This window comes from Salmo salar, chromosome ssa24 (genome assembly GCF_905237065.1).
Source record: "Salmo salar chromosome ssa24, Ssal_v3.1, whole genome shotgun sequence".
Taxonomy (NCBI): domain Eukaryota; kingdom Metazoa; phylum Chordata; class Actinopteri; order Salmoniformes; family Salmonidae; genus Salmo; species Salmo salar.
In genome coordinates, this window is record NC_059465.1 from 26209307 (window position 1) to 26786022 (window position 576716).

The 576716-nt window shown below is 42.9% G+C and overlaps 18 protein-coding genes and 2 long non-coding RNA genes across 33 annotated transcripts; 10 read left to right on the top strand and 10 right to left on the bottom strand.

Moving 5' to 3' along the window:
- Positions 1-244: 244 nt before the first annotated feature.
- Positions 245-3735, bottom strand: si:dkey-90l8.3 (LIM domain transcription factor LMO4.1). Of its 2 annotated transcripts, none has more exons than XM_014171633.2 (5): positions 3388-3735; positions 2185-2421; positions 1910-2006; positions 1299-1457; positions 245-1203 (listed from the first exon to the last, which is right to left on the bottom strand). In XM_014171633.2, the coding sequence occupies exons 2-5, from the start codon at positions 2400-2402 to the stop codon at positions 1195-1197; spliced, it is 483 nt and encodes a 160-aa protein (XP_014027108.1). In that variant the 5' UTR covers positions 2403-2421; positions 3388-3735; the 3' UTR covers positions 245-1194. The 2 variants fall into 2 exon arrangements, with proteins under 2 accessions (XP_014027108.1, XP_014027107.1); XM_014171632.2 differs by having other exon boundaries at positions 3677-3722.
- A 3371-nt stretch (positions 3736-7106) lies between these two features.
- LOC106585437 (CCN family member 1-like) lies at positions 7107-10571 on the bottom strand. Its single transcript, XM_014171631.2, has 5 exons — positions 10166-10571; positions 9635-9848; positions 9033-9398; positions 8689-8873; positions 7107-8438 (listed from the first exon to the last, which is right to left on the bottom strand). Exons 1-5 carry the CDS (start codon positions 10235-10237, stop codon positions 8136-8138), a joined length of 1140 nt encoding a protein of 379 aa, XP_014027106.1. The 5' UTR covers positions 10238-10571; the 3' UTR covers positions 7107-8135.
- A 6433-nt stretch (positions 10572-17004) lies between these two features.
- Positions 17005-22120, bottom strand: LOC106585436 (uncharacterized). The gene is made up of 11 exons (XM_014171629.2): positions 21979-22120; positions 21457-21622; positions 21136-21310; positions 20938-21010; positions 20637-20755; positions 20389-20455; positions 19891-20256; positions 18992-19187; positions 18608-18771; positions 18393-18498; positions 17005-18225 (listed from the first exon to the last, which is right to left on the bottom strand). Exons 2-11 carry the CDS (start codon positions 21611-21613, stop codon positions 18131-18133), a joined length of 1518 nt encoding a protein of 505 aa, XP_014027104.1. The 5' UTR covers positions 21614-21622; positions 21979-22120; the 3' UTR covers positions 17005-18130.
- Positions 22121-22472: 352 nt separating this feature from the next.
- fkbp15b (FKBP prolyl isomerase family member 15b) lies at positions 22473-36691 on the bottom strand. 4 transcript variants are annotated; one of them, XM_014171626.2, is made up of 29 exons: positions 35393-36691; positions 31499-31602; positions 31313-31391; positions 31118-31187; positions 30910-30984; positions 30713-30811; positions 30478-30627; positions 30284-30352; positions 30031-30174; positions 29773-29924; positions 29627-29675; positions 29383-29499; positions 29199-29283; positions 28900-29003; positions 28536-28736; positions 28299-28397; positions 28097-28191; positions 27860-27962; positions 27559-27591; positions 26922-27093; positions 26662-26798; positions 25426-25581; positions 25180-25332; positions 24871-24963; positions 24635-24748; positions 24440-24547; positions 23731-24322; positions 23412-23517; positions 22473-23122 (listed from the first exon to the last, which is right to left on the bottom strand). In XM_014171626.2, the coding sequence occupies exons 1-28, from the start codon at positions 35440-35442 to the stop codon at positions 23513-23515; spliced, it is 3408 nt and encodes a 1135-aa protein (XP_014027101.2). In that variant the 5' UTR covers positions 35443-36691; the 3' UTR covers positions 22473-23122; positions 23412-23512. The 4 variants fall into 4 exon arrangements, with proteins under 4 accessions (XP_014027101.2, XP_014027099.2, XP_014027100.2 ...); XM_014171624.2 differs by lacking the exon at positions 35393-36691 and adding an exon at positions 34046-34315; XM_014171625.2 differs by lacking the exons at positions 27559-27591; positions 35393-36691 and adding an exon at positions 34046-34313.
- Positions 36692-47058: 10367 nt separating this feature from the next.
- fgf17 (fibroblast growth factor 17) lies at positions 47059-53390 on the bottom strand. The gene is made up of 5 exons (XM_014171418.2): positions 52864-53390; positions 52739-52775; positions 51762-51939; positions 50948-51054; positions 47059-47556 (listed from the first exon to the last, which is right to left on the bottom strand). Exons 1-5 carry the CDS (start codon positions 52893-52895, stop codon positions 47266-47268), a joined length of 645 nt encoding a protein of 214 aa, XP_014026893.1. The 5' UTR covers positions 52896-53390; the 3' UTR covers positions 47059-47265.
- Positions 53391-72518: 19128 nt separating this feature from the next.
- LOC106585327 (ectonucleoside triphosphate diphosphohydrolase 2) lies at positions 72519-85862 on the top strand. Of its 2 annotated transcripts, none has more exons than XM_014171417.2 (4): positions 72519-72807; positions 84235-84334; positions 85121-85255; positions 85444-85862. In XM_014171417.2, the coding sequence occupies exons 1-4, from the start codon at positions 72784-72786 to the stop codon at positions 85476-85478; spliced, it is 294 nt and encodes a 97-aa protein (XP_014026892.2). In that variant the 5' UTR covers positions 72519-72783; the 3' UTR covers positions 85479-85862. The 2 variants fall into 2 exon arrangements, with proteins under 2 accessions (XP_014026892.2, XP_014026890.2); XM_014171415.2 differs by having other exon boundaries at positions 72523-72807; positions 84235-84352.
- An 11060-nt stretch (positions 85863-96922) lies between these two features.
- LOC106585434 (negative elongation factor B) lies at positions 96923-112647 on the top strand. Its single transcript, XM_014171623.2, has 13 exons — positions 96923-97479; positions 102715-102875; positions 102982-103081; positions 103508-103738; positions 103830-104015; positions 104149-104261; positions 104369-104471; positions 104594-104689; positions 105392-105534; positions 106123-106229; positions 106335-106476; positions 106660-106768; positions 112155-112647. The coding sequence occupies exons 1-13, from the start codon at positions 97378-97380 to the stop codon at positions 112305-112307; spliced, it is 1746 nt and encodes a 581-aa protein (XP_014027098.1). The 5' UTR covers positions 96923-97377; the 3' UTR covers positions 112308-112647.
- A 5007-nt stretch (positions 112648-117654) lies between these two features.
- LOC106585431 (P2Y purinoceptor 2-like) lies at positions 117655-121238 on the top strand. The gene is made up of 2 exons (XM_014171617.2): positions 117655-118144; positions 118773-121238. The coding sequence occupies exon 2, from the start codon at positions 118777-118779 to the stop codon at positions 119884-119886; it is 1110 nt and encodes a 369-aa protein (XP_014027092.1). The 5' UTR covers positions 117655-118144; positions 118773-118776; the 3' UTR covers positions 119887-121238.
- Positions 121239-121336: 98 nt separating this feature from the next.
- Positions 121337-122721, top strand: LOC106585432 (2-oxoglutarate receptor 1). Its single transcript, XM_014171618.2, has one exon. The coding sequence runs from the start codon at positions 121337-121339 to the stop codon at positions 122411-122413; it is 1077 nt and encodes a 358-aa protein (XP_014027093.1). The 3' UTR covers positions 122414-122721.
- A 4235-nt stretch (positions 122722-126956) lies between these two features.
- On the top strand, positions 126957-139434 carry LOC106585430 (arrestin domain-containing protein 1). Of its 2 annotated transcripts, XM_014171616.2 has the most exons (8): positions 126957-127181; positions 129998-130108; positions 130451-130501; positions 136870-137024; positions 137133-137318; positions 137524-137700; positions 137814-138396; positions 138701-139434. In XM_014171616.2, exons 1-8 carry the CDS (start codon positions 127064-127066, stop codon positions 138742-138744), a joined length of 1425 nt encoding a protein of 474 aa, XP_014027091.1. In that variant the 5' UTR covers positions 126957-127063; the 3' UTR covers positions 138745-139434. The 2 variants fall into 2 exon arrangements, with proteins under 2 accessions (XP_014027091.1, XP_045562837.1); XM_045706881.1 differs by lacking the exons at positions 129998-130108; positions 130451-130501 and having other exon boundaries at positions 126975-127181.
- Positions 139435-148184: 8750 nt separating this feature from the next.
- Positions 148185-157280, top strand: ehmt1a (euchromatic histone-lysine N-methyltransferase 1a). Its single transcript, XM_014171615.2, has 23 exons — positions 148185-148418; positions 148895-149340; positions 149423-149552; positions 149732-149802; positions 149902-150157; positions 150372-150517; positions 150704-150847; positions 150990-151303; positions 151460-151543; positions 151721-151809; positions 151980-152086; positions 152393-152515; positions 153075-153176; positions 153642-153746; positions 154250-154404; positions 154676-154843; positions 154955-155099; positions 155241-155318; positions 155477-155592; positions 155801-155887; positions 156147-156225; positions 156575-156750; positions 156880-157280. Exons 2-23 carry the CDS (start codon positions 148942-148944, stop codon positions 157043-157045), a joined length of 3240 nt encoding a protein of 1079 aa, XP_014027090.1. The 5' UTR covers positions 148185-148418; positions 148895-148941; the 3' UTR covers positions 157046-157280.
- Positions 157281-161608: 4328 nt separating this feature from the next.
- On the top strand, positions 161609-327774 carry cacna1ba (calcium channel, voltage-dependent, N type, alpha 1B subunit, a). Of its 2 annotated transcripts, XM_045706959.1 has the most exons (50): positions 161609-162519; positions 164198-164303; positions 165221-165360; positions 216104-216195; positions 216453-216605; positions 216801-216988; positions 240295-240398; positions 258953-259068; positions 259403-259492; positions 260211-260294; positions 261730-261948; positions 262171-262283; positions 262410-262522; positions 262648-262779; positions 275206-275278; positions 275398-275515; positions 280426-280493; positions 280945-281051; positions 281429-281485; positions 282224-282286; positions 285855-286607; positions 286815-287008; positions 288364-288490; positions 290624-290753; positions 291241-291300; positions 294285-294391; positions 299179-299275; positions 299440-299600; positions 300037-300174; positions 301714-301915; positions 302743-302907; positions 303127-303237; positions 303370-303453; positions 304551-304556; positions 305338-305454; positions 305584-305649; positions 305821-305912; positions 307242-307392; positions 307794-307921; positions 309198-309294; positions 312352-312457; positions 317729-317836; positions 318320-318447; positions 318750-318919; positions 319156-319291; positions 319495-319611; positions 321158-321196; positions 322100-322304; positions 323357-323577; positions 324138-327774. In XM_045706959.1, the coding sequence occupies exons 1-50, from the start codon at positions 162263-162265 to the stop codon at positions 324708-324710; spliced, it is 7182 nt and encodes a 2393-aa protein (XP_045562915.1). In that variant the 5' UTR covers positions 161609-162262; the 3' UTR covers positions 324711-327774. The 2 variants fall into 2 exon arrangements, with proteins under 2 accessions (XP_045562915.1, XP_045562914.1); XM_045706958.1 differs by lacking the exons at positions 161609-162519; positions 164198-164303; positions 165221-165360; ... (6 more) ...; positions 260211-260294; positions 309198-309294 and adding exons at positions 295138-295149; positions 296487-296507; positions 308231-308327 and having other exon boundaries at positions 261808-261948.
- A 181-nt stretch (positions 327775-327955) lies between these two features.
- si:dkey-61l1.4 (collagen alpha-1(I) chain) lies at positions 327956-393148 on the top strand. 2 transcript variants are annotated; one of them, XM_014171602.2, is made up of 68 exons: positions 327956-328290; positions 358238-358385; positions 358470-358628; positions 358798-358990; positions 359904-360038; positions 360237-360332; positions 366560-367114; positions 367834-367878; positions 368990-369109; positions 374086-374124; positions 374232-374285; positions 374513-374566; positions 374735-374842; positions 375004-375057; positions 375697-375750; positions 376108-376152; positions 376291-376344; positions 376547-376591; positions 376768-376821; positions 378168-378212; positions 378315-378368; positions 380623-380667; positions 380842-380895; positions 381535-381579; positions 381692-381745; positions 381913-382020; positions 382246-382299; positions 382605-382658; positions 382970-383014; positions 383164-383217; positions 383832-383876; positions 384398-384451; positions 384569-384622; positions 384705-384758; positions 385054-385107; positions 385329-385382; positions 385501-385545; positions 385672-385716; positions 386060-386167; positions 386360-386413; positions 386542-386595; positions 386772-386825; positions 386949-387056; positions 387161-387214; positions 387390-387497; positions 387610-387663; positions 387782-387835; positions 387924-387977; positions 388085-388138; positions 388270-388377; positions 388461-388514; positions 388622-388675; positions 388804-388857; positions 389008-389061; positions 389184-389237; positions 389406-389459; positions 389583-389636; positions 389742-389795; positions 389985-390038; positions 390168-390221; positions 390342-390359; positions 390498-390551; positions 390704-390766; positions 390894-391059; positions 391246-391352; positions 391468-391548; positions 391695-391877; positions 392037-393148. In XM_014171602.2, exons 1-68 carry the CDS (start codon positions 328185-328187, stop codon positions 392193-392195), a joined length of 5370 nt encoding a protein of 1789 aa, XP_014027077.2. In that variant the 5' UTR covers positions 327956-328184; the 3' UTR covers positions 392196-393148. The 2 variants fall into 2 exon arrangements, with proteins under 2 accessions (XP_014027077.2, XP_014027078.2); XM_014171603.2 differs by lacking the exons at positions 327956-328290; positions 358238-358385; positions 358470-358628; ... (1 more) ...; positions 359904-360038; positions 360237-360332 and adding an exon at positions 363899-364052.
- Positions 393149-393445: 297 nt separating this feature from the next.
- LOC106585427 (endoplasmic reticulum mannosyl-oligosaccharide 1,2-alpha-mannosidase) lies at positions 393446-402301 on the top strand. 4 transcript variants are annotated; one of them, XM_045706818.1, is made up of 16 exons: positions 393466-393590; positions 393689-393803; positions 395520-395654; positions 395892-395987; positions 396198-396306; positions 396401-396483; positions 396614-396765; positions 396954-397069; positions 397342-397521; positions 398191-398339; positions 398594-398782; positions 399288-399478; positions 400803-400923; positions 401226-401420; positions 401589-401720; positions 401974-402301. In XM_045706818.1, the coding sequence occupies exons 4-16, from the start codon at positions 395964-395966 to the stop codon at positions 402178-402180; spliced, it is 1848 nt and encodes a 615-aa protein (XP_045562774.1). In that variant the 5' UTR covers positions 393466-393590; positions 393689-393803; positions 395520-395654; positions 395892-395963; the 3' UTR covers positions 402181-402301. The 4 variants fall into 4 exon arrangements, with proteins under 4 accessions (XP_045562773.1, XP_014027079.2, XP_014027080.2 ...); XM_045706817.1 differs by lacking the exon at positions 395892-395987 and having other exon boundaries at positions 393446-393590; positions 401974-402300; XM_014171604.2 differs by lacking the exon at positions 395892-395987 and having other exon boundaries at positions 393460-393803; positions 401974-402300.
- A 3966-nt stretch (positions 402302-406267) lies between these two features.
- dpp7 (dipeptidyl-peptidase 7) lies at positions 406268-413726 on the bottom strand. Its single transcript, XM_014171601.2, has 13 exons — positions 413503-413726; positions 413076-413205; positions 412828-412967; positions 412306-412469; positions 411816-411951; positions 411578-411659; positions 408258-408424; positions 408092-408152; positions 407678-407796; positions 407383-407539; positions 406950-407014; positions 406613-406683; positions 406268-406458 (listed from the first exon to the last, which is right to left on the bottom strand). The coding sequence occupies exons 1-13, from the start codon at positions 413584-413586 to the stop codon at positions 406362-406364; spliced, it is 1473 nt and encodes a 490-aa protein (XP_014027076.1). The 5' UTR covers positions 413587-413726; the 3' UTR covers positions 406268-406361.
- A 695-nt stretch (positions 413727-414421) lies between these two features.
- Positions 414422-470920, bottom strand: LOC106585423 (neurogenic locus notch homolog protein 1). 2 transcript variants are annotated; one of them, XM_014171599.2, is made up of 34 exons: positions 470661-470920; positions 469398-469476; positions 449767-450029; positions 447221-447559; positions 445842-445964; positions 445308-445541; positions 444857-445012; positions 440960-441145; positions 440697-440810; positions 438770-438883; positions 438194-438427; positions 437860-437970; positions 433421-433613; positions 433071-433216; positions 432806-432919; positions 431831-431950; positions 430143-430295; positions 429657-429885; positions 429179-429380; positions 428670-428823; positions 428213-428397; positions 427574-427706; positions 426819-427076; positions 424351-424463; positions 423607-424178; positions 422939-423370; positions 422471-422619; positions 421154-421367; positions 420693-420783; positions 420107-420269; positions 418504-418802; positions 417892-418039; positions 417503-417600; positions 414422-417312 (listed from the first exon to the last, which is right to left on the bottom strand). In XM_014171599.2, the coding sequence occupies exons 1-34, from the start codon at positions 470716-470718 to the stop codon at positions 415924-415926; spliced, it is 7566 nt and encodes a 2521-aa protein (XP_014027074.1). In that variant the 5' UTR covers positions 470719-470920; the 3' UTR covers positions 414422-415923. The 2 variants fall into 2 exon arrangements, with proteins under 2 accessions (XP_014027074.1, XP_014027073.1); XM_014171598.2 differs by having other exon boundaries at positions 420107-420272.
- A 35303-nt stretch (positions 470921-506223) lies between these two features.
- Positions 506224-510512, bottom strand: LOC106585422 (uncharacterized). Its single transcript, XR_001323967.2, has 2 exons — positions 510279-510512; positions 506224-507606 (listed from the first exon to the last, which is right to left on the bottom strand). It is a non-coding gene; the product is annotated as an uncharacterized lncRNA (long non-coding RNA).
- A 16395-nt stretch (positions 510513-526907) lies between these two features.
- On the top strand, positions 526908-532884 carry inpp5e (inositol polyphosphate-5-phosphatase E). Of its 2 annotated transcripts, none has more exons than XM_014171596.2 (11): positions 526908-527100; positions 527714-528610; positions 529183-529306; positions 529444-529541; positions 529628-529752; positions 529961-530080; positions 530370-530477; positions 530644-530805; positions 530970-531085; positions 531201-531337; positions 531525-532884. In XM_014171596.2, exons 2-11 carry the CDS (start codon positions 527769-527771, stop codon positions 531655-531657), a joined length of 1965 nt encoding a protein of 654 aa, XP_014027071.1. In that variant the 5' UTR covers positions 526908-527100; positions 527714-527768; the 3' UTR covers positions 531658-532884. The 2 variants fall into 2 exon arrangements, with proteins under 2 accessions (XP_014027071.1, XP_014027072.1); XM_014171597.2 differs by having other exon boundaries at positions 526935-527100; positions 527700-528610.
- A 5064-nt stretch (positions 532885-537948) lies between these two features.
- Positions 537949-549106, bottom strand: pmpca (peptidase, mitochondrial processing subunit alpha). The gene is made up of 13 exons (XM_014171595.2): positions 548905-549106; positions 546155-546357; positions 545955-546034; positions 545706-545788; positions 541313-541407; positions 541051-541151; positions 540585-540848; positions 540396-540488; positions 540152-540270; positions 539965-540055; positions 539690-539752; positions 539429-539573; positions 537949-539277 (listed from the first exon to the last, which is right to left on the bottom strand). The coding sequence occupies exons 1-13, from the start codon at positions 548949-548951 to the stop codon at positions 539108-539110; spliced, it is 1554 nt and encodes a 517-aa protein (XP_014027070.1). The 5' UTR covers positions 548952-549106; the 3' UTR covers positions 537949-539107.
- A 5279-nt stretch (positions 549107-554385) lies between these two features.
- LOC106585419 (uncharacterized) lies at positions 554386-557024 on the bottom strand. Its single transcript, XR_001323966.2, has 2 exons — positions 555801-557024; positions 554386-555347 (listed from the first exon to the last, which is right to left on the bottom strand). It is a non-coding gene; the product is annotated as an uncharacterized lncRNA (long non-coding RNA).
- Positions 557025-576716: the final 19692 nt, after the last annotated feature.

The window sequence follows — 576716 nt, forward strand, 5'->3', positions numbered from 1 at the left end:
CAGCACAGATACACCACTCAAGTTTAATTGCTTCTGTAAATGGTCAGGACTGTAGCCCTCTAATTCCATTCTTCAGGGTAATCAGGCATGCTTTCACCATACAGGGCTGAGGGGAGCTATGCAGCACAAACAGGGAGGAAATGCCACACCAACTGGGTAGTAGTTTACCATGTAATCCCGCAAGACTCATGTCATGTGACCAACCAACTGCACTTAGGCTTCAATTACTTCAGTTCACCTCATGTTATAGTAAAGTCTTTAATAGCATTGTTTGTCTCCATCCGATAATTTCACATATTGAACAGGCATCCATAATTCAATTGAATGAAACATTAATTCAGGAAATAGAACTCTACTGGGAAACACAATAGCATTATAAAAAAATAATGGACATTTATCTTCTTCCTTGACTTCAGCCCAATTCATATGATGGTTTAAACATCACAGAGTAACAGATGAGAGGCCATTGAGAGGGATTCTGAGTTCATTATCGAAACGATGGGTTATTCTTGACAATAATGATAACCACAGCAATGCCACTGTGACAGAGTTTCAGTGGACTCCATGGAAAAGCTTATTTTTATTTGCTTTATTCTTCTTGGAGAGGGTATACCCTTAAAACTCATGGCAAGATCTGTCCACAAGCACCAAAGTTCTGGATATGATGCACAGAATTGGGGGTCCCTTACTTATAGTACAACATGTAACCTCAGTGCTGAAGTAGTTCATGTGGTCCATATTGTCTTTGATGGGCAGACCAGCACTGTATCACACACGACTCACCATTACGGTGTATTTGTACACTGTCTCAAGCATGGATATGTACAACACATCTGAAGTTGATCCTGCAAGTAAAAATAACCTCCTCGTCAGAGACAAGATGGTGGATGGTGATGAGGATCCCAAGTGGCGCAGCGGTCTAAGGCACTGCATCTCAGTGCTAGAGGCGTCACTACAGAACCTGGTTCGATCCCGGGGTGTATCACAATCGGCCATGATCGGGAGTCCCATAGGACGGCGCACAATTGTCCCAGTGTCGTCCGGGTTAGGCCGTCCTTGTAAAATAAGAATTTCTTCTTAACTGACTTGCCTAGTTCAATTAAAAAGGATCCACAACAACAGTATCAGGAGCGGGGATGGAGAGACCTCTGGAGACAAGTGAAGGATGAAGGCCCACCACACCGCTCTAACCACTCAGCACACCTACAGACAAGAGCAGGGGGGAATAGAATGTTCAGTACTAGACAGTGGTGTGTATGAAAGTGTGAAAGGCCTCATGGTCCTGGTCCCTCTCTCACCTTCTGGTCAGGCAGCACAGGGTTACTCTGGAGTGGGGGCAGGTGGCTGCTGAGCAGTGCAGCCTCTGGCCGGTCGTGCTCACAGAAGATGGTGCCGTTAACATAGTGGAAGCGGTCGCCTGGCACCAGTCTGTTTCTACAGGTGGCACAGGTGAAACACTAGGGATAAAAGAGACACAGGAGTTAGAATCCTCATGCCAAGTGCACACCTTACTCTTGTGGGCTCCCGAGTGGCGCAGCGGTCTAAGGCACTGCATCTCAGTGCTAGAGGCGTCACTACAGACACTGGTTTGATTCCAGGCTGAATCACAACCGGCCGTGATTGGGAGTCCCATAGGGCGGCACACATTTGGCCTAGTGTCGTCCGGGTTGTAAATAAGAATTTGCTCTTAACTGACTTGCCTAGTTAAATAAACGTTAAATATATACAAAAATATTATTGGGGCGTTAGCAAACGCTAAACTCCAACATACAAGGTAACTTTAGGATAGTGTATAAAGCACCTTGTTTCAAGTATATATCTATTGGTTTCACACAAACAACCTGTTACAAATGCACTGATGGTGACAGACACTAACAACAGTGAAACACTTACTGCCAGAGGGTCTTACCTTGAGATGGTACACATTGCCCTGTGCCCTCATAACCATCTCATTGGCCGGGATCGACTGGCCACAGGTGCTGCATGCGCCACTGTGCCCGAACAACCTGCAGACACAAAGCAGAGCCAGATCAGTCTCAGTGCTCTAGCCTGGGAGCTAAAGTCTCGATTCTCCCCCTCCTGTCCTCTCCCCAGAGCCAGATCAGTCTCAGTGCCCTAGCCTGGGAGCTAAAGTCTAGATTCTCCCCCTCCTGTCCTCTCCCCAGAGCCCCATTAGGACCTCACCTGATATAGTCGCTCCTACACAGGATCATGCCTCCTTTACTGTAGCAGGTGTTGCCAATGTCGCCTAGCTGTGCGTGGCAGCAGGAGCACTTGAGGCAGCGTGTGTGCCAGTAGCGCTCCATGGAGAAGAGCAGGAAGCGGTCTGCGATCTTCCCCCCGCATCCTGCACACGACCTGGGGGGTGACGCCACACCACCACCCAGCTGACTGTTCACCATGCTGAGCCCTCAGAAGCTCCTGGAAACAAAGACAATGTTGACACTTAAGCTACATGGCAAAGGTAGCAAGCTGTTACAATGACCTCATGGACAATGTAAGCAGGGAGCCTCCAATTATCTACTACTGGAAGGGGTCAGGATATCCAGAAGTCCTAACAGGTGACCATTAAAGCAAGCATGCATGGGCAACATTAATCCAAGTGTTTTAACTAGTATTTAGTCAACATGCTCATGTTTCACTGTATCTTCAGAGAAAGGAATTACCCACAACTTTACTTTCTGTATGTTTGCTAGTTCAAGAACATTAAGCTGCTACAGGACAAGCCAGGTAAACTGTAAATTGAGGTTTTAATAATGATGCCCATATTAGGTGGTTGGGTGAAGGATTTTTTTATTCCAAATACAAAAGCAGACAAGGTATACCTAGCAAATGTTAATTTGCCTGCATCGCAACTCATCAAAAACGTAGGAAGTCCAACAAATAATATGTTCACTGATTGAACAAAATAAGCTACATTATACTAAAAACTGTAACATAGCATTTATAACACGTTGTATGACATTTAACACTAGTTTAACCTGCCATTTTACCTGTCGTTTACAGATATCAAAATAAAATAAAAAACAATATTGATTTATATTCCACAAGATAAGGGAGCTGTGCTATCTATTCATACAGAACACTTTCCTATGTTGAATAAGGTCCAGGTAACGAAAAGCATTTTTTTATACAGGAAATCATACAGTGAAATACAGAAGTGTCAGAGTAATGCACGTGCAAGAAAAACTATAGCAGTCTCAAAAAAAGGACACTCGGAATGAACTTCGAACCATCACACAACAGCGAATCAAGATTAGGTGAAAATAGCCTGTATATAAATGTATATTTCATGGGAAATTAAGTTGAACATTACGGTAAGTAATTTGGTCATCAAAATAGGCTGCTTAACGTATCATAGGCGCATTTACAAGATAAGACGCTCACCTTGATGTGCGTTCCAGAGAATTCAGACGTGGAGAAGTTGTTGTAAAAAAGCAAAAACAAAACAATGGACGGCAGCGGATAATGTTTCAACAACAGTTAAATCTGACTGTGACAAACTAGCGCTTCTATGATATCCATAACCCACAAATAAAGCGACACATTTTCGAAAGTGGTTAATTAAAACGATTTAAAGCAATGTCAAAAAGGAAAAAGCGCACGTTATCAAAGATACAATGTAATAAAATTAGTTTTAAAGAGATTGCATGCAACATATTTTTAAGTCAATTACATTTATCATCCAACTCTCAACTATCACCAGCGTCTTTGACAGCTACACTATTAACCGAATAGCGCAAGCGGGTATTTAATTCGCTTCTTGGTGACGTTTTGAACATGCAGTGTGCGCAGCCACTAGACTCTCAGGGGTGGGGTTACTGTCAAAATGATTTATGTGTTTGGAGAGGGCCATTGTACATTTTCTCATTAGATTGAACCAAACTAAACCGTTTCCAATATGACAATCGATTCCACAATTCATATGTGCAATTAAAACGCATAGACTGTCAATAACCACTTCCACCTTACAATTCATATATTCGGAATAATACAAATTTGACGTTTACCAGACATTACCATTTACTTTTAATTAAGAGAAGTTTGGGCGAGATGTGGCAATACATTTATTTGAATATAGTTTATTTGAATAGTTACTATATTATTGTGTAGGTTAAATTATGTATTTTCGTATCATATCTTTCATAGTAAATAAAGAGCTGGGGATCAACAATAAGAAAACCAAACATTTTCAAATAAGACTGAATCCTAGTATTATGAATGTTATTAGAGTAGGCCAAATACACAGTGGTTAAATTGACCATGGGTCAAAGGGAGAGCCCGGCTCAACCCTGACCCTAGCCCTAGCTTCATGTCCACACCCTGGCTCAACCCTGACCCTAGCCCTAGCTTCATGTCCACACCCTGGCTCAACCCTGACCCTATCCCTAGCTTCATGTCCACACCCTGGCTCAACCCTGACCCTAGCCCTAGCTTCATGTCCACACCCTGGCTCAACCCTGACCCTAGCCCTAGCTTCATGTCCACACCCTGGCTCAACCCTGACCCTAGCCCTAGCTTCATGTCCACACCCTGGCTCAACCCTGACCCTAGCCCTAGCTTCATGTCCACACCCTGGCTCAACCCTGACCCTAGCCCTAGCTTCATGTCCACACCCTGGCTCAACCCTGACCCTAGCCCTAGCTTCATGTCCACACCCTGGCTCAACCCTAACCCTAGCCATAAGCCTAACCTTAGCTTATTGTCCTCACCCAAGCTCAACCTAACCTGCACTGCTTGCTAGGGGCCAGTAGAGAACAGTGTTCTCTTGTGTTGTAGGCCTACTGTCTCCTCAACAGTGGGCAATGAACAATGAGAACTTCAGTGTACTGGAAAACTGTGCTGCAGAAAATGTCCACCCAGTGTTGGTTATTTTTTCCCTATATTTTTTTTATGTTTTAATGTAAAGATATGCTTTAGAGTTATATGGCTGGACAAGTTAAGTGTTGTGTTTTACACAATACATATCACAGATTGCAGCACCTGAACTGCTGGAACCTTTATATCTTGGTGAAACCTGACTCCTGTTTAGAGTGACATTTCTCTTAGGGAGAATAATTTTTGCTACAAAATAAAAAGGTGTTTGTAATTGACTTATATGACAGTTGTCTTCTGCAGAGGATGCTATGTTTTTTGGGGAGAGATTCTTCTGCTCTGGTTAACCTTCCACCCAGGCCCCCACCATACCACTACTTCCCACAGACCCTGTTTATTTCTGACATATTTCCTTTTCCTATGTTACAGCCATGCTGAAACTCAGTTCTCTGTGAGGCTGGACAACACCTGTAACTTCCAGTCTGGTGTCCAGGCCAAAGTTAACTCCACCACAGAAGGAGGCTACAGCCAAAACAATTCACAGGGGAGAGAACTACATTTATACACTGCCTTTGAGTAATGCTCATTTCACCGGATGCTCTGTTTTCATATAATATGTGTTACTGTAAGTCAACTACAGTACATGGCAAAGCTTCTGTTTAATATGGACTGGACCCTTAGAAAAATCCATACCATGATATTATAACCCAATTTTAATACTCAATACTTTAATACTCAATCAACTATCACACAGTCTCCTATAACCTCCTCCCCAGTCCTCATATTGCCATGGTTTTCACTGAAATGCAAGAGCGCCTCTTTGACAGCTGTTTTGTCAAACGTTGTCCTTGGACATCAGCTTTAGTGTTCAGTAATTCTGAGAACGATACTATTTCCCTGAATTTACAACACCAAATAGCCCCACTAGACAAACACTAGAGACCATAGTCTGGAGAAATGTGGTACAGTCAGAAGGGGTACAGCCAATAGGAGGATTGGGGCCTTTAGTGAAGACGATGGCAGATAGTACTGCGGTCTCTATGGTGATGATGGAATGCCATGTGTCCTCTGTAGGGTTTTGTCTGTCAGTGGACCAGTGAACCAAATGCAAGGAGAATGTATAGGCTTATAAGAAACCAAACTGTTGCCCTATTCCCAGCCTTATTGTCACGTCCTGACCAGTATAAGGGTTATTTCTTATTGTAGTTTGGTCAGGACGTGGCAGAGGGTATTTTGTTTATGTGGTTCGGGGTGGTGATTTATGTAGTAGGGTGTTTGATTTATTATTTCCGGGTTTTGGTCTATGTTCTATGTTTTGTATTTCTATTTTCTTTCTGGTTTGTGGTATTTCTATGTGTAGGTTAATGGGGGGTTGGACTCTCAATTGGAGGCAGGTGCTTTCTCGTTGCCTCTGATTGAGAGTCCTATATATGGGTAATTGTTTGGTGTAGTGTTGTGGGAGATTGTTTCTTGTTTTGCCTGTGTGAGCATGACAAGACTGTTTTGTTGTTCGTGAGTTCTTCATTTTGGTGTTCTCTTGATTTAAAATAAATTAACAAGATGAGCATCCACATTCCTGCTGCGTTTTGGTCCTCTATCCCCGACGACAACCGTTACACTTATCTAATACCCTTATCTAACCCTATTGTGTATGAAACCTGAATTTCAAACTGATTACAATGAGCAGGTGAATAGATGATACATTGAGATGATCCGAATACATTAAACAGTAGGCCCATGCTGTAACAGCCTCAGAGATGCCATTTAGGCAACTAGCACACTGGAAGTCAGTCTGTTCTGAGCCAGACTGACAGGTCTACAGACAGTGGTGTGATAGACAGGGGAGGAGGTCAGGGTGGAATAGATAGACAAGGGGAGAGATAGGAGACAGGGGGAGGAGGACAGGGTGTGGAATTTGGAAGGCTGCTGTGATGTTTGTGCTGCAGAGACAAGCCTGTATGTATAAAGACACAAGGAAACATGATCGTGGCTAGAGTACTGACCCCGGCCACTCTGGAGACCCAGCCCCTTCTCTCCGGTCCCAGCCCTAACCACAAAACAACAGGCTGGCTTTCAGCACTGCTCCCCTCTCTGGAGTAGTACACTCAGCAATAAAGTACCTCTACAAGGTAAACGTCAGACTCACCACCTTCTGTGAGCCTATCCCAACTCAGGAGAGACTTTTGCTTTCCCCCCTTACTGTAGCATCCCAGACCAGCCACCCGATACTGTCATCTAAATCACCATCAATTAACACACCTCTCTGAGAAACACAAGTAAGACAGAGGGGCACGTGTTGAATGTTTTTATTACATTTTTCTGAGTATTAATGATAAGAATTCAAACAATATAGAAATCTTAAATATATCAAATACAATCTTCCCTCCAGTACAAGTCTCTATACTATGAGGCAATAAAAACACACCCCGGAAAATGAGGTGATCTCCATCAATTGCCACTCCACTAAGAGTGAAGTCTGTACACTATACTCTGTCATATGACACAAATACACACATGTAAACACTCTGTTTCTCGCCCTTTCATTCTCTCACACACATAAACACTGAACTTTACACAATGTAATATACAGTTAATTACAATCATTGATGAATTTGTAGAATGATATCCTGTCCTCTTTCTACCATCGATTTATCAGACAAAACACTTCATGAATGTATGAGATTGCCCATGGTCGTCACTCATCACATCCTTACACATTCACTGGCCTCACTAATTTACTTTACTATTTCTATTATGACAAAAAGTTATGTCTTTCACATACATACATATACATTCCTTTTCCCTTGTTCCTCTGTGGTTATAGAGGAACTTGACAATGTTAACAAATAAACATTATAAATAATGAGGGGGAAAAGCAGACAACCAAACTGATTCATTTACAAGTTCAAAATGACATCAAGAAAGTGACATCAGGCCATCCATAGTCTGTTGTGCTCAGTGCTGTCCCCCCCTCCACCAGAACAGTTCTGTAACTGTGTGATCAACAGGGAAGGGACACTGGACCTGGCTGTGGAGAGCAGTTGCTCCACATCTCTCATGTCTGATAACTTGTGGCAACGTGTTAGGAAGCTTAAAGTGCAAGCGATAGTTCTGCCTGGTTGGATGGAGCGGCCACCTAGCCGAGGCTCTCTCTCCCATAGTCTGGCGCTGGTGCAGGAGGGAGAGGCTGGTGTCCAGGAAGGGACTGAAAGGCAGGGCTATCCCTGGGCAGAGGGTGGGTGGAAGATGGGGAGAGGTTAGCATGCACTAGCCCTGTCTAGTGTGTTGAGGCTAGGGTTGGGCATCCTCCTAAGCCTGCCTCAGTGCCTGAAGTTGTGGATGTCATTGTGCAGGCTGACAGAGGGCCTTGAGGGGGAACTGTGATTGTGGCAGCTCTTCTTGCAGCTGCAGCTCTGGATCCACATGACGTTGCGTGTGAAGCCCTCTCCGTCGGGACATTGGAAGCGCAGGCGGACGGTGCGGGTCAGTGAAGGGGTGCAGCATCGCCCGTCCGCACAGGAGCCACAGGTGTGAGGCCGATGGCGGCGTGTTGTGGAGCAGCCAGCAAAGTTGATCCTGATTGGCTCCTGGGGGCGCACTGTACGCTGGCACTTCTTTACCCTCTGGACAGTCAACAAACAGAGTTAGACAACTGAGCTATGTATTCCACAAAAACATTATATATTACAAAAGTTATCATAATTAAAAGTGAAATATCAAATGTTATATGTGCTCTAACGCAATTTCCCACATTAGGTAGTTGTTGTGGAATTGTTCGATTACTTGTTAGATATTACTGCACTGTCGGAACTAGAAGCACAAGCATTTCGCTACACTCGCATTAACATCTGATAACCATGTGTCTCACTTTACCTTGATTGCTGGGGTAAGCTGCAGGTCACATTGGCGGACCTGACAGAGTCGTGTCTCTCTGACCAGCCGACACTCTGCGTTGTTATTGGTCACCCGGCTTGAGATGCCCATCCCGCACGTGGTGGAACATTCCGTCCAATCAGTGGTCTGAGGGAAGCATCTGGCGCTGGGGAGGGACACCAACTCTGTGGAAGAAAAGGACAGAGTCATCAGCAACATGTTGGGTAAGGCTTGGGAAAAACTAACATATAGGGCCGGTTTCTCAGCCTAGTCCTGTACTGAAAAGCCATGACTAGACAATCTGTGCCTGGGAAACTGGCCCTTTGGGTTAGGCTTTACTGTACCTCTAAAGGTGACTCCAGTGCTGGCCTGATAGCGTGGCTGGGCCAGGGCTTGGGCCTGGAGCTGGTTGTTGATGTGGTTTTGGAGGGGTTGTGGGTCAGGTAGGGCTGCCTGTGGAAGTTCCTCTGGGTCCTCACTGATGTGGTTTTTGTCATCACACACCCACTCCTGACAGCAGCGGTCCCAGGGCCGTGCCAGCCTTGGCTGGGAGCAGCGCCAGTTGGGCAAGGGCACCTGCTGGGGACAGAGTGGCATACAGCCCACCACCCCATCCATGCAGCTGCACTGGTGCTGGCAGCTGGGCTGGAAGTCCTCTCCATGCTGGTAGACACGCCCGTTGAACTCACAGGGCCGGCCCTGGGCCTCCGCTGGGGAGAAACAGAGACATTAGCAGCACTGTGGACTTCATACCCCTATGGTAGTGTGTTACCATGATGCTGAGCAATTGACAACTATCTACCTGGATCAATCTAATGATCAAAATTCTACTACAATTCTGAAAAACCCATACCCAGCTGCTACTCCCATAATTCTGCATACTCCCATACTGGCCCAGCCACCTCATATCTCTCCCACTGATGTTAAGGGTGCTCCTGGTCCTTACCTCGGCACAGGCCTCTCTCTGGGTCTCCCCCAGCCCCCAGGTGGCAGTGCAGGCCCTTGATGTGGTCACAGGGCTGGCTGGGGCTGCAGTCCTGGTTGAACTGCCTGGCACACACCTTACAGCAGCCACAGGCGTCTGTCACCCAACTAATGCCCGCTGGGCACGATTGCGGTGAGGGACCACAGGAGCACTGGGTAGGACAGTCACTCTCCACCTGAGACAGACAGCAGGGTCAGTGTTAAACGTGAGTTAGGGTCGGCACGGCAGCAGTAGGGGGAGGTGAGGGGAATGCATTCCAGGCTGATTTCTATGACTACTGGTACAATAGTATATTAATCTCAGTGCCTTTCTTCATTGTAACAAAATACCAAAAAAGTTCAACAATTATTTTTGTAAAAAAGTATTTTTACATAGAAAAATAAAATACAGAAACACAATGTAAATATGGTCATGCAAAGTGTAGAGAGAAAGAGTGAATGGGAAATAAATACAATTAGGGCAGGAAGGTAAGAATGCATCTTTGAAACTCACCATGACAGCAGCACTGGAGAGGAGAACGAACAGTGTGGAGACGGTCCGTCTCAAACTAACCAGAGAAAACATCCCGAAGGCGTAGATTACACAATTTAAATTAGAGATAAAGATTCCGTCCTAGAGGTCGTTAGATTCTAGATTAGATACCTAGTGTCTGTGAAGATATACTGTCCAGAGCCTGCACCTGAGTCCAGAGGAGAGAAGTGTCTGTCAGTTCACTTATTCCTTCATCTGTTTGAGTGCACTAAAAGGTACACCAGTCTAGTGTTTCTTTGCCCTCCTGCAGTGTCTTTGCTCAGCATGGGTCAGCACTGCTCAGCTGGGTTAGCTCCACTTCATATAGAGATTCCCTCTGTAGTGCCTGTACTTATAGACATGGGCAGACCGCCACCTCCCTGTGACATCAGCTCTCCTCAAGGAGGAAAAGAAAGTGAATCAAGGGGAGATTGAGTGAGTGGAGTAGGAGAGGAAGAAATTGCACCAATGCTACATTACTATACTGAGAAACCATGGTTATATTACGAACATAAACTCTGTAGGCACTTCAGTGCACTGACAGCTTACTATCATATGTCCCTAATGCTATTGAGAAACTACAAAAAAAGATAATTGCTGATAAATGCATAATAAGTAAAGGTAAGTGTGGAGTGGCTTCAAATAGTATTTGATTTCTTTCAAATAGGTTGAGCATTTGATTGAACCTTTCTTTAGTGCCAGATGGGTGTGGTTTGCACTTTTGGGACTATTCCGTGGGAGAATCTCAATTGCATATTCCTCATGTCCTCTCTCCTCGCCTCCTTCTTAAGACCCATTGGATGGAAAGCCAGATTTCCCTCTAACCTTCTCCTCTAATGGGTTTTGAGAAGGAGGTGGGGAGAGGACACGAGGAGTAGGAGTATGCAATTTAAATTCTCCCCATCAGTCCCATTTTGCCTTGAAAGCTCAATCAAGTGCAGCTTAAAGGGCAATTCCACCACTTTTTAACCTCATTTTCACAGTACCAGTGTCTACATCTGTGAAAAAGATGTATTTCTAAATTTAGTAGGAAAAATCTAACATTTAAAAGTTCTATCCCATGACGTCATCAAAAGTTACAATTTTTAAAAACACTGAGATTCGCGGTGACATGGGGAGCAAGAAAACATCTTCCCTCTGGCTAGAAACTTGTTGCAGGTTTGAAAAATCAACTTTTTTTATTTATTTTTATTTTTACTTTTAACCCTACACTGTGATGTCACAGAGAAGCCTTTAATAGGACCTTTCATCTTATCTTTGTAATCACTGAACATAGAAACATGCCATTTTCACATTTGTAGACACTGATATGGTGCTGGAGTTAATGAATATGAGGTTGAAAAGTAGCACATATGTCCTTTAAGTATTTGTATTTGAATGAACACAAACACTATTTGAACCCAGGGCTGCAGGGCTGTGGGATTCCCATACTGTGGAGTGACACGGTAGCTACATTCTGGCATATGAGCGGTATTTGACAATGGGGGTCAAGTAAGACTGATGCTGTCAACAGAAAAAAACAAGTGCAGGTATAACGGAAAAAATGAGTGGGGAATCCCACTCTGGCATAGAATCCACTTTAATAGGGGAAGTGGTGATGCAGATAGCAGAGAAAATCCCTGCGTACAACTCCTCTGGCCCCAGCCACCCCATTGAAACGCATTGCCCAGGCCAGAGCACATATCCTGTGTTCCCTCCATCTCTTTCCTAATGGCCACATTCCAGGAAACAAAGGCTCTTCTACAGGTTCCCATGTTCGGTAGGAAAAACTAAACATTCCCATTGTCATCCCAGGGGGACATAAAAAGTGTTTTGTTCGAGGGCAGGAAGGCCCTGCATTAGGCCTTGGCTCTCATTGTTATGAAACACAGGAAACGTAATTTAGCACATTTGATGAGGCCACTGAAAACCTGCAGAGCGAGACAGAGAGGAGTGAGTGTGAATATAGCAAGCCTCTCACACCACAGGAGAAGGCAAAGAAAATAACTAGGACCTGTTTCTGTGGATCCTTGCTCAATTTGTCAGACCTGTCCCCACTTGTCCCAGTTCACCTTGACAAAACCACAACAGAGCTTCTTCTACAAAAGCAGATCCCCCAAAATATCAAACAAAATATAAATAATAATGGTTCAGAAAAAACACGTGTCTTAATCACATATATTTTGGACGTGTCCGAAAATCCAGTCTTTTTGGTCTGAAATTCTCCATTTTATACAGGCCATCACACATATTATTATTCAACCAGACCCAGGTCATCTCCTCCTAGGTATTGTTCCTGTGGATACACTCCACTCCTCTCCACTTAAATTGATAGATTACCTTTTAGCAGCAGAAAGGAAATGTGTTACAAAATGCACTCCCAAAAGATATGTGGTTAGGTCTATGCGTGGAACTTGCTGTTTTGGAGAGAATTACATCAATCTTTTAACATAGACAGCATAGGTATGAAGATGTCTGGTCAAAGTTCCTGTCATATCGTACTGGTCTTATTCTGGAACTTCTGGGTTTTTGTGCTTGATTCTTTCTGTTATTTTTCTTAAGTGGCTTTTACATATTGTATTCTTATTCAGACTCTTGAATTGTTTGCTTTATACAGCCAAAATGTACCCTTAACATGTGAATCTCACTACGCTCCTTTGTAAAGACTGCAAAGATATGTTGTGTATGTACTTTACATGGTCTTTATGTGCTCTTTAAATAAAATTAATGTAAAAAAAAATGTATAATACAAGTATCTTTGAATACAAAACCGCTTCAGAAATTGAAGAATTGCGAAAAATGAACCAAAATGAAAAACCAAATCTAAAAACCACCATGGATGTGTTGAGAGTTGAGGCAGCAGGAATCTATCTCAGTGTGAATAAAGATCAGTGGGTGGGAGCAGAGGGGAATCACAGAGAGCAGGTGTTGCTACTAACCTGCCTGCCACTGATGTGGGGACGGAGGAGCACTGTGGAGAGAAAGGAGGAATGGAGGGAGAGAGGTGAGCCACAAGCAGCACCTTACACAAACACCCAGGCTACTGGGCTGAAACCACTGGGACACTGGGGATGTTTGAGAGAGAGCACCTTTTTGGGGAGGGAGGGGTGGGAGAAGGAGGGCAGCTGTCTGGATTCCTGGCATTCCTGGCCCACAAAGGCAGGATGTGTGTGCTGGCCGTGGTTTGGCAAGTCCCCCCTGGCCTTCAGCCAGTCATTGTTTGTCAGATAGACAAACATTTCCAAAACAGGGGGGTCAGGAGCCCTGGTGATTTATCAATGCTGTCCCTTTCCAATCTACTCAACCTAGTCTCAATCTACTCAGCCTAGTCTCAATCTACACCAACAAACCACCACCCAGATTTACTCCTATCCACTCCTGTGTCTGCAGTCTGCCCATCTGTACTGTATGACAGCAGTTAGCAGCTTTACTATTTTGGAGGCTTTTACAACAGCTTGATTTCTGGTCTACTCACAGTCTGAAGATAATGGTCTGTGGAAATGTTGATATTGTTGGCAGCCCTGATGCCTGTAAGTACCCTGCGTAGTGCCGAGAAGGGCCAATGATGATGGGTATACTCAAGTATCATTGGTGAAGAAGTGGGTAAACAGGAAGTCTACAGTATCTACATAACACTCAGGAAGAGGTGTTCTAATGCCCTAAAGACTGACAGTCAGTAATCCAAACAGACCTGCCCTGAACACATAAATCAGTGTAACTGGGTTTGTGGGTGTAAGTATTCCATACAGTATCATTGCAAACAGACAGTTTCATCAAGTCAACTTTATCAGACTGGTGTACTGTATAATGAGAGTCCTAGTGTAGAATCAGCTGTGTACGTGTGATGCACCCTAGCCCAACTCATGACACCCCCTCTATAGGTCAGGCTTCCACTGAATTCCTCACACTAACGTCCTAAAAACCTTGGCTGGTACACTCACACACTCAATCATCAGTAACCCTTCAAATGGTCCAATCAAAGAGTGCTTGTTTGTTTGCTAAATGCCCATAATTGTACATGTATGAGAGAGAATACCGATTATACAACAATTCTTTAAATACGTTACATTTTGTACATTCCTGTAAGGCAGTTGAGCAAGACAGCTGTGAAAAGGGTGATGTCAGGGGGCCCGGTCATTGGGCGTATGGATCCACGACTGGGGGTAGACATCTGTGCATCTCTCCTCCAGTACTCTCCTCCATGAGGCCCCAGGGCAGAGCATGATAAGTAGACCTGTGCTAGCCTAATGCAGGTGTGGCTCTCCTGCACCCATTAAGAGACAAAAGGGCCTCATTTACCCAAGCAGGAGAGCAGAGGGAACCCGTGGCCTGTGCATTCCTTCACCCAGCCTAATAGGAGTGATGAAAGCAGCCAGGAGAAGAGACCCCCTCAGCAGAGCTCTCCACAGCACTGCAACAACCTGTCCATTGTGTGCCTGACTGACATGAGCAGGTGTGCTATAGTCAGGTACAGAGAGACAGACACACCTTCTCTGAGAGAGGAGAGGTATGCATGCCCACTGTAATCAGTCAGCCCATGCTGTAACCCAAAACTACTGCTGAATCACTTGATATTGTGAAGCACACCCAACCTACACAAGGTTAGGAGTTTTGGAATAATTGCATGATAGCCAGGCACAATACAAACGCAATGCATGGAAACAAAAATAGAATCCCAGGACAGAACTACTAGGCTGTGACAAGATATTCATTATAAACCATCTACTGTAACTGAGAATCCAGACCACCTACACACAGTCCATTTCAAAATGAATCCTTCCTTTTACCTAATACACTGTGGCTACTTATAGCCTACATCAATTGAAAATACTTTGATTCTCCTCCCAATCCAAAAATGTAATCAGACAAACAGATTATGGGCCAAGGCAACCATACCTACTGACACTGCTTTTTGCTCCAGTGAATCTGAGGGTTCTTAAACTGCACACTGCATATTAAACTAAGTACACCAAAAAAATCTAACTTGCATTTCAAAGGGACTTTAGTGTGGGAGTTGCTGGTGTAGCTGCCTGACAGAGAGTGTCCTGTTAGTGGGGAGGTGAGACGGGAACGGGCTGTGTGGCACCATTACACAGTGGTGCCTATGATTCAGAGGGGAACATTTTATCGCAAAGAGCTGTAAACAGAAAGTTCTAGGGTTATCCAACAGGGATGGTGACACAAACACATAAAGCTTACTGTGACTGAATGGGCCACTAGGCTGGTAATAGCCTAGAAAATGTAACACACCATACACTTGATATTTCATGCAATCTACAGCTGATGATAAAACAGCTATGCATGTCCAGGTAAGGGAGTCAGGCCTACTGGATATTCACACTCCACTATCATAGTTCAGAGCATTAAGCAATACTTTCTTTAAGTAGTTAGATACTTTGTTATCCAGCAGCTTGCAGCAGGCACTAATACCTAACGACCAATATTCAGTGTTATGCCACCTAAAAATAGGCCAGTTTGTTTGCTCTGACATTCAACTTACTTGAGGTCATTCCTAATCAATGGCTTCTTTATACCCTGGTGCAGTGGTGTAAAATACTTAAGTAAAAATACTTTGAAGTACTACTTAAGTAGTTGTTTTGGGTATCTGTAATTGACTTCACTATTTATATTTTTGACAACTTTTACTTTACTACATTCCTAAAGAAAACAACGTACTTTTTACTCCATACATTTATCCTGACACCCAAAAGTTCTCATTACATTTTGCATGGCTAACAGGACAGGAAATGGTCCAATTCACGCACTTAGCAAGGGAACATCCCTGATCATTACTACTGCCTCTGATCTGGCGGACTCACTAAACACAAATGCTTTGTTTGTAAATTATGTCTGAGTGTTGGAGCGTGCCCCAGGCTATCCATTAAAAAATAAAAATCTAAAATGTGCCTTTTTGTTTGCTTAATAAACAATTTGAAATTATTTATACTTTTACTTTTTACTTTTGATGCTTAAGTATATTTTTGCAATTACATTTACTTTTGACACATAAGTATATTTAAAACCAAATACTTTGAGACTTTCACTCAAGTAGTACTTTACTGGATGACTTTCACTTTTACTTGAGTCATTTTCTATTAAGGCATCTTTACTTTTACTCAAGTATGACAATTGGGTACGTTTTCCACCACTGCCCTGGTGAATTGAATCAAAACAGGACCTTTACGATAGGAAAAAATACGAAATCAAATCTATACAATAATGTATATGCCGCAGAAAGAGGCCTTTCCCTGATAGGAGATGCTCTGGGGTTAAGGGAGTAAGAGAGAAACATGTTGAACACATCACTATTATAACTTGTAGTACTTTCTGCTTTTAAAACCTTGCCTTTTACAGAGATAATTTAAGTAAAAGAGGGCATCAGACAGGTTCAGTTCAGCCAGTTCTTTCCTCAACCCAGCTTTGTTACAGTGAGAGTCAGTGCTTAATAAGTACTGTTACTGTGAGGCCCTCATAGGAGGAGCACCTGGCAGAGCAGCAGGAAACCTCTCCTGGGCGTCTACTCCACTAGCAGTAGCACTGCTAGCCTAACCTCCTGCACCCAACACTGGCCTTCACATCCTCTGCTACATTATAAACCACTGACTGCTGCTGCAGTCATAATTAGGCCAAGGACAGAGAGCGGAAATGAGCGCAGCTGGAGAGTCGAGGGGGTACCATCAACTATTCCATAAACAAACTGACTGAACCATAGCCCTAGCCCTATGATGTGATCCAACCCCAGAGCCCCTTCTTTCAGTTGTCATGGCGAATGTATATATTTGGGCTGCTGGACGGACAGGAGCCACGGTTGTGACAGAGCTCCCAAAATATGTGGAACCAAGTTTATCTTTTGTAGACGATTTTATCATAATAAAAACACATTTTAACTATGTTTTAAAGTGAAATATTTAGAGGTTGGCAATGGCAACTGATCAAAACAGACAAATTGGGAATTTCCTCGATGACTCTACAGTGACACCTGGTGCCCTCTTATAACCATGAAGGTGGTGGACTCTACGTAAACCCTGTGGTGAGAAGCACCTACAATCCTGATATGCAAGGCTACCATGAAGCTGACTAATGTCAAATAATCAAATACTGAATCATGACATAACTGAATAAGAATTGTTGATTGATTGTTGAATAAGGATTAGGCAGTATAAATCATGTAAGTTAACATACACTGAGTGGACAAAACATTAAATTAAGGACACCTTCCTAATATTGAGTTACACCCCCGCTTTTGCCCTCAGAACAGCCTCACTTCGTCGGGGCATGGACTTTACAACGTGTCGAAAGCGTTTCACAGGGATGCTGGCCCATATTGACTCCAATGCTTCCCACAGTTGTGTCAAGTTGGCTGGATGTCCTTTGGGTGGTGGACCATTCTTGATACACAAAACTGTTGAGTTCTTGACACAAACCGCTGTGCCTAGCACCTACTACCATACCCTGTTCAAAGGCACTTAAATCTTTTATCTTGCCCATTCACCATCTGAATGGCACACATACACAATCCATTTCTATATTGTCTCAAGGCTTAACAATCATTCTTTAACCTGTCTCCTCCCATTTCATCTACACTGATTGAAGTGGATTTAACAAGTGACATCAATAAGGAATCATAGCTTTGACCTGGATTCACCTGGCCAGTCTATGACATGGAAAGAGCAAGTGTCCTTAATGTTTTGTACACTTAGAGTATATTGTTACATTACCATGTTAGGCTATACTTGACATGAAAAAAAAGCAAGCTACCAGATGTATTTATCTAAAGCATAAGGATAGCTCTGGATGAAATATGTGAATGTTCACAGGCATGATGAGTACATTTACTCCTGGATCTTAGTCCTGGATCGTTCAGTGTCTGTCTCGTCATATTCAAGTTTAACCATCTCCACAGGTATCGGAGTTGACGATAGATGGTGGAGGGGATGGCTGGGACCCTGAAGGCCTGTGCCCTTTGTCCTAAGAGCTCCTACCCGGCCTCTCTAGGGCTCCTAGACCTCCTTCAGCATCTCTCTCTGAGCATAAGCCAAATTCATTATCCTCTCCTTGACAGTCTGTGGAATCACATGGAGATTAGGAGAATTATCTGAGAATATATTGCATATATGGACACTTCTGATGTACAAATGTACATACATTTAAAAAAGTAGCAGATGAATGACAATAACAAATATAAACGTTAAAAACTGAGAACCATCCTATACGGTATTGATATACTCACCACTGTAGTGTGAAGCTGTGTCCTGAAGGTGCATCATGGAGTTCTGAGGAGCGATGGTGCCCTTGTTGCCTGGATTCACATCACTTAGGTAATCTCCATCTAGGAGCTTAAAGAACATGTCAGATCAGTTTCAAATGCAGGGCTGAATTTTGGTTTTGATTGGTTCACGTTGAGTGTGTTGGCTAGCTTTGAGAGGTGTAGAGTTGGACAATTACTTGGTGCAAGGGGTTTTGACAGCTGAGGTTGGATCTGCTACAGAACTTGAAGGAACTCTTTGACACCAATGAGTTAAGGCACTTGGATATGGAGGCTAGTGGACCACCACCATGGCCACACCACATCCCATCCACACATTCCAGGCAGCGCCACACAGCTGGACCTGCAATGCACACACATCTTCCTCAACAACATTCTTTGCAATCTTTCTCTCTATTGGCATCACACCAAAAAACATATACAAGGTTGTTACAAATGAGCGGTTCTTTGATCACCTTGATCCATTCAATGCCAAATCTACAAATCTGTAAGTCTCTTTGTGACAGCATGGCACAGCGTCCTGACTTGCATACAATATGCAGCCTAGAGCTCCAGTGTGTTACCTTTGGACAGAGGGCTCCTTGGGTCGTGATGGAGCATGGCCTTTGGGATGGGGTAGAAACCAAAGCCTTTCTGGCTGACAGTCATGTCCTCTGGGGGAAATGGCTTCTCTCTGTCACAGTTGGGTGGAAGGTTGTGCTTCCTCCACAGATAGGTCTGTCTTCTCAGACTATCCCAGTCAATGCCACCCCCACCATTCTAGAGTAAAAGCCATGATGACAGAAGAAAAAGGAAATAGAGATTTAAAAAACTCAACCAAAACAACAACATGGGTTGCCAGATTTTCCTTATTCAAGTGTAACACTCTACAAAAATATATTTTCGACTAAACTAGCGGTTCCTCGCTTCATTTCCACCCACCAACAGGACATTACAATAGACAAGTGTTGTCTACAATAAGTAGCATACATCCCAGACAGTGTATTTGGCAATAATTCAGTTAAGTTTAAACTCTTCATTTATTTATCAACAGCTGAGCAGGAATTTGTTCCATTCTTCCTGGACTAAAGAGTGGCTGTTTGAGGAAGTACGTGACTACTGACCACTCCCTACATGAGATGCTGAAAACAGAAAATAAACAGTTATAAAACCAGGCAGAAAAGCTGAGTGTAATAGGAGCTATCGGGGCCTGCATCTCCAGAACCAATGCCCAGTCTCACTCTCCCGTGACTCTCCCTCACTGTGGAGCCAAAGCAGGGTTTTCCCTCTCTCAACCACTCAGCAAGCCTGATGAATATGGATTGAAAGGCAGCAACATGCTTCATGGCTGTTGGTTACATGTAAATTAAACAGCACTGGAGACAGGCCTTTTAATGATCAGACAGACCAGTCATACTCAGAGCAGAGAATCATTATGTAAAAAGAGAATGCCATGGGACAGTAGTATGATAGTATGAGTGACCTTGCTGTCCAGTTTGTACTTGTACGTTGAGAGGTCCTGCTGGGTGTGTCTTCTCAGTACCCTCTCCCTGACACTGTGGAACACCACAGGCTTGTTCCTGAGGAGGAAAGCACTGGGGATCCTAGGTGCTGGGGGAGGGTGTGGGCTGGTATGAGCCTGGGTCTGGGCCTCCTCCTCCTCCCTGTTGGGGTCAGTGTCTGTGTCAGGTTTGGCCAGGGCAAGGTCTGTTGGGTGGACAGTTTGCTGTGCCACTGGGGAGCTCAACCCATGCTCACTTTTCGGCTTTGACGTCAATGTTGTCAGCTGGAACGGCACCCTCTTCCGCACATTCTTGGACTCTTGGACTTGAATTCTTGGATTTCTGTTCTATAATATACAAAAAAGACTAGTAAATGTAACTGGTTAATGAAATAGGCCTATTCATTAACACTAATGTAATACAAAGACAAATAACCTGCCACATACAATTTATGAAAGCCGTGTAAATATGGTACTCACAATTTTTGAGGTTTTTAAGGACGGAAGGCAAATGAGCTCCTTGACAGGTACATAGGGAGATTTAGGCCTGTGATCAAAAAAGGCAATTTGCATATCTGCCAAGTTTAACGCCTAAAAAGGTAATGTGGTAATCAAACGATGCAAATTTCCAAGGTCTAGGCCTACAACATAAAAAGTACAGCATAAAGTGACTGAGTATGATGAAAAATAAAGATACAATCAACATCAAATACAATAAATCAAGTGACCTGTTTCGGGCTTGGCACTGCGGGATGTGTTGGGGATTGGGTACCCACATCACTACGGAGCCAGAGCCCCATGATGCACTGGAACAGCTGGCCAACTGATTGATCTGAGCTGTGTTGAGCTACAATAACACCCACAACAGACATTGCACTGGATCCGCCATACTCCGATTAATATTACTCACCATTGAAAAGTATAGCCTACAAATACTCCATCTTTGGTTTTCAACAAAGGGTGTAAGACAAAGTCAGCAAGCCTTGCATCTGACTTTAGGCCTACTGTCTCTGTGTAACTGTGACAAACCTTTACTTCCTTGTGTTGTTTATTACGAGGACTATGGTCAACAGAGTTTAACCCTGGAACGTGAAGATCTGCACTGCAAAGAAGAATTAGAGAGTAGGAGGACCCCTATGCAAAACCATTGTTTAAACTTTGACTATAAATGATAACTCTGTTCCTGAATGGCAATATACTACATTGACTTATTAGGCTATTACTAACCTTGTGTTATGCTCCCGCTGGTGGGCTTGTGTCTGGCTGGAGAGAAGAGTTAGAGAGGCATCTGTGGCAAAATTCTTCTTGCTAAGCGTCTTGTAAAGCAGCTTCACTTTAGGGGTCTTTTGGCCCTCAGTCGACTCCGATACATTAACCACACTAAGGGTTGGAAACTCTTCCACTGAACAGCAAGAACAGCACTGTTAATCCACTTTGACATATGGTCCATATGAGCCAGCAGCTGCTCAATGCATTTTGCAGTACTGCTGTGTGTGTTTGAAAGAGAAAGAGAGGAGAGAAATTGAATTGCAATACATGACTGCCTACCATCTACAGGGGCTCTGCCCCCATCTGATGTTCTTTGCTTTATGTAGTGTGGGACGCCTTTGGCAATGCGCTGCTCCGACTCCCAGCAGCAAGGATGAGCGCACGTCGCCCAGAAACAGTGGGCCTCATCCAAAACCTCACTGGCAAGGCTGCCCATGGATAACACCTGAGTGAGAGAATGCAATCATGTAGCTAGTCCTGTAGTACATATACTACTGTTAGCTATCTAATGTCCATACTAGCATACCACTTAGAATGCATTCCCAATAATAGCTAGCTACATTGGTTCAATCTATGTAGCTAATGTGCTATTGTGAATATTATAACAGAGCCGCTAACATTTTTGGAGAAGCACCTGGCCTTGTGCTCTGTCTTTTTCTCGTTAATTGGAAGGAAACTACTTTTTTTAAGAGAAACTTAGTGTACTAGTAGCTAGCTAGTCAGCCAGCCATTTCTACAGTAACGTTAACTCTGCAATACTTATTGAGAAAAACCCCCAGTCCGAGTGCAACGCATACGTACCTCGTGTATGGCAACCTAGATAACTGAATTGAATAACTATGCTGGGCTAATTTAGCCAGAGAAAATTAAACGTCGCAAGTAAACAACTCTGCTAGCTAGCTACCCAAGAGCCAACTGTCAGAACTTGCGTTGCCAAGCAACGGCGAGACACTTCCATACTAGTTCTCCACCTGCTGGTCAGTTTTTACACCAAAACCCATCCTCTTGGAGGATGCTCTGCACAACCTTCCATACCCATGAGTCATTTTAGGCATACTTTATTATATGGTGTTATGGTAAATGTGTCAACACCAAATTATGATCCAGTTGTCGATGTATTTTTAAACGTTTTCATTGCAGTAAGTATACTATAGGCTAGCGGTATCAGCATTCATTGATTGCAGGTCGTTGGTTTGATTATGGATGTCATACCAAAATTATGCAGAAATATCTCTGGTGCAATATCTTGTGGAAATACAAGAAGAAAAAAAAATTCAAGAAAGAATATGTGGACATCTTTTTTTATGTTTTATTTTTTATTTTCTGGAGTGAATCTCTGCAAACATTTTTAAAAGTTAGATGTTCTTGAAGCATCAAGCCCTCATTAATACACAACAGCCTTGTAACCCTGACAACAAGCAAACAGACATCTTAAATCAAATCAGATAAATTAACATCCAAGCTACAGTAGTTAAAATACCCTAGAGTCTAGGGCCTAGACCATCATTTTCGTCTCAAATACCCAATGAAAGCAACAAATTACAGGGCTAACAGATGGATTGACTTTGATTGCATGGGGGGGGGGGGGGATTTCTAGTGGATTTCATCAGATTTAATTGATCAAAGATGGCTTTCAGGCAACAGCAATCAGGTCAGCCCTACAGATCTCAACATGGCACACAGCTCTTTCAGCACAGTGTTCAGGGCAGTCTGACAGGACGTCCTTCTCACTCACATTGTTCAGAGTTGCCTTATCTCAGAGACAGTTCACTACATGTTCTTCCAGGTATAGTCTCTTCTAGGACAGTGGAAATCATCTCTCTAGAGGATGGCCTTCAAGACTCATAAGACTTATCACTTCAGTTGTTGCTCAGCCCAGCCAGTCAAGATCTTCATCCTCTTCATCGCCAAACAGAGGGGCTGGGGGAGGTCGCCCCTTCAAGCTCTTAGAAAACATGGGGAAAGTATATCAAATGTGAGTTGTGTTCAGTAATCCTATGCTGACCAACCACAAAACACTTATGAGACTGTTGGGAATGAATGAAGTAATTCAGAACAAGTTCCTGTCATAGACATTCAACAGCAGAGGATCCTGCCACTGAATTATATCTTGAAACGAGCTTTATGTTACCTGATGTACTATTCAGTAGGCCACGTAACAGACAAACAAGGGGAACAGAAGCAGTGCGTATAAATCTGAGAGAACTGGTGTGGCTCTACTGATTCTTCCTCACCAGCTCATCCTCCTCCTCCTCAGTGGGTGGTGGTGGGGGTTTGGTTGGGGCTGTGCTCTGGAAAAATGGCTCCTTTCCATTTTCCTCTCCTACTCCCTCAGTCAGACTGAGAGAATAGAACACACAAGTGAGAATGGACGTAGAGTAGAGCAAGGAGGGAGAGCAAGGGGGGAGAGCAAGGGGGGGGATAGAAGGCAGAGAGAGAGGTGCAGGAATTCATGCATATTAGCAAGGGACAACAGACTTATTATGAACATAGATAAGGCTCAGTTGAATGAGACTGGGTTGTGTAGTTCACTGGTCTCTCTAGAAAACTCACCGTACTTTCCCAGGACTGTCATGCAGAGGGCTTGGTGGAGGTGGGGCTGGGTTGGAGGACCTGTGGCTTTGGGGCTAGTTATTTCCAGTTCACCCATGGGACCCTCAATAGTCACACTCACTTTCTTCACCTCTGGGGTAATTACGTCACCTTCTGACTGACTTTCCTGTCCCATCTCAGAGGGCAGATTGTCCTCAGGGTTTATGTCAGTGGGTCCCGAAGCCTTGGTGGTGTTCTCCCCCAGTGGCTCGGGAGATGTTGGTTGTGGCTGGGTTGAGTGTGATTGGTGCTCTGGTTCTGTGTGGATGTCTGATGCTAGCTCCACCTTAGTCGGCTTCTCGGTCTCTGGTACTGCCTCCAGGTGAGCCCTCTCCTGCACATCTCTGGGGTCTCCCTCCCTCTGCCCAACGGCCTCACTAGGCTGCTCTGACTCTGTCCTCTGCTCCTCCTCTTCCTCCCCATTCACATGGCCATCCTGTGGTGGTCTCTCCTCTCTACGCCTCACATCACTGACCTCCACCACCTCTTCTTCCTTTTCACTCCGATGGGACGAAGGTCTCTCAGTAACGCTGAGCAGTTGCAACGTAACACTCTGAAGGGTCAAACACCAACATTAATTCACCCAAATCCCTTTCAGTCCATCTCCATTGTGAATTACACAGTAGTAAGATATAACAGTTTCGATAATTGTCAAGCAGAGATGCAGTACCTTTATGGTGTTGACGATTATACTGAGCACAGCGCTGCCTGTGTAGGTCTCATGTAGGTCAAACTCCCCTCTCAGAGAGTGGAACACTCCGTTCATCACACGCTTCACCTGCCAGGGCACACAGGGCTAGGGTCAAACCATGAAGTACAGGTAAGACAGACACTCAGCTGTGAAACATGTCTGTGTTCCTCTCACCTCCCCTGCAGTGTCCTCTTGGCCCCTTTGCTCTGCCAGCCTCCTTTCCAGCTCAGCCACTCGCCCCTCAAGCTTCTGTTTCATAGCAGATGACTGCTCCTCCAGGCCTGAATACTGAAAGAGAGGAGAACGAGAGAAAAGAGAGAAAGACGGTGAGTGTGTGAGAAAGAGGACTTCATTATGATATGGAGAGAGTTAGCTGCTAATGCTACACCAACATGTAAACACATCAGTACCTTTTCTTGTAGGACCTGCAGCTCCTCGTCCTGTACCTGCTGCTGTAGCAGGCACTGCTCCTCTGAGTCCCTGGACTGCTTCAGAGCTGAGAACTGTTGGAATGCGTTAGAACCACTAAACTCTCACAGATTAAGCTACACAAGTAATTTCCCAGCCTTAGAACTTATGGAATTTCATTGTTGTATAACAACAGTAACAAATCCCCCATTAGCCACACAATATAAAAGTATGTATTAACTCAGGAGTCCAAGGGGACGTCAGGAGAGAGAAAGCTTTGTGTGCGGTATAATATGGGTTAGGCTGTTGACCTTTTTCTGTAGCTGGGTCAGACTCTGCTCCAGTGTGTCCCTTTGCTCTGCCAGTTCGGCCATCTGACGCCCCTGCTGCTCCTTGGCTGAGGCCAACGCCTGCTCACACTTCCCCTTCCACTCCTCCTCCAGGTCCGCTTGCAACTGGGCTAGCTGGAACACACACACACAGTCAGGCGCACACGCACTCACAATTACTCTTCACCCTCTCCCCATAGACAAATATTATTACACCCTGTACAGTACCTGTTCTGAGGCTGCCTGGCCCGTGCTGGTCCTGGCCTTGCGGAGCTGTGTCTTTAGACTGTCCATGTCCTGCTGGCTGCTCCTCCTCAGCTCCTCCATCTCCTCATCACAATGCTGCCTCTCCGCCTGCCACTTCCTCTTCCTGTCTGACAGCGTCTAAGAGAAGAAAGATGAAGCTACCCTCAGACACCGATCTAATTTCAGTTTTAGGTATAGGATTGAAGAGAACTGAGATCTGTAAGCTGATCCTAGATCTGTGCCTTTGAGCAATTTCTACCAGAGACGTAAGTGTTGGAGGCTAAATCTAAAAGTTACGTTTTAATGTCACGTGCACAAGTACATGGTTACGATTTTCCGGGCCCTTCTTTCACACTGCCTGATATAGAGGTCTTGGATGGCAGGGAGCTTGGCCCCATTAATGTACTGGGCCGCCCGCACCACCCTCTATAGCGCCGGGCAATCGAGTGCGGTGCTGTTGCCATACCAAGCAGTGATGCAGCCAGTCAAGATGCTCTCAAGGGTGCAGCAGTAGAACCTTTTTTGAGGATTTAAGGGCCCATGCCAAACCTTTTCAACCTCCCGAGGGGGAAGAGGCGCTGTGCGCGTGTGAGTGGACCATTTTAAGTCCTTAGTGATTTGGACACAGAGGAAATTGAAGCTTTAGACCCGCTCCACTACAGCCCCATCGATGTGGATGGGGGCGTGCCCGTCATCCCATTTCCTGTAGTCCACGAGCAGCTCCTTGGTCTTACTGACGTTGAGGGAGAGGTTGTTGTCCCGGCACCACAGTGCCAGGTCACTGATCTCCTCCCTGTAGGCTGTCTCATCGTCGCCAGTGACCTACCATCGTTGGGTCATCAGCAAATGGAGTGTGGAGTGTAATTGAGACGCCGTCGTCTATGGATCTGTTGGGGCGGTATGCAAGTTGGAGTGTGTCTCGCGTGTCTGGGATGATGGAGTTGATGTGTACCATAACCTGCCTTTCCAAGCACTTCATGATGACAGATGTGAGTGCTACAGGGTGGTAGTCATTGTGGCATGAAGCCTTAGCGTTCTTGGGAACAGGAATGATGGTAGTCATCTTAAAACGTTACAGACTGGGGCAAGGAGAGGTTGAAAATTACTGTGAAGATGCCGGCCAACTGATCTGCGCACGCTCTGAGAACGCGCCCTGCAATACCATCGCGCCCAGCGCCCTTGCGAGAAAACAGCCCACAGACACTGTGCCATACTCACTCGTTCCAGACTTTCTTTGTCAGTCTTCAGGTCCTGCAGCTCCTCCTCCATGTTGTTTACTCTGAGCTCCATCTCTTTGCGTTTCTGCTTCTCTGTACGGTACTGGGCCTGGCCTCGCTCTGACGTCTCCTTTAGCTCTACTCAAAAACACACCTTTAGTCTCACACCAACATAAACACACTCACACTGGCACCTTTCTAACCAATTTAAAACAAAAACATTGTGTTTACAGCACATCATTATGTAAGAGTAGTGCAAACCTTCCAGTTGGGTCTCTAAGGAGGAGATGCATGTGCAGTGTGTGTCACTGTCCTGTAGGGCAGAGGTCAGTTTGCTCTGCAGCTCTGCAGCCCTCTGCTGGTGAGACGTGGCCTCCTGCTGCAGCTGGGACACCCGCGCTGTACATGTGGCCAGCTCCTCTGTCAGACGCACCTGAGCGACAGAGACAAGTACTGTTAGTCAGCGGTGTTGTCTGTCTATACAATACAAGGTCCAAAGGCAGGCTGTGTCCCAATAACCTAAACTAACGTATTTCCTTCATGATCACTAATCTGACTGGAAATAAATCAAGATGTTGGTAACTGTCAGTGTCCAGTCCTTTTTCCAGTGGTCATGAAGGGAAGGCAACAAGGAAAGGAGGCCTTCTCAGAGTTTTGGGACACAGCCAAAGACAGTGCGAGCGGACAGTGGTGATGGTGATTGGCTGGACGTGATGAGTGAAAAACAGAGTTAACATGGAGCCTGACAGCATGATCCTGTGGGAAGAAGATGACTGGTGAATTACGATGACTGATGATGAGGAGGAAAGGGCTGAAGAAAAAAATAAAAAGTCAGCAAAAAAGGGGGACAGGAAGGAGGATGAGTGGAGGAAGGTAGAGCGAGAGCTAACAGGCTCACCTGGCCCAAGCACAGGTCCTGAGGCAGTGCATGCTGGAAAGAGAGAGCAGTCACTACTAAAGGTCCTGAGAGGAACACAGCAGGACAAACAGCCAGGAGCTGCAGCAGTCATTCTGTTAGTGTTTTTGTCTGGGGACTAGACTAATATCCCTAAAGCCATGTTAGATACTGTAATAGAGCCGTTAAGTCACGTGAGAATAATGAGCCCTGGCTGTGATAGTATAAGAGAAGGTTAGTTCCTCCTTGCAGGGTGATGACAGTATATACAGAAGTATAGTAGGGTGGTGGTACTGTGATCTACCTTATCCTGCTCAGCCTGCAGCACCCGGACCTGGTTGTGTTCACTGGAGGACTTCAGGGAATCATTCCTCTGCTCCATCAGCAAGTTACTCTGCTCCATGTATCTGGACAACAACAAAAGAGACAAGCCGGCTGGACACGCAGAGAAAATCAACAGCTGTGTCTGAAATTGGTATGTGAATATGGTGCCATTTCAGATCCCCCAATGTTAACTTCTGCATCAATGTCTGTGTCTTACCTCTGGTTCTGGTTGATGAGCTCCCCAATCTTGTGGTTCTGCTCCTCTACACGTGAGCTCTTCTCATAGACATCCTTCTTTAAAGATTCATTTTCCTGTACAGTAAATATAGTGAGATACAGTGAGAAAAAACATGTAGATATTTTACTGAAGTATTATTAGGGAATTAAATCCCTAACACACCCCCCCAACCAGACTATACCTGAATGATTCTTTGGATGTTGTGCATAATCATGGATGTTTCCATATTGACACTGGGCATAGCCAATGAGTGGCCTCCTTGCCTCTGAAGGTCGTCAACCTGTCAAATCAATGAGAAGTGAAAAACTGATGTCATAATGGAGGTGGAAATGTCTGATACAGAAAGAGAAATAATATTATTATTATTATTATTATTATTATTATTATTATTATTATTATCAACAATAATATTGCTGACCTTTGACGCCAACTGGTCCACTTTATCGGCCACTTTGCCGACAGCCAATCGGATCTCAGTGTTGTGCTGCCGAGCTTCAGTCATGAGGAAGGAAGTGACCTCTCCAGTGCCTCCCATGTATGGCACTGTCTGGGTGGGGTAAATCTGGCCCATTTGTTGAAGTTGAGAGGGAGCCATAGAGGATTGTGGGTAGGCATAAGGCTATGAAAAAACATAAGACTGATTAAATGACGCAACAGAGAATGAAGGAAGATTCATTAGAAGGGAGGTTAGCCTTTAAGTCAGCTCTGCAGCCAATACAAAATAGCAAATTAGTTTAAATGTTTGACAGTTGAACAATAAAGATGACATTTGTCATTCTCACCTGAAAGGCATGGGCGGAGCCTGGCATCACAGGCTGCGGAGTAGCAGTTGTCATAGTGACAGGCATCAAGGCAGAGGGCGGTGCCCCATGGGGGTAGGAAAGCACTGTAGGAAAAATACACATTATGTACAAACTGAGAAATTACATCCCAGGGCATCAACAAACATCGACACCCTGAAAAGAAAGCTTTATAGCAAATCTCAGTCTAATCGGTCTTTAAAAACTGTGATATTAGACCATTTATTGGCCAGCTAAACATGGAGAGTGATGACTCCAGCAGAGGTTGTGGCAGAGCTCACCTTGCACTGGAGCTTGGGGGGCAGGGGAGATCTGCACAGGAGAGGGAGCAGCAGGACGCTCCTTCACTCTGGACACACCGGGGTCCTGAAGGAAGACACTGGTTATATCTAGCATCATTATCTCAGCTCATATTCTGTAGGTGCAGCTATGTGAAAATACAATCCCTTGGACCCCCCATCTCACCTCCATCTCAGAGTCGCTGGAGTCTGGCTGGGAGGAGGGCCCTGCCATGAAGGGCAACATGGGTTGGCCCATCTTGGCCATGCGAGAGATCAGCTTGGCTTTGGTGGCATCTGGATTCTGGAGCCATGGGAAGATGAAGGAGTAGGTTATAACTCATCAGCCTGATAGGGCTTGGGTTACAAACAGGTCAGCTTTGCACATTTTATATTAAAGTCTAATGTTACTCAGAAGAGAAAGCACTCACTGTCAACTGTTCACTGATGGAATTCGACTTTGCCCGAAGTAGTGGTTCGCTGAAAAAGAGAGGATGAAAACAATGAAAGAAGGACAAAGACAAGAAATTAGCTGGGGGAGATGGTTATGAGTGTTCAGGAAAGCCTGTACTCTTACCCTGGTCTCCCGGGGCTTGTAGAAGGGGGCTGAGCGGGCCCTGCTGGGAGGTCCGGGCCCAGGTTCTCCATACTGGGGGCAGGTGAGAGGGCAGCAGAGTCCCGAGACCCAGCACTGGCACGGTCAGACACACTGTCCTTCGCCAACTTCAACTGAGGACACAATAGAAGAGCATGAGGAGACAAAGAAACTCATCAAATGTGACTTTTGGCTTAATGTTATCGGACAGTCCCATTTGAGAGATGCTGGACATCCTACCCGTCGTAGCTCTGCCTCAAAGATAAGTGTGCAGTCTGCTGGGACACAGTTGGCCACTCCTTGGGAGCCGTATCCCAGACTGGGGGGTATCACCATGAGACGCCGGCCTGACTTCCTCATACCCAGCATGCCCTCCTCCCAGCCCTGGCAATTAGAAAGGAGAGAGAGGAAGCTGTAAGTTCCCCATTCCCCTACTACTCTTCTTGAGAACAGAAGCTGCGCCCATACAACCCAAATGACATCAACGACTCACCTTCATCACTTTTCCAGCGCCAAGTTTCAGTCGTAGTAGCTTGTCTTTGTTCAGGTTGGAGTCAAAGACCTGAAACAATAGTTGAATATTACAAGCCCACTGCTGTACCACTACATCCCAGGGCAAAGAGGACACACAGCAATGTGCAAATCACTGAGATCTCTAATGGCACAATAAACACAACGATATCTTACCTGTCCGATGGCATGGTTCTGCAGGAGCCAGCCTGTGTATGCCACCTCCAGGGAGTCTCCATTCTCAACCCCCTGCCCCTCCCCTAGTGTCAGGTCCTGCACCACCACCATATCTAAGGAGGGGGCGCTGTTCACTTTTGCCAAACACACCTAAATCAAAGACAAATAGTCAATTCAATCACTTTTATACCTGTTTAATATAATACTAACTCAGAGTCCATCTGCTGTCCTTCACCTCTTTACAAAAGTCCACAGCAGCTTTGTCTGTGTCAAACATGAGGGACCAGTTCTGACGCTGGTCGTCATAAAAAGTGCAGTAGTTGCTGGGCTGAACCTGCAGAAGACAATGGGAAAGAGTAAGAGCTGAGATTCTTTAAGTGAAGCCAACTGGCTCGCTCTTCACTTGCTCAGGTTCTTCTGACACAAACTCACCGTGAAGACGAACCCAACATGAATCGTGGCCGCAGTCACTTGTTTCTGTTGACTGGCGTACAGCAAGAGTTTGTACTACGAAAAAACAGACAGGGAACTTTTACGTCATTGTTAGCAAACTTGCATGATGATAAGCATGTTCAAAGAGACAGAAATCATGAACATTTATTCACATTAAAAAAAAATAAAAGCACATCTCTGCTCACACCTCTCTGGTTGTGTGGTTACCCAGGACTGCAGCTCCAAGCTTTCCTTGTTTCTGATACTGTCCGTTAAGACTAAAAAAAAAGATGCACCATTAATTATGGAGTAAGTCATGAACTCAAAACAAATGAATGGGTCTCATGTCACAGGATCAACAGGGCAGCATTTCAAGTCATTTGTACAGTTTAAAGATACTCACTATTTGAAAGCATGGATAGCTGTAGCCAATAATACCGCAGGAGCACCAGGAGGGCCAGTGGGTTTCTGGGCAGGAGGTCCTGGAAATTAAAACATGCTCTATTGTCAGTAAACACATCTGTTTCACCTGATCATGTTAACCTAACTTTGGTCATATTTCCTTCCATTGCTAAAATTATGTTTTTACCTGGATTCAAGGTCTTCCTAGGCTGTTTAGGGGCTGTATATTGGAAGGATTCATTCCCCTGACTAGGTGCTTGGTCCAGTCCAAAAAGTGATGCCAGCTTTGCCCTGAAATAACACAGCAGGGATCACCAACTAGATTCAGCCGCAAGCTGATTTTTTTCTTGGGCGGATGGTCAAGGAGGCGGAACATACAGTGCATTCAGACCCCTTCACTTTTTCCATTACAGCCTTTTTCTAAAATGTATTTACATAGGTATTCAGACCCTTTGCTACGAGACTCAAAATTGAGCTCAGGTGCATCCTGTTTCCATTGATCATCTTTGAGATGTTTCTACAACTTGATTGGAGTCCACCTGTGGTAAATTCAATTGATTGGACATGATTTGGAAAGGCACACACGTCTATAAGTTGACAGTGCATGTCAGAGCAAAAACCAAGCCATGAGGTCGAAGGAATTGTCCGTAGAGCTCCGAGACAGGATTGTGTCGAGGCACAGATCTGGGGAAGGGTACCAAACATTTCTGCAGCTTTGAAGGTCCCCAAGAACACAGTGGCCTCCATTCTTAAATGGAAGAAGTTTGGAACCACCAAGACTCTTCCAACTATCTCTGCAGCACTCCACCAATCAGGCCTTTATGGTAGCGGCCAGACGGAAGCCACTCCTCAGTAAAAGACACATGACAGCCCGCTTGGAGTTTGCCAAATGGCACCTAAGGAACTCTCAGACCATGAGAAAAAAGATTCTCTGGTCTGGTGAAACCAAGATTGAACTCTTTGGCTTGAATGCCAAGCATCATGTCTCGAGGAAACCAGGCACCGTTCATCACCTGGCCAATACCATCCCTATATTGAAGCATGGTGGTGGCAGCATTATGCTGTGGGAATATTTTTCAGTGGCAGGGACTGGGATACTAGTCAGGATCAAGGGAAAGTTGAACGGCGCAAAATAGAGATCCTTGATGAAAACCTGCTCCAGAGCACTCAGGACCTCAAACTGGGGCGAAGGTTCACCTTCCAACAGGACAACAACCCTAAGCACAGCCAAAACAATGCAGGAGTGGCTTCGGGAAAAGTCTCTGAATGTCCTTGAGTGGCCCAGCCAGAGCTCGGACTTGAACCTGATCGAACATCTCTGGAGAGACCTGAACATAGCTGTGCAGCGACGCTCCCCATCCAACCTGGCAGAGCTTGAGAGGATCTGCAGAGAAGAATGGGAGAAACTCCCCAAATACAGGTGTGCCAAGCTTGTAGCGTCATACCCAAGACTTGAGGCTGTAAACACTGCCAAAGGTGCTTCAACAAAGTACTGAGTAAAGGGTCTGAGAATACTTATGTAAATGTGATATCAGTTTTCTATAAATTTGCAAAAATGTCATTATGGGGTATTGTGTGTAGATGGATTTTGGGGGAAAAAAGTTTATTCATTTTAGAATAAGGCTGTAACGTAAAAAAATGTGGTACAATTGAAGGGGTCTGTATACTTTCCGAATGTACTGTAATTACAAATAATTTGTAGACTGCAAATTGACCGCAAGAAGCCCAAACACAGATAATAGTTGACTAAAACATAATTTCTAACCTTGCTTACATTTGTATACAATCACATCTCTCTATAATGTGTGGGAATACTTTGAAACAGATTTCCAAAAGTAAAAACACTTAGAACTGATTTGCAGTCTCATGTCCAACAAGTCAAAATAAAACACTCTAAACTTGGGGTACCAAATTATATATATAGTGTTATTTAGGTTATTTCTGCAAGCCCATAATATGCAAAAGCCCTATTGGTGTAATGAGGCAGGTCTACTAGGCTCTCTCCTAAGTGAAGTTCAAAAGAGAACACATATGTTCCATAGAGACAAAAAAAAAAACATCTCATTGGATGAAAAGCAAACGCTATTCTGTCAATTCAGTTGTTGCCGTTTCAAGGTCAACAATTTTCTTGCTTCCTGTTCCTGATTTCAGCTGACAACAAATTGAAGTGAAAAGTTATTTTTATTGAGCACAGAGAACAAAAGCCTCATGCCTGGTTTATACAGCCACCACACACTGTACATCAAGACCCATGCCCATACAACAGAGAAAAGCTGCTCTTATGAGCCCTAACATCTGAAAATGTCCAAATCCCAAAGCAACTGCATCCAACAAGTCAAAATGCAAAAATGACGTGTTCATGTTAATAAGTCAAGTAGCCCATTTCCACATTTAACAGGTTGTTGAATGAAAGATGACAAACACAAAACCGTGAATGTAGGTTGTTATAACAGCAGCTCTTACTACGATACAATAATCGTACACACTAGAAAAGCTTACATCATCAGGTATTGCACCATCATCTCTAACAATATGTTGCCATAACTGAAGCATAAATACATCACAAGAACATTCACATGCTTTCCAGCAGAAGAACCATATCACAAATTCACACCATGACCTTCCTCAACTGCCACAGAGACCACCAGCGGCAAATTAATGCTTTGTTCATTATCGAGATGAAAAACATCAGGTTTCATTTGAACACTTCCCTCCAGAGCAGGGCCATACTGACCCTTGGATCTCCCTCCAAAGGTAGTCATTATCCCTCAGAGCAGAAGACATGGTGGGCACCTTGAGGCTTGGGTCTGCTGACGACTGGTGGTGAAGAGTAGCCCGTTTAGCCACTTGTAAGACAGACAGGCATGGGCCACAGACAGGCATGGGCCACCCAACAACACACTAAGTTTCAGTGTTGCCACTCTTAGCGATACCCTCCTCTCCTTTCCCCAATGTCTTGCTCTCCAATGCAGTTACACCACCATGGCAGATTTGACACCATATCACTGGAAGAGCTGTGGAGCTCTGGCTCAGTGTGCTGTCCAGTTTGTTGAGCTGATCTGAAGGAGCAGGCAGCCCTCGCCCTACTGGCCCTAATTAGCAGCATGTGAGAGGAATTAGGAGCCACAACCCTAGCCTCCCCCTCCTTCACTGCTCCTGGCCCAGACAAGGTTTATTCCTCCAAATCATATTAGTCGAGGGAACAATTGCCCCACTAGCCAGGAAATGTTAGAGAGCAAAACAACATGCCCTAGTTGGCAGTTAGCCTGCATTGTTCAAGTGATTGAATAGCTATGAACTTCAGATGAGACATAGCAGACCTATTAATTCAGCAACTGTGGTACCAAACCTCGAACTGAAGTCAGCCTCACAGCCAAATGGGTAAACATATTGGGGTGAAATCAAACTACCCAAAACATAGGATATAGCAAATACAGTGACCTGCAACTGAACCAGTTGCATGAGACAGCTACTGTACATGCAAATCCAATGCATTACTGTCTCTGGGTGAGAGGTGGAGGACAAAGCCTGTCTCAGAACACAGGGCTCTAACTGAGGATGAGCGAAGTGTAAGGCGAAGTCACTCTTTCCTTCGATTTATATTGTGCAAGGCATGCGCCCGACTAGGTCAAATCCGTAAAATCTAATCGTATTGGTCACATACACATGATTGACAGATGTTATTGCGAGTGTAGCGAAATGCTTATACTTCTTTTTCCGACAGTGCAGCAATATCAACAAGTAATCTAACAATATACCAGACTGTGTGTGAGTGGGCTTGACTACTTTAAATTGTTGGTGAATTCGGGGGTAGTTGGCTACAGTGTCAATCAAAATCATTTCGCGCTAGCCATTTTCCATAGCATCGGTGCAGTTTCTGTCAGTGGGTGCAGTAACTAACTAGCTCTGTGAAAATTATAGCCTAGCCTACTTCAATTCAGGAAGTGTCTAAAAAAAAAAAGCAAACAAGCAAGATATCTTAGCTTCCATTAGCTACAAAAAAAAGCACAGCTTCATGTAAAAAAAAAATTGTTCAGCTAGATTGGTATTAGCCAGTTAGCCTGAATGAAAGCAAACTCACCCTCCAGTAGGCGACAAAAAATCTCCATCCTCGTCGTCAGCGGCAAACATTTTGAATGTACTTTCTTTCGTGTAGCAATAATAATTCTCAAATATTATGATTTGTCTTGGGTTGATAAATATAATACTTATTGAGAAATAACAGCGCTAGGACACCCACTAATCTGTCTTCCTGTTTCTTCTGAACATCAGCTGACATATCACCTGATCCATGGTACTGTGAATTGTTCTGCTACGGGGTAATGGCCTTATTTCCCTTTTACGACATAATGTAAATAACGCGATGCACTCTGGGATCATTAGGTAAAAGGTAAACAAAGCAATTTAACATGTTTGCGCTAAAATATCGAGTAAAAAGACATGTAGGGAGCCACCCTTCCAACACCAGTTATAGAAGATAATGACGTATCATACGTTGGCTACAATGTAGAGGGTTTTCTGCGTCGAAAATCGATTATAAGAAACGCTTAACTTGTTAGTAACAAGGTTAGCTAGTCGATTATACTGGTAGCGTAGCTAAGTTGCGTTGTCTGATTTTACCGTTGCCAGTTTACTAGTTAACTTTACCAATGTAAGGTTGAATTCTCACTCTACCTACCAGTTGTCCAACACAATTCAACAAATTGAGCATTATGTTTTATACCCAAGTCCAATGTTATAGACTTTCAAAATAAACACAAGCCGTGGTGGACATGATGCTCTTCTTCTATGGTATTGTACCGACCCTGAGTTTATAAGCGCGGATATCGACTCTGCCGCGGAGCATGCTTTTGGGGCACAATCGATAGCGCGCTGAACTTCAGGCTAGAAGGTCGAGGGTTCGAGGCCTGCTCCCTGCCTGTTTCATTAAAGTATATTGGCGATAGCCATCTACTGTGCTGGATGAAAACAGGATTCCCAAAAATGGAACAAAATACCCCCCAAAAATAAATACACTAAACTAAATCAAACGAATCTGACAGGCTCAATGGGGAGCCTGAGAGGGCGTGTCTTCTGGCGCCAGTACCCCTTGCAAGTCTTCAGATGTAAAATCCTTAAGTCCCCATACCTTTTCTGCCACAGTAATGTCCAGTTTCTTAGATTTGTGCTGTACAGTTAATAAATGTGGCAATGAATGCAACAAAATCCACCTTTTTAGCACACAGGGTATCTCTTGACTGGCAGCAAACATTTACTTCTGGCTGTGGTGCGTCCACGACCATCTTCGCTAACATCACTTATTTTATCTATTTTTATCGCCTCCGCATAGGAGATTCGATGGTTAATCTCCATGAACTCGGGATCAGGATCCCCACCACAATTGCAGCACAGTCGTCCTACACACAGTTCTTCAATATACTCTGTCCGTCTGCACACACTTGAAACATGGACAAATCCTTTACAAGTCTTACACTGCAATGGTTTCGGTCGAAAACTCTTATAGTGTATCTTACATAACCAAACTTCACATGCGTAGGTATTTGGTCTTTATCAAAAAACAACAGGTCTGACAGACTTTCTTATTTTTCTCCATTCACCCATCGGGTCAGACGCCTGGCATCAACACCAGGAATTTTGTAGGTATTCAACCTGAACATCTGTCGTCACCCCTTAGACCAGTGCTCTACTCCGAAGTTCAAAACCCAAAACTTCTGTTTTTCGGATTCTTTTGAGGTGCACTGCAATCTTCCTGTTTTTCAGAAATACACTTAATCAAAATAAGACCAGTCCTGGTCAATCTGACAGACCCCTCTTTTCTCAGCACATAACAAACAGTACTTAAATATTTTCTACACCTCAAACTGGTTTCCCACAAACGCATCCCAACAAGAAGCGATTAATTATCATTCATACACGTATCCTCACTCCAATTTTAGACAATTCCCTTTTTGTTCCGGTTTTTGCTACTACTGTTGTCCTTTCAGACATTCGTCTTCACCGACTTTCCTCGATGTGCTGCTTGATTCGAACTCAGCAACCACTTCCGCTAACTTTCTCGTCTGCAGCTTTCCAACCAATCATCCAACCTCAATCCTTTCTCCCGATTGGCTCATCTGTAAACGCATTAGATAAATGAGACTAACCATGTTGTGAACTGCTAGAGACCCTTTTCCAGCATTTGACACACAGACGTCACGCACAGATGCGCTTGACTCTTGGCCATCGCTATCTGCGCACGTTCAACATAGCCTAGATTTACGTTTTTATTACTTCTAAACAAAATAACGTTTTGGGGTTCTCATACGGTAACAATGATGATTGATTCTTGCTTGAACAGTCGCTAAGATTATATTTGGTTGTGATCTTTGCAAAATAACTATTTTGGATGCAGCCGTTTTTAGCTAGAATGCTATTGCTCATTGATATGGGCTGTAGCAAAACCTAGCCAAATAGTCATTTTACTGGTTGTGTTTTTTGAATATAATGCATTTGTGATGATGTCACAAACATTATATTAAGCAGGACATTCATACGAGCCGTAAAATCCAATTATAATCCAAAAGTAGTGTGAAATGCACTCATAAGCAACATGTAAAAAATGTTTTTGCTGCCGTTCTATAGGAACTACACCTTGTACCACACAGGACTGTTCTGCTAGCACAGACTGGAATATGTTCCGGGATTCATCGAATGGCATTGAGGAGGAAACCACCTCAGTCATCGGCTTCATCAATAAGTGTATCGACTACATCGTACGTAGATATCCCAACCAGAAGCCATGGATTACAGGCAGCATCAGCATCGAGCTAAAGGCTAGAGCTAACGCTTTCAAGGAGCGGGACACTAATCCGGACGCTTACAAAAATCCCGCTATGCTGAGACGAACCATCAAACAAGCAAAGCGTCAATATGGGATTAAGATTGAATCCTACTACACCGGCTCTGACACTCATCGGATGTGGCAGAGCATGAAAACTATTACGGACTACAAAGGGAAACCCAGATGCGAGCTGCCCAGTGATGCGAGCCTACCAGACGAACTATACTCGCTTCGAGGCAAGCAACACTGAAGAATGCACGAGAGCACCAGCTGTTCAGGACAACTGTGTGATAACGCTCTCGGAAGCCAATGTGAGCAAGACCTTTATACAGGTCAACATTCACAAAGCTGTGGGGCCAGATGGATTACCAGGACGTGTACTCAAAGCATGCGCGGACCAACTGGCAAGTGTCTTCACTGTCATTTTCAAACTCTCCCTGTCTGAGTCTGTAATACCTACATGTTTCAAGCAGACCAAAATAGTCCCTGTGCCCAAGGAAGTGAAGGTAACCTGCCTAAATGATTACCGCCCCGTAGCACTCATGTCAATAGCCATGAAGTGCTTTGAAAGGCTGGTCATGGCTCACATCAACAGCATCCTCCTGGATACCCTAGACCCACTCCAATTCGCATACCGCCCCAACAGATCCACAGATGACGCAATCTCAATCACACTCCACATTGCCCTTTCCCACCTGGACAAAAGGAACACTTACAGTTGAAGTCGGAAGTATACATACACCTTAGCCAAATACATTTAAACTCAGTTTTTCACAATTCCTGGCATTTAATCCTAGTAAAAATTATTGTTTTAGGTCAGTTAAGATCACCACTTTATTTTAAGAATGTGAAATGTCAGAATAATAGTAAAGGGAATTATTTATTTCAGCTTTTATTTCTTTCATCACATTCCCAGTGGGTCAGAAGTTTACATACACTCAATTAGTATTTGGTAGCATTGCCTTTCAATTGTTTAACTTGGGTCAAACGTTTTGGGTAGCCTTCCACAAGCTTCCCACAATAAGTTGGGTGAATTTGGCCCATTCCTCCTGACAGAGCTGGTGTAACTGAGTCAGGTTTGTAGGCCTCCTTGCTCGCACATGATTTTCAGTTCTTCCCACAAATTGTCTATAGGATTGAGGTCAAGGCTTTGTGATGGCCACTCCAATACCTTGACTTTGTTGTCCTTAAGCCATTTTGCCACAACTTTGGAAGTATGCTTGGGGTCATTGTCCATTTGGAAGACCCATTTGCGACCAAGCTTTAACTTCCTGACTGATGTTTTGAGATGTTGCCTCAATATATCCACATCATTTTTCTCCCTCATGATGCCATCTATTTTGTGAAGTGCACCAGTCCCTCCTGCAGCAAAGCACACCCACAACATGATGCTGCCACCCCCGTGCTTCACGGTTGGGATGGTGTTCTTCAGCTTGCAAGCCTCCCCCTTTTTCCTCCAAACATAACGATGGTCATTATGGCCAAACAGTTATATTTTTGGTTCATCAGACCAGAGGACATTTCTCCAAAAAGTACGCTCTTTGTCCCCATGTGCATTTGCAAATCGTAGTCTGGCTTTTTTATGGCGGTTTTGGAGCAGTGGCTTCTTCCTTGCTGAGCAGCCTTTCAGGTTATGTCGATATAGGACTCGTTTTACTGTTTCCTCCAGCATCTTCACAAGGTCTGTGAAGATGAAAATCTGGACCCCTACAAATCAGCCGGGCTAGACAATCTGTACCCTTTCTTTCTAAAATTATCTGCCGAAATTGTTGCAACCCCTATTACTAGCCTGTTCAACCTCTCTTTCGTGTCGTCTGAGATTCCTAAAGATTGGAAAGCAGCTGCTGTCATCCCCCTCTTCAAAGGAGGGGACACTCTTAACCCAAACTAATACCGACCTATATCTATCCTACCCTGCCTTTCTAAGGTCTTCGAAAGCCAAGTCAACAAACAGATTTCCGACCATTTCGAATCCTACCGCACCTTCTCCGCTATGCAATCTGGTTTCAGAGCTGGTCATGGGTGCACCTCAGCCACGCTCAAGGTCCTAAACGATATCGTAACCGCCATCGATAAGAAACAATACTGTGCTGCCGTAATTCATTGACCTGGCCAAGGCTTTCGACTCAGTCAATCACCACATCCTCATCGGCAGACTCAATAGCCTTGGTTTCTCAAATGATTGCCTCGCCTGGTTCACCAACTACTTCTCTGATAGAGTTCAATGTCAAATCGGATGGCCTGTTGTCCGGGCCTCTGGTAGTCTCTATGGGGGTGCCACAGGGTTAAATTCTTGGGCCAACTCTTTTCTCTGTATACATCAATGATGTCGCTCTTGCTGCTGGTGAGTCTCTGATCCACCTCTACGCAGACGACACCATTCTGTATACTTCTGGCCCTTCTTTGGACACTGTGTTAACAACCCTCCAAACGAGCTTCAAGGCCATACAACTGTCCTTCCGTGGCCTCCAACTGCTCTTAAATACAAGTAAAACTAAATGCATGCTCTTCAACCGATCGCTGCCCGCCCTTTCAGCATCACTACTCGGACGGTTCTGACTTAGAATATGTGGACAACTACAAATACCTAGGTGTCTGGTTAGACTGTAAGCTCTCCTTCAGACTCACATCAAACATCTCCAATCCAAAGTTAAATCTAGAATTGGCTTCCTATTTCGCAACAAAGCATCCTTCACTCATGCTGCCAAACATACCCTCGTAAAACTGACCATACTACCGATCCTCGACTTTGGGGATGTCATTTACAAAATAGCCTCCAATACCCTACTCAATAAACTGGATGCAGTCTATCACAGTGCCATCCGTTTTGTCACCAAAGCCCCATATACTACCCACCACTGCGACCTGTACACACTCGTTGGGTTGCCCTCGCTTCATACTTGTCTCCAAACCCACTGGCTACAGGTCATCTACAAGACCCTGCTAGGTAAAGCCCCCCCTTATCTCCGCTCACTGGTCACCATAGCAGCACCCACCTGTAGCACACGCTCCAGCAGGTATATCTCTCTGGTCACCCCCAAAGCCAATTCCTCCTTTGGCCGTCTCTCCTTCCAGTTCTCTGCTGCCAATGACTGGAACAAACTACAAAAATCTCTGAAACTGGAAACACTTATCTCCCTCACTAGCTTTAAGCACCAGCTGTCAGAGCAGCTCACAGATCACTGCACCTGTACATAGCCCATCTATAATTTAGCCCATACAACTACCTCTTCCCCTACTGTATTTATTTATTTTGCTCCTTTGCACCCCATTATTTCTATTTCTACTTTGCACTTTCTTCCACTACAAATCTACCATTCCAGTGTTTTACTTGCTATATTGTATTTACTTTGCCACCATGGCCTTTTTTGCCTTTACCTCCCTTATCTTACCTCATTTGCTCACATTGTATATAGACTTATTTTTCTACTGTATTATTGACTGTATGTTTGTTTTACTCCATGTGTAACTCTGTGTTGTTGTATGCGTCGAACTGCTTTGCTTTATCTTGGCCAGGTCGCAATTGTAAATGAGAACTTGTTCTCAACTTGCCTACCTGGTTAAATAAAGGTGAAATAAAAATAAATAAAAAGGTCCTTTGCTGTTGTTCTGGGATTGATTTGCACTTTTCCCACCAAAGTACGTTCACCTCTAGGAGACAGAACGTGTCTCCTTCCTGAGCGGTATGACGGCTGCGTGGTTCCAAGGTGTTTATATTTGCGTACTATTGTTTGTACAGAGGAACGTGGTACCTTCAGGCGATTGGAAATTGCTCCCAAGGATGAACCAGACTTGTGGAGGTCTACAATTTGTTTTCTGAGGTCTTGGCTGATTTCTTTTGATTTTCCCATCAAGCAAAGAGGCACTGAGTTTGAAGGTAGGCCTTGAAATACATCCACAGGTACACCTCCAATTGACTCAAATGATGTCAATTAGCCTATCAGAAGCTTCTGAAGCCACGACATAATTTTCTGGAATTTTCCAAGCTGTTTAAAGGCACAGTCAACTTAGTGTATGTAAACTTCTGACCCACTGGAATTGTGATACAGTGAATTATAAATGAAATAATCTGTCTGTAAACAATTGTTGGAAAAATTACTTGTCTCATGCACAAAGTATATGTCCTAACCGACTTGCCAAAACTATAGTTTGTTAACAAGAAATTTGTGGAGTGGTTGAAAAACAAGTTTTACTGACTCCAACCTAAGTGTATGTAAACTTCCGACTTCAACTGTATGTGAGAATGCTGTTCATTGACTACAGCTCAGCATTCAACACCATAGTTCTCACAAAGCTCATCACCCTGGGACTTAACACCTCCTTCTGCAACTGGATCCTGGACTTCCTGATGGGCTGCCCCCAGGTGGTAAGAGTTGGCAACAACACGTTTACCACGCTGATCCTCAACACTCGGGCCCTTCAGGGTTGTGTACTTAGTCCCATCCTGTACTCCCTGTTCACCCACGACTGCGTGGGTGAACTATTCCAACACCATCATGAAGTTTGGTGACGACACAACAGTGGTAGGCCTGATCACCGACAACGATGAGACAGCCTATAGGGAGGAAGTCAGCGACCTGGAAGTGTGGTGCCAGGACAACAACCTCTCCCTCCATATGAGCAAGACAAAGTAGCTGATCGTGGACTACAGGAAAAGGTTGGCCGAACAGGCCCCCATTCTCATCAGACATGGCTGTAGTGGAGCGGGTTGAGAGTTTCAAGTTCCTTGGTGTCCACATCACCAACAAACTAACATGGTCCAAACACACCAAGACAGTCGTGAAGAGGGCACGACAACACCCTTTCCCCGCAGGAGACTGAAAATATTTGGCATGGGTCCCCAGATCCTCAAAAAGTTCTACAGCTACACCATCGAGAGCATCCTGACCAGTTGCATCACTGCCTGGTATGGCAGCTGTTCGATTCCTGACCGTAAGGCGCTACAGAGGGTAGTTCGTACTGCCCGGGACGTCACTGGGGCCAAGCTTCCTGCCATCCAGGACATATATACTAGGCGGTGTCAGAGGAAAGCCGAAAAAATTGTCAGAGACTCCAGTCACCCAAGTCATAGACTGTTTTCTCTGCTACCACACAGCAGGAGGTAAAGAAGTCTAGGACCAAAAGTCTCCTTAACAGCTTCTACCCTCAAGCCATAAGACTGTTGAACAATTAATCAAATGGCCACTAGACTATTTTAAATTGACCCGTCCCCCCCATTTTTTGTACACTGCTGCTACTCACTGTTTATTATCTATGCATAGTCAATTCACCCCTAGCTACATTTACAAATTACCTCGACTAACCTGTGCACCCCGCACATTGACTTGTCCTCCACCAATTTACGCAGATCGCCCTTGTGTGGCAATGTTTGTAAATACAGAAAGGGATCTATTGAGAAACTCTTTACAGTCATGTTTCCGTTTGTCACACGGTTGTAGCTTTTCATGGTGGTAGCTTTTCTAACACAGCGAGTGCAGGTCCAGGGTCAGTTTATTCTAATGGGGTTTTTGGGCTTATCCTACCAAAAAACCTGAAGCAAACAAAAATGACTTGATCAGCCCAATGGGGCACAATTACCGTTGCAGTATACAATGATAACCACTAGAGTGAACTGTTACTCCACTTCAATCATCCCAGTATTAGCAGAAGAAAAACATTTTAAAAAGACTGACCAGGTGAAAGTCATGATCCCTAATTGATGTCACTTGTTAAATCCACTTCAATCATTGTAGATAAAGGGGAGGAGACAGGTTAAAGAAGGATTTTTAGCCTTGACAATTGAGACATGGATTGTGTATGTGTGCCTTTCAAAGGGTGAATGGGCAAGACAAAAGTGCCTTTGAACGGGGTATGGTAGTAGGTGCCAGGCACGCAGGTCAAGAATACACTGTTTCCTGTCTGTATCAAGACAGGTCCACCACCCAGAGGACATCCAGTCAACTTGACGCAACTGTGGGAAGCATTGGAGTCAATATGGGCCAGCATCCCTGAGGAACGCTTTCGACACCTTGTAGAGTCCATGCCCCCAATGAATTGAGGCTGTTCTGAGAGGGGGCTTCCAAGTCAATATTAGGAATGTGTTCCTAATCTCTGGTACACTCAGTGTATACCACTAGTTAAGGGGGGGTGGGGACACTGTAATTAGGATACCTACTCCATTGAGTTACATTTGGATGTGTCAGCAGGCTAATTTATTTAAGCACTATTATGAAAGGATGGGGGGAAAATGTCCCTATAATAGCATTACACAAACCCCAGTATTGGAAATGGATGCTCTTATCTGGCTTTTGATGATGATTGAATAAAAGACAGATGTGAGGGATGAATGGATCAGCACCTCCAGTGGCACCTCCAGCACCTCAGGTTGAAAATAGATCAAATTAATATTAAATAAACATAAGACCACATCTCTTGCTATTAATGATAATTAATTGTAATACCCATGTCTTACTTCCTTGCCAAGTTCATTACAAGCGATAATCTCCACAATATTATTGGCCTATTCCTTGATAAAAGGCTTAGTGGCAATATAATTTTGGATCTGTCATAACAGTGCCATAAATCCATGTGATTGATCATTTGGAATCATGACAAGTTCATCCTAAACAGAAAATGAATGGCGTTAGGAGTTAGTTTGATTGTTGTTGTTGAATGAAGCATTTACGTAATTGTACAAAACAGTAGGGCTAAGCAACAGAATTAATAGCATGAAATTGAGTAAGTATAATAAGTACATGTCTTACTTTGATAGTACGCAAATTATTTCATATTTCTGACTATAAGTACAGTAGCTAGGCTACATATTGGTAGGTGGATGATTTAAAGCACATATCAAACTCATTCCACAGAGGGCAGAGTGTATGCAGATTTTCGCTTCACCCTTGTACTTGATTGATGAATTAAGGTCACTAATTAATAAGGAACTCCCCTCACCTGATTTTATAGGTCTTAATTAAAAGGAAAAACCAAAGACCTGCAGACACTCAGCCCTCCATGGAAAGAGTTTGACACCCCTGATTTAAAGAATCATACCTGAGCAATGAATCATGTCTTGGCATAGCTGTTCATTAGAATGATATGCCACTTGGCTACAGATTTTTATACTGGATACATTTTTTATGCACTGGTTGTGCATACTGATCTGTGAAACAAGAACATTACTACTTCCTGTACATTTCTGAAGAGGTTTTCTTAATTAACTTAGAAATCAATTTCAGCACTAGTACCAAGAAAGCAATCATATCATATGAGAGAGATAATCTAAAGGTAAAATGTTGCATTTGTCATGCTTAAGTTTTGTGTTAACCAAGCTGAACATGTTTATTAATGTACCTATCCTATACCCACTCTGTCACAGGACCAATCAAAAAGCAAAAGAAAACACATACATACAGTGAGGGAAAAAAGTATTTGATCCCCTGCTGATTTTGTACGTTTGTCCACTGACAAAGAAATTATCAGGTTTATTTTAACAGTGAGAGACAGAATAACAACAACAAAAATCCACAAAAACGCATGTCAAAAATGTTGTAAAATGATTTGCATTTTAATGAGGGAAATAAGTATTTGACCCCTCTGCAAAACATGACTTAGTACTTGGTGGCAAAACCAGGTCAGACGTTTCTTGTAGTTGGCCACCAGGTTTGCACACATCTCAGGAGGGATTTTGTCCCACTCCTCTTTGCAGATCTTCTCCAAGTCATTAAGGTTTCGAGGCTGACGTTTGGCAACTCAAACCTTCAGTTCCCTCCACAGATTTTCTATGGGATTAAGGTCTGGAGACTGACTAGGCCACTCCAGGACCTTAATGTGCTTCTTCTTGAGCCACTCCTTTGTTGCCTTGGCCGTGTGTTTTGGGTCATTGTCATGCTGGAATACCCATCCACGACCCATTTTCAATGCCCTGGCTGAGGGAAGGAGGTTCTCACCCAAGATTTGACGGTACATGGCCCCGTCCATCGTCCCTTTGATGCGGTGAAATTGTCCTGTCCCCTTAGCAGAAAAACACCCCCAAAGCATAATGTTTCCACCACCATGTTTGACGGTGGGGATGGTGTTCTTGGGGTCATAGGCAGCATTCCTCCTCCTCCAAACACAGCGAGTTGAGTTGATGCCAAAGAGCTCCATTTTGGTCTCATCTGACCACAACATTTTCACCCAGTTGTCCTCTGAATCATTCAGATGTTCATTGGCAAACTTCAGACGGGCATGTATATGTGCTTTCTTGAGCAGGGGGATCTTGCGGGCGCTGCAGGATTTCAGTCCTTCACGGCGTAGTGTGTTACCAATTGTTTTCTTGGTGACTATGGTCCCAGCTGCCTTGAGATCATTGACAAGATCCTCCCGTGTAGTTCTGGGCTGATTCCTCACCGTTCTCATGATCATTGCAACTCCACGAGGTGAGATCTTGCATGGCCGAGGGAGATTGACAGCTCTTTTGTGTTTCTTCCATTTGCGAATAATCGCACCAACTGTTGTCACCTTCTCACCAAGCTGCTTGGCGATGGTCTTGTAGCCCATTCCAGCCTTGTGGAGGACTACAATCTTGTCCCTGACATCCTTGGAGAGCTCTTTGGTCTTGGCCATGGTGGAGAGTTTGGAATCTGATTAATTGATTGCTTCTGTGGACAGGTGTCTTTTATACAGGTAACAAACTGAGATTAGGAGCACTCCCTTTAAGAGTGTGCTCCTAATCTCAGCTCATTACCTGTATAAAAGACACCTCGGAGCCAGAAATCATTCTGATTGAGAGGGGGTCAAATACTTATTTCCCTCATTAAAATACAAATCAATTTATAAAATTTTAGTCATGCGTTTTTCTGGATTTTTTTTGTTGTTATTCTGTCTTTCACTGTTCAAATAAACCTACCATTAAAATTATAGACTGATCATTTCTTTGTCAGTGGGCAAACATACAAAATCAGCAGGGGATCAAATACTTTTTTCCCTCACTGTACACACTGTCATATTAAATATATACATAAATCTCATTTACTCTCTTACATGATTTACATGGGATCATTTTACAAAAAAATTACTTTAGACTTTTTTGCATTTTAAGTATCTTCACATATTAAAAACATACAAAAATAAAATTACAATTTTTCCTCAATAATAGTCCAATTTGTTCTGTACTAGGCAGCAGTCTGTGATTTCCTGTTCCGTTTCGCTCGACGGGTGGGTGGAAAACTGATAAACTCAAATTGTTTGATTCTGTCCATGTTGGGGAAAGGTAGTGGGCCCTTGTGTAGCCTCTTGATGAAATGGACCTCTCTCTGGTTCTCCCTCGTCTTGGAGGCTTTGATGGGCCTCCCTTTCCTGGTGAAAGCCACATACCAACCCTCATACTTGGCATTCTGGAAGGCAGTGTAATTGTTCTCCAGAACAATCTCTGTGAAGATACAATCCCTGCTTCTGCCATCAGGCTGTTGAAAGGATGAGAGAGAGGAAAGACTAAGTCAAATCCAAGTTTATAGGCACATACACAGTTTAGCACCACTACTAGAAGGCATATTAAAAACAACATCTGATTAGGCTACTTACAGTATTTCCCTCTGAACTACACTGCTATCTATTCATTTCCACGCTCCAAACAAAATTGAATACTTCAATATTGTAATGAAACACAGAACTATTAACAATTACAAACAAATGCAAACAATGTGTACAAGACAAGCCAAATAGTATCCTACATGACAAGGTCAAACCCATTGTATCTACATTTTGAGACAGTTTTGTTAAAACTACAAGGAAGATACCACATACTGTATCAGTACAGCCAATAAACTACGAGTAAACTAGGAATAGTGAAGAATGTATTTAAAATAAGTACGAATTATTAGCAGCATATCCAAACCACACAACGATAACTATATTGTAGGAGTTGTGAGAAGTATTAGCAAACTATTCCTCTCTAACCTAAGTTTTTCAAATGAGAGGAACCACTAGAAAGCTACACCCTTTATCTACATTTATTTATTCACTAGATTAAACCAGAACCTAATCTTTTAAAATGATGATGACAGATGAAAAAGATGATGCGAGATGAAACCCTTTATTTCTCATGGCAAGTAGACAACACTGAATACATATTTTCTGTTTCCATTCAAGAAGTGGAGGGTTGACTCCTGACCAACCACCAAATGGAGTGAGGAGAGTTTCTCCCATGCCTTGAAACTGTAATGCTACATGAAATACAAGTTGGGTTGTCTCTCTGTCACCGACCCTAGCCAGGCTAATGAATAAAATTACAAATAAGTAGCATTATAACACAATATAAGTCACGTATATCTCATATTTTTCTTACTTTTTAACTCTGAATTGTTGGGAAAGGGCTCAAAAGCAAGCATTTCACAGTAGTCTACTACACCTGTTGTATTAGGCGCATGTGACAAATACAATTTTAGTAAGTATACACTACCGTTCAAAAGTTTGGGGTCACTTAGAAATGTCCTTGTTTTTGAAAGAAAAGCACATTTTTGGTGCATTAAAATAACATCAAATTGATCAGAAATACAGTGTACATATTGTTAATGTTGTAACTATTGTAGCTGGAAACAGCAGATTTTTTACTGAATATCTACATAGGCATACAGAGGCCAATTATCAGTAACCATCACTCCTGTGTTCCAATGGCACGTTGTGTTAGCTAATCCAAGTTTATCATTTTAAAAAGCATATTGATCTTGAGAAAACCCTTTTGCAATTATGTTAGCACAGCTGAAAATGGTTGTCCTGATTAAAGAAGCAACTTAACTGGCCTTCTTTAGACTAGTTGGAGCATCAGCATTTGTGGGTTCGATTACAGGCTCAAAATGGCCAGAAACAAATAACTTTCTTCTGAAACTCGTCAGTCTATTCTTGTTCTGAGAAATGAAGGCTATTCCATACGAAAAATTGCCAAGAAACTGAAGATCTCGTACAACACTGTGTACTACTCCCTTCACAGAACAGGTGTGGCAGAACACTCCGGGATGCTGGCCTTCTAGGCAGAGTTCCTCTGTCCAGTGTCTGTATTCTTTTGCCCATCTTAGTCTTTTTTATTTATTTGCCAGTCTGAGATATGGCGTTTTCTTTGCAAATCTGCCTAGAAGGCCAGCATCCTGGAGTCACCTCTTCACTGTTGACGTTGAGACTGGTGTTTTGCGGATACTATTTAATGAACCTACCAGTTGAGGACTTGTGATACATCTATTTTTCAAATTAAAAACTCTAATGTACTTGCTCAGTTGTTCACCAGGGCCTTTCACTCCTCTTTCTATTCTGGTTAAGGCCAGTTTGCACTGTTCTGTGAAGGGAGTAGTACACAGCGTTGTAAGAGATCTTCAGTTTCTTGGCAATTTCTTGCATGGATTAGCCTTCATTTCTCAGAACAAGAATAGACTGATAAGTTTCAGAAGAAAGTGCTTTGTTTCTGGCCATTTTGAGCCTGTAATCGAACCCACAAATGCTGATGCTCCAGATACTCAACTAGTCTAAAGAAGGCCAGTTTTATTGCTTCTTTAATCAGGACAACCGTTTTCAGCTGTGCTAACATAATTGCAAAAGGGTTTTCTAATGATCAATTAGCCTTTTAAAATTATACATTTGGATTAGCTATCACAACGTGCCATTGGAACACAGGAGTGATGGTTACTGATAATTGGCCTCTGTACACCTATGTAGATATTCCATTACAAATCTGCTGTTTCCAGCTACAATAGTCATTTACAACATTAACAATGTCTACACTGTATTTCTGATCAATTTGATGTTATTTTAATGGACAAAAATGTGCTTTTCTTTCAAAAACAAGGACATTTCTAAGTGACCCCAAACTTTTGAATGGTAGTGTACATCAGTTTTTTTGCAGTTTCACTATTTAGCTAACCAAACTCTTTAAATGATTTTCTATTTGTTTATTTACAATAACAATTATACTGAACACTGGTCTCAGACGATCCCGCAGGTGAATATAAACGCAACATGTAAAGTGTTTCATGAGCTGAAATAAAAGATCCCAGAAATGTTCCATGAGCACAAAAAGCTTATTTCTCTCAAATGTGTGCATTTGTGCACACATTTGTTTACATCCCTGTTAGTGAACATTTCTCCTTTGCCAAGATAATCCATCCACCTGACAAAGGGTGGCATATCAAGAAGCTGATTAAACAGCATGATCAAGTGCACCTTGTGCTGGGGACAATAAAAGGCCACTCTAAAATGTGCAGTTTTGTCACACAATATAGTGCCACAGATGTCTCAAGTTTTGAGGGAGTGTGCAATTGGCCTGCTGACTGCAGGAATGTCCACCAGAGCTGTTGCCAGAGAATTTAATGTTAATTTCTTGACCATAAGCTGCCTCCATCGTCGTTTTAGAGAATTTGGCAGTACGTCCAACCTGCCTCACAACCGCAGACCACGTGTAACCACGCCAGCCCAGGACCTCCACATCTGGCTTTATTCACCTGCGGGATCGTCTGCGACCAGCCACCCGGACAGCTGATGAAACTGAGGAGTATTTCTGTCCTTAATAAAGCCCTTTTATGGGGAAAAACTCATTCTGATTGGCTGGGCCTGGCTCCCCAGTGGGTGGGTCTATGCCCTCCCAAATCCACCCATGGCTGTGCCCCTGCCCAATTGTGATATCCATAGATTTGGGCCTAATGAGTTTATTTCAATTGACTGATTTCCTAATATGAACTGTAAGTCAGTAAATTTATTGAAATTGTTGCCTGTTGCGTTTATATTTTTGTTCAGTATACATAATGACCAACAAGGAAACGAGCAAGCTGGAATTCTTACAACTTTGAAAGTGATGTGGATTTGATATCATACCTTTCCAACCAGTTTCCCCTTCCGGTTCATACAGAGGTAGCGTCCACTCTCTGCACCTTTGATCCGAACCCGACTGCCAAAGGTGTCAGTCTCTACAAAAAGACGTGCTACAACATCCACACAAATATCCACATGAAAACGGTGTGATAAATCCACTAGGCATATGTAAATTTACTACATAACAAGTGTATTTTATTCAAAATCTTAGATGGAAGTAGAATAATCCAAACCTGTATAAAGCCAAAAATAAACTGTCTGCCATCTATTGGCCTACAAGAAAATAATATGCAAAATGGAGATCCTAAAATAAACTGACATTTACTGGAGAGAGACCAACACTATGTGAGATATTATGTGTTTCAGGTTTGAGACATATTAACGAACCATTGCGATGATTCATTAAGTGTTATCATTAATCATGTTTGAAGACAAAAGTAATGGAAGTGGAATACAACAAATCCCAAATGCAGTTGTCCTATGGGTCAATTGATTTACCCCCTGGTTAATTAGGGTTAACAACTGGATTGTGTATTGGACCAGGACAAAAGACTTGGTCTGATTCGCCAGACAAGGGTTTAGATACAGTAGGAAGGCTAAATGAACATACAGCCCCACAGAGTGTCGGGCCAGCAATAGGTGGGCAAGTAGCCTAGGCTAGCCCTGCAGACCTCTTCATAGACAGACAGCTCATTACAAATGCAGTCCTCATTAAAAACTATTCATAAGCCTTTAGCCTTGTATGCATGGCTCCGACTGGTTGAAAACAGATACTTTGCCCAAATGCAGCCACCATTGTGTCATGGGAACAACTTACCGTAATTGTTGCCGTCCTCAGCAGTAGCGGCGACCCTCTTGCCCTGTATCTGGACGTGCTTCCCGCTGGTCCGGCTGTATAGTTGATAAACCCTGACCTGTCGCCGGCTAAGCTGGTCCGTCATTGCGCCCTGCTCCATCACATACTGGTTAAAATTAGGAGACGGGTGATTCTCCCCCTTTTTATGCAAAAGGGAAAAATAAAATCACATATAGAATTTTCTTCTAACCTCTATTTTTTTTCTTCTAAAATAACCAACCACCGCCTGAGGAGAGGCTCACTGAATAACTCAATCCAAACAATAAAAAATCTGAGTTTGTAAATGATTTGGTAAAACAAAAGCCCATCATATCAAATACTGGGGTATCACAAAATATTGTGTGACATTAGCCATATTAAGTGCATTCAGGAGCAAGCAAGCACTTTAAATAATTTTTATCATCAGCCAAAAACTAGATGAATCAACGTTGTTTACACGTTATTTCAACCCCCCAAAAAGCAATGTGATGACGTTGAATCAACGTGGAAAACGAATTGGATTTGCAACAAGTATTCAACATAAGGCCATTTCGTCTTTTTTTTCACCCTATTTTTAATCTAACTAACATGGTGATATTTTGGTTGATTTCACGTCATCTAAACCAAATGTTAATCAAAACTGGACGTTGAACTACTGACGTCTGTGCCCAGTGGGAGATGCCTATATATGTTTTTATTTAACCTTTATTTAACTAGGCAAGTCTGTTAAGAACAAATTCTCATTTACAATGACGGCCTATGAACAGTCGGTTAACTGCCTTGTTCAGGGGCAGAAAGACAGATTGGTACCTTGTCAGCTCGGGGATTCGATCTAGCAACCTTTCGGTTATTGGCCCAACGGTCTAACCACTAGGCTACCTGTCGCCCCAAACTGTCTATACAATCAATCTGCGAGGAATCAATCTGCAATCTGCGAGGAACTATGGAAGAGGGTTTACCTGAGCATGGCACCACAACACGAAGAAATGAAAAGATCTGCAAAATAAAATCACAATAAATAAAACATTGTCACCAACAATGCAATCTGTTTTGATAAGAATGTTTCAAAGGGTATTCTTCTTACATGTAAATACAGCGCTGATTTATTCCATACATTCTTTCATCCAATCGCAAATGTTTTTCTTCACAGAGAGCAAGTAGCCTAATATTCCCAACGGATCCAAAATAATCCAAGAGTTCCCTTGCATCCGCTTGACCTGTCCACTCCGTGTCTCTTGTTAGTTTATGAGTTTATTCCATTCACACACCAACTTTCAGATGTGAAACACCTTCTTCATAAATTCATATGAGAAAAACATCATGGTGTTGGGGAAAATCTTATACTCCAGTTACTGCATGTTTGTTGAAGTGTGCAGGTCTTCCTGAGAGTATCCAAAAAGTCTGCAACCAAGAGAGTCACCGAGATCCATCATACATTTTAGAGTCAAACTTCCAAAGTCCACAGGAAAAACTATTAGCTATTACCATTTGGATGTTTATTTCAAGAGAAGAAAAGTGTCACCCATAGGTACTGTATCGCAATGTAGCCACGATGTAGCCCCAAGTAATTACACGTTTAAAAAGCCCTCTTACTCAGCGCGTCTTGGCCTCTTGCTGGGCAGTGGTTAAATGTTGAAAGGCAGGTCCCTCCCACGAGTTGGGAGTTGGAGGTTTTGTATTGTGGGTGGGCAGGGCACAGATGACTGTAAAGTGGAAGAAATTGGGGCAAAAGGTTTTGTAGCTCCCTGGTGCAGATGGTAATGGATACACTTTGGGTATGTTTTACGCACAATATTACGCATATTATTAGCCTACGCAATTAACGACAAATGAACCAACATGCAGTATGCATATCAGCATGAACTTCGTATGTTTGTTTAATTTTATTAAAATACACAAGATTAAAAAGACTGATTACAAGAAAAGTTTTAATGTAACCCTACATCTTGTTTTTCATCTCTCTCTCTCGTGACGGATATAAAATGCGTTTTATCAACTATGTTATAATGCATTTAGATCATAATTAATCACTGTATACATAAGTGAGTAGCTTAATGTCACTTGAAGGGGTGTGGCAATGATGTGCCAAATACTCCATCGCCTTTCCATTCTTTCTCGTTGAGCAGTTGACTGCTCACACGTTCAGCTAATGTGTAAAACAAATCATTTTCACAATAGGCTGTTTCGTCATGATGCAAGGGTAGTCTGGTGAGATAAGCCAATGTGTAGTAGCCTAATCAACATCACTAATTGATGACTAACTGATGTTAACAGGATTCTTATTTTTCGCTGGTTAAACTGGCATTCATTGAATTAAGGTCTATTTTTGTCTAGGCTTTCACCAGTGTCAAAGCCGTCATCGAGGTTATGGTTATGTCTCTGAGAGACTTTGATAATTGCACAATTTATTGTTTCAGTGCAATACATGAGTTGTAATTAATGTTATATGAAATGATGTTAGAATTTCTTTATTTCTTTAGTTACTCTGATATCTAACACAGCACATGAACTACAGATATTCTTAAACCTAGCAGCACAGATTGCATGAGACAAGTTTGACAATTGGAAAACCTTGCACTGTTATAGTTTAATATACATTTCCTACCATTAAAGGCTACATTCAAACACTACATTGTGTAATGTGGGCTCTGTGCAAGAATTTAGCAAGTCCCAGTGTTTACATCGTCCACCGCTCACATCACTGGCCCTCTGTTCAGCCAGAAGTTAAGCATCTCTGACAAGTTGTAGCAACAGCAGTTAAGCATCTCTGACAACTCATTCTGCTGAATGTGTGACAGGCATTGGTAGCCAGTGACAGACTTCGTAGCAGTTGATTCCACTTGTTAATGTCACTTCTTAAAAGTGGTCAGTCAGTCCATCCATCAAGTTGCGCTGCCCAAGCTGTAGTCTCTGACATAATCCAACAACAAACAATGTTTTTTGGTGTAAAAAACAAAACAAAAAACAAAGTTGCAGACAAGCAAGGTAACATTCATGATTTGAGAGTAAGGAAACATTCTCCAAACACATTTTTATGTATACATATAGATGCATATACAGCAATACAAAAATAAACCACAATTTCTTATGCAGCAATAATAGACACCACATCACCTGGAAAATCTATTTGCCAGGCATCTGTTGATATTTGATCCTGTCTTCAGCTTAGTCTGCTTGTACAATTCCAATATTCACTTTTTAAAGAATCTGACAGGTGTGGCATATCAAGAAGCTGATTAAACAGCATGATCATTACACAGGTGCACCTTGTGCCGGGGACAATTAAAGCCCCACCACCACCCCATACCACCACCACACGCCACCTCCACTAGTCCACCCCACCCATTGACCTTTCACTCATAAAATGAACATTTTTGGTTGCTCATCACAAGTAGTTTTGAAGACATTGCCATCCTTAATGTTTCATGTCTCTAGTATTTTCTATCTATATATTGGTATAGTGGGTGATGAATATGACTGTGGTTCAAAAGGGTTATTACACACTGCTATATGTAGAAACACGGCAGTGTGGGATGTTTAGCTCTTGTGACTAGACTCCAATTTTAGGAGCTAACTAGCAGAAATTTGGGGAGTGGCTGAAGGGAGAGAGAGCTTTTGCAGTAGCTAGCCTCATCACTGTGGAATTCATCTCCAGCAGGCTGCCTTGCTCTGGTGTCAGCAATATTTTTTGGGAGTGGGATGTATAACGAAAAAAAGAGAAGTGGCTTCATGAAATGCCGCTCGTCTACTCCCCCCCTCCCCCCAACACACACCCCCACTTCAGTTTACAAAGTGACGGTGAGATCTGAGGCCTTGCAACCTGATCTTATTTATTCATGTCTCCACTGGCTTTACTGGCGCTAAAGCTGTGATGGAAGTAACCAGACTTTCACTGAAAAGCGGGCACCTACAGCCACCCACAGAAAAGGCACAGAATTCTTTGAACCTCAGGAGAGAGAGAGAGGGGGGTGACTTTTTAAAAAGACTTGGGTGGAACTGCAGAAACCCATGACAGGTGGGCAGATAGATCTGACTCAAGTGTCATGCTTCAATGTGAAACTGATCATATGTGATTGTAAATGTATAGACACACCCATATTTAAACAGAGACCACCTTAGAGCATAACTTGTCTCCCAAAATCAGACAAATCAGATGTGAAAATGTTATTCCTCGTCATGCAATGACCATGTTTTTTACCTACCTCAAATCAATTCATGTTTTGCCACCAGTTGACCAAAGGCTGCCTGCATAAAGTTATGGACAGCGTTAAACCCTCACTATACAGTATCACTACTTGTAATTACTTATTATTTTGAGTAACTTCGTCAACACATGACAATCTTGATCCAGTATACTTCAGAGCTACTGTACCTCCAGTAACAAGTGAAAGGACGATTGGTGGTCTCCCAACAGCTCCAACTACATCGTAAAGATCTCCACCATAAAGAACAACTGGACACTCTTTTCTGACCCTGCAAAAATAGAGGCAAAGGTTTAGAAAGTGGGTGGTCCTCTTTATGAATGATAAAAACTCAGATTGTTTCAGAAGATGAGCTTGGAGAATGTCTGTGGATTGCCACTGTGGATGCTTGCACAGCAGTGGAGCATCTCCACTCATGCCACCCAAACCCCTGCTATTAGGTCACTCCGCAGTGCTCTGATGAGAGGGCACCATAGACTTATAGGAGGGCTCTCGCCATTGCTCTGGTTGTCCAAAGTCTGTATGACAGAACATACATACTTGCCTCTTATAGAATGTTCTGTTAGAGAGGACTTTTTCTAGAACTGTCATACTCAGACGTGAGAGATAAATGATGAGACATTTGTAAAAATGTATCAACATTTTACTAACGTAATTAACTTTAATCTAATTCCTTTAATCCTATGTTTTTATTTATACATGTAGAGTGTGCTCAAAATGTACAGATTTGTGGATATTAGAAAGGCCTCTGACCCCTACGTATACCCCAACCATTTGCAAGCTGACCATTTGAGCTTGCCAAATTTGACACAGCTGACACAGGCAATAAATTTGAACTAGTTTCCCCACCCCCTTTATCTGTAATGAGCCTTGGCCTACAACCCTTCGCACACACACACACACACACACGCACACACACACGCACACATGCGCACACAGAATTTGAATGGGTCCAGAGTTATTGCCAACACATCAAAATATGATGTATGCTGCTATATTAGAGTAAGTGCATTTGCTAGTATTGGAAGACACAGTACAGGCCTAGTCAAAACACCATATAATAAAAATATACAGTACCAGTCAAAAGTTTGGACACACCTACTCATTCCAGGGTTTTTCTTTATTTTTATTATTTTCTACATTGTAGAATAATTGTGAAGATATCAGAAATAACACATATGGAATCATGTAGTAACCAAAACAGTGTTAAACAAATCAAAATATATTTTGCATTTGGGATTCTTCAAAGTAGCAACCCTTTGCCTTGATGACAGTTTTACACACTCTTGGCATTCTCTCAACCAGCTTCATGAAGTAGTCACCTGGAATGCATTTCAATTAACAGGTTTGCCTTGTTAACCTCTCTAGGGTCGGCGGGACGAAATCGTCCCACCTACTCAACAGCCAGTTGAATCCCGTGGCGCGTTATTCAAATACCTTAGAAATGCTATTATTCAATTTCTCAAACATATGACTATTTTACACCATTTTGAAGACAAGACTCTCGTTAATCTAACCACACTGTCCGATTTCAAAAAGGCTTTACAACGAAAGCAAAACATTAGATTATGTCAGCAGAGTACCCAGCCAGAAATAATCAGACACCCATTTTTCAAGCTAGCATATAATGTCACATAAACCCAAAACACAGCTAAATGCAGCACTAACCTTTGATGATCTTCATCAGATGACAACCCTAGGACATTATGTTATACAATACATGCATGTTTTGTTCAATCAAGTTCATATTTATATCAAAAAACAGCTTTTTACATTAGCATGTGACGTTCAGAACTAGCATACCCCCGCAAACTTCCGGTGAATTTACTAAATTACTCACGATAAACGTTCACAAAAAACATAACAATTATTTAAAGAATTATAGATACAGAACTCCTCTATGCACTCGCTATGTCCGATTTTAAAATAGCTTTTCGGTGAAAGCACATTTTGCAATATTCTGAGTAGATAGCCCGGCACTACAGGGCTAGCTATTTAGACACCCACCAAGTTTAGCACTCACCAAAATCAGATTTACTATAAGAAAAATGTTATTACCTTTGCTGTTCTTCGTCAGAATGCACTCCCAGGACTTCTACTTCAATAACAAATGTTGGTTTGGTTCAAAATAATCCATAGTTATATCCAAATATCCTCTGTTTTGTTCGTGCGTTCAAGACACTATCCGAATGGTAAAGAAGGGTGACGCGCACGACGCATTTCGTGACAAAAAAATTCTAAATATTCCATTACCGTACTTCGAAGCATGTCAACCGCTGTTTAAAATCAATTTTTATGCAATTTTTCTCGTAAAAAAGCGCTAATATTCCGACCGGGAAAGCGTGTTTAGGTTCAAAGACGAAAGAAAATAAAACATGGGGTTGACTCGTGCACGCGCCTCAGCCCATTGTCCTCTGATCGAGCACTTGCCAAAAGCGCTAATGTTTTTCAGCCAGTGGCTGGAATTACATCATTCATGTTCTGAGAGCCTATGGGAGCCGTAGGAAGTGTCACGTTACAGCAAAGATCCTCAGTCTTCAATAAACAGAGTCAAGAAGCTCAAGGAATGGTCAGAGAGGGCACTTCCTGTACAGAATCTTCTCAGGTTTTTGCCTGCCATATGAGTTCTGTTATACTCACAGACACCATTCAAACAGTTTTAGAAACTTTAGGGTGTTTTCTATCCAAAGCCAATAATTATATGCATATTCTAGTTTCTGGGCAGTAGTAATAACCAGATTAAATCGGGTACGTTTTTTATCCGGCCGTGTAAATACTGCCCCCTACCCCCAACAGGTTAAAAGTTAATTTGTGGAATTTATTTCCTTCCTAATGCGTTTCAGCCAATCAGTTGTGTTGTGACAAGATAGGGGTGGTATACAGAAGATAGCCATATTTGGTAAAAGACCAAGTCCATATTATGGCAAGAACAGCTCAAATAAGCAAAGAGAAACGAGAAGTCCATCATTACTTTAAGACATGAAGGTCAGACAATGCGGATCATTTCAAGAACTTTGAAAGTTTATTCAAGTGCAGTCATAAAAACCATCAAGCGCTATGATGAAACTGGCTCTCATGAGGACCGCCACAGGAAAGGAAGATCCAGAGTTACCTCTGCTGCAGAGGATACGTTCATTAGAGTTACCAGCCTCAGAAATTGCAGCCCAAATAAATGCTTCACAGAGTTCAACAGACACATCAACTGTTCAGAGGAGACGTGTGAATCAGGCCTTCATGGTCGAATTGCTGCAAAGGAACCACTACTAAAGGACACCAATAAGAAGAAGAGACTTGCTTGGGCCAAGAAACACGAGCAATGGACATTAGATTGGTCGAAGTAGTTTGGTCTGATGAGTCCAAATTTGACATTTTTGGTTCCAACCGCTGTGTCTTTGTGAGAAGCAGAGTATGGGAACGGATGATCTCCACATGTGTAGTTCCCACTGTGAAGCATGGAGGAGAAGGTGTGATGGTGTGGGGGTGTTTTGCTGGTGACACTGTCGGTGGTTTATTTAGAATTCAAGGCACACCTAACCAGCATGGCTACCACAGCATTCTGCAGCAATACACCATCCCATCTGGTTTGCGCTTAGTGGGACTATAATTTGTTTTTCAACAAGACAGTGACCCAACACACGTCCAGGCTGTGTAAAGGCTATTTGACCAAGAAGGAGAGTGATGGAGTGCTGCATCAGATGAACTGGCCTCCACAATCACCTGACCTCAACCCAATAGAGATGGCTTGGGATGAGATGGACCACAGAGTGAAGGAAAAGCAGTCAACAAGTGCTTAAGACTGTTGGAAAAGCATTCCAGGTGAAACTGGTTGAGAGAATGCCAAGAGTGTGCAAAGCTGAATCAAGGCAAAGGGTGGCTACTTTGAAACATCTAAAATCTAAAATATATTTTGATTTGTTGAACACTTTTTTGGTTACTACATGATTCCATATGTATTATTTAATCGTTTGATGTCTTCACTATTATTCTACAATGTAGAAAATAGTAAAAATTAAGAAAAACCCTTGAATGAGTAGGTGTTTCCAAACTTTTGACTGGTACTGTATATATATCTAAAATGGGGTGCTCAACAGGTGAAACCCGAGTTGTTGATCCACGATTAACACCCACCATTTGCAGACAGGGTTCGACTGCTTCATCTGACAAGATCAAGAAGCTGGTAACATGTCAGGCTTCAAAACTAATAGAGTGACTCAGACAAGAGCGATTCACAGAGAGGCAATGAAAATAGCCGGACACTGTCCAATTCCAATGGCAGGAATCAGACAGGCCTGCCGAGGACGTCAGAGCATCTGTGTTATTTTTAAGGAGCAAAATGTCACAGAGCAACTGAACATGCTCAAGGCACATGTGTAACAGGGTTAGGCACAAGGTCAAATCGAAGCCCTATCACTTTCTGAAGATAGTCACTGTTGTTAATGTGGCATAGATCAAGTGCTTTGAAGGCCCAACATTTAGAAAAAGGACAACATTAAGGAACATTTGATGAAGTTATTGCACACACAGTATTGGTAGCAGCTGTTCCAATACCTTCATAAAAAAAGTCCTTGTTTGAAAATTGCATTCATTTTTATGGAGATGCTTTGAGGCTGTCCCTCAGTCTTTGACAGTCATAGACAGTATTTATGAATCGTTGGAGAAATTCAGGAAAATCATGAGTCATTAAAAATAAAAATGATCAAAATTATTATTCAATCGTTTTTTTCGGGCTCAGCAGAGCAAATCCCAGACTCCTCACGTCTCACGTGGCAGTAAGAAAACGGAGACGAGAGACTTCGGAGACGAGAGACTGCAGAAAAACAACATGCAAACAATGTGACCTCTAAACACTAGCATTAGAAAAAATAGCCATTTATTAGAAATTAGTTATGCATCCAGGAACATGTGACCTCCTGCTCCCCAAGGACACATTAGGCCATTATGTTTGACTGGTTTGGGGTTTCAAGGGCTCACTGATAGGCCTTTTTAAGATGTATTTTATCTTCAGTTGACAGCAAAGACTTCAGGCATATGCCACTGATGTCACTGGGCCAACAGTGAATTGCTGAGTATATTCCCTGAGACATTTTGTAGGGGGATCCTTTAGAAATTCTCCTTTTGTAGCAGAGGAAGGATAGAACACTAGCATACATTTATCATAGGTAGTAGATTCCTTTAGCAATATAACATTATAATATAAATGTTGTTTTCAAGGTAAACCATGTCCTTTGTTTTAAAAGCAGGAGAATACTTAATTATGATCAAAATATTTCATCTTTGAGAGGGAGAGGGATCAACTGCTGATAATATACATTTCCCTCTAGTTGATGATGCACAACACCAATCCTCAAGGACTGTAGTGCTGCTGGGTCACCCCAGGCACTAATGGATAAATTGTCACGAATTGACTGTAGTACACACATGGTTGCCTAGCTGCAAATAAGACCCTAGGAAGCATAAACGTCAACTGACAGCAGCAATAGCCCCTGAGGACCTGACCCGTGCAACCCTGCTCTAGCCCCTCAACAACACGTCATTTAATATTGTACATTTTAATGTTGAAATAGTGCTAATAACGCAATGAAAATGTGCAAAAAATAGATTTTGAGTGATAGGTGAACATTCACCTTATTGGTTTTTGTACCTTGTGCAAATTATAAGCAAAACATGCATCTGCTTTTTTGACATCATTATTTGTGAAGTTGTTGATACATTCCAAACAGCCGGGGCAAAATAACATAGGACAGTGTTGAAGGGGAGTGTTGAATATTGCACCCCTGGATACAGTTTAGCAAGCTGTCAGTCATCTCCCAGTGATTGCATAAAATGTTTTGTGTGTCTCAACAACTTCCTGTACAGAACAGGACATACCGTACGAGTAGTAAGTCACTCGATCTAGTGTCAGTCTATCAAAAATAAGATTTGATTGCAATTTGATTGAAACTGTTTGCAATTTGATTGAAACTGATTGCTGATAGACAATCATGACTGATGCATGTTTTAATTTGGAGCATGCTATGATGGTTCACATACAAGTAGAATGACATCATGAACATGCTTTTCATTGATTTATCAGACTAATTCAGAACATCACATTCTGTAATTATGAATGTGCAAGTATAGGCGAATGACTGAGGTTCCCCGCCTTGCTTTTTTCCCATCTGCTGCCTTGCATCCCAACTGGTTCTGTCTGCTGCCGTGAGCCCTCCAGTAGCTGCCTGACTGTGGGCCCCAACCCCAGCTGGTGTGTGGCTTGGTGGAGTGCTGACTGGGGCTGGAGCAGCTGTCTGCTCCCTCCACCCCCTCCTCCTCTGATCTCCGCTCTGCAGTTCACACCTGATCACCAACGACTGCACTTCACAAAGGAATTTTCTATTTTCTCTCACCCCACCAGCAAGACAAGTGGTGCCCTACAACTCCCTGACTGGCGACACCCAAACCAGGCTGTGACACAACAACACGCTTGGTATTTCAGTCACACTTCCATGACTCAGTTACCATGGGAGTAGAAGGCTATTCTCTCTCTGTTGGTGTGACTCTAGGCAGTAGACTTAAAAAGCCCTTCTACGTCAAATAATTGTCTGTGTGTCCGATGAGCAAAGACCCCTCATTATCTCCTACCTCATCACCTCCAATGATCTCTTCCCAGCATGCAATACTTATTGAAATGGTGTCATTACAGTCAAGAATTGTGGTTGACATTATTTCAACCAGCTGAGTTGAAGCAGTTTAATGTCACAATAGCTGAGAAAATTCAGACCATATCTGACACTGACCCCTGAAATATCCCTGTCTAGAGGTCACATGTCATCCCACTGGTCACTGGCCGTGAGAACCAAACTATCCTAGGTCAGCCATGCTGTGTCTTACCTGCCTGTGACCTCTGAAAGGGCTTCCGTTGACCCCCTTCAATCTTTCCTCACATATCTTTACTCTGAGCTCTGTGTCCCTCTCAAAGGCCTCTTCACATCCAATCTAACACTGCATCTCTGAACCCAGGGCAGGCCTGCTTCCCCTGACTGGTCTGTAGTTCTGCGGACGAGTGCTTACAGCCCCCTAGTCAGTCCTCCATCAGTCAGTCACATATTTCACAGACATAATGACAAAGTCAAACATCGGCTGGTGACACATGGCCTTAAAGAGGAGTTGAAGGCCGCTGCCAGAATGTGTGTTGGGGGGAGTGTGTGTGTTGGGGGGGAGTGTGTGTGGTGGTGCGAGTGTGTCCTTTCATGTCCTTTCAGGCGATAGTTTCAACCTCATTAGTAAAAGTTCAATTGACTTTCATAGTCAAGCTCATTATTGCTCATCATAGGGATTTCTGCATTCAAAGTGAGGGAATACAAATCCTGCACAATATCCCCCCCAAAAGTAAAATCATGACTTCATTATATATATATTTATGTTTCATGCATGATTGTAAGATTTCTTATCAAATGTACAGTTCTTCTGAAGTCTTTACTCAAGCTGGTGAAGTTAAGAGTCTCAGTCATGACAGAAACGGAAATGAGATTAAGCAACGTTTTATATCAGAGATTTTTTTTAAATCATTCAGATGGTCTGCTGTTTGGAAAACAGGTCTCAGTAGGCAAAACAAATCAATAGCTTACAATTCCATTGACAATGTCACACTAAAGTAATGGAAGTAATTGGCTTAACTTTGATGCAGGGGGAGGGTCAGAGGGTCACATAGGGAGCAGCGTAACAGGACACTTCCAAAGACAGCACTTAAACTCTACAAAAACACAAGTGCAGCTCCTGTTTCCACTCACCTGCACAGCCCAGCATCGAGGCCCGGTCTCCCAGCAAGTCACTACAGGACGGACCCCTCAATAAGCTGGGAACACATTTGTTGCTTTCACATAAAAGTTTGACACAGAATACCATCAATGAATCTAATCTCACAGTTCTTACTGTAGTTCATTAAGACAGGAGTTTTGCATCCCTGTGTCAAAGCACTGTCCATTTACTGTGTTGTTATTTTGCAATCGATGTGTGAAGTATAATGAGCGGTAGAAAGTAGAAACACAACCATACCGATCACTTATCACAGGCATTTTGCTGATATCGTTTCTTATGATAAGTAGCCTAAACTAGAGAAATGTGAAGTTTGAAATGAAATGTGTTCTAATATGGGTGATGGTTATTGGGAAAATGAATGACTACAACCATCAAGCTAGTAGTGGTGCACATTTAAGTTATAAACGTATATCGTCCTATATCATTATCGCATCAATTCAGAATTTATCATTTATCACCCAGCTCTAATGAGAATACTAAGTAAATGGCAATTTTTATATGACAATTATGATTGAAATTCCTGTCACAACAGCACAGATTTAGGAGCTATTGAAAACTATGAATCACGTTCCATTTTTCCCCATTTGAAATGACCCTTTATCAACAATAAAATGAAAAGCCCTTTTTGCTGTAACACCAAGTCATTACTATCAACCAACCAAAGAAGAATGTTCATGTAGGCCACCATAACGACAACAGAGTGGACCATTCTGTTAACGTGACAGACAGCTAACCATTTTTTCCTCTTGTTAAAGTAACAGCGTAGGTGCAGAGAGAGGCAGAGAGATGCACCTCTTTCCAAGGTGCTGCTGGGGTTCAGATGGTACATATCAACAGATACAGGATGACTAGTCAACAGGCACAGAGATAAAGCCAGAGATTTGAGAATGGCTATGTTTGCATGTCAGTTCTGATAGCTTTCAACATTCCAGAGAAAATGTCTCCTTTCCTCACCATTCCCCCTGTTCTTCACCCTTCCACTCCCCCTGCTCCCCTGTTCGCTCTCTCTCTCTCTCTCTCTCTCTCTCTCTCTCTCTCTCTCTCTCTCTCTCTCTCTCTCTCCTCTCTCTCTATCTCTCTCTCTCTCTCTGTCTCTCTGTCTCTCCCTCTGTCTCTCTCTGTCTCTCTCTCTCCCTCTGGGTTGGGCTGTCAGATTGAGCTGCAGACAGAGGGGTCCACAGCAGGGGCAAACTCAGCCTGTCCATCACTGGGCCCCCCATAGTTCCCAGTGTACCCTGTCACACTCCAATTAAACCAGAAGCCGCTCTGAGGGGCACCTTCTTAGGCAGGCTGCCGACAGCTATTTGAAATGGGACATAGGGACCTGCCCTAGCAATGTTTGTCTTTACACTAGCTATCACTTTGACACATAAATGCCTTTCCCTCCTTAACATGTTTAGTTAAGTCACATTCAAAGTCAAACATATATTTTTGTCTGGATATGTCAACTGCATAATTTATTATCTTAGAGAGACACTGAGAAATCATACAGATATAAATGAATATGCATGGAGACACCCAACATACTACCTAAATGACAATTATGAAAGGTTAACACATTTTATGTTTTGACATGTCAATCCTAGGGCAAATCAACGCACCACATGCTGCAAAAACAGTCCTACTCCAATCTCCAAGAACGGTCCTAATCCAATCTCCAAGAACGCTTCTACTCCAATCTCCAAGAACGTTCCTACTCCAATCTCCAAGAACGGTCCTACTCCAGTCTCCAAGAACAGTCCTACTCCAATCTCCAAAAACGGTCCTACTCAAATCTCCAAGAACGTTCCTACTCCAATCTCCAAGAACGGTCCTACTCCAATCTCCAAAAACGGTCCTACTCCAATCTCCAAGAACGGTCCTACTCAAATCTCCAAGAACGGTCCTACTCCAATTGCCAAGAATGGTCCTACTCCAGTCTCCAAGAACAGTCCAACTCCAGTCTAACACATCATGCTATCTTATAGGTCTTATAGGCAGATAGTGAGGGAAATGTGGCTTGAAATGACGATTCCTTGCCCAGCCTATAAGCTTTAGCTTTAAAGAGGGACAGACACTACTTAAAATAACAAAATTAAATAGAACCAAAATTTGCATACAGTACTTTTTATCAAACATTGACAAATGTATGACACTTTGGAAGACATGTATTTCAAGTCTCAACAGCTTTCAGAGTCATGAAAAGAAGTAGTCAGGATTTTTTTTCAAATCTACAAATCCTCTCCCTTTTGCACAAAGTCCAACAAAGGAGGAAGCCGCCAATGAATGACATCCTGTGAGGTACTGTATCCCTCGCCCAACCCTCCCACCACAGATTCTGACTGCCTCAATACACAATTGCACCTGAACCGTGAAAGGAAGGTGAAAATTAAGTCTACTTTGGGGCATAAAAAAACTGGCTTATCTCCCGGGTGGAACGATGCCCTCCTCATCTGACACACTAGGAGCGAGAGAGTTGACCTGAATGAGAAACAGCATGGCCTTTTACAAAGACCTGTTAGAAACAATTAGTCCTGACCGCCGGGTTTGATTTGGGCGGCTAATTGCTGGTTTGGACTGAGAGAGTGTGTGAGGTAGCTGGGAAGCCCGGTAACTGTGAAGACCCTGGGGGTGAGCGATGCTCAGACAATAGCTGCCTTTATTTCACATTCAGGTTCTACAAGGTAGGTGTGCTCAAATGGCTTAATCATTCATTCAGAGCACACTGGAAAAGTCATTCATATTGTAAGATGGTACAACACTGTTTCAGGTATGCTCCATTCCCCTGTCTTACCCCCAACATCTCTCTTTCTATATCACAAGAAAATAAAAAACAATTACCTAAATTATAGTGATTTTTTGGGGCTTATAAAACAGGAATTTTTGCCTTCCAGTCCCAGGAGAAAGCTAGGGGAAACCTGATCCTATTGGCTTGCCCTGTCGGGAGCACCTCAGAATCCTTCAGTCACGCTGTCTCAAAGGCTTGTTTTTAACTGAGGCATATTTTGACCAGTATACCTTTTTAATGAGGCCAATTTGACCAGGATATCTTTTTACTCAGGCCATTTTGACCAGGATACCTTTTTCCTGAGGCCAATTTGACAAGGTTATCTTTTAACTGAGGCCATCTTGACCAGGATACCTTTTTACTGAGGCCATTTCGGCCAGGATACATTTGAACTGATGCCAGTTTGACCAGGATAGCTTTTTACTGAGGTAATTTTGACCAGGATTCGTTTTTACTGAGGCCATTTTGACCAGGATACCATTCCAAACTACTTTGTGAGTGATGAGTGGTTGACATAAATAACAGTAGAACATGTAAAAGGATGGCCATGTGCTGGAGGATTAAAGGTGCCTTATACACCACGTTTTTAGGTTCATACTCGCACCTATATGGCTGGGGTTTCACTCTTTTTTTCCCTGTTCAAGAAGTCAGTCTTCACATACCAAGTACCTCCTACTCTACAATATCACCTGTTTTCTGCTCCTTTAATCACTTGAATAGGCATTCCTTCATGCAATTTACAACAGTCTCTCATGTACAGGTAAAAGGGAAAGAATTTCAGAACAAAAGTGAAGCAATCCATGCAAGCCACAACTGACATCATGTCCTACATAGAAACCGTGAAGTTAAACAGAAACACTTTTTCACTGTAGATTCCAGCATACAATAGATGGATTTGTAGACTTTAGTGATGAACCTTCTAAAAGTCACAAAGATTCCACAGCTTGACATGTGCGGCATGCAATATCTCTGTTAGTTCTGCTCCCTGTCTTACTGTATGAGTCACTTATAAGTTACTATTCCTCAAAGTGTCAGCCTTATGTAGTTGTTACGGTAGATAAAACTACCTTTGTCTATCTGTGTTTTAATTAAATGTATGCTATTTGGACAAATGTAGAGTATTGACATAATTTCTTACACTTGGTTGATTCACTTTTTTATCAATTGTATTTATTTATTTTTGTAAGTGGCAAACAACAATTGTCACCTGTACTATATTTTGTCTGCCTGCGTCAGTTGCCGATATGATGTATGCATGTCGTCAATGTTGCCACATTCACATCCATAAGGGAGAATCTTCACCCTGACTTTCTCTATCACCATACTGCATGGAGAAGGTTACTTCAAAGGCTTGCTTCAGTCAAAGGGGCAATAGAGGACTGGGGTCGACAAATGCACAAGTTGTAAAACTTAACAAGGTGTGAATGCCCTGCTGGTGCCCTGGCCCTCCAATGTGCAGCAGCAGCCTGTGTAAGTCCTTAGGGCCCTGCTACCAGGCCCGGGGGATGGGACATTGACAGTATTGTGTTTGGAAAGGAAACATCAGGTGGTTGGTGGTTGGACCAGAGCTGGCCCTGCAGGAGAGAGGAGAGGCCCTGCCTGACTAGCTGGACACTCTTGATTTATCTGTGCATTTCAGAATGATGTTCCTAACCTCTTCACCTCTCCGCCATTTGTGTTGTGTTGCTCTGTTCAGGCAATCAAGCACTGTGCATCTCACCCCTCACCCAACTCCAGTGCATGTCACCAGCTCCAGTGTCATCTACAGTTCGGCATGAACGCCAAACCACACACTGTCTTGGTCAGAATGGAGCGCAAGCATCGGGGGAGGTTTGGCTAGATTCTGTTGTACTGCTGGATATTCTGGGACACATCAAACATACTGTATATATATATATATATTAAACTAATTTGGCTCCTAAATAATATTGTGAAATTACCTTTACACCAGACCACACATAGTGTAACATACAGGAAATATCTTGGTTAGTGAGGATTTTGCAACTATTACAATGTCGCATCGATGCATTTGCATCAATGTAACTGATTTGACCAAAAAATAAGACCAAAAAAATGTGATCATCCACAAGCAGCACAATCTATTACCAGCAACATCAAGGACCATTATCAGAATCAATGTTTTCACTTAATTTTATTGAGTCTACCCGGATACAGTCTTATAAATTACCTATGCCAATCTACTGTAACCACACATTAATTCCGCCTTTGAAGACAGACTAGAAAGCACAGCTCCTCTTCATCAAAATGAAACCTCAACAAACACAACCTGAGGTAACTGGCTCACCGGGAGGTGTGACATTCTATTGGTTTAAAAAAAATCTAACTCCTTTGAAAATGAATTATTTGACATCTGCAAGCAGATGAGCAGAATTATTTGCCTAATTTGTATCGATCTGACAGCTGCATTTAACCCAGGTCACCATGCTATATTGATGGATGATTAGTCTCACAGTCTCTGCTGTTGAAAGAAGCATGGATACCAATGAAGACAGATAGACATGGAATGTGTGTTACTGCTGGTTTAGTTGTGGTTGAATTAACCAGAGAGTTGGGTAATTGTTTCTCAAGGCATAGAGCAGGATATGCCTGTAGGTTGCCTCACGTGGAGTTGTGAGAGAGTAGCACCCCCCACTGGTTCAAATTAGAGAAAGATTTCAAATGGAGATAAATAAAGTGACAGTAAAATGGTACATATGACAAAGAATTTAGGTCATAACTTTTTCAACAGTCTAGCATTTATATCGATCTCGATATTTAATTATTCCACTGTTTCAGGGCAGCAAAAACTGACCAATAGAGAGATCAAGTACAGAGCTGACAACAAACATGTAAAACATTTGTACCAAACAAGTGTAGACGTTTTGCATCATCGTTCAAAAAACTAAATATGTCAATGAGCTTGATATTCTTATGCAGCAGAATTTTGCCCGATTCGTCAAACAAGTTGTGATGACACCATTGTACCTCAAGATGGTGACTTATAGTGTACTTCATCCTAATGATAATTTCACAAAAACATCCCAGCTAGCAAATTTGGTTCCTTGGAAGTTGTGGGAAAGTAAGTCTTTGATTTTCCATTTGTTCTGGGAACGAACCCATATCTTTCCTGATCGGTAAAATAGATTTCTTTTTTTTACATTCTGAGGAAGGAAGGGAAAATTTTGCCTGTTCTGAGAACAAACATTTTTAGGTTGAAGGGACGTTCTGAGAATGTTTTACTATAGTTTCCCGAAAGTTTTCCTGGGAAGTTATATTATGTTCTGAGAATGGAAGTTCTAGGTTATTTGAAGGTAATTAAAAAACATTTTGAGAAAATGTTTCAATAAGACTTAATAACACTGATAGCTTAGTTTAGGCTAATGGTGCAATATACAGAAATCACTCCATCATTTTCTGCTCGCTAAAATTCTAATAGTTTGCCTAATTTCAGTTTATGTGACAAAACAAGCCGTCATTGTGTAGAGAATCATCGTACCATCCAAACCACTTTGAAAGATATATTCCATAACCAAAAATATAAGCTGGTGTATAAAACAGAAAGTAAAAGATGCAAAAATTGAACTTAAGAACAGGAAGCATAGAAATAGCGCACATAGAACAGATCTACCGCTTCTTAGAATTGCTTTCAGTGAGAATGACAGCTTTAAAGCTGCAATATGTAACTTTCTGGGCAACCCGACCAAATTCACATAGGAATTTGTGTTATAGAACTGTTATTCTCATCGAAAGCAAGTCTAAGAAACAGTAGATATGTTCTATGTGCACTATTTCTATGCTTCCTGTTCTTAAGTTACATTTTTACGTCTTTTACTTTCTGTTTTGTACGCCAGCTTCAAACAGCTGAAAATACAATATTTTGGGTTATGGAAAATATACAGTATTTCACAACGGTTTAGAAGGTACAATGATTCTCTACACAATGACTGCTTGTTTTGTCACAAACTGAAAATAAGCAAACTATAAGAATTTTAACAATCATGAACTGGTGCAGTGATTTCTGCATAGTGCATCTTTAACTGTTTTGAACTCTAAGTACACATGGAAATTCATTTGCTTAGTCATTCATGCAAACACATTTCTTTTTTATAATGGCATGGCATCAGTGAGATTCAAACCTATGATCTTTTGTTCTCTAGCCACAGAATTAGTCCACTGCACCACCAGGATAGAGCTAGCATGCCATCTTTTTAAAAATCATACAAACCTGTTCATTTTAGTCTATTCAAACCGACCCTATTTTAAAGGAAACAAGCACTCTTTAAGATCAGGTGTGACCGATTAGTGGGCGCGGCCAACACAGCTGAACACACTTAAGATATAGGATAGAGAGAGTTTTGTTACTGCTGAGAACGTTTTTAAAATAACATTCTCTGAACTTTCTCTGAACATTACTAAAGTTTTCTTGTGTTTTTTATGGAAAGTTTTCTTAACGTTCTCAGAACAATTTGAGAGCATGACTCAAAAAAGAACCGTGAGGAAACCTGTAGGGAACATTATACTCAAATACTGAAATTCCCACAGAAGAAGAACGTTGCTTCTTAACGTTCTTGGAACAATGTGAGAACATGACTTTAAATAGAACCATGAAGAAACCTATAGGAAACATTATGCTGAAGTACTGAAATTCCCACAGATGAACACTGTTTCTAACGTTCTCAGAACAATGTGTGAACATTACTTTAAATAGAACCATGAGGAAACCCATAGGAAATGTATGCTGAAGTACTCAAATTCCCAAAGAAGAACGTTCTTTCTTAACGTTCTCTGAACTATTTGAGAACGTTCCCAATGTCAAACCAGTTGGAGAATGTTTCTTGAAAATGATCAAAATGTAAATTAAATGTAACCATGTTTGAACTTTTAGGAAACGTTCTGTTAAAGTAAGGAAATACCAACAAAATAATGTTTTTTTGTCAAGTTCCTTAAATATGCAGAGAATGTTTCAAAGCCAAGCAACTATCCTGCACAATTCCAAGAAAGTTGTGGGAAAGTTGTATGCAAAATAACCATAGGGCAACCACATTCTCACCAAGCTCTAAGAAACACCCAACTGGGCACAGGCATCAGTTCATCGTCTAGTTTTGATTTACATTTGCTTGAGTTGTCAACTAACGTAGATTCAATGTAAAATCAACAAACAAATTCACCATGTCATTGGATTTAGGTTAAAAGTTGTTGCGAAAAAAGACGAAATGTCCTTACATTGATGACCTTTTGCAAAACCAATTCGTTTTGATTCAACATCATCACATTGATTTTGGGGGTTGAAATTATGTGGAAACACTATTGATTCAACCAGTTTTTGCCCAGTGGGATATGGTTCTCAGAACGTTAACTGCTAGCTGGGATTTTTTACATTGAGTGTGTGGTCCTGCTGTAATATTGTCAAAATATCAAAGAATGGCAGCACAATGTAGTGTGTGTGTGCGTGTGTCTATGTGTGTGTGCCCTTCCAGATTTCACTCTCACTCTATGTCTATTGTTCCCAGCGGAAACATCTGTAGCTTCAGATCAACTGCAGGGCATCATTACACCATAGCTGACTGACAATCTGCATGAATTGCAAAATATAATGAGTGTCAACCACTGAAGGAACTGGTCTTGTGGATAAGAACATTCATGGGGAACATGACGCATTTTGCTGGTCTTTAGGACATGTAGCGTTTTAGTTTATCGTGATGGTTGTGTTGTACACTTGACATAAAACCTGTTTTAATTAGCATTCTCATTTAATACATATTCCTCACCCTCTGTGAATATCCAAATCATAATTATATTCGTTCCCCATTAGGACTTTCATCCTACTAAACACTGTTATTCAGTCCAAGAGTCTATTCTCCTGAGGAAGTTAAGGTACCATCCCTGGTATTGAGTCAATAGGCGATAGAAAACGGACCGATTGTCACCACTGGGTGTCCATCGACAAGAAAACAAACTCCTCCTGTAATCAGGTCAGGTGTTGAAAGGCCAATATATCTGGCCAAACCCACATCTGCACTCTCTCCCACACAAACCTTTCACTTCACTCGTGCATGGGTTCGCATGTTAATCTTATGCATGTTAATCTTATGATTGCTGGCATAAGAAACTGATTCGGTCTCTGTCAGAAGCAGCAACCTCATCAGTACCCGATAAGACCAAGTCATAGCCCCGGCCGTGGTTATCCTGCTAATGGGAATAACATGGATTAATTATACTGGTCGTCGTCCCGATTGAAGACATGAGGGAAACTCCACAATTCATGGTAATAACGTTCTTTACATATTCTCAGATTTACTGGGGAAAAATTAAAGTATACTTATTAAATGTGCATACACCTGTCGATGAGTGGCTGTAGCCAATTATTTCACGACATAGCCTGGATAAAACGAGAGCAATAACGTTAGGTTTCTATCAGAGGTCCATCCACCAATTTGCTGTTACTCAAAATGTAATCCCTGTTTTTGAAATCCACAGTTTGATTTGAATGTTAATGTTGCTTTCCCTCATAGCACAAAGGAGCAGGTGGAACTTCTAAAGTGGTGATGATATGCATTGCCGTACATTTCAGAGTTGTGCATCACAATTGCAATTGTTACCCAAGCTATTGTTAGTCATATTTTCGCAGCACCGAGTCTCAATGTAATACTTATTTTGTGGCCCATTTAGTAGAATACCATTCATTCAGGAAAACTGTGGAAACAATGCTCTCTAAGGCTCCCAGACCGGTTATGTATATTCCCCATTACAGAGGCAATACAACGAACCGCAAATACAGAGGGCCTACAATAATACGTTTACTATGGATGTGTACAATGTGGAGTTGGAAAGTCATTTCAAATTTACATTTAACAAGTATTTATACATGAAGACATGTCAGAGACAGATAGTGAAACTTGGAGATAAATGAAACTAGCGTTTCAGGCAATTTAACAATGCCCCTGAGCCCATGTGTTTGATTCCATTCGCTCTGTTCCAGCCATAATTATGAGCCGTCCTCCCCTGGGAAAGGGGGATACCTAGTCAGTTGTCCAGCTGAATGTATTGTTGGGTCGCGTCAATTCAATCTGGTATTGGAATAAAACAGGTAACACAGAGTAACTTCTGATTTCTTTGTACTTGAATTAATGCAAACACATTTATGGTAAATATGATGTTCGTATATACGGGCTCACTGTGTCACCACGCAGGGCAGACAGAGAACTGAAATGACATCATAAATTCTTCCTTAAATACTTCTTGACAGATGTAGTTCCCTCTCCCTGAGGGCCTGTCATAGTAGAGGCTTGGGTGTGGTTTAGACTTACTCCAGCCTATCGATGGCGTGCAGGTTGGTCCCAACCTCTAGACGCATCTTTGTTGCCAAGCATAGTTGTCTTCTAGCTTATCTTCGTGTGTGTACCCGAGAGTCAGACACCCAAGGACAGTGCCTGTTCTTGTGCCTCAGCCATTCTCCCCTCTATCATTTCCTCACATACACCTGTCCTTGAGCGGCCCCACAACCAGGCATTGTGTGTGTGTCACGAGTCTACTCAGCCTACACTACTAGCCAGCAACCCTCCAGTTAGTCATGTCTATTATATGTCGCTCAATCTATGTTAATACAATATAAACCTCTTATGTTTAGCATTAGTATTCATAAGTTATGCACCACAACTAATTTTATTATATAGGTTTAAATAGTTGTATTATATTGGTTATGCAAACAAATAGTTGGTCAAACTCTAACAGTATTCATGAGTGTTCCGCAGTTAACCCAACCCTTCTGCATCAGAGAGGTGCGGGGGGCTGCCTTAATCGACATCCACGTCTTCGGCGCCCGGGAAACAACCACATATTTTCACCTTGTCAGCTCGGGGATTCGATCCAGCAACCTTCCGTTTACTGGCCCAACGCTCTAACTAGGTTACCTGGTGCCCAGTGGTCGTTATTTACCGACTGCCTAAGACCACTCGTAGAACAGCTAAGTGCGTAGTTAGATGTGTTTTTCCGCTACTGCATCACGTTATACAAAGACGATCTCCGCTAAACATAGTCAATATGTTAATCTGTCTCTCTGTGATCAAAGATCATTTCACAACGAAGTTGACTATAAATACCATTTTGACAATGTATTTCCAATTTTTACAAAAAAGCGTTCCAATCTTTACAAACAAGCGAAGGATAAAAATATGCTTCAAATGAAAAACCTAGATGACTGCATTAAAAGATAAATAGCCTACAGTATAGGCTACATAGGCCTATATAATTCAATAATATCTAAATTAATTTGATGTTCATTCAATATATATCATGAAATATATTGAATGAAGTGTAACTACATGTGCGCATTCTTGATTTAGTGCATTCTTATATCGTAAGCATTACAATTAATATTTGCAGCCATAGGTGATATCTTTCTAGGAGCTGATCTGTCATCAGTATTGTGTAATAATTATAATGTTAATGTTGTGTATTGGGGCTGGGCCGCAGAGCATCATGGGAGTTATGTATATTGAGAACCGAGAACATACAGAACTGTTTAATATTTTCTTCTTGAAAATGACATTGATGAGGACAACATTTTGCATAATTTCTGTTTGTGTAATGGGTCTTTAGACATTTAATTTAGTACGCAGCCTGCTACTGCCAGACAGGCCAGGTAATAAGAGTATGGGGATGTTGTGGAAATACGTTTAGGACACTTTTCACCAAAACCACTAGTTATTGCTATGTGTTCCACAGAAGAAAATCAGGAAGAGGGAGAATCAGTGACAATGTTTGCTGCTGCATTAAAGACGCCATTGAAGTCAGTGTGTCCATGGAACTAGCTGCTAAAGAGGCTCAGCAGTTGAGTTCATCAGGAAAAGTGCAACTGAAAATCAGAGACAGGGAAATCAAGGCACACGTTTCCGCAGTGGCAAAGTGGGACATCAGGCATCTCTGCATGCTGGTGTAAGGACATGGATTGCCGAGCCTGTGGTCAAAAGGCCCACATTTAGCGAGCTTGCGGAAACAAAAAGGGCTCAGAGAAAATGTCAAAGACTGAAACAAGAGACATTCCAAGGAAAGAAAACATAGATGTTTACAGTGTTGAGCAGGAGAACACTGAGGTGAGTGACTCATAAAACGAGGAAGTCAAACTGAATATATTGACTTTTGCTAGGGGGCCGCACAGTTACTATGTCTCACCCTTGCTAGATGGGCATCCGGCGCATATGGAGATTGACACGGGGGCAGCTGTATCTCTTGTGTCAGACACAGTCTACAAAAAGACACTGAAACACCTTCCACTTCAACCAGCACACATCATGTTAGACTTACACAGGTGAATCTTTCGCTGTGAAAGGCATCACGGAGGTCACGGTTCAGTTAAACTGACAAATTGAAAAGCTGCCACTATGTGGTGAGAGCAGACTATCAATCACTACAGGAATGTTCGTGACTAGAGATAATCACACTGGACTGGCCATCAGTGCGTACAATGGCAGGCCTACCTGCCATTTTAAGGAAGCATAGAGAAGTTTTTAATGAAGAGCTGGGTAGCATGAAAAACATTACAGTGAAGCTTAGCTTTAAGCCAGACAGCAAACCAAAGTTTCTGAAAGTATCTTATGCTATTAGACCAAAAGTTAAGGCTGACTTGGATGCTTTAGTCAAGAACAAAGCACTGGAGCCAGTCAGCGTGAATGGGAGACACCCATCAGACCAGTTCTTAAGAAGGATGGTGGAATCAGGATGTGGAGACTTTAAAGCCACATTTAACACGTGTTGTCCATTGAGCAGTATCCACTACCACACATCGATTACCTTTTTTGCAGGCTTAGCTGGGGTTCAAAAGTTCAGCAAAATCGACCTCTGCCAAGCCTACTTGCAGATGCACGTGGCTGAAAAGTAAAAGTAGCTGCTGGCCATTGTGACACACAAGGGGCTCTTCAGGTACTTTTGTCTACCGTTTGGAATAACAAGTGCCCCAGTGCTGTTTTAGAGGGTGATGGACCAGATGTTGAGTGGATTGCCAGGATTATAATGCTACCTGGATGACATCCTTGTTGTCCTGGAAAGGATGAAGAGGACCATCTTCAGAACTTGGATGCGACCTTACAGAGATTGAAGAACTATAGACTGCGAGTTCGTAAGAACAAATGTGCATTCTTCCAATCATTGGTTGAATACCTTGGACATGTCATCGACAGGGCATCACAAGGCTCCATCCAAGGTCAAGGCAATCTTAAATGCCCCAGCTCCTCAGAACGTCAACTACGTTCTTTCCTGAGGCTATGGACGATTTATTCTGAGTTTAGAAACTAAGCTCAAGCTGCTGCATCAGTTGCTTTGTCAAGACAACATGGAAATGGACTCCATAATGTGTGGAAGCATTCGTGAAAACCAAGGAAACACTCCTGAGGCATTGACGCACTTCGACATGTCATTGCCCATCCAACTAGCTTGGTCCGCATACTGGAATTCTGTCACTTGTTGCACGCAGCTACGACATCAAGTACTGCAAATCAGAATTGCACTGCAACACAGATGGACTTTCCAGGTTACCACTACCTGTGGTCAAACCAGAGTCACGCTAAGTGGACATCTTCTACTTCAGATAAGTGGAAAACGCACCAGTCACCAACACAATCGCGGAGAAACACCAGAAACGACTCGTCAGTACTGAGCTGTCAGTTCAGTCCGGTTGTCTGCTGTGAGGGAGGAGAGTTATTATTCCGCCTTGGCTGCTACACTAGGGTCATTGTGGAATGGTTTGCATGAAGAAAATCGCACAAAGCTACTTCTTGTGGCCTGGATTGGATGGAAGCATTGAGGAGAAAGTGAAAACATGTTCCTCATGTCAGAAGGCTTGCAACGTACCTCAACTTGCACCTCTTCTTCATCTGTGGGTTTGTCCGGAGGAGGCGTGGCAACGAATACAAGCCAACTTCGCAGGTCAATTTGAAGACAGAATGTTTCTCGTGGTAGAACATCGAGAAGCTTGGCGAAGTGTTTAGTCGGTTTGGGTCGCCACTCCAACTCGTTAGCTTCAACGGACTGCAGCTAGTGTCCCAAGAAATTGCCATTTTCCTACAGGTGTAAGGCGTACAGTACATCAGGTCCGCTCCGTATCATCCATCTACCAACGGGCTGGTGGAGAGGGTCATACAGACCATGAAACATGCCTACACCTGTGTGAAACCCACGAGACATAACAGTTAAGATTTGAATGGAAAAAGCTGATCCGAGAGCAACACTGCCTTTCTTTCGATCCTGTAAGTACTGACACTATGCCTCAACAACTCACTTAGCGAATGTCTCTCTAAAGGCACTATCCACTCACCATAAATATCCACTCCCCATAGAAAAGGTGCATCGTTAAAACACTCATAAGTCTAAGTTCCCTTTCAGTCAGTCAATTTCGGTAAAACATAATATAGGGAGTCGCACTCTCGCAACTTTGGTTGTAGATATATACAATCAGCCCGACAAGGCCAATATAATCTGCTCCTCGCAGGAAGTCCTGCCTTCCACAGGTGATAAGCGTGAGGCTCGGATTCAATCCGAGCCTCGGTGTGAACTGGAACGGTTCACACTACTAAAACAAATTATTGGAAACCGAGACTGTCTTACCTTGCACAAACTAAACTGTCCCATAGTGGTAGAGCGTGCTCAACCCCTGGACATTGTGTGCTGAAGTTTGTACTTGTTCTCATATGTTTTCTAATCACAAACAATGAGTTATTCTTCAATTTGCTGATGAGTAAGATGGCTAAGAAAATGACAAACAACAATAATTAAACATTTTGTGATTGGTGTATATTCAATAGTTTTATTATACTTTTTAAAATATAGATGTTCCAAAGCCATGCATCAGCGACTGGTATGCGGCTTGTAGCCTATGTATTGAGGCCTGGAGATTCTATATGTGTTTATGTTAATTAATGGTAAATTATCGTGAGACTGGCATCCTTTTGCATGATAATAACCGGCTGCCAAAATGTCATGACCACTACAGCCCTAGGTACAACACATGTTTGGCCCTGCACTTTGTCAGATGTGATTGTATATCCTTCAACTGAAGTTGCGAGAGTGCAACTCCCCATAGTATGTTGTACCTCGTTTCCCTCCTTCAGGGAACAGTAGTTATAGTCAATGTTCCCTCTAAGCTGTGCGCAGTAGCCCCAAGACTGCCACCGTGCAGAAATATCTGCCCACAGAGAGAAGCACCAGATTGAACTTTACTCAACTTTCTAGAGCAGTGGTCACCAACTGGTCGATCTCCATTTTTTTTTATTAGTCTCGGGCCGTTGGCAGTAGGTGCACCCGATTCAGCTGCCCTGTGCGCTGGGTAGGCAAACTGTTTCCATTTTGAACCATTTCATGTATCTGAAGGTACAAACTCTGCCTTCCTGGCCGGCCCAGAGAGCAAATCAAGTGCACTAAAGGCCTACCTCTGACCAATTGAATGGCTCAGATTACCATGTCCGCAGTAACGTAGCAGGCATAAAAGAAAGCTACAGTAAAGTTGATACTGTGAGATTTCAAAACATTTAAAACCCCGACTAGAGACTGTCAACGAATACAGCAAAGAGCTTCTGTTTTTATGTGTGAGTTCATGTTTAACTTCTTACTCAGCACTGTGAACACTTTGTATTCAACACTTTTATAAGCCAAAGCCATAAAATGCCAATTCTTCCTATTTCCACTCAGCGCTAAAACAAGCACTGCAGCAGTAATGAATGAGTTGGAAAGTGTATCTACTATGGGCTTGCATTGTTATAATTAGCGGCTTGGGTCTTTTTTAATATCAAGGAATATTTCACTTTCTCTGTATATAGGATTAACAACATGAGGCAGAAATAATGCTGTGCAACTCGAGTTTCGCCATCAGCTGGACGACAGGGTCCCTTTTTGATCAGTTTTAGTAGAGGGAGGGGAGAGAGGGATGTTGAGAGGCGGACCCTCAGTCTGCTGCTCTCTCCCCCGCTGCGCCTCTCGACATCCCACCGCTGAGACTGACCATCAGATGCAGGCACCATATCCCAGTAAAATCAGTCAATTACTAAAATACACTGCTCAAAAAAATAAAGGGAACACTTAAACAACACAATGTAACTCCAAGTCAATCACACTTCTGTGAAATCAAACTGTCCACTTAGGAAGCAACACTGATTGACAATAAATTTCACATGCTGTTGTGCAAATGGAATAGACAACAGGTGGAAATTATAGGCAATAAGCAAGACACCCCCAATAAAGGAGTGGTTCTGCAGGTGGGGACCACAGACCACTTCTCAGTTCCTATGCTTCCTGGCTGATGTTTGGTCACTTTTGAATGCTGGCGGTGCTTTCACTCTAGTGGTAGCATGAGACGGAGTCTACAACCCACACAAGTGACTCAGGTAGTGCAGCTCATCCAGGATGGCACATCAATGCGAACTGTGGCAAGAAGGTTTGCTGTGTCTGTCAGCGTAGTGTCCAGAGCATGGAGGCGCTACCAGGAGACAGGCCAGTACATCAGGAGACGTGGAGGAGGCCGTAGGAGGGCAACAACCCAGCAGCAGGACCGCTACCTCCGCCTTTGTGCAAGGAGGAGCAGGAGAAGCACTGCCAGAGCCCTGCAAAATGACCTCCAGCAGGCCACAAATGTGCATGTGTCTGCTCAAACGGTCAGAAACAGACTCCATGAGGGTGGTATGAGGGCCCGACGTCCACAGGTGGGGGTTGTGCTTACAACCCAACACCGTGCAGGACGTTTGGCATTTGCCAGAGAACACCAAGATGGGCAAATTCGCCACTGGCGCCCTGTGCTCTTCACAGGTGAAAGCAGGTTCACACTGAGCACGTGACAGACGTGACAGAGTCTGGAGACGCCGTGGAGAACGTTCTGCTGCCTGCAACATCCTCCAGCATGACCGGTTTGGCGGTGGGTCAGTCATGGTGTGGGGTGGCATTTCTTTGGGGGGCCGCACAGCCCTCCATGTGCTCGCCAGAGGTAGCCTGACTGCCATTAGGTACCGAGATGAGATCCTCAGACCCCTTGTGAGACCATATGCTGGTGCGGTTGGCCCTGGGTTCCTCCTAATGCAAGACAATGCTAGACCTCATGTGGCTGGAGTGTGTCAGCAGTTCCTGCAAGAGGAAGGCATTGATGCTATGGACTGGCCCGCCCGTTCCCCAGACCTGAATCCAATTGAGCACATCTGGGACATCATGTCTCACTCCATCCACCAACGCCACGTTGCACCACAGACTGTCCAGGAGTTGGCGGATGCTTTAGTCCAGGTCTGGGAGGAGATCCCTCAGGAGACCATCCGCCACCTCATCAGGAGCATGCCCAGGCGTTGTAGGGAGGTCATACAGGCACGTGGAGGCCACACACACTACTGAGCCTCATTTTGACTTGTTTTAAGGACATTACCTCAAAATTGGATCAGCCTGTAGTGTGGTTTTCCACTTTAATTTTGAGTGTGACTCCAAATCCAGACCTCCATGGGTTGATAAATTGGATTTCCATTGATTATTTTTGTGTGATTTTGTTGTCAGCACATTCAATTATGTAAAGAAAAAAGTATTTAAGATTATTTCTTTCATTCAGATCTAGGATGTGTTGTTTAAGTGTTCCCTTTTTGAGCAGTATATTAATACTCTTAGTAAAAGTATTTATCTTCAACATGCAATCTGTAGATTCTATTCAATTAGATGTATTCAAATTGTACATTAAACATGGCATAGTTGAAAGATATGTGTTGCGTAGAAACATGAAGTGGGTGGCCAGCAGAGATAGATGGGATGGGCTGAGGGAAGCTGAGGGTTGGTATGTGGAATTGGAGACAAGTGGGAGTGGAGGTGCTGTGTGAGAAAGAGAATGATGGTCAAAAGATAAAGGGGGGGGGGGAAAAGTCAAAATAAAACATAATAAAAGTACATTTGAATGACACTAAGTGGCAGTGTTTTTACAACTAATGCCGGTTTGCCTGAGGCTGATGCCGTGCAGGTGTTTGTACACATGCATATACACACACTCTCATTCAAATAAATGCATACAAGAACACACACATACATGTAATAGTGCCAGACATGCACAAACATATACAGTTGGCATTGCTGTTATGATTTCAGTTGTCCTTGATGTCCTTTGTTTTAAATGTATTATTATATATAATTGCATTGTTGTTTGCTGTTTTCTTCTGTCTTTTCCTTTTTTCTCTTTAGTTCATTCTCTTGGTTGTGGGTGCATTGGGGGGTTCTGGGGTGTGGAATGGAATAAATTATATATTTTTTTCTTCCGGGGGGGACTGTGGGAGGGGTCTCGAATGGTTGAGGGACAGCTATTGGGGAACTGTGGGGGGATCTTGGAGGGTTCGGGTTTCACAAGATTGTGATCATGAAAAAGGAAACTAGGACATATTTTATATCACTATCATGCACACGCACCCTCACACATAAGGATGGCTCTGTTGAGGAAAGACTGATACATGCTTGAGTGTCTTGATGCTGTATTGTTTGTCCTTCATGTTCTAATACTTTAATGTTACCCCGTGTTTTTTGTAATAAGAAATAATAAAAATAAGCAGTGCCTCACAAGTAATACAACAACGGATGGCCCGAACAACAATGTATTGGCAGGGCAGGTCAAGCAAAGCTAATATGCGGTGATAATGTATTGGGCTTATAGCACAAACCTCATTGCTACAGTACTGTTTGTAATTGGTTAATGTTGCAAAGGCTAACGTTTTTTAAGTCATGTTAAAAAACAAATCTGAGTGATCTCGGGTTGCATTTTGACTCAGAAAAGGTTGGTGACCACTGCTCTAGAGTTTTCCATGTTAATACTATCAAAGTCATGAGTAGATGCGCTTGTTTTGAGATGAAACGAGAGCTTCATGTAGCCACATGTGCACATTTAGTTCATATCTTTTACAAGTTAGTGAGAGTTATTAACCCAGTTATAGATCATTTGTAGTCAGCAAAAGGGGAGTGATTGCTTCCTACAAGAGCACAAAACATGTATGTTTCTAGACACCTTTGAAAAGAGTCAGGTAAAAAGCTTTTTAAAGGGGCAGTGTTGTATTTTGAGACGGGCTTGAATAAGCTAAGTAGCCAGTCGGCAGAGGGTAGCATAATTTGTCTGATTCTCTAATAATGCATTTTATTTTGTAGTGGTTTCTGGCATCAAACACCACAACAGCATTTGTCACCACCTTGTCTGAAGCGCAAGGGGATTAACAGGGTAATGTCAAGCCCTGCATGTTTTGTCTTCAAAGTCTCATGGAAAGCAGGCCTACATTGAACACTACACATTGGCTGCTACTGTAGGTTGAATGATAGAACAGCTATTTCCATGTAAAAATTTTATCGGATGCATTTTCTTCATTGTTTTTGATGGTACAGTAGGCCTACATTATGATCAAATGACCACTGTTAAAACTAACTTAAAGCAAGTACAGCCTGAGTGTTCAAACGCATGCTGGAATTTCCAAAGTTAAAGTTTGCGCTCAGCAGACCTGAAATTTGCTTAGTGTTGGAAAAGATTTGAGGGAACATTGGTTAGCGATGGAATTTAACTTTGACTATCAGGAAACCGGGCCCTGCTGTGCCTTTAACATGCAGTATCCTGCCTAATAAACCCAACCTCAGAGCACTAACCAGAAAGCCTTTTTAAACCAAGCCCAACCTGAAAGGGAATCATAAAAGGAAACTGCCTTGTTGGTTAAGGGCTTGTAAGGACTACACCGGTTGTATTCGGCGCATGTGACAATTTTATTATTTTGTCTTTCAAATAAAAAGGGCAAGAACAAAAGACGAACATAAAGCCACGCCTATCTTACTCAGCTCATTTTCTAATTGTCCCTTATGGTTACTGTTAAGTTCCCACAAGACAAACTCAAAATGTCAGTGGGAACTATCAAAGAAAATCACTGACGACCAATCATAATAGAAAAGGGTTCAACAGGAGTTAAAGGCACCCATGAGGGTGCCCCCTGAAAGTTGGCAAAGCTACTAGTAAGGGGTTCTAAAAGACACCCACTAGGTTTGTCTCCAAAAAGACAAACTACAAGAAAAACCCTCAAGAACTTAAGCTAGAAAGTAAAAATAATATTGAGCAAAACAAACTGGGGGAACACCAAACCTCAGGCTTCTTTCAAACTTAAATGGGTTGAGCTCAAACTCACACCTCAACTGACAAATGTAGATCTCCCCAGCATCTCACAAGCACCACTGGAGCACTGGACCAGCCACTCCTAAATAGCACCTGGGCAAACACAGGTGAAACACCTTCCCACTAATGAGATGGCAACCAGCACAGGTGTAACACATAATGACTGACGAGGTGACACCAATCTGTGCTCCCTACGTGCTGAAATGCTATACGTGCTAAAAGTCCAACCTCAAAACATAATTGAAAAAAACTAAACCTGTAACAGTCTTTCTTTCCTCATCAAAGTAACTTTGAATTCTCTTTTGTTGCCATACTGTATTAACTAGAAAAACATTTTGAAGGATCAGATATTGGTCAGTGATAGTTTGTTTTGAGAATCTTTCACTGTGCAGGGTAATAAACACAACACAAAATAAAGCACTGAAATGTCAATGTGTAAGATACCCAATAAATAAAAAAAGGTAGTGTTGCCTAGTATTGTCAGGCAAATTCTATAACATCTAGCACCTTTCTATTCTGCCTGTATTTCTGACTTTTCCAACTGTTTTCTCTCTGTTTCAGTATGGAGTAGTCCTTGATGCAGGCTCGTCCCATACTACCATGTACATCTACAAGTGGCCGTCTGATAAACAAAATGGCACTGGCATTGTCACTCAGCACAGTGAGTGTCATGTTAAGGGTAAGAGGGCATAGCCAAATCAACCCCTACCGCTACAGTAGCTCAGGCACTTCGGTAGAACTGAAGCGATTGGATATAATATCATATAATGTCACACAATAATCCACCTTGCCTATTCCAGGGAAAGGTGGAGATATTATCCTATTTCTCATACCTTTCCACTTCTCCAGTGTCTGAGTGTTCTAGAAACACCCTAAACTCTCACTTCCATTTCCGTTGTTTTACAGAAGAGAACTCAGTCTGTTCCCCTCAAGAATGACCGGTCAGAGATTAGTATTACAGAAGTGTTTTTCCACAGTTGTGTTATTGACTGTACTTTTGCTTATCCCATGTGTAACTCTGTGTTGTTGTTTTTTGTCGCACTGCTTTGGTTTATCTTGGCCAGGTCGCAGTTGTAAATGAGAACTTGTTCTCAACTGGCCTACCTGGTTAAATAAAGGTGAAATAAAAAATAAATAAACCGTTATGTTTTGCGTAATTGGGATTCTTAACTGAGTATTCAGGTTCCTTTTCTATTGCCGTATACGGCGTATGCCCTCTCCAGTTCTTCCTCTATTTCATAAGTTTAGTTTCAGTTGGGCAAGTAATCATAGAAAAACTCCTGAAATTGTATTGGATCCATTCAGATACAGTAAGTTGACATTTCTTGCTGACATGAAAGAAAAGGTCATGCACAAGTCAGAATTTGCAGAAATCACATATACACTTTGGGGTATTCATATTCTGATTAATATTGTATTGTATTTTATTGAATGTCTACCTACTCAGGAGGAGGGATATCCAGCTATGCAGGGGAACGAGGGGGTGCAGGGAGCAGTCTTGAACCCTGTCTGAAACAGACTTTGCAGGACATCCCCAAATCCAGACACCGCCTCACTCCTGTGTATCTGGGAGCCACGGCGGGTATGAGGCTACTGAAGTGATGCACAAAATAACATTTAGATGTAGTTTCAGATCAGATGCACAGGATAATAGTTAATGGGTTATGTGAGTTACCACATTAGAATGGCTTTACAATATGTTGGCTAATGACAACATTTGTATAATGTTTTTTGTCTAATTCTGTCCCCTCTTTTCTCTCTTTCCCGCAGTATATCCAACTCCACCGAGTCAGAGCAAATACTGAAGGACGTAGGCAGCAAATTGCGTACTTATCCTTTTGACTTCAGAGCGGTGACCATCTTGAGTGGACAGGAGGAGGGAGCATATGGCTGGGTCACTGTCAACTACCTGTTAGAGAACTTTATCAAGGTGAAGTTTTCACAGTTTCAGAACCGGTATCAGAGCTATTCAAGAACACTGAGGAATGAATGTTAAGCAGTGTTGGCCATGTTGAAGAATGATGAATTAGAAACATTGGTTTGTTTTCATTGTTTCTCAAGACAAACTGGCGCCCTTGTCATTTCCTTCTCATTCTTTCTTTTGTCACTGACTTAGTCCTGGCAGAGATACAGTGGGTGCTCTGGACTTCGGAGGCGCCTCCACTAAGATTACCTTTGAGACCACAGACGTGGTGGAGGACAAGAGTAACGTCATGGAGTTGCGTCTTTATGGTCGAGACTACCACCCCTACACACAGAGCTTCCTGTGCTACGGCAGGGATGAGGTCTTACGCAGACTGCTGGCTCACTTGGTCAAGGTAACTAACGTTCTCTTAAAACACAGTAGTATCACAAATGCAGAATGATTGAGTACATCACAAACCAAAGTGCATAGTAATGCTAAAACAACAGAACAATGTTAGGCTAAAATAGAGCATACTGTATAGGCACTCATCATCACAATATGACTACAGAGCTATGTCTTTAGTCTGCTCTGTCTCTCAGACTCAAGGTGCTGGGCCCCATATATCACATCCCTGCTATCCAGCAGGTTTCAATGTCTCCATGAAGCTGGACAAGGTGTTTGACTCCCCATGCACAGCAGACCAAAGGCCCTCTCCCTACAGCCCCCAGGTCTTCCTGACAGTCATGGGCACTGGGAATTACCAGCAGTGCCTTGGCAATATGTCCAAGCTCTTCTCCTTCGACAGGTGCTCTTTCTCCAAGTTCTCCTTTGATGGAGTCTTTCAGCCCAACGTCAGCGGCAGCTTCATGGTGAGGAGGATCCCCTTGCAGGGATTACACTTTAAGATCAATCACGGGTTCAATCTATGGTTCACTGTTTCTTAGAATTGATTCCATTTTTAATTCAAATATACATAATATCCTAATATTTTGTGACATACTTTGGTTCAAGCTATTTAACAATCAGATGAATTTCTTTTCAGAAATTCTGTAAGAATAATAAGCTATTTTTTCATTTTCATTCATAGGCTTGTTCACTGTAAGCCAAAGCATGTAGACAAACAGCCCACAGTGGCCTCATGAGATTTATGGGACAAGATAATTGTCTGTTTATTGCTCCGATGTCAAGGGGCAGATTGAGCAATCTCTTGTATCCTCCTCTCCACAGGCCTTCTCTGCTTTCTTCTACACTCACATGTTCCTGCAGCGCACAACTGGCATCACTGTCACGTCTCCTACTCTACTGGAGGGAGCCGCCCGCACTGTCTGCAACATGAGCTTCCAGGAGGTATTGCACTGAACTGCTGGGCTCGGCTGACTGACTCCGGCTATTCTTAGACGATTTATCTAATATACATGGGTTTCTTGCTAAAACACATTTTCCCATTCTCACATTTTAGCAGTAAAGTGAAATATCGTATTACAGCAGCTGAGGCAAATAACATTAGAGGGTGGATGTGCTCCCTAATGTTGAATGCCGGGTTGGCAGGTAGCCTAGTGGTTAGAGCGTTGGGCCAGTACCCGAAAGGTTGCTAGATCAAATCCCCGAGCTGACAAGGTAAAAATCTGTTGTTCTGCCCCTGAACAAGGCAGTTAACCCACTGTTCCTTGGCTGTCATTGTAAATAAGAATTTGTTCTTAACTGACTTGCCTAGTTAAATAAATAAAAAATAAAAAGTGGTAGGAAGGAAGGAAATATCCACCCCTTAGGCTGTGAGAGTGAGCCTTAATTAAGTTCCCTGGGGCACTGCACAGGATTATCATCTGAGTGAAAGGAGAGCTGATCTAATGCATTTGAACTTTCTGAGCACTTATGAAAATGTCCTGCTGATGTTTGTGTATTAATTACAAAAAATAAGCGGAATAATAAGAATTTGTAGAAATGAACATTTAGTGATATTTTTCTAACCCCCACCCCCTCCACGTAAACAGATGCTAGTGAAGGCCCCCGACCAGAAGGGTCTTCTACAGGATTACTGTGCAGTCTCTGTCTTTGTCCAGGTGCTCATGCTCCAAGGCTATGGCTTTGATGAGCTCTCCTTCCCTCAAATCTCTTTTCAGAGAAAGTAAAGTAAAACAATACAATACAAATGCAATGTAAATGCAATAAGAGCAATTTCAATATTTTTTTATGTACCACTTGACTATACATATGTTTAGGAGTTCAGTTGTGGGTTTTTGTTCTTATTTAGTGCAGGCAGGAGACACCTCTATTGGCTGGGCGCTGGGTTACATGCTGTGTCTGAGCAGTCTTTTGCCAGGGGAGAGCATGGGACTGAGGAAGGCTCTGCCCCCCCAAGGCCTGGTATTGTCTCATCTTCCTATTTGTCTTACTCATCCTCATTGTGGCTGGATATCTTCTACTTAAGACCTACCAAAAGAAGAAGGGCAGTGACAGAATCATCTAAGTATGTCTTCAGGACACATTTTGGTTTATTTTCTCCCCAGTCAGAATATGCACTTTTTTGGCTGCGCAATTCTCAAACTCACGCTTTTTAAAATGTTCGACCCGTTAAAGCAGCCGCTCTGCTATTTTCAAACCCTTGCGCCAGGGTTGTTATTTGACCTGTCTTATATCAGCTTGCTTGCACTGTGGTGGAAGGGATGGAAATATTTGAAGTGCGCAAAAGTGCCAATTTTAGGCAGTGCTGTGGGGATATTTAAATATCGAACAAAAGCTGGTCTTAGCGGTAGGGCAGTTGTCTATGGCATGGATTTCGCCAGCGGAGGTGCACAGTATCCTAATCAATAGAAAAGCATATCACCAATGTTAAAGTAAAATATCACTTTTGGGAGCAGCAAAACAGTCAACCCCTTTTTTCATTATATTGGTTAATATTTATGTCCAGCTCCTGTGAAAGGTGTAGACATGTGCGATGCCCATGGAATGAAAGATGTCAAGCCTATTTAGAAACATCAAGTTGTTAAAAATGATTTTTGTTTCTCGTTTATCATTTTGTTAAAAAATTATCTTCCAGTGTCCTCTGTTGAATTATGTTCGCTATCCTGTATTGAATCTGCTATTGTATTGATATTTGCCAAGTCTCGTAAACCCGACCCTAGGTGGACGGATACATTGTGGGAGGCAACCTGTCTGCCTATAGGGAGACCAATATTTGACTGTTTGTTTGCCACGTTTAGAATTGTAAAGGTAAAGTCACCATACAGACCATATCAACGGCGAAGGTAGGCTAATTTTATTACGTTTGGTGGGCAATGTCTATTGCTCAGATATGCAATGTAATTTAGGCTATAGGCTACCGAAATTCAAATACAATATTCTCATGTTGAAGCCAATAACTGTTTTTAAAAAGGTATATGAAAAACTGGATACATAAACATTTGTTATAACTAGGACTATTATAGAGTTACTGCATGCTATTTAATAAAATAGTAGGCCTATTTTCAATGGATAGGACAAACATCCATGCTCTCCCGCCAGAGTTTATGACAACAGAACATCAAACAGCGTAAATACACAACTTGAAGCAACCGCAGAAAGCTTCGGAGTTGGTTTTCATTGGCCAGTGAGTGGTCAAGCCCTCGTCATACATTCAACGTGTTAATTCATTCCTGCCTCTTTACGCTACCGCCAGGCGTTACGCCCATAATATTTTTGACACCCATAATATTTTTGACACCCAGAACTCAACTGCACCGCGAGAGTGCACTTAGATTTACGTTAGTGTTTGGTTTGTTAAAATAGAGTCCTTAGAGTTTCAATCATTCCAATGTCACATTTTTTTAGGAGGAGGCTACAGGAGAAAAGCATATCCAAATTGACGAGATGTATATTTCATTTGTAGTCAGATGTATTGATTGCCATTCATACAATACTTTGTACAACTTTTGGTAATGATTAAGTGATTTTATGGCATGCACTGTAATTCCAAACGATTCTATCAGAGGTTAAAGTCAAAGGACGCTGCTGAGGGGAGAACGGCTCATAATAATGGACAAAATGGAGTAAATGGAATGTTGCCAAACACATGGAAACGGTGTGTTTGATGTATTTTATACCATTCCACTTATTCCACTCCAGCCATTACCATGAGCCCATCCTCCCCAATTAAGGTACCAACAACCTATTGTGATTAAAGTATTAGAGGTTGACCGATTAATCAGAATGGCCGATTAATTACGGCCGATTTCAAGTTTTCATAACAATCGGTAATCGGTATTTTTGGCCACCGATTTGGCCGAATTTTATTTTTATTTTTTTGTAATTTGTTTAATTTTTTAATAATATATATATATATTTTTTTTACACCTTTATTTAACTAGGCAAGTCAGATTAAGAACACATTCTTATTTACAATGACGGCCTAGAAACGGGGGTTAACTGCCTTGTTCAGGGGGGATTCATTTTTGCAACCTTTGGTTACCAGTCCAACGCTCTAACCACCTGCCTTACATTGCACTCCACAAGGATTAACAGGCTGACTACCTGTTACGCGAGGGCAGCAAGAAGCAAAGGTAAGTTGCTAGCTAGCATTAGACTTATAAAAAACTATCAATCTTAACATAATCACTAGTTAACTACACATGGTTGATGATATTACTAGTTTATCTAACGTGTCCTGCGTTGCATATAATCGATGCGGTGCCTGTTAATTTTCATTGAATCACAGCCTACTTCGACAAACGGATGTTGATTAACAAGCGCATTTGCGAAAAAAGTGGAGTAGTTGTTTCCCTTCCTCTGCATGGGTAACGCTGCTTCGAGGGTGGCTGTTGTTGATGTGTTCCTGGTTTGAGCCCAGGTAGGAGCGAGGAGAGGGACGGAAGCTATACTGTTACACTGGCAATACTAAAGTGCTTATAAGAACATCCAATAGTCAAAGGTATATGAAATACAAATCGTATAGAGAGAAATAATCCTATAATTCCTATAATAACTACAACCTAAAACTTTTTACCTGGGAATATTGAAGACTCATGTTAAAAGGAACCACCAGCTTTCATATGTTCTCATGTTCTGAGCAAGGCACTTAAACATTAGCTTTCTTACATGGCACATATTGCACTTTTACTTTCTTCTCCAACACTTTGTTTTGCATTATTTAAACCAAATTGAACATGTTTCATTATTTATTTGAGGCTAAATTGATTTTATTGATGTATTATATTAAGTTAAAATAAGTGTTCATTCAGTATTGTTGTAATTGTCATTATTACAACAAAAAAATAATAATAATTGGCCGATTAATCGGTATCGGGGGGGGGTTTGGGGCCTCCAATAATCGGTATTGGTATCGGCGTTGGAAAATCATAATCGGGCGACCTCTATAAAGTATACCTGCATATTCTACAACACTGAAATGCAAGTGAGCCATCTGAATTCATGAATTGTCTTTCTATGCTGTTTTTAGACTTTGTGTTGACTCAGGACTCAGGACTGTGTGTGACATTCATTGCTAGAATGTCATGTCATTTTAAATAAGCAATGTTTATTGCTTTTTCCCTGTTGATAATCTGTCATTTTGACCAAGGAAAGATCGAAGAGATCATGTCCAATCAGGAGGGATCATTGTGAAGAAGAAAGTGGACTACTTCAAAATTGAGAGCCTCAATGCTGCTGCCCTGCTGTCACAGATACTATAATAGCACAGATACAAAGATGAGTCCTCTCTATGTTCTGACTAGAGGGAGTACAGCTATGACTGAAAGTTGCTTTTTGTAGCAGGTTAGGAGAATTTAAGCAGTAGGTTAGGATAATTAGAGTGGCAGGTTAGGAGACTTGGGAAAAGGATTAGGGTTAGCTAAAATGCTCTACTAATCTTGTTATTGAAGTGGCTTGAAAATAGTTTCCCCGTAACAATTGTCAGAGACAGAAGATGAAGCGAGACACACCACTCGCTGTCTTTTTTCCTGGTTCAATGAAAGTCAACTAAGGGTGCATTCATAAATTCACTCTATCTACTCCGATTTCAGAGCACTCACGTCTGAGTGTGCCAGAGCGCAGAATAAATTATGAATTTAAAACCTCTCAACACCTGTTGAGTCTGACCAGTGTCAGTAAATGTCGGCAAAAAAAAAAAAGTTCTTGAAATGTTGGCAGCAGCACAGTTAGTCGCTAACGCTCTATACGTTAGTGACTGTAACTGTACCTACAGTCCCCAACCAGAAGCCATGGATTACAGGCAACATTCGCACTGAGCTAAAGGGTAGAGCTGCTGCTTTCAAGGAGCGGGACTCTAACCCGGAAGCTTATAAGAAATTCTGCTATGCCCTCCGACGAACCATCAAACAGGCAAAGCGTCAATACAGGATTAAAATCGAATCGTACGACACTGGCTCCGATGCTCGTCAGATGTGGCAGGGCTTGCAAAATATTACAGACTACAAAGGGAAGCACAGGCGAGAGCTGCCCAGTGACACGAGCCTACCAGGCAAGCTAAATCTCTTCCTATGCTCACTTCGAGTCAAGTAACACTGAAACATGCATGAGAGCATCAGCTGTTCCGGACAACTGTGTGATCACAGCCGATGTAAGACCTTTAAACAGGTCAACATTCACAAGGGTGCAGGGACAGACGGATTACCAAGACGTGTACTCCGAGCATGGGCTGACCAACTGGCAAGTGTCTTTCCTGACAATTTTAACCTTTACCTGTCTGAGTCTGTAATAACCAACATGTTTCAAGCAGACCACCATAGTCCCTATGTCCAAGAACACTAAGGTAACCTGCCTAAATGACTACAAACCCGTAGCACTCAGGTCTGAAGCCATGAAATGCTTTGAAAGGCTGGTCATGGCTCACATCAACACCATTATCCCAGAAACACCAGACCCACTCCAATTTGCATACCGCACCAACAGATCCACAGATGATGCAATCTCTATTGCACTCCACACTGCCCTTTCACACCTGGACAAAAGGAACACCTACAGTTGAAGTCAGAAGTTTACATACACATTAGCCAAATACATTTAAACAGTTTTTCACAATTCCTGACATTTAATCCCAGTAAGAATTCCCTGTCTTAGGTCAGTTAGGATCACCACTTTATTTTAAGAATGTGTAATGTCAGAATAATAGTAGAGAGAATGATTTATTTCAGCTTTCATTTCTTTCATCACATTCCCAGTGGGTCAGAAGTTTACATACACTCAATTAGTATTTGGTAGCATTGCCTTAAAAATGTTTAACTTGGGTCAAATGTTTTGGGTAGCCTTCCACAAGAAGTTGGGTGAATTTTGGCCCATTCCTCCTGACAGAGCTGGTGTAACTGAGTCAGGTTTGTAGGCCTCCTTGCTCGCACAAGCTTTTTCAGTTCTTCCCACACATTTTTTTATAGGATTGAGGCCAGGGCTTTGTGATGGCCACTCCAGTACCTTGACTTTGTTGTCCTTAAGCCATTTTGCCACAACTTTGGCGGTATGCTTGGGGTCATTGTCCATTTGGAAGACCCATTTGCGACCAAGCTTTAACGACCTGACTGATGTCGTGAGATGTTGCTTCAATATATCCACATCATTTTCCTCCCTCATGATGCCATCCATTTTGTGAAGTGCACCAGTCCCTCATGCAGCAAAGCACCCCTACAACATGATGCTGCCACCCCCGTGCTTCACGGTTTGGATGGTGTTCTTCGGCTTGCAAGCGTCCCCCTTTTTCCTCCAAACATAATGATGGTCATTGTGGCCAAACATTTCTATTTTTGTTTCATCAGACCAGAGGACATTTCTCCAAAAAGTACGCTCTTTGTCCCCATGTGCAGTTGAAAACCGTAGTCTGGCTTTTTTATGGCGGTTTTGGAGCAGTGGCTTCTTCCTTACGGAGAGGCATTTTAGGTTATGTCGATATAGGACTTGCTTTACTGTGGATATAGATACTTTTGTACCTGTTTCCTCCAGCATCTTCACAAGGTCCTTTGCTGTTGTTCTGGGATTGATTTGCACTTTTCGCACCAAAGTACGTTCATCTCTAGGAGACAGAACGCGTCTCCTTCCTGAGCGGTATGATGGCTGCCTGCGTGGTCCCATGGTGTTTATACTTGCGTACTATTGTTTGTACAGATGAACGTGGTACCTTCAGGCATTTGGAAGGTCTACAATTTTTTTCTGAGGTCTTGGCTGATTTCTTTTTATTTTCCCATGATGTCAAGCAAAAAGGCACTGAGTTTGAAGGTAGGCCTTGAAATACATCCACAGGCAGGGGCGGAAATCCCGGGGGGGACGGGGGGGACACGACCCCCCCGTCCTGGGAAAAATATGATTAGTCCCCCCCAATATATCACTGAAACATAACTATGTAATTTAAATAATATTAATAATACGCAATGAAAGCAATTGTGCTGATTATAGACACTTAATAGCGCGTTTTTAAGTTTCAAAAGATTGCGACCCCCCCCACCCTTTGCCTCACAATGGTTTGATCCACTGCCAGTTCCTTAGTTGGCAAGGTAACAGAGGGGTCGTGTCTACTGTCTGAAAGGCACTCAATGAACGTAACTGACTTAAGGTTAATCCAGTCAATCGTGCACACACACTAGCTGAATATGCAGAGCTAGCGCGCAAATATTAACTATTAAGCTAGCTAGTACCTATTCCATTTATGTGGCGTCGTCAAAGATGGAATCTTTGCTATCGTCAACTTATTCCATGATCAGCATGCAGATGATGTAAGTTAGTGCTTCAGTCCCTGTGATAAGGTTAGCGATAAACTGAAGTCCAAACTGAACAGAACTACACTCTCTTCTACCATTGTCTTAAATATATTTAATGGTCTCGTTGCAAAAGCTAAATTGTCGCAAGGGAACTTTTATTTAATTTCACTTTTATTTAACCCGGGTAGCAAAGATTATAGCAAACACCACTGAAACTGAATTGGTGCTCGCTAGCTTTGCAAATTCAGCTATTGTTGGAAGCCAGCCAATATGAAACAAACTATTACAATTACAAAAGGTTGCAGCATATGTTGTGTAAAAGGTGAACTCATACAGCTGTCAACTCTTGTCATTTTAATCCGTTTCACATTTGCTAGCTACCTTTTTAGATCGAAGCCCAAATAGAATGATAGAAGATGATAGAAGCCCATCTCCTACTGTAAATAACCTACACACTGTGTGTGTGTGTGTGTGTAGCCAGCCAGCCAGCCAGGTAGAAAAATGGCAGAAAAATAAAAGACGGACATCAGAGTATTTTTCAATACACCAAAACGCATAGTAAGAACCCTAGTAGCCTAATATCTCAAAGACTAGTTGATAAAATGTTCATAAGAAAGAAAGAAAATTCTAATGGAAATGTTTCACAATGATGTCATTAGGCAGAGCAGGCAACAGATGGCACACAGACAGCAGAGTTGGGGACAGATATGCAGGGACAGACTGGCAGAGACAGGGAGTCTCAGGTAAGTTTGTTGAGTCTTTGTTTGGCAACATTATGAAAGGTTCTCAATTTTTTTGACTTGTAAAATAGGAACATAATTGGAAAATGCCATGGATACCCCCACTCTCAACTTAAACTGGTGACTGAACTAAGATTTGTTAAAGGCAATGGTATTGCTGTTGTGATTAGTTGTGTAGTTTTGGGTACCGGTAGTTAGGAGTACGGCAAACACCTTATTTCTTTGGTTCCTCAATATACATTTACCATATTACAATGTAGGCTATGTGTTACAGCACTACTTTTGGTGTCCCCCTCAGGAATTGCTCTTGAGAAAATGTCATGTAATTGTCCCCTCCAAAGTTGATATCAGATTTTCGCCCCTGTCCACAGGTACACCTCCAATTGACTCAAATTATGTTAATTGGCCTATCAGAAACTTCTAAAGCCATGACATATTTTTCTGGAATTTTCCAAGCTGTTTAAAGGTACAGTAAACTTATTGTATGTAAACTTCTGACCCACTGGAATTGTGATACAGTGAATTATAAGTGACATAATCGGTCTATCAATAATTGTTGGAAAAATGACTTGTGTCATGCACAAAGTAGATGTCCTAACCGACTTGCCAAAACTATGGTTTGTTAACAAGAAATTTGTGGAGTGGTTGATAAACGAGTTTTAATGACTCCAACCTAAGTGTGTGTAAACTTCCGACTTTAATTGTATGTGAGAATGCTATTCATTGACAACAGCTCAGCATTCAACACCATAGTGCCCTCAAAGCTCATCACTAAGCTAAGGACCCTGGGACTAAACACCTCCATCTGTAACTGGATCCTAGACTTCCTGACGGGCCGCCCACAGGTGGTACGGTTAGGTAACAACACATCTGCCACGCTGATCCTCAACACGGGGGCCCCTCAGGGGTGTGTGCTCAGTCCCCTCCCACTCAGGGGTGTGTGCTCAGTCCCCTCCTGCAAGAACAACAACCTCTCCCTCAACGTGATCAAGACAAAGAAGATGATTGTGGACTACAGGAAAAGGAGGACCGAGCCCCCCCATCCTCATCGATAGGGCTGTAGTGGAGCAGGTTGAGAGCTTTAAGTTCCTTGGCGTCCACATCACCAACAAATTAACATGGTCCAAGCACACCAAGACAGTTGTGAAGAGGGCATGACAAAACCTATTCCCCCTCAGGAGACTGAAAAGATTTGGCATGGGTCCTCAGATCCTCAAAAGGTTTTACAGCTGCACCATCGAGAGCATCCTGACGGGTTGCATCACTGCCTGGTATGGCAACTGCTCGGCCTCCGACCGCAAGGCACTACAGAGGGTAGTGCGTACAGCCCAGTACATCACCGGGACAAGCTTCCTGCCATCCAGGACCTATATAATAGGTGATGTCAGAGGAAAGGCCCTAAAAATTGTCATAGACTCCAGCCACCCTAGTCATAGACTGTTCTCTCTGCTACCGCATGGCAAGCGGTACCGGAGCGCCAAGTCTAGGTCCAAGAGGCTTCTAAACAGCTTCTACCCCCAAGCCATAATACTCCTGAACAGCAAATCAAATGGCTACCCAGACTATTTGTATTGCCCCCCCCCTCCTTTGCTGCTGCTACTCTATTATCTATGCATAGTCACTTTAATAACGCTACCTACATTTACATATTACCTCAATTACCTCAACACTGATGCCCCCACACATTGACTCTGTACTGGTACCCATTGTATATAGCCCCGCTATTGTTATTTACAGCTGTTCTTTAATTTGTTATTCTTATCTCTTTTTATTTTGCATTTTCTTAAAATGCATTGTTGGTTAAGGGCTTGTAAGTAAGCATTTCACTGTTGTATTCGGCGCATGTGACAAATACAATTTCATATATGACATGAAAACAGCAAAACCAACTCTGCTTGGGCGAGTAAAATGGTCAGTGAGGTGTTCTCTTGTTTGTGTCTTTAAGTAGCTAGGAAGCTAGCCAACTTTAGCCAGTAGCTTGGGTGTGTGATTGCTGTTTTTGAGGTCAGAACTCCCGGATCAACCCTTCTCCTCGGCCAAAGCGTCCAGTGTGCGCTCTAAACTGATCATTTAACAGCGATATGAATTTACAAACGACCCAGAGCGGCGCACTCTGACACACTGGAGACAATTTACGAATGCACCCTAAGTAGACCAGACCCAGCGGCTATGGCGTCTATGGGAGAGACACTCAGTTATGTAGACCGGAACGGACTTTTTCGGGGGGGGTAAACTGCCACAGTTGAACTATCTTTATTTATTCATAATCTTTGGTTTGCCAAGAACCAAAGTTGGGAACTTGTAGTCATTCATTCATGAACGTATTGTATTATTAGCCCTGTGTTTATTTGATTAATATAGCTAGTTCTATCGTACACACAAGAAAATGTTTGCGGGTCTGCCTGAGCTTGGGATATCTAATGGCGAGGATCTAAAAGAAACACTGACCAACTGCACAGAGCCTCTGAAAGCCATTGACCAGTTTCAGGTAAGCTAACCTGATGTTAGCCAGCAAACACTAGTTAAAACAGGACTAAAAGCATGTTGATACTAGCGTATCGACAGTGTAGTGGTTCAAACTATGTATTGTGTTTATTGGTTACTATACATATCAGTTAAGTTAGTGGTTAGTCACCGTAGGTCATTCAAATAACGTTAGCTAGCCTTGTTTAGTACGTAACGTTAGCTAGCAATGACCCAGGGCATCGTTCAGCAGCGCTTCCACGGTCGCCCTGAATCAATCGTTAAATAAATCACCCCACGGGGGGGATTTTGTTTTGGGAATGGCTTCAGTAAACGTTCGTAACTTAACTACCAAAGTAAAGATGCTGCTAGAGTTACTTAGAACATGTCTCTATTCGCGCCTTCTAATTTCTCCAAAATATGAGTGCGCATGCGCGTGGACCAGAGCCTTTAACAATGCAACTCGGTTAATAAGAACAAATTCTTATTTACAATGACGGCCTACACCGGCCAAACCCAGGATGAAGTCAAAGTGCTCAAGTCGTGTATTTCAAACGGAAAACGTTTTGCAACGAATACCAGTGGTGTATTCATTACACCGATTCTGTTTCGTCTGTCAACAGAAATGTTTAATCCTAACGCTGTTGAGTTCCGGGGTGTATTCATTACGGAAACCGTTTACAATTTAAAAACCAAGCGGAGTTTAAATTGGACAAATTCAGTTAGGTCCCTCCCCGTTCCGTTTGCTTCTGTTTAAGACACGTTTTGCAACAGTGTCTGGAAGAAAGAACCCTGCAGACTTCACTCCACTTTAGAGCAGGGAATAATCGAGATGTGCAATTTGTGCAGAACACTTCGCAGATTACTCAGATTGGAATGGCAACCCGTGGAAACCATACAATTTAAAAAATAACTACTACTTCCGTTTAAGAACCCTGCAGCTTTTATATGATTTGAAGAGCATTTGCAGTAAACTGTTTCTGTTGCAAAACGTTTAGCAACATAATTGGCGCACGGAATGCACCCCAGGAGAGTCCACACCGTTTTGCAATGTAATCCGACCCTGGGGAATATTTATTAGTTATTCGTCATCAGTCAGTCAGTTATTTTTATGTGCTCTAGAGAACAACATATACTGAGTCCGCCAAACATTAAGAACACCTTCCTAAATTTTCCTTCAACCTGTCTCATCCCCTTCATATACACTGCTTTAAGTGGATTTAACATCAATAAGGTGACATCAATAAGGGATCATAGCTTTCACGAGGATTCACCTGGTCAGTCTATGTCATGGAAAGGTTTCCTTAATATTCACTGAGTGTACAAAATATTAAGTTTTACCTGCATTCAATACTAATTTCAGATTTTTTTCTGTAATACAATGAATACAGACTGTAGTTCAGATAGAGCCTGGTCAACTGTGGGGTACATTTCAAGGATAAGAAAGATCTTACCTGAGAAGTAATCACATTCTAATATTTTAGCTAGGCAAGAAAGTTTAGAAATAGGGTGTTCATTATTTAGGTTACAAGGGTCACCCTTTGTGAAGGGCAGCCTTCCAAACCTTGGGGATAGTACCAGATATAATAATCAGGTTAAAAATATGGGTTAATGATTCAGCAATCAGAGGGGCAGAGAGTTGCCACAAAAATGGATCAAGCATATCAGCGAATAAAAAAAAAGTATATATTTTTTCTTCCGATCTTAAGCAAGGCATCTAGCACGTCACAGATAATAAATTGTTGAAATGAAAACAAAGATTCACTGGAAGTTGATGGGTTAACCATCGAGCCAGCTAGAGGCTGGCAGAGGGAAGAACAGTTGATTGACTGACCAGGGTCAATTAAACCACCGTTTCTCTCTAATACAAAGCCTGCCGAGATAAAATGATGATTAAAAGCATCACTTATCCCATTGTTTCTGAGTTATGATGCCAGAATCAGACAGAACTTGCTTAGGCAGGCGAGAAGAGGAATTTATACGCTTCAATGAATTTACTGTTTGTGGCGCACAGCGTACCGCTAGCAGCATTTTAGCCAAAAAGTGTTATAGTAGCTGTCTAGTCTGTGTTTCATAAATTTGCAATAAGCATAAAACAAAATGTATATAAGGAATTGGCTACTCGTTCTCATTCGGAGAAATAAGGTAGGCCGCTTGATTTCAACATCAGAACAAAGTGGACAGGCTAGCATGCTGTTCAAATAGTTGGAGACGGATGGAAAGAAGGGCGTGTTCATAACAATTCAACTGTTCTGCCTTGTTAGCTAGCAAATAGATCGAAGTTGGCTAAAGATGAAATATGACGATTCCTATAAAGATGAGCTGCTTACTCACTTGCACGTGGGCTTGTGCTTGAAAGATTGTTTTTAAGACCTGTCTTCATTTTCTATTATGCCCGCTACAAGAGGTGAATGTGCGTTATGCATAGTTCTGGTAAAATATCTAACAAAAAGGGCATTTTCATAGACCAACTTGAAAGCCAGATCAGTTATTGCAAAAAAAGCAGGTAAAATTATTAATAGGTCTTGTGATTGTGGAAGGCTTATATTTAATTGCTATATTGTAATTATTTTGCCACTATGGCCTATTTATTGCCTTACCTCCCTGATCCTACCTCATTTGCACACACTGTATATAGACTTTTTCTATGGTATTATTGAGTGTTTGTTTGTTTATTCCATGTGTAACTCTGTGCTGTTGTTTGTGTCTCACTGCTTTGCTTTATCTTGGCCAGGTCGCAGTAAATGAGAACTTGTTCTCAGATAGCCTACCTGGTTAAATAAAAGGTGAAATAAAAATAAAATAAATATTTAGCCTAGGTATAATTTCACAAGCCCTTAATTCATTAGTTTATTGCTAACTGTTTGAAATGCAGTGTATTTGACTTTATTTGTACAACTAAGCATATTTAGGGAGAACATTTAAATAAAATAAAGATTGAAAAAAAAATCTAGATTTCTAGGCCATATCGCCCGGCCATATCGCCCAGCCATAATTCAACTGGGCTTGGGCGGTATCCATCATTTCCATAATGTACATTTCATGCATATGCATTCGAACACATTCCAAATAGTATTTCACCATTTTATTGGGTACAGAGACCCGATGGTCATTCTGCCAGAGCTCTAGAGTTCTTCTGTGGAGATGAGAGAACCTTCCAAAAAGACATCCATCTCTGCAGCACTCCACCATTCAGGCCTTTATTGTAGAGTGGCCAGACTCCTCAGTAAAAAGCACATGACATCCCGCTTGGAGTTTGCCAAAAGACACCTAAATACTCTGACCATGAGAAACAAGATGCATTGATGGAACTCTTTGCCCTGAATGCGAAGCGTCACGTCTGGAGGAAACCTGGCACCATCCCTACGGTGAAGCATGGTGGTGGCAGCATCATGCTGTGGGAATGTTTTTCAGCGGCAGGGACTGGGAGACTAGTCAGGATCAAGGCAAAGATAAACAGAGCAAAGTACAGAGATCCTTGATGAAAACCTGCTCCAGAGCGCTCAGGACCTCAAACTGGGGTCAAGGTTCACCTTCCAACAGAACAACGATCCTACGCATACAGCCAAGACCATGCAGGAGTGGCTTCGGGTCAAGTCTCTGAATGTCCTTGAGTGGCCCAGCGAGAGCCCGGACTTCAACCTGAAGACCTGAAAATAGCTGTGCAGCAACGCTCCCCATCCAACCTCACAGAGCTTGAGAGGATCTGCAGAGAAGATTGTGAGAAACTACCCAAATACTGGTGTGCCAAGCTTGTAGCGTCATACCCAAGAAGACTCAAGGTTGTAATCGATTTCAATGGTGCTTCAACAAAGTACTGAGTAAAGGATCTTAATACTTAGGTTTTTGCTTTGCCATTATGGGGTATTGTGTGTAGATTGATGAGGAAAAAATAAAATTTCATCTATTTTAGAATAAGGCTGTAACGTAACAAAATGTGGAAAAAGTCAAGGGGTCTGAATACTTTACGAATGCACTGTATATGTCAGTGGGGGGCACAATGTTACAGTCCAGAAATGAGAGCTTTACCATCTATGCCAAAAACCCAGGCCTCTGATGGAGACTGTAGAACTGTCATCAACGCATGCTTCAGTTTTCCCCCTTCTATCTAGGATCATTTGTGTGCTCAGGCCACATATGAATAAAATAAATGATCACGACAAAGGAATGTAGTTTGTGTGCTAGAAAATGAACATCCTAGCAGTCTGATGCAGGTTGCTCTCCAATCATCTTACTCTAGCTATCGACGGATAATGTGGCATTTCTTATTTGTCAGTATGAATGAAATTAGTGGGCCCTGCCTTGATGACTGTATTAGCTTTACACTACTTTCCCTATAGATTAGTTAGATTACAAATAAGTAAAGACTCTCTCGAGCTGTTACCAGCTGTGTTTAGTACCTTAGATACAGAGAGTGTGGTTGACAGACGTAATCAGCAGAGATGGTATCTGGATAGCGAACAAGTTTTGATTGGTTTACAGGTTAGTAGTCGGCTCATTTGGCTGTCCAGCTAATGAACATAAAAGTAAGTATTTAGAAAAAATGTGCAAGAATTGACATTGCCAACAAATGGAAATGTATCAGAAGGAATATACACTATGTAAAAACCAGCTCCTCTCTCGACATAGATTGATCATCTCAAAACTAAAGTTAATGGCTTGCTACAGCTCACCATCTAGTACATGTAATCTGATTACACATTTTTTTTAACTGTAATATTTACGTTACCAGCTAAATTATTGTAATCATATTACAGATACTTTTAAACTAGATTACTTCTTGTATTACTTTTAAATCCAGGAAGGATGTTCGTGAAAAAAATACCGTGACAGCTTTTCTGTTTTCCTGAATGATTTTCAATTCAGCATGAAAAATGGCACAAGTTTAAGTTTGTTCCACTTGAGCAAGTCTGATCCTCAAGTCTGAGACCACTATGTAGACTCATGGATCCTTTTGTCTTTTTCTAATGCCTCTTAAGGGAAAGGAAATCTGAAAGTAATTAGATTGTTACGGAGTTTGGGTATTCCAACAAATTCTGTTACTTATTACAATTCTATACAGGTGAATAGTAACTGTAACAGATTACATTTAGAAAGTAACCCACCCAACCCTGGTAAGCATGCTCTATGAGTAATGTTAGATTACACAATTATCCCTGCAATGATTATCAAATGAGTAACACCACCATGTCAGTGCATTGATTTTTATCTCACCTTCATCAGTCTGTCTTTGGTGTGTCTGGGCTGTGTTGTTTTGCAGACAGAAAATGGCATTTTGTTACCAACTCTTCAGTCAGCTCTTCCCTTCCTGGACCTTCACGGAACTCCTCGGTTGGAGTTTCACCAGTCTGTCTTTGACGAGCTTCGTGACAAGTTGATGGAGCGAGTCGCCACTATCGCGGAGGGCAAGGATGAGGACCGGTGCGACATCTAAGCTAGTAAACAGCAGGTCTTCATAGAGAAATCATCAACCATTGTACATGTATTTTAGACATTGAGTTTCTGGGTATTCCTGCTCCCTCTACAGTTATGGTAAACTTAAAGAGCTGCTGGAGAAGAGCTTTCCTCTGGTGAAGATGCCTTCCATTCAGCCAGTGGTCATGCAGGTGCTGAAGCATCTTCCAAAGGCAAGTCTTGGTCTTACCACCTTCAAATCCAATCTGCATTAGGGGAAACAGCTCCACTGTTCGCCCCAGCTCCTTTGTTATAGTTTTGTTGCTAGAATAGAGGAGAGGCACCTCCGGTAGCATGGTAAAACAGGTACGTACTCTGCTGTTCAATCTCCTGTGCAATGATGTCCGAGGCGGGGGGAAAAAACAGAGTTTGTTGTTTGCTGTTTCAATATCCCAAACGAATGTGGCAGTTTTACCAATTGAATTATTCTAGCTGTAAGTGAATGCACTTCTTTTTAAATATATAGTTCTTTGCAAATCGCATTAGCCATAAGAAGTGACTTGTTTTACATGATTCTTTCTCCAAAGCACCTTGATCTCTACCACAGCTCAGTGTTTGAAATGTATGTTCTGATTGAGTGTTTATTTTCCTATGAACAGGTACCAGAGAAAAAGCTGAAGCTTGTGATGGCTGATAAGGAACTGTATAAGGTCTGTGCTGTTGAGGTGAAGAGGCAGATCTGGCAGGAAAACCAGGCTCTCTTCGGAGATGAGGTCTCGCCCTTACTCAAGCAGTATATCGTGGCAAAGGAGGCAGCACTTTTCAGCAGCGATCTCTCCATTCTGCATAACTTCTTCAGCCCCTCCCCCAAAGCAAGACGCCAAGGAGAGGTGAGCCACCCCAGTACATCTGGACCTTTTCATTACTTTTTGACTCCCAATAGATTCTGTTCACATTCCAATAAGAATTTGTTCTGTTTAGGTAGTCTTGAAACTGACCCAGATGATTGGGAAGAATGTGAAACTATATGACATGGTGCTCCAGTTTCTGCGAACACTTTTCCTGCGTACTCGTAATGTCCACTACTGCACCCTGCGTGCAGAGCTGCTCATGTCCCTCCATGACCTGGACATCAGTGAGATCTGCTCAGTAGACTCCTGCCACAAGGTATGCCCAAACTCATGTGTACAGCATGCCTTCTGTAGGCAGACAGGAATAGTATTGATTTCAAATATATGCAAATACGTTGGCGAATGTTCTGCATGCTTGTGCAGAGTGCTGTACGTCTATATCTTGGCAGTTCACCTGGTGCTTGGATGCCTGTATCCGTGAGAAGTTTGTGGATGCCAAGCGAGCCCGGGAGTTGCAAGGTTTTCTGGATGGAGTGAAGAAAGGACAGGAGGAAGTACTTGGGTGAGAGAAGAAGAATGGAGGAAATGTGATTGAACATGTATTATTGCACCATTTTAGGATTAATAAAAAGATGTGACAAAAATGTTAAGGGTCTTCTTGCTTTCCAGGGACCTGTCCATGATACTGTGTGACCCATTTGCCAGTAACACCCTGGTTTTGAGTACGGTCCGAAACCTGCAAGAATTGCTAAGCCAGGATGCTCTACCCAGAGTAAGACATTCAATGTTGTCATTCGTGGCCTTATATATTTTTGTGTCCCTTTCCATATTCTGTCGATGCTATGTGGAAACCTATTGCCACTACTAAAGAGATGTTTCTGTGTCAATGAACAGGACAGTCCAGACCTGATGCTGTTACTCAGAATGCTGTCTCTTGGACAAGGTGCTTGGGATATGATTGACAGCCAGGTCTTTAAAGAGCCTCGATTGGTATGCAGTCACTTCTTTCCATTAGTATTATTTTATAATCACTTATTTTTGTTCAGTGAGTTTACCTGTCTGTATTACATTACTTATGAGCTGCACAGCAACAATAGTTTGATGCGCAGAGCAGGAAAACAACCTCTTTACAATGAACTACAGCTAGGTCCTCCCGAGTGGCGCAGTGGTCTAAGGCACTGCATCGCAGCTGTGCCACTAGAGATTCTGGGTTCGAGTCCAGGCTCTGTCGCACCCGGCCGAGACCGGGAGACCAATGGGGCGGCGCATAATTGGCCCAGCGTCGTCCGGGTTAGGGGAGGGTTTGGCCGGCAGGGATGTCCATGTCCCATCGTGAACTAGTGACTCCTGTGGCGGGCCGGGCGCAGTGCACGCTGACACGGTCGCCATGTGTACGGTGTTTCCTCCGACACATTGGTGCGGCTGGCTTCCGGGTTAAATGGGCGTTGTGTCAAGAAGCAGTGCGGCTTGGTTGTGTTTCGGAGGACGCGCGGCTCTCGACATTCGCCTCTCCCAAGTCCGTACGGGAGTTGCAGCGATGAGACAACTGTAACTACCAATTGGATACCTCAAAATTGGGGAGAAAAACGGGGAAAAGAATAATAATAATACAATGAACTACAGCTAGATGGCGTAGATGTGACATAACCAGCCAGGGCAGAGACTCGTCATATTTGATTCCTTCCCTCTCAGGAACTGGAAGTTGTGACCCGTTTTCTCCCAGCCATGTTGTCAGTACTTGTGGACGACTACACCTTCACTGTAGAGCAGAAACTCCCTAGTGAGGAGAAGACCTCCCTCTCCTACCCCACAGCCCTGCCTGATAACTTCAACAAGTAATTACTGGGATGGGATGTCACACTGGGGAAGGGGTTAGAATGTTACTTTGGTAGACTTGGCATGCCTGTTGACATTAAGAACATTATCATGTAAAAAATGTAGAATGTAAAACAAATAGTATTGATATTCTAAAATATACATGGAAATGATCAGTGTTATTTACAGTGTACACGAAACTGCTATATGTTTAATGAGGACAGACCTGGGTTCAAATACTATGTAGGGCATTTAAATTACTTTCAAAGATATTTGGAACTAAGTAAAGACAAGTAGTTGAGTATTGGAATGTATTCGGAAATGCACTTGGAAAGTTTTGGAAAATACTCAAATACACTGACTCCCATTCATTTAAAAATAGTATTTGAAATAAGTATTTAAAATACTTTAAAATAGTAGGCTATTTTATATAATTATTTAAAAAAAAATACTTGCAATAGAAGTGGCTGATTTAGGGCCACATCATTTGAAAATACTAAAATACACAGAAAATAAGTATTTAAATAACATGTTTAAATACACATGTATTTGAACCCAGGTCTGAATGAGGACCCTCTTTGATTAAAGTAAGTTCTCCCCTGCCCTAGGTACCTGCATGAGAACAGGGTGGCTTGTGAGATGGGTCTGTACTACGCACTCCACATTGCCAAGCAGAGGAACAAGAATGCCTTACAAAGGTTACTTCCCGCATTGGGTAGGTTCTGCACTTGTTTTGCCACAGGTTAGTAGAAATAAATAAATAGTAAATTGTTGTTAACCTGGCTCTCACCATTGTTTTGTCTCTATCATGTAATTGCAGTGGAGACCTACAACGACATGGCCTTTGGGGACATCTTCCTGCACCTCCTGACAGCACATCTCACCTTGCTCTCTGATGAGTTTGGGACTGAGGAGTTCTGCTCTGCTGTGTTTGATGGCTTCCTCCTCACCGCTTTCTCCAGGTCTGTCTTTTCCTGGGACATACAGGAGATTACTGCAAGTATTGCATTTGAAATTAATGGAAATGTTACTAAACATTTATGAAATGTGTGAAATTGAGGTAGAGTACTGTACTAATGGTCATATATTTTACCTTTATCTCACATAAGCCATTACTCCCTGACATATTTTTATGTGTATTCCAGTAAAGAAAATGTCCACAGACACAACCTACGCCTGTTGCTTCACCTTCACCAGAAAGTGCTGCCATCTAGTGTGGAGACATTAGTGAAAACCCTGGAACCCTCAAAACAGGTGGGCAAACTGCCATATTGCATGAAATAGGTTCCAAAGGAGATTGAACGGGATCTTGAGCACTTACAAATTTGTAACACATTGTAAAAATTGCAATTTGGGATTGCAGGATTATTTCATTTTTTATTTGCACGATATGATACTAAATGGATGATGATGTAAACAATTGTGCACAATTTTCAGAGATCCGGGTTGGCTCGTGAGCGCTGCTTTCAAAATTACTGCCGTAAATTATCCAAAACCTTTCATGCATCTTTAATTGAAACACCTGAATAACTAATGGTGTAATCATGCATTTTTCCCATGAAAACTTAATATTAACCACATAAGATCAATGATTGGGGCTATGTACATTTTTTTTGTATGTCGCTCACACTACGTGGTGGGTGTTTGGGGGCGGAGCCAGTCTAGGAAGATCCAATCACACAACATGATTGTTGTAGACACTCCACTTCCCATATAAGTGGCCGTAATGCGCTCTCATCTCACTTCTTTCGTCTTCCTCACGGATTTGATGTAGATCCTCTACGACTCTCCTAACGATCGACTTGGACCTCTGTTTTCCTGCTAACCTGTTCACAGGTGGACAATGAAGTACTCCGCTGCGACTATGACCTCTGCTTTCCTGCTAACCTGTTCACAGGTGGACAATGAAGGACTCCGACCCCAAGCATAGGCCAGCAGCTTCTCGTCGAGAGGATTGAGCTCACAACAAAAACTACTTCTCAGTGTCGAGGCTCACGGCTAGCCTTCGCCCGCTTAGCATCCTCCAGATGGTGTATGTGTCCGCAGCATGCTCTGTTAGGGCACTGTACGTTACCGCTCACTGATGGCCTGTCAAGGAGAGCTACAGTAGATGTTTCAAGGTCCCGCCCCAACGATTCCCCTGGAGGAAAGATGGGAAAACGGTCCTAGGGGTCCCTCCCCAGCGGCAGAGGGGAGCAGTGCATGGTTCACACGATGTTCGGCCCTGCCCCCTCCTGGGCTGAAGACTGCAGGACGGGCACGTCTGCTCCACCAGACCGCGTTCCCCAGTGCAGCGGCCCATCGTTTTTATATCAAAGCACAGGAAAGATTGAGCAGACCCCCCCCCTCCCCCGAGTGTCCTCCATACCGTAGTGTTCCCCTCAACACCCTTGTTAGTTGAGTCAGAGGCCGGAAGACAAGATTTCAGTTGCCACAAGCACTGTCCCCGTTCGTGTGCATTTATTGCCTTTTCAGATAAAAATACCACTGTTGCACCAAAGTATTTCGCCAGGAGCACAGAACATATAACCAAAAGAGGACCACAGGGTGCTACGGCAGTGATCCACTTGCTACACTTCCATCCCTGGGTTCTATCCATGGTTACGAGAGGCTACCGACTTCAGTTCACCAGAGAACCGCCAAACTTAGATCAGAATGTTGGTTTCTGTAGTGACTGGCGACTCAATTACTAGAGCAGGAGATCTCCTCTCTGTTGAGCAAAAGGAAGATCAGAGTAGTAGCAGCAGCAGAAGCCCAGAGCAGTTTCTACCCTTGTTACTTCCTGGTTCCCAAGAAGGGTAGGGCAGCGCCTCATATTGGACTTACGGGTCCTCATCAGCTATCTGAGAAAGTTCACGTTCTATAATGTTAGGCGAAATGACTAAATAGATTTTATTTATGTATTAACTTAAAATAAGTGTTCAGTATTGTTGTAGTTGTCATTACTACAAATATATAAAAATCGTTGGATTTAATCTGTATCGGCGTTGAAAAATCATAATCGGTCGACCTCTACTTCTGGCCCTAAAGCACTTTCTGCCTTTTCTCCGGAATTGTGACGTCCTGATCAGAAAGGACAATAGGACTACAGTGGCATACATCAACCGCCAGGGTGGCACCCAATCCCTGCGCCTCCCACACAAACTTGTTGTGGAGCAGCGCACATCACCATTTGTTAAGCGTGACCAATGCCCCAGGCGCGACCCATGCCCCAGGCGCGACCCATGCCCAATGAACACAGGAGCGGACTTGTTGTCCAGAGGGAATCCCCTATCCATCCCCACATAGTGGCCCGAATATGGGAGAAATAAGGACAGGCGTCTGTAGATCGCATCACGCAAAAAAACACACTACCTGCTGTTCTTTTCAATGACAAGCAATGATGCGCTACATGGGGTAGATGCGCTGGCACACCCATGGCCAAGAGTACAGCTTTATGCATTTCCCCCCTCTGTCTGATTCCCTCCAGAGTCAGAACAGCAGTGGTCTCTCATCCTGATAGGCCCTTTCTGGCCAGGACGGCTTTGGTTAGCAGATCTGTCGCTCCTATTCGACCAGCTCTTTGGTCCTGGCCCATGAGAGGATGAATCTTAATGCGATAGGCCTGCCGCTGAAAGTCGTGGAGACTTCAGAGCATTACAGCCCCGTCTACACTCGCACTACACAACAAGCACTGAGGTGTGTTTGATAGACGGTGTGATCAGAAACAGATCCTTCCCTTTCTTTGCTCAATTACAGAGTTACTCTGCCTCCTGCAGGACCTTTTGGACAAGGACAAGCCTTTTACACTGCAACGGTGTACTTGGCCTCAACATAGGCTTCGACAATGGTACAGTGGGGAAGTACCACCTCGTCCGTCATTTTAAAAGGGCGCCCAGTACCCAAACGGCTAGTCTCATCCTGGGACCCTTCTGCTGTGCTTGAGGCCATTTCACAGCAGCCGTTCGTGCCGCTGGAAAGCATGGAAATTTGATTTCTCTCGTTTAAAACTGCTTTACTTTTAGCCATTTATATCCGCAAAACAGGTGGGGAATTGCACATTCTGTCAGTCCACCACTAGTGCCTGAGCTTTGCCCTGGAGTCATCCAAGGTTAGTTACCTTTCATCCTAACCCCGCTTTTGTGCCTGAAGTAAGTTGTGCTTATCACTTCACTTTACAGCTGTTGACCTTTCACCCACTGGCCTTCTCCATGGAGGATGAGCGTCTCCACTGCTTGTGTCCAGTACGTCCCTTTTATATCTAAATGCTCGGACGAGAGCCCTATGAAAGAGCGATCAGCTCTTTGTTTCTTGGGACCAATTTCTCGCAAGTGTTTATCCCATCGGATGATGGAGGCTATTTTACTGGGATATAACAGCAAGGGTTTACAACCTCCGAAGGGCCTGAGTGCTCACTCCAACAGAGGAATGGCTGCATCATGGGCATTGTTCAAAGCGTCTCTGTTCAAGAGATCTGTAATGCAGGGCTACCCCCCCATACCAACTGGACATCACTGTGCCCTCATTAGAGCATACGGTGCTTACTGTCGGGACTTCTGAGGGTTGATCCTGTCTAGACTTGGCTTCGGAGAGATTAGGAGCTCTACTTGAGTTGGCTACATTTTTTTATTTATTTAACTAGGCAAGTCAGTTAAGAACAAATTCTTACTTACAATGACGGCCTACCTACATAAGGTTACTTGACGTAACCCAGGGTCTATGATATTATGAGTGAGGTGTCTTACTGTTTCCCTTCACGCTCTGCGTAAGGAAGACCACATGTACAGTTGAAGTCGGAAGTTTACATACACTTAGGTTGGAGTCATTAAAACTCGTTTTTCAACAACTCCACAAATTACTTGTTAACAAACTATAGTTTTGTCAAGTCGGTTAGGACATCTACTTTGTGCATGACGCAAGTAGTTTTTCCAACAATTGTTTAGACAGATTATTTCACTTCCAGTGGGTTAGAAGTTTACATACACTAAGTTGACTGTGCCCTTAAACAGCTTGGAAAATTCCAGAAAATGTCATGGCTTTAGAAGCTTCTGATAGGCTAATTGACATCATTTGAGTCAATTGGAGGTGTACCTGTGGATGTATTTCAAGGCCTACCTTCAAACTCAGTGCCTTTTTGCTTGACATCACGGGAAAAATCAAAAGAAATCAGCCAAGACCTAAAAAAAAAATTGTAGACCTCCACAAGTCTGGTTCATCCTTGGGAGCAATTTCCAAACGCCTGAAGGTACCACGTTCACCTGTACAAACAATTGTACGCAAGTATAAACACCATGGAATCACGCAGCCATCATACCGCTCAGGAAGGAGACACGTTCTGTCTCCTAGAGATGAACGTACTTTGGTGCGAAAAAGTGCAAATCAATCCCAGAACAACAGCAAAGGACCTTGTGAAGATGCTGGAGGAAACGGGTACAAATGTATCTATATCCACAGTAAAACGAGTCCTAAATCGACATAACCTGAAAGGCCGCTCAGCAAGGAACAAGCCACTGCTCCAAAACCGCCATAAAAAGGCCAGACTACGGTTTGCAACTGCACATGGCTACAAAGATCGTACTTTTTGGAGAAATGTCCTCTGGTCTGATGAAACAAAAAAATAACTGTTTGGCCGTAATGACCCTCATTATATTTGGAGGAAAAAGGGGGACGCTTGCAAGCCGAAGAACACCATCCCAACCATGAAGCACGGGAGTGGCAGCATCATGTTGTGGGGGTGCTTTGCTGCAGGAGGGACTGGTGCACTTCACAAAATGGCATCATGAGAAAGGAAACTTCTGACGATATATTGAAGCAACATCTCAAGACATCAGTCAGGAAGTCATACCTTAGTCACAAATGGGTCTTCCAAATGGACAATGACCCCAAGCATGAGAAATGGCTTAAGAACAACAAAGTCAAGGTATTGGAGTGGCCATCACAAAGCCCTGACCTCAATCCCATAGACAATTTGTGGGCAGAACTGAAAAACCGTGTGCGAGCAAGGAGGCCTACAAACCTGACTCAGTTACACCAGTTCTGTCAGGAGGAATGGGCCAAAATTCACCCAACTTATTGTGGGAATCTTGTGGAAGGCTACCTGAAACTTTTGACCTAAGTTAAACAATTTAAAGGCAATGCTACCAAATACTAATTGAGTGTATGTAAACTTCTGACCCACTGGGAACGTGATGAAAGAAATGAAAGCTGAAATAAATCATTCTCTACTAATTTTCTGACATTTCACATTCTTAAACTAAAGTGGTGATCCTAACTGACCTAAGACAGGGAATTTTTACTAGGATTAAATGTCAGGAATTGTGAAAAGCTGAGTTTAAATGTATTTGGCTAAGGTGTATGTAGACTTCCGACTTCAACTGTACTTAGAAGTGAGATGAGAGCGTATTATAGCCACTTATATTTGGATCTTCCTAGATTGGCTCCACCCCCAGGCGATACCCTTTGTGAGACTCCTCACTCATATCATAGAGCTGGGGTTACATCAAGTAACCTTACGTTTTACAGTTCTGACAATTACATGTGGCTTACAACAGAGTTTTTCCTAGTCAGGTCACATTGTCAGGGCCATGGGAAAGCTCCTGGCCCTATGACATAACTACCGTATTTCCATATTCTTCATTCTCTGCTTGTCTGGTGTCCACAGAGCAGTGACCAGGTAAAGGAGCTGTTCACCAAGCTGACAGAGAAACTGGAGGCCCTAAAGAAGAGTCCTCCCCATCCAGACGAAGCCCCCTCCCTGGGGCTTCATCCTGTTAAAGTGCCCACTACAGCTTCCACTCCAACAACATCGCTCTGAGAGAGGTGGTAGGGAGCAGCAAAAGAAGGAAACCAAGTAGTCTGAAAAAAAGATGCTGATATTACATGTTGAATTTAGGTTGGCTCATGAAACCACATAAAAAAATTACTAAATGTAATTTCCTCTATAGGTACTATGGTGAAGGTTTAGTTTGTTTTCTAATACTTGTTTTTATTAAGATGTCTTATTTGAAGCATTTTTCCAGCTTTAAAAATGTAATTCAGTTGCCAATGTTTTTTCAGTGTGAATTATTACTTAATTTTATAAATCCATAGTCTTGCTTAATTATTGTTGAAAGTATATTTTCTTATGTACTGGATCTATAAAGACTGAATGTCAATGTGTGTGTATGTACTGTTGTTTGGTTTGTGTCAGTGGTGACGCAAGCTTTAAATAAATTAATTTAGAAATGGTTAAAAAAAAGTTAATACTATATATACAAGAGTATGTGGACACCCCTACAATCTCCATAGACAAACATTGGCAGTAGAATGGTCTTACTAAAGAGCTCAGTGACTTTCAGTGTGGCACCGTCATTGGGTTCGACCTTTTCAACAAGTCAGTTAATCAAATTTCTGCCCTGCTAGAGCTACCCCATTCAACTGTAAGTGCTGTTATTGTGAAGTGGAAACGTCTAGGAGCAGCAACAGCTCAGCCGCAAAGTGGTACTGTAGGCCACATAAGCTCACAGAACGGGACCACTGAGTGCTGAAGCGTGTAGAAATCGTCTGTCCTCGGTTGCAACACTCACTACCGACTTCCAAACTGCCTCTGGAAGCAACGTCAGCACAAGAACGGTTCGTCGGTAGCTTCATGAAATGGGTTTCCATGGCCAAGCAGACTCACACAAGCCTAAGATCAGCATGCACAATGCCAAGGGTTGGCTGGAGTGGTGTAAAGCTCGCTGCCATTGGACTCTGGAGCAGTGGAAACGCGTTCTCTGGCGTGATGAATCACTCTTCACAATCTTGCAGTCTTACGGACAAATCTGGGTTTGGCGGATGCAAGGAGAACGCTACCTGCACGAATGCATAGTGCCAACCATAAAGTTTGGTGAAGGACGAATAATGGTCTGGGGCTGGTTCGGGCTAGGTCCCTTAGTTCCAGTGAAGGGAAATCTTAACGCTCCAGCATACAATGACATTCTAGACGATTCTGTGCTTTCAACTTTGTGGCAACAGTTTGGGGAAGGCCCTTTTCTGTTTCAGCATTTGTATTATGGATCCCCATTAGCTGCTGCAAAGGCAGCAGTGACTTTTCCTGGGGTCCGGCAAAATGAAGGCAGTTATACAATTTTAATAACATTACAACACATTCATTACCGAATTCACAACACACTGTGTGGCCTCAGGCCCATACTCCACTACCACATATATACAACACAAAGTCCATGTGTACGTGTGTTTATAGTGCGTATGTTATGTGTTTGTATGCCTGTGTCTATGTTTGTGTTACTTCAGTCACATTTCAGTCCCCAGCATGACAATTAGTGCCCAACCTCACTAATGCTCTTGTGACTGAATGGAAGCAAGTCCCTGCAGCAATGTTCCAACATCTAGTGGAAAGCCTTCACAGAAGAGTGGAGCACGGTTATAGCAGCAAAGGGGGACCAACTCCATATTAATGCCCATTCATTTGCAATGAGATGTTCGACGAGCAGGTGTCCACATACTTTTGACCTTGTAGTGTATCTTGAAGTCCAAAAATAGTATAAAAAATGGAAGTTGTCAAGGGCAGCAATGACTCATACAGGAGTTAAAATATCAGACATACAGGATGTTGAAACTATAGCAGCCAGACCTTTTAATTTCATCTCAGACGTCACAATGTAGAGCAGCAGTGTAAAGTTAAAGTATTTTTACTTACACCACTTTTAAGTACTACTTAAGTATTTTTTCTGTACTTTACTATTTATATTTTTGACAACGTTTACTTCACTACATTCCTAAAGAAAATGATGTACATTTTACTCCATACATTTTCCCTGACACCCAACGTTACATTTTGAGTGCTTAGCAGGACAGGAAAAGGCTCCAATTCACGCTCTTTATCAGGAGAACACCCCTGGTCATCTCTACTGTCTATGATCTGGCGGACTCACTAAACACACATGGTCAATTTGTAAATTATGTCTGGAGTGTGCCCCTGCCTGTCCGTAAATGTAAAAAATGGTGCTGTCTGTATGGCTTAATATAAGGAATTTGAAATAATTTTTAATTTTGATACTTTAGTATATTTAAAACCAATACTTTTAGACTTTTACTCAAGTAGTATTTTACTGGGTGATGTTCACTTTTACTTAAGTCACTTTTGATTATGGTATCTTTACTTTTACTCAAGTATGACAATTGGGTACTTTTTCCACCACTGATGTCAAGTGACCACTATAAAGAATATGGAGTCGATTCTTGCTGAGATTCAGGAAGAGGATGGCTTTTGGAGGCCGCTCTTTATCATCTGCTCATTTGAGTCTTTAAGTGTGAAGGTGACTTTAAGCTGGCCTGGATCCCACTTGTTAATGAAAGGGTCTGCTGTGTCCTTCGAACAGTCCTCTTTACTTGTGTCCTCTATTTTCCTGCCACTCGCACACCCTGCGTCCTTATGGGAGTCATTTGATGCCATACTCTTGAAGAAAGTCTCTTTTACTGGGTGACTTGTAGGTAGTGAGCTACACCTCTTACCCCCACCCAGCTGGCCCCACTCCCCCTGCAGACACAGGCCCTCTAGCTGAAGCTGCAGGGTGTTTGGGGAGCAGCTAGGGACCTCCAGGCAGTAACCTGATGTAGCAGTCTCTAGGTGTTCATCATCCATGTGACCTCCAAACGTTCCTGATGTGTGGGCAGATCTGTAGGAGGGAAACAATGATACCATGTTTGAGAGAAAGTGAATATTACCAGTTAGCTAATCCTGCGAGCCAAACAAACTGACAGTTGTCGAGGAAATGTCAGTGCTTGCCTTTGCCTGTCTTGACGTCTCCTCTGTGGCTCCTCAAGCATCACCTCATAGAAGCGCTTGAACACAGGAGCCGTGTTGTCACCCTGGTGGTATTTCTCGTGCACATTCTTCGTAGGGTCTAAGGAGGAAATGTGATTTTATCATCACATAACAAAAGGTGAAACAGTCTTGAACAACTAAATGTTTTATCAATGGTTACAGTAGAAAGTCTGAAGAATGCTCAGTTTTAAATGAAAGAACAGGAACAATGTGACTTTACCTGGAGTTATGCCAGTACACTGGAATATACTTGGTCTCTGTGCGCCAACAGGTTTCAAAGGCTTCAAACCACCATTCCACACATGGACTGATTTCCTGTGCTGCCCAAGATCAATGCTCTTTAGGCTGGTATCAGCTCTGAGCTGACTCTGGCTGTCCTGCAGTGTGTCGGTCTTAAAATCATGTAAGCGTTGGGTCCTAGCAGTGGTTACCCGTGAGACATTGGCACTCTGAAGGAAGAGACACAGATGTTATCTTTCCTCTTTCCCCTCGATACTCATGAAAGAGTTTGTGTTAGCAAGAGTCAACTCACCCGTGATGCTGCGCTTGGTATTCTAAAAGGCTTGGACATTCGGGAATTCCTGATCCTCATTGGTGGCTTTGGGCCGGGGCAAGACGGTGCTGAAGTGCCATCAAAAATAGGGCTAGCACCCCAAAGAAAGAAATTAATGTTTTAATTTCAATATATATAATGACTATATTTTTCTGTCTCTCAAAATCCTGTTCTCATAAACGAGCTCTGACTGCTCAGGGTCCAGCCTACATAACACCGTGCCTCCTCATTGGCTCTGACTGAATCTCTTGAATTTGATTGGTTGAAAAATCTGGCTGATTGGCATGTCTTTGAACTTTGTAAAATGTGCTTGTAGCTATCCCCTGATCCAGAGTCAGATCTTTTAAAACGCTAGCTAAAGTAGTTTAAATCAGGTTGTGTGTGTCTGACCATTGATCTGTTTTACAACCCGAGTCCTATTGTTTCAAAATTGTTGCACCTGACTTTTAGCAAAGTTGTAAATATTAGCTAGTAGCTAAAGATTTGCAGATAGCTGTGTTGTTTCCTATAGCTATAACAGTAGGCTACTAGCTGTAAAATATTGAACCCAAGCTAATTGGCGTTGGAGTAATGGAGGGCTGTTGTTTGGGAGTTAACAGTTGGTTTCTTGCAAACCCTGACATGATTTTCAATGACACGTTGAGTACATATGTAGATTCGAAGATATTTGGTGGTCGAGGTCGACATCGTTCTCCGTCACTTCACGGACGTGACCGCGTGTGTGCATGTAATCCACCCCTATGCAGTGAACAAGCTACCTCATAGCTACCCCAGTGAAAAAATCCTGCCGCCACCACTGCTGATCCTGTTGATGTCCCATTCAGACAGCTCACTTTGACTCCACTTGTCCACATTGACTGTCCCCGACCTGTTACAATGGAACACTAAGAACTCATCATAAAGAACCCTGAACTCATCGTAAAGAACCGACATCACACATCTCCATGTAACTGTTACAACTGGAAATGTGATAGTATCAGTTCCAATTACTGTCTCACACTACGTCATGTGTCTGGCCAGACTTGCATAGGCCTTCTCAAATGTACATCTCTAGCATTATTATCTTTTCATCTGGTGTGATTGTTAGTCTCTAATAGAATGTACAATGTTGCTAGCCTACCGTGGATCAATGGAAAGCATTGATGTGTTCTCATGCTTTGAGGATGACTTGAAGCATGCTGACCTGCTTCTGATAGTATATCTTATCTGCATAACAAAAGAATATCAGAGGAAGAGACATGGCTATAGTTTTGAAACAGTTAAATGTCAGATGATTTGCAAATTAGTGCCTCTGGCATCATGATCCCCCTACTTGTTTTCTTCTCACTTGATTTGGAGTCCGTCTTGCTGTGTTGTTGTGTCTGGCTACTTCTGACCTGGGCTGTAGCAGTGCTTTGCCAATGCATTGCACAAAATCCAGGGGTGTTCCAGAGCTTTTTTCTGGTGCCAGTGGAGTGGTTTGTTTGAGTTTCCACAAACTGGACATTTTTTATCTGTCAAAGCATTGAATGTGAGAAAAATTACAAATGTGTCTTTATAGTGGGTAGGTTACATGATTATACAGAATGAACAAACTTAGTCTTTATATTTTGTCTCATCTTAATAATATAATCATTATTGCTGCATTCTTGTGAATTCTTTGTCTAATTACCATAGCGACACCTATTCATTTAAAGTTCCTTGGTATTGCTATGGTAATTGGACAAAGTAAAGAATTTGGAATTCACAATGTAGAAATACTGATTCTATTCTTAGCGTTCTTAGCATTTCAAGACATTAGACTCAAAATAGAATAGAACAAATCTAAGTGATTGGACTTATAGGAAAGACATAAAATGAAGAGAATAAATGTTAAACATTTGTTTAATAAAAAAATGTTAACTGTTTATTTAAATCATTACTCAAGAACTGTTCCAAGTTTTACACAATGACAACGGCCAACTGGGGGTGGTTTTGAATATGAAAGTTTATGTTCTTATTTGAAAATGCTACAGTAAGATTTCAAGCATGTACTGTAAGCATTCGGTGAAGTGGTTTCACAACCTGGCTATAATAAGGTTGGGGGTTTTGACTCTTATAACCACACAGGAAGAATAATTTGATCTAGCCCATATATGTGCTTCAACACGTGATTATGAGAAAGACCAATTCTGCTTCTGCCTGTATATATTACATATCATGGTTGTGTGCGACTACAGCAGACCATATCCTCATATAGAAGTCAGGGGAAGTTATAACTAGTTTATCATTCAGGTCTTGTCCCACTGATGGACTGCAAGCGCGAGCTTAAGTAAGTAGCCTACTCAAAAGTAGATGTTATGACCTTTCATCATGATCACAAGCTTCTCCATAATGCAGTATTTTCCTTTAAAAGTGTCATTGTGTATAGATATTTTAACCTGCAACTAATTGGATTCTGATAAACTTTTCACAATTGTGTTCAGTTACACTTCCCTTGTGTTTTTTTGGACAGTGAGGCTAAAATGTTGAATCCAAAATGCTGGAGTATGGAGCCAAATGTAAACACTTTTTTGAAATATGGAGGGGAGTGTATGTAAGCTTGAAGTTGCTTTAAATCATATATTGTGCATATTGATTGAATGTTAATTTTCAAATATGGTTATACTTTAAATCAGAGTTCTATTTGTTTTGTTAGAATTAAAAACTTCTGTGACAGATGATGTCCTTGCGGTAGTTGACTTGGGGTGAGATCTGTTCTCACTTCATTTCTAAGTTTTACATCCTGTTTAATGTGTTTTCAGTTCTACAGTCTGACTACACAGACCACCTTATAAGAATTAACAAGGATGTAACACACAATGTCTGCATAATTTTTTTTTAACAAAATATGTACCATTTCACAGTTTCTTTGTGGTCTGACTAGTAATCCATTCCAATTTGCTCTATTTTTTCTTAAGGTGAATGTTAATAGCCTGCATACCCCATACATCCCATCCTAAAATGAACAGCACAGTGTCTCCATCCGTGTTGCCTCTGGACAACAGCAGTCTCTCTGAGTCCTGTACAGTGGAACCCCAACATGTGTCCATCACTGTTTTTCTCCTCCTGGTTGTCCTGGTTGGTTTCTTCCTCAACAGTTTCAGTCTGTGGGTCTTCTGCTGCCGTATACCGCAGTGGAGCTCTGGTACTGTCCTGCAGTTTCATTTGGCTGTCAGTGACGCTGTTATCACACCAGTTGCACCATTTATGGCAACATACTTTGTTATGGGTAGCCACTGGCCCTTTGGAGCTTTTCTGTGCAAGCTGAAGATTGCCTTGCTGAGCATTCACTTCTATGGCAGTATCCTGTTCCTAACACTCATCAGCATTCATCGATACGTGGCAGTTGTCCAGTTTAAAAGGGGCTCCTGTATGAAACGAAAGGCGTTTGTTCAGAATCTGTGTGCTGGAGTCTGGCTGGTTTTGCTGGCTAAGGGGATTGCCTGTTTCTTCTTATTAAACACAAGCCCAATGGGAAACCGCACACAATGTCTCAGCATTCATCAGGAAAAATACATTGACGTCTACTTCGCCATCAACTTCGTTTTGCTCATCCCTGGGTTCCTGCTGCCTCTCTCAGTGGCAGTGACCTGCTATGTTCAGCTAGCAAGATCAATGTCTCGCATCAATATCAACATGTCCAAGGGCCGTGATATAAAGGCCAAGTCACGTAAAATGGTGGCCATGTGTCTGGTGATATTTGCACTGTGCTTCACGCCTCTGAACGTGATACGAACTGTGGCTGTCATATTAAAGAAGTACTTTCCAGAACAATGCGGTCTTCTCCTGCAGGTGGAGACTGCATACTATGTCTCCTGGATTTTGGCTGCAGCAAACTGCTGCCTGGACCCATTGCTTTATTGTTTTGGATCACACAACTTTGTCAAGGCTATTCATAGGTCTCTCAGAAAATTTGATGTCAAGTTTAAAGAAGACCCGGCCACAAATGACCAGATCATCTATGATACTGCTATTGATTCTCCTTCCATTGTCTTAGAAGACATCCACACCCAGCATTCGAACACGTCTTGAATAAGGAACCTCATAGTAGTATAATCACATTGGCTTATTGTTTATTGTGTTTGCTCAGTGTCTTTTTCTTTTTTACATAAATAGTATCTATAACATTGACATGGGACCTGTGAAGAAAGAATGTACAGGTTAGTGCCAAAATAAAGGAAACACTTGCGGAAACCAGGGATACAAAGTATATTGAAAGCAGGTGCTTCCACACAGATGTGGTTGCTGAGTTAATTAGGCAATTAACATCTCATCATGCTTAGGGTCATGTATAGAAATGCCCAGTTGCCTATTATTTTGGCTACAATGGCTAGTCAGTCAGTCAGTCAGTCACCCACCAGATCTCAACCCAATTGAGCACTTATGGGAGATTCTGGAGCAGAGCCTGAGACAGACTTTTCCGCCACCATCAAACAAACACCAAATTATGGAATTTCTCATTGAAGAATAGTGTTGCATCCTTTCAATAGAGTTCCAGACACTTGTAGAATATATGACAAGGCATATTGAAGCTATTCTGTCGGCCCGTGGTGGCCCAACGCCCTATTAAGACACTTTATGTTCGTGTTTCCTTTATTTTGAAAGTTACCTGCGAGTGATCATAAATGTATTATTTTATTGATGTTATAATATAATTAGATACTGTCATATGGCATACTGTAATTGTAAAGCAAAACATGCTCTGTTTTAAACTAATTCAATTGTATATTATATGCATTTTAAAAGGAAGATCTTTTCCACAGTCTTAATTTGTAATAAGTCAATTTTAGTCAGTTTTACTGTATGGTTTTGTTTAAAGTAATTTTTTTGTGGCTTGATGATTGCATTGCTGATGAAGAAAATGCTAAATTCCTCTTTCAGTTAAATCTTGTCATTACTTTCCCCGCATCATGCAGGAAGTCACTAGAGGTGTTGTGAGAAAAGGTTCTCACACTGCCCCATTCTGAGAGCAGCAACTGTGACTGATGTAATACTTTACAAGGCTTGGTAAGGTCTCTCTTCTTATGGGTTTATAATAGCAGGTTGTCTCTGACAAAGGCAGATGGTAGAGAGATACACATATTTGCTTACTGTTAACAAAATACAGTTATAAATTGAGAATTGGGGTCTTGATCTTAATATCATGGTTCATAAATGTTTAGTTTTAGGCTACCTTTACTCACATTTCAGATGTTATTGTTTAAATCCAGATCTGTACCTGGGTTTGTGAACTGGATATTCTTAGACAATCTTACCATTATGAGATATAATTGTTGAGAGGCAGTGCAAGAAAATGTGGCAACACAGGAAAAGTGAAATGCAATTGCATCCTTTGACATCACTCTATGAAGTGTTGCAAGATACAATAAAATTGTTTAAATGCATGAAAATGAGAAACAACAATTTGATATTTTTGGGGGTGATAATTTTCCCACCCTAAATATTACTCTTCATAAATTCTTCCTTCAAAGGTGTTTTAAGAATGTCTACTTCCACTCTACATCAATTTCTTCTCAAGATGACCAGCACAGAGTCACTCTCTATGTCCCTCCAGTCCCTGACCACTATCCCAGCAAACATAAATGCCGACATAACCACCATCCCAGCCAACAGCAGTAACAGTGAGCTCTGTACAGTGGAATCCCAACATGTTTCCATCCCTGTGATCCTCATCCTGGTCTTTGTGGTTGGCTTCCTCCTCAACAGCTTCAGTCTGTGGGTCTTCTGTTTCCATATACCACATTGGAGCTCTGGTACCACCCTTCAGTTCAACTTGGCCCTGAGTGATGCCCTTGGCACCCCTGCAACTCCCCTGATGGCTTTATACTTAACCAACGGCAGCAACTGGACATTTGGACCGTTACTGTGTGTATTCAAGATTGCCCTTCTAAGTGCACACTTCTTAGGCAGCATCCTGTTCCTCATGCTCATTAGCATTCATCGTTATGTGGTGGTTGTCCAATTCAACAAAAGCTCCCGTATGAAACAAAATGAGTTTGTAAGGAAGTTATGTGGTGGAGTTTGGTTGCTGCTTCTAGTAGAAGCTCTTGTCCTAACTTTCCTTCTTCCACCCAGTAAGGAGGGAGATAAAACCCAATGTCTGACCATCCATCAGCATGATCTGACAGATGTCTACTTTGTCATTAACTTCTTCTTATTCATCATAGGATTCCTTCTGCCTTTCTCAGTGGCGGCAGAAAGCTATCGTCGCATGGCAAACTCAGTGTCTCAACTCAATATCAACTCAGCCAGGGGCCTTGCCATTAAGGTCAAATCACAGAGGATGATAGGTATCTGCTTAGTGATATTTGGGCTCTGCTTTCTACCACTCAATTTAGTGCGGACAATAGGGGTAGTGGTAAACAAATACAGTGAAGCTTGTACGATGCTTCGACATTTGGATACGGCATATTATGTGTCATTCATCCTGGCAGGTGTCAATAGTTGCCTGGATCCTCTGCTGTATTGTTTTGGGTCCCGGACTTTTAGAAAGGCATTTCAGGTTGGATCATTCAGTGTGGGTCGGATGAACACTCAAAGAAGTACAACAGAGCTTTGAGTGAGTCGGAGACAGAGAGGTTATCAATTACACTGCAATATTATTGAATATATCGCGTTCTATGTACCGTATGCTGCTTTCTCTGTTTCATATTCATGTCTCATTGATAATTATCTGGATGGGGTCATATTGGGTCAACTTTTTAACTGTTAAACTAATAATTGTTTTTTATTTTCCTTGTGTATGAATTGTTATCATATTTTGTAATGTAATTATTGTTTCTTTGACCTTTGCTTTTATTTGAGAAAATAATTAGGTATGAGGTCAATACCTGTTCAAAATCCGGATTAAAAGAAAATGTACCTCTATTTGTCTATAGTTGTCATTTCACAAACTCACTAAAGGTGGGAGTGTTGACTATCCATACAGTAGGCATATCAGACACCCTAATTTAGGTGAGTTTTTTTTCTCGCCTAAGTAGCCTCGTTTCCCTGCCAAAATTAAAATTAAACTATCTAGTGTTCAGCGAAATAACAACATAATGTTAAATATAGGTAGCCTAAACAAATAATTAACATGCAATCACATTAACAGTTACTCTCTCGCAGGAATTCCACTAACGGTCCGTATGTAGCCAAAAGTAGCCGCTGCTCATGTTGGTATCTGTACTGATGGCGCAAAAGCCATGACAGGGAGACATAGTGGAGTGGTAACGTGTGCAAGCAGTTTCTCCCGACGCCACTTGGTACACTGCAGCATCCACCGAGAGCCTCTTGCTGCCAAGGGAATGCCTGACAGCTTGAAAGATGTTTTGGACACTACAGTGAAAATGGTTAACTTTGTTAAAGCAAGGCCCCTGAACTCTCGTGTATTTTCTGCATTATGCAATGATATGGGCAGTGACCATGTAATGCCTTTACAACATACAGAAGTGCGCTGGTTATCAAGGGGCAAAGTATTGACACTTTTTTTTAAATTGAGAGGTGACCTTAAAGTTTTCTTTACTGACCATCATTTTCACTTGTCTGACCGCTTGCGTGATGACGAGTTTCTCACACAACTGGTCTATCTGGGTGATGTTTTTTTTCTCACCTGAATGATCTGAATCTAGGATTACGGGGACTCTCTGCAACTATATTCGATGTGCGGAACAAAATTGAGGCTATGATTAAGAAGTTGTAGCTCTTCTCTGTCTGCATTAACAAGGACAACACACAGGTCTTTCAATCATTGTTTGATTTTTTGTGTGCAAATGAACTCAAGCTTATGGACAATGTTAAATGTGATATAGCGAAGCACCTGAGTGAGTTGGGTGCGCAATTATGCAGGTACTATCCCGAAATGGATGACACAAACAACTGGATTCATTATCCCTTTCATGCCCTGCCTCCAGTCCACTTACCGATATTTTAGCAAGAGAGCCTCATCGAAATTGCAACAGGCTGTTATGTGAAAATTGGATTTAATCAGAAGCCACTGCCAGATTTCTGGATTGGGCTGCGCTCAGAGTATCCTGCCTTGGCAAATCGCGCTGATAAGACACTGATGCCCTTTGCAACCACATACCTATATGAGAGTGGATTCTCTGCAAATGATTTAAGACTGAGACTCTCTCCAATACAACCCAACATTGCAGAGTTATGTGCATCCTTTCAAGCACACCCTTCTCATTAACCTGTGGTGAGTTATTCACAATTTTCGATGAACAAATAATGTTTTATATGTAAGATGGTTAAATAAAGAGCACAATTTGTGATTGTTATTATTATTTGTGCCCTGGTCCTATAAGAGCTCTTTGTCACTTCCCACGAGCCGGGTAGTGACAAAAACTCACACTCATTGTCATGTTTAATAAATGTATCGTATAGTGTGTGTGTGGCAGGCTTACAATGATGGCAAAAAACAACATTTCAGAGTGCGCTGACCCTGGTGCTAGAGGGGGTACACAGCTGGAGGTTGAATGTTTGACGAGGTAAGGGACTAATTGCAGTGGTATGAAGGGATAGGTCCATTCTATGAATTCTATTTCCATGATTAAACGGACGCCCACCTTGTAATCAAGAGCATGTCTCAACCAATGGGGGCACATAAAAAAAAACTCTGATTATGTAAAATAGCGTCTAAACCACAACATATGCGACTATTTAAAGTTTACACGTTTATAGATAATTGACGTAAAAGGTAAAAAATGACTATGTTTATTAAGAAACGTGTTAATGATATCAAACGTTTATCTTCTCCAGTGATGTCGCCTCCCTGCGGACCTGGCATCCTTTCACTCCCTCCTCTCTACATTCTCCTCTTCTGTCTCTGCTGCTAAAGCCACTTTCTACCACTCTAAATTCCAAGCATCTGCCTCTAACCCTAGGAAGCTCTTTGCTACCTTCTCCTCCCTCCTGAATCCTCCTCCCCCTCCCCCCCCCTCCTCCCTCTCTGCAGATGACTTCGTCAACCATTTTGAAAAGAAGGTTGACGATATCCGATCCTCGTTTGCTAAGTCAAACGACATCGCTGGTCCTGCTCACACTGCCCTACCCTGTGCTTTGACCTCTTTCTCCCCTCTCTCTCCAGATGAAATCTCGCGTCTTGTGACGGCCGGCTGCCCAACAACCTGCCCACTTGACCCTATCCCCTCCTCTCTTCTCCAGACCATTTCCGGAGACCTTCTCCCCTTCCTCACCTCGCTCATCAACTCATCCTTGACCGCTGGCTACGTCCCTTCCGTCTTCAAGAGAGCGAGAGTTGCACCCCTTCTGAAAAAAACCTACACTCGATCCCTCCGATGTCAACAACTACAGACCAGTATCCCTTCTTTCTTTTCTCTCCAAAACTCTTGAACGTGCCGTCCTTGGCCAGCTCTCCTGCTATCTCTCTCAGAATGACCTTCTTGATCCTAATCAGTCAGGTTTCAAGACTGGGCATTCAACTGAGACTGCTCTTCTCTGTGTCACGGAGGCTCTCCGCACTGCTAAAGCTAACTCTCTCTCCTCTGCTCTCATCCTTCTAGACCTTTCTGCTGCCTTTGATACTGTGAACCATCAGATCCTCCTCTCCACCCTCTCCGAGTTGGGCATCTCCGGCGCGGCCCACGCTTGGATTGCGTCCTACCTGACAGGTCGCTCCTACCAGGTGGCGTGGCGAGAATCTGTCTCCGCACCATGCGCTCTCACCACTGGTGTCCCCCAGGGCTCTGTTCTAGGCCCTCTCCTATTCTCGCTATACACCAAGTCACTTGGCTCTGTCATATCCTCACATGGTCTCTCCTATCATTGCTATGCAGACGACACACAATTAATCTTCTCCTTTCCCCCTTCTGATAACCAGGCGGCGAATCGCATCTCTGCATGTCTGTCAGACATATCAGTGTGGATGACGGATCACCAGCTCAAGCTGAACCTCGGCAAGACGGAGCTGCTCTTCCTCCCGGGGAAGGACTGCCCGTTCCATGATCTCGCCATCACGGTTGACAACTCCCTTGTCCCCTCCTCCCAGAGTGCTAAGAACCTTGGCGTGATCCTGGACAACACCCTGTCGTTCTCCACTAACATCAAGGCGGTGACCCGATCCTGTAGGTTCATGCTCTACAACATTCGCAGAGTACGACCCTGCCTCACACAGGAAGCGGCGCAGGTCCTAATCCAGGCACTTGTCATCTCCCGTCTGGATTACTGCAACTCGCTGTTGGCTGGGCTCCCTGCCTGTGCCATTAAACCCCTACAACTCATCCAGAACGCCGCAGCCCGTCTGGTGTTCAACCTTCCCAAGTTCTCTCACGTCACTCCGCTCCTCCGCTCTCTCCACTGGCTTCCAGTTGAAGCTCGCATCCGCTACAAGACCATGGTGATTGCCTACGGAGCTGTGAAGGGAACGGCACCTCCATACCTTCAGGCTCTGATCAGGCCCTACACCCAAACAAGGGCACTGCGTTCATCCACCTCTGGCCTGCTGGCCCCCCTACCTCTGAGGAAGCACAGTTCCCGCTCAGCCCAGTCAAAACTGTTCGCTGCTCTGGCACCCCAATGGTGGAACATGCTCCCTCACGACGCCAGGACAGCGGAGTCAATCACCACCTTCCGGAGACACCTGAAACCCCACCTCTTTAAGGAATACCTAGGATAGGATAAAGTAATCCTTCTAAACCCCCCCCCCCCACTTAAAAGATTTAGATGCACTATTGTAAAGTGGTTGTTCCACTGGATATCATAAGGTGAATGCACCAATTTGTAAGTCGCTCTGGTTAAGAGCGTCTGCTAAATGACTTAAATGTAAATGTAAATGAAGACGTGGATGTCTAAAGCTAGCGTGAGGTATGCAAAATGGGTCAACTTTGAGCACCTTTATCTAATTCCGGTCCAAAAAGTCACTTTCTGACCACTTCTGGGAAGTTTTGTTTTAAACAAAAGGGATGCTGTCAAAAAGTGATTGAATTCAAATGAATTTAACCATTGGAAAATAATCTATGATATTCTGTTTACAGTACAAAGGACACATGCATAACATTTAAATACGTATTTAACTGAGATATGTGAGATACATTTTATGTGAGATATTTGTTTAATTTTTATTTAATACGAGACGCTATATAAATAAAAATGGGTTTCCTGTTAGTGACGTTACGGCGGATCAACTTGGACAGGGAAGAAAACGACACAACTGCGTAGTGAGCACAGGTGATCGAGCCGTCGGTACCAGCTTCTCGTGGTGGAAAACATGGGAAAACTCCAAGAATTCGACATTACTTTTAAAGACAATAAAGTTGTTTATAGTCCTGGAGAGTCACTTTCAGGCACTCTGAAAATCACAACCACCGAAGCTTTGCTATGTAAAGGTAGGGTTCTGAAAACGTTACCATTTAACAATCATTGCTAACTCACCTGTCGTGAATTTGTCGTCTCTTCGGACAAGGAAGTAGCGTTAGGGTTCCACTGAAGCAAACACAATGGTTATGCAATTGTGATTTGTGACACGTTTTTATTTACAGTAGCCTACATTGCATTTTTGTTGTATTTGTATTATTTTCAGGTGATGAACGTGTACAAATAACTTAATGTGTAAAGAATTCAGGTAGACTGACTTGTATCATGTTCTTGGGGGGGCTTTTACTCGAATAGACACTTTCTTTAGATGTGTGTTTTGAAGGGGGGAAAAAACAGGCGATCAGTCTCATTTGTGTTGTCAGAGGCAAATTGGACTTATTTTTGGGGTCTGTTGTAATTTTACCATATCTTAAAAGTAAAACAAAACGAACAAGATTTGTCTCGCTATTAACATTTATACCAAGGATGTATTGGTAAGCATAGAAGGGGCAATGATAAACTCAAGCTGAGTGTGTGTGTGGTAGGATATAACATTGTTCAATGGGACAATATCTGTGTGCCTAATGAAAGGAAGGATCTCAAAGGGCTGTCCCAAGTATCAAATAGCTATTAACAGCTGGTGGTAACCCTCATCCCTATCACCTGTTATAGTAGAACAAAATCATTCATTAAAATTGCACTGGGGTGATCAAACATGTTTTGAGGTAGTCATATATATTTCACTGCTGTTTAGACAGTAGGTGGAGTTAAAGAACAACCCCCCCCAAAATATGTTCATGGTAAAACACATAGTTGAAGATACATTTTCTCGGAACCTTATTGAACATGAGAACTAAATTGCCCTCTTAAATCACCGAAGATGTTTTGTGTCATGGGTGTTTCGGCTCAATGTCTTGTGTTAAAGCTCCGGTTTGTTTACATTCCAGGTCAGGAAAAACAGATCAGGCTGTAGCAGCTTGAGTCATGCATTTAGATACGGAATACAGTGTCACTGGCTGCTCTGTTAACTGATGTCTTAAGAACTTCATAACCAATACTGTGGTAACTTGGGAAGGTTATCTGACCTGTTGTGAGGACTTCACATTTGATTTTCACAACAGGTGGTACTCAACAATATCACATTTCTAGGCTCTGTAAAGTGGATCTTTGTATTTATTATGGATCCCCATTAGCTGCTGCCAAAGCAGCACCTACTCTTCATGGGGTCCAGCAAAATTTAAGGCAGTTTATACAATTTTAAAACATTACAATACTACATTCATAGATTTCACAACATACTGTGTGCCCTCAGGCCCCTACTCCACCACTACCACATATCTACAGTACTAAATCCATGTGTATGTATAGTGCTTATGTTATCGTATGTGTGTGCATGTCTGTTCCAATGTTTGTTGCTTCACAGTCCCTGCTATTCCATAAGGTGTTTAATTTTTTTTATTTTATATATATTTTTTTGTATCTGTTTTTTAAATCTAATCTTACTGCTTGCGTCAGTTACTTGATGTGGAATAGAGTTCCGTGTAGTCATGGCTCTATGTAGTACTGTGTGCCTCCCGTGGTGTGTTCTGGACTGTGAAGAGACCTCCTGTGGCATGTCTTGTGGGGTATGCATGGCTGTCTGAGCTGTGTGCCAGTAGTTTAAACAGACAGCTCGGTGCATTCAACATGTCAATACCTCTCATAAATAAAAGTAGTGATGAAGTCAATCTCTCCTCCACTTTCAGCCAGGAGAGATTGACATGCATATTATTAATATTAGCTCTCTGTACACCCAAGGGCCAGCTGTGCTCCCTGTTCTGAGCCAATTGCAATTTTTCTAGGTCCTTTTTGTGGCACCTGACCACACGACTGAACAATAGTCAATGTGTAACAAAACTAGGGTCTGTAGGACCTGCTTTCTTGATAGTGTTGTTAAAAAGGCAGAGTATTGATTTATTATAGACAGACTTCTCCCCATCTCAGCTACTACTGCATCAATGTTTTGACCATGACAGTTTACAATGTAGTGTTACTCCAAACAGTTTAGTCATCTGAAGTTGCTCAATTTCCACATTATTTAGTTGAGGTTTAGGGTTTAGTGAGTGTTTTGTTCCAAATACAATGCTTTTAGTTTTTGAAATATTTAGGGCTAACTTATTCCTTGCCACCCACTCTGAAACTAACTGCAGCTCTTTTTTTGAGTGTTGCAGTCATTTCAGTCACTGTAGTAGCTGACGTGTATAGTGTTTAGTCATCCGCATACATAGAAACTCAGGCTTTACTCAGTCAGTGGCATGTCGTTAGTAAAAATTGAAAAAAGCAAGGGGCAGGTCAGTTAAGAAAAAAATATTATTTACAATGACGGCCTAGGAACAGTGGGTTAACTGCCTTGTTCATGGGCAGAATGACAGACTTTTACCTTGTCAGCTTGGGGATTCGATCTAGCAACCTTTCAGTTACTGACCCAACGCTCTAACCACTAGGCTACCTGCTGCCCTATTGGCTTGTGTGACGTTGGTGTGTTTTGAGTTTCACTGCCAGGTATGTGACTCGCATAAGAAAACAAACTGTTCAAGTGTGTTGCTTTACGTCACACCAGAAACTGTTTTGTCTGTCTTTGTTTTAGGATCCCTCATTATTTGAGTTTGGTTTTTAAGAATATATTCTGTGTGACATGTTACGTGTTTGCAGGAGAATATCCCTCAATGTAAACGCTCCTCAAAGGCCTGTGAATAATTGATTGCTGTGGTCTGCATCGGCCAAACAAATGGCAGATACAAACAATCTAGGGACCTTAAGTTCTCTTACTTTCTTGTGAAGTTAATAGTTCTGTGTATTATCCCTGCAGATATCAAAGTGAATTGCCAAGGCTTCTGTGGTGTCAGCAGCAAGAGCAATGACACAGCCTGGATGGTGGAAGAGCAGTATTTCAGCAGCACGCTCTCTGTGGCAGATAAAGGTGCCGTCAACTGGGTCATTACCTGCTCACCTTTACAGTTATAGGCCACATTCACCTCCCTTTTCCACTTCTTACTGACACTTCAGTTATGGTGTAACTATTTCCTTTGAAATGACACGTAGACACCTTCCAGTCAGTTGTTGTTTTTGTAATGATTTTCTTTTATCACCTACATATGCACGAAGGATGAGGTAAACAAACATTTCATCCCTGTTCTGAGAGCTTCCCCTTCTACCCTGAAAGTTGAATGTGATTCATAGAACAGGAACAACAGACATTGTTAATGGACAGAATGTTTTCCAGCCAGCTGATCTGGTGCTTATCTTTCTTCCTGTTTCCCAGGAACCCTGAAACAGGGAGATCACAGTTTTCCATTCAAGTTTCTCATTCCAGGTAAGGCCGCTGAGTGATGGAGCTTTGCAGACCTGTGCGCCACGTTCTTTAAAATATATGGTTTTTCCTCCCATTTTATAATCAGACATGCCCTGGCATGTGAGTAGATACTTTAGTTTTGACATGGCTCGTTCATTATCAGCAGAAGTAATATGAGAAATGTAGTACAATTCCATTTCCTGAATCTCTACATTAATGATTGAGGATGTGGATTACCAGGGGGACCGTTGCCATGTGTCTAGAATGGAAATTGCGCTACAAATGACTGCACATTGGCAGAGTAATTGATGTGAGCCTCTAAAATAACTTACTCGTGGCCATGAGGTTGAGGTAACAATTTATGTTAAGGTAGCGGAAGACACATTTCAGTTGAATGCATTCAGTTGTACAACTGACTAGGTATCTCCCTTTCCCTTATAGAAGGGCTATAAGTAGTTCATAAATGTTTAATTATTAGCGCATGCATACATGCATACATGCATACATACATACATACATACATACATACATACATACATACATACATACATACATACATACATACATGCATGCATGCAGTACCAGTCAAAGTTTGGACACACCTACTCATTCAAGGGTTTTTCTTTTGACTATTTTCTACATTGTAGAATAATAGTGAAGACGTCAACTATGAAATAACGCATATGGATTCATGTAGTATCCAAAAAAGTGATAAACAAATCATATATATATATATATATATATATATATTTTATTTTCTTCAAAGTAGCCACCTTTTGCCTTGATGACAGCTTTAAACACTTGGAATTCTATCAACCAGCTTCACCTGGAATGCTTTTCCAACCGTCTGGAAGGAGTTCCCACGTATGCTGAGCTCTTGTTGGCTGCTTTTCCTTCACTCTGCAGTCCAACTCATTCCAAACCATCTCAATTGGGTTGCGGTTGGGTGATTGTGGAGGCCAGGTCATCTGATGCAGCGCTCCTTCACTCTCCTTCTTGGTCAAATAGCCCTTACACAGCCTGGAGGTGTGTTGGTTTATTGTCCTGTTGAAAAACAAATGATAGTCCCACTAAGCACAAACCAGATGGGAGGACATATTGTTGCAGAATGCTGTGGTAGCCATGCTGGTTAAGCGTGCCTTGAATTCTAAATAAATCACTGACGGTGTCACCAGCAAAGCACCCCTACACCATCACACCACCATGCTTCATGGTGGAAACCACACATGTGGAGCTCATCCGTTCACCTACTCTGTCTCACAAAGACACGGCGGTTGGAACCAAAAATCTCAAATTTGGACTCAACAGACCAAAGGACAGATTTTCACCAGTCTAATGTCCATTGCTCGTGTTTCTTGGCCCAAACAAGTCTTCTTATTGGTGTTCTTTAGTAGTGGTATCTTTGCAGCAATTTGAACTAGAGGTCGACCGATTAATCGAAATGGCCGATTAATTGGGGCCGATTTCAAGTTTTCGTAACAATCGGTAATCAGTATTTTTGGGCACCGATTTGCCTTTTTATTTTTAATTATTTGTATTTTTTTTAATAAATATTTTTTAACTAGGCAAGTCAGTTAAGAACACATTCTTATTTTCAATGACGGCCTAGGAACGGTGGGTTAACTGCCTTGTTCAGGGGCAGAACGACAGATTTTTACCTTGTCAGCTCGGGGATTCAATCTTGCAACCTTACGGTTAACTAGTCCAACGCTCTAACCACCTGCTTTACATTGCACTCCACGAGGAGCCTGCCTGTTACGCGAATGCAGTAAGAAGCCATGGTAAGTTGCTAGCTAGCATTAAACTTATCTTATAAAAAAACAATCAATCATAATCACTAGTTAACTACACATGGTTGATGATATTACTAGTTTATCTAGCCTGTCCTGCGTTGCATATAATCGATGCGGTGCGCATTCGCGAAAAAGGTTGCTCCAACTTGTACCTAACCATAAACATCAATGTCTTTCTTAAAATCAATACACAAGTATACATTTTTAAACCTGCATATTTAGTTAATATTGCCTGCTAACATTAATTTCTTTTAACTAGGGAAAATGTGTCACCTCTGCAACAGAGTCAGAGTATATGCTGCAGTTTGGGCCGCCGGGCTCGTTGCGAACTGTGTGAATACTATTTCTTCCTAGCAAAGACAGCCAACTTCGCCAAACGGGGGATGATTTAACAAAAGCGCATTAGCGAAAAAAACACAATCGTTGCACGACTGTACCTAACCATAAACATCAATGCCTTTCTTAAAATCAATACACAGAAGTATATATTTTTAAACGGGGGGCCAGTACAAAAAAATTCATGAAATGTATGCATTCACTACTGTAAGTCGCTTTGGATAAGCGCGTCTGCTAAATGACTAAAATGTAAATGTAAACCTGCATATTTAGCTAAAAGAAATCCAAGTTAGCAAGCAATATCAACCAGGTGAAATTGTCACTTCTCTTCCGTTCATTGCACGCAGAGTCAGGGTATATGCAACAGTTTGGGCCGCCTGGCTCGTTGCGAACTAATTTGCCAGACTTTTACGTAATTATGACATAACATTGAAGGTTGTGCAATGTAACAGGAATATTTAGACTTATGGATGCCACCCGTTAGATAAAATATGGAACGGTTCCGTGTTTCACTGAAAGAATAAACGTGATAGTTTCCGTATTCGACCATATTAATGACCTAAGGCTCGTATTTCTGTGTTATTATGTTATAATTAAGTCTATGATTTGATAGAGCAGTCTGACTGAGCGGTGGTAGGCAGCAGCAGGCTCGTAAGCATTCATTCAAAACAGAACTTTACTGCATTTTGCCAGCAGCCCTTCGCAATGCATTGCGCTGTTTATGACTTCAAGCCTGTCAACTCCCAAGATTAGGCTGGTGTAACAGATGTGAAATGGCTAGCTAGTTAGCCGGGTGCGCGCTAATAGCGTTTCAAACGTCACTCGCTCTGAGACTTGGAGTAGTTGTTTCCCTTGCTCTACATGGGTAACGCTGCTTCGAGGGTGGCTGTTGTCGATGTGTTCCTGGTTCGAGCCCAGGTAGGAGCGAGGAGAGGGACGGAAGCTATACTGTTACACTGGCAATACTAAAGTGCCTATAAGAACATCCAATAGTCAAAGGTATATGAAATACAAATGGTATAGAGAGAAATAGTCCTATAATTCCTATAATAACTACAACTTAAAACTTCTTACCTAGAAATATTGAAGACTCATGTTAAAAGGAACCACCAGCCTTCATATGTTCTCATGTTCTGAGCAAGGAACTTAAACGTTAGCTTTCTTACATGGAACATAATGCACTTTTACTTTCTTCTCCAACACTTTGTTTTTGCATTATTTAAACCAAATTGAACATGTTTCATTTTATGTGAGGCTAAATTGATTTTATTGATGTATTATATTAACTTAATAAGTGTTAATTCAGTATTGTTGTAATTGTCATTATTACAAATAAATACATTGAAAAAAATCGGCATTGGCTTTTTTTGGGGTCCTCCAATAATCGGTATCGGCGTTGAAAAATCATAATTGGTCGACCTCTAATTTGAACATGAAGGCCTGATTTCATGCAGTCCCCTCTGAACAGTTGATGTTGTGTCTGTTACTTGAACTCTGACTCATTTATGTGGGCTGGTAACTCTAATGAACTTATCCTTTGCAGCAGAGGTAACTCTGGGTCTTCCTTTCCTGTAGCGGTCCTCATGGGAGCCAGTTTCATCATAGTGCTTGATGTTTTTTGCTACTGCACTTGAAGAAACGTTGAAGTTCTTAATTCTCCGTATTGAGTGACCTTCATGTGTTAAAGTAATGATTGACTGTTGTTTCTCTTTGCTTATTTGAGCTGTTCTTGCCATAATATGGACTTGGTCTTTTACCAAATAGGGCTGTCTTCTATATACCACCCCTACCTTGTCACAACACAACTGATTGGCTCAGTCACATAAAATGTACTTTAACAAGGCACACCTGTTAATTGAAATGCATTCCTCATGAAGCTGGTTGAGACTGCCAAGAGTGTGCAAAGCTGTCAAGGCAAAGGGTTGCTACTTTGAAGAATCTCAAATATATTTGTTTAACCTCTCTGGGCTACTCAACGGCCAGTGGAATCCCGTGGCGCGATATTCAAATACCTTAGAAATGCTATTACTTCAATTTCTCAAACATATGACTATTTTACACCATTTTGAAGACAAGACTCTCGTTAATCTAACCACACTGTCCGATTTCAAAAAGGCTTTACAACGAAAGCAAAACTTTAGATTATGTCAGCAGAGTACCCAGCCAGAAATAATCAGACACCCATTTTTCAAGCTAGCATATAATGTCACAAAAACCAAAACCACAGCTAAATGCAGCACTAACCTTTGATGATCTTCATCAGATGACACTCCTAGGACATTATGTTATACAATACATGCATGTTTTGTTCAATCAAGTTCATATTTATATCAAAAACCAGCTTTTTACATTAGCATGTGACTAGTATTCCCACCGAACACTTCCGGTGAATTTACTAAATTACTCACGATAAATGTTCACAAAAAACTTAACAATTATTTTAAGAATTATACATACAGAACTCCTTTATGCAATCGCTATGTCTGATTTGTAAAATAGCTTTTCGGTGAAAGCACATTTTGCAATATTCTGAGTAGATAGCCCGGCCATCACAGGCTAGCTATTTTGACACCCACTAAGTTTGGTACTCACCAAACTCAGATTTACTATAAGAAAAATTGGATTACCTTTGCTGTTCTTCGTCAGAATGTACTCCCAGGACTTCTACTTCAATAACAAATGTTGGTTTGGTTCCAAATAATCCATAGTTATATCCAAATAGCGGCGTTTTGTTCGTTCAAGACACTATCCGAAGGGTAAAGAAGGGTGACGCGCCCGGCGCGTTTCGTGACAAAGAATTTCAAAATATTCCATTACTGTACTTTGAAGCATGTCAAACGCTGTTTAAAATCAATTTTTATGCGATTTTTCTCGTAAAAAAGCGTTAATATTCCGACCGGGAAACCCTGTTTTCGTTCAAAGACTGAATATGTAAACATGGTGGAGTCTCGTGCACGCGCGCCCCAGTCTCATTGTTCTCAGATCGACCACTTACCAAATGCGCTACTGTTTTTCAGCCATGGCCTGCAAAGTCATCATTCAACGTTCTGGCGCCTTCTGAGAGCCTATGGGAGCGTTAGAAAATGTCACGTTATGCCAGAGATCCCCTGTTTTGGATAGAGATGATCAAGAGGGCCAAGAAATAGTCAGAGGGCGCTTCCTGTTTGGAATCTTCTCAGGTTTTGGCCTACCAAATGAGTTCTGTTATACTCACAGACACCATTCAAACAGTTTTAGAAAACACCCTAAAGTTTCTATCCAAATCAAACAATTATATGCATATTCTAGTTACTGGGCAGGAGTAGTAACCAGATTAAATCGGGTACGTTTTTTTATCCGGCCGTGCAAATACTGCCCCCTATCCCCAACAGGTTAACAATTTATTTTGGTTACTGCATGATTCCATATGTGTTATTTAATAGTTTTGATGTCTTCACTATTATTCTACAATGTAGAATATGGAAAAAATAAAGAAAAACCCTTGCATGAGTAGGTGTCCAAACTTTTGACTGGTTGTATGTCTGTATTAAACAATTCTGTAATGAACCATTTTAATGCGTTTGTTGAGATTGTGCCCTTGTCATTAGCCTCCTTTTCCCCTTGTTGACTAGTATGGTAGGGACTGAGAGCATTGATACCCCGAGATGTGTTAGCTGAACTGCTTAGTTCCCAATTTCACCTGCTGTTTCAAGCCACCTGTTATCTTTGTTATACTATCCTCTGTACTGGTATGACCATGGCTTCCTCGCTTATGTTTTGTCTCATGGTCATTCATACTAACAATCTGTTATGGCCTACTTCTCTTTTTTGTTTCAAAGTATGACTCTTGATTATTGGACCGTTACACTTTGCATGCTAAGGAAATGATCATTATATTAACTATATCACATTCTGCCTTATCTATGCTATAGCGCACAGGGAGAGGAGCCCTATGATAACATCATAAACCTTCCGCTCATTACTTATTGTTAAGATCTGTCAGACTGACCGACAGACTGCCTGTCCAGTTGAGAAGGGATTCACTTTCACTCTGACAAAGCTATCTTTCATAACAATGTAGGTGATCCATACCACAGAAACCCAAACCAACCTAACCGGTCCTCAACTGTCCGTTCTGATTTGAAACTTGCATCTGCTGTTCACTGTACACCGTCTTTCAATTGTAAAACAATTAGATACAGGCCATTTGTGTTGCCATTATTCTTGCCACCGTGAAAAGACATCCTGTGTTAAATAACTATTCCTTCCATTCCCATATAGCCTCTGTTCCCACATCCTTTGAAGGAAACTATGGAAAAGTTATGTACAGAGTGAGGGCTTTCATTGACACTCCTCGCTTCTCTAAGGACTATAAGGTGGAGAAGCCTTTCTACCTGCTGAATCTCCTCAACCTCAATGATGTACCTGACATCCATGTGAGAGCTTCCCTGGCTGATTTGATACCTTTTCACTTTATCAGAGATATCCAAACCTCAGACATTGGTGAATCTGGTCTTAACTTTATATTTCCCACCTGCTTTCAGGGACGTAGTTCATCTTCCGTTAGTAAGAAGTTCACCTACCTGCTGGGGGTAAAGACAGGAACTGTGGTGCTGAAGGCCCATAGTGACATGAAGGGCTACACACCTGGTCAGGTCATCCAACTGACCACAGAGATCCACAACCAGTCTGGGAAAACCACAGGGACTGTGGTAGCCTGTCTCATTCAGGTATAGAGTACTGACCTAGTCTTCAGTGCTTGAAATAAAGCAAGGCTAAGGGAAGTGTTTCAACAAAGTGTGCTTGTGTTAATGGTGCTATAAAGCTGCAATGGGGTAATTATTGTCTCAATGTGTAGGTGAGATATAAAGGGATTGCTTTATTTTAGTCACTCAAGCATTATCTACCCTATTTCTGTGTGCTCATCTCCAACAGAAAGTAACTTACCAGACAAAGAAGCCTACCATTGACTTGAGGACTTTAGTGCAGGTGGAGGGTGCTGGGGTGAAGGCTGGCAAACAGGCTGAGTGGAATGAGCAGATTATTGTACCTCCTCTGCCCCAGTCATCTCTGGCTGACTGTGGTCTAATAAACATGGAATACTTTATTCAAGTAAGCAACTTTTCTCTTCATGATAACATTCCTCTACAGTGAAAGCCTTTGGTCTACAGTTTAGCACCCATGTTTTGATAATACCTTCTCCTCTTTACTCCCTGGTACTTTAGGTCTCTTTGAAATCTCCTGAGGCTTCGTTTTTGTTGCCCATCCACATTGGAAACATCTCAGTGGATACCACGTCAGCACGACCCTCCAGACCCCCTCCTCCAACCACCAATCCTTCTCGCTCCTCCGTAAACCCTACCAAGCTAGAAAACAGCAGACGCTCTGAGCCGTCCTCCCAAGACCAAGAAACTCCTACTACCCCTCGCCCTTCCCCCCACCCAGCCCCAAAACCTTTTCCCAGAATCAGAGTCTCCACTGCCTCCCCCAGTGCCCCTCCAGCTGAGATGGACTATCTGGTCATGGATGCCAGGGGGCAGGTGACCGAGGCCCTCCCAACTGAGAGCCACTCCCAGCTTGGTGTCTTGAGCTCTCAGGCCACTGTCTCCCCCAGTGCCTTCAGCTATGCCCCAGGCCTCACCTTCTCCCAGAACCAACCCCAGAGTGACGCCACAAACCCAACGGGACCTTTGTTCTGTGTTTCCACAGGGGCCACCATCCCATTCTTCTCTGAGGGCAGTACCAACCCCAAGCCTACCCTCTACCCACTCCTGCCTCCAGAGTACAGCACCTCAACACTTCCACATGGTCAGTCTTACACTCCTGTAGTGACTGGCGGTGCTAATGCTATTTACTTTTTACTCAAAGTTGTCTTATTGCACAGTTTGATATTAGTATTTGGGTAAGGTGTTTCTAGTATTGTCATCTCAATGTATCAGTTGTGGCTGGTTTGAAAATCTTGGCTAATATCCATTATGAATGAGTCTAATTGCCACACCTTAGACAGTTATGCCTTTGCTTTGTAAGTTTTGCCATGACCTCATGTAGTTAGGTGGGTCTTGTGTAATAATGTCTCTGTCTGCTAACTAATATCCGCTGTCCTCTGTTACAGAGGCTCCTCCCAGCTATGTCGAGAGCTGTAGCAGCAACACATAAAACCATGTCATGACACAGACTGCTGGCAACACTGAACATGACAAACAACCTCCCTTCTACTAGATCATGCTGCCAGATAGACCTCTTAAGAACATCAGCCCAGGTTAAGCAACACCTTTTTTATGACTACTGATTGCTTTCACACATTTTTTTGCGCTTTCAGGACAGTAATGTTTTTACATAAACAATTTTTATAGCTGGAGACAAGTTTTCAAAGTCAGGGTAGAATTAGTTAAGAATGTTGAAATGTCATCTTTTTTTTAACTAGGCAAGTCAGTTAAAAACAAATTCTTATTTACAATGACGGCCTACACCGGCCATACCTGGACGAAGCTGGGCCAATTGTGTGCTGCACTATGGGACTCCCAATCACGGCCGGTTGTGATACAGCCTAGAATCGAACCAGGGTGTCTAGTGAGGATCTAGCATTGAGATGCAGTGCTTTAGACCGCTGGGCCATTCGGGAGCCAAAACACCTATGAATGAAACCAAGTGAAGATCCATGAAGCCCACTAGCAACTGCCTAGGCTATGTTTTATGTAACCTGTATGTTTATTTATTGTTTTCACTTAACTGTCTATTCATAGACAGTTCACTATGTTCTATATCCAAATAATGTTTTATGCATTGGAAATACAGTGCCTTGATACTCTACAATGCACAACCTAATAAAATTGTGTTGTATGTTTATCCATTTTTGTTTTGCTTTGTTTACAATGCCAGGGTAATTGTACATCTCTCTAGTTTTAGGCCCATTTATCAGTTGTAAACATGAAGGGTCTTGCACTCCAATATAGATGTCTGCTCGACAGGGATTCTTGCAAGTCGGGACAATTCTTGTCCGACAGGGAAACTTTATTTTTCTAGTTGCACTTTTTAAAGCTTAATCATGTTTAGTGGAATTGTATAAGGTACAGCTGTATGCCTGGAAATGCCCTTGCCTGGAGCAGAGCATCCAAATTTCAAACTGCCAAGATAAGTGTTAAAAATTCTAAAATCTCTCTTTTCCTGATAAATAGGAATTTTGATTCAAATGATTTTAAATTCGGTTTTCCAGTCAAAGCAACTGAGGAAAAATTATTGCTACTTTGTATACCACTTAAATGAAGAAAAAAAGCAATTTTTGTCAACTCGTCTTGATTTTTAAAAAGGTTTATTTAACTGACTTGCCTAGTTAAGAACAAATTCTTATTTACAATGACGACCTAGGAACAGTGGGTTAACTGCCTTGTTCAGGGGCAGAACAACAGATTTTTACCTTGTCAGCTTGGGGATTCAATCTAGCAACCTTTCGGTTACTAGTCCAAAGCTCTAACCACTCGGCTACCTGCGGCCCCAAGGGTGTTAACTCTGTCAGAGTGCTGAAAGATCTGATAGACTGGTTGTTTTTGGGGGGATTTTCAAATGAATAATTGTTTAATTTACAAATGTTTATTGAATTTTTAGAAGCAACAATATGTCTGTTTTGAGTATCTGTCAACTCTGTTAGTGGCTTGTCAACTCCATCACTGATGGATAAACCTTTTAAGATTATTTTTGTCAATATTCAGAAAAAATATTTTGACGTTCCCGCCTGCTGTGTACTGAAGTCTTAGCTAGCTAGCACACGGTGTCCATCGCTCCTGGCTGCCAAACACCTGCTGTTGTTAACAGAACCTGCTGTCATTTATAGAGCTGTGGGAAAGCAGTGCAGTGTGGTCTGCAATGATGTGTGTGTGTGTGTATATATATATATATATATAACTAGATGACTAATGGGGCTCTGTTTTGAAGCCACTGTGCCACCATCTTGGCACTCCACCACGTTGTAATTTTTGGGGGAAACTATAGGAATGCATTTATAAATGTCTACCTTTTTTGTTTTTGCCATGTCTATTCTATTACAGACACATTCACAATATTGTGAGCTAAACATATACTTTTTTTTATTTGTATAAAATGTAACATTTTCCTTTACATTTAGAACTAAGTAAAAAAAAAAAATTTAACTGTCCCCACTACTACAACAACAAATACTTAAATACATGTAATTTTGTCCTTAACGTTTTAAATGAAATACTGTAGAATTCCATTCATTACTATGGAGGACTGCTTCTTCTTGGCACTGCCAATATGGCCGCCCAGTGGCTTCAAAGTCTCTCATTGGCCAACACATAGCATCAGCAATCCAGGGTGTATACACATCTAAACTCAGCAAAAAAAGAAACGTCCCTTTTTCAGGACCCAGTCTTTCAAAGATAATTCTTAAAAATCCAAAAAACTTCACAGATATTAATTGTATAAGGGTTTAAATACTGTTTCCTAACAATTAACATGCACCTGTGGAACGGTTGTTAAGACGCTTACAGACGGTAGGCAATTAAGGTCACAGTTATGAAAACTTAGGACACTAAAGAAGCCTTTCTACTGACTGAAATATGCCCAGGGTCCCTGCTCATGTGCGTGAACGTGCCTTAGGCATGCTGCAAGGAGGCATGAGGACTGCAGATGTGGTCAGGGCAATAAATTGCAACGTCCATATAGTGAGACGCCTAAGACAGCTCTACAGGACGGACAGTTGATCGTCCTCGCAGTGGCAGACCACATGTAACAACACCTGTACAGGATCGGTACATCCGAACATCACACCTGCGGGACAGGTACAGGATGGCAACAACTGCCCGAGTTACACCAGGAACGCACAATCTCTCCATCAGTGCTCAGACTGTCCGCAATACAGTGAGGGGAAAAAAGTATTTGATCCCCTGCTGATTTTGTATGTTTGCCCACTGACAAAGAAATGACCAGTCTATAATTTTAATGGTAGGTTTATTTGAACAGTGAGAGACAGAATAACCACAAAAAATCCAGAAAAACACGTAAAAAACGTTATAAAATGATTTGCATTTTAATGAGGGGAAATAAGTATTTGACCCCTCTGCAAAACATGACTTAGTACTCCCTTTAAGAGTGTGCTCCTAAAGTCAGCTCGTTACCTGTATAAAAGACACCTGAGAGCCAGAAATCTTTCTGATTGAGAGTGGGTCAAATACTTATTTCCCCCATTAAAATGCAAATCATTTCAGGATGGGTTGGCTATTTGTTTCAAGTGTATTAGTCTATAAATAAATCTCTTTGCCAAAATTCGTCATGTCTTATTTGACTAGTAGTTGTTGTGAAATGTTTATTGCTTGCCTACATTTTACTACTTCCTCTGTTTCAATATAACACATTTATTAATTTCGGTTGCCTATCCTGACGTGAAGTTTGTTCTATAGAAAGTATTTGACTGGAGTGTGCCACAGAAAGTATTTGACTCTAGCCACAAAATTAAGGAAATTAGAAGGGGGGAGGATGTCAGCCCCCCCCTTCTATCTTGCGACTGCAAGGCCTGGCACACTTGAGAATCATTTTGGTAGCTCATGTTGACCAGGAGTGTGTGCCACAGAAAGCAAAATTAGAATCTGAAGAAACATAAACATTTATTTTAGAAACATTTTGTAATGTTTAAGAAAATAATAATACACAATAACAGAAAAACATCACGAAGTTAAGTTTGTTAACAAACATTAAATTAGAAATACAAATTTCCATCTTTGCATAATAAGATATAAAATGACTAAATCAAATATAAAAAGACAAATAACAAACAAATATTGGAAAGCTGCAACAGCTCGACTGAACATTTTAGTCCACTTTTTATGGAGAGTTTTCCAGGTGATACCGTCACCTGGAACTCAAGCCTAACCTAGTCCGGACAGGCAGCGCAGACACAATCCTCTAATGATGTTATGGTTTTCAAACAGGACTGGTGGAACCATCGTGGGCAGCGGTCACAACCAATCTGAAATTTATGATGACATTTTTTAATATATTTAAAACATTAAATACATTTCCTTGAATTACAAAACATAATGTCAGGTAGTCTATTCATCTTTACATGTATTTTTCTGAGCAAACAAGGAACAAGGGAATAGTATAGGTTTCTTGTAACAGAATTATTTAAATACATGTGTTTTAGTGGCCATTTTGTCAGAAGTTGGATCAAAGATAACCTTGAAAGATCCATATAAATGTTTTTTTTTTTCTACAATTATATTAAATTAGAAATGGAACATACCAGTGTTTAAGAGGAGAGTGACTGCTATTTCTTCTCTCATGATGTTAACATCTTTGTCCGTATTTTAAAAGACAATCGACTCCTCCAGAAAACATTCAGCTAACTTGGTAAAAAATTTGATGGCCATTTAATTTTCCCCAACAAAATTGTTACACTTAAGATTCTAATTCGCAAGTATACAACGACAAAGCTATAATATCATTTGACAGTTCTGTTTTGCCTTTTAGTCAGTATACTTTCAGTAGGTTAATTGTACATTGCCTTGAAAGTAAGTATGACAATATAAGTAAAGACCCCACAAGAAGTAACATCTTGTCAACATGGGTGAGGAAGGGTACCACACGCCCATCTGGAGATATTACACCCCTTCTCTCTCAGGAATGATCTGAACATCTATGTTAATAAAAGTACAGCATTTTGAAACACCTTATTGATTACAATATAGAGATTAATAACAGAGGGGAAGCTGAGAATGCAGGGATTCCAGCAGGGTGTGAGTTGAAGTAGTCAAATCGAGCTGACAAGGGCTGGAATGTAAATGACGTGATCATCTGGGATTATCTAACATCTGAGAATGGGCAGGCATTCCCTCGGATGAAGAGCATTTCCGCCTTGTGTGCTGTCATCCAGGTGGAAATGTCACCTGCATATCTGATGCAGGAAAAGAGATCAGGGAAATTGAGTGTCCTGTGAATATGTTTACGTATATGTACTGTACATGTGTGTATGTGTATGTGTATATATATCTTCGACTATATTTTTTAACATTTTAATTTCTATATTACCATTATTGTGTTTTGTGGTTGAGGGGTATATTATTGTAAAAGAATATTTGGAAGTTGACCAAATATTTTGGTAGCCTGTATTTGATTTGATAGTCTGTATTTGAAATATTGCGAAAGGCCTGTTTTGTCTGCATGCTGTTCGTTCACTGACAGCTCGTTCCCGACTGCAGGCTATTGTTATTGGGCTACAATCCACATCTAGGCTATCCACCTCCGTGGCTAAATTATAGGACTTCTCATGGTGTAGTAGGCTGTTCTGAATTTGATTTCTTTCTGAACAGACAGCTGTAATTCCATAACCATAAAATGTATTTCAATTTATCAGGCCTGCTGCAGTATATTCAGAACCCTTCACGTGGCTATGATTCCATAAGGAAATAAATCGAATTCTATGTCACATGCGTCAAATACAACCTCACAGTGAAATGCTTATGTACAAGCCCTTAACCAACAATGCAGTTTAAAGGAAAAAAAGTGTTAAAGTATTTGTTCAAATGAACAGAAGAAAAAAAAAAGATAAATAACATTTTAAAAAACAAGAAAAATAAATAATTAAGGAGCAACAATAAAATAACAGTAGAGTGGCTATATACAGGGGGTACTGGTACATAGTCAATGTATTGGGGCACCAGTTAGTCAAGGTAATATGTACATGTAGGTAGAGGTAAAGTGACTGCATGGATAATAAACAGAGTAGCAACAGTGTGAAAATGGGGGAAGGGGTGGGGACAATGCAAATAGTAGCCATTTGATTAGCTGTTCAGGAGTGTTATGGCTTGGGGGTAGAATCTGTTGTGGTAGCTGTGCAGTAGCAGAAAGACAAGTCAATGACTAGGGTGGATGGAGTCTTTGACAATTTTTTGGCCTTCCTCTGACACCGCCTGGTATAGAGGTTCTGGATGGCAGGAAGCTTGGTTTTAGTGATGTACTGGGCTGTATGCATTACCCTCTGTAGTGTCTTGCAGTCGGAGGCTGAGCAGTTGCCATACCAGGCGGTGATGCAACTAGTCAGGATGCTCTCGACGGTGCAGCTGTGGAACTTTTTGAGGATCTGAGGACCAATGCCAAATCTTTTCAGTCTCCTGGGGGGGAATAGGCGTTGTTGGGCCGCTTCACGACTGTCTTGGTGTGTTTGGACCATGTTAGTTTGTTGGTGATGTGGACGCCAAGGAACTTGAAGCGCTCAACCTGCTCCACTACAGCCCGTCGATGATAAGGGGGCTGTGCTCGGTCCTCCTTTTTCTGTAGTCCACAATCATCTCCTTTGTCTTGATCAAGTTGAGGGAGAGGTTGTTATCCTGGCACCACACTGACAGGTCTCTGACCTCCCTATAGGCTTTCTCATCGTTGTCAGTGATCAGGCCTACCACTGTTGTGTCGTTGGCAAACTTAATGATGGTGTTGGAGTCGTGCTTGGCCATGCAGTCATGGGTGAACAGGGAGTACAGGAGGGTGACTGAGCATGCCCCCTGAGAGGCCCCTGTGTTATGGATCAGCGTGGCAGATGTGTTGTTACCTACCCGTACCACCTGCGGGCGGTCCATCAGGAAGTCCAGGATCCAGATGCAGAGGAAGGTTTTTGTCCCATGGTCCTTAGCTTAGTGATGAGCTTTGAGGGCACTATGGTGTTGAATGCCGAGCTGTAGTCAATAAATAGCATTCTCACGTAGATGTTCCTTTTGTCCAGGTGCGAAAGGGCAGTGTGGAGTACAATTGAGATTGCATCATCTGTGGATCGGTTGGGGCGATATGCAAATTGGAGTGGGTCTAGGGTTTCTGGGATAATGGTGGTGTTGTGAGCCATGACCAGCCTTTCAAAGCACTTCATGCCTACAGATGTGTGCTACGGGTCAGTAGTCATTTAGGCAGGTTACCTTGATGTTCTTGGGCACAGGGACTATGATGGTCTGCTTAAAACATGTTGGTATTACAGACTTAGACAGGGAGAGGTTGAAAATGTCAGTGAAGACACTTGCCATTTGGTCAGCGTATGCTCGGAGTACATCCTGGTAATCCGTCTGGCCCTGCGGCCTTGTGAATGTTGACCTGTTTAAAAGTCTTACTTACATCGGTTATGGAGAGTGTGATCTCACAGTAGTCCTGAACAGCTGATGCTCTCATGCATGCGTCAGTGTTGATTGCCTCGAAGCGAGCATATAAGTTATTGAGCTTGTCTGGAATGCTCATGTCACTTGGCAGTTCACGGCTGTGCTTCCCTTTGTAGTCCGTAATAGTTTGCAAGCCCTGCCACATCCGACAAGCGTCAGGAGCCGGTGTAGTACGATTCTATCTCAGTCCTGTATTGATGCTTTGCCTGTTTGATGGTTCGTCGGAGGGCATAGCGGGTTCTTATAAGCGTCCAGGTTAGAGTCCCGCTCCTTGAAAGTGGCAGCTCTACCCTTTTGCTCAGTGAGGATGTTGTCTGTAATCCATGGCTTCTGGTTGAGGTATGTACGTACGGTCACTGTGGGGACGACATCATCGGTGCACTTATTGATGCAGCCAGTGACTGATGTGGTGTACTCCTCAATACCATCGGAAGAACCCTGGAACATATTCCAGTCTGTTGTAGCAAAATAGTCATGTAGCTTAGCATCTGCATCACGGGTACTTCCTACTTTAGTTTTTGCTTGTAAACAGGAATCAGGAGCATAGAGTTATGGTCAGATTTGCCAAATGGAGGGCGAGGGAGAGATTTGTACGTGTGTGTGGAGTAAAGGTGGTCTAGAGTTTTATTTTTTATTTTTTATTTTTTCTGCTTGCACATTTAATTAGGTAAAACGGTTTTAAGTTTCCCTGCATTATAGTCCCTGGCCACTAGGAGCGCCACACCTGGATGAGCATTTTCTTGTTTGCTTATGGCCTTATACAGCTCGTTGAGTGCCGTCTTAGTGCCAGCATCGGTTTGTGGCGGTAAATAGACAGCTACAAAAAATATAGATGAAAACTCTCTTGGTAAATAGTGTGGTCTACTGCTTATGATGAGATACTCTTCCTTAGGTGAGCAAAACCTTGAGACTTCCTTAATATTAGATTTTGTGCTTTTATTTACAAATAGACACAGACTGCCACCCCTTGTTCTATTTTGACGATGGACCGAAAACCCCGCCAGCTGTGGACCGATGGACCGAAAACCCCGCCATGTCGTCGTTCAGCAACGACTCAGTGAAACATAAGATATTACAGTTTTAATGTCCTGTTGGTAGGATAATCTTGATCGGAGCTCATCCATTTTGTTATCCAATGATTTCACGTTGGCTAATAGGACTGATGGTAGAGGGGGAATTACTCACTCGCTGTCGGATCCTTACAAGGCACCCTGATCTACGTCCCCGATATCTCTGTCTCTTCTTCATGTAAATAACGGGGATTTGGGCCTTGTCGGTGTCTGAAGTAAATCCTTCACGTCCGACTCGTTAAAGAAAGATTATTTGTCCAGTACGAGGTGAATAATTGCTGTCCTGATATCCAGAAGCTCTTTTCGGTCATAAGAGACGGTGGCAGAAACATTATGTACAAAATAAGTTACAAATAACACGAAAAAACACACACAATAGCACAATTGGTTAGCTGCTGTTTTATGCTCTCCTATGTCTTCCTGCGCCAACGCTGGAGAGAATACATAATTGGTCGTCACTTGTTGCCACAAACCTTAACCCCAACCACACTGCTAATCTTATTTGTAACCTTAAATTAAGACCAAAAATATAATTTTTGTTTTCTTAAATGTTTATGATGGCCAATTTTGACTTTGTGGCTGTGGTAACTAGTGACAACTCAGTGCCGCCTGCTTCTTCTTCTTCTTCTGTGGATGTCAACCGCCAGTAAACTATAAAGTTGCATTACCGCCAGTAAACTATAAAGTTGCATTACCGCCACGTACTGTACCGGAGTGCCCCCACATCCCTCATGTGTACTGGAGTTATACCTTAAAAATGGACCAATAGAAGTAAAAAGAAGGGCTCCTGCAGATTTAAAAATGCCCTTGATCAGAAAAGCAGGTTTTAGGGCCTTTAAGAGTGAATTTTTTCCCCCCATTCCCTCTTTTTAATTTTTTTTATTGCAAAACAAACACACAGGTAAAACAAGAAGACTTTAAATACATACACATAAAAACATAAAAATAAGCAGGGCAATTGGATTTACTCAGAAAAAAAAATCCAATTATGATTCAAGATGTCATTATTTTTGTTATTAACTAGGGATGATGTTTTAACTAGATGATTGAATTTGATCTGAAATATTGGTAATTTTGGTATAGATTTCTGGAATTTTTGTTTTTGTATAAAGTATTTGACAAAAAAAATATATATATTTCAATGTTCTTGCCATCATTGCAATAGTATCATATTACAATATGGATTTCCCTCCTTTTAGTTTTCGCATCCAGTAGTGGGCGACAATACACCTTTTCAGAATGTAGTCTACCTTAAAACCCCACCGAAGAAGATATTGTTTAATGTGGTTGTAAAGTGAAAAGGTCTTTGCTGGAGCAGGTTTAGTTATACAACTCTTTGGCTATACTGCGTAAGATATCTATGGTACTGCTGTGCCACACTCTGGCTGGCTGATGCGCTGCTGCTTCTGAAAAGTAGACACATGTTGACTGAGCATGCTCCATCTGGGCTGTGCAGAAGGAACCAATAGAACAGCAGCTATTGTCACATGACCGTGGCTGAACGTGTGCGCCGGGTGGGGAAAGGAAGGGGAAGCAGTGTACTTTGGCTCGGTTCTTTTTCCCTGCCCCCCGTCTTACTCTAGTTCAACAACTAAGGCCATCGAGAAAGCAGGTATGAAGCTACTCTATTTTTCTAAACTTTTTCAAGGGCCTTGTTCTGATCTTACTTGTATTTGCTGTACTTTGTGTGTTTTCCTAGTAGTTTGAGATTGGTTTTTTTTGTTTTTCTCAACCTTTTACCTTTTTTTGTGAATATGGTTTACGGATTTGAAGGTTGAGTTCTTACAGTACAGCATCATTTGTAGAAATATTAAGGGGGGCTAGTGAGTTCTGTCTATTCATGAATCACTCTCACACTGGCCTCATTTACCCCTACCACTCTTTTACATGATGTGCTTATCCAGAACAATTTACAGGATCATTTGGGATTAAGTGCCTTGCTCCATGGCACATCAACAGATGTTTCACCTAGTTGGCTTGGGGATTTGAACCAGCAACTTTCCGGCAACTGGCCCCACACTTTTAACCATTAGGCTATTTGCCGTCACACTCTTCCACTTAATGGTACTAACAGCTGTAATCTTTTAGGTGACGATTTTGGAGTGGAGAGGCCACAGCATTCCTCCAGGACAGCCATGGAGCGCAGGGGAGTCAGTCAGGAATCAGAGGCAGGGAAAAGACATCCTAACCCCCGCTCTGTGACACCCACAGGGGCCAAGGGGAAGAAGGCTCTGAGTGCTAAATCGCACGTGAACAAAAAATCCAAAGCTAAGATGACATCTGTTCACGGCTCAGTCGCTGGGTCCAATGGTTTTATTCTGCATAAAAAACAAGCGAGGGCAACCCCTCAAAGGAAAGGTGGACTAAGCAAAACCCCTCCAACTCCTGCAGACAGTGGTAGAGAAGCTGTTATAGCAGGGATCTCAGATGTACAAACTGCTAGCTGTCCATCTCTGGACCCTGCCCCAACATCAAGTACACAGTGTGCATGGAAGACTATGGGCAAACCTGCCTGCAATCCAGCAGCACTGAAGGTAATGTTCATCCAACCCCAGTCCATGATTTTTCATGCTTTTAAATGACTGGTGTCTGAACTCATAAGAGTCTGTTGTGAAGCGTTTAACCAGGGACGGAGCAGAGTCGAGCATGGAAGTCATAGGGATGGAAAAGTCAATGGCACCTTCCCACATCAAGCTACCTCCGAGCTGTAAAGGAAAGAGAGTTGTCTCTACCAAGTCACAGCCAGGTTAGTCTGCCTTGCTGGTAGGACTGTTCTTCTATCTAAACTGTCTCATATGTCCACTCTATGTAGTGATGGCACTTGTAGTTAGTTGGCACCTGTACTAAGTTGGGACTAGTTATGACATACTGTACTTGCCTGCTTGGACCACCTTCTGCCACCTCACCGTCTCGATGTATCTGCAGGGTCTAGGAAGAGGAAGAGGAAGATGGGAATGTACAACTTTGTCCCTAAGAAAAAGTCCAAGGTGTTGAAGGTAAGAGACCCATCTACTCTATGGTAAAGATTTGAGTAGAAATGATGAACTTTGTTTCGCTCTAATAGTGTCTGAATGATTATCCCCTTCTCCCTGCAGAAAGAGAGCTCATTTGTAAAGGCAGGGCAAGAAAGCGGCAGGGAGAAGAGAGTAGACCTGACGCACAGAGAGATTTGTGAAATAAAAGAAAGCCAAGCACTGTTAGCCAAGCAGTGTGAAGAAAAGGCAACTGACTTAAGCAAAGGAAACAAAATGGAGGAAGAGGACAGCTGCAGTAAGCAGGAATACACTGAACTGACTTTAGAATCTCTGGATCTGAAAGCCCAAGAGGAGCTGTTCTCTCCTCCTCTCTCAGGTAAGTTTACCCAGAGACGAGTTACACATTTCGTCTTGAGTTATTAAATTAGACCCTACTTCAAGTCTCAGAGCGAGTGACGTCACTGATTGAAATGCTATTAGCGCGCACCACCGCTAACTAACTAGCCATTTCACATCGGTTACACTTGTACAATACATTACTATGCTGTACATTCAATCTGTTTTGTTGATCTGGATGTGTTATTTTGCAGGCTTTCCAGTTGATGGTGAGGTGACAGAGACTGACCTGTCTGAAGAGCTCCCTCTGTGCTGCTGTCGCATGGAGACCCCATGCAGTGGGGAGAGCCTGTCCCAGACTGAGCACACCTGCATGGCCACAGAGAGTGTGGATGGCCTGGTAAAGCTGACCTGCTCTGAAGCGAACTTTCCCTAGTCTTGCGCTCCAGATTTCCTCCCCAAAGTTTGAAATAGCCTGGGGACGAAGTTAACCTTTCCCAGCCTTTGTGTGTTGAGCTAATGTCTAAACAACCCTTATTTCTCAGTTTTCTTTCTATCAATCCCTTCATTCATCTCTTCACTACAGGTGAGTCGGTGTCAGAGGAGTGTGCTGAAGCATGAGATGATGCGTCCCTCCAACACAGTGCATCTGCTGGTTCTGTGTGAGGACCACAGGGCTGGCATGGTCAAGCATCAGTGCTGCCCTGGCTGTGGCCTCTTCTGCCGGGCGGTAAGTGGAGGGATGCAGCAGGGATCAACCAAAATAGACCTGGCTGGCTGGTCACACCAGTCGTATTGCTTTATGATGCATGTTGGTTGTTCATTCTTAGAACACTCCTTTTGCCTTTTTAATATCTGACTATGTTATGCAGGGGAGCTTCATGGAGTGCAGACCGTATGGCAGCATCTCTCACCGTTTCCACCGTGGCTGTGCATCAGTCATCAAGGCCCAGAGCTTCTGTCCCCACTGTGGGGAGGATGCCACCGGGGCCCAGGAAGTCACTGTTCCCAAAACCGTCTCCAATCCTGTCACTGTCCCCAAAGCTGAACCTGTACTTCCTTCTGTGCCAGCTGTTCCTGCTGTTTACCCTGTGGCCCTTCTTCCCGTTGTGTCCACCAGGCCCCTCATTCACAGGGCAAAGAAGACCACTGAGCTTGAGAGGAGTCTGGACACCTCCCCCAACAGGCAGTTTAGGCTTGACTCTTCTGTTCTCAATATTATCCCCCTCTATCTTTGTCTCTTGTATCTCTTCTCTTTGCATTAGTGTGAGCATGGATCATTTTCTTAGGTATTTAGGTTAATATGTAAGGCTAATGATTGCTGTATGCTGTTTTGCACTAGCCTGAAGAGGGAGACGTTAGGTGATGGAGAGGAACCAGCTAAAACGTCACTGGAGAGCATCCTAATGGCCCTGGATGATGAAAAGTAAAGTTACAAGGGGGCTATTTTTAAAGTCATCCCTTATTAAACTTAACACTTTGGATGAGATAATACTATATTATACACAAAGCAGGTCATTATTGTTTCATGTCAATGAGGAATATAATAGCACTCTTACAGATGCTGCTGCAACCCCCCGCCCTCTCTCTTGTGTGTATATAGTATGAGGCCGAAGAAAGTGAAGTATCACACGAAGCAGCTGTACATCTCAGCCCATCACGGAGAGCTCCAGAAAGTCATCCATCTGCTGGGTATGTACACACCACATGGAGGCAGCTCTTCTAATATTTTAACTTCAATGAAAAAGATCACAATAACTTACTGATTTATTTTCATGAATGATATTATGTGATGTACTTTAGTGTCCCCGAGGAGAAAGTTGTCAACATGACTCAAAGGGTAATTAACATCTTTGTTCCAGTGGATGGAAAAGACCCCAACTACCTGATGTACAGCCAGAACAAGAGGACCCCTCTACATGCTGCAGCAGCTGAAGGACACCAGGAGGTCTGTCACATGCTCGTCCAGGTGAGATGTACTCGGACATGTAGCAGGTATTGGCTATCTTTTCACAATATAATCACCTGGTGTACAAGTGTAGCACATGGCTAAGTTAGCTTCGCTACTGCATTCCTTCAGAGATTTGAAGTACTGTCCCCAACAACAAGAACATGTCTTTGCTTTTCTGGGTCAGTATTGACGGTGCTTCTTGAGAATGTTGTGTTTACTGTGCAGAGGGTTGATGTTTTGCGTCCCAAACGGACAGAATTTCCACTCTATTATACTGTGTAAGTATAAATGGGTGAAAGGTTTCTGATTCTCTATCCTCCTTAGGCTGGAGCTAACCTGGACATGTTTGATGAGGAGCAGAGAACCCCCCTGATGGACGCTTGCGAGAACAACCGTCTGGACACAGTCAAGTACCTGCTGAGGGCCGGGGCAGCGCTCAGCCATAAGGTCAGTGTGTGGAGCATAGCTCATTGATCACCCCATGGATAGGCCATGATCTTCTGTTAAGCCAACCAGCATTTTTACCGTTCATATAATCTCCTGTGGGCAGATTCTGTGTGAAGACCGAGAGAATCTGGCAGAAATAAATGGGATGCGTGAGATCCGAACAACATTAGTTCTGTTTTTGGGGGTTTTGTTCACTGGTTGTTTGGACGTATTAGGGAAGCCGGTGCTTAAACTGCTTCGCGCGTGCCCACACGGATTGTGGGCACACGCGGGGGGGTTCTTTTTGCGAGGGTGGAGACTTCGTTTTTGCCGGAACTCTCATTTTCTAAAACATATGAGCACAGAAATGAATTATGCAGCAGCTGTCCAAATTATGCTAAATGGACAAGACCTTTGCTAAATGAGCTGGTTTCTGGTGGAAAGTTATCAAACTGTTTTAAGTCTATGACACACTCATGTCTTAAACTATTAACCAGACGCTGTAGCAGCTCAAGATCTGTGCTTCTTTAAATAGTCATTAAGAAAAAGACGGACTAACATTTTCATCTTCTCCTGTCAGGATATCAAGGGCTCAACCTGTCTGCATCTGGCTGCTAAACTTGGACATTATGATGTTGTTCAACATCTCCTGTCCAAGGCATCCAAGCAGGTCAACTGTCAGGTATGTACAGATCCATGCCCTGCTCCCTCTTCTACTGACAGGTCCTGTTGACATTTTAACTGCTTCATTCAAACCTCCACTCTTTCATCCATCCATAATTCATGTGTACTCTCAGCAAGGGTTTGGCAGGATGAGTTGGAGGTCAGTGCTGTTGGAAGTCAGCCCAGTTCAACAGTGCCTATTAGGATGTTAAATATGTTGTGGGTAGTATTAAATGGATTGTAAATACTCCTGACCTTAACAGGAAAGTTAAAGACTGAGATTGTTATCATGATTCCAGGGGATTTACCATGTTTTGTCTTTCATTTTAATGCCTAGAAACTGTTAGTAAAGTAAAGCCTTTTCACATACATGTACAATAAAGGAACCTACAGCCACCTTTTATATCCATTGGTAAAAGCATACTTCCAAATATTCAAATAGGCAACAGGATTCAAAGCAACGATTGGTTGTGCTTGGTTTCAGGATGACGGTGGGTGGACCCCCATCACCTGGGCTATAGAGTACAAGCACAGAGAGCTGGTCCTACTGCTGCTCTCCAGAGGGGCTGATGTTAACATCCGAGACAAGGTATGTACTGTATAGGATGCATACTGTTCATCCTACTGTACATCTCATAGCAACACCTTCCACCTACCTTCTGTTCTCACACCTGTTACAGCCTGGGGAGGGAGGCTAGACACAGGCAAGGTTCCAGTACTCACTGACATGTGGGATGGATCCCATGGGGTGCATGTGTTTCACCTACAGTATATGGTGTAATCTAAGTTAAAGGGATACTTCGGAATGTCACCTTGGGAGCACACTTACTAGTCCACTTACTTTCTTGAGGAAGGAACAACTTGAGTCATAGCAATAACTATTGAAAAAGGAGAACATATCAACTGGTCTGTATAAGGATCATTTATTCCTCAGACATTTGTATACCGTAGGTGACATGCCTGTATATTGTTACGTTTGACATAAATGCCCCCCCAAAACATTTTTAACCTTTTTTTTTTTACCTCTGTGGTTTTTGGGGAAGGTATTTCTCCTGGCTTTGTTTTCCACGTTGACCTATGACCCCTCTCCAGGAAGAGAACATTTGCCTCCACTGGGCAGCCCTGTCTGGCTCCAATGACATCGCTCAGATCCTGCTTGATGCCAGATGTGACCTCCATGCAGTCAACGTCCATGGGGACTCAACTCTACACATTGCTGCCAGGGAGAATCAACTGGAATGTGTGACGTGAGTAGTACACTCTGTTCTCCCAGAGCTGCAGCATGACACCAGATTGTTCTTGAACGATAGCCTATCCCACCTGGATATGTAGATATATTATCATAAGCGCACTAGCATGCAATGAGCCCAGTTTTATATATATATTCACACACACTCACATCCAGAGACTGTGACTGCTCTAGTCTGGCCACTGGGTGGCAGGCATGCTGCTGAACCATAGCCTTGTTGGGGGTGTGAGAGATTCTAACCACATCCAGTATGATGTCTGCTCCTCCAGACTGCTTCTGTCCCAAGGAGCAGATGTGAACCTGAAGAACAGAGAGGGGGAGACCCCTCTGGACTGCTGTATCTACAACTCTAAGGTGTGGGTGTCCCTGAACACTAATAAGAAGCTGACAGATGCCAGGAGAAGCAGGGACAGTCATAGAGAGAAGGTCCTTAGCAGGTAGAACAGCATGGTCTAGCTTACAGAGGGAAGAGGGAACATGAAGGGGTCAAATACAATGTAATTACTGTATATGTGTTGATTATTTGTCGTCCTCTCTGTCCTCTTCAGGGACATCTCTCGGGGGTATGAGGCAGTCCCCATCGCCTGTGTGAACGGGGTGGACAGTGACTCCTGTCCTGATAACTACAAATACGTCCCTGACAGCTGTGTCACTTCCCCAATTAATATAGACAAGGACATCACTCATTTACAGGTGAACCTCCAGTGCTCTGTGAAGCACAGTCAATGTCCAATCCCATCTTGTTCTGCTTCATAAGTTACTGTGGGCCAGAACAAGTGACATACTTACTCTTGACAAGTGTTGTTTAATGAAGATCTCACTCTCCTATTTCAGCATTGTGTATGTACAGATGACTGCTCTTCAAATACCTGCATGTGTGCCCAGCTCAGCCTGCGCTGTTGGTATGACAAAGTAAGTACATAACTACATCAAGGCAAAGTTCACATTACAAGGCAAAGTTATTGCTTTCATGTATTTCAAATGGACATTATGGACTCTTGCAGCTCCCATATATGATGTGTTAGCTGTGTTATATTAATGTGTAAAGTGTGTTGCTTGTGGTTGTTCAGGAGGGGCGTCTGCCTCTGGAGTTCTGTCAGAAGGAGCCTCCGGTCCTGTTTGAGTGTAACCACGCCTGCTCCTGTTGGAGGAGCTGCAGGAACCGCGTGGTTCAGAATGGACTTCGGTAACAGAGCCTCCCTGACCCACCAGCATCCTACGTCTACCTTTTTTCTGTTCAATACACTATTTCAGCCAAGCACGATAACATTAGTTTCAAATATGGCTTCAGTGTGACACTGCACAGTCATATCTGACAATTATATTTTTGTCTATTTCCTGTACGGTACTTGTTATCAGTTAGTTGGACTGGATGTTGTCTTGTTTGTTTTCAGGGCTCGGCTGCAGCTTTATAAAACCCAGAGGATGGGCTGGGGCGTGAGGGCACTGCAGGATATTCCTCAAGGAACTTTCATTTGCGAGTGAGGCCCTGAATGTTATGGAAGACATGCTTGAATTCAAGCGTTTGGAAAAGTGCCTAACCATAACTCAACATGTATTGTTTTAATTGTAGTTTCAGAATCAGGAAGAACACTTACAATGTATGTTTCATGGTGTACAAATTACATGAGCCAATATTGATGTCATGAACAGATCATGTTAAAACAGGAAGTATGTTTTTAATTTCATTTTAATGTTGCGGTTACACAGATTATATACAGCAGGATCTTTATTGTGCAGGTATGTGGGTGAAATCATTACTGATGCAGAGGCAGATGGCAGGGAAAATGACTCATTCCTCTTCACCCTGGACAATAAGGTGATTTTTATTTTAAGTCTATGAGAAACTCACATTTTTACTGTATTGTTACTGTAGCATGTTTGTACAGTGCTTTTGTATACCAATGGGAGGTGCTGCAGAGCACACAATGCCACAGAGTCCGAGACAAAGTTATTTTGATACATGTTCCTCTTACAGCACTTCTCTAGTGGGTTCGCTCGTAGTTTGCTTGTTGGCTATTTGTTACACTAAAGCATATGGAATCATGTGAAATTGAATGACTGTCTATGCTACCGCCTCACAGGAGGGATCAACATGACAGCCTTTACTAATGTGTGATTCTATTCAATTCATTGAGTGAGTGATTGTTTCATCTACTGTCTTGCAGGTGGGCGATGTGCACTGTATTGATGCGCGACTCTTTGGCAACATTGGCCGGTTTATTAACCACCTGTGTGAACCTAACCTGCTAGCAGTCCGAGTGTTCACCATGCATCAGGACCTGCGGTTCCCACGCATTGCCTTCTTCTCCAGAAAGCCCATTCAGTCAGGCGATCAGATTGGGTGAGACGCATAAAACAATAATTACAACATAGAAAATTCACCATCTATGTATTAATGTTAGGCTATAGAATCAATCTGAATAGGCTCCAGAACATGTGCATTGATGGCTACCCTGTGTTCCCCATTCAGGTTTGACTACGGTGATCACTTCTGGAAGGTCAAGAGCAAGTATTACAGCTGCCAGTGCTGCTCTCCAAGGTGTAGACACTCATCAGCCGCTAGAGCCCAGAGTTTAGAGAGGTTGGCCAGCCCAGCCCAACAGTCAGGTGCCCATACTGCCCTAACACAATCATAACACCCCCATGCCACCTCGGTCCACCCCCAGACATGGTGGGGATCTTTCTCTCCCTTATCACCACTATGACTCCTTTTTTAAATGTAGACTGATATGAAATGTCATTTTAATGGCTTTGCAGACAGAAATCAAATGCTAAGGGTAGCCTAGCCCTAGACTGTGACAAATGCTCACCTTTTCCATGTATCTTTTTTTATTAAGTGCGCAATATAGTAATAAAGTGCATTTTAAAACATTTAATTGTCATATTTGTTGATGGGTATTCCAGATTACAAGAAGGATGGGAGTAGCCAATGAATAATGGCCTATAGTAGGATAATATAAGTATATTATTTTATCCATAAATTATGTAATATGTAAATTATATAGTATCCTAGGGATTGAACACTTTTGACAGCAGTGATGACCGAGATACAGGTAGGCTATAGGCTGGTATTGAATTTGATGTTACTTCCACCCATTGAGCTATATATTTAAAGGCACTTGAAGCACCACACAAGACAATAAGCAGGCACGTAGTAAATTGTGTGTTCATTTTTGCATATTGAAAAATGACATGATACAAATCAGATTACAGCTGAGTGTTTGGGGTTTACCAAAGAATAATCTGCTGTGGCCTAGGCTACCTCTATGGAGCGATTTCGCTCTGCTGTGCTCTGCTGTGGCCTAGGCTACCTCTATGGAGCGATTTCGCTCTGCTGTGGCCTAGGCTACCTCTATGGAGCGATTTCGCTCTGCTGTGGCCTAGGCTACCTCTATGGAGCGATTTCGCTCTGCTGTGCTCTGCTGTGGCCTAGGCTACCTCTATGGAGCGATTTCGCTGTGCTCTGCTGTGGCCTAGGCTACCTCTATGGAGCGATTTCGCTGTGCTCTGCTGTGGCCTAGGCTACCTCTATGGAGCGATTTCGCTCTGCTGTGCTCTGCTGTGGCCTAGGCTACCTCTATGGAGCGATTTCGCTCTGCTGTGCTCTGCTGTGGCCTAGGCTACCTCTATGGAGCGATTTCGCTCTGCTGTGCTCTGCTGTGGCCTAGGCTACCTCTATGGAGCGATTTCGCTCTGCTGTGGCCTAGGCTACCTCTATGGAGCGATTTCGCTCTGCTGTGCTCTGCTGTGGCCTAGGCTACCTCTATGGAGCCGATTTCGCTGTGCTCTGCTGTGGCCTAGGCTACCTCTATGGAGCGATTTCGCTGTGCTCTGCTGTGGCCTAGGCTACCTCTATGGAGCGATTTCGCTGTGCTCTGCTGTGGCCTAGGCTACCTCTATGGAGCGATTTCGCTCTGCTGTGCTCTGCTGTGGCCTAGGCTACCTCTATGGAGCCGATTTCGCTCTGCTGTGCTCTGGTGTGGCCTAGGCTACCTCTATGGAGCGATTTCGCTGTGCTCTGCTGTGGCCTAGGCTACCTCTATGGAGCGATTTCGCTGTGCTCTGCTGTGGCCTAGGCTACCTCTATGGAGCGATTTCGCTCTGCTGTGCTCTGCTGTGGCCTAGGCTACCTCTATGGAGCGATTTCGCTCTGCTGTGCTCTGCTGTGGCCTAGGCTACCTCTATGGAGCGATTTCGCTCTGCTGTGCTCTGCTGTGGCCTAGGCTACCTCTATGGAGCGATTTCGCTCTGCTGTGGCCTAGGCTACCTCTATGGAGCGATTTCGCTCTGCTGTGCTCTGCTGTGGCCTAGGCTACCTCTATGGAGCGATTTCGCTGTGCTCTGCTGTGGCCTAGGCTACCTCTATGGAGCGATTTCGCTGTGCTCTGCTGTGGCCTAGGCTACCTCTATGGAGCGATTTCGCTCTGCTGTGCTCTGCTGTGGCCTAGGCTACCTCTATGGAGCGATTTCGCTCTGCTGTGCTCTGCTGTGGCCTAGGCCAACTCTATGGAGGGATTTCGCTCTGCTGTGCTCTGCTGTGGCCTAGGCTACCTCTATGGAGCGATTTCGCTCTGCTGTGCTCTGCTGTGGCCTAGGCTACCTCTATGGAGCGATTTCGCTCTGCTGTGCTCTGCTGTGGTCTAGGCTACCTCTATGGAGCGATTTCGCTCTGCTGTGCTCTGCTGTGGCCTAGGCTACCTCTATGGAGCGATTTCGCTCTGCTGTGCTCTGCTGTGGCCTAGGCCAACTCTATGGAGGGATTTCGCTCTGCTGTGCTCTGCTGTGGCCTAGGCTACCTCTATGGAGCGATTTCGCTCTGCTGTGCTCTGCTGTGGCCTAGGCTACCTCTATGGAGCGATTTCGCTCTGCTGTGCTCTGCTGTGGCCTAGGCTACCTCTATGGAGCGATTTCGCTCTGCTGTGCTCTGCTGTGGCCTAGGCTACCTCTATGGAGCGATTTCGCTCTGCTGTGCTCGCTGTGGCCTAGGCTACCTCTATGGAGCGATTTCGCTCTGCTGTGGCCTAGGCTACCTCTATGGAGCGATTTCGCTCTGCTGTGGCCTAGGCTACCTCTATGGAGCGATTTCGCTCTGCTGTGGCCTAGGCTACCTCTATGGAGCGATTTCGCTCTGCTGTGGCCTAGGCTACCTCTATGGAGCGATTTCGGTGCCAATGAAATATTTTTGAATTTGTAATGCACAAATTGAATCATAGAATTCACCATTTTAACTGAAATGAATGACTTGCAATTTAATTTCATATTTAATATTTATATATTCAGTTTCAATATGGTAGATATTGCGTTCATTGTCTGTGTATCAAGTTTACAAGCTATTTCAAGTTTATCAAAGTTTCATCTATTCAACTTCAGACAAGTTCAATTTATAAATTAAATTATTAAGTGTGCATTAAACATAAAAAAAATATGAAATTCTAATTCAAAAACCTTATGCAAATTCTAAATTATAAAATTGAAATGAAATATCTGTTGGCACAGAAATCGCGCCATATATCTCACCAAGTCCAACACTCATGATAAGCCAAAGCGCAATGCTACTTGTAAGGGAGGGCGGATGCCCTCTGATGGGGAACAGAAAGCATATACATGTTCCAGAGTCTTAGCTTTCAGGAATGGGGTCATAATAGCTTATAGCCAAAGCAGTTCAAACGTTAGAGCTTAATTCATAGGAAGTCATGGGCTCCCTAGTGGCACAGTGGTCTAAGGAACTGCATCTCAGAGGTGTCACTACAGAGAGGTGTCACTACAGACCCTGGTTCGATCCCGGGCTGTATCACAACCGGCTGTGATCAGGAGTCCCATTGGGTGGCGCACAATTGGCCCAGTGTTGTTAGGGGAGGGTTTGGCTGGGGTATGCCGTCATTGTAAAATAAGAATTTGTTATTTAATTGCCTAGTTAGTTAAATAAAAAATTACAAGAAATATTATTAAACATGCCACGTTGGCTTCAGAAACCGCCAGAAGCTTCTGTTTACAAGAGAGTGTGTATGATTATATCTGTTCTCCTCTACCTTTCCTGGCTGGCAAAGTACCAGGATGTTGTTTCTGGTTTTAATTCAGAATTTAGAGAACTGAATTTGAACTGGATCTGAAGGCATCTGAAAAGTTTAGTATATGAAACGTTGATTAACTTGAAATGACGGTTTGCAAACTTGTTAGACTATCTACTGTATTTAAACTGAATATATAAATACTTAATTTGAATATTAAACTGAAATGTAATACAATATTAATTCAGTTTAAAATCATGAAATACAAGTTAAATTTATGAATTCAATTTGTGCATTAAACACTCAAATATTGCATCCTAATTCAATATTCAAATAAAAATGCCAAATTATAAAATTCAAATATAATTTCTGTTGGCACTGAAATTCTGCAGGAGGTCGTATTAAGACCATGTGAAGAGTTATAGACCTACAGTCAGTGTCCACATTTCATTTCACCCATCTCAACGGTAGGCTACAGTTCCCTTGACGTGCCTTAGACCTATTTGAAGTCCCGGTCTTGTGACTGTCGAATTTGTATAGCGCTGCACAATCATCACACATAACATAGCCGGCACTGCTATCAGGCTTTTTTACCACTTCACCAAATCTTTCCCGAACATTACTTTTTTGGCCCTCCATTCTATTTATTTTCAACTCTCCATTTCGCATCTTTTCTCTTACTGAGTTAATGTCAGACATTGTCCTTTCTGCCTCAGTGGATCTACATTTAACTTTTTTCTGCAGGTTCTCAAAAGCGATTGGCGTGTTTTGCTATTTGGCGCGCGTAAAGTTATTCCCGAAAGTTTAGCTTTACTCACTGTCAGATGGCCCAAACAAATGACCCGACCGCCACCAAACAGCCCTTCATCCACACAATATTTCATGACACTATTAGTCAACCCGCACATCACTGATGCCAAGGACAGCAACATTTCACGAAATAGCGGATGATATTGAATGAAAAAATAAATACATTTTTGGGGGGAGTGGCTTCATAATTTCAACATTTTGCATTGTTTGACACGATTTCTCAAGAAACCTCCGTGATTATTCTGATCAGAGAGAGAGAGGAGATGATTCCTTCTTTCTCCCTGGTGCTATGGATACAGAGACCGTACAGGTGGAGCCACTGCCTGGCGTCTTTTTAGTCACGTGTGTCGATTCATAAGGAGCACTGGCTGGAGAAAGTGGTTACATTATACATAGCCAGGGAGTGATTTAGCGGAAGCAGAGGTGCCAACCCCGTGTTTTCTCGTTACACCGTGCCTGAATTAATAGGGAGATTAATGGAACGAATCATGTGAGGTACCTCGTTTTGATAAGAAACGTAGGAGGTAATAAAAAAGATTAACTTGAACGCGCAATGGCAAACCAATCGAGTCGGAAACACCAGATAAGCATCTATTTTATGTGGACCGTATTGTAAGTCAGCTATGCAGTCATAGCCTTATGTTATGCGAATTGTGTTATGTGACATGTGTTAAACTGGATGTTTTTTAAAGCTTATAGCCCAGTGAAAGAAGATATATATATTTATATATAGCCATTCAGCCAGAAGAACACTAATTGACAAATATGTGACATGGAAATATAAACTTTATCCTTCATGTTTCATATCATTTGGACATCTGGACAATTGACATTATGGGAAGGAACAAGGCGGAGACAACCAAACAGAATCTCTGAAGAAAAATACTTCCTTTTATTTGTTGAATATTCTCTTGAACATTCCACACACCGAAAGGATCGCGTGGCTGGAACAACTGTGTGTGTTGTGATGCTTTTTCTCTATCTTTTATCTAGTGTCAGTTTAGATCTTTTGAGTAAGATTTGTGCGATTCTAGAATGGCTCGCTTCGAAGAGGAACTATCTAACCGGCGTGGAGGGGTCTGTCAAGCGGGCCCACCAAGAGTGGCAGGTAGGCCAGCAGGCCACCCAAGCGGCCCTAGGGTGTACAAACAATCAATGGCCCAACGAGCCAGGACAATGGCCATTTACAACCCCATCCCTGTCAAGCAGAGCTGTCTTACTGTCAACCGGTCTCTATTCATCTTTAGTGAGGACTGTATCATACGGAAATATGCCAAAAAGATTACCGAATGGCCATATCCTTTTTTTGCTTAAAACAACGTATTTCTGGTACCAGTACATTATTTGATTATAAGCTTATCAGTGGGATTTAATGTCGACGTGATTGTACACAGGGGGCAACGTTCTAGACTATAGGTCATGGTTTTAAGTTAATTTGTTGCAGGCTGTAATATGGCATGGAGGAACAACAGCTGTTGACTTTGTAATACAGTATAACCCATCTCAGTAGGCCTATATAGCCTATAACCACTCTCGGATGAGAGGACCCACTACAATGGGGTAATTGGTGATACTGCTCAGCCGGATATTTTGACTGGATTTTGTGAAGCACCATAAATGTATAAGTGATTAGGCCTACGCATTTTACGTTCTACTTGCCAAATGCAATCGATTCCGGTATATTTGCTAAGTAAACAAGCCTATGTGATAGTCTGCCCAGGGGACTATGCCATTGTTACATATCAAATAGCTACGGCATCGCTCCATTTGTTTCTGGGACCAAGTCTCTCCAAGCAACCAAAACAATTTTGGTGTTTTATATCACGTAAGCTACAGTAGCTACTGTGTACACGTTTCAGCACCAGCGCTCTCCAAGGTGCTAAACTTACCCACGCGCAAAATGCTGCTCAACAGTAAATGGGAAGCTAGCGGGAAGGCTGTCTATTAAACACAGACAGGCTATTTTGCGTGCGTGTCCTATCAAAGCAGTGATCCATAAGAATTAAGTGCTGGTCGATTTCTCTCACAGTCAAACATAGAATGATCATGTTTAGACACTAACTCAGGTGTAGGCCATCATTTGTAGGCATTGGAACAAAAATAGGGAGAAACAAACCTTGGAAATTAGTTGTGTATTTAGTTTAGTTTACACAACCAATTTGATTTCAATGCAAAATTCATTAATATTGTCCTTTATGTCCCATAAAATGCTCTGGCAGTGTTGACCACCTGTTGATATGAGATATTTTATATAATTTTCCAAATGAGGGATACCAATATCCTCTACAGCTTGTCAAAACTGTGCATAGAGAAACAGTCACCCCTGAAGCACTATTTCATGAGATTTGATTAATGAACCTTTTGAGGTATTGCAATTAATGTGCATACATTTGTTTTATGGCATCCATTACTTACATAACTGCTTGGTTAACTCTGGTGCTGAGTAAACACTTCTCAGCCTTTAGCTTACCTGTGTATTTCCAAACCACTATGCAGTATTTCTATTTTCTCCTTTGAGTTAGATTCTAGGGTCATGGGGCCATTGTAGCAGCCCTAGACCAGTGAATGATGTCACATGGGGTGTTGATGTACTGTAGCCCATTGGCTGAGGTGAGGTGCTAGTCCACTGTGCACCACTGTTTCCAGAGGAGAGATATAGCCTCCATAAACAACCATGCAATTACAGGAACAGCAGCAACTGACAAATCTCTCAGTTTCTCTCAGTTACACATGTTTAGTGTTGCATTCTGAGATCCAGTCCAACTCAATTAAGTTTTGGTAGCTTATTACTGCACCCATTGTCATTATGCTTCAGTTCTTGTATAATTTATGGTACTCTTCTGTTAAGCAGCTTTTGAATGTGATAATTGCAGAATATTTCTGTCAGGGACGCTTCTTCTACTTCTTCTAATGTATTGCAGATGGTAGGTATGCCTAACATTTATACAGTGTTTTTCTTAACCGTCTCACTCCATTTGAATACCTGATCCTGGCCACCATTATAGCCAACTGCATCGTCCTTGCCTTGGAGCAGCACCTACCAGCCAGCGACAAGACCCCCATGTCAGAGCGCTTGGTAAGCAACCATCACATGGGTTACATGTACCATACCAATATTATATCATATTTGGTTGATTATTGGTTAACTGTACTCCTCTCGCCAAGGGAATGATAGGTGTCAGTCATTATATTCTCACATGCATGAATGCTATCTACACACAGAGTTGAATGACATGTTGTGCATGTTACCCATGAAGGCTGCTGGGGTTTCTCACCAGTTGTGCTCAGTCATCTCGCCAGTATCACACAGAGCTGCCTTTGATTCCCTGTTCACAGCCACTTTAGGCTCCCTATTGAACTCTGTTGTTAAGTTGTGCCATTGAAAGGGTAAATGCTGTGAGCTCCTCTGGCCAATCAAAAAGACTTAGCTGCTTGGGGCAGGCTGGTTGATTTAAGAATGAAATGTCACTCCCTTCAGGCAAAGTGCCTCACCCTGTTATAGATCCACTCCCTTCAGGCAAAGTGCCTCACCCTGTTATAGATCCACTCCCTTCAGGCAAAGTGCCTCACCCTGTTATAGATCCACTCCCTTCAGGCAAAGTGCCTCACCCTGTTATAGATCCACTCCCTTCAGGCAAAGTGCCTCACCCTGTTATAGATCCACTCCCTTCAGGCAAAGTGCCTCACCCTGTTATAGATCCACTCCCTTCAGGCAAAGTGCCTCACCCTGTTATAGAGCCACTCCCTTCAGGCAAAGTGCCTCACCCTGTTATAGATCCACTCCCTTCAGGCAAAGTGCCTCACCCTGTTATAGATCCACTCCCCCAGATGGGCTCTGTCAGATGTCCCTCACTCTGTCATGATATGAAGCCATCAAATTGCTTTAACTCACATTCAGCCCATAATTGTAAAATCTTGTTCACAAAATCATATTCACAAACTAATGATGATGGATATCAATGGTTACAGTCTCACCCTCTCTTGTCTTAACAGGATGACACAGAGCCCTATTTTATTGCAATATTTTGTTTTGAAGCTGGCATTAAGATCATCGCCCTTGGTTTTGCGTTTCACAAAGGCTCCTATCTTCGGAATGGCTGGAATGTAATGGACTTTGTGGTGGTGCTAACAGGGTGAGTACTGAGCTAATGGCTCATGCTAAATGTTCACACGGCTTCAAACTGACAAACCTGATGCTCAGTGGATTAATGAGGAAGCACAATGTTAATGTGTGTAAGGTAATTTCACATTTCTAATGACATCATGCAGCACTGGAGACAAGGAATGACTGAATTTCTAACCCTGATTGGCTACATAATCCTATTATTTTAGCCATAACTGTATGATTGCATATGCAGCAGTAAAATAACCTATGTGATTTCACATGTGTAGTTTCATGTTATCATATATTGTTTTACATGTGGTCACCTGTTATCACATTAACTTCACACATGATCACATGAAAATGAGTTTTTGGAACACTTCACACGTGTTCACGTGAAATTCATGTGGTTTTTCCACAATGGAAGTATTGTCTAGAATAGATATTCAGGAAAACAATACAGGATGTTATAATAAACTATACCATAAATGGTATCTTTGCAAAAAAACAATAGGGCCACAAGAGCAGAAGTAGAAGTGGCAGCACTGAGAGAGGAGATTGAGTATAGGAGCTAGTATGTCAATGCGGCAATAGGAGTGGAACTATGGGTGGCGGAGGAGTATAAGGTAACTACTGTAGGCCTTCACTGAGTAACCATGGGGGGGAAAGGATGGAGGGGTAATGACGAGGATACTGTTACGCTGGAGAGATTCCCGGGGGAGTTGCTAGTATCACTAAGGAGCGTCCTGGCTTGCTGTTCCTTAAAGGCTCTGAGATTTCTTTGGCCCATCTATTGGGGCTAACGTATGTTTTGACATGTTGCAATAAACAGATTCTCTGGAAGGCCTGCTCCACCCACTGGAGGTAATGCTTAGTGTTCAAACCTTTTGCTCCAACTCAGTGGACATAGGGGGAAACAGCCAATTGCAATGTAATAAGCCCAATTCCTGAAATTGGTCTCGTTTCAGAGTAACCTTCACACAAAGCCGTGTGTGAGAGAGGGCTGTAGAGAAAAAGGTAGTGTGCAGCTTACAGTGAGGGGAAAAAAGTATTTCATCCCCTGCTGATTTTGTACGTTTGCCCACTGACGAAGAAATTATCAGGCTATCATTTTAATGGTAGGTTTATTTGAACAGTGAGAGACAGAATAATAACAAAAAAATCCAGAAAAACGCATGTCAAAAATGTTATAAATTGATTTGCATTTTAATGAGGGAAATAAGTATTTGACCCCCTCTCAATCACGAGCTGAGATTAGGAGCACACTCTTAAAGGGAGTGCTCCTAACCACAGCTTGTTACCTGTATAAAAGACACCTGTCCACAGAAGCAATCAATCAATCAGATTCCAAACTCTCCACCATGGACAAGACCAAAGAGCTCTCCAAGGATGTCAGGGACAAGATTGTAGACCTACACAAGGCTGGAATGGGCTACAAGACCATCGCCAAGCAGCTTGGTGAGAAGGTAACAACAGTTGGTGCGATTATTCGCAAATGGAAGAAACACAAACGAACTGTCAATCTCCCTCAGCCTGGGGCTCCATGCAAGATCTCACCTCGTGGAGTTACAATGATCATGAGAACGGTGAGGAATCAGCCCAGAACTACACGGGAGGATCTTGTCAATGATCTCAAGGCAGCTGGGACCATAGTCACCAAGAAAACAATTGGTAACACACTACGCCGTGAAGGACTGAAATCCTGCAGCACCCGCAAGATCCCCCTGCTCAAGAAAGCACATATACATGCCCGTCTGAAGTTTGCAAATGAACATCTGAATGATTCAGAGGACAACTGGGTCAAAGTGTTGTGGTCAGATGAGACCAAAATGGAGCTCTTTGGCATCAACTCAACTCGCCGTATTTGGAGGAGGAGGAATGCTGCCTATGACACCATGAACACCATCCCCACCATCAAACATGAAGGTGGAAACATTATGCTTTGGGGGTGTTTTTCTGCTAAGGGGACAGGACAACTTCACCGCATCAAAGGGACGATGGACGGGGCCATGTACCGTCAAATCTTGGGTTAGAACTTCCTTCCCTCAGCCAGGGTATTGAAAATGGGTCGAGGATGGGTATTCCAGCATGACAATGACCCAAAACACACGGCCAAGGCAACAAAGGAGTGGCTCAAGGAGAAGCACATTAAGGTCCTGGAGTGGCCTAGCCAGTCTCCAGACCTTAATCCCATAGAAAATCTGTGGAGGGAGCTGAAGGTTCGAGTTGCCAAACGTCAGCCTTGAAACCTTAATGACTTGGAGAAGATCTGCAAAGAGGAGTGGGACAAAATCGCTCCTGAGATGTGTGCAAACCTGGTGGCCAACTACAAGAAACGTCTGACCTCTGTGATTGCCAACAAGGGTTTTGCCACCAAGTACTAAGTCATGTTTTGCAGAGGGGTCAAATACTTATTTCCCTCATTAAAATGCAAATAATTTTATAACATTTTTGACATGGGTTTTTTTGGATTTTTGTTATTGTCCTGTCTCTTACACAAATAAACCTACCATTAAAATTATAGACTGATAATTTCTTTGTCAGTGGGCAAACGTACAAAATCAGCAGGGGATCAAATACTTTTTTCCCTCACTGTATCTGTCGATACAGTGTGTCGTTAGGGTTATTGACAGTGTGTCGTTAGGGTTATTGACAGTGTGTCGTTAGGGTTATTGACAGTGTGTCGTTAGGGTTATTGACAGCGTGTCGTTAGGGTTATTGACAGCGTGTCGTTAGGGTTATTGACAGCGTGTCGTTAGGGTTATTGACAGCGTGTCATTAGGGTTATTGACTGCGTGTCATTAGGGTTATTGACTGCGTGTTGTTAGGGTTATTGACAGCGTGTCGTTAGGGTTATTGACAGCCTGTCGTTAGGGTTATTGACAGTGTCACATACTCTACTTGGACCTGTCACCATCACTGAACACACAGGGCATCATTCTGCTCTGCTACCTCCCATATTCACTGCCACTACGTGTGGATAGGGCTGACTGGGGGGATGGAGGGAGGGAGAGGGTAGGAGGGGAGGCAGAGCTGATTAAATTGGGACAGAGCAACCTGACATGATAACCTTAATTGAAGGGCTGGGTGGTGGATGAGAGCCATTACAGGAGAAGTCTGGCTCTGTTATCAGTGCCATGCTACAGTGAGTGATTGACCCATGTTGTCAGTCTCTGATAGCGATTGGATCACTATGTGCTGCATGCACACCAAAGAACTGACCGCTATCCCTTCAGTCAACTACAGGTTGCTACTAGCAGGAAATCAATCCCCATAGTAATGACTGACTCACTGATTATCAAGGAAACCCGTTCTTTTTTTGGGGGGGTGGATCAGCTTTAATATTGCGAATAGATTGTACCTTCCATCAATGTAATTGTCTGCATCATTTACAATCCTCCCCATATATATTTTTTAAATATACACTGCTCAAAAAAATAAAGGGAACACTTAAACAACACAATGTAACTCCAAGTCAATCACACTTCTGTGAAATCAAACTGTCCACTTAAGAAGCAACACTGATTGACAATAAATTTCACATGCTGTTGTGCAAATGGAATAGACAACAGGTGGAAATTATAGGCAATTAGCAAGACACCCCCAATAAAGGAGTGGTTCTGCAGGTGGGGACCACAGACCACTTCTCAGTTCCTATGCTTCCTGGCTGATGTTTTGGTCACTTTTGAATGCTGGCGGTGCTTTCACTCTAGTGGTAGCATGAGACGGAGTCTACAACCCACACAAGTGGCTCAGGTAGTGCAGCTCATCCAGGATGGCACATCAATGCGAGCTGTGGCAAGAAGGTTTGCTGTGTCTGTCAGCGTAGTGTCCAGAGCATGTAGGCGCTACCAGGAGACAGGCCAGTACATCAGGAGACGTGGAGGAGGTCGTAGGATGGCAACAACCCAGCAGCAGGACCGCTACCTCCGCCTTTGTGCAAGGAGGAGCAGGAGGAGCACTGCCAGAGCCCTGCAAAATGACCTCCAGCAGGCCATAAATGTGCATGTGTCTGCTCAAACGGTCAGAAACAGACTCCATGAGGGTGGTATGAGGGCCCGACGTCCACAGGTGGGGGTTGTGCTTACAGCCCAACACCGTGCAGGACGTTTGGCATTTGCCAGAGAACACCAAGATTGGCAAATTCGCCACTGGCGCCCTGTGCTCTTCACAGATGAAAGCAGGTTCACACTGAGCACGTGACAGACGTGACAGAGTCTGGAGACGCCGTGGAGAACGTTCTGCTGCCTGCAACATCCTCCAGCATGACCGGTTTGGCGGTGGGTCAGTCATGGTGTGGGGTGGCATTTCTTTGGGGGGCCGCACAGCCCTCCATGTGCTCGCCAGAGGTAGCTTGACTGCCATTAGGTACCGAGATGAGATCCTCAGACCCCTTGTGAGACCATATGCTGGTGCGGTTGGCCCTGGGTTCCTCCTAATGCAAGACAATGCTAGACCTCATGTGGCTGGAGTGTGTCAGCAGTTCCTGCAAGAGGAAGGCATTGATGCTATGGACTGGCCCGCCCGTTCCCCAGACCTGAATCCAATTGAGCACATCTGGGACATCATGTCTCGCTCCATCCACCAACGCCACGTTGCACCACAGACTGTCCAGGAGTTGGCGGATGCTTTAGTCCAGGTCTGGGAGGAGATCCCTCAGGAGACCATCCGCCACCTCATCAGGAGCATGCCCAGGCGTTGTAGGGAGGTCATACAGGCACGTGGAGGCCACACACACTACTGAGCCTCATTTTGACTTGTTTTAAGGACATTACATCAAAGTTGGATCAGCCTGTAGTGTGGTTTTCCACTTTAATTTTGAGTGTGACTCCAAATCCAGACCGCCATGGGTTGATAAATTGGATTTCCATTGATTATTTTTGTGTGATTTTTGTTGTCAGCACATTCAACTATGTAAAGAAAAAAGTATTTAATAAGATTATTTCTTTCATTCAGATCTAGGATGTGTTGTTTAAGTGTTCCCTTTATTTTTTTGAGCAGTATATATACAGTTGAAGTCAGAAGTTTACATACACTTAGGTTGGAGTCATTAAAACTCGTTTTTCAACTACTCCACAAATTTCTTGTTAACAAGCTATAGTTTTGGCAAGTCGGTTAGGAAATCTACTTTGTGCATGACACAAGTCATTTTTCCAACAATTGTTTACAGACAGATTATTTCACTGTATCACAATTCCAGTGGGTCAGAAGTTTACATACACTAAGTTCACTGTGCCTTTTAACAGCTTGGAAAATTCCATAAAATGATGTCATGGCTTTAGAAGCTTCTGATCGGCTAATTGACACCATTTGAGTCAATTGAGGTGCACCTGTGGATGTATTTCAAGGCCTACCTTCAAACTCAGTGCCTCTTTGCTTGACATCATGGGAAAATCATGTACCACATTCATCTGTACAAACAATAGTACGCAAGTATAAACACCATGGGACCAGTCAGCCGTCATACCGCTCGGGAAGGCGACGCGTTCTGTCTCCTAGAGATGAACATACTGTGGTGCGAAAAGTGCAAATCAATCCCAGAACAACAGCAAAGGACCTTGTGAAGATGCTGGAGGGAACGGATACAAAAGTATCTATATCCACAGTAAAACGAGTCCTATATCGACATAACCTGAAAGGCTGCTCAGCAAGGAAGAAGCCACTGCTCCAAAACCGCCATAAAAAAGCCAGACTACGGTTTGCAAATACACATGGGGACAGAGATCGTACTATTTGGAGAAATGTCCTCTGGTCTGATGAAACAAAAATAGAACTGTTTGGCCACAATGACCATCGTTATGTTTGGAGGAAAAAGGGGGAGGCTGCATCATGTTGTGGGGGTGCTTTGCTGCAGGAGTGACTGGTGCACTTCACAAAATAGATGGCATCATGAGGGAGGAAAATTATGTGGATATATTGAAGCAACATCTCAAGACACCAGTCAGGAAATTATATATATATAAAATGTTCACATTTTCAAACAGTCCATTTATGTTTTCCAATAGGGCTATACATTTGCGTGTGGTTTTTTTCTCGCCTGAGTAGCCTCGTTTCACTGCCAAAAATAAAATTAAACCATCTAGTGTTCAGCGAAATAACATCACAATGTCAAATACAGGTAGCCTAGTCAAATAATTAACATCCAATCACATTAACCGTTACTCTCTTGTGGGGATTCCACTAACGGCCCGTATGTAGCCAAACGTAGCTGCTCATTCCATTTGCTCGAAAATTGATAAATGGTTAAAAAAAGTAAGGCCCACGTCCATAGACACATATCAGCTCTACTGGTAGTACTTCTGCTACTGCTTCTACCAGCAGTACTATACCTGCACCTGTCGACGACACAAGTTGTTCTGCTTCCACGAGCACATCCAATGCTAGCATCGGTCATTTTACATTTGTAAAATTCATGCTAGCCCAGCTAGCATGGACACTGACGGTTGTGAATCTGATGCAGCCGAAGAGCTACTGCCCACTTACCCGGGAAAGCACCGAACAACAGACAGGGACTTTGGACCTTCGAAGAGGCGCAAATATGATGAACTACATTGATTTGGGCTTCCTTTTTTGGGAGTAGTGCCTTTACTCAGCCACAGTGTGTTAGGTGCAAGAAATACTATCTCACAACTCGATGAAACCTTCACTCTAGCGCAGACATTAAGAAACAAACATGCCAATTTGAAAAATAAGCCATAGGGGTTTTTTGAGCGAGAATTAAGATGACTTTCGAGTAGAAAGACATGTATAAAAGCAACAGATACCATTAATAGGAAGGGGCAAGAAGCGTCTTATATGGTGAGCTACCGAGTGGCTAGGACAGGCAAGCCCCATACTATTGTGGAGGACTTAATTCTTCCTGCTTCCGCGGATATGGCTGCTACAATGCTGGGAGAAAAGACCCCAAAAAACTATACAGACAATCCCTTCATCAAACAACATTGTTTCACGATGCATCAGTGACATGGCAGGAGATGTTTTGAAACAATTACTGCTTTGCATACAAGCCAGTGAATTCTATGCATTACAGCTGGATGAGTCAACAGTTGTGGCGGGCCTGGCACAGCTCCTGGTATTTGTCCGTTACCTTGATGGGGGGTCAATTAAGGAAGACATCCTCTTCTGGAAACCAGGACAACAGGAGAACAAAGTACTGGACAGCTTTGTGACATCAAATGGACTTTGGTGGTCAAGATGTGTTGGTATCTGTACTGATGGTGCAAAAGCCATGACAGAGAGACATAGTGGAGTGGTAACGTGCGTGCAAGCAGTTGCTCCTGACACCACCTGGGTACACTGCAGCATCCACCGAGAGCCTCTTGCTGCCAAGGGAATGCCTGACAGCTTGAAAGACGTTTTGGATACTACAGTGAAAATGGTTAACTTTGTTGGAGCAAGGCCCCTGAACTCTCGTGTATTTCCTGCACTATGCAATGATATGGGTAGCGACCATGTAACGCTTTTACAACATACGGAAAAGTGTGCTGGTTATCAAGAGGCAAAGTATTGACAAGTTTTTTTTAATTGAGAGATGAGCTTAAAGTTTTCTTTACTGACCATCATTTTCACTTGTCTGACCGCTTGCATGATGACAAGTTTCTCACACGACTGGTCTATCTGGGTGATGTTTTCTCTCACCTGAATGATCTGAATCTAGGATTACAGGGACTCTCCGCAACTGTATTCAATGAGCGGAACAAAATTGAGGCTATGATCAAGAAGTTGGAGCTCTTCTCTGTCTGCATTTACAAGGACAACAGACAGGTCTTTCCATCATTGTGTGCAAATGAACTCAAGCTTATGGACAATGTCAAATGTTATATAGCGAAGCACCTGAGTGAGTTGGGTGCACAATTATGCAGATACTTTCCTGAAACGGATGACACAAACAACTGGATTCGTTATCCCTTTCATGCCCTGCCTCCAGTCCACTTACCAATATTTTAACAAGAAATTGCAACAAGTGGTTCAGTGAAAATTGAATTTAATCAGAAGCCACTGCCAGATTTCTGTATTGGGCTGCACTCAGAGTATCCTGCCTTGGTTAATCATGCTGTTATGACACTGATGCCCTTTGCGACCACATACCTATGCGAGAGTAGATTTTCAGCTCCTCACTTGCATGAAGAAAACTAAATACAGGCACAGGCTGTGTGTGGAAAATGATTTGCCTGTGACTCCAATACAACCCAACATTACGGAGTTATGTGCATCCTTTCAAGCACACCCTTCTCATTAACCTGTGGTGAGTTATTCACAATTTTCGATGAACAAATAAGGTTTTATATGTAAGTTGGTTAAATAAAGAGCAAAATTAGTGAGTGTTTTTATTTGTGCCTTGGTCCTATAAGAGCTCTTTGTCACTTCCCACGAGCCAGGTAGTGACAAAAACTCACACTCATTCTTATGTTTGATAAATGTATTGTATAGTGTGTGTGTGGCAGGCTTACAATGATGGCAAAAACAACATTTCAGAGTGCGCTGGTTGAATGTTTGAAGGGGTACGGGACTATAAAAAGTTTGGGAACCACTGAGCTGAGGGATGGGTCTGTGGAGAGAGAGGCAGGGGCAGTCAGCAGTAGAGCTGAAGGATGTGGGTTCTCCAGTGGGCTGTGAAGGTCTTAATCAACCTCAGCTCTGTTCCACCACCGTCATACCTTCTGCCATGTTTCTCTCTGATGCTCTCAACTGGAAATCCCTCAAGTGTAATACTCCCATTTTCCTTATTTATAATGCTGTTGCCTCTTCTATTGTTGTGCCAGGGGAAGCTTGGAGATATTGTTTGATGGATTCACCCCTGGACTGTGCTGAGTCTGCTCCTCAGGGTTGTCTTGAATGCAAGGTCAGGCTGTTTTTCGAGAAGAGGACCTTTCTTTGTTTCACAATGTACCTGATTTTGAAGTGTGTTCAGATGCTCCTATGTAGCTTGTTATTGGTTGGTTGATATGGATTCATACATTTTTAATCGTGTTTTGACAGAGAATGATGTGCTTATTTTTACATATGTACCCTAGTAACCTTGTTCTGGACAGTCAGACCCTTCCAGGAATATTGCTATGTCAAATCAAATCTTATTGGTCACATACACATGGTTAGCAGATGTTAATGCGAGTGTAGCAAAATGCTTATGCTTCTAGTTCTGACCATGCAGTAATATCTAACAAGTAATCTAACAATTTCACAACTACCTTTTACACACAAGTGTAAAGGAATGAATAAGAATATGTACATATAAATATATGGATGAGCGATGGCCGAACGGCGTAGGCAAGATGCAGTAGATGGTATAGAGTACAGTATATACATATGAGATGAGTAATGTAGGGTATGTAAACATTATATAAAGTGGCATTGTTTCAAGTGACTAGTGATACATTTATTACATCCAATTTTTTCTTATTAAAGTGGCTAGAGATTTGAGTCAGTATGTTGGCAGCAGCCACTCAATGTTAGTGATGGCTGTTTAACAGTCTGATGGCCTTGAGATAGAAGCTGTTTTTCAGTCTCTCGGTCCCAGCTTTGATGCGCCTGTACTGACCTCGCCTTCTGGATGATAGCGGGGTGAACAGGCAGTGGCTCGGGTGGTTAGTGTCCTTAATGATCTTTTTGGCCTTCCTGTGACATCGGGTGGTGTAGGTGTCCTGGAGGGCAGGTAGTTTGCCCCCGGTGATGCATTGTGCAGACCTCACTACCCTCTGGAGAGCCTTGCGGTTGTGGGCGGAGCAGTTGCCGTACCAGGCGGTGATACAGCCCGACAGGATGCTCTCGATTGTGTATCTAAAAGTTTGTGAGTGTTTTTGGTGACAAGCCAAATTTCTTCAGCCTCCTGAGGTTGAAGAGGCGCTGTTACGCCTTCTTCACCACGCTGTCTGTGCGGGTGGACCATTTCTGTTTGTCTGTGATGTGTACGCCGAGGAACTTAAAACTTTCCACCTTCTCCACTACTGTCCTGTCGATGTGGATAGGGGGGTGCTCCCTCTGCTGTTTCCTGAAGTCCACGATCATCTCCTTTGTTTTGTTGACGTTGAGTCAGGTTTATTTGTCTTGTCGTTGTTGGTAATCAAGCCTACCACTGTAGTGTCATCTGCAAACTTGATGATTGAGTTGGAGGCGTGCATGGCCACGCAGTCATGGGTGAACAGGGAGTTCAGGAGAGGGCTGAGAATGCACCCTTGTGGGGCCCCAGTGTTGAGGATCAGCGGGGTGGAGATGTTGTTAACTACCCTAACCACCTGGGGGCATCCCGTCAAAGTCCAGGACCCAGTTGCACAGGGCAGGGTCGAGACCCAGGGTTTCGAGCTTAATGATGAGTTTGGAGGGTACTATGGTGTTAAATGCTGAGCTGTAGTCGATGAACAGCATTCTTACATAGGTATTCCTCTTGTCCATATGGGTTAGGGCAGTGTGATTGTGATTGCGTCATCTGTGAACCTGTTGGGGCGGTAAGCAAACTGGAGTGGGTCTAGGGTGTTAGCTAGGGTGGAGGTGATATGATCCTTGAATAGTCTCTCAAAGCACTTCATGATGACGGAAGTGAGTGATAGTCATTTAGCTCAGTCACCTTAGCTTTCTTGAGAACAGGAACAATGGTGTCCCTCTTGAAGCATGTGGGAACAGTAGACTGGGATAGGGATTAATTGAATATGTCCGTAAACACACCAGCCAGCTGGTCTGCGCATGCTCTGAGGACGCGGCTCGGGATGCCGTCTGGGCTGGCAGCCTTGCGAGGGTTAACACGTTTAAATGTTTTACTCACGTTGCCTGCGGTGAAGGAGAGCCCACAAGTTTTGGTAGCGGGCCGTGTTGGTGGCACTGTATTGTCCTCAACGCGAGCAAAGACGTCGTTTAGTTTGTCTGAGAGCAAGACATCCTGGTCCGCGACGGGGCTGGTTTTCTTTTTGTAGTCCGTGATTGACTGTAGACCCTGCCACGTACCTCTCGTGTCTGAGCTGTTGAATTGCGACTCTACTTTGTCTCTATACTGACGCTTAGCTTGTTTGATTGCCTTGCGGAGGGAATAGATACACTGTTTGTATTCGGTCATGTTTCCGGTCGCCTTGCCCTGAGTAAAAGCAGTGGTTCGCGCTTTCAGTTTTGCGCGAATGCTGCCATCAATCCATGGGTTCTGGTTGGGGAAGGTTTTAATAGTCGCCATGGGCACAACATCACCGATGTACTTGCTAATAAACTCACTCACCGCATCAGCGTATACATCAATGTTGTTGTTCGACACTATCCGGAACATATCCTAGTCCACGTGATCGAAGAAATCTTGAAGCGTGGAATCAGATTGGTCGGACCACCGTTGAACAGACCTGAGCACGGGCATTTCCTGTTTTAGTTTCTGTCTATAGGCTGTGAGCAACAAAATGGAGTCGCGGTCAGATTTGCCGAAATGAGGGCAAGGGAGGGCTTTGTATGTGTCGCGGAAGTTAGAGTAACAATGATCCAGAATTTTGCCACCCCGGGTCGCGCATTCGATATGCTGATACAATTTAGGGAGCCTTGTTTTCAGATTAGCCTAGTTAAAAACAGCTACAATAAATGCAGCCTCAGGATATGTGGTTTCCAGTTTACATAGAGTCCAATGAAGTTCTTTCAGGGCCGTCGATTATAGGCGAAGATAATTCTCTTGGTAGTTAATGCGGTCAGCATTTGATTGTAAGGAATTCTAGGTCAGGTGAACAAAAGGACGACTCGTTAATCATAAGGCCCTGCCCTTCTTCTTACCAGAGAGATGTTTGTTTCTGCCGGCGTGATGCATGTAGAAACCAGGTGGCTGTACCGACTCTAACGTATCCCGAGTGAGCCATGTTTCTGTGAAACAGAGAATGTTACAATCTCTGATGTTTCTCTAGAAGGCAACCCTTGCTCAGATTTCGTCTACCTTGTTGTCAAGAGACTGGACATTAACTCTCTCTCTCCAGAGTCTCCCCTCCTCCAATACTAACAATAGGAACAGGTGTGTTGCGGTTGTTCTACACTTCCCCACAGTGCAAGCAATAGCAACAACAGATTCACTTCCAGATGTGTGATACATGTAAGGGTTTTGAAACATTGTGACGTTGTGCTGAGAATTGAGCAATATCACAAGCCTAGCAGGAGCTGCAGCTCTGATGTAAGGCTTTTACTGGCATAGCTTGTTAGAATTGAGAGTAGATGGGGATAGGAGATTGGGCCAAGTGCTGTTGTTAGGGCTAATGCAGAATACGGGGCAGATATTCATCAAATGAGCTGTGGGGTTGTAGTGTGTTCTAATCAGCCAGCCACTCTCAAAAGTAACAGCAATGGAACAAACAGCTGAATTATTAATGGTCTTTCACTGTGTGGATGAATACGCCCAGTTAGTTGGGGTGTGCGTTTGATCCACTGTGAAAAGGTTAAGCATATGCTTTATAAACCATTGACTATTACAAAAAATATTGTAACGGTATATTAAATGGCAGTAAATAAATGAATGGCAGTGGGACTTCTTTTCTAGATTTGGGAGTAAGTCATTTGAGCCAGTTCGCTACAGCAGGTAAAAAAATCCTGCAGCAACAGGAAGTGTGAATTATTATGTAGATTATAATTAATGGACATTTTTGTATGGGTTGAAAATCAAGTCTGACATTTCAAAGTAGAAATTACAAACGCCAGAAACCTTTTTTAAGCCTCACATACACTACAAGTTTAAAATATCCTGCAACAGAGTGATCAAATTAAGATCCTACATCTGTACCATCATAGCTACGTTCTTCAATACTTCTGCAATAGATGACTGACCGGCTCAATGAAGCGTGAAAAGGTTGTTTCGTCTTAACCCCACCAATCCTGACCCACCTTTCTCAGAGGCACTTTACTCTTGTCCTCAGCTCAATGTGAAGGTGTGATGATGAAGCTCTTAACTTGATTTTGTTCTGCTGGGTGCACTGGTGGCTTGCTGTGTGGAGTGTAGCGGTAAAGGACCTGACTGAGACGGAGTAGCTTTGTTCCACGCATGGCGTTAGGTGCCATTTATTAAAGTGGGTGTTATTTCAGGATAGGAGCTATTACTCTCCAATGTCAATTGTGCAGTGACACCTATGGGCTATGTGGAATTGGATGTGTTATCATGCACTGTCCCCTTGCAGAGTGAACCCAGGTATAGCCCAGAGGTGCTATCTGTTACTCCTGTACTGCAGTGGCGTAGCGCAGTTTCGTGGGGCCACCTGCAAGGACGGAGCAAGCCCCCCCCCCCCATGGGGCAGAGAGACAATTGTGCAGTATTATAGGAAATCTCATGCTATTTTACACATTTTGCCACGAGGCTGAGAGAAAATGTTGCTGTTTTAGAGCTCAGGGATTCTTGAAAGAAAGGACAATCAACTTTTTTTCCGCAAATACTGCATTTGTCTTAATATTAACAACATTTAAAATAGATGTTTTTATAGACCAAACTATCAAACCATGTAAAGAAACAACCTCCTAATATTTTTTTTCTCCATACAATGCATCTTTATTCAGAAAATTCTTAAGAAAATTCAGACACCATAAAAGGGATTTTATTTTTACAATTATTGTTGAACAAGTGTTTGAAGGCCTTGATTTTTTTATTCTAAGATTAGATTGGAGATTTGTATTACATATTTAAACAAACTTCTTTTTGTTTTGTTTTATAGCACTATTAAATGCTCCAGGGCTAGTTTCGTTAGCATTTTGACATGTTTTTCTAGATTTTCTAGAAAACAACATTTATAAAGCAAATATTATCCCTTACACGGAACCCAAACTGGCTGCGCGTGTGCGCCATAGTGCATAAATGTATTTTGTCTCCCTATACCAAACGTGATCACAACACGCAGGTTAAAATATCAAAACAAACTCTGAACCAATTATATTAATTTGGGGACAGGTTGCATTAAAGCATTAAACATTTATGGTAATCTAGCTAGCTAGCTTGCACTTGCTAGCTAATTTGTCCTATTTAGCTATCTTGCTGTTGCTAGCTAATTTGTCCTGGGATATAAACATTGAGTTGTTATTTTACCTGGAATGCTTAAGGTCCTCTACTCCACCAATTAATCCACACATAAAACGGTCAACCGAATCGTTCCTGGTCATCTCTCCTTCTTCCAGGCTTTTTCTTCTCTTGACTTTATATTGCTATTGGCTAATTTCATAAATTAGGTGCATTAGCGCCACTGACCTATTTCGTCTTTCAGTCACCCACGTGGGTATAACCAATGAGGAGATGGCACGTGGGTACCTGCTTCTATAAACCAATGAGGAGATGGGAGAGGCAGGACTTGCAGCACGATCTGCTTCAGAATTAGAACTGTCTTCTATTTTAGCCCTTGGCAACGCAGATGCTCATTGGTGCGAGCGAGCAGTGTGGGTGCAATAATTGAATAATATAGATTTCTGAATTTATTTTGCAACGCTCGCGCAGCGACGCAAGCGGTGTAGTCAGCCTGTTAGGTCTTGCACAGAAAACACTTAAATTGTTTAATGTTGCAGAACATTGATTAAAATATTTTTCTGGATATTGACAAAAAAGTTGTTGACAAGCCACTGACAGAGTTGACCACAGATATATTTATGCCTCTAAAATATGGAAAATTATACATTTGAAAATTCCCAATAAAAACATAACCATTCGATCAGATCTTTCAGCACTCTGACGGAGTTGACATTAGACCAAAAAACGTTTGGTCAAGTGGTATACACAGTAGCAATTTTTTTTTCCTCAGTTACTTTATGGCTCTAAAACCTAATTAAATGTAACACACAGTACCAGTCAAAAGTTTGGAAACACTCATTCAAGGGTTTTTCTTAATTTGTCCTATTTTCTACATTGTAGAATAATAGTGATGACATCAAAACTATGAAATTACACATATTGAATAATGTTGTAAACCAAAAAGTTTTAAACACATTTTAGATTCTTCAAAGTAGCCACCCTTTGCCTTGATGATAACTTTGCACACTCTTGGCATTCTCTCAACCAGCTTCATGAGGAATGCTTTTCCAACAGTCTTGAAAGAGTTCCCACATATGCTGAGCCCTTGTTGGCTGCTTTTCCTTCAGTCTGCAGTCCAACTCATCCCAAACCATCTCAATTGGGTTGAGGTTGGGTGATTGTGGAGGCCAGGTCATCTGATGCAACACTCCATCCCTCTCCTTCTTGGTCAAATAGCCCTTACACAGCATGGAGGTGTGTTGGTTTATTGTCCTGTTGAAAAACAAATGATTGTCCCACTAAGCGCAAACAAGATGGGGTGGCGTATCGCTGCAGAATGCTGTAGTAGCCATGCTGGTTAAGTGTGCCTTGAATCCAAAATAAATCACTGACAGTGTCAATAGGAAAGCACCATCACACCACCTCCTCCATGCTTCACGGTGGGAACCATACATGCAGAGATAATCCGTTCACCTTCTCTGCGTCTCACCAAGACATGGCAGTTGGAACCAAAAATCTCAAATTTGCACTCATCAGACCAAAGAACAGATTCCCACCTGTCTAATGTCCATTGCTCGTGTTTCGTCACCCACGCAAGTCTCTTCTTCTTATTGGTGTCCTTTAGTAATGGTTTCTTTGCAGCAATTCAACCATGAAGGCCTGATTCACACAGTCTCCTCTGAACAGTTGACTTTGAGATGTGTTTGTTACTTGAACTCTGTGAAGCATTTATTTGGGCTGCAATCTGAGGTGCAATTAACTCTAATGAACTTATCTTCAGCAGAGGTAACTCTGGGTCTTCCTTTCCTGTGGCGGTCCTCATGAGTGCCAGTTCCATTTTAGCGCTTGATGGTTTTTGCGACTGGATTGACCAACCTTCATGTGTTAAAGTAATGATGGACTGTCGTTACTCTTTGCTTATTTGAGCTGTTCTTGCCATAATATGGACTTGGTCTTATACCAAATAGGGCTATCTTCTGTATAACACTCCTACCTTGTCACAACACAACTTTTTATTTTATTTATTTAACTAGGCAAGTCAGTTAAGAACATAATCTTATTTACAATAACAGCCTACCAAACAGGTCTATCAAAGGTTGAGAACTTAACAGACCATGAGTGGTCTTGTCGCACTACTGTACAAACAATTGTGTGCAAGTATAAACAGCATGGGTCTACACAGCCGTCACACTGCTCAGGAAGAAGACGCGTTCTGTCTCCTAGAGATGGGCGTACTTTGGTGCGAAAGTGCAAATCAATCCCAGAACAACAGCAAAGGACCTTGTGAAGATGCTGGAGGAAACGGGTACAAAAGTATCGATATCCACAGTAAAATGAGTCCTATATCAACATATCCTGAAAGGCCGCTCAGCAAGGAAGAAGCCACTGCTCCAAAACTGCCATAAAAAAGCCAGACTACGGTTTGGAACTGCATATGGGGACAAAGATCGTACTTTTTGGAGAAATGTGCTCTGGTCTGATGAAACAAAAATAGAACTGTTGGGCCATAATGACCATCATTATGTTTAGAGGAAAAATGGGGAGGGTTGCAAGCCGAGGAACACCATCCCAACCGTGAAGCACGGAGGTGGCAGCATCATGTTGTGCTTTCCTGCAGGAGGGACTGGTGTACGTCACAAAATAGATGGCATCATGAGGCTTGAAAATGACGTGGATATATTGAAGCAACATCTTAGGACATCAGTCAGGAAGTTAAAGCTTGGTCGCAAATGGGTCTTCGAAATGGACAATGACACCAAGCATACTTTCAAAGTTGTGGCAAAATGCCTTAAGGACAACAAAGTCAAGGTATTGGAGTGGCCATCACAAAGCCTTGACCTCAATCCCATAGAAAATGTGTGGGCAAAACTTCAAAAGTGTGTGCGAGCAAGGAGGCCTTCAAACCTGACTCAGTTACACCAGCTCTGTCAGGAGGAATGGGCCAAAATTCACCCAACTTATTGTAGGAAGCTTGTGGAAGGCTACCTGAAACGTTTGACCCAAGTTAAACAATTTAAAGGCAATGCTACCAAATACTAATTGAGTGTATGTAAACTTCTGACCCACTGGGAATGTGATGAAAGAAATAAAAGCTGAAATAAATAATTCTCTCTACTATTATTCTGCCATTTCACATTCTTAAAATAAAGTGGTGATCCTAACAGACCTAAAACAGGGAATTTTTACTAGGATTTAATTCAGGAATTGTGAAAAACTGAGTTTAAATGTATTTGGCTAAGGTTTATGTAAACTTCTGACTTCAACTGTACATAAGATCATTTTTCAGTTAATATCCATTATTGGCAGTGTTTTGAATTTTAAACACTTTTTTCCCCGAGTTTTATATTGGGTCCTTTGCATAGAGCCGGTATGGACATGAATAATATTTGAAGTATTTCCCTAAAACTATTATTTTTCTTTATAAAATTCCTCTAAATGTAAATTGTAAGCTAAAATAATGCAACAAAATCTTTTGTTTTTTCAACTATAAAAATAAAACTTTCCTTGCCAGATAAGGATTGTCACAACTTTAATGAATCTGTTAGCAAATATCCTGTTATTTTACACATTTTGCCTTGAGGTTGAGAGAAAATGTTGCAGTTATAAAGCTAACTTCTGGTAATTAAAAAAATGTCTGTCGTTGCTTATGATATGTTTATATGCTATCTGGGGGGCCGACTTCCAGGGGGACCCAACCTAAAAAAAAAAATATATATATATTATATATTTTTGGGGGGGCTACGGAGTGTGTGGTATGTCAGTGCTTTACTGTACTGGAGGTGGGCATCATTCCTCATGGGGAGAATGCAAAACAACTCTGATTGTTTTAAAAAAAATTGTGTTAATTTCTTATTTATTTATTGAAGTTGCATTGAGATTGACATCTCTTTTTCAGGTGAGCCCTGGAGTGGATTATTTGTACACTTCATTAAAATGATCCTTTGATCTTCTAGGCCAGGGATCATTAACCGGTGGTCCCCCAAAGTTTTCTGAGCAATATGAATTAGTTTTTTTGGACATACAAGACTGTCAAATCGCTAGGAATTCAACTGAAAATGATTTTAATTTAGGAAATCTATTCCCAAGTATTTCCACTCATAAATAGAGAAAATGAGATTGTGTACCAGTGTAATCAAGGTTTAAAATGATTGTTTTTGTCAAATACAATGTCTGTTTGTTTTTCTTGCGTCAATTTGCAGAGTACTAATGATTTACAATTATGTTCTGGCCCTCCGACCATCAAGAAAGAAACGTCCCAGGGCTGAATCTGGTTGGTGTCCCCCTGTTGTAGGCCCTCACTTTGGAGGAATAAGAAAGGTTAAAAAATTCAACTGTTTCATTGGCAGGACATTGTAGTATCCCATTACTGCTGCCGTATTCCCTTCTCAGCACAATACAGGATTTAGCTGCTCCTTTAACTGGGTGAGAATTTATGGATGCCTCAAATAAAGATTATCAGCAATTTACTTGTCTTTTCCCTCTTCTAGTGGTATTGAAGTTGTCAGTGTGTTGTCAGGGTCTATTTTATTGCTTTATTTCTACGTTTTATGCCTTTTTTTTATTAATGTAGCTCTCTTCACGACAACAGACACAGGTTGGTTCCTTGAAACGGGCGTTTATTGCATTGCACGTCCTTTTCTCCGATGCATCCACGTCACGCCGTGAGAACTATATGTTTGAATGAACACAGTAACGTTGATAAATTATAGAGTACTGAAACAAAGAAATACAAATGGCGCTCGGCGCAACAATACAAATGGCGCTTGGCGCGACAATACAAATAGAACTTGGCACGACTATAAACAAAGTTCTATAGGTTGAACAAAATACCTCGTTGGCTGCTTGTCCTGAAAAGAGGTTCTTGAATCCTTAAAGTCCCTTGAAAGTCCCTTTACTGTCTTTCTTAACCTCTGCCATCAACAATTATGACTCAGACTAAGATCTGCTTAAGTTAGATTGCACACAGTCAATTAACAAATTCCGTAGCAGTAACACAACAGAGAATGTTAGTTCCGGGATGGAACATAAAAACACAAACAATGGCCTAATGTTAATTTACATGTTACATCACATTTAAATTCTTATCTATACATCAATAAATCAAGTATTTATTTACTACATCAAATAATCCATGAATTATGTATTAATCATGCATCGTGAACACAGCATCTATGTAACAACACTTACAATTAATCTTCTACCACTTGAATAATAATAATGTTTCACTGCAACGGCTTTGGAATTGCAATGAACTGAGTCTTGATCTATAAGAATCATTCCAACAAAAGGCAAGAGACTACCTGAAGTAAGCACTTTGAGATGAAGACCTATGAGCAGGAATGAAGTCACGGCATAGCAGCAGTTCCGTCTGTACGGATAGCTGAGGAATGTTCTGTCTTAACCATGGCTTAATATAACAAATGCGTTCTACTGGTCTGACAAATGATGAAATGTTTGGTATTATGTTAAGGTATGGTTGAATTCCTCCCAGATCAATTGGGCCTGGAGTTATTTCAGGGTCTTTTGAACAATTATTAGTAAGCAACATTTATATATTGGAGTCACAGTTTTCATGGCTAGTGAGCCTTGATGCGGTCTTCCAAAGAATCCACCACACATGATCAGCATAGTAACTGGGGTGGAAAGAGAACCAGCGATCTTACATCATTCATTCAACCTAATGTAACAGAGCCATGTGCTGCAACCTACAGAGTACTGTGTGTTGGTTTAATCCAGTATTTATTGGAGTGGCATGACATATTTCAGAGAAAGCTAGTGGAATGTGGGCCAGCTGGCTGAGGCTGTCCTGCTGAGTGGAGCTCCCATTGGGACCACTGCCACCTCTCAGCTGTGCTCTGTGTCTGATGGAACAGAGCCGTGTGTGCGTGGGAATGGGAAGGATGGGAAGGGTGTCTTCACAGGTAGACTTACCTGTAGATGTTTTAGTCTGGGTTTAGGTCCTCCTGAAGCAGCATGAATAGTGCTTTACATTCATGTGGATGACATTAAGTACTGAATAGGGAAAGCTAAACTATTACATGATCTGTGCTCTCTTGAATATGATGGTTGAACATTCATTTGCAATCATGTTCTTTTGATTTTATGACTGCATACATGCTCTTAGCGACATTGTGTAATGGGCCTGTGTGTGCGTGTGCGTGTGTAGAGTGTTTTATGGGCTGGATCACTGGAGTTGATGTCTCCTTCCGTCACAGCCCTCTCCTCCCATCACAGCCCTCTCCTCCCATCACAGCCCTCTCCCATCACAGCCCTCTCCTCCCATCACAGCCCTCTCCCATCACAGCCCTCTCCTTCCATCACAGCCCTCTCCTTCCATCACAGCCCTCTCCTTCCATCACAGCCCTCTCCTTCCATCACAGCCCTCTCCCATCACAGCCCTCTCCTTCCATCACAGCCCTCTCCCTCCTCACACCCATCATTTCTGTCAGACTATAACCACCTGGTGCTAACCGCATCTAAGGGCAGACTGTGAGAGAACAGCCTTATACCAGGAAGTGAGGTGGTCCTAACCAGGAAGTCATGATGCATTATTAAGCTATTAACAAGTTGGGGTTGGAAAAGATACCAATTTATTAGTGACATTGTCTGGGACCTGACCACCATCATTTCTGTTTTTGTTTTCTCTTCTAATGTTTCACAGAAACACATCAGTAACCACCTGACTAGTGAAGAATTGAATCAATTCTGATTAGGAGTTGGGACACTCTCAGGTCTGGAGCATTTCCAGACGCTCTTTTCATTACCCAACACAAATCACTGGCCACTGGATAAGAATAGCTGTTCTTGTTAATTTTGACTTCTTCAAATGTCACAGGAAATGGAAGAAGTTGAATTAGAGAGGAGAAAGCGAGGGGGCTGCTGGTATGGAGGGAGCTCCTGGACTCGCACTCAGACAGGGACGGAGGATCGATGTCTGGGGGACGGGGTGTCTCTCTCTGGCTGGCTGGTTCTCCCTCCCTGGGGAAGGTGATTGATCTAGAGCAGGGATGGGGAACTTTGATGAACTCATCATGAGGGTCCGCAGTTGCTTGCAGGCCTGCTTACTCACATTGATTCTACACAATTCTACACATTTTGCCATGGGGTGTTGCGAAAATGTTGCAGTTTTAAAGCAAATTCCCTGCAATTCTACACATTTTGCCATAGGGTGGAGAGAAATGTTTGCAGTTTTTAATATGATATCTGAGTGAGACTGACAAAAAAAATCAACGGGGGCCCCCTGGCCGGTAAGCTAGTTTTAGTTTTAACTAACTTAGCAATAAAAATGTTTTTGCTGACAAAAAGTATTCACGTTTCATTTTAGGACCAAAAAACTGACAGCTGCGCCAGGAGATTTCCGATGTACAGACTCCATGGCACATGGTTAATGAACTGATACACAAAACGACACCTGATTTGAATTTAAATTATTATACAAAATTCTTGCAACCAACAAAATGTTATAGGTATGAGGGATCCAACCATCCCAGCTCTGCATATTTTGCTGCGAAGAGACATAATCATTAGATCACTTCTTTTGGTAATGCCCATATGTAGCTTGTTGCTGGTTCAGGATGGCACATTTTCTAAACATTTACTTGGAGCTAAATCTGCTAATAGCACTGCTGGGTGATTTGAAAAGTCATAGTCAATCGATCAATAATATAATAATACTCTTAGCAAAAATGTTTCTTTAATTTACAATCTGTAGAGGGGGGGGTGCAAGTCAATATTAGGAAGGTTTCTAATGTTGTGTGTACACTCAGTGTGTGTGTGTATATATAGATATACAGTGCCTTCAGAAGAATTCAGACCCCTTGACTTTTTTCCACATTTTGCTACGTTACAGCTTTATTTTATAAAAAAATTAAATAATTATTAAATCCCCTAATCAATCTATACACTACCACATAATGACAAAGCAAACACTGGTTTTTAGAAGCAAAAAATAAATAAATGAAATATCACATTTACATACAGTTGAAATCGGAAGTTTAAATACACTTAGGTTGGAGTCATTGAAACTTATTTTTCAACCACTCCACAAATTTCTTGTTAACAAACTATAGTTTTGGCAACAAGTTTTCCAACAAGTGTTGACAGATTATTTCCCTTATTATTTCCCTTTCATTAATTCTTATAACTCACTGTATGACAATTCCAGTGGGTCAGAAGTTTACATACACTAAATTGACTGCCTTCAAACCGCTTGGAAAATTCCAGATAATGATGCCATGGCTTTAGAAGCTTCTGATAGGCTAATTAACATCATTTGAGTCAATTGGAGGTGTAGCTGTGGATGCATTTCAAGGCCTACCTTCACACTCAGTGCCTCTTTGCTTGACATCATAGGAAAATCAAAAGAAATTAGCCAAGACTTCAGAAAAAAAATTGTAGACCTCCACAAGTCTGGTTCATCCTTGGGAGCAATTTCCAAATGCCTGAAGGTACCACGTTCATCTGTACAAACAATAGTACGCAAGTATAAACACCATGGGACCACGCAGCCGTCATACCGCTCAGGATGGAGACGCATTATGTCTCCTAGAGATGAACGTACTTTGGTGCGAAAAGTGCAAATCAATCGCAGAACAACAGCAAAGGACCTTGTGAAGATGCTGGAGGAAACAAGTACAAAAGTATCTATATCCACAGTAAAATGAGTCCTATATCGACATAACCTGAAAGGCTGCTCAGCAAGGAAGAAGCCACTGCTCCAAAACCACCATAAAAAAGCCAGACTACGGTTTGCAACTGCACGTGGGGACAAAGATCATACTTTTTGGAGAAATGTCCTCTGGTCTGATGAAACAAAAATAGAACTGTTTGGCCATAATGACCATCGTTGTGTTTGGAGGAAAAAGGGGGATGCTTGCAAGCCGAAGAACACCATCCCAACCGTGAAACACGGGGGTGGCAGGATCCTGTTGTGGGGGTGCTTTGCTGCATGAGGGACTGGTGCACTTCACAAAATAGATGGCATCATGAGGGAGGAAAATTATGTGGATATATTGAAGCAACGTCTCAAGACATCAGTCATGAAGTTAAAGCTTGGTCGCAAATGGGTCTTCCAAATGGACAATGACCCCAAGCATACTTCCAAAGTTGTGGCAAAATGGTTTAACCCTTTCACGCGTGAGTTCCAAATATCTCTAACGGTCGCCCCAGCGTGAGTTTTTTTATGCACGTGATGTTCGAACGTTCTCTCCATTCCAGGATGTGATTGTTACATAAACAACAACACTGAATGGCTCAGAGTGGGAGTGAGAGGTTACCGTGATTGACTGCCTAAACGCGCAATTTGTATCAATAAATCACTATCAGAAAATGTTTTGTGTGGTATTATTGATATATTTACTATTTTATTTAGGTTTTTCAATTACCCGTGATAAATCATGCGTTCCGATTTTTGCATAAATTGTAAAGGGCACATAGTATGTGTGTAAAATAATGTTTTGAAGGTTGTACTGATTATGATGAGCTAAGCTAATTCCAGCTTTGTGTATGGAGCCATGTTTGTTGACATACAATGCATTCTGGGTTTCACTTGATCGTCTGTCGGACCAAAGATGCTATAACAAAATGAGGTGAGTAAGGGTTCACTCATTTTTTGAGAACTTCAGGAAGTGAATGTGGGATGTGAATGATGGTAGACCACACCCCTTCAACAACTCATCTTGTCTTCTCTTATTATCTTCGGTTTCTGTGAGGTAAAAAATGCATGGCTGCGCGCTGAATCTAATCGTCGGATTACTTTCGATTTCTAGAAAGTGTTTTACTCAATTATTTTGATCAACGGTGAGCTCACCCGTGATGTGATTAATTGTACATAGTAATTGCTATTAGCTAATTCATAGTGTAGTTAATGTCAGACGAGAGTTAGAAAATATAACCGCTTGTGTTGCGTCAATCTTTCCTCAGCGCTAGGACAAATGTAGCCTACATTTTATCCGGTTAGGATGATTGTGTTATGCTGTAGATACTTCTGTGAATATCTGAACATTGCATCCAAAAATAAACTGCTCACATTCTGGACATAACTTTGTAAGGACTGTGTTTGTGTAAATAGTTTCTGAAAAAAGTGTGGCCAGCTCAAATGTTGATTGTTGCGTCATTCGAAACTGGCCGTTCTAAATGAGTGTTCAAATCACACGGGGTATGATCGTACGCTTCAGGGACCACTGTAGAACGATCACACCCCGTGTGATGGTACGTGTGAAAGGGTTAAGGACAACAAAGTCAAGGTATTGGAGTGGCCATTACAAAGCCCTGACCTCAATCCTATAGAAAATTTGTGGGCAGAACTGAAAAACCGTGTGCTAGCAAGGAGGCCTACAAACCTGACTCAGTCACACCTTCTCTGTCAGGAGAAATTCACCCAACTTATTGTGGGAAGCTTGTGGAAGGTTACCCAAAGCGTTTCACCCAAGTTAAACAATTTAAAGGCAATGCTACCAAATACTAATTGAGTGTATGTAAACTTCTGAGCCCCTGGGAATGTGATGAAAGAAATAAAATCTGAAATAAATCATTATCTCTACTATTATTCTGCCATTTCACATTCTTAAAATAAAGTGGTGATCCTAACAGACCTAAGACACGGAATTCTTACTAGGATTAGATGTCAAGAATTGTGAAAAACTGAGTTTAAATGTATTTGGCTAAGGTGTATGTAAACTTCCGACTTCAACTGTAAGTACTCAGACCCTTTACTAACTGCTTTGTTGAAGAACTTCTGGCAATGATTACAGCATCGAGTCTTCTTGGGTATGACGCTACAAGCTTGGCAGATCTGTATTTGGGGAGTTTCTCCCATTCTTCTATGCAGATCCTCTCAAGCTCTGTCAGGTTGGATGGGGTTTGTTGCTGCACAGCTGTTTTCAGGTCTCTCCAGAGATGTTCGATCGGGTTCAAGTCCGGGCTCTGGCTGGGCCACTCAAGGACATTCAGAGACTTGTCCCAAAGCCACTCCTGCGCTGTCTTGGCTGTGTGCTTAGGGTTGCTGTCCTGTTGGAAGGGAAATCTCGCCCTAGTCTGAGGTCCTGAGCGCTCTGGAGCAGGTTTTCATCAATAATCTGTCTTTACTTTCCTCCGTTTATCTTTGCCTCAATCCTGACTAGTTCCCAGTTCCCCAAGGCATGATGCTGTCACCACCATGCTTCACCGTAGGGATGGTGCCAGGTTTCCTCCAGACATGATGCTTGGCATTCAGGCCAAAGAGTTCAGTCTTGGTTTCATCAGACCAGATAATCTTGTTTCTCATGGTCTGAAAGTCTTTAGGTATCTTTTGGCAAACTCCAAGCCAGCTGCCAGGTCACTCTACCATAAATGCCTGATTGGTGGAGTGCTGCAGAGAAGGAGTGCTGCAGAGAAGGTGCCCTTCTGGAAGGTTCTCCAATCTCCACAGAGGAACTCTGGAGCTCTGTCAGAGCGACCATCGGTTTCTTGGTCACTTCCCTGACCTAGGCCCTTCTCCCCTGATTGCTCAGTTTGGCAGCCAGCTCTAGGAAGAGTCTTGGTGGTTCCAAACTTCTTCCATTTAAGAATGATAGAGGCCACTGTGTTCTTGGGGACCTTCAATGCTGCTGAAAGGTCAGATCTGTGCCTCGACACAATCCAGTCTTGAAGTTCTACATACAATTCTTTCGACCTCATGGCTTGGTTTTAGCTCTGACATGCACTGTCAACTGTGGGACCTTATATAGACAGGTGTGTGCCTTTCCAAATTATGTCCAATCAATTGAATTTACCACAGGTGGACTCCAATGAAGTTGTAGAAACATCTCAAGGATGATCAATGGAAACAGGATGCACCTGAGCTCAATTTCGAGTCTCATAGGAAAGGGTCTGAATACTTAAGGTATTTCTGTTTTTTATTTAATGCGTTTGCAAACATTTCTAAAAACCTGTTTTCACTTTGTCTTTATGGGGTATTCTGTGTAGATTGGGGAGTTTTTATTTAATCAATTTTAGAATAAAGTTGTAACATAATAAAATGTGGAAAAAGTCAAGGGGTCTGAATACTTTCCGAAGGCACTGTATATATATTTTTGGGAAATCTATCCAAGGGCCTTCAAAAGGGGGAAATCAGTTGCTCATCCCTGATCTAGAGGCTTGTTGTCGTCAGGGAGTGGTATGACCCTGTGTGTGTGTGTGCGAGACCGTGCAGTGTGTGTATTGTCAAGTGGTTTGAGTCTCCAGTGTGCCACTGTCTCTCTCAGAGACCGACTGGAGTGTCTCCACAGGCCTTCCTGCTATCATCATGTCTCAGAGCGAGACTACCACAATACCTGCTGGGAAAAGCAGCTTATGTCTCAGCTTTAAAAGAGCCTAGATAGAGCAGATCCAGTCACACTGCAGATGCATTTTCAGCAGATGCCACTCCCCCTTACGGACATGATGATGAACTGTTAGAATGTGTTAAAGGGATAACCTAGCTAAATAGGTCAAACTGTCCACCTGCCAGACAGTAGGTTTATTGAGTGTATCTGTTCGTATGTTAAAACCTCTTACATCTAGACGTTCCGCTAGCGGAACACCTGCTCCAATATCCAATGATAGGCGTGGCGCGAATTACAAATGCCTCAAAAATACAAAAACTTCAATTTTTCAAACATATGACTATTTCACAGCATTTTAAAGACAAGACTCTCCTTTATCTAACCACACTGTCCGATTTCAAAAAGGCTTTACAGCGAAAGCAAAACATTAGATTATGTCAGCAGAGTACCAAGCCAGAAATAATCAGACACCCATTTTTCAAGCTAGCATATAATGTCACAAAAACCCAGAAGACAGCTAAATGCAGCACTAACCTTTGATGATCTTCATCAGATGACACACCTAGGACATTATGTTATACAATACATGCATGTTTTGTTCAATCAAGTTCATATTTATATCAAAAAACAGCTTTTACATTAGCATGTGACGTTCAGAACTAGCATACCCCCGCAAACTTCCGGGGAATTTGCTAACAATTTACTAAATTACTCACGATAAACGTTCACAAAAAGCATGACAATTATTTTAAGAATTATAGATACAGAACTCCTCTATGCACTCGATATGTCCGATTTTAAAATAACTTTTTGGTGAAAGCACATTTTGCAATATTCTAAGTACATAGCCCAGGCATCACGGGCTAGCTATTTAGACACCCGGCAAGTTTAGCACTCACCAATATCAGATTTACTATTATAAAAGTTTGATTACCTTTTGTTGTCTTCGTCAGAATGCACTCCCAGGACTGCTACTTCAATAACAAATGTTGGTTTGGTCCAAAATAATCCATCGTTATATCCGAATAGCGGCGTTTTGTTCGTGCGTCCCAGACACTATCCGAATGGTAAAGAAGGGTCGCGCGCATGGCGCAATTCGTGACAAAAAAAATCTAAATATTCCATTACCGTACTTCGAAGCATGTCAACCGCTGTTTAAAATCCATTTTTATGTCATTTTTCTCATAAAAAAGCGATAATATTCCGACCGGGAATGTCCATTTAGCTAAACAGAGGAAAGAAAACAAAGCTTTCGGTTGACGCGGGCACGAGCCTGAGTCTCACAGTACTGTAACCAGCCACTACCCAAACGCGCTACTTTGTTTCAGCCAGAGCCTGCAAAGCCACGATTCAGCGTTTTGCCGCCTTCTGAGAACCTATGGCAGCCGTAGGAAGTGTCACGGGACAGCTAAGATCCTCACTCTTCAATAAACAGAGACAAGAAGAACGACACCTTGTCAGACAGGCCACTTCCTGCATGAAATCTTCTCAGGTTTTTGCCTGCCATATGAGTTCTGTTATACTCACAGACACCATTCAAACAGTTTTAGAAACTTTAGTGTGTTTTCTATCCAAAGCCAATAATTATATGCATATTCTAGTTACTGGGCAGGAGTAGTAACCAGATTAAATCGGGTACGTTTTTTATCCAGCCGTGAAAATACTGCCCCCTAGCCATAACAGGTTAAGCTGATATCCATTATATGAATCCTGGCTTTGGCCCCAACCTCGGAACTCTGATCGCTGATCTGCACTAACTGTCCATCACATAGATGGATGGCCTGAGTGTTAGGTTATACTGTTTGCTACTACAGTATACTCAGTGGCCTGCACCAACTCATTGGCTTTGCGGTTAGAGTTTCCACCCTGAGATTGGAAGGCTGGCTGTTCAATCCCTGGCCGAGTCATACCAAAGACTGTACAATTGGGACCCAATGCGTCTCTGGTTGGCGCTCAGCATTAAGGAGATAGATCGACAGGGCTGTTGTGGAGCGGGTCGAGAGTTTCAAGTTCCTTGGTGTCCACATCACCAACGAACTATCATTGTCCAAAGTCACCAAGACAGTCGTGAAGAGGGCATGACAAAACCTTTTCCCCCTCAGGAGACTGAAAAGATTTGGCACGGGTCCCCAGATCCTCAAAAGGTTCTACAGCTGCACCATCGAGAGCATCCTGACCGGTTGCATCACCACCTGGTATGGAAACTGCTCGGCATCTGACTGTAAGGTGCTATGGAGGGTAGTGCGAACGGCCCAGTACATCACTGGGGCCAAGCTTCCTGCCATCCAGGACCTATATAATAGGTGATGTCAGAGGAAAGCCCATAAAATTGTAAGAGACTCCAGTCACCCAAATTATAGACAGTTTTCTCTGCTACCGCACGGCAAGCAGTACCGGAGTGCCAGCCTAGGACCAAAAGGCTCTTCAACAGCTTCTACCGCCAAGCCTTAAGACTGCTGAATAATTAATAAAATCGCCACGGATAATTTATATTGACACCCCACCCCCCTCCCCTTTGTACACTGCTGCTACTCGCTGTTTATTATCTATGCATAGTCACTTTACCCCCACCTAGAGTGCCTTGCAAAAGTATTCATCACCATTGCCGTTTTCCTATTTTGTTGCATTACAACCTGTAATTTAAATAGATTTTTATTTGGATTTCATTTAATGGACATACACAAAATAGTTCAAATTGGTGAAGTGAAATGAAAAAAATAACTTATTTCTTGTTTGTTTCACAAGAAGAAAAAATATTTTCCATCTTCTGTTGTGTAAATCAAATGATACAAACCCCCCAAAAATCCATTTTAATTCCAGGTTGTAAGGCAACAAAATAGGAAAAATGCCAAGGGGGGTGAATACTTTCGCAAGCCGCTGTACATGTACAAATTACCTCAACTAACCTGTACCCCCACACACTGACTCGGTACCGGGGCTCCCTGTATATAGCCTTGTTATTCTTATTATTACTTTTTATTTTTGTCTACTTGGTAAATATGTTTTTAACTCTTCTTGAACGGCACTGTTGGTTAAGGGCCTGTAAGTAAGCATTTCACGGTAAAGTCTACACTTGTTGTATTCGGCGCATGTGACAAATTAAAGTTTGATTTGACATTGGGGGTAAGGCCCTGCAATAGACTAGCGTCCTATTTAGGGGTTGTTCCTATGAGCCATTCCTACTCGCACAAGCCAAGGCTCGTGCAAGGCTACTTATGTACTTACTACAGTATACTGAAGGCACAACCATTATGCACTAGAACTGTGTGGTGATTTGAAAGATGGCTGATATGATATCATGAAGCTGATTTTCATGAGATGGTAGATATGTATACAGTTCCTAAAACATAATGGCAAATGTAATTTATTTTTCATGAATACTGTGATAAGAGTATGGTTGGGTCCAGTCTGCCTACAGTGTAGGTGGCAGGTGACTGGCACACCTGGGGTAGAACTATACATTTACATTTTAGTCATTTAGCAGACGCTCTTATCCAGAGCGACTTACAGTAGTGAATGCATACATTTCAAACATTTTTTTTTTCTTTTTTCTCCCCCATACTGGCCCCCCGTGGGAATCGAACCCACAACCCAGGCGTTGCAAACACCATTGCAAACACCATGCTCTACCAACTGAGCCACAGGGAAGCCACTATATTGGTTGACCTGTGGTTAGACGGGTTGATAGTGTCCTATTTCTTATATTTCTTGTCTTTCTTATTGACTCTGTTTTTGACCTGCTCAGTCACATCAGTTGGCATCTATGTGATTCTATTTAGGCCCTATTACTGTAACAGTATTTTATCAATTTACTTTGATGGAAAGGAAGTCCAAGACGACGTTAGGATGTACATAACCATGCATCAAAGACATTATATATCATCATTCTGATCTGAGCTCATAGTCCCGACACTCGTTTATGATAATTATTGGTTGCTATAGAGACAAGCTTACCATGGTGGTGTCTTTCATTTTTTAATTTTTAATTTCTTAAACCTTTATTTAACCAGGTAGGCAAGTTGAGAACAAGTTCTCATTTACAATTGCGACCTGACCAAGATAAAGCAAAGCAGTTCGACACATACAACAACACAGAGTTACACGTGGAGTAAAACAAACATACAGTCAATAATACAGTAGAAAAATAAGTCTATATACAATGTGAGCAAATGAGGTGAGATAAGGGAGGTAAAGGCAAAAAAGGCCATGGTGGCAAAGTAAATACAATATAGCAAGTAAAACACTGGAATGGTAGATTTGTATTGGAAGAAAGTGCAAAGTAGAAATAGAAATAATGGGGTGCAAAGGCGCAAAATAAATAAATAAATACAGTAGGGGAAGAGGTAGTTGTTTGGGCTAAATTATAGATGGGCTATGTACAGGTGCAGTGATCTGTGAGCTGCTCTGACAGCTGGTGCTTAAAGCTAGTGAGGGAGATAAGTGTTTCCAGTTTCAGAGATTTTTGTAGTTCGTTCCAGTCATTGGCAGCAGAGAACTGGAAGGAGAGACGGCCAAAGGAGGAATTGGCTTTGGGGGTGACCAGAGAGATATACCTGCTGGAGCGCGTGCTACAGGTGGGTGCTGCTATGGTGACCAGTGAGCTGAGATAAGGGGGGACTTTACCTAGCAGGGTCTTGTAGATGACCTGGAGCCAGTGGGTTTGGCGACGAGTATGAAGCGAGGGCCAGCCAACGAGAGCGTACAGGTCGCAGTGGTGGGTGGTATATGGGGCTTTGGTGACAAAACGGATGGCACTGTGATAGACTGCATCCAGTTTATTGAGTAGAGTATTGGAGGCTATTTTGTAAATGACATCGCCGAAGTCGAGGATCGGTAGGATGGTCAGTTTTACGAGGGTATGTTTGGCAGCATGAGTGAAGGATGCTTTGTTGCGAAATAGGAAGCCAATTCTAGATTTAACTTTGGATTGGAGATGTTTGATGTAAGTCTGGAAGGAGAGCTTACAGAGCTTCATCTCTTGATCAGATTTAGAGTTTGGGATTGGTGAGTTGGAGGATAGAAATATCAAAGGCATTTCCTATAATATTGTATTATAAAAACAAATAATTGAATGACTTCCTTGGCCAGCATTGTGTGTGAACATTGTGTTGTACTGTCATCCATGGAGTCATCTATTGTAAAATGGCGCCGGAAGAAATGGCAGCAGTTTTACAGGCGCCTAACCAATTGTGCTATTATGTGTTTTTTTTTTGTTATTTGTAACTTATTTTGTACAAAATGTTTCTGCCACCGTATCTTACGCTTAAAAAATATCCTCTGGATATCAGGACAGCGATCACTCACCTTGGATTAGACAAAGATTTTTTTCTTCACCAAGCAGGACGCAGAGGATATACTTCGAACACCCGACAAGGCCAACATCCCCGTCACTGGCAAGAGAAAGAGACGCAGGTACAGAGGACACAGAGCGGGGTGCCTCGTAAGGATCCGCAGACGGCGAGTGGGAAAGCTGCCGTTACCGTCAATATTATTTGCAAACGTGCAATCACTGGACAATAAATTAGATGGGGTACGATCACAAGTATCCTACCAACAGGACATCAGAAACTGTAACATCTTATGTTTCACGGAATCGTGGCTGAATGATGACATGGATATTCAGCTAGCCGGATATACGTTGCACCGGCAAGATAGAACAGCACACTCCGGTATGATGAGGGGGGGCGGTCTGTGCATATTTGTAAACAACAGCTGGTGCACGATTTGCTCGCCTGAAGTAGAATATCTTATGATAAACTGTAGACCACACTATTTGCCAAGAGAGTTTTCATCCATACTTTTCGTGGCTGTTTATTTACCACCACAGACAGATGCTGGCACTAAGACTGCACTCAGTCAGCTGTATAAGAAAATAAGCAAACAGGAAATCAAATCAAATGTATTTATATAGCCCTTCTTACATCAGCTGATATATCAAAGTGCTGTACAGAAACCCAGCCTAAAACCCCAAACAGCAAGCAATGCAGGTGTAGAAGCACGGTGGCTAGGAAAAACTCCCTAGAAAGGCCAAAACCTAGGAAGAAACCTAGAGAGGAACCAGGCTATGAGGGGTGGCAAGTCCTCTTCTGGCTGTGCCGGGTGGAGATTATAACAGAACATGGCCAAGATGTTCAAATGTTCATAAATGACCAGCATGGTCAAATAATAGTAATCACAGTGAACAGGTCAGGGTTCCATAGCCGCAGGCAGAACAGTTGAAACTGGAGCAGTAGCACGGCCAGGTGGACTGGGAACAACAAGGAGTCATCATGCCAGGTAGTCCTGAGGCATGGTCCTAGGGCTCAGGTCCTCCGAGAGAGAGAAAGAAAAAAAGAGAGAAGGAGAGAATTAGAGAGAGCATACTTAAATTCACACAGGACACTGGATAAGACAGGAGAAATACTCCAGATATAACAGACTGACCCTAGCCCCCCAACACATAAACTACTGCAGCATAAATACTGGAGGCTGAGACAGGAGGGGTCGGGAGACACTGTGGTCCCGTCCGACGATACCCCCGGACAGGGCCAAACAGACGGGACATAACCCCACCCACTTTGCCAAAGCACAGCCCCCACACCACTAGAGGAATATCTTTAACCACCAACTTACCATCCTGAGACAAGGCCGAGTATAGCCCACAAAGATCTCCGCCATGGCACAACCCAAGGGGGGGGCGCCAACCCAGACAGGAAGACCACGTCAGTGACTCAACCCACTCAAGTGACGCACCCCTCCTAGGGACTGCATGGAAGAGCACCAGAAAGCCAGTGACTCAGCCCCTGTAATAGGGTTAGAGGCAGAGAATCCCAGTGGAGAGAGGGGAACCGGCCAGGCAGAGACAGCAAGGGCGGTTTGTTGCTCCAGTGCCTTTCCGTTCACCTTCACACTCCTGGGCCAGACTACACTCAATCATAGGACCTACTGAAGAGATGAGTCTTCAATAAAGACTTAAAGGTTGAGACCGAGTCTACATCCCTCACATGGGTAGGCAGACCATTCCATAAAAATGGAGCTCTATAGGAGAAAGCCCTGCCTCCAGCTGTTTGCTTAGAAATTCTAGGGACACTAAGGATTCCTGCGTCTTGTGACCGTAGCGTACGTGTAGGTATGTACGCAGGACCAAATCGGAAAGTTAGGTTGGAGCAAGCCCATGTAATGCTTTGTAGGTTAGCAGTAAAACCTTGAAATCAGCCCTTGCCTTAAAACCTCTTAAGGCTAGGGGCCAGTATTTTGACGTCCGGATGAAAAGCATGCCCAAAGTAAACTGCATGCTACTCAGGCCCGCAGCTAGGATATGCATATTATTAGTAGATTTGGATAGAAAACACTCTGAAGTTTCAATTTTTTTTGAATAATGTCTGTGAGTATAACAGAACTGATTTGGCAGGCGAAACCCTGAGCACAATCCAACCAGGGATTTTTTTGTTGAGGTCAATCTGTTTTCCATTGGGTTTCTATGGGAAGCCCTTTTTAATAAGAATATGGTTGCAGTTCCTATGGCTTCCCTAGATGTCAACAGTCTTTAGAAATTGGTTGATGTTTTTCTTTTGAGAAATGACGAAGTAGTCCTGTTGTTTCCATGTGTCACTCAGAGGGACTCAAGTCTTCTGGTGCGTGCAACCTGGAACGCACTTCACTTTGTTTTCGTCCGGTATTGAACACAGTATATCCCGTATTCAATTTTATTGATTATTTACGTTTTAGGGTACTTAAGTTTGGATTAGGAAAGTTGTTTGAAATGTTTGGACCAAGTTTACAGGTAACTTATTAGATACTTTGTAGGCGAGTTGAAACCAGTGTATTTCTGAATCAAACGTGCCAAATAAATTGACATTTTGGGGATATAAAGTAGGAATTTGTCGAACAAAAGGATCATTTGTGATGTTTCTGGGACATTTTGGAGTGCCAACAGAAGAAGATCTTCAAAGGTAAGGCATGAATTATATCGTTATTTCTGACTTTTGGGTCGCACCTGGCTGGTTGAAATATGATTATCATGTGTTTGTATGCGGGGTGCTGTCCTCAGATAATCACATGGTCTGCTTTCACCGTAAAGCCTTTTTGAAATCTGACACTGCGGCTAGATTAACAAGAAGTGAAGCTGTATTTTGATGTAAAACACTTGTATGTTTTATGAATTCTTATTTTGAGTATTTCTGTTCTTGAATTTGGCATGCTGCAATTTCACTGGATGTTGTCAAAGCGATCCCGTTAACGGGATTCGAGCAGGAATGAGGGTGAAGGGATCCCTTGAAGGGATCCATAAGAGGTTTAACAGGAAGCCAGTGTAGGGAGGCTATCATTGGAGTAATATGCTCAAATTTTGGGGTTCTAGTCAGGATTCTAGCAGCCGTATTTAGCACTAACTGAAGTTTATTTAGTGCTTTATCCGGGTAACAAAAGCATGGATTAATTTTTCTGCATCATTTTTGGACAGAAAAGTTCAGATTTTTGCAACGTTACGTAAATGGAAAAAAGCTGTCCTAGAAACAGTCTTGATATGTTCATCAAAAGAGAGATCAGGGTCCAGAGTAACGCCGAGGTCCTTCAGAGTTTTATTTGAGACGACTGTACAACCATCAAGATTAATTGTCAGATTCAAGAGAAGATCTCTTTGTTTCTTGGGACCTAGAACAAGCATCTCTGTTTTGTCCGAGTTTTAAAGTAGAAAGTTTGTCTGAAACACAGGCTTCCAGCAAGGGCAATTTTGGGGCTTCACCATGTTTCATTGAAATGTACAGCTGTGTGTCATCCGCATAGCAGTGAAAGTTAACATTATGTTTTCCAATGACATCCCCAAGAGGTAAAATATATAGTGAAAACAATAGTGGTCCTAAAACAGAACCTTGAGGAACACCGAAATTTTCAGTTGATTTGTCAGAGGACAAACCATTCACAGAGACAAACTGATATCTTTCCGATAGATAACATCTAAACCAGGCCAGAACTTGTCCGTGTAGACCAATTTAGGTTTCCAATCTCTCCAAAAGAATGTGGTGATCGATGGTATCAAAAGCAGCACTAAGGTCTAGGAGCATGAGGACAGATGCAGAGCCTCGGTCTGACGCCATTAAAAGGTAATTTACCACCTTTACAAGTGCAGTCTCAGTGCTATGATGGGGTCTAAAACCAGACTGAAGCATTTCGTATACATTGTTTGTCTTCAGGAAGGCAGTGAGTTGCTGCGCAACAGCTTTTTCAATTTTTTTGAGAGGAATGGGAGATTCGATATAGGCCAATAGTTTTTTATATTTTCTGGGTCAAGGTTTGGCCTTTTCAAGAGAGGCTTTATTACTGCCTCTTTTAGTGACACATCCGGTGGATAGAGAGTCGTTTATTATGTTCAACATAGGAGGGCGAAGCAGCTCTTTCAGTAGTTTAGTTGGAATAGGGTCCAGTATGCAGCTTGAAGGTTTAGAGGCCATGATTATTTTCATAATTATGTCAAGAGATATAGTACTAAAACACTTGAGTGTCTCCCTTGATCCTAGGTCCCGGCAGAGTTGTGCAGACTCAGGACAACTGAGCTTTGGAGGAATACGCAGATTTAAAGAGGAGTCCATAATTTGCTTTCTAATGTTCATGATCTTTTCCTCAAAGAAGTTCATGAATTTATTCCTGCCTAAGTGAAAGCCATCCTCTCTTGGGGAATGCTGCTTTTTAGTTAGCTTTGCGACAGTATAAAAAATAAATTTCGGATTGTTCTTATTTTCCTCAATTAAGTTGGAAAAAATAGGATGATCGAGCAGCAGTGAGGGCTCTTCGATACTGCACAGTACTGTCTTTCCAAGCTAGTCAGAAAAATTCCAGTTTGGTGTGGCGCCATTTCCGTTCCAATTTTCTGGAAGCTTGCTTCAGAGCTATTTTCTGTATACCAGGGAGCTAGTTTCTTATGACAAATGTTTTTAGGGGTGCAACTGCATCTAGGGTATTGCGCAAGGTTAAATTGAGTTCCTCAGTTTGGTGGTTAACTGATTTTTGTCCTCTGACGTCCTTGGGTAGGCAGAGGTAGTCTGGAAGGGCATCAAGGAGTCTTTGGGTTGTCTGAGAATATATAGCACGACTTTTGATGGTCCTTGGTTGGGGTCTGAGCAGATTATTTGTTGCGATTGGAAACATAATAAAATGGTGGTCCGATAGTCTAGGATTATGAGGAAAAACATAAAGATCCACAACATTTATTCCACGGGACAAAACTAGATCCAGAGTATGACTGTGGCAGTGAGTAGGTCCAAGACATGTTGGACAAAACCCTCTGAGTCGATGATGGCTTCGAAAGCCTTTTGGAGTAGGTCTGTGGACTTTTCCATGTAAATATTAAAGTCACCAAAAATGTGAATATTATCTGCTATGACTACAAGGTCCGATAGGAATGCAGGGAACTCAGTGAGTAACGCTGTATATGGCCCAGGAGGCCTGTAAACAGTAGCTATAAAAAGTGATTGAGTAGGCTGCATAGATTTCATGACTAGAAGCTCAAAAGACGAAAACGTCTGGGGTTTTTTGTAAATTGAAATTTGCTATCGTAAATGTTAGCAACACCTCTGCCTTTGCGGGATGCGCGGGGGATATGGTCACTAGTGTAACCAGGAGGTGAGGCCTCATTTAACACAGTAAATTCATCAGGCTTAAGCCATGCTTCAGTCAGGCCAATCACATCAAGATTATGATCAGTGATTAGTTCATTGACTATAACTGTCTTGGAAGTGAGGGATCTAATAGCCCTATTTTGAGATGTGAGGTATCACGATCTCTTTCAATAATGGCAGGAATGGAGGAGGTCTTTATTCTAGTGAGATTGCTAAGGTGAACACCGATAGCTGAGCTGACTACACTGACTGTGTTAGTGACAGACTCCACTAAGCTGGCAGGCTGGCTAACAGCCTGCTGCCTGTCCTGCACCCTATTTCATTGTGGAGCTAAGGGAGTTAGAGCCCTGTCTATGTTCGTAGGTAAGATGAGAGCACCCCTCCAGCTAGGATGGAGTCCGTCACTCCTCAACAGGCCAGGCTTGTTCCTGTTTGTGGGTGAGTCCCAGAAAGAGGGCCAGTTATCTACAAATTCTATCTTTTAGGAGGGGCAGAAAACAGTTTTCAACCAGTGATTGAGTTGTGAGACTTTGCTGTAGAGCTCATCACTCCCAGGAAAACAGGGAGCCGGAAACTGCTCACCCATGGGCGGTGCTCCTAGCGGCCGGAGATTTTAATGCAGGGAAACTTAAATCAGTTTTACCTCATTTCTATCAACATGTTAAATGTGCAATCAGAGGGAAAAAATCTAGATCACCTGTACTCCACACACATAGACGCATACAAAGCTCTCCCTCTCCCTCCATTTGGTCAAGGTACAAATCTGTTGTTCTGCTCCCGAACAAGGCAGTTAACAAGGCACTGTTCCTAGGCCGTCATTGAAAATAAGAATTTGTTCTTAACTGACTTGCCTAGTTAAATAAAGGTAAAATAAAATAAAAAATCTGACCACAATTCTATTCTCCTGATTTCTGCTTACAAGCTAAAATTAAAGCAGAAAGCACCAGTGACTTGGTCTATAAAAAAGTGGTGAGTTGAAGCAGATGATAAACTACAGGACTGTTTTGCTAGCACAGACTGGAACTTGTTCCGGGATTCTTCCGATGGCATTGAGGAGTACACCACATCAGTCACTGGCTTTATCAATAAGTGCATCGAGGACGTCGTCCCCACGGTGATTGTACTTACATACCCCAACCAGAAGCCATGGATTACAGGCAACATTCGCACTGAGCTAAAGGCTAGAGCTACCGCTTTCAAGGTGCGGGACTCTAACCCAGAAGCTTATAAGAAATCCCCTCCGACGAACCATCAAACAGGCAAAGCGCCAATACAGGGCTAAGATTGAATCATACTACACCGGCTGCGACGCTCGTGTTATGTGGCAGGGCTTGCAAACTAATACAGACTATTAAGGGAAGCACTGCCACGAGCTGCCCAATAACACAAACCTACCAGACGAGCTAAATCACTTCTATGCTCGCTTCGAGGCAAGCAACACTGAGGCATGCATGACAGCATCAGCTGTTCCGGACGACTGTGTGATCACGCTCTCCGTAGCCGACGTGAGTAAGACCTTTAAACAGGTCAACATTCACAAGGCCGCGGGGCCAGACGGATTACCAGGACGTGTGCTCCGGGCATGTGCTGACCAACTGGCAGGTGTCTTCACTGACATTTTCAACATTTCCCTGATTGAGTCTGTAATACCAATATGTTTCAAGCAGACCACCATAGTCCCTGTGCCCAAGAACACTAAGGCAACCTGCCTAAATGACTACCGACCCGTAGCACTCACGTCCGTAGCCATGAAATGCTTTGAAAGGCGGGTAATGGCTCACATTAACACCATTATCCCAGAAACCCTAGACCCACTCCAAATTGCATACTGCCCAAGTAGATCCACAGATGATGCAGTCTCTTTTGCACTCCACACTGCCCTTTCCCAACTGGACAAAAGGAACACCTTTGTGAGAATGCTATTCATTGACTACAGCTCAGCGTTCAACACCATAGTACCCTCAAAGCTCATCACTAAGCTAAGGATCCTCCCTCTGCAACTGGATCCTGGACTTCCTGACGGGCCACCCCAGGTGGTGAGGGTAGGTAGCAACACATCCGCCACGCTGATCCTCAACACTGGAGCCCCTCAGGGGTGCGTGCTCAGTCCCCTCATGTACTCCCAGTTCACCCACGACTGCATGGCCAGGCACAACTCCAACACCATCATTAAGTTTGCAGACAACAACGAGACAGCCTATAGGGAGGAGGTCAGAGACCTGGCCGGGTGGTGCCAGAATAACAACCTATCCCTCGGCATAATCAAGACAAAGGAGATGATTATGGACTACAGGAAAAGGAGGACCGAGCATGCCCCCATTCTCATTGACGGGGCTGTAGTGGAGCAGGTTGAGAGCTTCAAGTTCCTTCGTGTCCACATCACCAACAAACTAGAATGGTCCAAACACTCCAAGACAGTCGTGAAGAGGGCACGACAATTCCCTCTCAGGAATAGGCTTTGTCGAGAGCATCCTGACTGGTTGCATCACTGCCTTGTACGGCAACTGCTCAGCCTCCGACCGCAAGGCACTACAGAGGGTAATGCGTACGGCCCAGTACATCACTGGGGCTAAGCTGCCTGCCATCCAGGTTCTCTACACCAGGCGGTGTCAGAGGAAGGCCCTAAAAATTGTCAACGACCCCAGCCACCCCAGTCATAGAATGTTCTCTCTACTTCCGCATGGCAAACGGTACCGGAGCGTCAAGTCTAGGACCAAAAGTCTTCTCAACAGTTTTACCCCCAAACCATAAGACTCCTGAACAAGTAATAAAATGGCTATCCGGACTATTTGCATTGTCTCGCCCCCCCAACCCCTCTTTTACGCTGCTGCTACTCTCTGTTTATCATATATGCATAGTCACTTTAACTATACATTCATGTACATACTACATAAATTAGTCCGACTAACCGGTGCCCCTGCACATTGGCTACCCGGACTATCTGCATTGTGTCCTGCCACTCACCACCCGCCAATCCCTCTTTTACGCTACTGCAACTCTCTGTTTATCATATATGCATAGTCACTTTAACCATGCCTACATGTACATACTACCTCAATCAGCCCGACTAACCAGTGCCTGTATATAGCCTTGCTACTGTTATTTTTCACTGTCGTTTTTATTTCTTTACTTATCTATTGTTCACCTAATACCTATTTTTTACTTAAAGATCGCACTGTTGGTTAGGGCCTGTAAGTAAGCATTTCATTGTAAGGTCTACACCTGTTGTATTTGGCGCACATGACAAATAAACTTTGATTTGATCTGCTGCCTGTCCAGCTTTATCAGGGAAAATCCCTCTGTTGTTAGCTTGGATTCAATCACATCAAGAACATTTGATCTCAGCAGCTTCTTTATTACAGTGGGTCTGTTTGCTTTTCTACATACAGTATTTCCACAACAACAAAGGCCTATCAGAGTCAAGAGCGATGTCTTCATGTTAGTGGTTTGCTTTGCTTTCTATAACCAGTAAGGCAAAAAAATATATATATCTCTGGCTTCTTCCTCCTCTTATTGTTTCCTCCTGCTCCCTTGCTCCCAGAATCCCTGTCTCCTGGCTGCTGTAGTCTAATGAGATCAGAGGAGCCTTCTTTGTTTCCATGGTGACGCCTCCAGTCGTCTACAGTGTGGCTTTCCCTCCCAGTGCAGCCAACATAGACAACGCATCCACTGCTATAGCTGGGAGAGCTCTCTCTCTCTCTCTCTCTCTCTCTCTCTCTCTCTCTCTCTCTCTCTCTCTCTCTCTCTCTCTTTGTTTTCTCTTTCTCTCCCCTCTCTCTCTCTCTCTCTTTGTTTTCTCTTTCTCTCACCTCTCGCTCTCTCCCCCCCTGACCTTTCAGCCGTAAAGTGAGTAAGATACGACAGTTCATTGGGATGGATGATAGGATCACTAACTTCTATCGAAAAAAAGTGTGCTTCACTGTAAGGAAACAAGGACCACATAATATGATTTGTAATGGAATTTGAACCCCCGTCATAGACTTTAACTTAGCGCCGGGCCATGTTGGAAAAATATTGCCTTTTTGGCGTCATCTGTATTGCATGTTCAGTCGCAAGTACTGAGATAATCACAGCATATTTCAGGCAGAATCACACTTTCTTTTTGAAGACTCCCAACCCCAGCAATCCATCAAAGAGTGTGCTCCTCTCCTTGACCCTGCCTGCCAGCAGCCATTCCAGCCCTGTCGACCTCAGGATCCTCTAATAAAACAGGAGCAGGTGCTTTTTGCCAGTTCTCATCCTTCATATCACTGGGGCTGATTCCACACTACAGGATGCTCCCTTCCTGCTGCTTCCTCGGAGCATGTTCTTCACATCTCTCAACCATAATTTAGTCCCAATCCCAGTCCTGCTATTGAAATGGATAACACATTATATGGCTAGATGTGTATGAGATGCCTATTGCAAACAAGACATTGTTAAGATATCGAAAGTCAATGAGAATATGAAGGGAATGTGTTATTTGTGAAATGTAAAGTTCTCACAAAGATTATGTCATCCAGTATTTAAGATATTGACCGACAGACATTCAAACAAACAGAGGAGAGACAGACAGGAAATGGAGAAAGACAGAGGAGGCATCATTCTCGGGGGAATCTTGGCTTTAGACCAACCCAGTATAACTAATGCCCTGCCAGCTGACTGCTGAGTGTGAGTATACAGTAGAGTAGTGCTGCTGGCCGGCTGGTCCTCCTTACATAATGGGCTCTTTTCCACTTCACCTGCACTAGACTGGGCTAATGGGCCTCCCTGGTTTATGCAAGATGATGCTGCTGGCTGACTGTGATGTTCTATTCCAGTGACGGGTGAGGTAGTCATCTATTTCAGCCTCTACTACTCCATGCTGAGTGGTGCTGGAAGAGGGAACTGGCTGAGGAGGGCTGTGCGTGCGTGTGCTGTGCATGGGGCATATCTCTAGAGTGCTCAGCCGTATTGCACGCGGTGTAATTACTGAGTCACTGAGCGTCTCCTCGACTGCAAATAATAGAGTTGTAATGCATGTTGAATGAGTTGTTGTGCAAACTGGGAGGACATTTGCATTGCATTAAGCATTTGAATTATGGGGGTTGTGTGGTGAGTCCTATTGTATGTATCTAAACATTACGTGAGGTGAGGGCCACTAAAAACAGGTTTAATGGTCTGAATAATGCATACATTCACTAAACGTGTTGTAACACCAATGACAAAGCGACACATTCTGTGTAGAGCAAAGCTTTATGGGTTCTCTCTCAGCGCTAAGCATGGCCTTTCACAGCTTACCTCAGAAATGCAGTGCTTTCTTCATTTTTCTAACTCTGTTCGAGTTGCACTTTATCTTACATTATTGTGGAGAGTAAACTGATCAATGCTGGCCCGCTGATGTGAGATGAAAGGGCTGATATTGTCCTGTTCCATTCAGATCATTTCCATGGCTCTTGCTGACCTGCGTACGCAGTATACATCTCACATGTTGATGAACAGGTTGCTGTTGTTTCCACCTGAAATCAGACAAAACCGTCTCACACAAAGAAGAGTATAACATAGGCCTTTGTGCTCAGTAAGAGCCCTCTACACACCCAGGCAATATGCTCAGTAAGAGCCCTCTACACACCCAGGCAGTATGTTCAGTAAGAGCCCTCAACACACCCAGGCAGTATGCTCAGTAAGAGCCCTCTACACACCCAGGCAGTATGTTCAGTAAGAGTCCGTTATACACCCAGGCAGTATGCTCAGTAAGAGCCCTCTACACACCCAGGCAGTATGCTCAGTAAGAGCCCTCTACACACCCAGGCAGTATGTTCAGTAAGAGTCCGTTATACACCCAGGCAGTATGCTCAGTAAGAGCCCTCTACACACCCAGGCAGTATGCTCAGTAAGAGCCCTCTACACACCCAGGCAGTATGCTCAGTAAGAGCCCTCTACACACCCAGGCAGTATGCTCAGTAAGAGCCCTCTACACACCCAGGCAGTATGCTCAGTAAGAGCCCTCTACACACCCAGGCAGTATGTTCAGTAAGAGCCCTCTACACACCCAGGCAGTATGTTCAGTAAGAGCCCTCTACACACCCAGGCAGTATGCTCAGTAAGAATCCGTTATACACCCAGGCAGTATGCTCAGTAAGAGCCCTCTACACACCCAGGCAGTATGCTCAGTAAGAGCCCTCTACACACCCAGGCAGTATGCTCAGTAAGAGCCCTCTACACACCCAGGCAGTATGCTCAGTAAGAGCCCTCTACACACCCAGGCAGTATGCTCAGTAAGAGCCCTCTACACACCCAGGCAGTATGTTCAGTAAGAGCCCTCTACACACCCAGGCAGTATGTTCAGTAAGAGCCCTCTACACACCCAGGCAGTATGCTCAGTAAGAGCCCTCTACACACCCAGGCAGTATGCTCAGTAAGAGCCCTCTACACACCCAGGCAGTATGTTCAGTAAGAGCCCTCTACACACCCAGGCAGTATGTTCAGTAAGAGTCCGTTATACACCCAGGCAGTATGCTCAGTAAGAGCCCTCTACACACCCAGGCAGTATGCTCAGTAAGAGCCCTCTACACACCCAGGCAGTATGCTCAGTAAGAGCCCTCTACACACCCAGGCAGTATGCTCAGTAAGAGCCCTCTACACACCCAGGCAGTATGCTCAGTAAGAGCCCTCTACACACCCAGGCAGTATGTTCAGTAAGAGCCCTCTACACACCCAGGCAGTATGCTCAGTAAGAGCCCTCTACACACCCAGGCAGTATGCTCAGTAAGAGCCCTCTACACACCCAGGCAGTATGTTCAGTAAGGGCCCTCTACACACCCAGGCAGTATGCTCAGTAAGACAGCCATAAGTATACACCCAGACAGCCATTGGAAAAATGTATAATTCATCAGCTGGAGAAAGTTCCTAAATTACAAAGCAGTGACTGTGTCAATTCTGTAAAACCTCCCTCTCACACTCAACTGCATTAGATTAATTGTGAAATATGCTGGCATTGCACAATTTCACCCTTCACCCTCGTCTGACATAATTTGTTTATGATCGGAGAGCTTAGTCCCTATGAAACCCCCCATCAGATTCACCTGTCAATGGATGTTTTGATGATTTCTTCGAATCCTCCCCATTCCTGGCCATGACACTGATGATGGAACGATTGTTCATGCTTGAGACTGATGGAGTTGAGAAGCATAACAGTGTTCTGTGGTCATAGCCATTAACTGCTGTTCAAGCACTTCACTGGGCGTTGATAGGCTTATGTAAAAGAGTACTCTGGACTTTGAAATGTTGCTTGAACAGTTTCTAAACTGTCTTTTGCACTGAAATGACTAACATGTACATGTGAAATGTGTCTTTCCCTTAGTGTTTGTTTGACTGAGGGGGGGTTAAGCAGTTTTACATACTGAGTATTTGCAGACATCTTACCTCAGTTCTATCCGTTCAGTCTTATACAAACCAACGTACGTAGCTAGCTCTGATCTTCTTTCTTGATCCTAATCATGAAAGGCACATTGAAGAGCGTATTGTTTTGAACTAACCCTCAGGGCTGAAATGGATGTGTTCTCCTCCGAGCCCAGACAGTACCAGACAGGGTCAGCTGTGTTTATGCTCTCTCACCCGTCCGTCTCTGGCCACTCACATGGTTCCGCCTGTCATTTACACAACAGGGGAGGAGGCAGGTCATTATGCTGCCAAGCCTCTTATAAGATCACATCCCATACAGTAGAGCCAGACAACACTTCAGCCAGACAGTCAAACAGACAGTCAAACAGACAGTCAAACAGACAGACAGAAAGATAGACAACGGGTCAGCCAAACAGCCAGTCAGCCAGCCAAACAGAGAGCCAGGCTGCCAGTCAGACAGTCATTCAGCCAGACAACCAACCAATCAACTAGTCAGCCAGACAACCAGACAGATTGATAGACAGACATTCAGCCAGCCAAACAGCTAGTCAGCCAGCAAGCCAGACAGACAGACAGGGTGTGTCTGATAGGCTGCTACTTTCCTGTCAGTGAGGTAGAACCATAGAACATGTGGGCAGAGAAGTATTTCCAATAGAGCCTGGCTCAGTATCCTACATCTTCTTAAATATTGCACCCCCTGGTATCCTGTATCACTCACATCTAACATGGATGTGTTACACCTGAGCAGAAATATCCCCCCTGTTATGTCTTCTACTGCACTGTACTTGCTGTATCACTCACTTTCCACATGGATGTGTTACTCCAGACAGAGCTTGTGACTGTGTTAGTTTTCTACTATATTTCCCTGCCCTTGGAGCAGCAGAATGAGATTCTCTTCCCAGTCTTCTCCAGGGAGGTGCTGTAAACATACATGGTTGACTAATTGATAATCAAGATAATGGGTTTGACTTTTATCCTCTCATGTCAGCAGAGTTTATGTATGTGAGGAACAAAATTAATTATACGGCTCCCCCAGGCATAGGATATGATAAATACCTTCGCTACATTGCAGTTTGCTTCCAGGTCCCCCTAAAGAATTATGTAAAAATGTAAAAAATGGTTCATTCCATTATTCAGGGAAATCAACTACAGTCACTGTGTGATATTATGTTGTTTGTTTACATTCATTGCCAAATTATTATTTGGAAAGTAGGCAAAACAAAAACAATCATACAATAATAGTCCCAGATAAAAGTATTGCTTGTTTCTTTAGTTAAGATGGTCATTCAGTAGCCGTAGCAACAGTGGGACAGATGCTAGTTCTGCTGTTTAAAACAGAGGGAACTAGCATCGAAAGGTACATTAAGTAGCTAATCTAATGGTACATGCCTCTGCAGCGATACAGAAGGGGCTTTTACCCTGCGTTTGCCAGATGTTGTTTCATGAAGAGGGACTACGTTCTGTAGCATGCTTCACAGAGTGCCACAAGGTGGGATAAAATAGATCTATTTTTTAAGTACAAAAAAAAAGTGAATCACTCTCAAAGAGCAGAGGCACTATAGAAACAGCAATAATTTACAGGACACAGGCATGGTTAGTCACATACATGCCATCACCAACAGGAAACAGTTGAATCACATGTTTATTTCGTTATTGCAGCTGAGAGGAAAACAACTATCATAAATGTAACATAATTAAGTAAATTATATACTTTTTTTTTTGCATTTTGGTGTACGGCCATTCATTTAGAAACCTGCTTAGCTACGCTCAATTTAGTTAATTGAATGGAATGTAAAGTTGACTAATGTAGCTTCTATATTCATAGTGAAGAAAGACATCTGCCACGGTGTACCTCTTACAGCAGCTTAGTGGAGCTTCTATATTCATAGTGAAGAAAGACATCTGCCACGTTGTACCTCTTACAGCAGCTTAGTGGAGCTTCTATATTCATAGTGAAGAAAGACATCTGCCACGGTGTACCTCTTACAGCAGCTTAGTGGAGCTTCTATATTCATAGTGAAGAAAGACATCTGCCACGTTGTACCTCTTACAGCAGCTTAGTGGAGCTTCTATATTCATAGTGAAGAAAGACATCTGCCACGTTGTACCTCTTACAGCAGCTTAGTGGAGGCCTATACTTAAGGGACTAGTGTTTCATAGTCTCCCTTACTCTGCAATGCTGGGGCAACATATTAATGCTGTCTTTGGCTGGCGCTGTGTTTTCACTGCCCTCACTGTGCCCCCTTTGTCTGCTCTATCTGCTGGCAGGCGTAAGTACAGATAGAGAGATGGCAGAAAGAGTCTCTGACCCGCTTGAAGAAAGCCCCCTGGGAGCAGCCAAGTGTGTCCTCTGACCCATGCTGGCCACTTTGAATATGGGGAAACACACACACACCTGCTTTGTTCTCTCTGGTGGCTGAAGCAGTGACACAGCCAGAACTTAAACCCCAGTGATATCAGAGTCAGATAGATCCTGGTTGGGTTGGTGTTGAACTTTTTTCATTCATTGTCATCTCAAACCTGTTTTTGGAATGTTAAAGCAATATATTGTAAAGCTACAATATACGCCCTGAAAATGAGGCCATACCAGGGACCACGGTGTTGGTCATACCAGTGTGTTGCCTCATGTTGGGATTGGTTCAGTTGGGAGCATGTACCAGGTCCTGAGGCTTTCTGTCTTTTCTATAGTGGCAGGCAGGCAAACAGGGAGGGAGGCAGGCAGGCAGAAAAGCAAAGTGCTCTGAATAGAGCAGAGAGGAGAAGGAGTCTTGGGAGGCTGATTTCACTGAAGACAAGTGATCTATATTTCAGGATGCCAGCTGCAGTCTGGAACATTAGAATAGCAAGGCAGATCATGCTAGGAGACGGGGTGATCTCACTGGGAGAAGCCGTAAGCAAGAGATGATGGCCATCTCCTCTCCAGCCTTACCATATATTTTCTAGAGTCTGATACGTACTAGTTGATGTGGGGAAATGAGATTCACTTCATTTCCTAATTCTTTCCTTTGTAATGAAGGTAATCCCAGCTGGGAGTGTTTTAGTAGGCTGTGATTAATTCACATCCAGGGGAAAGGGAAGGAAATGTCAGTTTTAATGGAAAGAACCAAAACAATTCTAGGTTTCACCGCCCTGCAGTGAAACTGTACTGGCAGAGACCCCACTCCTACTTTCCATATGTTAACCTATTTTCTGGGGGTATCACATCCTTGTTGCATACAGTAGAGTCCTAAAGTGGCACACATTTTATAGTAATCACAAAGCAAGGTATATTATTCTGGTTACTATGAAGTATACTTCATGATCATATTATTCTAAAAACAGTCTGTGTTTTTGGTAACGCTGAAACCTTTCTTTAGCCATTAGTAATTGGATTCACTAGCAGCTACACCAACATCTCTATGTCCTCCCTCATGCTTTCTGCTGTCCTAACCCTCATGCGTTCTGCTGTCCCCTCCCTCATGCGTTCTGCTGTCCCCTCCGTCATGCTTTCTGCTGTCCCCTCCCTCATGCGTTCTGCTGTCCCCTCCGTCATGCGTTCTGCTGTCCCCTCCGTCATGCGTTCTGCTGTCCCCTCCCTCATGCTTTCTGCTGTCCACTCCCTCATGCTTTCTGCTGTCCACTCCCTCATGCTTTCTGCTGTCCACTCCCTCATGCTTTCTGCTGTCCACTCCCTCATGCTTTCTGCTGTCCCCTCCGTCATGCTTTCTGCTGTCCCCTCCGTCATGCTTTCTGCTGTCCCCTCCCTCATGCTTTCTGCTGTCCCCTCCCTCATGCTTTCTGCTGTCCACTCCCTCATGCGTTCTGCTGTCCACTCCCTCATGCGTTCTGCTGTCCCCTCTGTCATGCGTTCTGCTGTCCCCTCCCTCATGCGTTCTGCTGTCCCCTCCCTCATGCTTTCTGCTGTCCCCTCCCTCATGCTTTCTGCTGTCCCCTCCGTCATGCTTTCTGCTGTCCACTCCCTCATGCGTTCTGCTGTCCCCTCCATCATGCTTTCTGCTGTCCCCTCCCTCATGCTTTCTGCTGTCCACTCCCTCATGCTTTCTGCTGTCCACTCCGTCATGCTTTCTGCTGTCCACTCCCTCATGCTTTCTGCTGTCCCCTCCCTCATGCTTTCTGCTGTCCCCCCATGCTTTCTGCTGTCCCCTCCGTCATGCTTTCTGCTGTCCACTCCCTCATGCTTTCTGCTGTCCCCTCCCTCATGCTTTCTGCTGTCCCCTCCGTCATGCTTTCTGCTGTCCACTCCCTCATGCGTTCTGCTGTCCCCTCCATCATGCTTTCTGCTGTCCCCTCCGTCATGCTTTCTGCTGTCCACTCCCTCATGCTTTCTGCTGTCCCCTCCCTCATGCTTTCTGCTGTCCACTCCCTCATGCTTTCTGCTGTCCCCTCCCTCATGCTTTCTGCTGTCCCCCCCCCCCCCCCCATGCTTTCTGCTGCCCCCTCCCTCAGATTGGAGAGGCTGAGCAATGGAGCTATTCCCCTGGAGCTATTCCCCTCTCCTCCCTCCCCTCCTCTCTCTTTCATCTCTCCTCTCTCCCATCCTCTCATCCGTGAGACTGTGAGGGTGCAGTCAGATCCTCTTACGATGGGGGAGAGGTTTTAGGCAGAAGTGTCTTGATTATGCAGTCAGACCCCCAGGAGAATGAGGAAATGGTTCTTCATCTGAAATCTAAAGGGAAAGTGAGGATCTGAATTAGTTATTTCTAATGAGCTGCTACACAGCAAATTTGCGGGTGTTCAAATCTCAGTGTTGATTATAGTGGTTAACCCTAGTAGGATTGAAATTGACACCCCCTGCAGTTAATAAATGAAGTGTTATTTGAATCACAGTGGAATCAACACCGTGTGGTGGTGTTACTTGACTGTATTGAGTTAATTTCCATGAACTCTCTCAAAGTGAAAAAGACATGGGAGGGGCCTCTATATTTCCCAGCATGCTTTGTGGAAGGTTGCTTTTTAGAATACTTTGTTTTTGACCATATATCCATGTTTCTGCATGCACATGGATTAATTGATCTTACACTACACAAAGATAAATAACATACATTTCTGTAAACTAATCCCATCTGTAAGTGGTAGGACTTATTTATTGGGATGGTTGTTCCAGTTTAGATGGTTTAGGTAGTGTCATCTATCAATCTTCCCTACCTTAGCAGTAATTCTAACCTCAGTTGCAGGGGATTAAAAGCTCCAATTGTTGGCCATCCGAACTCTGGCTGGATGCAAATAGGAATTATATAACACTTTGCGAGCCAGCATAATGTGATTTGCCAATCTGGCCTGCAAGCCAGGAGTTTCAGACCACTGTGTTAGGGTAAAACTGGGATGTCGAAGTATGGTATTGTGAAAAAAAGCGATATATTGTCATATATAATACATTTTTTATAATAAAACATTCACTTAGGTACTCACTTGGAGAAGGCAACAGGACTGAAAGCCATGGAATGCAACAATCATGTCTCTGTCACTAGCAAACTCAGTCATGGGCGGTACTGGTACCTCTAAAATTCACTCGAAAGGCACTCTGGGAAATAAATATGCAAATAAGGCTTTACACCATACAGTGTTAAAACAACACCTCAAACCTAGTTACTATAACACTACAGATGTTCATTCCTTAACACTGAGAAAGTGTTAACAGCATCAGCTCTAAACATTTTTATTTATTTAAGTCAGAATTTGCAACGTCCTTGGTGTTAGGGTCCCAACACTCTCGGGGTGTTAGTTTATTAACACTTTGAAAAGTGTTAGTTTAACACTATTTTGAGAGTCACATATTATTTATAAGAAAATGTCAAATGTAACACTGTGGGTGTAAAAATTCAATTAGCAAATTTGCTGTGTATTCACTCTCTGTGTCAAGGCCCCCTCTGCATATCAACATCCATGTGAAATCATTCATACTCTCCACACTGTCTCTCTCTCTCCCGGTAGATGCTTCAGATGGTGTAGTAATGTATTCTAAACCACCCCGCTGATACTCTATTACACATAAGTGTCTGACACAAAGCGCATGATAGCCCCTGTAGTATTAGGTAATACAATACATAGGCCGTCTTTTTCAGAGACATTTAAGCAATAAGGCACGGGAGGGTGTGGTATTTGGCCAATATACCACGGCTAAGGGCTGTTCTTATGCACAACGCATTACGGAGTCCCTGGATACAGCCATTAGCCGTGGTATATTGGCCATATACCACAAACCCCCAAGGTGCTTAATTGCTATTATAAACTGGTTACCAACGTAATTAGAGCAGTACAAATAAATGTTTTGTCATACTCATGGTATTATATCTGATATACCATGGGTGTCAGCCGATCTGCATTCATGGCTGAAACCACCCAGTTTATAATTAGACTTATATCACATACAAGTCCTTCATGAATGCTGGAGAAATTCGACATTGGCGTGAAATGCTAGATAATGGTAATACAAATACACAAGGAATCATTCCTCATTGTTTTCAGGAATGTAATGTTTGGAGATGGGAATGAATGTTATATTGAAGCGCTTGAATTTCCTCAATCGTTCATAATGTAAATGATATATTGTATGTTAATCATGGATAGTGGTACAGATTGTAGTATTGTCAGTCTGATTGTCTGTTTGATTGTGACCAGGATGCTGGCTACAGTGGGAGCAGACTTTGACTTGAGAACTCTGAGGGCAGTACGGGTCCTGAGGCCACTGAAACTGGTGTCTGGAATCCCTAGTAAGTACAATGACTTTGGAATCACTGGAAAAAGGAGAAACAATGTTCTGTTTGGATATGTACATTTTTGAAGTTTGTCATTTAAGCGTTAAAACATGTATTTATGTATTTCATTTTTGTTCATGTCATCATATATAATTCTGATAACCAGAAATGTTAAATAAAGTAACTTAAAGGGCCATTAGGGGTCTCTCCTGTGATGTGTGTTAAAACTACAACATGAGAGTAAAGTGAGAATGTTGTCGTCTCTCTCTCAGGTCTTCAGGTAGTTCTAAAGTCCATCATGAAAGCCATGGTGCCTCTGCTGCAGATTGGCATGCTGCTCTTCTTCGCTATACTCATGTTCGCAATCATCGGCCTGGACTTTTACATGGGCAAGTTCCACCGGACCTGCTTCAGGACTGATACAGGTATGCACAATGCACATCGCTATGAAATCTTAGTCACCTGTGTTTTGTGTAACTGCTATAACTTGCATATGTAGAGTTGATATAAATGATGTATTGAGCTACAGCCTATAGTTCTGGGAGCTACTGTAAGCATGTTCGTCTGTGTTTGCATGTTTGCGCACAGAACTTACCTTGTTGTGTTTGTGTGTGTCTCAGGTGAGCAGGCAGCAGAGTTCCCCTGTGGTATGGAGGCTCCAGCGAGGACCTGTGAAAATGGAACTGTGTGTCAGGAATACTGGATCGGCCCCAACTACGGCATTACCAACTTTGACAACATCCTCTTTGCTATTCTGACCGTCTTCCAGTGCATCACCATGGAGGGATGGGTGGACATCCTCTATAACGTGAGTTCACCCTACTGTATTTTTTAAATGTGATATCACACAAAAATGCAGATTTTTAGTCTCAAGTGTGAGGAGGGATTAAGGCTGTGGCGGTCATGAAATTTTGTCAGCTGGTGATTGTCAAGCAAATAACTGCCGGTCTCACGGTAATTGACCGTTAATTAACATAAACACATTTCGCCTCTCCTAGCTTTCACGCATAGCCTTCAAGCCACTGATGCAGACCTTTGGAACAACTACAGTTTAAGAAGTCTAATAAATCCATTTAATATAGACTACACCATCACAATAAATCCATTGTTTATTTTAGACAGCTCTAAAGAAATATGAAATGAAGAAAAAGTAGTCTATTTCAGAAGAATATAGAAATATGATATGAAGAAAATGTAGTCTATTTTAGAAGAAGCATACGCTGAGTTGTCCTTATGTTAGGCCCTGATCTGGTATGCCATATGGCTGTGGGCTACACCAGTTCATTTAGCAGACAGGATTTGCCTAAAATTCCGTGGCATTATTTTATATTATTTTATATTTTGAAGAATACAATTGAACATAGCTGAATAAAATAGAAAGAATATTTTCTCCAAACTATTTCTGAGGGGGTGCGCACATGCAGCTATTCTGCTTAATTTAGAGTTATTTATGCAACTTTAGTTATGATACAAAAGTTGGGCTATGTGTTTAGAATTGTAATTCATTCTAAGGCTGCATGATGCGACTAATGATGATTTGAAAAAAGTTGCATGAAACGCATGAGCTCTGGTTTGTTTTTTGTGCAGACTGCACACTCTTCATCAGTCTCTCATTCGCAATTTGACAAGCACTTGATAATGCCTCGAATTTCCCGGCAGCATCCCCCTTGTGTGGCCGTAATGCCCCCTAAAAAAATCCATGCCTTTTTGCGGCCAGTGGCCGTTGTGTCCTTGAGCTGAATATAATAATTATAATTCCCTTCTCACGTCTACGTGCTCCGAAGCACCTCACAGTCACATGGCTTTCTCAGATATCTCAATTCTTATTAACCATTGCCTGTCATGTGATCGGGTCTTTCTCACAGGCATCCTTCTCACAGGTATCTCAGCTCAGATGTAGGCTACAAGTGAAGACGGACACATTGGAGACGCAATGTGCCTAATCAAATTCCGAGGCGCATATTGAAGATGTTAGAAGAACTGATGAGTCAGCCAACAAGATGAGTAGGCCAAACGAACAGCAAAGCACTAGCTTAGGTCAATATACTTTCCCCCATAGTACAAAAGTTGACCCTATTCTATTGGTCAACTTGTCCTTCTGTGCGAGAAATAAGTATTCCAAACATAGTCTGGGACAGTTGTGGGATTCGATAAATATCAAACTAATGCAACCACTCGCATCCCAAAATATTTTAAAAGCCATGAGCCTGGTGCAACAGATCAGAATGTTTAGCCTAAAATGTTGATAAACTATTAGGCTATTTCTTCACATTATAAGTGCAGCAATGCACACACGGCAGTAAACTATAAGCGCAAATGTTCCAAAATGCAATCAGAGGGAAAACGCCATTCTCAAAAATGACCGCAAATGCGATTATGCATGTAAAGCTTTATTATAAAGCTGTATTTTTCTGGTGAAAATGTTCTTCCCCAATCTTGAAACTCACGTGCTGCCTATGTATGCCAGTTAGGCTCTACACCGGGGCGGCAGGTAGCCTAGTGGTTAGAGCGTTGGGCCAGTAACCGGAAGGTTGCTGGATCTAATTATTTTGTCTTTACATATACTAAATAATGTTTGAAATTAGTTTTGATTTAGAATAGACAATTTTCATGCACCTGTCTCAGAGCAGGGGAGAAACATGTAATATATGCACTTAAATAGCAAATGTTCATGCCAGCCAGGTAGCCTGTACTCCTGTTGTAAAGCGAAGCAATGTGCTTAATATTAGGAAAGTTGAGAAATAAATATAGTAGGCCTAGCCTATAGAAAGCTGATGGGATCTTCGTCTTTTTAATAAACTGTTTTCTAATGCAATTGTATAGCCTATAGAAATGTTGCGCACCATGAGCTCATGTGCTCTCATGAAGTTTTGGATTTGATCACTTTTCCATGTTATTCACTATAGAATGCAATGGACCTTTTTTGTGGAAACTTTTGGAGTGAAAAAAAACAGTGAGAAATATTGTGAGAAGATTTGATCTTGAATAGTGACATGTAAACTGGTTGTTGTGTGCATGGATGGTTGTCCCAGGTTGGTAGTACAGTCCCAGTGCACCCTGGAGGCATTATTAGACAGAGACGGCGTCTGCTGGATATGGAAGGATGAGTCACAGGGCCGATTCATGTTAGAGACAGACTCACGGTTTACTCCTGGTCTTCAACAAATCCCAGCCTGTGACATTTGCATAAGAGTCACATTTAGATAATGAAAACGGATATGATTGTGTAACAGTATGAAATGTTTAATAGCTCGAGTGAGAAGACATTGTGTTTATTCTCGGCAACCCGTGGAGCCTTTCCTAGGAATGGGAATGGATTACTCAATAGCTGTTTTGCTGCTGAAAGCTGTAAAGTTGGGACAGGGAGATGGTGTCTTCTTCCCGGATGTCAAATAATTGTTTCCCCTACATTTCCAGTCGAGACTCTTTCTCCTAAGGTTTGTGCCACGCTTTACCAACCAGGATAGGTTGTCAGTCTACTATTTTGCAATGAGACTTTCTGTGGGTGTTTTTAGGATACTGTTGTGTTCAGAATTGATTCATTTATACCCCACTCTTGGTAGGATTTTCTACAGCATTTTTAAACAATACTTGCTGAGCTCCGATAGTTGACATTAGCTGATAGGAGCATGTTGTGTGACTACAGTAGTCTCTATGTTAAACCATGCACATGCACCCTGTGGTCTATATCAGTGGTTCCCAAACCTTTTCACTCAGCCCACTTTCACCCCTGCGTGTCACGTCTGTTTGTATTTGCCATGGGGTGGAGAGAAAATGTTGCAGTTTTAATATACACATTTAGTCAAGTTTTATGTGTGTTCATGTGATATCTGAGTCAAACATTACAAGAAAATCAATGGGTTAAAAAACCTAGCTAAAAATCATTAGCTGACATGGGCTAGTTGATCTGGACATTTCTGACAAGTTATGAATAGCTCTCTAAGGTATACAATGGCTGACATGACAAGAGGAAAACTGATGATGCACTACCCAATTTATAAATTGCTCCTTGTGCATTCTACTATTACAACTTTCAAGAGTAAGTTGAAAGCCTGACTGAGTGGAGGGGGGGTCTCCACGCCCCCCCCTTCCGACCCCACAATTTTGGAACCACTGGTCTATATTAAGGAGGCTCCTTCAGAAACAGCCAGGGATGGACACATGTGGTGTCTCATTCCCAGCTTCATGCCCGCTCTACTGCCACGCCTGATGGGGAGCAGCATATGCCAGTCTTCTGGCGCCTGCCGCTTCACTCTGCTATGCCTCTCTCTTCCCTGGTGCTAAGCAACACGGTGCCATTCTGCTGCCCTGACGCTGGCAGAGGGAGGAGTCTTCCAGCTGAGGAGGGATCTATATCTTTCCAGCTCTCTCTCCCCTGAAATAGAGGGAGGGGAGACATGCTCAGAATGCTGAAAGGGACCAACTGTGTGACTTCATGATGGTTTATCTGAAATCACATTCCTCTGTCTGCTGTTACTCTAATTCGCTTGAAGTGTCCTACCTCAAGTTGATCCACTTTTTATTGATTCAGTAGCAGGTCTCATTATTCTACACTGCTTATCAAGTTTGCTGAATAGATCTGATCCTTGGTTCACTCCGTAATAGTACAGATTACCATCTCTGCGTTCAATATTGTGGGGCATATTTTCCACCTTTTCTCCATCAGCATTAGACACTGGCCATGTCTGAATAGCCATACTTAAACTGCATACTATGTACTCATCGTCGCATACACGGCCGGAACGCAGTAGCGGCTCCTGACTGGCTGAGTAGGTGGGGAGGGCAGAGTGCAGGTGGATCTTTCCAAATTCACCAGACATGCATGGCAGTAACCAGACTGATAATATCTCATTTCCAATTCTATTAATTTAGCTAAACTCTGAATAGAATAGGAATGGAGTTGTAAGCCGATTCGGGCTGGTTATAGGCAAACTATCACATTCAACCTATACCATAGCCTACTGTATCTACTGTATCCTAGATGGGCTATATGGGACTGAAGACTGAAACAGATAACAAATATTTATCAGTGAAACCAAAGTGCTGTAACACATATTAATTAAATCAAATAGAATAGTACACACACCAAAACTTTACAAATGTTCAAATCAAAAGGCTATTGTACGGAACAACATGGACAGTTGTGTGCATCACAAAGTCAGAACCGCTGGACAGAAACATAATAAACTAAAGCATTGATCATTGGGAAAGAGATCAGAATGACTGCTAAGGCTTGATCCTTAAATTAAATAGGTAGCCTAGCCTACAAAACTAAAAATTAAACAATCCAAATGTTCAAATCAAAAGGCCTAAATAACATGACATCATTAAAGCAGCCACATCCTGAGTCCCCAGTCCCGACACATTCAGAAGTAAAAAGATGGTTAAGTATTTAGTTTAAAAGACTTCTGTCTTCTGTTTTCATAAGCTTAGCTATTCGACATCTTCCCAATTAAGTATTCCTAGTTTTGTTGTTTTGCTACTTGAAATGAACTAGGGTCTATCACTTGCAGCCCATCTCTTCCAATGCATTGTGGAAAAGTGTGCATCGAATTCTACTTGATGAAGAGACAAAATTAGTATAAAATTCACATACTATCAAACATTCATGCTTGATTGCATTGTTTCCCGCTATTCGTTGATTTTGGTAGCACATTCCCATATCTAATTGATCAGCTGTTGTCAAAGCCAAAATGAGAATGACATCCTGGCATTTAAAGTATACTCGATTTTCAAAATGTTGCAAATGTATTTTTTTGCATACTCAAACGGCCTACAATTTAGGATTCAAGTATAGGTATTCGGACACGGATAGTGTCACAATTAGCAAGATTAATAATCACATTGAATGAGTGTCTTTTAATCCAGAATTAGCCTTTGAGCATGGGAGGGAGGGCATGCTGAGATGATCCTATTCATCATAAGGCTGTTCTGCTCTGTCTCTGCCTGGTCTAACTGATAGCCTGGTAATGTGGCCTCAGGAGGTCTGCTCAAATACGACGGCTGCTGTTTCTGTTTGAGGTGTTGGGGCAGAGAGACAGCCCTCGTTGTCACATCTAATTTCCTGTCTGTCGTTAGGGACCTGTGTTCTCTTCATCAGCCCTGTCATCTATCAGCCCTGATAACTGCTCCTAATGTACTGTATGTCTCAGTCTCAGATAGGACACTCAGATGGCATGGGAGAGAACGCTCATATTGGATGTTCGATCCACAGAAATAAATAGTATTATATTGTATCTCTATGGTTCGATCATCTTGGAATAGTTATATTCCTTTAAAGTTGTGTCCATCAGTAGTGTTGTTTCAATCATCCAATCCCAATCGGTGCTAATCATATGGGTGTTTACAGCTAACATAAATTAGAAGCTACGGACACTGTTGTCTTCATGTTCCCTTCTCTTTCTATTCAATCTCCCCCTTCCCCTCATTCCTTTGCTCCTCTGGTGAGAAATATCCTTCTCTGTGAGCTTAGTGCACTAGCGATATGAGCAGAAACTAAATGGTGTGTTTTCTATGTAGTAAATAGTTGTAAAAGGTCCCTGATGCAATAGCAGTAGCACAGTGCTGTTCTGGCCCTAACAAAGGGCAGTGCAGCAGAGAGAGTGAGAGAGAGAGAGAGCCTATGCTGTGTTCACTGGCCTGGCTCCCTCTCAGATAAACACACTCCAGTCTGATGTAATGTGATACCATGCTATTGCCTGCTCCCTTCTCCCTAATGGGGGAGACTGGGGCAATGTGTGTGCTATCCCTGAAATGTCCAGGGGGACAGGAGAATGTTTTAGTGGAGCTTTTCTCAGCAAAGCCTCATAGAGGCATAGTGAGGCTTGTAGGACAAAATACATGCTCAACATGTGAAAAATGGGTATAAAATTAATTCCATCCATTGTATGTTTTCCTGGTTTTGCTTCTGTGAGGTCCAGTGCAAGGTCGGGGAAAGGTCAGATGGCAACTTGGCCCAGAAGAGAGTGCCCTGGCCCAGCACTGGCCTCCATGTGACTCAGACATGGATTCCAAACCACCTGTAAAAAGCGTGCACTCTTCCAGTTCTTCTGATGGAATCCTGGCAACAGATAACACCATGTTAACAATGCAGACAGAGCGAGGGGAAGAGGCTGCATGAGCAGAGAGGATAGATGCACTCTGTTTAGATCTGTCTGTCACCAGATTTGTCCTCTCTAAATTATGGAAGCTCGTTCCTGCCACCAAAAAAATAAACATCTGACTGAGTTTGAGATAGTAAGATATAATTATGAGATAGTAAGTCATTATTATGAGATAGTAAGTCATTATTATGAGACACCAAGTCATAATTATGAGATAGTAAGTCATAGTTATGAGATTCTATATCACAATAATGAGATACTAAGTGATAATTATGAGATAGTAAGTCATTACCCACAGAAATGCAGACAAGGCCCTCCCTCGCCCTCCCTTTGACAAATTAAACCATAATTCTATCCTCCTGTTTCCTGCTTACAAGCAAAAACTCAAACAGGAAGTACCAGTGACATGATCAATACAGAAGTGGTCCAATGAAGCAGATGCTAAGCTACAAACTGTTTCGCTAGCACAGACTGGAATATGCTTTGGGATTCATCCACTAACATTGAGGAGTTTACCACATCAGTCAAGTGCATCAACGATGTCATCCCCACAGCAGAGCATGTGAGCGGAGTTGAGCTGTTGAAAGTCCCGCTCATCACTCATGGTAGCGGTGCTTGTGCACCATATGCTTTCCTACTGCTCCACTAAAAACCACTCTGCGCTCCATTCATTAAAATCACAATTTAACCAACACCCATCTATTTTTGTGATACCTGGACCTACCAATTGGTTGAAACCAAACCATATGGATTTGAATGAAAAGTATTTGAATAAACATGAAAAGGAGAATGTAAGGAGAATGTAAGAACATCATTTCAAATAGGCTACATGTCATATTAAATAGCATATAAACACTCTAAATAGGTCAGGAGCCAGACACGGAACGTTAAAAATGTGTATTTAGACCATATTATTTAAATGATTTCAAGGCTATAGCTACAATGAAATACATTGTGAAGCATTTGCAAGTGCGACACAATAGGCTGGTAGGGACACAAAGCTCTCAGAATTTAAATACAAATTAAATTAAAAATGACTTATCATTTTCATTTTTAGAAACAACAGTTTGGCCAGTCTGTGGCTTCAGGCTCATGCGATGGTGCATGGAGAGCCGACCAGCAGCAGAGGATATCCTCTCCACACTTGCAGAGCCACTGAGGATGCTTAACACCATTTTGACCTCTCTTGCCAGGCTGGGCAGAGATGCAGAGTTGTTTTTTGTATATTTCTGTAGGTAGGCCTTAAGGTTTTTAGACAAAATAACCCAATCAAAACGGAAAGCTCCTTGAATGTGGTAATATGCCAGGCCTATTGGGCCAAAATCAATTATGGCCTATAGTATAGATAATAGAAAGGAAATTAACAAAACGTTTAAGAGATCTGATGTTTAGTTTATAAATACTCCAATGACACACTTAGTTATCTACCCACCTCCTTCCTTTCTTTTAGCATGTGCAGATAGCATGCTTTTGAGATGCGTGTCTATTCAGATTCCACAATGATTCTTTAATTGTGGACACTAAATCCCAGCACTCCCTCACCTTGGTTTAACACCTGTGTTATCAATTTCTTTTTGATAATATTTAGCAAACTGCATGACAGTAGGTAAAGCAAGGGGCTATAGCAGCACGCAATTAACTACAAATGCATGCTGGGGCAGGCATGCCCTGAGCTCGTGAAGTGAGCGCTACTGGAGCGCTACTGAAGTGAAATTGGAGCGGGCGAGAAGGACGACGCTCCAGCCTTTGGGAATCTCGCTCCCGCTCCAAGCAAATTGGGCACGCTACGCTCTTCGCTCTGCTCCGCTCTGCTCACTACTCTGCCCCACAGTAACCGTACGTACATAGCCCAACCAGAAGCCTTGAATTACAGACAACATCTGCACTGAGTTGAAGGGTAGATATGCCGCTTTTAAGGACAGTAATCCAGACGCTTATAAGAAATCCCGCTAATCCTATTATGCCAACTCTGGTGGAGTCTGAGTGTCTCAGCAACGCGAGCCTACCAGATGAGCTAAATGCCTTCTATGCTCGCTTCGAGGCAAGCAACCCTGAACCATGCATGAGAGCACCAGCTGTTCCGGATGACTGTGTGATCTCATGCTCCGTAGCCAATGTGAATAAGACCTTTAAACAGGTTAACACTTAGCTAGCATATTTGGTTCCTTGGAAGTTGTGGGAATGTACGTATAATGAGGGAAAAAAGTATTTGATCCCCTGCTGATTTTGTATGTTTGCCCACTGACAAAGAAATGATCAGTCTATAATTTTAATGGTAGGTTTATTTGAACAGTGAGAGACAGAATAACAACAACAAAATCCAGAAAAACGCATGTCAAAAATGTTATAAAATGATTTGCATTTTAATGAGGGAAATAAGTATTTGACGCCTCTGCAAAACATGACTTAGTACTTGGTGGCAAAACCCTTGTTGGCAATCACAGAGGTCAGACGTTTCTTGTAGTTGGCCACCAGGTTTGCACACATCTCAGGAGGGATTTTGCCCCACTCCTCTTTGCAGATCTTCTCCAAGTCATTAAGGTTTCGAGGCTGACGTTTGGCAACTCGATCCTTCAGCTCCCTCCACAGATTTTCTATGGGATTAAGGTCTGGAGACTGGCTAGGCCACTCCAGGACCTTAATGTGCTTCTTCTTGAGCCACTCCTTTGTTGCCTTGGCCGTGTGTTTTGGGTCATTGTCATGCTGGAATACCCATCCACGACCCATTTTCAATGCCCTGGCTGAGGGAAGGAGGTTCTCACCCAAGATTTGATGGTACATGGCCCCGTCCATCGTCCCTTTGATGCGGTGAAGTTGTCCTGTCCCCTTAGCAGAAAAACACCCCCAAAGCATAATGTTTCCACCTTCATGTTTGATGGTGGGGATGGTGTTCTTGGGGTCATAGGCAGCATTCCTCCTCCTCCAAACATGGCGAGTTGAGTTAATGCCAAAGAGCTCCATTTTGGTCTCATCTGACCACAACACTTTCACCCAGTTGTCCTCTGAATCATTCAGATGTTCATTGGCAAACTTCAGACGGGCATGTATATGTGCTTTCTTGAGCAGGGGGACCTTGCGGGTGCTGCAGGATTTCAGTCCTTCACGGCGTAGTGTGTTACCAATTGTTTTCTTGGTGACTATGGTCCCAGCTGCCTTGAGATCATTGACAAGATCCTCCCGTGTAGTTCTGGGCTGATTCCTCACCGTTCTCATGATCATTGCAACTCCACGAGGTGAGATCTTGCATGGAGCCCCAGGCCGAGGGAGATTGACAGTTCTTTTGTGTTTCTTCCAATTGCGAATAATCGCACCAACTGTTGTTACCTTCTCACCAAGCTGCTTGGCGATGGTCTTGTAGCCCATTCCAGCCTTGTGTAGGTCTACAATCTTGTCCCTGACATCCTTGGAGAGCTCTTTGGTCTTGGCCATGGTGGAGAGTTTGGAATCTGATTGATTGAGTGCTTCTGTGGACAGGTGTCTTTTATACAGGTAACAAACTGCGATTAGGAGCACTCCCTTTAAGATTGTGCTCCTAATCTCAGCTCGTTACCTGTATAAAAGACACCTGCGAGCCAGAAATCTTTCTGATTGTGAGGGGGTCAAATACTTATTTCCCTCATTAAAATGCAAATCAATTTATAACATTTTTGGCATGCGTTTTTCTGGATTTTTTTGTTGTTATTCTGTCTCTCACTGTTCAAATAAACCTACCATTAAAATGATAGACTGATCATTTCTTTGTCAGTGGGCAGATGTACAAAATCAGCAGGGGATCAAATACTTTTTTCCCTCACTGTATTTGGTTTCCCATTAGTTCTGGGAACAAAGCCATACATTTCCTGACCGGTTTTCCTGGAAGGTTTTGTTGACGTTCTGAGAACAGAAATTATTGGTTATTTGAGAATATGTTTCAGTAAGACTTTTAAAAACACTGCTAGCTTATGTTAACAGTTTTCAACTCCAAGCACAGATAGGATACATGGATATTAATTTGCTTAGGCATTAATCATGCAAACACATTTCTTTTTTTATTGTGGCACGCCATCACTGAGATTTAAACCTATGGTCTTCTATTCTTTATCCATGGAATTAGTCCAATGTGCCACCAGGATGGAGCTAGCATGCAATGTTTTTTGAAATGTTAATTTTAGTCTATTCAAAAAGACCCCATTTCAAAGGAAACAAACAGTCGTTAAGATCAGGTTTGGCCAATTAGTGGGCGTGAGCAACACACCTGAATACACTTAACAAGATAGAAGATAGAATTTTGTTGATGCTGAGAACAAAATGTATACGTTTTTTAAATAACATTCTTAGAACGTTCTCTGAACATTACTAAATGTTTCTTGTTGTTTTTATGGAAGGTTCTCTTAATGTTCTCAGAACAATTTGAGAGCATGACTTTAAATAGAACCACGAGGAAACCAGTAAGAAATGCTATGCTTAATTACTGACATTCTCAAAGAAGAACGTTGTTTCTTAACGTTCTCTGAACTATTTGAGAACATTCCCAATGTCACAGCAGTTGGAGAACATTCCTAGAACATTACCAGAATTGACACAAAATGTTGGAACTTTTAGGAAATGTTCTGTTAAGTAATGAAATACCAAGATTTACATTTTTTTTATTTGTCAAGTTTCTTAAATGTGCTGAGAATGTTCCAAAGCCATGCAACTATCCTGCACCAGTCCCAGAAAATTGTGGGAAGATAGTATTCAAAATAACCATAGGACAACCACGATCTCACCAAGCTTTAAGAAACATATGGTTCTCAGAACATTATGTGCTAGCTGGGCATTCACAATGGCCGCAGGGCCAAACGGAATACCAGGACGCCTACTCAGAGAATCCGCTGACCGGGCTGGCAAGTGTCTTCACTGAGATTTTCAACCTATCCCTGACCCGGTCTGTAATACCAACTTGTGTCAAGCAGACCACCATAGTCCCCATGCCCAAAAACGCCAAGGTAACCTGCCTAATCAACTATCGCCCTGTAGCACTCACATCTATAGCCATGAAATTCTTTGAAACCATGGACATCAAATTCTTTCACATCAGCACCATCATCCCAGACACCCTGGACCCACTCCAATTTGCAAACTTCCCTAACAGATCCACAGATGACGGAATTTCTGTTGCACTCCACACTGCCATCACCCACCTGGATAAAAGGAATACCTATGTAAGAATGATGTCATTAACTACAGCTTAGCATTCAACACCATAGTCCCTTCCAAAATCATCACCAAGCTCAGGACCCTAGGACTGAACAACTCCCTCTGCAACTGGATCCTGGAATTCCTGACGGGCTGCCCCCAGGTGGCGAGGTTAGGCAACAACACATCTGCCACACTGACAATCAAAATGGGGGCCCCTCAGGGGTGTGTACTTAGTCCCCTACTGTATACCCTGTTTACCCACGACTGCGTGGCCACGCACGACTCCAACACCATCATCAAGCTTTCTGATGATGCGACAGTGTTAGGGCTGATCACCGAAGTCCTACAACCTATTGCAACCTATAGGGAGGAGGTCAGAGACCTGGCAGTGTGGTGCCGGGACAACAACCTCTCCCTCAACATCAGCAAGACAAATGAGCTTATTTGAGACTACAGGAAACCAAGGGGTGAGCAGTTCCTCGGTTTCCACATCACGCAGGAATTAACATGCACTGGACTCTACCCAAACATTCACACATACTTACACTGACACCCCAATACACGCACGCACAAACACACACACACACACACACACACACACACACACACACACACACACACACACACACACACACACACACACACACACACACACACACACACATTATATGCGCGCACACATGCACACTAACGCCACACAAACACACACACTTTCACCACATACTGTACACTGCTGCTACTGTCTATTATCAATCCTGTTGCTCTACTCTATGTACATGGCAACCTCAATGACCTCGTACACCTGCACATCGACTCAGTACTGGTGCTCCCTGTATATAGCCATGTCATTTTTATTAATTATTGTTATTCATTATTAACTGTGTTTTTATTCCTTGTGTCACTATTTCAATTAATATTATTTTTTTCTTTATATTTAACTCTGCATTGTTGGAAAAGGACCCATAAGTAAGCATTTCACTGTTAGTTTACACCTGTTGTTTACGAAGCATGTGACAAATACAATTTGATTTCCCATTATTATGAGATAATAAGTCATAAATATGAGATAGTAAGTGATTATTATGAGATATGTAAGTCATACGTATGAGTTAGTAAGTCTGGATCATAGATAAATAACTCTCCAACCATGTGTTGGCAGGTGATGTAAAGCCATAGCAAGTGAGTTAAACATTTTTTTGGATCAATAACATTGAAGGCTGCACTGCAATCTAACAATGCAGCTCCAACTATGGTTTGATTATCCATTTATTTTACCCAATGATCTGAGTCAGTGCAGTACAAGTCTATATACATGCTGAAAGTTAGTAGTTAACTTGTTCTCTGAAAAAAATGCATTGTATTTGGTCAAACACAATCCTATCCATCAGTTTCCTAAAAACAGGCAGCAGACTGATTGGGCAGCTGTTATAGCCAGCAAAGGGTGCTTTACTATTTTTAGGCAGGGAATTACTTTAGCTTCATTCCACACCTGTGGGAACACACATTCCTTTAGGCTTCAGTTAAAGGTATAGCAAATAGGGGTGGCTCAAAACAGCAAACCTTCTTTGTCATTATTAGATATTTCATAAAAAAAATATGATGGTTCATTGTTCAATGTTGTCATTTACACTTTAGTAGTGAAATAGTCATTGAAATGATTGGCAAGGTTTGATTGTAAATTACCCATCAACTTCAATGAACGATGGAGATTAATTGGGTTTTCTGCCCATTATATAATTTAAGGTACTTCAAAGTCTTTTCCCATTGTGATTTTTGTCATTTATCTTTATTTGGTAATATAAAATATAATTTGTTCCTTTTTGTTATGTTTAGTCACAACTTTTCAATTCACAGTATGTCAACCAAGATTAGAAAAAAGAGGAAACCTGCACACTGCTCTTGTTAGTATCACTGCTCCTCACCAAACTTTATGATAGCCGTATAGACCGATGCGTAAAGCTTGGTGAGTAGCGGTGATACTAGTAAGAGCAGTGTGCAGATTTCTTATTTTTTCTCATCTTGTTCGGCTGTTGCCATGCACCTGCAGCAAAGATAGCTCAGATGTACAAGTGCCTTTTGAATTTTGAATCGCAGTATGTCAACCAAACAGCTGAGCAGCCTGACTTGTTTGCCTCCTCTTTTGCATAATTTATTTGAACCATACATTTTCTTTCCATTTGTCAGCAATTCAGGGGCCTGTAAGAGTTATCATAGTTTGTTTCTTAACAGGTGCATGCTTGTCAACAATTGCGATAAATAATTGTACAAATACTTTCAGTGCTGCATCTGGATTCAATTCCTCATACACATCAGACCAACAAAAAAATTTACATCTTCAACAAAAGAGTCCTGAGAAAACATTTTGTATGATCACTTATGAATTGGTTTAGGCCCAACCTTTGGCACTTTGGCTTTGCTTGTTATTTGTTATTGCCACAATTTTATGGTCACTACAGCCAATGGAAACTTAAATTGCTTTGGCGCAAAGCTCTGCAGCATTAGCAAAGATATAATCAATACAAGTGGATGTCACAGATCCAACACTATTAGTATGAACTGTAGTTGGTTGGGGGATAACCTGGGTCATATTACAGACATCAGTCACAGTTAGAAGCTTCCTCTTGAGAGGACAGCTAGCTGCAAACCCGTCAATGTTCATGTCACCCAGAAAATAGACCTCTCTGTTAACCTCACACACACTATCATGCATTGTACTGATATTATCCAAATACTGACTATTAGCACTTGGTGGCCTATAGAAGCACCCTAAAAGAAGAGACTTTAGAGGATGCAGGTGAACCTGCAACAACAACACTTCAACACCGATCCTCTCAAAGCTATACAGGAATATGGCTCTGAACATATACAGCAACACCTCCCCCATAGGTATTCCTGTCTTTTCTGTAGATGTTATATCCCTCCCTGATTTGCTACTGCTGTATCATCAAAGGAATTATCTAAATTAGTTTTAGAGATGGCCAGTATATGAATTTTATCCGACGTTAGCAAGTTATTGATTTCATGAACCTTATTTCTAAGTGTAAGTGTGTGTGTGATGTTCGGCTGAAGCTACTGACCCTGAAGATTAGCTCTCTCATACCTCCGAGGCTTTTGGGAGGGAGGGTGTACAAGTGAGCCTGTCGTAGCAGATGTAAGCAATGTTCCCATGCTCTGGAAGCTTTTGTAGCTGGAATAACTTATTTCCATCTTTGATGCACAGCTTCAGAGAAGTCAATGTTGAGGAAGATGTTGGTTCCTCTTAAGTTTTTGGCTCTATACAGAACAGCCATCTTGTCCTTTTAACCTGAGGAACTTGACCACTATCAGCCTGGGTCTGTCACCTAGGCTGGTTACATGTTCTCCAGCCTGTGGGTGTGCTCCACCTCAATCTTCGTATGATCCATCTGCTGCTTTTCAGTAATAATTTGTCTTAATTTCTCTACACTCGGCCCAGTTCTCATGTGAAGACTCTGCTATGTCATCCACAACAATGTTATTTCTCCTGGATTGTCCTTCTAGATCATGCTGTCAAACTCATTCCATTGAGGGCTTAGTGTCTACAGGATTTTGTTTTTTCCTTTCAATACAGACCTAAACAACAAGGTGAGGGGAGTTCCTTACTGATTAGTGACCTTAATTCATCAGTCAAGTAAAAGGGAGGAGCGAAAACCCACAGACATTTGTCCCTCCGTGGAAGGAGTTTGACAGCTGTGTTCTAGATAGTCTGTTTTCCCAGTCATTGTTAATAACGATTCACAGTAAGTGCTGATGTCATCTCAAGAGGACTTACAGTTTGTTGTCATCTTGCTACAAGTCTCTTTCAGGACATCCACCTCTCCCTGGGAGAACTGAAAACGGTTCTTAAGGTCCTGCATATCTCTGGTCAGATTGTCTATTATTTTGTTAGTTGAGTTCAGCACTATTTGGATAAAGCTTTTGAAGCTTTTTCCTGTTGTTCTAACAATTGCTTGTAGAACCCTTTTTGTTTGTTTAAAATATATTTCCTGTTACTTGTGTATTCCCGCTCTTCTTTAAGCCAAGGTTCAAATCTCTGTTTATCTGTCACCAGCTAATAGAATATTATAAATAATGGTCTACCAAGTAGCTTAATCTCTAGTATTATGTGATTATATAGTAACTTTATGTGTGTACCTTTATTGCTGTATTGATTAATCACTCGTGAAATGTTTCAGGGAGCAGAGATGGATGATGACTCCATGCAATGGAGAGAGCCACACTTGTCTGGGTTGGTTAGCTAGCTACATCACTGGTGCAGCAGAATACAAGGAGAGAGCCCAGTCTGTCTGGGTTAGCTAGCTACATCACTGGTGCAGCAGCAATACAAGGAGAGAGCCCAGTCTGTCTGGATTAGCTAGCTACATCACTGGTGCAGCAGCAATACAAGGAGAGAGCCCAGTCTGTCTGGGTTAGCTAGCTACATCACTGGTGCAGCAGCAATACAAGGAGAGAGCCCAGTCTGTCTGAGCTAGCTACATCACTGGTGTAGCAGCAATTTTTATTTTAGCTTTATTTAACTAGGCAAGTCAGTTAAGAACAAATTCTTATTTTCAATGACAGCCTAGGAACAGTGGGTTAACTGCCTTGTTCAGGGGCAGAACGACAGATTTTTACCTTGTCAGCTCAGGGATTCGATCTTGCATCCTTTCGGTTACTAGTCCAACGCTCTAAACACTAGGCTACCTGCCACCCCAATACAATAAAGAGTAAAGGAAAGGCATGTCCTCTCTTCAACAGACATAAAACAGCATACTCTGAGACTGCATGCAAAGCTTGGAAAGGAAAATGAATGCAACTTGGCTATATTGATGTCCATGGTTTTGAAATTCTAAATTACCCCATGCAACAGAGAGAGACTGGTGTGTTAGTTAATTCATTGGTGCAGCAGCAGCAGCCTGTAACAAAAGATAAAGGGAGAAAGACAACAAGATCAGGGTGCTGAAATGAAATGATTGGGAGTAGTGACCTACATGTAGTTCAACTAGTCATGTCATTACATTTTGCTGTAGCTTGGTGGTAGTTGAACTAAATTCAAATCTTGGTAGTGTTTTCAGTAGTTAATAACTTTTTTGCCATTTAGTGGTGTAGCTAACTACTGGAACTACACGCTACTTTTTTGCATAAGTAAAATACACTGAACACAAATATAAACGCAACATGTAAGGTGTTGGTCCCCTGTTTCATGAGCTGAAATAAAAAATACCTGAAATGTTCCGTACGCACAAAAAGCAGACCACGTGTATGGTGTTGTGTGGGCGAGCAGTTTTCTCAGCGTTGTGAACAGAGTGCCCCATGGTGGGGGTGGGGTTATGGTAGGGGCAGGCATAAGCTACAGACAACGAACACAATTGCATTTTATTGATGTAATTTTAATGCACAGAGATACCGTGACGAGATCCTGGAGGCCCATTGTCGTGCCATTCATCTGCCGCCATCACCTCATGTTTCATCATGATATGCACAACCCCATGTCACAAGGATCTGTACACAATTCCTGGAAGCTGAAAATGTCCCAGTTCTTCCATGCCCTGCATACTCACTAGACATGTCACCCATTGAGCATGTTTGGGATGCTCAGGAGCGGCATGTACGACAGCATGTTCCAATTCTCGAAAAGTGTGTTCCAACTTCGCACAGCCATTGAAGAGGAGTGAGACAACATTCCACAGGCCACAATCAACAGCCTGATCAACTCTATGCGAAGGAGATCTGTCACGCTGCATGTGGCAAATGGTGGTCACACCAGATACTGACTGGTTTTCTGATTCAAGGCCTTACCTTTTATTTAAAGGTATCTGTGACGAACAGATGCATATCTATGTTCCCAGTCATGTAAAATCCATAGATTAGGGCCTAATGAATTTATAAAAATGTATTCTTTATATGAACTGTAACTCCGTAAAATCTTTGAAATTGTTGCATTTATGTTTTTGTTCAGTATAAAATATGGTTAAATTAGGCATGAATTTCCTTTCTTTTTCGACATCAGACCTGTCTAATTCTCACTTGAAACGTATTTTTTGTGTTTAATAGGCTATATTACACATTCTGTTAACATCTGACTCCGGAGTGATTTGTTGTTGCAATTTGTAGTCTATAACATTTCAGATTTAGATACATTTTCACGAGGTAGTTTGGATGTAGTGAACTACTTTTCCAAAGTATCTTTAGTTAACTAAACAATATGTTTCTTAAGGCTAGCTTTAGTGTAGCTTAACTTCTTCCAGTGTGAAGTAATTGGTAGCTTGGTAAAGTATATTTTCAGAGTAGCTTCCACAACACTGCTGAAATGTAAGTCACAACTTCCACATCAATGCTCGTATACATTGAAATGAATTACAGTGAAATTAAAATGATCCATCCTCTGTATCTGCTCTTGGAGTCCCTCCTGAATACTGGTACAGGCCGTTCCTTGCCTGTAGCCTGTATTAGAGAGAGACAGAGTACTCAGGCTGTATGAGATAGCATTTCCATCCTGTCCAGGCCGGGCCATGCTGTGCTGCTCTTCTGTTCTCTCCCTGGGGGGCCTGATGAAGAAGAATGGGGAGGAGGGGAAGCGATGCGAGCATTTGCTGCAGGAGACCAGAGGATAATGAGAGACAAATGCTCCTCTCCTCCAGCCTGCCTGCCAGACTCTAGCTTTGCTCTCTCCCACTTAATCATGTTATCCTGAACAAGAACTTTGGGTCAATATGCCTCCGCTCTTCTCCATGGGCTGGAGCCCTTCCTTTCTCCGCACTCCAATTCAACAGCCCAAATGGACTGCTGCTACCACATCGATAATTGCATATAGAGATTAGATATTATCACAAGTGTGGTTCAATGCAGTCTTTCTTGTGGTTGGATTTCTATGTCCTATGAGATGAATGTGAAAGTGTGTAAAATGTCGGTCTCTGTCCGGTGTGCTACAGTACAGTAGCAGGCTGTGTACATGGCTGCCTTACTGCCCCCTTCCTGACTTCTCATTTGGTGTGCTCAGCATGTTATACTCTCATCAGGCATGTCCACAATAACCCAGCACAAATGTCCTCTGTCCTCATTCAGTCAGTGGCAGTGCATTCGGAGGAGTTCAGTACATACAGTACTGTACAGCCTGATCTGAGGATGTTTGATTCAGTTTTGAACAAGTGAAAAGCCTTTATATACAGTACTTTCAGAAAGTATTCATACCCCTTGAGATATTCCACATTTTGTTGTGTTACAGCCTGAATTAAAAATGGGTGAAATATGTTTTTTTTATTACCTATCTACACACAGAAACTATACCATGAAGTCCAAGGAACTGTCCGTAGATCTCTGAGATAGAATTGTGATGAGCCATATATCTGGGGAAGGGTATAAAACAATTTGTAGTATTTCAAGTTTCCAAGAGCACAGTGGTTTCCATCATTGGAAAATGGAAAGAAATATGGAACTACCTAGAGCTGGCCGTCCGACCAAACTGAGCAACCGGGCAAGAAGGACCTTGGCGGGGGAGGTGAGTAAGAATCCAATGACCACTCTACTACATATTTCCTTAGCTGAGATGGGAGAACCTGCCAGAAGGACAACAGTCTCAACAGTACTTCACCAATCTGGGCTTTATGGGAGAGTGGCCAGACGGAAGCCAATCCTGAGAAAAAGGCACATTACCACATGCCTGAAGTTTGCAAAAAGATATGTGAAAGACTCTGAGCATAAGGCAGACGATTCTGTGGTCTGATGAGACAAAAATGTAACTCTTTGTCCTGAATGCAAAGCGCTATGTCTGGAGAACCAGGCACAGCTCATAACCCATCAAACACCATCCCTACCGTGAAGCATGGTGGCGGCAGCATCATGCAATAGGGATGCTTTCCAGCGGCAGGAACTGGGAGACTGGTAAGAATTGAGGGAACAATACATGGAGCCAATTAAGGCAAATCCTTGATGAGAACCTGCTTCAGAGTGCAAACAACCTTAGACTGGGGTGAATATTTACATTTCAACAGGACAATGACCCCAAGCATACAGCCAAAACAATGCTGGAATGGCATCAGAACAAGAATGTGAAAGTCCTTGAGTGGCCCAGCCAAAGCCCAGACTTGAATCCCATCAACAACAAAAAACTTTATTTCTATTTTTCAAACAATATAAACATATACAGACACAGACGACAGACAGACGCTCACAAACATCAACGACATCACACCTGCCCAGACCCACATGTTCCCACCACATCTATTTCCAGTGCTTATAAGACTCTAACCCATATGGCCTCAAATTGTGCTATTCTGTTTTTCTCTGTCCCCTACACCTTTTCAATATTTAAATAATAATGCATTTGATTGTTCTACTCTCTTAACGATGGAGGATCCTTTGATTTCCAGTTTAAGTAATTGTCTTTCCAAAATGATTGATGAGAAAAGTATGGTCCAACCCATTGGGTATTTCACCACACCCTCATATATACCATGTTTTATAGTATGCAGTTAGACAGATGAAAAGTACATTTACATTGTAAAACTTCTGACAGCCAACTTTCTAACTCCACCGATAACTTTTGTACTTCATAGTATTCCCAGAAGGCCTGAATTATTGAGTCATTGTTCATTTGACACTTAAGACATAACTCTATCGTTGTGTTTTAGAATTTATGAATGTTGTCGCTCATATAATAAATTCTGTAAATTAGGTTATACTGGATTAAGTGTAATGTTTCGTTAACTGTAATTTCATTAGTTATGTTCCATCACTCCCTCCATATTGTAACAATATTAGTTATTTTTAAGCCTTGGTTCCAATAGTTTATATATATATTTTTTATGAATAACAGTTTGTCAGTTGATTAGGTCCTCTGCAAGGTTTTGTATGTCTTACCTAAACTGGGGGGAAGATTTATGTTCCAACAAGTCAATGACCCCAAGCATACAGCCAAAGCAACCCTGGAATGGCTTCAGAACAAGAATGTGAAAGTCCTTGAGTGGCCAAGCCAAAGCTCAGACTTGAATTCCATTGAAATTCTGTGGAAAGACCAAGATTGCTGTTCACCGACACGCCTCATCTAATTTAACAGAGCTTGAGAAAATCTGCAAGGAAGAATGGGAGGAAATCCCCAAATCCAGATGTGCAAAGCTGATAGACATACCTAATAGCAGTCACAGCTGTAATTGCTATTGACTCAGGGGCGTGAATACTTGTGAAAATTAGATATTTCTGTATTAATTTTCAATACATTTGCAAACATTTCTAAAAACATGTTTTCACTTTGTTGTTATGGGGTATTGTGTGTACATGGGTGAGATTTGTATTTATTTATTTTGAATTCAAGTTGTAACAACAAAATGTGGAATAAGTCAAGGAGTAAGAATACTTTCTGAAGGCACTGTACATATAGAATGTATTTTCTCTCTGTAGAATAGTGTCTTTCCTGCATGTGTTGCTACTGTCAATGTAATTCACAGTGGAGCATGCTTGTCCTACAGTGCCTTCAGAAAGTATTCACACCTCTTGTCTTTTTCCACATTTTGCTGTGTTACAAAGTGGGATTAAAATGTATTGAACCGTAATTTTTGTCAACGATCTACACAAAATACTATTTTGTCAAAAAAGGAGAAAAATTCAAAGAAATTCATGAATTAATGGAAAATAAAACAGTAATATATATCTTGATTAGATAAGTATTCATCCCCTGAAGCAATGTTAGTTTCATCTTTGACAGCGATTACAACTGTGAGTCTTTTTGAGTAAGTCTCTTAGAGCTTTGCACACCTGGATTGTACAATATTGGCCCATTCTTTCAAAAATTATTCAGGCTCTGTCAAGTTGGTTGTTCATCATTTCTAGACATCCATTTTTAAGCCTTGCCATAGATTTTCAAACCAATGTACAGTACCAGTCAGAAGTTGGGACAAACCTACTCCTTCAAGGATTTTTCTTAATTTTTACTATTTTCTACATTGTAGAATAATAGTGAAGACATCAAAACTATGAAATAACACATATGGAATCATGAATTAACCAAGAAAGTGTTAAACACATCAAAATATATTTTAGATTTTAGATTCTTCAAAGTTGCCTCCCTTTGCCTTGATGGCGGCTTTGCACACTCTTGGCATTCTCTCAACCATCTTCATAAGGAATGCTTTCCCAACAGTCTTGAAGGAGTTCCAACATATGCTGAGCACTTGTTGGCTGCTTTTCCTTCACTCTTTTAACATTTTAAATTCAGGCTGTAACACAACATAATGTGTAAAAAGGAGTGTGAATACTTTCTGAAGGCACTGTACATGCCTGTGAGGGAGTTCTGCATGTGTAAGCATTTAACTGACAATCCGTTAATGGCAAGAAGAAAACCCACCCAAGAAAGATTTATCTTCCGCTAATGTCTCAGCCAATTTTCAGCGACCCAATTGCCCTCAGCAGTAGACTTCCTCACATAGAAAATAATAATCTAGTTTTAACTGTGGCGTAGACATCGAGAAACAAATATATTTTAATACTGAGATAAGGTTTAATAATTGATTTGGAGCCTCCATTGAGGCTCTCTGCTTCTCTCACAGGGGTCATGAAAACCATATGGGCCCTAGATGTCTTATGAGCAGGGAAATGCCGGAATAAACATTGTTGCAGTGAGGATTTGGATGTCACTATGGCATACAAATCCAATTCACCACAGAAGGACACAGACAATGACTTTGGCTCCTGCTGTATATTTGCCCTCTTAACATTAAACCAGTATCTCTATGGGCTTGCATTCTGAATGTCATGATCTAGGGTCTCTCAACTGAGAAAGTGTTTACTGAACACCTGGCTTTTATAGTAGGTAGGTTTTGGAGTGGAGTGGACCTACTCTACTGTAGTGTAGTGGCTCTCAGACTTTAGAAACAGCCACATTTGCCTCTTGACATATAAAAAAACTGGATCAAGTCCAAATAAGACTTTTGCTTTTTCCCTCTTCTGACTTTTTTAGTTTTCCAGTGGGACAGTTGTAATTCAAGCAGAAAAAGATCTCCATACACCAGAAATGTAATATCTTGCTTCGGCCCCAAGGACGTTTACAGCTTGCAACTCTCCAACATGCATTGTGTATTGTACCCATACTGTGGAGCATATAATGTATCCCTCAACTTAACGCTTACAAAATGTATTTGCATTACTGAGTCAATACTGTAACTTGGCTTACCTGAGGATGCTACTTTTGTGCATCCTTGCCAAAAATATTGCCTTACAAAATAATATACACATACATACAGTAGCTAAATGGACAGGGAGGAAGAGGGCGGAGGTTTATCCAGTGGATTGGATGCTTTAGAGACAGCTGTGGGTGGAATGAGGGGGTGAGAGGGGTTGTCTGCAATTTGTATTTTTATCTGCTGATTCAGCAGCCCCAGGTCCCTCTCGCAATTACAGACAATATACAGTACGTTGGGTTGCACTGAAATGGCCTAAGAGAAGATCTGACCTTGTAACGTGTTTATGTTACTCTTACCATCATTGCCATGAATTTCCATCCTGATAGAGTGGGATCATGGAGAACAGGAGAAAGAGAGGGGGGGTCGGGAGTTGTGGTCAGTGGGATCGGCTGGAGAGAGAGAAGGCTTGCAGGTGGAAAGTCATTCACAGGAAAGTCATTAATCTGTGTCAGTCATCACTCAGCCCCCAGTTAAAACCTACGTTGAGTTTTTCCCCCCATTATGTCATCATATTGATAGCAATAAAAATAAAACAGAATCTTGTAATTTTTGTAGCACACCAAAAGAAAACGCTATTGTTTATTGCTACTCTTTTTCTTCCCCAAGCACAATGTTCAAAAAGCACCGTCACTAATGTAAATAAATATCAACCGTCCTTCTCTCTGTGTGTGTTTCTGCAGGCCAACGATGCCTCAGGGAACACCTGGAACTGGATCTACTTCATCCCCCTCATCATCATCGGATCCTTCTTCATGCTCAACCTGGTCCTGGGAGTCCTGTCTGGGTGAGTGTCAACATTACACATGTCTACATGTCCTGACACCATCTCTGTCTGTGGGAAAGGTGTTGTTATCAACTCACTATTATGAAGTACATACAGTATAGTGCTCTTTACAAGTCATTTCACTTACCTGCTGGCTCTTTTTAACGTGAAGCTTCTGTCTGACTATATTGGCATGGCGTTAGCCTAATCGAATGGGAGTATTCATTTACATAGTTTACAGTGTTTGTATTTTCCCTGTTTTCTCACATTTGAAGCAGTGTTTTGTGAAATATATGCTTGCCCACCAAGAGTTTGCATTGGGAGTGACCTGACTGGAATGTTCACACACACAGTACAGTACAAAACAAAACAGTAAGGAACAGTACAGTACAGAACAGAACAGTAAGGAACAGTACAGTACAGAACATAACAGTACAGAAGAATACAGGACAGTAAGAAACAGTACAGTAAGGAACAGTACAGTACAGCATATAACAGTAAAGAACAGAACAGAACAGTACAGTACAGAACTTAACAGTAAGGAACAGAACAGTACAGTACAGAACAGTACAGATCAGTACAGTATAGTACAGTACAGGACATAACAGTAAGGAACAGTACAGTACAGAACACAACAGTACAGGACATAACAGTAAGGAACAGAACAGTACAGAACAGTACAGTACAGAACATAACAGTACAGAACATAACAGTACAGAACAGAACAGCACAGAAGAGAACAGTATGGAAAATAACAGTATGGAACGGAACTGTACGGAACAGAACAGTATGGAACGGAACAGAAGGGTACGGAACAGAAATGTACGGAACAGAACAGTATAGGACATAACACTAAGGAAGAGAACAGTAAGGAACATAACAGTAAGGAACAGTACAGTACATAACAGTAAGGAAGAGAACAGTAAGGAACAAAACAGTAAGGTACAGTACAGAACATAACAGTAAGGAACAGAACAGTACAGAACAGAACAGTAAGGAACAGAACATAACAGTGCATAACATAACTGTAAGGAACAGAACAGTACAGAACAGAACAGTAAGGAACAGAACATAACAGTGCATAACATAACTGTAAGGAACAGAACAGTACAGTACATAACAGTAAGGAAGAGAACAGTACAGTAGAGAACATAACAGTAAGGTACAGTGCAGAACATAACAGTAAGGAACAGAACAGTACAGGACATAACAGTAAGGAACAGTACAGTACAGAACATTAAAGTAAGGAACAGAACAGTACAGAAAAGAACAGAACGGTACGGAACAGAACAGTAAGGAACAGAACAGTACAGTACAGAGCATAACAGTAAGGAACAGAACAGTACAGTACATAACCGTAAGGAAGAGAACAGTACAGAACATAACAGTAAGGAAGAGAACCGAACAGTAAGGAACAGAACATAACAGTATGGAACAGAACAGTACAGTACAGAACATAACAGTAAGGAAGAGAACAGAACAGTAAGGAACAGAACATAACAGTGCAGAACATAACAGTAAGGAAGAGAACAGTACAGTACGTAACAGTAAGGAACAGAACAGTACAGTACAGAACATAACAGTAAGGAACAGAACAGTACAGCACAGTACAGAACATAACAGTATGGAACAGAACAGTACAGTACAGAACATAACAGTAAGGAAGAGAACAGAACAGTAAGGAACAGAACATAACAGTGCAGAACATAACAGTAAGGAAGAGAACAGTACAGTACGTAACAGTAAGGAACAGAACAGTACAGTACAGAACATAACAGTAAGGAACAGAACAGTACAGCACAGTACAGAACATAACAGTATGGAACAGAACAGTACAGTACAGAACATAACAGTAAGGAAGAGAACAGAACAGTAAGGAACAGAACATAACAGTGCAGAACATAACAGTAAGGAAGAGAACAGTACAGTACATAACAGTAAGGAACAGAACAGTGCAGTACAGAACATAACAGTAAGGAAGAGAACAGTACAGAACATAACAGTAAGGAACAGTACAGAACATAACAGTAAGGAAGAGAACAGTACAGTAGAGAACATAACAGTAAGGTACAGTGCAGAACATAACAGTAAGGAACAGAACAGTACAGGACATAACAGTAAGGAACAGTACAGTACAGAACATTAAAGTAAGGAACAGAACAGTACAGAAAAGAACAGAACGGTACGGAACAGAACAGTACGGAACAGTAAGGAACAGTACAGAGCATAACAGTGAGGAAGAGAACAGTACAGAACATAACAGTAAGGAACAGAACAGTACAGTACAGAGCATAACAGTAAGGAACAGAACAGTACATAACCGTAAGGAAGAGAACAGTACAGAACATAACAGTAAGGAAGAGAACAGAACAGTGCAGAACAGAACATAACAGTGCAGAACATAACAGTAAGGAAGAGAACAGTACAGTACATAACAGTAAGGAACAGAACAGTACAGTACAGAACATAACAGTAAGGAAGAGAACAGAACAGTAAGGAACAGAACATAACAGTGCAGAACATAACAGTAAGGAAGAGAACAGTACAGTACATAACAGTAAGGAACAGAACAGTACAGTACAGAACATAACAGTATGGAACAGAACAGTAAAGTACAGAACATAACAGTATGGAACAGAACAATACGGAACAGAACAGTACAGTACAGAACAGTACAGTACAGAACAGTACAGTACGGAACAGAACAGTACGGAACAGAACAGTACGGAACAGTACAGTACAGAACAGTACAGTATAGAACATAACAGTATAGAACATAACAGAACAATACGGAACAGAACAGTACAGTACAGAACAGTACAGTACAGAATATAACAGTAAGGAACAGAACAATACGGAACAGAACAATACAGAACAGAACAGTACGGAACAGAACAGTACAGACAATAACAGTAAGGAACAGAACAGAAAGGAACAGAACAGTATGGAACGGAACAGAATGGTATGGAACAGAACGGTCAGGAACAGAATAGTACAGTACAGAAAAAAATAGCAAGGAAGAGAAGAGTACAAAACATAACAGTAAGGAACAATACAGAACATAACAGTAAGGACGAGAACAGTACAGTACAGAACATAACAGTAAGGAACAGAAAAGTACAGAACATAACAGAAAGGAACAGTACAGTACAGAACATAACAGTAAGGAACAATACAGAACATAACAGTAAGGAACAGAACAGTACAGTACAGAACATAACAGTAAGGAACAGAACAGTACAGTACAGAACATAACAGTAAGGAACAGAACAGTACAGTACAGAACATAACAGTATGGAACAGAACAATACGGAACAGAACAGTACAGTACAGAACAGTACAGTACAGAACAGTACAGTACGGAACAGAACAGTACGGAACAGAACATTATGGAACAGAACAGTACGGAACAGTACAGTACAGAACAGTACAGTATAGAACATAACAGTATAGAACATAACAGAACAATCCGGAACAGAACAGTACAGTACAGAACATAACAGTACAGTACAGAACAGAACAGTACAGAACAGAACAGAACAGTACGGAACAGAACAATACGGAACAGAACAATACAGAACAGAACCGAACAGTACGGAACAGAACAGTACGGAACAGAACAGTACGGAACAGAACAGTACAGAACAGTACAGAAAATAACAGTAAGGAACAGAACAGTAAGGAACAGAACAGTACGGAACGGAACAGAATGGTATGGAACAGAACGGTACGGAAAAGAATAGTACGGAACATTAAGGAACAGTAAAGTACAGAGCATAACAGTAAGGAAAGGAACAGTACAGGACAGAGCATAACAGTAAGGAACAGAACAGTGCAGTACAGAAAAAAATAGCAAGGAAGAGAAGAGTACAAAACATAACAGTAAGGAACAATACAGAACATAACAGTAAGGACGAGAACAGTACAGTACAGAACATAACAGTAAGGAACAGAAAAGTACAGAACATAACAGAAAGGAACAGTACAGTACAGAACATAACAGTAAGGAACAGAACAGTACAGTACAGAACATAACAGTAAGGAACAGTACAGTACAGAACATAACAGTAAGGAACAGAACAGTACAGTACAGAACATAACAGTAAGGAACAGTACAGTACAGAACATAACAGAAAGGAACAGTACAGTACAGAACATAACAGTAAGGAACAGAACAGTACAGTACAGAACATAACAGTAAGGAACAGTACAGTACAGAACATAACAGAAAGGAACAGTACAGTACAGAACATAACAGTAAGGAACAGTACAGTACAGAACATAACAGTAAGGAACAGAACAGTACAGTACAGAAATTAACAGTAAGGATGAGAACAGTACAGAACAGAACATAACAGTAAAGAACAGTACAGAACAGAACATAACAGTAAAGAAGAGAACAGTACAGTACAGAACATAACAGTAAGGTACAGTACAGAACAGTAAGGAAGAGAGCAGTACAGAACATAACAGTAAGGAATAGTACAGTAAAGAACATAACAGTAAGGAAGAGAACAGTTCAGTACATTAAATATGTGTGAGGAACAGAACAGAACAGTACAGAACATAACAGTACAGAATCTAACAGTAAGGAACATAACAGTACAGAACATAACAGTGCAGTACAGAACATAACAGTAAGGAAGAGAACAGTACAGAACATAACAGGAAGGAAGAGAACAGTACAGAACATAACAGTAAGGAAGAGAACAGTACAGAACATAACAGTAAGGAAGAGAACAGTACAGAACATAACAGTAAGGAAGAGAACAGTACAGAACATAACAGAAAGGAACAGAACAGTACAGTACAGAGCATAACAGTAAGGAACAGAACAGTGCATTACAGAACATAACAGTAAGGAAGAGAACAGTACAAAACATAACAGTAAGGAACAGTACAGAACATAACAGTAAGGAAGAGAACAATACAGAACATAACAGTAAGGAAGAGTACAGAACATAACAGTAAGGAATAGAACAGTACATAACAGATTCCTTACTGTTCCTCAGTACAGAACATAACAGTAAGGAATATTACAGTACAGAACATAACAGTAAGGAACAGAACAGTACAGTACATAACAGTGAGGAACAGAACAGTACAGTACAGTACAGAACAGTAAGGAAGAGAGCAGTACAGAACATAACAGTAAGGAATAGTACAGTAAAGAACATAACAGTAAGGAAGAGAACAGTTCAGTACATTAAATATGTGTGAGGAACAGAACAGAACAGTACAGAATCTAACAGTACAGAATCTAACAGTAAGGAACATAACAGTACAGAACATAACAGTACAGTACAGAACATAACAGTAAGGAAGAGAACAGTACAGAACATAACAGTAAGGAATGGTACAGTACAGAACATAACAGTAAGGAAGAGATCAGTACAGTACATAACAGTGAGGAACATAACAGTACAGTACAGAACATAACAGTAAGGAAGAGAACAGTACAGAACATAACAGTAAGGAAGAGAACAGTACAGAACAGAACAGAAAGGAACAGAACAGTACAGTACAGAGCATAACAGTAAGGAACAGAACAGTACAGTACAGAGCATAACAGTAAGGAACAGAACAGTGCATTACAGAACATAACAGTAAGGAAGAGAACAGTACAAAACATAACAGTAAGGAACAGTACAGAACATAACAGTAAGGAAGAGAACAATACAGAACATAACAGTAAGGAAGAGTACAGAACATAACAGTAAGGAATAGAACAGTACATAACAGATTCCTTACTGTTCCTCAGTACAGAACATAACAGTAAGGAATATTACAGTACAGAACATAACAGTAAGGAACAGAACAGTACAGTACATAACAGTGAGGAACAGAACAGTACAGTACAGTACAGAACATAACAGTAAGGAAGAGAACAGTACAGAACATAACAGTAAGGAAGAGAACAGTACAGAACAGAACAGTAAGGAAGAGAACAGAACATAACAGTAAAGAAGAGAACAGAACAGTAATTTTCAGAGCAGTAAGGAACAGAAAAGTAAGGAACAGAACAGTAAGGAACAGAACAGTAAGGAACAGAACAGTATAGACCAGATCGGAACAGAACAGTAAGGAACGGAACGGAACAGTAAGGAACGGAACAGTATGGAACAGAGCAGTACAGAACAGTACAGAGCTCATAAGTGCTGAGCTGTATTAGACTCCCTCGTTTAGATTCACTAAACAGCAGAGTAAACCAGGACAACGCTGGAGGTACAATAGTCCTACATAAACAATATCAGAGGTGTTTTCTGAATGTACCATCCACTCTGTACCCTGTTCAAAATACTGTCAAGGGAAATTAGCATTTTATTTCTTCTGTTAAATTGGTTTACAGCATTTACTGTCCTTACACTACAGTACAGTAGTCCCTGGATTGAAGGCAGCTACTCCCACACGTTTCGCTATACCATCAATGTCTGGTGAATCATGCCGTAGACTCGAGTGCAATGTCAATGCTGGGTAATTTGGAATGTTTATGTGTTTTTTCTGTTCATTGTTTTGAAGCCAAGGGGGCATGTTGCGTCTCTCACTCACTCACTCACTCACTCACTCACTCACTCACTCACTCACTCACTCACTCACTCACTCACTCACTCACTCACTCACTCACTCACCACTCACTCACTCACTCACTCACTCACTCACTCACTCACTCACTCACTCACAGAGCTTAATGGAAGGCCTCCTGATGAGTGCTGTGTGGTGTACTAGGCTGTAACCTAGCTGCTATTAGGATTTGAATGTATTACTTCTCGGAAACCAAATCTAATTCTCACTTGCTGTTCCACCAAATGGCTTCAGCTCTCTCTGTACTATCAATATGGCATTATGCTCTTCATAAGGCCATGATAAACTGACAAAAAAAACTTTGAAAATTTGATTTTGTTTTATTATCTGGGGGATTTTGATCAACAGTGCCACCTAATGGGCAATTTCTAGAAATCCTCCAATCAGAGCACAGATATCGGTCATGTGATCAGTCTACCGTTCTAAAATATTTTGGAAAACAACCATTTTTGATCTGAAGTGAGAGAAAATCTACTCCCGTTTTGGAGTGAAAAGTTGGACTTTCACATCTCAAATTATTTCTTACTACAATATACACTGAGTATACAAAACATTAAGTACACCTGCTCTTTTCTTGACAGACTGACCAGGTGAATCTCGGTGAAAGCTATGATCCCTTATTGATGTCACTTGTTAAATCCACTTCAATCAGTGTAGATGAAAGGGAGGAGACAGGTTAAAGAAGGATTTTTAAGCCTTGAGACATTTGAGACATGGTTTGTGTATGTGTGCCATTCAGAGGGTGAATGTGCAAGACAAATGATTTAAGTGCCTTTGTGTATGATAGTAGATACCAGACGCACCGGTTTGTGTCAAGAACTGCAACGCTGCTGGGTTTTTCATGCTCAACAGTTTCCCATGTGTATCAAGAATGGCCCACCACCCAAAGGACATCCAGCCAATTTGACACAACTGTGGGAAGCATTTCAGTCAACATGGGCCAACATCCCTGTGGAATGCTTTCAACACCTTGTAGAGTCCATGCCTTGACAAATTGAGGCTGTTCTGAGGGCAAAAGGGGGGTGCAACTCAATATTAGGAAGGTGTTTTGTACACTCAGTGTATGGTCATATGTTAATAAATACATACTGTGTACAGTTTGTCATGTTTAACTGACAAAAATATCCATGGTTGGATGCTAACCAGAGCTCATGCAAAGTCAATGGGACAAACTGGCTAAATTAGCTGTCTAGCTAGCCGAGTAGAGTGTTAGCTAGCTATAGCCGTTTACATTTCATTTTACATAGTTTTTTGTATGTTTTAACTAGCTGGCTAGCTAGCTTAAAACCATTCACATCTTTCTAGTTTATGATTATGAAGTTGGAAGTTTGCTTAATGTAGCTAGTTATCTTTGTCTATATTGCCATTGACTTGACTGGCAGCAGGTTCAGTTGATGGACAGAGCACAGCTGTGAATTTCAGTACAGTTGTGGCAGTCAATAACAAGCTATAGGAGATGAGTAAATCAATGGGGGAAATAAGTTTAAATTGATCTGTGCTTCATATGAAATATAGTATAATATTAATGTTCATGTTGCTCATTGCTCCAGTGTTTCATACCCAACTCCATTGCCAGCAAAATTGCTCTGCAATATTTCCCCCAAAAACGGCAGTGTATCATGGCCTTTAAAGTCTTGTGTGTTACTTTGTCAGAAAGTCAGTCCTCCTACCTATTGTCTCGTCACTGGCTGCACTCAGTATCCCCTCTGCGAAGATGGCGTAAACTCTGACTCTGTAAGACTCTGTGTACTTCATACAATCCGGTGGTGTAAAGTACTTAAGTAAAAATACCTTAAAGTACTACTTAAGTAGTTTTTTGGGGTATCTGTACTTTACTATTGATATTTTGAGCTACTTTTACTTCACTACATTCCTAAGGAAAAGAATGTACCTTTTACTCCATACATTTTCCCTGACACCCAAAAGTACTCATTACATTTTGAATGCTTAGCAGGACAGGAAAATGGTCAAATTCATGCATTTGTCAAGATAACATGCCTGGTCATCCCTACTGCCTCTGATCTGGCGGACTCATTAAACACAAATGCTTCTACTGTTGTGTTGGAGTGTGCTCCTGTCTATCCCTAAATAATGCATTTAAAAACAGAATGTGCCATCTGGTTTGCTGACTACAGTGGCTTACGAAAGTATTCACCCCCCTTGGCATTTTTCCTACTTTGTTGCCTTACAACCTGGAATTAAAATTGATTTTTGGGGGGGTTGTATCATTTGATTTACTCAACATCCCTACCACTTTGAAGATGCAAAATATTTTTTATTTTGAAACAAACAAGAAATAAGAAAACTTGGTATCAAGTTCTATTTTTGTTTCATCCGACCGGAGGACATTTCTCCAAAAGTATGATCTTTGTCCCATGTGCAGTTGCAAACCGTAGTCTGGCTTTTTTATGGCGGTTTTGGAGCAGTGGCTTCTTCCTTGCTGAGCGGCCTTTCAGGTTATGTCGATATAGGACTCGTTTTACTGTGGTTATAGATCATTTTGTACCTGTTTCCTCCAGCAGCTTCACAAGGTCCTTTGCTGTTGTTCTGGGATTGATTTGCACTTTTTGCACCAAAGTACGTTTATCTCTAGGAGACAGAACGCGTCTCCTTCCTGAGCGGTATGACGGCTGTGTGGTCCCATGGTGTTTATACTTGCGTACTATTGTTTGTACAGATGAACGTGGTACCTTCAGGCGTTTGGAAATTGCTCCCAAGGATGAACCAGACTTGTGGAGGTCTACAATTTTTTTTCTGAGGTCTTGGCTTATTTCTTTAGATTTTCCCATGATGTCAAGCAAAGAGGCACTGAGTTTGAAAGTAGGCCTTGAGAAACATCCACAGGTACACCTCCAATTGACTCAAATTATGTCAATTAGCCTATCAGAAGCTTCTAAAGTCATAACATCATTTTGGGGAATTTTCCAAGTTGTTTCAAGGCACAGTCAACTTAGTGTATGTAAACTTCTGACCCAATGGAATTGTGATACAGTGAATTATAAGTGAAATAATCTGTCTGTAAACAATTATTGGAAAAATTACTTGTGTCATGCACAAAGTATATGTCCTAATTGACTTGGTGGTTGAAAAACGAGTTTTTATGACTCCAACATAAGTGTATGTAAACTTCCGACTTCAACTGTATTTTCTTTTTCAAGAGGTCTATGAAAAGTGGATGTAGAACCATCAGACAGGGAGATTGACATAGCAGTAGTGGGTGAAGACCTTGAACAGCGGGTGCGGTTGCTGGGAAGAGGTGGTTCCCAAAAGCCATCATCCAAATCCTCTGCATCCTCCACTTTGTGGTGAATAAAATAAAGGGACGTATTGTTATAAGACACACAGAATTACAGTTGACTAAATGTACAAAACGACATTACTGTGAAGTAAAAACACCAAGCCTAAACTTTATCTGTGCAGTGACTCACATAGAAGGTGTGAAGCACACACACACACAATGCAAAAAGAAACACTTTGGAGACAAAGGAAGAGGTGAGAACCGCAAATAAACAATGGCCATGAGAGTTTAGTGGCCTCTTCAAAGCTCAAGGTCCTAAACTATATCTTAACCGCCATCGATAAGAAACAATACTGTGCAGCCGTATTCATTGACCTGGCCAAGGCTTTCGACTCTGTCAATCACCACATCCTCATCGGCAGACTCAATAGTCTTCGTTTCTCAAATTATTGCCTCGCCTGGTTCATCAACTACTTCTCTGATAGATTTCAGTGTGTCAAAACGGAGGGCCTGTTGTCCGGACCTCTGGCAGTCTCTATGGGGGTGCCACAGGGTTCAATTCTTAGGCTGACTCTCTTCTCTGTATACATCAATGATGTCGCTCTTGCTGCTGGTGAGTCTCTGATCCACCTCTACACAGACGACCCCATTCTGTATACTTCTGGCCCTTCTTTGGACACTGTGTTAACAACCCTCCAGATGAGCTTCAATGCCATACAACTCTCCTTCCGTGGCCTCCAACTGCTCTTAAATACAAGTAAAACTAAATGCATGCTCTTCAACCGATCGCTGCCTGCACCTTGCCCGCCCGTCGATCACTACTCTGGACAGTTCTGACTTAGAATCTGTCGACAACTACAAATACCTAGGTGTCTGGTTAGACTGTAAACTCTCCTTCCAGACTCACATCAAATATCTCCAATCCAAAGTTAAATCTAGAATTGGCTTCCTATTTCGCAACAAAGCATCCTTCACTCATGTTGCCAAACATACCCTCGTAAAACTGACCATCCTACCGATCCTCGACTTCGGCGTTGTCATTTACAAAATAGCCTCCAGTACCCTACTCAATAAATTGGATGCAGTCTATCACAGTGCCATCCATTTTGTCACCAAAGCCCCATATACTACCCACTACTGCGACCTGTATGCTCTTGTTGGCTGGCCATCGCTTCATAGTCGTCGCCAAACCCACTGGCTCCAGGTCATCTTCAAGACCCTGCTAGGTAAAGTCCCCCCTTATCTCAGCTCGCTGGTCACCATAGCAGCACCCACCTGTAGCATGCGCTCCAGCAGGTATATCTCACTGGTCACCCCCAAAGACAATTCCTCCTTCGGCCACCTCTCCTTCCAGTTCTCTGCTGCCAATGACTGGAACGAACTACAAAAATCTCTGAAACTGGAAACACTTATCTCCCTCACTAGCTTTAAGCACCAGCTGTCAGAGCAGCTCAAAGATTACTGCACCTGTACATAGCCCATCTATAATTTAGCCCAAACAACTACCTCTTCCCCTACTGTATTTATTTATTTTATTTTGCTCCGTTGCACCCCATCATTTATATTTCTACTTTGCACTTTCTTCCACTGCAAATCTACCATTCCAGTGTTTTACTTGCTATATTGTATTTACTTCACCACCATGGCCTTTTTTGCCTTTACCTCCCTTATCTCACCTCATTTGCACACATTGTATATAGACTTATTTTTCTACTGTATTATTGACTGTATGTTTGTTTTACTCCATGTGTAACTCTGTGTTGTTGTATGTGTCAAACTGCTTGGCTTTATCTTGGCCAGGTCGCAATTGTAAATGACAACTTGTTCTCAAATTGCCTACCTGGTTAAATAAAGGTGAAATAAAAAAATAAAAAAATAGAACAGCAAACAGTGAACTAATATGAAACATAGACAATAACTACTTTGGAATTATATAACATTGAAATTACTTGTTACAATGGCCTATGTAAACTAAATCCAAAGCACAAAAAGCAGACAATTTATAAAAAACGAAATACATATAGTATATTAGCTATATAAAGTCATGAAAATAATTTACTTACAGATCTAAAAGTGGATCCAATCCTTCTAGAAAGCAATCTTCGTCGTCTGAGTCAAAATTCTCGTTGTCCAAATCGCTCCCCTGATCCGTGTCCGACTCCAGTATTTTATTCAAAGTTTCTATGTCGGTATACTTATTCATAGCTGCCTTCTTTTTAGGTTCCTGTTCGATATTCTACGTTTTTACCTTTTTTTCACCCTTAAGAAACTATCTTTTATGCTAAAGAAATGAAATGAAATCGTGCTCGGTGCGTCTGGTCTCTGAGTCCGGTAGTAATAGTTTTCAGAATGCATAAAAGGTTCAAGGCCTTGCTTTGTCCCACCCAAGTCAACTGCATATCCCTGGAAAGCTTATCTCCTTTGTTACAAGACGGTCAAGGTGCCATAGTAGCCAATCCCCTGTGTAATGGATGCCTACAGCAAGTAAGCAGGTATCGTCATATTTTTTATGCTCAAAGATGTGACGCGAATGTCCACTCGGTGGACATTCGATGTAGCCATTAAGTCATACATCATCAGATAACATCGGCAATAGGCGATATTCGTTCTTACCAACATAGGGATTAATTTGATACCCCTCATGTAGCTATAGCTCAAACACAGACCAAATGGAAGCTTATCTTGTAAGATGTTTGGTGAAAACGCTGTGTAAAATAAACATTTTGACTCTCGGGTCTGGTGATCAATAACGGTAGGTCCCAGGCAGACAAATAAGACATCCTCATGATCTGTGGAGTCCCGGATTTTGGTGTGTATCAACGTATTCCGTGTTTATTTTGTTTATGCTTCACAATGCTAAACGGAATGTAGGTAGCAGACATCTTGAAATAAGGTCATCAGCTCAGCCTGCCCTTATAAGTTCGTATGCCCATGTATGGTAGTAATTCACACCAAGTATTTTAAAGCACCGATCAATAGCCAAGATAGTCAGCCTACCGCAGACACCCTGCTTTTGCAAATAGGGGTTACCGTTCTCATACCATAATGAATTGAATAAAACAAATCCAATAGGCTCCCCAAATATGGGGCCTTAACATTTGAGGTTTTAAATAAACTTATTCCTCATCAATCTACACACAATACCCAATAATGACAAAGTGAAAACAAGTTTTTAGAAATTGTTGCAAATTTATAAAAACTTAAAAACAGAAATACCTTATTTACATAAGTATTCAGACCTTTTGCTATGAGACTCGAAATTGAGCTCAGGTGCATCCTGTTTCAATTGATCAACCTTGAGATGTTTCTACAACTTGATTGGAGTCCACCTGTGGTAAATTAAATTGATTGGACATGATTTGGAAAGGCAAACACCTGTCTATATAAGGTCCCACCGTTGACAGTGCATGTCAGAGCAACAACCAAGCCATGAGGTCAAAGGAATTGTCCGTAGAGCTCTGAGACAGGATTGTGTCGAGGCACAGGTCTGGGGAAGTGTACCAAAAAATGTCAGCCGTGTTTACTGTGGTCAGGAGGGATGAAGGTCACTGATGCACTGTGACAGGGCTGTGTCACATTCTAAAGGCCACTGTCTGTCCTGCAGGGGGCCGGGGCCAGGGCTGCAGCCACACACAGGGGTTAGAGGCCACAGCCCCAGGAGCAGAGACAGCAGGCGGGGGCAGCAAGGCTCATCTTTTATCTCATCACCCCTCCTAATATCCCCCGCCCTCCTGCCCAATCACCCCGTCAGGTTACTCTGTGAGGGCTTTCATTAGAACAAAGGGAGTGCCACAGAATGCCCAGCCCCCCCCCCCCCCCTCTTCTCAATTCAATTCAAGGGCTTTATTGGCATGGGAAACATATGTTAATATTGCCCAAGCAAGTGAAGTAGATAATAAACTAAAGTGAAATACACAATAGAAATGTACAGCTTCTCTCTCTCCCTTATGTTTTCCTCCTCCCTCTTCTCCTCTGTGTGGAGTAGAAGGTCAGGTTTTTCAGATCCTTCCCAGCAGGGTAATGTCTGTCTGTCAGTCAGGTGGAGGCCCATGCTGTGTCCTGTTGCTCCACAACTCACAGCTGTACAGCTGTAAATCAATATTCACATACTGTACCTCTTGGTCTGAACCTTGACTTCTGACTCATGTTCTTGTTGCTTATATTGTGTGTGATATGTAGGCTACAGTTTCTTTAGATTTTCCAGGTCCTTTATTATTATACTGTAGCTTTAGCTTAAAACAGTTTCACATTTTCAGGCATAGTATCCCAGCTCTGAGCAGTTTTAATTTTGTGTGTTGTGGTGGCTAATTTCTGCATTACCAAATGAGGAGAGTTACAAACTTCACACACCAGTCAGATTTATACTTAAACTACATCTTTAATAATTAAGAGCTTTGTATTAGCAATGACTTTCAACGATGGGCTATCTCTAATGAAACATTGAAAGTGACAACACAAAAGTACAAAGATCTTTTATAGCCAAGATACACCCCTCTCAACGTACATGACGAACAACAGATATATAGAATGGGTCACAAGGTTAAGATTTGTATGAAAGATATCTATAAAACATAGCAGACAGCAACTGCTGTGTCAACAGTTTTCATTGTATAGACCAGTGTCTGGTCCTCCTACTCCAAACTGGAACCGTCTCTCCCTGGTACGGTATAGAACAGAACCATTAGCTCATGTTCTCTGGAATGCTCTTTAGGCTTTATTACCCAAAGACATTGAAACTCTCCTCCGTCAGTGTTATCTCATAGAGGCCCATCCTCAGTAGAGTTAACACACACAATAGTTAACCGAATACTCTATTCTGTCGAATAAAACAATGTCACAAGAATTTTCATCCCAATGTTATTAACTCAAAACTCACTATATGCTTTGACCAATTCCCCGGGGGTTGTAAGGCCCCGGTTAATAGAAGAATTCGACAAAGTCCCAGAAGTCTGCAAAAGGTTAGTTCTTTATTCAGAGAGCTCTGCCAATCATACAAACACATATCCTTTTATACCTTACATTTGGTCATACCATATGTCATACCCCTTACAAATGCCCCTTTTCTTTAACACTGTCAATGCTTATTTACAAGTCTTCTCCAACACATACATTGCTTATCATATCCTGCCCCATGTTCCATAATCTACTGCAAGCCTAAAGGGTTCTCCCCTCCCTGGGTGGGGAAACCGACTTCCTGTTATCAGTTTCACAGTGGTCACAAGTTGTCTGCCACAAGCTGTCTGTTAACAGTTCCTCTTTTCCTTAAATGTCTCCTTTATATTGCTAAATAGCAAAGTCTTAACTTGTTAACTTGTCCTATGCACACACATTAGGGAATTAATCTTATAATCACCCAGTTATACATTTTCAGGGTGGAATCATTTAGTCATAACCTTAAACCTATAAATTCCATTATCAAACAACCATTATAATACAATACAAGCATTTAACATAATCTTGCAATTTTCCACGACAGTGTGTGCCCAGCTCTGAGCAGTTTGATTGTGTGCGCGCTGCGTGCTGCTTGCAAAATGTGTCTATGAATGATTGTTTGTTGTGTGTGTTTTACTCTGCAGTCTCTCTGCATTCGGTGAGCCTGTGTGTACTGTACAGGCTGAGTGAGAGAGTGCGTAGCTGGGATCGCCTGTATGTCTAGATAATGTGTTTGTTTATAAGAGAAATAAAGAGAAAAATATGAGAGAGAGAGAGAAAGATACGAGAGAGAGAGAGAGAGAGAGAAAGATGAGAGAGAGAGAGTCTGCGCTCAGTGCTGGTGTGAGGCTTGCTGAGGAGTGTTTTCACTCACTCCCCCGCCTGAGGGACTGCTGTGGAGCTTGCACCACCCCCTCACAGCCCTCCCAAACACACACACACACATAGCTACAGCCACACATGCACGCAAGCACACACACAGCCACTGCAATGCAGGAAGGAGCTTCCCTCAGACCTGCGAGGGAGAGACACCAATCACTGCTTGGCTCTCATCGAGTGAGCTGTGAAACTGGACCATTCAGGGAGGGGATCCCTCATTTCTCTCCATCTGCCTCTCTCTCTCTCTCTTTTTTTGCTCTGTGTGTCTCTGTATATCTCAATCAATCAATCAAATGTATTTATAAAGCCCTTCTTACATCAGCTAATGTCACAAAGTGCTGTACAGAAACCCAGTCTAAAATCTCTCTCTCTTTCTCTCTCAATTCAATTCAATTCAATTCAAAGGGCTTTATTGGCATGGGATTCATATGTTTACATTGCCAAAACATGTGAAATAGATAAACAAAAGTGAAATAAATAATCAAAAATGAAGAATAAACATTACACTCACAAAAGTTTCAGATGAATAGAGACATTTAAAGTGTCATATTATGGCTATGTACAGTGTTATAACGATGTGCAAATAGTTGAAGTACAAAAGGGAAAATAAATAAACATTAAAATGGGTTGTATTTACAATGGTGTTTGTTCTTCACTGGTTGAACTTTTCTTGTGGCAACAGGTCACACATCTTGCTGCTGTAATGGCACACTGTGGTATTTCACCCAATAGATATGGGAGTTTATCAAAATTGGATTTGTTTTCAAATTCTTTGGGGGTCTGTGTAATCTGAGGGAAACGTGTGTCTCTGATATGGTCATACATTTTGGCAGGAGGTTAGGAAATGCAGCTTAGTTTCCACCTCATTTTGTGGGCAGTGTGCAAAGCCCGTCTTCTCTTGAGAGCCAGGTCTGCCTATGGCGGCCTCTCTCAATAGCAAGGCTATGCTCACTGAGTCTGTCCATAGTTAAATCTTTCCTTAATTTGGGGTCAGTCACAGTGGTCAGGTATTCTGCCACTGTGTACTCTCTATTTATGGCCAAATAGCATTCTAGTTTGCTCTGTTTTTTGGTCAAATCTTTTCAATGTGTCAAGTAATTCTATTTTTGTTTTCTCATGATTTGGTTGGGTATAATTGTGGTACTGTCCTGGGGCTCTGTGGGGTCTGTGTTTGTGAACAGAGCCCCAGGACCAGCTTGCTTAGTGGACTCTTCTCCAGGTTCATCTCTCTGTAGGTAATGGCTTTGTTATGGAAGGTTTGGGAATTGCTTCCTTTTAGGTGGTTGTAGAATTTCTCTTTTCTGGATTTGGATAATTAGCGGGTATCGGCCTAATTCTGCTCTACATGCATTATTTTGTGTTTTATTTTGTACACCGGGATGTTTTTGCAGTCTCAATTTGGTGTTAATTCCATTTTGTGAATTCTTGGTTGGTGAGTGGACCCCAGACCTCACAACCATAAAGGGCAATGGGTTCTATAACTGATTCAAGTATTTTTAGGCAGATCCTAATTGGGATGTCGAATTGGTCCTGATGTTTAGGCCGAGGTTGGTATAGTTTTTTGTGTGTTCTAGGGCAATGGTGTCTAGATGGTATTTGTGGACCTTTCTCCCTATCTCTCTCTCTCTTTCTCCCCATCTCTGTCTCTCTTTCTCCCTATCTCTCTCTGTCTCTCTTTCTCCCTATCTCTCTCTCTCTCTCTCTCCCTGTCTCTCTCTCTCTCTCTTTCCCCCTGTCTCTCTCTCTCTCTCTCTCTTTCCCCCTGTCTCTCTCTCTCTCTCTCTCTCTCTCTCTGTGTGTCTCTGTCCTCCTCCCTCCCCTCCCCTCCCCTCCCCTCCCCTCCCCTCCCCTCCCCTCCCCTCCCTCCATCCCTCTCGTTAACAGGTCTTAAGCAGCTAGTACTACACACAGAGAAGTTGTGGGTGGAAGGAGGAAGATAAATAAAAGCATGTCCTCAACCTCCGCTACTCAATCCAGGGAGATGGCAACAGTGATGTTCTGTTTGTGGCTTCACAGTGCAGGTTAATGAGTGAGACCTCCCCCTCTTTGTCTTGGTAATCCAACCTTTACCCAATCAGCAGTAGGCCTATTTATTCCCTGGATACACCTGTATAATAATAGTTTCAATGGGCTAGATAACAAATTGTGGGTCTGTGGTTACACAAACCACCACATGCTCCTTTCAGCTTTTTTTTCATTGACTGTTTTATGGTGTGAGTGCATTCAGAACAAGCAATGATGAAAATGAATGACGCTCATTTGATTTCCAAAGTGTAATTGCATGCATTGTGTAGAGCAGTGTTTTCCAACCCTGGTCCTCCAGTACCCCCAACAGTACACATTTTTTATTGTAACCCTGAACAAGCACACCTGATTCAACTTCTCAACTAATCATTAAGACCTCAATGTGGGTGTGTTTGTCAAGGGCTACAACGAAACGGTGTACTGTTGGGGTACTCGAGGACCAGGGGTTGGGAAACACTGGTGTAGAGTGCAGTTACAGTATATGGTCCTTTACTGTACAGTGTAGGACACTTTATCTTTCAGCTAATGATCTGTGGGCCTGTGTAGGGTAAATTTTTGTTTATTAAATAGGTTTGACTATTTGTCTTTCTGCAAGGGCAACTGGGTTGCTTGTTGTTCCAAGATATCAGATTGTGTCAGAAATAGAATTGCTTCATGGTGTAACCACAGAGATCTGATGTTTTCACACACCCCTGACTTTATTGCCAATATGGACTCGCAAAATCATGCTTTTTTCATTTTTTATGTAGAGGAAGCAAAGACTAGAAGTGTCTCTCCAAAAAGTTTCACCCACAGCCAGTTCCACAGTCGGGAGGCAGAATGCTGTCAGCAGATGAGTGCTCCAGGCTCTGACCTGTAGCTACAACTGTGTGTGTTGCTCCCAGGCTTGTCCGATACGCGTGTGTGTTTGTCCCCGCAGGGAGTTTGCCAAGGAGCGTGAGCGTGTGGAGAAGAGGCAGGAGTTTCTGAAGCTTCGCAGGCAGCAGCAGATCGAGAGGGAGCTGACTGGATACCTGGAATGGATATGCAAGGCAGGTCAGACTGCCCTCTACTCCTTCTCGCTTATACTTTTAAAACTTTAACTTTACTTTAATACTTAAGTTTACTTAAATACTGCTTAAGATTTTGTTCAAGGGTTAGTTACAGGCAAATGTGAGTTGATACTATATGCAGTAATCTACCACACAATTTCTTATATCTAGCTATATGACCTAGAAATATACAGTATATTACTTTATGCTGACATAGCATTAGTCCTAGGGTTTTATGATATGTAATATTAAGTATGCTGATGGTTTGGAAATCTATGTGTGCGTGCGTGCGTGCATGCGTGTTCGTGTTATGGTGTGTGGCTATGTATTTGTTTCAGAGGAGGTGATGTTGGCAGAGGAGGACAAGCATGCTGAAGAGAAGTCTCCTCTGGATGGAGCGTGGTACAAGAGGAAACACAACAACCCAGGTGAAGGGTGTACTCGGGCCCTGAGTTAGGCTGCTCAGACCGCCTGATCTGATCAGGGAAAACTCAGGACCTTGGAGATGAGATTTGTCTGTGTTGTCTCCCTGTGTCTGCCCAGGACTGTCTTCCCAGGCTCCTCTCTGGCTGTGGCTATGTCAGGCTTTGGGCTGATGCCACCCACCCTCGCTGATCTAGATATTGTGCTGCTGCTTGTTAGCCCAGCACAGAATTAATCACAGCCCAACGAGTCTGAACCCACAGTAATTATGGGTGTTGGGGCAACATGTAAATTGGATTAGAACAGGAGAGAGGTGCACAGTGCTACAGTTCAGAGAGAGCCTGCCTGGGAGAGTGTGTGTGAGGGGGCTGTGTTGCCAGTCAAGTTTGAATGGTCTATTGCGCCAACAAGACCTAAGAGGCCTCTCATGAGATGCTGTTTCACAAGCTGTCATAAATGTGAAGGGTTCAAGTTGTGGGCTGCTTTTTTGAATGTAAGTCAGTTACCTGATGGAAGTACTGTATTAATAACCCTGTAGAGTCTAAGCCCTGTCTAAGCAGCCCATGCAAAAAACAGATATCTCTAGCTTAAACAGATGGATTTTGATGGGAATGTTTGTATTACAATTTCCACTGGGGCGTGGAAATTGTAGGCTAAGGGTTTTAATTCTCTGAGAGCCATCAGTACTGCTAACCCTACAGTATTGTTCGAATGTGTGTTCAGTGTTAAAAAGAGCCAAGAAGAGCAAGAATGACCTGATCAACGCTGAGGAGGGCGAAGACCACTTCACTGACGTCTCATCTGTTGGTAAGGCCAATGCCCGTGACCTCTGACCTCTCAACCAACCTGTTAGCTTCCACACTGCTCACTGCTGTATACTGATCTACCTATGTACTGGCTGTCTCATGTCTCTAATGTCAGTCTCAACTGCAAGTCTGGAACAATCTTTTTTCAAACTGTCCTTCGATTGAATAATGGTGCATATTAAATCATTTTGTATTTTTAGCAGTTTGTCTTTTCAGCGGTATTGGGCCAATTGCCTACAATATGTATCAATTTGGGTTGAATACTATCCTTTATAACTAAATAAGTAACTACACTTCCTATTATTCCCATTATGTGACATAATGACTCTTGGTTTTGTCTATTCTGATAGACAAGTGACCTTTAAGAAAGACTAATGACAGAAGCATCGCAATAGACTCTCATCTCCAACTGCTCTCTCCTTCTTGGCGGTTGGTTGCTAACTACTATGTGTTTGAACTCCTCAGTCCTGCTGCATGAGTGATTATTAATACTCCTCAATTAGATCTGCATCACTGCACAGTAATTAAAGGGAAATTATGTGTTTTGGCTCAGTATTAGAATCCCATAAAAAGAGAAATGACAGGGAGAAGGAGAGGGAGATGGAGGGAGAGAGAGAGTGAAAAAGAGAAAGGAAAAGGACAAGCCTAACTTGGTACTTAGTTTATGATGCTTCACACAGAGTAAAATTTGGAGATGAAAATAGCCCAGGAAATTATGATTCTCCCTCTTCTCCTGGGCCACTAACAAGATGCTAATGAAACCATTTTTCACCTTTCTTTTTTTGGTCCAGCCCCACTAATTTAAGTTACAGAGGGTTTATTATGGCACAGGGGCTGGGAGATGTCGGAGAAAGGAGGAGGGCGGTGCACAGAGTTCTTTATGGTTGCCATGAACTAGCCAGGAGGACACTGAGAAGGATACTGTCCATCTGAACAATATGATGCAGCATTATTAAAGAGAAATGTAAAGAACAATCTGCAATTGGTCATATTATAAATGACCTCTAATTTACATAGAAGTTGCTGTATTTGGCATGCTATGTTGTGGTTTGTTTTAGCCATAGTGCAGATCTGGGGTTTATTAGCTGTAATTTTGTTATATTTCCTCTCATTGTGTCTAACAATGTTTGGAGGCTGTCCCCACCAAGTGAAAACCTTCAGGTCATCAAGTTACATTAAAATGATTTTAATGAGAAATACAGTATTGATGATTATGTGACTTTATGTCCAGTGTGTGTGTGCTGTTCCCCCCACTGCTCCCCCAGGGTCTCCGTTCACCCGGGCTACTCCCCCAGGGTCTCCGTTCACCCGGGCTGCTCCCCCAGGGTCTCCGTTCACCCGGGCTGCTCCCCCAGGGTCTCCGTTCACCCGGGCTACTCCCCCAGGGTCTCCGTTCACCCGGGCTACTCCCCCAGGGTCTCCATTCACCCGGGCTACTCCCCCAGGGTCTCCGTTCACCCGGGCCAGCCTGAAGAGCAGCAAGAACGACAGTGCTTCCTACTTCCGGAGGAAAGAGAAGCGGCTCCGCTTCACCATCAGACGCCTGGTCAAGGCCCAGAGCTTCTATTGGACAGTCCTGTGTCTGGTGGGCCTCAACACACTGTGTGTGGCCATCGTCCATTATGACCAGCCTGAGTGGCTCACCTATGCGCTGTGTAAGTCCTGCCCAATGCCCCGCCTGCATGGGAGGGAATACTGTACATTATCATTGATTTCCCCACCAACACCAACCAAACCTGTCATTCTATTTATTTGTTGTTTGTACAATGCAATCTATAGTGTATTAGTCGTATTTAATCAGTGCCTTCACTTCAGACATCAGGGTGAAGACATATTTGACTCTGAATTTATCTGTGTGTTTTACCTCTCCCTGGCAGATTTGGCAGAGTTTGTATTCCTGGGCTTGTTTCTGACTGAGATGTCCATGAAAATGTATGGACTAGGACCTAGGAACTACTTCCATTCCTCTTTCAATTGTTTTGATTTTGGAGTGAGTGAAACTAAAATTCAATCAAACCGGCGCTGCTGAAAACTGTATTGTAGAGAATTACATTACACTGCATTGCATTAAGGAGAACCACATTTTAAGTAGTAATTCAATATACTCTCCTTCCAGGTGATTATAGGCAGTATTTTTGAGGTGATCTGGGCAGTTGTGAAACCTGGGGCCTCCTACGGCATCAGCGTCCTGCGAGCTCTCCGTCTGCTCAGGATTTTCAAAGTCACCAAGTGAGTGATCTGTTACGCTGTCATCCAAAACATGACATGATAACTTTACATGACACAATCTTATACATGTAGCGCTATCCTCTCCTTATTCGCCCTCTTCGTCCTTCTGCACTATGTCCCTGAAGGTACTGGAACTCTTTGAGGAACCTGGTGGTCTCTTTACTCAACTCCATGAAGTCCATTATCAGCCTGCTCTTCCTCCTCTTCCTCTTCATCGTGGTGTTCGCCCTACTGGGCATGCAGCTCTTTGGGGGAATGTGAGTCAACCTCCAGTGCCTCTCATAGTATTGAATTTAATTTAATTGATTTGGCTAACAGACACATACAACAAAATGTACAATATGGACCCAGAGGATATCACTTAAGTGTTAACCTCTATGGGCTATGTGGGACGCAAGCGTCCCACCCCTGGTACACCCAATCAACAACAGGTGAAATATCAAGAGCGCCAAATTTGAAAACAATTAAATGTCATAATTCAAATTTCTCAAACATACAACTATCTTACACCCTTTGAAAGATAAACATCTCCTTAATCTAACCACGTTGTCCGATTTCAAAAAGGCTTTACGGCAAAAGCATAAAGTTAGATTATGTTAGGAGAGTACATTGACAATAGCTGTGTGTAATGTTTTGTCAATTCAAAGACAGGCGTCACCAAAAGCAGAAAACCAGCTAAAATGATGCACTAACCTTTGACAATCTCCATCAGATGACACTCCTAGGACATTATGTTAGACAATGCATGCATTTTTTGTTCTATCAAGTTCATATTTATATCCAAAAACAGCGTTTTACTATGGCGTTGATGTTGAGGAAATCGTTTCCCTCCAATAACCGCCAGTCAAGCAGCACAACAAATTAAATAATTACTATTCGAAAACATTGGTAAAATATTATATTGTCATTCAAAGAATTATAGATTTACATCTCTTGAACGCAACCGGATTGCCAGATTTAAAAATAACCTTACTGGGAAATCACACTTTGCAATAATCTGAGCACTGCGCCCAGAAAAATACGCTTTGCGATACAGACTAACCGCCATGTTGGAGAGATCGAAAATACTATGTAAATAATCCATTACCTTTGATTCTCTTCATCAGATGTCACTTCCAGGAATCCCAGGTCCATAACAAATGTAGTTTTGTTAGAAAAAGCTCATAATTTATGTCCAAAAAGCTCAGTGTTGTTAGCACATGATCTATGCCAGCCGGACTTCTCGTCATGAACGAGGGGAAAAAAAATATTTACGTTCGTTCAAACATGTCAAACGTTGTATAGCATAAATCATTAGTGCCTTTTTTAACCAGAACATGAATAATATTCAAGGCGGACGTTTGCATTCTCTTTTAAAACGTTTTGGAACGAGAGTACCCAACATGAACTCGCGCGCCAAAGTCTAATCGGCCACCACCGTTCCAAGGCTCTTGTTCGCTCAGTTCTCACAGTATAAGACTCAAAACACTTTCTAAAGACTGGTGATATCTAGTGGAAGCCATAGGAAGTGCTCAACAATTAATAAGCCCCTGTGTGTTTCAATGGCATAGGCTTAAAGGTAATTCAACACATCAGGTATCCACTTCCTGTCAGAATTTGTCTCAGGGTTTTGACTGCCATATGAGTTCTGTTATACTTACAGACACCATTCAAACAGTTTTAGAAAATTCAGAGTGTTTTCTATCCAAACCTGAACCATAATATGCATATTCTAGCTTCTGAGTTGGTGTAGGAGGCAGTTAAAAATGGGCACATATTTTTTTCAAAATTCTCAATACTGCCCCCTAGCCCCAAGAGGTTTTAATTAAAACGCTTGTTTCCAAAGTGGTCATCGATGGTAAAAAGGTCCTGTCCAGAACACGCACTGTACTGTAATACCCATTAGCCAGTTGTATTATTGTTAGCATTACCATTTAGCTTGTAATGTAATATAGATGCAAGTTGTTTTTACTACATTACATTGTTGCTCTAGTACAGGTATTCCCAAACTGGTATTCCCAAACTGGTATTCCCAAACTGGGGTACCCCCAGGGGTACACGCAATGCTGTTGGGGGTACACCAAATAAAAAAATGTGACTCACATAAAGTATATATATGTGTATATGTATATATATATATATATATAAAAATCTTCACATTTTCAAACAGTCCATTTATGTTTTCCAATGGGGCTATACATTTGCGTGAGGTTATTTTCTCGCCTGAGTAGCCTCGTTTCACTGCCAAAAAATAAAATGAAACCATCTAGTGTTCAGCGAAATAAGATCACAATGTCAAATACAGGTAGCCTAGTCAAATAATTAACATCCAATCACATTAACCGTTACTCTCTCGTGGGAATTACACTAACGGTCCTTATGTAGCTGCTGCTCATTCTGTTGGAATGGATAAATTGGATAAATTATTTAAAAAAGTAGGGCCCGCGTCCATAGAGACACATACCAGCTCTACTGGTAGTACTGCTACTACCGGCAGTACTACACCTGCACCTGTCAACGACAAGTTGTTCTGCTTCCACGAGCACATCCAATGCTAGTATCAGTCATTTTACATTTGTTGTTAGCCAAGCTAGAATGGACACTGACAGTTGTGAATCTGATGCAGCCGAAGAGCTACTGCCCACTTACCCGGGAAAGCACCGAACAACAGACAGAGACGTTGGACCATCGAAGAGGCGCCGGAGAAGATGGCAGATGATTTACGTGCCTCCAGCCAATTGTGTTTTTTTGTTCGCTTATTTGCGTTGTATGTAACTTTTTTTTTCTTATTTTGTACATAAGGTTGCCACTACTGTCTCTTATGACCGAAAATATCTTCTAGACATCAGAACTGCAATTACTCACCAGTAAGACTAGCAGAATCCTCTTTTTCCTTTCCCGAATCTCTGACGAGCCCGACGCGAAGGATACGCTGCTTCCTCAGGAACAGGCCCCGATCCCCGTGATCTGCATGAAGAGGAGGCAGAGAAACAGGGCAGAAGGTCCGGCTGCCTTCTGAGAATTTGCAGGCGATCGAATAAACACCCACTTCCCTCCATTCTGCTAGCAAACGTGCAATCTTTGGACAATAAAATCGACTAGTTACGTGGAAGATTAAACTACCAACAGGACATTAAAAAATGTAACATCTTATGCTTCACGGAGTCGTGGCTGAACGACGACAACATCAACATACAGCTGGCAGGTTATACGAAGTACCGGCAGGATAGAACAGTGGCGTCTGGTAGGACAAAGGGCTGTGGTCTATGTATTTTTGTAAACAACAGCTGGTGCACGATATCTAAGGAAGTCTCGAGCTATTGCTCGCCTGAGGTAGAGTATCTCATGATAAGCTGTGGACCACACAACCTACCGAGAGTTTACATACCACCACAGTCAGAGGCTGGCACTAAGACAGCATTGAATGAGCTGTATTCCGCCATAAGCAAACAAGAAAATGCTCACCCAGAGGCGGCGCTCCTAGTTGCTGGTGACTTTAATGCAGGGAAAGTTAAATCTGTTTTACCATATTTCTATCACCATGTTAAATGTGCAACCAGAGGAAAAATAACTCTGGATCACCTATACTCCACACACAGAGACGCATACAAAGCTCTCCCTCGCCCTCCATTTGGCAAATCTGACCATAATTCTATCCTCCTGATTCCTGCTTACAAGCAAAAATTTAAGCAGGAAGCACCAGTGACTAGATCAATAAAAAGTGGTCAGATAAAGGAAATGCTAAGCTACAGAACTGTTTTGCTAGTACAGACTGGAATATGTTCCGGGATTACTCCGATGGCATTGAGGAGTACACCACATCAGTCATTGGCTTCATCAATAAGTGTATCGAAGACGTCGTCCCCACAGTGACTGTACGTACATACCCCAACCAGAAGCCATGGAATACAGGCAGCATCCACACTGAGCTAAAGGCTAGAGCTGCTGCTTTCAAGGAGCAGGACTCTAACCCGGAAGCTGATAAGAAATCCCGCTATGTCCTCCGACGAACCATCAAACAGGCAAAGCGTCAATACAGGACTAAGATCGAATCGTACAACACCGGCTCTGACGCTCGTCGGATGTGGCAGGGCTTGCAAACCATTACAGACTACAAGGGGAAGCACAGCCGAGAGCTGCCCAGTGACACGAGCCTACCAGACGAGCTAAACTACTTCTATGCTCGCTTCGAGGCAAACAACACTGAAACATGCATGAGAGCACCAGTTGTTCCGGAAGAGTGTGTGATCTCGCTCTCCACAGCCGATGTGAGTAAGACCTTTAAACAGATCAACATTCACAAGGCCGCAGGGCCAGATGGATTACCAGGATGTGTACTGTAAGCATACGCTGACCAACTGGCAAGTGTCTTCACTGACATTATCAATGTTTGAGTCTGTAATACCAAGAAGTTTCAAGCAGACCACCATAGTCCCTGTGCCCAAGAACATTAAGGTAACCTGCCTAAACGACTACCGACCCGTAGCACACACTTCTGTAGCCATGAAGTGCCTTGAAAGACTGGTCATGGCTCACATCAACACCATCATCACAGAAACCCTAGACCCACCCGAATTTGCATACCGCCCCAACAGATCCACAGATGATGCAATCTCCATTGCACTCCACAGTGCCCTTTCCCACCTGGACAAAAGGAACACCTATGTGAGAATGCTGTTAATTGACTACAGCTCAGCGTTCAACAGCTCAAAGCTCATCAATAAGCTAAGGACTCTGGGACTAAACACCTCCCTCTGCAACTGGATCCTGGACTTCCTGTTCACTCATTACTGCACTACTCCAACACCATCATTAAATTTGCCGATGACACAACAGTGGTAGGCCTTTGTTAAAGCAAGGCCCCTGAAATCTCGTGTATTTTCTGCGCTATGCAATGATATGGGCAGCGACCATATAACGCTTTTACAACAGGCAGAAATGCGCTTGTTAACCTCTCTGGGCTAGGCGGGACGAATTCGTCCCACCTACGTAACAGCCACTTGAAGCCTGTGGCGCGATTTTCAAAACCTTAAAAATCCTATTACTTCAATTTCTCAAACATATGACTATTTTACAGCTATTTAAAGACAACACTCTCGTTAATCTAACCACACTGTCCTATTTCAAAAAGGCTTTACAACGAAAGCAAAACATTCGATTATGTCAGCAGAGTACCAAGCCAGAAATAATCAGACACCCATTTTTCAAGCTAGCATATAATGTCACAAAAACCCAGAAGACAGCTAAATGCAGCACTCACCTTTGATGATCTTCATCAGATGACAACCCTAGGACATTATGTTATACAATACATGCATGTTTTGTTCAATCAAGTTCATATTTATATCAAAAAACAGCTTTTTACATTAGCATGTGACGTTCAGAACTAGCAAACTTCCTGGGAATTTGCTAACATTTTACTAAATTACTCACGATAAACATTCACAAAAAGCATAACAATTATTTTAAGAATTATAGATACAGACCTCCTCTATGCACTCGATATGTCCGATTTTAAAATAGCTTTTTGGTGAAAGCACATTTTGCAATATTCTAAGTACATAGCCCAGGCATCACGGGCTAGCTATTTAGACACCCGGCAAGTTTAGCACTCACCATAATCATATTTACTATTATAAAAGTTTGATTACCTTTTGTTGTCTTCGTCAGAATGCACTCCCAGGACTGCTACTTCAATAACAAATGTTGGTTTGGTCCAAAATAATCCATCGTTATATCCGAATAGCGGCGTTTTGTTCGTGCGTTCCAGACACTATCCGAAATGGTAAAGAAGGGTCGGGCGCATGGCGCAATTCGTGACAAAAAAATTCTAAATATTCCATTACCGTACTTCGAAGCATGTCAACCGCTGTTTAAAATCAATTTTTACGACATTTTTCTCGTAGAAAAGCGATAATATTCCGACAGGGAATCTCCTTTTCGGCAAACAGAGGAAAAAATCACAAAGGCGGGGGCGGTCGGGTCACACGCCTAAGCCCAGAGTCCCTTGATCGGCCACTTGAGAAAGGCGATCAAGTGTTTCAGCCTGGGGCTGGGATGACGACATTCAGGTTTTTCCCGGGCTCTGAGCGCCTATGGACGACGTAGGAAGTGTCACGTTAGAGCAGAGATCCTTAGTAAAAGATAGAGATGGAAAAGAAGTTCAAGAAATGGTCAGACAGGCCACTTCCTGTAAAGGAATCTCTCAGGTTTTGACCTGCCATTTGAGTTCTGTTATACTCACAGACACCATTCAAACAGTTTTAGAAACTTTAGGGTGTTTTCTATCCATATGTAATAAGTATATGCATATTCTAGTTACTGGGTAGGAGTGGTAACCAGATTAAATCGGGTATGTTTTTTATCCAGCCGTGTCAATACTGCCCCCTAGCCCTAACAGGTTAACAAGGGGAAAAGTATTGACACATTTTTTTTAATTGAGAGACGAGCTTAAAGTTTTCTTTACTGACCAAAATGTTCACTTGTCTGACCGCTTGCATGATGACGAGTTTCTCACACGACTGGCCTATCTGGGTGATGTTTTTTCTCACCGGAATGATCTGAATCTAGGATTACTGGGACTCTCCGCAACTATATTAAATGTGCAGGACAAAATTGAGGTTATGATTAAGAAGTTGGAGCTCTTCTCTGTCTTTCCATCATTGTATGATTTTTTGTGTGCAAATTAACTCAAGCTTACGGACAATGTCAAATGTGATTTAGCGAAGCACCTGAGTGAGTTGGTTGCGCAATTATGCAGGTACTTTCCCGAAACGGATGACACACACAACTGGATTCGTTATCCCTTTCTTGCCCTGCCTCCAGTCCACTTACCGATATCTGAACAAGAGAGCCTCATCGAAATTGCAATAAGCGGTTCTGTGAAAATTGGATTTAATCAGAAGCCACTGCCAGATTTCTGGATTGGGCTGCGCTCAGTATCCTGCTTTGGCAAATCGCGCTTTTGAGACACTGATGCCCTTTGCGACCACGTACCTATGTGAGAGTGGATTCTCAGCCCTCACTAGCATGAAAACTAAATACAGGCACAGACTGTGTTGGAAATGATTTAAGACTGAGACTCTCTCCAATACAACCCAACGTTGCAGAGTTATGTGCATCCTTTCAAGCACACCCTTCTCATTGACCTGTGGTGAGTTATTCACCATTTTTGATCAACAAATAAAGTTTTATATGTAAGATGGCTAAATTAAGAGCAAAATTATTGATTATTATTATATTATTTGTGCCCTGGTCCTATAAGAGCTCTTTGTCACTTCTCACGAGCCAGGTAGTAACAAAAACTCACACTCATTATTATTTTAAATAAATGTATCGTATGGTGTATGTGTGTGGCAGGCTTACAATGATGGCAAAAAACAACATTTGAAAGTGCTCTAACCCTGGTGCTAGAGGGGGTGCTGGAGCTGGAGGTTGAATGTTTGAAGGGGTACGGGACTATAAAAAGTTTGGGAACCACTGCTCTAGTATTATGGAAAGCAGAGTGAGTAACAGTGTGGATGGAGTAGCAGTATGGAAAGGAGAGGTTTTCATTACTCCGCTCTATGAATTATTGATCCCACTCAGAAACAGAGTAGATGGTCTCTCTGTTTTTCAGCTTCAGCTGTGATAATAATAATAATCCATTTAATGCGAAAACACTCCAGTCATGTGATCTAAATGCACAAAGCGCAGGCAGAGAGGACATTATAAACAAATAGATGCATGCAGCTGATCCAGAGAGAAATTAGGCTTGGCATGCCTTGTCATGTGAGCCTGAGAATATGAACTACAGTAGAATCACTCCCTTGCTGACATAATGGAAGCAGGATTTGTGTGTTGTTCAGGCTCTTTCAGTGCAGTGTTCAGTCAGGCTCTGTGTTGTTCAGGCTATTCTAGTGCCGTGTTCAATCAGACTGTGTTGTTCAAGCTATTTCAGTGCAGTGTTCAGTCAGTGTGTGTGTTTTCAGGCCCTTTCAGTGCGGTGTTCAATCAGGATATGTGTTGTTCCGGACCTTCCAGTGCAGTGTTCCGTTTGTGTTGTTCATGCTCTTCCTGTGCAGTGTTCAGTCAGTCTGTGCTGTTCAGGCTCTTTCAGTGCAGTGTTCAGTCTGTGTGTGTTGTCCAGGCCCTTCCAGTCCAGTGTCCAGTCTGTATTGTTCATGCTCTTTCAGTGCAGTGTTCAGTCTGTGTTGTTCAATCTCTTTCAGTGCAGTGTTCAGTCTGTGTTGTTCAGGCTCTTTCCGTTCAATGTTCAGTAAGGATGTGTGTTGTTCAGGCTCTTCCAGTGCAGTGTTCAGTCAGAATATGTGTTGTTCAGGCTCTTCTAGTGCAGTGTTAAATCAGGCTGTGTGTTGTTTAGGCTCTTTCAGTGCAGTGTTCAGTCTGTGTTATTCAGGCTCTTTCAGTGCAGTGTTCAGTCAATCTGTTGTTCATTCTCTTTCAGTGCAGTGTTCAGTCAGTGTGTGTGTTTTCAGGCCCTTTTAGTGAGGTGTTCAATCAGGATGGGTGTTGTTCAGGCCCTTCCAGTGCAGTGTTCAGTCAGTATAAGGTGTGCAGGGCCTTCCAGTGCAGTGTTCCATCTGTGTTGTTCAGGACCTTCCAGTGCAGTGTTCAGTCTGTGTTGTTCAGGCTCTTCCAGTGCAGTGTTCAATCAAAAATATACTAAGGACTAGTTGTTGTGAAGCTGCTTCACACATCCAGATCCAGCCAAAGCCTGACCCCTCAAAGCTGTTCAGGAAATACAGTACCATTCAACAGTTTGGACACACCTACTCATTCAAGGGGTTTTCTTTATTTTTACTATTTCCTACATTGTAGAATAATAGTGAAGACATCAAATTTGTGAAATAACACATGGAATCATGTAGTAAACAAAAAAGTGTTAAACAAATCAAAATATATTTTATATTTGAGATTATTCAAAGAAGACACCTTTTGCCTTGATGACAGCTTTGCACACTCTTGGCATTCTTTCAACCAGCTTCATGAGGAAGTCACCTGGAATACCTTGTCACAACACAACTGATTCCAGGTGACTTACTCATGAAGCTGACTGAGAGAATACCAAGAGTGTGCAAAGCTGTCATCAAGGCAAAGGGTGGCTACTTTGAAGAATCTCATATATATTTATTTTTTGTATTATTTAAAAAAAAATGTTTAACACTTTTTTTGGTTACTACATGATTCCATATGTGTTATTTAATAGTTTTGATGTCTTCAGTATTATTCTACAATGTAGAAAATAGTAAAAATAAAGAAAAGCCCTGGAATGAGTAGGTGTGTCCAAACTTTTGACTGGTACTGTATATGCTAGACAAATCGACTTGAGCTGAGGTACTCCATCCAGGTGCATGAATCATTATGCATTATGCACTTTGAATATCATCTACACTGAGCGTACAAAACATTAGGAATACCTTCTTAATATTGAGTTGCACCCCCTTTTGCCCTCAGAAGAATGTCAATTTGTCAGGGCATGGACTCTACAAGCAGTCAAAGCGTTCCAAAGGGATGCTGGCTCCAATGCTTCCCACAGTTGTGTTAAGTTGGCTGGATGTCCTTTGGTTGGTGGACCATTCCTGATACACACAGGAAACTGTTGAGCGTGAAAAACCTACTACCATACCCCTTTCAAAGGCACTTAAATATTTTGTCTTGCCCATTCACCCTCTAAATGGCACACATACAAAATCCATGTCTCAATTGTCTCAAGGCTTAAAAATCTTTCTTTAACTTGTCTCCTCCCCTTCATGTACACTGATTGAAGTGGATTTAACAAGTGATCTCAATAAGGAATCATAGCTTTCACCTGGATTCACCTGATCAGTGTATGTCATGGAAAGAGTAGGTGTTGTTAAGGTTTTGTATACTTAGTCTATACTCTATAGCAGGGCCTGACATTAACGCTTGTCCTCTTGTCCGGGCAAGTAAAACATTTTTAGATTTAAGTTGTCCGAATGGACAAGTAATACAAATGACAGAAAAATCACAATATCAAACAATTACTTTGATTAGAATTGGATCAGAGATGCCAACATTGGAATAATATTCAAATCTATTTTTCATGTACATACATTTAAAAAAGCCAACATGTCAGTGTAGGTGATATGCATATTGACTACAGCCTCGTGTCCAAACTGATGCTGATATGAGAGAGGCGCCTGAACGCTTTAATGAGACTTTTAATAATATGCAGTGCGTTCGGAAAGTTTTCAGACCACTTTACTTTTTCCACATTTTGTAAGTTACAGCCTTATTCTAAAATTGATGAAATGAAAAATGTTCCTCATCAATCTACACACAATCACTCATAATGACAAAGCAAAAGTGATTTTTTGAAATTTTTGCAAATGTATTACAAATATAAAACAGAAATACCTTATTTCCGTAAGTATTTGTTATTTTTCTTAAAAAAAAATTAAAAAACATTCCTTCAGTTTATTTTAGTAAATACTTTAACACTTTTTTTTTAACTGCATTGTTGGTTGTAAGTAAGCATTTCACTGTAAGGTCTACACCAAAAAACATTTGATTTGATTCAGACCCTTTGCTATGAGACTCGAAGTTGAGCTCAGGTGCACCATGTTTCCATTGATCATCCTTGAGATGTTTCTACAACTTGATTGGAGTCCACCTGTGGTAAATTGAATTGATTGGACATGATTTGGAAAGGCACACACCTGTCTATATAAGGTCCCACCGTTGACAGTGCATGTCAGAGCAAAAACCAATTCATGTGGTTGAAGGAATTGTCCGTAGAGCTCCGAGACAGGATTTTGTCCAGGCACAGATCTGGGGAAGGGTACCAAAAAAATCTGCAGCATTGAAGGTCCCCAAGAACACAGTGGCCTCCATAATTCTTAAATGGAAGAAGTTTTGTACCACCAAGACTCTTCCAAGAGCTGGCCGCCAGGCGAAACTGAGCAATCGGGGGAGAAGGGCCTTGGTCAGGGAGATGACCAAGAACCTGATGGTCACTCTGACAGAGCTCCAGAGTTCCTCTGTGGAGATGGGAGAACCTGCCAGAAGGACAACCATCTCTGCAGCACTCCACCAATCAGGCCTCTATGGTAGAGTGGCCAGACGGAAGCCACTCCTCAGTAAAAGGTACATGACAGCCCTCTTGGAGTTTGCCAAAAGGCACCTAAAGGACTCTCAGACCATGAGAAACAAGACTCTCTGGTCTGATGAAACCAAGATTGAACTTTGGCCTGAATGCCAAGTGTCACGCCTGGAGGAAACCTGGCACCATCCCTACGGTGAAGCATGGTGGTGGCAGCATCATGCTGTGGGGATGTTTTTTTAGCGGCAGGGACTGGGAGACTAGTCAGGATCGAGGGAAAGATGAACGGAGCAAAGTACAGAGAGATCCTTGATGAAAACCTGCTCCAGAGTGCTCTTGACCTCAGACTGGGGGTGAAGATTCACCTTCCAACAGGACAACGACCCTAAGCACACAGCCAAGACAACGCAGGAGTGGCTTCGGGACAAGTCTCTGAATGTCCTTGAGTGGCCCAGCCAGTGCCTGGACTTGAACCCGATCGAACATCTCTGGAGAGACCTGAAAATAGCTGTGCAGTGACGCTCCCCATCCAACCTGACAGAGCTTGAGAGGATCTACAGGGAAGAATGGGAGAAACTCCCCAAATACAGGTGTGCCAAGCTTGTAGCGTCATACCCAAGAAGACTTAAGGCTGTAATCGCTGCCAAAGATGCTTCAATAAAGTACTGAGTAAAGGGTCTGAATACTTATGTAAACGTGATATTTCAGTTTTTCTTATTTTATAAATTAGCAAACATTTCAAAAAAAACAGTTTTTGCTTTGTCATTATGGGGTATTGGCTGTAGATTGATGAGGGGGGAAAAAACTGTTGAATCCATTTTAGATAAGGCTGTAACATAATAAAATGTGGAAAAAGTCAAGGGGTCAGAATACTTTCTGAATGCACTGTAAGTACAGGCTAAACGCCAGTCATGTTTGAGAAATATAATGAAGGATAGATAATGTTTTGTACTTTCAGTGTATATTTAACATCATGCCTGTTCCAGTGAAAAGAAAAGAAACACATTTAGTGAGATGCGTACAGTATTAAATGCACACTATACCCGAAGTCACTTGTTTTAAATATTGTGTTCTATTGTATTTATCTATTATATTTGGTATTTTATCATGATTCACTTGTACAGTTGCACATATTTTACCTTACAGTAGGGTGGATTAAACAGGGTTTTATGCTGACCTGCATTGTCTTTTCTCTAGTTGGGAAACTAATGAGATATGTACTAATGAATGTCTGTATATGCACCAAGGATTTTAGCAGACAGAGAGAGAACACATTTAGTTTGCTTTCTACATCACTCTCATTGTTGGAAAGTGTAATGAGGTCCCTGTAGATTCTCACATAGCAATACAGAATATCAAGATTAGCATAAATTTATCTTCAACTCCCCATTAGCTAGGAATGTGTTCTGCTGTGAGATCAGCCTTGACGGAGAGGTTTATGTTAGCCAACCAAGCTGTTAGGGCTCTGACAGTAGCAAGATGTACTATAAATAATTTATAATATATTATTACTAAGTGTGATTCTTCTACATTTTTCAATGGTCACAAAATTGATTAGGGATTATAAAATATAGTGTGAACCTGTGTGATAGCCAGGCATAGCTCAAAGTTAACAACTAATCTGTGTTTCCTACTGCAGGTTTAATTTTGAGGAGGAGACACCAACAACAAACTTCGACACCTTTCCAGCAGCCATTCTCACAGTTTTCCAGGTGATGTTTACAAAATGCTCAATGAAGTTGTGCTTTGTTTGCCTTTTGAAAATCACTTTATATTATAATTACTGGAATACCATTAGCTAAATCCGTGACAATATGTTTGTGTCTCCTAGATACTGACAGGAGAGGACTGGAATGCAGTGATGTATCATGGGATAGAGTCCCATGGGGGCGTTCGGTGGGGAATGTTCTCCTCTATCTACTTCATCGTTCTCACCCTGTTTGGAAACTGTATCCTCTCTGGATGATCGACCTGCATTGATTAAATCAAATAAAATAGTATTTTTCACATGCTTCGTAAACAACAGGGAAATGCTTACTTATGGGCCCTTCCCAACAATGCAGAGAGAGAAAAAAGATAGTAGCACAAGGAATAAGTACACAATGAGTAACGAATGATAACTTCTCTATAAGCATCACGAGGCCTGTGATAGTAACATGATTTGGCATAGATTTGTACACTATAAGAATTTAAATATACACTGAGTATACCAAACATTAGGAACACCACCCATTTTGCCCTCAGAACAGCCTCAATTCGTCAGGGCATGGATTCTACAAGCAGTAAAAGCGTTCCACAGGGATGCTGGCCCATGTTGACTCCAGTGCTTCCCACAGTTGTGTCAAGTTGGCTGGATGTCCTTTGGTGGACCATTCTTGATACACATGGGAAACTTGAGTGTGAAAAACCCATCAGTGTTGCAGTTTTTCACACAAACCCGTGCGCCTGGCACCTACTACCAGACACTTAAATCTTTTGTCTTACCCATTCACCCCCTGAATGGCACACATACGCAATCCAATTATTCTTTAACATGTTTCCTCCCCTTCATCTACACTGATTGAAGTGGATTTAACAAGTGACATCAATAAGGGATCATAGCTTTCAGCTGGATTCACCTGGTCAGTCTATATCATGGAAAGATCAGGTGTTCTTAATGTTTTGTCTACTCAGTGTATACTGTATAGCAGGGCTTGACATTAACACTTGTCCTCTTGTCTTGGACAACAAGAATATAGATTTAAATTATCCGAAAGGAAAAGTATAAAAAAATCCTACTAAAATCACAATGTCAAACAATTACTCCGATCAGAGGCTAACATTGGAATAATATTCAAATCAATTTTTCACGTACATAAATAAAAAGCCTACATGTCAAATTGTAGGTGATATGCATATTGGCTGCAGCCTCATGTCCAAACCGATACCTTACCGTGAAGTGCTTACTTAACCAACAATGCAGTTTTAAGAAAAGATTTACTAAATACTAACAAAAAAGAAACAACACAATAAAATAATAATAACGAGGCTATATACAGGGGGTACCAAGTCAATGTGCAAAGGTACAGGTTAGTCAAGGTAATTGAGGTAATATGTACATGTAGGTAGGGGTAAAGTGACTGTGCGTAGATAATAAACAGCGAGTAGCAGCAGTGTAAAAAGGGGGTCAATGCAAATAGTCCAGGTAGCCATTTTAATAATTGTTCAGCAGGGGGTAGAAGCTGTAAAGGAGCCTTTGGATATCGACTTGGCGCTCCGGTACCGCTTGCCGTGCCATAGCAGAGAGAACAGTCTATGACAATTTGTAAGGCCTTCCACTGACACCGCCTGGTATAGAGGTCCTGGATGGCAGGAAGCTTGGCCCCAGTGATGTACTGGGCCGTACGCACTTCCTTTGTAGCGCCTTACATTCGGATGCAGAGCTGTTGCCATACCAAGCGGTGATGCAACCAGTCAGAATGCTCTCAATGGTGCAGCTGTAGCACTTTTTGAGGATCTGAGGACCCATGCCAAATCTTTTCATTCTCCTGAGGGGGAATAGGCATTGTCGTGCCCTCTTCACGGCTGTCTTGGTGTGTATGGACGATGATAGTTTGTTGCTGATGTGGACACCAAGGAACTTGAAGCTCGCGACCCGCTCCACTACAGCCCCATCAATATAAATGGGGGCGTGCTTGGCCCTGCTTTTTCTGTAGTCCACGATCAGCTCCTTTGTCTTGCTCACGTTAAAGGAGAGGTTGTTGTCCTGGCACCACACTGCCAGGACTCTGACCTCCTCCCTATAGGCTGTCTCATCATTGTGGGTGATCAGGCCTTCCACTGTTGTGTAATTGGCAAACTTAATGATGGTGTTGGAGTCGTGCTTGGCTACGCAGTCATTGGTGAACAGGGATTACAGGAGGGGACTAAGCACGCACCCCTGAGGGGCCCCTGTGTTGAGGATCAGTGTGGCAGATGTGTTGTTGCCTACTCTTTCCACCTGGGGGCGGCCCGTCAGGAAGTCCAGGATCCAGTTGCAGAGGGAGGTGTTTTGTCCCAGGGTCCTTAGCTTAGGGATGAGCTTTGAGGCACTATGGTGTTGAACACTTAGGTGTTCCTTTTGTCTAGGTGGGAAAGGGCAGTGTGGAGTTCATGTCCAGGTGGGAAAGGGCAGTGTGGAGTACAATTGAGATTGCATCATCTGTGGATCTGTTGGGGCGGTAGGCGAATTGGAATGGGTCTACGTTTTCCCGGGATGATGTTGTTGTGAGCCATGACCAGCCTTTCAAAGCACTTCATGGCTACAAGCATGAGTGCTATGGGTCGGTAGTCATTTAGGCAGGTTACCTTGGCATTCTTGGGCACAGGGACTATGGTGGTCTGCTTGAAACATGTAGGTATTACAGACTCGGTCAGGAAGGGGTTGAAAATATCAGTGAAGACACTTGCCAGTTGGTCCGTGCATGCTTTGAGTACACGTCCTGGTAATCCATATGGCTCTGCGGCCTTGTGAATGTTGACCTGTTTTAAGGTCCTACTCGCGTCGGCTACGGAGAGTGTGATCACACAGTCGTCCCGAACAGTTGGTGTTCTCGTGCATGCTTCAGTGTTGCTTGCCTCGAAGCGAGCATAGAAGGCATTTAGCTCGTCTGGTAGGCTCACGTCACTGGGCAGCTCATGACTGGATTTCCCTTTGTGATCCATAATAGTTTGCAAGCCCTGTCACATCCAACGAGCATCAGAGCCGGTGTAGTAGGATTCAATCTAAGTTCTGTATGGACACTTTCACTGTTTGATAGTTCGTCTGAGGGCATAGCGGGATTTCTCATAAGTGTCTGCATTATTGTCCACTCCTTGAAAGCGGCAGCTCTAGCCTTTAGGTCAGTGTGGATGTTGCCTGTAATCCATGGCTTCTGGTTAGGGTATATACGTACGGTCACTGTGGGGACGACATGTCATGACGTCATGTGGTGTACTCCTCAACTCCTCAATGCCATTGGATGAATCCCGGAACATATTCCAGTCTGTGCTAGCAAAACAGTCTTGTAGCTTAGCATCCATGTCATCTGACCACTTCTGTATTGAGTGAGTCACTGGTACTTCCTGCTTTAGTTTTTGCTTGTAAGCAGGAATCAGGAGGATATAATTATAGTCAAATTTGCCAAATGAATTGCGAGGGAGAGCTTTGTACCTGTCATTAGGAGCGCCGTCCCCGGCCGCTAGGTGCGACGCTTCTGGATAAAAAATGTATTGTTTGCTAATGGCCTTATACAGTTAATTTAGTGTGGTCTTAGTGCCAGAATTGGTTTGTGGTGGTAAATAGACAGCTACGAAAAATATAGATGAAAACTCTCTTCGTAGATAGTGTGGTCTATAGCTTATCATGACGTACTCTACCTCAGGGGAGCAAAACCTCAAAAGCTTGTGCGCCAGCTGTTATTGACAAATTAACACAGACTACCACCTCTCGTCTTACTGGAGGTAGCTGTTCTGTCTTGCCGATGCACAGAAAATTCAGCCAACTGTTTATCTATGTTGTAGTTCAGCCACGACTCAGTGAAACATAAAATATTACAGTTTTTAATGTCCCGTTGGTAGTATAGTCTCGAACAGAGCTCATCCAGTTTATTCTCAAGTGATTGCATGTTGGCCAATTGGAAGGAGGGTAGAAGTGGGTTACCCATTCACCAACGAATTCTCACAAGGCACCTGGATCTGCGCCTCTCTATCTCAGTCTCCTCTTCATGTGAATGAGGGGGATTGGGGCCTGGTCTGGAAGCAGCACTAAATCCTTCGTGTCAGACTCATTAAAGAAATAATCTTTGTCCAGTTCGAGGTGAGTAATTGCTTTTATGATATCCAGAAGCTCTTTTCGGTCATAGGAGATGGAAGCAGAAACATTACGTACTGTACCATAAAAGTTTCAAACAATGTGGGAAAAAACCACACAAAATAGCACAATTGGTTAGGAGCCCGTAAAACAGCAGCCATCCCCTCCGGCACCATTTTCTGTCCTATGATCTTCTATGTAGAAGAACCCCTTACCTTCTAACCACTCTTGTGTAGCTTGTAAACAAACATGTTACATGTGCAGGTTCATGAGAGTCTCAGCTTTTCATAGATAGCTTTTAACAGTTTGTAGCAGGGTTTAGTCCAAAATGTGCCGGCGGTATAGTGGAACTAATTGGGTTAAAGGCTCCTTAACAGCCTCTACCACCAAGCCATAAGACTGCTGAACAGTTAATGAAATTTGCATTGACCCCCCCCCCTCTCCTTTTTGTTATGCTGCTGCTGCTACTCGCTGTTTATTATCTATGCATGGTCACTTTAACCCTACCTACATATTACCTCAATTACCTTGACTAACCTGTACCCCCGCACACTGACTCTGTATCGGTACTACCTGTATATAGCCTCGTTATTGTAATATTTTCTTAACTCTTATTTTTTCTTAACTGGATTGTTGATTAAGGGCTTGTAACTAAGCATTTCATGGTATATTCGGCGCATGTGACAAATAAAATGTTTGATTTGAGTTAAAGGGGCAGTGTTGTATTTTGAGGCAGGCTTGAATATGCAAAGAAGCAGCGTGTAGCTTACATATTTGTCTGATTCTCTATGGTAAAAAATATAGTAATGCATTTTATTTTGTAAAGTGCTTCCTTGCATCATACAATTATGTAAAAATGGTGAAAGACCTTTTTTGGGGGGGGGGACAAGTGGCTTGAGCTTTTGGACAAGTAAAAAATCAGTCCTACTTGTTTGAAGGGAAAGTGGCAAAAAATTGTTAATGTCAAGCTCTGCTGTATAGGATGATTAGGATCCGATGTAAATATTGATTGATTGACTGTTTGAAATTACCTGACCACTCACTGATCAGACACTCTGCTCAATGTCTTCTTGGCCATTGCTGTTGACAACCTTGCAAACGCACAGGAGCTCACTAAGGTAATGGTACATAGTACTATGGTACATAGGCTTCCAGCCTCGGAAGGAGAGAGAGAGAGAGCAAGAGTTCAGCTGATGATCCATCATAAAAGTCAGCTGTCTAATCAAACGACACATGGAATTTAATCCCTGTATTTATGCTTGTTGAATTAGACAGGTAATATTCCTATTAGGATATAGAGTGCCTTGCTTTACTAGTTCCTTTACCCTGTCGTCTGGTGCTGTTCTGGGATGACGGCTGTTTGTCCTGGTCAATAACTCAAAGCAATGAATCTCCTAACTGGCTGTAGGATTTTCGACCATTAATATTTCACCTATGGGGAAGAGGCTTAAATCTTAGCGGTCACTCCAGAAAGAGTTGATGTCGTTGATTTGTTGGCTTGTGGCCATTGATGGCCCTCCTACCCACCCCTGTGTGATCTTCTTTCCTCTGTGTGTATGTGCTCCCCAGGACGAGGAGGAGCAGGAGGTGGCCATCACTAAGAAGATGGCCCTCCAGATGGTCAAGGAGGTGAAGGAGGTCAGCCCCATGTCGGCAGCTAACATCTCCATCACAGCGTAAGTCATGATCTAGCATTTGATCCAGTTTCCCCCTGCTACCCCTCTGCCCCCCCAGCACACCACACTGTCTCCCCCTCCTGAGAGATGCTCTTTTATATTATTTTAAGTTTGTCTACATGAGATGTTGTGTTGTTTGTGGCTCTATATACTGTAAGTTGTATTATCCTGTCTGTAGGCCCAGTTTTTTGTTTATTGTGTTCTGAGTTTCAAATGATTTAACCCTTCTGTTCCCAATGTCTGGTGTTTTGATAGATCATGTGTTCTCTCTTTGAGTCACTGTAGGGCTCAATGTTGTAAATGTGTGAGAAGCAGTTAGTAAAAGGCTTAAGAAGGGTCAGAGATACCTTAATACTCTGGCTCCCACCCCCACATAGGCTACACAGTATGCTGTACACAGGCCAACATGGAGCGGAGAGGGCAATGCCAGCAAGGTAATTTCATAAACAATGAGCACAGATTGAGCATGCAATGCTGTACATTCAGACACATGGTTCTGTGGTGTATACCATTGTTGGACCCCACCACTAATCTCTTTTGAGTGACAGGCACATAACATAAAATGTCATTGAGTTGCTAAATAGATAGTCCACATGAGATTTTGAGCAGATCAGTCATTATATGTGGCACTGTATCCTTGTACTGCTGTTCACCTATGTATAACACCTGCAATTAGTGTCTTCATAGTGGATGGTAGTAGGATATGTGATTCTGTCATTGTTTTAAATGTTTTGTCTTAAATGTTTCAAAGCACTGTTTTATCTTATTTTAAAAATGTGATGTAGCCATCAATTCGAGAACCTTATTAATATTTGTCTTGAGAATTTTTTCCTCCATATTTCCTCAAACTAATTATAAATGTAATGTAACTGGACTTGAAACATGGCACCTATAAATCTCTTGCACAGAGATTTCTGTCTCTGCATTGTGAGATATGACTATATTCACTATTGTCTTGGAGGTTGAACGTCTCAAAACTGCTACTATCATTCCTTTGTTTCCTCTGTCTGCTGGTCTCAAACTGAGACTCCCATTGAGTTGATGTCTAATAGGAAAGTACAGGGACAGACAGATGGATGGATGGAAAGAGGGTGTCCTGTCCTCCTTCTGACCCTGAACTCTCCCCCTCTTTTGTTCTCCCTCCCCCAACTTTTGTTTCTTTGCATGGGCAGTTTTGTAAAGCAAAGTCGAGGTGCACTCTCTCGCAGCTCGTCCGTCTGCAGCGTTAATTCACTGTGAGTGTTTACTCTCCGTTACACTTTACTTCATCACCCTCCTCCTCCTCCTCCCTAGCCTGGGTCCCATTCACTATGTACAGTAGCCAATTCTTCTATCGATATCATGCCTTTAATGTTGGGCTTGGCTGGAAACGAACACAGAGAGGAGTTGGCTAAAGCCCACACTGGACCACCAGGCTACCCCCCCTCCCCTTCCTCCGTCTCCCCCTTGACTCCCAACTGTTCTCCTAAGCATGGTGTCATACCATTATGAGTTTTCCGCTATGTTGAACTGTTGCAGATGAATGTGGAAGCCTGCCTCAGTAACGGGTGTCATGAGATGGTATGCTCATGCTGTATCTACATGTGTTTGTCATGATGGACCAGTGAATGTATTGAATACTGTACATCTGCACTTGTTGCAGTGACTGAGCTCTCCTCGTGACTCTCCCTCTCTAAAGAATAACTTCCTGCCTATACTGGGTTTACCACTCAGAGGTAGTCTGTTGTGCTGCTGGACTGGGCTGGACTGGGCTGGGTTAACAGCAAGCCCCTGCTGTGTAGAGCAGACGTTCTGTAGGGATGAGACTGAAAGCCGTTCTCACTCCCTGTCTTAATGACCCACAGCAAAGCCACTAGAAACTGTCGCTGATGTTCAGTGAGTCAGCAGTTCCTGAGTAGCTCTGTAATGGCCACCATGTGCCACAGGACCAGATGCCACTGTCAAGCAGCTGGAGAGGCAAAACACACACAAACTTGCATGCATGTACATTCTCTCTCTCACTCACTCACTCACTCACTCACTCACTCACTCACTCACTCACTCACTCACTCACTCACTCACTCACTCACTCACTCACTCACTCACTCACTCACTCACTCACTCGTTTAAGATAAAGTCAAGTACTAAATCTCCTTATTGTAGTGCAATACCAACATCTGGGTCTTTCTCTTATCTTCTTTAGTTTTAGTTCTCCTCTCAGTGAAGAAAGTTATTTGGTTTCTGTGTTATTTGTGTTGCCCCATGTTTCTCCTCTGTCAGTCTTTATAAACTATTGTATCCCCCTGTGTTTGTTTTCAATGTCTCCTAACCTGTTAATGGCAGGGAGCTTACTCTTAGTCTGTCCCTTGTTTGTTTCAATGTGCTCCTTTATGTGTTTTAGGAGTTATGTCTGCTCCCCAGTCCATCACTACTTGAGGTCAACTAACTTATGGTGGCCATGTCAATCTACTTGTATAGCATACATACCTTCCTGGTGATGATCATCATTGTGTTTACATTATTGAAGCGGGATGGAACCAAAATCTTGTCCCGCTTCTTTATTTTGCCCTACATAAGCATGTATCATATCCTCCTTAAAGTATGCCGTACACTATACTGTAAATTCACTCAAATAATCCCCTGCCTCCTCTCCATTCAACCAAAGTCAGAAACCTCATAGTTTAGAGCTATACTCTGTTGTCAGGTAAGTAATGGAGGAAAGATTGGAGCCCTGGGGTTGAAAATGACCACTAGGCTAGAACATGTAGACATGATAGTATACAGTTGAAGTCGGGAGTTTACATACACTTACGTTTGAGTCATTAAAATTTGTTTTTCAACCACTCCACACATTTCTTGTTAAAAACTATAGTTTTGGCAAGTCGGTTAGGACATCTACTTTGTGAATGACTGTATCACAATTCCAGCGGGTCAGAAGTTTACATACACCAAGTTGACTGTGCCTTTAAACAGCTTGGAAAATTCCAGAAAATGATGTCATGGCTTTAGAAGCTTCGGATAGGCTAATTGACATCATTTGAGTCAATTGGAGGTATACCTGTGGATGTATTTCAAGGCCTACCTTCAAACTCAGTGCCTCTTTGCTTGACATCATGGGAAAATCAAAAGAAATCAGCCAAGACCTCAGAAAAAAATTGTAGACCTCCACAAGTCTGGTTCATCCTTGGGAACAATTTCCAAACACCTGACGGTACCACGCTCATCTGTACAAACAATGGTACGCAAGTATAAACACCATGGGACCACGCAGCCGTCATACCACTCAGGAAGGAGACGCGTTCTGTCTCCTAGAGATGAATGAACTTTGGTGCGAAAAGTGCAAATCAATCCCAGAACAACAGCAAAGGACCTTGTGAAGATGCTGGAGGAAACAAGTACAGAAGTATCTATATCCACAGTAAAACGAGTCCTATATCGACATAACCTGAAAAGTCGCTCAGCAAGGAAGAAGCAACTGCTCCAAAACCGCCATAAAAAAGTCAGACTATGGTTTGCAACTGCACATTGGGACGTACTTTTTGAAGAAATGTCCTCTGGTCTGATGAAACAAAAATAGAAATGTTTGGCCATAATGACCATCATTATGTTTGGAGGAAAAAGGGAGAGGCTTGCATGCCGAAGAACACCATCCCAACCGTGAAGTATGGGGTGGCAGCATCATGTTGTGGGGGTGCTTTGCTGCATGAGGGACTGGTGCACTTCACAAAATAGATGGCATCATAAGGGAGGGAAATTATGTGGATATATTAAAGCAACATCTCAAGACATCAGTCAGGAAGTTAAAGCTTGGTCGCAAATGGGTCTTCCAAATGGACAATGACCCTAAGCATACTTCCAAAGTTGTGGCAAAATGGCTTAAGGATGACAAAGTCAAGGTATTGGAGTGTCCATCACAAAGCTCTGACCTCAATCTTATAGAACATTTGAGGGCAGAACTGAAAAAGTGTGTGCATGCAAGGAGTCCTACAAAACCTGACTCAGTTACACCAGCTCTGTCAGGAGGAAGGGGCCAAAATTCACCCAACTTATTGTGGGAAGCTTGTGGAAGGCTACCTGAAACGTTTGACCTAAGTTAAACAATTTAAAGGCAATGCTACCAAATACTAATTGAGTGTATGTAAACTTCTGACCCACTGGGAATGTGATGAAATAAATAAAAGCTGAAATAAATATTTCTCTCCACTATCATTCTGACATTTCAAATTCTTAAAATAAAGTAGTGATCCTAACTGACCTAAAACAGGGATTTTTTTACTAGGATTGAATGTCAGAAATTGTGAAAAACTGAGTTTAAATGTATTTGGCTAAGGTGTATGTAAACGTCCGACTTCAACTGTATGTAGTTTTCATGCTGTTGTAGGAAAGTTACTTCTGTTTTATACACAGCAAAGGAAGTCATGTTTGATATATTGGAATACGTGTGGTAGGAAGACTACTGATTTAGAATGCATATGTTCAACCATTTCAAAATACTCTAAAGACACACAAATGAAGCATGTCAGAGCATGGCCTTGGTCTACCATGCTTGGCCTGTCCATAAAGGTGTTCTTTTTACCTGTGGTAATGGAGTGGGACCGGACTGTTTTGCTGTGAAGAAACCTCCATTGTACTTGCATACTGTATATAATTCAGCATGCAGGAGTTTTATGTCTTCTGATATGTGATGTATTCCATAATTTCTGTTTTTATCCATCTCTTCAAATACATCAAATACATATAACTCATGCAGTAAAGGAGAGTTTTTCAGTGTACCCTATTAAAGGTGAACTACCCTGTCCCTCTGCTCTGTCTGTCCACCTGCAGTAAGGAGCAGCAGAAGTCTCTGAAGATGATGTCAGTGTGGGAGCAGCGCACCACTCAGCTGAGGAGACACAACCTGCGGGCCAGCAGTGAGGCCCTGTACAGCGAGCTGGACCCTGAGGAGAGGCTACGCATGTCCTCCGCCCTGCACATCCGCCCTGACATGAAGACCCACCTGGACCGGCCCCTGGTCGTGAAGCCCCACGACGGCCCCGGGCCCATGGGCCACCTCAAGCCCCAGACCCCTGAGGACACGGATAACCCTGGGGACCCGGCCGGCCCCCAGCCACGTAGGCACCACCGGGACAGGGAGAGACCCATCGACGAGGCCAATGAGAATGGAGATCCAGGCAAAGAGGGTAGGCACCATGTCCATCACAGTCGCAGCAAGTACCCCAATGGGACTCGGGGTAAGGAGGGGAAGAGTGAGCGGTCGCATAGCCGAGAGGGTGGCAGGAGGCACCACCACCAGACCTCAGTGGACGAGGGAGGTGGAGGGGGAACTGGGACGGGAGAGAGAGTGCACCGCCACCACCACTCCCACAGACAGGCCAGAGAGGGTAACAGCACTGTCAACAGCGGACGCAAGGATGAGCGCAGGTCACGCCACAAAGATGGACGCTCGGGAGAGCGATGCTCCAGGGGAGAGAACGGGGCCAATGGGGAGAGGAGGAGACACAAGACCCACAGTTACAGGGGCCAGTCCACACTGGCGGGAGAGGAGCACAGTGAGAGGGAGAGGGGGAAGGGCCACAGGTAAGACTGTCTCAGTCCCTGGCTCTCTCTCTTACGTCTCCAGATGACTTCTGCATGACTATATTGGTTAACTACAGCAAATCTATATGGTACATCATTTTGCAATGATGAAAGCATATCCCATAACGTTATTTTAGAGGAACAGATGTCTACTTAGTACCAGAGATCAATGAGTTGTGCTCTATGGTCATTTCCTCTGTTTCCCAGGGACAGATATGTTGAGTCTGAGGGCGACTCCATGGCCACTAGCACCCAGCAGGATCCTGGAGATCAGAGGTGGGGCACAGAGATAACTGAGGACTCAGACAACCAGAGGAACGTCAGACGGACAGGATGGACGGCCGTCCACATACCCCCTGTCACCATCACCTCCCTGCCTGGAGAGACCACCCTTATCCCCAGTCAGTTCCAACCTTAACCCTAACACTCATCTCCCAGTCAGTACCAACCTTAACCCTAACACTCATCTCCCAGTCAGTACCAACCTTAACCCTAACACTCATCTCCCAGTCAGTACCAACCCTAACACTCATCTCCCAGTCAGTACCAACCCTAACACTCATCTCCCAGTCAGTTCCAACCTTAACCCTAACACTCATCTCCCAGTCAGTACCACCTTAACCCTAACACTCATCCCCAGTCAGTACCAACCCTAACACTCATCTCCCAGTCAGTACCAACCCTAACACTCATCTCCCAGTCAGTACCAACCTTAACCCTAACACTCATCTCCCAGTCAGTACCAACCTTAACCCTAACACTCATCTCCCAGTCAGTACCAACCTTAACCCTAACACTCATCTCCCAGTCAGTTCCAACCTTAACCCTAACACTCATCTCCCAGTCAGTACCAACCCTAACACTCATCTCCCAGTCAGTACCAACCTTAACCCTAACACTTATCTCCCAGTCAGTACCAACCTTAACCCTAACACTCATCTCCCAGTCAGTACCAACCTTAACCTTAACACTCATCCCCAGTCAGTACCAACCTTAACCCTAACACTCATCTCCCAGTCAGTACCAACCTTAACCCTAACACTCATCCCCAGTCAGTACCAACCTTAACCCTAACACTCATCTCCCAGTCAGTACCAACCTTAACCCTAACACTCATCTCCCAGTCAGTACCAACCTTAACCCTAACACTCATCCCCAGTCAGTACCAACACTAACACTCATCTCCCAGTCAGTACCAACCTTAACCCTAACACTCATCTCCCAGTCAGTACCAACCTTAACCCTAACACTCATCTCCCAGTCAGTACCAACCCTAACACTCATCTCCCAGTCAGTATCAACCTTAACCCTAACACTCATCCCCAGTCAGTACCAACCTTAACCCTAACACTCATCTCCCAGTCAGTACCAACCTTAACCCTAACACTCATCTCCCAGTCAGTACCAACCTTAACCCTAACACTCATCCCCAGTCAGTACCAACACTAACACTCATCTCCCAGTCAGTACCAACCTTAACCCTAACACTCATCTCCCAGTCAGTACCAACCTTAACCCTAACACTCATCTCCCAGTCAGTACCAACCCTAACACTCATCTCCCAGTCAGTACCAACCTTAACCCTAACACTCATCCCCAGTCAGTACCAACACTAACACTGATCTCCCAGTCAGTACCAACCTTAACCCTAACACTCATCCCCTGTCAGTTTCGTAAATCTATTTTCACTCTAGTACTGTTAGTTCAGTGTCCTGTGTTGCTGAGGTGTATCTAAAGCTTTGTATATGTGTCCCAGTGAACAGTATAGACTGTGAGACATTGCCTATGAACGAGGAGAAGAAGACCCTGGAGGTGTTGACTCGGAACGGACCCAGACCCATCCTCCCCTACAGCTCCATGTTTGTGTTTGGCCAGACCAACATGTGAGTGGGCCACGTGGCGTGGGCAGCTCTATACTATATGCTACACAACTCATACCATTCAAACCACACACACTCTGCTTTCCATGGCTGCATGAGAACATTGTCACATGGTCCCACTTTTAACGCCGGTTAACATTATAGTGTCTATCTTAAAGGCAATTGACTAGCACTTTCCTTTAAATCCACACACTCACTCAATTGTCCGTTTTTGTAGATTTCCTGTAAACCTTTGCAAAAACCTACGATCAATTAACAGAAAACTGTGATAGCCTGTCTATATGCAGCCAGCCATTGTGTTAGCCTGTTGTTGTAGTGTTGATTATCATTCACTATCATTCATATGTCATCATATCATCACTGTATATTATCAAATCAATTCTCTATGTGTAATTTAATTACGTAATTTTAACTAATCATGTAACTTTAATTAACTAGGAAGTCTGGGCACCACGGGAATATGTTGTTTATAGAGTTTCAATTTCCCGAATATAACTCTTCAGATATTTTTATGTCTTATCGATTACAGTCACTTATTAATGTATTATTACCTCATCGGTCATATTCTGAATGTCTCAAACCCTTGGATATCTGCTCGAACCCTAGCCTAGATCATGAATCAGCAATATACAAATTGGCTTAATTAGTTATTTACTAACTAACTTAATCAATCACAGATTTGCATAAACACACACACACAAATAGGTCATACATTGGTTACTGACATGATAGAAAAGTCCCTAGTGGGCTAAGCCGATATGACGGCTTGATAGACAAGGAAAGGGGGTGGGGACACTCAAGAGCGGGAAACTCAGAGAGGAAAACTACACTTATAGAAATTGCTAATACTTTGAATATGAACAAATGCTCATTCGAAAATAAATTGCAATTTACAATTTTTGGCTGTCCCTCTCTGCGATTTCTGGTCAGTTTCTGGATAGTCAGTCTACAGGAAGCCTCTGGTTTGTCCACCTGAGATCAGAGTCCATCGGAGTTGTAGGTTGTTATAATGGATACTTCAGAGTCCCATTCAGAAATGTTCTTAGATTGGATCCGTTTACCAGACTAAAGTATTTAAAGCTGCAGCCTGAATAATAAGCTGCAGCCTGAATAATTGTTCTTTAGTTTGTAGATTTCTTAGCCATTTCAATGTGGGGACCTCATCCCTGCGTTTTTGACTCTCGTAGAGTTGCCAACCATTTCAACGGGTAGCTACCGCTTCATGTTTTCTGATCTTGTCCTTTGGTAGAGTTGTAGTTCACCCGGCATGTTTTGGTCTCTAGAGTGATAGCCATTCCAACGTGGGGACCTCATCTCGGCATTATCTTGACTCTAGTTTGTACTGCCAACCATTTCAACATGTAGCGACAGCTCCATATTTTCTGGTCTAATGTACATTTTGTCACGGGTGGTTTTATACTCTGTGGAAGAAGGGGGCTTTCCATGACACCAATGTAAATGTATGTACTCACGTGGGCGTGGCCTCTGACTAGTTAAACTTTATATGAAAACCCATACTCTCATTTAGAAGGCTAATGTCACATTTCATCTTTTCACAAATAGTTTCATATGTAATCATATATGTTTCACAACATTTAGATGTAAACCCCATAATTGAGAACTGTACACAACCAAAGACACAGTAATGTGTGCTTCCTGTCCTTCGAGAGATCACCAAATGAAAAAACTCGACATGACTGTCCCTTAAGTGTCCACGGACCATTTCAACTGCTTGGAATACAGAAATACTGTTCAATTATTCAAACTTTTGATGTCCTAGTGTCTCTCTGTGTTCCAGAGTTTACATTCCAATCTCAAACACTACAGAGCATAGAGGCAGCGTATTTTATGACAGCCATAAAGTGGCCCCATCCCCCCTCCCTCTGCGATAGCGAGAGGGCGCTGTAGAGCGGACCCACTGCAACCTGATCCTTCAGATCTTCACAGGAGAGTTATGACACTGTCTATATGCAGCCAGCCACTGTGATAGCCTGTCTATATGTAGCCAGCCAGTGTGATAGCCTGTCTATATGCAGCCAGCCATTACTTGGAACAGTGTTTACATTAGATGATGTCTCGCAGGTTAGCTGTGTATATGAACTATAGGATCTCTTTCTTTCTCTCCATCTTTTCCAGGGTGCGGCGTCTGTGTCATTACATTGTGAGCCTGCGGTACTTTGAGATGTGTATCCTGGTAGTGATATCTATGAGTAGCATTGCATTGGCTGCTGAGGACCCTGTCCAGGCCAATGCTCCACGCAACAATGTGAGTCTACACACACACACACACACCACACACAGGCAGACATGCCAGACGCACCCACACGTCCCCTCAATCTGGCAGCCATAGTCCGTACATCTACATGTACACCAGGGATGGGCAACTTTGATGGGGGTGGGGGCCACAAAAAATCTGAAGTGCAGTCAGAGCGGGCCCTTTTGCTGACAAGTGCTAATTGAGTGACTGTCAGTGACTGACATAATGAGATAAAAACTGCGGATGCACACCATTTTGGGGAAATTGATCCGCGGGCTGCCAGTTGCCCATCCCTGATTTATATCTACACGGTCATGACAACTCCGATGACTCAGTCAGAAAAATAATGACAGGTGTGACAACAAAGTTCATCCAAATCGATCTGTAAGCAAGGAGAGGACCAGACAGCTGTTCAAATGAGCTGGAGGAATAATTCATTTTGCATGGCCTCTTAGCTGTGTTTTTTTATTACTAATGCACTCACTCTCCTGTTCAGGTGCTCAAGTATCTGGACTACGTCTTTACGGGAGTTTTCACATTTGAGATGGTGATTAAGGTAAGAGCTTGTATAGCATGTGATGTTTACAACATGCTAAATGACTGAACAAAAATAACATGTTTTCAGATCCTGCTGTCGTAGACTTCCGCTATATTAGACTAGGATTGATTTCTTTGTTTTTCACTCAGTTACTTCTATAGTTGTATTGGCCTCATGCCACATCCCATGTTTAATTAAATGCATTACTAAGTGAGAGCCCTTTATTATTATTATTATTATTAATGTATTACTTTTCTATAGCACTTTTCATAGAATCTCAAAGTGCTTCAAGAGCAAAAAAAACAAAGAAGCAATATATCATGACAGGTCAAGCAATATATCATGACAGGTTAACCAATAGAGGCCAAGTCTTTGACATCCTCCAAAGATGGAGAGGGTCAGTTCATTGCTTGAGTGAAGGGAGCTGGACAGATGAAGGTAGATGATGGTGATGGAGTCTGCTGATGATCTTGTAGAGGGCAAGTCTGGGAACCACCCAGAGTCTTATAACCACTGGACTTCTCCTCTTCCACTCTGTGTAGCATCTACTTGGGTGATGTCTCAGCAGCTTTGGGCGCCAGAACGCTCACCACACAAAGTTCAGAATAGTAGCCAGTTGTCCTCACTATGAGCCCTTGGCCTTAGCACTGCTGTATTCCTCTGTCTCCCATTCCTCTCATGCTTCAGGTGACTCCTCAAATGATGTTCTCGAAAAGATCTGGATTTGGCAGCCAGGTGAAACAGATATCCAGATGCATTTTAGTTTTTTAGCTAGTGTTGTGACTTTATTTTCATTAATCTAATGGCTGTTATTTATTTAATCCACTACCTATGTTGAATTGTAACTCAATTAAATTAATGATGTAACAATTAACTCATTAGGATTCAGGGCACCACAGAAGAAGTTGTTTAACGAGTTACCATCTCCCGAATTAAACTCGAGAAGATAGATAAGTTATATATTGATAAGTCACTTATTAATCATTACATCATATCAGTCTCATTCTGAACAGTCGTAACCTTATTGGATCTGCACAAATTGGTTTAATTATTGATTTACTAGCTAACCAAATAATAACACAGAATACACATACACACTTACATGAGACAAAGGTCCCTAGTGGACTGACAAGATATGCCGGCTTATTACACAGAGATGGAGAAAGGGGTGGGGAAAGTAGAGAGCGAGAGAAAAAGGGACATTTATCGTGGATACATTCTAGGACTGTCTTCACATTAATCATATACCTTGCACACGAACCGCCGCCCATTTGGAAAAAATAAATAATGTATCTATTTACGTGTTGACTGCCGTTCGTTCATCATTTATCTCGGTCGGAACCAAACCCTCTCGGAAAGTTGTTTCAGTGAGCCTTTCCTGTGGGCCACTTGTACATGCTCTGATTGTCCACCAGAGAACACAATGTCCTTCTTCTTAGTTGTCTAGTCTCCAATGGGCTGTTTCCAAAGAACAGCTACTTAGCCGTACAAATTGATTGTCTGAGAGGGGAGTTTTCTTCTCCTCTTCCTCGGGTAGATAGTCAAAGTTCCAAACCACTTTACACGCGCAGCTGCAGACTGGCGATATCCTTGTCTGGTAAGTTAATTTTCTTCACCTAGTGTTGAGAGTTTGAGTTTCTAACCATTTCAACGTGTGTACAACAGTCTCACGTCTTTCTACTCTGATATGTTAATTCTTAGCCAGTCCTCAGCGATCTGGTCGAAAAGGGCAGTTCCATGACACGCTTTTCTGACTTGGGGCATGGCTACTTAATGTGCACTTGACATCAAAAACCATTATCTCATTAGAAAACCAAAATCACATCCCTATCTTAACAAAAATTGTGTAATCATTCTTCATATTGTATTCACATCAGGTTGGATGAAAACTTGACAACTAAAGGGGGTTTCCTTCCTTAGTTAGAGTATTTGTTTTATACAATATGACATTAGTTTTCTACATCTGACCATTTCCCACATTTGGATGTTAGAAATATTGTTCCAAAGAAACATTTTTGGACGTTAGAGTTTTGGGCTGGCAGACAGACATTCCTTTGGTTGATACTAATTAGCCAAGAGAGTCCTTTGCTGCATACAATTTACAACCGGGCGTGAGGTGTCACAAATCCCCACATCAATATCTCTTCCCCTCTGCGGGTGAGAGGGGTCTGATAGAAGTTGATTAATTGAAAACCTGATCTTTAGACCCTCACAGAAGAGTCATGACACTAGCTAGCCAAGCCAAAAAGTGTTAACCAGTCAGTCTACTTGCAAATCCGTGGCTCAAAAACCCCAGATATATGCAATAAAAACGTGATGTTATCAACAAAAACAACAAAATATTGAAAATAAAATAAAAAATGTGAAACACCTAAAAATGAATAAATATCTGCAAATTTACAGGAGCTCTGTGCTTAGGCTGCTACTAGGGCACCATGTCAACTGGTTGATGAAAGGGGCAGTGCAGTTAAAAACATGATTTTCTCATTTGTTAAATTATATTTCCACACAAGGAGGTCAAAATAACACTCTGAAATTGTGAAAATGATGGCATTGCCCTTTCTTTTTTTTTATACCTGGAATTTCATCCTGTTCAGGTGGGATGGAACTTTTAGCCCACATCATGATGTCAAAATGTGATCTGATTATAATCTGGGCAAGGGGGTTCATCTGGGCAAGGAGTGGGTTCTAGACTATCCTATGAGCCAGTCAGAGCTGTGTATGTAAATATCTTCACATTTGTTTCCTGAAGCCCACATGATCAGACTGAGCAGTTCAACGGACAAAGAGGCTCAAGGAAATAAATGATAAAATATCTATTTTGGAGTTATTTTCATGAAAATAAACACACAGTGATTTATTAGACATACAGTTATGATTTAAAAAGAAAATGACAAAGACTGCATGGGAGCTTTAATTTAGTACATTTGGTGTAGAACTATGGGAGGTTCCGCCGCTCTCAGTGTACTGTAGCATCTAACCCTGCTCTCTGATTGGTCCAGATGGTTGACCTGGGCCTTCTGCTCCATCCTGGTTCTTACTTCAGAGATCTCTGGAACATTCTGGACTTCATTGTGGTCAGTGGAGCACTGGTGGCATTTGCATTTTCGTAAGTTTAATATTTTCTTACTAACATTCATAATCCTCCCCCCCCATTTTTAAAAAAAATAAGAATTGCACAAGTCAAATTTGACCAAAGAAACTGATTCATTGCAATTTCCCAGACACTGGTTGTAAAATATGTAGACATGCTGTGCATGCTTTTTTACATATAATTAGTCTGTAATTTCCCATCAGAGAAATTCCTCATCATGAAATTCCTTGCATCAGTACAATACAGTAGAATATGTACTCCTGAATAATGATGTCTGTTACCTCTTATTGCTGCAGTATTGTATTCATTATTGGCTCAGTTTTTGGTCCAACTGTTTTTTTAAAATGAGAATAGGGCCATTCAGTTGAAACACTATGTTTAGTCCTGTGTGCCTGCTAATACTGCTGCTGCCTGGGGTATTGACTGAACCTACCATTAGGTCCATAAAAACACAATTGGAGAATAGGAATACATAATGTCCTAGTCGTTTATATGCCGATAGAGCAACCGGTTGGGGTATTTTGCAGTAGTAGGGGTTGTAATTGCGTTAAATTCACCTCCACAAAATGCTATATTTCATGCTGTGTGTGTGTGTGTGTGTGTGTGTGTGTGTGTGTGTGTGTGTGTGTGTGTGTGTGTGTGTGTGTGTGTGTGTGTGTGTGTGTGTGTGTGTGTGTGTGTGTGTGTGTGTGTACATGTGTTTTGTGTCCTATTGACTCAAAGTTACTCTTCTGTTTCCTTGTGGCTTGGATCTCTTGAAGGAGCTTCATGGGGTAATGCTTTCACGCTCTCTCTCTCTCCCTCTCACACTCTCTCTCTCTCATCTTGCCTGTCTGTGTGTGTGAGAGGTAACAGGGTCTATGCTCAGTCTACAGGCCTGTTCTCTTCTGGGACACAATCATCTCTCTCTCTTCTGTTCATCTTTTCATAATCCACTTGTCTTCTCTTCATCTGCTTGACCATAGATCCTCTGTGGTGTCCATGTTCCTCTCCGCTACAGGGGGCATGTCACCTCAGTGTTCGTTCTCCTTGTCTTTTATCATGACTACATATTCACCTGGACTGCACTAGACAAATACATCTGTTGCTGTGATGAGAATTATCATTCTACTCTATAGCAGCTCATGCTTTCATTACAAATCACACATAGTTAAGCAGTGACTACTCATACAAGGTAGTAAGAAAGAAAGCTATTTTCTCTGCATGGAACTTTAGTGTCTTCGAAACTGATGTCATCAAGGTATCTAAATTGGTGACTGCTTACTGTGACCATACAGTTCCAGCCTCCATTTCCACTCGTTTGTTTGTTTACAACACCCTCCCCTAGCCACTCTGACAGCCAGCGGGCCGTGGTGATGTTGATGGATGGACATTATTCTCCCTGCATGTCCCGGGCCTCATTCTCCATGTGATCCCCTGCCTCATTGTGAATGAACCGTACCTCCACGGCCATGTGTCATCCACTACTGTACATGGTCAGGGGACTCACGGTGCTAACTGCCTGTCGTTGTGTTGGATGCACCTCTTGACATCCATCCTGCTGCTATAACACTGTGGAGCTAGCTGCCTTGAACGCCACTCAGGAGATGTTGCAGGATGTGTTTTGGGGGAAGTTGCTTCCTTAAATCTCTCAACAACATGGCATTGTTCTGTGATCCTTCAGACATGATACTGTATATCTGATCATACAGAAGAAACAAACTGTTATTTGTGCAACCCAAACAAAGTGGCAGGAGTGTCTTCTTGGCAAATACAACTTGATTTGTGTCTGTTTTATGAACATTGCCCTGAAGAATGAAAGCCATTATTCAACCCAATTATCCTTGATGAAGTGTCATTATGGCCTAAAATGCTATGTGGCATTGGGCCTTTTCTGGTTGGATCAGTTCCTCTCACTTCCACAATAGCATTCAACTGTCTGTTACTGACAAATGAGTAGTACAGTAAACAAGAAACATCTGTTTCATATATTATAGGCCCATCTCCATTCATAATATTGTATTGTTTAGATTGTACCTGTTTATGCAAACATATTCATATTTTCTTTGTGTTGGAAGTCGCCATAATTGTGCTCTGTACTTTGTTTTTTTTCCGCTGTTTTCCCCATCAGACCGCCACAAGGTGTGCCCAGGTGGGGAACCCCCTCTCCCCTCTACCCCTCTTTCTTCTGCTTAGACCAGGATCCCGTCTCTAAACCTGTATGAGTAAAGGGTTTCCTTTACAGACAAGGAGCATTTGACATCTCACTCTGATAGCTTTCAATAGAAACCTATCTCTCCAATCTGACTGTAACTGGAGAATCAAGTAAAACGTGTTCATAATTGATGATTGGCCTAAATTCCAGCATCAACACTGTCTATACTTGCAATTATAATCATTATGAAGACTCTTAGTATTTATTTTCACTCGTTTCTACCCAAGTCAAATATTCTCAGCAAATGTAAACACACATTCATGTTTATTCTGTTAACTCTTTTCTCTAGGTAACCCACCAAGCAGAGCCCTATCAGTGCACACATTAAAACATAATACAGTCTGCTTCCACATGGACAGAGGGAGAATCTAAGACTACCATTAGAGTAGTGGTGCTGAGACAGAACATGATGGTTATTTTGGCTGACAGTTTTGGTTCTCCTTCCAGCCACCTGTACCTGATAATGATGTCTTCATTAAATATTTAGCCAGCTTCTCTCATAGCTGTCACCATCCAGACCCTGCAGAAAACTCCACACACTTCCAATGAACTTCCCAAGCCGCACGTGTTTTTCTACAAACTGATCAGGCGTTCTTTGAAAGCTATCAGAATGTCATGTGTGGTTTGTCATGTGTGAGTGTTGTGTGATCTCAAACCACAGGCTCTATTTACTGTGAAAGCATGCTGGACTAATGTGCATCAGAGCATGAACGTTGCATGCTGCTGTGGTAGAGTAGAGCTATAACAGAGCCTCTGGGAGGGACGAACCACACCATCATATTACATGACCATGCTATGTTGGGAATACCAGAGTTACAGGATGGCTTTTATTCCCAGTTGAATGGGAAGTGATCTGTGTGTGTGTGTGTGTGTGTGTGTGTGTGTGTGTGTGTGTGTGTGTGTGTGTGTGTGTGTGTGTGTGTGTGTGTGTGTGTGTGTGTGTGTGTGTGTGTGTGTGTGTGTGTGTGTGTGTGTGTGTGTGTGTGTGTGTGTGTAGGAGGCAGGGTAGGGAAGGGGAAGATGTAGTGTGTTGGCAGATTTGTTGCTTTCCTCCTCCTAGACTGTGTTGTTGGTGCATGTTAGTCATTTTCACTAGAGGCCGAAGTGTTTACAAGTCTCTTTATCAGTTGATGAGAAACACAGGTTACGGCCAGTGACTGCTGTGTAGGATTGACTTTAACAACAGATGAATTCACGTGGTATTTAAGAGCAGTCTCTCCAAATTTAGAAAGACAGAGATGAGATGAAGTGACATGGGTGTGGAACATTTTACCTTTTTATGATATAGAAGTTGACATTTATTGATGTGAAGTATCACATACTGATAATGTCTGGTTATTTATGTGTTGTTGACTTATTTATTGGGCTCATTGAAATCCCTCATTGTTTCACAAATGGGATGCTTTACCTTAAATCATTGCCATTTTGTGTACTGTACAATACATTGGGACATGATTTTACACCATGATTTTAGATAACATGCAATATGTTCTATCACTTCATTGTATTTCATTTGGAGATGCCTGCATTGTGAGGCATTTGTATTGCTATTCCCACAGCTCCCCAAGGTGCTGATTCAGCAAGAGCTTTTCTGAGTCTGTAGGGAACATTAATGTACACGGAGAGTTAATGGGTTTCTGCTCAGAATTCTTCACGTCGGTTCAGAAGATTTTCTGTTCTTCCACCCCACTGTGTCTGAGAAAGTCTATTAAATCACTTGTTTCTGTATTTCCCCATCAGTCTTAATACTCTACATACTCATTGACATCCTTTCCTCTTTTCCCTCAGTCGCCTGTCTGTCTCACCATCCCAGCTTAACGATTTAGAGAGGATGTGTGTATGAAACAGCATTGGTTCCTTTAAAAATAAACAAAAGAAACAGTGATGTATCACTGGTTAGCGGTTATTCTGCAGAAACCTGATGCATTCTATAGCTTGTATTTACTTGATTTATTTTCTGGTGTTATTTGCATGGAGAAATATGTGTTGAGATATAATCTTCGGAGAAGGTGTATTGCTGTGGGATAACTACTTTATCGGCATGCTATTAATAATAATTTTCTCATGTAATCCAGGATTACATGCTACGCCTATCTGAATGATTTGGAGAGGCATGATCCTATGTGAGATTACTAATCCATTCTCAGTTGGGGTTGGGTGCTTGGTTGTCTCAGACAATTTACCATCCTAAGGGCATCCATAGCTTTGACAAACATGTTTATACTCATGTATTATGCCTTATATCTTTCGACCACAAATCATTCTGAATGTCTTGTATAGAACACAATGTATTTCAAGTAGTGGGAGATGGGACGATAGTACCATCCGTTCTCCTACTAAATATTTCCTGTCACGTTTGGTCAAGACCTATAGAGAGCATTCTTCAAACACTTTCTGTTTATTAGTCGAAGCCTTACGATTCCTGAAACATTGAAAACCAACAGTGATTTATCAACAAGCTACTGATTTCTGTCACAAGTGGTTTGCCTCTTTTGTAATGCAATTGTTGTTCGAGCAGTTTCTGAACACAACTATCTTCTCACAGGGTTTAGCAGTTGAGTGATGACCTTACAGGTTTGTTGTCTAACTTAGTGTTTTTCTTGTGCAGAGGGTCCAAAGGAAAGGACATCAGCACCATCAAGTCCCTCAGAGTTCTGCGAGTCTTACGGCCCCTCAAGACCATCAAGCGCCTGCCAAAGCTGAAGGTACAGTATGGACTTACACTGCACTACAGTCAGACGTATTCACTGCTGTTGTCAGAACATAATCATCAGTGAGTACAGTATGTAATCCAGCCCCATGTTCGTGTGTGTGTGTGTGTGTGTGTGTGTGTGTGTGTGTGTGTGTGTGTGTGTGTGTCCTCTCTCAGGCTGTGTTTGACTGTGTGGTCAACTCCCTGAAGAACGTCTTCAACATCCTCATTGTCTACATGCTCTTCATGTTCATCTTCGCTGTCATCGCTGTGCAGCTGTTCAAGGGAAAGTTCTTTTACTGCTCCGATGAGTCCAAGGGACTGGAAAAGGACTGCAGGTAGGTCTACAGCATTTTGAAATGAAACAAGAGAAGGCATACAGCATGAACATCGTTGGCACCAAGGCACTGGGCCAACAGTCTGATAGAGCAAACCATGTAATAACGGTAACAGTCTGGGGAGGGCTCCCCCTCCAGGGCAGCTGTGGTGGTACAGCCCTGCCTGGCTCTGGCTTGCAGCTTTGAATGCCGCTATGCCAGTGTACAATTATCTTCCCCAATAGAGAGAAGCACAGCCCAGTGCTGCTTTGAAAATGATTGCAGTAATTATGTGTTTTTGTATGAGGATCTTATTGATTTGTCACAGGGACATGGTGTTTTGTCAGTCTATAATGAAAATAGTATCTGAGTATTTCTATTTGTGTATGTGTTCATGTGTGCAGTAAGTTGTTCTCCCTCTCCCCTCCCCCTGTTTCTCTCTCTCTCCCCTAAACAGAGGTCATTTCCTGGACTACGATAAGGATGAGGTGGCCGCCCAGCCTCGGGTGTGGAAGAAATATGAGTTCCACTATGACAACGTGCTGTGGGCCTTCCTCACTCTCTTCACTGTGTCCACTGGAGAGGGCTGGCCCGAGTAAGTCCACTTTCCAGGTTCCTTTTGAGTAGCTCTGTAAAGTTGAGGTCTCTGGTGGACTGGTTGCTCTCAGACAGACCGGTAGTGGAATGGGTGAACGGGCCTGGGGATATGTTCTGAGAATGTGCTGTAGCTCTCAGGCAGATACACGGACAGACAGACTGACCGACAGACTGACATTAGAACAGTAGACTGTGAAGAAGCCTGCCCTGGGGATATGTTCTGAGAATGTGCTGTGCTAGTCTCTGTAATTGTCTCAAATAACTCATCTATGTAAGAAAATATTTAAAACTGCATGCAAAATATTTACCATGAAAGATTCTTAAGCAAACAACCCAATCATGAATTGGGAGTCAGATGAACTACTCTTCTGTGGTTGGGGAAATGCATCCGCAAGTGAGATTAGGAGGCTGCAGATTGCCCAGAATAAAGCAGCAAGGATTGTTCTAAGGATAAAATATGATTATTCTGTTGTAGTCATGCACAATGCTCTTGGGTGGTCATCAATCAGCAACATTATTGGGGGGAAAAACATGCATATTTTATTTCATAATGTACATAATTGAAATGGCCAAACTCCATTCACAACAGGATTCATTTGGTAAGAGACAGACATTCAGTCAATACTAGGAATAGATTGTCCACCTCCTACAGAATGTTGGATCCCGGCAGAGAAGACAAATAGGCAAAATAACATTCCGATTCAGAGCAATAAAGAAAATGAATAATTTATCTGAGCAAACCAGAAACCTATCAATATCTAAATTCAAACATACTTTAGAGCCACTTAAATATAATAAATTGGAAGGTTGTGCATGACTATGGTAGATGAAGGAACCAATCTATATTTTCAGTGTCACAGTGTTTATCTGGTCAATATGTCAGTTTGTAACAGTGTGTTATATGTGAAAATATGATTGTAACATAAATTGTATTTTAATGTTTAAGGACTTAGTCCGAACGAGGACAAAATGAGAATGAAATAAAATCAAGCAAAGTGTGCCAGCTTGTCGGGTCAGCACACCAGAGAGTGCCTTCTGTGCAATTTCCAGCCTGTCCATAATTCTCCTTCTTATTCCAGCTCCTCTGTCCTCCTCAATTAAATCATTGAATTAGCTATGTTATTAAACAATCCAGTGATTTATGATATGTCAAAATGATGGACTAGTGAGTCCTTTAGGTCATGGGCGAAGTCCATTAAATAAGAGTCAGTCCTCATGACCTGGAGGGCTACGTGGCCAGGCTCTCTCTCAGCCGGGTTTTTACTGTAAGGACCATCTTAACACGGCAGATGAAAATGAACCTTTGTATCAGCAACGTTGAACATTAATCACATGCCTATTACATTTTAACAAAGGCTTTTAATTGCCTATGTCCCTAATTTTAGATATTGAACTTTAAATAGTTTCATCGTTTCCAGTTAGGTTTTAGTCATATTGTAGTTACTGTAGGAAACTTGTCGTAGCAGTTTAACCAAAGCTGACTGTTGTTGTGAGTGGTTCCATATACTGACAGCATGGTTCCTGTGTTCCTCTCCAGTGTTCTGAAGCACTCTGTGGATGCTACCTTTGAGGACCAGGGTCCCAGTCCAGGCTACCGTATAGAGATCTCCATCTTCTACGTGGTCTACTTCGTGGTCTTTCCCTTCTTCTTCGTCAACATCTTTGTGGCCTTGATCATCATTACCTTCCAGGAGCAAGGGGACAAGGCCATGTCAGAGTGCAGCCTGGAGAAAAACGAGGTACAGCACGGGAGAAAACTCACTTTGAAGCAAAGCAATAACAATTCATATTTCTTCCAAGTATACTTTCTCCATTTGTGACGTGCTGGTCATCGGTGCCCTGTGCAGTGCAAAGCTCACTATGCTCTATAGATGTTACCACCCTTACATAATGCTGAGTACTCAGTGCAGGTACAGTCTTTCTCTCACTGCTGCTGCTGTTTTTTATGCTGGGTTCAGTTGTGCGTGTTGAGGCAGTGAGGCTGCAGTGGATTCTGCAGTAGCAACAGATGCAGTACAGCCTCCCAGGTGAGGGCCAGTGTGACAGGTCCACGATTCATTCTGGAGCCCCATCTGTGGTTCCACAGACGGACACCAACCCAGCGAGCCATCCCCTATCCCCCTACTTCATGTCTACCAGGACCCCATTAGGCAACCACAGATAGATATACAGTATCTCCCTCCGTCCCTATTCTGAACTAACACAACAGATACGTCTCCCTGTGTCTGTTTGTATGCTAACCTAACCTGACTCGGCTAACTGGAGCCAGAGCACAGCCAGGAGGAGCTAGCCATGTATCCATCCTCTGGATTCAGACATCTCCTCTGCACATGGCTCTGATAGAATCAGGACTCTCTGCTTGCTGTCTCGTAAGATATGCGTTGTTTTCTTCACAGTATTTCCTTCTGAGTTGATACAGATTCAGTGGTCCTGATGAAGGTAATGGTTGAAAGAGTGATGGATTGACAACTGGTGATTGGTGCTGATGGTCATGATGATGAGGAAATGCATGGCGATTACGAAAGGGAACATTGGACGCATGTAATTCCCGTATCATTCTTTTCAGAGGGCCTGCATTGACTTTGCCATCAACGCCAAGCCACTGACGCGTTACATGCCAGAGAACGTGCAGTCCTTCCAGTACCGGATGTGGAAGTTTGTGGTGTCACCCCCGTTTGAGTACGCCATTATGATCATGATCGCCCTGAACACCGTGGTGCTCATGATGAAGGTTGGTACAGTCCATCTCAGTCACCAAAAAATATAGTAGGATATAACTATGGCCTGGAGTTTTTCCTTGTCTGATCGCGTGGTCAGGAAAAACTCCTACTCACACAGTGTTGATGTTTTAGGAGGTATAGTAGCTATCTGCTTATTAAGTTTCTCGTTCTCTCACACACACTCTTTCTCACTCTCACTCTATCTCACTCCCTCACCCACCCTGCACCAGTTCCATGGAGCTCCAGACTTCTACGAGGCCATGTTGAAGCACTTCAACATCGTCTTCACTGCCCTCTTCTCTCTGGAGTGCATTCTGAAGATCATCGCCTTCGGACCACTGGTGGGTTTAATGTCCTCCTTCCTGTTTATCTGCATGCTATTAATATGGCAAAGGTTATCAATGATTTGAAGTTTATTGAATTCATGCACTGCATGCCTTGAGTTTGTGATATTCAATCCCTTCTCGTTCCAGAACTACCTGAAGGATGCCTGGAACGTGTTTGACTTTGTGACCGTGCTGGGAAGTATAACTGACATCGTGGTCACAGAAATCAATGTAAGCTAAGAATTCAGCAGAGCACACAATGTGCTTCTTCCACCTTCCTCTATATACAATACAATACATGGTAGCCCTTTCCTGCAGTCAAATGACCAGATCGCCCTCTTGTGGCCTCATGGGTGGAAAGTTATTAATATTTTTCATAATTTCATAAATAATCATAAATAATAAACATGTATTTTTCAAAGACCGAAAATCTGGTGTTTCTATGTTAAACGGTTTTGTAACATTTTTGTCATCTGTGGTGTATATAAAGTATTATATTTGGATGCAAACCAAAATTGAATACATTTCAACTCTATATCTGCCATAGTGTCTTGTTTTTAAGCTCGTAACCATTTGTGTGAGGTCTTTTGTTACTTTTGTTTCGAGGTCGATTTGTTTAAGACTTCCAAGAAACACTCTGTGTGGCCCTGATTTATCCCACTGCAGTAAAAGGTTAATAAGGCAGAGTATTGGTAGTTTAGTGACATGCAGAGACATAAGGCTGTATAGACAGTTTGTGTAAACAGAGTGGGCTTGACCTGTACACAGGCTCAGCCCTGATGTGCTGAATAGCCGTCTCAGCAAAGATGGCTTGGCACAGGCCCAGAGGGGGAGAGAGAGAGAAAGAGTTTGTGAACAGAGCTACATGTTAACATTATTGATTCTTCACTGATGCCTGATATGGGCTCTGAGTGAGAACGTGAGACAGTTCAGCTGAGTGCATCAGGGAATGGGATTTGTGTGTATCATTACCATCTCCTAGTCATATTATGAGCAATTCTATGTGAATCATTCAACATGTTTCTGTCAGTCCCTGTAGTACTTTTTAATGTTCTCCTACTGTAGTGATACAATATCTTTATCAGTCCAGTATCCTACAGTATCTGTATCATTGTCCAATGCTCTGACTGATTTAAGTGTGTGTTTTGAGCTTACAGGCTTTGTCATTACTGTTTCTATTTCTCTCTCTTTTCCTTGTTTCTCTCTCTATCTGTCTTTCTTTCTCTCCCTCTCACCCTCTCCCTGTCGCCCTTTCTGCGTTGTCCTCTTGTTGAATGTCTTCACTGATGTGCCCACCATCTGTTACGGCTAAACAACTGCTCTTATAGACTACGGTGAGTGCAGTGGTGTAAAAATACTTTGAAGTACTACTTAAGTTGTTTTTTGGGGTATCTGTACTTTACTATTTATATTTTTGACAACTTTTACTTTTACTACATTCCTAAAGAATATGATGTACTTTTTACTCCATACATTTATCCTGACACCCCAAAGTACTCGTTACATTTTGAATGCTTAGCAGGACAGGAAAATTGACAAATTCATGCACTTATCAAGAGAACATCCCTGGTCATCCTATTGCCTCTGATCTGGTGGACTCACTAACACTTATGCATCGTTTATAAATGATGTCTGAGTGTTGTAGTGTTCCCCTGGCTATCCGTAAATTTAAAAAAAATGAAAATGTGGCTGTCTGTTTTGCTTAATGTAGGGAATTTAAAATTATTTATACTTTTACTTTCAATACTTAAGTATATTTTAGCAATTACATTTAATTTGGATACTTAAGTATATTTAAAACCAAATACTTTTAGACTTTTACTCAAGTAGTATTTTACTGAGTGACTTTCTCTTTTACTTGAGTCATTTTCTATGAAGGTATCTACTTTTACTCAAGTATGACATTTGGGTACTTTTTCCACCACTGGGTGAATGACTACCCCTCCTGTCCCATTGGTTTTTCTCCTCCCAGTCTTTACACAATCTACAGCACTGTGTGTACAGATCTGTGTGGCTGCATTGTTTGGCCTCCTTGTTGTTATGTAGTGATCTGGAGTCATGTTTTGAATGCCTCCAGTGAATGGGCTGTAAGGTTTTTGTCCCCCGGCCCCACAGGACCGGCTTTTGAACCTGAGTTTTCTGAGGCTGTTCAGAGCAGCTCGTCTCATCAAACTACTGAGGCAAGGCTACACCATCCGTATCCTGCTGTGGACCTTCGTCCAGTCCTTTAAGGTGACACACATACAAACACCTGCACACACTGACAAACAGACACACACCCACACACACATACACACCTCACCCACTGTCATGGGCATAATGGTCCCACCCACTCAAGCCTAAAAAATCCTCTACTTCCAGGCCCTGCCCTATGTTTGCCTTCTGATAGCAATGCTGTTCTTCATCTATGCCATCATCGGTATGCAGGTGGGTGCTGCTTCCATTATCTCCTTAAATGTTCCCTCAAAAAAGTTTGATTATACATGTCTACAAACTAATGGTGTAAATTGTGTTTTTTATTGAATAAGAAAATTGTTATGCAATGTAAGGCATTTACTGTCATGATCTGTGGGTATAATTGATCCCTTACTTGTCCAGGTGTTTGGAAACATTGAGCTCAACGAGGACACATCCATCACTCACCACAACAACTTCCGCACTTTTCTTCAGGCTCTCATGCTACTGTTCAGGTATATACATTATTAAATGACCCTGTCCCTGTTTCTCTCCCTCTCTCCTCTCTTCCTCTCTTCCCCTCTCCCTCTCTCCTCTCTCCTCTCTTCCCCTCTCCCTCTCTCCTCTCTTCCCCTCTCCCTCTCTCCTCTCTCCTCTCTTCCTCTCTCCCTCTCTCCTCTCTTCCCCTCTCCTCTCTCCCCTCTCCCTCTCTCCTCTCTTCCCCTCTCCTCTCTTCCCTCTCCCTCTCCCTCTCCCTCTCTCCCTCTCCCTCTACCTCTCTCCTCTCTCCTCTCTCCTCTCTCCCTCTCCCTCTCCCTCTCCCTTTCCCTTTCCCTTTCCCTTTCCCTCTCCCTCTCCCTCTCTCGCTCTCTCCTCTCTCCCCTCTCCCTCTCTCCTCTCTCTCTTCCCCCCTCCCTCTCTCCTCTCTCCTCTCTCCTCTCTCCCTCTCTTCCCCTCTCTCCTCTCTCCTCTCTTCCCCCCTCCCTCTCTCCTCTCTCCTCTCTCCTCTCTTCCCCTCTCTCCTCTCTCCTCTCTCCTCTCTCCTCTCTCCCTCTCCCTCTCCCTTTCCCTTTCCCTTTCCCTCTCCCTTTCCCTCTCCCTCTCTCCCTCTCTCCTCTCTCCCCTCTCCCTCTCTCCTCTCTCTCTTCCCCCTCCCTCTCTCCTCTCTCCTCTCTCCTCTCTCCCTCTCTTCCCCTCTCTCCTCTCTCCTCTCTTCCCCTCTCCCTCTCCCTCTCTCCTCTCCCTCTCTCCTCTCTCCTCTCTCCTCTCTTCCTCTCCCTCTCCCTCTCCCTCCTGTAACTGTAAGCCAGGGTTTCTATATATTCTCTTGTAATTGGTGCATGCAGCAGAGTGGACTGTGTGCTCTGTACTGTGCCAGGCTCCACCCCCCCAGGTCTTCTGGGTAGCGTTGCCTGGGATTGAAAGTGGTCTTGTGTCCTCCTCTCCCACTCTGCCACACCATCCCTTTGTTTTCTCAGGGCCCTCCAGTCCAGATCATCAGGTTTATGATGATAGGTTTATATTAGTCAACTAACTCCAGGAGATTATTTAAACAGCCATCCTGCTCTGGCCTCTTCCCTGTTCTGGCAAGCAGCAGAGTGAGCATGCAGTTTGAATTGCTACTCTGAAGGATCCTCCACCATAGTTGGAACAGGAACTGGGAACGTGTTTTAGTACACTGTGAACATCTCCCAAATTACTCAAAATGTATTTTTTTTATGCTGTATGTCACTATTTCTGTCTGTCTGTCCACTGTCTGTCTGCTGATTTTCTGTCTGTCCATTGTCTGTCCGTTGTCCGTCTGTCCGTCTGTCCGTCTGTCTGTCCACCCCTGTGTTCTCCAGGAGTGCCACAGGGGAGGCGTGGCATGAGATCATGCTGTCGTGTTTGAGTCACAGAGCCTGTGATGAGAGGTCAGGCAACCTGGGGAAGGAGTGTGGCAGCGACTTTGCCTATTTCTACTTTGTGTCCTTCATCTTCCTCTGCTCTTTCCTGGTTAGTACTGATGTCATCCAACATACACACATAACCGTTAGATTTGTGTTGATGTGCAGGACAGGAGGTTGGTGGCACCTTCATTGGGGAGGACATGCTCATGGTAATGACTGACGTGAAATGGTATCAAACACATGGTTTCCATTTGCTCAGTTCCAGCCATTATTATGAGCCGTCCTTCCCTCAGCAGCCTCCACTGATGTGCAGTCTGGTAATAAGTGACGTTAACTTTAGGCAATGATCTGAAACGTAGGATTGGTAGTTACCTAATGTTATGCAAAACTATTTAAATACAAAAAAATGATTTGATTTGACCTAATGTTATGCAAAACTATTTAGCTGTCTATTTTGTTGTCATACTGTGTCTATTCCTATAAATCCTTGTTAAACCTCTCTTCCAGATGCTTAATCTGTTTGTGGCTGTGATCATGGATAACTTTGAATACCTGACTCGAGACTCTTCTATACTGGGGCCTCATCATCTGGATGAGTTCATCCGTGTTTGGGCTGAGTACGACCCTGCTGCCTGGTATGTGTCCCTCCCTCCCTCCCTCCCTCCCTCCCTCCCTCCCTCCCTCCCTCCCTCCCTCCCTCCCTCATCTGGCTGGCTGGGGCTCCTACTGTATCTCACCCAGTCAGAGTGGAATCTAGTATTACTGCTACTAGTATGGAGGGGACTGACTGACACTGCCTGACACTTTGTGACTTTCTGACAATCCTCTATGTAGATGGTATGATAGCATACTTCCTAGTACGCAGTCAGCCCTCTGATTATCATTGTTCTCTTGAAGCTGTCCTGAAGTTGTTGTTTTTATATATCTGCTTGTTCTTTTTGCAGCGGACGGATTCGCTATAACGATATGTACAACTTGTTACGAATTATCTCACCCCCCCTTGGCTTAGGGAAGAACTGCCCTAATAGGGTAGCATACAAGGTTAGCAACCCCAGAACATTTCCTCCACAAGGGTGCTTTGCGTTCCTATGCCAAGAGACAAAACTGAATGGCTGTGCACCAATGACTCACCTACACACTAGCACCTGCCCTTCTAGACTGACTGGCTTTGGTTAATGATGCCGGACAGGAAACAAAGCTTTCAAAGCCCCAACTTTGCCTGACATTGGAATCCCTACGCAATGCCTACTTTCTATATGGTAGGTTGAGGTATAAAGTGAAAACATTCTGATCTGTACCTGGACCGTCTCCAATCTATGTACAGTTAGATTAAACATTAATCACTGATGTTTAGTCCCAAATTGATCATTTGATTCAGATCTTGAAAACATCTGAATTGGATCCACATATTTACATATGGTAATGTGTTTTTGGGATCCTAGAGGTTAAACGTTGTAAAGAGAAGGTAAGGCTTTAATTAATTCTGGCATTGATACCTTTGTTTCCGTGCTCTTGGTGAACCCCCTCCCCTTTGGATGTCTCTCAGCATGCGGAAGCAGACATCCTCACTACGTACGATGCTGTCATTCTCTCCCCATTAGCATCCTGTGTGTTCTGCTTCTCACTACAGACTCACTCTTCCATTCCATGTCTCCCCTCAGGGATCTGAGCAGCTCACTTCTTCCTGAGCTGAGTTTACCACCGCACTGATGCATCCCTGGTCCACCGTGGCCAAAGATGGCATCCATCTCCATGTCACTACTGGAAATCTAAATAACACAGATTTCTGTTTTTGTTTTTTCCTTTTCATTTTGGTTTATTTTGTATTTATTTTTTCCTTTGTGTTCCTCTCCTCCTTCTCTAACTTCCCTATCCTTCGATATTTGTTTTTTTGTTTCCTACTCTGTGAAGTGGCCGTATCAAGTACCTCGATATGTATCAGATACTCCTCCACATGTCCCCACCCTTAGGTTTGGGAAAGAAATGTCCGCCAAGAGTCGCCTACAAGGTAGCCACTCCCTCTGCTTGAACTGTCTTCCCATTGGCTTAACCTCCTGCCAATCTCTGTGCTCTGCAGTGTTCTCTTGTTTCTTTGGTTTGTTTTGCTAGCGCTCTGATCTTTTTGGTGTAGCCCCCAACCTCCCTCCCCCTCTTTCTTTGGGCATAGCTACTTTCTTTGGAGCAAGCTCAGCTGGTGTGGTGATGTCCACTAAAAGCAGAGAGAAACAGTAGACCATGAGCTACATACAGTATCAACACTATGTGAAAGCTTGTTACTAAGCATTTAGTTACATTTACAGTAGTAGGTGTTAAACTCCTAAAATGTGGATAATAAATCAAATAAGAATCATAAGATTTCATATAATCCATTCTCTGTCATTTAATACATCCAGCACAGCAGACATGCACAGATTAATAATTGGAATAATATGTACAGTCGTGGCCAAAAATTTTGAGAATGACACAAATATTAATTTTCACAAAGTCTGCTGCCTCAGTTTGTATGATGGCAATTTGCATATACTCCAGAATGTTATGAAGAGTGATCAGATGAATTGCAATTAATTGCAAAGTCCCTCTTTGCCATGCAAATTAACTGAATCCCCCAAAAACATTTCCACTGCATTTCAGCCCTGCCACAAAAGGACCAGCTGACATCATGTCAGTGATTCTCTCGTTAACACAGGTGTGAGTGTTGACAAGAACAAGGCTGGAGATCACTCTGTCATGCTGATTGAGTTCGAATAACAGACTGGAAGCTTCAAAAGGAGGGTGGTGCTTGGAATCATTGTTCTTCCTCTGTAAATCATGGTTACCTGCAAGGAAACACGTGCCGTCATCATTGCTTTGCAAAAAAAAGAGGCTTCATAGGCAAGGATTTTGCTGCCAGTAAGATTGCACCTAAATCAACCATTTATCGGATCATCAAGAACTTCAAGGAGAGCGGTTCAATTGTTGTGAAGAAGGCTTCAGGGCGCCCAAGAAAGTCCAGCAAGTGCCAGGACCATCTTCTAAAGTTGATTCAGCTACGGGATCGGGGCACCACCAGTACAGAGCTTGCTCAGGAATGGCAGCAGGCGGGTGTGAGTGCATCTGTACGCACAGTGAGGCAAAGACTTTTGGAGGAGGGTCTGGTGTCAAGAAGGGCAGCAAAGAACCCCTTCTCTCCAGGAAAAACATCAATCACAGACTGATATTCTGCAAAAGGTACAGCGATTGGACTGCTGAGGACTGGGGTAAAGTCATTTTCTCTGATGAATCCCCTTTCCGATTGTTTGGGGCATCCGGAATGAGCGCTACCATCAGTCCTGTGTCATGCCAACAGTAAAGCATCCTGAGACCATTCATGTGTGAGTTTGCTTCTCAGCCAAGGGAGTGGGCTCACTCACAATTTTGCCTAAGAACACACCCATGAATAACGAATGGTACCAACACATCCTCCAAGAGCAACTTCTCCCAACCATCCAGGAACAGTTTGGTGATGAACAATGCCTTTTCCAGCATGATGGAGCACCTTGCCATAAGACAAAAGTGATAACTAAGTGGCTCAGGGAACAAAACATCTATATTTTGGGTCCATGGCCAGGAAACTCCCCAGACCTTAATCCCATTGAGAACTTGTGGTCAATCCTCAAGAGGCGGGTGGACAAACAAAAACCCACAAATTCTGACAAACTCAAAGCATCGATTATGCAAGAATGGGCTGTCATCAGTCAGGATGTGGCCCAGAAGTTCATTGACAGCATGCCAGGGCGGATTGCAGAGGTCTTGAAAAAGAAGGGTCAACACTGCAAATATTGACTCTTTGCAACAACTTCATGTAATTGTCAATAAAAGCCTTTGACACGTATGAAATGCTTGTAATTATACTTCAGTATTCCATAGTAACATCTGACAAAAATATCTAAAGACACTGAAGCAACAAACTTTGTGGAAATTAATATTTGTGTCATTCTCAAAACTTTTGGCCACGACTGTATATGTTATTTTACAATGCATACAAAAAGTTATATTAGACCAATCGATCACTGTCCCCAGACAATTTCAATCATGTATCAATCAATATACAGTCTTATTTGAAAGGGGTTTAGTATTGCTCTCCCTCTCCCTTACCTTATTTTAGTCAATCCCCTGAGCTGTGTGCCTACTGAGGATTTTTGTCTTGCCAGTGTGTGTGGCTTCTATGTGTTTTACTCCCTCTGTTTCTATCTCTTATTCTCTCTCATCCTGTCTTTCATCTCTACTTTCTCTCTATCGATGGGTGTTCCCATGTGTGGGTAGGTGTGTTTGTCTCACCCCTCCTCTCCTCTCTCATTCTGACTTGGATCAGCCTTACTTTTGCACTGCCTCTGATAGTAGGTGAATGCTTTTTGTGTTCAGGGGAGCTCAACTCTACCACAATAGCTTAAATATCAAACATAGTGCTATGTATGCATGTAGTGGTGTAGTTATCATCCCTTTGATAAGCAGTTCAGGTTATTCTGAATGGACTGTGTGTGACACCTGGTTTTTCTGTAGATGCTAGGTCTTAGTCCTCAAGATGTTTTTGACTTGAGCAGGACTGATGATTTTTTAACTCAGTTTATGATTGTTAGGAGGCAACCACAGAGTCGAGCTCCTGAGATCTTTGAGGCACTTCCATGGTTATGCGTACATGCCTTTTCTCACCATTATTTTGATCAATGTCAGTCTTGCACCGGTGCACTTTGACTTGCAGCATAGTGCATACTGTAGCCAATAGCAGTGAATGTCAATGTTTAGTTTGTTTCCTTGTTGTACTAGTTGAGAAAGCGTTTTGTGTGCTGTAGTTAAATTATCCCGACCAAATCCTAAAACTTTCCATATGATTAATTTACAAGACCAAATCTGAAGAACAAACAGTCACATCTTATTGTATTGTTGAAATAAAAGCATGGTAAAGCACGCAATTTACTCTAAATGAGTCCTCTGTGAATATTACCAGCAGCACACAGACTTGTTTCTCCTGATTGGCCAATGGTCTGGCTGAAGTGTTAACAGTAAAAGTGTTTTCTAACCTTCTCCTCCATCCACACACTCTCTCCAGCGGCTAGTCAAGATGAACATGCCCATCGCTGATGACAACACAGTCCACTTCACCTCCACACTCATGGCCCTGATCCGGACGGCCCTGGAGATCAAACTGGCCTCAGGTGAGACTGCTCTGTCCCCTCTCTCTCCCTGTCCTCTGCCCTCTCCGCTCTCGCCTGTCCCCTATCTTTCCCTATTCTCTTCCCCTCTCCCTTCTCCCCTGTCCTCTCTCTCTTCCTATCCTCTGTCCCCTCCCCTGTCTCTTCTCTCTCCCTCTCCCCTGTCCCCTCTCTCTCCCTATCCTCTGCCCCCTCCCCCTTCCCCTGTTCCCCCTCTCTCCCTCCTCCCTGTCCCCCTCCTCTGTTCCCTCTCCCTCCCTATCCTGTGCCCCCTCTTGCCTGTCCACTCACCCCTCTCTTCTCTCCCTCCCTATCCCTGCCCTGTCAGCTGCTGGGTGTCTGCTAAAATTCCACTGCCCAACACTCTTGGAATGTGTGATACATGATAAGAGTGGTGCATACTGTGCCTCTGGAATCTATCCTTCACTTTTAATGAGGTTAACTTGATTAGATCCCTACAAATCAGCTGGGCTAGACAATCTGGACCCTCTCTTTCTAAAATGATCAGCCGAAATTGTTGCAACCCCTATTACTAGCCTTTTCAACCTCTCGTTCGTATCATCTGAGATCCCCAAAGATTGGAAAGCTGCCACGGTCATCCCCCTCTTCAAAGGGGGAGACACTCTAGACCCAAACTGCTACATACCTATATCCATCCTGCCCTGCCTTTCTAAAATCTTCGAAAGCCAAGTTAACAAACAGATCACCAACCATTTTGAATCCCATCGTACCTTCTCCACGAAGCAATCTGGTTTCCGAGCTGGTTATGGGTGCACCTCAGCCACGCTCAAGGTCCTAAACAATATCATAACCGCCATCGATAAAAGACAGTACTGAGCAGCCATCGTCATCGACCTGGCCAAGGATTTCGACTCTGTCAATCACTGCATTCTTATCGGCAGACTCAATAGCCTTGGTTTCTCAAATGACTGCCACGCCTGGTTCACCAACTACTTCTCAGACAGAGTTCAGTGTGTCAAATCGGGGGGGCTGTTGTCCGGACCGCTGGCAGTCTCTATGGGGGTGCCACAGGGTCCAATTCCCGGGCCGACTCTTTTCTCTGTATATATCAATGATGTCGCTCTTGCTGCTGGTGATTCTCTGATCCACCTCTACACAGACGACACCATTCTGTATACATCTGGCCCTTCTTTGGACACTGTGTTAACAAACCTCCAAACGAGCTTCAATGCCATACAACACTCTTTCCGTGGCCTCCTACTGCTTTTAAATGCTAGTAAAACTAAATGCATGCTCTTCAACTGATTGTTGCCCGCACCCTCCCACCCGACTAGCATCACTACTCTGGACGGTTCTGACTTAGAATATGTGGACAATTACAAATACCTAGGTGTCTGGTTAGACTGTAAACTCTCCTTCCAGACTCACATTAAGCATCTCCAATCCAAAATTAAATCTAGAATTGGCTTCCTATATCGCAAACAAAGCCTCCTTCACTCATGCTGCCAAACATACCCTCGGAAAAGTGACTATCCTACCGATCCTTGACTTCGGCGATGTTATTTACAAAATAGCCTCCAACACTCTACTCAGCAAACTGGATGTAGTCTATCACAGTGCCATCTGTTTTGTCACCAAAGCCCCATATACTACCCACCACTGCGACCTGTATGCCCTCATCGGCTGGCCCTCGTCGCCAAACCCACTGGATTCAGGTCATCTATAAGTCTATGCTAGGTAAAGCCCCGCCTTATCTCAGCTCACTGGTCAGCATAGCAACACCCACCCGTAGCACATGCTCCAGCAGGTATATCTCACTGGTCATCCCCAAAGCCAACACTTCCTTTGGCCGCCTTTCCTTCCAGTTCTCTGCTGCCAATTACTGGAACGAATCTTATATATGTCTTATATCTCCCTCTCTAACTTTAAACATCAGCTGTCAGAACAGCTTACCGATCACTGTACCTGTACATAGCCCATCTGTAAATAGCACACCTAACTACCTCATCCCCATATTGTTATTTATTTTTGCTCTTTTGCAACCCAATATCTCTACTTGCACATCATCATCTGCACATCTATCACTCCAGTGTTAACGCTAAATTGTAATTATTTCTCCTCTATGGCCTATTTATTCCCTTACCTCCCTAATCTTCTACATTTGCACACACTGCACATTGTCACAAAATCCTTCGTTGTGTTGCAGGGAAGACCAAAATGCAGCGGAGTTGTGGATACTCATATTTTAATTAACAAAAAAAGAGTAAAGCATCCACTTGACAAAACAATAAATGATACCCACAACACTAAACAGTTTTGCAGGCTCACCAACGCAGTGCAAAAACAACTACCCACAAAACCAAGTGACAAACATACTCCTACATATATGACTCCCAATCAGGAACAACGATCCCCAGCTGTTCCTGATCAGGAGTCACAAGACCAACACAGAACAATCACACACACACAAGATTGCCACGTCCTGACCCCAAAACTACTACAACAGCTCCATCTGCTGGTCAGGACGTGACAGTACCCCCCCCTCAAGGTGCAGACCCCGGAATGCACCTAACACCACAAAACACCAACAAACAAAATCCCCAACAAAACCCATAAACAATAACCCCTAAACAATAAGGGAGGGAAGGGAGGGTGGCTGCCGTCAACGACGGCACTGTGCTACACCCTCCCTCCCCAACCCACCTATCCTGGGGGTGGCTCAGGTGCAGGACGTGGACCTTGCTCCACCCTCGGCGTCGCCCACTTCGGTGGCGCCGATAGCTGTGCCAGGCAGACGGGCCCCTCGGGCTGGGCCGGGGGACAGGAGGGCCCCTCGGGCTGGGCCGGGGGACAGGAGGGCCCCTCGGGCTGGGCCGGGGGACAGGAGGGCCCCTCGGGCTGGGCCGGGGGACAGGAGGGCCCCTCGGGCTGGGCCGGGGGACAGGAGGGCCCCTCGGGCTGGGCCGGGGGACAGGAGGGCCCCTCGGGCTGGGCTGGAGGGCAGGAGGGCCCCTCGGGCTGGGCCAGCGGGCAGGAGGGCCCCTCGGGCTGGGCCGGAGGGCAGGAGGGCCCCTCGGGCTGGGCCGGAGGGCCGGAGGGCAGGAGGGCCCCTCGGGCTGGGCCGGAGGGCAGGAGGGCCCCTCGGGCTGGGCCGGAGGGCAGGAGGGCCCCTCGGGCTGGGCCGGAGGGCCCCTCGGGCTGGGCCGGAGGGCAGGAGGGCCACTCCGGCAGTTCAGGGCAGTCTGGCCTCTCCGGCAGTTCAGCGCAGTCTGGCTGTTGACTGGCGGGCAGCTCAGTCAACAGTCGTCGGAGCTGCCCGCCAGTCAACAGTCGTCGGAGCTGCCCGCCAGTCAACAGTCGTCGGAGCTGCCCGCCAGTCAACAGTCGTCGGAGCTGCCCGCCAGTCAACAGTCGCCGGAGTGGCCAGACTGCGCTGAACTGCCGGAGTGGCCAGACTGCTCTGAACTGCCGGAGTGGCCAGACTGCTCTGAACTGCCGGAGTGGCCAGACTGCGCTGAACTGCCGGAGTGGCCAGACTGCGCTGAACTGCCGGAGTGGCCAGACTGCGCTGAACTGCCGGAGTGGCCAGACTGCCACGAGCTGCCGGAGTGGCCCTCCTGTCCTCCGGCCCAGCCCGAGGGGCCCTCCTGTCCTCCGGCCCAGCCCGAGGGGCCCTCCTGTCCTCCGGCCCAGCCCGAGGGGCCCTCCTGTCCTCCGGCCCAGCCCGAGGGGCCCTCCTGTCCTCCGGCCCAGCCCGAGGGGCCCTCCTGTCCTCCGGCCCAGCCCAAGGGGCCCGTCTGCCTGGCGCAGAGGTCAACAGCCAGACTGCGCTGAACTGCCGGAGAGGCCAGACTGCCCTGAACTGCCGGAGTGGCCCTCCTGCCCTCCGGCCCAGCCCGAGGGGCCCTCCGGCCCAGCCCGAGGGGCCCTCCTGCCCTCCGGCCCAGCCCGAGGGGCCCTCCTGCCCTCCGGCCCAGCCCGAGGGGCCCTCCTGCCCTCCGGCCCTCCGGCCCAGCCCGAGGGGCCCTCCTGCCCTCCGGCCCAGCCCGAGGGGCCCTCCTGCCCGCTGGCCCAGCCCGAGGGGCCCGTCTGCCTGGCACAGCTATCGGCGCCACCGAAGTGGGCGACGCCGAGGGTGGAGCAAGGTCCACGTCCTGCACCTGAGCCACCCCCAGGATAGGTGGGTTGGGGAGGGAGGGTGTAGCACAGTGCCGTCGTTGACGGCAGCCACCCTCCCTTCCCTCCCTTATTGTTTAGGGGTTATTGTTTATGGATTTTGTTTGTTGGTGTTTTTTTTGTTAGGTGCATTCCGGGGTCTGCACCTTGAGGGGGGGGTACTGTCACGTCCTGACCAGCAGATGGAACTGTTGTATTAGTTTTGGGGTCAGGACGTGGCAGTCTTGTGTGTGATTGTTCTGTGTTGGTCTTGTGACTCCTGATCAGGAACAGCTGGGGATCGTTGTTCCTGATTGGGAGTCATATATGTAGGAGTATGTTTGTCACTTGGTTTTGTGGGTAGTTGTTTTTGCACTGCGTTGGTGAGCCTGCAAAACTGTTTAGTGTTGTGGTTATCATTTATTGTTTTGTCAAGTGGATGCTTTACTCTTTTTTTGTTAATTAAAATATGAGTATCCTCAACTCCGCTGCATTTTGGTCTTCCCTGCAACACAACGAAGGATTTTGTGACACACATACATTTTTTCTATTGTGTTATTGACTGTACGTTTGTTTATGTGTAACTCTGTGTTGTTGTTTTTGTTGCACTGCTTTGCTTTATTTTGGCCAGGTCGCAGTTGTAATTGAGAACTTGTTTCTCACCTGGCCTACCTGGTTAAATAAAGGTGAAATAAAAATAAAAGAGGCAATGCATTCTAACTCAAGCTAAAAACATGAGTTGTAAATGTAAAATGTAGCTTGTTGTCTTGACAGACAGACAGACAGACAGATTGACGGACGTTATGTCCCCTGGATGTGTAGCAGGTGCAAATGCTGCTTGTTTGTTGCTTACAGAGGGGTTTGCATTAGTAGATTTGGGTCCCATTTGGTCTCATTAGCTACTCTGCGGTGGGCTTTGTGTTTAGGGCCTGCAGAGTGAAGGATGGCATAGTACATTATGCTTTTCTCTAGCTTCACTGCTCGCTGCCGCTTTTAATGAGCTATTCTCTATTCTCTGTCTGCTTCACCTCCACAAAGACTCTAAAAACTCATGTTTACTTTCCTGTCTTTGTTGCTTGATGCTGTACTTCTTGAAATAGATCATTGTGTTTATTTGATGCTAGAAGATTCTATTTTCACTTGTAATCTTCTCTTCAGGGATGGTTGCCCAGCGTCTCTCTGATGCTGAACTGAAGAAAGAGCTCTCCCAGGTTTGGCCAAGCCTCTCACAGAAGACTATGGATCTGTTGGTGACACCACACAAACGTAAGCACATCTGCATGGCAGTCCTTTCGGAACCTTGTCACTGATCCTTGTCACTGATATATTTCATCTTTACAAAAAGGATACTTGGAGTGTATCTTTTCATGCTACATCTTAAAGTGGCAAGCCTCAGACTCCTCACTCTGAAACAATATTACACATAGGTTGCCATAACAACCAGAACCCTTGCTCTTACTTTGCCATTTGTTAAGATTCTAGTTGTTGGCTTTGTCTCCACTGACATCTTGTGGCAGGATCTAAGTATCTCACCTGAGAACAATGATATTCCAGACAGATGCTCCTTCTCTCAAGCCTGGCATGCACCAGATTTCTTCAAACAGCTAAATCACTCTTTGTTACAAGTGATACCTTTGGCTTGACTGAATTGTATTGGAGATTAAGTGGCATCAAAGGGTTTGGATGAGACCAATAGAGATGGATGAGAAAGCAGGTTTCCTCACCCACTCCTCTCTGTCTCTCTTTCAGCCAATGAGCTTACTGTTGGGAAGGTGTATGCAGCCCTGATGATCTTTGACTACTACAAGCAGAACCGAGCCAAGAGGCTCAAGGAACAGCAACAGCAGCAGCAGCAACAGAATGCTACTGGCTCCCAGGTAGCGCACGCACGCACGCACAGACAGACAGACAGACAGACAGACAGACAGACAGACAGACAGACAGACAGACAGACAGACAGACAGACAGACAGACAGACAGACAGACAGACAGACATTTTTACTGATACCCAGGAGTCATAAATCCCCCCCATGAAAATGTTTTTAACATGTCCTGCCAAAAACCAATATGCTGATTCAAATTTTCAAGTTTTGATTGATAATATTCTGAAGGTAGAGAACTGGATCAATATTGTGCAGTATGTTCAGTATACCAGCATCTTGCCGTCTTTCATCCACAGGGAAAGGTGGGGGCTCTGTTTAAACCAATACTGCCCCTGACTCACAAGCAGGAGAAAGTGAAGGAGAAGGCCATGACCAACGTGGAGCCTCCCTGTGAGCTACTGCCTCAGCCCCAGTCTCAGGCCCTACCTAGACCCAGCTCCACCCTGCTCAACAACGGAGGCACACTGTGAGTTCACTAACATACAGCCAGTGGCCATGTCTCTCTGGTCTTGGGATAAAACACTATAATACTTTATCATTTTAAAGCTTTTAACTTTAAAACAATCAGTTGATAGTTCTTTGACCGGACTTCCTGGAAAACAGTGGCAAATGTAACTGAGTGGAGTGGACTATCCTGGCAAAAAGATTAAATAATAATAGAATGACAATAACATCTTCATCTGTTTATGTCTAATAATTCAGGCCAGGCCATGACGGCACCATGAAAGGATCATCCTCCTGGGTGTCAGAGAAGTCTAGAGAGGTCCACAGACCCAGGATTAAGACACCTGTCCAAAGGGGCCAGTCTGAGGATGTCCCAAACCTAACCATCCCCCAGGTACTGTAGCCAGGCCAGACTGCCCTCTGCTTTATTACACACATGAACATCATGGCCTGCTACCTGCATTTTCTTTCCTGATGTATCTGTTCGCAGTACTTTACTTGACTGGATGTACTTATCTCTGTGCAAGCACTTATCTGTGTGTGTGCATGCGTGCATTCATGTATGTGTACGTACGTATGTGTGTGTATGTCCCTCAGGAGTCAGTGGAGATGAGGAAGATGGACACCAGTTGCAGCACAGTGCCTGGTCCTGGGTCTGGACTGGAGAGCCAGGGAAGAGCTGTGTCCATGCCCCGCCTCAATGCAGAGCTGCAGGTACAAACACACACACACACACACACACACACATCATTTGTGAAGCACAGCAGATGCCCCATGCCATAACTAAACTCTCTTAGGGAAAGCATGGTTGCATGGTGTTTCTCATTGGCTATACTGCGGGTAGATTACTATGGTCAGGTTGCCATCGCTATGGGGGGGGGGGGGGTTGAATTTCATTCAATATTACTGCAGTATAACTGCTGAAAGAAAATGTATCCTTCAATTCGTCCCAAGAAATATAATCAGCTCCTCATTTCCTGAGTGATATTGATGTTAATCGATTGTTGTGTTTAAGTGCATTCCTTTCAGGTTAGAATGGATGTGTGTTGATCCTACTTTTAGTGCACAGAAGAAGTCCTGGACAATTTGATTAGAGCCTGGCAGACCGCCAGCTATTTGTCCCGTATCGTTTTTCCTCTGCTGCCAACTGATTATAGTGGCTCAAAATGGATGGGTGTAGAAAATGAGGGGTGATCCCTCATGCGTTCAGGGAGGAAGAGAGTAATCATGTTACTATAGGATAGAGAATGTAAAGAGGGATCATTTTTCTCACCTCTTCTAAGGGCAGGAAATCCTTCAACAATACAATTAGAGATGGCCTTTCTGAGATGGCTTGCTATTGTTAGAGTGAAATGGGGAGGCATGTACCCTGAACTCTACCCTGAAACAGATGATGGATTTACCTCTGTCTCCGGCTTGGTTTTCCATCGCTTAATTACATTCTTTCCCTTCCTTTTTGGGGTAATGCCTCATTTCCCTCTCCCTGGCGATGCCAGCACGATCAGGGCCGTAAATCTCCCAGCATGCCTCCACCTCCTCAACATCCTCTTTGTGCACTAGTGACATGTGACACCCAGGGCAGACATGAACCCTCACATGAAGCCTCTCGAAGAGGGAAAATGCCCCTTGTTTCATTTTCAAAGAAGCCCAGTGAGAAGCTAAGCCCAAATCCTTTTAAACTGGAGTGCTGGATGATAAGAGCCTGTACTTGTTGATTTAGTGGTTTCAGCACCTTTTAATATGTATGAAACCCTTTTGATTCCCTAGATGCAGCTCTGGCCCATAGACTTGCCCCACCTGGCTCTCTGCCAGGTCAGTAGCTTGGCTCACAAGAACAAAAGCTAAAGAGTCAGATATGTTTTCTAGGATATCTCACTATTAATGGTCAAGGGGTTATTGAGTATCAAAAGACATAGAGACATGGGGGAGTTCTGTCTGCTTGGAATGGGTAATTCTGTCTTATTGCCAGGTGCTGAAACACACAATGAGATATCACCTTCCTTTAAAAAGAGCATACTGAAAGCCAGATTCCCCCGGTGGCCATTTAAACATAATGATGTCATATTTACAAGCGGATCATTTATTTTTAATCAGCATGTTAAGACACCTGTCATTTTCCTGCTGCTTCTCCTTTATTCTTCTCCTAACTGTTCAATGTCACCTCTCTCCGTCCACCCTCCTATTGTCTCCTGTCTCTCTGGCCTGATGCTTTCCCATGGACCTCTCCTCTTCCTCCTCCTCCACCTGTGCTGTGTGACAGAGGAGCAAGTCGCGCCACTCCCCGGGGACCCTGCTGGCAGTACGTAGCCCTGTCTCCTCTCCCTCATTATCTCCTCTGCACCTCCTCTACTTTGTTTGTTGATCCCAATGTACTAGTATGTGTTAAACTGAATTCTATTTAGTATTAACTGGCCGCGCAGGTGTGTAAAATGGTAGGTTCTGCAAGCATATGATTGTACAGTGTTTGACACTAGGTAGGACATTAACAACCCAGTATACATGTGTGTTCTATCATATACAATGTGGGGGATATACTGTGTGATTTTAGGATGAGAGTTAAGCTCACTGTAAAACTGTAAATCAAAGGTCTAGCCAGGTACAGTGTCTCGTCGAGGAGACTCTTCCTTTGATCATTCTGTGGGGACTGTACAACACTCATTAAAACACAGCTGCTGATGCCAAGCTGCTCTTAGATACCAAGCCCATGGAGTTTGTCAGTAGTAAACTAGTGATCTGATGGAGCTGTTTTGGAGAGAGAATGGTATGCTGCTACAGGTGGAAACTGCCTCAATTTCCTCTTTAATGCTATTTTCCTCAAGCATGCATCTAAGACTTAGGGAAATTGGTAGTCGTGTCTATGATTTTACCAACAATAATCTAGGTAGGCTGCTATGTTTTTGAGGACAGTGAAAATGTAAGTAGTATCTTTTGCAGCAAGGCTCTGCAGGACAGATGTATCTCCACTAGGTGGAAATGGTGTTTCACAATGGAGTCAGAGAGCTGTAGAATACACCAGCGGAGGCTGGTGGGACAAGCTATAGGAGGACGGGCTCATTTTAATCCCTATTCCTTACGGACTAGTCAGTGATGCCCATTCCTCATGGACTAATCAGTGATCCCTATTCCTCATGGACTAGTCAGTGATCCTGATTCTTCATGGACAAGTCAGTGATCCCCACCTATTCCTATTGGTGCCACACAGCCTGTTCCTGACTGCAGCCCAATGAAACGCTCTGCGTCCACCCACGCCCCCCAGCGCCCCCAGGAGGTGAACCTGCATGAACACACCCTGGAGAGGCCCAGCACCGAAGAAAGGCGTCACCATCACCGCCACCACCACCGCTGCCACCACCACCGAGAGAGGGACAAGAAGCAGCGGTCACTGGACAGGACGCCAAGCACCATTGGTTAGTGCACAGACACACGCTATAAACACATCTTTTTAATGTGCAATTACAGGGATCTCTTTGTCATTGAAGTTACAGGGTGTTATATGTTATACGAGTGATGCCAATACCCTGATTACAAAATGTGGGTATTTAACCATAAAGAACTGCAGCCCACTGTTCCCCCAGTGTTACTAGAATGTATAGCCCTCTCTGCCTCTCTTCCTCACTGCCGTACTGCCTCTCTTCCTCACTGCCGTACTGCCTCTCTTCCTTATTGCCTTACTGCCTCTCTTCCTCACTTCCTTGCTGTCTCTCTTCCTCACTGCCTTACTGCCTCTCTTCCTCACTGCCTCTCTTTCTCACTGCCTCTCTTCCTTGCTGCCTTACGGTCTCGCTGCCTCACTGCCTCACTGCCTTCCATCCAGTCAAAGTGTGAGAAGCAGACCACAGCCCAGCTGGCTGGGGTTCATCTGTTATAAAGATCAGCACTATACTCAATGGAGGCATCGTTCAGGCCTGGGTGTTACAGTGGAGCTCTGCAGCTGATCTTTATTACACAGATAAAAGGGACTGACAGACCAAAGGCTACCCAATAACCTGATAATTTATGGGCACCTCTTGTCTTAGCAGGGTAATGCTGTGGAGAGGATCATTTTTAGGGAAGAAAAGCCTGCTAGTAGTCTGTCCTTTATACACATTTAAGAATCTTCTGTTTCAGAGTGAGGTAAAGAATGGGCGCAATCAGCTGTTTAATTGGGAATTCAGAGGTGGAGGTGGTTTAGGGTTGGGTTAGGTTGAGGCCAGGATTGAACATAGGCTAGGGTTGGAGTTAGGATTATGCCAAAATTGGGGTAATGCTAAGATTAGGATTGGGCCAGGTTTGACCACATCCAACCCACATCCAAGCCTAAACCTAGTCTCAACCACAACTTCAACCCTAACTCTAGCTTCATGTCAACATCCTGGTTCAATCTTAACCCTGGCCTAACGCTAACTCTAGCTTCATGTCAACATCCCGGTTCAATCTTAACCCTGGCCTAACACTAACCCTGGTTTGTATTTCCACTAAGGTGCACCAGGTGACCCGGCTGCAGAGCCCTCGTCTAGAGACAGGGTGCAGGACCGCGGCCGCTCCCATGAGAGGAAGAACCACTCGACGGCGGGGGAGAAGCAGCGCTACTACTCTTGCGATCGCTACAGCAGCAGGGAACACTGCCACACCACCAAATCTGCCACCACTAGCTGTGCCACCTCCCCCAGCGAGGTGCAGGAACCCAGCATCAACAAGCAGGTGGGAGGGCATGGTCAGGGTAGGATGGGATATGGGCAGGGCAGGAAACAGTATGCGTCTGGCAGGGTGGGGCATGGTATGATATGGGCAGGGCATGGAAAGGAATCAGGGTATGCAATGAATAATACACACACTAGACATTATCAGTAAGTTTATGTCTGTCTGATTTAGTACAGCACAGTGTATATTGTGTGCAACTCTCTTAGTGAGGATCTGTCTGCTCTCTGTTTCTGTCTCCACTGAAACTCAATTTTCTCTTCTTTCTGCCCTTTAGTGCAACCACTCATGGCCTTTCAATTTTCTTTCCACTCTTCTTCTTCACCTTTTCTGTCCATTTTGTCTGTCTTCTTCTCCTATCTTTTTCCTCCCATCAATGACTGTCCTGTCCTTTCATCTCTCTCCTTCCTGGTTGTTTTGTCTGTCCTTTCCCACTATGCTCTCTCTCCTCACCATCTCTCCTCTTCCCTTCGTTCTGGTGATCCTGTCCCCCTGTTACCTCCTCTCATGTGCGGTCTCATCTTTTTTATTGTTTCAAATTGATTTGTCCAATTTTCATCTAGGGTAGTGGTTCGGTTAAAGGCAGCCCAGTGATGTTGACCTCAGGGGCTATCACACCTAGCCGTGGACGCAGGCAGCTCCCACAGACCCCCCTGACCCCCCGCCCCGGGGTGACGTTCAAGACTGCAAACTCCTCCCCTGTGCACTTTGTGTCTGCCCAGTGTGGCAGCGGCCTGCCCACCCTGAGTCCTGGCCGGCTGAGCCGTGGGCTGTCTGAGCACAACGCCCTGCTGCATAGTGGCACCTCTCACATCCCCTCCCCCATCACCCGCATCAGCTCTGAGCCCTTCCTGGGCTACAGTCACAGTGACCCCCAAGGCCAGGGTGGGCCGTACTGCAACCTCCGGGACGAGCTGCTGAGCCCTTATGGTGCCAGAGCACACTCCCCTCGGACTGCACGTCCTCAAATGAGGCCGGGGGCCCTCCACCTGCCTCCGCCACCCCAGCAGAGACGTGCGGTGCCCAACGGATACCACTTCACCTTTGGTGGTAATGGCAACGCCAGCCTGGGCTCTGCCTCTGGTGCCAGGCCACCCAGGTACTATCACGAGGCAGAGGAGGATGAATGGTGCTAGCATGGCTTTGAACAGATGTTTTTAATGCATTTTTGAGGAATCGTGATGAGTTTTATCATCTTTTTTGAAGACTTTAGTTTACACTGTTGCTGTATGATAAGCTAATTATGGGAAATAAATCATGGAGGGTTGGAATTCATTTGAATGTGAACAAAGCAGCAGCATTTTTAGGACCTGGATGAACATGAAAGTGGATGTGGATTCGGTGAATTGTTGGTAATTCAGTTGGATCTGACCAACTGTAAGGTGTCTTTGTCTTATGCACTGAAGACAATGGCATTTTTCATTGAGGGCACTTTTGCTTTGCTTCTTTATCAAATGTAATTCTTTTTCAGTCTTGATAGTGACCCAGATAGTGGCATAAGAAAGCCTCCTACAGGTACACACAGTAGAGATGGGTGAGCAGCAGCCCTCTTTGCTGTCTCTGCGATGAGCAGAGTGATCGGCTCAATGGAAAGTCCCATGACAATACCTAGACACTGTTAAGCACGTGTAATAACACATGTTTAGGAAATACTTATTGAAACTTCCCTAAGAAACACACTGGAAAATATCCTAAACAGCTATTGCTTTGCTTTGGGACTCTTACCATTCGATAATATAAAGGGATTTACAGTAGCCCAATCCATTATATGGCATTCCCTTCCTGTCAGAAGATACATTCTGATAGAGCAGAGGGATCGATGCTGTCATTCCAGACTATGATTGTTGATTTGCTGCTGTTTAACCATCAAACTTCACTACCACTACTAGAGAGAAATTAGGAATGGAAATGAAATGTTATTTGTTTTATATAAAACTATTGTAGATGTTATCTTTTCACTGTCTGCATTTTTTGTATGATGTAAAAACCACTTTGTTTATGTAAATTGCTTACAGTTTGTCATAATTTCAGTTCTAATGCTTCCAATGTTTAATACAAAGTGCCTATCCTTTTTAGATATACTGTAGTAAAGATGCAAAGTCAACCGTTTTTGGAAAGCATCAACACTTAAGTAGTTTGTTCAATTGGCTAGTTCTGCAGAAGAACAAGATGTACAGCCAGCCTTATCTGAGAAACGCTAACTTTTATTTGAGAAAAAAATAACATTTGAATGGAAATGACTAATTACCTTATGATTGCTGACATTTTTCTTGTTTAATTGTCTTTTTGGTAAATATATTTAATCAATTTGAGGGGTACAATGAAAGCTAGTGCAAAAGCATATATCATGAGCACTTAACAAACATGCATTAACTGCATTAGTAGCATATCAGTCCAGTTAGGAAGACATTATCAGAATAACACAACTGCATGTTTAAATCCTAAACCTGGTTGACAACAGTTATGGATATGTAGTAGTGTATATTTATTTTCCTGGTGAGGATTCTCAACTGCGATAGCATTGCAACCTATGTATTGCCTTCTGTTTCAATGTTAGAACTGCGGACTTAGTTAAAAGAACATAAGGAATCTGATGATAAACAAACAGTGTGCACTTTTTGGATGGATGTGCTTGAGAAGCAAAGATTAATACAGATCCCTGATGAGAGAGTGTGCTGATTTGGGGCCCTAGCACCAGCACACCGGACCCCTCTGTGTCTCTCAATTGGCTCAGACCCCTCTGTGGTAAGGTTTAAGTCTCCCCATTGGCTCAGACCCACGTGACTAAGATCTGCCCCCCCGATCTAAGCTTCCATTTTTAAGAAGAGAATTTCCCAGCTGTCAGATTATAATATAAATCTGGTTCACACTTTCTATCCACCCATCCCATGGTAACCGCTGATGTTGATGGTTCACATCTGCCTCTAAAAAGTTTCAGATATTATACATGGATAGTAATATAATATCATGGAAAATGTTGCCCTGGGATGGATGATCTAATTCTTGGATAGCTAAAAGATTCTGCTATTTTCTATTCTACAGTATATTGGGGTGGAATGTAGCAAGGTACGCTGTATAAAGGATGCTCTACTCCAGTGAAGGTGTTGCTCAATTATTGATAGTAGCGGAGATACTGTAGGTTGGACCAGGTGTTGCCATGACCACACACTCGTCTGGGTTCTGTACTGCATATTTCCCAGAAGCAGGGTTTTGATGACAGGTGAAAGTAGGGCTATGCAACAAGACACTAAGGTCATATACTTAGATCTCAGCTTTACGTGCTGAGATCTCCGGATTCATTCGTCAGCATGATTGTGACCAAATGTTTTATATAAAAAGTTTTATTTATTATAAAAATGTATTTAAAAATGCATTAGGCACAATGAGTAAAGCGGAAATTCATAAAGTATTTAGAAATAGAGCAACTTCTATATATTTGCATGCATACAATTTGCCCATTTTGATGATGTCAAGAGGTAAACCTGTGTCTTAAAAAGGAAGTAAACAATGTTATGGTTATTTCTATCTGTTCCGTGTCAGGTCACCTGAGAGGGGCGATCGCTTCAGAGGAGGGTGTTCAGAAATATTGAATAAACTCTAATGGTTTTATTTTGTATAAGACAGGAACAAATTCTCCACATTATTGTACAGATCCATTAATTGATTACCCCTTGACATGTTGCCATAGTGGGTCAAAAACATACATGTACTATCAGTCTCTTCCTTCATCTCTGTGGCCTCTGTATTATTTATTTCATAAGAAACATATCCACACCCTAGTCTCTAACAGTTGGTTGCCAAACATTGAACTGTTCCTATTTCTCATTCTGCATACCAACTGCAGTGTACATGTGGCTTCAGGAGAAAATAATGTTTGCATGTGCTGACAATGTATGTGCATGTAAATCTTAGTACTTTTTGATACCATCTGTTCATTTCTTGTTCATTTTTATTGATCTTTGATATAAACTGTGGGGTTTGTTGAAAAAAAACTTTATATAAAAACAGTATTGAACAATGTTGATAGTTCCAGCCATGCAACAGAACTGGAACATTATTTGGGTCTTGAAAGTGAGTTGTTTGTTGCCTGATTATGTTTATTGGCCAGACTTTGAATTCTGAAGTTGTTTCTACATTTACATTTTGTATGCAACCAAGTTCCTTGAATTAAAAAAATCATATGAAACAAACATTCTTCAATATGCATAATAGCTGGAAGATGTTTTATTTATGGTATAAGCAGACAATGACCAGTTGATGTTTATCGATTTAGGATGCATGGGTGAAGGTGTATCTTCTGTAGGTGTCAACGGCGCAAAGTCATTGGTCTACAGCCTACAGTGGGCGGAGACATTTCCCAAAATACACAAGGTTCAACATCCCGGTGATGCTCGAGTCGCGGGAAACAGTTGAAGCATCAACTATCTCGAGCCTGCCTAAAACAAGACAGCACTTTACCAACAAACGTACCTCCGTTTTTTCTCTCGATGTAAAGTAATATTGACAACCTAACATATAGAGGAGTCTTTCCACAAATATATTTGAATTAATGACAATGTTTTGTTACTTTTGTTGTCATTGCTGTTGTGTATCTAAACAGAACAAGAGCTATGTTATATCCGATAGAATTGATGATATTATTAGTGGCTATTTACTCTCTTGAAGCCGCTATTGACGATTTTGAAAAGGATATGGGCTCGGAGAATCTTGGGAAAGGTAAGACAGAGCACATCAATGTATCACACACGTACTTTGTGTCGTTCTTTGATGTTATTTCTCCATCTTCTAAAACGTTCATATGAATTTGGTATTGGCAAATGTGTTGTCTCAACAGGTGTCTGAAAAAAGTAATCTCTCTTGCAATATTTTCTATGATAGAATTAAACATTTTAGACAGTTTGTGCACTGTTCTAACTCAACTGCTAATATAACGAACTTAAGTAGCCCGTATTTCTGTACCCGTCTGTTTAGATATTGAAATTCACGATGCAGTAATACCATACTCAACCACTTGGAGCAGCTGTTGATCGTTTTTAGTAAACTACATTGTCACCACAAACAAGCATGTATTACAGTTATAGCGTAATAATAGTTTATATCATGTTGAGGCAAGATGGGAATAATGTGTTTTACTCTGGAAATTCTGCTTAGTTCTAATAGAAAAGCAATGCTTTTCCAAACATTTCCTGTTCTATCATTGAGGGAAAGAGGCTCAGCTAGGCACAACTAGGCAGGCAGGTTGAGTTGTTTAACCTCCATTATAAACTGGATTGCATTGTGCCCAAGAACAGCCCATAGCCGTGGTATATCGGCCATATACCACACCCCCTCGGGCCTTATTTCTTAATTAAACAATGGGTGGGTCTAATCCTGGATGATGATTGGTTAAAACCGCATTCCAGCCGATGTCTGTTCCACAAGTTACCACCGGCTAAAACTATGACTTTGAAATGCCTATTTACTCTGTTCCATCTGACTGTGCAATCCACTGACTCATCAGCCCAACCAAGCAATTTATAAACTTGATCGCCACTATAAAAGCATCTAGACATTGTCTCCCATGTCTTTTAGATTTGCATTTGGTTTTCAACAATGGAGATTTGTATAAACCTTGCTGTCTGTTTCTCCAACATTTGCAACATTGTTACAATATTGAAATTCGTCCTCCAGCTGTCCCTTAGTAATGAACATGTCGGGATGAGACACACGGGCAGACAACTTTTCTCAGCCAGTTGAAATCATGAATCAGCTGGCATAATTTTTATGGATGTATACAAAGAAATGTCAACAGAAAACAGGTTAAATGAAATGCAGATAGTTTGCAATCTTTCCAGCTTCAGTTCGAAGTGATTGTGTTAGCTGTGTTGTTGGCAAGCTCCTCTGATGAGAGAGCACATTTCTATGCTAGGCGAAATCACGCATCATTAACTCATTGTTATGGATGTATCCAAATAAATGTCACTAGAAAACAACTTAAACAAACACAAATGGAGCTACTTTTCTGTTATTCTGGCTGCACTGTTTGACATGCCTGAAAGGTTAGCTGTAGTTGGCTAGCTAGCAAGCAAGGTTTAAGAACATTGCCAGCCAATATGGCAATGAAACATTTAGAACAAACGAACGTCCATAGATACAGGACAAAAAGACTTAACAACTGAGTCACATCTCTGGCAACCAAACTGATAGAACAAACAACCAGCCAGCTTGGGTAGCAACCTTAGATTTGTGTCGGGATTATATCTCGTGAAAGGATGAAATAGTATGAATAAATTCATCAAAATAATTACGTTTTTTATGAAAATATGTCAATCATTATTTGAATATGTTGGTAACACAGTTTAAAAGTGATAATGCCCTCGAAGCCGGTGTTTGGAAGATATATTGGCACGGTTTGCCACACCCATGCAAATATATCCTCCAAACACCGGCTACTCGGGCATTATTACGTAATTATCTTTACCTGTGAAAATCAATAAGTATAGAATTTGGTTCATATAGGCTACAGAATATGCATAGTAGCCTCAGACAGTAAACACAGAGTTAAGTAATTACCATCATTTCTCATACAATGTCACCACCTCATTCCAACATTCCATAATATCTGCTCTTATACAACGTTGTCCATATGTGAAGGGAAAATATGCTGATAATGTTTTCTAATAGTGCTTGTGTTACCATAAGATCTCATGAGCCACATTTCATCCAGCTGCTCCCACTGTAGCTCTGCGAGTGAACAGGCCCACAGGCTCAGGGTCAGAATTGATTGGTCTGGCCTGGGAGAGCCAGTTATAGACTGGACTGTATGAGAATGAGGGAGGAAGGGAATAATTATGTGTCATTCTAAGAACCCCTTCCCATCTACTATGACCTGTACATAATCCCATAGTGATGTTGGTCACCAAAGGGAAAGACCTGAAGTGTCTCGTTCTGCTCAGTCGTTTATGTGGTGTGTTTCCAGTTGAGTTGTTTTGTTTAAAGCTCCTTCATGAAGTCTGGTTCTGCCTCTTGGCAACCATCTTGGTTCATTGAATAGAGCAAGGGGCGGCTGCCCACATTGTTACAAGAGGGTCCCTTGGGTTAGGTTGGATTGCAGAGCCCAAGCCCACTTAGCACACTGTTGCTTGAGCAGCTTTTTCTGTGAATAGACTTTCAATTAGCCTATGCAAAGATACTGGTTCCAGTATCTCTAAAGAAAGCTCTATTGCAGGATATCGACCATAACCTTATTTAAATGTATTTATTCACATTTTAGTGATAATTATTGTGCTAAAAAATATCAATATCCATGAGGTAACAGCTCCATAAATATGTTTTTCTAATCTACCTGTTATTAAAGCTTTGTTATGTGACAGCGGAACAAAGTAATTCCAATGATTAACCATGTCAATTGTGGTATGTAATGTCATGTTATAATTGTATAATAAACTGGCTTGGACAGGAACGGGATCTGTTTGCTCTCTGTTCCTATATCGTCTCATTGAGTGCAGATCAAAGTGTCTGCATTGTCTGGGTCTGAGGGGCACCACTCCAAAGCCAGACTACTGAAGCCTGAATGCCAGACATACAGACAGTAATTAATGTTATCCTGGTTTGATAACCATAACTATGTGTCCAGGGGAGAATAACATCTGCCTGCTGATTGTGTGTCTGGACAGCATTACATAGGCCAGGCCAGGGGCACCTGGTGGAACTATGGCTGAGAATATTATAGAAACTTGACGTTCAGGGGAAACATGAAAACATGATTTTCTGAGCGATTGTCAGATTGAGTCAAAATAATTATATAATACGTTTGAGAGGGCTATCTGTGTTAGACATGCAGGTTGGTATTTGTTGTTATGAATCTTGCCTTATAGGCAGCTCTACGGAGTGGTCACTAACTGGCACAGCCACAAAGTCATACAATCAGATTTGAAACCTAACCCTAGCCTTAACCCTAACCTTAACCACACTGCTAACCCTAATGCCTAACCCTAACCTTAAATTAAGACCAAAAAGCACACTTTTGTTTTCATGACTTTTTACGATATAGACAATCTTGACTTTGCAGCTGGCCCATTTAGAAGAAACCACTCAGTTCTGCCTCCAGGGCAAGCAAGATTCATGACAATAAACGCCAACCTGCGTTAGACATGCTGGACAAAACAATTATATTTTCAGGTTGCTCAGTTTGGAAACCAACAGTGGTGGCTAAAAACCCTCTGAAATGTCAGAAATTTCCTCACAATTTTAGAAGGCCATGTTGAATTATGACATTGTTATGCGTGGTTAAGTATTGTATTGGGAGTTGCAGCTAAAACTTTACAGTATTTGGCTTTAGCCATCCAGCTGTCCCAATGTCATCTCTTGTGAGTTATCATCATGCCTGTCTGTTTAGGTGGCCTATTTGGTGAGGTGATTGCTAAAGAATTTTAAGTAGGCAGGATAATTGCAGTTCTGCTGTTGGCAGAAATCTACAAACTTTGTTATGCTGTGGCTTAGAATGAATAAATGCTCACTGTCATCTGTGTGAATTTTAATCATGGGTCAGGAACTCAAGGCAGTGTTTAGATTAATTAACTTTGCTTAGGTTTTTTTATTTTTTTATTTCACCTTTATTTAACCAGGTAGGCCAGATGATAAGTTCTCATTTACGACTGCGACCTGGCCAAGATAAAGTAAAGCAGTGAGACAAAAAAACAACAACACAGAGTTACACACGGGATGAACAAAAGTAAAGTCAATAACAATAGAAAAATCTATATACAGTGTGTGCAAATGGAGTAAGGACGTAAGGCAATAAATAGGCCATAGTAGCGAAGTAATTACAATTTAGCAAATTAACACTGGAAAAGCATTCCAATTTCTTATTTACGGTTACACACAATGTCTCTGCGATGGGTAGTAGCCATCTTACGGGCTCCTCTTGACCAATTCTGTGGGTTTTTTTACGCTGATCTCAACTTTGTTTGGTACATAATGTCTCTGCTATCATTTCCTATAACTGTAACCAGCTTCTGGACATCAGAACAGCGTTTACAAACCTTGATTTGGATTAACATTTCTACTTCAACGAGTCGGCATATCTGGACGTTCTGCTTACTCCGGACTAGGCCTTAATCCCGGGACTTGAAAGAAAAAGTGGAGGCGAAAGAGAAGCAGGCAAGGCAGCATCCTGATGAAACTATTGCCCTCTCTTCTATTGGCAAATGTGCAGTCACTGGAGAACAAACTGGATGAGCTTTGTTCGAGACTATCCTATCAACAAGACCTGAAAAACTGTAATATTCTATGTTTCTCAGAGTCGTGGTTGAACGAGGACATAGATAATATACACTGAGTGTACAAAACATAAGAACACCTTCCTAATATTGACTTGCACCCCACCCCCCCTGTCTCCTCCCTTACTTTCTCCCCCTTCCACTTGCCTCTTCCATTTGTGCAGTAATGCTTCAATTAGTTGGTTGTCATTTTAAGTAGAGCAGACATTTCCATATACTGTATGTTTGTTAGCTGCATGTGTGACATAACTCCACCAGCCCTATTTATGACATAATGTACAAAGATTATCCAATTTTTTTATTATCAATTAGTAAATTTGAGTTTAACCATAATATTTGTTTTAATATGTGTTCTGCCTTTTCTGGTGGATTAAACTGAAATTGAAACCAAATTCTATGGCTTGTTTTAAAAATAGCAATATTTTGGAGATTATTTAATTTTCAAATAACCAGAAAGAGGTTTTAATCTGAATAAAGGGGAAAAGGACTTTCTTTAACATGGGGTGAGACATTCTTACTAATCTGCTAGAGAACTATTTAGGATTTAAGTATAACTTTTGTAAGACTGAAAACTTTAGTGAGAGGTCTAAAAACAAGCTGCTAGGTGTAGACAAGGCCAAAAGCAAATAGGTAAACTGGGAAATGACTAAACAGTTAATCAGGGTGATATTACCACAAATAGACAGGTATTTTCCTTTCCATGGTAGCAAGATCTTAACTATTTTTGCTAACTTTCTATTAAAAATGTATTGTAGTGAGAAAATTTCTTTCGGGATATGTCCACTTCACCGTCAGACCATTTTATTGATAACTACACAGTAATATAGTAGTACACTTATCGTAATTTGGTTGTAATCAAGAGGTTAGAACAATTATCTAGATCCTCTATGAGGCTGTGGAGGGATCCAAATTGTGTATTTAAAAAAACAGTAATCATCAGCGTACAATAACACCTTTATTTTTAACCCCTGGATTTCTAGCCCCTTGATATTATTGTTGGATCTGATCTTAATAGCTAACATTTTGATGGCCATAATAAATAGATATGCCCATAGTGGACAACCTTGTTTTACGCCTCTTGACAGTTTAATACTTTCTGAGAAGTAGCCATTATTTACTATTTTACTCCTAGGATTACTATACATATCTTTAACCCAATGTATAAGAGATTCTCCAAAATGGAAATATTCCAGGTATTTATATATAAATTCCAGTCGTACTTTATCAAAAGCCTTTTCAACGTTAGGTATGAATATCAGGCCTGGGTTCCCAGATTTTTCATAGTGTTCTATTGTTTCCAGTACTTGTCTTATATTATCTCCAAATTATCGTCCATGTAGAAAACCTGTCTGATTAGGATGAATAATATCCGACAATACCTTTTTAATTCCTTGCACTATGCATTTTGCTAGAATTTTGGCATCACAACACTGAAGTGTAAGGGGCCTTACATTTTTTAAATGGACTGGATATTTACCACTTGGGTCCTGTTTCAGTAATAATGAAATCAGACCTTTTTTTGAGTATCTGCTAATCTACCGTTTTTATAGGAGTGGTTAAAACATGCTAATAACGGTCCTCTGAGTACATCTAAAAGGTTTGGTATACCTCAATTGATATCCCTTCCAGCCCTGATTTTCCCAGACTTAAAGGATTTATTTTCATCAAGAAGTTCCTCCTCTGTATTTTGGGCTTCACATTAGTTTTTCTGTACAGCTGTTCATTTTATTATTAATTATTATTTATTAATAGAAAATAAATCCTTACAATTAACTTTGGTTAGTGAAGATAGAGGAGACTGAAACAAAAACATATGCTTAAAGTACTTTGCTTCCTCTTTAAAAATATATTTTGGTGAATCATTGGTGACTGTCATTAGTAACAAGTTTCAGTAAATTATTTTTGGTAGCATTTTCTATGTTGAAGATAAAAACAATAATTGACTGCATTTTCCCCCATATTCCATCCAGTTCACTTTATTCTTTTTTTTCTCTTCTGCACTGACTCGACTCTATGCACACACATTGGACTCTACCCACACACTCTCACATACTTACAATGACACCCCAACGCATGAATATACTCCCACACACTACATACTCCCACACACACATAACACGCACACACACTCACCAAATACACTGCTGCTACTGTCTATTATCTTTCCTGTTGCCTAGTCACTTTACCCCTACCTATATGTACATAGTACCCCTGCACATAAACTCGGTACTGGTACTCCCTGTATACAGCCATGTTATTTTTTACTCGTTATTGTTATTTGTTATTCACTGTGTATTTATTCCTTGTGTCACTATTTCTACTCTGCGTTGTTGGAAATGGACCCGTAAGTAAACGTTTCACTCTTAGTCTACACCTGTTGTTTTCGGAACAAGTAACAAATGCAATTTGATTTGATTTGATTTGATTGACTTGACTATATCTTTACTTCACTTTCAACTGACCTCCATAGCCAGCCTTCTCCACAGGGCCACATTTGGTTTGTGTGGGTTTGTTACTTAAATCCTCCCTAACCTGAATTCTAACGCTATCTCCTGGTCTGGGGGTCTGGGGGTCTGGGTCCTGACATCAGCGACCTGGCTCTCCAAACACCAGTCAGAACTGTGAAAAGCTCCACTAAGAGCAGCAGTGTCTTTTCAATTATGGACCGACGGTTCGGGTGAGGATATCCAAGAACAACAGTTGGCTGAGCTGAGGTGCTGAATGGATTTAGCCTGGCAGGAGTCAGACAGGGGCTGGCCTGTTGGAGACTAAGGGAGATCTGTTGTGGTTAATAACAATCACTGACTTTCCTTGGCACCATTAGCTAGCTCATGGGAAACCTGAAATTCCAAGTAGGCTATTTCATTTTCAACCTTGATTTCAGATGGAGCAATTTATAATTGATCACAAATTGGTTTAGGCAGACAGAAATGACATAGATTATACTATTATGATCTGCCTGCCTTGTTGCTCTGAATATACCATATGGCATTATTTCATATTCACAACTCACCAACTCCTACCCAAAACATTTATTGACCTCTATGATGTCTATCCAGATTAAAATTAACATGACATTATTCTCAAATGTATAAAGGGGGCATATGTCAGTCTGGATTTCCTTTATAGATGCCAAATGCAGAGTATTGCTTTACTTTACAAACACACTTGGTGGATTTGCCTGCAACAGCACTGACATTCAGACCTAGGCCTACCTCCTTGCTTTGAGAACACACAGGGCTAGTGTTCCCACAATTATTGTTGTAACTCACAGATGAGCCCCCCCCCCACACACCATTTATGATACCATTTATGTATACTCCACCTACAGTGAGGAGACCATTGAAATGTTTCAAGTTAAACCTGCATCTCATGACCGCATTGTAAAACTCTTGTTAAAATATTTTTGTCCAACTGCAGCAACTAGAAAGGAGCAGCTCAGTAGCTCTCAGGCTCACTCAGATGTAGTTATTGCCTTTGATGCGCAGTGCAATGTACTGTAAGAATGATGGATTTCCTCCTGATGGTTTTCAAGTGCACAGTGCCATGGCTGTTTGGCTCCGCCAGGGCAGGTTCTACCCAGCTGGAGCCCTGGCATACCGAAGGCATGCTGTAATGTCATGTTGTGGCAGTCTGCCCCCCTAGACGCTGTCAGCCCCTGAGGAGGACGGGGTAACACAATGCACAAGGCCGGCCCTGGGGGGTCAGCATGGAAATCATGTGTCAACATCAGAGGTCAAGTCCTATAAAAATCTACAAAGTACTTACTTGACAGACCTCATGCCAGCTCCATTGGTGGGATGCTTGTGCTTTGTGCTTGTAACAGTGAACTATGAAAGACTATTTGGGTACATGTCATAAAATACTAGGCCTATGAAAGGCATTTTTGGTGAAATCCATCTCAATGGAAATGTTAAGAAACCAGTAAAATGTGATCAGTGGCTATGATTTGTAAAAAGGTATAATAGTAAAATGTGATCAGTGGCTATGATTTGTAAAAAGGTATAATATTATCTACTGACTTGTGAAGTAGGCTAGTCTCTTGTGGCAGCCTTAAAGATACACTATGCAGAAATCGCTCTGCCATTTCCTGGTTGCTAAAATTACAACAGTTTGCCTAATTTCAGTTTATGTGACAAAACAATCAAGTAGAGTGTAGAGAATCATTGTACCATCTAAACAGCTGTGAAATATATTTTCCATAACCAAATATATTATATTTTCAGCTGTTTAAAGCTGGTGTACAAAACCGAAAACAAAAGACGCATAAACAAAACTTAATAACGGGAAGCATAGAAATAGTGCCCATAGAACAGATCTACCGCTTCTTAGACTTGCTTTCAATGAAAATGATAGATTTATACCGGTCGCCCAAAAAGTTAAATATTATAGCTTTAACATTAAAAGTAGCTGATTTTGTTCTGGGTGCCGATATGAGTACAGTCAAATCCAAAATGATTGTCACCCTTGATTAAGATGAGCAAAAAATCTATATTGTATTTTTTTTTAAATGGGACAATTATATTATTTTATACTAATACAATTGCTCAGAGAAAGAGATTTTGTTTAACTAGTTTAAAAAAATCTAAAAAAAGTAAGTGTCAAACTTATTGGCACTCCTAAAGATAAAATCTAACAACATTTCATTTGCATTCATATCAGCTTAAGGAACTGTATTATGGCCTATCATGGCTTCCTATAGAAATGAGGTAACACGCAGGTAAAATCCATTTGTCATCCATCACCATGGGGAAAGGCAAAGAACTCACAAATGATAAATGTTTTTTGACTTTCATAAATTAGGCAATGGGTACAAAAAAAAATGAATAAACCTCAACACTATTAGAGCAACAATTAAGAAGTTTAAAACCACTGCAACAGTGGTAAACTTGCCTGGAAGATGACCCAAGTTGATCTTGTCCCCACACACTGTGAGAAAGATGGGCAAAGAAAAGAACAAGGGACCACAGTTGGAGAATTACAGAACTTGGCCACATCTTGGCGTCACCAAGTCTCCAAATCTACAATTAGACGCCACCTCCATGGCAATAGGCTCTTTGGAAGGGTTGCCAGAAAAAAGCCTTTATTGAGAGCAATCAACAAATGTAATCACCTGGAGTTTGCTAAATGGCATTGGCGCTTGGATTGGAACTGAGTGCTATGGTCAGATGAGACAAAAATAAAGCTCTTTGGCCACGCATACCAGTGGTGGGTTTGGCGTCGAAATAAGGATGCAGAAAATAACCTCATACCTACTGTAAAATATGGTGCTGAATCTTTGACGTTGTAGGCTGTTTTGCTTCCACTGGTCCTGGGGCCCTTATTAAGTAAGGTCAACGGCATCATGAACTCTACCAAGTACCACAATTAAATGGTTAATTGACCACAAATCAACATTTAGCAATGTTCTCAACATCTCTGCACTAGAACCCCATTGAAAACCTGTGGTTTGAATTAAAGAGGGCAGTCCATAAGCGCAGACCGAAGCATATCAAGGATCGGGAAAGATTCTCTATGAACTAAGGAATGGTCTAACATCCCTCCCAATGTGTTCTTCAATCTCATAAAACATTATAGAAAAAGGCTAAGTGCCGTTATTCTCGCAAGAGGAGGATATTGAAAACAGGTTTGCCAATAATTTGAACACCTATCTTTTTCTCTGAGCAATTGTATTAGTATAAAATAATATAATTTCCCCAAAAATATTTGGCATACAATATAGCTCAGTATTTGTATTATTTATTTTAAATGCGCATCTTTATCAATGGTGCAAATATTTTCGGATTTGTCTGTTCAGTATATCAGCACCTTTATAGTCGTAATTTTTTTTGAAATCTCCTGATTTCCTAAGAGTTCCATTAAGCAGATTAATTAATTGTGGAAATGTACAATACAGTGGTTCAAGCATCTTGACATGATCTCATGGTGAATGTTAATGCAAGATGTGGTGGATAGTTGAATCCCTTCCAAAAAGATAAAGTTGATATTTGGCCAGAGGCCAGGAAAGAAAGTTTTTGACAGGTTGATGTCAAACCAACCTCCACAGTCTCAAATCTCTCCATGTGTGTTCAGCACCCTGGATTCATTAAATAGGAGGAATGTGCACCTTCTTACTGTACACTGCCTCTGATTCCATCTCTCAACAAAGAGCTCGTCCAGACTGACCCTGACCCGTGGCCATCACCATTGAAGAGCTTTGAGAGCTACTTGTCTACGTGACTTCTCACAGGAACTTGAATATTCTCACTCTATGTAGAGTTGAATACTTTAGTTGCAGTCAATGCATAAGCCATGCATAAAGAAATGTGCCAGTAGGCTACATATAAAAAGGCTTCAGTTGAAATGAATTGTGTTGCTGAAAAGGCCAGGTTTCCTAGGGAACCAACAGGTGTTTTCTAGGGAATCAAGTTGCCTATGGTAACATCTGGGAAATACATCACAAATGATTCTGACTGAGGAACAACTACCGGATGGTGATAATGAGTTGTGAATGTACATTTCTTGGCAGAATAACGTTGGTCTTTTTTTCCTTTACATCTTGAATTCTCCTTCCCTTGCCCTAGCTGTGTGTGTTCGATATGAATCACCTTTTCTCCGGGGAGTCTGGGAACAAAACTTGTGTTTTTATATCCATTCTTCTGTTGTTTGAGATTTTTCTGAAATGTGTCTAGTAAGTGTCATCTGGCTTGTTTTCCTTCGAACGCCTCACCCGGGAGGGCTCTGTTTCACTTGATTGACACTGAAATATCATTGCCATCTTAGGGTCTCCTGTTGGACTTTCTGTCTCCTGCAGAACAAAGTTCGTACAGACTTTTTCCCTCTTTGGCACTGTACTGTGTATCGCTTTTAAGATGTGCGATGTCATCGAAACATCTCTAAAATGGTTGATTTAAGGAATGTTGCTAGAATGCCTGGTGAGCAGTGAGTTTACGTTTTGACCTTAGCATATGTGGATGTTGGGTCTGAGAGACGCCTCTGCAGTCTGCAATCAGCTGAGATCAGCATTTGGGTTACAGTTTAAAAAATACTGTATGTTGGATGTGATGTTCAGTGGAGTCATTCCTACAGTATCTGTCCATATAGGGGAACCTCTTGCCTTTGTTCCTCGCATCTGCTTCACAGCAGGCCTACAGAGAGGCAGCCAGTGCTCCTGCTAGGTCTCACCAGTCAGACAGCACTGAGATAGACATGATATATGACTTTCAGACTGTCTCTGTCTGTCCACCAAGTGTGGCGACACATGTAAAAATAATATGCCAGAGCACTTATGCACAGCATGGGTTTGCTCTGTCTGTTATCTGATATAGCATTCAGCAGGGGATTCCTTCTGGCTAACATAGATGAGAACATGTTCAAAGTGACTAAAGTAGTGCATCACTGGATTTCAAAACATCCTTGTAATGTATTCATTCGTTGTACTAAATACATGAACCATATGGTATTAATTAGTAGTAGTGTACAGAGTTCTTGAAAGGAGGCCTCTCGCTAACCTCTACTTTTCAGTCTTGGCTACTGGGCTGTGTGTGGATGTGCCCTGTGACAGACTGGACAGTCAGAGTAGTGTGAGAAGCTGTGGGAGCCCAAAGCAGAAAGCATACAGACAGCTGATGGATGGGCTGCAGAGCAGAGCAGAGCCCTCCTGTAACCCAGCGTGAACCCAGATCCAGGCAGCCTCGGAACCCTAAACCCCTCACTGCACTGCACTTCATGACCTGGTCCTGGTCTCACTGATGGACTGAACAGGACAGGCCCCAGAGCTCACGGCTCATGACTCTGCTCAGGTCCTATCAGGGCAAAGCTCAGTGCTATCCCTCATTCATTCCCCATTTGTCACAGACCAGAGGCTTTATTTATCAAAGGTGCGTGCGCACAAAAAAGCAAATACTGTTATTTTGGGGGAAATGGAGTTGTTTGATGTACGGGAATTATAATAATGCTAGGCTAATAAAAACATTAAAATCAAATCAAACTTTATTTGCCACATGCGCCGAATACAACAAGTGTAGACTTTACCGTGAAATGCTTACTTACAAGCCCTTAACCAACAGTGAAGTTCAAGAAGACAATATTTACCAAGTAGGCTAAAATAAAAAGTAATAATAAAAAGTAACACAATAAGAATAACAATAACGAAGCTATATACAAGGTGCAACCCAGACAGGAAGATCATGTCAGTGACTCAACCCACTCAAGTGACGCACCCCTCCTAGGGACGGCATGGAAGAGCACCAGTAAGCCAGTGACTCAGCCCCTGTAATAGGGTTAGAGCCAGAGAATCCCAGTGGAGAGAGGGGAACCAGCCAGGCAGAGACAGCAAGGGCGGTTCGTTGCTCCAGTGCCTTTCCATTCACCTTCGCACTCCTGGGCCAGACTACACTTAATCATAGGACCTACTGAAGAGATGTGTCTACAATAAAGACTTAAAGGTTGAGACCGAGTCTGTGTCCCTCACATGGGTAGGCAGACCATTCCATAAAAATTGAGCTTTATAGGAGAAAGCCCTACCTCCAGCTGTTTGCTTAGAAATTCTAGGGACAGTTAGGAGGCTTGCGTCTTGTGACCGTAGCATATGTGTAGGTATGTACGGCAGGACCAAATCGGAAAGATAGGTTGGAGCAAGCCCATGTAATGCTTTGTAGGTTAGCAGTAAAACCTTGAAATCAGCCCTTGCCTGAACAGGAAGCCAGTGTAGAGAGGCTAGCACTGGAGTAATATGATCAAATTATTTGGTTCTAGTCAAGATTCTAGCATCCGTATTTAGCACTAACTTAAGTTTATTTAGTGCTTTATCCAGGTAGCCGGAAAGTAGAGCATTGCAGTAGTCTAACCTAGAAGTGTCAAAAGAATGGATTAATTTTTCTGCATCATTTTTGGACAGAAAGTTTCAGATTTTTGCAATGTTACGTAGATGGAAAAAAGCTGTCCTTGAAACAGTCTTGATATGTTTGTCAAAAGAGAGATCAGGGTCCAGAGTAACACCGAGGTCCTTCACAGTTTTATTTGAGATGACTGTACAACCATCAAGATTAATTGTCAGATTCCATCAGAAGATCTCTGTTTCTTGGGACCTAGAACAAGCATCTCTGTTTTGTCCGAGTTTAAAAGTAGTACCACTGTTGTTGTCAGCAAACGTAATGATGGTGTTGGAGTCGTGTTTGGCCACGCAGTCGTGGGTGAACAGGGAATACAGGAGGGGACTAAGTACACACCCCTGAGGGGCCCCAGTGTTAAGGATCAGCGTGGCAGACGTGTTGTTGCCTACTCTTACCACCTGGGAGGTAAGAGTAGGTGAGAGGGAGGTGTTTAGTCCCAGAGTCCTTAGCTTAGTGATGAGCTTCGTGAGCACTGTGGTGTTGAACGCTGAGCTGTAGTCAATGAACAGCATTCTCACATAGGTGTTCCTTTTGTCCAGGTGAGAAAGGGCAGTGTGGAGTGCGATTGAGATTGCATCATCTGTTGGGGCGGTATGCGAATTAGAGTGGGTCTAGGGTGTCCGGGAGGATGCTGTTGATGTGAGCCATGACCGGCCTTTCAAAGCACTTCATGGCTACCGATGTGAGTGCCACGGGGCGGTAATCATTTAGGCAGGTTACCTTCGCTTCCTTGGGCACATGGACTATGGTGGTCTGCTTGAAACATGTAGGTATTACAGACTTGGTCAGTAAGAGGTTGAAAATATCAGTGAAGACACTTGACAGTTGGTCCACGCATGCTTTGAGTACACATCCTGGTATCCGTCTGACCCAGTGGCTTTGTGAATGTTGACCTGTTTAAAGGTTCCGTTCACATCGGCTACTGAGAGCTTTATCACACAGTCATCCAGAACAGCTGGTGCTCTCGTGCATGCTTCAGTGTTGCTTGCCTCGAAGCGAGCATAAAAGGCGTTTCTATCGTCTGGTAGGCTCGCGTCACTGGGCAGCTCACGTCTGGGTTTCCCTTTGTAGTCCTTAATAGTTTTCAAGCCCTGCCACATCCGACATTTAAATTGTTCAAAAGACAATCAATCTTGCTGAATGCGCGGCCAGTGTTTGGCACTCGCTATAGGCAGCATGCATTATTCTTTTTTTTTTAAGTTACTGCTTAAGATTACAACATTCTGCCCATACCTCTACAGAAATGGAATGAAATTTGCCTATTTGCCAATTTGTACTTTCTTTTATGAACTGTCATGGCCCAGTTTCAACACCTGCAAATCATGCAGCAAATTAGGTCATTTTTGTTACCATAAAAGGTGAATGGGGATTGTTTTCCAGGCGGGGTTGTAACACTCATTTATGAGCACAGAAATAAAGTATGGCTCTGATTTATCAATGAAAACTTGTATATGTTGCGTGCAACAACAATAATTTGTTGCGCATGTGAATTCTAGAATCTCCACCACATACACCAAAATTTTGTTAGAAATGTATGCATGGTTGATACTGTAAATGAGGCCCCAGTTGTTGTTGCATGCTACTGATGAGTGATGTAGTCAACTGCATTTAGAGTGGTTATGTGGATTTACTAATGGTTTAGTAATGGGTTCGTTTTGGTAAATGAATGGTTTATTGTTGTAATAATTGTTCTAAAAAGCCAGGGGCCTCATTTATAACCATTGCATACATTGTACACTAAATATCTGCATACGCTATTTCTGAAAAGACTGTGCACGCACAGATTTAGATTTATAAACGTGGCACATGCCATACATACACACGTTTCCCGTTATAAAGCAGACCTGTCGTAGAACTCTGCGTGCGTGAAAGAGCATTATAACTAAGGCCCACTGAATACAACATGCTTACCATGAAATGCTTACTTAATTTAGGATCGGACCCTTTTTTTAAATTTTCGCCTAAAATGACATACCCAAATCTAACTGCCTATAGCTCAGGACCTGAAACAAGGATATGCATATGCTTGATACCATTTGAAAGGAAACACTTTGAAGTTTGTGGAAATGTGAAATTAATGTAGGAGAATAAAACACATTTTTGTTCCATCATTTTGAAATGCAAGAGAAAGGCCATAATGTACGATTCCACGTTAGGTGCCCACTAGATGGCAGCAGTGTATGTGCAACATTTTAGACTGATTCATTGAACCATTGTATTTATGTTAAAAATGTTCTATCAAGACTGCCCAAATGTGCCAAATTGGTTTATTAATACATTTTCAAGTTCATAAATGTGCACTCTCCTCAAACAATAGCATGGTATTATTTCACTGTAATAGCTACTGTAAATTGGACAGTGCAGTTAGATTAACAAGAATTTAAGCTTTCTGCCCATATCAGATATACACTGCTCAAAAAAATAAAGGGAACACTTAAACAACACAATGTAACTCCAAGTCAATCACACTTCTGTGAAATCAAACTGTCCACTTAGGAAGCAACACTGATTGACAATACATTTCACATGCTGTTGTGCAAATGGAATAGACAACAGGTGGAAATTATAGGCAATAAGCAAGACACCCCCAATAAAGGACTGGTTCTGCAGGTGGAGACCACAGACCACTTCTCAGTTCCTATGCTTCCTGGCTGATGTTTTGGTCACGTTTGAATGCTGGCGGTGCTTTCACTCTAGTGGTAGCATGAGACGGAGTCTACAACCCACACAAGTGGCTCAGGTAGTGCAGCTCATCCAGGATGGCACATCAATGCGAGCTGTGGCAAGAAGGTTTGCTGTGTCTGTCAGCGTAGTGTCCAGAGCATGGAGGCGCTACCAGGAGACAGGCCAGTACATCAGGAGACGTGGAGGAGGCCGTAGGAGGGCAACAACCCAGCAGCAGGACCGCTACCTCCGCCTTTGTGCAAGGAGGTGCAGGAGGAGCACTGCCAGAGCCCTGCAAAATGACCTCCAGCAGGCCACAAATGTGCATGTGTCTGCTCAAACGGTCAGAAACAGACTCCATGAGGGTGGTATGAGGGCCCGACGTCCACAGGTGGGGGTTGTGCTTACAGCCCAACACCGTGCAGGACGTTTGGCATTTGCCAGAGAACACCAAGATTGGCAAATTCGCCACTGGCGCCCTGTGCTCAGCATGACCGGTTTGGCGGTGGGTCAGTCATGGTGTGGGGTGGCATTTCTTTGGGGGGCCGCACAGCCCTCCATGTGCTCGCCAGAGGTAGCCTGACTGCCATTAGGTAACTAGATGAGATCCTCAGACCCTTTGTGAGACCATATGCTGGTGCGGTTGGCCCTGGGTTCCTCCTAATGCAAGACAATGCTAGACCTCATGTGGCTGGAGTGTGTCAGCAGTTCCTGCAAGAGGAAGGCATTGATGCTATGGACTGGCCCGCCCGTTCCCCAGACCTGAATCCAACTGAGCACATCTGGGACATCATGTCTCGCTCCATCCACCAACGCCACATTGCACCACAGACTGTCCAGGAGTTGGCGGATGCTTTAGTCCAGGTCTGGGAGGAGATCCCTCAGGAGACCATCCGCCACCTCATCAGGAACATGCCCAGGCGTTGTAGGGAGGTCATACAGGCACGTGGAGGCCACACACACTACCGAGCCTCATTTTGACTTGTTTTAAGGACATTACATCAAAGTTGGATCAGCCTGTAGTGTGGTTTTCCACTTTAATTTTGAGTGTGACTCCAAATCCAGACCTCCATGGGTTGATACATTGTATTTCCATTGATTATTTTTGTGTGATTTTGTTGTCAGCACATTCAACTATGTAAAGCAAAAATTATTTAATAAGATTATTTCTTTCATTCAGATCTAGGATGTGTTGTTTAAGTGTTCCCTTTATTTTTTTGAGCAGTGTATATATGTCCTGGGAAATGTTCTTGTTACTTACACCCTCATGCTAAACACATTAGCCTACGTTTGCTCAACCGTCTCGCGGGTGGGGGGGGGGGGGCACCGATCCTGTAGGGGTTTTAAGAGCCCTTAACCAACAATGCAGTTTTGAAAAGTAACTAAGACAAATGTGCTAAAAAAACTAAAGGAAAAATAGTAGCAGGGGTACAGGTTAGTCGAGGTAATTGAAGTAAGATTGACATGTACAGTTGAAGTCGGAAGTTTACATACACCTTAGCCAAATACATTTAAACTCAGTTTTTCACAATTGCTGACATTTAATCCTAGTAAAAATTCCCTGTCTTAGGTCAGTTAGGATCACCGCTTTATTTTAAGACTGTGAAATGTCAGAATAATAGTAGAGAGAATTATTTATTTCAGCTTTTATTTCTTTCATCACATTCCCAGTGGGTCAGAAGTTTACGTACAATCAATTAGTATTTGGTAGCATTGCCTTTAAATTGTTTAACTTGGGTCAAATGTTTTGGGTAGCCTTCCACAAGCTTCCTGCAATAAGTTGGGTGAATTCTGGCCCATTCCTCCTGACAGAGCTGGTTTAACTGAGTCAGGTTTGTAGGCCTCGTTGCTCGCACACGCTTTATCAGTTCTGCCCACAAAATGTATACAGGGTTGAAGTCAGGGCTTTGTGGTAGCCACTCCAATACCTTGACTTCGTTGTCCTTAAGCCATTTTGCCACAACTTTGGATGTATGCTTGGGGTCATTGTCCATTTGGAAGACCCATTTGCAACCAAGCTTTAACTTCCTGACTGATGTCTTGAGATGTTGCTTCAATATATCCACATCATTTTCCTGCCTCATGATGCCATCTATTTTGTGAAGTGCACCAGTCCCCCTGCAGCAAAGCACCCCCAAAACATGATGCTGCCATCCCCGGGCTTCTCAGTTGGGATGGTGTTCTTCGGCATGCAAGCCTCCCCCTTTTTCCTCCAAACATAACGATGGTCATTGTGGCCAAGCAGTTCTATTTTTGTTTCATCAGACCAGAGGACATTTCTCCAAAAAGTATGATCTTTGTCCCCATGTGCAGTTGCAAACTGTAGTCTGGCTTTTTTATGGTGGTTTTGGAGCAGTGGCTTCTTCGTTGCTGAGTGGACTTTCAGGTTATGTCGATATTGGACACGTTTCACTGAAGATATAGATACTTTTGTACCTGTTACCTCCAGCATCTTCACAAGGTCCTTTGCTGTTGTTCTGGGATTTATTTGCACTTTTTGCACCAAAGTACGTTCATCTCTAGGAGACAGAACGCGTCTCCTTCCTGAGCGGTATGACGGCTGAGTGGTCCCATGGTGTTTATACTTGCGTACTATTGTTTGTACAGATGAACGTGGTACCTTCAGGCGTTTGGAAATTGCTCCCAAGGATGAACCAGACTTGTGGAGGTCTACAATTTTTTTCTGAGGTCTTGGCTGATCTCTTTTGATTTTCACATGATGTCAAGCAAAGAGGCACTGAGTTTGAAGGTAGGCCTTGAAATACATCCACAGGTACACTTCCAATTGACTCAAATTATGTCAATTAGCCTACCAGAAGCTTCTAAAGCCATAACATAATTTTCTGGAATTTTCCAAGCTGTTTCAAGGCACAGTCAACTTAGTGTATGTAAACTTCTGACCCACTGGAATTGTGATACAGTGAGTTATAAGTGAAATAATCTGTCTGTAAACAATTGTTGGAAAAATTACTTGTGTCATGCACAAAGTATATGTCCTAACTGACTTGCCAAATCTATAGTTTTTTAACAAGAAATTTGGGGAGTGGTTGAAAAACAAGTTTTAATGACTCCAACCTAAGTGTAAGTAAACGTCCGACTTCAACTGTAGGTAGGGGTAAAATGACTATGTATAGATAATAAACAGAGAGTAGCAGCAGCGTATGTGAAGAGTGTGAAGGAATGTGAATGTTTGTGTGTGTGTTCTGGGGTCAATATACATGTATGTGTGTTTTGTGTGTATGTCTGTGTGTGTCCGTGTCCGTCCGTCCGTCCGTGTGTGTGTGTGTGTGTGTGTGTGTGTGTGTGTGTGTGTGTGTGTGTGTGTGTGTGTGTGTGTGTGTGTGTGTGTGTGTGTGTGTGTGTGTGTGTGTGTGTGTGTGTGTGTCTGTGTGTGTGTCTGTGTGTGTGTTTGTATGTATGAGAAAGGTATGCAGGGAGAAATTGGAATACTTAGGGCATCATCACAAATCTGAAGCGATTGACATTATTCTGAACAACAGTGCATACCCCATACCCCCACCCAGTACGAGTAATGTTGCTAATGTACAGAACTACTATAATGACAGATGTCAAACCCGGTCTGATAGTGTACCGCTGACCACGCTCCCTTGGTGTGAAACTATTGAAACAGTACAACCAGATTATTTCCCAGATACAATGAATTTTACCCTTGAAGGGGGAGATCATTTTTGACTTCCCTACCAAACAAAAAGGCTAACGGATCAGATGTCACTTACGAGATTTTAAAGGCCATAAGACTCCAGTCCTCCCATGCCCTCATGCATATCTTCGATGCCTGACTGATTCATGGAAAGGTACCTGACTCGTGGCATGGAAGGGTGCTTTTATCCACAGAATACCCAAAAAAGTCAATGTTCCAGATGATCCATCTATGCTGAACAAAAACATAAACGCAACATGTAAAGTGTTGGTCCCATGTTTCATAAGCTCAAATAAAAGATCCCAGAAATGTTCCATATGCAAAAAAATGCACAAATTTGTTTACATCCCTGTTAGTGAGCATTTCTCCTTTTCCAAGATAATCCATCTGATTAAACAGCATGATCATTACACAGGTGCACCTTGTGCTGGGGACAATAAAAGGCCACTCTAATATGTGCAGTGTTGCCGCACATCACAATGCTGTAGATGTCTCAAGTTTTGCGGGAGTGTGCAATTGGCCTGCTGACTGCAGGAATGTCCACCAAAGCTATTGCCAGAGAATTGAATGTTAATTTCTCTACTATAACCCACCTCACACGTCATTTTAAAGAATTTGGTAGTACGTCCAACCGGCCTCACAACCGCAGACCATGTGTAACCATGCCAGCCCAGAACCTCTACATCTGGCTTCTTCACCTGCGGGATCGTCTGAGACCAGCCACCCGGACAGCTGATGAAACTGCAGAGTATTTTTGTCTGTAATAATGCCCTTTTGTGGGGTAAAACTAATTCTGACTGGCTGGGCCTGGCTCCCCAGTAATTTCCACAACAATTTACATAAACACATTTAGCATCTCCTGGCTTCCATGCATAGCCTACAAGCCACTGATGCAGACCTTTGGAATATCTACATTTTAAAAAGTCTAATAAATCCATTTAAAATAGCATACACCCCTCAAACTCAACTCTGGACCTCAAAGCCAGTTTCACTGCATCATTTCATTGTTGTTCGCTCTCTAATTAGGGACTGATTTAGACCTGGGACACCAGGTGGGTGGAATTCATTATCAGGTAAAACAGAATGTGTTAGGCCCTGAATTGGCTATGCCATATGGCTGTGGGCTACACTAGTTCATTTAGCAGACACGATTTGCTTACAATTCTGTGGCATTCTTTCTTATTATTTTATTGTACCAAGAATACAATTGAACATAGCTGAATGAAATAGAAAGGATCTTTTCTCCAAACGATTTCCAAGGAAGTGCGCACATGCGGCTATTCTGTTTTGAGCAGTAAGCAAAGAAACAGATCTTCCTATATGCGTTGGCTTATATGTTTAGATTTTTAATACATTCTAAGGCTGCATGATGCGACTGTAATGAAAAAAGTTGCATGAAAAGAATGAGCTCTGATTTGTTTCTTGTGCAGGCTGCACACACTTCATCAGTCTCTCATTCACAATATGACAAGCACTTGATAATATTCTCACCAGGCCTTGAATTTCCCGGTGGCATCCCAGTTGTGTGGCTGTAATGCCCCCTAAAAAATCCATACCTTTTCCTGGCTGCCGTGCTCCGAAGCATCTCTCACTCACATGGCACTCTCATATATCTCAATTCTTATCCCTATATTCTTAGCCCTATATGAAACCATCACTGTCAGAAAAGGTAAGGAATTTATTCTGCAATGATAATGAAATAAATAATCGGAAATAGATATCTAATTATTTTAGAATGTAAAGATAAAATGAATAGATTTTCGCTCTTCTCACGAACAGCAAATTATTGCATCTTGTTATTATATTTAGCTATCTGTTTTTTGTTATGAATAAGTCATCACACAGTGCATTGGGAAAGAATTCAGACCCCTTGACTTTTTCAACATTTTGTTACGTTATGGCCTTATTATAAAATGTATTAAATTGTTTTTTTCCCCTCACCAATCTACACACAATACCCCATAATGACAAAGCAAAAACAGGTTATTCAAAATGTTAGCAAATTTATTTCAAAACATTCAACGTAAATATCACATTTATACAAGTATTCAGACCCTTTACTCAGTACTTTGTTGAAAGACCTTTGGCAGCGATTACAGCCTCAAGTCTTCTTGGGTATGACGCTACAAGCTTGGCATACTTGTATTTGGGGAGTCTCTCCCAATCTTCTCTGCAGATCCTCTCAAGCTCTGTCAGGTTGGATGGGGAGCATTGCTGCACAGCTATTTTCAGGTCTCTCCAGAGATGTTCGATCGGGTTCCAGTCCAGGCACTGGCTGGGCCACTCAAGGACATTCAGATACCTGTCCCGAAGCCACTCCTGCATTGTCTTGGCTGTGTGCTTAGGGTCGTTGTCCTGTTGGAAGGTGAATCTTCGCCTCAGTCTAAGGTCCTGAACGCTCTGGAGGAGGTTTACATCAAGGACCTCTCTGTACTTTGCTCCATTCATCTTTGCCTCGATCCTGACTAATCTCCCAGTCCCTGCCGCAGAAAAACATCCCCACATCATGATGCTGCCACCACCATGCTTCACCGTTGTGTCAAAGAGTTCAATCTTGGTTTCATCAGAACAGAGAATCTTGTTTCTAATGGTCTGAGAGTCTTTAGGTGCCTTTTGGCAAACTCCAAGTGGGCTGTCATGTGCCTTTTTCTGATTAGTGGCTTCGGTCTGGCCATTCTACCATAAAGACCTATTTGGTGGAGTGCTGTGGAGATGGTTGCCCTTCTGGAAGGTTCTCCCATTTCCAAAGAGGAACTCTGGAGCTCTGTCAGAGTGACCATCAGGTTCTTGGTCACCTCCCTGACCAAGGCCCTTCTTCCCCGATTGCTCAGTTTGGCTAGGCGGCCAGCTCTAGGAAGAGTCTTGGTGCTTCCAAACTTCTTCCATTTAAGAATGATGGAGGCCACTGTGTTATTGGGGACCTTCAATGCTGCTGAAATACTTTGGTACCCTTCCCCAGATCTGTGCCTCGTCACAATCCTGTCTCGGAGCTCTATGATCAATTCCTTTGACCTCATGGCTTGGTTTTTGCTCTGACATGCATTGTCAACTGTAGGACCTTATATAGACCGGTGTATGCCTTTCCAAATCATGTCCAATCAATTGAATTTATCACAGGTGGACTCCAATCAAGTTGTAGAAACTTCTCAAGGATGATCAATGGAAACAGGATGCACCAGAGCTCAACTTCGAGTCTCATTGCAAAGGGTCTGAATACTTATTTTTCATTCATTTGCAAACCCTTCTAAAACCTGTTTTTGCTTTGTCATTATGGGATATTGTGTGTAGATTGCTGAGGAAGAAATGTATTTAATCCATGTTATAATAAGGCTGTAACGTAACAAAATGTGGAAAAAGTCAAGAGGTCTGAATACTTTCCGAATTCCCCATTTGCACAACGCTACTAGGCTAATGTTGCCTTCTTGCAATGCAATGCTTCAACCACTAGAAACTGTGCGTACGTGTGGTCTAAAGTTTGCGGAAGGATAAGCACATTCTCACGTCAAGTACAGTTTTTATAAATGCCAGCTTTTGCATGAAAACTGGCGCACACATGTTTTGGGGCATATTTTGTGCATACACAACTTTTATAAATGAGGCCCCTGGCAAGGTCATTTATATACACACAATGCCCAGAGGTGTTGGGCTACTTTCTGGCTACTTTGGGTCACCATTTTGTATTTAAATGTTATCCTTCTGAAAAAGGGGAAGTTAGAAAATATTTGAGGGGTTTACTTTTTATTGGAAGAGAATGTTGGGAATTTGAAACAAGAATTCAATAGGTACAATGCTCTGGTGAAATCTGAGAGAAGAGAGTTCATACAGGATTAGGGCCCAGGCTCATAACAGTATAGCAGATGCCATTCCATATGTGTATCATCTCACTCTGGGTAATGGTGAATAGCAAACCTCCACTGCAAGCCTAAGATGTCACTCATACCATTCATAGCCATGAATGCACAATCAACAAGGCCTTGAGGAATTTGAAGATCTGATAATATGCAAGGAGGTCAAGAGGGATGGAACCCCAATTAGGACCCATTATTAACATTTTAGTCATTTAGCAGACGCTCTTATCCAGAGCGACTTACAGGAGCAATTAGGGTTAAGTGCCTTGGTCAAGGGCACATCGGCAGATTTTTCACCTAGTTCGCTCTGGGATTCGAACCAGCAGCCTTTTGGTTACTGGCCCAAAGCTCTTAACCACTAGGCTCCCCTGTAGGGACCCCACTACTAATCATATGAACTGTGAAGAGATATAAAATAGATTTAAAGTTACAGTGTTGCATGACCATAGTGTCTTATAGGCTATCCTATGTTTGAGTTAAATAATGCCATGTGACCCAGCAATCCCATCAGAAAGTGCCCTAGTCAGCCAGTGCACTTGATCCATCCTTGATTACCTTTAAGAGCACAATTAAGGGAAAGAAACACAGCTTTTATTCCCCTTTATTCCCCAGACAACATTATGGGTCCCACAAGACTGAACTTCAGTTAACCATCCATGTAAATGAAACACACACCAGTGCAGGGGGAGCTAATTGACCATTAAATGGCAACTGCAGCCAGACATTAGACCCAAAGGCTTTACTGAACTGTCCCATCTCAATGGACTGAGATTACTATTTGGCAGTCAACACTGAGTTCCTGTCTACGTGTTCCTAACAATTTACTAGTAATTCAAGATGAACCAGCCAGAGTATACAACCCTGGCAACAATTCCCTGTTCGGTTTGCCAGACAGACATGACAACTGAAGCATGTTCTGTCCCTGTGTTGGAACAGCATAGGCTACAAGGCATTTTACAATAGCTCCAATCTGTCAGTCTGTCTACACAAGAGGATGTGGTCAAGTAAACTCCTTAGGTAACAGATGTTATCCCCTTCCTCCACTGATAATGCAGCCTTCTCTCTCTCTCTCTCTCTCTCTCTCTCTCTCTCTCTCTCTCTCTCTCTCTCTCTCTCTCTCTCTCTCTCTCTCTCTCTCTCTCTCTCTCTCTCTCTCTCGCTCTCTCTCTCTCTACCCACTTGACACTGTGTTGGGCCTGCCATTGGGCCTCTGTCAGATCTTTGGGATCTAGGCAAACACAACTCTGCCAATACTGGAAGTGTGGAGACAAGATAGGGTTTGTTTGTCCTGCAGAAGCTGAAAGACAGTTTTAGGGGGACAGGTTTAAAACACATTATTCAGCTGAGATTATCTCCCAGTTTCCCAGCCTAGATGTTTCACTTTGTACAAAAGCACACTCCACTCTACTGTGGTCTTAGTTGTTAGTTTGTCAGGTATTTTGTGCAGTTCCCTGTGGTGTACAGATGCACTGTAGTGTTGGCACTGGCAGGGACCTATAATCTCCTCTCCACTTTGTTCCTCTCCTCCTGTCTCTCCTCCTCTCCTCATGTCTCTCCACCTCTTCACCATCTCCTCCTTTCCCGGCTCCTCTCTCAGCACATGGGCTCAAGATGCTTGTCAGAGTTTTTCCTTTCCCACCTGTATGCAGGTCATTCAGTCGGCTTTGAAATTCCCTTTTCCTACTCCACAGATATGGCTGTGTTCCCTTTTGTTAGCCTCTACATGTCATACTGAGCTGTTTAAAAAGAGCCGCTGACAACTCTACTGTACTGTCTAGGTAACAGCATGGACCCACCATGTTACCTGTTTTCTCTGAGAATTGGGTTCAGCAGAGAATATGGACTTCTAGACATGTTGTTACAAAGCCCAACTAGCCAACCAATTAGAGCATGATCTCTATCAGGTAGTTTTGAACCTTTCTAGCGGGAGAGACATGTTTTCAGCTGTGCCAGTATGTGATAAGTGCGGGTTTCTCAGGTAAATGGCCTTTTCTTGTCATCTCTGATTCAGGATTTACCTTGATACATGCATAAGAAGATGTGTACAGTTTGATAATGTTGTATTACAAAAATACATACTCCACTAAATGGAACATAACAATATGTGTCAGATGTGCGCTACTGGTAAGAAGTCAGGTGCAGGAGAGCAGAGAGTTGTGATCAGGCGCACACTTTAATTGGCAGAAGTAACAACAGACGGACGCAACTGCGTCAAAAAACCTCCAGCCAAATGGCAAAAGTGCAAAGCGTGACAACAGTCACAATAATGCATAAGTAACAATAAACACACTCGGGCACAACACGGTACCCGGGGTAAAACCAGCCTGGCGCGTAACACGAAACATGTAACAAAAACTATTCCACACAAAGACATGGGGGGAACAGAGGGAAAATATATGTAGTGTGATTAGGGAATGTAAACCAGGTGTGCAGGGAAACAAGACAAAACAAATGGAACAATGAACAGTGGAGCGGCGATGGCTAGAAGACCGGTGACGCTGAACGCCGCCTGAACAAGGAGAGGAGCCGACTTTGGCGGAAGTCGTGACAATATGGTAATCAATGGATTAGGCTTAATACAGGCATGCTGGAATGTCCAACCATAAGCACCTTGTATTCAACACCTTGCTCTGTTCAGTACCGTGCTGTAGCTGTACAGTAGACTATATGCCCTGGTGAGTTGTGGAATGCTGAATGTGGCTCACAGCAGGCTTTTCATCACGTTATCAGAGAGTAGTCATGTGTGACTGGAGTCCTCCAGGTCTGGAGGGAGACTGCTGCGCTGCGGGCTGGTAGTGTGAGACACAGGGGACTGAAAGATTAATGTGATCTGCAGTTAACATGGGAGTGTTTTCACCACACACACACATGCACGCAGGAACACACATATGCACACGCACACACATAGTCACACACACGCCACTGGAGGTTGTTGGCACTCTAATTGGGGAGAACGAGCTCATTGTAATGACTGGAGCGGAATCAGTGGAATGGTATCAAATATATCAAACACATGGTTTCCAGGTGTTTGATGCCATTCCATTTGCTCCATTCCGGCCGTTATTATGAGCCATCCTCCCCTCAGCAGCCTCCTGTGACACACACACAGTCATGATAAGGAACTTAAGTAAGTAAACATTTCATAGGACGGTGTATACCATGTGTATCACGTACATACGACTAATAAAACTTGAAAATCCATGGCCTTCCGTATGTATATCCGGGTCATTCTTGAATTGCTGTGGTATTTGCGTCCCTTGCCTTTGCAACCATGAAAAACACTTTAAAATACAAATAGTTACACATCCTACATGTTTTTGTTTATATTTAACTGTTTTTCAATGATATAACAATGCAAGTCCTTTATACTGCAAAACCTTATGTTTATCCATTGATTAATGGACTTAGGGTAAGCAAATTGACTTGTCCCAGTAGTGATGTGTAGAGTTGTAGTGACATGTTTTGTGGATTTAGAGATATCTATTATTTTGAACAAAAGTATTTAATATATTGTATAGATCAATAAAAATAAAGAAGGCTATTAAAATACTTTTTTATTAGTAGTTTAATGTCTGTCCCTCAGTTTTATGTCATTGGTGTTACCTTGAGCATTCCCTCCAGTGGCAAACAGTTATTGGGGGAGGGGTCTATTATTAATGAAAAGGATTAGCTAATAACACCCTTTTAGTATGTCATACATTTGAGGATTCCATTGATAATTTGCTGTGTCTAAATCTAAGGTGTCACTTGGTGTTACTCAATTTAAATTAATGGAAATAACATTGTGAGAAAAATGATTAATCATATAATTTTTATACATTATTTTGGAAGGGTTTATAACCTTAGATTTGATCATCTGTGGCGTCCATTTAAGAAAATCCTCAATAACATAAAATGTCTCATTGGTGTTACCATAATTGATAGTGCTACTCCTACTGGTAGCACAATATTATGGTAAAAATGATTTAAAGTCATTAAGCTGTCATATTAGTTGATTTAGAATGGGAAGATGTTCCCAAAAACAATTAATAAATAAAAAGTCTAGAAAAAAATAAGTATTTTCCCCCCCAAAATCGAATCTAATCAAATTGTATTGGTCACATACACATATTTAGCAGATGTTATTGCAGGTGTAGTGAAATGCTTGTGTTCCTAGCTCCAACAGAGCAGTAGTATCTAACAGCGCAGTAGTATCTAAAAATGCCATGTCCAAATGCTACCGTAATTCAAGAAGGATCCAACTGCCAAGAAGAAAGGGTAAAATTAGATATTTTTGGAACTCTTGGCATTGAAGAAGGAGAATCCTGAGGCCTGTGATGTCTTGATCCTCTCAGTACACATACGGTGCCTTCGGAAAGTATTCAGACCCGTTGACTTTTTCCACATTTTGTTAGGTTACAGCCTTGTTCTAAAATTGATGAAATATTTTTTTCCCCCCTCATCAATCTACACACAATACCCCATAATGACCGAACAAAAACAGGTTTTTATAAATGTTTTCTAATTTATTAAAAATATAAAAAACTGAAATATTATATTTATATAAGTATTCAGACCATTTACTCAGTACTTTGTTGAAGCACCTTTGGCAGCAATTACAGCCTTGAGTCTTCTTGGGTATGACACCTGTATTAGGGGAGTTTCTCCCATTCTTCTCTGCAGATCCTCTCAAGCTCTGTCAGGTTGGATGGGGAGCGTTGTTGCACAGGTATTTTCAGGTCTCTCCAAAAACGTTCGATTGGGTTTAAGTCCGGCACTGGCTGGGCCAGTCAAGGACATTCAGAGACTTGTCCTGAAGCCACTCCTGTGTTGTCTTGGCTGTGTGCTTAGGGTCATTGTCCTGTTGAAAGATGAACTTTCACCACAGTCTGAGGTCCTGAGCGCTCTGGAGCAGGTTTTCATTAAGGATCTCTCTGTACTTTGCTCCATTCATCTTTGCCTCGATCCTGACTAGTCTCCCTGCTGCTGAAAAACACCCCCACTGCATGATGCTGCCACCACCATGCTTCACCGTAGGGATGGTGCCAGGTTTCCTCCAGATGTCACGCTTGGCATTCAGGCCAAAGAGTTGAATCTTGGTTTCATCAGAACAGAGAATCTTGTTTCTAATGGTCTGAGAGTCTTTAGGTGCCTTTTGGCAAACTCCAAGCGGGCTGTCATGTGCCTTTTACTGAGGAATGGCTTCCGTCTGGCCACTCTACCATAAAGGCCTGATTGGTGGAGTGCTGCAGAGATGATTGTCCTTCTGGAAGGTTCTCCCATCTCCACAGAGGAACTCTAGAGCTATGTCAGAGTGACCATCGGGTTCTTGGTCACCTCCCTGACCAAGGGCCTTCTCCCCTGATTGCTCGGTTTGGCCAGGCGGCCAGCTCTAGGAAGAGTCTTGGTGGTTCCAAACTTCTTCCATTTAAGAATGATGGAGGCCACTGAGTTCTTGGGACCTTTAATGCTGCAGACATATTTTGGTACCCTTCCCCAGATCTGTGCCTCGACACAATTCTGTCTCGGAGCTCTACAGACAATTTCTTCGACCTCATGGCTTGGTTTTTGCTCTGACATGCACTTTCAACTGTGGGACCTTATATAGATAGGTGTGTGCCTTTCCAAATCATGTCCAATCAATTGAGTTTACCACAGGTGGACTCCAATCAAATTGTAGAAACATCTCAAGGATGATCAATGGAAACAGGATGCACCAGAGCTCAATTTCGAGTCGCATAGCAAAGGGTCTGAATACTTATGTAAATAAGGTATTTCTAGGTTTTTTCTTCAGAATAATTATTTTTAATACATTTACAAACTTTCTAAAAACCTTTTTTTGCTTTGTCATTTGGGGTATTGTTTACAGAGACAGGGGACTGAAAGATGAATGTGATCTGCAGTTAACATGAGAGAGTTTTCACCACACACTCACATGCACACAGTCTATTCTTATTTCAAATAAAAGTGACACAGTGCATGCCTCCAGCACCATTTTGTGGCTCCGTTACTGGTAACGTCTTGACGGCCGGAGGTCCTCTCTCCACAGCGGGGAGGAAGTGTCTGTTTGTTCATCATCCTTCCTTCCTTCAAGGCTGTTGCTGTCCTGGGCTGCTGCCCCAGTCCTCACTCAAAAATAAATGAGCAATATTAGGGCATCATTTCTTACCCATTATGGGTAAGAAATACTGCTCTCTGTGCTCCTGCTCTGCTAAATGATTAGACTGGCTCTACTGTGACTACATGTGGAGAAGTGCAGGCTTTAGGGGAGAATGAGACCCGGATGGAAACGCTGTTCAATCTGTCATGTCGGCCAGGGTACTCAGTAGTGAAAGAGATGTAGTGAATGGCTGCTGTCTTGTTCTGTTCTTCCTACAGAGAAGGTGAACGTGTTGGAGCACCTGTCCCAGCTGGCCGTCAACACCACTAATGTATCCTTATCTGTGGGGACCCATAGGTGTCCGACTCTTCACATTGGCCTGTACGCCACACTGGCAATGCCCACACACCAGGCATTTGGACCAAGGTATTATTCCAATTAACATACTATAAACATTTTGTTTAAGTTATTTATATTGTGCTACCTCACATATACTGTGCTCCCTCCCAGGTTTGTAGATGAGTTCAGTGTGCTGATGGAGCTGCGTAGTGTTCAGCAGGAGGAGAGTAGCCTGGTCACCGTGCTCAGTCCCTACAGCCACATCCAGCTGCAGCTCCGTCTCAGCCCACACACGGTCACCTTCGTCTCCACTCACCACAGACATTACGAGTACGTTGTTAGTTTCACCTCCTAGTTTAGATTCATTCTGTCTTTCTGACTTTTTGTACAGTATAGTAAATGAAGCTGAGGTGCTTTGCTCCACTTACAGCTAAAAACAAGTCAAGTCAAGCAATACAAATGAAGTAAATTAACCTCCCATCCCGTCATGTCCCTCTAGGTTCCCAGTAGGTATGCTGCCTGACGGCCAGTGGCACCAGGTCTCTGTAGGTGTGTCCTCCAGCTGGCTGGCCCTCTATGTGGACTGTGAGCTGGTGGAGAGGGTGAATTGGACCTACCCTGGACAGGACATTACCACTGATGGTCTGCTGATGCTGGGGGGCATCATAGAGGGCTTTGAGACTCCATTTGAGGTAAGGGTTTCTCGGATACTCAAATGTCACTCACACTTTCATCTACAGTATTCACTAGTAATGTAACAGTATATAATAAATAATAATCTGAATATTTTTCTATTCCTCATGATTTCAAGCACTAGATATGTTCAGAGAGAAGGTGCCTGCCACTCGATGGCAGTAGAGAGAAGTTAATGTCCCATCACCAATTACTAGGCAGTTGTCAGCTTGACTTACTCGCTGAGAATGATTCACTTAATTTGCTGTTGGTTTTCTGCAGTTGTAATACTATATATCATAAATCCAAAATGTATTTTTCGAATTCAATAATGCAATGAACTTTGTCATCTTAATTTATGTGACAAAATGTAAACAGAAATAGTTTTTGGGAATCTGGTCATTCTCTGCCTGCTCATTAATCCTCCCAGAGAGAGATTACTGATTCTCCTGAAACCAGCTTCTCTTCACTTTAATTTAATCGAGCCGTTACTCTTGGTGCCAATTCATCATGGACAGACACAGGCAGGGTCTGGTTGCCATATCATATTGGCTCTAGTCAGTTCCTATATTACTATCACTGTACTGCCAAATTATCTGGATGATCTCAGCCTACTGTATTGCAAAGACTAAAGGTCGGGGACAGAAGAGCTGGCTGGGCTGGTTGGAAGGGATGGCATGCGAACTTCATGGTCAGGGTTGGATTTCCATGGGTATTTACTCTTGGCTGCCTGTCCAATTGATCTCTCCTAAAGAGATCTCACATAGATCAGTGAGATAATCCAGTACTTTATACTGTGACTGTTGTAAGTAATTAGGCTGGGTGGAAGGTGGAAGGTGGAAGGTGAAGCCTTCCTTACTGTGTGTCTGAGGGATCTCCTCACCTTTCAGCAACAGTGTTTCAGGTTTCTACCTGTCTGTCCATCTGTCTCAGGGTGCTCTGAGACAGATGACCTTTTTGATGGGTGACCCCGACGCAGCCAGACACCACTGTAACCTCCACCTCCCTATGTGTGACGGACCGGCCCCCAAAGCTCCACGCTCCCCAAGAACACCCCACACACACCAGGTACTAACTAACTACAGAACTTTGCAGTCCTCTCTGAAATATCAAGATATTTTATTATTATATTTCATAAAAAATTAAGACAATATGTATGTAATTTATACTGGGATTAAAAACGAGACAATTTATTATACAGTATGCCATTTAGATCTATTCTTTTACATCTACTGCCTTTTAATTTTTAATTTCTTAATATTTTAGAATGCCGAGTTGTCCTCTGGTGACCTGCTAGATGACTTGACAAACAGTACAGGGAGTTCCAGAGAGAGTTCCACAGATAAAGGGGATGCTGTCATGGTGAGTACCTTTGATAGGGAGTTAATTCCATTGTCATGTACAGTAGTTGATGTAAAGCCATGTGAGTCAGCCCAATTTAGACAAAAGCCACTGATTAGCCTGGTTTTAAAGTCTTTAATCTCTTTTGAATGATAGTGCATTAGGGGATAATGAGTCCTCACATGTGCTTTGTACAGGCTTCTAGTGTACCAGTAGTAACAGTTCTAGTAATCTATGCTTATGACACAATAAAAGGCAAATAAGTGACAGATGTAGTGGTTGGTTAGAGATATTGCCTGAACAATCTGGGAAGTGTATCATTGATGGAGGTGAGGTGAGGAAATTCCACTGATTTCTCATTTGTCCCCATAAACCCCTAGTTTTATTTTCCTAATGGGGAAGGCTGTGATTCATTAGAGTACTGGGAACAAGCCTGGTTCAGCGCCGGCCACTTCAGAGCAGTGTGTGTGTGCTGAAAGCAGCGCTGGCTTTGACAAATGCCCCATCAGGGAGGGATAAGGGGCTGCCCTGGCCCTGAGTCTCACACACTAGACTGCAGCTCACAAATACATCCAGAGTACTTTTACCAGCTGTCCTCAAAGGTCATTACCCACCGCGCAGGCTCTTTACTATAGGCTTAAAAAGACCAGGTGTATACTTCAGTATTAGCAGTGTATACTTATTATTTAAACATTGGACAAGACGTTTTCCTTATTATCGTTATGTTCAAGTTGACATTTCTTTGCTTTATTGAAATCTGGTTGTCCGTGGCAGTTCTAGACTTGATGATGCTCTGTTTACATGGTCTTTGTTAATCTGTTTTACGTACACAGGATGTTTGAGAAGTGCATTAAGGGTTTTCACTGTTTTCTTGAACTGGCCTTGCTTGCTGAGAGTCCTCAAATGCACAGAGTAACATACCTTTAGTATAACAATGATAGTTTCACCAGTCCATACCTGTCTTAGATCATCAGTCAACCACTAAATGGGGGGAAGTACTGAGTTGTATCTTCAACTCAAAGTGTTAAGACTTGCAGTCGGCCTTGTGGGCTCCACTTCACTTGTTGAGAGGTCAAATGACACAACATTTTTCTTGTCTGACCCCCATAATACACCCACAGGATGTGTACTCACTCTTTCCTTTTAAGATGAGCGATATGGGCCACAGAAGGTGCCGAAGAGCCTCTGGATCATAATTCACAAGTACTGAATCTCAGGATCAGATAAGGTCTATTTCCATTATCCATTACCTTACAACCTCTGTGCTGAAAGTGAAAGTGAGTGGGCTGTTGATCCAATGTCCATACTGTCACTAATACATAGGTTAACCTGCTAATGGACCACCATTAGAGGATTACTTTACAAAGGGCAATAGAATAAAAGGTGAGCTTGCAAGGACCATTTAGCACAAGTCAAGGCAAAATCTAGATCAGACATCAGCCCAAGAGCAATACCATTTACAACTTGCCAACTATTTCACCCAAACCACAACCTCATGACTAACAACCTTATGTGGTGTTTTATTACATTGTATCCCAAGTAGCAGGTTCCAAATAACATTTCTTGACTGTTCTGCCATTTATCAGCATATGAGATTGGGACATTCATCCACAGGTTTGTCGCTGTACTGCATGCATCCACCTATGGTAGCTTATACTGTAAGTCACATAATTGAAATGGCAAAAGGGAGGAACAAGAAAGAAGCAGTCATGACTCATGGTTGCCAAGCTACTGTACCTCACTAGTGAGCAGAGTAATTATGGCCCAGGCTTGTGGGAGTTCTGTTCTGAGCTGGTACTGTATCACACAGCTCTGTGTTCTCATCTCTCGTCCACATTTGCAGTCCTAGTCTATCATCTGCGACTTTGACCTCAGACCACTGAAACTTGTAATCATATTCACTGGGCTATAATTTAGTTAGCCAAATAAAAAAATATATGAGAAGAGAGGGAGGCGCTGAAAAAAGGGTTGCTTTATAACTAGCCTATTGTCTCCCATCTCTATTCACACGCTTGCTAAAATGTACATGACAAAAATGTGTTCTCTCACCTTATGTTTTAATAGAAACCACATGTCATATACTGCGGCCTGGCCTCGATGTGGTAAGTGTAGACAGCAGCTTATTCCATAGACAGAGGCTCTGGGAGCAGTTAACAAGCCTGTGTAGATTGGTGATGGGACTGATGCAAGTTCATTTGCTAAGGGATTTTCCTCTTATGTCTCCAGTCTAGTGAAAATGGGGAAACCTCAAGAGATTTTTCCCACTCTTAAGTAAAACATATTTGGTTTATGCTATTGCCATGGTTTCTCATTAATACCCATAATCCCTCCTTGTGGTCACTGCTGCTTTGATTCTGAATGCTGTAGGTCTCCAGATGAATCATTTTATTTAATCAAATTAGCCTCTGTCAGATCATTAGCTGATCATAGCTGTGGTTTTTTTATATATTACATCTGTCTCTGTGGCCTCTCTGTGCCATTTCAACAGCTCTGAAGTATCTTTACCAGCTACAGTATGTGTGTAATCCTTTCTATTTTACCACCAAGTTATCTCATTTACAGCTTGGTATCTTTAATCATACAACATTAGTGCATACATTCATGTCACTTAGTACAGGAAGTCTAGTGGTGGAAGTCCTAAGATCCACCTGGGCCTCAGCAGCCAAGATAGAGTGATGAGGTGATGGTCATCCATCCTCTTGTCCCCTGGCTTAGCCTGGCACACCCTATCCCAGCACACCCCACACCACCACACACCACCCACCCAGCCACCCCATCCCACCCTACCCCCACCAATCCCACAACACCCACCCCACCCCACCCCCATCCTACCCCAGCCACCCCACCCCATCCCACCCCACAACACCACAACACCCCACACCACCACACCTCATCCCACCCAACCACCCAGCCACCCCACCACCCCACCCACCCACCCCATCCCACCACACCCCATCCCATTCTACCCCACCCACCCAGCCACCCCATCCCACCACACCCCACCCCAACCACCCACCCACCCAGCCAGCCAGCCCCCAACACCACCACATCTCATCCCACCCACCTAGCTACCCCACACCACCACAACACCCCACACCACCACACCTCATCCCACCACACCCCACCCCAACCACCCACCCACCCAGCCAGCCAGCCAGCCAGCCACCCCACACCACCCCATCCCACCACACCCCATCATACCGCGCCCAGCCTCCCAACACCACCACATCTCATCCCACACCACCACACCTCATCCCACCACACTCCACCCCACCCAGCCCCCCACCCCATCTCATCCCACCACACCTCACCCACCTAGCCCCCCATCCCATCTCATCCCAGCCACAACCACACCACCACACCCCACCCACCCACCCATGCCACCCCACTCCATCCCACACCACCCTACCGCACCAAGCCACCCTACCCAGCCGCCACGCCACACCCCACCACACCCCATCCCAGGCAGCCAAGCCGAGCTGTGGGTGGGAGACTGGGAGTGGGAGCTCAGCCCAGGGTGTGTCTATGTGTTCCTGCTCATGGGGAAGGCACTGGGAAAGAGCACTGCATACTCTGCCTGGGAGGACTCCTGTGGACTAGGAGGGGTGTAGTAGGAGTGGTGCTCTCCTATTGTAATGTACTGTAGCCATGCAGTGTTTTACCTGGATACTGGGCTGCTTAATGCTGGATTCTTTCCTCCTTGGATTGTGTTTGGAGGGTCAATGGAGAGCATCTTACACGGTAGGGAACCACCAGACCATTTAGATACTGTAGGCAGAATTCACTAACTAGTTCATAGTTGTGATGATCAGGTTGTAGACTTTAATGTCAAACACATTTGCTGCTGTGTTGACTACAGTAACACTATTGTCCCCAGGTGATAAATACAGAACTGCTCAGGAATCCCACTGTTGTGATTGTGTTGATGTACTGCAGCACAGTGTATATGTTCATCCTGGTTATTAGCCCATGGTTTGTTTACTCTACGTCTATGATAAACATTGACATGCTTGTTTTTGCCTTAAAAGATTTTCTTTGCTGTTATTTAGTTCATCATGGGGTATTATACTTTAGCCAGAAGACAGAGACTCCTCTAAACAGATCCATATGAAGCAAGGTGCTTCATTGCCAGCACATGTGGGTACACCCTTAATAAACAAAGGTTTTCTTATGGCCTTGTAGAACATCAGAAATTCTGTAATCTGTAGTGATCTATCCTAAAAATAGAATGTGACAACAACAGAAGACACGGTATAGAAATTAAACTCACAGAACAAAGGGAAACGTCAAATATACATGCACCTTATTAATTCTAGGAACCGGGGACATATTTTGACCCCACTGTTGTACCTCCTCCCTGTATTACATCATGTGTTCACCCCCTTTTTACTCATCTGTAAATATCCCATTTCCCGCTCTAATAATTCTACTACAGGACACGTCCTCGTAACATCTCTGATGACTATATAAAGCTGGGGATGATGGAGTGTATTTGCCCAGCTGCATTTTTAGACACATGGCCGGTGAAGATCATCCTCATACCTGTGTCTAAGCCTTTGATTTATGGTCCTCCATCATAATGTACTGTTAGGTCAGCCCGTTGGATACAGATTCCCCTCTGCCTGGGTGCCAGTGAGCTGACCTTCCTTCAGGAATCTTTCACATGGTGCTCTGTCATACCAAAGTCTCTGGGTGACATGGTCTTTGTTTACATCTTCCAGTCTGACACGTAGCGATGACCTTGTCAGCTACACGTCATCCCCCTAATGAAACCATTTCCTGACTGCAGAATGCAGTCCCCATTCAAACCTCACTGCTACATGATACAGGAATGATGCACTCATCTCATCAGTCAACCATTGTTCAGGAAGCATACAAATAGCTAGATAGTTTATGTTTCATTTATATGTTAAATATGTTGAGCTATTACACAAATTATCTGTCAGCAGTGTTTTGTGTTTGTTTGCACTATTGGAAAAGTTAATTGTATTTGATGGATTTCTAATTCTTTGTGTGTCTAACTGGCAGGATGTGTTTAGAGATACATGCATGATTTCTGACTTTTTGTAAAGTATGAACTGTATTATGCTGAGATGAATACCAGGGATCCATTATTGCCCACTGCAGAGATCAAAGAGTCTGGACTACAGAGTACTGTATTCCCTGGCCACATGCTCACCTCCAGTTCACACCGTAGAGCAGAGCTCCAGCCCAGACCCAGAACCCCAGACACAGACCCCCAGACGTAGACCCCCAGACCCCACTCACTCACTGCTGCAGCCACTGGCAGTGGGACAAGTATAGTGTCTCTCTGTCAGATGTTAACAATGTATTTTCCCTTAGTGTTTCCATACGGCATCAAACCTCCTAAAGTAAGATTGTGCCTGACGTGTGCAAGGCTCTCACTAGCATTCTCATTCTGCTCAGCCTGGGGATGAAAGGCAGAGCTATAGGGAGGTTGAGGAGATTAGTTGGACAAATAGTTTCAGGCCCAGGTAGATCAAGTATCCGCTCATCTAAGAGAGATGTCACTGAGAGAGAGAGAGAGAGAGAGAGAGAGAGAGAGAGAGAGAGAGAGAGAGAGAGGCAATGCTAGCTTATTACAGATAAAGGCCCATTGTCTGCTATAGGAGAGGCCAGTGTGAGGTGGACTGAAGCTCTGCCACTCACCTGGGAGCAGTTATCTCTCTAATGTAATCCCAGTTTCTCTTTGAAGTTCATGGTCATTAGGCTCAGACTTAATAACCAATTTTTATACTTATGTAAGTGATGCACAGCATTATTTATAGTAAAAAATAACGAGTACTGTTTTTATATTACAGATGTAGGATCTTAATTTGAGTCACTTTACTACAGCAGAGAAATAATCCTGCAGCAACAGGAAATGTGAATTATTATGTAGATTATAAATAATGGTCATTACAAACTTTAGAAGCCTTTTTAAAACTCAAATACAGTATAAGTTTGCATTTTCTGCTGGAAAAATCTCAGCAACAAAAGAGTGATCAAATTAAGCTCCTACATCTGTATGCATCTTTTATGTTGAGGTGAAAAAAAGGAACATGTAATTGTGGAAATGTCTACCTATTTAAAGCTGTTTCAGTCATTTGTTGTAGTTCATTTGATGGAACTGTTTGTTAGAGATGTATCTGTTGTGGGTGAGTGATCATTCTAGACACTCTGTATAAGAGGGATCTGGTTATGTGGCTGCAACCATTAACCATAGTTTTCTCTTTCTCTCTTTGTAGGATCCCTCCCTCCCAGAAGGCAAGTCTCCTATCTCCCAGCACGCAGCCACCCTACAACAACAAGGGAATGGGTTTGTGGGAGTTGATGAGGCAGACCCCTCTATCCTAACCCGACACCACACGGATACAGGTGCCCGTGGCAGCAATTCCCCCTATACAGTCACTGCATTGGATGAGAACATCACCACAGATGCAGAAGATAGACCACAACATGACATCATCGACCTGGACTCCCCCGGCCCCTCCCCCAGCTTCCAAAGGAAAGGCTCTGACCAGAAGAGCCCATCCCAGTCTGGTCACCCTGACTCCAGTGTGCTCATGGAGGTGAACCTGTTGCCTCCTGCGGGGTCAGCAGTGGAGCAGGGAAGAATTAGTAGTGGCTCTCTCACACAGAGGAGCCAGGGGAACAGTGAGGGGGTCGGACAGGCTGGTTCTGACCACACAGGCTTGCTGACAGTGGCACCCAGTGAGGGTGATGTCATAGTCGGATCTGCCAACAAGATTTACAGGCTCCTGAGTGGCCCTCCAGGGCCAGTTGGCCCTCCAGGAGAACAAGTAAGAATCTCTTAGGGACAGTTTTTAGAGTTAGAAATGCTCATAGAGATATTTGTTTTCAAAACTCAGATCCTTTAAATATCACCAGGACTTAGAATCAAAGACAGAATCAAAGTCAGTGATTTCATAAAACCAAAGTGATTTTCTGAACACATGATTTTACAGAGATAGGAAGCAGAATAAACTGACATATGAGTGGGTGTCTTAGAATAGAGAATAGTCATCCATTTGTTCCTCCTGAGAAGTACTGTATGTCTTCACGGGTTTATTCAGCTATGGTTTTCTTGTAAAACAATGATATCTTTGTCTCTATTGGAAAATGAAAACATCAGTGGTTTAATAACTGTCTTTAATTTGAATTCAAATATTCCCCACTGCAGCTCACGTAATGCAAAAAAAACCTCCCTTTAATCTTTTGATTTTTTATTGCTTATAATTACAGGTTACGGAAATACTGTACAAACGTTGTGGTTAAATATACCCATATGACATGGACACAGACTGATTCATATGCATTCTACAAAATTACAGGAGAGAAAATAAACATCTCAAAAAGATGTGGCAGTAATATGCTACTGCAGACCAAAATGTACACTTTGCCACTGTTGCATCATCTTTAAGTTCTATTGCCAAACCGTGATCTTTGCCTGTTGTTCCAGTATTATTATAACTTCCTGTAAATATCTGTCCCTATGTTCACCACATTGTCGTGTTTACAGGGATGTGCAGGCAAAGAAGGCTATATTGGGTTCAAGGGAGACATGGTAAGGGAATAGATCACTGGTGAAATAATTGTTTTGAAAATGTTTCAGTAATGCTGCTGAATGATGAGTAAACCCCAAATGACTTATGGATGTCATTTTTATGGTAAGTACAGTATGTGAATGAGTTTTTTCAGTGTGTGTGTTGGTTCTATACAGATGAAGGATCTTAATTTCAGCCCATTTTCTACAGCAGTAAAATAATCCTGCAGCAACAGGAAATTTGAATTATTATGTGGATTATAATCAATTAAGATTTTTGTAGGGGTTGATACGTTTTTCGTAAGGGAAAATCGTCTAAAGTTTCAAAGTGGAAATTACAAACTTCACAAGCCTTTTTAAACCTCAAATACAGTTTTATCATTCCTGCATTGCAGAACAGTTCTGCAACAGGGTGATCAAATTAAGATGCTACATCTGTACCTGTTGGGACTTGTACTTTGTTGATCACAGTGGTGTAAAGTACTAAAGTAAAAATACTTTAAAGTTCTACTTAAGTAGTTTTTTGGGGTGTCTGTACATTACTTTATTATTTATATATTTTAAAACTTTTACTTTTACTTCACTACTTACCTAAGGAAAATAATGTACTTTTTACTCCATACATTTTACCTGACACCCAAAAGTACTCATTACATTTTGCATGGCTAGCAGGACAGGAAAATGGTCCAATTCACACACTTATCAAGAGAACACCCTGGTCATCCCTACTGCCTCTGATCTGGCGGACTCACTAAACACAAATGCTTTGTTTGTAAATTATGTCTGAGTGTTGGCGTGTGCCCCTGGCTATCCATAAAAAATATATAAAAGAAAATGATGCCGTCGGGTTTGTTTAACATAAGGAATTTGAAATTATTTATACGTTTACTTTCAATACTTAAGTATAGTTTAGCAATTACATTGACTTTTGATACTTAAGTATATTTAAAACCAAATACTATTTAAATACTTTTTCTCAAGTAGTATTTCACTGTGTGACTTTCACTTTTACTTGAGTAATAATCTATTAAGATATCTTTACTTTTGATCAAGTATTACAATTGGGTACTTTTTCCACCTGGTTGACCATCACTCACTGTCATAGACTGCTCTCTTATCTCTGCTTTCCTAGGGATCTCAGGGTGTCAGAGGGCAGGAGGGCAGGAGAGGTGAGACAGGCCTCCCAGGTCCTCCAGGCCTACCCACCCTTTACCTGTGGAGGAACTCCCAGGAGGATTGGACTGACTTCAGGGTGAGATCTGTTCTGTCTGTCCAGTGTCCACCCATATCACAGCAGCCTGCCTGGGAGTATTATAAAACTTAATGTAACAATGCAGTTTTTGTGTATGTGCTGTGTTGTCAAAGAATAACTTGATCTCCCAGTTCACCTGGATATGCTTTTGGAGGCTATACAGTAGAGCAGCAGCCACCGCCGCCCACTGCCCTGGTTCAAATCAAATCAAGTTGTATTTGTCACATGCGCCGGATACAACAGGTGTAGGACCTTACCGTGAAATGCATACTTACAAGCCCTTAACCAACAATGCAGTTCAAGAAATAGAGTTAAGAAAATATTTACTAAATAAACTAAAGCAAATTTTAAAATAAAATCAATCAAAAAGTAACACAAGAAATGTATACTGCTCAAAAAAATAAAGGGAACACTTAAACAACACATCCTAGATCTGAATGAAAGAAATAATCTTATTAAATACTTTGTTTACATAGTTGAATGTGCTGACAACAAAATCCCACAAAAATAATCAATGGAAATCCAATTTATCAACCCATGGAGGTCTGGATTTGGAGTCACACTCAAAATTAAAGTGGAAAACTACACTACAGGCTGATCCAACTTTGATGTAATGTCCTTAAAACAAGTCAAAATGAGGCTCAGTAGTGTGTGTGGCCTCCACGTGCCTGTATGACCTCCCTACAATGCCTGGGCATGCTCCTGATGAGGTGGCGGATGGTCTCCTGAGGGATCTCCTCCCAGACCTGGACTAAAGCATCCGCCAACTCCTGGACAGTCTGTGGTGCAAAGTGGTGTTGGTGGATGGAGCAAGACATGATGTCCCAGATGTGCTCAATTGGATTCAGGTCTGGGGAACGGGCGGGCCAGTCCATAGCATCAATGTCTTCCTCTTGCAGGAACTGCTGACACACTCCAGCCACATGAGGTCTAGCATTGTCTTGCATTAGGAGGAACCCAGGGCCAACCGCACCAGCATATGGTCTCACAAGGGGTCTGAGGATCTCATTTCGGTACCTAATGGCAGTCAGGCTACCTTTGGCGAGCACATGGAGGGCTGTGCGGCCCCCCAAAGAAATGCCACCCCACACCATGACTGACCCACCGCCAAACCGGTCATGCTGGAGGATGTTGCAGGCAGCAGAACATTCTCCAGACGTTCTCCAGACTCTGTCACGTCTGTCACATGCTCAGTGTGAACCTGCTTTCATCTGTGAAGAGCACAGGGCGCCAGTGGCGAATTTGCCAATCTTGGTGTTCTCTGGCAAATGCCAAACGTCCTGCACGGTGTTGGGCTGTAAGCACAACCCCCACCTGTGGACGTCGGGCCCTCATACCACCCTCATGGAGTGTTTCTGACCGTTTGAGCAGACACATGCACATTTGTGGCCTGCTGGAGGTCATTTTGCAGGGCTCTGGCAGTGCTTCTCTTGCTCCTCCTTGCACAAAGGCGGAGGTAGCGGTCCTGCTGCTGGGTTGTTGCCCTCCTACGGCCTCCTCCACGTCTCCTGATGTACTGGCCTGTCTCCTGGTAGCTCCTCCATGCTCTGGACACTACGCTGACAGACACAGCAAACCTTCTTGCCACAGCTCGCATTGATGTGCCATCCTGGATGAGCTGCACTACCTGAGCCACTTGTGTGGGTTGTAGACTCCGTCTCATGCTACCACTAGAGTGAAAGCACCGCCAGCATTCAAAAGTGACCAAAACATCAGCCAGGAAGCATAGGAACTGAGAAGTGGTCTGTGGTCCCCACCTGCAGAACCACTCCGTTATTGGGGGTGTCTTGCTAATTGCCTATAATTTCCACCTGTTGTCTATTCCATTTGCACAACAGCATGTGAAATGTATTGTCAATCAGTGTTGCTTCCTAAGTGGACAGTTTGATTTCACAGAAGTGTGATTGACTTGGAGTTACATTGTGTTGTTTAAGTGTTCCCTTTATTTTTTTGAGCAGTGTACATAACAATAACGAGGCTATATACAGGGGGTACCAGTACTGAGTCAATGTGCAGGGTTACAGGTTGGTCGAGGTAATTTGTAAAGTGACTATGCATAGATAATAATCAGCGAGTAGCAGCAGTGTGAAAACAAAGGAGGGGGGGCAGTCTTATGGCTTGGGGGTAGAAGCTGTTAAGGAGCCTTTTGGACATAGACTTGGCGCTCCGGTACCGCTTGCCGTGCGGTAGCAGAGAGAACAGTCTATGACTGGGGTGAATGGAGTCTTTGACATTTTTTTGGGCCTTCCTCTGACACCGCCTATTATATAGGTCCTGGATGTCAGGAAGCTTGGCCCCAGTGATGTACTGGGCCGTTTGCACTACCCTCTGTAGCGCCTTACGGTCAGATGCCGAGCAGTTGCCATACCAGGCGGTGATGCAACCGGCCAAGACGCTCTCGATGGTGCAGCTGTAGAACTTTTTGAGGATCTGAGGACCCATGCCAAATCTTTTCAGTCTCCTGGGGGGGGGGGAGGTGTTGTCGTGCCCTCTTCACAACTGTCTTGGTGTGTTTGGACCAGTATAGTTTGTTGGTGATGTGGACACCAAGGAACTTGAAACAACCGACCCGCTCCACTTCAGTCCCATCAACCACCTGGGGGCGCCCCATCAGGAAGACCAGGATCCAGTTACAGAGGGAGGTGTTTAGTCCCAGGGTCCTTAGTTTAGTGATGAGCTTTGTGGGCACTATGCTGTTGAACGCTGAGCTGTAGTCAATGAACAGCATTCTCACATAGGTGTTCCTTTTGTCCAGGTGGGAAAGGGCAGCGTGGAGTGCAATTGAGATTGCATTATCTGTGGATCTGGTATGTGAATTGGAGTGGGTCTAGGGTGATGGTGTGAGTCATGACCAGACTTTCAAAGCACTTCATGGCTACAGACGTGAGTGCTACGGGGCGGTAATCATTCATTTAGGCAGGTTACCTTCGCTTTCTTGGGCATAGGGACTGTTTGAAATTACAGACTCGGCCAGGGAGAGGTTGAAAATGTGAATACACTTGCCAGTTTCAGCACATGCTGTTTTTTTTAACCTTTATTTAACTAGGCAAGTCAGTTAAGAACAAATTCTTATTTTCAATGACAGCCTAGTGGGTTAACTGTCTTGTTCAGGGGCAGAACGGCAGATTTGTACCTTGTCAGCTCAGGGATTCAATCTTGCAATCTTTCGGTTACTAGTCCAACACTCTAACCACTAAGCTACGCTGCCACCCTTTGAGTACATGTCCTGGTAATCCATCTGACCCTGTGGCTTTGTGAATGTTGACCTGTTTAAAGGTCTTGCTCACATCAGCTACGGAGAGCGTGATCACACAAATAAACCAAATAATTGTTATTTTGTTAAACATTTGGTTTTCAGTGTGTGAATAGTGTGGATTTGACAGTGAAATGCTTTTGTGGGTGATGATATGTTTGCTCTGTGTTATTTCCCTACAACATTTATCACTCCAGATTTGACATCTTCTATACAATATTTAGTCGCAAGGTTCAGTTTGATTACATTATTTACATAAAATAATTAAATGCTTTGTTTCTTGAATAAAGTTGATTGCTGCAATTTTGTAAGTGCATCAACGTGGCAGATAATTTACTGGAAGTATATTTTAAGGATCAATGAATTTGTGACACAGCATAAAAGTTGTATCTTATAATCATACACACATACACAAGACTAGTATGGATTTTATACACAAGAGCCACCTGTATCTCATATTCAAATGGATACGTTGTATTCAAACTTTACTTTCTTGAGTCGTGTTTTTCTCCCACATAAACATCTTGATGTGTGATTAGATTAGGCAAGTGCATGTTTTTCCATATGTAATGAAAATGTAAACCTAGGCAGGTTTTTATAGACTCAAGGCCCTCTGTGATCCTTTGGGGGTAAAACCTGCTTCTATTTCAGGGCTGGCTTGTTTAGTCCTTTCCCCCAGTGTTTTCTAGCTACAGCCTTAAAGCCTGTTTGGATGGCCACAGCTGAATGAGACTGAAACAGGTCTCCAGCTCCATCAGGAGCACTCTGATGTAGCTAACTACAGTAATGAGGCTTGATGTGTCAGCGGAGGGAGTATTGTAACTGAAAGTAGGATGCAGTAGGATGCAACGGTCAGCCCATCTGCTCTGGATTCCCCTCTCTCTCCAGTGATTAAAGGCCCTGAGCTGTGTGAATGGTCTACAGTGTTGCTGGCCGCTGGGAGCACACTGGGGGCTCTGACAGCCTATTAACCCCCCACTCACCCTCCAGCGTAGCTAGGCCAGTCTGTGGAGACCCAGGTTTAGGGGAGGTCCAGGCCTCTCATCCTTTCTGAGCTTCACCTTAACTGGGCATGCAAGGCAAGCCTTCTGCCCTGGGGAGAAGAACCTGAACTGGAGCTCTGGGCCAAGACAAACACTACCCAAGCGGAGGCAGCCAAGGCGGTTTCATATAACCAGCGGCCCTATGTGTAATTCTGTGGGAGTCAGTTGCCTCCAACTTCCCCAGCCCACAGCATACAGTGACAGCATGCTCTGTGCCAATGCCACATCCCTTATCTACCATCTGAGCAGGCAGGGAGACTGCATGGGGCTCTCAACACTTTGCCCTTATTTCATTTGGCTGCATCTCAATGTAACGACCGTAAGTGTTACAAGAAATTATGGTTGAGATTTGACCTTGAGCAAACAGTTGCGTGTTTCCCTCTCAGCAGTATCTGGGTGAAGTATCTGGCACTTATTCCATATAATGTAATAGGGTTGCAGTAGAGCCTGTATGAGCCCAAATCTACCTTGGAGCTTAACACATCTGTTCTCCGTAAAGAAAATAACTACAGTACCGTTCCTGCCATTATATACAGGACAGCAGAGTCTGCATTACAATATAGTTTTAACACGCTGTTGTTAGCTAGAAATGGGGAAGTGTCGTAAGACAGGTTTCGTTCACATGATGTAACTACTCTCCGTCCTATATTATGCCAATGACCTCTGCTTGTTTTTTCCAGCGATCATCCTTCTTCCATTTGCTGCGTGCAGGCTGGCCTGTAAGTATCACAACTCAGTCATGTGTGCCAACTGCACTACAGTGGATCAAAGATGCTGTGTGTGCCTGAGTGTGTTACTGATGGACCTCTTCCTATTAAATCCTCAGACAGAACCGGGACCTACTGGACCGATAGGGGAAATGGGCAAACCTGGCCTACCAGTGAGTGATATATCCATTTACTGTACACTAATCACAAATAAACTATGGTCATATGCCCTTGCATGAACTTATCAATGCAAAGACATTCATGCAAGTGTAGGTGACGTTGGGCTAGTAACTGAAAGGTCGCTGGTTCGAATACCTGAGCCGGTGAAAAATCTGTCGATGTTTCACTGCACCTATCCTGTGTATGTGGCAATAAAACAGGTTTTTATTTTTTTCTGCAGGGCATTCCTGGAGATCCTGGACACAGAGGAATGCCAGGACACAGGGGAGACATGGTAATCTTAACAATACAACTAGCAACTTGTTATACAAATGTTCTCCTAGTGGTTAATGTACATTCAAGGCTCAGTATTGTCTACCATCTGAGATCTCCTAGTCTTCTCTGAGGTTTTGTTCTAAGCAGCTAAATGTATGAATCATGCCTGGTGTTATGTCTGTGCCAGGGTTACCCTGGGCCGAAGGGTGTGTCAGGTCGAGGCGGGACCTGGGGCAGAGATGGCGGGCATGGCCTGGATGGACAGCCAGGGCCACAGGGATTCCCTGGGCTTCAGGTAACACCAAAGACATTCACATGATACATTATTTACAGTCAATCTATACATTTTAACTGAGTAAAATCAACTCATACAAGACCAGATTTGAATAGAATGAAACAAGAAAGAAAGTATGGACCTCTATGACTGTAATGGCATGGCGGTGGTTTCTATTTCAGGGTCCTACAGGCTATAAGGGAGAGAATGCTCCTCCAGGGGAGAGAGGAGATGAGGTGAGAATACCAGTGTAAGGTACAGTACACTACATGTCTGTATGGCAAAATGTCAGATTAGTGCAGGGAAGTGGCTGTCAAACAAGCACCCTTCTCCAAACTGTGCCTATGGTCAGATCTCACAGTTCATACACTATACCCAGTCAGTGGAAACAACCAGCATGACTGTAGGTCCAGGAGCTTTTCCTGACCACAGAACCTGGAAAACCATCAGACAGGCTCTAGTAATAAGCCGTCATCATCTAGAGTCTGTTAGTTACTGTGTTCTATTCTCCTGTTATGATGATGACCGATTCCACATTTGTGTGTGAAGCTGCCTGGATCCAAACATGCCTCCAGACACCAGCTGGTGGCACTAGGGGACACCACAAACCCCATGGTTATACATGTTGGTTTATAGCAGGGGTCTCCAACCCTGTTCCTGGAGAGCTGGCCTCTTGTAGGTTTTCACTCCAAACCGAGTTGTAACTAAACTGGTTCAGTTTATCAACCAGATAATTATTAGAATTAGGTGTTCTAGATCAGGGTTGCAGAGAAACCCTATAGGATGGTAGCTCTCCAGGAACAGGGCTGGAGAGCCCTGGTTTATAGTAACATCACTGGCATGTCTCCTGTGTCTCTCTCCTCACTGAACTACAGGGTTTCACTGGTGAGACAGGTCCATGTGGAGACAGAGGGAAGACTGGAGAGAAGGTCACTTTTTAAATATCAACATTTCTACTCTTTAAACCTTTTTTATTCTCAAGGTGGAAGTAGGCTGATGTTGTTCTGCACATGTCCACAAAGTGTTATTGCACTGCCCTCTAGTGGATGGAAACATCAATGGCTGCTTTGCTCAACACCAGACCTGGTTTCTTTTCAACTCATCCAAGCCTGTTTGGAACATGCTTCTGTTTTTTTGCACTTTCACTATCAAAGGCATACTTAGAATAATTGTATATATTATATTAAATATATTAATTCACTTTTCACGATCATGATCGTCTGTAGCCTATGCTTATTAATGTAGTTTTCCCTAAGTGTAGACATATTTCTTGCTATGTTCTCCAGGGTTCTAAAGGAGAGCCAGGGGAACCAGGTTCTGTTGGCTTACTTGTGAGTAGAACACTTTTATACTCTGGCCCTAATTCAGCTCTCAAATGCTGATAAGTGCTGATGCATTGACTGTACTGTGGGTAATACAGATGTGGTTTATTAAGCTTGTGCATCATACAATAACTGTTTTAATTTCAGGGTCCGGTTGGTAAAAGAGGAGTCCAAGGGTTTTCAGGGCCACTTGGGCCTCAGGTAAGACTTTGAATAACAATCAATAATCCTAATGGAACACAACTGTGTTACAATCCATGCAGCCACACTATTTGATGGTGAGGTGTTCTAGATCAGTGGTTTCCAGCTCCAGTCCTCCAGTACCCTCAACAGCACACACGTTTGTTGTTGCTCTGGACAAAAAACAACTTATGCAGGTGTCCCTATCTCTTCTGTTTTTCAGGGTGATTCTGGGTATGATGGCGCCCAAGGTCCACTTGGGCCAATGGTGAGTGTAGGAGTATCATGCAAGCTCTGACGGTTACTATCACATCTACCTACTTTACTGCCGCAGTCAGAACACACTTGACAAATCAGTGCAGACGTACCACTTGCACAGGAAAACAATGGATGTAGTTTTTTTATGTTTGCATATTCACATATGTACTGTATGTGCCCAAACAGGGGGCTCCAGGTGTGACTGGTATGATTGGAGCACAGGGGGTGAACGGCTCAAGGGTCAGTATACTGTATTTACCAATGCACAGTGGATTGATGATTGATTGGCACAGACCAAAATTGTGTAGCTGGTGTCACGACTTCCACCGAAGTCGGTCCCTCTCCTTGTGCAGGCGGTGTTCGGCGGTCGACGTCACCGACCTTCTAGCCATCACTGATCCATTTTTCATTTTCCATTGGTTTTGTCTTGTCTTCCTTCACACCTGGTTCCAATCCCATCAATTACATGTTGTGTATTTAACCCTCTGTTTCCCCTCATGTCCTTGTCGGAGATTGTTTGATTGTATATTATGTGTTGGTGCGCGACGGGTTTTGTACCCACTTTTTATTATTTAGTAATTTTGGTTTTGGAGTTTTGTGAAGCACTGATTAAACAACTCCGTTTATACCAAGTTCGATTCTCCTGCGCCTGAATTCCCTGCCACCAACACGCACCCATTACAGCTGGTCTGTACTCAAAAAGGAGATTCAAGGTTTCTATTTGGTATTTATTTCATTCAGGAGTGGGTAGATAGACAAACATTTTGGCCAAAGCCTTCAACAGTGTCATCCTCCTAAGGTGAGATCATTAAGGGTAATGACAAACAGGTGCATTCATATGTGCTCTCCTGGAACAGACACACATTTCTTATTTTGCCAGTCAAGTCCAGTAAAATCAAATTCTTATTTTCAATGACAGCCTAGGAGCAGTGGGTTAACTGCCTTATTCAGGTGCAGAATGGCAGATTTTTACCTTGTCAGCTCGGGGATTCGATCTTGCAACCTCTCAATTACTAGTCCAACGCTCTAACCACTAGGCTACCTGCCACCCATCAATAAGGCATCTAAATATACAATACATAATCTAATATCGAACAAGTAACTTTCTTTAATGCATTGGAAAAACATCAATGTCTATAAATAGTTACAGGAAAATAGGAATTAACAGTAGAAGCTAGGTTCAGAACCCCCCTGCAACAAGCAGCCTAGTCACAAAAAAGCCACCAAATCCAACTCCACATTAAGTCCACCTGGGTATAGTGTGCGTAATGTGAAATTCCAAAAGGACTCTCTCTGCAGGAAAGTTCTTTCAATATTGCCACCTCTACGTGTAGCCCGAACCTTTTCTATACATAGTTCTATGGCCCGCTTCCATAAAATGTCTGGCAACAGGAGAGTGCGGACCAGCTACACAATTTTGGAATTCTATTACATTTTGGTCGACGCACCTGAGCGCAGTGGTCACAACAACTTTGATTGACATAGACTGCATGGTATTTCATTTTATTTGACAATTAATGAAAAACAGCCATGTACAGTAACATCATCCTGTGTAAGGGTTTGTCCTTCTGCTGTGTTCCACACAGGGAGAAGCAGGGCCAGATGGACCAGTTGGCCGTAAAGGGCCCCCAGTATGTCTCTTTGTTTTATTTCTGTCATTGAGACTTCCTTTTTTCTTTCAGATATTTGTTCAAACTGAACAGTCATTCTTCTGTGTATTGTTTTTCTCATAGGGTCCCATAGGATTGTCAGGACAGAGAGGCTCTCCTGGACTTCAAGGAATCCAAGTAAGCAGGGGAGGACAATTTTAGTCCTTGAGGCCCACATTATTAGACAGATAATGATCATTTTGCGCAAAAAATAAAACTAAACTAGTTATAAAGTCCCACTAAGCTAAACATTTGTGGTGGGAAAATATATAATATCACAATATTTTTTGGGACGTTATTATATTGATATTTGACTCCAAGTATCAATTTGTAAAAAATATTTGAATATATATTTGCTTCTGTAGGTGGCGTTAGCTAGCTCTTGTCGGATGTACCTGCGCCAAAACTCCTGTATTTTTCATTCAAAAGCTTGTTCTCCATTGTCTTTACGCACAGAACACAAATATAAACGCAACATGTAAAGTGTAGGTCCCATGTTTCATGAGCTGAAATAAAAGATCCCAGACATTTTCCACACACACAAAAAGCTTATTTCTCTCAAAGTTTGTGCACACATGTGTTTACATCCCTGTTAGTGAGCATTTCTCCTTTGCCAAGATATTCCATCCACCTGACAGGCGTGGAATATTATATCACAACACAATGCCACAGATGTCTCAAGTTTTGAGGGAGCGTGCAATGGCATGCTTACTGCAGGAATGTCCACCAGAGCTGTTGCTGCCTGAGAATTGAATGTTAATTTCTCTACCATAAGCCGCCTCCAATGTAGTTTTAGAGAATTTGGCAGTACGTCCAACCAGCCACACAACTGCAGACCACATGTATGGCATCGTGTGGGAGAGCGGTTTGCTGATGTCAACATTGTGAACAGAGTGCCCCATGGTGGCGGTGGGGTTATGGAATGGGCAGGCATAAGCTAAAGACCATGGACACAATTGCACTTTATCAATGGCAGTTTGAGTGCACAGAGATACCGTGACAAGATTCTGAGGCCCATTGTTGTGCCATTTATCCGCCTTCATCATCTCATGTTTCAGCATATTCATGCACGGCCCCATGTCACAAGGGTCTGTACACAATTCCTAGAAGCTGAAATTGTCCCAGTTCTTCCATGGCATGTCACACCTTGAGCATGTTTGAGATGCTCTGGATCAACGTGTATGACAGCGTGTTCCAGTTCCCACCAATATTCAGCAACTTTGCACAGCCATTGAAGAGGAGTGGGACAACATTCCACAGGCCACAGTCAACAGCCTGATCAACTCTATGTGAAGGTGATCTGTCACGCTGCATGTGGCAAATGGTGGTCACACCAGATACTGACTGGTTTTCGGATCCACGCCCCTACCTTTTTTTTTATGTATCTGGGACCAACAGATGCACATTTGTATTCCCAGTCATGTGAAATCCATAGATTAGGGACTAATGAATTTATTTAAATTGACTGATTTCCTAAATATGAACTATAGTATAACTCAGTAAAAAAAAAGAAAAAATTGTTGCATGTTGCGTTTATATTTTTGTTCAGTATAAATAGTGAGCCAACATATTTTTCGCAATACATATTGTATCGGCACCTAAGTATCGTGATATTATCGTATTATGAGGTCCCTGGAAAATCCCAGGTCTACTAAAAATGGACCAGCCCATCTGTCATTTGCCCGAAATTCCAGATGGCCAGTCCGCCACTGCAAGTAAGACATGCCAGCAAATTTGCACAGCAAATACACAGGCTCTGTGGTTATAATATTCACTTGATCCTTATGCGTTTTGATATACTGTGTCAGCAAAATAGGTGAAATTATATGATTATAGATTCTCATTTTCAGTTCATACAATAATACCACTGGTGGAAATCTCAATGTTCCTGCCAGCTACAGTAGATCTAGGAGGTTACTTGTTTTCCTGGTATTCTCTCAGTAAATGTCCAGTTGAGTTTGGGGCTATCTGTTTAGTTTTTGGCATGGTCTAGTCCTAATGACTGCTCCTGCACACCGAACGCTGGCTCCTGGCAAGCAGGGCAGACAATGGGGCTCTCCCTGAAGCCTAGTAAGACAGTGGTGTAGATGTGAAAACCTACTTTTAAAATATCCATCTCCTGGCTAGTCTCAGTCTAGTGAAATATTAGCCATATCCAGACGGCCTCATAACCATGTGGTTCAGATCCTGGACAGGCCTTATAATTATATTGTTCATTATTGCAATCATACTGTCTGATGACTTAGATGTACTTTATGAACTATTTATAAACAGGCTCTGACATACACAATGTGTATGCATACAACTGGTCTACTTGCATATAGCCTCATCATACGTCAACATTTTATTTTGCTGAAACAGTATTGAATGTTCTCATGTATTTTGTTGTCAGGGACATCCAGGGAGGTATGGTCTTCCAGGTCAAAAAGGTGACATGGTAAGTTTAGTCACGTTCATCTTCTGTTTAATAAAATTAATCTCTTGTCAAAACCCACATAGGCCCAGTCATAAATCAACCCCTGCCTCTATCCCCTAGACACTTGCTGATGGCACCTGGTAGGACTTGGTTTAGTCTATTTGATTATGTTTGTCTATCTCTGATTCCTTAAAGGGTGAAGTGGGGCCAGTGGGCATGAAGGGTTTACCAGGCCTTGAAGGGCCCATGGTGAGTTCTTTGTGGATGAGCAGCACATTACTCTACATTTTTATTTGGATAGACATGTGGCTGCAAACACGTTTTGGGATAAAACATAAACAGCATTCTGCATGTCATAATCAACATGCCAATATAGACTATCGTGAAAACTGATTATAAAAGCTGTTTTAAAACTGGGTCATCAGAATAAAAAAGGTTTATTCGCCAGCTTTGTTGTTTGACTTATGGCCGCACTGCAGCAATAAAGTTCTTTAAAATCACAAATCTCCATGTGTCTTGCATCTCAGAACTGACTACAACTCTGCCAGCTGGTATTTTACTCACATGTTTTAGCTCCTGGTTTTAGTTCAAGCTCTGAAACAACAGAAATGGAAAACATATTTTGGATATGGCAATCTGTTTTACAGGGGTTTCCTTATTGGGATGAGGGCATACCTATATTTACTCTTAACATAGTATATAGTAAAAGGGTCCCCACTTAATCTCACCAAACAATGGGCCTGACATCCGATCTAGCTAGATACACTGGGATACACTGTAGTGTAGAGGATCTAAAGCATCTGTGTGACTTAATGAGTGAAACAAATCCACGTCACTGTCTCTCTACCTCCTCTCCTCTCTCTGTCTATGTATCTGTCTGTCTTTTAGGGGACTGCTGAAATTCCAGGTCTGAAGGGGGCTCCAGGTGGCACAGTAAGATAGTATATAATTATTATCTTGTTTATTAAACAGGAGTGACATTTTTAGAGAGGAGTGAGGCTCTATTCTATGAATCCTATCTGAGCAGATCTGACTTTTCCTATAGGGCTTCAGAGGACTAGATGGAGACAAAGGAGATGCTGGACCCAAAGGAGACAGGGTAGAGACTTGATTATGGGTTTGGAAAGCCTTTTCTTGGATGCAGTAGTACAAGAATCATGACTATCACAAAGGTCATGTTCATGAAGATCTCGTAAAAAAGAAAATGTTTATGAAAACCTTCATATCATATGGTGTTCTGATACCGTTAGTATTTTTTTCCCTCAGGGTTCTGTTGGTGCGTCAGGGATCCTAGGCCGTCAGGGTGAGAGGGGTCAGAGTGGCCTCTCAGGCCTTCCTGGTGTCAGAGGTCAAGCTGGCCCCCAAGACATTCCGGTAAACATCAGGGTGACACCTGCTATTCACAGCCTTTATTAACATACATTAATAACACTCTCCCCATCTTCCTACTGTACCTCTTCTGCCGTTACATACTGATACATGATTCTTTTAAAATGTATGAAGGATTATGTTGGATACCTGTAGTTTGTGTTTATGAAATGGCACAGCTCATTTGAACCTTTGATGAGAGAGGCTCTGATCCCTTTCTCTCCCATGCAGGGTGAAGACGGAGAGGTCGGCCTCCAGGGAGTGGTTGGAAAGGAGGGGTCAAAGGTCAGCAGAGTTTATCACTGTCTGGTGGAGTGATTACAACAAACTAGAATTACTTTTTTTTTCCTGAGGGAACAACTAGAGCTCTTCTGTTAGACCTCTCCTTTGTTCTAGTCTACATGCAGCTGCATTCAATGAGCCAATATTGAATGGCCAGCTTCCCAAAGATGTCAAAGTCTTATAACCCGAGTTTCAATACAATACTATATAATACTGACAGAGTTATGTCATGCCATATTCTTGTATCACATGCCATAATACAGACTCATAATCTTAATTTTGAATGTCTCTCTTTGTTTCCACCTAAGGGCCACAGGGGAACTCCAGGCCATAATGGGAAATCAGGACCTAAAGGACCCAGGGTAACTGTCTCCTAAAATATAGTGTTTCCCAACTCCAGTCCTCAAGTACCCCCAATAGTAAACATTTTAGTTGTAGCCCCGGATAAACTAATCTGATTCTACTCATTGAGGGCTCAATGATTAGTTGACAAGTTGAATGAGGTATGCTTGTTCGGGGCTACAACAGAAATGTGGGGTACTGGAGGAGTGGAGTTGGGAAACACTGCTGTAATAGATCATCTTTGTAGATACATTTCTATACCCTCTGCTGGAAGATGTTGTTGGGACTGGGGGAATAATCACATTCTCCCTCTGATATCTTCTATTTCCAGGGTCGTACTGGACAGCCTGGTCTTTTTGGTATACCTGGAATCCCGGTAAGAGAACAGTATTCATTCTCATATGAATATTACTTGACAGACAATCCTTGATGAATACTGTAGCTATAGTAACAATCAGCTGTCCTTGTTGTGTGTGATATGTATGCCAGACGTGTTTGTGTCTATGTCTGTGCGTTATGTTGCAGGGTTTTAGAGGCCTCATTGGGACTGAGGGTGCAGAAGGAAAGCCTGGTACACAGGTTCCCATTTTATAACTTTTAATTTTTTTAATATCACTTATTAGGATTTTCTACTGACTCCTTATTGTCTACTGTGCATTGTCAATGCAGTTCCTTGAACAGGTACTAACCCAACTATTTCAATCATTATTGATAAGTAGGTTTCAGGATAAGTTCTGTGTACAGATAGATAGATAGATAGATAGATAGATAGATAGATAGATAGATAGATAGATAGATAGATAGATAGATAGATAGATAGATAGATAGATAGATAGATAGATAGATAGATAGATAGATAGATAGATAGATAGATAGATAGATAGATAGATAGATAGTAGGATCTTAATTTGATCATTCTTTTGTTGCAGAGAACTTTCCTGCACAACAGGAAATGCAAATTGTGGTGTATTTGAGTTTTAAAATGTCCACTTTGAAATGTCAGACTTGATTTGCCACTACAAAAATGTCCATGAATTATAATCCACATAATAATTCAAATTTCCTTTTGCTGCAGGATTATTTTCCTGCTGTAGAAAACTGACTCAAATTAAGATCCTACATCTGTACAGAAAATAAATGTATGGCATGATAAAAACAATATGTGTAATGTTTGTTGTTGTGTGTGATTGTAGGGTGAGCTTGGTTCTGCTGGTATTCCTGGAACTAAAGGACACAGAGTAAGTCACACCCCTTTAACCAATCAGCTCTAAACAAGTAAAAGTCAACAGTAAAAAGAACAGAAACACAAATGGCTCAATCATTGCTGCACTCTCATAAACCACAGCAATAAAGAGAGGTGTGATTGGTTGCTTATCAGATGATCCTCCTTAGACACAGACATAACTGCCTGCCTGTGGGCCTGTGGTGGCTATTGCTGTCACAGCTCTCCTGTTTATATGAGCACCTACATGTCAGACAGACAAGACTAGATAGTGTACCAGTAAAGAGGTTTACAAGATACACAAGAGGTTTACCTGATCATCCCCAGGGGTTTGTAGGATCAGTCAGTCAGTGTCTTTGTAAGACACATTCAGCATGGCACAGCCAGGGATGATCTGAGGTCCTCAACACTGCTTTGTAAAGTCTTGATATGTGATGCTGGTAGGGCACATTGAATTAGGGTATACATTTGTTGCTACAGTACATGGTTGTACATTCACGAGTCAATGTGTGTTTAACCTCTCTGTCATAAATCCAGGGATTTTCAGGTCTGGGGGGAGCACCAGGACGAGCAGGTCCTCCAGGTGCTCAGGTATGTCCAACAATAAATGTCGCTCACCTATCATTGCTGGACCTGCACATTCTGTCACCCTCCTCAACCTACTCATTCTTACACTCTATGTTTGTATCTATTTCATGATTTCAACAGGGTCCTCCAGGAAAGTCTGGACAAGACGTCAGTCCTGGGCCACCTGGTGATAGGGTGAGTACTGTAGGCCAAAAGCCTCTGTCTCAGACCGAAATATTACCGACATTTCTCGTTAATGAGTTTCTCTGTTCTCTAGGGCTTCACAGGGAAAGATGGCGTGGAGGGTCGCCAGGGGCCAGTGGGCATGTATGTAAGTGTTACCTGTCCAAACCCAACAAGGTGTTAGAGTGGGCTAGTGGCCATAACCAGTCTACATTTAATTTATCTTAATGTGTTTAGAAAAGTATTTTTATAATCCCGCTGTGAGAGTTCATGCTCTGTAGGTGTTACTGTAATCTGTTCTTTTTTCTAAGAAAAGTGTAAAAGATAGATGTTTAAACCAATTATTATCATCTTAGTGCAGTGATACCTACTACTGCCAACAACCAACTTTGTGTGGAACAACCAACTGTAACCATAACTGTGGAAACCCATTCCTTGTACAGGGCTACCCAGGAGCAGTGGGTTTAACTGGGAGACCTGGTCATTTTGGAGAAAGGGTAAGAAAATACCCCATACAGTTCTACCACATGTTAGTGTTAGTATAGTTGTTGATTTCATTGAATGCCGTCTGTCTGTCTGTCTGTCTGTCTGTCTGTCTGTCTGTCTGTCTGTCTGTCTGTCTGTCTGTCTGTCTGTCTGTCTGTCTGTCTGTCTGTCTGTCTGTCTGTCTGTCTGTCTGTCTGTCTGTCTGTCTGTCTGTCTGTCTGTCTGTCATCAGGGAGAACCTGGTGTGAGAGGCCCCACTGGTATCCCTGGGAAGAGTGGACCACCAGTGAGTACACTGTACTGACACTCACATTATGGAAAGAATAGTGTAAACTAATATTGGTGGAAATATTACACATTGATACCTTTTATTACCACGTTGATGTTTTTGATCTGTCCTATAGGGGTTAAAGGGATCTAATGGAGAGAGAGGGCCCGCTGGACCACAGGTAAGGAAGCTCACTCTTTAAGACCATTTTACTCATACAGACTAGCTTTAGACACACTGGATGAGGTTTCCCCCTGGGGTTACAGCCTGACTCTGCCGTGATGTTTTTCTGGTTTATCCACCTCAGGGTCGTCAAGGAGACACTGGACTCAATGGCATACAGGGGTCACCAGTGAGTAGCACTTTTAAATCATGACCTTGTCCTCTTGTGTGGTTAGATGGCACTTTGATGATTTGGTCATTTTGTTTTCTAGAGACAGATGAAGTTATGAGGTCCATGATTGGCTGATGTGAATGTACTATGGTCCATATTTGTCTTGTGGTTGAATCAGAAGATAATAAAAAAATATGTTTTTATTGTTACATACATCGGATAGGTGCAATGCAATGTTTTTATGCAGGGGCAGCCCTGGAGCAAATTAAGTTTAAGTGCCTTCCTCAAGGGCACTGGTATTCGAATCAGTGACATTTTGTTTACTGGCCCAATGCTTTAACCGCTATGTAACTGGTTTTAGGGTCCTCCAGGCTTACCAGGGTCAGAGGGCAGGACAGGGAAGCCAGGCCCCCCAGGAAGCCAGGGGCCTCTGGGGCCTCAGGTGCCAGCCGGGCCCACCGGGTTTCCAGTGAGTGGGTACTTTTCATCTTTTCTTTTCATCTTTCAGGCCTATCTGTATATTAGTTACAAAGATATTTTTGTATTATTCTATATTCTCTTGATGAAATATTTGAATGAACATTACAGATATTAAAATGTATTATCAATACATGTATAGTCACTCTTGAGTCTGATAATGTATTTTATCTACTGTATCCAGGGCACTCCTGGGATGGATGGCGTAACGGGGCAGGTTGGAGAAAATGGAGTGCAGGTGAGTTCAATGCCAGCCCTAGCTCTTGTCTTTTTCTATTTTCCAATGATAGATTGAAAGCAATAAAGCATGAATCATGACAGTCGGTAATGCATTGAGTGATGTACTGTACTTTTGTGTCTGTTTAGGGAGCAGCAGGGCCTGTTGGGGACAGTGGGCCATCTGGACTGGATGGACAGCAGGTGTGTGTCTGTTCCTAGACAGTCGTATACCCATCCACCTCCATTAGGACTGATGTTGTGTTTTTTGCTATTTTTTGTTTTCATGGTGTAAAGTGTGGTATATAATACAATACCTTTGCAATAGTGCTATCATGGCTGACATTGATGACCCTGTACTGTATTCTCCTGCCTCCCAGGGTCCCCCAGGAACAGTTGGTGAGGAGGGGCCATCTGGCAGGAAGGGGGAACCGGTCAGTGACATCATCACAATAGGATTTCCTCCCTTTTTCAGTAGTTCAGTTCAAATGTGTTAATTAGATCGCTCACTACTCTATCCCCACCTCTCTGACTCCATCTATGTTGCTGTGAGACAGGGAGCTCCAGGTCCCTTTGGAAAGCCAGGGCCGAATGGGCTACAGGGAGAGCCAGGGCCACAGGGCTCCCAGGGGCTGCAGGGTGAGCCTGGGCCAAGGGGCAAAGAGGTCAGTTGTATTACCCTTTCTACCAAGCTCATCTACAGACACAGGCTGCCATCATTATCAGCTTGGGAAGTGGTTTCATGGTTTTCTGTGATTGTCTGTTGCAGGGAGAGATGGGAGGTTTCGGCAACAGAGGATATCCTGGTCCTAAAGGACAAAAGGTAATGGAATGAACAGAATAAAGAATTCCTACTTAATATATGCTTTATGTGTGGTTCTATATGTATGATACAATGCCTGTTAAGATTTTCAGAAGTCTTTGAAAAATGTATTCTTTCTCCTCTGCCATACAAATCCCAATCTGATACTTTCCATATTGTTGTTTTTCCTCTCCAGGGGGACATAGGACCTCGTGGATTCTCTTGGTCGGAGGGGCCCTCAGGAGCTCTTGGGGACAATGGGAAAAGAGGAGTGACGGGAGAGAAGGGCTACGTAGGACTACGAGTAAGTGACTGATAAGGTGTATTCTATACTAATGTTTGATGGTTTAATAGAGGTGATGTGTGTGTGATATGCAGATTTGGTGCTTCAGCGGTGTTCTGTTTATGTTCATCAGGGCCAGGTGGGGTTGATGGGGGAAGCTGGACCATCGGGCTTGTCTGGACTGGAGGTAGGTTTGAAGTAGACTGGAGTGTATTGATAGTTAGAACATCTGTTATTACTCAGTAATGGCAATGTCTCTAATGGCTTTGTAGAATACTCTGCTTAACAACCTGTTATTGTTCCAGGGTCTTCCAGGACCTTTTGGATTGGCTGGGGCTGATGGACCACAAGGGCAGAAGGTACAGTATGATGTTGAAATTCTCTATTCACGATCGGGACAATGATGCCATATAGCTTTACAGTAACATGGAGTTATAATTTCTCTAGGGGGACAAAGGCCCTTATGGTATGGCTGGGAAACCTGGAAACTCAGGCCTTAAGGTATGTATTGCCAGCAAAATTGTAGTTCATTTTCATGTATGAATTATAGAGAGTAATGTAACTGTAGGCTTGATTGGTTTTATTGAGCTGTTGTCTTCTAATGACAGGGGGTGTCAGGCATCAGAGGAGTGAATGGTGACATGGGGAAACATGGACCAAAGGTACTTAGTATATCCAAATCATCTGCCAATTTATATTGATAAGATTGCAATTCAAACCATATGCACAGCATCATTGATTGCACTTGCATGGTCAATTTCTGTCATAATTCAATTTTGTTGGTTTATTGTAGGGAGTGGGGGGAGGCATGGGGAGACAGGGAGAGATTGGTCCAAAGGGTTTCCCCGGACTTAAGGGGCCCAAAGACGAGCCTGGAGATAAAGGAGAACCAGGAGAGCAGGTGAGGCTGATTGATATTTTCTTTCTAGAGAACATCTAAATTGTTCATTAAGATGACTGTCTGAATGTCTTTGTCGGGTCCAGGGGCCAGAGGGTCTTCCAGGCGACAGGGGGCACCAAGCGTCTCCTGGATTGGAGGTAGGAACACAGACATGTGAACTGTGGTGTTGATATGTCTTTGGCAACATGACATAAGTTGGTAAACATTTTGGTTGATGTTTTTTTCTACTCATCCCTACTCTTAGGGTTTGCCTGGTGAGGTGGGGCCTCAGGGAACTGTTGGCCCACCAGGACCTTTGGTAAGTGCTACAATAACGTGTTAGACCTAATATACAAATGAAACACACATGTTCCAATATCTTCACCAGAAATAAATGTCTACTGATGACGTTTTAGGATAAGTCAACATTACCTTTTTGCTCTTCAGGGACCAAAAGGTCGAACAGGCCCTGAGGGGAGACTTGGCCAGAAAGGTCAAAAGGTCAGGTTAAGCTTCACCTTTCACCTGTCTTTACATATACATATATAGTATTTAGCACTCTGTCCCATTCTGACATCCTACCTGTATCAAAGGCCATATCATAATGTCCACTTAGTGTAGTATGTGATTGTAGGTCTTTCTTTTTGTCAGGGGTATGATGGTCGAAATGGGTATCCAGGAAAGACCGGACACATTGGAAGGAGGGTGAGAATTACACCATTGCTTATTCAGTCTCTCTTTTTCATATGTTAAAAATGTATCGTTCCAACTAATATGGATCTTGATTCTTCATTTGATTCTAAAAGCTGTTCTTGTTTCCATGTAAGGGGAATAGAGGAAAAACTGGAGGCAAAGGCTTAGGTGGAGAGAGAGGAGAAAAGGTCAGTAATCACTATTGACCGTGAGAAACTCTGGCCCGATTTTGCATTCGCCATAACATACAGTATAATGTTTCTTCACCTTGATAATATTTTGCAGTGGTGCGAGTTTGTGTAAGGTCAATGGGGCATCAGATTTTAATCAGGATTTGACCTTTCTATGGCCTACAGGGAAAGAGGGGAGATTTTGGTTCAACCGGGCCTCCAGGAAGACAAGGGCCTTACGTAAGTTATTTGATCTGTTTTGGAAAGGCTGTGTGCACTTTTCAATGCCAGGAGGATTAGCTCTATAACTCAATCACTGGGTCCCCAAAACTCAGGAAATAACTTCCCTTGTTTCTCTCAAAGGGGACACCTGGCTTACAAGGAGAGAAGGGTCTAATGGGTGGACCAGGTATAGAGGTAAGACCTTGACTGAAGCCTCAACAGGATTATGATATGATTGAAGAAGTACAGCACTTTGAGCTCATTTTATGTGACACTAATATATTTCCCCTAAACTTACAGGGAGAGAAGGGGAAGATGGGACTAACAGGTCCTCCTGGAGGTCAGGGGTTGAAGGTACTTTTGAGCTCATTTATCCCAAGAAGCGTATTACACTCGAGTCAGATGTACTACAATTTTTTATGTAGATTCACTATGGATGCATTTTGCCTCCATCATTCCTTTGTTCATATCCCTATACATTTCCTGTATGTAATAATGGACCCAGTTCCATGATGTATTGAGTCAGTCGAGTGTTTGTTTCAGGGGACACAAGGTCCTTTGGGACAGACAGGGAGGGCTGGCCTAAAAGGAGAACAGGTAAGATGCACCTTCTAGTATCTGTCCGTCTAGTGTGTTCCGACTCAGTGTTCTGTTAAGTATTCATCATTAATCGTGGCATTGCTATTGAGTTGTATTGACAGTGATTTATGTGTTCTGTCTTTGTAGGGAGACATTGGTCCTCATGGGGAATGGGGGACCCCAGGTCTACCTGGAATGCCTGTAAGTTGTCCTTTTTCAGAAATATGGTACTGTATTTCCCGTGTATTTCTGAAAATATACTAAACGTACTTATACAGAGAAAAAGTAAATGCTAATGTGATGAATTTTCTCTTTTTATAGGGTTTGTTTGGAGAAAAGGTATGTGTATAACAGTTCTCTAAATACAAATACACACATTTGTTCTGTTTTTTATGCATACCTTTGTGTCTTGTCAATGAATTATTTAGAGATTGGGGGATTGACTGAGGGCACTGACTAAATGTGCCTAATTGTCAGGGTCTAAAAGGATTTGCTGGAACAGCAGGTCCTGTTGGAGTGAGAGGCCTGCCTGTGAGTATGACCCTACTCGCATCACAAAACATTACAGTACCAGCCACTTTACATCTGTTTAATGAAATCAAAATAATTCCTGACCCAATCTGGCAACCCAGGGCAATGAGATTAACTTTCATATTGTGTTTATTTTTCCTTGTTTATGTCAGGGCCTCCCTGGACCTCCTGGCCCCCCTGGAACCTCTCTGAATCTCACTCTGGCACAACTCAAGGTAAGTCATTGGTAATCTATCCAAGCACATCCAAATACTTCCATTTTGAAACTAAAGCCATTTCAGCAGATTTAGCCATTACTATTTATATTACAACACCTCCTTGTTTCACCCCCTGCCTGATCAGGACCTCATGTACCTGTCAGACAAGCCCAACTACCTCCTGATCCAGACTCTGCTGGATTTATTGCACCAAGACCTGCGCTTGCTCATAGATCCACCAGACGGCACCAAAGAACACCCGGCTACCACCTGCTTGGAGCTCTGGCTCTCCCAGCCCAACTTCACTAACGGTATGGGCTTCTTCCACAATGTGAAAACTTCTCCGTTATATTCTAATACCACAATATTGGTATCAGATATTTTAAAGCATCTTAAATGTACAATATGCTTATTGGATTTGTGTGGGAGTGGTTGTACAGCAGCAGAGAGATTGAACCCTGCTCAGTTTCTGATGTAAAGGTTGTTACATGTTCCAGGGATGTATTACATTGATCCTAACCAGGGCAGCCCAGCTGATGCCCTTCTGGTGTACTGTGACTTCACTGCAGCACCAAAGACCTGTCTGTCTCCGCTCCAGCCTCAGGTCCTTCCACACACACTTCTGGCTCTGGGACCCACTGAACTATAGATCTTATATAATGTGGTAATAAAATATGCTAAATGTATGTAATAACATATGAAATACATTCGAACTTCAGGTGCCAGTAAAAGCATGGCTGAAGGATTCTGGGACAAATAACTCATTTCATTGGTTGAGTTCAAAGGAAAAAGGCTTTCAGGTAAGCCTCAAATCCAATCATGGTTCTCAAATCGAATCAAATCAAAGCTTATTTGTCATATGCAAATGATACATGTGATGTACACAGTACAATTAAATTATTTTGTGTTTCTGGTTTGATTTCCTTCCTTCCATGCCCTCTCCCAGTTTGAGTATCTAGGACCTGACGTGGTGCAGATGAGATTCCTGAGGTTGAACAGCAGGCTCACCAGTCAGAACATCACCTACTCCTGCCAGCCTGGGAACATACAGGGACCAGGCGAAAGAGAGGTGAAGTTCCTGGCAGACACACAAAGACAGAGTTACCTGGGGACATTACAAGATTGCGTGGTATGTTTTTAGACTACCCTATAATGATTACCATGTACTGTATTAGATTATGGTGGTGGTGGTGGTGGTGGTGGTGGTGGTGGTGAGGAGAGGAGGCTGTTGAGGGATGTTGAAGAGAGTCACTTCAATACTTAATGTACTTTGTGTTTCTCTTGGCAGCCCTCTGAGGAACTGCATTCCGGAGGCCTTCGTGAGGCGGTGTTCCAGTTTGAGAGTGAGGACTTGGATCTGCTTCCCCTGAGAGATCTGGCAGTGTTCGGCAGCAGTGACCTCACACAGGAGTTTGGATTCACTGTTGGGCCTGTGTGCTTCAGCTAAAGGAAGAGAGACACTCTCTAAGGACTGCTAAGAGCAGAGACAACCATGAGACAACCACCAGCCAGTGGGGAAATGACCCAGAGAAATGGGAGAGAAACAGATACAGAGAAAGACATCAGCATCTCTCCTCTTCTCATGACATTCTTGTTTATTGCTAAGACAAAGTAGACGTACCAACCAACAGGAAAAAGTGTCTCTTTTCTCTATCCAAAAGTTGACCAGTTTCAAATATGAACTGGTTAGTCTATCCATTTTCAGATGCCAGTGATATTCTTGAGAGAAATGATCTTTGTATTTTGTTTACACTGATTTCACTGATTTCATTTGTGATATTGAAACATGCTTATTTATGTAATTGGTTTAAATGACCGAGGTTTCTTTAAATGCTAAAGGTTGCTATAATTATTTTTTCACGTTACCCATACTTAATTCAGGTATGTTCTTGATGAAGAGCACTGTGGTTTACACATTAACCTTCACTGCTGCAATTTAACAATGTGTCGCAAATTGGAGACATAGCTAAATCTCTATTTTATGAGCTCCGTGCTCTCTACATCATTATATACACACTATACCCTTACATCTGCAGTTAGAAACTAAGAAACATTCCAATATTGATCCCTTGGTCAAAAACCAGGAAGACTAATAATATTATGACTATTAGGAACTATGACAATGAATTCTGTCTGGTGATAATATTGTATGCATTATTGCATCACCTGATAGATGCAGTAACCTAATCACCATTTCTACCATTTGTGAAATGGTGATGTTTTGATTTCTGTTGATACAGAGGAACAATGCAGTACTGTAAAAAAAAATGTTTTTACGTTTTTCTTCAGTTTCATCTTTGTTTCAAGATATGTATTTAATTGTGATTTACTTAATTTATATGCTGGCCATTTTCTTTGATGTTTTTCTTTTTAAGTTTGAATAAATAGCAATCATTCATATTCTCATGTTTTGTATTGTGCCCCCGAGATACTAGTACTTTTGTTGTTAGACTGAAATGTATGAATAAATGAAGGGACTGTACTAATTAATTCCTAATTAATTGGTATTGTCACATGGACTATTACACACAATTTATTGAGCACCCAAACAAGTTGAAAATAAGCTATTTTATTTTCAGTCAAACTTGAAACAATTGAAAACGATGTGATTTGACTAGATTCGAATGAAAATGAACTACTGATGTTTCATTCAAAGTAATCGGACGAAGTGTTGATTTGAGAGAAAGGCGTGTATTTACAATGTATCATCCTCAGACTTGTATCAACGAATGTATTTTGTTGCTTCCGCTCTGTTCGGTCAGGTTACTTTTTCTAGCACTGAGCGCGTGGCATGTATAGATATTGCATTGCTGCTCTTGGGTAGATAATCAGTCTCTTGAAGGTATGCACTCATTTTAAACGAACACTTCCCGTTTTCCTGTTATACTTGCTCCTCGTTTGTAGTAAATTAACTTTACTCGTGTAACTGCTTGTTTTTAGGCTGTAGGCCTCGTAATGCCTCGGTCTGTAGTCGCTTTGTGAATCGCTCAAGATCCAGGACATTGGAATTGTGAGCTCTGAAGAGCACGAGAGACCATACACTGTTGACTAAAAGGTAAAGTACCTTTATTTCCAAATTCAACGTCTTATTTTAGTCTACGTTTTGATTGTGTTAGCTTGCACATTGTTTTTGTTTGCGAGGATGTTTTCAGTCGTAATTATCAGGGGCGTATTCATTACGCAGATTCTGTCGGATAACGTTTCTTAAACGGAACGAAACGGGGAGGGACCTGCCTGAATTTGTCCAATAGAAACTCTTATTTTGCTCCCGTTTGGTTCTTAAACGGTAAACTGTTTCCGTAATGAATATATCCCAGCTGTTGCGAGTAGACTTCGGGCATAGTCTCCTCTAGCTAGCAGATTGTAACGGGCTAATGTGACGCTCCAGTAGCCGTCACAGGATAGATACTGTTTGGAGAAGCACAGAGCATTTTTGATCAGCCTTTTTTACGCCAAACATGTGTCTTCTAAAATTCCCGTGTCCAGTTTAAATGTATAAAATGCTCCGATAGTAAAATACATGTTTTGTGCCAAGTGATCCACCAATGTGTACGCAGCCATCTTGTCTAATTCAAATATTCTCTCTCATTGATCAAAACAACAGTGTCATCATGGCATGCAGCACTTTGGGGTGGTCATCCACCTGAATCAATGAGGGGATTTGATTAATCTGAACCGGGTAGGCGTTTTGCACCGGGTGAAAGTTGATTGCGTTCACTTTGGAACCGGGCTGCTCCCAGGCATGAATGAACAAGGCGCCCTACAGTCTGCTCAGCACAAACGTGACGTAATGAGTAGTCTTTTGTGTTTTCTCATGCAAAAGTGATTTGCTTTTGAAAATAAACACTTTATCTGCCTTCCCAATGAATGGATGTTCCCCAATGTTGGAAGGGAGCCCGAGTGAAAAAAGGTTTGGGAACCAGTGGAGGCTGCTGAGGGGGTTTCAGCGCACATATGGGTGCACACAGTGTTGAGAACCAGCTGAGCACTCGCTCATGTCCAGATTATGGAATCTATACAACACACCACTAAAGCTATAGAATACAAGTTGGCTAAGCCTAACTACAGTAATGGATGCATGAAGAGTGTGTCCCTACGCCAAACAGTACCTACCCTGAGCATCACATTAACCCGTTGCAATCTGCTAGCTACCTCTCGTCAACTGGCATACAGTATCTTAAAAGTAATTTATTTCCTTTCGAATCTAATTTGACTTGTTTGGGAACAAATGTAGGCAATATTTTCAATAGTTAGGACAATTGGCAGGCTGCAATAAGGAAAGACCGTGACAATAATGTAAATATAATAATAATAATAATATATGCCATTTAACAGACACTTTTATCCAAAGCGACTTAGTCATGTGTGTACATTTTACGTATGGGTGGTCCCGGAAATCGAACCCACTGCCCTGACATTACAAGCGCCATGCTCTACCAACTGAGCTACAAAGGACCACTCAAGTACTCACTAACAATAATTGGCTGTGATTGACAGGAATATTTTCAAACATGTCATAATTATCAATAAAAGGTTTGTAAACGAAACTGCATTGCTTTGTTTTCAGATATTATGCTTTATTTGTCAATTGAAACGAAATCATAATTGTATGCTATAACCTACAAACATTTAGTCCTATTTATGTGTCCTCAATATTCATTCATTTGGTCTAATAAAGCACATCTCTACAGTTGAGTTTGTATAATTAGAGAAGGGAGTTTGTGTTGCCTCTGCTGTAATTTCTCATTTGCAGCCTACTTTCCTCCTCTAGCATAGAGTCTATGACTTCACTGTGGGGTAGGCTGGAGACATGCACTCACCATCAAGGAAGGACTTTGTGTCTTTAACCTTCACTGGAAGTGGCAACTATAACAGCAAACAGTGGAGAAGACAGTCCTGCTGGAGGGTGAGTGAGTGCTGAAGGAAGTCAACCAACCTACTTATCTTAATCACAAACTCTGATCTGATGACTTACTATATATGCTTTACAGTTGATTGATAGGCTATACTATATATCCCACTGAATGTTTTATACCGCAAATATAGCATGACATTTTTAATGATTTACTAACTTGAATGAAAAAATGCCCTGAGACACAATTATCATCATATCCATAATATCATGTGATTGTCACTCCAACAGAAAATGACTAGCTCAGACCTGTCAATCTGTGGAGACATGACACCAGGATGGTGATGTTTATACCCGAAGAATATGACAATGCAGTGCCTCTGTAAAGTACGTAGCAGCATGGTACTGACAGTCGATCAGACGTGTTGCACTGTGTGTGACATTCAGTGGTTCTTCTGGATTTCTTTCTTAGTGTGACTTTCTCTCCTGACAGACAAGCTGGTGCAATCAATTGTAGCTGAGTTTTGGTGTTATTTACTCTGTGCTTACTGCTTTGTCATTTTCTATCTCATCCAATTTGCACCCATTTCTCCATAGAAATGGAAACAGTTATCCAGATTGCAGCGCAACCTCATCCTCTTCACCGTGGCTCTCATGTTAGTTTGTGGGATTGCCACTTACCCCGCTGTCACAGAACACTTCAGAGGTAAGGCCAGCACAAAAATCTAATTGTTATGGTGGTGGTGACTCTGTTTTTGAGGCACCAGAGACTGAACATCCTCCCCTATGTATCTCCCCAGGCCTTACTGTTGTTGTGAAGGAGGATGAGGGCCATGTTCTGAAACCGGTCATCCCTGAGGTCCTACCTGAGCCACCTTCAGCGGTTGGTACATTCCACTCCTCTAATAGTAAAGCGAGCCTTTGGCTGGGAGAAATATGTGCAGTGATACATTCAGTAAGCAGTGTTTTTGAATTGAAGCACTTCCCTCCCCTTAACGTGTCTCCTCCTTCAGAAGCCGAAGAGGGCACCCCACAAGCGGGGGCCACACGGCCCGCAGAACCGTCTGCAAAAGAAAGGCACCGGGTCAGATATCCAGGTGGAGGAGAATCCGATTCAAGATGCAAAGAAAGCTGACAAGGAAGAGGGAGAGAAGCCACTTGTTAAGTAAGACTAGTCTCTAATCAGTGGAGATGACTAATGGATAATGAAAGTCAATTTATCTCTGATACATAAGCCTTTATTGCATGCATGGGTTAGGGAAGCGATTGTGAGGAGTAAACTAAAACTCCGTTCCAAACGTATAAACATGTTTTCTGGTCTTCTCATCTTGACTGACACCTACGTGTGTTTAGTAGGCGTGGGGCCTTGATTGAGGCTGACCAAGCCACTGAAGGAGGAACTGCCAAGGAAGCAGAGAACAAGGTGGATGTCCCAGCGGTTGAGCAAAAGGACCATTCACACGAGCCAGGTCTGTACCATGTTTCTACCGCTTCTCTCTCGGTGTGTGTGTGTGTGTGTGTGTGTGTGTGTGTGTGTGTGTGTGTGTCAAACCCCTCCATAGCCCACCCTTCATGACCATTAACAACAGTTGTTTATTAACCACAAGTTGAGTTTGATACAGGGCAACTATAGCTTTGAGAGGAAGTGCATGGTCTGAAAAAGATTTAGTTATTTGAAATAGAAGTAATTAATTTATAATTCTTTAGATGGTAGCTAATTATCTTGGCGTGTGTGTTTCAGAATTTGATAGGCTTGAGGCAGTACGAGATGCTTTCAGACATGCATGGAAGGGATACAAAGAGTTTGCCTGGGGCCAAGATGAGCTGAGGCCCATCTCTAAGTCCTATGGAGAGTGGTTTGGCCTGGGCTTGACCCTGATTGATGCACTGGACACCATGTGGATCCTCAACCTCAGAGAAGGTACTTCAGTGTTTCCCCTAGCTGTTTTTAAAGCTAATTTCCTGCAATTCTACACATTTTGCCATGGAGCAGAGAGAACATTTGACCGTGTTAGAGCTAGTTTCCTGCAATTCTACACATTTTGCCATGGAGCAGAGAGAACATTTGACCGTGTTAGAGCTAGTTTCCTGCAATTCTACACATTTTGCCATGGAGCAGAGAGAACATTTGACCGTGTTAGAGCTAGTTTCCTGCAATTCTACACATTTTGCCATGGGGCTGAGAGAAATGGGATTGTTATTTCTCAAAGATATGTATCTCCATTATCTTTTCTATATACTTTATATCTGGTTTTAGTCGTTTAAGATGACACTGAAAATGTTTTACCAAACCCTGAAAATGACCCCCCCCCCATAAAATAATATATACAGTATATTATATACAGTATATAAATCATATATTACAGTATATTATATACAGTATATTATTATATAAATCATATTACAGTATAATTATATGCAGTATATTATTATATAAATTGTATATTTAATATGGAGGCCACAATTTAGCAGCGCCACTGCTAAATGCATATAGGGAAAACGCTACTTATATTCATGATCCAACTTTTCTTTGTATCTGCTATATCATGGAGTTAGACCACTAAAGTTGTGGTTGGTCTCTTTTGGACAGAGTTTGAGGAGGCAAAGACCTGGGTGTCAACGGAGCTCTCCTTCAATAAGAACGTTGATGTGAACCTGTTTGAGAGCACCATCCGTATCCTGGGTGGCTTGCTGAGCACTTACCATCTGACTGGAGACACTCTGTTCCTGGACAAGGCTGTGAGTCACATGCAGAATGCGAGACATACAGACAGAGAAATACAGAGAGCTGGCTGTTACTGTTACTGCTGCTGGGCCTCTGACATTTCCTCTTCCACTCCTTCTGCCTCTCAAAGACCCTTTCATGGGATACTGCTAATGCCGCTGCTGGTCTTATGAGTTCTTTCGTGAAATAACTAGTTTTTCTGTGGGAGGGGGTCTGGCTAGGGAAACATATTGATCGGCCTTCTGTTGTTCTTTTGATGACCTTGCAGAAAGATATAGGAACGAGGTTAATGCCTGCCTTCAACACACCGTCCAAGATCCCCTACTCAGATGTGAACATTGGAAAGGGTACGGCCCACCCCCCTCGATGGACGTCGGACAGCACTGTTGCTGAGGTCACCAGCATCCAGCTAGAGTTTAGGGAGCTGAGTCGCCTCACTCAGGACACACGCTACCGGGTAATATTCATAAGCAATGTTCTAGTGAAAGGACTGGATTAATGTCAGCCTTTTGGACAACATTTGATTCCACAGCACTTTATCAATAATCTCTGACAACACTTTAAGCTAGAATCCTTAGTTGCTACATCAATTTCTGGACTTATAGATTAATGATGTATACCTCATTTCATTATTGAAAAAGATAACTTCTAAATGCCTCATGAGCTTAGTTCAGCTGTCTTACTTACTCCATCAGAACCCCAAATATAAGCTTGTTTTACTCCAATGTTTGTACATAAAGAAAATGTAAACAAACACTGTATATCCTCAACATGATTAAACAATCATTTTCCTTGCATCCATAGTTCTGTCTATGAATTTGAGTGGTTACATTTCCCCAGGTGCATTCCTCAGCTTTGTACCAAAACAGAAGCAGGGTGACAGCTTTGTTAGTGTTTCATTTACGGATTCTAGCTTTAACTTACATATCCCCCCCCCCACCACCACCTCCTTTCTCATCCAGGCTGCAGTGGATGAGGTCATGCAAAAAGTCCACAAGCTGGAAGGGAAGCAGGACGGCCTCGTCCCCATGTTCATCAACACCAACAGCGGCCAGTTCACCCATCTGGGGGTCTTCACCCTGGGCGCACGAGCAGACAGCTACTACGAATACCTTCTTAAACAGTGGATACAGGGAGGCCAGAAGGAGACAGAGTGGGTTTTCTAACACTTTTCCTGTCATGAGGTTGAGGGTGACACTAATTCACAGAGTCAGGTCTAGCCACACGATTCCTACTCATCTTGTCTAGGCTCCCTGCTAAGTACTGAAGGCAGGCAGCAGAGTTGTCGCTGCTCTAGCTTGCTGTCATGTTTGACAGTCCTAAGCTTGATCTCCTCAGCTCCCTTGACGTAACTGACACGACTTAAACAGCCCGTCTCTCTGTTACCTGCAATTCTGTGTGGATGTGGCTGAATGGCTGTATGCCGTATCACGCTGTGCACAAGACTATTCATGGCTGTCTGGGAATATTTTCTTAACTTCATGCACAACTAGGTCTTCAGAGCTACTTTATAAAACATTTATCCTCAGTTGGAACAGCTCTCACAGACCCAGCGCAGCTTGAGGACTTTGATGCTTGAGGACAGATTTGGTTCTTGTGCTATGTTTAAAGTACTTGTTTGAAATTGTATTTTTATTTCATTGGCTCAGTGCTCTATCAATTGGCATTGACACTAGATTATATGGGACACTTATCAAACAATAATAGTAAAAGTACCATTCAGCTGATGTTTCTCAGTATTTGTACAGTTATTAGCCATATTCCTTTTGTCAAGCCAGTAGTGTTTTTATACAGAGCAGTACACCTGGACTGGTGGGAGGTACTGTTCTCCAGTATTTGGCTGTAATGCTGTGTCTGTACGTGTGTTTGGCTGTAATGCTGTGTCTGTACGTGCGTTTGGCTGTAATGCTGTGTCTGTACGTGCGTTTGGCTGTAATGCTGTGTCTGTACGTGCGTTTGGCTGTAATGCTGTGTCTGTACGTGCGTTTGGCTGTAATGCTGTGTCTGTACGTGTGTTTGGCTGTAATGCTGTGTCTGTACGTGTGTTTGGCTGTAATGCTGTGTCTGTACGTGTGTTTGGCTGTAATGCTGTGTCTGTACGTGTGTTTGGCTGTAAAGCTGTGTCTGTACGTGTGTTTGGCTGTAATGCTGTGTCTGTACGTGTGTTTGGCTGTAATGCTGTGTCTGTACGTGTGTTTGGCTGTAATGCTGTGTCTGTACGTGTGTTTGGCTGTAAAGCTGTGTCTGTACGTGTGTTTGGCTGTAAAGCTGTGTCTGTACGTGTGTTTGGCTGTAATGCTGTGTCTGTACGTGTGTTTGGCTGTAATGCTGTGTCTGTACGTGTGTTTGGCTGTAATGCTGTGTCTGTACGTGTGTTTGGCTGTAATGCTGTGTCTGTACGTGTGTTTGGCTGTAATGCTGTGTCTGTACGTGGGTTCTCCAGTGTTTGGCTGTGATGCTGTGACTGTGTTCTTCAGATTGCTGGATGATTACCTGCAGGCCCTGGAGGGAGTGAAGAAGAACCTGCTTAAGAAGTCTTCTCCTAACAGCCTGACCTTCGTAGGGGAGCTGTCCCATGGTCAGTTCAGCCCCAAAATGGTTAGTATACAAACTATGCACACCAGATGAGTGGGTGAAAGAGCTGTTTTCTCTAAATCAAAGGAACCTCAAGATTTTCTTTGGGGGAGGTTTGCAGCCTGTTTAAGGTTGGGCATTTGAAGCCCAGTTTCACCCAATACTTAAATGTTTCCAATATCTCATGTATCGCTTTGATGAGTCAAAAAGGGTGTCAACCCCTAACCAGCTGTAGTTCCAGTCTTTTCCATTAAAAGATTGTGGGCTCTATTCTGCAACATGGACATTCTATTGCTCCACTGACTCCCCAACCCTCTGTCTGTCAGGACCACCTGGTGTGTTTCCTCCCTGGGACCCTGGCTCTAGGAGCCCACCACGGCCTGCCAGCCGACCACATGGAGCTGGCCAAGCAGCTGATGGAGACCTGCTACCAGATGTATGCCCAGATGGAGACTGGCTTGAGCCCTGAGATCGTCCACTTCAACATGCACGAGGGAAGCATCAGAGATGTAGACGTCAAGGTGGGTATACTGTGGTGTGTGCTTTCCCTGCAGAGATATTATTAAACAATACACTACTGAAGTATAGTTGGGTTTCTGACCCTTTATTCTACTGTTGTGAAGTTTTTCGTGGATATGGTCAATTTCCTATGTGATTGTTTCTCGTGTGGTTATCTGTCCTCTCCTCAGCTTGCAGACAGACACAACCTCCTTCGCCCTGAGACGGTGGAGAGCTTGTTTTATCTGTACAGGTTCACTAAGGACAGGAAGTACAGAGACTGGGGCTGGGAGATCCTCCAGAACTTCAACAAGTACACCAAGGTGAGAGAACAGTCACTACCCAGCCTAGACTACTGTTAATACTGTTAGAAAATTAACCAGCCTGGTCTCAGATCTGTTTGACGTGACAAGGACCATAGGAGTTGGCAAGACGGCACAAACTGATCTGAAACCAGGCTACTGAGAAACGCATTGTTAATGAGATACTCACTCAATAACCACAAACTGAATATTTCCCCAGAGATTACAGATCCTTCTCTTATAGCGTGTGTTGTGTTGGTCTGTCTTCCTTCAGGTTTCTACTGGTGGCTACACATCCATCAACAACGTCCGGGACCCAGAGTACCCCAGCCCCCGGGACAAGATGGAGAGTTTCTTCCTGGGGGAGACTCTCAAGTACTTCTACCTGCTGTTCTCAGATGACCCGGAGCTGCTCAGTCTGGACAAGTATGTGTTCAACACAGAGGCCCATCCCCTGCCCATCTGGCCTTCTGCGGAGTGAGCGATACACCAGCCAAGTCAACGGGATACATACACTACCGTTCAAAAGTTTGGGGTCACTTAGAAATGTCCTTGTTTTTTTAAGAAAAAGCTTTTTTTTTGTCCATTAAATTAACATCAAATTGATCAGAAATACAGTATAGACATTGTTAATGTTGTAAATGACTATTGTAGCTGGAAACGGCTGTTTTATTTTTATGGAATATCTACATAGGCGTTACAGAGGCCCATTACCTGCAACCATCACTCCTGTGTTCCAATGGCACGTTGTGTTGACTAATCCAAGTTTATAATTTAAAAGGCTAATTGATAATTTGCAATTATATTAGCACAGCTGAAAACTGTTCTGATTAAAAAAGCAATACAACTGGCCTTCTTTAGACTAGTTGAGTATCTGGAGCATCAGCATTTGTGGGTTTGATTACAGGCTCAAACTGGCCAGAAACAAAACTTTCTTCTGAAACTCGTCAATCTATTCTTGTTCTGAGAAATGAAGGCTATTCCATGCTAGAAATTGTCAAGAAACTGAAGATCTCTTACAACGCAGTGTAAGAGATCTTCCTCGCAAGTCCTCAAATGGCAGCTTCATTAAATAGTACCCCCAAAACACCAGTCTTAACGCCAACAGTGAAGAGGCGACTCCGGGATGCAGGCCTTCTAGGCAGAGTTGCAAAGAAAAAGCCGTATCTCAGACTGGCCAATAAAAGATTAAGATGGGCAAAAGAACACAGACACTGGACAGAGGAACTCTGCCTAGAAGACCAGCATCCTGGAGTCGCCTCTTCACTGTTGGCGTTGAGACTGGTGTTTTGCGGGTACTATTTAATGAAGCTGCCAGTTGAGGACTTGTGAAGCGTCTGTTTCTCAAACTAGACACTCTAATGTACTTGTCCTCTTGCACAGTTGTGCACCGGAGCCTCCCACTCTTTCTATTCTGGTTAGAGCCAGTTTGCGCTGTTCTGTAAAGGGAGTAGTACACTGCGTTGTAAGAGATCTTCAGTTTCTTGCCGATTTCTCGCAAATAAACTTGGCACGTTGTGTTAGCTAATCCATTGGAACACAGGAGTGATGGTTGCTGATAATGGGCCTCTGCACGCCTATGTAGATATTTCATAAAAAATCTGCTATTCCCAGCTACAATAGTACTTTACAACATTAACAATGTCTACACTGTATTTCTGATTAATTTGATGTTATTTTAATGGACAAAAAATATGCTGTTATTTTAAAAAACAAGGACATTTCTAAGTGACCCCAAACTTTTGAACGGTAGTGTAAATACAGAAATACATCACAGCTCAGGGCTTGGCTAACACCAAGATATCGCATTACTCATTTTGATATATCTGTGACTCAAGTTTGGGTTTGTTTACCCTCTCCCAACTCTGGAAAAATTGCTCTTTTTTTTTAAGCCGGAATTTATTGTTCGTTAAATGATTGTAATAGCCATGGTGGAATGACAGCAGTGCTAGGGTGAGATTGAGCCATGGTAGCCTTGATATTTATTTAAAATGTTCTCTGTTCTCACCACATTGCTGGTGCGGAGTCTGTCTATCCTCTGATCATGACAGTTGTTTACTCTGAAGGAAGAGTGGAAAACATGAGCCAGCCAACCTGTGTAGTTGGCTCATTGTGGTTATTTCGTCCACCAACACTAGAGAATGAGATGAGTGTGACTGAACTCCAAGCTGTCTTAGTCAGAGGCAGCAGAAGCCCGAGAGGAAGTGGAGGTGACACAATACTGGGCTTTACAGGAAATGACATAGCATTGGGATGAAACTTCCTGTGTCCCTGGATCATGTCACTCTCCAGTTTCTCAATCACATTCATAAGAAATGATTTATATAAAAAATGATTTGTTAAAATCATGTCAGGCATAGAACAATCTAGTTTACTTGCATACTGTGCACCTTTTTTGTGTATGGGGACAACAAGCACTTATTGTTGAATTTCCTTGAGTTTGACTGACTCCGCTGCTATTATCTTTAAAGAATGTCAGTTTTCCTATTTTTCCTTATCATTTATCATTCCTGTTGTGTGGCGTCAAATTAGGGCAAGCCAGTGTGAACACTTGGGTAGTTTAGTTATACAAATGTATTTGTGAGATTAAGCTGAATTTAGTTCATATATTTTGAATTGATTTGTAGTGTGTTTATAGTATATCTGAATAGACTGAATTGTAAATGTGGTTTATGCCACTGGAGTAGCAGTAGAACTGGTCCTGGTTTCCTAAAAGCATGTTAAGTTCATCGTTAAAACCCATATGATCCTAACAATGAACTTAGCCTTAAGATGCTTTTGGGAAACGGGGCCCTGGGCTGTAGATCCTATACTTCACCATCATTCCTGTAAATAGCTATATTGAATGTTACGTGATGTACACTTTCACTCAAATGATTCTATTTGTAGTGGTATTTTAAGTTTGTATTGAGACCACAACTCAACATCCTAAGTGTGAAATGTAGTTTTATTCCCTATTTCCATGTTCAGCTCCCCTCCTTTGGTGTTGTTTCACTTGTGCCTTCAACGTTGCTCTGGACAACATTATGAAACTATTTGGACATATTCATAAATTATTTTGTTATTGAAATGTACATAGTTGATGTGAATAGTTGTGCAAAGATGTGTATTTGTTACATAATCATGGTGTGATTTTGAAATAAGGAATGTCATTTTCCAACTGTCCAACCATTCGCTGGGTATACTTCCATAACTCTCAAACTGTGCATAGACTTACAGTATATATCATGAAACTAAGGGCTCTGCTTCCGATCCCTTTTTCACATCTCTGATCAGTTAATATACTGCTGCTCATTTCTGATTCCTTTTTTAAAAATCCTTCAGATGGATCCTAAACTTTTCTACACCAAAGATATCCTAGTTATTAAAGTAACTGGAATCTGGAATTATTCTACATTCATCATTCTGTTAAGAATGACAAAATAAGCCATTTCCCTATTTTATAACAATGTAAATGAAATGCTAGTGGGAGATTTTGATACAGCATCTGAAGTCAGCTGCTGCCTGCTGGCAGCTCTCTGATAAAAGGTCAGAGATATTGTCATGGTTAAGGGCTGGATTCAATCCGTATCGCGGAAGATCCGTCTTATAGCACGATAGAAATTTAAAGGCAATGTTCCCACATTCGTGGAGACCGCATTCACGTAATCGCTGCATGTCGGCTCAATCGCAAATGACCTTTACATTTTAGCACGGATCTGCCACGATATGGATTAAATCCAGCTGCTCTGACTCACTCAGCCCACAAGCTGTGGAGAACTATTTTATTTCAAACCACTAATACCATATGAAATAAGCCTACCCAACTGGGACCTCAAGGGAAAATAAGGCCTAGATTCAATCAGATTGTGTTAACCGGCGATAGCCAACATCCGCATAGCTGATGTTTTGGCATGTCGGAGGTGTCAAATTGGTGAGTAGCTGCCTTGATCATTGTCACAAAGCCACACCTGTCCTACTCCTGATAGATATTCAGACCGAGAAAGCGTAGCCTATAAAGAACCTCAAATTGAAAATCATTCAGAAAATGAGGATTTCTAGCAGCCTAATGGAGGTGTAGATTACATCTCACATTCCAGTGTTTCAACTTGTAAACACGGCTGTATGGGCTTTCACTTAATGCGAAGTCCGATTTAGGTATAATGCCAGGAGCCGCTTGTGGATTTGACAGCTCTAGTGCAGTTCCACCTCTGACAACACCTATGCTGATGTCGGCCAAAGCGGATCTGATTTAATCTATTATTTTTATTGCAATATTGTACACATTTGTAATCAATATCAAATTGGTGAGAATCTGCATTTCAATGAAACTATGCGCCTGTGTCATTTGCAATACTGTGTATTTTGGGACACCCTGTGTTATGACCCTGCAACATCAGTGACTCAGCTGGAAAGTAGTACACCCATGTCGACTGAACTGTTTTTCAACTTGGGAATGAACATGCTAAACCAAATGCTGGGGGCTAATGGGATTAGTGCTTGGTTCTGGGTCTATAAAACTGTCTAAATCATGAACTTACAAAATGTGCCACAATGTCACTTGGTTTACAATAAAACTATGGACCTGCTTTAAATTTGTATAAATGTCAAGATTAAAATACTTTATTGAACAACCTTTTACAACTGTCACTGTCGATGATTAAAATCCATGTTGAAGGCATTTCATCTCTCCTTCTCCATTTTCACCCACTGGGCGATGGTGTCTGACTCCATCTTACGGGCCTTTATAACTGATGCCGGATCAGCATCATTGGCCTCTCTGGGGAAATAATATTAGCATTGAAATGCAGCCATTCCCATGTGGTGATACTGTATAAGAGACTAATATTATAGCACCAGTAATTGTATACTGTGTGAATTTACAGAAGTTGAGTGGAAGAAAGTCAAGTGAAATGTCTAATAAGTTCTCTCACCTCAGGTCCAAATGGTGAGCCCCCTCTGAGATGTTGATTGCAATCAGTGATGAGCTCAAGGACTTTCTCACCTACAGAACAAAAATCTTACAAGTGAGACAGCCTGAATGTATCACTGGCTATGTTTAGACAGGCAGCTAATTCTGATATTTTTTCCACTTATTGGTCATTTGACCAATCAGATCAGAAAAAGATCTGATGTGATTGGTCAAAAGACCAACTAGTGGCAAAAATATCAGAATTGGGCTGCCTGTGTAAACGCAGCCACTGACGAATAGCATTTAGAACGTGAGGGTTTAGAAAAGTAGCACTCAAATACATTTAATTCAGATCTTACCCCTCCATTTGCCCATGGGTCCAGATCTCCATTGGAGAAAATTATGTTGCTGGCCGTGGAGAGGGCTGATCAAGACAACCAGAAACATAAAGAACAAAACGTCACTGAGGAAACTATGTAAATATCAAGCAGACAAGGGTGGCCCTAGAGAGAAGTGGCCCTGTATGGCTACATTGGTAGAGCATAGAGTTTGTAATGCCAGGATTGTATGGTTTGATTCCCGCTGGGGCCACTCATACAAGAAATGTATGCACACATAACTAAGTCGCTTTGGATAAAAGCGTATGCTAAATGGTAATAAGGGTTCAAGAAGCAAGCCCTGTGTACTGTATGGGAATTTCAGATGAGCAGAGCAGCACACTAACAAAGTCAATTATTTAAGGTGTACGTAGTTAGCATCTGTAGCTGTGGTGATTAGGAGGGCAGCTCTTACCATCACCCCAAAACTGGGTTTTGAGCCAGCCAGGTCGGGGGATCACCCCCCAGCGCTTGGAGCAGTATTGTTCCCTGTGTTTCTCAGTGAAGGGCATAGGAGGGAACATGTCACTCACATTGTTGCTCTCATAGCACATCTCAATCTCTGTGCAGGCCTGAAAGAGAAGACATCAGTCTTTGTGAGAAAAAATTGCAAACATTTCCATAATTATTCAATTTTCAGTAGCTCTGCTTAGTTTTCCAACTTGATGAGCAAAGAACAAATGGTAATAGCTTGGTGATGTATACTGTACCTGGTAGTCCCAGGCCAGGCTATTGAAGCCCAGTCCACATCCAGTTGGGTCAGCACATTCCACATACAGGGTGTAGAGGTCAAAGCAGGTCAGATCTCCTGTGGAGTTGTACACTATTCCTGTAGGAGATTTGGCATTACATCAACAACATGCCAGTTGCTGGTAGACCTAACATTGCATTTTCATATGGAAATGTGAGCACCTGCTATACAGAGCATCAATTATAAAGGGATTTCTGGGTTGATTGGGTATATGGTGTATAGTGATTCTGCCTGAGGAGCAGCTGGGGGATGTGTAGGAGGTGCACCCTCTAGTGGAAACTGATATGAAATGCCTCAATGATACAAAAGTCAACTGGCAGAACCCTTGAAGGACTCATGGAGAACTCACTGGGCAGCCCTCTCGCCTACTTACCTGCAGTGTCTTTTAGGGCATGCAGCAAATCAGCTCCACCCAACATGGTGTCACAGGCCACCTACAAGCACAGAGTTCTCTTCTTAGTTCATCACAAACATAGTATGGGTTGAACAACATAGTAGAGGTGAAATCCCAATGAGTTGTTATCTGTGAGCAACAGTACCTTGACTGGGTTGGCAGGCATGCTACCCATGAAGTGGGTGCTGTAGGGGTAGTCCAGCATGGCCATGAGGGTGAAGGCATTACGTAAGAGCCCATTCAGCTGGTGGATGTCCTTATACGAGGATGGAGTCTTGCACAGGGAGAACGCTGACTGGATACGGCCATAGTCTGATGTCGGACAAACATGCAAAGGAGACAACGAGCATTACTGTAATGATGGAAAATCACAGTGCTTTTACAGTGACATACAACCCTATACGTATCAGTGATGACATGAATACTTTGTAAAGGCACATTCAAATGATGAACCCATTTCTACGGGGGCTTATCAAATTGTATTTGTTACATGTGCCAAATACAACAGGTGTAGACCTTACAGTGAAATGCTTACTTACAAGCCCTTAACCAACAATGCAGTTTTAAGAAAAATACGTGTTAAGTAAAACATGAAAAAAAAAGAAATAAAAGTAACAAATCATTTCAAGAGCAGCAGTAAAATAACAATAGCAAGGCTATATACACTGGTTAGTTGAGGTAATATGTACATGTAGATAGAGTTAAAGTGACTATGCATAGATAATAAACGCAGCAGCATAAGAGAGTGGGGGGGGGCAATGCAAATAGTCTGGGTAGCCATTTGATTAGCTGTTCAGGAGTCTTATGGCTTGGGGGTAGAATCTGTTAAGAAGCCTTTTGGACCTAGACTTGGCGCTCCTGTGCATGTGTAAAGGATGTCATGCTGCTTGCTTAGCTAATATCACTTCCTCCTGATTCGGCACATACCAAGGCTCAAACCGAGGACCTCTGCCTCGCAAACACATGTGACCGCCCATCTAAAGCATATTAAGTCGTGCCACAGAAAAGCTAGCTATTCAGCAGAGAGACTGTTAGAAAAAGCTGTTGCACAGCAACTCACTGCCTTCCTGAAGACAAACAATGTATACGAAACGCTTCAGTCTGGTTTTAGACCCCATCATAGCACTGAGACTGCACTTGTGAAGGTGGTAAATGACCTTTTAATGACGTCAGACCGAGGCTCTGCATCTGTCCTCGTGCTCCTAGATCTTAGTGCCGCTTTTGATACCATCGATCACCACATTCTTTTGGAGAGATTGGAAACCCAAATTGGTCTACATGGACAAGTTCTGGCCTGGTTTAGATCTTATCTGTCGGAAAGATATCAGTTTGTCTCTGTGAATGGTTTGTCCTCTGACAAATCAATTGTACATTTCGGTGTTCCTCAAGGTTCCGTTTTAGGACCACTATTGTTTTCACTATATATTTTACCTCTTGGGGATGTCATTCGAAAACATAATGTTAAATTTCACTGCTATGCGGACGACACACAGCTGTACATTTCAATGAAACATGGTGAAGCCCCAAAATTGCCCTCGCTAGAAGCCTGTGTTTCAGACGTAAAAGGAGTGGATGGCTGCAAACTTTCTACTTTTAAACTCGGACAAAACAGAGATGCTTGTTCTAGGTCCCAAGAAACAAAGAGATCTTCTGTTGAATCTGACAATTAATCTGGATGGTTGTACAGTCGTCTCAAATAAAACTGTGAAGGACCTCGGCGTTACTCTGGACCCTGATCTCTCTTTTGAAGAACATATCAAGACTGTTTCAAGGACAGCTTTTTTCCATCTACGTAACATTGCAAAAATCAGAAATTTTCTGTCCAAAAATGACGCAGAAAAATGTATCCATGCTTTTGTTACTTCTAGGCTGGACTACTGCAATGCTCTACTTTCCGGCTACCCGGATAAAGCACTAAATAAACTTCAGTTAGTGCTAAATACGGCTGCTAGAATCCTGACTAGAACCAAAAAATTTGATCATATTACTCCAGTGCTAGCCTCCCTACACTGGCTTCCTGTTAAGGCAAGGGCTGATTTCAAGGTTTTACTGCTAACCTACAAAGCTGATTTCAAGGGCTGATTTCAAGGTTTTACTGCTAACCTACATGGGCTTGCTCCTACCTATCTTTCCGATTTGGTCCTGCCGTACATACCTACACGTACGCTACGGTCACAAGACGCAGGCCTCCTAATTGTCCAAACGGCTGGAGGTAAGGCTTTCTCCTATAGAGCTCCATTTTTATGGAATGGTCTGCCTACCAATGTGAGAGACGCAGACTCAGTCTCAACCTTTAAGTCTTTACTGAAGACTTATCTCTTCAGTAGGTCCTATGATTAAGTATAGTCTGGCCCAGGAGTGTGAAGGTGAACGGAAAGGCTGGAGCAACGAACCGCCCTTGCTGTCTCTGCCTTGCCGGTTCCCCTCTTTCCACTGGGATTCTCTGCCTCTAACCCTTTTACAGGGGCTGAGTCACTGGCCTACTGGTGTTCTTCCATGCCGTCCATGGGAGGGGTGCGTCACTTGAGTGGGTTGAGTCACTGACGTGGTCTTCCTGTCTGGGTTGGCGCCCCCCCTTGGGTTGTGCCATGGCGGAGATCGTTGTGGGCTATACTCGGCCTTGTCTTAGGACGGTAAGTTGGTGGTTGGAGACATCCCTCTAGTGGTGTGGGGGCTGTGCTTTGGCAAAGTGGGTGGGGTTATATCCTGCCTGTTTGGCCCTGTCCGGGGTATCATCGGATGGGGCCACAGTGTCTTCTGATCCCTCCTGTCTCAGCCTCCAGTATTTATGCTGCAGTAATTTATGTGTCGGGGGGCTAGGGTCAGTCTGTTACATCTGGAGTATTTCTCTTGTCTTATCCGGTGTCCTGTGTGTATTTAAATATGCTCTCTCTAATTCTCTCTTTCTGTCTTTCTCTCGGAGGACCTGAGCCCTAGGACCATGCCTCAGGACTACCTGGTATGATGACTCCTTGCTGTCCCCAGTCCACCTGGCCGTGCTGCTGCTCCAGTTTCAACTGTTCTGCCTGCGGCTATGGAACCCTGACCTGTTCACCGGACGTGCTTGTTGCACCCTCGACAACTACTATGATTATTATTATTTGACCATGCTGGTCATTTATGAACATTTTAACATTTTAACATCTTGACCATGTTCTGTTATAATATCCACCCTGCACAGCCAGAAGAGGACTGGCCACCCCTCATAGCCTGGTTCCTCTCTAGGTTTCTTCCTAGGTTTTTGGCCTTTCTAGGGAGTTTTTCCTAGGGAGTTTTTCCTAGCCACCGTGCTTCTTTCACATGCTTTGCTTGCTGTTTGGGGTTTTAGGCTGGGTTTCTGTACAGCACTTTGAGAATATCAGCTGATGTACGAAGGGCTATATAAAAATAAATTTGATTTGAAATTTGATTCAGGCTAAGGAGTGAGTTTCACAGATCCCGATTTGCTACACATGCAGACTTTACCTTCCATTTGAGCCAGGTCTTGCAGCCTCTGGAACGCCCCTCTTACAGCATCCCTACACTCTGGGGCATAGTTCTCAAAATCCTACACACACATTAAAAAAACATTGGGTAATATTAACAGAGAAATGTAAAAATCAAGAATGTAGAAAATGCAGAAAACCTAGAACTTTGGTCACTACAATCAAGGGACAAAATAGACCAGCTAATGTGAGACTATCTACTGTAAATCTGAACTTACGGATGTGACATCCTGGAAAAACTGTTTTGATTCCCCCATCCCTGCAGTGGACAGGATGGGAGCGCTGGCAGCCAGCGCCCCTGCTACAATGTTTGGGTACCTCAGTCTCATGTAGACTGACAACATTCCTCCATAACTGAAGGAGAGAGAGAGAAGACAACCTTTGTATGAGAGACTGGCCTCTTATCTCTACTGAAGTTGATGATGTCATTGTCTCATTGAGATTCTTTCTGATACTTTGGAAGAACAGAATTGGGAATTAATTGGATATGTAAAGAAAATATGCCTTCATTGTGGGAAAAGACTATTGGAACTGCAATTATTTTGTATCTAAAAGCATAGAGTTTGCTTTGTAACATTTTTCATGAAACAAATTGGCACTTGCATTTAGCTACAAATAATAAAAATTACAGATTTCAGATCACTGAAACCAATACTGAAATCATTCAATAGACATTTGGTTTCCAATTGCCTGTAATAAAGCTCTTACCTTCCACCAAAGACAATGACTGGACATGCGGAGGCTCCTAGCTGCTGTTTCAGTTCTGTGATCATGATAGCATAGTCTGCTAGGGCCTGTTCTACCGTCAGTAACCCAACCTCTGGGATGTTGAACGAGTCCTGGCCAAATGGGAGTGATTTGCCATAGTATCTCTGTGGAGAGAAAAGTGGAACATGAATCAAACATTCAAGGTAACTCTATGCATCATGTTATAGCTAACAGCTCTACTTGAGTGTTTGACTGCCCTGTTCAAGGACATGATGTAGTCTGGTATCAAAACAATCATAACAGAGAACTGATCTGAGCCTAGGACCTGTATCCATAAAGCGTCTCAAAGTAGGAGTGCTGATCTAGGATCTGTCCATACAATATTATCCTAGATCAGCAATCCTACTCTGAGACCCTTTGTGGATACGAGGCCAGCCTATTTCTGTGATACGGTTGAGTAACTTCCCCAGTTCTGTCATGATCACAAGCATGAACATGTGACACATTATGGCCTCTTCTTACATGCTCAGCAAATATGACCAGGGCTCTTTGCTGTGCTGCCAGCTCTGTGATGAATCCTGAGTTCAGGGCAAACTCCCAGATGTCTCCCTCGTTTCCTGTGTAGAAGAAGATTGGTCCAGAGCCTCTCTTCCAGTACTCATCTAGAAGGACACAGAGCATGGCAACAGTCAAAAGTGAGCATGCAAGTTGGACTGAATAAGAGAGACCAGCACAAAGTGTGCAAAATAGCAAAAACAATGGATGTTCACCTGTGATTAGGTACCGTTGCTCATAGGTTCCATTGCCCATAAAGTTGAAGTTGAAGTGGTCGATTATTTGGGGAAAGTATTTCTCTTTAAACTGGGGTTTTGGGTCAGTGCTGTACCCATGATTCTTGACCTCAAAATAATGTAAAAGCATGAAATATTCAGAGGAACAAACCTGATATGCCTATAATGTAACATCTGAGATCATAAACATGCTAGAGTGAATGAAATAACAGCAGTCTCTCTAGTCTTAGCCATTACTATGAACACGTGTACTACGAACATAATTTGGTAACTATGAACAGCGTTTAAGAAATGCAATGGTTGCTCGTGCATAAGAGAGCTAGCTAGACATACTACCAGCCATGCTCCAGACATTAGTAAAGCCCAGTAACAGTGAACACTGAACGTCTACGGTAAAAAAAGTTACCTGAAAACGGCTGTGTGTAAGCCCCTGCGTCTCAGAGTAGAAGGAGAGAAAGACAACAACGCAAATAAAACCCCAATTTGTCATATTGAAAAGGCTGTGGGTGAAAGCCTCTGTAAATAACTGTTTCGAAATGTTAATAGTCTAAATCACATGACATAGCTTCCTAACAGCTGATTTTGTTTATTGACCTCTGAACCCAGGCAACGTTTTGGCCGTGTGCATAGTGGAAGTTGTAGTTCTTTCAATCGACTCAGCTGTGAAGTCCTGAAAGACACCAGAGGGGAAAAACTACTAAATATTGCTGTTAAAGGTATCGCATTATGGAATCTACAGCATCAGCCTCTCATGGGGAATAAAATACAATAAAATACAATATAACTGTTGACTAATTTGTCCAGATAGATAGATATATAAATTAGATGTGAATGTTGGTGGTAAAAAGTATAATATTTTAAGACAGTGTTAATGTCTGTCATAATGAATACAACTGTAATTTATTAGATATTAATACTGAGTATGAAAACTCTACTAATAACATTCAATATCAATTTGGAGGCATGTCTTGATTGTTTCTCTCTCTCTCTCGCTCGCTCGCTCTCTCTCTCTCTCTCTCTCACACACACACACACACACACACACACACACACACACACACACACACACACACACACACACACACACAAACACATGTACTCTTACTCTCGCTCACTTTTTGTTTCTATGTATCAGATATCGTCACCTGAGATTGATTGTGCTTGTATGGTTGCTGAGTCCATATTGTTCAACTACAACAGACTGGATTTTGTAGAACAAACTGATATCTTGGAATTAAGAACTGTTAGACTTGGTATACTTTACAAGATGGGGCTACTAACTCCAGTCAATTTATATTCAGACAGCAAAGACCACGGAAGACAAGTTCAAATCAAGACACGCATTGGTATCTTTTATTATATGAAGATTTTTTTTTTTTACAGATTGACAGTCAGGTAGTGGAAGAAAAATACATTTTATGCAAATTGAAACTTTGCAGGCAGGTAACATTTTATTGCAGATACTACAGCCTTGGGTTTGAATGAAACAAATTGAGAACTTAAACCATTCACAGCATCTCACAAAGCATCAGGCGAGGACACACTATAGAAACAGGACACCCCACAGTGTTCCTTTTTACATTGAGTAAAAAAATCATCCAACATTCATCCAAATAATCATCTGTGGATTATTCTGTATCACAGAAACAGTCAATAAATAATAATTGTATAACTCCTCAATATTTCTGTTATTATTTATCTGTAAGGGCTTAACACATCTCTTATATTTATGTTGTTTGTATACACCTTTCAGATCTCTTCCTCAGTGATACAGAGTAAAATATATGTTCTGTATTTATTTTTAATTTTTTTTATTACTGTGGAATTCTTAAGACTTAAGATTTCTGAAACAAAATCCTGCTTACAAAGGAAATGCATATTCATATTTACATTGAAACAAAACCAGCGAAACGCTCAAACAATTGGAGGGAGAGGGAAAGTTAATTTCCAAATAATCATTTAGAATAATGACAATTTCTTGAACGACTAAAAGTAACAAGGGACACAGGACATATAGGCTCAAGCCTGTTCTATTTACTGTCAATCTCCAAGCTGGCGTTATACTGTACATTACCTTACCATTCCCCCAACACATATAAACGCAGCGCCACACAGACACATACAGACAATCAAATCAAGAGGTTTATGCTGCATTGATCCAAGAACTACTTATAACTCTAGCACTTTATTTAGCAGATTCTTGCTTTTGGTCAGAGGACCTGTTTGAAATGTGAACATGGAAACTGCGTACTGTAATAAGATAATTTATTCATACAGCATCCCTGACCACAGTTGAGGAAAATAAGACATTTTTTTATGACCGTTTGCTCTGTCAGCAAATAAATGCAATGTTCTTGAATATTTAACAAAACTCAAACACAAATTGAAATAACACTGGATTTAAGATTAAAAAAATATAAACAAGAGTTTGATGAAAAATCTGGTGAAAATGAAAAGGCAAAATGTCTAAACAAATAAATACCCAGTGTACAGCTGAATAACTCAGTATACTGCAGACAAAAGCACTACATATGAAAATAAACAAAGCTACAGTATCCCTACAAGTTTCACCTCTGCCCTGACTATGGCCTGACACCTTGGATCCCACATTTATGTAAGCAGGCGGAAGAAAAGGTATAAATAAGACATTCATAAATAATAAGAGAAGGAATAAAACATAGGTAATTCTTACTGTTAGTATAAAAGCATATAAAAAGAGCTTTGGGTCAAATCAGTCCATAACTCTGTCTTTTTGTTTTGTTTTCTCAAGAGTGCCTTTTCATACAAAAATATCCATCAGTCCATTTGGCAAAGCAATGCAAACTCTCTACTTGAACTGATCGGGGATATGTCCGATCTGAGACTGCATGCTGCTGGTTGGTGGACTTGAGATGCCTTCCGACCAGTCAGACATGTTAGAATGCGGGGATGAGCTGGACCATTGGTCGGGAGACCCGGGGGAGGGGGTCAAAAAGGGGTGGTCGGGGACCTGTAGCTGGTGGTTGGGGGTGTTGTCCATGGGGCCGGAGTAGCTGTGCTGGGATGGAGGGGTAAGGTACTGGGTGCTGGGCAGGTTCTGGCTCATGATCTGGGTCTCCTGGGGCAGGATGGTGTGGATGGGTATGGAGCCCTGGTTCCCTGTGCCCTGCTGGATCTCTGAGCCACTCAGCTCGGTGTTGATGAAGTTCTGGTTGCTGGCATGGCCACTGCTGCCAGTGCTAGAGTTCTGGTGCTGCAGCTGGATGCTCTGTTGCTGCTGTTGGAGCTGCTGTTGTAGGTTCTGTTGGTGCTGCATCTGCATCTGCTGTTGGACCTGCTGCATGGGGTGGGGCTGCGAGGCCAGCCGGGTGTTCTGCAGGCCCTGGTAGCTCATCATCTGGGACAGGCTGGTGGTGGGAAGCCCGGTGTGGAGAGAGTTCATCATGCCGTGCTGCCCGCCTCCCTGGTGCAGACCGCCCTGCCCCCCGACAGGACCAACCCTCATGGGGTTGAACTGTCCGGGCTGACCCATGCTGGCGTGCATCCTGGAGAGCCAATCACACTGGCCATTCATGCCCCCAGAGCCGTTGGAGCCTGACAACGGAAGGTGGGTGAGACGGGGTGGAAGCGGGTCAAACTGCATGCGCGCTAGCTCCTGCTTGTTGGGCATACCCATGTGGTTGACCCCCATATGGGGGTCGGACATCCCCTGGAGGTGGTTGAGTGACATGGACGGAGACTGCTGGAAGGGGGACGTCATCATGGAAGGGGACGCCACGTCAGAGATATACCCGTGTGGAGACTCCAGGGAGTCCACGGGGGACAGAACAGCTGAGCTGTCCAACAGACTTCCTCCCTTCCCATCCTGGGAGGTTTTCTTCTTGTTCTTCATGTCCTTGCCGTCCTTGCAGCCGATGCCCTTGGCGCTGTGCTTGCGGGCCTTCTTGCTCTGGACCAAGGGCTTCATGTTGCCCAAGTAGCTGTTGGGGGAGCAGAGAGGGGGGGACAGAGTGGTGCCCATAGAGCCTCCATGGCCGTGGCTGTGCATGGGTGGGCTGCGGACCAGGTTGTACTCGTCCATGAGACGGACAATGTCATGGTGCATCCTCTCTTGCGCTATGTCTCGGGGCAGCCGGTCCATGTGATCAGTTATCTCGCGGTTAGCAAAGTGCTCCAGCAGGACCTTGGCCGTCTCGTAGCTTCCTTCCCTGGCAGCAAGGAACAGAGGGGTCTCCTCCTGAGGCAGACACACAGACACACAGAGAGAAATGTGTTTACAGTGGACCACAGATAGACAGCTCTCTCTTGCTAAATAGATTTTATCAGGTGACAATAACCTGTATAAATAAAGCTTAAATGTTAAAGGAATGTAGCTTACAGAAATATTGTATTATATTGTGTTCCATCAGGCAGCAAAGATTCCTTACCTTGTTGTTCTGCATGTCCTTGTTGGCTCCATTCTTCAGTAGTACGGTAGCTGCTTCAACGTTGTTCACTGCTGCTGCCCAGTGCAGAGCAGATTTGCCTGGTGAGATCGAGGCAGGCAGAAAAACACGTTCAGTACACAACCCATGCCTGTCTAAAATGACCTAAAGAAACCTGACTAGAACAATTTTCAACCCCCACGTTATTTCTAATTAAGAAAACATTTTGTAAAAGGACATGGACTTTATCTTATCTTCTGCCCATTTCCAATGACAAATTCCTTGCTTGATTTAATTCATGGATTGAATGTGCTTCACCTCTAGCTCTGACTGAAAGAATACGATGAGGCCATGAAGCCCATAGAGATTCAGCATTGAGATATGAGCCCTACCAAAGTCATCGATAGCGTTGACGTCAGCATGGCAGTTGATGAGCTCCTCCACCATGCCCTCCACTGCCAGGCGGGCTGCCAGGATCAGAGGGGTGGTGCCATCGTGCATGCGGGCATCCAGGTCTGTGGCACGATTCCTGATCAAAATCTACAGAAAGATACAATGACTTGGTTAACCTTGTATGACAGGATTACCCAACTTGAGGCCCGCTGTGGTTTTATTTGGACCAATACGTTTTCTGAGCAAAAAAAATAAAGACTGTAAAAACACCAGGAAATCAGTGATTTTAATTTTGGAAATCTGTTCCCAAGTATTCCCACGCATAATAGAGATACACATGATCATATACAAATGCAAAGAAATCTTGAAATTATTATGTTTTATTCAAATAATGTATCTGTTTGGGCTTCTTGCGGTCAATTTGCAATCCGCAAATGATTAGTAATTATGTTCCGGCACCCCGACCATCCGCTCCAGAAATTTAGTTGATGATCCCTGTCGTATGAGATTATCTTTACAGATACTAAGGAAGCAAGGGCACATTACCAATCCAATACAGTAGATCTCTTTGCTACACAAGAACAAAAATGTATCTGCATTTGACCCCCCACCTGGAAGACGCCCTGCGCGTCAGCGGCCACGGCAGCGTGTAACGGGGTCTTGCCCATGTTGTCCTGGATGTTGGCATCTGCACTGGCCTCCAGAAGACGCTTGGCAGCATCAGAGCGGGCGTAGCGGGCAGCGAGATGAAGGGCGGTCTCCCCTGTGCGGTCTGTCTGACTGTGGAGGTTAGCACCCTGGTAAATGAAATCACTGATCACGTTGGCAGAGGTGTCTTCCTCCTCCTCGCTGTTTCCTGTTTCCAGACCTCCACCGCTACAGGAGGCGATCATCAGTGGGGTGAAGCCATCTGGATGGAGAGGAGAGAGGGAGGGAGAGACCATACTTTAGTACCAGGGGAGTTGACCACACCTCAGCATTGACAGTCCAGTGCACTAGAGCAGGGTCAGCATAAGACAAAACAAAGCAACAAACAAATCGAATGAGGATTTGATGCTTTTGCCTGGGTGAATCATCACAGCTCTCTTTTCGATAACGGATTCTGATCAAGCCAGGCATTGGGGAGCTGCAGGAAGACACAGAGCTTTGGTAAACCTAGGCAGATGGAAAACTGAGCATTATCATCTCTGAGAAGAGGCTCAGACAGTCGACTTGGATGGTTTCTCCTCTTCAAAAGAATAGCAAGCCCCCAGATCTCACAGATTTGGTCGATTCAGGCTCATTGATTGGTGAAGGAGAGAAACAGTCTGTGTGTTGTGTTCTACTGTTGAAGAGTGCCTTAAACACTCTTCAGGGGGTTTGGCTCTCAATAAAAGTGTGTTCTTTATTTTTGTTCTGTTATTGGTTTTATTAATAAAGTATATGACAAGAAAGACCAATTAATGTTCCAATGATGAATGTAAGCATTAATCTGGAAGGAAGTTTTCCCCTGGGCTCAGGGCTTCTCGCTGCATGCTTTGATCTGGATCCCCTTACCCTGAGGACACAGGGCTTTAGCTACTCCCACACACATGCTCTCTCTGTCTCTCCCTTGATATTGCTCACTCAGATCAGGTGTAAATCAAACAGTTAATATTTGAGGAGGCAGAAAAATACCTTAATACATGAAGTTAAGACAGTTTTGTTTAACTTCTTTACAAAGCAAGATTTTAGGTAATACAATGAAATAGGAATAACTATGTTCATTACTTAATTTAATGAGTAATTAAAAGTATGAGTTATGCTAATATGTGAATCATTAAAAAATAATTGTTTATCTTTTTATCTAAATGTACCCTGCCACTTCTAATGACTCATAATTATGTACACGTCTCATCTTTCTAACTCTACACCAGTTTTGATAACTGAAATGTGCCGTTCAAAAAATATTTAGACTTGACCTGTGCACTGCAGCTGGGGCAGAATTCACCAATTCCACATAACCATTTTACAAGTCCTACACACCAGGCAAGTGATTAAATGGTACAATATTCTACAAGTTAAATGGCCAAACATTCTGTATTCACCACAAATATTGTCATGTAATTTCATGACATTTAATAATTAAAAAAATCCCTCCATAATCAGTCAGAAGGGAAATAGGAGGGGTATGAAGTTCACCGTTAAAATCAGTCCTAATTTCCCTAACAATGAACAGAGCGGTTGTGTACACACCTGGTCCCCGTACGTTGACGTCCATGCAGTCATTCTCGATCTCGCCCTGAGGGGGTGTGGGGGCGATGGAGGGGATACGGAGATCAGCCGCATCCAGGTGCTGCTGGGTCCACTGGCGGTGGTCTGTCTGGCTATCCAGGTCCAGTATCGCCTGCTCCTCAAACTGCTGGAACCAGATCAGGGGCAGATGGACAGTCAATTAGCTCAAACCGCAACCAAAGCATTTCAGCTCAAAGCTATTTGCAACCTAACGTTTAACTAACCAACTTTTACTTACTAAAATGCTGACATTCAGGACAATAAAACCAAAAACCAACACAAAGGAGACTATATTTTCTATATCTAAACATTGGTGGATATTAAATTAAAGCTAATTAAATAGCCTATGTAAATGCACAAATATTTAAACAAAAACTTGAATCTAGTGATATTTGAAGACTATTATCAATGATGATAAAGAAAAAATCCCTGACTGAAGATCTTTTCTTATTATTTCTCTATAGGTATTTTTTTATAAATCCATGTTCTACTCTTATTCCCGCCTTTCTCTCCAAATGCCAGTATGGGGTGTAGTTAGACTCCTTACCCTAAAGCGCTTGGCATCCGAAGGCTCCTCTTCTCCCCATTCATTCTGGTTGTCGTCCATCAGTGATATGTCCGAGAGGTTTTTCAGTGGCCTGTGATCAGAGAGAAATCCCATTGAAAATCCTGATACAGCAAGTGAGCTAGCTAACTATCCCAGCTGAACACTCTTCCTCAGTGGTAGTGCACCAACACCGAAATAAAAGCATTGATTGACCCCCCCCCCCCAACCCCTATCGCTCCGATAAGTCAATTAATGTGCCCGTTACCTATACCTGATGTATTATTATCATTAATGATCCGAACAAACCCCGTCCCCCCTCTCTCTCATCGCCAGCTACATCCCTCAGTCCCATAAACTCTCTTCACCGTTCCACACCCTGCTATGACCAAACCCACGACAAACAAACTATGACCCATGGTGGGAAAACGATGTGGTGGCGCATGGAAACCTGGGACACTTACTTCAATCCCACTGAATCCTCCCCCACCGGCTCCCTCCTCTTCTTCTTATTGGGCTCACTGATCTTGAAGCCCTCCGGGAACCACAACTGGCCGTGCTCGCGACGACGCTTCCGTGAGGCGACCATCCCCACACCCACGAAAGCCAGGAGGGCCAGCCCGGCCAGGACCGCGTAGATGGGGTAAAGCTCAGACGGAGGCGGGGGGTCAACCTCACCTGGAGGGGGAAAGGACAACATGGTAAGGCAGACAGCGGAGCAGCCTGAGAACCCAGCCAGGCAGGCAGGCGCTGGGTTGGTCTGAGGAGGACTGATAGTCCAGCTCCTCTAGTCTAGTAAAACCTCCTCCTGGAGCCTAGTATTCCACGGCCAGAGCTACAACAGGAATGATGAGCACCGTTTGTAAAACAAGGTTGTTCCTATTCTGTAATAATCAGAATTGCTAACCACTTTTCATCAAATAGAGATAGAGATAAAAAAATCAAAAACCACCAGCACCTCCTCTCCCCTCTCAGCCAGGGTACCAGGAGACAACTCTACCATTTCTTCTTTAAGGGAAAAAAAAGGGAGGGATTAATGAACTTCAAATTACTGCACGCGCTTTAAGCTGTAAAGACTAAGGATTTATTAGGATTTTCAAGATAACAAAGACTCCCAACTTCTTGCACACTCCCGATCAATTTTTCTTCTCTTTTTTTTTACTAACGATTTTGAAATGATAAACTCTCCCAACCCAAACCCTTAGAGATGCATAAAGTCCTGGTATTACATTCAGCAAGCTGAAGGTTGCAGCAGCCTTACACTGTGGGATGAAGTGTGTGTGTGTGTGTGTGTGTGTGTGTGTGTGTGTGTGTGTGTGTGTGTGTGTGTGTGTGTGTGTGTGTGTGTGTGTGTGTGTGTGTGTGTGTGTGTGTGTGTGTGTGTGTGTGTGTGTGTGTTAGAATGGTATGTGGATTGGGTAGGGGGCTGGATGAGTTGATTTACGGCAATTAACCATTTTGGAGCCTGAAGCCATTGGATTTACACACAGACTGCTGCATTGATTGTTTAGTCCATGTGATTCACTAGTACATTTGTTCCATTGTTGAATGAAATACACACTCAAAGAACACCCTATCACCCTTTTGTGGTGTTGGAGGGTTAAGACCTAGGGGATGAATACCTTCAGTGTGTGTGTGTGTGTGTGTGTGTGTGTGTGTGTGTGTGTGTGTGTGTGTGTTAGGGCTGAGGTATGATTAAAGGGACATTAGGGGTGCAAACCTTGGGTGTTGCAGCAGTACCCTGTTAGTGACTGTTAGCATGGAAGAAGATAGAAACTTACTGTGAACAGCCTCTATGATGTAGGGAACGTTGAGGTTTCCACTGGAGGCCAGGGCCCCCAGGAAGGCTGCTACATCAGTGGCACTCTGGAAGCACTCTGTGGACTGCTGGACGCACTGGCGGTTGTCAATCTCCAGGTACACTATGGAGCTGTGGAGGACAGAGTCATAGTATACACATTAGACCTGATCTAAAACCCAGAGAGAAGGTAGTAGAGCACAATGGTTTCTGTTCACAGAACTAGCAGAAGTTCTTAGAAAGCCAGATACTGATACATTTGTTAGATAATCATCTATTGTGATGGAAAACTAAAGATATGGAAGGCCAGTTTACTTTCCACAACAAATAGCTTAGTCCTAGCTTGACTTTCACATTTTAGATTCATGACAATGTGAGGTTTGCATGAACATTCAGCTGAAATCCAGATTCCAAATGAGGATTGTTTCCAGAACATTTCTCTAATCCTTACCCTTTGATCAGAATGGGGTCCAGCTCCCTGCGTCTGCGGCTGTTTCCACTGGCTATAGTATACAGGCTATTCTTCATGGAGCTGAGCATGGTGCCAGGGATCTCTGTCCAACCCACTGAGCGCTTTATGTTGTGTTTGTTCAGCTCCTGCTCACTGCCGTAGTACGGGTAGATCATCATCTCTCCCTTGGAGTCCTGCCGGAACACCACGTTGGTGTGGAGAACGCGGCTCAGCTCGCGCAGGAAGCCAAGCGAGTTGTTCCGGAGCTGGTCGGGCATGATGTGGACCACGATGACCAGGCGGCCCACTGCCAGCTTCTCTGGCATGTTGTTGGCACAGTCCAGACCATCCCACTCACACTCAGCGTTGTTGCAGCCCTGGTCACAGTGGCCGTCCGCATAGTGGTCTTTACAGTACTGGTCGTACAGAGGGCTGGAGAGACAAGAGATTAGAGTATCATTCAGTATGACTTTTAATGGGATGTATAATGATGAAAGAAAAGCTTGTATCTCTACTCAGCCTTTATTCATCCTCTATTCTCTACAGCATTAGCTGAATCAGGTGAGTTATCGTAGGTCTGGAGCTGAACCCTGCATAGCCAGTAGCTCTCCATGTGGACTGGCCTCCCCTTAGCTAGTATTCAGTGTTTAGACCCTGATGACACTCACTTGCACTGGCCCTCCAGGTTCTGACAGTCAAAGCCATCGTAGAGACAGCCGGCGTTGTTGCACTGCTCGTCACACTTCCCGTCGTTGAAGTAGCGCCAGCACTGCAGGGACGACGTGCAGTTCTTCCACGGGTCGTTGAAGTTGAGCGAGCAGTCGCCCCCGTCCCAGCCACACGCGTGGTTGTTACACAAGGTATCACAGAACTTGTTCCCCTTTCTTTCCTCACACTGGGGGATCTCACAGCTCACCTCCACCTCGGGCGGGGGCGTGATGTCACGGCCGAACCCACCCAGGAAGCTGTAGTCCAGGATGTGACATAGCAGGCCGTTGAAGTTGGTGGGGCATACGCAGTGGTAGTATGGAGCCTCTGAGCTGTACTCACAGGTTCCCCCGTTGTAGCAGGGGTTGGTGTTACAGGGGCTGTCTGTAGGGTATTCACACTCTGGCCCCGTGAACGAGGAGGGACAGAGACACTTGGGGCTCTTGTGTCCAGAGATGCAGGTGCCACCATTACGACAGTGGAGACTCCCACAGGAGTGGGCATCGTACTCACAGGTGGAGCCAGTGTAGCCCTGTAGAGGGGAAGAAGAGCAAATGTGTCAATCTAATACTACTAGTACTACTATTACAGTACATTTAATGAATGACAACACAGTGTAATACATCTGCTCAATGTCTTTATATACAGTATGCGTCTTGTATGCAGTATAATATGCCAGCAGCCTTAGTTGTGTGTGAACTTACAGGTGGACACTTGCAGATGAAGCCGTGAGGAGTGTTGCTGGCTACGGCACATGTCCCTCCGTTACGACAGGGTTTGCTCTTACAGCCGTCAAACACTGTGTCACAACGCTGGCCTGAGGGTCACAAAGAGATATAGTTACATCAAGGACTGAAACCCCTTATCAATAAGCCAATCACAGGTTAACATTTAATGCCATACAGAATAGATACTTCCAGTTGAAGTCAGAAGTTTACATACAATTAGGTTGGAGTCATTAAAACTCGTTTTTCAAGTCGGTTATGACATCTACTTTGTGCATGACACAAGTAATTTTTCCAACAATAGTTTACAGACAGATTATTTCACGTATAATATCACTATTCCAGTGGGTCAGAAGTTTACATACACTAAGTTGACTGTGCCTTTAAACAGTTTGGAAAATTCCAGAAAATTATGTCATGGCTTTAGAAGCTTCTGATTTGAGTCAATCATTTGAGTGAATTGGAGGTGTACCCGTGGATGTATTTCAAGGCTTAACTTCAAACTCAGTGCCTCTTTGCTTGACATCATGGGAAAATCAAAAGAAATCAGCCAAGACCTCAGAAAAAACATTGTAGACCACAAGTCTGGTTCACCCTTGGGAGCAATTTCCAAACGCCTAAAGGTACCACGTTCATCTGTACAAACAATAGTACGCAAGTATAAACACCATGGGACCACGCAGCCATCATACCACTCAGGAAGGAGACGCGTTCTGTCTCCTAGAGATGAACGTACTTTAGTGTGAAAAGTGCAAATCAATCCCAGAACAACAGTAAAGGACCTCGTGAAGATGCTGGAGGAAACAGGTACAAAAGTATCTATATCCACAGTAAAACGAGTCCTATGTCGACATAACATAAAAGGTCGCTCAGCAAGCAAGAAGCCACTGCTCCAAAACCGCCATAAAAAGCCAGACAATGGTTTGCAACTACACATGGGGACAAAGATTGTACTTTTTGGAGAAATGTCCTCTGGTCTGATGAAACAAAAATAGAACTGTTTGGCCATAATGACCATCGTTATGTTTGGAGGAAAAAGGGGGATGCTTGCAAGCCGAAGAACACCATCCCAACCGTGAAGCACCGGGGTGGCAGCATCATGTTGTGGGGGTGCTTTGCTGCAGGAGGGACTGGTGAACTTCACAAAATAGATGGCATCATGAGGAGGAAAATGAAATGGATATATTGAAGCAACATCTCAAGACATCAGTCAGGAAGTTAAAGCTTGGTCGCAAATGGGTCTTACAAATGGACAATGACACCAAGCATACTTCCAAAGTTGTGGCAAAATGGCTTAAGGACAACAAAGTCAAGCTATTGGAGAGGCCATCAAAAAGCCCTGACCTCAATACTATCGAAAATTTGTCGGCAGAACTGAATAAGCGTGTGCGAGCAAGGAGGCCTACAAACCTGAATCAGTTACACCAGCTCTGTCAGGAGGAATGGGACAAAATTCACCCAACTTATTGTGGGAAGCTTGTGGAAGGCTACCCGAAACATTTGATCCAAGTTAAACAATTTAAAGGCAATGCTACCAAATACTAATTGAGTGTATGTAAACTTCTGACCCACAGGGAATGTGATGAAAGAAATAAAAGCTGAAATAAATCAGCTGTCAGAGCAGCTTACCGATCACTGCACCTGTACATAGCCCATCGGTAAATTGCCCACCCAACTACCTCATCTCCATATTGTTTTTATTTTTGCTCTTTTGCACCCCAGTATCTCTACTTGCACATCATCATCTGCGCATCTATAACTCCAGTGTGAATCCTAAATTGTAATTATTTATTAGGCCACTAATCTCCATTTGTACACACTGTATATTTATACACACTGTCTATTGTGTTATTGGCTCTACGTTTGTTGATCCCATGTGTAACTCTGTGTTGTTGTTTTTGTCGCACTCCTTTGCTTTATCTTGGCCACGTCGCAGTTGTAAATGAGAACTTGTTCTCAACTAGCCTACCTGGTTAAATAAAGGTGAAATAAAATAAATATATAATAAATAAATAAATATACTATTATTCTGACATTTCACATTCTTAAAATAAAGTGGTGATCCTAACTGACCTAAGACAGGGATTTTTTACTAGGATTAAATGTCAGGAATTGTGAAACTGAGTTTAAATGTATTTGGCTAAGGTGTATGTAAACTTCCAACTTCAACTGTATCTTCTGGGGCTATATACAGTGACGAGGTGGTATAATGTATATTTTTTTACTGTTGGGATTTCTCCTGCAAGGCCAATGATTTGTCTCGAAAAAGACAGAAAAATGTCAGACTAAATTCAGTTTGTCCTTGCTTTCCCATATAAACCCCATGAAATAACTGGAATTGACATGAAACTAAACCCAACCCCACTCCCCAGTCACTCTCCAGTCACTCTCCAGTCACTCTCCAGTCAGAGCCAACATGTCTGAGCCCTGATAGTAATATATGTTACCTGTGTATCCGGTGCGGCAATCACAGCGGTAGTTGTTGGTGAGCTGGACGCAGTTGTGTGTCCCGCGGGTGTCACATGGGTTGGACAGGCACTCGTTGACGTCCCCCTCACAGCGCTCCCCTACGTAGCCGGCGGGACAGATACAGTGGTAACCTCCCACCCTGTCCACACACTTCCCCTTGTTGAAGCACTTGGGCTCGTTGGTGACGGGGTCTGTGAAGGGGTTGCAGTCATCTATGTTGATCTCACAGTGAACGCCTGTGAGGTAGAGGACGGGCGGGAGAGAGCAGAGGAACAGTCAGCCTCTTCTAAAACACTCAACTGGGACGCCACCACATGGGATCAAGGATGGATGTACTACCTGCACTTGTTCAATACATCTTCTCATTTACCGTTTCAAAATGTTTCTCTTGTTTGCTTCTATAAAACCTTTTTGGCTACATTCATTTCACCAGTACTTTAGCTGACCAACAAGACACACTCCCTTCATGTCCGGGAGAGAAATCAATCCCGTATTTGACGGGGACGAGAGTTTCGGACATGTGCTGGACGCTGTTAAGCCCTAATTAATGAAGTGTGGTGGATTGAGAGCGAGAGTGAGAGAGAGAGGGCGGAGAGGAACAGTGGAGACTGGGAGGAGAGAGGAATAGACAGAGAGAGAGTGGGATGCTGGTAGAGGAGCACAGAAAGAGGGATAGAGAGAAAGAGGGGGGTGGTGTGGAAGAGCGTGTGGAGGTGGGTGGCGGGGCCCTGACCTTGGGTTCCCCTGGGACAGGAGCATTTGTAGGTATTGATCAGGTCAATGCAGGTGCCTCCGTTCTGGCACGGCTGGGAGAAACACTCATTGATCTCGTTGGAGCAGTTGGTGCCGACGTATCCCGGCACACACTAGGAGAGGAGAGGGAAAAGATAAATCAATGAGTGACATGAAACAAGGCTGTTTCTGTTTACCTGGTTGTTTTGCCAGTTTTCTGCACAAGACAGCAAATTCTCTTTCATCAGAGATCTACATAAATGAACAGTTAATAAACAACCTGTTAATAAACAACCTTTTGTCATCAGTTTGGATACAGAGTTTGATAGGACTTTTTTTTTTTTTTAAGAACACCCACACACTCAGTTATTTTCTGATTTAAATCATTCAATGGAAAGTGAGCATGACTGACAATGTTTCTACAAGACCAAGACCAGGAAACACACACTTTTTTGGCCACATGAATCGCTGTTCGGCCTAGGTATCATTTCTACATTAGGCTACATTTGTTATGCATTTCACCCAGCACCTGTGAAAAATTGGATTAAATTAAATTTGATGTAACTTAATTAGGACAATTCGTACCAATTGGATGTAATGTGCATTAGCGACAGTGCTGTGTTCCTAGTGAGCAGCCTACCTTGCAGGAGTACCCTCCTAGGAAGTCAGTGCAGGTGGCTCCGCTCTGACAGGGGTTGGGGATGCACTCATCCACCTGCTCTTCACAGTAGCTGCCTGTGTAGCCCGCCTGGCAGTGGCAGTAGTGAGTGTTCCCCGCATCCAGACACTGGCCTGAGTTACGACACAGAGCAATTACCTCCACACCTGGAGGGCAGAGAGATGGGGAGGGGAAGAGAGGGGAGATCAGTATGTAGTCTGTGTTTTGTTAGTGGTGTGAAATGAATAGCATAGTGATGATTGAGGCTAACACAAACACACACACACACACACACACACACACACACACACACACACACACACACACACACACACACACACACACACACACACACACACACACACACACACACACACACACACACACACACACACAAGGACAGACACACAAACACCCTCCTTCACACCCCCAGTGTTACCTCTCTGTTTGGCTGCCACCTCGCAGGAGACACTTGGCACGTCACAGTAGAGCCCTGTCCAGCCAGTCTGGCACTCACAGCTGTAAGTAGTGCCAGTCTGCCAACAGGTGCCCCCGTTCTGACAGGGGGACGAGTCACACCAGCGTACCAGATTCTGAGGAGACACACACACCATAGACACAGTTAGTCACTAGCTGACAGGGGGAAATGTTTATGTAAGTAAACACTGTTGTTTCACAGGTACAAACATTACCCACTGGGCACAGACGTAAATTCAACGTCTATTTCACGTTGGTTCATCGTAATTTCATTGAAATGACGTGGAAACAACGTTGGTTCAACCAGTGTGTGCCCAGTGGGTAACTAGCTTATAGCTACAGTTATTTATACCACCTTTATTTAGCCAAGTACATGATCCATAAAAGCACATTTTACTTGACAATAACAACCTGGTATATAGCCTACAGCTAGTCTACTGTAAAGTCAGCCAGACTGGGTCTATACTGTACCTGGCAGTTGAGTCCAGTGTAGCCCTGGGGACAGATGCACTTGTAGGTGCCATAGCTGTCCTGGCAGGTGCCTCCGTTCAGGCAGGGTCTGGAGTCACACTCGTTGATGTCGTGTTGGCAGTAGCTGCCAGTGAAGCCAGGTGGGCACAGGCAGGTGTAGGTGTTGATGCCGTCCACACACGTCCCACCGTTGAAACAAGAGCTGTTAAACAAAACATCCACGAAGCAATACCAGACGTGTCATTCAAAAACCAAATTCAATTCACTTTAAAACATGGTAAGTCCAATTAGTAAAAAGAATTGAGAGTGAATATCCTGGGCTTTAATGGGATATTTGAGTCATTCAACTTTCTGCCACAGGGGGCAGAAGTAGACAAGAGAAAGTAGTTAGGAGATGCATTCCTCGTTTGTGACCGACTCAACAGGCCATGTGAGGATAGAGAAATCCAAACTAAATAGGAATTCAAGCTCCCTTTACCTCTCAGTGCAGTCAGGTGTGTTGTTCTCACAGTGAATCCCACTGAAGCCAGAGGGACAGGTGCAGGTGTAGCTGTTGACACAGTCTGTACAGCTGGCTCCATTCTTACATGGGTTACTGTCACACTCGTTGATGTCCTCCTCACACCTAGTGCCACGGAAACCAGGAAGGCAGGTGCACGCAAAGTTGTCCACCTCGTCCCGACAGAAACCTCCATTGCTGCAGGGGTCTATGGGGGAAGAGAGCGGGGAGAGAGGTTAGCTTATAACTTAGCAGACTGGCTGCAACTCAATAGTCTTGACTAGCTTCCTTTCCTTATGTTTTACTGACATGAAAGAACATGACAGGATTTATAGAGATGTGGTGGCCTTTCACCTATCAGTCATGAAATAAAAGAGACGGGGCCACTTTAGAGAATTGAGACACGGCCACTGTCTCATATGAACCTGTTTTATGATGAAGTCATGAAGATGATAGGAGACTTACTGGGCTTACAGTCGTCAATGTTGGTCTCACAGTTGCGGCCTGCATAGCCGGCCTTGCAGCCACAGCGGTAGTTGCCTTTGGTGTTCTCACAGGTGGCCCCATTGAGACAGGGGTTCTTCACACACTCGTTAATGTCCACTTCACAGGTGTGTCCTAGAGAGGGTAGAGGAAAGGACGGAGTGGAGAGGGGACAGATGCACTTGAGATCATTTGATCACAGCACTGAGATCATTTGCCCATTTTCATAATTTTATATAGACATATTTGATCTGATAACATACAGATAACCTCATAGGGATAACATACATATACTGCCTTCAGAATGTATTCATACCCCTTGACTTATTGCATTTTGTTGTGTTACAGACGGAATTCAAAATTGATTAAATCGATTTTCTTTCACCCATCTACACACAATACCCCGTAAAGACAAAGTGAAAACATGTTTTTAAAAATTGTTGCAAATTTATTAAAATTGAAATACTGAAATATCTAATCTACATAAGTATTCACACCCCTTAGTCAACACTTTGTAAAAGCACCTTTGGCGGCGATTACAGCTCTGAATCTTTTTGGGATTGTACAGTATTTGCCCATTATTCTTTTTTAAATTCTTCAAGCTCTGTCAAGTTGATTGTTGATCATTGTTAGACACCCATTTCATGTCTTGACATAGATCTTCAAGCAGATTTAAGTCAAAACTGTGACTAGGCCACTCAGGAACATTCAATGTTGTCTTGGTAAGCAACTCTAGTGTATATTTGGCCTTGTGTTTGAGGTTATTGTCCTGCTGAAATGTGAATTTGTCACCCAGTGTCTGTTGGAAAGCAGACTGAACCAGGTTTTCCTCTAGGATTTTGCCTGTGCTTATAGCTGTATTCCATTTTTTTTATCCTAAAAAACTCCCTAGTCCTTGCCGATGAAAAGCATTCCCATAACATGATGCAGCCACCACCATGTTTGAACATATGAAGAATGGTACTCAGTGATGTGTTGTGTTGGATTTGCAACCAAACATAAAGCTTTGTGTTCAGGACATAACATTCATTTCTTTGCCATATTTTTTGCAGTTTTACTTTAGTGCCTTACTGCAAACAGGATGCATGTTTTGGAATATTTATATTCTGTACAGGCTTCCTTCTTTTCACTCTGTCATTTAGGTTAGTGATGTGGAGTAACTACAATGTTGTTGATCCATCCACAGGTTTCTCTTATCACAGCCATTAAACTCTGTACGTGTTTTAAAGTCACCATTGGTGTTTTAAAGTCACCATCCCTAAGCAGTTTCCTTCTGAAAAACCTCTCTGGTCTTTGTGGTACAATCTGTGCTCGAAATTCACTACTCGATTGAAGGACCTTACAGATTGTATGTTGTGTGAGGTACAGAGATGGGGTAGTCATTAAAAAATCCTGTTAACCACTAGTATTGAACACTTATTAACTCAAGACATTTCAGCAATTTTTTTGTTTGTTGTAATTACAAAGATTTTCTACAAACAAAATTCCACTTTGACATTATGGGGTATTGTGTGTAGATCAGTGAAACAAAATCTCAATTTAATAAATGTTTTATTCAGGCGGTAACACAACAAAATGTGGAAAGGGTAAAGGGCTGGGAAAACTTTCTGAAGGCACTGTACATGCATAGGAATTACATGTAATCTACTGTAAAGATATTGCTCGCTCACCTTGCCAGCCCTCTGGACACACACAGGAGAAGCTCTCGTAGTCTTCAGACTCCTGACACTCACCTCCGTTCTTGCAGGGCTTGGGGCTGCAGGGTGCCAGCAGGGTCTCACAGTTCTCACCTATCACACACACACACACACACACACACACATTTTTAGATAATGGACTTTAACAGTGTTCAATATTATTGTTCTCATTTTATTATCGTGTCTAATATTATTGTTTTCGAAACCAGAGTATCATAACTGGAAGTAGTGGGTGTCTGGATACTGGATAGATCGCCCTACATAGATAATGCTTTTACTGGACATTTAAACACACACTTCATTCAGGAGGCTATCAAGAGGCTTCTTGCCCACAGTGAAAAGGTCTGTGAGTGTTAGAGAGCAGAGCTGTTTGGGCCTACGGAGACATTTCCCTATCTGTCTGTTTCCACGACACCCAGCACGGACAGGAAGCAGGCTGAAGTTTCCTGCTATTGTCAAGGCATTTGCTGTTCTGTGAGACAGGAAGTCTGCAAACAGGAAATGTGTCAAGCAACTGGGCCGTTCGGTTCCCACCCCTCCGTCACACAACCAGAGCCACTATTATTCCAGCTCTCAATGCAGGGTGGAATTTTCCAAAAAGAAGACTCGGGGAATAAATAAAAAGGTTGCCCAAAGGCAGTCAGTCCATCATTATCTGTTTTATCAAATAATACAAGGGAGGAATGGATGTGAGGACTTCTTAAAAATATTTCCCTGTACTGTTATCAGGGACACAACGTCAACACAACAGACGCTGGAGTTTTAGCCAAGAGGAAGTCTTGCTGCTGGACATTCATTGACAGCTTGGTCTTCCGGAGCATGTTTTTCCTGTATGTCCAATGCCTTAGAGAAGCTAGAACTTTGAGCACCACAGCAAGGAAATACCAAAATATTACGCTTAGATAGACAATCAGACATATATATCACAATAGCCAAATATGTTCATACCGGTATATGGCAGTAGGCAGTTGCACTTGTACGCAGAGACATCATCGATGCAGGTCCCTTGGTTCAGGCAGGGATTGGAGGCACATTCGTTAATGTTGGTCTGACAGCTTGGACCTGGGATCAAAAGGTCAAGAAGTTATCAAGCACATGAGTTTGAGTTAAGAGTCAGGGTCAAATAGATCAAAACAATATAAAATGTATTGATGGTGGGAGTGTGATCTCGAGGACCATACACACGTACACACACACACGCACACTTACTTACCAGTGAAGCCGATTCTGCAGGAGCAGACATATCCGCTCGTCATATCCTTGCAGGTGCCTCCGTTCATGCAGGGGTTGGACTCACACTCGTTGTTGTTGATGTCACAGTTCTTGCCACTCCAGCCATTGTCACACAGACAGTTGTAACTAAGGAAAAGATGGGAAAGCTCAATATCAGAGTAACAGACACTAACTTCCACTTTGAGTCCTCAAATCCACACATTTTATGAATACTTAGGGATTTACTGTAGATATATTCATACCATACATGTAAGGAAGATTTCTAGATGTAAACGAAACACAACTTAGTGGTTTCCTTGACATTGAAACAGATGAGAAAGACAGACTCACCCATTGACTTTGTCCTGACAGTGGCCATGGATACACGGGTTGCTAAGGCACTCGTTGACCTGGGAGAAGCAGGTGGCGTCATGGTAACCCTCTGGACACTGACAGGTGAAGCTGTTGATGCCATCAATGCAGGTGCCACCGTTGTGACACGGGTTGAGGGCACATTCGTCAAGGTTGATGTTACACATGGTTCCTGTGAACCAGAACCCATGAAGATGTTTACTTCTCTGACCTCTCGTACTGTACTGTCTCAACTTTATAGCACAAGGAACATTTACAGTTTACAAACTGATTCAATTGATGTTAGAAAATGATACAGGTAACTCCCAAGGTAAACGAAAAACCAACATAAAGTGTCTTAATGGGGCGTTGGGCCACCACGAGCCAGAACAGCTTCAATGCACCTTGGCATAGATTCTACAAGTCTGGAACTCTATAGGGGGGATGCGACACCATTCTTCCACCATCAATTCCATCATTTGGTGTTTTGTTGATGGTGATGGAAAACGCTGTCTTAGGTGGCTCCAGAATCTCCCATAAGTTTTCAATTGACTTAAGATCTGGTGACTGAGACAGCGATGGCATATGGTTTACATCGTTTTCATACTCATAAAATCATTCAGTGACCTCTCGTGCCCTGTGGACAGGGGCATTGTCATCCTATGGGGTAATAGCCATGGTAGCCTACACAGGATTTTCATACATGACCCTAAGCATGATGGCATGTTAACTGCTTAATTAACTCAGGAATAGGGTTGCACATTTTGGGGAATATGCAGAGGTGGAAACTTTCCGTGGGAATTAACGGGAATGCATGGGAATTAACGGAAATACATGCAAATTAATATTAATACCATTTAAATGTAGATGTTTTTTGCATTGGATATATTTACCATATCATATGGAGACAGAAACATAAACATTTTACCTTATCATAAGTAGACATAATTGCAAATGATTAAATCCTTCCAATAGAAATAAAAAATAAAAAAATGTTGTTACGAATTGAACTTTAATTACATGAGTTGACTCTTCACATGGGATGATTTCACTGAACAACAAAAGAAGGGGAATATTAAATGATCCCGAATGATCCATCGCATTTCCCAAAAATGTTTTCAACATACATCTGTAAAATGATAGTCTAGAAACTAAAGCTTTGGTTGTCTTCCTCTCAGGCTTCCATGTCTTCTCCCTGGACATCCTCAATGTCCACCTCTTGAACATCAGACTCTGAGGCCTCATCTTCACTGTTACTTTCAAACCTTGTTGAGGATGGCTCGTTGTCAGGCTCAAAAAGCCTCAAATTTCCCGGATGGCGACCAGTTTTTCAACCCTTGTATTGGTCAGCCTGTTGTGTGCTTTGGTGTGTGTGTTCCCAAACAAGGACCAGTTGCACTCTGAGGTAGCTGATGTTGGTGGGATTTGGAGGATAATGGAGGCAACAGGGGAAAGAGCCTCAGATCCACAAAGTCCCTTCCACCAGGTGGCTGATGAGATATGTCGGCACGACTGCCATATTGCATCTCCATCCCAAAGCCCTTGCTTTGAAGTGTACTTTCCCAGACAGCCAAGAACCTTTCCCTCATCCAGGCCAAGGTGGCGAGACACGGTAGTGATGACACCATAGGCCTTGTTGATCTCTGCACCAGACAGGATACTCTTGCCAGCATACTTGGGGTCCAACATGTACGCTGCGGCGTGTATGGGCTTCAGGCAGAAGTCATTCAAGCTTTTGATGTATTTCAGAACTGCAGTTCCTCTGCTTGGAGCAACAGTGAAATGGGCAGGGCAGTATGGATTTCTTCTCTTACATCTGCTAGCAGAGTCTGAACACAGACAGGATGGCATTGTCTCCCTCAATACGTGCAATAGCTACTGCTATAGGTTTCAGGAGTTTCAGGCTGCTTACCACTCTCTCCCAAAATACTTCATCCAGGAGCATCCTCTTGATGGGGCCATCCATATCAGCAGACTGTGATATGGCCATTTCTTGGAGAGACTCCTTCCCCTCCAGGAGACTGTCAAACATGATGACAACACCACCCCAACGGGTGTTGCTGGGCAGCTTCAATGTGGTGCTCTTATTCTTCTCACTTGCTTGGTGAGGTAGATTGCTGCTGTAACTTGATGACCCTTCACAAACCATTTCCTTGGCTCTCTTGTACAGTGTATCCATCTTTTTCAGTGCCATGATGTCCTTGAGGAGGAAATTCAATGCATGTGCAGCACAGCCAATGGGTGTGATGTGAGGGTAGGACTCCTCCACTTTAGACCAAGCAGCCTTCATGTTCACAGCATTGTCTGTCACCAGTGCAAATACCTTCTGTGGTCCAAGGTCATTGTTGACTACCTTCAGCTCATCTGCAATGTAAAGACCGTTGTGTCTGTTGTCCCTTGTGTCTGTGCTCTTGTAGAATACTGGTTGAGGGGTGGAGATTATGTAGTTAATTATTCCTTGCCCACGAACATTCGACCACCCATCAGAGATGATTGCAATACAGTCTGCTTTCTCTATGATTTGCTTGACCTTCACTTGAACTCTGTTGAACTCTGCATCCAGCAAATGAGTAGATAAAGCATGTCTGGTTGGAGGGTGTATGCTGGGCGAAGAACATTCAGAAATCTCTTCCAATACACATTGCATGTGAGAATCAGAGGTGAACCAGTTGCATACACAGCTCGAGCAAGACATTCATCAGCATTTTTCTGACTACGTTCCTCCATTGAGTCAAAAAAACGTATGATTCCAGTAGGACCATGAGCTGTTGCTATCGATAAGGTGTCTGATTCATCATTTTCACATTGAATAGAAGTAGAGGGACTTCTGTCAGAAGTTGCTTGTTGTGAGCGCTGAGGGAACTTTATGCACTTGGCCAGATGATTCTGCATCTTTGTTGCATTCTTCACATATGATTTGGCACATTATTTGCAAATGTACACCGCTTTTCCGCCTACATTAGCTGCAGTGAAATGTCTCCACATCAGATAGTGCCCGTGGAATTTTCCTGTAAAGATTAGAAGAAAAACATTTGTAAAAAAATAAAAATACAATTCCATGTACAGATAAATAGTTAAGCAGTTAGATTAAACAACTCCTTTGTAAGATAAATGTTTTAAAATTAAACATGTTTGGAAACAGGTGAATTAACACTCCTCAGTTAGCAGGCTCAAGCAAGCTAAAATCCACATGGTAGCAAAAACTAACTAGCAGTTAAGTTAGAAATGATTTAAACACACTTTGCTGTAGGCTTCTATTTACTAGTTAACAAAAAATCATGTATGTCATAAAATATATTCACCCCACCCAGTATTGTAATCAAAACTTACCAGAAAGCATGTAGTCCTTGGCTCAGACAGTGTAGTAGTATGGGCTCAATAGCATCTCATTAGTGTGCAAGATCTTGAGAATCAGCTGTACATGTGACGGAAGAATGCACTGCACATGTGATGGAAAAATGACTGTGCATGCAGAGGGTTGCAATTCCATTGAATTGGGGATAGTTTAACCAAAATATGCCACATGACCTAGAATTACCTTATGTGTATCCCACAAAAAAAGGTTCACTGTTATAAGCTAACATTTTTGATGAATTTAAGCAAAATTCCCCAAATTCCCGGGCTTAACTACCCAGGGAAAATTTCGGGAAATTTCCCAGAAAGTTTCTGACCCTTTGCAACCCTTCTCAGGAACCACACCCGTGTGGAAGCACCAGCTTTTAATATACTTTGTATCCCTCATTTACTTAAGAGTTTCCATTATTTTGTCAGTTACCTGTACAAATTAATAACACTTTATGGTTAGAACTTATGAAACTTTGATCATAATATCATGTCGTAATCTTTGGAATTGGTCACAATCCATGAAGATATCATTTTGAAGTAAAACACAAAGCCCAACCCTTGCTACACCAGACAATGGACCATACAATGGGCTCTATATCCCCACAGTAAATGTATCCACCTAGAGAAACATGGGATTTTTAAGTCCGGTTTTGTTGGCCACTTGAAATGCCGCCACCATTCAGCGGGTGCCACGCATAACATAAAGAGAGGCCATTTAGCCCTAAAGCATGGACCAACTTCACCCCTTTTAAAATATCAACTTTCAGGAATCTTTCAGGGGATCTTTCCTCCAGTGAAATCCCCGGTGAGTGTTGGTCCTTTCAGAGCCTGTTGAGAGAGGCCAGCTTGTGTGTCTAGGCAACAGGTTGGGGGGGTCTGCAAAGTGACACCGCCACAGAAGGCCTCAAAAGGAGTGCATTCGCTTACCATCTGTCATCTCTCTCTCTCTTCCACCCCTCCACCCTACCCTCTATGCTCTTTGTTGTCCTGCCTTCACCTGAGAGGTCTGAATAGGAGAGGTAGGAGTACCCCCTTCAAATCTCAGCCTGGGTAGCCACAGTCAGACAAACTGGTCCCCTACAGTATCTACTTACCGCTGTAGCCGGGCTCGCAGGCACACTCGTAGCCATTGATCTTGTCGAGGCATGTCCCGTAGTCACATGGCTTGCTCTTGCAGTCATCCAGGTTGACTTCACAGTTTATACCTAGAAGCAAAGAAATTAGCATCAACGTTTCTATAGTAACATTTTCACAGATTAAAGTAAATCTGGGTGTCGAGGACAGTTTCGAGCTTAGAGGAGAAGTCTTTTAGTGTGTGTGTGTGTGTGTGTGTGTGTGTGTGTGTGTGTGTGTGTGTGTGTGTGTGTGTGTGTGTGTGTGTGTGTGTGTGTGTGTATGTGTGTGTGTGTGTGTGTGCGTGCGTCTGACCTGCGGTGCCCATGGGGCAGGTGCAGATGTAGGAGTTCTCGCGGTCCTGGCAGATGCCTCCGTTCCGACAGGGCTGACTCAGACACTCGTTAATGTTGGTCTCACACAGCCGGCCCGTGTAACCAAGGCGACAGTAGCAGGTGAAGGAGGCCAGGCCATCCTTACAAGTACCATAGTGACAGGGGTCCGAGAAACACTCATTGATGTCAGTCTCACAGTGTTGCCCCGTGTAACCTGGTAGAAAGACATGGAGTTGGTCACTTTAGTCTAATTTCTCTCCATTCTATTCAGGAGCCAGAAAACATTCAATCAGTTTTAGTTTCTTTTGAAATGTATGTTTGTAGTTTTGTTGTTGTTTTTATGAGTAAAAATAAGAAACCTGCACACTGCTCCTGCTAGTATCACTGCTCTTTATTAAGCTTTACATATCAGCCCCAAGGCCTTTATCAGAGTTTTTGTGAGTGTTTTTAATTTGCACTATTGCTCCACCCACATCTGTTCAATGTATTGAACGGGATTGGAGTTGAGGAAAAATAAACGTGTGTTACCAGATATAACAATGTGCTGTTTTTATACCTTCAGTGCATTCACAGGTGTACTTATTGGGGCCATCCGTGCACTTGGCACCATTCTTGCAAGGTGTGCTGGAGCACTCATCAATATCTATCTGGCAAAGGTTCCCAGCAAAGCCTGGAAAAACAAGAAGATGTAGGGAGTGAGTGAGTGTGTGTGTGGTTCATTAGAGTGATCTTACCAAGCCCAAACTATGCCCACTCTATCCCTGGAAGACTACATACATTATGATGAGAGCCCTCAATGACAGAGATGGCTGCATATGAATCAAAACGCCTGCTGTACTACAAGCTTACTGTGTTCTTTCCTTCTACTCCTTTTCACCACTGCTCCAAAAAGGGGGGGGGGGGGGGCTTCCAAGGCCTCATGACCAGGGGTGAAAGACAAAGGGGGGACTGGCTGCTCAATGTAATGCAAAGCCGAGCCAGTTGCCTCTTTTGTCCCCCAAAACTTTTCCATCACAATGTGCATTCTCCCGTCCTGCTCTCGCCCCTTTCCCCGCCCGCTTCTCCCAAAAGGACTAGCTTGACCTCTGAACTCAGCTATTCAAATCCCTTATCATTCAAAATCAACCAGCAGGCTCCCTTATTTTCTCTAGTCATTCTAATCTCTGTTTTTATTTCTTCTTCCAACTTCTGTCACAGGAACGTACAGTCAGTAGTCGCACATTTGAATTCTAAGTGGTAAAAAGAAGGATTGTATCTGATAAAGAACACACAGGTGGTCTAAGCCAAACAGCCAGCCAGACACCAGTTGTCACTAATCCAAATAGGAAGTGGCTACATGGCTATCTGTTAGCTCTGCTCCATTCACAACACAGGGGGGTCCTTTCAATTTTCACTGTCCATCCATGCTAACGCTAATGTTACCTCACACACACCTCCCAGAGCCAAAGAGAGGATTTAGCCCGGGCTTCTGGAATCACACATTTCAAAAGAGATGAGTGGGGTTTCCATGGAGATGATGTGTACAGAAATTAAAGGAGAGAGGACCATACCCTACCCCGGCCTGGGCTTACAGAGAAACAAATTTACATCACAAGCAGGCAATGGGGACCCCAAAATCCCCCGCCCCTACCCCATAACCCCTCTAGAGCATAACCGTCTGTGCGTCTCAGTCCCCTCCCGTACCCCAACACCCCCTCCCACCCCCTTTCACTACCGTCTCATTCAGGCCTCTCTCCTGCCCCCCTTACCCCATCCCATAGATATGGGGGCTTTTCAGAAGCTAAGCTGTTGTGTTCTCTGCTGTACCGCTCTACTGTTAACTGCACTCCTGCCTCCTGCCTTTCTCTCTGAGCTATTTTTGATCAGAACAGACTGAGAACTGCACTATTTTCCATCAGAATGACTTCCACCTCAATAGCCCTGCTGAAAGAATGAAAACAAAAACACATTTTAGAGGCTGAGAAACCTTGTTCAGTGTCGGTCAGCCTCACGTTCCTCTATCAGAGCATTCCTCTGCTAACAAAACCCTCAATGCCTCTCGTCACATACTGTAGTCCAACGCTAATGGAAACCCTGTAGAAATACCTTACGAAATTATCTTGATTCTGCATGCAACAAATCACTACAAACAAAACTCAAACCTCACCACAACAGCTTCTACAACTACACAGAAATGTAATACATGAAAACACAACACTATTTCAGCTGCTATTCTTAGTTAGACGTTATCTCCTTAATTCTCTCTCAAATAACGTTATTGTGGCGAGCTACATCCAAACCAAGTTTAAGTGCACACTCATCAGAGTAAAAACTTGTTCTAAGTGAAAACTTTGTCAAGCCCTTCCTTATGGATTTTCCTCCTCGTCGGGCGCTGGCCTGCTAAAGCCTGCCTGAGGGCAGGGATTAGAGTCTGCCTCCCGCGCCCATCCAGTCCAGGGGGGTGATCGACCCCCCTCAGACCGCCGCAGCGTCCCAGGGCTCACCTGTGGGGCACTGACAGTGGAAGGTGTTGATCTTGTCAATACATTTCCCATTGTTCAGGCAGGGGTTGTTGGCGCACTCGTCAGTATTGATCTGGCAGAACAGTCCCTCGTAGCCTGTAGCCAATTAGCAAGGGAAACAAGACACAGGGCCAGTTAGTTAGTTAGTTAACCATGAGAGTTGTACAGTAACATTGACAGAGTGCCTGACTTCAAAGATATAGGTTTAGATTGTAGCCATCCTTTGATTAAAATGGTGTCTTTACCTGGCATACAGATGCAGTGGAAACCTCCTATCTGGTCGAGGCAGGTGGCTTCGTTCTGGCAGGGGTTGGAAAGGCACTCGTTGACGTCGTGTTCACAGCGAGCTCCAGAGAAGCCGGGCTGACACTTACACTGGAAAGAACCCTTGGTGTTCAGGCACTTCCCTCCATGCTCACAGGGGTTGCCACCTAGACACAGAGAGACATGGAGTGAATCTTAACAAACATGTTACAGGGAGTCCTCCTTCACAATGCTGTGTAGGGATTGATACCTGTCTACCTCTCTGCTGTGTAGGGGTTGATACCTGTCTACCTCTCTGCTGTGTAGGGGTTGCTACCTGTCTACCTCTCTGCTGTGTAGGGATTGATACCTGTCTACCTCTCTGCTGTGTAGGGGTTGATACCTGTCTACCTCTCTGCTGTGTAGGGGTTGATACCTGTCTACCTCTCTGCTGTGTAGGGGTTTCTACCTGTCTACCTCTCTGCTGTGTAGGGGTTGATACCTGTCTACCTCTCTGCTGTGTAGGGGTTGCTACCTGTCTACCTCTCTGCTGTGTAGGGGTTGCTACCTGTCTACCTCTCTGCTGTGTAGGGGTTGATACCTGTCTACCTCTCTGCTGTGTAGGGATTGATACCTGTCTACCTCTCTGCTGTGTAGGGGTTGATACCTGTCTACCTCTCTGCTGTGTAGGGGTTTCTACCTGTCTACCTCTCTGCTGTGTAGGGGTTTCTACCTGTCTACCTCTCTGCTGTGTAGGGGTTGATACCTGTCTACCTCTCTGCTGTGTAGGGATTGCTACCTGTCTATCTCTCTGCTGTGTAGGGATTGCTACCTGTCTACCTCTCTGCTGTGTAGGGGTTTCTACCTGTCTACCTCTCTGCTGTGTAGGGGTTGATACCTGTCTACCTCTCTGCTGTGTAGGGGTTTCTACCTGTCTACCTCTCTGCTGTGTAGGGGTTTCTACCTGTCTACCTCTCTGCTGTGTAGGGGTTGCTACCTGTCTACCTCTCTGCTGTGTAGGGGTTGCTACCTGTCTACCTCTCTGCTGTGTAGGGGTTGATACCTGTCTACCTCTCTGCTGTGTAGGGATTGATACCTGTCTACCTCTCTGCTGTGTAGGGGTTGATACCTGTCTACCTCTCTGCTGTGTAGGGGTTTCTACCTGTCTACCTCTCTGCTGTGTAGGGATTGCTACCTGTCTACCTCTCTGCTGTGTAGGGGTTGCTACCTGTCTACCTCTCTGCTGTGTAGGGGTTGATACCTGTCTACCTCTCTGCTGTGTAGGGGTTTATACCTGTCTACCTCTCTGCTGTGTAGGGGTTGATACCTGTCTACCTCTCTGCTGTGTAGGGGTTGCTACCTGTCTACCTCTCTGCTGTGTAGGGGTTGCTACCTGTCTACCTCTCTGCTGTGTAGGGGTTGCTACCTGTCTACCTCTCTGCTGTGTAGGGGTTGATACCTGTCTACCTCTCTGCTGTGTAGGGATTGATACCTGTCTACCTCTCTGCTGTGTAGGGGTTGATACCTGTCTACCTCTCTGCTGTGTAGGGGTTTCTACCTGTCTACCTCTCTGCTGTGTAGGGGTTGATACCTGTCTACCTCTCTGCTGTGTAGGGGTTTCTACCTGTCTACCTCTCTGCTGTGTAGGGGTTGATACCTGTCTACCTCTCTGCTGTGTAGGGATTGATACCTGTCTACCTCTCTGCTGTGTAGGGGTTGATACCTGTCTACCTCTCTGCTGTGTAGGGGTTTCTACCTGTCTACCTCTCTGCTGTGTAGGGGTTGATACCTGTCTACCTCTCTGCTGTGTAGGGGTTGATACCTGTCTACCTCTCTGCTGTGTAGGGGTTTCTACCTGTCTACCTCTCTGCTGTGTAGGGGTTGATACCTGTCTACCTCTCTGCTGTGTAGGGGTTTCTACCTGTCTACCTCTCTGCTGTGTAGGGGTTGCTACCTGTCTACCTCTCTGCTGTGTAGGGGTTGCTACCTGTCTACCTCTCTGCTGTGTAGGGGTTGCTACCTGTCTACCTCTCTGCTGTGTAGGGGTTTCTACCTGTCTACCTCTCTGCTGTGTAGGGGTTTCTACCTGTCTACCTCTCTGCTGTGTAGGGGTTTCTACCTGTCTACCTCTCTGTTGTGTAGGGGTTGCTACCTGTCTACCTCTCTGCTGTGTAGGGGTTGCTACCTGTCTACCTCTCTGCTGTGTAGGGGTTGATACCTGTCTACCTCTCTGCTGTGTAGGGGTTGATACCTGTCTGCCTCTCTGCTGTGTAGGGGTTTCTACCTGTCTACCTCTCTGCTGTGTAGTGGTTTCTACCTGTCTACCTCTCTGCTGTGTAGGGGTTGATACCTGTCTACCTCTCTGCTGTGTAGGGGTTTCTACCTGTCTACCTCTCTGCTGTGTAGGGGTTTCTACCTGTCTACCTCTCTGCTGTGTAGGGGTTGCTACCTGTCTACCTCTCTGCTGTGTAGGGGTTGATACCTGTCTGTCTCTCTGCTGTGTAAGGGTTGATACCTGTCTATCTCTCTGCTGTGTAGGGGTTTCTACCTGTCTACCTCTCTGCTGTGTAGGGGTTGCTACCTGTCTACCTCTCTGCTGTGTAGGGGTTGATACCTGTCTACCTCTCTGCTGTGTAGGGGTTGATACTTGTCTACCTCTCTGCTGTGTAGGGGTTGCTACCTGTCTACCTCTCTGCTGTGTAGGGGTTTCTACCTGTCTACCTCTCTGCTGTGTAGGGGTTGATACCTGTCTACCTCTCTGCTGTGTAGGGGTTGATACTTGTCTACCTCTCTGCTGTGTAGGGGTTGATACCTGTCTACCTCTCTGCTGTGTAGGGGTTGATACCTGTCTACCTCTCTGCTGTGTAGGGGTTTCTACCTGTCTACCTCTCTGCTGTGTAGGGGTTTCTACCTGTCTACCTCTCTGCTGTGTAGGGGTTGATACCTGTCTACCTCTCTGCTGTGTAGGGGTTGCTACCTGTCTACCTCTCTGCTGTGTAGGGGTTGATACCTGTCTGCCTCTCTGCTGTGTAGGGGTTGATACCTGTCTACCTCTCTGCTGTGTAGGGGTTTCTACCTGTCTACCTCTCTGCTGTGTAGGGGTTTCTACCTGTCTACCTCTCTGCTGTGTAGGGGTTTCTACCTGTCTACCTCTCTGCTGTGTAGGGGTTGCTACCTGTCTACCTCTCTGCTGTGTAGGGGTTGATACCTGTCTACCTCTCTGCTGTGTAGGGGTTGCTACCTGTCTACCTCTCTGCTGTGTAGGGGTTGATACCTGTCTACCTCTCTGCTGTGTAGGGGTTGCTACCTGTCTACATCTCTGCTGTGTAGGGGTTGATACCTGTCTACCTCTCTGCTGTGTAGGGGTTGCTACCTGTCTACCTCTCTGCTGTGTAGGGGTTGCTACCTGTCTACATCTCTGCTGTGTAGGGGTTGATACCTGTCTACATCTCTGCTGTGTAGGGGTTGATACCTGTCTACCTCTCTGCTGTGTAGGGGTTTCTACCTGTCTACCTCTCTGCTGTGTAGGGGTTTCTACCTGTCTACCTCTCTGCTGTGTAGGGGTTAATACCTGTCTACCTCTCTGCTGTGTAGGGGTTGATACCTGTCTACCTCTCTGCTGTGTAGGGGTTGATACCTGTCTGCCTCTCTGCTCACGGCCCTCCTGCTACTCGGACCCTATCTGGCTGATTTCTACCGGCCTCCCCTCCAGCCGTCAGCCCTGTCATCCCTGTCAGCCCTGGCCCATGAGTGGCTTTCTGATCTCTGAGGTCGAGGAAATCACATTTCTAGTTCTTGACTAACCAAGCATAACGAAGCCCCTGAAGAATAAAGCTTTTTCCTATATTGATATAATGCGTGTTTATGAAAGCATCCCTCAGTGATCTGAGCCTACTTACCTAGTGAGCACTCGTCAACATCCTGGTCACAGGCGGTGCCAATGTAGCCAAGGGGACAGGTGCAGATGGCCTTGCCATTGACGGGGTTGGTGTCACAGTTAGAGCCTTTCTGACAGGGGTTACTAATACAGGCGTCATCCAGGTGACACAGCAGACCTGGCACAGCACAAGAAAAACAGGAGACGTTGATAGGCTTTACAGTTATTTACGTCGTTAAATTATATTTATTTAGTTATTGCTTTTCAACCTTGTAATAACTAGCTATAGTAAATACAGTGAAAGTATATGTGCTGCTGGCACTGTAAAAGGAAAGGCTACCAATTTAGTATCACTGTTGTAAACACACGAGATTCAGCATAAAATGGTGGGAGATATACAAGTATAAAAAGCTCAGGGTCAGAACAATTAAAAAACAAGGACAAATGCAGAAGACCAAAGTGCTTTGGCTGACCTGTGCGACCATGGGGACACTCGCAGAAGAAGGACGCCACACGGTCATGGCAGATGGCCCCCTGATGGCAGGCGGCATTGGCGCAGTCATCAATATTCTCTCCACAGTCGTCCCCCGTCCACCCGTTGACACACACACACTGGTAGGCACTGTAGATGTTGTGGCACGTTCCACCGTTCTGGCACGCGTTGGGCATCAGCTGGCACTCGTCAACGTCCTCTGTACAGAACTGGCCTATAGGGGAGAACATGGAGGAAATGCACTTGTCAACAGCGCACCGTGCACCCAAATGGGTCAACGAGAGCCAAAGATGAATAATAATGAAAAGAAAGGGGGCTTCCACTGTAGAGTTCAGAGTAGGGTCAAAGTTATCCCATAAAGACTGATGCAGGGTGACACAGTATATGTTTGTGTTCACCTCATGACCTAGGTTAGGATTGGGGGTTAGTAATCTGATCCTAGATCTGTATTCATGAGCAACTTCTACCAGGAGTGTAGAGAAGAGTGGGTGGGTGAGGGGTACTGTATGGTTACCTGTGAATTCTGGTTTGCATTGGCAGTTATAGGTGTTAACCCCGTCCACACAGGTTCCTCCATTGTGACACTCGTGTCCTGGACAGTCGTCAATGTTAGTGTCACAGTTCTGACCCGAGAAACCTGGAGAGGACAGGACATCATGTTAAATACACACATAGTACACACTGTTGTTTTTCATCTCAACAGAAGGGATCCTGTTAGATTTGCATGAATAAAGAGGGAATATCATGGAAGCCTACTGGATATCTAAATATTTTTGTCTCTTTGGATCATTCTCTTTGCTTTTCCTAGTAACAAAAATGCCTGGTTGGTTTCTTTCAAAACAAGGGAAGTGAAACTCTTTTACAGTTAACGCGGTTAACGGCCTTCTTCTTCAGAGGGTAATGAATGGCAGCGGTGCAACCCTCCTTGAGTATGTGGCAGTCAGAAAAACAGCCAGACACACCACAGCTACCCTTCCTGCCCTGGCATTACACAACACACCACCACACTATTGTTTGGCACCCTGACTGCAGAAGAAAAAGACAGGGACATTTAATAGGCAATACTGGCAATTTTGTGGAAGTAGAATCTGAGCATCATTGGATTGTTGACAATGAGAGTACTTGTCTTGATTCATAATATAAATTATTTTCCTTTGGTACTGAAGTTACTGTGAGAACCGTCCAAAATAGTGTGTAAGGCACAAAGACAGTGGTATGGCACTTGCTAGGAGCTCAGTGGAGGTCTGTCTATCCCAGCCTGGCTTTAGAGCAGGGCGGAAGTGGTGACGTGATGGGTGGGGAGCATAGAGAGGGGAGAGAAGATGACAAGTCCTGGTAACCCTGCCTATAGGACTAGCAGGCTTTACTTTGCTGTGAGAATGTTGTCTCTCTGCCATTTCCTCACAATAAGGCCCAATGCTTTCCTGCTCACACACACACACACACACACACGCACACGCACACGCACACAGAACTGTGGAGCCACTACAAACAGCTCTCACACACACAGCACTATGGAGCCACTGCACACACACAGTTTCCTCCTCCTGCACTCACATCCTGACCAGCCACTAGACAACAGAGAACAGTACTGCTAGTTTCTTTCACTGTGGTTTTGGATGTTTGATTGAGTCAAGATGGCTTGAAGTGGGTAGACTGGCAGAGAAAACACTTAGCTGCCCCTAAGTGGAAACGGATTGCACAAGTTGAAAGTTCATACAGGATCAAATCCTAACTTTATATAATCTTACATAACTGAAACTTTTTCATAGTTGAATGGACTGATTGTAAATGGTTCGGGATACAAGCGCCTGCTAAATGACTAAAATGTAATGTAAATGTAGGCTTCTGCTCATAGTGGATCAGACGGGACCACATTAAACAGAGCAGTACCTGGCACACAGGAGCATTCGTAGGTGGTGTCTCCCTTCTGGACGCAGGTAGCCCCGTTGTGGCAGGGGGAGGGGTTGCAGGGTAGGTAGCGGATATCACAGTGCTTGCCTGTGTACTCCTGTGGACACTGGCAGCGGTAGGTGCCCACCTCGTTCACACACGAACCTCCGTTCTGGCAGTGCGAGGGGCTCTGGGCACATTCATTGACATCCTGCTTGCAGGTCTGACCGTAGAAGAAGGGGGTGCAGGAACAGATGTAGTGGGACTCGAAGGGGGTGCACTGCCCGCCGTTGGCACAGGGGTTAGATGCACAGGGGTCTGCCTGCTGGCACTGCTTACCTGGAAGAGACAGACACTCATCTTGTAAATAAAGGATGAAACATTTAATAAATTCACGATTTTAACTTTATTTACATTAGGGCTCTCACAATACAATATTATCACGATACTTAAGTGCCGATACAATATGTACTGCGATTCTCACGATTTTCTTTTTATTGCGATTCGAAACTGTGATTTTATTGCAATTTGATGTTCCAAACATATTGCTCAACATATGTCTGCTGCAGACAGACAAGAGCCATGAGAAAACAAGTTTTGATCAGTTATGGAAATAAAAATGCTGAAAACAAATTTGCTCCCTATTTCAAAAGAAGATGGAGAACAAGCTACAAAGGACAAATACTGGAGTTTTGGTGCAGGTACAGCCAACTAGCACAAAAATGAAATTGCGATATTGTCAAAACGATTCAATGTAATTTATCGTCAAAAATAATATCCCGAGATGTAGCTGTATCGATTTTTTCGCTCATCACTAATTTAATGTACAGTCATGGCCAAAAGTTTTGAGAATGACATAAATATTAATTTCCACAAAGTATGCTGCTTCAGTGTCTTTAGATATTTTTGTCAGATGTTACTATGGAATACTGAAGTATAATTACAAGCATTTCATACGTGTCAAAGGCTTTTATTGACAATTACATGAAGTTGATACAATGAGTCAATATTTGCAGTGTTGACCCTTCTTTTTCAAGACCTCTGCAATCAGCCCTGGCATGCTGTCAATTAACTTCTGGGCCACATCCTGACTGATGGCAGCCAATTCTTGCATAATCAATGCTTGGAGTTTGTCAGAATTTGTGGGGTTTTGTTTGACCACCCGCCTCTTGAGGATTGACCACAAGTTCTCAATGGGATTAAGGTCTGGGGAGTTTCCTGGCCATGGACCCAAAATATCGATATTTTGTTCCCTGAGCCACTTAGATATCACTTTTGCCTTATGGCAAGGTGCTCCATCATGCTGAAAAAGGCATTGTTCGTCACCAAACTGTTCCTGGATGGTTGGGAGAAGTTGCTCTCGGAGGATGTGTTGGTACCATTCTTTATTCATGGCTGTGTTCTTAGGCAAAATTGTGAGTGAGCCCACCCCCTTGGCTGGGAAGCAACCCCACACATGAATGGTCTCAGGATGCTTTACTGTTGGCATGACACAGGACTGATGGTAGCGCTCATTCCGGATGCCCCAAACAATCGGAAAGGGGATTCATCAGAGAAAATGACTTTACCCCAGTCCTCAGCAGTCCAATCACTGTACCTTTTGCAGAATATCAGTCTGTCCCTGATGTTTTTCCTGGAGAGAAGTTGCTTCTTTGCTGCCCTTCTTGACACCAGACCATCCTCCAAAAGTCTTCGCCTCACTGTGCGTGCAGATGCACTCACACCTGCCTGCTGCCATTCCTGAGCAAGCTCTGTACTGGTGGTGCCCTGATCCCGCAGCTGAATCAACTTTAGGAGATGGTCCTGGCACTTGCTGGACTTTCTTGGGCACCCTGAAGCCTTCTTCACAACAATTGAACCGCTCTCCTTGAAGTTCTTGATGATCTGATAAATGGTTGATTTAGGTGCAATCTTACTGGCAGCAATATCCTTGCCTGTGAAGCCCTTTTTGTGCAAAGCAATGATGACGGCACATGTTTCCTTGCAGGTAACCATGATTGACAGAGGAAGAACAATGATTCCAAGCACCACCCTCCTTTTGAAGCTTCCAGTCTGTTATTCGAACTCAATCAGCATGACAGCGTGATCTCCAGCCTTGTTCTTGTCAACACTCACACCTGTGTTAACTAGAGAATCACTGACATGATGTCAGCTGGTCCTTTTGTGGCAGGGCTGAAATGCAGTATAATTCTTTGGGGGGGGATTCAGTTAATTTGCATGGCAAAGAGGGACTTTGCAATTAATTGCAATTCATCAGATCACTCTCCATAACATTCTGGAGTATATGCAAACTGCCATCATACAGGCAGCAGACTTTGAAAATTAATATTTGTGTCATTCTCAAAACTTTGGGCCACAACTGTACATTCATAGCTGCTTGTATTTTAAGGAAAATAATGCCCTACGGTTAGTTGTAACCATGGTCAGTTTACATTTTTCAATGAACAGAAGACCAGTTAGTAATGCTATTTGTCACTACTAGAGTATACAGCTTTTCCCTTCAGTATTCTGACTACAGTGTGAGTAGTAAATATGACAGTGTTCACCTGACCAGCCAGGGGGACATCTACACTTGTACTCTCTGAGGTTGACCAGATCACAGGTGCCACCGTTCCGGCAGGGAGAGCTGAGACAAGCGCTGTCGATTGGCGTCAGACACAGGCGGTCCGTGAAGCCCGGTTGGCAGAAACACGTGTAGTCCACTGAGTTCCCACGGGGTACCGTGTGACACGAGCCGCCATTTTTACACGGAGAGGAGATGCAAGGGTCCCGGTGCTGACACTTGCTCCCTACGAATCCATCCCGACACCTGGAGAGAGAGAGAGAGAGAGAGAGAGAGAGAGAGAGAGAGAGAGAGAGAGAGAGAGAGAGAGAGAGAGAGGCAGGATGTGTCAGCATTAAGGGTTTAGGGAAAGTTGTATTCAACAGGTGAGGACTGACAACACTTTCTTTTTTTTTCAAGTTAACACGAGTCAAGCATGTGTGGCTATTGCAATGCCACCTGTCTTCATCTGTTTTAGTAGATATAAGATGTGGGAAAGCAGGAAGGGTGAAAGCAAATACCTAGTTGGCTTCCACTTTACTGCTTTCACCTGTTTTCAGAGGTCAGTGCAAACAAGGACAGGAAGCCACTTTAGGCAATTGAGATTTCCCTACTGTGTGCTCATCAATATACATCTCCAGCAGCCTGGGAAACAGCCTCAGCCTGATACTAACTAAGTAAGTAACGAACTTACTAGTCCCTGCTCACTGTGAAAGACACCCAGAGGGCTCAGACAGGAGGATGCTGTCTCTCTCTCTGTCCTGACCACTATTTTAACAACACAGCAACATAGCCATGAGAACTATGCAGCAAAACCGCACATTTGCCTTTTCACTGTCGTCCTCTCAGACAATGTGTTAGGCCTTAAACCACAGCAACTCCAGGACATGGGGGGCAGGGGGTGGGACTGCAAACGGTTCCCAGAGAGGAGAGGGGGAGAGAGTGAGCGAGCGAGGCAGAAAGAGAGAAAGAAAGAGGGAAAGTGGGAAAGAGGGAGAGAAGGAGAAAGAGAGAGAGCGAGAAAGATGGAGAAAGGGAGAGTGAGTGGGACAGCGGCTGTCAGGTCAGTGGGGATGGATTCACACATTTACTATTACAATGAGAGGGCTTGGAGAGTCCCCAGAGGCTACACAAAGTACACTCCCAACCAAGGGCCACACAGCGTGCACACAGAGCATGCACACACACACATGCACGTGTGCACTGCACTGCACATACACACACACACCCACACTCACACAATCACACAGGTGGCCATAGAGGTTAGTGGGCTCAGTGAGGTGATCAGGAAGGTTACCAACTGTGCCACAGATCAGTCATGTCAGAGTCAGCTGAAAGAGATAACCCACCACCTTCAGTTTGGAACCTCACTGCTTCAACATGCTCCTATTTGTCATCCAGAGGGTTTCTGTACTGTTTCCCACAGGGCTGAAGGGTGGGGGTTGGTCATTATGGATAGACTAACTCCATTCATCAATAGTACACAATAACATTGAGCTGGACTCTGACAATAATGCTAATCCAGTCTCATTTTTTGACATAAAAAGTTTTCCACCATGGCGCCTATCAACAGCTCTTAGCAAGAAATATGCTTCACTTCACTCCTTTATTCAGTGCTCTAAGGACAAGGCAGTGTCTATACCAGTCTTTGAACTCAGAGTTAACATTATGGATACTTAAAATTAGTGTGCCCCCACCTCAACTCTCTCTCTCTCTCTCTCTCTCTCTCTCTGAGACAAGAGACGCAGAGAGAGCACTGTAAACTCTATCATGAACCACACAGACACTTTTGATATCAGTCACTCTCCTAGCGAAGCTCTCGCTAATTCCTTGTCAATTCCCCCAAGGCAAAACATGAAAACAATACCAAACACTCCCAAACAAGCTGAGTCCTTCCTATTGGAGGTTGTTGCGTTTTTCTTTTATAGTTGCAACTAGGATTGCATTTATTTAAATATATAATACCTGTTGATTACAGCTACTGTGTGTCATTGATTACATAGTGTTACGGCTCAGCAACATTTTAATATCGTTAAAAGTTCTCACTCCAAAATACCATGATAGAGTTGTCTATTACTATTAGCTCTGGGGGGGCAGGCTAAATCACATCCCCAAACATTCCCAGGGGGCCGTTGGATGTGTGAGCAAGAACACTGGGGGCCTGGGGCCAAGCAGAGGCCCCCTGTGGGGACAGACATGTGTTTAGACAGGGTTCCTCTCTCACAGGATTAGGGTGACCAGGGAAAGAAAACATCACATGCTAGCTACACAAACATGAAGGGTCCGATGGCATGTCACTCTGCTTTAATGCTAGGCTGAGCAACCTTTCCAGTCACTGGGATAAACCATGGAATCACTCCTCTTTGGTTACAATGAGCATGTTTGTTAGGATGTTTTTTTTGCTACAGAGATAGAAAAGGCCATCTAACAAAGTCCCATCATTGCCATATGCTATTTTAGAACTATTCTAAATCACTCATCTAAACATGATCCTGTTTATTTTGCTGTGGAGAGAAGAATTAATCCTCAGTTCATCCTTATTCTCTATAGTTTTTATTCTGCTTTCATTTTTCAGATAATTCACATAATTTGCTATCTTTTTTAATTATGACAGAGATGTATAAGAATGCAGAAGCATTCCGCCAGGCAGCAATGCAATGCAGTTCTGAAATAGTGGGAGGCTATAAGGCAACCCGGGTCTCCCATAGCGGGGGACAGCGCAGACACAGTGGGTGCCTGGTTCTGGGGTTGTGAGGCTGGCCATGCGTTGCTCTCTGGGCCATCGTTCCCAAAAGGCTGCAGCCAGGGAGCAGGTGCGCATGTTAATGAGGAGACGGCAGCTGCTGCCTAACCACCGCTCACTCACCCCTCCCTCCCTCCCTCCCCCCGTTTCTGCGCCCTCTGTGCCCATCTTCTTCCTTCCCTCCCTCCCTCCATTCCCCCTGTTTCTGCGCCCTCTGTGCCCATCTTCTTCCTTCCCTCCCTCCCTCCATTCCCCCTGTTTCTGCGCCCTCTGTGCCCATCTTCTTCCCTCCCTCCCTCCCTCCATCCCCCCGTTTCTGCGCCCTCTGTGCCCATCTTCTTCCTTCCCTCCCTCCCTCCCTCCCTCCATCCCCCCGTTTCTGCGCCCTCTGTGCCCATCTTCTTCCTTCCTCCCTCCCTCCATCCCCCCCGTTTCTGCGCCCTCTGTGCCCATCTTCTTCCCTCCCTCCATCCCCCCGTTTCTGCGCCCTCTGTGCCCATCTTCTTCCCTCCCTCCCTCCCTCCCTCCCTCCCTCCCTCCCTCCCTCCCTCCCTCCCTCCATCCCCCATTTCCGCGCCCTCTGTGGGCTTGAACCCCAGGGCTTGAACCACCCAGTTTATAATTATGTTTTTAGAACACACAGGACAAATTCCTCTTGTCTGTCTCTTTTCACCACTGAAGGTCACATGCAGTTGGCCATTTTTTTTATTTTTATATATGCTATATTTATATATGCGTCCCTCCATCCCCAGGAGAATAGCTAGAGCCTGGGCTGCGGGTGTCTGAATGCCCCCCTACTCCCCAGCCCTGGAGGGGGATAGGATGAGAGGCCCCATTGTTTCTCCTCCCCATTCAGACCTGACCACAGGCAGGCCAGGTCAGGCCAGGAGCCTCCAAGTTGAGAGTGTGCATTGAGCTGGTAAACCTTCTCCTTTCTGTTCCTTCTTCCCTCCGTCCTGCTCTCCTTTCTATCTGGCTCATCCCTGCTCTCTCTCACACTCCCTTTTTCTGGTCCTTCATTCGGGCTTCTTTTCATTTCCTCTCACTCACACCTTCATGAATCTTCTCTCTCACACTCACACTCACTCACTCACTCACTCACTCACTCACTCACTCTCTCACTCACTCTCTCACTCTCTCACTCACTCACTCTCTCTTTTCATGGCATCCATAGGGTTGTCTGGTTTTGTAAGCCGCCATATTAGGATTTATGTCTCTCTCAATTGGGTCTTTGCTCCAAACTCCTCAAAGTCTGGGTCTGTTTGTTCGTTTTCAATGGTCAACCATGTTGGGGGGGGTGAAAGAGGGTCCTAAAAGTGGAAGATGCAGAGGGACAAAAGCTGTCTGAAAGAAAGGAAATTGGAACTGGTTTTGGAGGGGGACTGAGGAGGTTGCTGGTTTGGAAGGAATGTTGGTGTTTACTATAAAAAAGCTTTCCCCCATCTCCTGAACCTCTTGACTGCAGTCCTCAATGAAGGCTTCTGGCAACCTCACTTTACAGGGCTCCACAAAACCTCACACCAGGTTTGAAACGGGGCCCAGACCTGCGCGTCCACACAAACATAGCAACGTCTCTCACACATGCACTCATACACACGCACACACATACACAGAGGCCTAGAGAGCTGCCGTTTCTTACAACACAGCCCCCCGTCTCACACTGGGGCTTCAAAGACAAATACATAAAGCACCCTCTCCCCTGCCTCGGTCCACGTGGCCCCGCTGCTCAAACACACTGTAGCATTGAGTCAACCTCAACGCGCGCTAGCCAAGAATGCTAAGAGTTTTCTCTTTCACTTGGAGAGAAGTCGACAAATACGCTGTCAGCACAAAATACGTTTTACAGGACACACATGGCTAACCGTCTTAATGCCTCACACAGACTATAAAAGGGCAAAACAAAAGGCACTCAACTAACTCTTTTATGGAGTCTTTAGTTTGCACCACTCAGAACAAACAGTGAAAGGCAGCTGCTGCTGCTACAACAGACTCCTGGCTGTGTCATCTAGAGCTCGCTAATCTCAGCAGCAGGTAAACTTTCTGCTGGAAAGTTAAATAAAGAAGAGCTGAAAAGAGGAGAGGAATCAGAAGCTGTTCAAATATCAGGTGTGCGGCGGGCCGGAGTGGTGTTGCATAACAGGAGAATCTCTAGTCAGGCTGATGCTGTTGTTGTTATCCTTTCACTGTCGTGCCTCCCTCCCTCTCTGCCCCAGTAGCCTCCATTGTCCTGCTGGGATTTATTTTCTTCCTGGACACCAGTAGCCCGTGGCAACAGATCTCTCCCTCTGTGCGTGTGTGTCATTGATGCAGTGTGCATCAAGCGGCTCAGGATCAGCCCGGCAGCAGATGTTGTCATGACACCTGACCTCGGGAGCAGACAGGACTCTGGGGGTTTCCCCACTGTTGGGCCAATCTGCCATCTGTCACTCTCTGAAGTCGCTATGCACAGAAAGGCACTGCGGCTTTGAAGACAGACGGGCACGGAGGCGTACACATGCACACACAGGCGTATAAACACACACACACAGAGGTGTACAGGCTCCAGTCTCCTACCTCTGGACCTATCAGGGCTGTGTTTTGTTTCAATAGATCCTATGACAGCCATGAAGCCCCTCTATGTTACCCATTCTACAGTACCGTACTGTCGTTTCTCTAGAGGGGAAAACAGACCAAGCAGACGAAAGGTAATTAGCAGAGAGTGGCTGTCCTATAGCATCTGAACCCCGAACATCAGCCGTCACTTTCTATTCATTTCCTGACAGTTCTACATGTTGAATGCTTGAATCGCCAACTTGGTCGACCCCCAACAGGTGATGTACTGCGCAGGGCGGATGTTTTGGTTGGTCTGTCGGGGGCGTAAGAGAAAAGGAACACTGTTCTAATTTAATTTCATAACAACACCACATATTACTTGAACCTCTTCATTTTCAGATTTCAACACAGTGTATTGAGTAAGTGACAAACTGTTACATTTTGGGCCTTGAACTAATCAAGTGATTTTTTACAAACTGTCTCTCCTTTATATGCCTCCACTTCTTTCTCTTTATGGCACTAAACTGCCTTCAGCCTGGAGTCAAACTGTGCCAGGAACACTCTATTCCCCTGCATCACTTCTCTCCACTCTCTTTTCCAGGCTGTTTGGTGTCTGTGCCTCTGCTAAAGTATCCTTTCGTCTTCTGATCTGTTTAAAAGCACTCCCCGGGGCCTGCTTTGGTACTGTGCCTCAGTCTCTCTCTCTAATCGTGCACATGAGAGCTGACCTTCCCAGCCCAAATCTGTTAGTGTTTATTAGAGGCCTGTTTATTTGGCCGCTCCCCCAGAGACAGGGATACAACACAGAGCAGAGGCAGAAGGAGGACAGAGGAGGAAGGAGGACAGCAAGGGAGGCAATAGGAGGACAGGGGAGGCAGGTGAGACGAGGAGGATGAGGACAGGGGAGGCAGGAGGATTACAGGGGAGGCAGGAGGAAGGGCAGGAGGAAAACAGGGGAGATAGGAGTTGGGGAGGCAGGAGGAGGACAGTGGAGGAAGGAGGAAGAGAAGGGAGACCGGAGGAGGACAGAGGAGGCAGGAAGAAGACATGGGAGGCAAGGGGGAGGACAGGCGAGGCAGGAGGAGGACAGGGGAGGCAAAGGGGAGGACAGAGGAGGCAAGAGAAGGACAGTAGAGGCAGGAGGACAGTAGAGGCTGGAGGACAGTAGAGGCAGGAGGATATTGGGGAGTCAGGAGGAAGAGTGGAGGCAGGAGGAAGAGTGGAGGCAGGATGAGGACAGTGGAGGAAATAGGAGAACAAGGGAGGCAGGAGGTGGACAGTGGAGGCAGGAGAAGAACAGGGTAAGCAGGAGGACAGGGGAGGCAGGCATCGGGGACATCTGACTCATAGCTGCCTTCTCCTAGTGACTGGTAGTGCTCATGAGCCAAAAGTGGTCCCTGAAAATTGCATACTACGTTATAAGTGTGCTGATATGTGCACCATGTTATTGCCCTCTCTCTCTCTCGCTTTGCTGTGGGTGCATCATGTGCATCTTGCCAGCTGTCACCCATATGGCGAGGGGCTGAAGCTCATTGGTTGAACTCGAATCGCTAGGGGGCTGGCCCAGGTCAGGGGAAAATTTTGGGAATGGCGCAGCACAGCTTCCAGAAAAACAATTTATTTCAAACTAGGGATTTCATGGCTAATTAGGGGTAAGACAGTACTTTTGCTCATAGATTATGCATGTATGAAATATACATAGTAGTCGACAAAGTTCCACAGCATGTCTTTAAGTGCATGGAAGCAGACCATGAGGTAGTTACTGTACAGAGCACACTGAGCTAAGTGTTGTGTTTGGTTGAGTACTACCTATGAGAAAATGAAGTAATTCTAATGTATTTTGTGAAGTTTAGGTGATTAAAAAAACAGATGCCCTTGGCGTTAGTTTAAACATGATTTCAGAATGTTTGTTGCTGTTTTTAAAACCTTAAAGGTCCTCATCACTCCATCCAGAAGAAAGGCATTAGCTTATGTTTTATGTTCTCTTTGTGGAAAGTATCCTGTGTGAGTATGTGTATGAACGATCATAGAACACCTGCCACTGTAAGGCACAAGTCTTCTGTTTAGAGTTGAATGGCAAAACCACAAGTAATCATGGGTATTATGGAGTGTGCTGCCTTGTGGGTAATGTAAGTCCCTTTCAGTTGTTCTGTTATGATCCACAGACAGGTGGTCGGGTTCAAATACACCAATTGAGAAAATGTTCCTCTAAAATGTTCCATCCTGCCCCGCTACACATGCACAACTGAGTGGCTGTCACTCATATTAGCCGGTGATCAAAGTTTATGTGATTTTTCTTGGCATGTGTCACCCCGGTACAAATATCTCTAATCCGGCGTTGAAGTTCCCCAACATCAAGTCACTACAATCAGTCAGAAGAGAACAGAATAGCACAGTTAGAGGCTCAGCTCAGCCTCTCTTTCTCTCCACTGAGGTATGTGCTAAAGGGAATCTGACACCGCCCCCGGCGGCCCATGAAAGCGCAGGGTAAAACCATTAGAATTAAATCACTTTTTGACAGCAACGAAACCTTCCATACATACAGTATTTGCCCAGTGTAGAAGTGGTCAGAAAGTGACTTTTTGGACCTGAATGCCAAAATATTCAAGAGATAAAAGGTGCTCAAAGTTGACCCATTTTGCACACCCCACCATACCATGAGACATCCATGTCTTCATCACTGGAAAAGATCAATGGTTGAGATTGATACTTAAAATCTTACAAACAGGGTTTTCAAACTATTTTATAATTTCTGGTGGAAAAAAACAAATCCTTTCCAGTGATGGTATGGTGGGGTATGCAAAATGGGTCAACTTTGAGCACCTTTATCTCCTGAATGTTTTGGCATTCAGGTCCAAAAAGTCATTTTCTGACCAGTTCTTCCATGGGAAAAAACATCTATGGAAAGTCTTGTTTAAATCAAAAGGGATGCTGTCAAAAACTGATTAAAAATGGATTTACCCCACAGGGCCCTGTGTGATGATATGATCACATGCAATACAGCACCTTTTCTTTCCCCAGTCCTTTCCTGTTTTCTGAATGAAAGGATGGGTGGTGGGGGGACTAAGAGTCAGGGACTCATCTGCCCCGTAACAAACAGAGGATGTATTGAAGCATCCCTGGCCGGAGACAAGGGCCGCTTTCATTCATGATGATACTGTAGTCACCACCACACCACACATGCCAGGGAATTAATTGGCCTGCTTCTTATTTGACTTCAGTCAGAGAGAGTTTTAACACACACGTAGCTAGGCAATCTAGCTAGCTATACTGAAGGGAATTCAATAAAGCCTGGACAGAAACTTGAGAGATTGATTATCTGAGGTTATATCAGTTCCAGGTCTTTGAATACAGTGCCTGCAGAATATAATCTGTCATAGAAGCCTCTGCCTCAGGCGCTAACTGGGCTATTTCTGTCTGTCTGAAGAAAGGGTTACTGGCTGTTACTGAAGAATACTTATTTCACCAGCCAGGCTCATAGACAGGCAGCGCTCCAATTACTGAAACCTCAATTTAGCTGACATCCTCACAAGCTGGAGATGTTGCTGTGACATATTGGAGTGGCCGGAGGGAGACAGGCTGTTACTGCAGATTACTTTTCTCATCTTGTAAAGTAGTGCACTACATAGGAAATAGGGTTCATGGGCCCTGGTCAAAAGTAGTGCACTACATAGGAAATAGGGTCCATGGGTCCTGGTCAAAAGTAGTACACTACATAGGGATTAGGGTTCTATTTTGGACACAACTAGAGTAATTAGGTCTATCTACAGTACAGGACAGGTTGGTGAATGACAGGCAGCCAGCCATATTGCCCAATACGCCCCAGCCCAGTTTCATCCATACCACATCACCTTCAAATCTTCCCTCTCCAGTGAGGGACTAAGCGCTCCTTTGAAGTACAAGAGGTCATGTGACTCACTGTATCAATGGCCTGTCAAAAAAACTATGCCGTTTTGAGCAGTCTCTTCTGTTTGCCTGCCGACTGACTGAGGTATGTGAACTCTGGGCATGGCAGCCCTCTCTGGACCATCGATCGCTCATCTCTCTGTCTGAGGCTCGGAGGCTAAGCCCCTTGATTCTAGCCCTCCCAGATAAGGTTTCATATTTTCTAGGTATTTTACAAATGTTCCATCCCGAGAATAAATCACTTTTCTCCCGGGTAACACGGAATTTCTCGCCCAAACCAGAAGTGTCATTCTAACTCATAAATATTTCTGGATTTGATTAGAGCTTTGTTCGACATGAAAATTCAGACCTGATGAGCCATACATTAAAGACATTTTATGAGACAAACCTAAAAAAGCCCAAACGATTGTGTTGTTATCCAATACATAGCCTCTGATATATAGACTAGCGCACATTATGCACAACAGAAAAACTTAAAAGCCCAAAGATGTAGCTATGCTCTCCTGGGTAAATAAATGAAACAAGCTCCAGTAAGCTAATATTTTTGAGTGTGGACTGTATTACCGTACTGTATTATACTGTAGCATATGGAATGGAATTATGCACCTCGTTCAAACCATGCAGCTGGGAGAGAACATGTGATCCTGATGCAGGACACGCGGCCTACAAAGTTACAATTATTGACTAGCATTTTTTATATACAGTTGAAGTCGGAAATGTCCATTGCTCGTGTTTCTTGGCCCAAGCAAGTCTCTCCTTCTCATTGGTGTCCTTTAGTAGTGGTTTCTTTGCAGCAATGCAACCATGAATAAGAGAATAATGGGGCAGCAGTGTAGCCTAGTGGTTAGAGCCTTGGACTAGTAACCGAACGGTTGCAAGATCGAATCCCCGAGCTGACAAGGTACAAATCTGTCGTTCTGCCCCTGAACAAGGCAGTTAACCCACTGTTCCTAGGCCGTCATTGAAAATAAGAATTTGTTCTTAACTGACTTGCCTAGTTAAATAAAGGTAAAAAAATAAGATCACCTCTTCTCAGCTGCCCACTGTACTGAGGCTAGGAAACACTGTCACGACTGATAAATCCACTATAATTGATCATTTCAATAAGCATTTTTTTACGGCTGGCCATGCTTTCCACCTGGCCACCCCTACCCTGGTCAACAGCCCTGCACCCCCCATAGCAACTTGCCCAAGCCTCCCCCATTTCTCCTTCACCCAAATCCAGATAGCTGATGTTCAGAAAGAGCTGCAAAATCTGGACCCCTACAAATCAGCAGGGCTAGACAATCTGGACCCTCTCTTCCTAAAATTATCAGCCAAAATTGTTGCAACCCCAATTACTAGCCTGATCAACCTCTCTTCCGTATTGTCTGAGATCCCCAAAGATTGGAAAGCTGCCGCGGTCATCCACTCTTCAAAGGGGAGACACTCTAGACCCTGTAACGCCCTGGCCATAGAGAGGGTTTTTTGTTTATTTTGGTTAGGCCAGGGTGCTACATTGGGTGGGCGTTCTATGTTCGTTTTCTAGGTTTTTTGTATTTCTTTGTTTTGGGCCGTGTGTGGCTCCCAATCAGGCACAGCTGAAGTTCGTTGTTGCTGATTGGGAGTCACACATAAGGAGGATGTTTTTCCTTTGGGTTTTGTGGGTAATTGTTTCTGTTGAGTGTTTTGCACCTGACAGGACTGTTTGGCTGTCAGTTTTCTTGTTTTGTTTTGTATAGTGTTCTTTCTATTATTAAATGCAATGATGAACACTAACTCCGCTGCACCTTGGTCTACTCTCTCTCACGACAGCCGTTACAGACCCAAACTGCTACAGACCTATATCTATCCTACCCTGCTTTTCTAAGGTCTTCGAAAGCCAAGTTAACAAACAGATCACCGACTATTTTGAATCCCACCGTACCTTCTCCGCTATGCAATCTGGTTTCTGAGCTGGTCATGGGTGCACCTATGCCACGCTCAAGGTCCTAAACAATATCATAACCTGCATCGATAAGAGACAATACTGTGCAGCTGTATTCATAAACCTGGCCAAGGCTTTCAACTATGTCAATCACCACATTCTTATCGGCAGACTCAACAGCCTTGGTTTCTCAAATGACTGCCTCACCTGGTTCACCAACTACTTCTCAGACAGAGTTCAGTGTGTCAAATCGGAGGACCTGTTGTCCGGACCTCTGGCAGTCTCTATGGGGGTGCCACAGGGTTCAATTCTTGTGCCAACTCTTTTCTCTGTATACATCAATGATGTCGCTCTTGCTGCTGGTGATTCTCGGTCCACCTCTACGCAGACGACACCATTCTGTATACTTCTGGCCTTTCTTTGGACACTGTGTTTACTAACCTCCAGACGAGCTTCAATGTCATACAACTCTCCTTCCGTGGCCTCCAACTGCTCTTAAATGCAAGTAAAACTAAATGCATGCTCTTCAACCAATCGCTATCAGCACCTGCCCGCCCGTCTAGCATCACTACTCTGGATGGTTCTGACTTAGAATATGTGGACATCTACAAATACCTAGGTGTCTGGTTAGACTGTAAACTCTCCTTCCAGTCTCATATTAAGCATCTCCAATCCAAAATGAAATCTAGAATCGGCTTCCTACTTCGCAACAAAGCATCCTTCACTCATGCTGCCAAACATACCTTCGTAAAACTGACCATCCTACCAATCCTTGACTTCGGCGATGTAATTTACAAAATAGCCTCCAACACGCAAATTAGATGCAGTCTATCACAGTGCCATCCGTTTTGTCACCAAAGCCCCATATACTACCCACCACTGCGACCTATATGCTCTCATTGGCTGGCCCTCCCTACATATTCGTCGCCAAACCCACTGGCTCCAGGTCATCTATAAGTCTTTGCTAGGTAAAGCCCCACCTTATCTCAGCTCACTGGTCACCAGTAGCACGCACTCCAGCAGGTATATTTCACTGGTCACCCCCAAAGCCAATTCTTCCTTTGGCCGGCTTTCCTTCCAGTTCTCTGTTGCCAATGACTGGAACAAATTGCAAAAATCACTGAAGCTGGAGACTCATATCTCCCTCACTAACTTTAAGCACCAGCTGTCAGAGCAGCTCACAGATCACTGCACATGTACATAGCCCATCTTGTAAATAGCCCATCCAACTACCTCATCCCCATACTGTATTTATTTATTTTTGCTCCTTTGCACCCCAGTATCTCTACTTGCACATTCATCTTCTGCACATCTATCACTCCAGTGTTTAACTTCTTCGGGAACGGGGGGCAGTATTGAGTAGCTTGGATGAATAAGGTGCCCAGAGTAAACTGCTTGCTACTCAGGCCCAGAAGCTAGAATATGCATATAGATAGAAAACACTCTAAAGTTTCCAAAACTGTTAAAATATTGTCTGTGAGTATAACAGAACTCATATGTTAGGCAAAAACCTGAGAAAAATCCAACCACGAAGTGGGAAATCTGAGGTTTGTAGTTTTTTTTAAGTGATTGCCTATCCAATATACTGTGTCTATGGGGTCAGATTGCACTTCCCAAGGCTTCCACTAGATGTCAACAGTCTTTAGAACGTTGTTTCAGGCTTCTACTGTGAAAGGGGAGCGAATAAGAGCTGTTTGAACCAGGGGTCTGGCAGAAAGCCTTGAGTTGTTTATCGCGCCGGCCGTGAGCGCGAGCTCCGTTCCCTTTCCTTTCTAAAGACAAAGGAATTGTCCGGTTGGAATATTATTGAAGATTTATGATAAAAACTAGAGGTCGACCGATTATGATTTTTCAGCGCCGATACCGATAACGATTATTAGAGGACCCACAAAAAAGGCCGATACCGATTAATCTGCCGATTTAAAAAAATATTTGTAATAATGACAATTACAACAATACTGAATGAACACTTATTTTAACTTAATATAATACATCAATAAAATCAATTTAGCCTCAAATAAATAATGAAACATGTTCAATTTGGTTTAAATAATGCAAAAACAAAGTGTTGGAGAAGAAAGTAAAAGTGTAATATGTGCCATGTAAGAAAGCTAACGTTTAAGTTCCTTGCTCAGAACATGAGAACAGAACATGAGGTGGTTCCTTTTATATTCCCAGGTAAAAAGTTTTAGGTTGTAGTTATTATAGGAATTATATGACTATTTCTCTCTATACGATTTGTATTTCATATACCTTTGACTATTGGATGTTCTTATAGGCACTTTAGTATTGCCAGTGTAACAGTATAGCTTCCGTCCCTCTCCTCGCTCCTACCTGGGCTCGAACCAGGAACACATCGACAACAGCCACCCTCGAAGCAGCGTTACCCATGCAGAGCAAGGGGAACAACTACTCCAAGTCTCAGAGCGAGTGACGTTTGAAACGCTATTAGCGCGCACCCGCTAACTAGCAAGCCATTTCACATCGATTACACCAGCCTAATCTTGGGAGTTGATAGGCTTGAAGTCATAAACAGCGCAATGCTTGAAGCACAGCGAAGAGCTGCTGGCAAAACGCACAAAAGTGCTGTTTGAATGAATGCTTACGAGCCTGCTGCTGCCTACCACCGCTCAGTCAGACTGCTCTATCAAATCATAGACTTAATTATATCATAATAACACACACAAATATGAGCCTTTGGTCATTAATATGGTCGAATCCGGAAACTATCATCTGGAAAACCAAAAGTTTTTTCCTTTCAGTGAAATACGGATCCGTTCCATATTTTATCTAACGGGTGGCATCCCTAAGTCTAAATATTCCTGTTACATTGCACAACCTTCAATGTTATGTCATAATTACGTAAAATTCTGGCAAATTAGTTCGCAACGAGCCAGGCGGCCCAAACTGTTGCATATACCCTTACTCTGCGTGCAATGAACGCAGAGAAGTGACACAATTTTACATGGTTAATATCGCCTGCTAACCTGGATTTATTTTAGCTAAATATGCAGGTTTAAAAATATATACTTCTGTGTATTGATTTTAAGAAAGGCATTGATGTTTATGGTTGGAGCAACGTGTACCTAAGCGATTATATGCAACGCAGGACAGGCTAGATAAACTAGTAATATCATCAACCATGTGTAGTTAACTAGTGATTATGATTGATTGATTGATTGTTTTTTATAAGATAAGTTTAATGCTAGATAGCAACTTACCTTGGCTTCTTACTGCATTCGCGTAACAGGCAGGCTCCTCGTGGAGTGCAATGTAAAGCAGGTGGTTAGAGCGTTGGACTAGTTAACCGTAAGGTTGCAAGATTGAATCCCCGAGCTGACAAGGTAAAAATCTGTCGTTCTGCCCCTGAACAAGGCAGTTAACCCACCGTTCCTAGGCCGTCATTGAAAATAAGAATTTGTTCTTAACTGACTTGCCTAGTTAAATAAAGGTGTAAAAAATAAGAAATACATTTAAAAAATTGGCCAAATCGGCGTCCAAAAATAACGATTTCCGATTGTTATGAAAACTTGAAATCGGCCCTAATTAATCGGCCATTCCGATTAATCGGTCGACCTCTAATAAAAACATAATAAAGATTGATTATATACATCATTTGACATGTTTCTACGAACTATAATGGAACTTTTTTTACTTTTTGTCTGGACTTTGTGAGAGCGCCTTGTGCATTTGGATTACTGGACTAAACGCGCAAACAAAAAGGAGGTATTTGGACATAAAGATTAACTTTATCGAACAAAATGAACATTTATTGTCTAACATGGAGACCTGGGAGTGCAATCAGATGAAGATCATCAAAGGACACTGATTCATTTTAATGCTATTTCTGACTTTTGTGACACCTCTCCTTGGTTGGAAAATGGCTGTATGGTTTTCTGAGGCTAGGCACTGACCTAACATAATCGCATGGTGTGCTTTTACCGTAAAGCCTTTTTGAAATCTGACACAGAGGTTGCATTAAGGAGAAGTTTATCTTTAATCGTATGTTAACTGCTAAATTGTAATTATTTCACCACTATGGCCTATTTATTGCCTTACCTCCCTTATCTTACCTCATTTGCACACACTGTATATAGACTTTTTTCTATTGTGTTATTGACTGTATGTTTGTTTATTCCATGTGTAACACTGTGTTGTTGTTTGTGTCGCACTGCTTTGCTTTATCTTGGCCAGGTCGCAGTTCTAAATGAGAACTTGTTCTCAACTAGCCTACCTGGTTAAATACAGGTGAAATAAAAATGTTTAATTAAATGAATTCACAAGTCTCCTCTGAACAGTTGATGATGAAATGTGTCTGTTACTTGAACTCAGTGAAACATTTATTTGGTCTGCAATTTCTGAGGCTGGCAACTCTAATGAACTTATCCTCTGCAGCAGAGGTAACTCTGGGTCTTCCTTTCTTGTGCCGGTCCTCATGAGAGCCAGTTTCATCATAGCGGTTGATGGTTTTTGCAACTGCACTTGAAGAAACTTTCAAAGTTCTTGAAATGTTCCTCATTGACTGACCTTCATGTCTTAAAGTAATGATGGACGGTCATTTCTCTTTGCTTTTTTGTGCTGTTCTTGCCATAATATGGACTTGGTCTTTTATCAAATAGGGCTATCTTCTGTATACCCCCCTACCTTGTCACAACACAACTGATTGGCTCAAACGTATTAAGGAAATAAATTCCACAAATTAACTTTTAACAAGGCACACCTGTCAATTGAAATGCATTCCAGGTGACTACCTCATGAAGCTGGTTCAGAGAATGCCAAGAGTGTGCAAAGCTGTCATCAAGGCAATGGGTGGCTACTTTGAAGAATCTCACATTTGTGTATCACTTTTTTAGTTACCACATGATTCCATATGTGTTATTTCATAGTTTTGATATCTTCACTATTATTCTACAATGTAGAAAACAGTAAATATAAAGAAAACCCCTTGAATCAGTAGGTGTGTCCAAACTTTTGACCTTTACTGTATATATATCTTGAACATGATTATCTATTTTGGATGCAATTTGAATGGAATTGATGGAGAGAGAGAAAGACAGCGAGAGAGTGCTCACAAGCACACTGATTTAAAGCAACGATTCGAGTGATAGGCTGTTTTAAAACTCTGCAGCTGCAATAAATAAAAATAAAAACATCTTTACAATTAAAAATTGAGCTGACCCCCCAAAGCCAGATGGAGATGGGTAAATTAGATGAGCATTCAGTCCATATATTACTGTAGCATAGACTATGCTGCAGCAATGTAGGCCTACCTGTCACGAGTAAAAAAGTTACCATGATGAGATGATACATACATTGTGAACTGCGCTCCATACTGAGATGCACTGTCTGTCCCCACCCTGAGCGTTGATGATTGATCATACAGAGAGCAGAAAGAAGGCCGTAGAGAACCAGATTTAGACATAGCATATAATTTAACAGTTCCACTCCACGTCATACTGTTCATAGAAATAACTTATTCGAATTGACTGGTTTCTCGCAGTTAAATCCCATAGCCTCGCCAGGATCGTGGATCATATCTCTGTCTCTCCTGGCTCTGCTTGGCCCTACACTGCACAGCTTTCTGTTACTGTCATGTCATCCTGCTAGATAAAAGGCCTCCTTCAAGGCCTGAGAGATAAACTACCCTGGCCTGCCCTGATCCCGGTGGCTCTCATTCGCCAGTCCAGATATGAGGTTGGGCTGCGGTACTCATGGAATGTAAAGTAGGCATCCCTGCAGTACTATATCAAACTGAAGGATTGGATGGCACTTGACCTGGGACTTCAGAGTGACATGGTTTTATTTGAGGTGAAGGAACATTGTAATCCTGTTAGGAATGGAAACATGGCAGTGGAAAGACACTTTCTGTCTGATCAGGAAGGAGTTTCATGGAGACCATCATAGAATGTAGCTCATATCATTCAGTGGGTTAGACAGGCTGTAACACAGACAGACACCACCACACCTCACCACACCCAACTCTCTCTATGTGAGCATCTCATTAAACCTCCAACATAAGGCCTTTGGTATAAAGTAAAGCAGGGCGATATGGGAAAAAAAATCCATATTACGATAAATTGCTTGAATTGATGCAATAACAATAAATAGAACAATACGTTTATAACATTAATGTGCACCACAGTCTTTTACAATGACCCTTTAAACTACTACAACTAGTCTGATGGTTGTAGCTACCAACGGTCCCATTAACAATCACCCATATTAGAAGTGTATTTCATTTCAAACTTCAGGTTTCTCTAGCATAGGATACTTATTGTGATGAACGATATCAGCCAAATGCCTGTGATAAGTGATCGGTATGGTCGGTATCGTCCCAGCTCTAGCCTAGAGTACCTTGTGGGTTGATGGGTCATTCATTACACCTAACTTATAACATGAAAAGGCATCATGTCAATTATCTGCAGACCCCACCTGCATGTGGTTAGTCCATCCAGGCATTCACTTATACTGTATTATTTTCCCACAACGCTCACAACATTTGTCAACAATTCAGTAGGACCTGCCACACAATTCTTCCATTTTGAAAAGACACTGGTGAGAAATGCATGTTGAAGATTCATTTGTTATGGAAAGAAACTAGCAGCGCTGTTAACATTAGGCCACAGTATTAGTATTAGATCAATCTGATAGGGTGCACTTAGCTTGCTCCGCCAAATGTCCCCTTTTCAGGCACTTTTTCACATCACTGCACTGTTTCAAGTTTGTCAAAACACTGTTTAAAGGCCCAGTGGAGTCAAAATTAAGTTTCCTGTGTTTTATATCATATTGTACAACAGCTGAAATGAACAATGTAAAAGTGTGAAAACATTGGATCAGTGTTATTTCCTGATAGTTGCTGGTTGAAAATACAATCTACACAGGACCTTCTAATCAGCAGGTTTGCATGGGCGGGAGTTTCGGCTTCCCATGGTGACATCACCCTGCGGTAAATTGGTTAATAGACCAATAAGAAAGAGAGTTTCAAGCTTCTCTGCCAATAACAGTTAGTTTTCAGTTTTCTCCCTCCCCACTCAGACCACTCCCAGACAGTCCTAGCAAAATTGGTTGAGAAAAAAATGTTGGGCTAAAAAGCTATTTGTGCCCATTTTATTGGAAATCTTTTACAGCAAGGCACTTAATTGTTTCCCAGAAATGATTTGATATAGATATAAAAATGGCTGCATTGGGCCTTTAAAATTTGTCCAAACATACTGTATATCCATAAACAAACAGCATTTCCAGCAATGAACACTAGAGAAGACACAACCTCTAACCTCTGCCTGCACATTTCAGACCCATTGTGTGATTGTCAACTCGTGTTACCATGTAATAATAATTTAAAAAAATAAGCATAGTACACAAAATTAGGCCTAGTAAAATCTCCATCCCTCTCAAAAAAAACATGGTGCTCCATCACAATCTCCATGTTTAACTAAAAGAGTCTGAGGACAGTGAGAGGCACAATGATGGCTATGTGGCCCAATAAGGGGGTTCTGCCAGAATTAAGATGTGGCCAAGAGCCAAAATGGCTGCCTGGGCATGCAGGAGCCAAGCGCCGATCCGGCCGGCCTGATTGAGCTGCCGCACCAGCCCAGCTTCACCACACTCCACTGCAGCTCAGTAAGACGACACTGGCACTCCAATGCCACGCTGGAAACAGAGCCAATGTTCAGGTAGCCTTAATGGAACAGGGGGTAAGAGGGTTCAGCGGACAATAGAAGTTCTATGTGTCGGTGATGTAGAAGAGCTACTCAACACTTTGTATAGAACTGCTCCTTTCACTTTCAAAAACAGTGAATAACAACAACATACAAACAACCTGAGATATGCATTACAACTTGTTTACTAACTTCCAGTTTCCTTACGTATCGGCTCCCAATTATGAAACCATCCAGTCTAATTATACTCTACTGCCATCTGTCCTTTGAAATCTCTCAGACAGAGAGAAAGCCCATTCAACATCAACAGGGGGACAAAACCCTTGAGCAGGGGGAGGACAGAGGGAGTAGGGGGTAGAACGGGGGGAGAGGCATTAGGTCAGGGGGGAGTAGGGAGTAGGACAGAGGCCGCAGCCAGCACTCTGGGAAGCCTCACCCAGATTAGTCACACAGAATTAATCTGACTGGAGAACAATGGCCGCCGAGCTTCAGGCAAAGCCCAGCTGTCGCTCCGTGAAAGAAAAGAGAAACAAGATTTAGGGCCCAGAGTGGGTGTCTCGAACATAGACTTCTGCTGGAGAGAGGGAGCCTGCATGCAGTAGCAGTGGGCAAAGCTGGGCAGGCCACGAGACACACAGACACAGCAACCCCCAGTGCAGTCCTCATCAATAAGCCTGGGTTGTGTTTGTCTTCCAACAATAGGCATGTGCTGCTCTCTGAGAGAACTGAAAATGCAGTGAGCGGCCTATGGCGGGCCTCAGCTCAACTCGATTTAACAACTTATCCTAAAAAGTTATGTCATTCACTAAATGATCTCTGGAATGTATAATATGTGTTTATACAGGCTGCAGGTGTTTCCCTCTAGTCAAATAATGGGATTTGAAACTTACTTGCACTCTCCATTTCCATCAGCTGTGGCCTCACACCTCCCCAGTTTCAAACACAACTCTGACATAGAGCATCTTAAACCTGCAAACAGAATGTGTCAACACAACAACAACAGCACAATCCAAGTATAAATACTCATGTCTTCTTTCTATTTTCACATTTGAGGAGAAGATTTTCACATACAGTCAACACAATAACAAAATAACACCCAAGTGCTTTGTTAACTAAGCCATGAGTAATAAATTACAGAACTATCCCTCATGAAGGTGATTGTTATGGCCTAGGTGTGACTACAGCCATCTTGAAGTGCAGTTTGTGGTGAATGGGACTTGACATCACACTGGTAGGTGCATTCTTCCCTTTTCAGCTGTCCCATCGAATGTACTATATTTGGGGAGTAACACAGCGCTGCGAAAACGGTTCTGTGTAACTCGACTCAAAACTGCCCCAATATCCGAGGCTTGAGTTTTCATATTCCTGTGAAAAGTTATAGACTGAACAGTGAACTTTCTGGCAAACGCGTCACGCACAGCGAACCGTCTGTTGCAGTGTCTGTCTGGCACCAGGTTGGTCTGGCGCGAGCTGCGTCTGCGAGCCGAGAGTGCAACAGCTGTCTAGCGAGAGGCGCACGCACAATGAATACATCCACATGAAACGTATGGAGGAAATGGAAACAATATCCATGTGCAAATAAAACCTACATAGAAAGTATACGTTGGAATGAGAATTAGTTATAACAGAGCAGTTATACATAAATCTTAATTGTTTATCAGTGCGTTGTGGGGGCTCAAATCACTGCAAATGATGAAACTTTCTCACAATTGTGGGAGTCATGCATGAGACTACAACCAATATCAATATGTCTGATGTTGACAATGTGATGCCTGGCTATCTGTGAATACAAAAAAAAACTTAAAATAGAAACAAAACGGAAGCTGAAGAAAAAAGAAGCACAACTAAAGAGGCACTTTTTCCAAGTAATTCCCATATGTCAAGCCATCCTCAAAGAGAGAAGCTGCCTTTGAAAAAACGCTTGGAGATCGAATGCAACAAGTGCAACGTTCTGAGATAGTTCAAAAAATAAGGTTTGCGACTTCTTCCTATTTGTTCCTATCAGAATTTACTTTGCAATAATACGAGCGTGTGTAAGTGAATTCATGGAAAACATCTCCGTAATAGGCTAAATGTATAATTACATTTTTTTTATGAATATTTACCCACTGTGTATCGAACCAAACATGGTTTAATATTATTATTGCGCTTACCTCGTGTTAGAACAATCAGCGACAACAGGAAAGTTAGTTTCACAAAGAAAGGATGCATTCCTTTTTTTCTGATTTAAAATTGATAAATAAATCCACCTGGAGTTATCATAGATCCTATTTTATTTTCCTCTTCGACAATTAAAAAAACGTCGAATTCATAATTTCATGGATCCAAAAAAGTAACCGTTTGCGGCGCGTCTCTGTGAACTCCGTAGTGTACATGCAATGTTGTCACTCCAGTTTCCAAGTTGTAAATGATTTGAGGGACTCAATTCCTCCATTCCCAATTCCACATCTAGGGGCGTTATCCTTCCGCGCCACAAAAGCCTTGTTCACATTGGCAGTTTGAAGTGACTCAATATTTGTTTTGTTTTTTAGAATCTGCTGTTTTTCCTACAATCTGAACAGCCAAAAAGAACATGGAATCAGATATGTAACAGACACATATATTATTTGAAATCATATAAAATAGTGTATCTGTGCTTGATTAAGCGTGCCTATTGCAATGGAACCAATAGAAAAGTCCAAAAAGTGCGCACCTTCCTAGGTGGTTTGAAATCAGATACAAATTTGATTCCTAGACTTTTGACTGAATGGTCAAATCTAATTGATTTGCTTTCAAGTGGTTTCTAGACTGTTATTTGGCATATTTTGTTGCTAGCCAGCTACTCTGTTGACAGTTTGTTGAGCTCTAGTGGTGTAGTCCTGTGTGGCTTAGTTGGTAGAGTGTAGCAATACCAGGGTTGTGGGTTTGATTCCAATGAGTGACCAGTTTGAACAAATACTAAAATGTATGCACTCACTACTGTTGATCGTTTACAAACAAATTAGTGAATGTGCTAAATAGCTAGCCAAAAAGGATGGGTTTTGAAAGTTAGATAATCTTATCCTTTGAGGCTTTAAAGTGTTTTCACAGTATGACTTTGAGCATTTGAAGCAACTGGGATGTCCATGGCAGGCATTGTTGTCACCTTAGCTTGCTGCATAGCTTCTGAGTGGTCAAGTTCTTTTTGTGTGCCCTGGGTGAGCGGAGTTTGCTCATTTTAGACCATTCCATTGATCCTTAAGTGAAATCTACACCCACCCGGGGCACCGGGCCATGCAAAACAAACTCCTCGAGGAGTCTGGAGTAGCCTGTCAGCAAATGACCACTGTCTGAACACACACATCCGATTTGGTCATTTGTAACTTGCTGTTTGGACAGTCAGTATTCCAAAACGGATTTGAAAAACAACTGATTTGAGCATTAAGGCCTGCATTGTGAACAAGTAATAGGCCTTCTTCAACCATGACAACTATTCATTGTATCCAGAAAACTTTCTGAGGAGCAGTGGGAAAATACACGCACCCTATGTAAAGCCAACAAAATAACACATTTACAAACATTTTCTCCCTACCGTTCCTTGTTAAATGGTAGGTTATTGTAATCACTGACAAAACAAGACATAAATTAAAGCCACAGTAAGTAGAATACCCAGTAAGCCTAGGCTAATTTCTATTAATGGAAACCTAAATATAACAGAATGAAACCTCAATTAAACCAGGTGAATTAAACCAATTAACCCCTAGTTTGGAAGAATCTGTATTTTGTTTTATGTACTGTATGTCTTATGTCATAACCAAACCAAATGATGTAAGGGATAATCAAGGGGGGGCTATGCGTTCACAGGAAAATAATGTACGACGTGGAAGGTTGGAACTATCCTTCCACGGAGTTGCATTATTTTCCAAAGAAGGCATAGAGCCCTGAGTTGATTATCCCGTTTATACCATGGCTATAAATGAACATATTTGCCGCTAGAAATGTATTTATTTGTCACTAGAAATGTGAAAACATCCACTGAAATAGCTAGCACGCTTACTAGCTAGCTGGATAGCTACAGTAGTTGCCTAACTGGTGCCTTACTGCTATTATAAATTGGTTACCAGGGCCTCCCGAGTGGGGCAGCGGTCTAAGGCACTGCATCGCAATGCTAGAGTCATCACTACAGACCTGGGCTGTATCACAACCGGCTGTAATCGGTAGGCACACAATTGGTCCAGTGTCGCCCGGGTTAGGGGAGGGTTTGGCCAGGGGGGCTTTACTTGGCTCATCATGCTCTTGTGGCGGGCTAGGTGCCTGCAGGCTGACCTCGGTCGTCAGTTGAAGGCAGTTTCCTCCAACGCATTAGTGTGGCTGGCTTCCGAGTTAAGCGGGCGGGTGTTAACCTTTCTGGGCCCGGGGCCAGTATTGAGTAGTTTGGATGAATGAGGTTTCCAAATTAAACTTTCTACTACTCGGGCTCAGAACGTAGGCTATGCATATTATTAGTAGATTTGGATAGAAAACACTCCGAAGTTTCTAAAACTGTTTGAATGATGTCTGTGAGTATAACAGAACACATATGGCAGGCAAAAACCTGAGAAAAAATCCAACCAGGAAGTGGATTGTAGTTTTTCAAGACTGGGCCTATTCAGTATACAGTGACTTAGGGTTCAATTTGCACTTCCTAAGGCTTCCACTAGATGTCAACAGTCTTTAGAACGTGTTTCAGGCTTTTGCAGTCAACAGAGAGCGAACAAGACCTCCTGGAGTCTGATGACCGAGAGAATGACATGGCTTCAATTACGAGCGTTCACGTGAGGGGTAGCTGTGTTCCATAACGTTTTTCAAGACATTGGAATCGTCCGGTTGGAATATTACTGAAGTTTTACGTTAAAAAGGCCCTAAAGGTTGATGCTTTACAACGTTTGACATGTTTCAACGTAAATATAACTTTTTGTCGTGAAATTTTCGGCGCACTTCCTACATTTGGAGTAGCTTACTGAACGCACAAACAACAAGGAGGTATTTGGACATAAATTATGGACTTTATCGAACAAAACAACATTTATTGTCGACCTGGGATTCCTGGAAGTGCCTTCTGATGAAGATCATCAAAGGTAAGTGAATATTTGTAATGCTATTTATGATTTTAGATGACTCCAAAATGGCGGGTATCTGTATTGCTTGATGTCTTTTTCTGAGCGCCATACTCAGATTATTGCAAAGTGTGCTTTCCCCATGAAGCTTTTTTGAAATCTGTCACAGCGGTTGCATAAAGGAGATGTTCATCTATAATTCTTTGAATAACAGTTTAATATTTTATCAACGTTTATGATGAGTATTTTTGTAAATTGTTGTGCTGATTCACCGGCAGTATTGGAGGCAAAATATTTTCTGAACATCACGCGCCAATGTAAAATGCTGTTTTTGGATATAAATATGAACTTTATCGAACAAAACATACATGTATTGTGTAACATAATGTCCTAGGAGTGTCATCTGATGAAGATCGTCATTTAGCTGTGTTTTGGGTTTTATTGACACAGGTCCTTGCTTGGAAAATGTCTGTGTGATTATTTTTGTCTATGTACTCTCCTAACATAATCTAATGTTTTTCTTTCGCTGTAAAGCCTTTTTGAAATCAGACAATGTGGTTACATCAAGAAGAAGTGTATCTTTAAAATGGTGTAAAATAGTTGTATGTTTGAGAAAGTTGAATTATGTCATTTTGTTGTTTTGAATTTGCCGCCCTGATATTTCACTGGCTGTGTCCCGCAGGTGGGACGCTAGCGTCCCACGTAGCCCTGAGAAGTTAAGAAGTATGGTTTGGCGGGTTTCAGAGGACACATGACTTGACCTTTGCCTCCTGAGCCCGTTGGGGTGTTGCAGCGATGAGACAAGATCGGAAAAGGGGTAAAATGCAAAAAAACAATGTACCAATGTAATTAGAAGAGTAAAAATAAATGTTTTGTCATACCCGTGGTATATGGTTTGATATACCACGGCTTTCAGCCAATCAGCATTCAGGGCTCGAACCATCCAGTTTATAAAACCAAATAAAGAATCTATTCCTATATTGTTTATGTTTTTGTTGGTGGCCCACTCTTTGATTGTATGCACATCTTACAGAGTGTGGCTTTCACATCAGTAAAATACAAATGTAGGCCTACAAGAGCTCTTTAAGCAGCCCAAGTGAAGATGCACTGTAAATTCACACAACACACAACGTTCTGTCTTGCAAACACTTGTGGGAAAACGTTCTAATCTACTCATCCCCATATGTTATATGCATTCCAATTCCTTTGAACAGCTTCTAATGTAGAGCATCACAACCTTCTCTCAGGATGTTGGCCTATGCATGATTCTAGCATGAACCATGATAACAGATCTAATCCTCCATAGCTGATAAGTAAATGCTGACAGTAGGCCTGGAACTCAGGTACTTTCTGGTTGTGCTGAACCAGCAAAAACCGAGCAGGTCAGATTCAGAAATTGGTTCATTTCCTGGCCATTTTACAACTGCTAATCATCAAATAAAATTGGCTCAGGTGGTTGTTGTCCTTAATGATCAAGTATACCCTTCGTGAGAATGTTTTAGTAGTTTATGACGACTTTTAACATTGTTTCTCAGGCTGGTACGTGTATCCTAAGATTTCAGAGCACACAATCAGATCGTCAGTGCAAATGTCAACTCCCACTCACAAATACCATTAATTCATTTCAAAATTGTGCAATAATTAATTTGGGAGTGGTACAAACATTTTCCAAGTATCACTAATCAGAGGGGTTGGGTTAAATGCAGAAGACACATTTCAGTTGAATGCATTCAGTTGTACAACTGACTAGGTATCCCCCTTTCCCTAATCGTAAACAAAACAGAAGGGAACAGTTTTGCAACTGGTGGTTTCTATGCCCGCAGGGCAGTGACACATTTTTTCAGTGGTGAATCCATTTCTGTGTGACATTTAAAGGAGCTGCGTACATGCCAACCGGACCTCCAGGTAGAACAAAAGCCTGGAGTGTGGGAAGAGGAAGACTGAAGCAAACTTTGTGGCCCTGGGTCCTGAGAATGGAGAGAGGGGTTAGAGGAGTAGATCATGGAGAGAATGGCAAAGGAGTGAAAGGATGGGGGAGAAGATGATGAAGAGAAGTGGTTGAGGAAGTAGTGATGTCCCACTCCAGTCTCCCTTTCACCTAATTTATCACCTGATTTACTTAACAACAGGCACATCCCAATAGGTGTTCCAGGTATCCTCATGACATGACACAAGAGGGAGGGGGTGGGCCTTTCCTCTGTTATTTATGGGTCCCTTATTGTTCCCAACTTCTTGAATGCATACTCCATGAAGTTTGCACATGTCAAAAAAACTATTTTGTCTAAAAAAAACTTTAAGTGTGTTTACATTACTGTATTTATATGTGGGATATTGTTTTTCAACAGGAAAAGTAAATAAAAAAAATAGCTGGAGTTTGACAAAAAAAGGTTTTCTAACTTTTTCAGAAAACATAGACAAATGTAATGTAAATTATATAATCAGCTATTGTTTTATGCCCAATGTAAGAGAAACATTTGTATTGTGTCACATCCCAAGGTTGAGTGTAAACAGGATTTGTGTTGCCTTCCTTCTCATTGTGTTGATCTGGGCCATTTCAATGCCCCCCATCCCGGTAGCCATTATTGAAGACCATACATTTGTAGGATATTCATTTGAGCCAGTTTGCAACAGCAGGTAAATAATCCTGCAGCAAAAGGAAATGTGAATTACTATGGGGTTGATTAAAAAAATGTATTAGGGAAAGTCAGGTCTGACATTTTAAAGTGGAAATTACACATTTTAGAAGCCTTTTTAAATGTTAAAAACACTACACGTTTGCATTTCTTGCTGTGCAGAAACATTCTCAGCAACAAAAGAGCAATGAAATGAAGATTCTACATCTGTAATGACACTTAGCAAATGGTTTTATCCAAAGCAATTTACAGTTCATTGAGTGCATGCATTTAAGTATTTGTTACCCCTACGGGGATTGAAACCACAACCTTGGCATTGCTAAATCCCCTCTCTTACCAAGTCACACAGGACCAGCCTCACTGTATCAGCTCAAGCCACTGAAAACAGACAGGGTAGAATTTCACTATTTTGATCACTCCCTGGAAAATAATTGTGTTGTCTACCTGTTAGTACCTGTCCTGGTTAAATGGTCTCTGTTAGCACTCCAAGGTGAGTTTATCACAGTTGGGAGGGGCTCTAGTTTCAGTTAGTTTTAGGTTGTGATTTGGTAGTGCTGAGGTACTGCCTGAGCTATCACTGCATGCCCAAACATTGACATGGCAGAGTCACAGATCAGAGCTTCTTACTGGCCACTTGTCTAAACACACTTATTACAATGCTACTCACTTATTGCAGTGGAAATATTAGACTGCTGAAATATACAGTGGTACAGTAGGTATATCAGATAAACCATAGACTTATTTTAATTCCTCCCAAAAGCTGTCCTTCAAGTCTCTCTCTCTCTCTCTCTCTTATTAGTTGTTACTTAGAGAGTGTGTCTTCCATAAACCAAGGCTCCATTCATTCCAATTCAACACTCCTAAACTAGTTCAATATGATCCATATCTCTAAATCTACTGTGTGTTGAGATGACGTGTACAGCTAATCCAATCCACACCAGAGCATACAGCACTCGGAGCTGCAGAGAAACACAGAGTAATTGTTTGTACCATGCCATGTGAAAACCAAAACCATCCCTCATCCTCCCTCCCACATGCTAATAGGACTGAGGGGGAGGGAGATGGCTTCAGCGGACATGTTGGGACGTGTCTATTCACTACAGCTTCATAAAGAACTCAGTGGTTGCCTCTTTTATGCATACATCTATGTACTGTATTACCATGCTGTACCATGGAATTTGTGGTGTTTTGTCATCAGAAGATATAATTTCAGCACTGAAGTGGCACCTCACTGCCATATCATGTTTGAATTAATTTTAAGTTGATAACATCTTAGCTCAATGTCTCAGTTCAAGACAGTCCAAACAAATGTTAAAATGCGTAAATTCCTTCAACAACATGTTGCTTAGGTTTGTAAATCAACAGGAACACACCGACTGGGCATAAACTCCTCTCCAACACACTTCCAGTAAGGGTTTAATTGTTGACTCATGGCACTCCACTGGATTATATAGCAGTTTGCTGAAGTGTGAACAACAGAATAATTAACTAAATTTGCTGAAGTGTGAACAAAGAACTTGCTTTCTCTTCTGCTTCTCTCCTCAGCTTCCCTCACCTTCATCCACCTTCGCCCATCACGTACACATACAGGTGTGAGTATTCAATTAACACTCTTTGTTGAAACATGTTTCCCTTTGAAAGTAAAACAACCCTGAAAAGCAACTGATCTAGCTAATCCTTTGAACAATCACCTGAACAGTTTCCTCTTGTGACCATAGGCGCTGATATCCACACTAGCCCTGTTGTGTCAACTACTCTCACCTCGACGTCCCTGAGCTGCCCTCTCACACCAAGAGGAAACACTTAAGTCTGTGGGGGCAGGAAGGCCAGGAGACCCTGTTGCCACGGTAATACCACACAAAGTGAAACACCCCCCACCCCAAACATCCAAATCTCAGCCCTACCAACCTTTTGTCCAGCTTCTTGTCTGGGGGACACTGATGGTTAAGTTAGCCTGGTAATTACCATGTTGAGTGTACACAAACCTCAAGAGGCTCTGGGATCTTCTAATCACTTTAACATATGACTGTTATGTCACCTCCAGGCCACTGAGCTTTTTTTAAACATCCAATCGGAGAAAAGCAGAAAGTCTGATTGATCATCTTGTTTATAATAAAACAGGGAGTTACAGGCCAGGAACAGCTGAATCAGTGTAAGGGAGATAATCATTATGATTAATATCACATTAATTTATTTGGGAGCTATATCACCACATGTACGATAGTGGACCCTAGGCAGTCCTGTCAAGGCAATCAGTCTTGACAAAAGTGTTCTGCTCCAATGCGGCCAATGGGTGCGTTCGAGTGGATCAATTTTGTCTAGTCAATGGTCACCGCCAATGTTCCCTCAATTGTTCCCTCAATGTTCCCTCAATCACTGTGCAAATTTCATGTCTGTGAGCGCAAACTTGAACATTGTGAAAATTCTGTGCCACTTTCGGTGCGCGTTTACTGTGAACACTGAGGCTGTACCCGCTTTAAGTTAGATTGAACAGTGGTCAAGTAGGCTACTGTGGCTATTCGATCATAATGTAGGCCTAACAGAGTGGCCTGCCATCAAAAACAATGTAAAAAATGCATCCAATAACATTTTTACATGGAAATAGCGGTTATATCATTCAGCCTACAGTAGCAGCTAATGTGTGGTGTTCAATGTAGGCCCACATTCCATGAGACTTTTGAAAAAAAACATGCAGAGATTGACATTAACCTGTTTATCCACTTGTCCTTCAGACAAGGAGGTGACTGAAAATATTGTTGTGTTGTTCAATGTACTTTACAAAATAAAATGCCTAATTATTCCCATACCACTATTACAGAGAATCAGACGAATTATACTACCCTCTGCCTATTGGCTAATTTGTTTATTCAAGCATGTCTCAAAATACAACACTGCCACTTTAAGACAAAAAAAGCTCTTTACCTGACTCCTTTATCAAAGATGTCTAGAAATGTACACGTTTTGTGCTCTTGTAGGAAGCAATCAGGCCCCCATTGCTGACTACAAATTATCAATAACTGGGCTAATAACTCACAAAGGATATGAACAAATGTACAATGTGCACACATCGTTACATGTAGCTATTGCTTTGATCTCAAAACAAGCCCATCTACTCATGACTGCTGATGCTGTAAAAACAGTCCAGTTCAAAGTGAATGGCATAGATCCATATATGGCAATGGTCTATTTGCATATAGGCCTATTGCAGCTCTGATTGGTTATGGCGCACTGGTTTGTGTAGAGTATGTGCCTTCGTTGCTTTGCGCCTTTGCCTGTAAGTGCAATAGAATCCTACTCTGCCTACAACAAAATCTCTTGTATAGTTAGTTTTGCACACCAAGTCTTGCATAGTTCATTTTGTTTCAGTATGTTGCATTAAAAGTGGCTAATATTGCATTGATTCGATCACAATTCCCACATTAAAGGGAAACATTGATACTGTTAACTAATGGTGAAAACTCTAGAAAGTTGAGTGAAGTTCAGTCTCATGCATCTATGCGCTCGTTCATATTTCTTCTGCGCAGCTGTCCCGGGGGAGCTGCACTCCCCTGCATGTGCGCAGTTTAGAGGGAACATTGTGGTTACCGCCTTTCAAAGTGTGTTGCATTATGGGGATAAAAAGTCGGCTTTATTTGTCACATGCGCCAAATACAACAGGTGTAGACCTTACAGTGAAATGCTTACTTACAAGCCCTTAACCAACAATGCAGTTTTAAGAAAAATACGTGTTAAGTAAAACATTTCATTAAAAAGCAGCAGTAAAATAACAATAGCGAGGCTTTATACTGTCTGTACAGGGGGTACCGGTACAGAGTCAATGTGCGGGGGTACCGGTTAGTTGAGGTAATTGAGGTAATATGTACATGTAGGTAGAGTTAAAGTGACTATGCATAGATAATAAACAGAGAATAGCAGCAGCGTAAGAGAGTGGGGGGGGGGGGCAATGCAAATAGTCTGGGTAGCCATTTGATTAGCTGTTCAGGACTCTTATGTCTTGGGGGTAGAAGCTGTTGAGAAGACTTTTGGACCTAGAATTGGCGCTCCGGTACCACTTGCCGTGCAGTAGCAGAGAGAACGGTCTATGGCTAGGGTGGCAGGAGTCTTTGACAATTTTTAGGGCCTTCCTCTGATACCGTCTGCTATAGAGGTCCTGGATGGCAGGAAGCTTGGCCCCAGTGATGTACTGGGCCGTACGCACTACCCTCTGTAGTGCCTTGCAGTCGGAGGCCGAGCAGTTGCCATACCAGGCAGTGATGCAACCAGTCAGGATGCTCTCGATGGTGCAGTTGTAGAACTTTTTGAGGATCTGAGGACCCATGCTAAATCTTTTCAGTCTCCTGAGGGGGAATAAGTTTGTCGTGCCCTCTTCATGGCTGTCTTGGTGTGTTTGGACCATGATAGTTTGTTGGTGATGTGGACACAAAGGAACTTGAAGCTCTCAAGCTGCTCCACTACAGCCCCGTCGATGAGAATGGTGAGAATGGCGTGCTCTGTCCTCCTTTTCGTGTAGTCCACAATCATCTCCTTTGTCTTGATCACATTGAGGGAGAGGTTATTGTCCTGGCACCACACTGCCAGGTCTCTGACCTCCTCCCTATAGGCTGTCTCATTATTGTCGGTGGTCAGGCCTACCACTGTTGTGTCATCAGCAAACTTAATGATGGTGTTGGAGTTGTGTTTGGCCATGCAGTCATGAGTGAACAGGGAGTACAGGAGGGGACTGAGCGCGAACCCCTGAGGGGCCCCCATGTTGAGGATCAGCGTGACGGATGTGTTGTTACCTACCATTACCACCTGGGGGCAGCCCGTCAGGAAGTTCAGGATCCAATTGCAGAGGGAGGTGTTTAGTCCCAGGGTCCTTAGCTTAGTGATGAGCTTTGAGTGCACTATGGTGATGAACGCTGAGCTGTAGTCAATGAATAGCATTAACACATAGGTGTACATTTTGTCCAGGTGGGAAAGGGCAGTGTGAAGTGCAATAGAGATTGCATAATCTGTGTTGGTGCGGTATGCAAATTGGAGTGGGTCTAGGGTTTAATTGTGTTGATGTGGGCCATGACCAGCCTTTCAAAGCACTTCATGGCTACAGATGTGAGTGCTACGGGTTGGAAGTCATTTAGGCAGGTCACCTTAGTGTTTTTGGGCACAGGGACTTTGGTGGGACTTTGGTTTTTGGGCACAGGGACTTTCTGTATGCCTCTGGAACTGATGCTTGTGCAATACGTTCTTATGTCTCAGAGAGTATAATTTTCCCACAATAGAGGAAGTGTCCATCACATCGAATACCCCCCACACCGAGCCAATACTTGAAGCAGTCTATAACTGGGGATATGAAGCCTACTTGATCATAGGACAAATACACCATTGTATTGCAGTCTCATTATTTCCTGAGTGTATCAACCACAGATGAATGTATTCTACTCCTCTAGTATTGTTCTTATAAATGGCTGCAAACTGTATTGATGGTTTTCAAGTTATACTGTCAAATGGCGGGAAATGCTGGCCTGGGTCCTTGGTTAGGTTGTGTGGGAAGGGGGTGACATGTCTGGAAAAGAAGAAGTGTGATATGGGGTACGTTGCTACCAACCATTGATATTAGTCAAGCATTTTGAATTGTCTGTCGATTAGCCAGTTCAACAATGACAGTATTTCTAAACAACTTATGTATAACCAACACAGTCCGGATCGACTGCCACCCACCAACACTCACAATACTGAAAGGGACTGAACAAGACACTTAAAGTGTGGACTAAAATTTCCAACACCTAATCACAACTAATTAGGTTAATAGCTGGTTAACATGTTATTGGATGCATAAACACACATTTGTCACTTTTATGTTGGCCATTGCAGCTGCTTCCCAGTATTGTGCCCTGGGCACTCCATCTACTGTAGGGAGACACAATGTACGGACAGGCCCACCATGGGTCAACAGTAGTAGCTTACCCCAGTGCTGTGGAACCGTGGGAGGTCCAGACCCCTCTCTAGCTGCTCTGATTCTGTTTTTGGCTGCGTAATCACAAACAGGAAGCCAGTGGGAGCCAGCTGCATAGGACCACTTCCTTCTTTTGTTTACTGTGGGATTGTATCAACCTCTGTGGCTCCTGGATGCTGTCATGTCGCACCATGCCTGCTGACCCATATTATACCCCTGCTTTTCTTTGTCCATCGCCACACTCTGTCTCTCTCCCTAAGCTCTTTGTAGACTCCTCGCCCTTCTCATTGAACTTGTGGCCCTAGCACTTCTCCACTTCAAAACTAATTCATTCATATTTTCAGTTGCTCATATGTCTGACAGGTTATGAAATACAAGCTTTTTTAAGTTTGAGGTTTAAGTTGGTATATGGCTGTTTCATCATGAACAATATGAACATTAGAATGTCTTGTCCAAGATAGTCACTACTCAGTGAGAAAGATGATTTGTCTTTCGTCATAGGAATGTTCTGTAGAGTAGGCCTCTATACCACTGATAAGTAGAAGAGTGCCACTCCCCCTGGCCATGGTTCCCAGGCAGTGAGAACACCATTCCCTTTGTTACCTCAACAGTCAATAAACACTGGCACTTTATTCTCACAGTTCTCACCTCAGGATAGCAGCATTTTACCTCACAGTGTTCTTTCTACTGTAAGTTACAGCATCAAACCATAGCAATATGCCAAGTAATTTTTTTTATAATAAAGTTAAACCATATTGCTTACTGTCTCTTTAGAAAATCAGAGATGATATAATATGTATTTCAATACACATATTTCTGATTCAGGTTTATTTAACATTCATTGTACATAAAGGATTCTGTGCCTGCTGAAGGAGTGTTCTCAAGGTTTTGACTTTCCCTGTGTTGGTCGGATCCACTCTTTCCGAGTCTCTGAAACCCCTTCCTTGAGCCCAAGCTGACAGATATACTGTATTTCGTGGAGTAAATGTTAGCTTCCCAACATCCCATTAAAGCCACTGTGTGAGGTGCAGCCAGAAATAAGTAGCGAGTTTAGTGAGTTTGGGAACAATGTGGCCTTTCATCACGAGGGCTGCTTCTCCCCAGTCCATCTTTCCCTCTCTCTTTTCCTTTCACCCTCTCTCCCTTTTATTCTCTCTCTAGTTCTATCTCTTTCTATCTCTAGTTCTAAAAAAGTCTATCTCTCTCTCCTCTGTCTTCCTCTGCGGTAGGTCTACAGTATCATGCAGGCATTCTATGTCCCACACCCATTGCTTGGGCCATGAGTGAAGAGGTCCTGTGATTTTTCAATTCCCAGGGTGATTCTGCCAGAATGTTATTTTTTTACTACTTAACTTCCCATTAAATGTATTAATAGATTGAGTACACATCCATCTCAGATTATTTCTAGTTCTCAACACTATACTCTGCACTGGTGACACTGGAGGAACTTTCTCTGAAACATAACTCATCTCCCTGAAGATTACCCAAGGATCTCCCACAAGATTACCCAAATTGGAAAATGAGTGCACCATTTTTACATTATGGCCCCTGTGGAATTGTTCACCAGCCAATGAGCAAAGAAAACTGGTGATCCAGGATAGGCACGACAAAAGGCATGGTATGTGTCTGCCCATGCAGCTCAGTATTCTGTGTCATGATGAGGTAATTTACCAAACTATCAACATTCTGACCTATTTCATCACCTTCTCCAGAGTGGGCCAATCTGAATTCATGTTAATGGCTTTCTAATCAAACATTTATCCTATCATTACCTCAGGGTAAAATCTTGCATATATTTTCAACATCAACTTCTGCATTTACATACTACAGTAGATGATGACAGATCCTGAATTTGATATTCCTTCACATCACCACCAGTCTGAGAGAGAGGGACCTGCGTTTCTCCCAAATAGGGTAGGCTGATGTAATCACGATAAGAGAGACTTGAGAGGCTAAGGATCACTGAGCAGCACGACAGACTGGCTCCATGCCCTCTGGATTTATGGGTAAATATCTGAGGCCCAGTCATGGGAATGAAATACATGTCAAGTCTCAGAGCGCTGTTAGTGACACTGGCTCCAACACAGCAAGGTCGCCAATGTGCCTCAGTGTGAGTGAGGGACTTTCCTTCTTTCCCTCTTTCTTTCTTTCATTCTTTCATTCTTCCTTTTCTTTTTCTCTCAATGTCTTTCTTGTGAATGTAAATATCTACAGCAAAATAATCTACTTATGACTGATGCACTCTGGTTGTTGTTGCAACATATAGTGTTACTCTAAGTGTGTTTTTACAAGAATAGTTGTGTATGCCTCAATAGAGCAAGTGAGAGACAATTGTGTGTGTGTAGCAATCTAATGATTGTTTGGGGAGAGGGAAGGTAGGGTGAGGAGGCTTAGTACTCAAATCAAATCAAATTATATTTGTCACATGCGTCACATACAACAGGTGTTGACCTTACAGTGAAATGCTTACTTACAGCCCTTAACCAACTCCCCTATGAGTGGTGTGTAATGTCGCTATGTGAGAACTATGGTAGCATGTGACACCCAGGTTTAGAAATTGACTGGGAGATGTACATAACTTCCTGTCTTCCTGCAACACCACAAGAGTCTAATAATCTCACTTTAGTCAGGGCAGATGAGATGATTGATAACCTCTCTAAAAACCTGGAAACAACATGATATGCCTGTTTCATAACAATAGTCCTCCTGAAAGACATAGGCCCAGAAGAGGTGCATGGTGCGAAATCCGCCTCATCCCCTCCTGGACCACATTTCCCAGCAGAATGTCACGTCCCAGTACAGCATACAGGAAGTTAGTGTTTTGATTTCCATAGCCCGGTTCTTTCACTTCTTGAGCTAAAAGTGCCTGTTATCATGCGGTCCTATTCTGTAGCTCACATAGAGGGACCGACCGGATCAACAATATTCATGTGTGACTTCATGAATGTTTGTCTTATTGTCCGATCTCTTTCTCTCAACAAGATTTTCCATGAAATAATATGGTACCATCACCTTAAAGTCACCTTAAACATTCTCCTCTCACTAACTTCAGCTCCGTTCCTTGTGTTTTCCCTCTTATTTGTCCTGAGTGATTAAAATGTGAAAACCAAAACAGTTATTTAAGGCAAGCTGCAGCTTTGGCCCATGCTGTTCACAGGGTGCTCAGATGTCCACCCCTTACTCTCTCCAAACAATGCCAAATTTAAGAGTCAACACATTTCAGACCTGCTTTGTTTGTGTCTGGCAGAGAGTGTTGTTATCAAAGTCCTATTCATGATAGAAATACTTTTACACAGTGGGAAACACACGGAGCAACTGGGCGGAACTAATACTGCAACGACACCTGTGAGAAAGAAGTAGAGAAACAGAAGGTTGATTGCACCTTGGGCATTATACCATGATTACACTCAAATGGGACTATTGTAAAATATAATCAACAGCCTGATAGTGCACATAGGGAAAGTTAAGTTTAAGTGCAGTGCAGTTGTTCAGTCTTAATTCCAAAACTTTATTTTGACTTGCTTTGGATATGTGCATGCTCCGATTTATTGCATGCATTCGCGACAGTCCCATGTCAATCAATCAATAAAATGTTTTTATAAAGCCCTTTTTACATCAGCCAATGTCACAAAGTGCTATACAGAAACCCAGCCTCAAACCCCAAACAACAAGCAATGCAGATAAGCTTTGCATAAGGAGTTGACTAAGAAGTTCACTATGTTCCATATGAATCCAAAATCAAATATTTATTCACATTTTCCAAAGCTTTAAATCAAAGAATGTTGATTAATGTGTGATGAAAATGTTTGTCTGATATATGACTAAGATCTCAGATGCGCCTCCCTGCTGTATGGGGGTTTTCTCATCTCTTTCTTAAAACTCAATCATGGGACGTTGCCATTTTAAGCTAATCCTATCTCTTGTCTATCTCTCGCTCTCTCTCTCTCTCTCTCTCTCTGCTGTCTTGTTTAGTCTTTGTAGCGGCTGACTGTCTCCCTGTAGAGCGGTGATTGTGGTGCACCGTGGCCCAAAAGACAGTGCTCGTCTAAGGACATGTGCCTTTGTTTAGCTAACATCAGCAGTGCTCTGAGGATGCTCCCCCTTCTGATATGTGGTTGAGTTGACCTGTACTGTACTGTGGGTATTTAACTCATGCAAGATATTGTAGGCTCCCCTGGGGTGAAGATTATTGTCACAGTATTACTGGGGAGGAAGGACTACCTTTGCATATGCCCAAGATGCTGCTTGGTATCATGCCATCTCTGTCCACTTTCCACTATAGTCTTTATGTATCTGTTATTTATGGCCAACAGAATATTTCATTTGGTACTGCTGTTTTATTCAGTCATTATGAACCCTTTTAAAGCCCTTTTGTTTATGGTCCTTAAACAATGATCATTGTTTCATACTGTTTTGGTTTGTTAGTCCCACCTGAACTGACTTATTCTAGCTTGACATACCTCTGGTCAGAACATGGCATGTTCACACACACACACGGTGCCTCCTCCCTGTTGTGTTCCGTTCACAGCAGTTTCCCATCAGGCCAGAGGTGGAAATCACTTGTCCCAGTGCAAAAGGAAATGGCCTCAGATTCCCAGGCCAGACGTGGGGCGGAGAATCAGTGTCGCCACAGAATGATATTACACTCACTGTAGTACACTTTGATGCAGTAAAGGGATATTAGTAAGACCTGTCAGCTTTGGTTCCTAGGGCGGAAATGGGCTATAATGGGTAGAGTGATGACAAGTCTTTCCTAAAGCACTATGTGCTAATTTGGTTCTTGATTAAATGATAATACACAATTAATACTGAACCTCATGCTCTCTGACTGTACTCTATGTAGTGCAAGCTGAGCAGAAAAGAGATTCAAGTCTCTCCCCACTGGGGTCAGATGTCAGTTTAACATCCATTTTTGATTTACATTTGGTTGAGTTATCAAGAACGTGAATTCAACGTAAAATAAACAAAGAATTACACCCTGTCATTGGATTTAGGTAAAACATTGGGTGAAAAAAATTGTAAATTCCCTTACGTCGATGACTTTTTGCAAATCCAATCAGTTTTCCACATTGATTCAACATCCATCACATTGATATCAGTTTTTTTGGTTTTTGCCCAGTGGGTCACTTATGAATTAAAAGTCCATTGATTATTTGAATCAATAACCTTGATGTTTTGGCCATGGATGTTTTACACTTTTTGCTTTCATTATAAAAAATGTTGCACATTGACACAATGTCAGTTGAAACACTGTTCTTGAACCTCACTGTACTTAAAGCTCCCACACTACACTGTGAATGACCAGTGCTGATGATAGTGTGTAGATATACCTTTATATTTCCCTGAGATCTGGGTTTTCTCCTCTCACCCAGGACAGGTAACTGCTGACTTTACCTTTCTTTCTATCTCTGAGAGGATCAGACGGACTCCCATTTCTCTCACCTGACACCTGCCATCCTGTGTCATCTCAGCAAACGGTTTTCTCCTTAATGCCCCATCACAAAGGGAAAGGGCTGGAGGGCACTAGGACTTTGTTTACTATCTAACAACCTGATATCTTTTCTTCTCTCTCTATCGGCACAGTTCCACTGGTTCAGCAAAACGACCACATTCCACATGCAGTCAGAAGCCTGGGAATAAGTTCTAGTGGTGAAAATAATATTTACATTTCTATTTACAGTTTTGTCTTCCCACAAACACAATTGTTTGCTGTCGCCTCGTACAAATTGTTTTATACTATTTTATGAGGCTATGGCAAAATGTGTATTTTGGTTTTTATTGCTGCGTGTGCCATGTTGCAGTAGACCAGATTGAAGCCTTCACACTGTTTTGGTATACTTTCATTTGACAGGTATAATAGAAGTAGATAGTGAACACAAAAGTTATATTTTAGGTGAAGGAAAATAAATCATGCTTTTGTCAAAATCTCACCGATCCCATGCAGCTGGGATCATTTTGTATGAACATGTTTATCCTTTAAACTATAAACACTGAACTAGGATAAACTTTGCATAAAACACATTTAAGAAAAAAGTGGCAGTTATTCTTTGAATATTTACTCAACAAATCCATGTTGGGAGTTGAGTAAGTCTACGATTTGAAAGTTTCCTACAGTTACTTGACTGTTCAGCAGTAAAGATAGGCATATACACTCCGATTTAGAAAATAGTTCAAATCTAGCTGGTTTTTCTACACATCGACAGGACAGAACGACAGCATCGAGTGCACTCAAGAGGGTGGTGTGTGTCTCTTTGTTAACAACAGCTGGTGAACAATCTCAAATATTAAGGATGTTGTCAGGTCTCTCTAGGAGAGCTGGGTGTAGAAGTCAGGCGCAGGAGAGGAGTAAATACGGAGAAGGCGTATTTATTAACAGTTCATCAAACACAACAGGCACAGACTAAATAGCAGTCCACAAAAATCACTAGAACATAGTCTAGGGAAAAACACCTGTTAAAAACAATTAACAAAATATACGCCACCCAAAACCAAAGACAGGAAAACGCAAACAAACCCGCATGAAACAAAATGGGTAGGGCGAGGTTAAATACACCAACTAATCAACCTCAACTAGACACAGGTGAACAATCAAAACAGACATGACTAAACGAAAAGGAAAAAGGATCGGTGGCAGCTAGCAGACCGGTGACGACGACCGCCGAGCGCCGCCCGAACAGTGGAAGTCGTGACAGATGTCTTGAGGTTCTGCTTGCCTGAATTAGAATACCTCATTATGAGCTATAGACCAGGGATCATCCACTAGATTCAGCTGCGGGATGATTTTGTTCTCTAGAGGATGGTTGGGGGGGCTCAGAACATAATTACAAATAATTTGTAGACTGCAAATTAACCACAAGAAGCCCAAAGAGATGTGTTTGACTAAAACGTAATCATTTCAAACCTTGCTTACATTTGTATATGATCATGTTTCTCTCTATTATGTGTGGGAATACTTAGGAACAGATTTCTTAAATTAAAATCACTTGGAGCTGATTTCCTAGCGTTTCTACAGTGTTTTATGTCCAATAATATTTTATTTCTTGCTCAGAAAACTTCAGGGGCCAAATAAAACCACCCACAGGGCAAATTCAGTTGGGGAACCCTGCTGCAGACCATACTATTTACTACAAGAGTTTTCATCTATATTTTTCATAGCTGTCTATTTACCACCATAAACCGATGTTGGGACTAAGACGGCACTCAACAAGCTGTATAGGGCCATAAGCAAACAAGAAAATGCTCACCCAGAGGCGACGCTCTTAGTGGCCGGTGATTTTTAATTTCTACCAGCATGTTACCCGTGCAAATAAAGGAGAAAGAACTGCAGATCACCTTTACTCCACACACAGAGACGCATACAAAGCTTTCCCTCAACCCTCCATTTGTCAAATCTGACCATAACTCTATCCTCCTGATTCCTGCTTATACAAGCAAAAACTCAAACAAAGTACCAGTGACCCAATCAATACGGAGGTAGTATGATGAAGTGGATGCTAAGCAACAGGACTGTTTTGCTAGCACAGGCTGGAATATGTTCCGGGATTCATCCGATGGCATTGAGGAGTTCACCACATCAGCCACCGGCTTCATTAATAAGTGCATTGACAACGTCGTCCCCACAGTGACCGTACGTATACATACCAACCATAAGCCATTACAAGCAACATCCGCACTGAGCTAAAGGCTAGAGCTGCCGCTTTCAAGGAGCGGGACACTAATACAGACGCTTATAAGAAATCCCTCTACGCCCTCCAATTAACTATCAAACAGGCAAATTGTCAATACCTCCTATGCTCGCTTTGAGGCAAGCAACACTGAACCATGGATGAGAGCAACATCTGTTCTGGATAACTTTGCGATCACGTTTTCCATAGCCAATGTGAGTAAGACCTTACAAAAGGTTAACATTCACATGGCCGCAGGGCGAGACTGATTACCAGGACGTGTACTCAGAGCATGCGCTGACCAGCTGGCAAGTGTCTTCACTGACATTTTCAACCTCTCCCTGACGCAGTCTGTAATACCAACATGTTTTAAGCAGACCACCATAGTCTCTGTGCCCAGGAACGCCAAGGTAACCTATCTAACAGACTACCACCCTATAGCACTCACATCTGTAGCCATGAAACGCTTTGAAAGGCTGGTCATGGCTCACATCAACTGTCATCCCAGACACCCTGGACCCATTCCAATTCCCATACTGCCCCAACAAACCCACATATGGCACAATCTCTATTGCACTCCACACTGCCCTTTCCCACCTGGACAAAAGGAACACCTATGTGAGAATGCTGTTCATTCAGTACAACTCACCGTTCAATACCATAGTGCCCTTCAAGCTCATCACTAAGCTAAGGACCCTAGGACTGAAAACCTCCCTCTGCAACTCGATCAAGTATGTGTAGCTGCAGCCCAATAGGGCGACCAGAGTATGGGTGAGTGGGTGTGTCGAAAGGAGTGGGTGTATGGAATAGAATCAGCTAATTGGGTAGATTTGTTGCCACTGAAGAACATTTTGCGTGGCTGATTGGGCTGCATGACGAATCGATAAGCCGCCAACCATTGCACCACTGTTGTATCGCCTAGCCTGCCGACTTTAAATGATTCTTACTGTGTATCACGGTCATGTCGGCGGAGGTAGCTAACTTGGCAATTTTTTTCTCTCACACAATTTCATTTCAAGTAGGATAGCAGCCTACAAATAAATAACTAATATTGATAACCATCTATATGTCATATAAAGCATACATACAGTCTACTACTCAATGGGGAGGGCATGAACGGTAACACTGGGACACAGTGCCCCTCGCTCCAGCTTGACAAGCACTACTGTCTGGCAACGGCGTGGGAAGCGCTACCTAGTAGCCAATATCAGTGACAATCACAGTAAGCACACGCATACAACATATGAAGTAACAGTACACCAATCATAAATACCTTTAATCGAAAATAAAGAATTGTCAGTTTTATAACAGAAAATGTTCAATTATTTGTGTAAAACGAACAGTGAAATACGACTCAGATTCATCCTAAGGCTTAAAAACAGAAGTCCAAACTCTTGCGGTATGGTAGCTCAATGCACGGCAGATGCGTTGTAAGAAACGAAAGGGACAAAAAAACACAGCTCAATCAAAATTGTCTAACCTATAGCAGAGATCTCTCGGCACACCCACTCCTTTCCACATCTGCCACGCTGACCCTTAACACAGAGGCCCCTCATGGGTGCGTGCTTAGTCCCCTCCTGTACTCCCTGTTCACCCACGACTGCGTGGTCAGGCACGACTCCAACACCATCATGAAGTTTGCAGATGACACGATGGTGGTAGACAACGAAACAGCTTATAGGGAGGAGGACAACAACCTCTCTCTCTCTCAACGTCAGCAAGACAAAGGAGCTGATCGTGGACTACAGGAAACAAAGGCCCGAGCATGCCCCCATTCACATCGACGGCGCTATAGTGGAGCGGGTCGAGACCTTCAAGTTCCTGTGTCCACATCACTAAGGACCTATCATGGTCCAAACACACCAACACAGTCATGAAGAGGGAGGCTGAAAAGATTTGGCATGTGCCCTCAGATCCTCAAAAAGTTCTACAGCTGCACCATCGAGAGCATCTTGACTGGCTGCATCACCGCCTGGTATGGCAACTGCTCGGCCTCCGACCGCAAGGCTCTACAGAGGGTAGTGCGTACGGCCCAGTACATCACTGGTGCTGAGCTACCTGCCATCCAGGACCTCTACACCAGACGATGTCAAAGGAAAGCCCTAAAAATTGTCAAAGACTCCTGCCGCCCAAGTTATAGTCATAGACTGTTCTCTCTGCTACTGCACAGCAAGCGGTACTGGAGCACCAAGTCTGGGACCAAAAGGCTCCTGAACAGCTTCTACCCCCAAGCCATAAGACCTCTGAACACTTAATCAAATGGCTACCCGGACTATTTGCATTGACCCCTTTTTTTTTGCACTGACTCTCTTTCACTGGCTCTATGCACACTCATTGGACTCACACATCTCGTTATTGTTAGTTTATTGTATTACTATCTCAAATATGTCATACTTTTTAACTCTGCATTGTTGGGAAAGTAAGCATTTCACGGTAAAGTCTACACCTCTTGAATTTGGCACGTGACAAATAAAATTTGATCTGATTGAAGATTCCTATTTCCTGAGCATGTGATCAGACCAGGAAAAACTCAGGGCCCTGTTAATAAGTGGAGCTTTCCTCTTCAATACTCCTCCTATCCTTAGCTCCTCTATTGCAGCTCCTTATCATCTCAGTGTCAGGCAGTTTTCATTCCGTCAATGAAAATAATGACAAATATTTACAGCTACTGTATTTTTAGTGGCAATTGAAGAGACGATAACTGACTAAATGGACTCAGAAAAAAACTATAACTAAACAAACATTTTTTTCAGTTGCTGAAAATGAGACAAGACTAAATTGTCTCTGTGACTAAAATCTTACTAGTAAGTGGACTGGACAAGCGTTTTTGGAGAGATTGAGAACTTTTCAGTGTTATTTGTTTGGTCCAATCAAAAGTATGCATGACATTAGTAGAATTGTAAGGCTTTCTCAATGCAATGTTGCAATGCGGTGGAAAAAGAAATACCATGCCCAGGTCATTCACGAGTCACCTCTCTGCCCGGCAACCGTTCTCCAATCTGGCGGCACAAATCATTGATGCAAATAAAGCACACACCATGGCTACTCTCCCAATGGTACACACTCATGGTTGAAAAAAAGGGGTGATGTTTAGAGCCACTTTACTTATCCTGTTGATTCAAACAAGGCCGAATGCAGGGTTGGGTAGGTTACTTTTTAAATGTAATCTGTCACAGTTACTAGTTACCTGTCTAAAATTGTAATCAGTAACGTAACTTTTGGATTACCTAAACTCAGTAACTTAATCGGATTACTTTCAGTTACTTTTGGATTACTTCACCTGTAAAACAAATAAGAAGAAAAAAGATGACCAATTAAACAACATTTATTGCAGGATGTTTGAGCCACTAAGCAGAGCCACACTAGAACACAAAAATTGCGACAAAAATGTATTTAAGCCCTGTATACCTGCCTCTAACATGTGTCCTTCATTCTGATCTTGTCCATTTACACTTATAAGATCTGATCACAGGCAGACCACAGTGCATCTTTTAATCATGTACACCTGTCTAAAAATGTGGGCACAAACACAACGTGCAGGACAAAGGATACATGTTAAAACCAGGAATAAGTAAGGGCTTAAGAAACACAGCAATGTGGATGATGCTAAACACTTATCCCACGGGACACCAGTATCAAATCAAAATCAAATCAAATTTATTTTTATATAGCCCTTCGTTTTATTCTCAAAGTCAAAACAAAATGGAACCTAAAATCCTAGGCCAAAAACCTAGAAAAACCTGAGAGGAACCAGGCTATGATGGCCAGTCCTCTTCTGGCTGTCATCAATTTTTATACAGCATGTAATTTCTATTTCGATGCAACACACGTGTAAGTCCAGCGCCAGCAAAAAAGTATGAAAATGTATGCACTCAGTCGCTCTGGACAAGAGCTTATGCTAAGTGACTAAAATGAGAAATAGAAATATGAAGGTTTAAAAATAAATAAAAAGTACAACATGCACAGAGTAACCACACATTTAGTCCACGAAGTACTTTTTTAAGTTTAAGCAAAAATAGTGCAGCTACTAGGTGTTATAAACCCACACATTTGACAAGGCATTGCAGTAGGCCTATTCTGAAGCTAGCCTACTCAGATGATTGAAGGCAGAAATTGCTTTTGTATTGTAGCAAGAGGACATGCTCTAGATGAGCATCAGACATCCTGTTTCACTGAGGGGTGAACAGGTTTCCACCATAGCTGAAAAGACGCTCAACTGGGGCACTGGAGGGCAGAGTAGTATTGTACTTCAGAAACAAGTTCAGGACTATGGGGAACGATTTCAAGGAGTCCAAAGACTTGTCTTTGTCTTCAAGGTACTTCCTCACCTCATACTCTGCAGTGCCACTGGCCCTTGTTGTTGCATCTCCGAACACAAAAATTGTGTCTTCTGACTCATCAGACTCGTTCTATGCTCCCTCATCAACCTCATCGGAGTGTGTGTTCTCCATAGAAGCTGCATCTCCTCTCTCTTTCCAAGGTTGAGAGGCATTTTCTCTGAGAGCTTAGACTTCGAACTAAGACTTCAAGTTTAGGATTGTTGGGATAAGAAAGCCAAGAAAACACTTCTCTCCCTGAAGAAGATCATTAGAGAATGTGAGTGGCTTTAGGACTGTACTGTACTCCTTGAGAAAAGCAATCTTACGAGCATGCAGTTTGCTGCTCACACCCAGGTCTTCACAGATTTGCCCCAGCTGGTCATCTGTGAGGGCTATGAGTTTGGAGATGGCACGGTACTCTGAGCTCAAAGTAGCACTTTTTCGGTTAATGACTGGCATTAATTAAGAAAACAGGCAGTTGTTTCATGCACATTTTATCTCTGCAAACATCTGTTCTAAATTCAAAAGAAATTCTAGAATTAATTCTCTACTTTTTCAAAAGTATCGGTAATCTGATTACAATTTTTTTGCAACGTTTCTATGGGAGAAGAAAGCTTTTGCACCCACAAGTTGAATGGGAAAATACTACCAGCCTCAAGAGATGTCTGAAAGCACATCATTCCAATATATTGATAATGCTCGCTAAACTCAGCAAAAGAAAGAAACGGTTATTTTCAGTACCCTGTCTTTCAAAGATAATTCGTAAAAATCCAAATAACTTCACAGATCTTCATTGTAAATGGTTTAAACACTGTTTCCCATGTTGGTTCAATGAACCATAAACAATTAATGAACATGCACCTGTGGAACTGTCGTTAAGACACTAACAGCTTGCAGATGGTAGGCAATTAAGGTCACAGTTATGAAAACTTAGGACACTAAAGAGGCCTTTCTACTGACTCTGAAAAACACAAAACAATGATGCCCAGGATTCCTGCTCATCTGCGTGAACGTGTCTTAGACATGCTGCAAGGAGGCATGAGGACTGCAGATGTGGCCAGGGCAATAAATTGCAATGTACGTACTGTGAGACGCCTAAGACAGCGCTACAGGGAGACAGGACGGACAGCTGATCATTCTCACAGTGGCAGACCACGTGTAACAACACCTGCATAGGATCGGTACATCCGAACATCACACCTGCGGGACAGGTACAGGATGGCAACAACAACTGCCTGAGTTACACCAGGAACGTGCAATCCCTCCGTCAGTGTTCAGACTGTCCGCAATAGGCTGAGAGAGGCGGGACTGAGGGCTTGTAGGCCTGTTGTAAGGCAGGTCCTCACCAGACATCACCGGCAACAACATCGCCTAGGGGCACAAACTCACCATTGCTGGACCAGACAGGACTGGCAAAAAGTGCTCTTCACTGACGAGTCGCGGTTTTGTCTCACCGAGGATGATGGTCGGATTCGCGTTTATCGTCGAAGGAATGAGCGTTACACCGAGGCCTGTACTCTGGAGCGGGATCGATTTGGAGGTGGAGGGTCTGTGATGGTCTGGGGCGGTGTGTCACTGCATCATCAGACTGAGCTTGTTGTCATTGCAGGAAATCTCAACGCTGTGCGTTACTCTTTTTGACCAGACAGCAACAGATGCATGGGCTACACATACAGCACATTCGGAAAGTATTCAGAGCCCTTCACTTTTGTCACATTTTATTATGTAACAGCCTTATTCTAAAATTGATTAAGTCATTTTTTCCCCTCATCAATCTACACAATATGCCCCATAATGACAAAGCAAATGTTTTTTTCTTCGATTTTTGTTGCCAAAAATGAAATATCACATTTACATAAGTATTCAGAGCCTTTACCCAGTACTTTGTTCTAAGCACCTTTGGCAGTGATTACAGCATCAAGTGTTCTTGAGTATGACGCTACAACCTTGGCACACATGTATTTGGGAAGTTTCTGCCACTCTACTCTGCAGATCCTCTCAAGCTTTGGGCTCCCGAGTGGCACAGCAGTGTAAGGCACTGCATCTCAGTGCTAGAGGCATCACTACAGACACCCTGGTTCGATTCCAGGCTTTATCACAACCGGACGTGATTGGAAGTCCCATAGGGAGGCGCACAATTGGCCCAGCATCGTCTGGGTTTGGCCGGTGTAGGCCGTCATTGTAAATAAGAATTTGTTCTTAACTGACTTTCCTAGTTAAGTAAAGGTTACAAGCTCTGTCAGGTTGGATGGGGAGCGACGCTGCACAGCTATTTTCAGGTCTCTCGATCGGGTTCAAGTCCGGGCTCTAGCTGGGCCACTTAAGGACATTCAGAGACTTGTCCCCAAGCCACTCCTGCATTGCCTTGGCTGTGTGCTTAGGGTCGTTGTCCTGTGGGAAGGTGAACCTTCGCCCCAGTCTGAAATACTGAGCGCTCTGGAGCAGGTTTTCATTAAGGATCTCTCTGTACTTTCCTCCGTTCATCTTTCCCTCGATCCTGACTAGTCTCTGAAAAACATCCCCAGGGTATGATGCTGCCACCACTGTGCTTCACCGTAGGGATGGTGCCAGGTTTCCTCCAGATGTGACGCTTGGCATTCAGGCCAAAGAGTTCAATCTTGGTTTCATCAGACCAGAATCTTGTTTCTCATGGTCTGAGAGTCCTTTAGGTGCCTTTTGGCAAATTCCAATCGAGCTGTCATGTGCCTTTTACTGAGGAGTGGCTTCTGTCTGGCCACTCTAACATAAAGGCCTGATGAGTAGAGTGCTGTAGCGATGGTTGCCCTTCTGGAAGGTTCTCCCATCTCCACAGAGGAACTCTGGAGCTTTGTCAGAGTGACCATCAAGTTCTTGGTCACCTCCCTGACCAATGCCCTTCTCTCCCGATTGCTCAGTTTGGCCAGATGACCAGCTCTAGGAAGAGTCTTGGTGGTTCCAAACTTGTTCCATTTAAGAATGATGAGGCCACTGTGTTCTTGGGAACCATCAATTCTGCAGAAATGTTTTGGTACTCTTCCCCAGATCGGTGCCTCGACATAATCCTGTCTCGTAGCTCTACTGACAGTTCGTTCGACCTCATGGCTTGTTTTTTGCTCTGACATGCACTGTCATCTGTGAGACCTTATATAGACAGGTGTGTGCCTTTCCAAAATCATGTCCAATCAATTGAATTTACCACAGGTGGACTCCAATCAAGTTGTAGAAACATCTCCAGGATGATCAATGGAAACAGGATACACCTGAGCTCAATTTCGAGTCTCATAGCAAAGGGTCCGAATACTTATGTATATGTGATATATATATATATATTGTAAATACATTTGCAAAAATGTCTAAAAACCTGTTTTTACTTTGTCTTTATTAGGTATTGCATGTAAATTGATGAGGGGGAAAAACGATTGAATTCATTTTATAATAAGGCAGTAACGTAACAGAGTGTGGAAAAAGTGAAGGGATCTGAATACTTTCCAAATGCACGTCTTTAATTTTGATGGGGCTTTAATCTGCGTTTTCCGGACTATCCTCAGCTTAGACTGTAAAAAGAATCATCCTGCACTGTTGCACCTACAACACTAATATAGTGAGCACTATTGGAGCTCCACCTAAGCAAGGCATTTCATTGGTTTAACATGTAGCGAGGCATCACTGATTTTTATACCGGGTCTCCACCCTTATTTAGATATTTTTCTGCCATGAACTACCCCAGGCATACCCATATTAGGGAAGCCTGGTTGTCGACAAGGCTAGCTTAGTAGAAAGCAAGCCCCAGGCCATTAGACTGTAGCGGATATAAACTATGCATTTCTTTAGTAAAAACATAGGTGCTCCTAAAAATACTGCTGCCGGAAGAGGCAGAGGACATGTACTGTATTTCTTGAATAGCCTACCATCTCAGTAGTCTATTATTTATTTATTATTTATTGAACCTTTATTTAACTAAGCAGGTCAGTTAAGAACAAATTCTTATTTACAATGACGGAACCAAAAGACAAAAGGCCTCTTGCGGGGACGGGGGTTTAAAAATATAGGACAAAACACACATTATGACAAGAGAGACAAGACAACACTACATAAAGAGAGACCTAAGACAACAACATAGCATGGCAGAAACATATGACAACACAGCATGGTAGCAACACAACATGACAACAACATGGTAGCAACACAACATGGCAGCAGCACAACATGGTAGCTCACAAACAGGGTACAAACACTATTGGGCACAGACAACAGCACAAAGGGCAAGAAGGTAGAGACAACAATACATCACGCAAAGCAACCACAACAGTCAGTAAGAGTGTCCGTGATTTGCTCTTTGAATGAAGAGATTGAGATAAATCTGTCCAGTATGTGTTTGTTGCAGCTCGTTCCAGTCGCTAGCTGCAGCGAATTGAAAACACGAGCAACCCAGGGATGTGTGTGGTTTGGGGACCTTTAACAGAATGTGACTGGCAGAACAGGTGTTGTATGTGGAGGATGAGGGCTGCAGTAGATATCTCAGACAGGAGGGAGTGAGGCCTAAGAGGGTTTTATATATATGCATCAACCAATGGGTCTTGCGACAGGTATACAGAGATGACCAGTTTACAGAGGAGTATAGAGTACAGAGATGACCAGTTTACAGAGGAGTATAGAGTACAGAGATGACCAGTTTACAGAGGAGTATAGAGTACAGTGATGACCGGTTTACAGAGGAGTATAGAGTACAGAGATGACCAGTTTACAGAGGAGTATAGAGTACAGAGATGACCAGTTTACAGAGGAGTATAGAGTACAGAGATGACCAGTTTACAGAGGAGTATAGAGTACAGAGATGACCAGTTTACAGAGGAGTATTGAGTACAGAGATGACCGGTTTACAGAGGAGTATAGAGTACAGAGATGACCAGTTTACAGAGGAGTATAGAGTACAGAGATGACCAGTTTACAGAGGAGTATAGAGTACAGAGATGACCAGTTTACAGAGGAGTATAGAGTATAGAGATGACCAGTTTACAGAGGAGTATGGAGTACAGAGATGACCAGTTTACAGAGGAGTATAGAGCACAGAGATGACCAGTTTACAGAGGAGTATAGAGTATAGAGATGACCAGTTTACAGAGGAGTATAGAGTACAGAGATGACCAGTTTACAGAGGAGTATAGAGTATAGAGATGACCAGTTTACAGAGGAGTATAGAGTATAGAGATGTATCTTATAAGGAGCATTGGTGGCAAATCTGATGGCTCAATGGTAAAGAACATCTATCCGCTCGAGAGCACCCTTACCTGCCGATCTATAAATTACATCTCCATAATCTAGCATGGGTAGGATGGTCATCTGAATCAGGGTTAGTTTGGCAGCTGGGGTGAAAGAGGAGCGATTACGATAGAGGAAACCAAGTCTAGATGTAACTTTAGCCTGCAGCTTTGATATGTGCTGAGAGAAGGACAGTGTACCGTCTAGCCATACTCTCAAGTACTTGTATGAGGGGACTACCTCAAGCTCTAAACTCGCAGAGGTAGTAATCACACCTTTGGAAAGATGGGCATTCTTCTGACCAAACCACATGACCTTTGTTTTAGAGGTGTTCAGAACAAAGTTAAGGGTAGAGAAAGCTTGTTGGACACTAATATCTTTGTTGTAGAGCATTTAACACAAAATCCGGGGAGGGGCCAGCTGATTATAAGGCTGTATAATTTGCATATAAATGCATATTACACAATCTAAAGCACTGTGAATGACTTTATAAGGTGATAAAAAATATATATTGTGTGACGCCACAGAAAGAATTGGTGCAACCAAATCATCGGCTGGGGCCAGCAACTGAAAAAGTTAGCGGCACCAGTGCCACCAGGAGAAAGTGTAAGTCTAGAGGCCTGTCAAGGGGTGTGATTTTTTATCTGCTGCAGAGTAATGTGTTCTTCTGCCAATTTTGCTGTTGGGAAGAGAATAATGCGATAGGATGTTATGCAGTAAAATATGTTGGTAGGAATGTTGGTAGGACAAGGCTATGTATGTTTGTGCGCATGGAAGTCAGTGATTTATTTTGACTATAGGTTAATGAGGCAATACAAATGTGATGTGACTAAAATGAAAGGGCGTTTAGTTCACTAAAATGGCCCACTGTTTTCGTCATTTTGACAATAACTAGACAAAATCATTATTCAAATGACATATACGTGGCTAAGACTTAATGATATTTTTGTCAAAATGACAAACCCCCAAAATAATGCTGGTGTCAGGGAGCCATGCTGCTAGGGCCCCATGTGTCTGTCCCCCAGGCACCCTCCCAGTGTCCCCAGACAGCCACCAGTGCTCCTGTACTGGGCCTGCCATCCATTTTGACATGTGCTGGGCAAGTGCTCCCGACAGTGAGCTCCCAACACTGGAAAGAGCTCACCCGTGTGTCTCCGTATGTGGTCCCTGTGAAACAAAGACCCCTTTGTACTTGTGGACTCACGGACTATGTGCCACACCACAATGCAACAACATGGTCGGCTCCTCCAAAGCCAACCTCCAGCCTTGCCGGCCACCAAGGCCTATGTGTGTGTGTGTGTGTGTGTGTGTGTATCCATTCATTCATTGCCACCACATTCATCTCCACTCCTGATTTGTGATTTGTGTTTTGAATGGATGGAGGGGTCAGGGTGGCAGAAAGAGGCAGAGACAGGCCAGGGAGATGGTCCCTCATTAGGGACTGAATGGCTGCCAATCTCCCAACTGCCTCTGCTCAACTGGAGGATTGCAAAAGAGAGACTCACGCACTCCTCCTCCTGGTCCCTCTGTTTTTAGATATTCTTGATCAATTAGCCTCCATGGTTATGGTCTTCCCTGTGGCTCAGTTGGTAGAGCATGGTGTTTGCAACGCCAGCATGGTGTGTGCAACGCCAGGGTTGTGGGTTCGATTCCCACGGGGGGCCAGTACAAAAAAAATGTATCAAATGTATGTAGTCGCTCTGGATAAGAGCGTCTGCTAAATGACTAAAATGTTTTTTAAAATGTTATATATATATGTGTGTGTGTGTGTGGTTTTACTATCCTTGTGGTTACCAGAAAACAAGAACAATTCAGACAAGTGGGGACATTTCGCCAGTCCCTAGAAGGAAAAAAGCTATTATGGGCTTCGGGTTACAATTAGGGTTAGGAGTTAGGGGTTTGGGGTTAAGGTTAGGAGTTAAGGTTAGGAGTTAGGAGTTAGGGGTTTGGGGTTAAGGTTAGGAGTTAGGGTTAGGAGTTAGGGTTAGGAGTTAGGGGTTTGGGGTTAAGGTTAGGAGTTAGGGTTAGGAGTTAGGGGTTTGGGGTTAAGGTTAGGAGTTAGGGTTAGGAGTTAGGGGTTTGGGGTTAAGGTTAGGAGTTAGGGTTAGGAGTTAGGGTTAGGAGTTAGGGGTTTGGGTTTAAGGTTAGGAGTTAGGGGTTTGGGTTTAAGGTTAGGAGTTAGGGTTAGGAGTTAGGGTTAGGAGTTAGGGTTAGGAGTTAGGGGTTTGGGGTTAAGGTTAGGAGTTAGGGTTAGGAGTTAGGGGTTAGGGTTAGGAGTTAGGGGTTTGGGGTTAAGGTTAGGAGTTAGGGGTTTGGGGTTAAGGTTAGGAGTTAGGGTTAGGAGTTAGGGGTTTGGGGTTAAGGTTAGGGGTTAGGGTTAGGGTTAAGGTTAGGGTAGCCGAGTCCCCAACAACCGGATGTTTGTGCTTTCAGGAGAAATGGAAAGAAAGCCTGTAACACGACTTCCACTTTTAGACGTTAACAATACGACATGTCGTCACAGAGTTTCTAAACCCAGAAGTACAACATCGCAAGACTTCCAGGGAACGCTCGCGAAACAGACCAAGCAGACCAGGCTGGGGTTTGGGGTTTGAGAAGTCACTGAGAGAAGTGAGAAAATCTTCCTTTGTTGTTAATTTTCTCGAAATCTAAAGGCACAACCTAGATTTGAGCCAATGTCTTAAGTTCTGTAGTTGAACATGTTATTACTCCAACCTCCTGAAAGCGACAAACTGATACGTTTGAATTTTAGTCAAAACAACTTTATATCGAAGGAGTGCCTTTTGATTTGACGGCCTGCATATGTGCAGTTCGGTACGAGACGACCATTAGACCTGATGATGTGTTTCTGCACATGAGCATAGCCAGCCAACGTCGCCATGACATTGCCTACAAGTGTGATCGGGGATTTCTATTGGAGTAGCAGTTTCTGCCTATCTTCATACTGTGCTTTCTTTGACTCCATATTAACTCCTCCTCCACATTTACTGGATTGGTTGAACAGGATCTAGTTTCAGGAGCTTCTTTTACACCTGCTACATTAGGTTAGGGCTAGGGTTAGTTAAGGGTTAGGGTTAGGTTTAGAAGTTAGGGAAAAAATGATTTTGAATGGGAATCAATTGTTTGGTCCCCACAAGGATAGCAAAACAAACGTGTGTGTGTGTGCGGATATGCGTGACAATAGCAGGTTACTCAGCCTTGCTCACCTGTTCCTCATGCGTGAGAGGGTAACAACTGGTTAGTGACTCCCCGGCCTCCCTCCCAACTGCCCCCCTCTGTCTGTCAAAGCCTCTACCCTGGGGATATGTGGTGTAGTTTATATCACCACACTCTGTGTAACACACCTTCATTTGTCACAGAGCTTATCAAAGAGCCTGCTATTAAAGTCTAGTGTGCAGAAATTAGCTGTACAATAATGCATGATGATTAATTCAATCCTACAATAAAGCAATTAGAAAAATGACCCCATGGGAAAACAGTAAAACCATTCTTACTGAATCTGTCAATCCAATATGTCACATTCTCTTCAAGTGAATCTCACTCATATCTTTATTTTCACACATGGAAAATGTTCTCTCAGTCCATATCAGTTGAGTTGTGGATCTCGTGAGGCATTTTTGTCCTTGAATAGTGGAGCTTCTGGACACATTCCCTGTGTGCTGTGAGTTCTCCCTCAATGAAGACATTGTTCTCTGTGTGATAAGGTGTAATTGCCCTTACAAAAAAATGACATTGATATGAGAAATCATGTGAAAACATGTGTTTTTGGAACACTTCAAGTGATCAGATGATTTCACATGTAGTTTCATGTTATTACATGTTGTCACATTAAATTCACATAATTCACACGTGATCACATGAAAACGTGTTTTTGGAACACTTCACAAGTGATCACGTGAAATTCATGTGGTTTTTCCATAACGGTGTCTCTGGGCCACGAAAGTGCTACGGAAAGATTAAAGTTGTCTGCTGATAGTTTGCCTTCCAAGGGGAAGTCGAAACTGATGTCATTACAAATTCATTACTTACACATCTCTGAAATTAGCAACATAGTGCCACCTGCACTGCTTCTTTTGTTATCAGTTAATCTGACTCTCTCATCATTGATTTAATTGACTTATTTCAGCAATTTGAGGGTTTTCTGTGTAGTTTTCTAATGTTGGTGAAGCTTATTATTCAGTTGTTTTTACATTTTACTCCTGAATCACTATGATAAATATAATAGGTTTTCTTGAGTGTATTTTTAACAAAGCTGATATTTACTTAGATATCCAAAGTGTAGGAATACAGTCCAGTTATAGACAGAGGCATGGTGGCGTAGCAGGAAGGTCGGAATGCCGAGAACCAAAGGTTTGAGAGGACAAATCCCAGTTGAGGACATGTTGAATAATAATTACTGTATAAATAAACATATACAATGTAATCACCTACAGTGCACACGGAAAGTATTCAGACCACTTGACCTTTTCCACATTTTGTTACGTTACATCAATCTACACACAATACCCCATAATGACAAAGCAAAAAACATTTTTTAGACATTTATCAACAAACCAAAAACTGAAATATCACATTTCCATAAGTATTCAGACCCTTTACTCAGTACTTTGTTGAAGCACATTTGGCAGCAATTACAGCCTCGAGTCTGCTTGGGTATGACGCTATAAGCTTGGCACAGCTGTATTTGGGGAGTTTCTCCCATTTTTCTCTGCAGATCCTCTCAAGCTCTGTCAGGTTGGATGGGGAACGTCGCCGCACAGCTATTTTCAGGTCTCTCCAGAGATGTTTGATCGGGCTCTGGCTGAGCCCGGGCTCTGGCTGAGCCACTCAAGGACATTCAGAGACTTGTCCCGAAGCCACTCCTGCATTGTCTTCGCTGTGTGCTTAGGTTTGTTGTCCTGTTGGAAGGTGAACCTTCGCCCCATTCTGAGGTCCTGAGTGCTCTGGAGCAGGTTTTCATCAAGGATCTCTCTGTACTTTGCTCTGTTCATCTTCCCCTCAATCCTGACTAGTCTCCCAGTCCCTGCCACAGAAAAAAATCCCCACAGCATGATGCTGCCACCACTATGCTTCATCGTAGGGATGGTGCCAGGTTTCCTCCAGACGTGACGCTTGGCATTCAGGCCAAAGAGTTCAATCTTGGTTTCATCAGACCAGAGAATCTTGTTTATCATGGTCTGAGAGTCCTTTAGGTGCCTTTTGGCAAACTCCAAGTGAGCTGTCGTGTGCCTTTTACTGAGTCTTCCGTCTGGCCACTCTACCATAAAGGCCTGATTTGTGGAGTGCTGCAGAGATGGTAGTCCTTCTGGAAGGTTCTCTCATCTCCACAGAGGAACTCTGGAGCTCTGTCAGAGAGACCATCGGGTTCTTGGTCACCTCCCTGACCAAGGCCCTTATCTCCTGATTGCTCAGTTTGGCCGGGCGGCTAGGAAGAAAGAGGAAGAGTCTGGGTGGTTCCAAACTTCTTCCATTTAAGAATGATGGAGGCCACTGTGTTCTTGGGGACCTTCAATGCTGCTGAAATACTTTGGTACCCTTCCCCAGATCTGTGCCTTGACACAATCCTGTCTCGGAGCTCTACGATCAATTCCTTCAACCTCATGGCTTGGTTTTTGCTCTGACATGCACTGTCAACTGTGGGACCTTATATAGACAGGTGTGTGTCTTTCCAAATCATGTCCAATCAATTGAATTTACCAAAAGGTGGACTCCAATCAAGTAGTTTTTTTATACATTTGCAAACATTTCTAAAGAACTGTTTTCACTGTGTCATTATGGGATATTGTGTGTAAATTGATGAGGAAAACATTAATTGAATCCATTTTAGAATAAGGCTGTAACGTAGCAAAATGTGGAAACAAGGAAAGGGTCTGAATACGTTCCGAATGCACTGTATGTCAAAGTGTGGACATCCTAACGACACCTTTTTGCTTGCAGGGCATCACCTGTGAAATTTCTTTTAAAAAATATCCACATATGAAACTTCATGTGAAATATAAATCACATGTAAAGTGTTCCAAAACCAACTGGTTTCATATATGATTTCACATATGCAAGGTTATGTGATCACGTGAAACTTCATGTGAAATATCATCATGTGAAGTTTTACAAAACCATATGGTTTCACATTATTTGCAAAACATGCAAATGAAAAAGATCATGTGATTTTCCACATGTGAAATCATTTGGCTTTTCCTTAAGGGATAGATTTAGGTAGAGACACAAGCGATATGGACATACTTCAGAGGTGGCTTTCGCTTGTTCACGCATCCTTCAAAAACAAAGCCTGCCTTTTGAAATTGACCCCAATGGGTCTTCAGCAGCTCAGTCAGACCAAAATCAAACTGATTTAGCCTACACATTTATTTAAATGCAATGATCCTGACCTTGCACATTTTTGTTTAATAATCTTGACCCATAAACATGCCTTTTTTTCTTCCAGTCATATTTTTTCTAATAACCTTTATTTTACCTTTTGGTTTTAATTTCTATGTAATTCTTCTGTGGAAAAAACAGGTGCAAATTTGGAAATTAGATCTAACTCTTAGAAAATCACACCTGTAGTATTTCAACTTCGTTGGCTGTGGGGCTATAGGTGATGGAACCAACAACATGTAATGCAACACAGTAAATAAGACAGAAACAGGACTATGAAAGGGGAGTAGTGGAATATGGAGTATCTGGATGATGGCTGTGAAAGTGTGAAGGAAGGCCTGCCGTGCTGCTGTGGGCTTTGGGAGCTTTGGGAGCAGTGAGCTGACCGGTGTGGCTCGTCTCTGGCTGCAGACAGCTGCAGCTCACACATACAGATCTGTGCCAGTCACACCTCTACTGCATTTGTGTGGTAGATAGAATAGCCAACAGCTGCACCAGAAGCTGAACTGCTTTATTGAAGTTATGTGTGACAGCCAATGATACAGTAATGATGTGTGTGTGTATGATGTGTGTGTGTTTCTGTAGTCTGTGTGCATTTGCGGTGCGTGTGTGTATGTGTGTGTGTAGTCCGTGTGTGTGTGTGGTGCGTGTATGTGTGTGTGTAGTCCGTGTGTGTGTGTGGTGCGTGTATGTGTGCATAACCTTGAATGAAACAAATCAGAGTGTGGATGTAACAATGTCACACAGAATACATTTTCCTCACAACATAGAGACAGAATGGCTTCTTATACAGCTAGAGAGAGATAGAGAAAATAAAGAGTCTAGTGTTAGAATCAAGGTTTCTCATGTTGTCTGTGTATGTTACTGTAAGTAGCATAGCTGTGTTATATACTGTAAGCATGTTGTCTACTTTAAGTAGCATCCCACTGGGCACAGATGACAGTTCAACATCTAGTTTTGATTTACATTTCATTGAGTTGTCAACTAACTGTGAATTCAACAACGTCATTGGATTTAGGTTAAAAGTTGGTTGAAATAAAGTACGTTTTCCATGTTGATTCAACATCTTCACATACATTTTGTGGGTTGAAATGACCTGGAAACAACATTGATTCAACCAATTGTCACCCAGTGGGATGGCTGTGTTATAAGCTTCCACAGTACTTGATCGCTAGGGGAATGAATGAGTCAGTGGGAAGAAGCAGTCTGTCCCACCTGGTGTTCTGCTGAGATCAATAGAGATGAAAGGGCTCTCCGACTTGACAATTATCACCCACGACCACTGGGGACTATCAGGAGAAATTACCCATATGCTCCTCTCAGCCTCTCACAGAGCTGCTATCAGGCCTCTGGTACTCCCCGCTGACATCATTTTCCAATGACATCCTCACATAGTGAGGTGAGAAAAGAGGAGGAGGGTGAGATGGACCACAGAGAGAAAGAGAGAGAGATGGATGACGGGGAGAGAGAGAGAGAGGGTGAAAATAGAGAACGGGAGAGACAGCGGAAGTGAGTGCTGTGAGAACAAATTAATAAGTCAATGAGGGAGGGACGGAGGGAGAGAAACCAGGGTCCCAGCTACTAGGCCAGGGACAGGAATGGGGAATGGGGTGGGGGAGGCAGCAAGGTTCCCATGCCCCGGGGGCCCCAGGGGAGTAGCGGTGGCAGATGTGACGTCTGGGGCCCAGCTCAGGTCTCTTGCACTAGGGATGACAGTCTGCAGTCTGGGCTGAGACCAGAGGCTCTCATCCATCACTCTCAGACGACCAAGGGCCTTTCTGTATAAATAGATACAAAGAAGACCCAGAACAGCCTCTTATTGGACTCCACTTAGGGCTTGCCTTGGGCCTCCTCCAATCACAGTTGGGCATCTTGTCTCTGCTACGTTTAAAAAAAAAAAATGTTATTACCAAGAGCCCATCACAAATTTCAGGTCAAGAGAGTCATCTAGTTTGTTGATGTTTCATATTATTTTGGGTAGCTTATTAAGAAAACAACGAAATATCTCAATCTTGCCTAAAATGTCTGCTTGCTTCCCAGCTGAAACAGTTCGGAAGAGTTTGTGCATATACATTATATATACAAAAGTATGAGGACACCCCTTGAAATTCATGGATTCAGCTATTTCAGCCACACCCGTTGCTGACAGGTGTATAAATCGAGCACACAGCCAAACATTGGAAGTAGAAGAGCTCACTGAAGAGCTCAGTGACAGTCAACGTGGCACCGTCATAGGATGCCACTTTTCCAACAAACCAGTTCTTCAAATTTCTCCCCCAGTCAACTGTAAGTGCTGTTATTGTGAAGTGGAAATGTCTAGGAGCAACAACGGCTCAGCCCTGAAGTGGTAGTCCACACAAGCTCACAGAACGGGACCGGCGAGTGCTGAAGCACGTAAAAATCGTCTGTCCTCGGTTGCAACACTCAATACCGAGCTCCAAACTGCCTCTGGAAGCAACATCAGCACAATAACTGTTCGTTGGGAGCTTAATGAAATGGGTTTCCATGGCCGAGCAGTCGCACACAAGCCTAAGATCACCATGCGCAATGCCAAGCGTCGGCTGGAGTGCTGTAAAGCTCCCTGCCATTGAACTCTGGAGCAATGGAAACACGTTGTCTGGAGTGAGGAATCGCGCTTCGCCATCTGGCAGTCCAATGGACAAATCTGGGTTTGGTGGATGCCAGGAGAACGCTACCTGCCCGAATGGATAGTGCCAACTGTAAAGTTTGATGAAGGAGAAATAATGGTCTGGGGCTATTTTTCATGGTTCTGGCTAGGTCCCTTAGTTCAAGTAAAGGGAAATCTTAACGCTACAGCATATAATAACATTCTAGACGATTCTGTGCTTCCAATTTTGTGGCAACAGTTTGGAGAAGGACCTTTTCTGTTTCAGCATGACAATGCCCCCGTGGACAAAGCAAGGGTCATACATAAATGGTTTGTCGAGATCGGTATGGAAGAACTTGACTGGCCTGCACAGAACCCTGACCTCAACTCCATCGAACACCTTTAGGATGATTGGAACGCAAACTGCGAGCCAGACCTAATCGCCCAACATCAGAACCCGTCCTCACTAATGCTCTTGTGGCTGAATGGAAGCAAGTCCCCTCAGCAATGTTCCAACATCTAGTGGAAAGTCTTCCCAGGAGAGTGGATGCTGTTACAGCAGCAAAGGGGGACCGACTCCATATTAATGCCCATGATTTTGGAATGAGATGTTCGATGAGCAGGTGTCCACATACTTTGGTCATGTAGTGTATTATGATGACATTTTGTGATGTTTTTGTTTGTCTTTTTGTTCGGCTGTTCAGGCACACACGTTTTTTTCTGGAGGCAAGCCAAAGTTCGAAGCCGAAGTCTACGCCCATCCGTCAGTGATTGGTCAACAGCAGGGATTCTTCAATAAAGTCTTTGCTGTCATTCAACAAGAGACAACTCGTTTTCATGCACATTTTTTCATTGAGAAATACTGCACCAAACATCTTAGTTAGATGTCAAAAAAACATCAAAATGAATCACAGATTTCTTGAGTTATCTTAGATTAATACTGACTATTTTAACCGAAGGTCTTTTAGGGAGTATACGAGCACACTCGTTTGTTTCGCCTAGCCGAGTTCGACTAGGCGCCAGCCGAACTGAAGCATGCCGACGCCTTAAAACCAGCTCAATGGTCAGTAAGAAGCCAGGAGTCAGAGCTGAGTGATGGAAGGAGGGACAGAGAGAGGAGGAAGGAGCCTCCCAGAGCCAGTTTTCCAGGAGGCTGTCAGCGTGAGACAGCTGTGAGGAGAGGCCTTTATCTCCTAATGCACTGTATTACAGAGTCCTTGGAAAAAGCCTTGTCTCTGTGAGGGTGGATGAAAAAGATTCGGATCGGATCCCGACTTTAAATAGATTAGGACTGCAAGCAGTCATACATCTGCAGCCGCGATTATCCCCCTTTGAAGCCCCATGAGTGGCTGTCGACACCCATCAAACATGGCGAGGGGTGCAGCCGGGTCGGCTGCCGCTGTGCCAGGGGAATCATGGGGGTTTGTCTTTAGGGTCTCTTCTCAAGCTCCTGATGATTTTAAATAAACATCTGTAAGCCCTGATAAGTACAATGCTTGGTTTATTCCTTGGGACTGACATAAAAGGAGGTGAGGAAAACATAACAAATTAAGCAAGGACTTCCTGAATGAATCCGAGTAAACAACCGTGGGTTATTCAAAGACGATAGGATCAGGAATAGCACTACAGGAAATGACCTCAGAGGCCTAGAATAATGTCTGGAGAATTCAGTTGAATTCCCATCAGAAAATCTATTTTATGTGGTTTATGTTATCTGTAGAAATCTAGATATGTCTACAAGGTTCAGAGTTTATCCAGATTGTGTGATCTGACCAGGAGTGCTTACCAAACAAAATTCTGGATCTTAGGGTCAGGTCACAGCCTATTGCTATAATGTGTATTATTAACTTCCCCATCTGCCCCATTGACTCTGAACTTTATTAACTGAATCATGTTTTGACCCACCTGTAAGGATGAATGTGAAAATGAAAGAGTGCGGTATTACCTATTGGCCCTCTTCCTAGAGGAGACTGTGCTTCATTCACACTACTGGGATCCAGGTGAATATGTATCTCTGAGGGAGGACAACAAACCTGTTGGGAATCTGAGATTGATTAATCAGACTGAATAAGTATTTATTTTTCCACTCCACTGGTCTTCTCAATGAGCTGTGAAATAGTCAGATACAGTAAATGAGGAAGATGATTGCATTATTAACAATTTGACACTCATAGCGGCACATATTTACTTGGCTGTAAAGAACCAGAGCCGGCACTAACCTATGAAGTCAATCTACACTACTGTTTAAAAAAAAAAAAAAAACAATCCCACAGGAGACATTTTAGAAGTTAGATGATTCTGGGTGTGTGTTGTTAATGTGTCTATTGTGTTTCCAGAAAGCGTGCTATCCTTTCTATTTAAAGGCAAGACAATAAACCCTGTACTGTTCAGTAGAACTTCCATCTCTATGGATCCTTGGGGAGGACACATCCCTAAAGCACCTGTGACGAGAGAGAGAGAGAGAGAGAGAGAGAGAGAGAGAGAGAGAGAGAGAGAGAGAGAGAGAGAGAGAGAGAGAGAGAGAGAGAGAACTCTGAAACACAACACAGGGACACAAGTCAAAACATTAACAACCCATCTACAGTGAGGGAAGAAAGTATTTGATCCCCTGCTGATTTTGTACGTTTGCCCACTGACAAAGAAATGATCAGTCTATAATTTTAATTGTAGGTTTATTTGAACAGTGAAAGAAAGAATAACAACAAAAAAATCCAGAAAAACGCATGTCAAAAATGCGCATTTTAATGAGGGAAATAAGTATTTGACCCCCTCTCAATCAGAAAGATTTCTGGCTCCCAGGTGTCTTTATACAGGTAACGAGCTGAGATTAGGAGCACACTCTTAAGGGAGTGCTCCTTATCTCAGCTTGTTACCTGTATAAAAGACACCTGTCCACAGAAGCAATCAATCAACCAGATTCCAAACTCTCCACCATGGCCAAGAACAAAGAGCTCTCCAAGGATGTCAGGGACAAGATTGTAGACCTACACAAGGTTGGAATGGGCTACAAGACCATCGCCAAGCAGCTTGGTGAGAAGGTGACAACAGTTGGTGCGATTATTCGCAAATGGAAGAAACACAAAAGAACTGTCAATCTCCCTCGGCCTGGGGCTCCATGCAAGATCTCACCTCGTGGAATTGCAATGATCATGAGAACGGTGAGGAATCAGCCCAGAACTACACGGGAGGATCTCGTCAATGATCTCAAGGCAGCTGGGACCATAGTCACCAAGAAAACAATTGGTAACACACTGAAATCTGAAATCCTGCAGCACCCGCAAGGTCCCCCTGCTCAAGAAAGCACATATACATGCCCTGAATGATTCAGAGGACAACTGGGTGAAATTGTTGTGGTCAGATGAGACCAAAATGGAGCTCTTTGGCATCAACTCAACTCGCCGTGTTTGGAGGAGGAGGAATGCTGCCTATGACCCCAAGAACACCATCCCCACCGACAAACATGGAGGTGGAAACATTATGCTTTGGGGGTGTTTTTCTGCTAAGGGGACCGGACAACTTCACCGCATCAAGGGGACGATGGCCATGTACCATCAAATCTTGGGTGAGAACCTCCTTCCCCCAGTCACGGCATTGAAAATGGGTCGTGGATGGGTATTCCAGCATGACAATGACCCAAAACACATGGCCAAGGCAACAAAGGAGTGGCTCAAGAAGAAGCACATTAAAGGGCTAGGGGGCAGTATTTGCACGGCTGGATAATTTTTTTTACCCGATTTAATCTGGTTACTAATCCTACCCAGTAACTAGAATATGCATATACTTATTATATATGGATAGAAAACACTCTAAAGTTTCTAAAACTGTTTGAATGGTGTCTGTGAGTATAACAGAACTCATTTGGCAGGCAAAACCCTGAGACATTTTCTGACAGGAAGTGGATACCTGATGTGTTGTATTACCTTTAAACCTATGCCATTGAAAAACACAGGGGCTGAGGAATATTTTGGCACTTCCTATTGCTTCCACTAGATGTCACCAGCCTTTACAAAGTGTTTTGAGTCTTCTGGAGGGAGATCTGACCGAACAAGAGCCATGGAACGATGATGGCCCATTAGACACCTGGCACGCGAGTTCATGTTGGGTACCCTCGTTCCAATACGTTATAAAAGAGTATGCATTCGTCCACCTTGAATATTATTCATGTTCTGGTTAAAAAGGCCCTAATGATTTATGCTATACAACGTTTGACATGTTTGAACGAACGTAAATATATTTTTTCCCCTCGTTCATGAAGTGAAGTCCGGCGGGCTTAGATCATGTGCTAACAAGACGGAGATTTTTGGACATAAATGATGAGCTTTTTTGAACAAAACTACATTCGTTATGGACCTGTGATACCTGGAAGTGACATCTGATGAAGAGAATCAAAGGTAATGGATTATTTACATAGTATTTTCGATTTTAGATCTCCCCAAAATGACGACTAGTCTGTATCGCAACGCCGTATTTTTCTGGGCGCAGTGCTCAGATTATTGCAAAGTGTGATTTCCCAGTAAGGTTATTTTTAAATCTGGCAAGTTGATTGCGTTCAAGAGATGTAAATCTATAATTCTTTAAATGACAATATAATATTTTACCAATGTTTTCTAATTTTAATTATTTAATTTGTGATGCTGACTTGTCTGCCGGTTATTGGAGGGAAACGATTTCCTCAACATCAATGCCATAGTAAAACGCTGTTTTTGGATATAAATATGAACTTGATAGAACTAAAAATGCATGCATTGTCTAACATAATGTCCTAGGAGTGTCATCTGATGGAGATTGTAAAAGGTTAGTGCATCATTTTAGCTGGTTTTATGGTTTTGGTGACCCTGTCTTTGAATTGACAAAACATTACACACAACTCTTGTAAATGTACTGTCCTAACATACTCTAAATTTATGCTTTCGCCGTAAAACCTTTTTGAAATCGTAAAACGTGGTTAGATTAAGGAGATGTTTATCTTTCAAAGGGTGTAAAATAGTTGTATGTTTGAAAAATTTGAATTTTGACATTTATTTGGATTCAAATTTGCCGCTCTTGAAATGCACCTGCTGTTGATGGAGTGCACCACGGGTGGGACGCCTGCGTCCCACCTAGCCCATAGTTAAGGTCCTGGAGTGGCCTAGCCAGTCTCCAGACCTTAATCCCATAGAAAATCTGTGGACGGAGCTGAAGGTTTGAGTTGCCAAACGTCAGCCTCGAAACCTTAATGACTTGGAGAAGATCTGCAAAGAGGAGTGGGACAAAATCCCTCTTGAGATGTGTGCAAACCTGGTGGCCAACTACAAGAAACATCTGACCTCTGTGATTGCCAACAAGGGTTTTGCCACCAAGAACTAAGTCATGTTTTGCAGAGGGGTCAAATACTTATTTCCCTCATTAAAATGCAAATCAATTTATAACATTTTTTACATGCGTTTTTCTGGATTTGTTTGTTGTTATTCTGTCTCTCACTGTTCAAATAAACCTACCATTAAAATGATAGACTGATCATTTATTTGTCAGTGGGCAAACGTACAAAATAAGCAGGGGATCAAATACTTTTTTCCCTCACTGAATCTCCCAGTGGACCAACCAACCTGATATTATTGATATCTTTCATTATTTCTTATTGTTGTTGTATTGTCGGGAAGGAGCCTGCAAGTAAGCATTTTGTTTGACGGTGGATAGCATGGGTATCCTGTACATACAACTAATAAACTTGAAACTTGTTAGGTTGGGTATGGTAACGTACTCTCCGCACCCACTCCCACACAATGTTTATCTTCCTCTAAATCCACCCAGTCTAGAGGATAGGGTTTTCCCCTCATACACTGACACTGATACGTAACTCTGCTGGCAGACTAGCCTGAACAGAGGAGCAAGATAGGCAGTGTTTGAAAACCTTGATCTGGACTATTGTCGTGAAGCATCAATTTTTTGTTCGCTTCATGTTTTTTGTTTCATACTGTATGTTTGCTTTGTAAGGGTGATATCGTCTACTGGAGTATGTCAATTGGCTTCACACACATCATGCTGCCTGCTGGTCAATAGTGTAGGAAAGGCATCCTCAGTAATAGCATTACTGCCCCCTACTGGGGAGAATAGCACATATTAGGACTGCCTCAAGCAGGTAAACAACAGTACATGTGTAGACTGAAGCAGATAGACTGAATAACTGTAAAAGTGGACCAAGGAGCATATTAGCTCTGGTAGCAGTGCATATGCTGAATGTAACAGGGGAAGATCACAGCACAACATTCTTATTGGTTCATTATTCATGTGACAAAATCAGTTTCCATCCTCAACTAACAAGTTTAACATGATTTTCTTAATCTGGGTTCTCAGTTATTGTAGAATGGAGGCACTAGGGGTTTCGTTTTTAAGGTTGCTGGCTACAATTAGGAATCAATACCTGATAAACTCATGTTTTTTAGTGTTTCCCTTTTTCTATGTATCTCAGAAATAAAACAGTGGCTTGTCCAATAGGGTTGTTTGCTTTTGGTGCCCTGGCCTACAAAGTATAAACATCTCTCTCACATTTACTATCAAAACATCATTACCTTTCCCTTGTTTTCACACATTAGTTGGCTGAGATTCTTTCCACAGTGAGTGTTGTGCCCTGTGAAGCGGGCTGGCAAGCACATGGTGAATCCTTTTCTCTGAGTAGGCTACACACTCACTCTGCTTGCCTGCCTGCCTGCAGCTGTGTCAACAACACAGTGAGATGGGTGACTCCCTGACTGCAGACAGATAACTCATATCTATCTGCAAATACAGTCTCAGAGAAACATAATGATAACAAACATAGTTGTACCACATTTGTATAACCTATACCTTTCATAAATCCTAACATGAATTACCTGATTTGATGTAATTATCCATTCATTCCTGGTCATCCCAGCTCCTTTGCTCTAGTGATCAAAGAGAAGAGGCGTTTAATTATGAAACGACTCCACTAAAACCTCGCCTGTAAGTCACCATATAGAACTCATCTCTTCAGCCCTTATTAAAGCGTCTGGCCACAGCAGAGCAGGGGTCAAAGGTGGCTGGAGGTCGGCAGGGTCCCATCACTGTGACCGCAGTCGGGGCCTATAGGCTGCTGAACAAACAAATGTCTGAGGTCATCACATCAATGGGCTTCAAGGCTGTACTTTAAAATGTAGGTTTGTGTGGGACTATTTTGGCCGAGCTAGCTATGTTAAAGTTGACTACATTCTAATCTCAACATTTACTTTTTTGTTGTAAATGGTAATATGAAATGACAAGATGGCCATTCTAATATCCATAAGTGCATGTTCATATATAAAATGACCCATTCTCTTTTTTCCACTAACATACTTTAAATGTGTTCTAAACCATATGATTTTAACAGGCTTCCCTGTTGTATGAGTGCTTTGGGCTACTGGTGCGTAATATTTACTTTTTTTCAAGTTGCTAAGCACCATGGGAGTCATGGGTCAAAGGTTAGCTCAATAATAGTTGAGCTTCTTAATCTAAGGTGCCAAAAGGGTCCACTTTAACTCCCTATACTTCCCTACTCCTCTTACCTCCACTCTAAACATACTTCACCTTAGCGAGTCAAATTATTTGTGTGTGCGTGCGTGTGTGTTTGCGTGTGTGCATGAAATTAATAACCATTACAGCTGATCATGAACTCACCTTCAGTTTGAATTAAAGCATGTTCATTTAATTGCTATAATTTATTCACACTTTGCAAATCCAATATATCCTAGCTGATGATGATTGCATAAGGACCGCTTGGTCAGGCCACAGGTCTGAGGTAAAAAACTGAGCCCTCTGATTGGACCAGTGGGAGGACACAATAGACCCAGCGGTATCACGCTACTACCACATCCCCTCTCCATTTACCACTTCCTGCCTGGGAATCAGGGCTTTACATCCCTCACGGAATTCCACCGTTTGTTTCTTTCCCAAGACTTCCAACTGCAACAAACAAAGGGAGGTAGGAGAGAGAGGACAAACACAAAGGGAAATATTCTGCAACAGACCAGAGCACACATTCCAATAGCAAGGTCCTCACCACTACTGGGGCTGAGGACAGTGGGGAGATGCAATGGACAGAAGGGCGAGAGGAGAAGAGGAAGGTATGGTTATTGGTGTTGGTGTTTCTAGAATACTCTCAAAGTCATGCCATTATAGCTATTCAATATAACAGTGCTATAAAGGAACAATCCAAATGTATATAATAAAAATAATAACTATATTCTCATATGAACACACATCTGTTTGTTTTGCTTATGTCAATAGAAAGCCTCACACATGCACTGTGCAATCTGTAGATCTGAACTGTAACATCTCTTTCTTTCTCTTTCCCCTCTCTTTCTGATAACAGACAGTGCAGGCACCTGAAAGGCAGCAGCAGTGTTTGTGTGTGTGCATGCGTGCTGTCGTCACGGCTGCTTGTGGCAGTTCGGTCGGCCTAGTGTCCTAGACTCTAATCTGCTGGAGATGCTATCATGTGTGATTAGTGTACAGGGTGTTTACTGGCACATGCTCTCTCTGATTGCAGTTAAGCTGCTACCACAGTTACACAGTTACACACACAAACACACACATAATATACCCCTAAGGAGAGAGGCCTGCACCTGCTCCTCTTTTTGACCAGTGTAAACAGAGCAGGGGTAAAGCTAGAGGGAGGAGGGGAATGGGATGAAGCATTAACGGCATGTTCAAGTTGAGGTTCACTAGGGGCTCCTCTGATTCCATTATCTTAGCACTAAATGCTAAATAGGTAGGATTTGAGGTAGGAGTATTTACCAAGCAAAGTTTAGGTGTTGGTGAGTGTGGGTGTTGGTGGGTTTAGGTGTTGGGGTGCTTGGGTGTTGGTGTGCTTTGTTGTTGGTATGCTTGGTTGTTTGGGTGTTGGTGAGTTTGGGTGTTTAGATGTTTGAGTGTTGGTGAGTTGGGGTGTTAGTATCTTTGGGTGTTAGTGTGCTTGGGTGTTGGTGTGCTTTGGATTTGGTGTGCTTGGGTGTTGGTGTGTTTAGATGTTTGGGTGTTGGTGAGTTGGGGTGTTGGTAGGTTTGGGTGTTAGTATCTATGGGTTTTGGTGTGCTTGGGTGTTGGTGTGCTTAGATGTTTGGGTGTTGGTGAGTTGGGGTGTTGGTAGGTTTGGGTGTTGGCAGGTTTGGGTGTTGGTGAGTTTAGGTGTTGGTGAGTTTGGGTGTTGGTGAGTTTGGGTGTTGGTGAGTTTGGATATTGGTGTGTTGGTGAGTTGGGATGTTGGTAGATTTGGGTGTTGGTGGGTTTGGGTGTTGGTGGGTTTAGGTGTTGATGAGTTTGGATATTGGTGTGTTGGTGAGTTGGGATGTTGGTAGGTTTGGGTGTTGGTGGGTTTGGGTGTTGGTGAGTTTGGATATTGGTGTGTTGGTGAGTTGGGATGTTGGTAGGTTTGGGTGTTGGTGAGTTGGGATGTTGGTAGGTTTGGGTGTTGGTGGGTTTGGGTGTTGGTGGGTTTAGGTGTTGATGAGTTTGGGTGTTGGTGAGTTTAGGTATTGGTTAGTGTAGGTGTTGGTGAGTTTGGGTGTTGGTAAGTTTGGCTGTTGGTGAGTTTAGGTGTTGAGCAATGTTTATGCTCTGGGGACCTGTAGACCTGGAACATTCCTAATGCAAATTGAGAATTGGAGCATAGATATGAAGCAAACAGGGGATCCGAGTGGATTACACACAGCATGTTTGAGCAAAAACATCCTCTCTGGGGAGATATGCCACAGTGATTGAGTATAGGGATCTCTAACCCGTTCTTCCACAGCTTACAGACCATTCACTTCCCTTAAGACAACATCACATAGTACACATTGCATGACATTTCTTTCTCCAATAAACTTCCAATAAGCAATGATGTTGTTTTTTCCCATGTTTTGACCCTCTGTTTGGTGATTTAAATGACAAACTTCCTTGCTCACTCGAAATGTACGCACAGACATGGCTCAACACTCATAAAAAAGACAATCAGCAAAACTATTGCTGATATGGATACAAACAAAATGAACATGCTGGGCTGTACTTTGAATAAATGTATTTTTTTCTGCTTGGTAAGGCAGTGTTTGCTGACACAGAGATATAAATGAGGCATGCAGAGTTCTCACTGTTTTGAAAATGAATACCTTGGGAGTGATGAAGAGACATCTCCAGTAACTGACACTCATATCTATGCGAAGGGGACACTGGGTATTTCAACACTACTGGCACATATTTGTTGCGACATCGCTACCTGTATAGCAACTGTCCCTTTGGGTTTAACAAAACGTAAATACATTTCCATTCAAACAGTGCTCATACAGTGCTCATATATTTTACAAAAATATTTTACAATTCATAGTTGACTACAAAAATATTGCCAAGATAATTATGAATTACACCTTTTCAGTCTTTCAAGACAGTTTTTTCAACTTATGTTCAGTGATTTTCAGGTCTCTAGGAATAGATCATTAGAAGGAGAGGAAATGTAGACTCTACCAAAAAATAAGGAAAGAAGGGCTCTTGATGCTGATATTCCCCCTCAGGTCAAAGGACAATGAACTACACATGCCTGTGATCTCCATTAATACTCACACAGAAAATATCAATGTCTTCCTCTGACCCTGCCTAATCACGTCTGTGCTGCGTTACTGCTGGGCTATGGGGTTTTAGCAACTCTGGCCCTTAATGAGCTTTATGTGTTATGTTTTGTCCCCCCTCCTCCTACTCAGCTGTACAACACACTATGAGTTATTTATGATGGCTGGGCTTTAGCTACATCAACCCTTCTGCACTCCTACACCAAGCTAATTATCCTCTCCCCACACATGAATCATTGCACTGCACCACCCAAAGAAAGAAAGAGATTCATTTCTCTCTCTTTCTCTCTCTCTGAGCGCATAATTCAACATTAACCTCCTTCATTCGTGTAAGTTGGAGTGTGTGTGTTGGTCGGCAGGAATGAATGCCCTTGATGTCGATAATCCGGTTTTCACACAGGGTTTGGCTGCTGTTTTCATCCACAGGGCTTAACAATATTGTTCTAATGTTGTAGTACAATAGTTTTTTTCTGACCATGTGACCTGAGCTGAATTTTTCCGGTCAGGGAGGGAATAATGTAGGAAGTAAAGATCATCAATACACACACTTCCGTTAGGACAACCAACACCTCTTTTCCTTGAAATGTGAACTGGTCACAAGGTAAATATCAATCAACAACATCGTAAGATGCTCCATCCATAAGGGTATACCTTGCAAAGGTAATTCCAAAGCTATGTGGTTAGACAGGTTTGATTTCATAGGTTTGATTGATTTCAGTGGTTCTGTCAGTATGTGTAGTCTGCATAATGTCACATTACAGGTGTCATATTTGTTTTGAACACCATTCATGTAGGTTACTCTCAACATTGGGTTTCTTTTGGAAAAGCCTATATGTCTGACTTCTAATATCATACTGTCCAAGGTCATACAAGTATTACATGACTCAGAAGAGTGTCTTTACTTCTGACAAAACATTTCATTTCTCATCTCTGATAAAACAATACGTCTGGGTCCCAGTCCCACACTGGTCCGGAGTTATTAAGCATGTGTCTCATTTTCCATTTCAGTCCAAGAAGTGGACACAAAAACACTATTTTCACTTTTATTCTAAAAGTCTAATGAGGGGATCAAATATAACTGACACTCAGAGAAGACAAAGAGAGCGTGGCCCTCCGTGCATGATGGGGAGAACAATGCAAGGGGAATGTGCCGTGGCTGCAGAGGTAGGAACACTGAATGCAGATTGGCCTGTAATGAGGGATTAAGGTGGTATTACAGGCCTTTATTAAGATGTTTCTGATCCTCATTAGACAATCTCATATCAGCACATTGATTCCCGTGTGTGTGTGTGTGTGTGTGTGTGTGTGTGTGTGTGTGTGAGACCACTGATGCATTACTGCACTGCTCTGTTGTTTTCATAATGAGAAATGGGCAAAAAGGAAATGTACAGTCTGGAAAAGATAGAAGAAGACATCAAGTGACCGAAGTCAATATTTAGACTGCATGGCAACTTTGAATAGGAGTCAATCAAATATTGCTGATGTTAGCATCAACAGCATTTGGTTGACTCCTATTCAAAGTTGCCAAATAATATATTCCAATATTTATAGAAGTCAGCACAAGTTTACTACATGACACTACAGACACAATGTTTAAAATTACAATTAGTAATTTTACAACTTTCTCTGACCCATGGTTCCTGACAAAAATATGATTCCGAAATCTATGAAAAATCTACACTATGATTCAAAGAATGGATCCACAGTTCCAATGTTATATGAGGGAAGGTGGATCAGCTGTCTCTTGGTGACAGGAGATCTGTATCTGCAGGTATACTAGAACAGAAGATTAAGACAATGGAAAAGCCATTCCGTGAGCAGGCCCTGATAACTTTTTCATTGTTAAACTTGATAGGTATCCCTTGAGCTTTCAGATCCTTTTCATTCCCACGCCTGACCACCCTGGACTCCTGTTGCAACATGCAGCTGCTAGTTTTACCAAGGCTCTCTCTCTATGTGGCAGCTCTATAAAATGTGTCTGGAGCAATGGGAAAGAGAGGCAGGTCTAAACACAGTCCTGTTTGGGATTCAGAGTGGAGACTTGTGGGTCCACAGCAGCAGGCTATGTGTAGGTGGTATTCTCAGACATGGATGAACTTTGAAAAGGGGTAAATCCATTTGAATTCAATCACTTTTTGACAGCACCTCTTTTGATTAGAACAAAACCTTCCATACATATTTGCCCACTGTAGAAGTGCTCGGAATGGGATTTTTGGACCTGAATGCCAAAACGTTCAAGAGATAAAAGGTGCTCAAAGTTGACCCATTTTGCATACCCCACCATACCATGAGACATCCATGTCTTCATCACTGGAAAAGATCAATGGTTGAGATTTATATAATTTAATAGTTTTCAAACAGGGTTGTCAAACTGTTCTATAATTTCTGGAAGAAAACATATATACACTAAACAAAAATATAAAAACGCAACAATTTCAAAGATTTTACTGAGTTACAGTATAAGGAATATAAGGAAATCAGTCAATTGAAATACAATCATTAGGCCCTAATCTATGGATTTCACATAACTGGGAATACAGATATGTGTCTGTTGGTCACAGATAGCTTTTAAAAAAAGTAGGGGCATGGATCAGAAAACGAGTCAGTATCTGGTGTGACCACTACTTTCCTCATGTAGCGTGACACAACTACTTCACATAGAGTTGATCAGGCTGTTGACTGTGGCCTGTGGAATATTGTCCCATTACTCTTCAATGGCTGTGCGAAGTTGCTGGATATTGGCGGGAACTGGAAAACGCTGTCGTACACGTCGATCCAGAGCATCCCAAACTTGCTCAATGGGTGACATGTCTGGTGAGTATGCAGGCCATGGAAGAACAGGAACATTTTCCGCTTCCAGGAATTGTGTACAGATCCTTGCGACATGAGGCTGTGCATTATCATGCTGAAACATTAGGTGATGGCAGCGGGTGAATGGGACGACACAACGGTATCTCTGTGCATTCAAATTGCCATCGATAAAATGCAATTGTGTTCGTTGTCCGTAGCTTATGCCTGCCCATACCATAACCCCACCGCCACCATGGGGCCCACTGTTCATCTCATTCCCTGAGATGTTGTCTGACAGTTTGTGCAGAAATTCTTCAGTTGTGCAAACCCACAGTTTCATCAGCTGTCCGAATGACTCAGGCAGATGAATTAGCCGGATGTGGAGGTCCTGGGCTGGCATGGTTACACGTGGTCTGCATCTGTGAGGCTGGTTGGACGAACTGCTAAAACAACATTGGAGGCAGCTTGTCAGGTGTATGGATTATCTTGGCAAATGAGAAATGCTCACTAATAGGGATGTAAAACATATTTGTGCACAAAATTTCAGAAAAATAAGTGTTTTGTGAGTATGGAAAATTTCTGGGATCTTTCATTTCAGCTCATGAAACATGAGATATGACAGTATAGTCAAAAGTTGTGACACACCTACTCATTCAATGGTGTTTCTTTAAATTTACTATTTTCTACATTTTAGAATAATAGTGAAGACAACAAAACAATGAAATAACAGATATGGAATCATGTAGTAACTAAAAAAAGTGTTAAACAAATCTAAATATATTTTATATTCTTCAATGTAGCCACCCTTTGCCTTGATGACAGCTTTGCACACTCTTGGCATTCTCTTATCCAGCTTCATGAAGTAAACACCTGGAATACATTTCAATTAACAAGTGTGCCTTGTTAAAAGTTAATTTGTGGAATTTCTTTCCTTTTTAATGCATTTGAGTCAATCAGTTGTGTTGTGACAAGGTAAAGAAGATAGCCCTATTTGGTAAAACACCAAGTCCATATTATGGCAAGAACAGCTCAAATAAGCAAAGAGAAATGACAGTCCATCAATACTATAAGACATGAAGTCAATACAGAACATTTCAAGAACTTTTAAAGTTTCTTCAATTGCAGTCGTAAAAAAACATCAAGCGCTATGATGAAACTGGCTCTCATGATGACCGCCACAGGAAAGGAAGACCCAGAGCTACCTCTGCTGCAAGAGGATAAGTTACTTAGAGTTACCAGCCTCATAAATTGCAGCCCAAGTAAATGCTTCACAGAGTTCAAGTAACAGACACATCTCAACATCAACTGTTCAGAGACTGCTTGAATCAGGCTTTCACGGTCAAATTGCTGCAAAGAAACTACCACTAAAAGTGCTTTCTTGGGCCAAGAAACACAAGCAATGGACATCAGACCGGATGAAATCTGTCCATATGCCAAATTTGAGTCCAAATTTGAGATTTGTGGTTCCAACCACTGTGTCTTTGTGAGACGCAGAGTAGGTGAAAGGATGATCTCCCACGTGTGTTTCCCACCGTGAAGCATGGAGGAGGAGGTGTGATGGTGTGGGGGTGCTTTGCTAGTGACACTGTTGGTGATTTATTTAGAATTTAAGGCACACTTAACCAGCATGGCTGCCACAGCATTCTGCAGCGATTCTCCATCCCATCTGGTTTGCGCTTACTGAGACTATAATTTGTTTTCAACAAGACAATGACCCAACACACCTCCGGCTGTGTAAGGGCTATTTGACCAAGAGGGAGAGTAATGGAGTGCTGCATCAGATGACTTGGCCTCCACAATCACCCAACCTCAACCCAATTGAGATGGTTTGGGATGAGTTGGACTGCAGATGAGTTGGACTTTCATTTTTGCATATGTTGCAGCTTAGACCCTACTTACATCATCAAAGGTTTTTGTGTTGTGCCCACCCTCAGTTGAGACAACATTCTCTTGAATACAGGGTGGAATAAAATAGAGATGTCAACTTTCAAATGGTACCACAAAGATGGCTGGAGGTCCACACATCAGAGAATTTTGACATGAATGGGAATATCTGTTGTTTCAAGTTATACTGTCAATCCTCCATAGGAAACATATTGAAATCATAGAAATATAGATAATATAATATACATGACCATTTAAGTTGAAATTCGATGATGGGTGGACTGACGGTCAACTTTGTGTTAGTTATTACAATTGAACATTTCAATTAAATTTCAATTTCAATTGTGCACAAATTGTAGGGGTCTGAAGTGATAGAAATATAATTCATAGAATGGACTTATGATTGAAATGACACCCACCCTGTATTCAAGACCATGTTGTCTCTCAAATGATGGCGACACGACACAAAACCTGAGATTATATGAAATAGTGTCGAAGCTAAAACATTTGCAAATATGAAAAAATCAGAGTTTACCCATTTGTAGGTAATTGACGTTAAATATTTAGTTTGAAACCACTGTTTGTATGCTATTAAATTATATCAAACTCAAACGTTTATCTTTTCCGTGATGAAGACATGGATGTCTCATGGTATGGTTAAGGGTATACAAAATGGATCAACTTTGAGCACCTTTATCTCCTGAATGTTTTGGCATTGAGGTCCAAAAGGTCACTTTCTGACCACTTCTTCCATGGGCAAACATGTATGAAAAGTTTTGTTTTAAACAAAAGGGATGCTTTCAAAAAGTTATTGAATTCAAATGGATTTACCAAACGATCATTCTCAATAGCAGAGATGAGGAAGCCTGGTCTACTGAACATAATTAGCTCTGGTATAGACGCTTCAGAATTTATAATCATTTAGTGACATCATTGGGAGGCTTTTTCGAATAACATAAAATTGTATTGGTCACATACACATGGTTAGCAGATGTTGTTGCGAGTGTAGAGAAATGCTTACGCTTCTAGATCTGACAGTGCAACAGTATCTAACAGGTAATATCTAACAATTCCACAACAAAACCTAATACACACAATCTAGTAAAGGAATGGGATGAGAATATATAAGTATAAAATATATGGATGAGCAGCGACAGAGCGACTAAGATGCAATAGATAGTAAAGAATAGATAGTGAAGGATACAGTATGTACGTATGAGATGAGTAATGCGAGATATGTAAACATTATTAAAGTGGCATTATTAAAGTGACTAGTGTTTCATTTATTACAGTGGCCAATGATATCAAGTCTGTAGGTTCGCACCTGCCTCTCTGTACTAGTGGTGGCTGTTAAGAGTGGCTACTTTGATGGCCTTGAGATAGAAGATGTTTTTCAGTCTCTCTGTCCCAGCTCCGATGCACCTGTACTGACCTCGCCTTCTGGATGGAAGCGGGGTGAACAGGTAGTGGCTCGGGTGGTTATTGTGCTTGATGATCTTTTTGGCCTTCCTGTGACATCGGGTGTTGTAGGTGTCCTAGAGGGCAAGTAGTTTGCCCCCAGTGATGTGTTGTGCAGACCGCACCACCCTCTGGAGAGCCCTGCAGTTGTGGGCGGTGCAGTTGCCTGTAAAAGATAGTGAGGGTTTTCGGTGACAAGCCACATTTTTCAGCCTCCTGAGGATGAAGAGGTGCTCTTGCATCTTCTTCACCACGCTGTCTGTGTGCGTGGACCATTTCACTTTGTCAGTGATATGTACACAGAGTAAATTAAAACTTTCCACCTTCACTGCTGTCCCGTCGATGTGGATAGTGCCTTTGCTGTTTCCTGAAGTCCATTATCATCTCTTTCGTTTTGCTGACATTGAGTGAGAGGTTATTTTCCTGACACCACACTCCGAGGGCCTTCACCTCCTCCCTGTAGGCTGTCTCGTTGTTGTTGGTAATCAAGCCTACCACTGTAGTGTCGTCTGCAAACTTGATGATTTTGTTGGAGGTGTGCATGGCCACGCAGTCATGGGTGAACAGGGAGTACAGGAGAGGGCTGAGAACGCAGCCTTGTGGGGCCCCAGTGTTGAGGATCAGCGAAGAGGAGATGTTGTTTCCTATCTTCACCACCTGGGGCGGCCCATCAGGAAGTCCAGGACCCAGTTGCACAGGGCGGGGTCGAGACCCAGGGTCTCAAGCTTACTGATGAGATTGGAGGGTACTATGGTGTTGAATGCTGAGTTGTAGTCAAAGAACAGCATTTTTAATCTTACAGCAATGAAAGAACCATTGAATAATTGAATAAGATTTCTATGTAAAGAACAGTGTTTACTGTGCACAGATGTCCTAGATTATGGAATCCACTATTGTCAAGATTCTCAGAATCTCTCTACCTTAGCCATCTCGCTTTCAGCTGTGAGAGGGAACCATGAAATGCAATGATGCCAAATAGGAGCAGAGTTGCATGAAACCAGCTGCACCTTCCATCTGCTCTTTGCCAGGGTGCGACTCACTGTCAGAGAGTTTGCCCACCCACAGATAAAGCACTGTAATTCACTGGAGAACACTTCTGTGCTGCAGAATCATTGAATGAGAGCTAGTAAACATCTTAAACATGAGTGAACACAGGAACATAACAGTTATCAAACACCTCAGATAATGTTATGTGTATTTACTCTGGGTAAACAGCCTCGTTGACCTATGGTGAGGCATCACGTGTATACTGTAGATGTAAAAGCCAATAATTGAGTTGAATCAGATGTATTTCATATTTTATTGTGAATCAAGCAGTCACACTTGATGCACTTACATAGCCCTATAATGACACCTTCTGGTTAAAAGTGTGTGTGTGTGTGTGTGTGTGTGTGTGTGTGTGTGTGTGTGTGTGTGTGTGTGTGTGTGTGTGTGTGTGTGTGTGTGTGTGTGTGTGTGTGTGTGTGTGTGTGTGACAAACAAGTATATTTTGTAAATCATCACAGTTAATATACCTTACTAATACTGTAAGGAGGTACATAGAGGATTCATTACACACACTGTTTTGTATGTGGCTGTGAGTCAGAACAGTTTCAGTATATTACACACAAACAAATTACAATGTTTTTTTTATGGTGGAATAAAGGCTTCAAGGATTCTAAACAAAAATCACTCCTACATTCAGAATGTTCAAACTAAAACATGTTGAGCTTATCACAAGCTCTCAAAATGCAAGGCTTATACTCACTCTAACCCACTATTGTAACTCCACACCTTGAAACCACCCCAAAATAGCTCACTAAACTAACGGGTATGCCTATGTTAATAGCCGTATTATTACCATAACTACCACTACTGCATTTGTAGTAGGGGGCGCTACAAGTACAATGCAAGCAGCATGTGTTTTCTCGGTAACAAAAACTGTTGTCAAGCGTTACTAAGGAAGTGGAAAGTTTGCTTAGCGTTCGGAGCTAACCAGCTAAGCTAAAGATAGCTAGCTAACTACCTCAATAACGATGTATTCTCACAACCCTGCAATGGACGAAACTTGATTTTGCTTTCCCCCAGGTATCTAACGATAATCATTTGATTAAATGAAGCGTCATGTCTAATGCATTTGTCTTTCCCAGGCTGGCAGGTTCCTAGCTAACTAGCGTTCTGCTGTCATAGATTAGCTAGCACACAGCTAACATTAGTTACGTTTCTCAAGCTAGATTGGACGCATAGTAAGCATTAGCTAGCTATCTCTGCTAGCAGAACCCATAACTAGGAGTATAACATGTTAACGTTGATGTAGCTATCTAGTTAGCTAGCCTTAAAAGTGATCAGCTAACGTTAGCTTAGCTAGCTAGTAAGTGTAGCACCCAGCTAACGTTAGCTAGCTGCCAACAGAGCTGCCACTTTCAGGCAGTAATTTAGCTAGCTAGCAAGCTACCGATAATGAGTCAACCATGTGTGCAGTTTACTAGCTAACGTTAGCTAACTAGTTAGTTAATCAAATTAATCGTGCCTAATGATGTAATACCTATCTTAACGTTATACCTTGTGTGAGATCAGTAACAGGCCAACATATGGAGCTAATGTGAAGTATGAGTTAAGGAATAGAATTGAGCAATCAAACATAATTATACATATTATCAATCAATTCTCAATAATAGTAGCTAAAGTAATTGTTTTCTAGATTATCTCCTTCTAAGCAAATGGAGTCCCCATGCACCTAGAAGGTGCAGCCTGCTATGAGGATGACTGAGAATGGGGAGGACAGCAGCCCCTCTCAGCCCGTTGGTGGAGTTTTACCTGGTGGAGCTCCTGGTGGGAAGGATCCAGGAGGAGTAAGTGGTGACAATAGGCCGGTGAACCCCACTACAGAGGACAACAAAACCACAAAGCTCCTCAACAACACCATGAAATTCCCTCAGGATGTACGAGACCAAAGCAGTCCCTACCAGCCCCGTCCACCCCTGCTGCCAAAGCCCCCTGCACTGTCAAAGGGAGGGAACAGTGGTTTGGTGGAGGAGAATGTGAGAAGCAGGAGACTGAAGAACAGCCAGGAGAGTCTGACCGACCCAGCTGAGACCGGTTCCTCCACAGAATCTCTTAAGGAGGACTCAACAGTTACAGGCGTGTTTACCTTGAGCGGTGCTGCCACCTTGAGGAACGGACAGGGCTCTGTCGTTGGACCCCAATCGGCTCCATCAGGGTCCTCCATCTTCAGAGCCAGGGGCCAGAGCCTTTCAGAGTACGAGCGGGGGCCCCACGACCACCACAGTGACCCTGCAGAGCAGCGGGTGAGGTCCTCCAAGGTACGCCTCTCTCCCTTACAGCCCTCGGGTCCATTTCCTGCTCTGGAGCAGAGCGTGGCATCCGCATCCTTAAGGACGGCTAATCGGATTGACAGGGATTGCGTGGATTATGGCATTGTGCCGGGGAGAGCTGGGCCGGAGAGGCTGCAACTGCACAGGAACCTGAGCGACAGCCAGCTTCTGGATAACATGGTGTCGGACAACATCTCTGTCAACTCCATGAAGTCCACCTTCAGCGTGTTGAACCCCATCAGACCCAGGGACGTCAGGAACAGGTATTTCCACAATACTCTCATTCAGGATATCCTCTCCAGATTACTGACCAAATACCTACTGCAGGAGCCTTCTCTACCTGTATTGGATCATTGACTCATACTGGTATCAGAGTGCTATTAGAAGTCTTGATGGCTTTGATGCTGTATTAGATTAACACATTCTGGATCTAAATACAGTATATATAGTATCCTTTGAATGTTTGATGCACCTCTAAAATGAAGATAGCCAGGCTTCGGTGATATTCCATTGCATTGATAACGTAATGCACTTCCTGTGATGTGGCACATGACATCCCATGATAAGAATTGATGTGGGCCTTAAGTTAAATATGCCTGTATTCTGCATGAAATACAGACTGGCATTTGAGCTATTATAACCTACTGTGAACAGTCTCACAGTCACCATCAGCTTTGAATCGTAACCAAGAAGACTGTGCTGTAGGCTAAGGCTAATTATTACCATGGCACATCTGCAGTTAGAGCATTAGCATTGATGTGTGCTCTAGCAACACTGGTGTCAGCTACAGTACCTCCCGTTATTAGCCTAAGTGTTAATTTCCTCGTTGTTCCAGGAGTTTTCTGGAGGGCAGTGTGCTGGGTAGGGGTGCCCTGCTGGGGGCTGAGGAGCTGGACCGCTACTTCCCAGAGAGGAGAGTTGGCATCTACATAGCCACATGGAACATGCAGGGAGAAAAGGTGGGGCCGCTCCTACTGTTTAACATTAGGCCTAGAGCCTGAACGTATGTTTCTACACATTCTACACTCACTCTTTGATAACGTGTGTCCTGGTATTCTGTTATGTAGGAAAATCACCGCTTCCGTATCCTTTTCAGGGACTTCCAAACAACCTAGACGATCTGTTGCTCCCGACGGACTCTGAATTTGCTCAAGACTTTTACATCATCGGAGTCCAGGAGGGATGTCCAGACCGGTATGAGATGACTGTGTATGAGTGCATAAAAAAATGATATAAATGAAGTCTTCAGTACTCTTTGCTGATGTGTGTCTGTGTCACAGAAGGGAATGGGAGATCCGTCTTCAGGAGACTCTGGGGCCGTACTACGTCATGCTCTACGCAGCCTCCCATGGGGTTCTCTACCTAACTGTGTTTGTCAGAAGGGACCTCATTTGGTTCTGCTCAGGTCTGTCCCAAATGGCTCCTGACATTTTCAGAGGAAAATGAATCGGTCCTTTACATCAACAAATCTCAGAATGTTGTCTCTTATTGAAATGTTGTAACAGAGGCAACGTTATAAGGTGATCTTTGGCTACCTACTGCATATTTTATGTGTACAGTACATTATGTGATTTGGTCCCTCTGTACCCTGTAATTATCGGATCTCCTAACAGAAGTGGAGCATGCCACGGTCACAACACGCATCATGTCTCAGATCAAAACCAAAGGAGCTGTGGGGATCGGCTTCACCTTCTTTGGCACTTCCTTCCTCTTCATCACCTCCCATTTTACCTGTGAGTGACACGTCTGTTGTTCAGGGACTGATGTCAATACATGACGAGAATGTAAACAGGAAATGGAAAGCCTTTGGATACAGTCTCACTACTAACTAGGGGTGTATTCATTATGCTGATGTTTAGTCTGTTGCAAAAAGTTTTTATTGGACACATTCTGGTAGGTCCCCCCCAGTTTCATTCTGTTTGCTCTGTTTACTTCTGTTTGTTTTTTAAAATATAAACGGTTTCCATTGCAAGACGTAATGAATACACCCTAGGTAATTTAATACATGTCCTTGTTTTCTAGCTGGAGATTCCAAAGTGTACGAGAGGATTCTGGACTACAACAAAATCATTGAAGCACTTGCTCTTCCTAATGGTCTTCCAGACACCAACCCTTACCGCTCCACATCCTGTAAGTACTCCTAAAGGCAAATAGTTGTTCATTGCAGTACTGCTGTTACATCTAGAAGAGCATGCTTATTGTGTGATGAGAAATGATGGTATTTCCTTCATGCAACAAGTACTGAATAAAAACACCAGTGTAAATGTACTGATCATTTCTGTTTCATATCTTTCAGCGGATGTGACAACACGGTTTGATGAGGTTTTCTGGTTTGGGGACTTTAACTTCCGTCTGAGTAAAGATCGTGTGGGGGTAGAGGCCATTCTAAACCAGAACCCAGGTGTGGACATGGGCCCTCTGCTCCACCATGACCAACTCTCCAAGGAAATGAAGGATGGTATGTCTACATGGAACAAAACAATATTAACACGAAGAACCAGACAGGTTTAGGCAAATATGACATGTATTAGATTGTGAAAGATATCTCAAAATGTATTGTTACCTCGCTCACTGTGACAGATATTTCAAAATATAATACAAATGTATTATGCTCTGTTCTAGGTTCCATCTTTAAAGGCTTCCAGGAAGCACCAATTCAGTTCCTCCCCACCTACAAATATGATGTCGGCTGTGACATGTACGACACCACCTCCAAGCAGAGAACTCCCTCATACACAGTATGTGTCAGCATCAGTGCCATTCATTCAAGCAAGCCTCTTCTTTTTTTTATGATGGTTTGTTTTAAACACACAAAATAACATTTATATTTTACTGTTCCTCTGTGTGCTATAGGACAGAATACTGTTCAGGAACAGGCAGGTGGATGACATCAAAGTGATAAAGTACACCAGCTGTTCAACGATAAAGACGTCAGACCACCGGCCTGTCATTGCCATGTTCCAGGTCAAACTGCGTCCCGGGAGAGACAAGTAAGTCCCACCCCTTCCTCTCAGTTGTTGCAGCAGCAAGCTTTTTTACAGCTCTCATGTACACTGTAGTACAATTAGTAGTAGTAATAGGTGTCCAAAAGTGCAGTCAATGAAAATCTGAGTTTATCTAGAACAGTTTGTTAATCCTGACTTTTATTTGTTGTTCTCTGTCTGGTGTGTTTCCCAGTATTCCTCTGGGAGCAGGCCAGTTTGACAGGAGTCTGTACCTGGAGGGCATCAGGAGGAGGATCACCAGAGAGCTGAAGAAGAGAGAAGCCATGAAGAACCAGGGCAGCAGCACCATCTGCTCAATCTCCTGAACCTGGACCGGACTTGACTGGACCGGTCCTCCCTCCAGAATCATTCTGACCCAGTCGGGAGGGACAAAAGGGAACCAGTCTTTTGTTGCCACTTCCAGCCCAGTCTGTGTGTGGGTCATGGAAGTCACAGAAACTGATCTGTGAGCACCCCCTACTGAGAGCTGTTGGAACTGTCACTCATGGTTTATGGGGGGCTGAGGTTGTAGCTGTGGGGCTGTTCTTGAGGGCAGGGACCTTGAATTAATGACAGATACCAGCCTGCAGACTCAGCAGTTAACTGGTCTATTTATACAGCCCTTCCACAAACAAGACTGAGCTGAGGAACGTGCCATTGAAGATTACCTTTTAGTCAGTCAGTCACATCTCCATCTGTGCGCTGGCTGGCTGAAGCGAATGCTTTATGTAAACTGTACTTTAAACATTTTTTTCTAATTGTTTTATTTTGTAAATTTATTTAACAAGCCAGGTTGATATGGGCTATGTAATGTCACCTTTTTTTACTTGGTGTAACAGTATTCAAAGGCCTTGTAAATGCATTTTCATCAAACAGCTCTTACAGATGTTTAATAGTGTACATCACTTTCGGTTGATATACCAAAGCTCAATTCACTCCAAAACTTTAGTTTTTTGTGGATTTACTCAAAGAAAAAACAAACCCATGTGATTTCACAGAAATTGACTTGTTATTCGTATCAACTTTATAGGAAATGTCAGTTCCTTTGGTGTTGCTTGATGCAAATGCATTCCCTGCAAGTACGGTACTTATTGAAATATCTTAATACATGGTCTTTTCTGGCATTGTATAATACCAGATGTATGAATAATATCTTTCAAACATTTAACTTATTTACATATTGTATAATATCTCACATAATGGACACAGAATCATCTTTTGCAATGGTGATGTTGATCGTGTTGGAGGGATTTGTTAGACCGTACTCTGGTTCATTGCCTTAATGTCATCTGTCTTGACTAAATGAAATACACTGTCATGTAACTTTTTCAAAAATTACTTTACGTACTGTATTGTGCTAACGAAGGGAAGATAATTCATTTTGTTCTTGCATGAAGATCAATGGTTCTGGTGTAATGGCGAATCATGAGTTGTCATTACACGCTCATGGCAAGTGCCTGTGATCTTGTTTGTGATTTCCTCAGGACTCCATATATGTGCATCTTTTATAACACATGCTTTGAGATGTAACATCACATAAAAAATGTTTGTTATATTTGTTATTGGTTTGTTTTATTTAAAAAATGTAGCTTTTGTCATCTGAAACAACACCTCCTCTTTGCTGATCCTCAACACAGGGGCCCCACAAGGGTGCGCGCTCAGCCCCCTCCTGTACTCCCTGTTGACCCATGACTGCGTGGCCAAGCATGCCTCCAACTCAATCATCAAGTTTGCAGACGACACAACAGTAGTAGGCTTGATTACTAACAATGATGAGACAGCCTACAGCGAGGAGGTGAGGGCTCTGGGAGTGTGGTGCCAGGAAAATAACCTCTCACTCAACGTCAACAAAACTAAGGAGATGATTGTGGACTTCAGGAAACAGCAGAGGGAGCACCCCCTATCCAGATCGATGGGACCGCAGTGGAGAAGGTGGAAAGCTTCAAGTTTCTTGGCGTACACATCACTGACAAACTGAAATGGTCCACCCACACAGACAGTGTGGTGAAGCACTGCCAACAACGGCAAAGCTCTCCAGAGGGTGGTGCGGTCTGCCCAACGCATTACCGGGGGCAAACTTCCTGCCCTCCTGGACACCTACAGCACCCGATGCCATAGGATGGCCAAAAAGATCATCAAGGACATCAACCACCCAAGCCACTGCCTGTTCACCACGCTATCATCCAGAATGCGAGGTCAATACAGGTGCATCAAAGCTGGGACCGAGAGACTGAAAAACAGCTTCTATCTCAAGGCCATCAGACTGTTAAACAGCCACCACTAGCACATCAGAGGCGGCTGCCTATAGACATAGATTAGGAATCACTGGCCACTTTAAGGAAATGAAACACTAGCCACTTTAATAATGTCTCCGTATCTTGCATTACTCATCTCATATGTGTAAACTGTACTCTACACTATTTTACGGTATCTTAGTCACTTTAATTGTTTGTAAATATTGCATCACCCATCTCATATGTACAGTTGAAGTCGGAAGTTTAGATACACTTAGGTTGGAGTCATTAAAACTCGTTTTTCAACCACTCCACAAATTTCTTGTTAACCTGTCTGGGCTAGGGGGCAGTATTTTCACAGCCGGATGAAAAACTTACCCAATTTAAACAGGTTACTACTCTGGCCCAGAAACTAGAATATGCATATTATTAGTAGATTTGGATAGAAAACACTCTGAAGTTTCTAAAACTGTTTGAATGGTGTCTGTGAGTATAACAGAACTCATATGGCAGGCAAAAACCTGAGAAAAATCTAAGCAGGAAGTGGAAAGTCTGAGAATTGTAGCTCTTCTTTTGATTCTCTATCGAAGCTACAGTGTCTGTGGGGGACGTTGCACTTCCTAAGGCTTCCATTGGCTGTCTAAAGCGAACTATTCTTTTGGCATGTTGGTTAGGACATCTACTTTGTGCATGACACAAGTAATTTTTCCAACAATTGTTTACAGACTATTTCACTTAAAATTCACTGTAGCACAATTCCAGTAGGTTAGAAGTTTACATAGACTAAGTTGACTGTGCCTTTAAACAGCTTGGAAAATTCCAGAAAATGATGTCATGGCTTTAGAAGCTTCTGATAGGCTAATTGACATAATTTGAGTCAATTGGAGGTGTACCTTCAAACTCAGTGCCTCTTTGCTTGACATCATGGGAAAATCAAAAGAAATCAGCCAAGACCTCAGAAAAAACATTATAGACCACAAGTCTGGTTCATCTTTGGGAGCAATTTCCAAATGCCTGAATGTACCACGTTCATCTGTACAAACAATAGTACGCAAGTCTAAACACCATGGGACCACGCAGCCGTCATACCACTCAGGAAGGAGACGCGTTCTGTCTCCTAGAGATGAATGTACTTTGGTGCGAAAAGTGCAAATCAATCCCAGAACAACAACAAAGGACCTTGTGAAGATGCTGGAGGAAACACGTACAAAAGAATCTATATCCACAGTAAAACGAGTCCTATATCGACACAACCTGAAAGGCCACTCAGCAAGGAAGAAGCCACCGATCCAAAATAGCCATAAAAAAGCCAGCCTACAGTTTGCAACTGCACATTGGAAAACAAAGACCATACTTTTTGGAGAAATGTCCTCTGGTCTGATGAAACAAAAATAGAACTGTTTGGGCATAATGACCATCGTAATGTTTGGAGGAAAAAGGGGGAGGCTTGCAAGCCGAAGAACACCATCCCAAACGTTAAGCACGGGGTGGCAGCATCATGTTGTGGGGGTGCTTTGCTGCAGGAGGGACTGGTGCACTTCACAAAATAGATGGCATCATGACGAAAGAACATTGTGTGGATATATTGAAGCAACATCTTAAGACATCTGTCAGGAAGTTAAAGCTTGGTCGCAAATGGCTCTTCCAAATGGACAATGACCCCAAGCATACTTCCAAAGTTGTGGCAAAATGGCTTAAGGACAACAAAGTCAAGGTATTGTAGTGTCCATCACAAGACCCTGACCTCAATCCCATAGAAAATTTGTGGGCAGAACTGAAAAAGCGTGTGTGAGCAAGGAGGCCTACAAACCTGACTCAATTACACCAGCTCTGTCAGGAGGAATGGGCCAAAATTCACCCAACTTATTGTGGGAAGCTTGTGGAAGGCTACCTGAAATGTTTGACCCAAGTTCAACAATTTAAAGGCAATGCTACCAAATACTAATTGAGTGTATGTAAACTTCTGACTCACTGGGAATGTGATGAAAGAAATAAAAGTTGAAATAAATTCTCTACTATTATTCTGACATTTCACATTCTTAAAATAAAGTGGTGATCCTAACTGACCTAAGACAGGGAATTAAATGTCAGGGATTGTGAAAAACTGAGTTTAAATGTATTTGGCTAAGGTGTATGTAAATTTACGACTTCAACTGTGTATACTGTACTAGAGGTCGACCGATTATGAAGTTTCAACGCCGATACCGATTATTGGAGGAGCCAAAAAAAGCCGCTGCCGATTAATCGGACGATTTTTTAAAAACACTTTTTATTTTTTTATTTGTAATTATGACATTTACAGCAATACTGAATGAACGCTTTTATTTTTACTTAATATAATACGCTTTTATTTTTACTTAATATAATACGTCAATAAAATCAATTTAGCCTCAAATAAATAATGAAACATGTTCAATTTGGTTTAAATAATGCAAAAACAAAGTGTTGGAGAAGAAAGTAAAAGTGCATAATGTGCCATGTAAAAAAGCTAACGTTTAAGTTCCTTGCTCAGAACATGAGAACATATGAAAGCTGGTGGTTCCTTTTAACATGAGTCTTCAATATTCTCATTAAGAAGTTTTAGGTTGTAGTTATTATAGGAATTTATAGGACTATTTCTCTATATACGATTTGTATTTCATATACCTTTGACTATTGGATGTTCTTATAGGCAGTATTGCCAGTGTAACAGTATAGCTTCCGTCCCTCCCTGGGCTCGAACCAGGAACACATCGACAACAGCCACCCTCGAAGCATCGTTAACCATTGCTCCACAAAAGCCGCGCCCTTGCAGAGCAAGGGGAACAACTACTTCAAGGTCTCAGAGCGAGTGACGTCACCGATTGAAACGCTATTAGCGCGCACCCCGCTAACTAGCTCCCATTTCACATCGGTTACACCAGCCTAATCTCGGGAGTTGATAGACTTGAAGTCATAAACAGCTCCATGCTTGAAGCACAGCGAAGAGCTGCTGGCAAACGCACAAAGTGCTGTTTGAATGAATGCTTACGAGCCTGCTGCTGCCTACCACCGCTCAGTCAGACTGCTCTATCAAATCTTAGACTTAATTATATCATAATAACACACACAAATACGAGCCTTAGGTCATTAATATGGTCAAATCCGGAAACTATCATTTCGAAAACAAAACGTTTATTCTTTCAGTGAAATACGGAACTGTTCCTTATTTTATCTAACGGGTGGCATCCATAAGTCTAAATATTCCTGTTACATTGCACGACCTTCAATGTTATGTCATAATTACGTAAAATTCTGGCAAATTAGTTCGCAATGAGCCATGCGGCCCAAACTGCTGCATATACCTTGACTCTGCGTGCAATGAACGCAAGAAAAGTGACACAATTTCCCTAATTTAATATTGCCTGCTAACCTGGATTTCTTTTAACTAAATATGCAGGTTTAAAAAAATATATTTCTGTGTATTGATTTTAAGAAAGGCATTGATGATTATGGTTAGGTACATTCGTGCAACGATTGTGCTTTTTTCACAAATGCGCTTTTGTTAAATCATCCCTTGTTTGGCGAAGTTGCAACAAGCCAGGCGGCCCAAACTGCTGCATATACCCTGACTCTGTTGCAAACGCAAGAGAAGTGACACAATTTCCCTAGTTAAAAGATTCATGTTAGCAGGCAATATTTACTAAATATGTAGGTTTAAAAATATATACTTGTGTATTGATTTTAAGAAAGGCGTTGATGTTTATGGTTAGGTACACATTGGTGCAACGACGGTGCTTTTTACGCGAATGCACTTGTTAAATCACCCGTTTGGCGAAGTAGGCTGTGATTCAATGATAAATTAACAGGCACCGCATCGATTATATGCAACGCAGGACAAGCTAGATAAACTAGTAATATCATCAACCATGTGTAGTTAACTAGTGATTATGTTAAGATTGTTTTTTTATAAGATACTCCTTGCTGCACTCTCATAACAGGTAGTCAGCCTGCCACGCAGCCTCATCGTGGAGTGCAATGTAATCGGCCATGATCAGTGTACAAAAATGCCGATTAACGATTGTTATGAAAACTTGAAATTGGCCCTAATTAATCGGTCGACCTCTATACTGTACTCTATACTATGCCACTGTATCTTAGTCCAATGCCACTCGGACATACGCATATATATGTTCTTAATTCATTCCTTACTTAGAATTACGTGTATTTTGGGTATATGTTGTGAAACTGGTAGATATTACTTCACTGTTGGAGCTAGAAACACAAGCATTTCGCTCCACCCACAATAACATCTGCTAAACACGTGTATGTGACCAATAACATTGAAGTGGACATTGAATATCCCTCAAAGACAGTTTCAACTTCAGAACTTAAATCATTGGCAGTCCAAACATAAGACAAATATTTTATGGCAATATTAACATTTATTTACCAGAAACAAATTGGGCTGAATATAGATACACATATGGGTCTTCACATTCAATAGGTTCACTTTCTCTCGAGGACCCAGAGAAATCTTGGTTTGAAATAAAATAGTGGCAGTATTCTGATATGAAGTGTCTCGATGAAACACAAATAGTGAAAAAGCTGTGGATACATTATTACAATTTAGCAATATAGTTTTGCAACAGAGGAGAAACAAATGTTAAGATTTTCTGTCACCTGAGAGGATATCAGCACACACATACAGTACTACTTACATACAGAGGTCAAAACTGTGTTGGAATGGGTTGAATGAAAGAATGGAGCGCAGGCAGAACACTGAGAATACTAAAACTAACTACACAACACAGTATCTTATTTCAGTCTGGTTAAGTGGAGATCAATGTGTATCTATCTACAAGAAACAACAGTCGCATGATTGGTGACACCAATCCAAGCATTGCCCAATGTTATTTTATTATCGCATTATCTCCTGTGCGGTAGAGGTGACCAACTCAGCTATGTGTGTGAGAAGGGACATTGACAGAAGTGCTAGCAGTTAGTCAGAAGTGTCTCTTACAGATTTCAGTCACCCTCTGTTGAAGATGACAAGGCCTTAGGTGAGACTTCAGCCTGTGAAATCTGATAAGTGTAACATTGAAGGAAGTACCTGTATCAACTGTGAAAACAGTGTAGTAGGACATTGCAAGGCCTGTTTGCTATCCTAAAGGCTAGAGAACAGAATCACAACCCCTTCTGAGATTAAGGTCATTTGTAGGTCACCCTGCAGATCAAGCAATGCAGCACTCGAGCCATATTCACCCACACTCATTCAAACATACTTGGAATTAAACGGGATGGCATGCCAAGCGTCCCAGCCAACATGGGTCTGGTAAGATACTGAACAACAGGAAATTAAACTTCCTCTGGCAATAAAATGTAACTCTCCGAATACACAGGGAGGGGTATTTCCTGACTGAATAAAATGTAGTTAAAATCACCACTCTCTCAGCACTTTTCTTTTGCAGTTGAGATCCAAACATTAGTCCTCTCCCAGAGCTTAGCACAGCTCCATTGCCAGACCACTAGTGTAGGCCAGTGTCCAGTATATACAGTGATGCCTGGGTAAACACGAGGGGGTTTATCGGAAGAGGCGGTACATGCGAGGCAGGTGTCCGTCCTTGCTGGACAGGGCAGCTTGGATGTGCTCATAGGAGGGCATCTCTGTCAGGTCTCCTAGGGCTGCTACTGCTGGCTTGCTGCACAGCATCTTTGTTGTGACCCGCTTGATGTCACTCGCTGTAACGTTACCTGGAAAGAGTGAAAAGACAGCATACAGAAGTACTGATTTGTCACGACAGTTATGATTAGCCTACTCCATGAAGATTTTTTTGACAAATGTTTCATTCTGGGCTTGGTGATATCAATATCCACTATTATGATCGAGGGCACTAGTACTCACTGATGAGGTCACACAGCTCGTGTGGCAGCTTCCTCTTCCCTGTGGCTAGAACCTGTCGGCCAACATCCTCAAAGATAACCGGCCGCGACTCCAGGTTCATCATCAGCATGGACTTGAGCTGCGTTTTCGCTCTCTCCAACTCCATCTGAGTACGGAAAGAGAGATGCAAAGTTTTGAAGTCCCAAGAAAGAGTTTAAAGTCCAGAAAGCTTTGTCGCTTTTGTGACATAATTTCCCCTCGCAGGCTAATGGCAAGCCTTACCTCTCCTGCTGTCCCAGCCATCTGAATGAACTCTCTGGTTAAAATCTCCACCATTTCCCGAACCTTGATAAAGCAAGATGTTGTAATCAACAACTTTGGAATGGCAGCAGCACTTTCACAACTTCAGAGAACACGCATACAAAGTAAAATATTGTTTTTATTTTGAACTGTTCTCCTGATGTTATTCTCTAAGCATATGGCAGCTTTGTATTAGCCCTTCATCTACAGTGTAAAGTCCTGCCTTTGCATGCCTCTCCCAAATCCCCTCTCCCTACCTGTCTAGGGTCTGCACTGGCATGGATACACAGCAGGCCAGTGTCCTCATAACTGTGATGGTATGAGGTGGCATTGTACATCCAATGATGCCTGTAGAAGAAAAAAAAAAAATCAATAAACAGAATCCACAAAATAATACAATATTAAGTACTTTAATTACAATTGTGAATGTTGCATCATGCTTACCTGTTGAGCACATTCAGGTAAAGTCTAGTGAACATGCCTTTCCCTGGACCCCCCGCTGAGAAGGACCCACCTCCACCCATCATCATATTGAGGACGGCAAAAGGGATAAAGTCATCCTCCTGTAACACAAAACATGCATATATTATAAATAGAACATCCAGCTACAGGATAGCATAGAGCCTGCAACAGTTCAACCAAGTGGGCAGGAGATCCTCCACACCAACCGATCAAAGTGGGCACCCACCAGGAAGGAGCAGCTCTCCAGGCCAATCATGATATGTGTGAGCTCAGGGATGGGGGTGGGGCCAAGGCTCACATCTGACATGTCCTTATCCATCTGAGAGGATCAAAAACAAAGGTTTACATTCTGATTTAGTAAAGAAAATATTTTAAAAAGAAAAGGGAAAAAGCAAGCAAAGGGAAAAATACTTACCCTTACGATTCCACCAGTATACTGTGCCACAGACAAGTCGACATTGGTAGGCGTACTGGCACCCCATACTGGCTTTACATTTAGCAGATATTTCCTGGCACAGGCCACCAGTTGTTCATGTTCGATGCCCACTCCAGCTAGCACCATACGCTCTGGGCAGTAGTAGCTCTGCAGGTACATGTGTAGCAGCTTCTTGTCGATCTTCTCCACGCTCTCTACTGGGCAGAAGCGAGGCAACCCAACGGTGTTCCCCCGATACGCTGCCTTGTTCACAGAGTAAGTGTTGTGAAACATTATGTATCGCCATAGAAATATGTGTCAACAAATGGCGCAATTGATCATCTATGTACACTGCAGAGAGGTGGGCCAAAGTCAATTAGAAACAGTGCAACAATAGATTTCATGCAGCTCAAGAGTGTTGTAATTTTCTGTCACTTAGAGTGGATCAACCAGTCACATGACTCACTGCATGGATCATCTCTGTCAGTAAAGGTTCAGGGTCAGGCCTCATGCTCAGATCCTCCAGCTCAAAGCGCACAGCCATCCTAGTCATCTCAATCTCCTCATCTAGTAACCCAAAGCAGAGCCATCCTTGATGAAAATATACTCCCACAAAAACATTTACCAGTCTGTTACTTTGTAGACAATTCAATTAAGTCAACATTTTCTCTAGTCATTAAGGGAAGCATCATTAAACATGACAGATCTGTTACTCAGTGTTGACTCACCTAGTAGGCGTGGCTGCAATACAGCGTCAGAGAGCAGGCTGACTACCGTGTCCAGTCCCTTCACCTCGGCAGAGACTGCATACATGGTTGTGTCTCTGTGAATAGAACCTTAGGCATCCTACAAACTGACTGAATATCTTCATCCCCTTCCACAAAGCAGGACTGAGATCATTTATACAGTACCTTCAGAAAGTATTCAGGCCCCTTGACTTTTTCCACATTTTGATACGCTACGCCCTTAATTTTAAAATGTATTAAATATGAATTTCTTTATCAGCAATCTACACACAATTCCCCATAATGACAAAGTGAAAACAGGTCCAGACATTTTTGCAAATTTATTACAAATAAAAAACAGAAATACCTTATTTAAATAAGTATTCAGACCCTTTGCTATGAGAAGCGAAATTGAGCTCAGGTGCATTCTGTTTTCATTGATCACCCTTGACATGCTTCTAAAACTTGGAGTCCACCTGTGGTAAATTCAATTGATTGGACATGATTTGGAAAGGCACACACCTGTCTATATAAGGTCTCACAGTTGACAGTGCATGTCAGAGCAAAAACCCAGCTATGAGGTCGAAGGAATTGTCTGTAGAGCTCCGACAAAGGATTGTGCCAATGAACAGATCTGGGGAAAGATACCAAAACAATTCTGCGGCATTGAAGGTCCCTCATTCTTAAATGGAAGAAGTTTGGAACCACCAAGACTCTTCCAAGAGCTGGCCGCCCAGCCAAACTGAGCAATCGGGGGAGAAGGGCCTTGATCAGGGAGGTGACCAAGAACCCGATGGTCACTCTGACAGAGCTTCAGAGTTCATCTGTGAAGATGGGAGAACCTCCCAGAAGGACTACCATCTCTGCAGCACTCCACAAATCAGGCCTTTATGGTAGAGTGGCCAGCCACTCTTTAGTAAAAGGCACACGACAGCCCACTTGGAGTTTGCCAAAAGGCACCTAAAGGACTCTTAAGAGCATGAGAAACAAGATTCTCTGGTCTGATGAAACCAAGATTGAACTCTTTGGCCTGAATGTCAAGCGTCACGTCTGGAGGAAACCTGGCACCATCCCTACGGTGAAGCACGGTGGTGACAGTATCATGCTTTGGGGATGTTTTTCAGTGGCAGGGACTGGGAGACAAGTCAGGATGGAGGCAAAGACGAACGGAGCAAAGTACAGAGATCCTTGATGAAAATCTGCTTCAGAGCGCTCAGGACCTCAGACTGGCACGAAGGTTCACCTTCCAACAAGACAAATCTGAGCACACAGACAAGACAAAGCAAGAGTGGCTTCAGGACAAGTCTCAATGTCCTCGAGTGGCCCAGCCAGAGACCGGACTTGAACCCGATCGAACATCTCTGGAGAGACCTGAAAATAGCTGCGCAGCAACGCTCCTCATCCAACCTGATAGAGCTTGAGAGAATCTGATGAGAGGAATGGTAGAAACTCCCCAAATACAGGTGTGCCAAGCTCATAGCGTCATACCCAAGAAGACTCGAGGCTGTAATCGCTGCCTCAAAGTACCGAATAAAAGGTCTGAATATTTATGTCAATGTGATCGTTTTTTTATTTTCAATACTTTTGCTATAAAAATGTTTTGCTTTGTCATGATGGGTAGTGTGTGTAGATTGAGGGATTTTTTTGTTTATACGTTACAGCCTTATTCTAAAATGTAACAAAATGCGGAAAAAGTAAAGGGGTCTGAATACTTTCCGAATGCACTGTATATGCCAACTACATACTGTATCTACAACATCAAAATGGATAAAGAGTACCATGACTCTACACTAGGGTTGTACATTTTGGGGAATATTCAGATGCGGAAACTTTCCGTGGGTATTAACAGGAATATGGAAATTCATGGAAATGAATATTAATACCATTTAAATGTAGATGTTTTTTGCATTGGATATATTTACCAAATCATATGGAGACAGAAAGATAAACCTTATAGACAATTGCAAATTATTAAATCCTTCCAATAGAAATAAATAAAACAATTTAGTTACGAATTGAACTTTAAATGAGTTGACTCTTCACATGGGATGACTTCAATGAACAACAAAAGGGATTTGGAGGATGGAGGCAACAGGGGAAAGAGCCACAGATCCAAAGTCCCTTCCATCAGGTGGCTGATGAGATATGTTAGCACGACTGCCATATTGCATCTCCATCCCAAAGCCCTTGCTTGGAAGTGTACTTCGCCAGACTGCCAAGAACCTTGGCCTCATCCAGGCCAAGGTGGTGAGACTGGGTAGTGATGACACCATAAGCCTTGTTGATCTCTGCACCAGACAGGATGCTCTTGCCAGCATACTTGGGGTCCAACATGTACGCTGCAGCGTATATTGGCTTCAGGCAGAAGTCTTCACGCTTTTTGATGTATTTCAGAACTGCAGTTTCCTCTGCTTGGAGCAACAGTGAAGTGGGCAGGGCAGTATAGATTTCTTCTCTTACATCTGCTAGCAGAGTGAACATTAGACAGGATGGCATTGTCTCCCTCAATCCGTGCAATGGCTACTGCTATAGGTTTCAGGAGTTTCAGGCTGCTTACCACTCTCTCCCAAAATACATCATCCAGGAGGATCCTCTTGATGGGCTGTCCATATCAGCAGACTGTGATATGGCCATTTCTTGGAGACTCCTTCCCCTCCAGGAGACTGTCAAACATGATGACAACACCACCCCAACGGGTGTTGCTGGGCAGCTTCAATGTGATGCTCTTATTCTTCTCACTTTGCTTGGTGAGGTAGATTGCTGCTATAACTTGATGACCCTTCACATACCTAACCATTTCCTTGGCTCTCTTGTAGTGTATCCATTGTTTTCAATGCCATGATGTCCTTGAGGAGCAGATTCGATGCATGAGCAGCACAGCCAATGGGTGTGATGTGAGGGTAGGACTCCTCCACTTTAGACCAAGCAGCCGTCATGTTCGCAGCATTGTCTGTCACCAGTGCAAATACCGTCGGTGGTCCAAGGTCATTGATGACTGCCTTCAGCTCATCTGCAATGTAGAGACCGGTGTGTCTGTTGTCCCTTGTGTCTGTGCTCTTGTAGAATACTGGTTGAGGTGTGGAGATGTAGTTAATTATTCCTTGCCCACGAACATTCGACCACCCATCAGAGATGATTGCAATACATTCTGCATTCTCTATGATTTGCTTGACCTTCACTTGAACTCTGCATCCAGCAAATGAGTAGATAAAGCATGTCTGGTTGGAGGGTGTATGCTGGGCGAAGAACATTCAGAAATCTCTTCCAATACACATTGCATGTGAGCATCAGAGATGAACCAGTTGCATACACAGCTCGAGCAAGATATTCATCAACATTTCTCTGACTACGTTCCTCCATTGAGTCAAAAAAAACTTCTGATTCCAGGAGGACCATGAGCTGTTGCTATCGATAAGGTGTCTGATTCATCATTTTCACATTGAATAGAAGTAGAGGGACCTTTGTCAGAGGTTGTTTGTTGTGAGCACTGAGGGAACTTTATGCACTTGGCCAGATGATTCTGCATCTTTGTTGCATTCTTCACATATGATTTGGCACAGTATTTGCAAATGTACACAGCTTTTCCCCCTACATTAGCTGCAGTGAAATGTCTCCACACATCAGATGGTGCCTGTGGCATTTTCCTGTAAAGATTAGGGAAAAAATTGTTAAAAAAAAAAAAATACAATTCCATGTACAGATAAATAGTCAAGCAGTTAGATTAAACAACTGCTTTGTAAGATAAATGTTTTAAAATGAAACATATGGAAACAGGTGAATTAACACTCAGTTTGCAGGCTCAAGCAAGCTAAAACCCACAAGGTAGCAAAAACTAACTAGCAGAAATGTTTAACAAGTTAGAAATGATTTAAACACACTTTGCTGTAGGCTACTATTGACTAGTTAACAAAACAGCATGTACGTCATATAAAATATATTCACCCCACCCAGTATTGTAATCAAAACTTACCAGAAAGCATGTAGTCCTTGGCTCAGACAGTGTAGTAGGGTGGGCTCAATAGGATCTCATTAGTGTGCAAGATCTTGAGAATCAGCTGTACATGTGATGGAAGAATGCACTGTGCATGCAGAGGGTTGCAATTCCATTGAATTGGGGAGTTTAACCAAAATATGCCACAAGACCTAGTATTGCCTTGTGTATCCCACAAAAATAGTTCACTGTTATAAGCTAACCTTTTGATGATTTTAAGTAAAATTTCCCAAATTCTCAGGCTTAACTTCCAATGGAAAATGTACAAGAAGGTTTCCAACCCTTAGCAACCCTACTCTGCACTAGACCTTTCCATCAGTCAGAGAGAAAACATACTGTGCCTGGACATTAAAGCCAAATAAATTATTCATACCTGGACATTAAAGCCAAATAAATTATTCATACCTGGATGTTTGGCAGTCACAGATCCCTCCATGTTTTTCGAGTGTGAGAAGAATTTCATCTTTACTGCCATACTGGGCTGTGGACTGAAGATGCAGAAGGTGTTGTCATCATTTGCCATGAACAAAAACATAGCAATCAATTTGCTTATGCTACAAAATGACAACATAGCGAGAGGAAAAAAACGGTGGAACATATTTTGTACAAGGTGTTTGTTGACTAGCAAGACGTCTCAAAACAGGTGACACTTACAGAAAAGGCAAGTTTCTCCAAAAAGTGTGCAACTCCACTGGGGTATTTTGTCTCATGTCTAGAGCCTGAATTTACTAAAACTGGAAGGAGAGAGAATCAAATCAATATTCAGTCATACTTTATTGATTATGCGGCAAGAGACGGTCTGAAATAGAATGATAAAGAAAGATCAGCTCAATTCAAAATCTGTAGCAACTTACTTCCAACTGTGCAGAACTGACCAAACTTGTTTTGAGATGCTACTTTAAGGCCATTTTCCAAAGTAGTGATTTTAGTCTCGCATTGTTCATGGCTGTCCACTGCTGCAAACACTGGTTTGGGGATCCCTGGTAACGGTGCAGAGAGTGAGATATTGGGATATCCACTGCCACTGCTGCACTTTCTATACGCTGCAATTCCAAACCTGTAAATGCAAAAATGTAGGTTACTTTATGGATTGCTGCAAACAACAACAGCATGTCTTGACAGGTGAACTGAACTCTCACAAATGAGTACCAGATTCACCTACCCACATGATACAGCTAGCACCAGATGCTAACCACTGATGATGCCAAAGTGTGCTTGTCCAGAAATCCAAGTTGCCAGTGTCAGTGTACGCTAACGTTTGGGACGTTGAACATTCAGGCTACTGCTCAGACTATGGAGGCTTTAGTCTAGAGCAGGGTTTCCCAATATCTTTGGTTTGGTACTGTTGATTTAGTCATACGCGCCTGTCCATCGCAGGACTTAGAACGCAGTTGATCATTTTCAAACTCAATGGCAAGGAAAAAAATCGAGGTGCTTTATTTATAATAGCAGCACCCACCCGTAGCACACGCTCCAGCAGGTATATTTCTGTGGTCACCCCCAAAGCCAATTCCTCCTTTGGCCGCCTTTCCTTCCAGTTCTCTGCTGCCAATGACTGGAACGAATTGCAAGAATCACTGAAGATGGAGACTCATATCTCCCTCATTAACATTAAGCATCAGCTGTCAGAGCAGCTCACAGATCATTGCACCTGTACACAGCCCATCTGTAAATAGCCCATCCAACTACCTCATCCCCATATTGTTATTTTTTTTGTTGCTCCTTTGCACCCCAGTATTTCGACTTGTACATTCATCTTCAGCACATCTATCACTCCAATGTTAATTGCTAAATTGTAATTACTTCGCCATTACGGCCCATTTATTGCCTTACCTCCCTAATCTTACCTCATTTGCACACACTGTATATAGATTTTTTCTATTGTGTCTTGACTGTACGTTTGTTTATTCCATGTGTAACTATGTTGTTTGTGTCACACTGCTTTGCTTTATCTTGGCCAGGTCGCAGTTGTAAATAAGAACTTGTTCTCAACTGGCCTATCTGGTTAAATAAAGGTGAAATAAAAAAAATAAAAGTCGCTGGCCACAAACACATTCACGGATTTGACAGTCATGCCATCACTCCCGCCGTAACTGGATCCTGGACTTCAACACATCTACCATGCTGACCCTCAACGCAGGGGCCACTCAGGGGTGCGTGCTTAGTCCCCTGCTGTACTCCCTGTTCACCCATGACTGCGTACGACTCCAACACCATCATTAAGTTTGCTGACCACACAACAGCCTGATCACCGAACACGATGAGACAGCCTATAGGGAGGAGGTGAGAGACCTGGCAGTGTTGTGCCAACAACCAATTTGACAGAACTTGAAGAATTGTTTTAAGAATAAATGTTGCACAACCCAGGTGTGGAAAGCTCTTAGAGACTTACACAGAAAGACTCACAGCTGTAATCACTGACAAAGGTGATTCTAACATGTATCGCCTCAGGGGGTTGAATATTTATCTAATCAATATATAATGTTTTATTTTTCATAAATTCTTTGCAAATGTTTGAATTTTTATTCCACTTTGACATTAAGAGTACTTTGTAAAATGTGAATACTTTCTGAAGGCACCGTATCTACCTTAAATACCTCGTACCCCTGCACACCGACTCGGTACTGGTACCTGTATAGCCAGGTTATCATTACTCATTGTGCAATTATGTGTTATTCCTTTTCTAATGTTTCTCCAATTTCTTTCTCTGCATTGTTGGTAATTGCCCGTAAGTAAGCATGTCACTGTTAGTTGTTGTTTACGAAGCATTTGACGAATAACATTTGATTTGATCAAATGAAAGCCAACCCATCACCATGTAGAACCACCAGTGAGGTGATGATTTGCTTAAATTATCCTGTCAAAATGTTGCTTGAACTTTTTCCTATTGTCCATCTACTGTAAGTATTGTGGCACAAGGAGATGAAATGATAAATGTCTACTGAACTTTTTTATTTTGCATACGCTGTTATTCAGAACGACTTACAGGAGCAATTAAGGTTAAGTGCCTTGGTCAAGGCCATAGACAGATTTCTCACCTAGTCGGCTCGAGAATAGAGCAAGCAAGTTAATTGGTCTGGTACACAGTTTTGCGGGCGTTATAGCGGCTGCAGCGAAATTGTTATATTACTAGTTAGCGTCTAACAATGCAGTAAAATGTCAACAAATACAACAATCTAAATCATTTTCAACTTGTGTTTTAGGAATATAAATTATAATTAACATTATTTTTCTACCGGATTCTACTTAATCGCGTAAAAACTACTGAATGAGCCCAAAATGTGCTTTGATTGGATTCTAAACAGCTTCTACCCCGCCCAAGCCATAAGACTACTGAACATCTAATTAAATGGCTACCCAGACTACGTTACTGTCAATAATGCTATTCGGTTTAAGACGACTAGACACAAAAATATCTAGCTTTCCACAACATTGTTTTGTTTGACTTTGATTGTCCTTAGCTCCACGACGAGCAACGTTACTAGCTTGTTTGCATGCTAGGCTATACTTGGCCAGCTAGCTGACCACGAAAAGGTACATACATATTTCAGTAAAGTCAGTGCAACTACAGATGCAACTGTTTTAAAATGGACGTGAACATTACCTCTGAACACGGCCCCAAGTTCTGCACCTCGACATGTGCGTTGCCATATTGAATTATCTGAGACCACTAATTCACCCGGATGATACTGCAAAACACTTCCTCTTTCGAATATTGCCTAGCAACGTCAAACCAATTTCCAACCAGAGAAACGTTTGAGGAGATGGGAAACTCCATTGCAATCGTGTTACGTACCATTGTGTACGTTGCCCATGCTACGTCATGGGTCGCGCGGTTCATTCTGGGCAATTCTGGCACAAGGAGAGCTCTCCTTCAAGGAGTGAATGGGAGTCAATTTGGCGCTAGTTCTAAACCCCAACATTAGCATCAATTTCGTCAATAACAAGTACAACATTACAAATATTTTCCAAAAATTGAGATCATTAACTTGCTTTCTGTAATATTGTACAGCTTTGGAATTGTGACATTACGTACTTTCGAGGAAAATACGCACGTTTGTCGACTAATGTGCCACGTAAAAAAAAACTGGGAACTCGGAAATCTCCGACTTCCGAGCGTTCAAACAACTGGCAGCATGACCGCGATTGGTCAACAGTCTGCTGGGTGTGGCGTTATGGACCCTTTTCCAGTAAACGACACACTGACGTAATGCAAAGATGCGCGAGACTCTTGGCGGCAGTAATACATCATCTCCATCTCTGCCCATTCAACAGTCTACATTTACTTTTTTATTACTTCTAAACAAAATCACTTTTTTTTGGTTTGTCATTTGCTTACAATTTTTTGAATCTTGCTCGAACAGTCACTTGCTTGAACAGTCACTATATTTGGTTGTGATCTTTGCAAAATAACTACTTTGGATGCAGCCGTTGTTAACTAGAATGCTAACGCTCATTGACATAGGCTTTAGCAAAAGCTAACCAAAGAGCCATTTTACTGGGTGAAGTGTTTTTTAAGTATAATGCAGTTCACTTGTGATGATGACACTCATTATATTAAGCAGGACATTCATAATCTAAAAGTAATGTGAAATTCAGTCATATGCAACATGTAAATAGAGGATTCTTTTGATGGCGTACTATAAGAACTCCCCTTTGTTCTGCCACCAACTTGCGAGCATCACACTCATGCGGCAATGCTTGTACACAGAAAGGGGTCTATATATTTCTCCTTTTTGCCAATCGGATTCCCATCTCCTTTATCTAATATCTCTGGTCCAACCTTTGTGGTTGTCACTAGTTACCACACACACAAAGTCATAAACCCCGCCTATTTCTACAATTTCTCTTCTTAAAATCTGATTTTAAACCCAACTCTAAACTTAATCCTAACCTTAACCCCACTGCTAATCTTGTGCAAATATATAGCCACATACTTTGTAACTACTGACAACCAAGTTTTGTCAGCTAATTGTGAACGTCAGCAGAGGAAGAGGCGAAGCGAGAGGGATAACTGGACCCAAAATCTGTCTTCTCCAGCAGGTGTGGTTTTTCGTGTTTTTTTTCGCTCACCAAACCCGGAGTTTTATTTATTTTACTATGCAAGTTGTCCTTGATTACCAACATTTTTTGATGGCTTATTTGTTACCAGTGGCGTATTTGATCAAATAGAAGTTTCGTAATGTTTAGGTTAAGTAGGACACGTGTCATTCCGACAACTTTGAGAAAACCTCTATCGGACTTGTGCCTGTCGTTTACACTCGTCTCTGCCCTCTCATTGGCTAGAATGGTCCTGTTCATTTCTCCTCGACTGCCTTCCATTTTTAAAGAAATTAATTTTCATTGTTAGAGCAACCACATGGTTATCTGGTCAATACAATGGATAATCTGTGACCTCAGTCATTGCTTTGAAATGCAACCCCCCAAAACGCAAATGTATTGAGCCCTGGATGTGACATTAACTGAGATTTTTTTTAAAACAAGCTCACAAATGATAAAACAAGCTCATGATTTATAAAACGAGCTCGTGAATTATAAAACATGCTCATGAATTACAAAAACGTGTGCATGAATTGATATAAAACGTGCTCATGATTTATAAAACAAGCTCACGAATGACAAAACATGCTCACAAATTACAAAAACATGTGCATGATTTATGAAATGAGCCCACAAATTGTAAAACGTCCCCAAAAGTCTAGGGAGACAATATCAACCACCTCCACCCATTGACCCCTTGACTTTTTCCACAATTTATGACAATAGAGCCTTATTCTAAAATGGATTAATTAAAAAATAGTCCTCATCAGTATACACAAAATATCCCATAATGACAAAGTGAAAACAGGTTTTTAAAACAGATACCTTATTTACATAAGTTTTCAGACCCTTTGCTATGAGACTCGAAATTGAGCTCAGGTGCATCCTGTGCCATTGACCATCCTTGAGATGTTTCTACAACTTGATTGGAGTCCACCTGTGGTATATTCAATTGATTGGACATGACTTGGAAAGGCACACACCTGTCTATATAAGGTCCCATAATTGACAGTGCATGTCAGAGCAAAAACCAAGCCACGAGGTCGAAGGAATTGTCCATAGAGCTCCAAGACAGGATTTTATTGAGGCACAGATCTGGGGAAAGGTACCAAAAAATGTCTGCAGCATTGAGGGTCCCCAAGAACACAGTGGCCTCCATCATTCTTAAATGGAAGAAGTTTGGAACCACCAATACTCTTCCTAGAACTGGCCGCCCGGGAAAACTGGGCAATCGGGGAAGAAGGGCCTTGGTCAGGGAGGTATGATGCTACAAGCTTGGCACACCTGTAATCTTGGAGTTTCCTCCATTATTCTCCGCAGATCCTCTCGAGTTCTGTCAGGTTGGATGGGAGTGTTGCTGCACAGCTATTTTCAGGTCTCTCCAGAGATGTTAGATTGGGTTCAAGTCCGGGCTCTGGCTGGGCCACTCAAGGACATTCAAAGAATTGTCCCAGAGCCACTCTTGCGTTGTCTTGGCTGTGTGCTTAGGGTCGTTGTCCTGTTGGAAGGTGAACCTTCGCCCCAGTCTGAGGTCCTGATCACTCTGGAGCAGATTTTCATCAAGGATCTCTCTGTATTTTTCTCTATACATCTTTCCCTTGATCCTGACTAGTCTCCCAGTACCTGCCGCTGAAAAACATCCCCACAGCATGATGCTGCCACCACCATGCTTCACCGTAGGGATGGTGCCAGGTTTCCTCCAGACGTGACGCATGGCATTCAGGCCAAAGAGTTAAATCTTGCTATTATCAGACCAGAGAATCTTGTTTCTCATGGTCTGAGAGTCCTTTAGGTGCCTTTTGGCAAACTCCAAGTGCGCAGTCATGGGCCTTTTACTGAGGAGTGGCTTCCATCTGGCCACTCTACCATAAAGGTCTGATTGGTGGACTGCTGCAGAAATGGTTGTCCTTCTGGAAGGTTCTCCCATCTCCACAGAGGAACTCTGGAGCTCTGTCAGAGTGACCATCGGGTTCTTGGTCGCCTCCCTGACCAAGGCCCTTCTCCCTCTTCAATGCTTCAAAAAATGTGTTGGTACCCTTCCCCAGATCTGTGCCTCGACACAATCCTGTCTCGGAGCTCAACGGACAATTCCTTTGACCTCATGGCTTGGTTTTTTTCTCTGACATGCACTGTCAACTGTGGGACCTTATATAGACAGGTGTGTGCCTTTCCAAATCATGTCCAATCAATTGAATTTACCACAGGTGGACTCCAATCAAGTTTTAGAAGCATCTCAAGGATGATCAATGGAAACAGAATGCACCTGAGCTCAATTTCTAGTGTCACTGCAAACGGTCTGAATACTTACAGTTGAAGTCGGAAGTTTACATACACCTTTGCCAAATACATTTAAACTCAGTTGTTCACAATTTAATTTAAACACATTTAATCCTATTAAAAATTCTGTGTATAAAGTCAGTGAGGATCACCACTTTATTTGAAGAATGTGAAATGTCAGAATAATACTGGAGAGAATGATTTATTTCATCTTTTATTTCTTTCATCACATTCCCAGTGGGTCAGAAGTTTACATACACTCAACTACTATTTGGTGGCATTGCCTTTAAATTGTTTAACTTGTGTCAAACATTTCGGGTAGCCTTCCACAAGCTTCCCACAATAAGTTGGGTGAATTTTGGCCCATTCCTCCTCACAGAGCTGGTGTAACTGAGTCAGGTTTGTAGGCCTCCTTGCTCACACATGCTTTTTCAGTTCTGCCCACACATTTTCTATAGGATTGAGGTCAGGGCTTTCTGATGGCCACTCCAATACCTTGACTTTGTTGTTCTTAAGCCATTTTGCCACAACTTTGGAAGTATGCTTGGGGTCATTGTCCATTTGGAAGTCCCATTTACGACCAAGCTTTAACTTCCTGACTGATGTCTTGAGATGTTGCGTCTATATATCCACATAATTTTCCTGCCTCATGATGCCATCTATTTTGTGAAGTGCACCAGTCCCTTCTGCAGCAAAGCACCCCCACAACATGATGCTGCCACCCCCGTGCTTCACGGTTGGGATGGTGTTCTTCGGCTTGCAAGCATCCCCCTTTTTCCTCCAAACATAGCGATGGTCAATATGCCCAAACAGTTCAATTTTTGTTTCATCAGACCAGAGGACATTTCTCCAAAAAGCATGATCTTTGTCCTCATGTGCAGTTGCAAACCGTAGTCTGGCTTTTTTATGGCAGGTTTGGAGCAGTGGCTTCTTCCTTGTTGAGTGGCCTTTCAGGTTATGTCGACATAGGACTCGTTTTACTATGGATATAGATACTTTTGTACCTGTTTCCTCCAGCATCTTCACAAGGTCCTTTGCTGTTGTTCTGGGATTGATTTGCACTTTTCGCACCAAAGTACATTAATCTCTAGGAGACAGAACGCGTCTCCTTCCTGAGCGGTATGACGGCTGCGTGGTCCCATGGTGTTTATACTTGCGTACTATTGTTTGTACAGATGAGCGTGGTACCTTCAGGCATTTGGAAATTGCTCCCAAGGATGAACCAGACTTGTGGAGGTCTTTTTTTCTGAGCTCTTGGCTGATTTCTTTTGATTTTCCCATGATGTCAAGCAAAGAGGCACTGAGTTTGAAGGTAGGCCTTGAAATACATCCACAGGTACACCTCCAGTTGACTCAAATGATGAAAATTCGCCTATCAGAAGCTTCTAAAGCCATGACATAATTTTCTGGAATTTTCCAAGCTGTTTCAAGGCACAGTCAAATTAGTGTATGTAAACTTCTGACCCACTGGAATTGTGATACAGTGAATGATAAGTGAAATAATCTGTCTGTAAACAATTGTTGGAAAAATTACTTGTGTCATGCACAAAGTAGATGTCCTATCCAACTTGCCAAAACTATAGTTTGTTAACAAGAAATTTGTGGAGTGGTTGAAAAATGAGTTTTAGTGACTCCAACCTAGGTGTATGTTAACTTCAGACTTCAACTGTATGTAAATAAGGTATTTCTGTTTCTTACTTTTAAGACATTTGCATACATTTCTAAAAACCTGTTTTCACTTTGCCATTATGAGGTATTGAGTGTAGAATGATGAGGGAAAACATTTATTTAATCCATTTTAGAATAAGACGGTAACGTAACAAAATGTGTAAAAAGTCAAGGGGTCTGAATACTTTCCGAATGCACTGTTTTACACACAGTGTCTCATATGGATGAAATTATAGTGTATAAAGTTACATTTCAGATGTATGAACATTCTCACTGCTCACTCGTTATCCTCATGGACGATTTCACCCTGCATGTTAATAAGTGCTGCACAGATTCTAAGGACTTTGTCCATTTTGTGTGTCAGGTTGATGGGAACAGTCTGGGAGAGGGTTTTGAACACCTTGAGTCGTCTGATAACTCTCACAACATTTATATGCACATTAGCTATCCTTCTGGTGCTTGTGACATCCTCGTCAGACAGCTGGCCTTCTTTCTGAGTGAAGGCTGGTATGGAATCAAGATTGTGTGCTTTCTGAAGAGTGGTTTCAGAGCAGTCGATGACGCAAGTGTTGTTGGGGAACTTCTCTTTGAAGCACTGAGTCAATGTATTCTGGATTGTCTCCCTTGGCAGATATGGAATATAAATCCTCATGTGCTCCTCCATTGTGTCAATCCAGTAGGAAAGGATTCTTCATTCAGTAAGATCACTCTGGAGTGGATTCAGCTTCAGCTTCATCAAGGTTATTAGTGTTTGATCAGTGATATGCATTTTGAAGTTAGCCGTGTAGAATTTCTGCAGAAATGCTACAATGGTCAAAGAAAACACTAACAGGAAGGCCAGTATACAACACTGAGCTGGTGTCATTCTTCAGGATGGTTTGGGTCAATGGCTCTGCACCACCTCATTGGTTTGTTTGTGGCAGGTGGGCTTGTTGACTGGTTCTCTTGACACGTAGCTGTGATCAGCCACTGCTGGGACCTGAATTTGAGTATCAGCATCTTTATGCTGCGGTGGCATTGGCACACTCAGATCAGACTCTGCATCACCACAGTTGTCTTCATCTGTCAAACAAACATAAGAGAGACCACAAGTTTAACAAAATAAAATACACAGACAGCCTAATGGTCATGGATAGGTAAAAAAAACAACAAAAAAAAACACTTCAACGTTTAATAATTGAGCTAATTAGACATTTCATGAGCATCACCAGTGGCATGCCAGCAATGGTGGGGATAATCATGGCGTGTGGGAGACATTGTCAGACTAAAGTTGTTGAATAGCTAAATGTAGGGACTAACTAGCTCGGGTAGTTATCTAGCAACACTGTATCAGATCGGCTGCCCTCAAACTATCTAGCTAAGTGAGTATGCTAGACAACAGTTAGCTAGCTACAGTATGTTAGGACATAGGAGTGGCTACCTACTACTAACATAGCTAAACTAGATAACAAATGGGGTGTCCTGAATCAGGCAGAAGTTATGATAGCTAGCGAGTAGCAGCTAGCTAACAGCTACCTGTATGTGTTGATGTCCTGATGATAAGTCGCTCTCTGGTCTGTACTGGAGCATCATAGCCCAGCCACTTCTCAGGGAAAGGATGCTCTTCAGTCGGCCTCTAGTCCACAAAGTGATAGCAACACACATAGGGTTGGTTTGGTTGTTTCTTCAAGTTCAATGCTTTGAGCCAAAGCTGAAGAGATTCCTCATCCTTAGGAGGTGGGTGCAAATCAAAAGGTGCCTCAACTGCACTCGCTTCTCAACAAATTAGGTGGCCTAAACACTCCTGCTCCATGAACAGCTTCCGTTTCTGACAGTTATTGTGGCATCCCCTTGCTAAACATAAAATGCCTGTTTTGCGTGAATCCATGTTTGGGAAGTTGTGTGAAGTGATAGTGAGCTAGTTAACTAGCTAGCTGCGAGCTATTGGCCGGAAGTGCTTTACTGGAAGTCCCCCACAAATAAACCTAAACAGACCCCCTCCATATTTCCCTTGAAAATGAGGTGAATACAACCAGCGGGTTTTACAGTTCATCGAGCAGATAGGAAGGTGCTCTCTCTGGCAAGAACAAAGGCAGAGGGACCTGCTTTACGACCAATAACAAGTGGTGCGACAGGGGAAACGTACAGGAACTTACGAGCCTCTCCTCTCCCAACTTGGAATATTTACTCATCAAATGTCACCCTTTTTATATTCTGAGAGAGTTCTCAGGGATTATCGCCATGGCTGTGTACATCCCTCCCCAAGCCACCACCAAAAATGCTCATAAAGATCTTCATTGTACCCTGAACAAACTGGAGACTGCATACCTGGAGGCAGCGTTTATTATCGCGGGGGACTTTAACAAAAGTAATTTGAGAACCGTGCTCGCAAATTACTATCAACACATTGACTGTCCAATTTGCAGAGATTCTAAGCTGGGCCCCTGCTACACGCCTTTTCGACACGAGAGTAAGGCCATCTCCCGTTCTCCTTTTGGCAAATCTGGCCATGACTCCATTTATCTCCTCCTGACCGACAAATAAAGACTCAAGAGGGATGTTCCGGTGGTCAGGTCTGTACAACGCTGGTCAGACCAATCAGAATCCATTCTCCAAGACTGTTTTGATCACTTGGACTGGAATATGTTCCGGGTAATTTCTGGGGATAACATCAATGATGTCTTCTCTGGGGATTACATCAACGTACCGAGGGCCCTCACAGTGTTCTAAAGGAGCACCATCGGGAGCATACTGCTGGGCTGCATCACAGCCTGGTATGGCAACTCCACCACCGCTGACCGCAAGACACTACAGAGGGTGGTACGCTCAGCTGAACACACCATTGAGTGCACACTGCCTGCCCTCCAGGACACCTACAGTGAGGGAGAAAAGTATTTGATCCCCTGCTGATTTTGTACGTTTGCCCACTGACAAATAAATGATCAGTCTATAATTTTAATGGTAGGTTTATTTGAACAGTGAGAGACAGAATAACAACAAAAAATCCAGAAAAACGCAGGTCAAAAATGTTATAAAATGATCCCTTTAAGAGTGTGCTCCTAATCTCAGCTCGTTACCTGTATAAAAGACACCTGGGAGCCAGAAATCTTTCTGATTGAGAGGGGGTCAAATACTTATTTCCCTCATTAAAATGCAAATCAATTTATAACATTTTTGACATGTGTTTTTATGGATTTTTTTGTTGTTATTCTGTCTCTCACTGTTCAAATAAACCTACTATTAAAATTATATACTGATCATTTTTTTGTCAGTGGGCAAACGTACAAAATCAGCAGGGGATCAAATACTTTTTCCCCTCACTGTACAACACCAGGTGTCACAGGAAGGCCAAAAATATAATTAGATCACAGCCACCGGAGCCACGGCCTGTTCTCCCCTCTTCCATCGCTCAGACGCAGACATTGCAGGAGGATCATTGCTAAAACTAACATACTACCCCCCCCCGGACTTCCTACGACATTTATCATACGAATAGCTACCAGAACTACTACCCCCCGCTGCTCCCCCTATGGACATTGAACATCCCCACCACCCCCCCATGGACATTGAACACCCCCCCCCCACTCAATATTACCCTGCCTACACCCCAATGGACATTTATACAATGAACAAAAATATACATGCAACAATTTTCAAAGATTTTACTGAGTTACAGTTCATGTAAGGAAATCATTAAATTGAAATAAATTCATTAGGCACTAATCTATGGATTCCACATGACTAGGAATACAGATAAGCATCTGTTGGTCATAAGATAGCTTAAAAAAAAGGTAGGGCCGTGGGTCAGAAAACCAGTCAGTATCTGGTGTGACCAACATTTGCCTCATGCAGTGCAACACATTTCCTCAAATCAAATCAAATTATATTGGTCACATATTAGTTAGCAGATGTTATTGTGAGTGTAACAAAATGCTTGTACTTCTAGTTCCAACAGTGCAGCAATATCTAACAAGTAAAATCTAACAATTCCACAACAAATACGAAATACACGCAAATCTAAGTAAGGAATTAAATAAGAATGATATAAATATATGGATGAGCAAATGTCAGAGCGGCATAGGCTAAGATATAGTACAATATAATAGAATATAGTGCAATAGATAGTATAGAATACAGTATATACATATGAGATGAGTAATGCAAGATATGTAAACATTATTAAAGTGGCATTAAAGTGACTAGTGTTCCATTTATGAAAGTGGCCAATGATTCAAGTCTGTATGTAGGCAGCAGCCTCTCTGTGCTAGTCATGGCTGTTTAACAGTACGGTGGCCTTAAGATAGAAGCTGTGGAGGTGGCAGGATGACTGTAAGGGTACCACAACATGGTCCTTTACATGTTGACATACTGAATGAACAGTGCCACCAGCAGGTAGAGGAAGAGCAGAAACGCAAACAGCAGGCTGCCGTCCAATGGGTTCCAGTGTGCTGAGAGCCTAGAGACCCACACAGTTACTGCTCCTAGATGGAAACAGAGGTAATGGGGTTAAGGTGTGTGAGGGTGTGTATGTGTGTGTGGTGTGATGAAATGAGGGGTGAGAGGGGCTGGGCCACGAGGAATGTGTGTTAGAGAGAGTGTGCAAAAGAGCATGTTGTGGCAAGAACAGAACAGTGGAAGAAATCTCTCCTCCTCTGTGGCACACATTCTTGCCCCTCTGGAAATATTCCAGACAAGGTAAATCACCTTTACTCCCCGTCAGTTACATCACTGATTTATTTGACTAACCTAACTGCTGTTATGTTAAAGAGAAGATGGGAGAGAAGATTAAAATGACAGGAAGAAAGAAGATATGACTGTCTAATGGTAGTTGCAGACTGATAGTTAACTTCACATTTTTTCTCAAAAGGGGGTTGGATCAAATGGAATGAGCCTTGTGTAAATAAGCAAAGTGTGTGTGTTTGGGGAGGGGATGTTAAGCATGCTTGTTGAAGTACAGTACTGTACACTGTCCGTGTGTGTGTGTGTGTCTATATCTGTGTGTCGTCCCCAGTCATCCATTCCTCACCTGTTCCTTGGTCCGTTGCTGAGCCTGTCTCCTACCAGTGTCTGTAGGGAGGGCAGAGCAGAGCGGCTCAGCTGCTATCTAACTCGGCCATCTCCGGCCCCCGGGCATCATCTCAACACCCACAGCCACTCCTCCACTGCAGACTCCTCCTGCCTCTGCCTCTCTGCATAGTACAGCACCTAGAGCCCACAACCACCATCTCACAGCCAGGCCACTGGGGAAATAAAAATGTAGACAACATTGTCAATACAACAGACCACTACAGAGATGGACAGAGAAGATGTCAATAAAGTAATGTTCATAAGGCACAACACGGAAGAAACTGCAATGAAACGGGGAGGTAGAATACTATCTGAACTTGTGCAATAGCAAATGCTTGTTTTTGTTTATTTCATTGCAACACGTTGTTTATGGTGTGTGCTCTAATGAGCACAACCTAGCTCAAATAAAGAACATGTTCAAATCAATAGTGGACAGCATCAACAGGGTTGAATTCAGGTGTGCAACAATGTACTCGTTGAGTGTTTGTGTGTTTTTGGGTGAATGAATGAATCGACAATGGATGAGAATCCTAGGCTGGATGCCTGGCTGGACATAATGTAAAGTTTGCGGGAACAGTACATGCACAAAGCCTCTCGATTAAGTGGACACAACGCAAATGAGTTAGTGAGAGCCACACAACGGACACAACCACAAAACAAAGCCAGGTAGCTAACTAGTCTGTCCAGGCCTATACCTTAGGGAGGGTGTGCAATTTATTTAACAGTAGAAGGGGAGGGTCATGTGAAAATACGTTTAACGTTGGGGAGGGCGGGGGCATTTCTTTTCATAACATCTTGAGTTACCCCTCCAAAAATATCACATGGCTAGCATCACATTTGCTACCAATTTAACTAGGCTAGCTAACTAGGTTGCCGGCCCTTAGCTAATCTAGCTAACATTAGCTAATGTTGGTGATTATGTCAATCTGAAATAAAAACCTTACCTGCTTTCGGAAATTACGTCTTTCAATTGATAACATTAGATGGAAAGTTCAATGTAATAGCCTACACATTCTTACCTTGGAAAGCAGAACTTGCATGTCTGTTACATTATTGTCACCTCCAGGGTGTGAGCGTCTCCTCTCTAAAGACCAGAAAGCTCTAATTAAAACTTCCATTAGAGCTCTGCAAGCATTATAATGTAAAAATACGTTCTTCACTCACCAAATATGGGTTTTTCGCTAAGCAGCTATCTTCATTTAATCCCGTTACGGCTGGTATGTACTTCCAAAAAAGGTCCAATAAAAAATATACATGCAAATGAAAAAATGCCTATTCAGCACCTCCAATATATTAAATTACTCAGAGGTTATGTCATAAACCCTCTAAGTTCCAGAATGGGATGAAAACAGCTGCTAAATTGGTCGGGGAGAAATCTAAACCAGTCTATTTGAAATGAATGGTTTAGAGAAGTTGGCAGTACATCCAACTGGCCTCACAACCGCAGACCACTGGTAGCCATGCCAGCCCAGGACCTCTACATCCGGCTTCTTCACCTGCGGGATCGTCGGGGGGGTGGGGGGGTATTTCTGAGGAGTATTTCTGTCTGTAATAAAGCCCTTTTGTGGGGAAACTCATTCTGATTTCCCTCACAGGACCACCCATGGCTGCAAGTGATACATGTTTCTTCAGGTGGAGGCCATCGCTTTGGAGGTTTGAACCAATGAAGTTTGTACCATTGTCCGAAAGAAGCTTGAAAGTCTTGCCTCCACGTGCAATGAGGCGTCTTAGAGACATCAGGACGGCATCGGCATCCAGGCTCTCTATCAGGTCCAGGTGGATGCAGTGGCTGGCCATGCATTTGTAGACCATGCCCCATCTCTTTTTGTTGCGACGCCTGATTTTTATGTTGAATAGTTTGAAACAATCCACTCCAGTATAGTAGAAGGATGGCTTGTACAGTCGCAGACGAGCAGGAGGTAGGTCTGACATCTTGGGAACTTCAGGTTTGACTCGCCATCTATGGCATTGCAAACAGGTGTGCTGAAACTTCCGGATGGCCTCCATTCCACGGCAGAATCCAGTATCTACGATGCAGTTCTGTCAGAACCCTCTCTGGGTCGGGATAGAGGAGAGTCTCATCGAAATCTTGAATGAGTAGCTTGGTCAGTGGATGATGCGGATCCAAGACGATGGGGTGCATAGCATCCATCTCCAGATGCTCTGCGCAGTCTACCGCCAACTCTAAGGAGTCCTGAATCCTTATCGTACTCAGGAGACAAGGGACCCAGACGACTGTTAGAAGGTATAGACCGTTTTGACATGACGGCTTCAGGAGGAGGTTCTGTGATGGAAATGTTCTTGTGTGTATGTGATCGTATGTTTAGCACAATGCTGACTTTGTAATAACCTGTCATGCTTGGTTCATGCGAGTGATGGGTTGACTAAATGAGTAAATCACACTATCACTCATAAGCAATTTGGCAGTATACCCAGAATATTATCTTAGGACTAGAGAAGTGATAAAATGTCTCAGTTTCAAGGTGAGAAGCCTCGTGTGGTATAAATCAGTCACATGCAGGAACCAACACATGTGAATAATGAATAATGAATAATGCTAATCATGCTTATGACTTGCTTGTGTAGAAGTATAAAAGGACTGAAAGGGAACCGCCTTCAGAGTTTTCATCAAGCTTGTATTGAGTTTGTGAACTTCTCCGGCCACGTTAATAAAGATTGCTTCATTTACTTTGACTTTGAGTCCTTAGTGGTGAATTTCCACCACAGTTCTCTGCGGCTATGTAGTCTGCTGCTTCGCTGGGTGAACTGGAGGGTGTATCGGCCACCCATGTAGGGATTTAGTTGTTGCCTTCATAAGGTCTTTCCATGTATCAAACGTGCTGATATCTGGGAGCTGAGAACTGGAACTGACAGACATGTCCACAGAAGGCTGATTTATTCAGTTCGCTGTCATCAGGCTCCGGGTCAGCAGAAGGCATTGAAGGCCACTGATTTTCTGATTGTTGGAGAAACTCAGGGCCTTGGTGCCATTAATGCGCTTGGGCCTGCTCTTCCAAGGTCTTGCCCCGAGTGATGCCATCCACCGGGTTGTTCTGGGTATCCACATACCTCCATTTGGCTACATCCATTAGGTTCTACATTTCTGCAACACAAGTTCCTACGAAGACCTTGTATCTACAAGATTCTGACTTGAGCCAATAAAGGACTGTAGTGTAATCGGAACAGAGGATGACTTGTCCAATGGGCAGGGTGAGTTCTGCTTGGACACTGGCCAGCTGAACCCCAGTGAGTGCAGCACTCAGCTCCAAGCGTGGCATCAACAGCTGCTTCTTTAACACGACGCGAGACCTGGCCAGAATGAAGGAAATGTGTACCTGCTTCTGGCCATCTACAGTCCACATGTAGGGAACAGAGCCATATGCTCTCTCTGATGCATCACAGAATATGTGGAGGTCTCTGGTCGACTTTGGGTTGTCAGCATATGGTGGTGCGTAAGTTCTGGGAGTTCCATTTGGACAAGGTCAGCAATATCTTGTTCTCAGACAAGCCATCTGTCCAGCAGGCTTTGAAGCTGAATGGGGTCATCCCAACCTATCCCTTCTTTCCACAGGTCCTGGACGAGTACCTTGGCTCGGGTTGTGAAGGGCGTGATGCACGCTGTAGATATTCCTAATTGTAGGTTTGGAGCACTCCACAGTGTGGTGCTTGTATCCCAAGGAGTCTCTGAGGCAGTTCCAACATAGCCCCAGGGTTCCTGGAAATCCGTGCTACTTTGGGAAAGCCACAGTTCGCTTCTTTTCGATCTGGCCTCGGGCGGTAGGTACTCGATGGCAGTTGGTACATTGCTTGCCCACTAGCGAATCTCTAAGCCTCCAGTCTGGAGCAACTGGCACAGTCCGTTAACCTGTTAGGGCTAGGGGGCAGTATTTACACGGCCGGATAAAAAACGTACCCAATTTAATCTGGTTATTACTACTGCCCAGAAACTAGAATATGCATATAATTATTGGCTTTGGATAGAAAACACCCTAAAGTTTCTAAAACTGTTTGAATGGTGTCTGTGAGTATAACAGAACTCATATGGCAGGCAAAAACCTGAGAAGATTCTGTACAGGAAGTGCCCTCTCTGACCATTCCTTGGGCTTCTTGACTCTTTTTATTGAAAACTTAGGATCTTTGCTGTAACGTGACACTTCCTACGGCTCCCATAGGCTCTCAGAACCCGGGAAAAAGCTGAATGATGTCGAGGCAGCCCCTGGCTGAAAAACATTAGCGCCTTTGGTAAGTGGTCTATCAGAGGACAATGAGACTGAGGGGTGTGCACGAGGCGACCCCATGTTTTTATTTTCTCTCTCTTTATACTAAAACACAGATTCCCGGTCGGAATATTATCGCTTTTTTAGGAGAAAAATTGCATAAAAATTGATTTTAAACAGCGGTTGACATGCTTCGAAGTACGGTAATGGAATATTTAGACATTTTTTGTCACGAAACGCGTCGGGCGCGTCACCCTTCTTTACACTTCGGATAGTGTCTTGAACGCACAAACAAAACAGAGGATATTTGAACATAACTATGGATTATTTTGAACCAAACCAACATTTGTTATTGAAGTAGAAGTCCTGGGAGTGCATTCTGACGAAGAACAGCAAAGGTAATAACATTTTTCTTATAGTAAATCTGACTTTGGTGAGTGCCAAACTTGGTGGGTGTCTAAATAGCTAGCCCTGTGATGCCGGGCTATCTACTTAGAATATTGCAAAATGTGCTTTCACCGAAAAGCTATTTTAAAATCGGACATAGCGAGTGCATAGAGGAGTTCTGTATCTATAATTCTTAAAATAATTGTTATGTTTTTTGTGAACATTTATCGTGAGTAATTTAGTAAATTCACCGGAAGTTTGCTAGTTCTGAACGTCACATGCTAATGTAAAAAGCTGTTTTTTGATATAAATATGAACTTGATTGAACAAAACATGCATGTATTGTATAACATAATGTCCTAGGCGTGTCATCTGATGAAGATCATCAAAGGTTAGTGCTGCATATAGCTGTGGTTTGGGTTTATGTGACATTATATGCTAGCTTGAAAAATGGGTGTCTGATTATTTCTGGCTGGGTACTCTGCTGACATAATCTAATGTTTTGCTTTCGTTGTAAGGCCTTTTTGAAATCGGACAGTGTGGTTAGATTAACGAGAGTCTTGTCTTTAAAATGGTGTAAAATAGTCATATGTTTGAGAAATTGAAGTAATAGCATTTCTAAGGTATTTGAATAACGCGCCACAGGATTCCACTGGCTGTTACTGTTAATGTTGCGACAGTTCGCTTCTGGTATCAGAACAAAATAGTCAGCACATAGTAACTTCTGATTTAGCTGTAATTTAATTAATGCAAACACGTGTGTGGTATATGTGTGGTTCGTATATATACGGTCTCGCTGTTTTACCTTGCAGGGCAAACAGAGACGAGAGCGACACATCCTATTGTTCTCGCTTTTATACTCTGACAGAGATAGTTCCCGCTCAATGATGGCCTGTCAGAGAGAGGAGGAGCGTGGTTTAAACTTGCTCCTCCTAACGTCGGCGTGCAGGCAGGTCCCAGCGTCGTGACGCACTTCCTGTTGCCGGTTGTAGTTCTTCTTGTCTTCAACAGTTGATTTACCCGTAGTTTATGTACTTAGCATAGCTTCCCCAGTATATTATAAAGGTTATGCATACAAATAGCCAGTTCAACCCTAACATTACGTAGGTGGGACGATTTCGTCCCACCTTCCCTAGAGAGGTTAACGAGGTCTCTTGCTTCATCGGCAGAGGGGATGCTTTGAAGGCAGTTGTCTACGTAGAATGACTCCTCAACTGACTTCACAAGGTCTTGGTTGACTCCTACGTTGTCCTGAACATGTCGCTACAGTGCATAGCTGGCGCAACAGGGACTACAAGTCGTGCGAGTTTGGCGAGTCTTCGCTCCGTGCTAAGGAAGTTTGGCAGTACAGCTTCCTTTGGAGCATGGCGAATTGCATCGTTGACTCGACGAAGCAGGGGTGTAGCGCAATCAGAACGCCATCAACTTCTATTCTAGGTGGACATCTGGAGTAGTGCCATGGCTTGCTTGTTTTATTTCGAGCAAGTTGACAGCTTCTCATTCACATAGGGAAGGGTATCGATCTGCCAAAGTTGCTCCACATTTCAGAAGAGCTGGCAGAATTACGAAGAGGTAGTTGTGAACAGGCACTATGAATCAGCTGGTGCTGTCTGGGCAAGCTAGTAGGGTTCGGTGTGGAGAGCAATGGGTACATCAGGCGGGCCTGTACACACTGGCTGTATGGGTATCAGGGGGTGAGGCATATCTGAACCAATCAGCAGCAGAGGTTGAGCTTGGGCCACTCGTGGCAAAGGCAGCTTAATGAGGTGGTTGTATCATCTTTGGTGAGCTGCTACTGGGCAGGAGTGTTTGGAAAGGCCTAGGTTGTCTGCAGTGAATGCCTGACGTATCCCATACTTCTTGAAAGGTTTGAGCAGGGGACACATCAATGGTAACTGAGGCACCTTGCAGTTCAACGCAGTCTCACAATCAATTCGTGCATATATGCACATAATTCATTACAGCAAATTTCGTGCCTTTTTGTGCGTTTTGGTGTGGCTTAATTCGTGAGAAAAGACACGAATTTTATGTGCTTCTTAATTCGTGCGAAAAGACACAAATTTAACCAGTAGGCTAAAATTTAACCATGTAGCCTACACACAAGCATTTACAAAAACAATATAGACGCGATAGTTTATATTTAAGTTTTGATCTTCTTAATGGCTAATTCAATGTTATAAAAATTTGATTTCCGCACTTATTGTTCCATCCCTCTCTTCGCCCCAACCTGGGCTCGAACCAGGGACCCTTGCACACATCAACAACTGACACCCACGAAGCATCGTTACCCATCGCGCCACAAAAGCCACGGCCCTTACACCGCTAACTAACTAGCCATTTCACATCGGTTACACTTACACTATACAGTGTAAGTATATGATTTAAAATGTGTTGTTGTATGCCTATATGTACTGAAGTGTTCAGTACATATAGGCATACAACAACACATTTTAAATCATGGTTAAACAAAGACAACATTTCTGTATAGTGTAAGTGTAACCGATGTGAAATGGCTAGTTAGTTAGCGGTGGTGCGCGCTAATAGCGTTTCAATCGGTGACGTCACTCGCTCTGAGACTTGAAGTAGGGTTTCCCCTTGCGTTGCAAGGGCCGTGGCTTTTGTGGCGCGATGGGTAACGATGCTTCGTGGGTGTCAGTTGTTGATGTGTGCAAGGGTCCCTGGTTCGAGCCCAGGTTGGGGCGAAGAGAGGGACGGAACAATAAGCGCGGAAATCGAATTTTTATAACATTGAATTAGCCATTAAGAAGATCAAAACTTAAATATAAACTATCGCGTCTATATTGTTTTTGCAAATGCTTGTGTGTAGGCTACATGGTTAAATTTTAGCCTACTGGTTAAATTTGTGTCTTTTCGCACGAATTAAGCCACACCAAAATGCACAAAAACGCACGAAATTTGCTGTAATGAATTATGTGCATATATGCACGAATTGATTGTGAGACTGAGTTGTGCAGTTGCTCAATGTCTTGTCGAACTGTCCTGAGGGTGAGGGACTCAGGCTCAGAAGTGGGGTTTAGTTGTTAAAAAGCCTGTGGCAGGATGATGCTACGCTCCGAGCCATCGTCAAGCACGGTGTATGTCTCCAGGGCTCGGTCTCTTGTAAAGTAAGACTTTCACGACCTTAAGCATTACTTTTGCCAATCGTTTGGGTCTGTCCAGGTACACCTTGGTCGTAGGGACACAAGCTTTTCTGATTTTCCTCTATTGCGTCATGAAGAATCATTATGAGCGGCACTTTACATGTCTTGCAAGGTCGTTTGAGGCTGCAAGCATCAGCTTTGTGCGATCGTCTGCAATTCCAACACCTTTTTCCATCCTTTATCCACTTGCCAATCTGTCCTGTGTTCAGCTTCTTGAACTCTTCATATATGAGTTGAGAAAGTGTTCTTTATTGTCACAGTGGGCACAGTATGGCTTGGGTTTGGATTTTTCCTTGGATTGAGCAGGCTCCTTGGGGTTTGGATCTTTACTTGCGTTGAAGAGGCTTGAAGGAGATTTCTCCTGTCTCGTGAAGGCACGGTGGTCTTTCTTGAATGGCACATCACATTGATAGAGGGCTGCAGCTCTGCTTGATATGCGCTTAGCCCAGGACTTTTTCTGCAACCAGGCTGCCAAGTCATGTAGGGTGTACGTCTGGTCTGTGCCAGTCCTGAGCAAGCTGCGATCGAAGCAGTACTCAATGAATTCATCCCGGTAGTTTTGTGGCATCTTGCTCAAGAGCCGGTCGACATGGGAACCACATCTGGGCTCATAACCGTTCTGCCCCTCAAGTGTCCTGGACATGCCTACCAGTGAGGGGATAGACAGGCCAAGGTGTAGAAGGCTTCTCAGAACCTGACGGCTGGGGAGTTTAGGATGGTGGCTAGCTCACACTGGATGAGTTGGAGGAGCTGACCTTACTTGTCCTGCATGGCTTGTAAGGCAGCAGTGTAAGGTCTTGGGGTCGTGCACGTAGGCCTTAGTGAGCTTGACTGCACTCTGTAGTTTCAGATGGGCCACGAGCACTTGATACTTATACTGCTCGTTTAGGTGTCTGTGACTGCCCATCAGGTCATTTAGGGCCATCTTGAGGGCAAAGTCACATTTTCTACCACTCTCAAAGTAGGGCAACAACGGCTTCGGAATCCAGTATAATTAGGCAATCAGCTGATCCGTGCCAGGTGGTGGAGCAGGCTCCGGGTAGGGTGCCATCTGTCCCGGAGAAGGATATGCTGCTGCTGGATTGGGATAGGGTATGCCGAAGCCTGGATGGAAACCTAGTGCTGCTGGAGCTGAATAAGGGATGCTTTGTCCCGCAGGTAAGTAGGGTTTACCTGGAACAGGGTATGGTGTAAATCCTGGTGCAGGTTGTGTTACTGCAGATGCTGGTCCAGGGTATGGAGCTGCAGGTGTTGGTCCAGGTAAGGAGCCTCATGTGCTGGTATGGGGTATGGAGCCGCATGTGCTGGTCTGGGGTATGGAGCCGCATGTGCTGGTTCGGGGTATGGAGCTGTAGGTGCTGGAGCTGGGTGAGGAACCACGGGGGCTGGAGCTGGGAACGTAACCACGGGAGCTGGAGCTGGGTACGGAACCACGGGAGCTGGAGCTGGGTACGGAACCACGGGAGCTGGAGCAGGGTGCAGAACCACGGGAGCTGGACCAGGGTGCGTAACCATGGGAGCTGGAGCTGGGTGCGGAACCACGGGAGCTGGAGCTGGGTACGGAACCACGGGAGCTGGAGCTGGGTGCGGAACCTCGAGAGCTGGAGCAGGGTGCGGAACCACGAGAGCTGGAGCAAAGCTGCCACGGGATTCATCAGATGGTGCTGGTGAGTGGCTCCTCTGCTCTTACTGAATTATCTGGGTTCTGGCTGCATCAACACTATCCTTTTATTTAAGAAAGGATGTCACAAGCTTGGCTAGCTCTAGCTCATTAGCTACCTTCTGTAAATGCTGCTGCCTGTTCAGTTGTGTAGCTATTGCTTCTCGGTCCTGGTGAGCTTTCTCCTGTCGATGCTTCCCTTCTTCCTGTTGTCGCTGAGCTTCTCTGGCTTCGCTGCTATGCGTTGACACTCTGTTGACGTTGTGATCTTGCTCTAGCTGACGTTGTAGGTTATTAAATTCCATGAGCTTCATTCTTTCCTCTAACATAACTGTTTGGAGGTCGGATAGGTCTGGGATGCGACTCACCGATGAGTGGGCACTATATCTGGAGCTGGTAACACTCCTCTCTGATCGGATATCTGCTCGACTACTCCTTTGTCCTAATGAGGGGGGTGCCTGGTTGGCTACTTTGAATAATCTCAAATATAACAAATATTTGTTTAACACTTTTTTGGTTACTACATGATTACATATGTGTTACTTCATAGTCTTCACTATTATTCTACAATGTAGAAAATTGTCAAAGTGAAGAAAAACCCTTGAATGAGAAGGTGTATCCAAACTTTTGTATGTTACAGCATTTTAGTTTCATTAATAGGGCCTTAATATGTTGAAATGGAACCAAATGGTCTGTTTTTGTCTTCAGTCCATTTTAAATAGGATAGATGGGCGATATGGGCTATGGTATAGGTCGAATGTGATAGTCTGCCTATAACCAGCCTGAGTAGGCCTTTAGCTTAAATCCTATTCTATGCAGACTTTAATCAAATTGGAAATGAGCTATTATCAAGCTGGTTCCCAAGTGTGGGAAAAATCCACCCGCACTCGACACCCCCCCCACCTATTCAGCCAGTCAGGAGCCGATACTTCTTTTTACTAAACGTATGTGATAAAATAGTATGCAACGATGTGTACATAGTATGCAGTTTAAGTATGTAGTACACAAGTATGGGTATTCGGACACAAGCCAGTGTCATTAGGGAACACAGAAGCACCTTTTTGTCAGGCAGTCTCCCTAGCCTAGATTAGTGATGCAGAATAGTACAATTGATCTCTGAGAGTTGCCCATGGCTGCCCACCACTATTGGACCCCAAATAATGGTTTGCCCTAGAAATAGGCAAGAACCTGAATGCTGCTATTTCCACATGTTTTTAGCTTGTTTTGGAACAGCTGAGCAGTTTTTCAGAACAGTTGCTGCAGTAGGGGTATTCAGACATTGTTGACAAAGCAAGAAACATTAAGCTGATTTTGCCAGACATAATTGCTATTATCTTTTGCTATTATGGTCTTGAGGGTAACAATGCTGCTCACTGTGCAGGTGGCTGTGATGTTCTGGACTATCTCTATGTTGCCACGCATTGGCTCTAGTTATGAGCTCCAGGATACCATCCATGCTTTGAAAGATGAGAATGTCCACCTTCACCACCGTCTGGAGAATCTCACCCGCGCTCTCCGCAAACTGAAGCATCTGCTCTTGGATCACTCAAGAGGTGAGCACTTATGGATTCAAGTTTGTTAAGTTTATATTCATGTAATTGTACAGTAGGTGTGTTCCCACATTTAGTGCTTTCTTATCTGTCATAATATAAGCCTAAATTCCAATTCCATTCAACACAGACACTGTAGGACAGCATAACAACTCACTGCATGCCTTGAATGAATGGACACAACATGGTAGTATTATATTTACAGGATACAAAAAGTATCACGTCACTATAATGCAATTAACCACTAGCAATACTACATCTGTACATCTCCTCAATCTTCCTGATTTTCCAGGTATCGGTCCTGAGAAACATCACCTGCTGGAACAGGCTTTCTGCTGGCCTGATCTCCAAGGAGCTGCCAGTCCTATCTTCACAGTACCTGCCCTCTTCCTCCTTACTCCAATCATTGTCTGGTTGAGCCATCTGCTTTTCTGACTTCTGTGAACTTGAGAATACAGAAATCACTATTGTTAGCCTGGTCCCAGATCTGTTTGTGCTTTCTTGCCAACTCCGCCAACTCCTCTGGTCAGTGTCTCACGCATGAGTTAGTGTAGAACCCCGTATTATCGGCATATTAAACAGTGTTTAAGAAATATATTACCTTCAACAGTGTTATCCTGTGATCAAACCATCAATGTTTTGTGATTATTGGTGTTGCAAAAATGTTATCTATCGGGTTAGCAATTAGCATGTTTGACATTTCAGTGGAAATACTACTATTATCAGCTTTTTGCTAAGCGATTTAGCTAAAAAATGCATCCCGTATTATTGGCATACGGTCCCCAGTTATTGGCCACCTTACTATTTTGTTCAATTACAAGATATATCCATTTAATTTTGTTAAAAGAGACACCAACCTCGTCTCTGAAGTGTTTACTAGATAGTTGGCTAGCCTTCCGTTTAAAAAAATGTACTTGTCCGTCAACTTTTCATTGTGTTGGCCAGTGCGCCTTCCTGTGGACTCCTAAAAATGGTTCTTCACCAACATCTTCTTCAGTGTTGGAACCAAATAATGTCTCAGAATTTGTTTTACAGATTAATCTTATGTTTTGAGAAAGTAGATAACAGTTTAATACTAAAATATAGTATGAATAATTTACATCAAATAAAACTTTAATTTCAGTGAGCATTGACATAAACAATGAAAACATGGTTGGAGTTTGTGTTGCAGATGAAGAAATACACAAGATGGGTTGAATAAATATATGTAAATTATATTTTAGACATGTCTTTTTTTTACAAATAAATAATTGCATATGAAAACAAATCTCGACCTCCATCCCAATATTGTCACAAAAATCCATCTCCACCACCACCTCTAGATCCCACTGCACTCACCTGCAGTGGAACCAGTGCTGGCAGAAGTCACAGCACACACCTGCAGTGGAACCAGTGCTGGCAGAAGTCACAGCACACACCTGCAGTGGAACCAGTGCTGGCAGAAGTCACAGCACACCCCTGCAGTGGAACCAGTGCTGACAGAAGTCACAGCACACACCTGCAGTGGAACCAGTGCTGGCAGAAGTCACAGCACACCCCTGCAGTGGAACCAGTGCTGACAGAAGTCACAGCACACACCTGCAGTGGAACCAGTGCTGACAGAAGTCACAGCACACCCCTGCAGTGGAACCAGTGCTGGCAGAAGTCACAGCACACCCCTGCAGTGGAACCAGTGCTGACAGAAGTCACAGCACACCCCTGGCACCTCTGACTCACACCCCTGCGGGGAGCTTGCAGGCGGATCACGTTCCCTGCAGCGAACACAGCAGGTGGTGTCTTTTTTAATGAAAACATTTATAAAAAATCGAATTGATTAACATAGTTTGCAAATGTTGAAAGACTACAGCAACAATAGTAATTGATACAACAGAGAAAAACGAGCAGATTCTGAAGTACCTGAGGGTGGTGCCATGGGTGGCGTGACAGAGGTGGCTGGTGTAGCTTTTCTCTTCCTTTTCTGTGCTGCAGTTGAGAGAGTAAGTAGTGTTAGGCAGAGCATGTTTCAGGAAAACCATTTTCTACTTTTTTACATCAATACCACTAGAGGAAGCTGCAGAAGTTTTGGAAGAGGTGGACATGCTGGTGCTATGGACTGTAGATATGTAAAGAGAGAGAAAAATGTTTCAACATTTGCAGTTTTATTAAACCGTTTCCTTTTCATACTTTAACATGTGTTTACCTTAGGGGGTGGCTGTATTCGAATTGCAGGGGGCAGGGACACCAGACAAGGCTGTTGTGGTGGTATGACCATGGAAGATGGAGGAGGCAGTTGGACTGGAGCAGGGCTGGGACTGGAGCAGGGCTGGGACTGGAGCAGGGGCTGAGACTGGAGCAGGGGCTGAGACTGGAGCAGGGGCTGGGACTGGAGCAGGGGCTGGGACTGGAGCAGGGGCTGGGACTGCAGCAGGGGCTGGGACTGGAGCAGGGGCGGGGCTGGGACTGGATCAGGGGCTGGGACTGGAGCAGGGGCTGAGACTGGAGCAGATGCTGAGACTGGAGCAGGGGCTGGGACTGGAGCAGGGGCTGGGACTGGAGCAGGGGCTGGAACCTCACTCCACTGCTTCCTCTTGACTTTCTCCATGCTGTGGTGGGAAATACATTTAGCTAAATAACTTGGCATACTATACACATTTTGCAAAGATAACTTCATCTGAATATGTATAAACATTTACAATTCAAAACTAAGGCATTGAAAGGTAATGATGGAAGGTTTCACAATAACTGAAAGTGTACCCACGTTTTTTGTTTGACCTTTATCTGTAATGAAAATTTGTGTCCCAATTAGTTTAATATTGATGCACACATTGTAACATTTGACTACATACTGCCTCTATGTAGCTGTTGTACGATGAAACATAGCCAACAGCAATACATTTCAAAAAGCTCCTTGTTCAAAGTTCAACATACATTTTTGCAGATTTGCGCAAAAGGCCCCGGTCAGACGACTACAATTTTGATATGGTAAAGCTTGACAACATTCAGCTGTTCTTGTGATATGTATTATCTAACACTTACAATTTCTTTCCTTTTTGGTTAATAAGCAGTTCAATCAACATTTAGCATCTAAACTAGCAACATTTGCAAATCCGTTAAAAGTTGGATATTAAATATTAAATGATGTGTGTGTCACGCTCTGACCTAGGAGAGCTGTGTTTTCTCTGTTTAACTAGGCCAGGGTGTGATAGGTGGGTGGGCATTCTATGTTTTGTGTTCTATGTTTTGGCCAAGTATGGTTTCCAGAGGCAGGTGTCTATCGTTGTCTCTGATTGGAAGCCATACTTAGGCAGCCTGTTTTTCCTTTGTGTTTTGTGGATAGTTATTTTCTGTTTAGTTGTAAAGTACCTGACGGAACTGTCTGCTGTCATTTTTTGGTTTAATTTGTAAGTGTTCATTCTTCTTTCATTAAAACTACAAGATGAACATATTCCACGCTGCACCTCTACTCATTATGATGCCTGTGACAGAACTACCCACCACAAGAAGACCAAGCAGCGTGCACTCTCCAGGAGGAGGAGCGGGACCAAGCAGTATGGCTCAGAGGAGTGGACCTGAGAGGAGATCCTAGATGGGGCAGGACCCTGGACAAGGCCTGGGGAGTATCGCCGTCCGCAATGGGAGATAGAGGCAGCGAAGGCGGAATGACGATACTGGGAGGAACGGCTAGGCAAGCAACAGGAGGCCGAGAGGCAGCGGCAAAACATTTTGTTTGGGGGGGCACACGGGTAGATTGGCAAAGGCGGGTTTAAGACCTGAGCCAACTCCCCGTGCTTACCGTGGGGAGCGAGTGACCGAGCAAGCACCGTGTTATGCGGTGATACGCACTGTGACGCCAGTGCGTACTCACAGCCCAGTGCGCTCGGTGCAAGCTCCTCACCGTTGCCGTGCTAGAGTTGGCCGGCAGCCAGGAAGAAGTGCACCGACTCAACATATCTGGCCTCCAGTGCGTCTCTTCAGCCCAGGTTATCCTGCACCTGCTCTACGCACGGTACCCCTCATTCACCAGCACAGCCCAGTTCGTCCTGTACCAGCGCTCCGCCCTTGCAGGGCTATAGTCAACATCGAGCCAGGACGGGTTGTGCCAGCCCTAAGCGCCAGACCTCCAGTGCGCCTCCAAGGCCCAGTGTACCCTGTGCCTGCTCCTCGTACTCTTCCTCCAGTACGCCTCCATAGCCCAGTACGGCCAGTGCCTGCTTTGAGCACGCGGTCCTCAGTGCGTCTCCCCAGTCTGGTGAGACCGGTTCCAGCTCCCCGTAGGAAGCCTCCAGTGATAATCAATGGTCCGAAGCCTCCAGTGATAATCCATGGCACGAAACCAGTAGTGATGATCCATGGCCCGGAGCCTGTAGGGATGATCCATGGCAAGAAGCCTCCAGTGATGATCCATGGCCCGGAGCCTGTAGGGATGATCCATGGCATGAAGCCTCCAGTGATAATCCATGGCCTGGAGCCTCCAGTGATGATCCATGGCACAAAGCCTCCAGTGATGATCCATGGCGCGGAACCAGTAGTGATGCCCGGAGTCTTCAGCGGCAGCCTGCAGCCCGGAGTCTTCAGCGGCGGCCTGCAGCCCGGAGTCTTCAGCGGCGGCCTGCAGCCCGGAGTCTTCAGCGGCGGCCTGCAGCCCGGAGTCTTCAGCGGCGGTCGGCAGTTCAGAGCCTCCGGCGCTGATCCACGGTTGAAACTGTTGAAACTGGAGCAGCAGCACGGCCAGTTGGACTGGGGACAGCAAGGAGTCATCATGCCAGGTAGTCCTGAGGCATGGTCCTAGGGCTCAGATCCTCCGAGAGAGAGAAAGAGAGAATTAGAGAGAGCATACTTAAATTCACACAGGACACCGGATACGACAGGAGAAATACTCCATATATAACAGACTGACCCTAGCCCCCCGACACATAAACTACTGCAGCATAAATACTGGAGGCTGAGACAGGATGGGTCAGGAGACACTGGGGCCCCATCTGATGATACCCCCGGACAGGGCCAAACAGGCCAAATAGCCATCACTAGCACATTAGAGGCTGATGCCTTATATACATAGACTTCAAATCACTGGCCACTTTAATAATGGATCACCAGTCACTCTAATGTTTACATATTTTGAATTACTCATCTCATATGTCTACACTGTATTCTATTCTATTGTACTGTATCTTAGTCTAAGCCGCTCTGACATTGCTCCTCCAAATATGTCTATAATCTTAATTTCATTCCTTTACTTAGATTTGTGTGTATTGTTGTGAAATTGTTAGATATTAGTTGTTAGATATTACTGCACTGTGGAGCTAGAAACACAAGCATTTCGCTACACCCGCAATAACATCTGCTAAATATGTGTATGTGACCAATACAATTTTATTTTATTTGTAATCTGTATTCAGTGTGAATGCAATTTTCATCATGAATCATTGCTCAGGAATGTCCGCCTGCTGGCCCAAAGGGCCTGATTAGAGAACCAGAGCTGAGGGCTTGAATGAAACCACTCTACACACCCACAACGATGAGGGAAGTCCTCTCATATCTCACATTGTCATTATCCCACAATGAGCCCTCTCAAATAGTATCACTGCATTAAAAAAAATGAAACAAGCATCCATTACAAACAATGTTCTGATACTATTTGTTTTATACTTCGGGGTTGTAGGCAAATGCATTTACATTACTGTGCAAGAGATGCATCATTTATAGATAGATATTCATAGCTCTAGTGACAATTTGGCTTTAATAAATGAATGACTCAACTTAGTACATTGCATTTCAATTACATTATTATTACATTATTGATGCTCCTGAGTAGATATATTTACAGCTAACCAATGACCACATTTTCTCCACAGGACTTTCATTATATATGGTGCTTTTTTTTCAACTTTATTACATCAGCAGTCAGATAGAAATGCTTAGCGTCTAGGCAGGTATTGAGCTGCACACCTCCTTTGGTGGATTTGTGTGTTTGATGTCCAGAATTGACAATATCACATGTGCCACCTAAATCAGTCTTTGTCCAGTTAATTAAAATCACTCTCCTTGCATAGATTATACATCGGTCTATTTGTACTTTAATTTCCATTTGATTGTGCTGAATTGATTGGGGAAAATAAGTCCATTTACATTTGCAAAGACTTACTACAGGTAGACCAAGGCGAGGCTATGCTTGGATAATACCCATGCCTTTGAATGTGCTAAACAGTGCTACTACAGCCTCAATTCCATGGAGATGAGACCATTGTGTTATGCTGTTCAATCAGGTTAAGCCTATCTGCTCTTCTCCCTAACATGGGTATCAGTGGAGGCTGGTGGGAGGAGCTATAGGAGGATAGACTCATTGTAATGGCTGGAATGGAATTATTGTAACGGTATTTAACAGATCAAACATATGGAAACCATATGTTTGACTCCGTTGCATTAATTCC

Coding starts and splice junctions, on each gene's coding strand:
- si:dkey-90l8.3 (XM_014171633.2), bottom strand. CDS start 2,402: ATGGTGAACAGTCAGCTGGGTGGTGGTGTGGCGTCACCCCCCAGGTCG. Junction 2,007..2,184: donor TGTAGGAGCGACTATATCAG/GTGAGGTCCTAA, acceptor TTGTGTCTGCAG/GTTGTTCGGGCACAGTGGCG. Junction 1,458..1,909: donor GCAATGTGTACCATCTCAAG/GTAAGACCCTCT, acceptor TTTTATCCCTAG/TGTTTCACCTGTGCCACCTG.
- LOC106585437 (XM_014171631.2), bottom strand. CDS start 10,237: ATGTTTTCTCTGGTTAGTTTGAGACGGACCGTCTCCACACTGTTCGTT. Junction 9,849..10,165: donor TCTCCAGTGCTGCTGTCATG/GTGAGTTTCAAA, acceptor TGTCTGTCTCAG/GTGGAGAGTGACTGTCCTAC. Junction 8,439..8,688: donor AGCTTACCCCAGCAATCAAG/GTAAAGTGAGAC, acceptor TTGACTGTCCAG/AGGGTAAAGAAGTGCCAGCG.
- LOC106585436 (XM_014171629.2), bottom strand. CDS start 21,613: ATGGGCAGCCTTGCCAGTGAGGTTTTGGATGAGGCCCACTGTTTCTGG. Junction 21,311..21,456: donor GGGCAGAGCCCCTGTAGATG/GTAGGCAGTCAT, acceptor CTTGCTGTTCAG/TGGAAGAGTTTCCAACCCTT. Junction 19,188..19,890: donor AGTACAAACTGGACAGCAAG/GTCACTCATACT, acceptor CTTTTACTCTAG/AATGGTGGGGGTGGCATTGA.
- fkbp15b (XM_014171624.2), bottom strand. CDS start 34,194: ATGCCTGTCTGTGGCCCATGCCTGTCTGTCTTACAAGTGGCTAAACGG. Junction 30,812..30,909: donor ATGTTGGGTTCGTCTTCACG/GTGAGTTTGTGT, acceptor TGTCTTCTGCAG/GTTCAGCCCAGCAACTACTG. Junction 29,500..29,626: donor CCATCAGTGAACAGTTGACA/GTGAGTGCTTTC, acceptor CCATGGCTCCAG/AATCCAGATGCCACCAAAGC.
- fgf17 (XM_014171418.2), bottom strand. CDS start 52,895: ATGTATGGAATAAATCAGCGCTGTATTTACAT. Junction 51,055..51,761: donor TGAGGACGGCAACAATTACG/GTAAGTTGTTCC, acceptor TGGATGTTGTAG/CACGTCTTTTTGTAGAGACT. Junction 47,557..50,947: donor AGGGGAAACTGGTTGGAAAG/GTATGATATCAA, acceptor TCCTTTCAACAG/CCTGATGGCAGAAGCAGGGA.
- LOC106585327 (XM_014171415.2), top strand. CDS start 72,784: ATGAGGGAAACTCCACAATTCATG. Junction 72,808..84,234: donor GGGAAACTCCACAATTCATG/GTAATAACGTTC, acceptor TCTCTGTTTCAG/TATGGAGTAGTCCTTGATGC. Junction 84,353..85,120: donor CAGTGAGTGTCATGTTAAGG/GTAAGAGGGCAT, acceptor CTACCTACTCAG/GAGGAGGGATATCCAGCTAT.
- LOC106585434 (XM_014171623.2), top strand. CDS start 97,378: ATGTTTGCGGGTCTGCCTGAGCTTGGGATATCTAATGGCGAGGATCTA. Junction 97,480..102,714: donor AAGCCATTGACCAGTTTCAG/GTAAGCTAACCT, acceptor GTTGTTTTGCAG/ACAGAAAATGGCATTTTGTT. Junction 106,477..106,659: donor CTCCTCACCGCTTTCTCCAG/GTCTGTCTTTTC, acceptor TGTGTATTCCAG/TAAAGAAAATGTCCACAGAC.
- LOC106585431 (XM_014171617.2), top strand. CDS start 118,777: ATGTTAATAGCCTGCATACCCCATACATCCCATCCTAAAATGAACAGC.
- LOC106585432 (XM_014171618.2), top strand. CDS start 121,337: ATGTCTACTTCCACTCTACATCAATTTCTTCTCAAGATGACCAGCACA.
- LOC106585430 (XM_014171616.2), top strand. CDS start 127,064: ATGGGAAAACTCCAAGAATTCGACATTACTTTTAAAGACAATAAAGTT. Junction 130,109..130,450: donor GCTCTCTGTGGCAGATAAAG/GTGCCGTCAACT, acceptor CCTGTTTCCCAG/GAACCCTGAAACAGGGAGAT. Junction 137,319..137,523: donor TGGTAGCCTGTCTCATTCAG/GTATAGAGTACT, acceptor CATCTCCAACAG/AAAGTAACTTACCAGACAAA.
- ehmt1a (XM_014171615.2), top strand. CDS start 148,942: ATGGAGCGCAGGGGAGTCAGTCAGGAATCAGAGGCAGGGAAAAGACAT. Junction 153,747..154,249: donor ATGTTAACATCCGAGACAAG/GTATGTACTGTA, acceptor ACCCCTCTCCAG/GAAGAGAACATTTGCCTCCA. Junction 155,593..155,800: donor GTGGTTCAGAATGGACTTCG/GTAACAGAGCCT, acceptor GTTTGTTTTCAG/GGCTCGGCTGCAGCTTTATA.
- cacna1ba (XM_045706959.1), top strand. CDS start 162,263: ATGGCTCGCTTCGAAGAGGAACTATCTAACCGGCGTGGAGGGGTCTGT. Junction 259,069..259,402: donor GGAATGGATATGCAAGGCAG/GTCAGACTGCCC, acceptor TATTTGTTTCAG/AGGAGGTGATGTTGGCAGAG. Junction 299,601..300,036: donor GGACTGGAAAAGGACTGCAG/GTAGGTCTACAG, acceptor TCCCCTAAACAG/AGGTCATTTCCTGGACTACG.
- si:dkey-61l1.4 (XM_014171602.2), top strand. CDS start 328,185: ATGTTATATCCGATAGAATTGATGATATTATTAGTGGCTATTTACTCT. Junction 369,110..374,085: donor AGGATTGGACTGACTTCAGG/GTGAGATCTGTT, acceptor TGTTTTTTCCAG/CGATCATCCTTCTTCCATTT. Junction 387,057..387,160: donor CTGGGCCAAGGGGCAAAGAG/GTCAGTTGTATT, acceptor TGTCTGTTGCAG/GGAGAGATGGGAGGTTTCGG.
- LOC106585427 (XM_045706817.1), top strand. CDS start 395,559: ATGCACTCACCATCAAGGAAGGACTTTGTGTCTTTAACCTTCACTGGA. Junction 399,479..400,802: donor GGAGGCCAGAAGGAGACAGA/GTGGGTTTTCTA, acceptor TGTGTTCTTCAG/ATTGCTGGATGATTACCTGC. Junction 401,721..401,973: donor ACTTCAACAAGTACACCAAG/GTGAGAGAACAG, acceptor GTCTTCCTTCAG/GTTTCTACTGGTGGCTACAC.
- dpp7 (XM_014171601.2), bottom strand. CDS start 413,586: ATGACAAATTGGGGTTTTATTTGCGTTGTTGTCTTTCTCTCCTTCTAC. Junction 407,797..408,091: donor TGCCCTAAAAGACACTGCAG/GTAAGTAGGCGA, acceptor AATCTCCTACAG/GAATAGTGTACAACTCCACA. Junction 407,540..407,677: donor GCCTGGCCTGGGACTACCAG/GTACAGTATACA, acceptor CTTCTCTTTCAG/GCCTGCACAGAGATTGAGAT.
- LOC106585423 (XM_014171598.2), bottom strand. CDS start 470,718: ATGCATCCTTTCTTTGTGAAACTAACTTTCCTGTTGTCGCTGATTGTT. Junction 424,179..424,350: donor TCATCTGCAAGTGTCCACCT/GTAAGTTCACAC, acceptor TCCCCTCTACAG/GGCTACACTGGCTCCACCTG. Junction 420,273..420,692: donor CGGATGCCAAGCGCTTTAGG/GTAAGGAGTCTA, acceptor ATCTGGTTCCAG/CAGTTTGAGGAGCAGGCGAT.
- inpp5e (XM_014171596.2), top strand. CDS start 527,769: ATGAGGATGACTGAGAATGGGGAGGACAGCAGCCCCTCTCAGCCCGTT. Junction 529,542..529,627: donor CAGGAGGGATGTCCAGACCG/GTATGAGATGAC, acceptor TCTGTGTCACAG/AAGGGAATGGGAGATCCGTC. Junction 530,081..530,369: donor CATCACCTCCCATTTTACCT/GTGAGTGACACG, acceptor CTTGTTTTCTAG/CTGGAGATTCCAAAGTGTAC.
- pmpca (XM_014171595.2), bottom strand. CDS start 548,951: ATGGCAACGCACATGTCGAGGTGCAGAACTTGGGGCCGTGTTCAGAG. Junction 540,849..541,050: donor TGACAGAGATGATCCATGCA/GTGAGTCATGTG, acceptor TCTGTGAACAAG/GCAGCGTATCGGGGGAACAC. Junction 539,574..539,689: donor TGGCTGGGACAGCAGGAGAG/GTAAGGCTTGCC, acceptor TTCCGTACTCAG/ATGGAGTTGGAGAGAGCGAA.